General features: G+C 43.9%; 1 protein-coding gene and 1 pseudogene across 13 annotated transcripts; both read right to left on the bottom strand.

Moving 5' to 3' along the window:
- On the bottom strand, positions 13,154-13,906 carry Rpl9-ps7 (ribosomal protein L9, pseudogene 7; annotated as a pseudogene).
- Positions 43,639-433,708, bottom strand: Myo3b (myosin IIIB). Of its 13 annotated transcripts, none has more exons than NM_177376.4 (35): positions 433,682-433,708; positions 433,494-433,536; positions 377,494-377,677; positions 376,339-376,473; positions 367,353-367,457; positions 367,081-367,180; positions 364,136-364,212; positions 345,842-345,987; positions 283,226-283,291; positions 255,664-255,819; positions 240,345-240,441; positions 239,222-239,338; positions 238,356-238,460; positions 234,934-235,017; positions 233,875-234,077; positions 227,889-227,987; positions 227,426-227,540; positions 220,971-221,097; positions 219,653-219,863; positions 218,294-218,441; positions 217,434-217,587; positions 216,257-216,345; positions 214,742-214,871; positions 191,602-191,681; positions 185,838-185,915; positions 183,259-183,464; positions 159,419-159,530; positions 158,396-158,558; positions 157,404-157,484; positions 141,894-142,002; positions 123,863-123,947; positions 122,839-122,935; positions 47,155-47,261; positions 46,734-46,780; positions 43,639-46,011 (listed from the first exon to the last, which is right to left on the bottom strand). In NM_177376.4, the coding sequence occupies exons 1-35, from the start codon at positions 433,686-433,688 to the stop codon at positions 45,873-45,875; spliced, it is 4,002 nt and encodes a 1,333-aa protein (NP_796350.2). In that variant the 5' UTR covers positions 433,689-433,708; the 3' UTR covers positions 43,639-45,872. The 13 variants fall into 13 exon arrangements, with proteins under 13 accessions (NP_796350.2, XP_017174528.1, XP_006499808.1 ...); XM_006499745.4 differs by lacking the exons at positions 433,494-433,536; positions 433,682-433,708 and adding exons at positions 186,002-186,052; positions 402,739-402,796 and having other exon boundaries at positions 45,218-46,011; XM_017319038.2 differs by lacking the exons at positions 433,494-433,536; positions 433,682-433,708 and adding exons at positions 186,002-186,052; positions 402,739-402,796 and having other exon boundaries at positions 45,218-46,011; positions 217,434-217,545.
- Positions 433,709-447,414: the final 13,706 nt, after the last annotated feature.

Genomic DNA, 447,414 nt, shown 5'->3' with positions numbered 1-447,414 from the left:
GAGCTGTTAAGGGCTCAAACTTTAAAGCCAGGTTCTCCCCCCCCCCCCCCATGAGAATCCTGATAAGTATGCCTCTGTTTGCCCATCTGTAAAATGTGCTACCTCAGTAGAATGCCTGTAGGCTTAAAAGAGTGCCTAAGCGCGAAGTCTATAGGACTGTGTTAGGGGCACAGTACACTCTGTATGGTTCACCATAGTCGCTTTCACCACCGAATTTGTTGCAACAGTTCCAGCCCTCTCAGGCCCAACCAAGACTTTGGAGCGAGACTTCGAAGAACTGCGCTTTACACCCCCCCTCCCCTTCCCGGAGCTCCAGAAAGAAAGAAAAAATTCTTCCTAATGAAGTAATGTTTGGAGCGTCCATTAAAAATGCAGTGCAGGGAGATCAAAGCACAATATTTATTTCAGAAATTTGTTGCAATCACCAAGAGATACAGGTATCAAGGCCAAATGTCAGTTCCGTTACACAAAGCCCCCGCGCGGGGTAAGAGCTCGTGGCTGCTGTGCCGTAATGTAAAGAGACTTCAAAGACCGAGCGGGCAGCAAAAGTGCGCAGCCAGGAGGGAGGGAGCGAGCCCGGGAGGGCTAGCGCGCCCCAAACGGCTCCGGGGCTGCGGGGCGGGGGTCAGTTCAAAGAGGTATCCGCGGGGGCGAGTTCACAGGAGGGAAGATTTAATGGGCTTTCCTTTGTTGATGAGTGTATTTGTGCAGCGCGGACCCGGGAACTCCTCCGCGGTCTTGACGCCTAGGGGAGGAGGTGGGGGAGCGGCGAAGTAGGAGCAAACTTTCACCGCGGCGGGGGGCGGGGAGCTTGAATACTAGTCTCTCCAGGCGGGCGGCTGGCGGGGCCGAGGAGTAATCCAAACTGCTCCCGGAGCTGCAGGGTTCCGAGACTGAGAAGTTTGCAGCTCCTTCGCAGGCGGGAGGGCAGCAGGAGTCATCCCGGTGCACACTGCGGGCGAGCAGAGGCAGGAGATGAACCTACACCGGTACTCACGCAAAGGGGTGGGCTTGCTCTCCTGTTGTCTCACCTACAACCCTGGGGTGTGGCTGTATCAGGCCTGACCTGATACTTTCCCAGGGCTTTTATTTTATGCTACTTTCAACATAATCCCCCCGCGCCCCCCCCCGTTTTTGATTTCCTCTTTATTGGCAAACATTTTCATAAAATATATTTTGATTATGTCTTCCTCCTCCCCCAATTCTTTCCTGATCTCCACTTCCCTACCCACCTAACTTTATGTTCTGTCTCTTTCCATCTTTCCAATTTAAAAAAACAAAAATATGTACTATATGGGTCATCTCAACACATTCTTATCTCATTGGGTTTTTATAGCATTCTAGTTTTCGCAACTGGGCCTGGCCTGGTCTCTTCAAGGCTCGACCTTCTAGTTGCCTGAATGGGCTTGGTTAGTAAAGGATCTGGGAGGGAAAGGGGATGGATTTCCCTGTGCTAATGGGCACCGGGCCTCAGAAGGATGCCTGCGCATTGCATTGCTTCAGTCATTACAACAAGGCATTTTTCTGAGCAGTCCCTCAGCAGCCTTTTGAAGTCACGCTACCACAGAAAGCTGCTATTGTTCTCAGAGCTCAACATGGAAGAGATCAAACTTTGTTTCTTCAATTGAAACTTTTTTAAAAACCTGGTCATTGTGGTCTGGAGGGGCTGCAGTCAGATACTCTTCTAAATTAACCTTCAGGAATTGGGGCGGTCTTACTGTTTAAGCTGCAGACCAAACCACAGATGCCCTAAAACCTGTGACAAAAAGAGACATGGTCCTTAGTCTGGTGGATTCAGGCACAAGCAGTTGTCATGCTGGGAGCATGGCTTGGGGACCAAACCTTTCCCTACCCTTGAGATGTTCCCTTCCCTTGAAATATTTATTTGGCTGAAAACTTCAAGTTTACTTGGATTTTAAGTTTCCAAAGGGAGTCTGTACATAACAGGCAGAAAACTAGGGGAGGTTTTTTTTTCTTTCTTTCTTTCTTTCTTTCTTTCTTTCTTTCTTTCTTTCTTTCTTTCTTTCTTTCTTTCTTTCTTCTTTTTAATCTCCTCCAACTGTGTTAGTGTTTCTGTGACCTGCCACTCAAAGTGCTATATGTTCCAGAGATGTTTAATAACTCAGTGTTGTTGGGAGGTGGGCTCGAACTGTGCAAGTGTTACACAGAAGAGGAGGAGCCCAGGGGAGAGGATAAGGGGAGCCTTTGTTTTGCTCCGGGGGAATCAGGGAGTTGTAAACTTCTTCCACTCATGACTCCCTTTCTCCCAAGAGATTGCTTGTGATCTGAGTATGTGTGCCTAGAAAACAGGCATACAAACAGAACAGTGAAGTATTTTAAGATAGTTTCTATTTATTTTTTACCATTTACTAAAGATGAAGTCAGATTTGCACACGAGTGAGGTATATGTGCTTGTCATCTGGTTTTTGTGTTTGTTTTGCAGACGGGTCTTACTATGTAATAGCCCTGGCTGGCTTAGAACTTATACTTTAGACTGGCCAGCATCCCCCCGCCTCTCTGTCTCCAAAGTGCTGGGATTAAAATTGTGTGCCATCATGCCTAGCTTTGCCTTTTATTTTTTACATAAGGTATTAAACCTTTGTTGTCAATTGATACTTCAGGGACGAGAGCATCTTCAATAGTTTTCAGAGTCAAATGATATTTTGATTATGTAACTGTCAACATCAAGATTGCTACTTAAAATAAATATATAGTATAAAAGGGAAGATGTGTGTTAGGATAATTTCAAAAGTTGTTGAAAATTTCTTCCTAACCCTAAGCCAAAATACACACACACACACACACACACACACACACACACACACTGAAACTCACTTTAGCAATTCAACAATTTTAAAGACGAAACTTTTTAATACAATAGCTTTAACATAGTGATGCAAATCAGGTACGTATATGCTGAGGAATGACAATATTATGGCAGTCTCTGTTTTTTCCTGATTATACCATATGTTTCTATAAGATCAGGAAAGTTTGTGCAGTAAAGACACTGTAGTTCATAAGATACAATAGTCTCAACTTTGACCTGTGTCTCAGCAGCATTCCTTGGCCTTGCATGGTATATCAACATGCTCAACTCAAAGTGTGCATGTTGTGAGTATTCTGCACTAAGACTGCAGCTGGGAGCATGGAGGAGCGCATGTCCTTGGTCAGATTCATCATACATTTGATTTTGAATTAGTTTCGGGATCATTGCGCTTCCAAACCGTTTTACTGTTGCTAATTTTGTTTGCATCCATCATATTCAGTTCTGTAACCCCATAAGGAGTTGCAGCTCATAGCTTAAACTGTAGTGTGACTATGTGGAGGCGGACTAAAGAAGTCAGGGAGAGTTCTTTGCCCTGGCTTAAATGTTGGAAATCTATACTGGGCTCCTATGTAGCTCCATGTCTGAGAACTTCCTCTCCACAGGGCCTGGCTAGGTAGAGAGCCTAAGAGGATAGGTGCAGCCATTCTGTACCCTAGTTACCTAGGGCGGAGATGAAGAAGGTTTGATGAGGAACTGGTGAAAGTGTGACTTACCGTTTTAAGAGAAAACCCAAAATATATGTTAGAATTAAAAACAACAACAACAACAACAAACAAACAAAACAAAAAACCCAGTGAACCAACTAAACAACAACCACACAGAAATAAAGGACTCCTATTTTGAGCCAGGCATGGTGGCATATGCCTTTAATCCCAGCACTTGGGAGGCAGAGGCAGGCAGATCTCTGAGTTCCAGGCCAGCCTGGTCTACAAAGTGAGTTCCAGGACAGCCAGGAATACACAGAGAAGCCTGTCTCAAACAAAAGACTCCTATTTTGAACCCATGGTAGTAGGACAATTGTATATCCAAGTGTAAAGAAGGATAAATGAGTGAATAAAAAAATGAATAAATGGGTTAAATGCATAAAAATGTGATATATACATAGCATGAAAAAGAATGAGAGTCTGACATTTGTAGTAACATTGATGAGTTTTGAAAACATTATGTCATTAAATAGAATTACTTAGGCAAACACACCATGTTCTCATATATAGAAGTTAAAAGTTGACCTCAGACAATGTGCAGAGAGAATGGTGGCTGCCAGAGGGGAGGAAGAGCGGGAGAAGGGGACTAGAAGCTCGTTAATGGACGCACATAAACTTAGCGTCAGGGAGAAGGAATAGGTTCTGGTGTTTGATGGCATAGTGGGATGACTTTAATCAACAATAGTTTATTATTTCAAAAAAGCTGGAAGAGAAGACTTTGGACATTCATAATACAAGTAAATAATGTTTGAGGCAATGTATTGTCTATCTATTAAATCATTATATTACTATATATGTTAAATATTACACTGTAATCCATATATACATAAGTAAAGATTATTAAAATGTGAATAAAATATTATTTAAAAGCTAAAAAATAATATTTCTTTATGATATATATATAAATATCTCTAAATTGATCATGATCATAGTCTTAACAATTAAATTCCAAATTTCTTACACAAAGGCACAGAAGTCATATTCTTGACCTAGGTTAGGCAGAGATGTCTTAGATGCATGTGGTATCAAAAGAACAAGTGATAAAAGCAATTAAATTTCATCAAAATATAAAACCATTGTGTTTCAGAGAATAACATTAAGAAAGTAGAAGATGGGCTGGAGGGATGGTTCATCAGAAGTTAAGAACACATGCAGCTTTTGCAGAGGGCTTGGGTTCAGTTCCCAGGACCCATGTGGAGGCTTGAAACCATCTGTAAATCCAGGTTTTGGGGATATGACATCATTTTCTAGACTCTGAAGGCACTACATATATGTGGTGTACGCACATACATGCAAGCAAAAACACTCATACACATAGATAAAAATGAATTCTAAAAAAAAAAAAAAAAAAAAAAAAACCTTGAAGTGGAAGCGTCAACCCACACAATAGGAGAGAATTGTTTGCAAGTTCTATATCTAATGAGAAATTTGAATTGATAGTGCATGAAGAACGTTTGCAACTCAGAAGTAGAGCTGGAGAGATTGCTCATCCTCGAGGACCTCCACTAGGGCATCATTAGCCATCATTAGCTATCCCTGAAATGCACAATAGGAATTTACTAAATTGACTAGGTTGCAACAAAGATGATAAAGTTGACTAGACTGCAACAAAGATAACAAAGTGGTTCACACTTTCTAAATTGAGTAGATTGCAACAAAGACCATAGAGAACCTGGTAAAAGATGTGCCCCAGCTGGAACCCTCATTCAATTCTGGGAGGATAGGAAATGATCTTTGGAAAGTAATTTGACAGTTCCTCAAAAAGTAGGCATGGAATTAGGGTTCTACTTCTATCTATAGCAAAGAGAACTGAAAACATGCATTTGCCTAATCTTGTATGTAGATGTTCACAGAAGCACCATTCATAATGTACCAAATGGAAACAATGTAAATCTACCATCTGATGAATGAAAAAATGTGATCTGTTTATGCAAATGAGGTACTGCAACATGCCACAGCATAGGTGAAAATCGAAAACATTATGCCGAGTGAGAAAACCCTTCCAAGATCACACACTGGGGGAATTTTATTTACATGAAATGCCTAGAATAGAAAAATCCGTAGAGGAAGAAGCAAATTAATATAGGAACTGGGCATGAGAGGATTAGGGGATTATTGATATAGCTTTTGTGGTAGAAAAGAAAACGTTCTAAAATTGACTGTATGGGTGATTATCACAAGTCTGTGACTATGCTGAGGAACACCGAATGGAACATAGCATCGCTTGAATCTTCACTGTCTTCTAAAAGCTCCAGTTGAAGGCTTAGTCCCACTGGGCTTGGAGATAGGAGTTTTTAGGAGTGACTGAATCATGAGGGTTATGACCTTATCAAAGAGTTAATGCGGGGTGTTATAATTTCATATTCATAGTTTTAATTCAATAAGGGATGGTGGAAACTTTGGAAGCAGGTGCTTAGATGGAGGAGTAGGATGCTAGGTGTCTGCTGCTGAAGGGTCTATCTTGTCCCCAGTGTTATAGAAAACACCCATGTTTTTTACGCTGTGGTGAGCATCTTTAAGAGCAGTACCATGTTCCCATATGATATGATAAGCTTGTCATGCCACTGGTCCAGAGTCAATGGCCAACTCACCATGGACTGAACTGTGATCCAAATAATGTTTTTCTCCTTGAAGATGATATTCTCAGGCATTTTGCCACAGTGACGAAGCACACAAAGTACAGCATGAGTGGGATGAGCTGGGGGATCCTTGATGGTGCCCAGCTGCTTCCTCTGCGTTGGATGTAACTATTGTCACCTTGAATCAGAGCCCCTGTGATCAGCCACGCTTACTTTTATGCTCTTGTGGAGAGATGTGGGGGGCAGGGCCTCATAGAGTTCACAGGCTTACCTCTTGCCTTCCTAAGATAAGGCAGCTAAGGGGGTGATTCCTCGAGTGACTCTGCCCCAAGTTTCTCAAAGGACTATTCAGTGGTGCCACTTTTCATGTCCATGCTTCTGATAGGATTCTTCAGTGGTGTGACTGTCCGTAAGTCAACCAGGGGAGCTCCCAGTGGTATAGCTGCTTTTGATTCACCCATGCTCCTGTAAGCAATCCCACTAAGCTTATTGGTTTAGAAAACTGAACGTAGACAGAAACTTTTCTTTAGTTCATTGATGCCTTCGCTATCCAAAATGAATAGACTTTTTTTTTTTCACCATCTCCCCAGGAAAAGCTATGTCGCTTAGCTTGTATCTTAATAACGTTGAGTTTTTTGCTTTGTTTTGTTTTGTTCTGTTTCTGAGGCAGGGTCTCTCACTGAACCTGGAGCTCATTGCTTGGCTAGACTGGCTGGTCAGGGAGCCTCTGGGATCCTCCTCTCTCTGCCACCTACTGCTGGGATTATAGGCACACTGCAGTACCTTGCTTGAATCTGTATGGGTGGTGGGGATCTGAACTCAGGCCCTTACGCTTGTGTGGTGTATTGTATCAACCCCTAGTAAAGTTAGTTTAAAAACTCAAAAGGGCACGAGGTTTTAGTCTATCAGGAGTTAAGACTATCTCAGTTGCTGATGAAGATGGAAGAAGTAGGGACAGAGACAGTTTGGAGCTAAGCACCAAATGCCTTGGACTCCAGAGCCCAAGAAAGCCGGCAAGGAGGGAGGAAAGTGGTGTGTGCATGCGTGTGTGTGTGTGTGTTTGTGTGTATGAGAGTGTTTGTGTAGGTGTGTGTGAGTGTTTGTGTAGGTGTGTGTGTGAGAAAGTGTTTGTATAGGTGTGTGTGCCTGCCTGTTTGTGAGTGTGTGTGCATGCATGTGTGTGTGTGTGTGTGTTAGAGTGTGTTTGTGTTAGGTGTGTGTGTGAGAGAGTGTGTAGGTGTGTGTGTGTGTGCATGCACGCCTGCCTGTTTGTGAGTGTGTGCATGCATGTGTGTGTGTGTGTGTGTATGAGAGTGTTTGTGTAGGTATGTGTGAGTGTTTGTGTAGGTGTGTGTGTGAGAGAGTGTTTGTGTAGGTGTGTGTGCCTGTTTATGAGTATGTGCATGTATGTGTGTTAATATGTGACAGTGTTCTTGTGTATGCATGTGTTTGTGTGTGTGACTGTGTTTGTATATGTGTGCACGTATGTCTGTGAGTGTTTTTGTGTGTGTGGAGTTTGTGTGTGCCTGTCTGTATTTGTGTGTACATTCATGTGTGTTACTGTGTACATGTGCATGTGTCTGTGTATGAGTGTGTGTGTGTGTGTGTGTGTGTGTGCTCATAGAAAAGGATATGTGAACTTTCACTGAATAGAAATAGCAGAATAACCAAGCTCACAGAAATGAGTGGAGATCCACAGGTAGAAAACCCACAGTGGGTTAGAGGAAAAACACAAATAAAAGCAGAACAGAAGAGAGGAAAGAGAATCAAAGAAGCCTCTGGAGGAAAAGACAAGAGGTACAGAGTGTGGACAAGAGTAAGACTACTGGGGTACCAGGGGCTAAGACTGGGCAGACGAGTAGGAGATGCATGTTCCAAAGATTGTAAGAAACACAATCCCCAGGGGGATGCACAGGGCTTTCTATGGCAGAAATAGATAGAGGATGGTGGTGGGGTGGGTGCGGTGCAGTGGGATGTTACGGTTTGGGAAGATGGCTTAATCTCTAAAGCACTTACCTCCTAAACATGGGTGTCTGAGTCCAAGCCTTAGAACCCAAGTTAAAAAGCTGGGTGTGGAGGCATGCACAGATGTAGTCCCAGCCTGAGGAGGTGGAAGCCAGAAGTCATGGTAGGTGCCTGAGGGAGCTCAAAGTGCACTCCATGGCTGGAATCCCACCATAATTTCTAGGCACCAGGAAGCCAGCCTTCATCAGCTGCTGTGCAAGAGTGTCCAAGTGGGTATAGGTGCAGTGTCAGATGTGGGTAGGATCCAGGGGCAAAGAGCACATGCTTTTCCCTCAGAGGATTTGTAATCCAGAGCTGAGCAGAACGGAGGTTGGCAGTAGTAGCCACAGCTGGGCAGAACGGAGGTTGGAGGTAGCCACAGTTGGGTCCCAGGATCATAACACAAGAAACTAAAGACTGGAAGGCAATTTCTTTCTAATGAGTGAGTGGGAGCCCAAAGAAGTGGCATTGCCTCCTGGCTTTGCAGAGAACATTAGGAGGCCTGTACCATACTTTTCAAATGATGTTGAAGGACATGAACAAGTTCCTTACAAAGGAAAGGTGTTCAATGTCCTCTTGCTCATTTGTAGGGGCATTTGTTCCCTGAAAAGAGATGAAAGTGCCAAGCCTTCCTTTGAAGCTACGCAAAGACTTGCACATAAAAGGTTCTTGAAGTTTGATTTGGACGTAGTAATAAAATAAAAACATGCATTAATATGTAGGAAAATGACTTTGGATGAGAGTTTAATGAAAATTTAATGAAAAAATGTCCTTTGTGTCACAAGCTGCACAGCCCAAGTCAGGGTTCTTCATTTGCAGTCTGCAGTCCTTTGAGCCCAGGGCTACTGGGGGGAGAGGTTGGTCTGGCTAACCCAGGAAAGAGAAAGCTATGGTATCAGATTGTGGGTTTCTGTGGTTTGTGGTATCACCTGCTGGGCAGCCACACTTGTGCCCTGTCTGTGCACACAAAGCCTTTTGCAGCTAACAGACTTTTAAAATTTGTGGCGTTGCAGCTGGAGGGTTACAGAGATGTTCCAGGTCACAGTCACACAGAACTTTACCAAATCCTTTGGCCAAGGCTGTTGTGTGGATGGGGAAGTTATAACATTGAGGAGTGAAAGAATTTGTCCAAATCCCATACCAACTTGTTCTTGGCATTGGATTTTGGTCATGCTCCTCCAGGGGTGGGGCAGCTTTTTACTCACCGCAGCAGAGTGCTTCTTGGGTGAAGGTGAAACTTCATTATAAGAAAAATGACCACATATTATGTAGCTCTGTGGTAGCATTTTCAATATGGACTCCAAGAGTTCATATTGGCCACACTGCAACTATGTTTCATTTCAGGGTGAAACTGTCATGGAGGACTCTAACACAAGAACTCTGGTTTGAAGCCAGGACATTTTAATTTTTTTTTCAATTTTCCCTCTTCTCCCCCTCCCCCTCCTCTCTGTTTCTCTCTCTGGGTGGGGGTCCAGTAAACAAGGGTTCATACATAGTATTGTTCACAGTATTGACCTTGCAAGCTTTAAGATACCAAGTTTAAGAAAATAGGTAGCTATCAGTCAGGCTGATATTTTAAGGGTCCAGCTGTGGGGCCGTGAAAGGCAGCCTACTTTGGTTGAATGAGGCTTGCTCTGGCAACCCAGTAGAATACTCTACAAGGAACAGAACAGTGAGCCACGTTCCCAGAGAGAGGTGCCTAACACCACAGAGCCCCCAACTCCATAATTCTGTGGCTATAAGTCACGTAGACAATGTCCCAAGCTCCTGGCATTCTGGCTAGACTCCACCCTCACAGTTACCTGACTATAGCCAGGTATGCTCCTCCCCACAGTTACCTAGCAACATCAAGGTAGCCAGCCCACTATAAAAGGGGCTGCTTGACCCTTTTCTCACCTTTTTTACTCTCATATCTAGCCTTCCTTCTCTCCCTCCCTTTCCCCCTCTCTCCACATGGCCTTGGTCAGCCTCTCTCCCTCTTTCTACCTTTATTCCCTCATGCCCACTGCCATTCCAGTATTCAGGAGGCTGAGGCAGGAGGACAATGAGTTTGAAGTTCAAGGTTAATCTGGGCTACATTGTGAGACCTTCTCTCAAAGAAAAAAAAATTGTTTTTGATTTTTTTTTCTTTTTTTTTGAGACGGAGTTTCTCTGTGTAGCCCTGGTTGTCCTGGAACTCGATTTGTAGACCAGGCTGGCCTGGAGCTCACAGAGATAGGTGCCACCACACCTGGTTCCTTGTCTCAATTAAAAAAAAAAAACAAAACTAATATTGGTCTCTTGTTTTCCTATATACTTGAGAGATTCTTTACCCATAGGCCTTTTGGTTTTGAGGAATCAATGCCCTTTCAATGGTTCCAATACCATGCTAGTTTCAGCCTGAGTCTACTCTGTCTACCTTGTACCGTCCTTGGGGAAGAACTAATACTTCGCTCCTCCCATCTAGGACATCAACATCCATTCCCTGGTCACTTGATCTCTCTCCCCTTCTCTTGCCTGCTTGTGGCTGCCCTCTGAAGTCTGGCTCATGTATAATTCCCCTAAGGTTCAGCTATAAGACGTGCTTGGATCTACACAAGAATCCTTTATTTTATTTGTCTTTGGTCCTATCCTGTCCTTAGGGACCAGTTACAATGAACCACATTTATCCCACTAATTTAAATAGAAAGGGCCTTATTATCAGGCTTCTTGCAAAAATGATGGGAAGACTGAAGATGCAGAGTTTCAATTGAGCTTTTGGTTCCTGACAAAGCCACCCCAAGGTAATGCTTCCATGCCAGTTTCGGGAGCTGTAGAGTCACAACTCTGCTTCTGGAAAGCCACAGCTGCCTAATGACAGAATCATGCCACCTTTACTATGATCTGATCATGTCTCTCAATGGCTGTATATACAGGACTAGGATGTAGACCTCTGATACAGTTGTCATAGAGACAACCAAGGTACCACCACTGCAGTTACTCATGAGAAAGATAAACACACGGTTCTGAGTCTGCCTTCCATTTTTGGCATGCTGCAACTGATTGGGGCAATCTAATTTGGCCTCGGGAATTATAATTGCAAGAAAGACCAGGAAATATAGTTTTCAGTTCTTCAGAAAGGAGAAATGTTGCAGAAAGAGATTGGAGTAGCTACTAAATAAACCATTCCAGATATCTGCTATATTTCACCTACTGTGCCGAAGTCCTGGTCTCTAGTCTGAGAACACGCCTCTAAGCACAAACTGCTTTTTCTTCTCCTTACAAACATGGATTATGACTCAGCCACTCTAGTTTTTTGCCTCAGAATTTACCGAGTCTTTGCCATGTATATCTCCTTAACCATCTCCTCTCCAACAACTCAGAAATATGTCTTCATCTTTAACCTTTATAGCAACAGCCCTGGGGGTGGGGGGGGGGGAAGCTGGGCGGTGGTGGCACACGTCCTTGAACCCAGCACTTGGGAGGCAGAGGCAGGCAGATTTCTGAGTTCGAGGCCAGCCTGGTCTACAGAGTAAGTTCCAAGACAGCCAGGGCTACACAGAGAAACCCTGTCTCGAAAAACAAAACAAACAAACAAACAAAACAAAGCAAAACAAACAAAACAACAACAAAAACCCAAAAACAAACAAACAAAAAAAAAAACAGCCCTGAATTCCTGGACATCCATTGATTATGACTTCAGGTCTGTCCTGTCAGATCTTCAAAGTAAGTATGTACCACTTTCAAATCAACATTTCCCCTAAGATTTCTGCCTAGTTTCCCCGTTATCCGGGGCTTTCTCCCTCATCCCCCACTTCCAGGGCAGCTGGTGTACGTCCATGACATAGTGTTTCCTTTTCTCCTCCAATTCCGTTTTCTTGGTTGAAGCCCTTATCATCTCCTGCATTTCATGGTTTCATGACAGACTGAGTTTTTTTTTTTAATCGAATACCAGAGGTATCTCACATTCCACAGCCTGCCTGTCCTTAGAGACTCATCTATAAGCAATGGAATGCCAGGCCAACTGGCTTCCACCTGCTCCCCTTGGACTGCTCATGTGTGTATGTGCTCTTCCTTGTCCTGTCCTCTCCTGGAATCCACTGAGAGAAGCCCATGTCACATATAAGGTTCCCTGCCTGTGCATCTGATTAGCTCCAGAACTCAGCCTTTGAGCTATTCTTTCCCAGTAGGCAAATGTGAGAAAAAAAGTCTTTAAGTGATACCAGTGTTCAGCTGAGTCACTGCACCTGAGGTACCAGTGCTGAGATGAGCCATTCTCAGATCGTCAGCTTAGACCTGGAAAGTCCACAAACACACCGAAAGGGCTCTTAGCATGCTCTACTAAGTGTGGGGCATTACCAGCAACAAGGATCAAGACAACAATCAAAACCACATTGAACACTCTGATTAGTATCTTTCCATACTGCCAAGTAATTTATATATATATATATATATATATATATTCTGGGATGGGCAGATAGCTCATCAGGTAAAATTCTTGCTGCAAAAGCATGAGAGCGTGAGTTCAGATCCTGGTGCCCCGGTATAAATCTGGACATTTTGATGAGCACCTGTGTGGGGAAATGGATGAAGGAGAATCCCTGGGGTTAGCCTGACATCTAGTCTAGACTATCAGCCAGTTTAGGTTCAGTGATAGACCCTGTCTTTAAAAATGAGGTGGAAAGCAATTGATAAAGGCATCTGACACTGCGGGGGGGTGGGGATGGAGACAGAGAGAAACAGAGATACAAAGATCTAGAGAGATACAGAGACACAGAAAGAGAGGGAGAGAGAAGGGGTGGGGGAGAGAGAGAGAGAGAGAGAGAGAGAGAGAGAGAGAGAGAGAGAGAGAATAAAGTTAGCCACCTCAGTTTCTTCACATGGATGAGGGAAGCCTCCCACAAGACCCGTAAGAGACTTCACCTCTGCTGATGTTTACATTGGACTACAATCATGCAATGGTATCTGTCTGTCATTTCCCGTCACTCCTGAGACTAGAGAGAAACTCCATCATGCCTGAAGCATCTTGTGGTAAATATTTATTTAGCCTAAACATTCCATTTTATTTTTTTATTTATTTATTTTTTCAATATATAAGTCTCTTATTCTCCCAAAAGAGCCCAAATTGTTCTTGTGGTCAGGATCTCGTTTCTGGGGCCAGGAACTGTAAAACAAACACACATGTAAAATCTGAGGCCTCCTCACTCGTCAGCCTGCTGCACAGTTCCCTTCTCAGACACATAGATGCCGTCCAAAAACTTCCTGATATCCTTGTTTTTAACTGTTGTGGCTTGCTGAATCAGGGCAGCTGAATTTGAAACAAGTTCAATGTCATTTCCTTCAAGGATTAACTCATCCTTCTGGGCTTGAGAGACAAAACAAGCCACACCTGTCCTCATCCGAACCCTGCGGATGTATTTTTCACCCAAGAAATTTCGGATTTCAACCAAAGAGCCATTCTCCTGGATGACGACGTTGATGGGGAAGTGAGCGTACACAGACCGCATCTTGTATCGGAAGCCCAGCGTGACACCCTTGATCATGTTCTGAACATGACTGCAGATGGTCCTGACGGTGACCAGTTCCTTTCTGTTACCCCACCATTTGTCAACCCGGAGCCTTTTCTTCTTCTTCCCAAGAAGACTCAGCTCCACGTTGATGTGATTGAAGTCCCTCCGCAGAGTCCCCCTGGGGCCCTTCACAATGACTGTGCGCCCCTTCAGAGTGATGTCGACATTCTCTGGAATGTCCACAGTCTGATTGCTGAGAATGGTCTTCATCCTCGCAGTAGATGGGGCAAAGAGAGAACGTCTTTCCTAAACATTCCATTTTAAATACAAAGCTTGGACTCTGGGCCAGAGCCCCCTTTCAGTACCCTCATAACTTACTCTTGTTTGACAGCGAGGAGTGGGGACTTAGTTGCCTGTCTCTGGGATATATATTGACAAGTAGGATATTTTCCTGTTTTTGGATTTAACAGAGTTTTGAATAACTTTAGACCACATTTCTGTCTACCACCTCCCCACTTTCTTTACCGCTAAGGATCAAACCCAGTACTTTCAATGCTACTGAACCTCTGAGATACATTGCTGCTGGTCCAGTTGTCTCTTGAAAATAGTTACTTCATTTTATAAAAAATATTTTTGTTTAATTTTTTAAAAAATTTATTTCTTTTACTTATATGAGTGTTTTGCTTTCATGTACGCACATATATCATATGTGTACCTGCAGAAGTCACAAGAGGGCATTAGGTCTCCTAGAACTGGAGTTATGGATGGGCGTAAAACACCGTGTGGGTGCTGGGAACAGAACCCAAGGTCCTCTGCAAGGGTGACAACTGCTATTAACCACCAAGCCATCTCTTTAGCCCCTAAAGACAGTTTTGTTTTGTTTTTTATTAGCGTGTGAAGAATCAAGTCCAATTATGGAATTTTTCAAACAACTTTGGAGGACAGTTATTTTAGGCACAGTGGTAACCTCTGTTCCTCCTTTGGGTGGGGTGGGATTTTAAGATGCAGAAAGCCTTAATTTTCTTGACATTTTAGTGCTGCCAGATCTCAGCGTTTTATAAAATGTTTTAGACAAATGTGTTGTGGGCTGAGGCAAAGCAGAACTCCAACCTGGGATCTCAGGGGGACTCAAGGCTGCTTCTTCCCCTTAAAGCTCATTCATTTGCCTCCTGGGGTGAAGGCGCTGTGGTTGGTTGTAGTCTTCACTTCCAAAGAGCCTTTGTCACGTGGGTGATGCCCTGGTCTCCCATCCCAGGACCAAGCCAGGCTTTCTATGTCATCTGTAAGAGTGACTTCATCAACCTTCAGACTCCGGAGGACTTAGGAATACAACAAGGTAGATGTAAATAGAAGAGGAAGAACCAAATACATGTCTGTGTACTTTTACTTTCTTCCTGCGAGATTCACTCTCTCTCCTCTCTGTATAACACCCACCGTGAGCTATGTTTTCTGAAAGCAGGGTAACTATGGAGTTTCTTTAAAACATTTCTGGGGGCAGGAGCTGAGGACCGAACCTCAGGTCTAGTGCATGACACAGCAGCTTACATTCCTAGTTTGGATTCCAGAAGAGCAAGTAACTCAGCCACTGTGCAACCGGAGAGGTGCGGCTGAGCAGTTCTGAGGGCTCTCCTTACCTCTCAGGGCCCAATTTCTGCGAAATAAGGACTGCGGCTTCTGCCTCTGTTTTTGTTTCTGGACTCTAAGGACACACTAGAGACGCTTTTTTTTTTTTTTTTTTCTTTCCTATGTTGCTTTCAGGAAGATTTTTTTTTTCTACTCAGTCTTTTTATAAAGACCAGTTTACACACACACACACACACACACACACACACACACACAAATGTACAATTAAATTTACTATTTTAACCATTTTAGTTTTTATTTCTCATTTTGTAAAATGGAAAGCTGTCTTCTCATTAAATATCTCTCCATCCCTTTCTGTCCCCAGCCCATGCCACCTACCGTTCTACTCTCTGGCCCTGTGGATTTAACACTTCATATCCACTGGGTGAGAAGAGGCATATGTACTTGTCCTTTTGTGCTGTCTCATTGCTCTTACTACAATGTCCTCAGGCTTCACCCTGTTGTAGAGGGAGGAGCAGTTGCCTCCCCTTTAAAGACCAGAGTAATGACCCTCAAACAAGAGAAGTAAGAGAAAGAAAAGAAACCCTCCTCGATCATAAATTTAAAGGGAGAAACAGGCCTTGAAGTCCAACCTAGTTTTAAATATGGACGTTGAGAGTCAGAGGAGGTAAGAGGGCCATGGCAGGCTACCTCAAAGCTTAGCAGGGCTCTCTGGGGCACACAGACTCTGTGTAAGGAGGGAGAGGGTGGGGTCTGCTGAGCATGATCCTGGACATAGAGGTTTAAAGAGCACTGGACAGAAGGAAAAATAGCCTGAGTAGTCCTGCATACACCTTGAGTGTAGGGACTGGGAAAGGGGCAGGCATGGGGTGCCTAACACTGAGAAGGAGCCTGGCATACAGACATGGGGGAGGACCTGCCATGGAAACTCAAGGATATGGAATGCCCAGGCTCAGAAAAGTGCTAGTAAACAAGACACGCAGCACCTCTGCCCCCCCCCCCCCCCGCGCGCGCGCTTCCCAGAAGCTCTGTGGGTGGCCCCAGGACAGAGAGGCGGCTCCCCTCTCACTAGTTTCTCAGGGAAATGGGAAACCTTCAGTCCTTCAGTAGCGATTTTCTTCCTTTTGGGGTTTTGGAGACCCAGATAAACCCCGAGCCAGCCGCCATGCATAAGCTGTTGATTATAGACCTGCTTTTAATCGGCGGCAATTAACAAGCCGCTTGAAACGTTGCTATGCACTGGGGGACAAGGTGTTAACACGTTTGGCACCCATCTGGAGGAAACCAGCCAGAATAGTTTGTCACAGGGTCAATCAGCATCGGTCAGCTGGGACGCAGGCATCCCCTGTTAAGGGGCTGTAGTTAAGGATGAAATCGCAAATCATGAAATAGGCCCTGGAAACTGGGCCCTTAGGTACTCATGGTCCTGGAGTATACCAGTGAGCGAAGGACTCAGAATTCTCGAGGCAACAGCAAGCTGTCCAAGCCAGTAAGCAATTCAAGACTGCGTGTTGCCCTGCTGGCTACTTCTGGCTTACATCAGCTCTCCCATGACTACGTGTCTGCTGTCCCGGCCCATCTCTCCAATCTTAGAGCTGTACAGTATGTGACATGTTGAAACTTTCCACTTCATTTAATGACTCTGAGCATCAAGCTGTTGGTGTGTCACTTGTTTCTTTTTATTGTTGTATAATATTCCACTGTGTGTACCCATCCTGGTTTATTTATTTACTCCTCAAAGGACATTTTGGTTGTAAAAGTTTGAGGTGATTTCAAATAATTTCGCTGTAAATATGGCGTACAAGTGTGTAACTACTTGATTCTCACTTCATTTTCGTGCAATGTCTTCTAGAATCCCAGTGAGAATCTTTGGTCTATGGGCTGGAAAGATGATTTGGTGGTTGAGTAAACTTTTTGTCCTTGCAGAGACCACGGTGGCTCACAACCACCCATCATTTTGGTTCTTTTCAGGCTCCAAGCATGTGGTGTAGAGACATACACGCAGGCAAACACTTATATGCATAAAATAAATAATAAGTAAAAAAGAAACATTTAACTTGAGAGAAAATGAAGAAAAGATAGGTCGTTTCTGAAAATCCCGACTATTTATGCACCCTCTGTGTGACTGGGCTCTGGGTAGGGGCTTGGAGTTGAAGTCTTGCCTTTGCCACTTGATCTCAAAGCCTCCCCATGCTGCAGGCAGCTCAATAACACCAGCCCTGACATTATTGTGAGCATGCAGTATAGATGTGCAGGTGTCAGCTTGAAGGTATAGCTTCCATGCTGGTGAGATGGCTCAGCAGGTAAAGGCACTTGCTGCCAAGCCTGAGACCAGAGTTTGCTCACTGGGATCACATGGTAGAAGGCAAGAACCAGCTCCTACAAGCTGTCCACTGATTTACACACACACACACACACACACACACACACACACACACACACACACACACACCCTACCACACACAAAATAAGTAAATGTAATTTAAAGAACAACCCTGTAGCTCTATAAAGTAGCACTGGCTATTACACTGCAAATCCAATATCATTCCTTCAGTCTAGTCAACTCCTGACTCCTCGGTGACCATTACAATGGACACTGGTCCGAGTGGAGGCTCATGACATTAATCTCAGCACTCAGGAGCAAGAGACAAGGGAGGTGGATCTCTGAGTTCAAGACCAGCCTAGTCTACAAAGCAAATTGTAGGACACCCAGGGATTTACAGAGAAACCTTGCCTTGGGGGAGGGGGGGGGAAGGACACTTTGGATCTTGCATGTCAGCCTTAATGAACTCCACAGTGATGCCCTGCTGTGGACTCTGTATGGGCTAAGGTCTGAGGTTGGGTAGCACTGCTTTCTGAGTACCTTCCCCTGGAAGTACTTGCCCTCCAGTGTGCTGTGAATCTCTCTAGCCTGCCCTTTCCTAGTCCACTTTCTGAGCATTAGAATGCCTCTCAGCCCATGTCTGTTTTGGAGTGTGGCCTTCTCAGAGGCAGGGACTGTGGGTCTTGTTTACCACGTATCTCTGGTACCTCACCTCTTGTTTGTCATTAGGGCTTCATTAAATGCATACGAGTCAAGATCCTGCTCATGGATATTAGCAAAGGGTTTACCACCCAGTTAGTTCCCCTAGAAGATCTAGGTCTGCTGTATGCAAGGTGATCTCTATTAAGGACGCCTCTGCCCAAGGGAGAACCCTGCATCAGACACTGATGACAGTTTCAAGGCCACCAGCTTCACTGGGGTGAACACTAGGAGGGAAACACAGCAGGCAGACCAAGGTAGCATGAGCTTCCAGCTGTAAGAGAGGAACTAGTCAGGACTTAAAGTTAGAAAAGACTAGTAAGTACTAGCTGCAAGTGATGTCTAAGTCCTAGCTGCAAGTGATGCAGATAGCCCACTAGCCCTGGGAATTGTTTATGATAAGATGTGGGAAACTATACCTGTGTTAGTTGCTGTCCTGCTACTGTAACACAACACCTGACACAAACAACTGATATGAGGTTAGGTTTATATTGGCTCACAGTTGAGGAAATAAAGTCTATATTATACCAGGACAGGCAAGGTGACTGGGAGCTCTAGCAGAGGGAGCTTGTAGTAGCTGCTTGCTGCATGGTGCCCACTGTACAGAGAGAGCTCAGCTGTAATCAGGGCGGGGCTTTATAACCTGGGACCAACTTTCTCCTCAAGGTTCTGCAATTACTCAAAGTATCACCATCAGCCAGGCACCAAGTCAAAGGCATGAGCTTGTTCAGGAATTCAGGCATAGATTCTGGCTCCAGATTGAGTCCCAGGTCTTCCACTTACTACTTGCTCTGTCTGTGACTGTTCACACCGTATACCTGTCTATGACTGTTCACACTGTACCTGTCTGTGATTGTTCACGCCGTCATACCCAGCTGTGACTGTTCACACCGTACCTGTCTGTGACTGTTCACACTGTACCTGTCTGTGCTTCTTTTCCTCATCCATAAAATGATGGGAACAGTGGTATTTACTCCTTGGGTAAAGAGAATTAAAATAGTTAATAAATACAAGGGGATTAGAATCGTGAACATAACGAGATCGTCCAGTGTTTAAGCATGGAGACACACAAATATGAGAGGGTTCTGCAAGATTCTGATGACAGGAAAGCACAGCTCTGCTGCATAATTGCTTCAAGTAAGGCTTCCTGAAGATTCTGCCTGCTATTTTAAAATCCCACGCTTGGGTAAGTATGCGGAGAACAGCAAAGCTGTGGCAGAGAGCTGTGGGATACCATGTAACCAGGCCTCTCAGGAGGGACCAGAAGTCACCACCATCTGATGTCTGCCTTGTGGCTGCATGAAAGGAAGTTGGGGGTATAAGTCCAGTTCCTGATGGGCAGGTGTTTAAGCCCAGAGCCATCCTTATAGTTGGCACCCTTGCTGAGGACTCCGCAGACAGGCGAGGATTAAGTCAAGAGGAGACCAAACTGCCCTTCCACCTGGTGCTGGCACCAGCAGGACAGGGCTGAGGTGCGGAGGCAGGGGCTGAGCAGCCAGGGTTCAAACCTCTACCATTCTTACTCATCCTTGCCTTTGCAAGAGAATCTTTAGTTTCATTCCCCAGAGCAGTCAATCCTCCGGTTTTCAAAGGCACCTGTCACTTATACATTACAGGTCCATCTGGCCGCAACTGTTTCAAAGAGTCACACGCAGCTCTTTTATTATCAAAAGAACAATGTAATTACTGCAAATTGTTAGTTCCTGAATTCTGCTGTCAGAAGTGAAATAAAAAAAAAGAATCAGCTCTGTGGGTATGGCCTTTCCTTTAGATTTTATTTTGGTCAAAGAAAAGAGAATACTAGAATAGAAAGGAGTTTTGAAATATCTTATTCTTGGTTTTTTTTATTAGTAAAAGTTTAAAATTCATAAATTGTTAATAGTAGAGGTTTTTTTTGTTTTTGTTCTTTTTTTTTTTTTGTTTTTTGTTTGTTTGTTTTTTCAAGTCAGGGTTTCTCTGTCTAGCCCTGGCTGTCCTGGAACTCACTTTGTAGACCAGGCTGGCCTCGAACTCAGAAATGCGACTGCCTCTGCCTCCCAAGTGCTGGGATTAAAGGCATGTGCCACCACTCCCAGCTAGTAGAGACTTTTCAGAAGTCAAGTAAGTATAGGCAAAATTAAGAACATAAAAATATCTCCCTCTGAGATGGAAATGTAAGTATTTATGAAATGATTGTCTTTTAAACTACTGTAAGAAATAGTTTGTAAATAAGACAGCAAGAGGCTGAGAGCATAGCCCAGTTTCTAGGGTGCTTGCCTAGCGTCCAGGAAGCTCTGGGTGCCACTCCCAGTACTGCACAAAACAAAGTGTGGTGACACATACACAAGAGGCCAAGACAGTAGAATTCTAAATTCAAGGTCATTCTCAGCTCTCTCTTAGGTTCAAGGCTGTTCTGGGTCATGTAAGAATCTATCTATCTATCTATCTATCTATCTATCTATCTATCTATCTACCTACCTACCTACCTACCTATCCTTATGCTTATTTGTGTTGTGTGTATGTATGTGAGCATAGGTGCCTGTGGTTGTGAGCCACCCAATGTAGGTGCTGGGAACTGAACTTAGGGCCTCTGCAAGAGCAGCATGCCCTAACCATTGAACTGTATCTCTAGCTTCACCATGCCCTCTTAGCTTCTGAGCCATCTCCGCATGATCAGAAACAGTGTTCTCTAACAGTGTTCTGTTTCTTCAGAGACAATGCTTACAGGAGCGGAACATTGGGCAGACATTTGAAGAATTAAGTATGAGCCTTGCGGGAAAGTTCAGTCCCCCATCTCCCAACCCACCCCAACCCGGAGGTCATGTCACTGTGCTCTCTTCTTGTGACTCAGTGTTGACGTCTGGATCTTGCCTGGGAGACTGACAACTTCACTGTGGCTTAGTGGAGCTTGGTGTCCACTGTGTAACGCCTGCTCTGACGTGACACAGGACTGCTCAGCCAGTGCTCTGAGAACCACGTCAGTGCCTCTCCCTAATTGGCTTCATCTCCCCACCTCCACCCCAAACAGTCATCAGAGCCCGGAGCCTGCTCAGATCATCGTATGGACAATACATCCCCTTTCTGCTCTATCCCCTGGTTTCCCTTGCTAGAACTTCTCATGTTGTGCAGGCCCTTGTGAGACTTCAGGAGGGTGACAGTTCAAGCTCTTAATTTAAAACAAGCCTGGTTGGGCCTCAGTGTCAGAGGAGGAGCTTAGTCCTGCTTGGACCAGACATCCCAGGTGGGATGGTACCTATGGGGGGCTTTTCCCTTCTCCTCAGAGAAGCGGGGGGGGGGGGGGGAGAGGGGAAGTAGTGGGGGGAGACTCTAAGGGTGAGACTGGGGGGAGAGGAGGAGGAGCTCAGATTGTGATGCAATATGAAGAAAACCCAACAAAGCAAATGAAACAGCCATTCTCTCAGTTCTCCAGGGCCAGATGCCACCTGATGGGCTGATGGCTGGGTCCTTAGGTTTCTAAGGCTGGAGATGCATCCTTGGTGAGCATGGTCTCACCAGAAGTGAACAGCCCAACATGCCCTGGTCTAAATCTCCATCCTTTCTTGCAAAAACCCACTTTCGGATTTCATACAGTTGTTCTTTTATTTTGCACTTATTGAAAATTCTAATGCAAACATTTACAGAATTAACTTCAGCCTGCTTGCCTATCAGCCCACCCTGTGCCCACACTTCCAAACTTCCTGAGTGGAACACCTGTGCCTCTAGTCCTCTGGTATTTTGCTTTATTTTTGGTATAAATCTTCCCTCTTTTTTTTTTTTTTTCCTGGTTTTTCGAGACAGGGTTTCTTTGTATAGCAAATCTTCCCTCTTATTGCTATATAATTTACAGAAGTTTTAATTTCTAAGAATTTCACAATATCCCATTTCTAAAAATGTGCCAAAATGAATTCTCTGCCTAACTGTGCAGTGTATAAGTTGTCTTCTTGAAACCACTGGTAATGAGTTTCCTCCTGGGAACAGAAAACGAAAGGTTGCCAGGTGGTAGTGGTGACACATGCCTTTAATCCCAGCACTCAGAGGCAGGGGCAGGAGATCTTTCAGTTCAAGGGCAGCCTGGTTTACAGAGTGAGTTCTAGGACAGCCAGAGGCTACACAGAGAAACCCTGTCTCAATGCCCCCTGCCCCCTCGCCCCTAAAAATCCCGTTAACCCAGGACTTGATGATTTACAAAGATTACACAGGAAAGTATTTGGGGATGAATTTACTTATACCTAGGTTGGTCCCAATGTAAACAACATACAGCTGATGATGGAAACATAGCCAGCTATGTTGTTTCCTTAATCATCATAGCCAGCTATTTTGTTTCCTTAATCATCATAGCCAGCTATGTTGTTTCCTTAATCATCATAGCCAGCTATGTTGTCTCCTTAATCATCATAGCCAGCTACATTGTTTCCTTAATCATCTGTTCTGCAACACTGACTGCTATATGTTTGGTGCAGGAAGACAAGCATTATCAGCTTTTAATACACTTCAACAGTCTGTTGGGAGATTGAAAATAGTAGCCATACCTATATCATAGGATACAGTTCAAGGGATGGCCATTGTAAGCAAAAGGTGGGCTTTGATTCTGAAAGAACCTAGTGAGGAAACCCCGACTCAAATCCCGATTCGGTGTGCACCCAAGAATCACGAATAGAACACAACACCTTGATGTAACAACACGAGGTATTTTTATGGCGGAGCTCCGGGTCGAAAGGTATCTCACACAGGAGACAGTGGATTCGACCACGAGGCTTGGAAGCTAGGGGTTTTTATAGAAAAGGAGTGGGGCTGGGGGAGGAATTGGCGAGGTTTCACATGATTGGTCCATTTAAACATCAGCAGCCTGTTAACATTTAACTTAGGTCAGAGGGGTGGGAGATAGGGAGGCGATGGGCCTGCCCGGGCATGTCCTGGTCTGTTCTGCTATGTTCTCAGCCCCAGGTTTCAAAGCTCACAAACAACTCTTTGGGCTATTTGACATACATTACATGAATCACAGGTCTCAAGTTTTATTTCCTTTCATTTCCTAGTATGGAGGAAGGTAAGTATATCATTAAAAAAGTATGTTTGCACCAGGTGTTTTTAATTTTTTTTTTAATTTTTAAAAATGTGACCCTAAATCAGTGGTAAAAAAAAAAATGTGATCCTTTGGACCATTTGAAAGTCTACATAAAAATCCACTGTGTGTCTAGGCCATCATGCCCTGTGTTTGAGAATCTAGGTAGAGTCTTGTTTTATTGTTGCTGTTATATACAACACCACACAGAATAACATGCTTTACATAGCTTGGCTTCTTCTCCCAGAGAGGATTCCTATCTGTGAACTGTCTGGGCAAGGAGACAAGGGGACTTTTCTTTCTTTCTTTTTTCTTTTTTGTGATAAGGTCTCACTTCTGTGGCCCAGGCTGGCCTTGAACTTCCAATCTTTCTACCTCTGCCTATGTCACAGGTGTGTGCCACCATGCCTGGGACCATTTTTCCTCTTCTTTTAAAGTGTCTTTGGCATTCTGTTTGGAAAGGTCTCTCCACCGAAAAGTATGGAACATTCTCCCATTTTTTCCTCCTACTTTTTATAACCACTTTTTTTTGTGTCACGCAGGGGTCTCCTTCATCTATGTAGGGGCTCTGGCTGCCATTGTCCTCAACTGTCCTCTCGGGAGTGTTGCAGATGTGGAGAGCTGAGAAAGCCTTGCTCCCTTACAAGCAGAGGGATGTACAACTGTTACCTCCATTGTGCAATATAGTGATGAGAGTGCCTCAATTTGGGGCCAACCACAGGCAAGCTTGTGTCCTGTTAAGAAGAGATGAGCTCCTTAAGCTTGGTCCTCCGCTCCTATTAATTCCTCCTGTGTGCAGGTTTGATCTTGCTTTGCACATCACTCTCTGGGAATAGGGTACAAGAGATAGGTGCAAATACTGATTGATCTCTGGCAATTGAGTTACCGCCTTGTCTCTGCTTCGGGGAATTTACGCTTTTATTATCGTCATCCATGATGCTGGAAATAACAAATTCAAGATAGTAGGGAAATGAAGTGGCTCTCAATAGACATTCTGCAGAAAAGGACTCCAGCGCAGAGAAATGTCACAATGACTGCCGCGCTGACTTGGCCCAGGACTGTTATTGATAAAGTTCCCCCATCATGGGATAGTCCTGTTTTTTCCTGGTCTAGGCTGGAACTTACCACTTCCTAAGTCCTTCATCTCATTTGTTTAGGAAACAAAGCCTTATATAATGAATAATCTGGGACTTTGACACTTACCGTGTTGTCCTGATCCTACGTTCATTCATGTAGTAGATAACTAGCAACTTTCCAACATTCGGTTCTGTGGCAAGCGAGTGCCAGCCACCAGCTAGTGGAAGGAGCCTGGCTCCTTCTCCTTCCCTGTAACTCTGCAGAACTCTGAGTGTATCTCATACTAAAACCAGCAATAGCAATCTACTTCTTGCATCTAAGACCACATGGCAGGTTAACATGATTGCTTGGGAGCACTTTGTGGGTCCCCCCTGAAATGTATTGATGTTTCCAGTGTCATTCACCGAGTCACCTCTTGACCAATTTGAAATTTCATCTGTATCATTAAAAATTAGTGTTTACATTATAACCTTCTTTTTTATTTATTTACTATATGTAAGTACACTGGAGCTGTCTTCAGACACTCCAGAAGAGGGTGTCAGATCTTGTTATGGATGGTTGTGAGCCACCATGTGGTTGCTGGGACTTGAACTCAGGACCTTCATAAGAGCAGTCAGTGCTCTTAACTGCGGAACCATCTCTCCAGCCCTATAACTTTCTTCCTTGTTCTATTTCTCTTCTGGTTACCAAACCCTATTTTGAAACCCTTATTTAAACATTTGGCATAAATAACTTCTTTATTTTTTTCTTCTATTTCTTCTTTACCCATGTCTTGTCATCTTTAATATTCTTTGTCTGGCACATAGCACATATTCAGTGATATCTTTGGAATAACTTTAATTATTTTTGTGAAATACTTAGTCCCTTTTGAGTGCTGGTAAATATGTGCCTTACTGCAACAAAATTGGAGGTACATTTTTCTTATAGACAACCAGATTTTAGCTAATTTGTTAAAACATTTATTTGCATGTTAAGAATGTAACTGTTTCCTGATCATATGCTTTAAGAAAATAATTTATATTATCAAGAAGTACCTAATATAAAGAGTTCTTGCACTCTTCCTTTTATTTCAGTTTCTTTGCTTTCTGAAGAACTGAGAAATTAGTAGTTTCTAACAATCCCAAAGAACTTTATAGTGTCACTTTTTTTTTTTTTTTTTGACAAGGTTTCTTTGTGTAGCTTTGGCTGTCCTGGAACTCATTCTGTAGATCAGGCTGTCCTCGAACCCACAGAGGTCTGTCTGCCTCTGCCTCTCAAGTGCTGGGATTAAAGGTGTGTACCACCACTGCCCCACTAATTTGCCTTTTAATGAGTTCATTGATCTGTTAATCCTTTGCTCTTGAGTACAATATTGCTTTTATTTTTGTTAGGAAGGTTAGAGTTCTCTGACATTAAACATGGCATTTATTTATGAGGGTGTGTTGTATTAATTATTAATGCTACTCAAATTGTCCTGCTGATGGCAGCATGTGTTGCTTGCTACCCACCAAAATGCTCTAGGTGCTCAAATGTAAGACAAACACACACACACACACACACACACACACACACACACACACACACACACACACAGCCTTCTATTTTAATATGCTTTAAACAGCTCAATGGTTGGGCCACTCTCAAACTTCCACATTGCTAACGCCTCCCCTCCAACACTCCTGAATTATTACTTTCTAAAATATAAATTCCATTTTTGCTAACCTAGACCCAAATTGGGGGAGGTAGCAGGGTTTGGAGTGATCTTCCTGGGTTCTTGCTTAGCTCTTCACTCTTGTTTCTCAAGCTCTCAGGCCTGATCTTTCTGCTTCACCTCCACGGCTATTCTGAATCCTTCTTTTTCCCTGGGTTCCCTTGCCCAGGAAGTCCCGCCTCTGTCTCTCTGCCCAGCCATTGGTCACTGGCAACTTTATTTACCAATTAGAGCCAACTTGTATGTCACTGGGTGAATCCAAGGGGGGATCACTGTTTTTTTTATGTCCTTTTCTGTGGGCTACTCTGCTGGTCACTTCTTGGGTGACAGTCACTGATGGTAGTCCATGTGACATTCTAAAGGTGAAGTGGCCATAATTGGGGCAGATTGTGCCCTGTGAATAGGTGTCTACAGCTGGGGCTGCACCTCACCAACAAAAAGTCTACATAAATTTTCCTGAAAACATTAAAGGATGTAAAACATAAATGTATGTATGTATATTCAGTTGGGTTTTATAGTAATCGTTTTTTCCTCTTAGTTCCAGGATAAAGTACATTTCTATATTCTGGAAGATTGGACAGAACTGTGGGGTTTTTTTTTTTTTGTTTTTTTTTTTTTTTTTTTTTTTAAATTTGATGTAGTACCTGCAAGTGGTTCACATAGGCATAAAGGTTTGGAAATTTTGGAGACTGGAAGCAGTTGAGAGTGTGTGCTTTCTAGCCATAAGATAAATCTAGTTTGCAGATAGGTTTGATGTATCTTATAAAGTTCTGTTTCTTTAATTTTTTTTTTTAAATTTGAAACTATCCAGTCCCTAAACTTAGTATAGTACTTTGTATTATGTAAGGAAATGTGTATTAGTCATCATATCTTTATCACTACCCGAAACTTTGAAACTTGTTTAAGATGCCAACATTACTAACAGTCCAGAAGGAAAGAAGGCAAGCTAGAAGCTAAGAGGAACACTTACTAGGTCCTAGCTGTTAGGTCTCAAACCCCAGGACAATAGCTAACTGAGGTACTTAGTAACAAATCACAGCTAGTGTTGGTGCCAGGTTCTCCCAGCATCCTTCACTCCCTACCTGTTACAGGGTCCTCCTGGCTGGCATACCTCACCCCCTACCCTAAACTTCTCCATCTCAGGAACTAGGCTAGGCTTTCTCTTTCCCGTTCCCTCAGCTTCTCTGATTCTTATAACCCAGACATTTTACCTTTGGCCTCTCTGCCTTCTGGCCTCTTGGCTCCTGGGTCTCCCTTCTTCCTCCCCTCCCTTACACGGTGAGCCTAATTAAGCGCATGTTCACTCTGGATTCTCCCAGATGTCCCTACCTCTGCTCTCCCTTTTATCTACAATAAACCGTCTCCTCCACCATACACAGGGACAGCCACGCCCTTTTCGTTCCTTTCTTTTTTTCTTCATTCACTAGGCTTTTTTCGTTCATTTGTTTTTGATTTTGAGAAAAAGTCTCGCCGCACAGCTCTGGCTAGCCTGGAGCTTGCTATGTAGACCCGTGCTGGCCTCAAACATAGATAGATTCCCCTGCTTCTGCCTCCCAAGTGCTTGGATGAATGGTGTGCATGACCGTATCCTGCCTTACCTTACGGTTGACTTATGAGGTTCATGCTTTAGTGAGGGTCTTGTTAACTGTTTGAGACCAGAGACTGTGAAACAAAACGTTTACAGAAAAAGGCGTCAGGGTCTTTGCTATGCATCACCTGGACAAACCTGCAATTGCTTCTGTCATTCTTGAAAGTGGAAATTCCCTTGTCTCAAATTTAATTGCCAAGCCAATGTAATTTCCCAAGTTGCCAGATAAAACAAAGTTTTGTCAAGAGGAAATGGCTGTTGTTCAGACAGGAATCATAGATAATTGTAAAAAAAAAAAAAAAAAAAGAAGGAAAAAGAAAGAAAGAAAAGAAGGAAAAAAGGAAAAAAGAGAGAAAGAAAGGAAAGGAAAGCCAAACCTCACACGAGGTAGAGAAGTCTATGTCATTTTAGACTAATTATGCTAATTGGGAGGAATTCACCCTTCTATTGGTCAGAACAAAGTGCTTACCTTCCATGAGTGCTACTCACAAGAGTGCCTCAAAGTGCTGTGCACTTGTCAATGAATATTAAAGAAACAGAGGCTCTTTCTGAAAGACGAATGAACGGCTCAGATAAAAAAGAATGAGACAAAACCCATTTTTCAGCCATTAATGGAATTTGATTTTGTTGCGGTCCCCTAAAATAAAGAAAAAGAAAAGCAAACAAACAAAAACCAAAAACAAGGCAATGATTTGGACGCTACGTTTGTTCCTCTAACTTTCTGTGTTTCCAGGCTTTTCAGCTTGGCAAAGACAATTTGGGACAGATTTCTTTATTTTCTCCTCTGGCCTAAACCAAAAAAATCCCCCACTCTTCAAACTGTTACCACCGAAGAGTTTATTAAATGGCTGAAAAAGACAGCTGGTCCCACCATCTGTTAAAAATTTTCAGGGGCCAAATAAAACAGGTTACACCTTTTGCCATGCCAAGTCTTGCGATGCCCCCTTCCTCTCACAGCCTGGGGAGGGCTAATCTGAATTTCACGCTCTGATTTTGCCGGTTGCTCATGTCTGGGCTTCTTCTGGGCGATTCTCCAGGCTGCTACTGTAACTTCTCTTTCTGAGTTACAAAGTGATTGAGTCTCACGTTTCAATCGGACTCATTTGCAACCTATTACCTTACACCTATCATACTTATGCCCTGAGACCAGAGGGAACCTACAGATATCTAACTAATTTCTGACTTTTTGAGCTAAAGGGGGAGAGCCAGAAGTAGGTTTCTGTTGTTTTTGCAGCCATTTTTTTTTTTTTTTGCCTATAAATGCTAATGGAGGAAATTCAGACTTTGGAACAAAGGCTGAGTTCACCACACACTGCAGGTGTGAAAGGTTTGAAACAAAAGCAATGCTAACCCTAATGGTATTTCTTGTCATTAACAATTCTTTGATGTTCACACAGGAGCCTCCCTTTTATCTTTTAGTTCCGTAGCCATCTTTGTTAACACGCAGCTCAATTGAATCTCCCCCCCCCCCACCCCTTCCCACCTCCTCCTGGCCTTTAAAGACATCTGCAAAATGTTTATGCTAAGTTAGGTTTCACTCCATCTTTTAGTAGCAAGGCACAGTAAAATGAGATAAAGCTTGTGAGGTTATTATTAAAACATCAGTAAGTTTCTATCATTAAGCTGAAGGGGAAGATCAATAAAAACGGAGCACTTAATGTTACTTTAATAAGGATGGGTTTCCTGTAACAGGATCTGGATTAACGTTAGGATCGCCGAAGCGGACTTCACAATAAAGACATTGCTGTGATCTGAAGAGGTTGACTTTCTTTTAGGCAATTAGACACTTTTCGAATACTTTGAATGTACTTGATCTGTTATTTCCTGTTTTTTTTTTTTTTTTTTTTTTTTTTGGAAAGTCTTCACGGTGGACATATTTTAAGATTTTCCCTTCCCCTCCTATAGCCTTTTCTTCTGAGTGTCAGCTCTTGGCAGGCTGCCAGAGGCTTCTGAAAGCTGCTTTGCCTCCTGCCCACTTCTCTCGGGGGAGAAAGAGGCGAGATGACAGGGAGTCAGTCTGCAGCTTCAGAAGAGTTGCTTTAACTTGTTCTGATGACAGGGGAATGTGGAGAGCAGTCAACACTCCATAATGTACTGGCCTGCGAGACTCAGCAACAGGACAGAGGACCCTCTGCTGCAGGGCAAAGTAGACTCATGTGTTTCACACCCAATATACTCCAGCTGATCTCTTTTCCCATACTCTTTTCACTATCTTGAACAAAGCAGTTTTATTAGTTATTTTGTTTCTTGAGGCAGGGTTTTATCATATAGCTCTGGCTAGCCTAGAACTCAGTATGTAGTACTGGCTAGCCTTGAACCTCAAGAAGATGCTCTTGTCTCTGCCTCCCAAGTAGTGGGATTATTGGCTAGAACCACACCATACTGGGTTTCAGAGATTCTATCCACTGCTTCTGAGAAAACACATCTTCACGCTCTCTCTCTCTTTCTCTTCCTCCCTGTCTCTGTGTCTCTGTCTCTGTCTGTCTGTCTGTCTCTCTTGCGTTTTTTTTTTTTTTTTCAGGACAGGGTTTTTTGTATAGCCCTGACTGTCCTGGAACTTGATCTGTAGATCAGGCTGGCCTTGAACTCAGATATCTGCTTGTCTTTGTCTCCTGAGTACTAGGATTAAAGGTGTGGGCTACTACCCAACACGACACATCTTTTCTTTTAACTATTGACTAAAGGCGACTTAACTAGTTAAGACTCCAGTAGTTTAATTGTGACTCTCTCTGGATAGCTTTTTTTTTTTCTGTGTGGAAGCTCATTTTGGGGAAAGTATTCATTTGGAGCCTGTTGCAATACTGAGTCACAGCTGAAATAGACAAGGCCCTCCCCAAGAGTTTATCTATAGTTGGACCCCAAATGTCAGCTGCAAGGGAAACAGTGACAGGCAAAGATAAAATACAAATTAATGTTAACAATGTATCTATTTCATGATTTTCCTCTCATATTATTTAATAATACTTAGCATTTATAGGATGCTTTTCATCTTCAAAGCACTTTACAAATGCTAGCTAATTAACAAGGTAATGAGGCCTGGGTCACAACATTGCAGTAGCTTTCTCTAGCTCAGACTGGAAAGCAGAAATAGAGATGTATGTATTCATCCATTTTTTAAAATAGCATTAGATGGTGCTGGAGATTTTGTGAATCAGACATTCAGGCAATTTATCTTCTAAGTATAACTTATGTCTCTGTTAAAAAAAATCCTGGGCAATCAGACCATCGTCAGTCTGATGAATGGTTAAGTTTTTCCCGTCTGGCAGGTGGTTGGCAAGCTGGCTTTCATGTCAACCTTGCTTGTGCCTCTCCCTTGTGATTTTCACTGTGGTTTCTCTCCTTATGTATAGAATCATGGCAGGCTCCCAAAGGAAGATATTCACTGTTAGGAATTAGAGACACCCATTTAAAATCTTCCCCCATATTTTTGCTTGGATAGACCCTTGAATGAAAACAATTGATTGTTTTAGGTTGCTCTGTGCAGTGATTGTAAGGTAGCAATATTTGAGAGGGACACACACACACACACACGCATAAGCACACATGCACACACACACATATACACACACACACACATAACCACACATACACACACACATAAGCACACATGTACATACCCACATATACACAAACACACACATAAGCACACATGTACATACACACACACACACACACACACACACACACACACACACACACACACACAGTGACTGACTCTGTAGATAGTCTCTGACATTATGTAAAGCCCTAATAATATGATTTTTAAAAAGAAAAGAGGACTACTTAATAGATTATCATCTGATGCAAAGTAGTTGCAAAAGAAAAAGTCATGGCTAGTAGTATAACTACATTATAAACAAATTAACATTTCCTTTCTTCCAAATGAAAATGGTTCTAGACTCAGAGTCTGAGGGCAGCTCTTCCGACCTTAATTCAGAAAAGCTAAGAAAATTAATCGCTTTTCATGTTTATTATACATACATGTATCTGTCTCTATGTGTGTGTTCTTGTATGTATGTGTGCTTGTGTGTATGCATTATTTTTCATTATTGGAGACTAAACCCAGGCAAGCACTTTGGCACCAAACTACTCTACAACATGGCATAAGATTGTGACAATTAAGAGGGAATTTTATGTAAGCCTCCTAGAACCTGAAATACTGTCTAATTAGAGAATTCTAATTCAACAAAGATCTTCCTATTTGTCGAAGGCTTTTTCTCTTTTGTTTACAAACCCTAACCACAAGGTCATCAGCTTCAGCCTGGATCCTTTAGCCTCCTGACGCTTAGGGAACATGTCTGTATTATTTGGGAAAAGCCAGATAATGAGTAGAAGGAAAGAGAGGACAGTCATGCAGGAGACGGGTGGGCTTCTGCATCTTTTGGAGTCTTTTTTTTTAATTAGGTATTTTCTTCATTTACATTTCCAGTGCTATCTCAAAAGTCCCACATACCCTCCCCCCCCCCACTCCCCTACCCACCCACTCCCACTTCTTGGCCCTGGCGTTCCCCCGTACTGAGGCATATAAAGTTTGCAAGACCAAGGGGCCTCTCTTCCCAATGATGGCCGACTAGGCCATCTTTTGATACATATGCAGCTAGAGACACGAGCTCTGGGAGTACTGGTTAGTTCATATTGTTGTTTCACCTATAGGGTTGCAGACCCCTTTAGCTCCTTGGGTACTTTCTCTAGCTCCTCCATTGGGAGCCCTGTGTTCCATCCAATAGCTGACTGTGAGCATCCACTTCTGTGTTTGCCAAGCACTGGCATAGCCTCACAAGAGACAGCTATATCAGGGTCCTTTCAGCAAAATCTTGCTGGTATATGCAATGGTGTCAGCGTTTGGAGGCATAGCAGCCTTATTTATAATAGCCAGAAGCTGGAAAGAACCCAGATTCCCTCAACAGAGGAATGGATACAGAAAATGTGGTACATTTACATAATGGAGTACTACTCAGCTATTAAAAAGAATGAATTTATGAAATTCCTAGGCAAATGGATGGACCTGGAGGGCATCATCCTGAGTGAGGTAACCCAATCACAAAAGAACTCGCGTGATATGTACTCACTGATAAGTGGATATTAGCCCAGAAACTTAGAATACCCAAGATACTAGATACAATTTGCAAAACACATGAAACTCAAGAACAAAGACCAAAGTGTGGACATTTTGTCCCTTCTTAGAATTGGGAACAAAACACCCATGGAAGGAGTTACAGAGACAAAGTTTGGAGCTGAGACGAAAAGATGGACCATCTAGAGACTGCCATACCCAGGGATCCATCCCATAATCTTTTGGAGTCTTTATCTGTATGTCTTCACCATCATAACGAATGACCAAAGAACAGTGGCTCCGGGATCAAACTTGGTACACAGAATCATCTGGCCCCTCGTCCACCCAGAGCCCAGGTGTCAGAGTATTAGTCCTAAGTGATTAAAAAAACCCAGACTCTACAGATACCCTTGCACAAGGTATGAGACCACCTACTGTAAATCCTCAGGGATGAATTCACACATCTTCAAATCCGAGGGAACAAAAATATCAGTTTACGCATGTGTGAAAAATATTGACATTCTTTGCATCTCTTGACCAAGGGAGCACAGTAAATTCCAGAGGTTCACTTAGCTGAGAAGTTAACCAAGCTAGGGGTTCATTCCAGCCACCCTTTAGTCACAACTTGTCTCTGATTCAAGCAGATCATATGTAGATGCATAAACCTGGTTATACTTTTGAGAAATGTATTAAAACTGGGGTTAGTTAGGCCCTTCAAAAACATATTAATTACCTTTCTGTGGCTGGGCTAAAACACCATGACTAGAAGCAACTGGCAGAAGGGAGAGTTCATTTGAGCTTATGGTTCCAGAGGGATAAAAAGTTCATCATGACAGGTAGGCATGGCAACAAGCAGAGAGAGTGAACTAGAAGTAACACAAGGCTTTAAATACTCAGACTTGATCTCTAGCAAAGACATATTCCCCTGAACATAACCAACCAGAGCCCAGTGTCTGGAGGACAGTCTCATTCAAAACACTAAAGTAAAAATAGTCAAACAGGTCTTAAAACATTGATACAGTTGTGTGAAGTGTTTATCAGTTACTCAACCAATTAAGTTGATCAATAATCAGGTGTTGACATTATTGAGCTGTCTTCAGTGAATCCAGAGACTTGTTCCTTTGAGTGTGATTTGATTTGGTGCTGTGAGCAAGTCATTATACAAACATGAATGAACACAGGAGAAAATATTTTCGACATCTCTTTAAAAGTCTTCATTTCTCACAAATCTGACTACTGTACCCTATGCATTAAAAAATAATGGAATCCCTAAACATTTACTTTAGGGACAGTCTCCGAACTTTGAAATGTCTACAAAATGGTATAGGTGATAGGTAAGCCTTTTTTTCCATTGGAGGTCATATCAACTGTCACCAAGGCAATAAATACCTTATAAAAGTTCACATATCAACATTGCCATATACTGCCCTTTAGCAAGTCACTTTTCAGTAACTAATTATTAAAAAGAGCCTGAAGCCTGACTTTTCAGCTTACAATGTCATCTCTTTCATAAACATTGAAAAATATCATCCCTCCCATCTCTGGTCTAAATCTCAATCATGAACTTTCTTTTTGATTTCTGATTGTTTCCATTTTAAAATTTTGAGCAGCCATGAAACTGCTGTGGATTGCTTTTCTTTCTTATCTTCCAAGTTTCTGAAGGGAATAATCTGTTGCCACTGGAACCTGAAATGATCAGTCTAGGCACCCAGTTAATATACTGCATAAGAAGATTCTAACTCATTTCTTCTGCGTGAAGCCATTTTTAATGTATCATTTCTGTCTTAGTTTGGGTTTCATTGCTGTGAAGAGACCCCATGACCAAGGCAATTCTTATAAGGAAAACATTTACTTGGAGCTGGCTTATAGTTTCAGAGATTTAATAGCCCATTATCATCATGGTGGCAAACATGGCAGCATGCAGGCACACATGGTGCTGAATGAGCCAAGAATTCTCCATCTAATCTAAAGGCAGTAAAAGGAGAGGAGATTCCATACTGGGCAGAGCTTGAGCACAGGAGACCTTAAAGCCCATCCCACAGTAACATGCTTCCTCCAATGACCAAGCCAGCTCAGTCAGTCAATGGGTTTTCCAGGGAGGGAGCAAGGATTGAAAAGAAAGAAGACAATTAGACAACACTGTAACATGACCCCAGCCAGTTCTGAAGCTAAAGCAGGTTTATTTCTTTCCAGTCTGCTTTATACCATTCTAAGTACACGCAAAGAATAAGGTCAGTTCTAGGTCAAGGAACAAACAAGGCAACAAACTAAAACAGTCAAGGAACAAACAAGACAATAAACAAAGTCCCGTGGTATTTAGGGACTTATCAAGATGATCAAGATCTTGAGCCTACTTCCTTGTCCTAGCCCAATGTCAAAGATTTGCCTAAGTCTTTCCCTGTCCTGGCCCAATGTCAAATTCTTGCCAAATTTCTAGAAGTGGCCCCAAGAGCTCTCCACACTCCAACAAGGCCATACCTCCTAACTGTGCCAACTCCCCATGGGCCAAGCATTCCAACACATGAGTCTATGTGAGTCATACCTATTCAAACCACCACACTCCCCTAGATCTTCAGCCTATAATGTGTGAATGTTCTTTAGATGTAAGGGCTTCACACTCCTTTCCACTCAGCTTCTATTTGTCCAGCTTTGTGTTCTTTTCCTGGTATTTTGCTACACTACCTGGTGAGTCCTCCAGGCTATCTTACCTTTCTCTTCTGTTTATCATTGACAATAAGTTCTTTTCCCCCAATCCCAGCTCTGTTCCGGTTCAGCTCTGTTCAGTTCTCCTGAACCAAATCTCTGTGCTTTCTTATATCCTAGTTGGGTCCAAACTCCTCAGTCTCTGTATTCCTCTATGTTGCTTCTTCAGTTTTACCTTTTGGTTAAGGTCTATGTTTCTGGCAATCTACACCAGGAACTGAATTTTCCAGCCGCCTCATTTGTTTGGCTCTGCCTTGGCATTCTGAACTGTTCTGGTTGCATAGGGTTATCTGGGATGTGTGTGCAATAGAAGGATATTTTCTCTAAACCACACCAAAGACTCCATGGCAGCCCTGTGACTCACATAATAGGATGGCAGTTGCCAATTTCTTCTCTATTGACCATTCAAAATTTGGGTTAAATATGTCCTTCACAACATACTTGCTTCTGGCCCACTCCCAACCTTGTTTTCCATCTCCTACTGTAGATATCTGTGCTTGTCTTACTTCTTGTCAGTGCCATAAACTATTGGAAGAGCTCAACAACCACATTCCTAAACACTGTGGACAAAGAAAGGGTTTCCAGACCCTCTGTCTCTGGGGAATATTCCTCCTGCCCCCAGCCATCACTGACTAGGAAAGGTAAGAGGTTCTCATCCTCATCTGTCCAAGGTCCCTGGCCTCCTGCCTTCAGGACACACTTTCATCACTCTGCCCACTCAACTACCAGGCAAGCAGAGGGCTCTGGAACTCCCAGATCCCTTCAGGGCACCTCATAAGACAACCCATAAGACAATACCCTCTCTAATCCCCTTTACATACCTCTGCCATTGGGCATGCTCTTTGACTGGGGAAATGAGCCACCCATACCTGGCGTACACCAACAATGCTCCTTACACATCTAGCTCATGGAGTTAGAGGTTGTGGAGTCTCCAGCTTACATGTATAAAACATGGTTCTAATTATCAGAGAACACATGGAATCACTTCTGGAAAACTCCAGTACCCTACTGCACTGATTCCAGTTTAAAAGGTCAAGGCTTATTCCACAAAACCTTGGTCACCTTCATCAATACCTTTCTTCTTCTTCTTCTTTTTTTTTTTTCATCAATACCTTTCATGAATCAACACTGAGTCTCTTCACAGCTGAACCTCAAGCAACCAAATCTACTCAAGACTCATGAGGCAGAGCTACCAAGCACCAAACAAACATAACCTAGGAGTGCCAGGAAGTCTCAACAATCTCATGCCAGATGGGAAAATCCCAGTGTAAACACACAAGGAATGTAAAAAGCCAAGGTGGAAAATGACCAATCCCATTGTAATGGCTTCCAATGACCGTGACAAAGATGACATTCTAGGCAAAGAATTCAAAAGAATGATTATAAATATGTTCAAGGATTCCAAAAAGGACATTAACAAACACATGAAGGAATTCAAAGGGGATATGAATAATCTCCTGAATGAATTCCAAGAAAACACAAACAGCTGAACACAATAAGAAAATCAAATCAGAATGTGAAAAGAGAATTCAACAAAGAAATAAAAATATTGGAGAACAAACTGAAAAGATACTGGCAATGGAAAACTCAATAAACCAAATAAAAGACTCACCAATAGAATGGGTCATGTGGCAGCCTGGATATCAGGGTATGAGGCTAACCTAAAGGAATTAGGTCATCCAGCTAAAGACAAAGACAAATTTTAAAAAGTATGTATGAATGGTACATACTATATTGTGAAACACTAGAAAAAGATAAAAAATTATGAGTTATGAGCATGAAAGGAGAACCACATACAAAAGTATAGTATATCCTTCTTCTTCTCCTCCTCCTCCTTTTCTTTTTAAAAATTATTTATTTATGTATTTTATGTATATGAGTACATTGTTGCTGTCTTCAGACACACCAGAAGAGGGCATTGGATCCCTTTATGGATGGTTGGGAGTCACTATGTGGTTGCTGGAAATTGAACTCAGAACCTCTGGAAAAATAGTCTGTGCTCTTAACCGCTGAGCCATCTCTCCAGCCCCCATAGATAGCATTTTCAAGAAAGTCATATAAAAAAAACTCTCCTACTCTTGGGAAACAAATGCTCATCCAAGTGCAAAATGTAAACAGAACACCAAATAGACAGGACCAGAGAAGAAATATCCCATGTTATATAATAGGTAAAATATCAAATATCCAAAACAAAACAAAAAAAGGTGGGGGATATTAAAAGGTGAAAGGGATAAGGCTCAATGCAGGCCCAACAGAATAATAGCTAATTTCTCAATGGAAACTGTAAAAACCAGAAGAGCTTGGAGAAATGTACTTCAAGTCTTGAAAGTACAGATGCTAACCCAGACTACTATACCCAGCAAAACTATCTGTCATGTTGGAGAAAGAGAAAATTTCCATGGTAAAAGCAGACTAAAGCAAGTTATGTTACCAAGCCATTTACAGAGAATACTGGAGGTAATACCTCAAATGGAATAGAATTATAAACACATCCAAGAAGCTACAGAAAAAAGAAGATATTTGTTAAACAAATGAACACTAAGAAAATATCAAACACTACAAAAATCAACAAAATGACGGGAATTAATACATACCTTTCAATACACCTCTGAATCTCAACAGATTCAACATATCACTCAAAACACACATACTAGCAGTATAGAATAGGAAACAGAATTTTGCTCCTTTTTGCTGCTCAAAGAATCATGCCACACCAAAGACTGACCATCTTAATGAAAGGATTGTGAAAGGTATTCCAAGTATAGGGAGCCAAGAAACAAATAAGACTCACTATTCTGCTATCTTAAAGCCAACACCATTACAAAGAGATAAAGGTCACTTCCTGTTTATTAAGGGAACTGCCCCAGTTTGAATGAGACATATCTCCCATAGTCTCAAGTTTGAACACTTTGGTGCATGGTTTGTGAGGTTATGGAACCTTTTTTGTTGTTGTTTTTTCGAGACAGGGTTGTTCCGTGTAGCCCTGGCTGTCCTGGAACTCACTCTGTAGACCAGGCTGGCCTTGAACTCAGAAATCCTCCTGCCTCTGCCTTCTGAGTGCTGGGATTAAAGGCATGTGCCAACACTGTTATGGAACCTTTAGGAACTTTAGAAACTCGTTGGAGGAGTAAGTCACTTGTAAAGGGCTTTAAGGGTTTATGACCTTCCTAATTTCATTTTCTTTTTCTCTGTTTCTTGTCTGTGGATGGAGGTTTGACCAACTTGCTTCTTGTTCATGCTACCATGTTGTCTTCCCTTTGGACTCTATCTCTCTAGAATTGTAACTGAAAAAAAATCATTTCTTCCTTAAGTTGCTTTTGGTCATGGTACTTTATCAGAGAAGTAATTAACATAGAGACAATCCTTAAAGAGGACATTGCCATCTAACCATGCATGCACAACGACAGGTGTCCTCAAGATCATAAAAGTGACACTACTAGAGTTAAAGCCATAGAGGAACTCCAGCACTGTGACAGTAGGTGACATCAGCACTCTGCTCTTACCAGTAGGCAGGTTATCCAGTGAAAGGTTAATGGAGAGCAGAGCTAAGTGACACCATAGATTATATCAATCCAAAGAAGGACAAATTGAGAGAATACATTCATATGTTAACTTCATTGTGAGCATTGATACTATTTAGAAAACAACTCTAACATAATGTAAGATGATACCATCATATGAGAAAGTTTTTAATGCAAAAATACAAGATTGGTTTAATATGAGAAAAGTAATGTGACTTGGGTAGATCAGTTTTAGAGTGCTTGCCTAGAATACATGAGGTTCCGGGATCAATTCCTGGTAGAAAAAAAAAAAAACTTGAAGAAAGAAAATGAGTGTATTAACAAAATAAATGATAAAAATCATAGAATTATTTGATTATACAGTGGTTAGATATTTCATAAAATTCAGTCACTTTATAAGAAAAACCCTTAAGATTGGAAACGAACAGTAAATGCCATAATTAAAAGGAAAATACAGAGGATTTCTCTTTGGGGTTAGGAAAGAGACAAGAGTACCATCCATCAACCTTCTTACTTAGTACTAAATGAAAAAGCTCACTCATTCATTATAGCAGTCTGATTCCTAAAAAGGGCTTAGATTCCTAGCCTCTACTATATTTGCCCTGACCAATGTCACTGGCTTTGCATATTATCTAATCACTGATTGCATCTGGGCCGCAGTTGTGATTTCCTTGGTTTACAGGAATATGGTAGAATTGACACTGTACCAGCTCTGAGACAGCCCTACTTCCCCTCCTTGCCTCCTCCTTCCTTTCTCAGATCTCTTTTACTCTGCCACTGACTATGGAGAAAACAGCAAGTTTGAGAGACACGTGTAACCACTAAGTTGACTCTCTGCTGTAGCCCAGTGCGAGAACTCCCCAGATTGGCCAAGCTGCTTAGCTGTTCTGCAGCTAATTGCAGATAGACACATGACTAGCTAAAATCAATAGCGATATTTAGATACCCCAGAGATTTGTGAGAAATATTTGTGCTGTTTGGAGGTAGACTGTAAAGTAACAGCCAAATGATATAGGCAGTAAGTCAAGACTATCAGGTAAGAATGGAAATTGTTAATTATAGATGATACAATTGTGTGTCTGGAAAACCCAGCAGTATCTTCAGACAATGACTGAAATTAGTGGGTATATTTAGCAAAACCGACGGGGACCTCAAAGACAAAAACCAACCAAACAGAAATACCCCAAAAAGTCAGCCACACTTCCTTAAATACAAGTAACAAACAGAAAAGGGACACACACACACACACACACACACACACACGTGCGCACGCGTGTGTGTGTGTGTATATATATATGTATATGTATATATATATATATCCAAAACATTTTAGAGGGTTTGAGGGATTCCCTTGCACAGAACTCAGTTAGCTTCCCAATACCCAAGTGGTGGCTCACAACCATATGTAACTCCAGTTATCTTCTGATATCTTCTTCTGGTTTCAGTGGCCATCATGTATACTCGGATATGCACAAAGGCAAAACATACATAAACTATAAAGTTTTAAAACAATATTTTAAATAACAGTAAATTACACAAGGTGCACAGAAGTGAAACTAATGAAATTGCTAAAACATTTTTCATATATGATTTTTAAATCATTACAGAAAGAAGAAACATTTAGATAAAAGATAAAGATTCCCAGGTATAGTGGCACACACCTTTAATCCCAGCATTCAGGAGACAGAGACGGCAGAGGCAGAGGCAGAGGCAGAGGCAGAGGCAGAGGCAGAGGCAGAGGCAGAGGCAGAGGCAGAGGCAGAGAGGCAGAGGCAGAGAGGCAGAGGCAGAGAGAGGCGCAGAGGCAGAGGCAGAGGCAGAGGCAGAGGCAGAGGCAGAGGCAGAGGCAGAGGCAGAGGCAGAGGCAGAGGCAGAGGCAGAGGCAGAGGCAGAGGCAGAGGCAGAGAGGCAGAGAGGCAGAGGCAGAGAGGCAGAGGCAGAGAGGCAGAGGCAGAGAGGCAGAGGCAGAGAGAGAGGCAGAGGCAGAGAGGCAGAGGCAGAGAGGCAGAGGCAGAGGCAGAGGCAGGTAGATCTCCTTGAGTTAAAGCCAACTTGGTCTATATAGTGAGTTCTAGGACAGCCAGAGCTATGTAGAGAGATCCTGCCTTCAAAACCCCAAACTAAGTCAAACTAAACCAAACCAAACCAAATGATAAATAAACAACCAACCAAACAAACCAAAACCAAACGATCCCTATAGAAAGATGTCAGTCAATTCCTTTCATTTTGCAGAGTTTAGATAATTCCAACGACATCTCACTTGTTTTTCTCCCCAGCAACTGGCCACAAAACGAAAGAGGCCCAGACTAATGAAGTTTCCTTTGAGGAAAAAGGAGTGCAGGGAATTTGCTCTTCCTTATGCCAGAATGTATAGTAAGTGTTATTTAAGAGGAAGGTAGACATGAGAATAGAGGGTAGAACTTAGAATCTAGAAACAGACTTATGAGCATTCACGGAATGTTAGCATTTTAGAGCACTAGGGAAGGCCTTCTCACCAAACAGGGCCAAGTCCACGTCGAATGCATAAATATTCTGACTGAGTGGAAGGGAAGTGAGTGAGGAAAACAACACTTTGAGGAACTTCTGAAGGCAAGAACCTGTGATATTTCTAACCAAAATGGAAAAGACTAACAAATTGTGCTGTTAAAATTACACATCTACCATTTTCCATCAAAGGCATTTTAATAGATTGAAAAACAAGCTACTACCTCAAGGAGAAAGTATTTGCAATGCACCACTGTGTGTGTGTGTGTGTGAGTGTGTGTGTGTGTACACTTGTGCTTGTTTTCCTTAAATGACCTAAAGCTAATCCAATTAAAATGGGTCTATCACAAAGGAATTTATCTAAGATGGCTAGGCTACAAAGCACATGAAGTTGTTCAACATCACTATTAATGAAGGATATGTAAACTATAAGTCACAGTGAGATTCTAATAGAGATGAATCAGATTTCCTAGATGAAAAAGTCTCGAACAGTACAAGTTAGCATGAACGCAGAATAACTGGGGACACTCGTAAGTCACTAGTGGCATTATAGATTGGCCCAACCGCTCTAGAGAACAGTGGACAGTGGCCATCCAAGTGCTTTTCTGCACATGGCAGTACTGCTTTGCTGCACATACACGTGCATTTCAGTTCTAATCCTAGGCTCATGGCTAACAGAAAAGCATGCAAGTGGGTACCAGTAGACATACTTGCAGCAATGCTCACAGCAGCAATTTCCAAAATAGCCCCAAACTGGAAACAATTTACACCTCCCCATTAAAAGAAGAGCATTGTCAGTTTTCACACAGTAGAACACTATACACTCATGAAAACACCAAGTCATATTTATGTCCTATGATATAGGTGTGCAGCATTAATGGAACATTAGATGAAAGAAATAAGATCTGTAGGATGTCTTCCATTTATATGTAACTCCCCAAAGCCATCCAGGGTAGTGGTACACACCTGCACTCTTAGCACTCAGGTTTGATTGAGCATGATCTTATGTCTAAGACCAGTCTAGGATGCTTAGAGAGAAACAGTCTCAGAAAACAAAGCTATCAAAGTCCCCAAAATTTAACCACAAGAGACAAAGCCTAACTACAGAGCTTAGGGACACATGCAAACTCTGGTCACAGTCAAGAAAGTCTTTAGGGTTAGGATCATGAATGAGTGTGTGTGTGTGGGGGGGGGGGGGTGCAGGGACTAGGGAGAGGAGGAAGCATCTTCTAGAGAACATTCTATTCTAGACCTTGTATGGTAGTTGCGCTGTAACACTTCATTCAGTCTTCTATTCTGTGCACACACAGCTGGGTCTGCAGTGCATATTTTACAGAAGTTTCTACGCCCGGAGAATCATTTCTGGTTCTCTGGACCCTCACTTGCAGCCTGCTGCTTTTATTTACATTAGAGATATTCATGTGGAAGCTACTGAAAATGGATGGCGCAGAAGAGTAATGCTTAGTTATATATGGTAAGGTCTAAAAGGTCTTAGTTATATATGGTGAAGGTCAATGTAATAAAATAGTACTGGAAAAGGCAGAGGAAGGAGAAGGGGGATGGAAGTAAGTCATAAGGGAGAGAATAAATATTATCTAAGTGATGAATGGAGATAGCTTTTGTTATGGAAACATGATAGAGGGGACTAATAAAAACATAGATGGTATAGTCTACAGCACACCTAGATGTATTGTGTAGTTTATGCTTTTCTACACACTCAGAAAAACACACCAACTATGTTTACAGCCCACTATATAGGAGATGTGAGATGTGCAGCTAGCCCATTGCTGACCATCATGTCTTTCTGGGACGACTGTGCTTAGAGATTGGTGGGGATAATTAGAAGAGCTAGAAGTACTGTTTGTTCCTTTGAGACCGTCTGGTTATGTAGTCCAAGCTGGCCTTAACCTGACATCCTCACGCTGCAGCCTCTCAAGGTGCTGAGATTATAGGCTGTACCATCATGCCTGGCTAGACTCAGAAATGATGTTTTAAAGGATTGCTTCTTATGGGGGAGGTCTGAGATCTCTTGTACAGCCTTTCCAGATCATTACTTTTGCTTTATTTTTTTAGCCAGGTGGTTATTGTTTTGATAAAAAATGAAGCCCCAGGTTATGATATATGATTATACCATCTACTTGATATAAGAATCACACCTTAATGAATGGCATTATGAACAGTCTAAGAGAAGAGTCTGCAGTCTGCTTTATTCATGCTGTTTTTGACACCAACTAGTTTCAAAACTACTGCCTGGAGTAAGACCTGTATCGTTAATTATTATAGAGCCTCTGAGTTAGGATTTAGTGATTCTTTCTTTATTTCTTTTTCTTTTAACCTTTATTCATAGACACATTTTAGTGAGAAAGAAACAAGGCAGATTTACAATTACATTGTATGTGGACATGCAGAAAGTTATGAATATTCTTATCAACAGTTTGAAAAAGTTTCATCAAAGTAGATTAATCAATGATAAAAGTGGAATTTCCGAAGGCACTCAGAGAAAATCTGCACATGCTAGGCTTTTTCTCTCCCTCTCATCTCTTCATCTTTCTTGTTCTGGGGATTAAACCCTGCACATTCAAGTGCTGGATCACAGAATTACCCTAAGCATTATTTCCTAAGCAGCTAAGTTAATTTTGTTTTGTCTGCTCCACTCTTACACCATAGAAATGTTACGTTTTCAACGAAGAGCTGGAAAAACCCGAGACTTATCTTTTTTTAAAAAAAAAGCACAATTTATCTACTAAAATTGTCTATAACTTTTTTAAATAATATTATAATTTCTGAGCTCTTTAAATGTCTCTGTTGTGCAACTCTGTTCTCCGGACACGATGTAGCCACTGTCCTCTTGAAGTCAGAGCAAGACTGGGCTCACTAACATTTCTCTTGTGGAAGCAGGAAAGGTGTGCAGAGCTGTGTACTTATTCAGAGGGACCCTGCCTTTCCCTGAGGGGTTAGCTGTTACTATGGGGATAGCTATTCTCTGGTGGTATAGCTGCCCATACCTCTGTAAGCAGCCCTACAGCCATCTTAGATTTATTTATTTTAATATATATATATATATATATATATATATATATATATATATATATATGTCTTGCTTGCATGTATATGTGTATGTGCACATGAGGGTGCTGGGAACTGAACCCAGGTCTTGTGCAAGAGCAAGTGCTCGTAGCCTCTGCTCCATCCTTCCAGCCCCAGGAAGCCTGGTTAAACCCACTGCTTCAGCAAGCTAGACTTGGGTGGTTTCCTTTCTTCTGTCTGTCACGGGTGTCTTACTTGGTGTGTATAGAGGTTGTCCCACACCTCCATGGGAAAAGTGAGCACACCAACCTCACTTAATTGTTTCTGTTCAGAGTATATTTGCTTGTGCCCTCCGTTAAAGGAAAACAAAACAAAACAAAACAAACCCTGACAATAGTAACTTTTTCTATATTTTAAAGTATTTTTCTGAAATCAACAAAGTATTTTAGAGAAAGAAAATATTAAGAACATCTGCTCTAGAGGAGTCTTCACGCGGACTCACTGTCACAGCACATAGCAACCTTCCATCTTGTTTTGTTCTCACAGGTATGTGCTCAAGAAAGCTGCTTGTACTGAACTGTATAGAGTATGACGGCATATAATGTCATGAAATAGGAACAGCTCAACCTTGAACTTATCTGTGAGAAAGGTGGTTACTCATAGATCACATATCACCGCAAGGAACTGCCTGCCAGCCATGCTGCTGCAGATAATGCAATCTCTCCATTCCTTTTTATGCCCTGGGTGCCCACTCTCCTAGGCTCTGAGCTAGGTCTGAGGAACACAGAGATGGACAAGTGGGGATCTCTCTTCTGCCGCCTCTCACATCCTGTGGAGCCAGCTGGCCAGGGAATGCAGATACAAAATCAGGTATCACTTAGGCCCCAATTCTCCTCCTTTTCATTGCTGGTGTGACTGGGTTCTCTTGGTAAGGTAGAATAATCTGGCAAAGTCTTCTCAACATGACAATGTGCAACAGGCATTCATTTTGACATGGAGAGAGCATCTGAAAGATGTTGAGTTTTCTTTCTAAGCATAAACCATGGCCACTCTTCCTGGAAACAATATCCTCAGCAATGAAACCCTGACCCAAGGGGAGATGTAGAAAAGCCTAGCAAATGGGGGACTGGTAGAAAAGGGTAGAAGGGAGATAGCAATCCAGCAGGATTCCACTTGGGGAAACTAGGCATCTTATCTGATTTCACGACTGGCCTGTGGTGGGTCTGTCCTCCCTCTTCTTAGCTGCCGGGTGCCTAAAAGGCTGAATTACCCCAGCAGAGGTGTTCTCAAGGGATGAAGGGAACACGGGTTCTGTGACTCAGGCTGCAGGGCAGGTGAAGGGGAATAAGAGACAGCATTTTCAGGAATCTGTTGAGTTGTTCAGCAAGGTTTAGGGCCCAGATTGTGTCCAAAGAAGCTGACCTCAGAACAGTGCCTTCCTCTTAGATGGTCAGTTACCATGGCTGCTTTTACCTGGGGCACACCGGGGCTGGAAAGGGCAACTCAGTGTTGAGCAAAGGGGTCTTCTCTGGGTGACGAGGAGAAGAAGAAAGGGTGGACTGAGTGGGTTTCCTCAGGGGCACAGGCCCCAGGGGACAGGCATTTGTAATACTGGTCCTCCCCATCCAGCACTTTGATTTGTCTGCAACAAAGAAAAGAGAATTTTCAACAGGAAAAAACAAATCACACAAATATCACAACCATCCCTGGTACACCTAAAGTTGTACAGTTGGGTGGGCAGGGCTACATCCTGCCCAGCTCTGAATGTCTGTCCCTACCTCTAGGGGAGTATCTTCGGTCTGATGAGGAAATTTTTCACCTTCCTGGGCCTTGGTAAGTAGTGCCTAAAAGTCATGGTCAGATTGTGACTTGGTTTTTATGTGGTAAAGTAGTCTGTCTCCATCTGGTGTCCTCGAGAGACAGGTCTGCCCTTTACCTGCCTCCGTTCAGAGAGGTGCCAACTACTGCTGGCATTTCTGGCCTCCATTGTGAGGCTGACAGGTGGATGGATCAGGTATTCCTCCATGCAAGTATTAAGCACGGCAGGAGTGCCTGTCTACACTCAAACTTGTAGAAGGAAAGTTTTATACAACTTACTGCCGTCTTCAATTATGAGTACAATTCTTTGGAATGACTAGGAGGATAACATTTATTATTGGGTGACAATGTCAGCCTTTTTGGGCAGAATGGATTCAAGTTTGTACGTACTTGCTACTGTGGAAAAGAATCACTAGTGTCAATAGCGTGGTACTATCCGGGTAGGGTATGTTTAGAAGCCTCTCTGGAAAGTTTTGCCTCTTCTGTGATATCACAAAGGACCCCGTCTGTTTACAGTTGCTGAAAACTAAGAAGACAGATATTTACCCAAGTTTTCTTGGCTTCCTCTGGCTCCCTTGATATTCTAGAGTTCCCTGTGGATAGGGCCAAGAACACACAGTCAAAGAAAAGCACCAAGTCGTTAATTTTTAATTCAAAGTGATTTTGTGTTGAATGCAAGCAGATGCTGATAATATCAGAAGTCACAGCATAATTTTTTTGATCAAAGGGCTCAAGTGAGCCTGATGAAGCATGCATCTTGCTCGTCTTTGATAAACCACATCAATTATTCACCGTGAAGGCAGACATCCTGACATGAAAGCAACAGATAAAGAGCCTAAGCACATGTTCACGAGGAGCGCAGAAGAGAGTGGGGGTGGGGCTGGAGGGGCTGGAACAGGTATTAATAACAGAATTATTAACTGGAAACAAAGCCGGTAAAACGGCTTTACGGCCACTTTGAACTCACATTTAACTGGTTATAGTACATGGTGTCCTCGGGGCTACTCAACATTTTGGGCTGCTGACACCGTCTGCGAGGTGCTCGCTGCTTCTGGGAGAGACCTTCTTCGGAACCTGCAGACAAGGAAACTTCACTGCAAGCCTCATCGGGAGTTGGGAGAACGAACTGGGAAATGGCTCTTCATGTAAACATACTGGGTAGAAGCCATGTCCTGTTTAAATGAAGCTTTGCCACTTCTAGGAGCAATGTAATCACAGTTACCTCCCCAACACACACACACACACACACACACACACACACACACACACACACACACACACACAGGAATCAATAATCATAAGTACAGGTTGGAATGCATAACTTCTCAGCATATTTCCAACCCAAATCACCTGGCCAGAGTGACAGAGAGCAAATTGGTTTGTCCACACTGCTGAGGCAGGAGCTGGTTGGTGGCCAGCCTCTGCCTAGAGAGCACCTGGAGTAGGAAGGTCCATTAGGAACAACAAAGCAATCTGGCACCGCTCACACCACATCTTCTGGTGAGAGTTCAAAGACATCTGGAGTACACATACTCCCGAGGAGAGCACATCTTTCAGTGGGATGCACTTTAGGGGAGCATGGCTTGATCTAGCGTTTACTGAAGTGCTTTGAACCATGCCACTGATCCATGTGGTCTCTGGAGGTGACATAAGGGAGGAGGAGAGGGATGACTGCTTGATTTCATGGGGCAAACTTTCCCTGTTAGCCTTGATTTCAAATCCTGGACCTAGAGTGCCCTGGAGATTAAGAAACCACATGGCATAGAAGCCGTGGTTCGTTTCTCTTATAAGCAAATGATTTGTGTGGTCTCTGCTGTCCTTTTGGTCGGATATCTGAGTCAAGGTTCAGTGGTTCAGGCTAGAGAGATGGCTCAATGATTAAGAGTGTTTGCTGCTCTACAGGGGCCTGATTAGTTCCCAGATTTTATGTCAGAAAGCCCATAGCCACCTGTAACTCCAGCTCCAGGACAACTGGATGCTCTGAACTTGGGCACACACACTCATGCACACAGACACATGCACACGTACACACACATGTGTGCGCACACACACGTGCACCTTAAGTCTTTTAAATCTTAAAAAATAAAAAGGTTCAGTAATTTTAACTTCTTGTCAACTTACCAAAGGATATTGTCCTAGAATCTCATAGGATAGCAAAGAGGGTATTTCCTGGACAGAATGTTTATGCTAATTTTTCGAGAGAAGAGTTGGGGGAGGGAGGTGGAGAGAGGGCTCAGTGGTTAAGTGCACTCATTGGCTACTCTCGACGAAGACCCAGGCTCAATTTCCAGCACCCACATGGCGGCTCACCACCATCTGTGAATCTATTCCAGAGGCTCTGACACCTTCTTCTGACCTCTGAAGACAACATGTGCAAGGTGCATAGACGCATGCATGCAGGCAAAGCACACATACACAATAAAAACAAATAAGTCTTCAAAAATGAATTGGAGCTTTGTGCTTAAAATCATATTTTAACCTCAATAGAAATTTCTTTGGGTGGAAATTATAGAGAAAATTTTTCTTATACATTTTTGTACGCTGTTTTCTAAAATTGGAGCGCTAACTGGTATCTAAAACCATTAAGATGTATACATTATTGGGCTGCCATATGATGGCTCTATGCATATGCCAGGGAATATTAAGTTAGGTCAAGCATATCTACCATCTCAGACACTTAACATTATTTCTGTAAGAGGGAAAATGTTCAAAGTTCTCTCTTCTGACTCTGAAGTGCACAGTAGATTGAAGTGGCCTATAGACTTTCATACTCCTATTTGACCTGTATTCACGGATTAATTGGTCTCTTTCTGTGTCTTCTGGGCCACATTCTTCTTAGCCTTACCTGATGGGCATTTATGTTGTTTTCATTTCTTGGTAATTGTGAAGAGTGTTTTAAAGGATGTAGGATCGACATATTGTCATACCTTTGGGTATATATCATGTAGAAAAATTGCTACATCATGTATTTTTTTATTTAAAATTTAATTATTAGTATGTATATGGGTGTTTTGCCTGCATGTCTGTCCACTGTGTGTGTGCTGGGTGGCCACTGAGGAGGCCAGAAGAAGGCTGTGGATTCCCAGAAACTGGAATTACAGATAGTTCTGAGCTGCCACGTGGGTGCTAGTAACCAAACCCAGGTCCCCTGGAGGAGCAACAAGTGCTTTTAACCACTGAGTCATCTTGCCAGCCCTTTTCTGTAGATTCTTTTGGTTAGTATCAATTTAGGTTTATTACTTTTATTTTACATTTATGTATATATGTTTAAATGCATGTATGGGTGTATGTATATGCACACATATGCTTATGATTTGTTATACGTGTCAAAGAATAACAATTCTCTCTTTTTCCATCATATAAGTGGTTCTGGGGACCAAACAAGTTGTCAGATGTAGTGATAGTTGCCTGTCCTCCTCAGCTTTATGTCAACAAGCTAAAGTCATTTAAGAAAATGCTTCCATAAGATTGATGTGGGAGGCCACTGTGGGTAGTGTTATCTTTGGGCTGGTAGTCCTAGGTGCTACAAGAAAGCAAGCTTGTGGTGTGGTGGCACACCCTTTTAGTCTCAGTACAGCCTATCTGTGAGTTGTTTGAGGCCAACCTGGTTTTCAAAGCAATTTTCAGGACAGCCAGGGTTATAGAGAGAAGCTAGTCTTGAAAAACCAAAACCAAAGCCAAACCACCAAAACCAAAACCATAACTACCAAAATCATAACCATAACTACCAAAATCATAACCATAACTACCAAAATCATAACCATAACTACCAAAATCATAACCACCAAAACCCAAACCAAAGCCTGTCTTCCCAAACCAAAATCAAAACCAAAACCAAAAATGAAATAAAATAAAAACCAAGGGAAGAAGGTTGAACACGCTGTGAGAAGCAAGCCAGCAAGCATTGCTCTTTTGTGGCTTTAAGATAGAGTGGCTCAGCAAAGACTATAAGGAGCAGCAAATTATGTTGTTTTTTTTTTAATTATGAACTTTTAAAGCTTGATTTTTTTTTTTCAATTTTGACAGAGCTATGCTTAGAAAAACATTAACTTTGCAGACACATGTAGCTGTCCATTCTGGATGCCCTTTCCTTAACCCACCAAGAGAGACTAGAACAGAGAAATTTTGAATAATATCCCAGATCAGAGGCAGATTAAGAGGCTCAACCCTGTGTCTCTTACCTCCGACACACATGCGTCTATACCACAGGGTATTGTCTTTACAGGTTACTGTCTTAACCCAAGTGCTTTTTGTTTGTGGGTTGTTTGTTTGTTTGTTTGTTTTTTGGGTTTTCGAGACAGGGTTTCTCTATATAGCCCTGGCTGTCCTGAAACTCACTTTGAAGATCAGGTTGGCCTTGAACTCAGAAATCCGCCTGCCTCTGCCTCCAAAGTGCTGGGATTAAAGGCATGCCCCACCACGCCTGGCTTGTTTGTGGGGTTTTTAATTTCTTTTGTTGGTTTTGTTTTTTGAAATAAAGTCTTACTATGTAGCCAGGTTGGCCTTGAATTTACAGAGATTGTCTTACCTAAGCTTCCTGAGTGCTAGGATTAAAAAAAACAAAACAAAACAAAACAAAAAGTTCCAAGCTGAATAGAAGCTCAAGAGAAGCATACTAACTGGCCTACAAGATGATACTGCCTGTTGAGGGTCCCAACAGCCTCCCTTGGCATTCCAGTGTCTGGAAAACTGTTTGGCACACAGGCCCACTGCACCAGTTTTGCTGAAACTAAGGCAGACTCCTGATGGTTCCAATACACCCATTTCCTGTTGGCTTTCAAAGTCCATATTCTGCAACATGGCCATCTGCAAGGCGCCGAGGCCTTCGTGCGTTCTTCCCTTCCTGATTTCTAAGGTTAACAAGCAGGCATCTCGAGCGCTCAAGCTTTCGTGAACATGGTTGTACAAGGCTGCCATCTGCCTTCCCAAAGAAGTTCGAATGTTACAGGAATTCTAACCACGGAAACTCGAAAGACTGATATGAAGTAGCTTTGGGTTCAGCTGGAGTTCAGCTCATGTCAGCAGGACTTTGTGTAATGTTTACACTTGGTCAGGGCCTTGTGTTTGTCCTTCTCTCTGCCGACAAAGCTTCAGCAAGGATGTGATGCTCAACCTATGCTCTTAAGGAACTTACTGTTTTGTGGGTGCCTATCTATTCTTCAGAGTCTCAGCTGCAATTGCGTTATGGCTAGAATTTCACCAAGTTTAACATTTCTCCCATAAGTCTAAAAAACACTGTGTTTAAGCATATGGTATCTGTTCTCTCCTAGAATCTGTCACAATCCAGTCATCTAGTTTAGCAAGGGATTAGAGTTTTTCCTAAGCTCAATATGTCTCTGTGTCATAATGTTCTGCAAAGAGTGCAGCCATGTTGTAGTGCTTTGTCAGTGGAAAAAAAAAATGCAGGCACCATTATTATGTAAGTAACCAAGTAAATAATTGGGAGAGGGAATCTTTGTTTAATGAATACGATTAGAAAGCTAATATTATGGTCTCCCTCATTTGTAGAACCTAGCCAATAATATATGTGTGTGTGTGTATTTATATGTATGTATGTAAATGAGTATGTGGGTACAGTATTACATGTAGAAGAGAGGACAAGAAAAGCTAAATATTAAGAGGGTCTGAGTGCAGGTAGTGACTGGGAGATATGAAGGAGGATATAGAACTATCTTGTTTTGACTCTTTTGTGAATTTTTCCCTTTTTAGTGAGGGACAAGCACACACCAATGCATTCGATAGCGAAAGAATAAAATCCAGCGTGAAGCATCATGGCTTCCGTTTTAATTGTACGAAAATGTGTTGACTGGTATGTAGTCTTTGTGTCTGATTAATTTCAGTGTGCATTTTTTTTACTTGCAATGTCTTTTTTTGTAATAAAGTTATAAAAAATGAAAAATTGCTGGTTGCTTTCCTGAGAGTCAAACTTACCTGAATATAATGTGTTGTTGTTGATGTTGTATTGTTTTGTTTGTTTCACGAGAGGATTTCTCTGTGCAGCCCTGGCTGTCATGGAACTTTTTTTGTAGAAACCAGACTGGTGCTGAATTCAGAGATCTGCCTGCCTCTGCTGCCTGAGTGCTGAGATTAAAGGCACCCAGTGGTATACTGTACTTAAAGAAGTAAATTTATTTGTTTTCGTTCATTTGTATGAATGTTTTACCTGCATGTATGGATGTGCACTGTGTGCATGGGTGTGCACTGCATGCATGGATGTGCATTGCATATATGTGCACTGTGTGCATGCACGGGTGCACACTGCATGCATGGATGTGCACTGCATGCATGGATGTGCACTGCATGCATGGATGTGCATTGCATATATGTGCACTGTGTGCATACATGGGTGTGCATTGAATATATGTGCACTGTGTACATGCATGGATGTGTACTGCATTCATGGATGAGCAGTGTGTGCATGCTGGTGCCCATTGAGGCCAGAATAGAATATTTTTGTCCTCTGGATGGAACTGGAGTTATGGAAGGCCATGATCCACCATTTAGGTGCTGGGAACAGAACCCAGGTCCTTTGGAAGAGAGACAAGCATTCTTATACTGTCAAAATATCAGACCAGCCCTCCTCATCCCCCAGCCCCCCAGTTGACTGTATTTTTTTAATTATTAAATCTGACAGCTTTTATGCACACACAATGTAAGCCTCTGCGGTTCTCTCCTAGGATCCCAGCCTGCTGAGTTATGAGGCTGTCGGCTATGAGAGCCTCCCCCCAACGCTGTTCTCTATAACTGCACGTCTCACTTTGCCACCTGTAACTGATGCCCTTGCTCTCCAAAGTTCTTTTGTAGGAATGTGGGCAGTGAAGGCCACAAGGGAGTGCAGCCAATATTCTCCAGCCTGGGGCACAGGGTGGGTTCTTGGTCCCTGAAGTATGGACAGACTAAGAAACAGAAGTCCCGGGACTACAGGAGAGGATGCCAGGGCAGTCACTGGTACTGGCTCCCTTGCATGACTCCTGGCAGGTGTGGCGGGTTTGTGAGAAGTCAGTGCTGATCTGATTGCCATTTTATGGATGATGCACTCCCAGCATCACTTGCCAAGGAAAACATCCTCTTGAAGCAAACAGAGCATTCACTGTTCTAGATTTACAGATGGCAAAGCCCATACGGGATTACAAGCTATACCCCTGAGGGTGTTTCAATAGCACCAGAGCTACACAATCCATGAACTGAGCCCTGCCAAGTCCATGCAGAAAGGGATGTGTCACTCTTCGACTGATGTTCTCGGGGCATTTAGAGGTGACAGTGGGAACTGGACAATCTCTCTCCGATGAGGCTGATCACTCTACATAGGGCTTTTGTTGATACTTCAGGAAGTAGCTTCCAAGAACATGACCTGCCTTTTCTGGCTCCCATTTCACTTTTGTCTTATGAACCTTGTTTCAACTACAGATATCTTTTTCCTTACTTCATCTTATGTTGGGAAGGACAAACCAACCTAAAGAGACAAGCTTGGCGTAAGGAATCGAGAGCACACAGCTGGTTAAAAGGCAGCATTTCTGCAACCACAAACTCAGGGTTTCTAGGCTCACTGGGGCTAGTTCCTTCAAACTATACCAGCTGTTCAATTTTTAAAATGTCAATGCCAGGATCAAGGCCTGGACATAAATATGAAAACATACAACTTCTTTAGCTGCCTTGAATGTGCAGCCAGGGCCCAGAAAGATGGTTCCTAGCTGGAGTGCCTTTCCCACCCAGTAAGAATCCCATGGGTGGAAAGCCGGGAGCATTGTGTAGACCCTTACCAGGGCCATCTACAGAAGAATCTTCCGAAAGGGTAAGAAACAACTTGTCCCTGCTGTCCCCTGAGAGATGAGCTGTTTCAGGGATGCTCAGAGCCTTAACAGGGATGAGGAAGGGAGAAAGCTATTGGAAGTTCAGACTTTCACATTGACATCATGAACTTGCAAGGTAACTCTGGTTTGATCCCTTGCTTTTATATTGGAGGGATTCAAGGTTGGCTGGGCATAGGTCTCCTCCTCCTCCTGGTGTCCTAGGTTGATTTCTATTGCTGTGATAAAATAAGCCTGACAAAAGGCACCTTTGGGGAGAGGGAGTTTATTTTAGGTTATGATTCCAAGTTACAGTTCATCATGGCAGGGGAGTCTAGGAAGGGATTAAAGTAGCTAGTCATATTCACAGTCAAGAGCAGAGAGAACAGCATGCGTGCTGTGTTCAGCTCACTTTCCTCAGTCTTATCCAGTCCAGGATGCAAGCCATGAAGTAGTGTAGCTCAGAGTCAGGGTGGGTCTCAGAGTCAGAGTGGGCCAGTCTTTCTACCTCCATGTATGCAAGACAGTCTCTCTCTTATAGCTATGCCCACAAGAGAACCTAATCTAGGCAATTCTTCATGGAGTCTCTACTTATAGGTGATTCCAGGTTGTGGTAAGTTGATAATTAAGGCTCTCCAACACACCTGATCTACCGTCGGATTTTTGACAGGATTCTTGACTTAAAGAACCAAGATGGTATTGAACAAGGTAGAGCATGCCTTTAATCCCAGTACCTGGAAGGCAAAGGCAGGCAGATCTCTGTGAGTTCAAGGCCAGTCTGGTCTACATAGGGAATTCCAGGGCATCCAGAGTTACATAGTGAGACAGACCCTGACTCAAACAACAACAACAACAACAACAACCAGCAACAAACAAACAAATTGCCCCAGGGTCTAGGTCCTGGTTCCTGGTACGGTGTGTGTGTGTGTGTGTGTGTGTGTGTGTGTGTGTGTGTGAGTCTGTCATAGTGTGTGGAAGTATTTGCCTGTGTGTTTTAAACTGGGACTTTCTCAGAAGCTTTCAGCTGACCAAGTCTAAATACAGAAAAAATGAAGGAGCTTAGTGGACTTCTGAAACACACACACACACACACACACACACACACACACACACACACACATGAGAGAGAGAGAGAGAGAGAGAGAGAGAGAGAGAGAGAGAGAGATTTTTTTCTCCTGAGCTATACATGTAATTCAGATCTTGCTCTCTAAGATGAAAGGAAAAATACAAATTTTCCCAGTTGCCATGTTATGTCATGAGTAATTTCCTTCAGAATCACAAAATTGCTACAAAGAAAACATCCCTGAGTTAAATTAGTGCCTGTGGAAGATTGGAAGATGCTAGAGTTGTAAATTGTCTACGTGGAATATTAAACTAGTTAGAGATATGGCAAAAAATTTCCCTGAAAACCATTTCATAACTCAGGGGCTGGAATGTGCATGTGCACACTCATGCATGTGCACACACACATGCACACACACAAACATGCACTCATGCACACACATGATATATACACACATGTGCACACATACACGTGCACACATACACGTGCACACATGCACATATACATGCATGCACATATATACATACATGTGCACACACATATACACAAACACACTCACACACACTGAAGAAATGAAGCAATTCCCCACTCTTCCCCTCTTGCTCAGGTCTCTCCTCCACACGGCCTGTTCTCTGGTTCTGTCAGTCAGCTTTTTGCTGATTCTAATAAGAAAATAATTTTCTCTATCATGGGAATTTGGAATCTCTCAAGAAGGGAGATAAAATCAGCCTTTCAAGGTACATTTATTACTATTTTTAAAAAGTTAATTCAGGGGCTGGGGAGGGTTCAGTTCCCAGCACCCATATGGCAACTCAAATCTATTTGTAACTAATGTCAGGAGATCCAACACCCTGGCCACTGCATGCACAGATATGTGTACTAAAATACTCATACACATGAAAATGACATTAACAATTAACTTATATTACACATACATCAGGGAACCTGCATTCATTTTTCTTAAAACATTTTAGTCATTTTTCTTAAAACATTTAGTCAATTTTCTTAAAACATTTCATCTTCTTTCTATTATAGCTTTCCCTTCCACTTTAACAATAGAATCACAACTATTTTTCATATCATTAGCCTATTCTGAAAATCATGTATCTCCTTAACACACATTGTATTACAGTATTAAATAGTTACCATGGTCAAAAAAGTTAGAGGTGATAGTCTAATTGTCTCAACTCTTTAATCTCCTTCTTTTATTAGTAGTGATTGATGGAACAGGTTTCTACTTCGTATCCAGTGGTAGTCTAAACTTTGTTATTTCTAGTGGCTGCATAATTTTCTTCTTGTAGATGAAGTATGGTTAGTATATAGAATTTCATCTTCAGGTAATAGAAATGATTTCCTCTGTTTTTGTATAATCACCAGAGAAACCTTAAAACACAGAAAGTGAGGCAGGCAGTTTTGGCGCACGCCTTTAATCCCAGCACTCAAGAGGTAGAGGCAGGCAGATCTCTGAGTCTGAGGACAGCCTGGTCTACAGGGCTGCACAGAGGAACTCTGTCTTGAAAAACAAAACAACCAAAACAAGGAAAAGGAGGAACGTTTTTAAGTTCACTGTCGCTTCTTGTCATATCCATACACCACATAAATTACCTTGGAGATCACAACACCCCTGGCCCACATTTGAGGAACAATGTGTGTGTGTGTGTGTGTGTGTGTGTGTGTGTGTGTGTGTGTGTTTGGCAGGGGGAAGAGACAACAAGTCTCGGAGTTTGAAGACCCCAAGCATGAATTGAGTACAAAGCTGTAGATACAGCTTGGTCTTAATGATAAGACCTTTCTTTGTACCATTGACATGAGGCAGAAAGATCTGGAAGGAGGACACATGACAAGTGTGGAGCTCATAGGTGCTGCAAAGTGTGATTGTTGTCTTATTCTGGTAGAATTGTGGTGTTACCCTCCCCCATGCCCCCTTCACTGTACATCAGAATCACAGAAAGGTTTGGGAAGAATACAAGTGTTCCACTCCCACTTGGGAGCTCCTAATTCAATTGGTCAGGCGAAGGAGTTCCAGCATTGTGATTGCTTAAGAAAGACTCTTCTCCCAGGACATTTTAATTTGTAGCTAGGGCTGGGGAAGGTAGAGGTTTGACCCTTTGCCCTTGCACAGGTCAGAGTTTGCAGATTAGCTGGGTGCCACTTGGAAAAGCTAGCATAAGCTCAGAGAAGTTTTAACTAAGAGAAAAGGGATTCTAGAAAAGGGGAGTGTCCCCAAAGGGTTCTGGGCACTGTCAGGCATTTGCTTGAACAGGAAGTTGCATTAAATGGCTGGAGCCCAAAGCAGACATCAGGGCTCCTTGATCTGCCAGGACAGGGATGGAGTCATTGCTCTTATTGCAAGAAACAGTTGCTGATCATGGAAATAGTATCTCTGTTTTTTTTTTTGTTTTTGTTTTTGTTTTTGTTTTGTTTTGTTTTTCAGACTGATGGTGGTACTCTTCTGAGGTTTGAGGTAACAAATAAGTAACAAAGACTCAAAGCCATTCTGACCAGGAGCTCTCCTTAAAGCAAAAAAAGAATATAAAGAAGAACCCTAGAAAAACCTGTTAGAGGGCAGGGCCAAGCTGAGCTGAGCATGGTGGCTCACGCCTTTAATCCCAGCACTCGTGAGGCAGAGGCAGGCAGATTTCTGAGTTTGAGGCCAGCCTGGTCTTCAAAGTGAGTTCCAGGACAGCCAGGGCTATACAGAGAAACCCTGTCTTGGAAAGAAAAAAAAAAAAAAAAAAAGGGCAGGGCCAGAGAGGTGTCTAGAAAGCAAGTGGATTGGTTACATGTCACCAGTGATTAAGTGTGGTTGTTATATAACTTCTGGTATAATACCGATTGTCTGCCTCACGTCATTTATATCTTTCTGGCTTTAGCTTTTAAATGGTTCAGAGGCATCACCATGCTTTCTTTCAGAAGGTGTTGGATGACCTTATTGGGACCTTCTTTGAAACGGCTGTGCCTTAACTTCTGCCTGGTGTGAGCAGGGATTAAGGCAAATTGGCCACCAAACTGTATCCAATAGGAGAATGGCACTAACTCATCTTTTAAAAATATGAACATGAAAATACTGAAACCAGTAGTATCAGTTAGGAGTCTTGGAGGTGTCATTTCTGGGAACAGAGAGAGTATACAGTGCAGGGTGACAGTGTCCAGTGCAGGGAGACTCTGTCCAGTGCAGGGCGACAGTGTCTAGTGGATGACAGTGTCCAGTGCAGGGAGACAGTGTCTGGTGCAGGATGACAGTGTCCAGTGCAGGGTGACAGCATCCTGTGCAGGGAGACTCTGTCCAGTGCAGGGAGACTCTGTCTGGTGCAGGGAGACAGTGTCTTGTGCAGGGAGACTGTGTCCATATAAAAGTGGATAAAAAAGAGTGGATTTCTCTGAAGAGAAAAACAGCATTCTACATGTACAAGCATGTGGGATACTGTGGTGCTGGTTTGACTAGACCAGTTATAACTGGATCTTTGGAATCCCAGGGTAGGAGATGTTGGAGCCCTTGTCTCGAGCTCTGTACCCCTCCTGGGCTCTGGCTCCTTCTGCTGGTATACAATGCCTGGTGAAATCTCATGGCAGCCAGATAGAGACTGCAGAAATGTACAGAGGCAAGTTCTGACCCTTGTTGCTGTTTTGAGACAGGGTCTTTCTTAGACAGGGTTTCTCTATCATGTAGAGAGAGACACCTCCCTGGCTGTCCTGAAACTCACGGGCGCTGCCTCCTGAGTTCTGGGATTAAAGATGGCACCACCATACCAGTTGAGAATGTAGATTCTTTTTTTTTTTCTGTTTTTAAGAACATATTTACTTATTTTATTTATTTATTTATTTATTTATTTATTTATTTATTTATTTATTTATATATGTGAGTACACTGTCGCTGTCTTCAGACACACCAGAGGAGGAAATTGAATCCCATTACAGATGGTTGTGAGCCACCATGTGGTTGCTGGGAATTGAACTCAGGACCTCTGGAAGAGCAGTCAGTGCTCTTACTCTCTGAGCCATGTCTCCAGCCCCCACATCCTTTTCTTAATTCTCCCTTTCCTTTCCTCCTTTCTTCTTCCCTCCCCTCCTCCTCCCTCCTCCTTTTCTTCCTCTCTCTTCCCTGTTTAAATCCACATTAACCCCTCCCTTTTAAAAATAAACAAGCAAAAAATAAAATAAATAAAAACCCTTCTTGTCAGGCCAGCTAATGCAGGCCTGTAGTCCCAGCTAGTCTGTATGCCGAGACAGGAGGATCCCAAATAAAACCTATCTGGACTATAAGTGAGTTCAAGCCCAGCCTGGGAGTCTCGGACCCTGCCTCAAAACTAATCAAACACATAACAAAGGGTATGCATGCTAATATGTTTGCTTAGTGTTCACGAGGCCCCAGCTTCAACCCCCACTGCTGCAAAACAAAACAGCACCAGGGGAGGATGAACTGTTGCATGGAATTTTAAAGGGGGTGTTGGCATGTCAGAGGGTGTGCGTTCTCTCCTGAACATCCTGAGCTCTCCTCAGAGCCTCACTCCTTCCCAGTGTGTGGTCTGTGGAGTGTGTGTGTGTGTGTGTTTGTGTCACACTCCTTCTCAGGGTGTAAGCAGTGAGGGGTCACACTCCTTCCCAGGGTGTGGTCTGTGGAGTGTGTGTATGTGTGTGTCACACTCCTTCCGAGGGTGTGGGCAGTGAGGGGTCACACTCCTTCCCAGGGTGTGGTCTGTGGAGTGTGTGTGTGTGTGTGTGTGTGTGTTTGTGTCACACTCCTTCTCAGGGTGTGAGCAGTGAGGGGTCACACTCCTTCCCAGGGTGTGATCTGTTGGCGGGGGTCACACTTCTTCCCAGGGTGTGAGCAGTGAGGGGTCACACTCCTTCCCAGGGTGTGGTCTGTGGAGTGTGTGTGTTTGTGTCACACTCCTTCTCAGGGTGTGAGCAGTGAGGGGTCATACTCCTTCCCAGGGTGTGAGCAGTGTGAAGGCAGGGAAAGGGGAAAGCTACCACCCCAAAGCTCTCTAAGTCCCCCCAACTTGGAGCTGCAGAGCTGCAGGGCTGAAGCCACTTCCAGGGCCTCATTTGTGACACAGACACAAAGACTTTTTCATTCTTAGCTCGTTGGACTTTGAAGGAGACCATGCAAAATGTACTCAGACTTCAGACAGGAAAGTTCCCCGATGAGTACGCCGCCTCAATTCCATCTTAACACAGGTCACTTGTTCACAGAGCAAGCCTGCACAGGGACATACATGGGCACCTCTAAACCCCTCGCCTGATCACTCGGTTACAGAAGACTAAACGATCTCATCAGGATCTCACCTGGTTGGCCTTTGCCCAACTGTGGCTAATGTCCGGGTTCACACGGCACAGCTGTGCAAACATCAGCCTAAGTCTATAAATTCTAAACTATTTTATACACGGGTCGGGCTGTCATTAGCCGGATGAAGAGGCTTAGGGAGGTGATACAAATGACTGGGGGACAGTCGCAGGGGACTGATCAGAAGTAGGAAACAATTGTGAGTGAACAGGGGACCAAAACCACAGGTGTGGCATCATTTTGCATAAACGATGTGAAAGAAACACCAATGAGATTGTGGTGATGAAAATCTCACCGTTGCCGTTATTTCAGCCACACTCTCTGAAAAAGTCAAGAAAATATTATTGTTGAGGTTCTCTTCCTATTTTGTGTTGAATATCGGGATGGGGTCAGGGAGGGATTTTCCTTTGTATATTACTAAATACAATCTGGTCTAACTCTCTTATGAAGATTTTTTTAAAGAGTCATGCAAAGAATGGGGCACAAATCTTGCAGCTTTCTCTCCCAATGAAGAACTTAGAGTTTTGTGGACTGCAGAGAGGGCTCAGTGGTTAGAGTACTCTCTGGCCAGTTGAACAGGGTTCAGTGCCTAGCAGCCACATGGTAGCTCACAACTATCTGTAACTCTAGTCTCAGGGGATCTTTTGCTGTCTTCTGGTCTCTTTAGGCACCCGACACTCATGGTACACAGACAAAATGCCCAACACATAAACTAAAAATAACAATAATTAAAACAAACAAACAAATAGATTTAAGTGGGGCATGGTGGTGCATGTGTTTAATCCCAGCACTCAGTAGGCAAAGGTAGGCAGATCTCTTGAGTTTGATGCCAGCCTGGTTTACACAGTGAGTTCCAAACATCCAGGGTTACACAGAGAAACCCTGTCTTGAAAATTCCAAAACCAAGCAATCAAGTGAAATTTAGAGTTTTGATTGACAAGATGGTTAAGGCATTTTCAGTGTAGCCTAGTGACTCAAGTTCAATTTCCGGGACCCATTGGTGGAAAAAGAGAATTGATTGCTACAAGTTGTTCTGACATCCACAAGAGCTATGGGGCACATGTGTACCATACAAGTACACCAATGTAATAATCATAATGCACAATAGTCTCTCTTAAAAAAAATCAGATCCTATTCCTTCAGAGTAGCACTGAACCACTAAATGTCTCTGCCTTGTTGCAATTTGATGTGAGGCTCACAAAACCCAACACAGAAACAATACCGAGAGCCTGACTCCCCATCCCTTCCTGCCTCGAGTCTCTCTGCTGGGATGGAGATTCTCATCAACTGCATTATCGACTTTCTTTACCATGTCACAGAAGCAAGCCAGGCTTAACTGAAGGAAATACTGGCTGCTGTAACCAACTTCTCTGAAAACCTGTGTCTCCGTGTCACACAAGTGATTCAGGTCTCAACAGGGAAATTAATCATTTTCTTCCTCAAGTTTCTTTGCTCTGACTCTGTGTGCTGACAAACATAAGCTGTTTTGGCCTCGGAGTCTAGGACTAAAAATTCTAGAGTGGTGCAATTTTACGTTGCCAAGTGCTTCTGTTTCCAGGGCTTGCATTCAATGGTCCTCAGGCCTTGACCCCCACAGGAAACCTTCAGGGGCTTGATTGTCTGGGCATAGTCAAATAAAATATTAACACTCAGAAACTGGGTAGCATTTACTTGGTGGTATAGAGAAAATCTCATTATCAGCAAGCAGCTCTCTGGTGCAGTGATCTTGGCTGTCCCCCATGATGCTGGGAAACAGGCCACCAGTTCCGGAAGGGTGGAAAGCCCTGGCTCATTTGGCACTTTCTCATTTCAAGCTCTCACTAGCCTTTCCTCTTGTATGAGACAGAGACCCAGCAGAGAGGGGTTAAATGTGTGGAAGAGCCAGTCTAACCTGGGGTCATTGGCAATCAAGGACCAGCATTAAAAGTCAGCAGGAGACTAAGGGTTGGTGACAAGCTTGGCTCAGGCGCCATCTGGAAGGATAGAGGCTGTGCAAGCCGGGATCTCTCTCTCTCTCTCTCTCTCTCTCTCTCTCTCTCTCTCTCATACACACACACACACACACTCTCTCTCTCTCTCTCTCGTGCCAAAGAAACCCCTTTAGGCTTTTCAGAGCTACACACATTAGCTCTTGTGCTTTCTTTAACACAAGTTCTTCATTGAAAGTTATTTTCTTTTCAATATATAACTGTTTTTGAGAGGAGCTGGCCTGGCTAGCTATATTCCTAGGTCAACTCCTCCTCCCCTCATTGGTCAGTTATTGGTCAGGATCAAGTGGTCAGGAAACTCAATGAAGGGAGGGTGGGAAGGAAGGAAGGAAGGAAGGGAGGAAGGAAGGAAGGAAGGAAAAGGAGAGAGAGACAGAGAGACACACACAGAGAGATAGAGAGACAGAGACAGACAGACAGACAGAGATGGCAGTCTGTATGTACCCAGTTTGCTTTCTATTGTTGATTAAATTGTCTCCTCCTCTTCTTCCTCTTCCTCCTTCTTTCCTTTCCTTTCCTTCTTCCCCCTTCCTTCCTCTTCTTCTTTTTAATCTTAGACGTCTGAATCTCCCATCTTACTCCTTTATTTATAAATATCTAAGAAGGAAAAAATGCTTTAAAATACAGTTTATTTTGATCATGGGTGGTTAGAACACAGGGATGCCCTATAATGTAGTCTTTAAGACGTATTAAAGTACTGATTTAGACAACTCCCTGCTCTCATTGTGAGAATTGTTAATCTTATAGGTGAATTCATGGACAGTTTGTACACCAGTTCATTCATGGGTGACTTTAGTGTTAGTCTTCAGCTTAATTTTCATCCTGCTATCAAAGCAGCCATTATATGAAAAAAGACCCAGGGCTGTGTTTGTTTTGGGGTGGGAAAACACTTTTCTGGTATTGCTAAGATTGCCCTTATGAAACTTTCAGCAATTTGGGGGATTTTTGTGTAAATAAAGTGACACACACACACATAGTGCCTGAGGAAAGGGTGATTAGTTGTGACTGACATAAATGTATGTCCACATATGTGTATTTTTGCATATTATACTATAAGAGACTGTTAGCAGAAACTTGAAGAAAGGCTTGTGAGAAAAATATAGTTTTCACTATGTTATTTTCCCTTGGGTAGCTTGGATGTTTTGTTCATTTACAAACCATGCACATGCATTTTGGTACATGATATTTACTTTGCGTAGAGCTGGCGTTCAAATGAGGGTGTCAGGCACGCCAAGTTTGTCTCCTGCACATGAACTGTGCTTTTAGCTCCTAGTTCAATATGTAAAACCAACCTATGGGTACCTACTGGAGGGCTGCTCTCCACATTTTTGATGATTTTTATCCTGGACTGCATTTTAAAGCCATCTCTACAGTGAACACCACGGGCGGATAGAACTGTGTCTTCCTCCACTGCAGAGGCTCCAGTCATTCTTTGAGTCTATGCTAAAGGCTGGTGTGGAAGTTTGGGTGGAAATGGCTCCCATGGGCTTGTATATTTGATACTTGGTCCCTTATACCTGCCATTCCCCTCACCACCAGCAGTTGTAGACTACTTGGCTCAAGAGACTTCAGTCTCTTCTCTGTTCCATGCAGCTCTGAAGAGGACATTTCCAGTACTCATTAACCAGAAGAGCATCTCACATCAGAATGTACGACTCAGACTTTATCCACAGCCCCTCAGAGTGTGGAGTTATGAAGAACGTGCTCATCAGAATTAGCATTTAGAAGTTTTCAGCTGATAATAAATCCCATGTATGGTTTATTTTTCCTAGCTATGCTTTAATAGTAGCAAGCCATAAGTCATTTATCATAAATACATTTACAGATTAGAGTGTACCTGGGTAGCGGTTATTTGAGAATACTACCACCATTTGCATTGTTTATTTTATTTTATTTTATTTTATTTTATTTTATTTTATTTGTGTTCTGTCCTAAAACCTCATGTATTATAGGCTGCCCTGGAGCTTTCTGTGTAACCAAGGATGCTCTGATACTTGATATTCACCTGTTTTTACCCAGATAACAGGTATGTCCCCACCAGGACTGGGATGGAACCCCACACACTAGGCTAGCACACTACTGACTGAGCCACGCCCCCACCCTTGCTCTATCCTGTCTGTTACCGAGAACAGGGTTTTGTCTGGTCTAGACCTTGATAGGACATCTTTGGTTCTCTACTGCATCAGTTTTGTCTATAGAGCCTCAGCGTTTCTCTATCAGCAGAGATCACATGTTGGCCCCCTATTCTATGAATTAGCTGCATTCAGTAATTAAGCATGACAACTACACTAGAAATAAAAGTTCCTGGGTAGAGACTGGTCATTGCGGTCAGCCTAACATCACCGCTCTCCTGTTTTAATAGACACAATCCAAGAATTTAGACAGATGTGGATAATTCCTCCTTTCTGCCCCTCAAATCAAGTTAGACAAGTTGGCCCAACCCAGCGGGGCCTCTTCTCTGCCTTTAGCGGTTATCTGAAGGGTGGGCACAGAACACAAGTGGACTGGAGTCTGCCAGGGATGATGAGATGCAGACATTGCAAGGACAGCTCCCGTCCTGAGGCATAGCTCTTGGTGACTGGGGCTCAGGGTTGGCCATGGCCACTCTGCCAGCACTGAGCATGCCAGATGCTGAGTAAGCAGAATGAAGCCACATGGAGAGAGGAGAGTGGCTTAAAGATATCAGTGTAACTCCGGAGACAAACTGTGCTCTGGCCTGAGCTAGTTTGAGGTTGGGTTTCTGGTTCTTGTGTTTAAATGAGTCCGGATAAAGGAGTAAACTTACATAGGTACTGTCCTTCTTGTCAATCACCAGCAGTCACTCCACATCTGTAGGCAGCGTGGGACACAGCAGGGACTTTGTCAGCTGTGCCTCAGCCTCTTAGACGGCCTGGTCTGCGGTGTATTATGTCATTGTGCCTATTTAAATGTCAAGCATGCTAATACATGCAGGTCCCTAAAGGACTCTCTGCTTGTACCTTTGTGAGTGTGTATGTGTGTGTTTATACACTTCAATAATTTACTATCAGCTAGAGGTGAAACATACCAAGTGTGCCAGCATAGCTTGTGAGGCAGGCACTTCCTATTAATGAAGTAAACAGTGGCATTTGTGAGGAAGCACAAGGCAGAATTCAGCGAGCACGGGGCTGATTTCCCACCTACATCAGAAGAAACATGAAAGAGCAGTTCTTAATTACAACCAAATATTAGCTCTGGCTCCTGGGAGCTCATCATTCCATCTCAAGATCTATATTTATGAAAATTTAAGCAATGTCTTAAAACATGTTAATTTGTTCTTTGTTTATTGCTTTCCCTGACAGATTAATTTATTTCAAGGGACTTTGGTTCTCAAGCGCTAATATATCGATTGGGCCCATGTACGACATAGCTAACAGCCCGGGGAGGAGATTTCGATGGAAAACAAAAGTCTTTCTTGTAGTTTTCCTTAGGTAATTAAGTTTGTATTGTGGGCTCTGGCATGCTTCCAGCTTCCTCTGCATTTGCATCTCTGGCTTTTTGATCAATGGCTAATTTCATGAAAGGCAAGGAATGCTGGGAGCATAGATACAGATAAACAGACACACAAACACACACACACATAGACATACACACAGACATACATATAGACACAGACACACAGTCACACAGACATACACATAGACTCAGACATAGACACACAAATACACAGACACACACAGACACATAGACATACATACAGACACATAGATACACAGACTCACAGACACACACAGACATGCACAGACACATAGACACACAGATACAGACACACATATATACAGAGACACAGACATATAGACACACAGACACACACAAACACATAGACATAAACACACAAATACATAGACACACAGATACATAGACACACAGATACATAGACACATAGACACACAGATACACACAGACACACACAGACATACACAGACACATAGACACACAGATACAGACACACATATATACAGAGACACAGACATATAGACACACAGACACACACAAACACATAGACATAAACACACAAATACATAGACACACAGATACATAGACACACAGATACATAGACACATAGACACACAGATACACACAGACACACACAGACATACACAGACACATAGACACACAGATACAGACACACATATATACAGAGACACAGACATATAGACACACAGACACACACAAACACATAGACATAAACACACAAATACATAGACACACAGATACATAGACACACAGATACATAGACACATAGACACACAGATACACACAGACACACACACACAGACACAGATCCATACACACAGACACATCACACATGCACACACACACACACACACACACACACACACACACATCTGGGTCCTGAACAAGTCAGCTTGTGAACACTGTGGCCAAGAGAAAATGCTTTTTTTCTTTACTATTTTTTTTTCCTTCTTGGGTTATTGCTTTTCAGGAGCTTCTACACAAAGGGCAGTAGACAGGAGGAAGCAGCTATGCTAGAAGTGGTAAGATAACTTCCCCTAATTCTGCTGAAGAAGAGGAGAGTTAGTGGGAAACCCTCCTTACTGTTGATGGAAGCTTCTGGAGGCCTGTGTCTCTTTCCTTCTCACACCATCCGACCGAGAAGCCAAATCCCTGGGGGATTAATCCAGTGACTCAGAAAGCCTTGTGACATGGACCTGTCCCACATTTCAGGCAACCTTGAAGCATCCTTGGATTTTTACCGTAACTGGCAGATGGTACAGATGTTTGACACAGGACAACAATAGCCAGTGCCCTGTGAAGATGCTTATTTTTCAAAAAACAAACCCCACACATATCAGCATATCAGCAAGCAAAGTAGACAGAGTTCTGTCACTTTAGAATTCCTGGCATCTGTGAGATTTATTACTTTACTTAGGCTTGTAGTGAATAAAACAAGCCTACAGGGTTACTTACGGCATTCGGAACACAGGGCAGAGCATAATGTGGGTACCGTTACTATCAAATGGTGCATTCATGAATGGGTTAAAAAAGGGGTTTAGGCCTTATCTTCCTTATTCCTGGGCCACCGACCTGAAATGCTCTCAGCTACCATCAGGTGAGAACAGTTGCTTGTGACTTGCAAACTATATTCCTTTTACATGACATATCAAATCACAGTCTGCACTGGGATGAACCCAGGAGCAGTCAGCCACGCCTTGGTCCAGTGATGTGTAGTCTTGCTCATCAATGCCTCCCTAGAAACTGATACATGGAAGATACTTGGTTGCTAATGAATATTGCTCATGGGTTAGTAACATTGTGTGTGTGTGTGTGTGTGTGTGTGTGTGTGTGTGTGTGTGTTTCTAGATAGTCACTATAATACCCTTTCCCAAGTCTCCCAGAACTGCCAGTGCCGATCAGATGGAAGCTACCCTGTCAGTCTGGGTGCTGAGAGAAGCCTGCCCAGGAAGCGGAGGAGAATGGAGAGACCTGTATATGGCTGTGCACACTGAGCTGTTGGGACCTGTTCGTTTCTGTGTCATAACCTAACCTGTCCCAGTCGACATAATAGCTGAAGGTAACCAGGTGCACTTTTACTATTAATCTGTGCCTTGCAATTATCATCTGATAGTTACAAACTACTTAACAGCAACAAACTCATATAATTAAGTATAACTGAGAAAAATAGGAAAATAAATGTTTGTGCTTATGGCTGCTCCCCTTCCGAGCTAGAATTGAATTGCTTATTAAGAGAATAACATTTGCATCACTTTATTTTTATAGAGGAGATCAGGGCAAAGCTAGAAAATTGGCTGTGAAAACACACACACACACACACACACACACACACACACACACACACACAAACAATACTCATTATCAGCTGAGAGCTTCTCATATGCCCGTTTCTAAGGAGGTATTGATGGGCAGGTCAGACACAGCCCAAACCCCCTTGGAGAATTCCTTCCCTCCATGATGGAATTCAACTGTAAACACTGCAATTATTACAAATTATGATGGATGCACAGAAAGGAACAAAGAGTTCAGTGTACATCAGAATTACAGAGAAATGGGAAGCAGATGGCTTCTCTGTGAGGTGACAGTTAAACTGAGACCCAAAGAACTATGAGACCCAGCCTATGACGATAGAGGGGAGTGGGTCTGGGGAGCAGTCCAGGCTGAGCAAGCAATAGATGCAAAGGCCATGTCTGTCCTTGAGACAATTAGCTCTGGCTAATTGTAGTAGTAAATGAACTGTAGTGAGAGCAGGTTCTGACGAATAGGCCTTAGACCAATGCCTCTCAACCTTCCTAACACTTGGCCCTTTAATACAGTTCTTCCTGATGTGCTGAGCCCCAACCACAACATTTTGTTGCTACTTCATAACTGTAATTTTGCTACTCTTATGAATCATGATGTAAATCTCTGAAATGCAGGATAGCTGATATTCCACCCCGTCAAAGGACTGTTTGAGCCCAAATGGGTTGTGTCCTACAGGTGAAGAGTTTATTCTTTTAAGCCAAGGGGAAGTCACTGAGAGAGAATGGGAAGAAACCAGTCACGAGGCAGTTTTCTGTCTTCTCTGATCACAGTTGCAAGCATGCAGGGGATTAAGAACAGGAGTGATTCTACGCATGCTGGTGCATGCTTGTAATCCCAGAACTCGAGAGAGACTGAGGCAGGAGGATCATCATGAGTCTGAGGCTAGTGTGAAGTTCCAGGTTAGTCTGGGCAAGAGAATGAAACCCTGAATCAAAGGCAAAAACTAAACAAGGGAAGCACAAAGTGGGAGAAAAAGGTCTGTGCATTGAGGTCAAATGTCAAAAACAGACCTTGATGAATTCAGAGTAAATGGTCAAGAATGGCTTCCAAGGGCCAGTAAGGTGGCGTAAGTGGGTAAGGGGTTTACTGCCAAGCCTGATGACCCGAGTTTGATCCCCAGAACCCACACAGTAGACAGAGAGATAAAATTACCACAGGGTGTCCTCTGACCTCCAAATGTGTGCTGTGGCATGTGTCTGCCCTCTAAGCCCATATACACATAAAATAATTAAATTACTTTTTTTTAAAAAGGAATTAACTCCCAGATTTCTACCTTATCTTGAGTGTCTGTGAATATCATTTTGTGAAACAGAGAAGGCCAAGGTGGTCAGTGAGTATTCTGGGATGGTGAGGTCAAGAGTTCAGCTCTTGATCACGGGCCTGTTGTGAAACATCCTGTAGAATTGTTCGATGGGTAGCTCTGTGTGCATCTGGAATGGAGGGGGAACACAGTAGGCTGCTCGCTTGCACTGCAGAGGCAGCAGCTTATCATTGGGATTTCAGGAGGGAAGGTCCTCGGCTATCCGGAGGATGCGTACCCTGGGCGGGGCTGGGGAGGCGGCTGCCTAGGAACAGGGCATAGCCATGAGGTTACCGATCAAGGAAAACGTACTTAAGGAGATCACATGCTGGCGGCAGGTGGAAACTGATCCACCTGTCCACCAGTCCAGAGAAGTTCCTCCAGATCTTGCAAGGTCTTAGGTTTCCTAACAGTGTATTCCTGGGGAGTGGCAACCTAAGGAGATCCTGTAGGGCACAATCCAGGCAACAGATGCTGCCAAAATGCCTTAAAATGTGACTAAGAAGGGGTGAGGGAAGGGTGAGCAGGGAGCCACAGTTTATTAAAGAGGACATGTAAAAACACCCTGGAGGTGTCTGAGCTGACATGCAGTCTATCCGGTGAGAATGGGGACTGGGTACCAGTGTATGTGCCCTTGTCCTGGAAGATCATCTTCTCCCATTCTTGCTGTCTCCGGTGGCTCCCCGAGTGTCTCTAATTAAGCCAGTATCTCCTTGTTTCTTAAGTTCTGCTCGAGATACGCTCACTGATGAGTGTTCCATGTAAGGCGGATTCACTAGGCTACACAACTGCTAAGTGCTGGTAGAATTGGTTTCTATGTCTTTTGGCACAGAGAAGTTTCCTCTCAGCTTATGTTAAACAACATTAGATTGTCATTCAAATTTTAGCCACCGATATTTAATATTTTTAATTGAAAATTTCACATATTCTAGGCATGGCAAAAAGAAAAAAAAAAAAGAAAGGAAAAGAAAACAGTACAAAGGTCATTCTGGGGACAAGTCCCTGTCAAGTTCTTAATTAGTCCTTGTTGCAGTAGAAATCTCTGTCTTATGTGAACTATTCTATATGCATTTCTAGGACCATTTCTTGCTTGTAAAACAAAACAAAACAACCCTTCCAATGTGAAGATGTCTTTCTTTTTTTTTTTAACATTTCAATATATCATGGAGTCTGTCCCAGAGGATACAGGCAGCTTTAGGCCATTCTCTTTCCTGATTTTATGTTACTTCATTTGTGGGCATGCCATTATTTAACAACTTTTCTATTGGTGAACAGGTAGGTTTTGCCAGGGTTTTAAAACCACAAACCAAAAGGCTTTTACATGGTTGCATACAGCACACAAAACTTCATGTGCTATTAACTAACAATTGTCAATCCACATACCAAAGATCTTTGAATTGGGGCTAACTGGTCTTTTAAAAATCTGTAGTAAGGAAAGATGGTGGGATGCCCCAATTAGTCTAAACCATAGAATAATGAGAAAAGTATCACGAGAATTTAGAGGTATTTAGAAAAATAATCTTTTGGGGAAAAATTACTAGGTTAACAAATGAATATATAGCAAGAATAGAATTTTTTCTTGGATAATATATAATTGGGTTTCTTAAAATATACAATTTCTTAAAGATTCTTTTATACTATATAGAAGATAGACAATATTTTTGATTTCATACAAAACAAGGGGGGGCTTGTGTAAGGTATTCTGGGGACAGTTAAAATGCCACAGGCCTTTCTTGAGTGTCGGTGCTAATTAGGAGGTGTGGTTCAGAGCTGGGGAGGTTGAGACTTGTGGAGACACCCAGCAAATATGATTGCCAGGGTTTGTCTTTCATCCCACATGCCCCAGGGAGTCACTGTGGCTTCTGACAAGAAGCAAGCACTGGCAGTACATCTTCAATGAGTTAGAAGAGAATATTGGAGAGGGCCATCCATTCAGGGCAATGTGGGTCTAACTTGAGACCAAGATAGACAGCCTTGGCCAGAGGAAGACCAGCAAAAACAGGGAGTGTGAAGAGCCCAGGAGAGGAGCCCTAGGGCCTGAAAAGGAAGACCAGACAAATCCCACCACCTCGCAGTAATTCACTCTGAGTTCAAAAATGCAGAGGAAAACTCAAGTTAATAGGCCAAGCCTTACTGCAACACATTATTAAGCTGTATATAAACAAGGAAGTGGCTGTCTTCAGAGCGCCCTATTCCCTATGTACAAGAGAAACTTCTGCAGTTTTTTTCATTGCTGCCTCTTGGGAACCACCCCTCATAAGACAAAACACCAAGAGGGATAATGACAAGCCGTGATGGCTGACTTACAATATTGTGCCTGGTAAATTCTACATCACTTCATGGTAAACATCCCAAAATACTTAAACCTAATCATTAAAGGCAGTTTAAAAGTGACTTAAAAAAAAAAAGAGATGGCTGGACATTGGTGGCACACACTTTTAATCCCAGCACTTGGACAGGTAGAGGCAGGTGGATGTCTGTGAGTTCGAGGCCAGCCTGGTCTACAGAGTAAGTTCTAGGACAGTTATGGATACACAGAGAAACCTTGTCTCAAATAAACATACAAACAAACAAAACCAAGAAAGATTGGTGGAAAGGATCTCTTTAAGATACTATAGACAGGCAATTTAAAATACTGAGCTGACTGTATTACTGTGAAAAACAGAACATTGTACCCACTTAGTAAATAGAATCAGGCAAACAAGAAAAAGGAACTTGAACAAAATGGAAAAGCAAGCAAGAATATGCAGAGGGTGTGCAAGTCTTTGAGAGAGGAGAGTTTACCATGAGCTCTCTCTCCTGGACCACTTGGCCTTAGCCACACAGCGATGTGCAGTGTGGCCGAACAGATGCTTCCAGCCCTAACAAAACCACATGCTCTAGTTGGTTTGTCCCTTTCCCTGGGTGCTGAGAGGACAGAGTGGTGAGGATGTGACCAGTGCCCAGGACATGACAAATGGCGGAGAGGGGATGTCTCAGAGAGTAGATATGCAAGTGGATGGAAACACGGGAGAGAGTGAATAGAGACATCAAAAAGCGAGTGTTCCAGGCATGTAGCACTCGGCTCTGTAAATACATGTGACCCCAAGGTCCTGCCTGGGGTGTGACAACACTTTCGTAAATGTGATTGAATTTAGCTTGAGGCATGGCAAGCTGTGAAGCAAAGAGATGGAGGTGAGGCAGGTCCTGTCTTTAATAGAATTTACAACAGAAGTAAATGGTCGGAGGCTAGCCTGGCAGCATCTTAGCTCTGGATAGAGGTGATTTCGCTCATTTCCCACAGCAACGCTGGAGGACTGTGCCATCCTTCCCACAGACGGACTACTCTGCCCCGGGTCCCATAATTCAGAAGTGGTGCTGATTCAGATTTGGGCCATTTAACTCGAGGGCTCACTTTCTTACTACGACACCCTGTTCCCTGAGCATCCCTTGTCAGCAAGTGGCCACAGGTGGCCTTGGTGGGCTTGGCTTTGTGGCCTACAGCTTCAAGTGTGGCTCTTACTTGAAAGCCCCCCTGCTCTGAATTCCCAGGAAGGATGCTCATGTTCTGTGATGGCCATGAGGCATCAGGCTGAGCTGGAAAGCCAAGAGACTTAAAAGGAAGAGCTGCCGCAAAATAAACGGTCTTTTCAGCCCTCTGCTCGCTCTAATCCCGTGTTCCAGTGACCAAAGTCTGCTGTTTATTCAGATGGAACAGGCCATGATGCCAAGCGCTGTCCATAGCAGGGGAATTTTTCGAGGCCCTTTGATGTCACATGCCTCCCAGGAACCCCTGGCCATGACAGGGAGACCTGCTTTGTGTTTACAATCTCTAAACAGAACCATTTGAGAACACAGACCAAGAGACCTGGCCGCAGTGTGCTGTGCTTTCTCCAGGAGAGTGACTCACTGCTAATGTCTTCATTTTGGACACTGCCGTCAAATGTGAACCATATGCGTTAGATTAAAAGCATACTAAGCGAATCACAAGTTTCCCGAGATGGTGCTTCAAGTCTGCTTTGGCATCTGTTGGTTGCCAAAAGACCCATATGAGCCTGTAATTAAACAACAAATATTTTCTGCAAAAATCATGCATCTCAGCTGTCCCCAAACACTGTGGTTATAGTGTTTAGATGCTATGCTAAGAAGGAGGTTTCACAATTAGCCCCATTTAGAACTGGTTGTTCCCTAATCCAGCGCTGTCCCATCTTTGTCTAGCATCTTATTCCAAGTCACTGGATGAGAGTGTAAAGCTGTTGTTGTTGCTGTTGCTGTTGTTGTTGTATGATCAACAAACGGTTGAAAAGCATGGCCAGGAATGCAGATAGCAGAACTGCCTATGAGACACCTTTCTATCTGCTTAGCCATGAGATTCGTTAACCTTGAAGTTCATACCAGAATCTCTCTGTCTGATGGCTGCAGCCATCAGATGCCAACTGAGACCACTGCACACAACAAGAGACGTACTGGAAGTCAGAAGTCAAGGACTCAGAGAATTGATGGGAGAATAGAGAACCCAGCTTGCACAATAGGTGGCATCCAAGGTACCACGAGGCAGCAGGAGATCCAAGCAGCCCTTAGGAGCTGTTGGCCACCTCCCATCTTCTCTATCATAATGGGGCATGTGCACGGCAGAGCTCTTCCATTAATTAATTTATTTACTTTGTAAATTTAGTGTGTGTGTGTGTGTGTGTGTGTGTGTGTGTGTACACTCATGTGTGTAAGTGCACTTGGAAGCCACAGGTTGACATTGAGTTTCTTCTTCTTTAATTACTCTCTTCCTTATTTTTTGAGCCAGTGCCTCTCATTGAATATGGGTTGACAAGGTCAGTGCCAGGAATCCTCCAGTCTCTGACTCCCCAGTGCTAGAATTACTGCCACACGTTGTTATGTTTGGCCTGGATGCTGAAGCCCCCGACTTTAGGTCCTTGTGTTTGTGCTTCGAGCACTTTACCTATGGTGCCATGTATTTCCTCACTCCCAGAGCCTCTTGGCCCCCATGTACCAGCTGGATAGCCAGGAGACCCCCAGGAGAAATGGGGTGCCTAAGAGTGCAGCAAAGAAACTACTCAAAGGATTGGTGCTGTGCCCTTTAAAATGGAGCTAAGCAGGAAAATGTAGAGCTGTAGACAGTCAGCCAACTCCATGCAGGTTGAGAAGAGGTGAAGGCATCTAGTTCATTGTTAGCTGGAGCCAGCAATCAAAGCTATCCTTTCCTGAAGGAATCCACGTTAACTTCACAGCCTAGGGCAGTGACTTTGGCAAGAATAAGACTGCCCCAGACTGATTTACTGGGGAAGCAGTGTTCTGGAAAGGAGCCATTCCTCTTCCCATTACAGGGCCGTCTCTTCGGAGGGCAGCGAGGTATGTAGTATAGTGGTGATGGGGAACTAGAAAAATCAAAGCATGCTCCCACCAACTCTGTGGGGAGTAGAGAACAGTTAGAATTAGCAACTGCCTGGCCAAATCCAGTTCAGTTAGGAATACTTGGCAGAGCTAAGGCACGTGGAGCAATTAAAACTCCATGCTGCGTGATTAATGGTGTGTGATTTGTGGTATTCCTTGGGACCTGATGAAGGTAGGGAAAAGGCGGCACGGGTGTAGAGAAAACTGGAAAGGGCAAAGGTCACTGAGGAACTCCCAAGAAGGAAGCTGGTAAGCGTTCATAGACTATAGCTCTCCCAGATTTGGGTTCTGAAGTAACAGATTTGGGGGTGTGGGGTGGGAAAGCCCTCCAGGATGGCCGTGATGCGGCTTCTGGGACTGCCTGCAGTGGTCCAACAAGCTCAGAATCACAGACAGGCTGAGCTGGTCTCAGTGTAGTGAAGTCAACAGTAGCATGTTGTTGAGCTCGGTCCTGTTAGCAACCACTCCTATAGAGGAAGAAGTGGGAGAGTCGGCTTGCTAAATAAACTATACTATACCCGTGTGTGTGTGTGTGTGTGTGTGTGTGTGTGTGTGTGTGTGTGTGTGTGTGTTAGACATTTAAAAATAGAGCATGCACAGAAGAGAATAATAGCTGGTAGAGTGGCAGAAAAGTTGGGAACATCTGGCTGAAGATGTGACAGCATTTGGAAGACTGGCCACCAGAGTCCTCATGAAGTATTAACTGGACCAGCTGAACAAGGGCCAAGGATTGGTTGGGAATGGGACATCCAACAAAACCTGGAAAGTCCAGAGGCAAACTCTTGGGGTTGGGGAAGCCCTGGCTCTCTGGGAGCACCTCAAAGTGCAGTTACAGAGTAACAGTCAACAAAACCCAGAGGGTTGTTGTGTCATTTAGCTTACTTCTCTGAAGCAACTTATCTCCCCAGTGGTCACAAGACCCCTCACCAGTCTGGCCCTCACTATTTAAGGCAGTTGTTAGAACTGCTGCATTTTTAAAAACAGCTTCACCATGTCGAGGAGAATTCTGCATGATCAGCAGGTGCCTCTCTTCCCCACTATGACTACAAAATGGTGGCCATCGTTCAGGCTGAGCAGAGATGACTCTTCAATTACAGGGTCTACTAGCCTAAGATCTCATGGCTGGTGTCCTTTCTGGGTTACTTCCTGTGTGGATGTCATGCAGTCTGGGACATGGCCCCATTCTCAACTCCATACCTCCCTCTCAAGTAGAGACAGTAAAGATTACAATCACCTTGTCTGCCATGCTGGCATGTTTTGGCAGAGCAGACAGAAAAATGGAAGTGTGTATGTCTGGTTCATCAGCCAAGGTGTGTGTGTGTGTGTGTGTGTGTGTGTGTGTGTGTGTGTGTGTGTGTGTGTGTGTGCTGGAGACAGTACAGGCCCTGGATAGATGTGAATGATCAAAGTGAGGTGGAAAATGTTAGGGTAACCTTTTCCTCACATTGTGTGAAGGCGTGTCTCTGTATAGTCAATCGTTAATTCTGTACCTGCAGAGAGCTGAATGCTGGCAGGATCCTGGCATTGCCGTGTCTGTGGCTCCTCACCAGGTTTCCTATTTTGTAAATATTCGTTGTTCCTTGCTTGCCTAAGGCAATCGAGAATGTATGAGAGATTGTCTTCGTTCTGATTGGCTGTAATAAAGACCCGACAGCCAATAGCTAGGCAGGAGGAGAGAGGGTGGAACTTGGGGGCGGGGGGGGGGGGGAGACAGAGATAGAAAGAGAGGAGATGGGTTGAGAGAAAAGGAAAAGCAGGAGATTCAACAGCAGACACAGACACCAAAGTGAAGCAGAGAGGTAGACCTATCCATGTGGTAGGATGTAGTGCTGGGATTAGTCAGGTTAGGCTAGATAGCTGACTGGGAGACTGCCCTATCTAAAAGGCCTAAGCTTTAAAATATTAAATAGACAAACAAACAAACAAACAAAAAACCCAAACCTCTATGTCATTATTCATACCACTGGCTGGTCTGAAAGCCCCACTATAGGAAAACCCACCAGGAAGGGTGGGACTGAAGCACAGCTGGAGTTGCAGCTTCAGGGTTAGGTTGTTGTATTTGTCAGGGTTCTCTGGAGTCACAGAATTTATGGGTAGTCTCTGTATAGTAAGGGGAATTATTGATGACTTACAGTCTATAGTCCAATTCCCAACAATGGTCAGCAGCAGCTGTGAATGGAAATCCAAGGATCTAGCAGTCTCTCAGTTCCACAAGGCAAGCAGGCGAAGAAGAGAGAGAATGAGTCTTCCTTCTTCCAATGTCCTTATGTAGGTCTCCAGCAGAAGGTGTAGCCCGGATTAAAGGTGTGTGCCACCATGCCTTTAATCCCAGGTGACCTTGAACTCAGAGGTCTCCCTGTCTTAATCTTCTGGAATTCATAGCCACTATGCCTCAAAATCTCCATGCCAAGATCCAGGTCAGAGACTTGTATCTCCCAGCCTCCAGATTAGGATCACTGGTGACCTTCCAACTCCGGATTTTAGTTTATTCCAGATATAGTCAAGTTGACAACCGGGACTAGCCACTACAGTAGTGGTATGTTTCCTTCAAACCACTACCACCACTGATGGATACTTAGGATCTCCTGTCCTTAGAGCAATAATTTCACAGCATGATGATAGACATCTTGTTCCTTATTTTCCCCCGATCCATGGTAAAAATCCCTATTTGTTATTAGGAAACATGCTAGATATTTGTTAGATGCTAGTGGCAGGAATATATCGATATTTTTCCCCAATGCACACAATGCTGACATACATAACAGAATAGTCTGGAAGGTGACTTCAGTTACTCTGGTGGCCTAAATGATGCCGCCTGGATTTTTAACCCCTTCTGCTGACCCTGTATACCTTCACACTGTTCATCTCTCGGGTTAGACATTCCATATACAGTGGCCATATTCATTTCTACCTCTTTTCCCTGATAAGCCAGTGATTACAGATGTGGTAACACAGGAAAATGTGACTTGTGGGTGAGAGGTATCCACGCATGAAGTTTCGGATGGCCAGGCAAGACACCTGCTCTATGCTGGGCTATTCAGTGTGGCCAGGGAAATAAGTGGTGCGGGCAGGGCAGGCCTGGGTACATGTTCTCCAAATTTTTGCTAGGGTTCTGTGTATCATATTCTCTTAAGCATGTATGTTAAGAGACAATTTCTCAAAGGGAGGCAGGTGACCCAATACGAGAAGGAGAGGTAGGGAGCACAGTGCTGGCAACCAGGGGTGTTGGTGACACTATCGTTACAGACATCCCGTTATAGGACATCAGTGAGCTTCAAGATACAGAATGGATTCCCCGTGAGAACTGGTCAGATGCTCCATGGTACAGGAAAATCCTACTCCTGCCCAGTGGCCACGAGGGTGCAGGTCAGTGTCAGAGGCTGCATTGTGATCAAGTGTATGGAGTCTACATATGATGTGCAGATCTCTTCTAATTACGTGATACTTCATGACATATTGTAAATGATCTTAGTCTCCTCAGAGAAAAACATGTCTGGAATAGCATTTCTCTCTTCTATTCTCCAGCTCTTGCTAGGAGGCAAGAGTCAGTGCAAGTTGATATTCAAGTCTGTTTAACTGCATCATACTGGTCCATGCTAATGTGCTCATGGACTTATAGGTTTAGCATCAGTTGACTCACGTAAACCTTGTGATTCTGGGTGAGTAATTTTGAATTACAGCACCCTGGTGCTCTCACAGAGATAGGTCTTTATTGGGAACTCATGAGAGGTTTGTTCATTCATGTATTCAAACAGTCAGAAATACTTATTGGCCACCCACCATAACCGTGTGATGGACAGCAAGGATACATCATTTTACAGAATGGGCATGACCCCTGTCCTAATACTTCTGTGCTCAGTGAGGATGACAGGGAAAAGGAAAACATATTTTAAAAGATCCTGATACAGGATAGGTGTTCAATAAAGATGGCCTTCCCCACCAATCTTATCTCGTTCTGCTATGGTTGGAATAGCTGTTTGTATAAAATTCATGTTAAGACCTAAAGACTTGAGTAACATTATTAAGAAGCAGGGCCCTCGGGAGGTGACTGGGTCATAAAAACATCATTAGGATCCTTACAGAAAGGGTTGAGGACTGCCCCCCTTTAGCTCCCTCTACCACATGAGGACACATAACTCAAACTACCATCTACAAGGAATGGGTCCCCCAGATGCCAGATCTACTGAAGACCTCGTCTCCAATTCCAAGCCTTCAGAACTTTAAGCAACACATCTCTGGTTTTATAAAATAAACTGTCAAGTCTAAAACATTTTATTAAAGCATCCAAAATGGGTGGAGACATTCATCTTACCCTCCAATGATGGTGTCTCTTAGTTCCTCCAAATGTCACTCTTTTGTGATGTTATTGAAAGCTTTGGAGTGACTTCCTAATATTCTTTTCTTTTCTCAAAATCCTGCAAACCCTCTGCTCCCATCCTTCTACATCCAAGAAGAGGCCTGCAGACTGTCGCCTGAATCCTATGTCTTGCAAGGGCATGCAGTCTCGTTATGACTGTCAAGCTGGCCCTACACCATCAAATCTCACCCCAACTTTACCCAAGCTGAAATATCTTCAAAAAGCTCCATTATCCTCAGGGTGCATGCACAAGTTAGTTTGCCACACAAGAGAGACTGTAGGGCTGGAGAGATGGCTCAGTGGTTAAGAGCATTGATTGCTCTTCCAGACGTCCTGAGTTCAAATCCCAGCAACGACCTCACAACCATCTGTAATGGGACCTGATGCCCTCTTCTGGTGTGTCAGAAGACAGCTACAGAGTATAAAGACATACACACACACACACACACACACACACAGAGAGAGAGAGAGAGAGAGAGAGAGAGAGAGAGAGAGAGAGGCAGGCAGGCAGAGACAAAGAATGTATAGTTGTGATGGTTTGTACATGCTCACATGTTCTGCCCAGGAAGTGGCACTGTTAGTAGGTGTGGCCTTGTTGGAGTAGGTGTGCCACTGTGGGTGTGGGCTTTAAGACCCTCATCCTAGCTGCCTGGCAGTGAGTATTCTGCTAGTAGCCTTCAGATGATGATGTAGAACTCTCAGCTCCTCCTGCACCATGCCTGCCTGGATGCTGCCATGTTCCCACCTTGATGATAATGGACTGAACCTCTGAACTGGTAAGACAGGTCCAATTAAATCTTGTTTCCTTGGTCATGGTGTCTGTTCACAGCAGTAAAGCCCTAACTAAGACAGTGGTCCTGGTGAAAACATTGAATTCAGGCTGAGTCAAGTGAACCCCAGAATTGGCTACGTGATTTGGGACAAACCTTTTGCCTCACTCTGCATGAGAAAGTGTGAGCAGACTATTGCTACAGGGATATTGTCAGGATTGTATAAGATGACCCATAGTGTGTGTGTGTGTGTGTGTGTGTGTGTGTGTGTGTGTGTGTGTGTGTGTGTATTGGGGTGTTTCCTAAACTGGATGTAGTACTTGAGTTGAGAAGTGACCACAGGCTAACAGTAGACCTAAGGGGCTTCTGCTGCTGAGAAGGAGCGTGTCTGCAGCTGGTTCCAGATCTCTGCTCAGGTCTCATGTGATTTAATACAGTCTGCCACTGACGCTAGTGTGCTGCTGCCAGGCTTACAGATACATTATTCTTTTTAGCAGAAGGCTGGGTGAGAGTCAGTAAGAAAGGTCACCAGCAGGCTTGGTGGCTTTAGGCCACCTTGTAGGTGCAGAACTTCAGTTCTGGCTCTGGGAAACAACGTTGGTGCCTGACCATTTTCCATTCTAAATGTGTGACTCCAGGGCTGACAGTATATGGGAGGATTTGCCAATCCTGTGTGCCTGTGTGGAGTGTGTAGCCTTTGATACAGCTCCACTCTCCCTCCCACATGGCACTTGTGACCTAAGGAGTATATTGTCCAACCTTTGTTTTCTGTCCCTTAACTTGTTTTCCAAGAAAATCCCTTTTGTGCATCCAGATATGGAAAGGTGTGGCTTTCAACTCAACATCACTTTGATGTTTTTTGTTTTAATCTCAGAGAAAGTGGCTTGACCTGGTTTAACACAATTGTGAGGAATACCAGCCCCTGTATCGTCAACACAGAGACCCCAGAGTCAGAGGCTTCCTGGGAATGCACCCTTGTGAAGGTCCAAAGTTGCAGACATGTATTGATACTGCACAAGCTCTTAAGTCCACAGGAGTCTGCTGGTGTTCCGTTAACCAATCGAAAACCTCATGTTATAATTATGTCAATAAATTTTGCTAAGGAAAGAAAAACAAAACTGTATCTATGCCTGAGGCTACTGTAAAAAAAAAGTTTGCAACTAGGGAGGGGGAGGTAGTAATGATCTCAAGGGCTCTGTTTGCTAATGTTCACTGTTAATTATGGAGAGCAAATGTGGGATCCAGGCATTTTTCTTCTATCAGCCCATACATTAGGCACACATTAGTGTACATACACACCTACACTCTGATATATATGTGCATACAAGTGCTTTTATTCCCAACTTCTGTTAAATATGCACAAAAGATAATGTAAGCAAAGGGATATATACACACATATGAGAGCATATTGTCCCTTTTCCTTTTGAGTTCACTCTACTTGATGAGTGGCTGCAATAAACACTACAAAATACCCAGTTTTAGATATATTTTGACCAAGCTAATTCAGAGGTAAATCCCCTGTGGCTTTCTGTTAGGGGGAAGTTATTTTCCTAGTATTGTATTAGTTTGAATTCAAGAAAATATTCTTAAAATTCCAGGCTGCCACAGTTGCACAGGCAGATCTGAGAGGCTGTTACAGTTGGCCGGGTCACACCTACATGCCTCAGAGTGATCCGTTAGTGAAGGAGGAAAGTTTTTCTCTTTGTTGGCATTGGACTGACTTGGCACAATACAAAACCAACACACTTATTTGTAACACACACACACACACACACACACACACAAACACAAAATCTATCCAAACTCAATTCTAAAGCATTCATTCAAGTTTATCTGCACAAACTCAAATATTTGGACAATATCTTCTGTCAAAGTAGCGGTTCCCAGAAGAATTGTGTTCTGTGAACTTGCCAAAACATCTGATTTTTGACATAAAAAAATAATTTCATTAAATCTTAGATTTAGCTTAATCCGATTTAGATTTGATCCAGAGCCATTGATAATTAAGGTTCATGAGCACAAGACCGAAGGTCTGGCTTGGTAAGGGCTTCGGGATCACTGACCACAAACAACAAAACCCATTGCCCTGCAGCCAAGGGCAGAAAGACTGCAGCATAAACTTTCCATCTCACACCAAACGAAAAACACTGAAACCCTGAGCATGGACTTGGGTCACGTATCTCTGTTGCCAGAGAAATAAAAGATATCAAAACGATTCTTAGAAGCACACACAACAGGCACAACTTTTGCTTTTATGTAATGTATCAGCTCCACGTTGTAATTGCTGAATATTTTCTAAATTAAGAGCCCATGTGGTGAGCGGGTGCACCCAAAAAAATAGTCAGAAAAATGTCAGCATTAATATACGGTCTGGAGTGAAAACACATAAATCACATTGCTCAGGCTGCTGTGTAAACCCCTGCCCTCTGCCTTGCGTCTCTGCTGAGTCTGGTGCAAAAGGATTGGGCTTGTGATCTTCTAGCTGGGATGTAAAGGCAGCCCTGGCAAAGCCACAAATTCACAGGGAGGCAGGAGAATCAGGAGTTCAAGGTTCCCTCAGCTACGTAGTGAGCTGGAGGCTAGCCTTGGCTCCATGAGATGCTGTACCAAAAACAAACAAACAAACAAAGCCATACGCATAGAGATCTGCTGCTGGATTATACTAGAATTGTGTGCATATGTGTATGGATGTATATGCACACCATATATATTGGGATAATTTAAGTGAATAGAAATTTATGTGACTTTTAATCAAGAAGCTGGGCATTCCATGGCACTGGCATCTACTTAGCAACTGTCAACTGCCTTACAGCTGCATTGAGAGATGACAGGGGCTAATACACAGCAAGGGGCAGAGCCACATAGTTTACTACCTCATGTCTTATTCCCTCTTTTTTTTTTCCAAGACCAAGTCTCAGGAATCTGAAGTTGATGCCCAGCTTGCTACACAGCCAAGGGTGACCCTGAACTTCTGATTCACCTGCTGAATGTCGAGATTGCAAGCATGTGCCAGCACATCCAGTTTAAGTGCTGTTCGGGATGGAACCTATGACTTATGCACACTAGGCAGCCACTCTACCCGAGTCAAACGCTCAACCCTCTTTTTCTTTTGTTAAAGCCGTTGGTACCATTAGAAGCCTCCCATCCTTACCACTTTATCCAATCCTGATCACCCCCACCAAAGGGACTTTCCTCCAAATACCATTACTATATGAATTAGTGGGTTAAGTTGCCAGCATATGAAATTGGTGTGTATGTGTGTGTGTGTGTGTGTGTGTGTGTGTGTGTGTGTGTGTGTGTGTGTGTGTGTGATGTTGGGGGAGACTGAGGGAGTTCATTTATATAATAGTGCCAGTCTACTGTACATAAACGGTATACCTAAAGCTGGATGCTCCTCTCAGAAATGTCACAAGGGGGCCAGTCTAGAGAATGCCCATGCTCTGCATGACTGTGTCACCTCCTAGAAAATCAGGGGAAAAATGTGTCCAACAAGAGTGGCAGTGTAGGGACTGAGGCAGACTGCAGGACCCAGCAGAGCACTCCTCTGCTCTGCTCCATCCTACACTTGCCATGAACAGCCAGAGTAGGGACAGAAACAGTCTCCTGTATAAGAAAGACACATTCCAGTGACACCTAAGGCTCTTGTGACACAAAGGAGTCCCAGGAATAATATGTCACTCATGGGGCTGCATTCTTCTGGGTAGTAGAAACACTTGTGACCTGAGGCCATGATACAATTTATGCCTAAGGCTTAGTTATCAGGATTCTTCTTTGTGTGTGTCCTGAGAACAGTCATTTTTCATCTTGGCTGAATATGAGGATCCTCTGGGGAACCTTAAAAGAATCCAAAGCTGGGACACACCCCAGAGTGATTATATCAGTACCTTCAGAGTTGAGGCCAGGCTGTAAGTCCTCTTTACAGCCCCCCTGGGGATTTCAAGGTCCAACTTCAAGTGCGATAACCAGAGTCAGAATAATCAGAAGCACAGGCTGAGGATCTCAGTAGATTCAGCAGAAATGATCTCGGATAAGCTGACTACTGAAAGCGGTCCAGATTCCTAGGGTGTAGCTATCCAGCGTCCACTGAAAATTTATTTCTGTTTTCCTCCTCAGGGTCTAATCAAAGGCAGAAAGTCTAAAAATAGCTCCGCGGCAGCTGGTTCAGCTGGTGGTGATGTTGGAAGTTCTAAGATGTCATTTAGGCTTATTGCCTTCTCCCTTTGAAATACTATAACTATTCAGAATCAAGTTGCAGATCAATAAAAGGTCGTGGTAATCGTGTTAACAAGTGTGAAAGGTCCAGACCAACGGCAGATCCCTGGCAGTACTCTCCAGGACTCAGGAGGCTTCGAATGGCGTCCGAGAGACACTTAAGTGGGAACACCCAGCACAGATGGCTGAGGAGAATATAGTTCCTTAAAGGAATGACGAAGAGATATGCTTTCCATATTAATTTATAACTGCCTTCATCTCTGCAGGCTCGTTTAATAAGTTATGCATAAATCATATGAGAGATCGTTAAAGCAACCGGTTCACAGTGCTGACTAATTGGTAAATAAATACTTGATGAGTGCACAGATTCTGTTTTCCCTTTTAAAAGAGAAGAGAAATAGGGGGACCGTTATTTCTAGCTTAAGTATAGATATTCATACCTTATTCAGTTCAACTTTAGACAGTTCCGAGGATTCAGAAAGGGGTAGTGAGATATATCTAAAACCCAGAGCCTGTGGAAGAAACATGGTTCTTTATGAATTGTCTAAAATGAGAGAAAGATTCAGATTTATTTAATTATCCTGATGCCTGGTAGCATGTAGAGAAGATATTCTAAACATATGTGTTACCGTACATCTGTTTTGATTCATCAGCCTGGCATCCTGTAAACACAATTATAGATGGAGGAAGAAAGAGGAAGACAGGCAGGAAAGAGTGCGTATCTGTGTTTATGTATATATGATCTTTGACATTATGTTTAGCACATAAAGCGTTTGCTTTTCAAGGTTAATTTTTTTAAAGTTTCTGCTATATATGAATATAAAACACATTGTCCACCTTTACTATGAGACTCAAGTTTAAGATGCTCTTGTGCCTGCCCCCCCCCCCCCCCCACCTCCCCGTGGTCAGGTACAGTGCTCAACTTTGTGTGGATGTTTCACCAGGGAAGCATGAGGTCACTTCCTTAATAAGATATCGCCTGATCAAATGATAGTATATAGAGTTCTTAGCTCCATTGTAAGAATAGAGTGCAGTGCCCAAGAAAGCTTACTGTTATTTACTATCCACAGACAATCCTAGTACCAGGCTTGATTTTTTCACAGGGTAATGCAAGTCTAGCAGCAATTCTGAGTTCTGAGAGTACAGGCCTGGGTCCATATATGTACAGAGGACAGTGGCCTCAGGCTAAATGACCCTGAGCAGGAGCAGGGGGGGGGGGGCGGGGGCGGGGGCAGGGGCGGGACAAGGGAGGGGCAGGGGCAGAGGCAGGGTGAAAGCAAACTTGGAAATGATGGCAATGAGGGTGAAGGCTCAGCAAAATTGTATTCAATCCCAGCTTCAGGACACCAGGCAAGGGAGGCTGAGCTCTCTGCCTTGAGCATTTCCCTCTGGCCAACACTTGGTGGGGTTCAGAGATACAACCAGACTTGGTCCATGCTCTCAGGAATGGATCAGTCTATTCAGTCTATCAGTAGAGGAAACAAGTGATAGTCACATACAGAAATACTTGAGAGTTGAATTAAAGTACCTTGGGATATGGGACTTGGACTCAGAAGTCAGCCAGGGGCAAGGCAGCTGTCAGGGCCAGCTAGGATTCCTGATTGATATCTATGGTAAGAAGGGAGGCATGGCTGAGCCAGGCTGTTTCTTTAGACCCTTTGGAGTGAACAATTGCTGGGAGAATGTTTTTGCTCTCCCACTCTCATCTGCTGCGGATGTCCAGGAGGAGATTCTGTGGGCCAGGGAAAGAGAAAATCCCATTGTTTCTCTCTTTTAGCATTCTGAGACCAAAGCTTCAACACAATTGTGTTTCTCTCTCCCTTCCCACCTCTTTCTGTGAGTGTGGTATATGTACATGGCATATATGTGTCTGTGTGTGTGAGTATATGTGTGTCTGTGTATGTGGATATATGTATGTCTGTGTATGTGGGTATATGTGTGTCTGTGTATGTGGGTATATGTGTGTCTGTGTATATGTGTATATGTGTGTCTATATATGTGGGTATATGTGTGTCTATATATGTGGGTATATGTGTGTCTATATATGTGGGTACATGACCAAAGGAGGATGTCAAATGTCTTCTAAAACTCTTTACCTTACTTCTTTGAAACAGGGTCTCTTACTGAACCTGGAACTAAGCTAGTGGCCAACAAACCCTAGCAACATTCCTGTCTCTGCCTCCAGTGCTGGGGTTAAAGATATGGATGACCACACTCATCTTTTTATGTGGTTTGGGTATTTGAACTTAGTTCCTCGTGCTTGTGCAACAATCATACTTACTGGATCTATGTCTTCACAAAGCAATGGAGCATCAAAGAACCTTTGCCCTTGCAATGATTCCTTTTTCTTCTTGAGAAGTGGTTATAAGGTAATTTAATCAGTCAGTATGCTGTCTTCCACACCTGTCTATCCTGGGTTAATAATTTTATACTAGATTAACATGGTCATCTGCTTGAATATCACTTAGAAGGGAGAGTTAGGAGACATCTGCAGGACATGACAGAGATCTGGGATAAGGGAGGCACCTAAGAATTAATGGGGGTGACCTTAGCTGTGACTCAAAGCATTGGGGATATGGAATCTGAAGAGGCCACCTCCTGTAGCCAGGCAGGACCCCAGTGGAGTGATAAGGACACAAACCCACCCACAAAACTTCTGACCCAAAATTTATCCTACAAGAAATGTAGGGTTGGGGGATGGAGCAGAGACTGAGGGAATGGCCAATCAATAACCGGCGCAACTTGAGATCCATCCCATGGGCAAGCACCAATCCTTAACCCTATTAATAATACTCTGTTATGTTTGCAGACAGGAATCTAGCATGACTGTCCTCTGAGAGGCTCCACCCAGCAGCTGACCATACAGATGCAGAGACCCACAGTCAAACAGTAGATGGAGCTTGGGGACTCTTGTGGAAAAGTAGGGGGAAAGATTTCGGCCCTGAAGGGGATAGGAACTTTGCAGGAAGACCAACAGTCAACTAACCTGGACCCTTGGGGCTCCTAGAGATTGAACCACCAACCAAAGAACATACACGGGTTGGACCTAGGCCTCCCCACACATATGTAGCCATGTGCAGCTTGGTCTCCATGTGGGTCTGGAACAACTAGAGCAGGGGCTATCCCAAAAGGTGCAGCCTGTATGTGGTGTATGATCTAGCTGGGCTGCTTTGTCTGGCTTCAGTGGGAGAGGATGTTCCTAGCCTTGGAGAGTTTTGATGTGCCAGGGTGGGGTGATACGGGAGGGGGGCCCACCTGCCCAGAGGAGAAGGGGAGGAGGGATGGGTGGGGGGTGATTGGGATGGGGACAGTGAGTGGGTTGTAAAGTGAATAAGTAAAAAGAAAAAGATGATCCTCAATGTTGGTGACCATTTTTACTTCATAGTAATAAAGCTTGCCTCATGGTACCACATGAGCCTCTCCTTAGGGCTGTGGAGTTCATGTAACACAATGGCTTGCTTCTATCCCCAGGATTCAAGGAGGACATTGAAGCCATAAGGCCTTAAATACCCAGCCATGGCTCTCACATGTGGCTGTTGCTGTGGCCTTCCATTGGTTACCTAGATCCAAGTCCTATAGCGAACAGGAGTGGATAGATGCCAAAAATGGGGGTGAGGTGAGGGTTAGCAGGAGCCATCATTAGGGCTATCTACTACACTTGCATTTTCTACTGGTATTAAAATATTTTTATCGTATATATTTAAATTGGTCATTGCTGGCATATAGGACATCTGTATATTTTGTATATTGATTTTGAACATTACCTTGCTGGGCTCTTAGTTTCAATATTGTGTCAGTTTTCTCTGATTTCCTATGTTATCTAAACTGCTGCTATAAATATTTATTCATCTCCAGTTAGAATCTTCTTTTTCCCACCTTATCACTTTATCTAGAAGTGAACATAATGTTGGATAAAGGTGAGATTATCCATTCCTGACTATGGTGAGAATACCTCTGAAGTTTTACTATTAAATATATTTTTGCAAAATTTAAAAAAATTTATAAAATAGAACATGTCATCTCTTATTCCTTGTTTAGTAATACTTAAGAGTATTACATTTTGTCAAAAAGTTCTTTCTGCATCTTTTTACTTGATCCAGAACGTGAAAGTTCATCTGTAGACCTTAAAGTTTAATCTCCTTGAGTTTTCCAGTAGGGTGACTGCCCTGGGTAGTTTTATATCACTTGATGCAAGCTGGAGTCATTTGGAAAGAGGGTCTTTCAATTGAGAAATTTTCTTGTACACAAGTCCTAATTAGTGAGTAATGTGGGAGGGCCCAGCCCATAATGATGGTTCCTTCTCTGGGTCTGTAAGGTCCTGGGGTCTCTAAGGGAGCGACCTGTTCAAGCCATGGGGAGAAAGCCTATGAGTCGCCCTCGGGGTCCAGCTCCGTGTCCTCTGCATCAGCCTCCAGGCTCCTGCCCGAGCTTCCTGTCCCAGCTTCCCTCGGTGATGCAGTGTGACCTGAGAGTTGAAAGCTGAAGCAAACTCCTTCCTCCCCAAGGTGCTTTTTGTTGTGTTGTTTCCCACAGCAGTGGAAACTTTAACTCAGACTATATTGTTATTGTACGCGACTAGACTTATAAAAATATTGAATCATCCTTGAAGTTCTGGAAAAAGATCTACTTGATCATAATGCATCTGTGTATGCACCACTGAATTTTACCTGTGAGTGCCTCACATAGGGATTGTCCTTAGAGCTCAGCGTGGTGGTGGTGGTGGTGGTAGTGGTGGTGTTTGTTTGTTTGTTTGTTTTGAATAGGCGACCTTGACTAATGCTCTAGTTTGCATCAAGTTGTGCACAGACTCCTGGCTGACAGAGCTAAGTACTCTTCCTTCCTTTGTGGTACTGTCACAGCCAATGAGCCATCATCACCCTGCTAGTCATAGTGGCCCAGACAACTGTCCATGCAGGAAAAGCCATGCTGATCATGAATGCTTTTTCTTTAAGATCTCTTCGTGTATGTATGTATATATGTATGTATGTATGTATGTATGTATGTATGTATGTATGTATGTATTAACCATCTATCTATCAACCATATCTATCATCTATCTGTCTGTCTGTCTGTCTGTCTGTCTGTCTATCTATCCATCCATCCACCTTGAGTTATATAGGTAACAAGTTTCAGCACTCAGAGATTGAATTCCTTTTATTCATTCTTAGGAACAGTGGCTAAATTTTTGCAACAGTAGAGGTCTGAATGCATGTGATATTGCCCAATATTAAGAGGGTAATATTCTGAATTGTTAATATTCTGAATAGCAGAAGCCATGTATGTTTTGTGGCCCACCAATTCCTTTTGAGAGGTATATACTTCAGAAAACTATGTATTTTCTATATAAGGGTACATATCTAAGAAATCTTTATATTAGAATCCTGAGCACTCTGAGTGTCAGTTAAAAGGAGGATCTTACATTGTTGTCTTAACATTGATGAGTGGGTGACATATCTACCAGCATGGGCAAATACCAGAAACTGTTCAAAACAAAACAAAACAAAACAAATCCTACAGAAGCCTGTAGTGGCATGTGCCTCCTTAGCACTTGAAAGGCAGGCAGATTTCTGTGAGTTTGAGGCTAGCCTGGGTTGTCTACATAGAGAGTTCTAGGTCAACCAGTGCTAGCTAGTGACACTCTGTCTCAAATGAAAGGAGAAACCCCCAAGCCATGAAGAATGACAGATACATTCCGCACCTATGCCAAGTTTAACATATATACCCTTTGTGCTTTGATATAAGTAACTTCTAAGTCTATACAACTTTATAGATCCTCTTTAACAATATACAATTAACAGTTAAATATTATTTTTGAATAAAAAACCCAACAAATTAAAAAAAAAGGAGCTGACTATTTTAATTAGGGTGTCTGTTGCTGTGTTAAAATACTATGACTAAAAGCAACTTGGGGAAGAAAGGGTTTATTTTACTTACATTTCCACACCACTGTCCATCATCAAAGGAAGTCAGGGCAGGAACTCAGCATAGGTATCTAGAGGCAAAAACTGAAGCAGAGGCCATAGAGAAATGATGCTTACTGGTTCACTTCTCCATGGCTTGCTCAGTCTGCTTTCTTGCAGCACCAGGGATAACTTGTTTGGGACTGACACCACCCACAGTAGGCTTAGGTCCTCCTATGGCAATCTTCAATCAAGAAAATACCCTACAGACTTGCCTAAAGGCCACTCTGGTAGGGACACTTTCTCAATTGAAGCTCTATGTTCCTAAATGATCTCAGCTTATTTCAAGTTGGCATAAAACTGGTCAGCACATTGGCAAACACAGCAAACAATAAAATCAACAATATAAGCAAGGTGTGGTGGCACATGCCTGTACTTCCAGTGCTTGGGATATAAACAGGACTTCAAGGCTTTCTTGGTTAACATGCGATGCTGTCTCAAAGAAACAATGCAAAACAAAAACCTCAAAATGAAAGGAAAACAATGTAACATTATTAACCATTGGACATAACTTTTCCATACTATTTTCTTTATATTTATTAGATACATTTTTTCTTCAATTTGATATATTTTTTTATACAGAGTAACCAAAATGTGTCATCTTTTCTTCAGCGTGGTTTATCAGGAAACTTAAGGGTATAAAAGATACTTGAGAAAATATCCTTTGAGTATCACAACTCCTGCTACTATGCCCAACAGAGTATGTGCTGAGTCTTCCTGGGCTTTAGCCCCTAGGAAAGGAACAGATGGATCCTTCTTAAATGGGTTCATCTACCCTGACCCACTGGGAAGCTATGGAAGAGGTCCTGTGGGTGCTTTCACATAAACTGGGAGTAGTGGCCCACACCCATAATCCCAGCACTCAGGAAATGGAGCAGGGGAACCCACTGTTTGGGACATTCTCAACAACACAGTGAGTTTGAGACCAATCTGAGACACACAAGATCAAAAAAGAAACAGTGAGCAGATAAGTAAATAAACTAAAACCACAAACCCACTTTTGGGTTTGTAACTGGCAGCCCCATCCAAAGAAAGCACTGGGCTGCAGATCACATGCCTTCCCATAGCTGAGCCTGATAGCTTTGCACTTTGCCGTAGTTCCTCCATTTTACAAACCACGAAACCACTACCAACCTCTAGACTTTGGTTATAGTTGTGTGAATAGCTGCTCTATAGCAAGGTGCCCAACAAACGTGCTGAGCAATCCAATCCTGTCCGTAACTTTCACTTCATCCAGGATTTGTAGACTAGCAGGAATACAAATTTCTTAAAATCAGAACTTGTTGCTCCTGGTGCTGTAAAGAGTTTTGGTGACTAAGACATTTTCCCAAGAAAATGTTCAACACTTTGGAGCTACTGCTGTTAAAGACTCAAGGTCCAGAGGGCTTCATAGACCCTTACAGAACGCTACTCTGGAGTAAATACCACTCTGCGAGTGCTGAGATTAGTGTGAGCCACCACTCACAATTTATATGGGGCCAAAGGTTAAATCCAGAGCTTCCTGAATGCTGCCAACTGAGCCATGTTCCCCAGCTCTGATTTTTTAAAAAACATAATTATGAAAACTTCATATACCTGGAGAAAAAAATAACACACACACCACGAAATAGACCATAATTGCTTCAGGGGCGACATATTACCTGGGCACATCTGCTCATTAAAGCTTTTCTTAAGTAAGAAGCAGAAATATTTTATTATTTTTCTTTTATTGAAAATATACTGGTTGTTATACAATATATTCTCTTTATGGTTTTCCTGCCCCCTACTCTTCCCAGTTCCTCGGCACCTCCCCACCCATCCAGATCCACACCCTTTCTGCCTCTCCTTAGAAAAATAAATAGGCATCTAAGAAATAATAACAAAGTAAAATAGCTACAATAAGAGAACTAGAATACAAGAAAACAACCAAACATGCCATAGAGCCAAAGAAAAACCCCAAGAAATGCATACAGGTGCAGAGATGAACATGTTTGCACACATAAGAGTCCCATAAGAACCCAAGACTGGAAGCCATATATATGTGCAAAGGCTGTGTAAGATTGGGGAAAAAAAGGCCCTTACTTTATATTAAGAGAAAAAGAACCTCCAATAATACCATTGAGTTTGCTTCATATTGGCCATCAACTGCTGGACAGGCAGCATACTCTTAAAAGTGGTTTGTGTCCCCACTGAGACTCCCTTGGAGAAAACTCATATGTCATTTGTTGTCCATTGGAGATAGCTTCTGGGGTAGGGGTGTTTGTGGTTGTCCAGAAAACTGGCAGTGTTTCAGCCCTTAGTTCAGAGAAAGAGACGCCAAGTATCAATAGTACAGTGCCTATACTAACAGCAGGATAGTCAATACTTTTTTTTTTTAGCTAAGCATAAATCATGCCCCATGCAAATTAGCTTGGTAATTCAGAGGTGCACTGTTTATCTTAAGGTGCTTTTGAAACACTTCAACAGAAATGCACACCAGTTTCTAATACCCACTGGCTGGGAATTGCTTTGAATATTTACTTGAATCAAAACTTTCCAGAAACACAGCCCAGGAAGCTCCTGACACAGAGCAGCTGTTCTTTTTTAAAGGCAGGGCTCAATCCTCTCGACTGCACTTCAGAAAGTGGATATAATCAAAGGGAGTCTACCGGGTCATCCTGTGTCTGCCCCACCCACTCAGCGTCAAGTCCCCAGACTCACTGTGCAGGCTGTTACAGCAGCTTGCTTGTGCTTTGTGCGCCCCCCAGCATCGCCTCAGCGAACCTGGAGGTTATCACTGGGGACCAACAGAATTCAAACAAGCAGGCTTGTTTGTGCAACTTTTGACAGACTATTACACATTTCCACAACCTTAAGAACAGTTTGCCTTTGTGCATGTGCACACCAAGAGTCTCCCATGCCCTCAGTTCTAGGACACTTTGCAACCCGAGCAAGATTTTCCTTTCCACATTTCAGATGTGAAGATGCTGGAGGTCTCGGGAATATTTGATGTCAGAAGGGCGCTCCAGGCAGTGGCAGACACTTCAGTTCGAATTGCAAGAGCTCTGAGGACTTCGGAAGAGGAGCTAATGAAATACTTCCTTATTTAAAGTCACTGATAGGGAAACAAGCCCTCTGAAATGTAAGATTCCACTTCAAAGCGGGCAGCAATCTGAAGCGCTACTGTATTCTGAAGGGGAGAGGGAACCTACCACCTCCCCCAGGAACTCCCACTTAAAATCCTTAACCTACTACCAAACGATGGAGTTGCTGAGTCACAGATGTCTAGTGCTCTCTTAGAAATCTAGAGACCAAAGAAACCTTATTGTCATGGGAGAGGTAACAAATCAAAAGAAAATGGTTTCTCTTAACATCTTTAACATTAGCCAGTTGGAGCTGACAAGGAAGATCGGAGGGTTAAGACATGTGCCTCCAAATCTGAAGGTCTGAGTTCAGTCTCTCTTTCTCTACACACACACACACACACACACACACACACACACACACACACACACACACACGGACCATGTCAACAGACAGAAGAATTGCTATGGCTGAGTGATCCCAAACCCTGTGAATCTTAGAATTGAAAGTGGTAGGAGTGAGTCCACTCCCCGCTTCTACTTGCTCTGGAACACTTAACCATAACACCAAGACCTTAGCAGTCACTTATAGAAGCCTGGAGTTCTCCATGCTAATGAGGTATCTAGATAGGCCCAGAGGGTTCAGCCAATGAGCTTCCCTTCCTGGGCATCCCTTCCTACAAAAGGTATTGGTTCACCCTAGGTAAGGTGTATGCATTCTCACCCACCATCAAATAAAGCACTTTGAACAAGCAAGGTCTGTCTCTTCATCAAGGAACTCTCCCAGATAAGGGCTTCTCTTTTCCAGTTCCTCAGAACTCATAGCACTCACGGCACTCGGAAGCAAATCAGCTTCTGCCCCTATCCCTGGCTCTGCCTTCCCCTTCCTGCCTGGCACATGGATGTGAGGGAAAAGTAGGAACTAGGGACCCCCTCCCCCATTCCTTACTCCCAGTGGTACCCCAGCAGCACCTGACTACACGAGAGAGACTGGGAACCACAGCAATTGTCCCAGACTCAGCTGTCTCCCACTGGGAAAACATGGACTGAGGACTGTCATTATGGACTGGTGTTTTGCCTCCCCTGAGCACTTGGTTTCCTGGCATCCCATCAGCAAGGCAGGATGCTGCCCAGTACACACACACACACACACACACACACACACACACACACACACGAACGTATGTGCATGTGCAGACACACACAAACACACACACATACACACATTAAATAAATGTGATAGAAAAAGATTTAAAAATATTAACCAGTTGCCCACAACTCATTACCCACTACCTTGTACATTCAAGCAGCATTAACTGCTGTGCAGGTAACAGATATTATAGTAAGATTCAATGAGTATTCCAATGGGAACCAGCTCTAGACTCATGAGCATACAGTCCAAGGTAAAATTATATTTCTGGGGAGGTGATAAATCAGAGATAATGGCTCTATTACAGGATCCTGTTTCATTGCTTTCCAGATATTTAAAATGGTTTCCTACAGAGTTTCCTTTAGGGTTCTGTTGGACTGAAGTCTCCGTCCTGGTAAGGGAACTCTTCTGAGTTCGAAGATAAGATTGCCAGTCAGCAGTGTGGGTTCCTTATCCTACTGAGCCAACAGGCAAGGAAAGAGATTACTGGGTGTATTGGTCCCCATTAGCTAGGACCTGGAGCTACACAGCTGAGGTACAGAGGAGAATTTGCCTAGCTAGCACAAGCCCAGCCTTGACTGTCACTCCCGAACTGAAAAAAATCAAGTAAAACTCACACAAACTATAGCAAGCAGGAAGATACAGAGCTGGACCCTTTGAGAACGAGGTTTGGGTGGGTCTCTTTGCCAGGCAAGAAAATCTGATCTATTGAGGTGCTTGGTGAAGGGTCACAGGGTAAGGACCAAGTAAATCACAAGCATCAGCTATGGCTTTTTGAGCATTTCATTTACAGTGCCAAGAACTACAGAAACTGCACATTTCTCCTTGCTCTTCCAATCTATAAGCATGTCTACACAAACATGCTGATTTCTCTTGACTCCTTGTCCTAACGCTGCTGCTATTCCTTTTGGCGCCACACTCTATGATGGTGGAATGAAAGCCCATAAGTTCTATTACTCCCTTCCTATAAGAGGTCTTTAGATGGCCAACAAGGGGAGCTGGTGGGAGACTGTGAGGCAGGATGGGAAGGAGGGACTGACTGCTTTCTGATACTTCCCTCTCCTGGCAGAGTCACCATAGCAACCAGCCTCCATCTTTGCAGTAATTATGGACTCCAGTGCCACCTGGACGGTGATTCTATTCAGAGATCTAGGTTCCACCTCAGAGGCCTCTCTTCCAAGTCTCATCCTAGACCTCTCATCCTTTCTTTGACTCTCAAAGTTTAGGAGTGGCAAATGCTTCCTAAAGTTAGTACCACCAGGACATTACTGTGCTGCCCTTTTGATTTTTACAACTCTCTAACATTAACAAAGAACTCCTCAATTCTATCCTTGAGAATAACTGGCATGGATTCTGTCACCTACTGGGCCTTGGATGATGAAATGCTCACTATGGCCTTCCCACTATCCAGTAAGCCCTTTCTACAGTGCTTAGCTAGCATGTATTTGGAGAGACTGACACCACACAGATCTAGAGATAGACCTGGATGGGTCTAAACATGGTGACTCTATTTTCTTCCTTTCAGCGATTGGTTCATACAACACAGACATCAAACTATTAGTCCAAGGTGTTCTCTTGGCTAGAGGGCTTGCTTGCCTGGGAGTATATTGATCCAGTCCTGGAGCTCTGTATGAACAGCATTTTGTAAGGATAAAATCCCAAATGACTTCAGTCATCTAGCTAAAGGGGAACCAAATGAAGGTGACGTTAAACCCTGAAGGGTGGCAGAACTGAGGGAGTTGTAAAGGACAAAGTCTGGAGTAATGAAGCCATGCCTCATGTATCAGGACATTACAATTAACGGGGACAATAAATCTTCCTTATTCTTCACTTAGCTTCAGTTAGGTGTGCAATTACTTGCTGGCAAGAGATGCATAATGAAGGTGTCTTTTTACTGAACGTGTGTGCAATTACAAAGCTCCCGGAAACCTTATACAAAGGCATGGTGTTGTACACATAAATTAAGCACTTCTAGAATAATGATAGAGTTCAGGACAGGACATCCCAAAATATGACACCCTGACATTTGAAATCAGCAAAAGCAGGAAGGTCTCTTTGTTCTCTTCCTACCATCTTCCCCTGAAGTAGACTGTGAAAGAATCCTTGGACCTTCCAGGGAATCCGATGCTTAAATCAGAGAGAAGACACAAAAGGCCCAGAGACAGAGAAGATTATTATACAATTTCTACTTAACCCACCCAGCCACCACAGCACAACCCTCACTGAGCAACCCTGCCCCTCCACAAGTGTGTATTTCTCCGTCAGACTTAGTGTGAAATACATACAAGTTTATACATGACATAAATTTCTTCTGCTTTTTTTTTTCTTTTTTTTGTAGCAGCGTTTTTTGTTATAGGAGCTTCAGCCATAAACCTGGCATCTGGCAAGGGAAATAGACTATTTTTCTCTCCCCTGGAATATCCACTCCTCCAGAGGTGAACCCAGTAAATATGACAGAGGGTCTGATATTTCATCTTCATTTGGGAATGTAGAAAATAAAAGTAATTTAGCGAATCATCTGAGAGAGAACCTCAATGAGAAAATTCTCCCATCACATTGGCCTGTAGACAAGCCTGTGGGATATTTTCTTGGTTAATGATATACAAAATTTAAAGTTTCCTGCAGGAATTAAATTTTATTAGAATACAGACATGCTCTTTTGTTTATATGCTGCTCATGTGTACTTCACTCCAGAGCGTCAGAGCTGCATGACTGCAGCAGAGGCAAAACTGAATGCAAGGCTGGTTACTACTAAATAGTTTAAGTCATATAACTATTATTGTATGTGTGCTACCTGGTCCTTTACTGAAAATGCTTGCTGACCCCTGACACAGATAAGATAAACATGAGTGTACACATATCTGTGGAAGGTCACATTACATACTTTGTATTTTACTTTTTCATAGCACTTAAATACAAACGGTTGATGATAACACAACTTCTTTGTAGTTGTGACTTTAATAGCTTGCTTTGTGGTGCTTTGTGGTGCCTTGCACTGAAGGACCTTGTGCCTGCAAGGCAAGTGCTCCACTGTGCTACATCCACTAGGCATCCTGTATCTTAGTCAGGGTTTCTATTGCTGAACAAAACACCATGACCAAGAAGCAAGCTGGGGAGGAAAGGGTTTATTCAGCTTACACTTCCACATTGCTGTTCATCACCAAAGGAAATCAGGACTGGAACTCACACAGGGCAGGAACCTAGAGGCAGGAGCTGATGCAGAGGCCATGGAGGAGTGTTGCTTACTGAATTGCTTCCCCTGGCTTGCTCAGTTTGCTTTCTTATAGAACCCAGGACTACCAGCCAAGGGAATGGAACCACCCACAAGGGGCCTTTCCCCCCTTGATCACTAAGTGAGAGAATGTCTTACAGCTGGATCTCATGGAGGCATTTCCTCAAGGGAGGCTCCTTTCTCTGTGATAACTCCAGCTTGTGTCAAGTTGACTCACAAAACCAGCCAGCACACTGTAATTTCAACATTCTTTTGTTAGATACATGGCCTACTGGTTTGTTTTCACTTGGAAATGCCATAAAATACCTTTATGAATAAATATTTGACTATGTCTTTGATTATTTCTAAAGATTGTATTCCTAGAAGTGAGATGACTTGGAAAGATACTTCAAATATGTCCCAATAGTTAGTATACTTATTGTCTTGGGTGAGTAAGAGCACCCATAGGCTACCTGTTACTTGTTGGAGTGATTGTCACTAAGGGAGTATGAAGGGAAGGAGAGAAGGCATGGGGAAGAGACAGGGGCAAAAAAAAGGAAGAAAGTGTCTTGGACTAAAACTAGCTAGGTCCAGGTTAATTTGCCTTTAGGGACCTTTACAAGCAAGTGTCCTCCTCAATGGGAGAGGGATTAAGAAACTAGGAACAAAAGAGCTTGCTTTGAGGATCAGAAACATGAATGAAAGCACCTTTTAACTTTTAAAGACATGGGCAGGTTCATCAACATTCAGACCAGTGAGAGGATGTGTGCGAACCAGCCAGTTCCACCCTGTGCCGTTGAGAAAAACCAACCCATGTAACTGTCCTTTAGAAAAGGAGGCCTTGACTTTACAAAGAGCATTTCCCCCTTGTGCTGCGTCTTAAAATTGGATCCGTGTGTTTCTTTTAATTAGTATTTGATTCCGTATTAATATTCTTATTTATCTCCTGCATGCCATATGGATTAAGTTCTCATTACCTTTGATCTTAATACTTTTAAAATATGTAAATCAGGAAACACCCGTTCTAATGCAGGGTTTGTATCCCTGTCTATTATTGCCATGGGCAAAAGAAAAATATCTGCACTGGGAAAAAAATTAATTCAAAATGTGTGGAAGTCCTGCAAACATGTATTACACTGGTCAAGCTCAATAAATCAAATATTGCCCAACTGTAAATGAGCTAGTGAGTCCGAAATGGTTCTTCAGTCCAGTGAGGGTTCATACTTCCCCCTGTGCATACCATCACAAGGGCAAGGTCCAGGCAGGACTGCTCAAAGCTTTGTGGCTTACCTTGCTTACTAAGGACTGCATGAAGCTTTCTGCCTTGGGATCACCAGTGTGGGAGGAGGGGCGTGTCGGGGGAGGGCTGTCTTTTCTAGAGCTCCTGGTGTGTGTGTGTGTGTGTGTGTGTGTGTGTGTGTGTTAACAGAGCTCCTGTAAGCCATTTCCTTTCCGTAGTTTTCAGTTTCCCTCACTATGCAAATCAGTGGGGTGGGCTAGAGAATCGGAAGAAATGATAATAAGACAGACTTTCCTTACACGTGGCTATGAACCCAGTGAACAGGGAAAGAAAGGGACAACTGTGATTGATTGATTGATTGATTGATTGATGCAACTTAATCTTAAGCAGAACCATTTATATATCCTCCTTTTTACCAAATCAATCATCAATCAATCATCAATCAATCAATAATCAGGCTGATTTTTTTTTATTAGTCTTTCTCTTAAAGGGATGTATGGTGAAATGTTCGTCAGCACCAACATTACTTTTCCATCTTTTAACTGTTTGTGTCGGGTTAGCCATTTCCTTCCTCAGAGGACATTTAATAATAGTACAAAGTATTTTTAGGAAAATTTTCAGTCAATTAAAGTGGTGTGTGCATGACACTATGTGCCACATGGTGTTCTTGCTTACAAGCATGCTTGGCATTTGATAGCTATTCATTTTACTTTGGGAAGTAAACAGCTCACAGATTTATAATGGAGTTGATAGTCCTCTTTTACCAACCAGAGCTTATGTTCATAAGAGAAGATGTAGTGGTTTGGTTGTCTTGTTCTTTTGGAGGAGAATTAATTAACTCACTGCCTAGGCAGCCACCCTACCACCTTCTTGCACAAGCATCCTCTATCTTGCTAGCTATTGGATCATGCAATTTGATGCTAAATTCACTTACAATTTTCTGGTACAATGTGGTATATACATCCATACAATGCTCTTGAGAAGCAGTCCAGTTTCTAGAATAATAGATTATCCTAGAAAGACTGACTCTGCCTGGAGACCTTCTATGTAACTCTTAAAATGAGCCCTACCCCAATCAGAAAAAAACGCAGTGACCCACTACAGGCTCTGTCACAGCGGCAGGCAAGGGAGAGCAGAGCTTACATGAAAAAATTAGTGACCTGGTAAGAGGCTCGGGAGTACCTAGGGAAAAAAGCAGACACATACAGAATTGTTTCTCTCATTAAGTGAAGTCTATTTACAGTTATTTGCTGAAATTATTCAGAGAGCCCAGTGGAGCTTGCACCATGCTATCTAACAGCCGTGGCATACGCCAAGGACGCACAATTCACCCTGGGAATGAGGCACGTGCTGGGTATGGAAGGTAGGGTAGCCCTAAGCCTCCTCCTCCACACCTCCATAATCCCAACCACTGATGCTTCCACTGCATTCCGAAAGACTGGCTGATGCTGTTTCGCCAGCATCGATTTATCATAATCTTAGAGCTGTCGTTGACGCTCATTGCCTAAAGCGTCGGTGAAAGGATTGCTTCTCGGCAGTCTGTTTAGGAAGAACGTGAGTCAGAAGCAAAGCTATCTCGTTCCAGATCCCTCCCTCCATCAGTGGCCACTATGCATTCTTCCCCAAGTCCTGTGCACTCAGCTTTTCTCTTCCCATCAATCTCTCTGCTTTCCTCTCAGCTCTCATCAGCTGTTGCCTGGACCACAGCGACGGCTTTCCTGCTGGCTCCATCTCTGGGTTTCCCTCCATGCTCTCTTCACCCACTGCATGATTTCCAGGGACAGTTTTCTACACAAGCATGCCGTTCCTTTGCTTAATATTCTTCCGTGGTTCTCCATAGCATTCAAAGCAAAGATGGTGCCCTGCAGATGAGCACACAAAGTCCTTCTGACCTGACACCTGCTCACCTCTCTGGCTCATGTCCCACTGACCCTCAACGTTCATGCTGGATTCCATACCACAAACTCCAAGCCCTGCTGGTCTGTAAGAATCGTCACAAGTCAATCTTCTGGAAGCTTCTCCTGACTTTCAGGTCTAGTCCAATGTCTGTCCGTATATTTAGGACTTATTTCATATTGAGGAGAAGGAGATAACAATTATCCCACTTGAGGGAAGATACAGAATAATGCTATGTTATATTCAGTGGTATGGATATAGTAAGTAATCAATGTACAGTCAAGGAATTAAGAGAAAAAAACCTCTAGCTGCTCTCGCTTATAAAGCTTGAAAATGACTTCTCTAGATGAAAGAGGAATTCAATCTATATAAACGTTGTCTAACTCAAGAAGTAGTGATCCTAAAAGATCATGCTTTTATGAAGGAATCCTAAACCATCAAGAAAGAAGATATTTGTGAGGGTTTTTTTTTTTTTCAGTGTAATTGAACAGGCTTATGTATTCACTAAATTAAGTTCTGTTGTGTTAGGCAGCCTTCTGTCATTGCAACACATAGAGAGAACATCTTGTGTATTGCATGGATGCATCACCCATCAATTAAAAACCTATGGCCTATAGGAAAGGATAGAAGAGAAGGTGGGACATCCGGGAGATAGAAAGAATTCGGGACAGAGCTAGATATGGGAGGTGTCACCACGGAAAATGTGAGGAGGACAGAGGCGTGGCACCTGAGCAGAGTTAACTAACTGCACCGCAGAATGTAATTTAGCATAAGTGGGTTATTTTAAATAATTAGCTAGTCAAGGAATGAGCCTAGCTATATGGCCTAGGTACTTGCAAATATATATTCTGAGTCAGAGTCATTATTCCAGTAGCTCAGGTCAGGAGAAAAACAGCCTGTCATACAATAGTAGCAAATTACCTGAGATCATTAATGCATGAGAAAGAAAGATTTATTTGGGCTTACCATTCTAAAGATTCTAGCTCATAATCAGACAGGCCTGGTGCTTTGAGCCATTGGCAGGCAAGGTTAACAGCAAGGTGAGAGCAAGTTATGAACCAAATAGCTTATCCCATGTCCAAGAGGTAACAGAGTGAGAGGCCTGGGGTCCTACCGTTACCTACTTACTCCACTTTCTAAAGGCTCCACCATGTTTTTTATTTGTTTTTTTTTGTTTGTTTTGTTTTGTTTTGTTTTTAACAGTGCCACTCTAGGGACCCAGCCTGTAACACAAAAGACATTGGAGCCATTCATTCAAACTGTGACATCCACCTTCATTCCTAGCACCACGCAGACGGTAGTGGTAGCAAGAGGCTCGAGAATGAGACTAGAGGAGCTTCATCGTCCTGCCTCTCCCTTGCAAATGGGGCTGCTAGGGGAATGCTAATATGCGGGAAAACTATTTACTTTGCACTCCGTGCAACTAAGAACCGCCTGAGGAATCTGTAAAACACTAAGAAAAATTATAACCTAAGAATCCCAAACTAAGATCTGAATAATACCCAGACGTCTGTTCTTCATAATCAAATAATCAGAACAGTCCTTTGCTAAACGCAACCAGCCCGGCTGGTCTTGCAGTAATGACTAGGAAGCTCCACCAAAAAGCAGAGCAAGGCGCCTTACGACACGGAGCAGAGTGATGGATTGCCATTGGAGACAGACCAGAAAAACCTGGGCTGAATCTTGGCTCTGATGTTGTCAGGGAAGGCAAAGAGTTGGGGACTTGGGAGAAACCACCAGCGTAAAAACCTCATATACTAACCGCCCCACAAGCAAACCCCAAAGTCTTACCACTGCTTAGTGAAAACTGATACGAAAGAGCAGCGTGGGCACTAAACTAACCACAAAGCTAAATAAAGGGTAAGCTGATGACAGTAGATTGCTTAGCCAGGCCTGCCTGCCCCCAAGCTAATGAGAGTAGGGGGACAAATCCACAGTTAACAATCTCCTATCTCAAACACACATCCTCTGTGTGGGGCCAAAGAGGTCACCCAGCTCTTCCTTGCTCGGCCTCAGGACATGGAGTACAGCTTTAAGGCCAGTCCACCAGGACAGAAGCCAGTTTGTATATACAGCTCATTGAAAGTTTCTAAAGACAAAGACTCAAGACAAGAGGATCTATCTTTGCCTTCCCATGAGACATTTCTCCTGAACTCCGGTTCCATTAAGTACCCCCTTAAGCTTTTTTCTGCGTTGTGCTTGACTCTGCATGGGAGGGTGCTCCAGAGGAGGCGTCTGTAACCCTAAGCCAACTGGTCCAAGGAGCAAATGGATCCCAGGAGTAATGGTGGATGAGTCTGGGCAACAGTAGCTGCTTCTTTTGTCTGTGAAATGGAAGTGTGTTGTTATTTTGTTCACAAAGATCCAATATAAAACATTATTATTTTTTGTCTTGTAACTCAAGGCTCTCTAACGTAAGAGATTAAATAAAAAGGAAGATGAGGGCTGGAGAGATGGCTCAGTAGGTGAAGCAGTGTAAGTAAAAGGACCTAACCAGGAATCCCTGTAACCCAAGAGGATGTTAGAGGCAATTCGTCTGTACCCCAGCTCTCCCGTGGGCAGATGGGACACTCACAGGTAGCTGGCACAGAACGTGCAGCAAACAACAGAGACCTGTCTCAAACATGGTTGAGAGTGGGGACCGACACTTGATGGTGTCCTCTGACTTTCACACATGCACTGCAGGTGCGTGCACACATGCACATTTTACAATTGTTTGTAAGAATGAAACCATAGCCACCTCAACCACAGCTCTAATGTGCTGCATCTGGGTCTCTTCTCCCTCACCAGCCATTTTCCTAACCCTGTTAAAGCAACAGTGAGGTTTTTCTCCACAGACTGGAAGACTCTCTACAGCCAAGGATTTTTGTGCAAGACCTCAATCTGTTTTCCCCGCATTTGAAATGATAGTTCTAGAAGTTTAGTGCATTCGCCCCAGGTCTTCCCTGATACCATGTTAGTTTCCTGGACTCCTGAGTCTTCCAGATTCTTTATGTGGAGTCTAGGCAGATATTACACTCCTGTGTTCAAATATTCCAGCTTTCTTAATGACAAGCGCCTTGTGACGAGTAAGGTCCTGCAGACAGAACAGCTGAAGTGGCTAACTCTAGGTCAGGAGAACATCACAGACCCCTGACTCCTGCTTCGCCACAGGATCACCGTTCTGAGTTCGAAGCTTGAGAAATAGCGGTTTGGCTCTACAGTCTCTGTCCCTCTCTCTCTCCCTCCCTGCCTTCCCCTCTCTCCATCCCATTAGCTCCAGGAAAGACAGTGCTAACACATAATCAAAGGCAAACCCGTGTACTCTGGAGAGTATCCCTCAAAGGCTGCATTAACCCACCAGGCATCGCATTACATCGTCATAACCCGAACGGCTGCAGTCGTGAGAAGATGGCTTTACTTGATGAACACCATAAACTGTCTTTATCCCTACCAACCTGGGGAAAGGCAATAGGATATTACATTTAGCTGGTGCTCTCTGGAGAAGCATTTGGACCCCAAATAAAGGAAATGTGGCCACAAACGTGATTATGGACATAATTTTATAAGTTTCTGATATTTTCAGATGCTATTTCTGTTCTTCCTCTAATAAGGTTATTAAGGGGGAATGGTAGGCTTGGGGGCTTAAAAATAGCTTTAAAAGAAAAATACCAACTTATTATCCAGACATGTGTCACCGTCCATGGTCCCAACACTTTTGATGCTCAAGTGATCCTGTGAATTTCCTCCCCTGACCCCAGGTCATCTCAGCACTTGGGAGACCGAGGCAGGAGGATTGCAAGTTCCAGGACATTCTGGGATATACAGCAAGACCTTGCCTTAAAACAAGAAGGAGGAGGACTTAAGAGGAAAAGGAACAGATGGAGGAGGAAGAGGAAGAGGAGGAGGAAGAGGAGGGGAGGAGGGGAGGAGGAAGCAGAGGAAGAAGAGAGGAGGAAGGGGAAGAGAAGGAGAGGGAGGAGGAGGAGGAGGGAAAGAGGCCTCTTGAACTAGGATGCATAAGCCACTGGTTTCAGTTTTTGTAGCCCTTATCCCTGGACATCTTTGCAAAAGACTATCTAATCTTTCACTAAAAACCGAGTTCCCTGACAGCCCTGCAATTGTAATCAGATTCCTAAACCAATGGTCCCTACAAGTTTCAAAACCGCTTTTGTGGCTTAGCCTTGGTATTTCAAGGGAAGCTCCCATATGAAGTCAGTGTAGTCTCCCTGATAAGCAACGATGTTGTAGGTACTCCGTCTCTGCAGAATGTGCCCCAGCAATCTGTGGAGTGCCACCCTGGAAGTCGGGGCTTCAAACAGCTATGGGGTTTGCCTCTTACTTGAGCAACAGAAGATCCAAACAAAGTCATGAAACTGCAAACCAATGCCATCTGAGTGGAAATTATATTTTAAACACAAACAAACCAAGCACTCAGTGTACCCCCACTCTTGGCATTTCTGAGTTCTTTGTCACTGGAGTCTGTACCCAGAGGGAAGTCCCTGGACTCCCCCACTGTCTTGTTTTCACCCTTGGCCCATTACCAGCAAACAACACACCAGGCACTCTTTCTGCCTCTGTTTATATTCTTGTGATTTTACACACCACTTCTTAGAGAACTCAGAGGTTTTGAAAACAACTTCTGTACAAATGAGTTTGATGATCAACTTCAACTGCCAACCTGTTTTCACCAAAAAAGACCTAGGAATGAGTGAAGCACACCTTTTGGTGCGTCCATGAGGGCATTTCTGCAAAGGATGGGCCAATGGGGGCCACCCACCCTGACTATGGATTCAGCACCGGCTCACAGCCCGGGAGCCTAATTGAAATAAAGAATGAAATAAAGAGGGAGCCAGGAGGTGGTGCATCCCTTTAATCCCAGCACTGGGGAGGCAGAGGCAGGGGCAATCTCTGTGAGTTTGAGGGCAGCCTGATCTACAGAGAGAGTTCCAGGACATCCAGGACTACATAGAGAAATCCTGTTTCAAAAAACAGACAAAACAGAACAAAACAAAACAAAACCACAACAAAAAGAAACAACAGGAGAGAGGGGTGGGGGGGGGGGGAAGAGGGAGGAAGAGGGGAAAGGAGAAAATCAATGAGGGCCTTCATTTTTTGTTCTTTCTCTGTTCCCCAGATGCTACGTGACCTCCTCCGTCACACTTTTCCTGCCATGATGGGATAGAATCTTTCTATTCTTAATGTTATTTTCTCCTGACTTTTTTTTTTTTTGTTACAGCGATGAAAAAACTAGCAGACACAGTTAGGTTTCATGGTCTTTCCCATATAACAGCCCACCAAGAAAAATGGGGATATTGGCTTGATACAGAGAGAGGTTATACAGGCAGCTCTAGTGCCCTGCCCTGCTTAGCTGCTCTGTACACGCACAGAGCTTTAGCATCTCTTGGCACAACAACAACAACTCAACTACAGTCCATCACTGTTGTCTGAGTGTAACACATTGAAGCTCTATTGTAGGGCTTCTTGGGTGGTTCTAATACTGCTGCTTGCATGTAAAGTCACCACACAGGATATGCCCATTATCTAATCCTAAGTGTTAAATCAGACTTTTCAGAATTTGGGTCACTGAAAAGACTATGTAAGCTATGACTTTACACACACACACATGTGGCTATTCTCATTGTAGGAAGCAGAAAGTGTGGTGTTCCTCATAGTGATGTTCACTTGTCCTTGCTGCCAGAGGTGTCTGTTTGAGGAAGATCTGCTTAGCAGAAAATTTCCTTTCTACCCTCATGCAGGCATGAAGACAAAGACTGTCTCAGCTAGGGTTTTATTGCCCCCACCATGATCAAGACAACTCTTACAAAGGCAAGTATTCCAATGGGACTGGCTTTCCGTTTCAGAGGTTCAGTCCGTTATCATCATGGCAGGAAGCATGGCAGTGTGCAGGCAGGCATGTGCTGGTGGAGCCGAGAGTTCCACTTCTTGATCTGAAGACTGTCTTCTACAGGCATCCAGGAGGAAGCTTTCCTTCACACAGGGTGGAGCCTGAGCATAGAAACCCCAAACCCCAACCCCACAGTGACGTACTTCCTCCAACAAGTCCACATCTCCCCGTAAGGCCACACCTCCTAATAGTGCCTTTCCTAGGGCCAAGCATTCAAACACATGAGTCTATGGGGGTCAAACTTAATGAAACCATTACACGGACCGTTTCTCTGTCACCCACATGCTGGCTTGAGGACAGGTAGATCCCCAATACCCACACCAAAATCTGGGATAGTAGTGTGTGCTTATAATGCATTCAGGCAGCAGAAACAGGCTATTACCCCCAGTCAGGGATGCTCAGGCCTCAGTGAGAAACCCTGTCTCAAAAAACAAGGTGGGTGACTGAGGAATAACATCAGACCTCTACACATGCACATACATGAGCATACATACATACAACTGCATGAAAGTGCATACACACAAAATGACTGTGTGATGTTCTAAAATATGAAAGGGGACACAATGCCTTCTGTAATCATCTGTTTTGGATCATACAGAGCCTTCTTGAGCATTACTTAAAATCTGTGGTCACGGGAGACAATTCATGTGATCACTTAAGAATCACAAGCTCACAAAGATTTCGTTGACATTCATTTCATCAACTCCCATCTGGTCACGATGCTGGTGAGCAGCAGTTTCCATTCTACGTTCTTTTTTGGGGGTGTCAACATTATAACTGTGTATTCATTCATGTATACACAAGTTTATAACTGTGCCACTTCCCCTTCATCCTCTATATAGAAATAACATACATACATACATATAGATAGATATAATATACATGCATATATACACATGCATATATATATATGCATGCATATATGTATATGCACATGCACGTGTACGTGTACGTGTATGTGTATATGTATATAATCTTTCTTGAAACTCACTTCCCTGGGTATCTCATTTTGAAAACATGACAATGTTAAGGGCTGGATTGACATCATCCCCCTTTAAGTTGTAACCCCCTGGCTTAGGTGTGGAGCACTACACTTCATCACTAAGGGTCACTATATAAACCTGGATTCAGTCCTCTGAAGCTGTGCACTCACACACTCGACTAACCATGCTGCCCTCTGAGGAGTTACCGGGAAGACAGCAGGGTACCGGTTACACCCGCACTTCTTCAAATGGATGGGCCCTTTGCTCTTCTGTGCGTACATTTTCTTTTGACCAGTGTGATCTGTGAGCTCTATAGATTGCAGTGTCTTTATGTTTAGTGTGAATGTTTGTAGTAAGTTAATTGATGAAAGTGCCATTGAAGGCATTGGAATTTCCCTACTGGCCACTTATAGCTGGCCACCTGACCAACATTTAGTCACCAAATGTATTAGTTATTTCTCTTGTGACTATGACAAAACCCCTGATCAAACCAACTTCAGAGAGAAGAAATTGGCTCACAGTTCAGGAGAGTTTCAGCTTCAGCAAACCCTGATGGGGAAGGCATGGCAGTGGGAACCTATGTCCTCATCTACCAGGAAGCAGGCCAGGCAAGCCTCGAAGACCTGACCACAGTGTGCCACCTCTGTAACCAGGCCCCACAACTTCCACACACATCGCCACCACTTGAGGGTTAAGTGTTCAAACATACAAGCTTGTGATGTAACCAAACTTCAGGCCAACAGATCCAGAGAAACCTAAAGAGCTCTCCTAACTGAACTGTAATATCTCATCTTCCCCTTTGGTACATCAATAGTCAAGCCCCTTAATCTCCAGGTTCAGATGTTTCTGTGTGAGAAGTGATTTGAATAGAATCAGTTGGGAATTTCTACCAAAATAATAGTAGAACCTCTGTGCTCTCTAATGCAATATATTTTCATCATTAAAATCAAAGTGTACTTGATGTGTTTTAACCTGCTGTAGGAAGAGGGTTGTTGCAAGCGTTCTTCACTGATTACTGAAGCCTGATGCCTTCGAAACACAGGCCTGGGGATTTCTGAGGTGGTGCTATGGGAAAAGGGTTTGAGCAGAGGAGGAGAGAAAGAGGAAGGAAAGCTACTCTCTCCTTTCTGAGAGGCTGAGACCATCCCTCTGCATGATGCAAATCTAAAATGATTATGCTTATCAATCAGATAACCTACTTAATTTCTCTTTCATCCAGAATATTGAAGACAACAAAATAAACCTTGGAGCAACCTCACCGGGGTACCTTGACCTCTATAGACTTTTCCAAGGGCTACTATTTCTCTCTCTCTCTCTCTCTCTCTCTCTCTCTCTCTCTCTCTCTCTCTCCCTCTCTCTCTCTCTCTCTCTCTCATTTTCATAACAAATGTGACTGTAGCAAACAATAAGATAGAAATGCCATCCCACAGTGTCCCCTGCTGTTCAGGCAGATGGCTGTGTCCTGTCTCACAAGTTCCACTCCTAGGGAGACAACTGTTGACCGGGAATATTTACAACATATGACTGAATGTGAGATCTAAGACGCTGTTTGAAACTAAACTAATTTCTACCCTACAGACTGCCTGCTAATTAGTCAGCCTTGTGTTACTATAACAGAGTACCCGAGGCAATCAACTTATAATGAGAATAGGTTTCTGTATCTCCTCGTTTGAAAGTTCCAGTTCAAGATTGGACAGCCTCGTTGGTTTGGGCTTCTGGTGAAGGCACCAGATGGCAATGGCCAGGAGCACATGGCAGAGAAAACTATTTACCCCATGAGCTTGGAGGGAGGAAAGGGAGGGAAGAAGGGATGGAGAGATGAAGAAGATAGAGAAAATATTCCATGGTCCTAGAGTCCTCCCCCGGAGTAACACCACAGTGACTTAAAAACTTTAACAGCTCCTTCAAAGGGCTCACTACCTCCTAATAACACCACCCTAGGGACCAGACCTCTATCACATGGGCCTTTTGGGGAAAAGTCATCCAGACTCAACACCTTCACCTGAATCAAGTCCTCAGTCAGTGAACACTGGGTACCACATCAAACACTTCGCCACTTCTGCTGATCAAATGTCATTCTCCGGTTGACCCAGAATCAACATCGTTGAGGTCTTTCTATACTTCAACCAAAACCTTCTGGTTAGGGTAATGCAGTTAGGTATGGTGGATAAGCTCACAAGGCAGCATTGCTGAGTCAGTCATCCACTGACACCCGTCTCCAAAAAGGTTGATGTAGGAAGCCTTTCTTCTCTCTCTGTCTCTCTGTCTCTCTCTCTCTCTCTCTCTCTCCCTCTCTCATCCTGACCTCTTTAATAGACTAAAAAACCCCCAAAAAATTTCATTTCTCATTTTCAGGCAAACAGTTTTGCATGTAGACACAGGCCATTTATTTCTTTTCTAATGAGTCACCCCTTAGTGTTTTTTCTAAAGCAGGGGAAGGTTTGAATTATTTTTTTTCTTCTGCAGTTTGAGCACAGTGGAAATCCTATCGTTGAGTGGGACGGAAGCCTGGCCACTTATCGGGATCTGTAGGATGGGGAAGATCTTTGAAGAGGGGAAATTACTCAAACCAAATGAGCAGCAGAACATTAGGCTGCTATGAATATAAAGCAGCTCTCCCATGTTCTCTGAAGTGCCTGGTAAGTGTAAGCGCCGATGCTTGAATGCTGGTGCTGGAGAGGTACTCAGCTGGCCATTAAGGCTGCTTTTCCAGGAGACCTGAGGTCCATTTCTGACACCAACAAGGGGGCTTACCACCATCTATTACTGCAGTTCCAGGGGATCCAGGACCTTTGTACTTTACTGACTGAGCCATCTCTCTGGCCTCTTGATCTGCTTTTTAATATGTGTGCATATGTGTGTCTACTACACACGCACGCACACACACACACACACGCACATGCACATGAACACACATACACTACACATAAACTGACTCATGCCTATGTATTTGTTTTGCAGATTTTAGAGTTAAATCCTGTTCATCCCCATGGGGCACAGGGCCATGACTCGAAGTTTCCCAGTTTCCCCAGTGAAAAGGGAAAGTTGAGGAGGGTTTCACCACATGGCAGAAAATCCTTTTCAGGTGCTGAGTGGTTTAAAGTGTAACTTTGAGGTTCCAGAAACCACAGATGAAACTGGGTACAGGAGCAATGTGTTGTTAAAATGGGGTCATGACCAACATCTAGGGAAAAGAAAGAAAGACAGACAGACAGACAGACAGACAGACAGACAGAAACAAACAAACAACAGAAAACCCAAAAACCCTGATGTTAACATGGAGTTATGACCAGCATTTAGGAGAAAAAATAATCCTTCCTTAAGTACAGAAAGCACCATCACCACAGGAGGGAGCGGATGACTTGGAGTGCGTGCAACAGAGAGCTTCATTTCTGGCCCTCAACTTTTTAATCCGTTCCGACTCCTGCCGCTCTGGGAATTCAGACGTGGTTTGGTCTAGCAGGATCTAGCAGGTTCAGTTTTTACCAAATGTTAGTTTATGGCCTAGAACAAAGCAGACATCCCCCAGACTTTTAGTCAAGGTTTTTAACATAACTGGTATTTGAGATTTGGTTAAATTTTGAATTTTTCTATCTTGATTCTCCTGTAAATTCTATGGAACTATACCTTAGTGAAGGAAAACTTCAAACTTCAAAACAGAGAAATGACATCTCTGAGACCACTGTGCCTCATGAAACTAGTGGCCAAAGAAGTTTTAAAAAAAAAAAAAAAAGTTAACATCACAGTTCAGACCAGCACAAACAAGAACCAGAGGAAAAAGAGCACCCAGGACAACAGACACAGCACTCATTTATATTGTGTACAAATTAGCATGTAAACATGACTCAGAAAACATTAACCCCATAGCATAAGAAGCTCAAAGTAAAATGGAAAATAATCCTCTCTCTCTTTCTTTCTCATTTTGTTTTCCTTTTTTGTTTGCGACAGGGTCTCTTTGTGTGTAGCCCTGGCTATCCTAGAACTCTCTTTGTAGACCAGGCTGGCCTCAACTCACAGAGATCCGCCTGCCTCTGCCTCTTGAGTGCTAGGATTAAAGTTGTGTGACACCTCAATTTTGACGTTTCAACTTTGAATATAGAATTTTGCAAAGCACTCTCCTCCTTTATTAAGCATGGAAAAGTGAATAGCCGTAAAGCAGTCATTTTCATTTTAAAAAGTAAAATTGACGAAGAAACTCAATATGTCAGTCTTTTGCAGAAGAATCCCAAGGTAAGACTGGTTCTACTGTGCGTGTCTTTAAACCTTGTGATTTCTAGTCCTGCCTGGTCTACACAGTGAGCTTCAGGCCAGTCAGGGCTACACAGGGAGATTAACTGATATATCTATGTTATATACCATTTCCACACCTAAGGCTCAAGGGGTGTCTTGGAAGAGGAGGCAGAAAGATTATGAGAGCCAGAAGCCCAGGACATCTACTGTGAGACTGTCTCCTAGAAACCAGAAGACCAGAACACATCTATGGCGAGACTGTCTCCTAGAAACAACAGGGAGGCTTCACCATGATACCTCAACAATATGGCTGTCTAAACAAGACCTGACCATGTGTACCACCAATAGAGATACTAACATGGAAGGCAGAAATCTCTCTCATCCTGCTACCTGCTGATCCAGATGTAGAAGTCTCAGCTACCTCTCCAGCATCATGTCTGCCCCCTGCCGACATGCTTTCCCCCAAGACAATAATGGCTAGACCTCTGAACTGTAAGACATCCCCACTTAAATGTTTCTCTTTATGAGTTGTCATGGTCATGGTGTCTTTTCACAGCAATACAACCCTAACTAAGACACGGTATAAAACAGCCTGCAAAGGACTTGTGGGCTCACCCTAGACAATCATTCCTCAGAGTGCTGCAGAGAAGACAGTCTCTCCAGGGTCGCTGTTCAGAATTGTCTGGAATAAGCTAGACCTCTACCTCGTATACATTTGCACCTCCACTAGCCAGTGTTTATTTACATGAGTTCCCCTAGGCACATGTGGGTGAGTTTGCTCAGCGTGCTACATTAAAGAGCACCTCTCTTAATCCTCTTCTACACAGGAGTAAGCATGTGATGCGCACTTCCCAGTGCCTTCTCATAGCATACGAAACTGCCCTCTGAGGTGGGGACTTCCCTCACAGCTGCAATGAAAGGATGCAACTCTGGAGTGAAGGACGAGCAGCTTACAAGAAATGAAGGTTGTCCTGGCACTGAAAGGCAATTCAAGTTGAAGATCATACAGCAGAATATGCCTGTTCAGGGCATGTGCAGATGCAACACTGTGGGGAATGAAATGAGCACTCAGTAAATGGATCCTTGGGTAGTCTGCCTTTGACAGGCCGCCCAAACATTCAGGTCCAGGAGAATGAGTCAGTCGGTGCGTGCGGTAACTTTCCTTCAGAGGATGAATTCATTAGAAGCAGAAACAAACCGTAGGATTCTTCCGCTCTCATCTGATTTCTGCCCAAATGTAGAGTCAGGTATTTAAAGTGGAGGTGTGGCCGCTGGGAGAGCCCAGCCATTGTGTCCTTTGCAATTAAGAGCTCTGAGCTTTCCTTCATTTTGGTTCTCAGACCTGTTTGAATTCGTTCTTTAAATAGTCCGCTTAGACACCTAGCACAGACTTAATGGAGAGGGGTGTCATTAATTCTTGGCTTAAAAAGCCAAGGCTTTGGGAAAACCCGGTCTTCCTGTGATAGTAGGTCATTGTCTGTGGGCGGCCTGTGCTCACTGCTGGGCACCCTCAGACCTTTCCAGGTGGTGAAGAAAGAAACCATCCTGAGTCAGTGGGACTGTGACTTCTCTGTCCACTCTTTAGGTGGATTCACGACACACAACTATCTTCAGTTACACAAGCTGCCTGATCTGGAAAATTCCAGTTAACCGCCTCCTGTGCTCTCTCAATACAGCAAAGGTTCAAAGTCACAGCCCCTAGACCAGAGTTAGTTTCAGCATGGCCAGAAGACTCGACCATTTGAGTGGTGTGAAGGAGACGCAGAACTTTCAAAAGTAGCTCCCACTGGAGCAAGAAATGGCCGCTGGGAGTAAGTAAATGAGATTAGGTTTGTGCACGGGTCAAGCTCTGTCCTCACAGCAAGCTCAGAACTGGACTCTCAGTTTTGAAGGACAAGCCCGGAGTTAGAAAAATCCCCTTAACCCACCAGGGCATCAAGCGTGCACAGAGATTCTCTCTCTCCTAGGAAAAGGCTTAAGTATCAGTGATACTCGGTAAACAGAATATGGCTGAGGGGTTTGAGGGTGGAGATCCGGGGACCGTGTTCAGTTAAACTCTCTTGGTAACCTGAACACAGAGGCCCAGAGGGCACTACTGTGGTGATGATGGTTGGGAGAAAAATCACAGATTTTTTGACTCTCCATTATTTACTATGGGCTCCTTTCTAATCATTGATCTAACGACATCAACAGACTCATAGCTCAATGGGAAATATATCTATTCTTCTTTAAACAAACAGTTGTACTAGGTTAAACCCAACAGCACACTAAATTTAACACCTGGACCTTGCAACTGTGTCCCTTCCTCCACATTACTTTATGTCCTTTATTTTGTGCCTTTGAGCCAAATTAGACCAGAAACCTAAAAACACTAAGTTCTAACCAGTGAAGTAAATAATACAGTAGCTTGGTTATAATGGACTTCATAGTGGACCATTGACCATATTGCTAGACAACACTGTGAGGCTTCTGGAACCTTTAAGAAGAGTGTAGGCCAGAAGCTGGCCCAGGGGTGTCATCTCTTCACATTTCCTGAGGGTCCACCTCTTGGTTGAGTTTCTTGGGTGGTTACCTGAGTAGTACCCATAAGTAGTTGGTAGAGAATTCAATATGGGAGCTGAAACATTGCCTTGAGCTACAAGCATAACCACTCCGCCTTAAAGTAGGAGTTTCATTGCTGTGGTAAAACAACAGTACCCAAAGCAACTTGTTTATTTTATCTTAGACTTCCAGGTAATAGTCCATCACTGAGGGAAGCCAGGCCTAGAACCTGAAGGCAGAAACTGAAGCTGAAGCCATGGAGGAACGTTATATATAGGCTCCTTCCTCCTGGCTTGTTCAGCCGGCATTTTTATACCACCCAGAAACACCTGCCCAGGGGAAGGGCCCCTCCCACATCAATCATCAATGAAGAAACAGTCTTACAGACTTGCCTGTAGGCCAATCCTATGAAACATTTTCTCAGTTAAGATTCTTTCTTCCCAAATGACCCTAGCTTGTGTCAAGTTAACGTAAAAATAGCCAGCACACCTCTGTCTGATAAATGTTTGCTGAATGCTTGTGCACATGAAATACTATGCTAAGCGCTCCACACAGAACAGAAGTATTATGCCTCATGTAGACTTAAGGAATGCCAGTCACAGGGAGAGTAAGTAATTTGCACATGGATATAGATCTGTGAGAGTGGCGCTGCTCTACGTTTGACCTCCAAGTCTGTCATGCCACACTGTTAAGCATGTGGGGCCATCATGCCTGGACTTCTCCTCTTTACAGGAACTTCAAACTGGGAGCAGCTCAGATGTCCATCAACAGGGGGATGAACTCAGAAGTCTAGTCTCAAAATGGAGTACTATACATCAGTAAAAACAAACAATTCAGTTTTTAAAAAGAAACAGAACAGAACAAAAAGCTACCCACCAAAGAGTACATGTGTGTGGTTCTGGCTACACAAAGCTTAACAACAGGCATGATTAAACCATGATGCTTTGGACTGCACACTTGTGTGGCTACCCCAGGGAGAAGATCTGGAGCCTTATTACTGAAAAGGCTTTTGAGGGCTAAGGGGTGGTCGGCCCTGGGTGCTGATGCCTGTTGTACAAGCAAAGGTGTTTCCATGATAACCATCCACTCTACTGTCCACTTCCATGTTAAGCAGTTTGTATCCCATAATTTAAAATAAAAACCAACACCAACCTCATCCCTATCACAAGGGCTTTTCTTAGTGCAGAAGGGGGCAGGGAGTGGCTGGAGACTTTACTGTTTGCCTGTTCAGTTCCTCAAAACTGCTGTCCCTCACAGGTCACAATGGTACAGTTAAGGGTCTTCCTGGCGGTTCTCTCTTCCTGTACTTCCTCTAGTGGAGACACCCCTGAGATGTCCAGACTCTGTGAAGAGTGTAAATGGCTAAAGAACTTGATGTCATAAGGGTTGCCTCAGCTGTCATCCTGACACAAACCCAGAGTCACCTGGGGAGAAGGAGCCTCCGCTAAAGCATTGCCCAGGTCAGACTGGCCTGTGGCCATGTCTGTGAGGTATTTTCTTTATTCTGTTAAATGTATTTATTATTATTGCATGCAGGTGCAGGTGCCAGAGTTTAAGTGTGGAGGTCAGAGGACAATTCTATGGAGTCCTTTCTCTTCCTCCACCTTTTCGTGGGTTCTGGGGTTTAAACTCGGGTTACCAGGTTTGCTTGGCAAGTGCCTTTACCTGCTAAGCTATCTCACCAGCACCTACGAAGCAGTTTCTTACATTGCTAACTGAAGTGGGAGGGCCATCACTGTGGGCAGAGTCATCCATCCCTAGGCAGGTGGGCCTGGGATGTAAATAAAAGCAGGCTGAGCAAGTCAGGGGATAACAAACCAGCCTGCCTCCATTTTAGGATTGAAATCCATCTTAGAGTAAGGACAAAGCAGATTCACTTTTGTTTATGATTAAATCTTTTTCTCAGGGATTGGGCTATGCCCCACCTGTAGCCTAACTACAAATATACTGCCTGTACCAGGAAACAGGAGACAATAAAGTTAAAAAAAAAAATCAGTAGTTTCTAGAGGCTTGAGCACCAGGAGAGAGGAAAAAATAGGTGGAGGCACAGGTGAGGTTTGTAGCTCAGGGAGACTGCTCTAGACCATATGCTGGATAGCTGCCTTATCTGCTTGTCAAACCCCATGGAATGCACAACACACAGAATGAACCCTTAGTTAATAATGTGTCAATACTGGCTTTCAAATGAATCACACTGCAGCAAAAATCCATTTTTATGGTGCTAGGATTGGAGCAGGGGCTGCTGCAGTGTAAGCACGTGACATTCCAGGGAGCTACAGGGAATCCCTTGGAACATGTCAAAAACAGGGATAATGTGGAGAGGGCTATATTGAAATCATTCACTCTTTTGCTCAGTGTTCTGGAAACATTCAAACAGAGACTCAAAGTCCACTAAAATACAAGAGCTGGGTGCATGCCTTTAGCCCCAGCACCAGAGAGGCAGAGGAAGGCAGATCTCTGAGTGTGGTTGGTGGCAATTTGTTTCAGGCCAGCTGTGGTGGTTTGAATGAGAATGGCCCCCATAAACTTGTATGTTTGAATGTTTGTTCCCAGAGTTGGTGGAACTGTTTGGGAAGGATTAGGAGGAGTGGTCTTGTTGGAGGGGGTATATCACTGGGTGGGTAGGGTGGGCTTTGAGGTCTCAAGAGCCCACACCATCCCTGGTTAGCTCTTTCTCTGCCCACGTTTGTAGATCAGAGGTAAGCTCTCAGTTACTACTCCAGTATCATGCCTGCCTGCCTGCCTGCCTGTTACTGTGCTCCCTGTCATGATGATCATAGATTCTAACTTTCTAAAACCATACGCCCCAAATTAATGTTTTTGTATATAAGCTGCCTTGGTTTGGGTATTTTTATCATGGCACTATAAAGTAATTAAGATACCAGTCAAGGTTACATAGCAAGTCTTTGTCTCAAATACACACACACATACACACACACACACACACACACACACACACACACCACCACCACCACCACCACCACCACCACCAACAACAACAACAATAGCAACAACAGAAAAAAGTACTATAGCCAATTTCAGAAAACAAGCTGAAGTACAATGAAAACCAATAACTCCGTTTCTACCATGAAGCAATTCCATGTCTGGTTTTAAAGTTAAGCTTAAAATGAAATAAAGAAGGTGGCTAAGAATAATGGAGCAACCTACATGCATCACTTAAGATATCATAGAAGCTAAAATCAGAATCCATCCAGGCTCATTTCACAGTCCTGCCACAGGCATCACTCCTGGATGCTCAGACCTTGACTTGGCTCGTGTACAGCACTGTCTTGTCTTCCTTGGCAGCTGTGGTCCTGATGTCCTGGGTCAATGCCAGGACTTGGCAGCGGCAGGAAGTGCATCCCAACCTAACTCTCATGGGCAGCACTGCCAAGGCAGGAACAATCTAGGCAGAAATGCTGTCACAGACTTTGTAATGAGCTTCCCAACAGGGCAGAGACAAGACCAGATCCTGGAAGACTAAGGAGAGTGTGGTGGTTTGAATAAGAATGACCCCCAGAGGCTCATATATTTGAATGCTTAATCACCAGGGAGCGGAACTGTTTGAAAGGATTAGAAGGATTAGGAGATATGGCCTTGTTGGAGTAGGTATTGCCTTGTTGGAAGAGGAAATGTGTTCCTTGGGCATGGGCTTTGAGGTTTTAAAACCCCTTGCAAGGCTCAGTCTCTGTCTCTCTGTGTCTGTTTCTCTCTGTGTCTCTGTGTCTCTGTGTCTCTGTGTCTCTGTCATTGTGTCTCTGTCCCTCTCTTTGTCTCTCTCTATGTTTATTTCTCTCTGTGTCTGTCCGTCTCTCTGTGTCTATCTCTCTGTGCACCTCTGTCTTTGTGTCTCTGTCCCTCTGTGTCTCTCTTTCTCTGTTTCTGTCTCTCTCTGCCTGCAGATCAGGTTGCAGCTCTCAGCTACTGCTCTGGCACCATGCTCACTATAATGCTCCCCACTCTGATGACAATGGACTCTGAAACTGCAAGCAAACCCCCACTTTTGAAAAATAAGAGTTGCCTTGGTCATGGTGTCTCTTCAAAGCAATGGGACACTAATTAAGGCAGGGAGCTTTGTGGGCTCTGCAGTGGTGGCCCGGCAGACGTACTCATGGCTTCCAGTCACCAACTGCCAGTGGGCCTCTCTCCCTCCAGCCTTCACCATAGTCAGATTTCACTATGAACTCTGAGCAAGGAGGGAGAGCCGGCCACTTTTGTGGACTCTGCCTCTTCTTCATCTCTCAAACTTCTTATTAAATGTAGACCCATAAGAAATCCTTGACTCCTGGCAGGGACACTTTTAGAGAGCCCAGTTTTGGACAGAGGTCTCAGTGAAGGTTAACTGCAAAGACAGCATTGGCTTTGGAGCACTCTGTTATATTTGCAAAATGAATGCAAGCACTTTGGTGATCAGGAATGTAACCGTCACTCACTGACACTCAGACTTCAGGCCACCTGCAATTCCTGGTGCCTGACAAGATTAATAAAGGGATTCAGAGCGATCTAATTGAGAGGAAGAAATTTAGACAAAGTTGAAATCAGTTTGACATAAGTGAAATATCCAAAGGTGCGGTTACTTTTCTAGTTACTTTTAGTGGATAATTGTTTTCCTAAAATTTCTTTTTATTATAATCCACAAAACTACCAGACTGCAAATCAGGAAGCTATCTTTTTAGAAACAAACAACAAACAACACAGGGCTTTCAAGATGATTCAGAAATTGGCAGCCTAGGATAGGTTCTGGCATGTAGAAAGTATTAATAGGAATTTAAAAAATAAACATTTGATTAAACAAAAAGAAGAATAAATGCCCAAGAAATACATCTTTATGTAGTAAGTAAGAATCAGTTTGAGTTTGCACATGTTCCTGTCAATCCTATTAAATATTTGACTGGTTGGATTAATGGCAAAGTGGTGGGTGCCCATCTCTTTCTAAATGCACTGTGTATATTTGAGCTCATGCAGGTCAGTTGGGAAAAGTCTTGGGCTCTAGCTAAGGGCGGTGTCCAAATCCCAGCTTTAAGACTGTTTTGGTGGCTTCTCTAGAGCTCCAGACTAAGCACTCAGGGTTTATTCCCTGGCCCTGACCCACCAGGGTCTTTCTGTCACTGTGGTGCTGTTCCTGGAGTCAGGAGGAAAGCTGCTGAGTGCTGGTGTTGCCTTAAGAAATCATAAAGGTCACAGAATGTTCTTTTTGTCTTCCACAAAACCAGGTTGAAATAATGGGCCATCAAAGGCAGAGAATGACTCAGGCATAATGGCTATAATCCCAGCACTTAGGAGGCAGAGGCTTGTGGATCTCCATGAGCTGGAGGCCACCTCCAATATCAAAGTAAAAGACAAAAAAGAAACAAGCAGCAACAATAAAAGGAAACCACTTGCATCCACAGCCACTTGTTCTATGAGCACGTTCTTATTGCTCTCCCTGTTGTTGTGACCAATACCTGGCACAAGCGTCTTCAGGAAGGAAGGTTTTATTTCGGCCTGCAGTTTGAGCGTGTGGTTCTCTCTGGAGGCTGGAGTGTGACCCACCTGTGCATACTGAATTCACAGTCAGGAAGCAGAGCTGAGGCATAGCTTGCTTTGCCTTCCTTAATTAGTCCCTGCCCACTCTCAGGGGAACCTTGACAGCCCATAAGCTGGTGATGCCCAGCCTCTCAGGGGGACCTTGCCTCTTCAGTTAAACCTTTCTGGAAAGCCCCTTCTCCATACTCCACGAGGTGTGGCTCCTGATGATTCCAAATCTAGGCAAGTTGACAATCAGCATTCATCGGCACGGCTTTGTACCTAAATTGCGGAAGACTTTGGTTTGTCCCATTATGTCTTAGCATCTGTGTCTTTTCTACGGCTTGCTTACTCCAGTAGTTTTGGGGTTTTTTGGTTTTTTTTTTTTTTTTTTTTTGTTTGTTTTTTGGGTTTTTTTGTTTTTTTTTTTTTTTTTTTTTTTTTTGCTTCTTGCTTCCATTGTATTCCACTTTGGCTTTGGATGCCCGAGAAACTTGTTCAGGAGGTTGAGGATGTAGCTTAGTGGTAAAAAGTAGGCAAGTGTGAAATGAGGTTTAATCCTCAGTAACCATAAAGTGTGATCCCAGAGAGTTTAGAATCTGCCACAAGCATGGAAGCAGACAGAACACATGGCCGGATGAGAGAAATACTATGTATGGAGCCAAAGGGCACAGAGTAAGGATCATCATGGACCATGAAGAACACAGAGGATCCCAACACAAAGCCAGGGAAGAAAGAATACTCAAGGCATGTCCACAGAGTAGAGAGTAGCTCAGGGATTCTGACCCATAGAAGGAGAAAGAGGGACCAGTGAACATCAGGGCCAGAAAGGGAGACCAGCACAAGAACATAGGAAGCCTTCAAGGACATGTTAAGAGTTGATAGTGGGGGGCTGGGGAAACCATGAAGAGTGGAGAAAGAGAATGGTGTGACCAGCTGCACCTCAGAAATGCATCTTAGACTTCTGTGCATAAGAGGGAGGAGAAAGGAGCCAGGGAAACCACTCGGGGTAGATGCCATATTTATAGAGTATAAGGAGAAAACAAAAGTGATGGCATGGTGACTGACCCAAGATTGGAAGGAAGAGACAGCTTCAAGAAAGTACCTAAGAGCTATTTCTAAAGGTCCAATCTGCACCTTCTTAGGAAGTCTGACTTTGGAGACTAGTTTCTGAAGACTTGAAAGATAATTTTAATGCAATACGTCTCTTTTACACCCCTGGCTAGACACGCAGTATGTGTTTATTCCTGAACTACCCCACCACAACTCAGTGCCTTACAGTAAGAACTAGCTTTCTCCACCAGCTACTCATACTTGAGTACTTCTGTAGAAATGGCAAGTCCCCACAGCCCCTGAGCATCCTTTACTGTGAGCCAGGCTGTGAGCAGTGCCCTTCGCTGGCTCACTGGTCCCCACACAGCCCTCCTGCACGTAGCTGCTGCCCCTTGCAGTTTACACATGTGAATACTGCTGTAGAGCTGTTGTGTGTGATACGTAGTTTCCGTTGCCGATGAGATTGGAATAAAAGACACAGAAGGCATTGGTAAGTGCATGCCACGGCATGTCTTTAAGGGAGTTTCCAGGGAGGTTTAACTAGAGAGGAAAGAGCCCCCTTCCCCCAAAATGTATGACATCATTATGTGGGATGGGGTCCGAGACTGAGTAAAATGGGAGAAAAAGGAGGTACCCCTGAGCCCCAGCATTCATAGCCCTCTGCTTCACGACTGTGGATTCTCTGTGAACACTTCCCTTATACTCCTGCCTCCACGCCTTCCCACCACCCGAGTCTGTCTCATCCTGTCTGCTTGATAAGAGTACATGTTCCATGTGGGCTGGAAGACAGCACACATTCAAATGCACTTCCACATCAAATTACACTGCATTTGCACTGACGGAAAAATGGGCAAAGAAGAATTTTGGAGTGAGGTGAGAAATAACTATACCTTTCAACAAAGCAGATCATGTTGACATTGGGTCTAACAACCATATTTGAAGTAGAAAGCTTTCTTTTCTCTTTCTTTCTCTCTTTCTTCTTTCTTTCTTTCTTTCTTTCTTTCTTTCTTTTTTTCTTTCTTCCTCCCTTCCTTCCTTCCTTTCTTTCTTTCTTTTTTATTTTATTATTTTTATCTTAAGTAAATGGGTGTTTTGCATACAGTACATATGTATATGTCCACCACATGTGTTTCTAGTGCTCATGAAGGTCAGAAAATGTCACCAGACTCCTAGGAACTGTAGTTATAGGTGACAGTGAACAGGAATCAAGCTCAAGTGCTCTGGAAGAGCAATCAGTGTTCTTACCTGCTGAGACATCACTCCAGTCCCAAGATTTTTTTCCCTTGAACTAGGGCTATATATGTTCATAAATATAATTTCTATAATCATGTTCTATACTTCTTCTCCCAGAAGCAATGATTCTAGTCTGAAACTGACTTCTACCGTATAGAATAGCAAAGAGTTTAGAAAAAGAACCAGAACTCTTCGGCTCTAAAGACAAGTGGTGAGACATCCTTTGCTAGGTGGATGGCCTTGCTACCCAGAGTGCAGAAGTATTCTCCAAGTCCATATTCATTGCTAAGCCAGAGATTTTGACCTAGAAGATTCTGCTACAATCTAGATATCTCTTTATCTTTGCTATAACAAAAGAAGTTTTGGAACAGTTTCATAATTTGAGGATTTTTACAAGGGAATGCGGCCCTTGATGTTCATTTAAGCACACCCGCAGGAGGTAACTGCTATCACTGTTGTATGCATTTGGCTGTTTGAGGTAGAATCTTGTTGCAACCCATGCTGGCCCCAGACTTGAGGGGTATCCAAGGCTGGTTACAAATCCTGATCTTCCTGCCTCTACCTTCCAAGTGCTGGGGTTGTGCCACTGTGCCCATCTTAAAACTGCTACTTTTAAATATAAATATTGTCCCCAGCCTTTATGGCTTCCTGTTAACATTACATAGTCTCACTAATTGGATCCTGACTTCTAGATAGGCCTGCCTAGTGACTTTTTAGGACATATACCAGCGTACAAATGGTCAAACACTGTGTATTCCGAGTGTCTTCCTTACCAGGTTTGAGAGAGTCTTCACAGGGGCTCAGTCTTTGGTGAGCTGAGGCAGTGTGGTACACCAGAGAAGGTGACACATCGGTTCCAGCAACTGAGAGCTGCCAAAAGATCCAGTGAGAGAAAGGCCATTTTACCCTCTGATGAAGTAGCCTTAAGAACAGGCTTTCCATTAAACTAAGGGACCTTTGCCCCTGACTGCATTGGCAATACTTGTATGCTTCCTAGGTCTTGTATAGAACTGAGTGACAGTCCTCTCCTGGGGCAGTTAGGAGCCAAGCTGCAGTACATTTTGCCCCACACATTTGCACCCAATCCCTTCTTCATTCACTCACAAAGCGGGGCAGAAAAAAACAAACAAACAAACAAACAAACAAAAAACCAAAAAAAAAAAAAAAAAAACAGGCATGTGCTAATTCTCATCTTTACTTAATTTTTATCCTTAAGAGAGAAACAAAGAAAACCTATCGGAAGGTATTAATCTGCCATTTCTAAGCACATCGTCCAAAGGATTTTTTTTTTAAATCTTACATATGCTCAGCAGAGTTACTGGCAAAAACTGTACATTTTCTTCATTTCACCCTTTCAACATCAAATAGGAGGCAGCAAAAATTGGATCAGACTTCAAAGCCTGCTGTGGGCTCCAAGTCACAGAGAGACGCCTCCATTTCACATGCTGAATTCAAGCAGGGTATCAAAGTGCTACCAGAGAACCTCAGGTCCTCTCTCAGAGAGAGGCTCCAGCGGCTGCAGAGTGGAGCACTCAGCAAATCACCTCGGGGAGCAGCCAGCGTTTATTCTCAGCAGCAAATTGCCAGGCTTTTGATTCTTTCTTCACTGTGCCTCCCTGTCCCTCCACTGAACCAGGGTTCTTTAGCTGGGTTTTTGTCTCAAAAACTTCAAAATATCACTATAAGTTTCATGTTTTCATGGCGGGGCCAGGCAGTCACAGACAGGCTCCACGCCCATGGACTTGGACTGGGACGCCCACGGACTGGGTCGGGACTGAAGGAAAGGTACCAGGTTACCTCAGCAACAGTATACCCAGCTGCTGTATCTGCATGTCCTGAGGTGACATCACAGCCTGTTGGGGGACTCTGGGCTTGTGGGTGCCTAAAAGGACAACAAAAATCATAATTTTTAAAAAGCCTGAAAATTACAATAAAAATTAATAGGATTACTGTTGAAAAACAAAAATCCAAAACATTATTTTCCTCTCCAAAAAGGTATACAAACTCATCCTTTCTGCTTCAGTCGCATCCCATGCCAGTCACTGATTAAAAGGATTTACTGTCCGTGTAAAGAAATGCATCTTTCTGGTATTGTCTCTGTGTGTCCCCCAGATACACAGCCTACGTGAAGCCTTAAGACCTGGAAGCTGCCTGTTTAAAGTTGTGTGGGTTAGTGAGCAATGCCAGGTTTCCAGAGACTTTACCGAGCTGATGTAAGGCTGATCTTTCTGCTCTGTGCATTTACCACATTCTGTATTCAAGAGGTGCAGGTGTGCTCTGTGGTTGGACAAGCTTGGGGATGGCAGGTGGAACATGGCAGAAGTCTCCTTGCTACACAATGCTTCAACAGTCACAGTGCACACTGGACCTCTAAAGCGGAGGCCGGACTGTTTACGGTGTCTGAAGTTACCAGACCAAGAACTTACTAACATCTAGTGAACTATTACATTTTCATAGGAAACAAGTTTGGTACAATTGAATGTAGCCAAAAGCAAACTGGCTTTAAGGCTACCCCCAGTGCTACATTTTAAAATTTATTAAACTAATTAATTATTTTCAATATGTGTGGACCATTCCTGAACACATCTCAGAGGAGGTTATAGGTAGTATAGCCATTTAAAATAATCAGGCCTGGGGGTGGGAGGGGGGGACTGTCATTACTTAGCATCCCGTGTCTCCCAGACGGAAGGTAAAGGATCAGAGAGGCTGCCTTCCGCATTCTTTATCAGCACCCATCTCAGTGCCTGGGACACAGTAAGTATTTAGTAATTGTTAGACACATTGGGAAAATTCCATGATGTTAGGCCGCACAGGTCAGGAAAAAAAAATATCCTTAACAGTAAATTTAAATTAGCTAGTATTTCTATTGAATTCTGATTTTTAAAATGTTCTTGAATATCTAGCAAGATCTTCACAATCCTCTGAGCTAAGCACTTCCACTGTGCCTAGAAGATTGAGGAAGAAATAAGGTTCAGAAAGGGGAATCCCCAGCACTTCCTACATATTACTGACCCACGTTGTTCTGGCTCCAAGTCCTCTGCTCTCCCTCTGGCTCAGTGCCCTCTGGGTACTGGATAAGAGACTCACTCATGTCTAGTCAAAGGAAACCCTGTGGGCTGTGGGACACTTAAGGTTGTGTGCCCTCTATGTTCCCTCAGAAGTGCTGAAGGAACTTTAGGGAGCTTTAGGGAAAAATCTAGAAAGAAGGTGTGGCCCTGGGATTCCTGCCCTGCCCCTGCTTCCTAACCCCTCCTACCCCAGCATGGAAATCTGTCCTGAGCACTTGTCTGGCCCACAGGGCCTTTCAGAAGCCAGAGACCAGTGCAGATGCCTCTGGAGTCTCCCTGGGGCCAGCTGATCAGTGCACTTTCCCACCTTCAAGCCTCTGGAAGACTCTAAGGCACTTAATGCAATGTTCACACTGTTTCTTGACTTGAAAAAGGAGGCACATGGGAGCAAGGACTGTCCCCAGAGAGATGCATTGGAAAGTACTTGACTGAACAAAGTTAAGCAGATTTCCTCCCAGATGCTCTAAATGCACAGTGAAATTCTGAGATTACTCTTCCTGCGACCTTATCATCAGAGCCGCGTCCTGTGTAGTGTGTAATACATTGTAACAATGTGAGAAACCCTACTAAGAAAAAATTCCCAAGTGTATCTTCTTTTTTTCACATCTGCGTTTGGTGTGTGTGTGTGTATGTGTGTGTGTGTGTGTGTGTGTGTGTGTGTGTGTGTGTGTGTGTGTGTGATGTGCACTTGTGTGCATGTGTGTATGTGGGTCCAAGTTGGCTTTCGGTGTCTATCTCAATTGCCTTTCACCTTATATATTGAGGCAGGGTCTCTCAATAAACCTAGAGGCTGTCAGTTTTGGCTAGCAAGCTAGCCAGTCTGCCTGGGGATCCTCTCTCTGGTCCTGCCGAGTGCTATACAAGTGGCCACCACACATGTGCATTTGTGTGGGGGCTGGAAATCCAAACTCCAGTCCTCGTGTTTGCATGGCACACGCTTTATCCACTGAGCCGTCTTCCTGATCACCACCTTACTCTTTCAAAGAATGGGGCAAATCAGGGCTGGGCAATAGCTTCGTTACTAAAGTGTTTGCTATTCAAGCATCAACTCCTGAGTTTGATCCAGGTGTGGATGTTAGTGTGCAATCTCGGTGCTAGAGAGGAAGAGATTGGGGAATCCATGGAGCTGGCTGGCCAGGCAAATTGGTAGTGAGCTCCCAGTTCAGTGAGAGACCCTCTCTCAAATCGTAAGGTGGATTGGGCTAGAGACACAGCTCAGCGGTTCAGAGCACCTGCTTCTCTTCCAGAGGACCTGGTTTCAATTCCCAGCACCCACATGGTGGCTTACAAACATTTATAACTCTAATTCCACGGGATTTGACATCCTCTTCTGGCCTCAGTGGTGCAATCCATACATAAAAGTAAAGACACATTGAATAAATAATTCTTTTTAAAAAAAGATGGAGAAGAGGTTGATCTCTGGCCTCTCTACACATGTGCACACATGCACACATACATAAACAGGTACATAAGCACACAAATTGACTAAGAAATACGAATGAACGGAACAAGTTAATTTCCTTTGGAAATTTCAATGTTTTGACTCCGTCATGGCGATTTTTTCACTAGCTTCTTTGTTTCATATGTGTGTGTGTGTGTGTGTGTGTGTATTTGTGTGTATGTATGTTTGTGAACATGTATCTTACCTCTCTATTGCTGTGATATAACACATTAGATTGGATCCTAGCTTGGATAAACCTGGACAAAGGACATTTTCAGAAAAACTAGAAAAGTTGACTCTTACGTCCTTCACTGTATTTTCTGAACCAGGGTCTCTCACTGGATCTGGAGCAGGCTACTTTGGTGAGTCCAGCCAGTCTATTTGCTCCGTGGCTCCCCTGCCTTGTGAACACTACCCAGGTTTACAGAACCACCAGGCCTGCCTGCCTGGGTTTGTTTGAGTTCTAGAGATTGGAATCCTTCCTCACATTTTTGCAGAAAGCCCTTTATCCACTTAGCCATCTTCCCAGCCATGTGACACTGCCTTGTGGATCTGCACCCAAACAAAACAAAAGAAAAAACAAAACAAAACAAGCTTTTGAAAAGAATAACAGTCATCAATCTCTGTGAGCATTCACAAATCAATGAAGCTCCATCCTTCAGCACTTGGGCACTTGGGCACTTGGGCCTCTCAGAAGCATGGCTAGTATCTCCTGCAGGTGCCTCCAGGGTCAGAGGCTGGTGCATTTAAGTGTGAGAGCTAGCAGGGATGGAAAACCCCAGTCACCACCGAAAAACCCTTCTTCTGGGAATCTGCCTTGGGATAAGGAAAAAAACCCCAAAGAGGTCGGTGTCTAGTTCTCTCCCGTGACAGATGAGAGGTTGGCTCTCTGCACGCTCTCCTCGGAGTGCCTGGCATCTTTCTTCTTCAGCGAAGATCATGAAGCCAGCTGGCTCTGTCATGCTGTAGTGGTAACGCAGTGGGAAGTCACTGTGGGCGAGGGTCTCAGCCTCAGCTTCACAGGCTCTGAAATTCAATTTGTCAGTTCACTGAGGAATAATGGAAAGGGGGAAATGGAGCTGCCCTAACCAAATGTATGGAGTCATATTTGAAATGCAGGACACTGGGGGTGTGATTTTTTGCAAGGGATAGCAAATTGGACCGTATTTGTTCCCTCAGTAGCTGGTCACTACAGCCTGGAGACTAAAGGTTAAAAGGGCGACCTTGGAGGATAAAGCTTATCATTGCACTGTCTGATGCTGGCCTTTTCTGTAACAGGGTTAGCCTCTGTCACTGTCTTTTTAAAGATGTGAGTCAAGACAGGGCAGCTTTCTGTTGAATCTCTGTTTCCTAAGCTCCATTTAAACTGCTTCTTTGGGTACTTTTTATTCATTTTGATTAAAGTTACATCCTATCTTGTATCAATTACAGCCTATTGGTGCCTAAACAAATTAAGACGTGTGTTAGTGCTACACAGTTGAAAGCATATGCTGGTTTCAAAGCTGGGCAGGTTGCAGCCACTTCATCCCAGGTTGGGTTTTGTTAGCTTCCTGGTGCCTCGTAGGAGTCGCTTCTGTCAAGCTTGTTTCTCACATGGCAGCCCTGGCAGGAAGGTTACCCAGCACAGCTGGCAAACTGTCCCCGTTCCTTTGATGACATAGGACAAAATGGTCTTTTAGTAAGAGATCCATTTCCTGCAGCCAAGGAACAGCTATGGAACAACCCTGCAGACAAGGTGCGCCAAGCAGGATGTGAGGAGGCCTCCGCAGCCCTTGAGGAACACGGGTTTTGGACAGACAGACAGACAGACAGACAGACAGACACACACACACACACACACACACACACACACACATACACACACACCATACAGCTTTCTTTAAGGAGGGTATACCAGGGGAAGGAAGAGATTGGAAGTGATTCCAATGCATTCAAGTCACAAAGGCAAATAAAGATAATGTAAGAGGTGACATCAGGGGACTCCAGTCCTTTGTTGAAGACCCTGTGCTGACTTGAGACTGGCAATTCTCATGTGAGTTAGAACTAAGCATATGGAGCCTCTGAGCCTCTCAAGGCTTCTTGTTCTCTCTCTTTCTCTCTCTCTCTCTCTCTCTCTCTCTCTCTATGTGTGTGTGTGTGTGTGTGTGTGTGTGTGTGTGTTGTATGTGCCTGTCTGGTGTGTGTCAGAGCACAGTTCAAGAATAGGGTCCTGTGAGAATTCTGAGTGCTTGTAAGAAATCTCCAAAAAAAAAACAAGAGTCCTATGACCTCAGTTTCTTTAAAACACAAACTTGTTCTTAGAATATTTTCATGCTCCTCCTAGGTGTAGCAGGTAGGAGTGAGTTTACTTCAGCTGTGCCTCTATGGAAAAAAAAGGCTTTTGCCAAATGTGGCATCCTTGTGATTGTACACTTTACTCAGGTGACACTTCTTAACCCTGAGAGGACAAATTGTTAGATGCTTTGAATAAAGTTGGCTGTTGCACAAGACTTAAGTTCAACTCGTTTTTTAGGCCCCGCTCTCCCAGGGTTCACACTGTCAGCTAGAGAGATATATGTGCATGCACAGAGGCCAGGGGAAGACACCAGTTCCCCTGCTCTGCCTGCCTCGCCCTTATCTACTCCCTGAGACAGGATCTCTCATTGAACTTGTAGCTAGGCTGACAGCAAGGAAGGCCCAGTGCCCCTTGTGTCTCTGGGCCCCCAGTACTGGAATCACAGGCATGAGTAGCCATGAGTGCTGGCATCTGAACTTAGGTCTTCATTCTTGTATAGCAAGCTCTCTTACCCACTTAGCCATCTCTCCAGCTCTATTGTCTAGTTCTAATAAGGAATAAAGAACTCTCCAAGGGTTGAGGGTATAATGCGAAGGGCACTCCAGCATTCCTAGCATTGCCGCTCCTCTTCCCTGATCTGGTCCAGGTGCTGTTGCCTATCTTTACCTTGTATGCTCTTTAGCTTTGAACACACAAAGTGGAAGGTGTTAAAATGTTCTTTAAAGGACAGATGACTGCGTGAATCTGAGTGTGTGCGCTAATGAATCTTTTATTACAAAAATGAGAATGTTTTACTTTTTCATTCATTACTACCATTACCACCACAAGTAGGCCCCTGCCAAGGCCCAGTGACATCTCTCAGGTTAGAGTCACATTCAACTCAGCTCCTTGTGAACACTGTCACCTCTCATGTCCACCTGGTTCCAAAGTAAGCAATCCTGAGACGCTTTTTGGTCTCCACCTCCAACCTATCTGCCTTTTCCACTCTAGGTGAAACTGCAGCCCTCCTTTCTCTTCGATACCGAATACAAAGGTTATGAAAACATGGCTCTGCAGATGATTTGCCTGGTTCACATTCAGATGAGCTAAGGGTCTGTGCCTAAGCTGCAGAGGAAACTGTCCTGGAGTCTGATCAAGGGAGAAGCACAAAGTCAGTAGGCACCATGACCAGGTTAACTTCCATGGTCAATTGAATTAAGGAGGTACCTCATTAATGGGTGTGTGCTAGGGGAACTTTTCCAACGATGATTAGCTGAGGGGAGAAGACTTGCCCTGAGTGTGGGAGGCACTATTCCATGGGTTCCAGACTGAACAAGCAAAGGGGTGAAAGGAAAAAGCCTGCTGGGTGCCAGCGTCCCCCTTTCTACCCCATTGCATCTCTGCTGTGGTGGACTGCATCTTCAGACAGAAAGCCAGGGTAAACCCTTCCTCCTTTAAGAGCTTGTCGCAGCGATAAGCAGAGTGACTACTACCAGAATCCCCTTGCCTTGTGAACTTTCAGCTCTACTAACTGGAGTGTCTACCAGTTCTGGCACTATTTGTTAGCTGAGAGACAGGTTATGAGTCTCCAGGCATCTGAATCTCAACAATTGCTAATCTATGAAAATGTATCAATGTCTGTCTTCTTTCCTCACCAAAATAAATGACTAGAAGACCTTGCAGCAAAATATTTCCAATTTCTTCCTTTTTTCTGATCAAGACTATTTTTGTGATGAAAAGTGACACATACCCCACTGGTACTCTCTCCTATGCATGCACCAAGGGAGAAGATGACACAGGTGGGGATAATCTTCACAGCGAGCTAAAATTAGCATCCAGATGTATAGCTTTTCAGATACTTTTCTACACATTTAATATGTATTTTAAAAACTAGTGGCTCATGACTGTTATGTGAAGTGACATACCAGCATTTTAGAGTTCCTCTTATGATCCTGAGCATATATTTATATAACTGTATAATACCATCATATTTATGGTTGTATAGTGTTTCATTGAATGATTAGCATACGTGACTATATAATGTATTTTAAATACTCAGCTTGTGCTGTGCAGTTTTGCACTGAGTGATTAATACAAATGAATTGAGTAATAACACATTTGTAAACATTTAAATGGTGTCCATCTCTCACATTACGAATGAGGGACCATTGAGTACTCAATGGGCATGGCTCTGAGTTCCAATTCATTTAGTTCCCTGGGATAAATATTTGGTGTGAAGTTGTTGGGCCTAAGAGTGAGAAAATCCTTTTTCTATTCCAAGGGTTTAAATTACATCATCAGTTTCTCCCCTAAAAAGTAACAAAGCTTAACATCTAGCCACAGATGTATGGAAGGTCCATTTTTCCATTGTATCTCCAACACTAGATGTTATCAGTCTTTTTAATCTTCACATGTTTTTGTCAGAAATAGGTACCTTGATATTTTCCTTACATTTATAAAGAGGAAAACATCATCATGAGCTTTAATATATGATATCATGGGACTATGAAGGGCAGACTAGAAGAAGAAGGACCTTAACAGGGTACAGCTGGGCAACAGGGACCCCATATGCTTGCGTCTCACAGCTTGGCTTTTGGTTGGTTTTTCTCATTTGTTTTGGATACTCAGCACTTTTTATAAAAATATTGAAACACACATCTTACATCTCTCTCGAGTGAGTATTGCTGCCAAAGGAGTTAGTTATGCAAATCCCACTTAAATATGTGGATATGTGATTGCTCTTAAGTAGACGTAGGTTTCTGTTTTAGAACACCGCTCAAGGACTGATTTATCTGAAGGGCTCCAGGAGCTAATAAATGTCTCATATAAGTCAGTACCAGTTAGGTTTGTGAACTTATGCTAATTTCCCGAACCCTACTAGGCTTTTAAGGATGGTCATATTTGTTCACCCCATTGTTTTTCTCCAACTGGGATCCTACCGTGTTAATTTGTCAGCTCTTGGGTTCTTGTTTCTTTCCTTTCCTCCCTGGTCTGCACTATGTTACTGCAGACAGCTGTCGCTATAAAAGCCTAAGGTGGGAACAGAAAGGTTTTCTTCCTTCTGATGAAAACGACGCCTTATTGGACAGCCACTCGGAAAGCTGTCTTGGACCATTAGCGTCCCAGCCTCCAGCGGAGAAAAGGACTGGAATGGAAGCAGGGTCAGGGGGCTCTGCGATCTCAATGTGTATGCAGCACTGTCTGAGGGTCGCAGCCTGACAGAATAGCAGAGCAAGTCTTCACACAGCACTGGAGTTCAGGGGCGGGCCGGTGTGATGTCACCGGAAAACTGCAGCAGTGCGACCGCAGTAGCAGCAGCAGCAGCAGCAGCAGCAGCAGCAGCAGCAGCAGCAGCAGCCTCCTGGATGCCCGGAGAGAACTGAGGTCTTGGTTGCTTCATTCATTCTGGAACTCCAGCAAATGATTCACGTCCCCCATTTCACAGACCAGAGGGAGGGAACTGGGCTATCTGAATAAACAGAACTGGTCAGAACCAGATGGAAACCAGATCTGGCTGCCACAGAGCCTGCCTGCGCTCTCTGTCTGCAGCATTGTTTTGTTACCGGACTAGCGTGCCACCATTACATTGGGGATCATAATGAATGTCCAAAGGGAAGCAATGACAAGGCCTCCAAGCGGCTTCTTTTGTTTCACCTCTGCTTTGTCCTTTGAGTAGGTTTTGTCTTCTGACGGACTTCCACTTGGTTGTTCAGTCCGGTCTTGAACTACTAGGCACAGGAAACATCCCTGGCTCCGCCCCTTGAGTAGCTAGGCCTACAGCCACAGGTCTCCTCACTCAGCGTGGCCGTGGTCGGGTTTTGAAATGGCTTATGGGTTGACCTATGTAGAGTCATAGTGTTAGCACCTTAAAAACTGAATTAGCACCACGTATGGTGCCACACGCCTTTCATCCCAGCACCTGGAAGGCAGAGGCAAGCAGATCTCTATGAGTCTGAGGCTAGCCTTGTTTACATAGTGAGTTCCAGACTAGTCAGTGCCATATAGAAAGATTCAGTCTAAAACCAAACCAAACCAAACCAAACAAACAAACAAAAAACCTAAACAACCAAAACCCCAAACCGATGGCACTAGATAGATATTTACTGAAGTTCAGCAGGAGTGATGGAAAGGATTGTGATCTGCAGAGAACTAGGCAGGAGAGTTGGGGAGAAGGCTGGGGAACTGCCTTGGGCTTTCATTGTAACTTTTTGTATTAACCGCATTTCAAAGTTCCACAAGAGATGCAGGAATTTCTGAGCATGGCAGCACACCTATTGCTTTGTCTTTGTCTTTCACAGGGCTGTAGTCAGGAGCACTGACACACAAACGCAGGAACCTTCTCTGAACTCTGGAGACATCTGACATCCTTTATCTCCTAAGTACCGAAGTATCCGGTTCTCAAAAGGAAGGGTGTTCTCTTACCAGAGTGCAGTGTCTAAAATCGGAAAATTAAGATTAGTAGCAAGACTCTATGACTCACTCCACGGTGTTCTGATTTTTGCAAAAGATGCCAGGGGCAACTTCTGTAGCAGAAGAAACCCAGGATTGGGGGTGGGGGGGTGGGGATGGGGGTGGTGGTCACATTCTCTTATGTCTCCTTCCAGCTGGGAAAGCGCCTCAGCCATCCCCTCTGTTTCGTTTTGTAGCCTACTGGCCAGTTATCTTCCAACAGACTCCTCTGTTGGGGTCTGTCTGCTGTTTCCTCAGGATTAAATCCAGGTCATGCTCATTTGGCAGGAAATCCGCAGACAAGGTGCTGTTCTGAGGGTTGCGTGCGGTCTGGTGGCTCCATCTCTGTGATGCTGTCATTTGGTCACAGTGGCTTCTGCAAGGTTCCTCTGTGTCCTTCTACAGCTTTCTTGTGGGGATTTATTCTGACATTATGAAAATAGCTTGTTATTCCCTCGTCTCTCACCTTCTGCTTTGGGCACTCGTTCATGATGCTTGCCTAGAGCAGTGATTGTTTCCATACTTGAAAAATGTTGATTTTCAATCACCAAATCTACATTTATTATTTCACATTATAATTGCAATGAAGAATTTCCTTCCACCTTCTCTGCCATTTTCCCCTTCTATTAATGTGGATTTCTGAATTCTTTTACCTAACCCAATGGGTTTTTTCTTTTTCTTTTTTTTTTTTTCATTATACTTTATCTTGATGTTCAAACTATCCTGAATTTAGCACTGGCTTAATATTAAAGGACCTGAGGTACCAACACTGAACTATGCTATCAAGACTTCCATAGAGGAAGAATTATGTTGCCAGGGACTATTCTTAGGCATGAGTGGTTTCATGTGTCAGATGAGGCTATATATATTTTTGTGTGTGTATATATGTGTGTGTGTCTGTATATATATATGTGTGTGTGTATGTATGTGTATATATGTGTTTATATATGTACACATGTGTGTATCTGTGTGTGTATATATATATATATATATACACATACACGCACACACACAGATACACACATGTGTGCACACACATACACACAGGCACACACACACACACACACACACATGCACACACAGTGTGTGTTATCTCATTTACTTTTCATGACTTGGGGAGGAAGCTATCCCACCAATTGCTCTTCCATGCAAGTATGGGGAAACTGAGGCCCTGAGCAAATGAGTGGGTTCAGGAAGTTTTACTGTCAGAAGGTTGTGAGAGTGGTCTCTGGGATTCCATTGCCTGCAGTGACCCCTCGAGTGTGTGTGAAAACCCCAGAAAAGAACAAGACTTTGCAAGCGGAAGTGCAGTATCCCAGCAGGCAGCTCACCCACAGAGGGATCTGATCTTTCTGTATGTTTACAGACACAGCATCTGGAAGCTGTCTCCAAATCAGTATGACTCCACGGACTTCTCTACCCCTCACGGGAACCATCCCACCCTGTGCGGAACCCAGCAAGGGAGGCACAGAGAAGGAAAAGGTCTGTGTCACTGTCAGAAGCCACAGATCTAGAGAGGTTTGACTTGGCTGCGTCACTCTGGAAGCATGCTTGGCCTCTCTTGATGCACAATAGCCTTGTTGGTATTTCTCAGATCTGACAGAGCAGCCGAGTGAGATTCTACAGCCGCCCCACGGCTCTCCAGTTCTTTAGATTCCAGATGAAGACCCATCCCTGGGGTCTCCTCGCATCCTCCCTGTGTGCGGCCACCAGCTCCTCCCAAAATACCACCTCCACCATCACCACACTTAATATAAACCTCAGATTCTGCAAGCATGAGCCTAGGAAACTGAGGTGGCTTTCCAATGGGGAAAATAACTCCAGCTACCCTGCCTTCAAGAGAAAGTGCAGTTGGATCTGACAAGAGCAGCCTCTCACCCTCCCAGGAGGAACACTAAAAATAAAAGGCAACAAGGTGCTTCCTGCCCGTCTGTAAATCCAGTAGGCAAAGAAGAGACCTCAACCTGGCACGGATTAGTGACCGCCAGCCCGGCTCCCTCCACCGGAGAGCAGCCATGTGGCTCTCAGAGCCAACAGCTGCCAGGCAGAAGCCCTCAGATTAACCCATAGGTGGTGTTGAACCACTTCCCATTAAGATATTTGCAAAGCAAACAAAAATGATAGCCCCTCTCTGAGGCCTGGGAGGCAGCCAGGAGGCTGGCTGTGCTTGTTGACACAAAGGGCTCTCTGGGGAGGGGCAGGCAGGAAGGCTACTCCTGCCCACAACTAGACTGTGTTGATCTTGGCCACTAGAATTCTTCTGTCGGGGGCTGTTTATTATCTAATTTCCCAATCGCAGCACTCACGCAATCTCTGTTTCTCCAAAGTTCTCCATCTCTCTCTTCCCCCACGGCAACCATTCAGATAAAAAGAACAAACCTAGGCCACTCTGTTGGTTCTGAAGTCTAGGCAGTCACTAAGATGCAGAGAGGCGGCAGCGACTTCACTGCCTTCAACAACTTTCACGGCCAACACTTGCTTGGGACAATGCAGGTGCAAACTGTCTTGATTAGATCTGTGTTCTGACAGGCTGAGGGTCAGCTGCCGGGAGTCACAAAATGAGTTTGGGACTAAACACTGATAGTTATTTCCTTCTAACTTGGAGAAGAAAATGAAGTAAAGTTTAGGAAATGTTTAATACGTGGTGGGACGCATACACAGAGAGATCATTTTTATATGAAGGGAAAATATTATTTCTTGTTACAGCTCATACTTGGGTATCTTTTCTTAAGTTCTTCAAAATGGACCTGACATGTGTTTTGGCAGAGCTCCATCCCCAGGCTGCGTGTGGTGAGGGTCTCAAGGCAGACAAAAGAGCCAAGTGCTGGACTGCCAGACTTGCGAACCCGCAAAGAACGCAGAGGAGGAGCTGAGAAGCAGCCAGAACCAACCACATTTTATCATCATTGCAATTGCCTTTTAGTGTAGGACTATAACTTTAGAGACATAGGTGTTAATTATATGAGAAGAGAGGAAGGATGAGGGGGGGGAGCACTCAGGCATGCACTTGAGAGACCGATTTCTTGAGAAATAGTGGAGTCTTTTCATACAAAAGGAGAGCGGCTTTAGAAGCTTGTTATCCAGAGTTGAATGTGACTGACTGTATTGAAACGCAACTTTTCTTGGGAAACAGAGAATCCAGCGTTGCAGAGAAACTTTGCTGATAGAGAGCAATTTAGGGCAGACTAACTTAACCACAAAAGTTCCCATCCACCAGACTCCATCCACATAGAAGGCCTGGGTGGGATGGTATTGGGACTTCAACATATATAAAGTGGATTGGAACATTGAAAACCGATTCTTAGAAAACAGTCCATCTTATATGAGGTACTAAATACAAAGTTTTGACTTTAAGGCAGGAAGGTGTGGGGATCAGATCAGAAAAGCTCACGATCCTGTCAAATATACACCCCAACTTCCTCTGTCCTAATCACTAGAGACTGACTTGACCTTGAGAAATGAATCACAGACAGACTGCCTGCTAACCACTGAACTGCTAGAACAAACCACCCACCCCTATCTAAATATCCTTCTAAATGTGGGTTTGTTTTTTAGGTTACATGGTGGGTCTCTGAGAAGTGGCATGATTTTAATGGCATCTCCTTATGTCATCAGTACCGATGGCTTTTGGAGAACATCAGCTCTTTGCTGTAGGAAAAGCTAATTGGCATGCTGACGTCAAACCTTAGAGAACCAAGAAGCATGAAAACATAGTCACTTATCAACTACTTAATGCCTGTTGTGGACAAAGAGCCTAAGTTCTAGGTTCTGTGGGTGAAGCAGAAACACCAGTGTCATCTCTGGTGTTAGAGAGACAACAGCTAATACTTTAACCTACGGCGTGCTGGGTGGTTATTAGCACATCAGCCATATTGGGTAGGTGGAATTATTTTTTAAAAAGCCATTCTTGTCTAAGGTCATGGACACAGCTGGACACAGACCTAGCTCCAGAGTCAATAGCCTGAATTGTCTCCCTTAACGGACTGAGGCCCCAGAACCCAGAGGGTAGCATCCCATGTGGATGCCAGCCTGGCTAAGCAAGGATGAGCAGGCCAGCAGGCAGGGAAATAGGGAAGACAGACTTGACTCTGCTCCAACACATAACACCAATCATAGGTCCTGGGTCCATAGAGGATTCCCATTTTGTGGCCGCTGTTGCTCGGGTAGGAGGTCTCCCGAAACCAGGCCCCCATCTGTCTGTGTTGGAATAGTTCTGTTTCTTCACCCGACTCCCGCCCATTCTTGGCCTTCTTCTGCTGAGCTCCTCGCTGTCCCCAGAGTAGTTCCTACACATCCTCCTGTCTGGAACACTCTTCTGCTCTCAGCCCTGGAGGAGGGGCCACAGGCTTTGAGGCTTTGAAGGATGGGGAAACATCAACAGGTAAAGAAAGTCCGGGCAGGGTAATCCTCTCCAGAAGGATTAGCATGAAGAGACACACAGAAATGGGGAAGTAAAAGACATGTTGAAAAGCTCCCAACAGTTTCAAATGTCTGCGAAGGGCCTCTGGTCCTTGGAATCCAGTACTATAAAGAGATTGCTGACATTCTTGACGTACACAAATCTTCTAAAAGGGTCCTTTGCAGAAGGATCGCTGATGATTTAGGGTTTGTTGAAATAGTTCCGATAAATATTTATGTACAGCCATAAGCAAATCCACAAGGAAAAATATAATGCAAAGCAGATTTCTCCTTGAAGCTCCGTCAGCTGCTGATAAGCTTCCTAGCCTCAAAGGTTTGGGAAATAAATGTGACCAATTAACAGCGTAAACATCTCAGGAGTCTAAGAAGACCCTAATGACATGGCTGCGAAGGTTATGTGTGGGAATGTGTGCTAGCAGTGTCCTAGCCCTAATGACAAGAGTGAGTCCAGAGTCTGAAGTCAACCTGGGATTTACCCCTGAGAACGGAACCAGAAACACAGATGAAGTTTGGCTTTCAGGTTAAAGTTGAGAGTAAACATCTGTAATAGATCCTCAAGTTTGGGAAATCTCAATATTTATCTTGGACTATAATTCTATAGCTGAACCAGAGGGGTCTTGTCCTTCCTACATCAGCTTTAAATGCGAATATCACTACCATGACTGCTAATATGTCTGTCACCGTGACCAACAACTCAGCCGCCCTCATCGCTATGTCTAGCACTGTGCTCACCCCTTCATGGCGATTTTCTCAAGCCATCTTAGCTGCCTTCCCTTCCATAGTCTAGAATTCTAAAGTTCAGAGAACAGAAGGATCGTGGCAACTGTAATAAAGCCTCTAAGTGGCTGAACTAATATCCGAACCTAGGGCTGCTCCCAAAACTCATTCTTGCTCCAAACTCAAGGTAACATCCAGGGCTGGAGAGATAGCTCAGCGGTGAAGAACACCAGCTGTTCTTCCAGAGGTCCTGAGTTCAATTCCCAACAACCACATGGTGGCTCACAACCATTTGTAAAGGGATCTGATGCCCTCTTCTGGTGTGTATGAAGACACTCATACACATAAAGTAAGTAGATTAATTTAAAAATAAGAACGTACATGTAGACAGTGTCTACCATATCATAGGAAACTACTATTTCTTCCTCCTTTCTCCCCATGCTGTCATTTCCCCTCTTCTCTATAGGTGAATACAACAGCCAGGCCACTGTGTTGGGAAATACGCTGGAGGATTTATCCTCTTCAGTGCTTGGCACTGCCACGTATTCCCACAATGGCCTTCCACCCAGAGTATTTGTCCAGCGATGAGGCAATCTGTACTTCACAGGCCAGATGAAAATCTGGCCCACAGTTGGCCCTTGTGACTGTAAGGCTCTCGTGAATCTTGAGGTCAGCCCAGTTGGCTCACAGCCCCGGAGCTATGAGGGTGACACCCAGAAGAAACATGTGCCCATCTTCCCCTCTTGTGAGGTGCCAGCTCTCCTCTAGCTGCCTGAATCATGAAGGTTCCAGCCACGCTGAAGTGTCCATCCTGAAGCAGTTTCTCTGGGGGGTGTATTACAGCTGCCCTGCAGAACTGGCTGCATCCTCTCTCCACGTCTGAGCCCTTGCCTCCTTCCTATGGGTCCCTCTTACCTAACTGGCTGGCTGTGGTGGGAAATGGCACATAAAAAGCCTCAGGAGTTTTGCCATAGACAGGTCAGATTAAATCAAGAGATTAAATCAGATTAAATTCCAGTGTTATGATGAGCGGGTCCCCATCATTTGAGCAAGACTCACAACCCAGAGATACTTTTAATTTTCTCATTCACAGTTCACCATCACTGGTTCACACAGAAAACGGAGCCCAGATGCCACATTACATGTACTAACTCCCTCTCGCAGGCAAGTCTGCCTTCTTTCCTGCTAAACTGACCCACCTCATCACACAGGGCGGGAGCCGCTTTCCCATGGAGCTGCAGACTAGGATCCAAGAGTGAAAGTTTTATGCCGATCATGATATATTCCCTAGCTGGTTGTGACTCAAGATTTAAGCCATGACAAGTAAAGACACAATATGGATAGAACAGAAAGAGCCCTGGAGGAATCTCTTGGCATCTGGAGCCTTGGGAGGCAGTAGAGTTTACGAGCTGAATGTGTGGATGCTGGAGTAGAGGGCCTGTGTTCAAATTCTGACTGTTATAAGCAACACTGCCCATAATTTATAATCTCTCAATGTTGGAAATGCTAGAATGTGCCGCTCTTCTATTGCTTCAGCAGGTTACTGTCTGCAAACCATTTGGCCAGGAAGACATTAACGATAAATAAGTATTAGCTATTGCTGCTACCGGAGACAGAGGTTCTAGACTCAGACCTCAGACCTGCCCCCTAGCTCTGCACAACACTGGACGATCCACACCAGCTGACGGAGGGCAGTCAATAGGAAATCTGACAAAGCTAATCTAGAAATTCATTTTCCTTTCTCTTCATTAATTAACCACTTCTGTTTAATTGTTTTCTAGTGCCGGGAGATCAAACCCAGACCTGATGTGTACTAACCCAGCACACTTACACATCCAGGGCTCAGCTTCCTTGTCTGTAATGGGGTGATACAGAGGAGGCCGACCCAGTGCTGAGCACTGGATGGGGCTGGAGAGATGGCCTCATACTTCTCTGCGGTCCTCACCCTCTGTGCTCTTTCTTGCCGTGTCTGGCTCTTTCTACAAACTCCTCCTGCCTCTCTCTCCTTCTTTCCTCATCCAAGGGAACTGCATGTTAGCTTTTTTTTTTTCCAGACCAAAACTTCAGTTTGTTTTATCAACTTTATTTTTTTTTAAAGCTTCCTTCTATTTGGTTCTTTCCTTTTGAATTGTGCCCTCCTGCCTTTAGCTGTGTCCTCCTCCTGGTAACCTTATGTGATGCATCCTGTGAGCTTCTGCTGACAGGAAAGTTAGAAGTCGGCCTTGAAGAGCAGGTCTGAGTGATCCTGGGTTCTCTAGGACTGTGTTTCACAGCTAGCTGGACTGGGCTGGCCTGAGCCCATTTACCCAGAGTCACAATCCCTTCTGAGCTGATTAGTGCGGGTGTCCGCTGAAACAGTACGCTTTGGCAAATGGCCGGGTCCTGCTGCAGTCTTCCTGAGTTACATTTGACAATGTGTGGGTAGCAGGAAGTTTCATTCATTTTTGCTTTTGCCCGTGTCTAGGATTTCTCAACTTTGGGGTTATTGGCATTTGTCGTTGTTGTTGGACAATCCTTCGAGAGGCTGTGCTAGTTTTAGGAGGCTACATAACAATATTGCTGGCTCTGACCCACTATGTTTCCAGTAGAACCTAGTAGAGGCATGCCCTCTGAACTGTGACAACCAAAAGTGTCTTTGGTCATTGCCAACTGTCCCATAATGTTGATACTGTGTTGCCCCAGATTGAAAAGGACTATTTTAACTCAAAGGGATCAATTAAAGGTTTTACTACCATTAGAGCTCAAGAAGATTGGCAGTTGGAATGATAGCTCAGTGGTTAAGAGCACTGGTTGCTCTCTTCCTGGAGGACCTGGGTTTGATTCCCAGCACCTGCACAGCAGCTGACAAACCACCTATGACTCCTGTTCTGGGCAAGTGTTGCCCTCTTATGGCTTCCATGGGCACTGCAAATACATGGGGCACAGATGCATGCCTGTGAAACACCCACACACTTAAAAATAGATACATAGAATTAGATAATTTCCTAAAAGTTAAGATTGCGTTCAGGTTGTCCTTATGAAACGAAGACTTCTGTCAATAGAATGGTGACTTCTAAGATGAGAGATTCTGAGGGAAACATGTTCAGGCTCCACCCTTTCCAATTTACAGTATTTACACACTGGTAGAAATATTCTGTGGTCCACAAAAGAGCTCCTGTGGTGAGACTCGCCTGTCTGGATGGGGATGTAGCTCGGTTGGTAGAGCGCCTGTCTAATAAGCTGGAAGCTCTGGTTTTTACCCCTGCACTGCATAACCACAGGTGGTGGTGTGTACTTATAATCCTCCAACAATGGAGTCAAAGTCAAAAGCATCAGAAGTTCAAGGGCATCCTGACTACATTCTGAATTTGAGGTCAGTCTGGCCTACATGAGACACTATTAGAAAGAAAGAGAGAGAGAGAAAGGGAGGGGAAGAGAAGGAGGGAAGAAGGGAGAGAGGGAGAGGGAGGAAGAAAGGGGAGAGGAGAAGCCCTGACTTACCCATCTGTGTCGGCTTCAGCGGGGCAGTTCCTTGACGTCTCTTCATGACCTCTGTTGGACTCTCCTCCTGAATCTGGACAGTATTTCTGATCAGGAGTGGTTTGGAGAACTGAAAGAAAACCACCACAGAGTAGTCAAAGGGCAAGGCCGGAAGCAGCAGGGCTTCTGTTGCTGGTGTGTGCTCTGCGTCTCCTTTATCCTGGTCATGACGCCTCCTCCGGCCATCTGCAGACCTCTAGGGTATTGCCACTAAATCAAGCGTGCTCTGGGACTATAGGTCGTGCTCAGTGTTAGCTCCCAGCCTACAGATCAGATAAAATAGCTTACAGGAGCACAAGCTACTCTCTGGTATTACATATAGACAGTGAGTAGAGATCCCAGGCCCCAGCAGGAGCACCACGTGATAGCTGGAGGAGCACGGTGCTTGATGTAGCTGAGCGACTCCGGGTTCTGGCTGTCAGATTATATGGGTAATATGAGCTGTAAAGATGCAATCTTTCTGGAGGTGGTCCATTTCCACAGTGTTGTGGAAGGCAGTTACCTGATACGTTTCTTAACAAAGGGAGCAACAAATACAGTCCTTCCTTCCGGTGACGGTGGCATCCATGACTAACCACTCATGACTTCCTTTTCCACTAAACCTCACTACTGCTTCAAGATTTTCACCACCACACTCACGTTCTCAGAGTGTGGGTCCCCAAACAGCAGAACAGCACCAGGAGGCCACTTTGAGGGATGTGTGGGCCAGCGAGCTGTTTTGATCAGGTTCTCTTTGTTGAGGTGTAATGCACTGTTTCCAGACAATGGGTCTTAAAGCTGGAGTTGCATCAGAACCACACAGGGACTTTTATCAGGCCTGATCCCTCCCTCAAGAGATTCTACAGCTGAACTTGGATTGAGACTGGCATCAACTCACAAGAGACTCCCAGATAACATTAATATGTATCCAGGGCTAAAAACCATAGTTCCTAGTCATTACTGCCAAACCGCTAGGGAAGGGAAGAGACTCTACGCCTATTTACTATTCTCATTTTAGAAAAGTCTAGAAACAACCAAACCAAAATATGGCCAACAAAGACAACCTTTTGATGTGGCCATTGCACTGTGTTAAGGTAGATGCCTAAGTTGAAAACTGTTGTGATACCAGGCGTGGTGGTGCACACCTTTAATCCCAACACTAAGGAGGCAAAGGCAAGTAGATCTCTATGAGTTCAAGGCCAGCCTGGTCTATAGAGTGAGTTCCAGGACAGCCAGGGCTACATAGTGAGACCCAGTCTCAAAAAAAAAAAAAAAAAAAGCAAACCAAAAAGCTGTCGAGACACACAACATGACAGAAATAGAAAAGAAAGCGAGAGAGAGAGAGAGAGAGAAGACAGAAGTACAGATTCATTTACTTTCCTCGCGTCTGTTGGGGGCGAGGGTGGGGGGTGAACTGCTCCTGCTTTAGATTGCTAGCTTCCGCCCTTCAAAATGAATCTCACTGCGAGGAACAAATGTAATTCTTTGAGTTATTTGTTGTGGCTAGAACCATCTGCTGTTGTTATTATTGCTACTACACAAATGCCAAAAGGATAATGAGAGAAATTTAATGGAACATTATTACATTTTTATTATGACACAAAAAGTGCTATAACCAGTGAAAATGAAATTTAAAACAAAAGAAGGAGAGAGAGAGCGTGCACGAGCAGAAATGAAGAACTGCGGCTGGGAGCCCTCCCTTCAGAAGTCCATTCACTAATCGTTCACTGATTCCCTGCCTTGCCACCTGTATTCTCTTGATTGATAAATTCCTCCAGTTGGGGTAGCAGACATCTCCCCTTCTTCAAAGTCACTTGTCATGCTGGGGTAAAGGCCATCAAAGCAGAAATTGGCATGAAAAGGAAAGGAGAGCCTGTCCCGGACACAGGTATATGTCTTTTCTTCATTCTGAAGGAAAACTGCCTAACCTGGGCTGAGGATGTAGCTCGGTGGTTGGAGTACTTTACCTGCAAGCATAAAGCTCTGGGGTTGAGCATTAGCATCACAGGAGCATGGGGGCCCGTGCCTGTCATCCCAGTACTCAGGAGGGAGAAACAGGAGGGGGAGAAGTTTAACGTTTTTTTCAGCCACATAGCTGAGTTCTTATTTAGCCTGGAGTACATGAGATCCTGTCTCATACTCTCAGACACACAGACACAGACACACAGACACATAGACACACAGACACACAGACACACAGACACACAGACACACACACACACACACACACACCATGATAGGAAAGAAAAGAAAGGAGGGATGAATGGAGGGAGGAGGGGAAAATCTCCACAATGAACTTTGACCTTGTTCTTGGATACAATTCTGGAGTACTAAGAGCTAGCCAAACTGCCTGTGTGCAGAGCCAGAGTCACAGGCTATCATTTGTACCTACTTAAAAACATTAATTTTAAAACGGAACAATAACAGCTTAATACCAATCCCCAAAGGCAAAAGTAAAAAAGAAAGGCAGTAAGGATGGCAAGGGCCAAGGCCATGACCAGGAAGGGCAGCATCAGCTTCCCCGGGAGCTCAGTATGTGCCTGGCTACTCTGCCTTGCTTTCTGATAGAAATTCACAGAATTTCTCCTCATGTAATTCAAGGGAAGACTCATTCCATGTTTCTCATTCATTTACACTTCAGTCATCAAAATATTGATTCTAAGAGTTATTTGAAGTATGAAAACCAAACAGGAAACTTAGAAAATATTCCTAATAAAGTTTAGATGAAGCCGGCCCCTCCATCCCCAGCTTTGCCTATAGAACAGGGAGAGGGATCGGTCCATCTAAGGAGATGAGGCGGTCAAGATCATCAATACCCCAAGTTCAAAGCAGAACCCCAAGCTGTGAAGTATTTAAGGGCATCCTGGTGCAAGCTGGAGTCACCTGGAAGCTCTCTGGCAAATGGATCCTCAAATGAGGAGAGGGGAGACATGGACACACAAAGCAGAGAACAAGAGAGAAGCAAGGACACTCGTGTCGGGTGAGTGGGTCAGGTTCGAAACATACACCGGTGACACATGGGAAATAAAGTAATGGACCTGAACAACACAAACGTTCACTAAGTGCTGAGCCTGGGACCGTGCAGACAGCATGGCTGAGGCTCCCACCGCGGTGCAGGCACGGGTCACCTGAGTGTTTCTGGCTTAATGACCTAAAACAGTCCTGAATCAGGCTGAGCTCTGTGAACGGTGCACACTTCCCAGGAAGTCTGAGCTCAGGGTCTACTAGAGCATCTTGTAACAAAACGGGAAGGTATTTGACTGTGGAGGGCTTAAAGGAGGGTATTTGTGATGGCCAGTTTTAACCTGATCCAACCTGGAGTCACTTAAGAACATCTAGGAGCGATTGCCTAGATCAGGTTGTCCTGCTGAGTTCGTCTTAATTGTCCCAAGTGAGGTGAGGAGACTGGGCACCACTCCCTGGTTTTCAGCGCTGAACTGTCTAGGGTAGCAGCAGACGCTAACTGAGCTCTGCATGCGTGCATTCTGTTTCTGTCGGTGGATGTGATGTGGCCAGCTGTGCCAAGCTCTTGGCAGTGTGACTTCCCGGAGGTGACAGACTGTAACCTGGAATTGTGACCTAGAATATACCTTCTCCCCCTTGGGTTGCTTTTATCAGATTATTTTTTTTCCATAGTCATGGAAACAAAGCTAGCACAGTGTTGCACTCTCGAAGGGCTTTAGTGCCAGGAGACACAGCTGTGTAAAGGGTTACACAGAGATGTTGTTGAGTGGTGACCAGAGGGTGCATTCCTCTTAAAGAGAAAAAACAATAACACATATGCAAAGGCACAAAAAGAGAAGCATGGACCACAATGCACTAACAAGCATATGAAACACACACACACATGCACACACATGTACATACTCACACATGCACACACAGATACACACATGCACACACATGTACACACTTACATATGCAAACACACAGATACACACATGTACACACACATGCACATGCTCACACATGCACACACACAGATAAACACAATATACACATGTACACACACACACATACACACATGCACATACATAGAGACACACATGCACACACACAGATACACACACACATACACACATGCACATACATAGACACACACATGCACACACACAGATACACACACATGCACACATATACACACTTGCACACACAGATATATAGGCACACAGATACACATTTGCATACGCATACAAACACATAAACACACTAACACATGCACACACATACAGATGGGGGCAGGCAGGATTTTGCCTTATAGGTTCCAGTAAAAGCCACTTTGTGACACCTTGGTTTTGAATATGTAACCTCCAGAACTGTGAGAGAATAGAGTTTTGTTGCCTTAAGTCACTGGGTTTGTGACAGTCTGCTCTGGCTGCCACAGAAAACTAATACCCAGGCTAGGAGTGTAACTTATTCCCTCTCAGCTTCTTTTTTTGGGGGGGCGGGGGGGTCTTGTTTTTTTTTTGAGACAGGGTTTCTCTGTATAGCACAGGCTGTCCTGGAACTCACTTTGTAGACCAGGCTGGCCTTGAACTCAGAAAATCCACCTGCCTCTGCCTCCCATGCACCACCACGCCCAGCTTCTCTCTCAGCTTCTAAAAAGGGGGTTGGTGACATGTGGCATGATTTGAAATTACTAGAAGAAAGAGAAGAAAAAGACCAGGCACATAGAACCGTCTTGTTTTGTTAGGGACAGGTGGTGGGGACTAGAGATTAGGGAGAAAAGCTAAGGATAGAAACCAGGACATTTCAACTTAACAAACACAAACATGCGGATTGTTGTGTCCCTGGCCCCGTTCTACTCCCTTTATAAGAATTAACTCATTTAATCTGCATAGTTGTCTTGAATGATAGAAACCAATATTATTCCCATGTTACAGGTGATGAATTTGAGGTTAAAAAAAATTACTTTTCTAGAAGCTAGGGAGATAGATCTGTGAGTAAAGACACCTGCCCCCATGCTGGACAATCGGAGTTCTGTCCTTAGGATCCACATGACTCCTACAAGTTGTCCCCTGACCGCTACATGAGCTGTGGCCTGACCTGGCTGCACATGTGTAAGGAAATACATGTAATTCTAAAATTACTTGTCCAACATCATGTGGCAGAGCCAGGGCTGGAATTCAATTCATTTTGTACTTAGTCTGAATTCTTTAACTCCCTCCTTATTTAAACATTTAAGAATAATAAATAGGGGTTGGAGAGATGGCTCAATAATTAAGAGCACTGACTATTCTTCCAGAGGTCCCCAGTTCAATTCCCAGCAACCACATGGTGGTTTACAATCATCTGTAATGGGATCTGATGCCCTTTTCTGGTATGTTTGAAGATAGCTACAGTGCATATAAGTACGTGAATACATAAAATAAATAAATACATCTTTAAAAAAAGGATAATAAATAGTCTCACCCATCTCTCTCCCTTATAAATTGAAACAAAAATTCAGGTCTGCCCATGTTCTTTCATGCTCCCAGGATTTAATGTTCACAAGTTCGTTGCTGAGGACAGAGTCTAGCCTGGTGTTTGATGATCCACCAAGTGGACAATCCATCACTGTCTCAGTAGGTAGCAATGTAATTCTAGTAGGCTTTCTTGGTGGGGGATCTAGGCTAGGTAAACTCTCCTGCTCTCCTAAGGACTTGAGCAAGAGTTGTCACTGCCCCTGGTAGAGAAGACCCATATATACAAGACACAAAAGTCAGGCCATCGCTCCTGAAGGTGCATTGGCAGATTGCACCAGGAGCCAGAGTGCTTTCTCCCTGGAGTGACAGTAGGTCAGCAGCCACCTTGTGGGAGGTTCTACAGGCAAAGACCACCAAGAGCAACACAGGAAAGCTTAATTCTTACCTTCAAGAACAGTCTCTCTCTCTCTCTCTCTCTCTCTCTCTCTCTCTCTCTCTCTCTCTCTCTCTCTCCCCATTAATACTCCTAGCCTTCAGCTTAGCATACAAAATTAGTGTAGTCATTTCAGGCCCAGGAAAACATTCCCTACTTTGATTTGTCAGCACTTAATGTGGTCCACTATCCCAGTTAAACTTTAGGCTCAAAGAAATTCCTACCTGGCAACTGCTTTACCAACACTGGAGACTTAGGAGAGAGGCATCGTCTTACTCTAGGATCCTCTGCGCAAAGGGACAGCCACTCCACCATCTTCCTTTTCTCATTCTCACTTGATCTGCAGCTGAATTTATTTCTCATTTATTCCCTGTCTGCTTCCCAAAATGGAGGTTAGTGGCTTCCTAAAGTGTGGCCTTCCTGTGGTGGTGCCTGATGGCCAGCTCAGTGCCTCTCTTAAACCTAGGACAGGGGTGTCATTTGGTACCCATTTGATAAGAAAAATCACTTTTTTGGTGCTAACAATGAAACCCAGAGCCTTGCACATGCTAAGCACATACTCCACCACTGAGCTATGGCCCAGAGCTCCCCACAGGTTTCTTCATGCTGAAACACCTTCCAGAATGTTCTACCCAGAAAAGCATTGAGAAAATGGAGGAGAGACCAGCAGACCAGGATTTAGGAATTCCTGGTTACAGTAAGTTTTTCCAGCATCCATTGATGACAATCTTGTGATGATTTGTGTATGCTCTGCCCAGGGAGTGGCACTATTAGAAGTTGTGGCCCCGTTGGAATAGGTGTATCACTGTGGGTGTGGTCTTTAAGACTCTCATCTTATCTGCCTGGAAGCCAGTATTCTGCTGGCAGCCTTCAGATGAAGATGTAGAACTCTCAGCTCCTCCTGCACCATGCCTGCCTGGATGCTGCCATGTTCCTGCCTTGATGATAATGGACTGAACTTCTGAACCTGTAAGCCAGCCCTAATGAAATGTTGTCCCTTATAAGAGTTGCTTTGGTCATGGTGTCTGTCCACAGCAGTAAAACCCTAACTAAGACAACCTGGAGTAAGATTCGTCACAGGGTCCCACGATGAGAATTAAGGGAAGTAAGGCAGGGGAAACAGGCTTATATAAATTGCACATGTTGCTATGTGAAGGCACAGGATGCCAGGAACCTGATACAATTCTTGCTAATCAAACAGCTCCCACCTCTTGGAAATAGTATTCCTATTCAGTGTTGAGGATGGACCTTAGGTCCTCAACACATACTTGGCCGGCACTGAACCCCTGAGAATCTCTCTCCATCTAGGATCTTTCTGGCTCAAATAGTTCTGGTTTTCTACAAAGTTATGTAATTGCTATAACTTAAAAAAAAAAAAAAAAAGATAAAGTGTGGAATGCTCGCTTTACTCATGGTCACCAAGAGCTGGAAACGACTTCAAATGTCCTTCAGCTGCAGAGCAGACACAGGAGTCTTGCTTGGTACAGGAAAAGGAAGAACTCCTGAGGGACAGACACAGTGACTCGGGCGAGCTTCGAAAGCATTCTGCCAAGAGAAGGCATTGCATTCTAAAGCCTGCATGTGGTGTGACTCCACACGTATAGAACGTTCTCAAAAGAGCAAAAATACAGAGACAGAAAACCCATCAGTGAGCAGGAAGAGTGACCCAAGGACCAGGGAGGAGCTTTCTGGAAATACAGTGTCCCAGCTGTGGAGGAGCGGTGCTTCTTGTGTGTGTTAGCTCAATCTTATCAAACTCAATTTGACCGTATTAAGCCGTATCGTAATAAAATTGTCAAGAGGTTGTTAGAAGTAAAGAGGGAGGTGCTCTCTTTCCTCAGGCGGACCTACTCAAAAAGCAGGACCTAACCTTCCTTTAGCTGGCCAGGAGAAGGGGAGAAGGAGGAGGGAGGAGGAAGGAAGGGGAGGGAGGAGGTGGGCTGCTGACAAAGGGCTGTTTGCATCATTGAACATAGCTGGTTTTGACACTAAGCACTTGGCTCAAGGTCTGTGAAATTAACTCTGGTCGCTTATACATCTCAACCATCACAACTTTATCGACGAGAAATGGCTACCAGCTGTCACCCTTGCCTCTGCCTCTGTTCTTGGCGAGATGTAGACTTCACAGCCACAGCAAATCAAACAAGGATCCGGCTATGGCTCGTCAAGCTGAGGTTTGAACTCCCGGCCAAATGGCCGTCACTCAGCTGTTATGCTGCCAATCACCCGTCACTGTGGGTTAAATGTGATAGGTACACAGAGGTCTTCCAACACTTCAGACATCTAAAAGGCAACTTGCTTTCCACACCAGCCTTAACCAATCTGGGTGATATTTTAACTCTTGGCCTCTAGAATTTCTGACTTTGAAGAAAGCCAGAAAGAATGATTTACTGGCTTCCAGAACAGGATGTGAGAAGTGCCTGAAGCCAGTGAGGCGGGAAAATGGTATCAGGAGCCTCAGCCGCTCTCATCACCATGAGGCTCGGAAGCAAAGATGAAAATAAAAGTACTTAAAATTGGTCACGGGACTACTCTATGCTCGCTTTCCTCTGTTGGACAACCCAGACGTAAGTTAAAACTCAAGAACGCTCTCTATCATAAAGATGTCACTGTAACTGTATTTGTGCGTTGTCAGGTGCTATTTTTCTCTGAAAGTAAGGAAGGCTTTCTGAAGTTCCAACAGTAGCATGCTCGCCTTAGAAGACACTCTCAGGAAGTTAGAGTGAGAGTGAGGGCAGGGGGTTCAGGTGGGGAAACACTCACTACCTTCCATCTGATGGAGGCAGGAAAGCTTGTACTTGCATTATCTTTACAGCAGCCCTGAGAACTGGACCTTGCTGAGACAGATTTCATAGCTGAGGAAACCAAGACTCTGAGTCTAAACAGTTTTCCAGGGAGAAAAATTCTCCAGACAGAGTGTATACACCTAGAGCTGGGGGAAGGGCGTGGCTTTTTCAGAGACACCTTGAATCCACAGGCTGGGCCTTCTCACCTATGCAAACCACTTCCTACCCTGCTTCTGGAGGTGCTGTGGCTCCTGGCTCAAGGCCTTGGCGTTGGGAACTTCCCCAAAGGAAGTTGTGATGCTCACTATCCAAGTATTGTCCTCTCCAATATGTAAAGCTGACAGAAGCCAGCTCGGCCCTTTGTATGCTCAGAGTGGGACACACCCAGTTAACATGAGAGCAGATAGAGTAGCCCAGCCCCCACTCTACCCCGATCTGAGAAAAAAACGGGGATGGCACTGTCTGCAAGGCTCATGTCAACCCCAAGTGCACCTAGTAATTTTTCCTCCAGATGTTTCTCCAAGAACACTGAAGGGGAGGAGGCAGCTGCCTCCTACCCTCTGGCCAAGGGCTTGTCTGTTCTCATACCTGTGCTTTCCCTGACTCCAGTGTTTGTGTGAAATGGCCAGGAAGGTTTCTAAGAAATGGGACAGAAGGCAAGACAAAGCAAAATAGAGGTGGAACAATAAACTGGGGCACAGGAGGGAGGGACAGGGGCTTTGCTTGCTGGCTGTCTCCCTTAACGGTGCACCTTACTCTTGTTTGGTGTGTGAGCAACAGCCTCCTCACACGCAGCTTTACCGGGATGGAAAAGACTGTGCGCTCAGTCTTTTGATCCTGCAAGAATCACAAGTCTTTCCACTGCATATCCTTGGCTATGATAAGGACCTTTCAACTTTAACTGTATACATTTTATACAGTACTGAGTTTATATAACGGCACATGTATACATAGTACCAAAAAAATGACCTTGTGTTTTAGATTTTCTAGAACTCTTTTCTAATGAGTGTTGATATAATATGGAAGTTCTAACCTGTTCACATCGCATCTCTGGAGGGGAGCAAGTTCTGGACTCCTGTGTTAGAGAATTTGAAACCCGGTGAGTTCTATTGTTATCATGACAGTCCCTGCAAAAATGTAAGTGCTTCCCAAGGAGCTGAAGGGGTCTGCAACCCTATAGGTGGAACAACAATATGAACTAACCAGTGCCCCCCCACCCCCAGCTCGTATCTCTAGCTGCATATGTAGCAGAAGATGGCCTAATCGGCCATCACTGGGAAGAGAGGCCTCTAGTATTGCAAACTTTATATGCTCCAGTACAGGGGAATGCCAGGGCCAAGAAGCGGGAGTGGGTGGGTAGGGGAGCAGGGTGGAGGGAGGTTATAGGGAACTTTCAGGATAGCATTTGAAATGTATATAAAGAAAATATCTAATAAAAAATAAATAAATGAAAATAAAAGTAAGTGCTTAACAAGCAGGAGACACTAAATGGATGGGTCATCCAAATATCCTAATTTAAATTAAGGTTCCCTGCACCTAACAATATCTATGGAGCTCTAATGCAAAGAAATGACTGCAATGATCTAGGGTTGCTACCCCACCATGGAAGCTAAAGGAAACAGCCTTTTAGTGGGAGGGGAAGGGAAGTGTGTTGACACTGAATACATTTCAAGCCCTTTAACACTTTGTTTCAGATTCTATTTATTTTTATTTTGTGAGCAGTCAACGCTTGCCTACATGCATACCTGTGCACCTCATGCACACAGTGCTCAGGGAGGCCAGAAGCAGGTGTTGGATCCCCTGGGACTGGAGTTAGAGAGCATTGTCAGTTGTGATGGAGATGCTGGGAATTGAACCTGGGTCCTCTGTGTTACCTTACAGGTGATCCAGCTAGGCTCCTCCCAGGGACCTAGCAACAGCTTACATCATCGGCTTACATCATCACCCAACACTCCAGCTCTCTCTCTCTTTCTCTGTTCTCACATGTTCCTGGCTGGCCTTCCTTTCCTCTTTTCTGGCCTTTCTGTCCTTCTCTGTCCCCCCCCCCCCACACACACACACACACTTCTCTGCTCCCGTTATCTGCCTCTACCCCTTCTCCAGATCCTCATTTCCCTCCCTTCTCCCAAGTAAACCTTTATACCAGGCCTGTTGTGTTTCTGTTGTGATTTCTCAGGGGAGATATCTTAGTATGAGCCTGACAGGTACACACACCCCCTTTCACCCTGCTTGCTACTGCATTATGTTTCATAACACTCTGGAATAGCAGTCAGTGTTCTTAACTACTGAATCATCTCTACACACACACACACACACACACACACACACCATTGATTGATTGATTGATTGATTGATTGGTTGGTTGGTTGGTTGAGGCACAGTTTCTTTGTGTAGCCCTGGCTGTCCTGGAACTCCCTCTGTAGACCAGATTGGCCTCCAACTCACAGAGCTCCACCTGCCTCTGCCAATCTGTAAGGGCTGGTGTGTGCCACCAACGCCTGGCTTAAATTTTTATTTTGAGTCAGGGTTTCACCGTGCAGACAGGATTAGCCTCCTGACAGGTATGCACCAACATCAAGTTATTTAAAGTTAAAAATGAGGCAGCTCAGTCAGGTGTGGTGGCATACACCTTTAATCCTAGCTCTCTGGAGACAGGGGTAGGTGCCAGCCTGGTCTACAGAGTGAGTTCTAAGACAGCCAGGACTAATATAAAGAGACCCTGTCTTAAAACAAAACAAAACAAAACAAAACAAAACAAAACAAAAGGCAATTGAGCAATTTTAAACAGTAAAAACCATAGTTTTAGGGGTCAAGCAGTGTTTGCTTTTACTTCTGGAGGACACGTTGAAGCAAGCCTCACAGGCAGCTCACTTAGCACGTGTATCCACGGGCTCAAGGTGCCCCTTAGTGAAAAACACTCTTAGAGGACATCAGAGAAGTGGCCACAGTCATTGGCATGGCTGCCACCATCTGATGACATCTGTGGTGTTGGCAGGGCCGTGGTGGGGGGTGTGCAATATGATATGGTAGAATGGTAAGGAAAAATAGTTCCTACAGCACTGAGTAAGTCAATAAAAGTGTACCAAGAAGCACCCAAGGTGGCTCAGAACCAGCTGGCTGGGGGGGTGGGGGGGGGGAGGAGCCATCTGGGTTCTTGATAAGCCAGCTCTTTCTAGAAAACATTTCAAAATTCTGTTCTCACTTCTAAGGACCCACACACAAAGGAGTGAGTGTGTCACCCCCAGAGAGGGAGGCCCAGCACTTTTTGTTCTAAAAACAGATCCTGAATTAGCAGAGCAATTTAAAAAAAAAAATCAAAGAGAGAGACTGGCACTGGTAGAGGTTTTAAACCCCCCCCTGTGGCTTGTTTCTTTTGATATCAGTCATTGAAGAATATATGCGGGTTTTTTTTTTTTTCCTCCAGAGAATTGAGTACAGCTAGGTTCTCTTTCTGAAACTCAGCAGCTAGTCAAAAAGTAATAGATTTGTAGCAGGATAAATATAACTTACTTTTACTTGGGAGATCCTATCTGAATATTAGTATGTATATCCTTCTCTCCTGGTTTTCTTACAGAGAGCACATTCCCCCACCCCACCCTGAGAATTAATCAATAATAAAAACAAAACAAGCCAAGGTGACTGACATTCCAAGTTGTCTTCCAGTCCCAAACTGAAACCGGCGCACAGAATGCTTGGCTCCTGAGTCTCCCCCCCCCCCCCCAACTCAGCACCGACAGTGCGCAGAGAAGCCTCACAGGAAACGTGTCCTCCATCATCTAGGGTGTTTTCTCTGTTTTCTCTCCAACATTTGATCGCTGGTGGGCGCACCCTATGGGCCGGGAGAGATCTCCAGACCACCAGCTCATGTATTTGAAAGGCATCTGTTTATTTTGAAAATGCAAATGCTCCTACCTCAAAGACTGACTGGGAGGGATAAGGGCTTCAAATCTAGAGTCCTGTCCTTCTCTGCATCACACTCAGGACACTAGGGCCACTTAACTCAGTCCCTCAAAGCTCAGAAGCCCAGGGAAGAACCCACAATTAAACCGAGCAGGCTTGTCGCTCAAGAATTAGCTGGGCAGATATTCTGAGATCTGGTTTAAAGTGCCTCAGAGGTTCTTTACGAAAGAACATGGAGGGAGCCCTTGAAAGGGTGGCTCTTTTTTGAGGGCTGTCTGGAGGAGAAGAGAATCCTGGGGCCAGGGGCTCCTATCAGTGGCCGCCCAGTACTCAGGAGCAGAAAGCAGGCAAGGTTAATGTGGACTTTGATCTCTGTCAAGGCATACCAGCTAGAATTAATTTACATTTCAGATGAAAAAGGTTGACAGCATGAAAAGGCGGCTTGTTGCTGGTATTCGAATGTGCTGTAATAGATCGGGAATTCTGAGAGGAAGTTCTAAGGAAGGGATAAGCTGAGCTGGGCTGCTTTTGTAGGGAAGGAGATGAAAGGAAAACAAATTTCACTCTGCTGCTCTGCAGCAACATGTAGGCCAAATGTTTCCGAGGGCTGCTCATATATATATGTGTGTGTGTGTGTGTGTGTGTGTGTGTGTGTGTATACATATATATGTGAGATATATATACATATATATGTGAGATATATATGTATCTCTCATCTCGGCAACGTCATTAAATATAAGGCCTGTGGACAAGAGCTAGAAATACAAACAAATGCACTCCATGGAATCAAAATATCAAAGAAAGTAATTTGTTGGGAAAATAATCAGTCAGAAATGAACTTCAGAAATGGCTAAGGTGCGCTGGTCGTCCCTATCACCTTTTTTGGAGTTTTGAGGTATGTGGACAGTTGTATTTGGGGCCAGTTCTATGGCAGGAACAAGAGGGGACAGTTATGCCTTAGGAAAACTCACAGCTCGAGCTCAGCCCTAACTTAAGGGCACATCAATTCTGTCCATTTTGTTGGCTGAAGAGAGACTCCCCGTCTGCTTCTTGCCACATCGAGGGCATAGGTGTGACCTTCATGTCCACCTGAGCCCCTGCAGAACTGGCAATACACATCTTGATGCTACCTGGTGAGTGAGAACACTGTCTGGGAAGCAAAGGAGGGTGAATGCTTGCCAAGTGAAAAGGAAAGGGAGGCGCTTTGAGAGAACACGCAAGGTGAACCTTCCGTGGAACCCACTCACACGTGCTTCAAGGGTGAGGTGCACCCACTCATCACTGTCTTAAGACTGGGGTCATGAAGCCAGATCATTTCTGCTTTTAAGCAGTGTTCACCTGGCCCTCAAACATGACTTTCAGACATTTCATAATTTTTATATAACAGATTTGGTGGACAATATGTAGGCTTAAAGTTTTTTTATTTTAAAACATATGTTGGACATATTGCAAAATCTGAAATCAGCCTGGTATCCTCTTGAGAAAAAACTCTGTGTGCGCGCACGTGTGTGTGTGTGTGTAGTGTGGTGTTTATGTGTAGTATGTGTATATATGTATGTGCGTATGTGTGGTATGTGCTTGTGGTGTGTGTGTGTATGTGTGTGTGTGTAGTATGTGTGTGATATGTGTGTATGATGTATATGGTGTGTGTGTGGAGTGTGTGGTGTATATGGTGTGTGTATGATATTTATTGTGTGTCTGTGTGTGGTGTATGTGGTATGTGTATATGTGTGTGCGTGTGCGTGTGCGTGTGTGTGTGTGTGTGTGTGTGTGTGTGTGTGTGTGTGTGTGCTGAGGGTCATGGGATTAAGTAGTGAACACAATATGCACATGGGGGTTCTGTTCCTTAAGCTGTAACAAGAGTTTGTTCACTTTTCATGGGACTTTGAAGTGGTAGAGGTTAGAAATTATTAGAAGATGGTGCTGAGTGAGACACATTTGCATTTAAAGGGCACCCCTACTTCCAAAATGTCTGAGTTCTTAATGAAGATGCCTGTCCTCTACCATGGCCTAAGAATTCTGAGACGGACCGACACCCCACCCCCGCCCCCCACTCCCCACCCCAGAGCCTGGCTCTGGCCTGGGCCTGACTGAAGAACTGACCTCTGAAGCCCTCTCTCCCCCAGAGCAGCACTGGACTCCACTCCTGAGCTCCACTCTCTCCGTCTGTTGACGATTCCTTGCACTCCGGGAACTCTTGGCATGGTCAAGATCCTGTTTCTTCCAGAACCTCAATTGGGGATTTGCAGCTTCAAGTGAGGAAGAGAGCCTGGCAGCCATACGGGACACTCCATTTGAGACTAGCCCAGTGACCTCAGAGTCAGGGAGTGGACTCCTGAATGAGCAAGCAGAGCTTACAGCACTCAGGCTACCAAGGGCTACCAAGGGCAAGCTAAGCCCCTAGATCTACTGTGTGCTTTCCCCATCCCTGGGGCTGAGAAGATTACACAGTCATACACACAGTCATGGATATTGGGCCCCAAGGTCACTCCCTCCTCTGTGACAGTCAGGCAGGCCTTACAAATCATTACACACCTTTAAAGGAGGCTGCTCTCACGTCACTGATGAGGGACTTAGGACTCTAAGAAGGAAAGAGACTTTGTCCAGTAGCAAGCATCAAGTCAAATGTGCTCAGTCCAAACAGCCAATATTTCACTGCTAGCGAGCAGTGTGGCAACGGGTAAGCTACTTCTTCGTTCATTCTGGGCCTCAGTTTCCTCTTCTATTGTAGTAGGAATATGAGAACTCTTCCTGAGGACGTTACTAGCAAGCCTAGTAGCACAGAGCCCCATAATCCCAGGCGGGGAGGATTCTCCGAAGATGTGAGCCCCACCCTCACATACACACCTCAGAACTCTTGGCTCGCCCCTACGCTCCTCAGTTGTTAGCCTTTCGGCCCCTCTGAACTCACTTGAATGGAATCACAGAACATTTTGAGTGGACACAGCACAAACGATGTTTTAATTACCTGTGTGAATGTGAGCCTCGGACTCACTCCTCCTCCGGCTTCTTTGCTTCAATTTCCTCCGAGCATCATAGCCTCTCCAGGCTAAAAATAGAAAACCATGTGCTAGGAATGACACTTATCTAAAAGCGTGCCAGAGAATTGACAGAAGCTGTTCTACCTCCAATCGGCGTCTCCCATCCCCCACCCCCACCCTGCCTTCTCCCTGAGGGAAATCAAAATCAGCAGACGGACTACAGTAGAAGAAGGGCCTTTCTGACTTCTTGGTCAAGTTTCCAAAAGTGCTTCTGAGGAACCATTTTTAGCCAGACTCTCCCAGATCATTTTGAGTTCTATTTAGAAATAGTGAGAGCCCCTGATCTCAGGTAAGGTGTTTTTCTGTTATCCCCAGAATGGAAAAAGCCCTGTCTTGGGCACAGGGGTTAAAGCTGGTGGTCAGGGCTTTGGGGGAAGTGGGGAGGGGACGGTGAGAGGCTCTGAACTAGTCCGGTCCTTTTAATCCGTTTATGTTCAGGAGGAAGGAGTAATTGGGGATGAAGATAAAGGAGCAGAGGAAGGACCATAGCACATACAAAGCCTACAGGTTTGTTTCCTCTGTTTCTCAGTCTCTGCTGTGCTACAGAACCCTACTAGGTTGGTGGTAGCCATTGTGATGGTACAATCTCCCTAGCACTCGGACATGCACAGTACCTCAGTCACTTCGGGAGATAGGCACATGCGGAGTGATGGAGTTTTACATCTTTGGTCAGCTGTCTCATCATTTGCACCAGGGTGTTATAATAGTTGAATGTTTGTCTATCTTTGAGATCAGAGACCACAGCAAGTTGACCACATTCCCAGCGCCTTGTATGAGGCTTGGCTTGTATAGGTGCTTGACAAACGTTTGATGAAGTAAGGGGAGGAAGGGAGAGAGCGAAGGGGGAGGCCCAAGATGAGTCACCCCAGCAGTCAATTAAATGGTGAGAGGTGTCACTGGCCAGAACCGGTGCACTTACCTGACTGGATGGTGATGGCGCCCTTCTCTCTCTTCTCTTTGGCTCTCTTGTATCTCCTTGCTCCGAGCCAGCCCTTGGTATATGCCTGCAGCATGACCACTCGTCCCATGACTTCTCGCAGAAGCAAATTTAATTGCTCGACATGGTAATATTTGAGGAAAACCTGAAGGGGAAGCATTGCTTTAGCATTACGTTTAGGCTTCTCAACAAAAACACGACTCCACTCCAGCCTGTTACAAATATTATAGCCATTGTCTAAGTAAAGTTCACAGTGATTTAACTTAGGCATATAGTGTATTCACTATCTCTGGCAAACACAATCCCCTATCTAAAATGAGGCTGCAGGGTTTAGACGATCCTCCTGGGACTGCCTCCCACCCGCTAGGGGTACTATTTTCTCAGATCAGCTCTGCCCTTGTTGTTCCTCATAGCCTGTGATGGAGGTATTCAGGACCAATCTGAAACCAGCTGATGGTATGGAGGCCAGGAGACCTGCATGACCCCCCAGCGATTGAGTTCCTATAGAGGAAATACACAGACTGAAACTGGCCTAGCAGAATTCACCATAAAACCCTGGGCTCCTAAAGGGACATGATGTTTCCTCAAACGAAAAGCTACCCATGATGAAACTAAAACCAGAGTGTGCAATAAACAGCCCACGTCTAACACAAAAGTGAGCAAAACCCTAAAGGGTTTTGCTGATACTATGATTTATGTGTGAGCATGTGCGCTAGATCGTGAAGTATGGAAAGGGGGACCTGTTAAAGTGCATTCAAAGGTCCCTTTCTAGAGATGCTAAATGGTTCTCAAATTCAATGTACAAACCCTCCACCTCTGGCTTGTACGCCCCAGACTTCTGAGTTAAGGCCAGCAAAGACCATCTTTAGGTTGGAGTCTTGCCTGCTATGGTATGCCAGGTACAAAGCCACTTTTGCTAGCTGTCAATGACAGGAGAGCATCCCAGGTGACAGAATGAGAGAGAGAGAGAGAGAGAGAGAGAGAGAGAGAGAGAGAGATCGCTACCTTTGTTTTCCCCAGGACCCAGTGATCTAATCTGGACTTTTCCAAGATAGCAACACAGCTCTCTTTGTTAGCAGGAGGTGTTTGATGTGCTCGGAATGCCAAGTAATAATACCTACAGAACAAAAGAAGAGAACAAAGCATTTTCAACCCTCTTTTCACCTAATAGTACAATTGTTCAGGGCCCACTGGTAAGTCTCCATTTTTCCTGGCCACCAATAATAGTCTAGGAAGTAGCAAACGATACACAATTTATACCTCATTTCTTTGATTTCCCCTACATTCATCATCATCATCATTATTTTTTTTTCTTAACCCATTTTCGATGTCTGCTTTGTGTTTTTTGTATGTAAAATCAAAATACCTGCCCCTGTCAGATAGCTGCTCTAGAGAATGCCGTAATTGTAAGTGTTAGGATTACTGTCAGAATAATTTCAAGTCCATTGCATGTATTTGTACTGGGCTTTGAAAAGTTCTATCTGAGGTACGGTGTCACTGGCAGCTGATTCTGAGGTTTCTTTCTGGAGGAGGCACGTCCTCTTCATGCAGTCCCTATTAGCACGTGTTTCCCCAAATAACTTCATTTTTATGACTATCTAAACTATAAGAAGAAAGGGTTTCTAGGTCGAGTCAAAAAGTACCACTGTAGAAAAGACAAAGTCTCCTTCGCTGGCTCATCGCCAGGTTTGTGGCTATGGCCCCGGTAACAAAAGACAGAGCAACAAGAGAAAGGCGCACACATTTACTCGATGCCAGTGTTCTATGATGCAGGAGCCTCCGTTCACAAGGAAATGGCATCCTAAGACACAGTCACACTTGAATATTTTCATGCCAGGTTTGATGAAGTGGTGGAGACGGATGACTGAACAGGAGGGCACAGCCTCATGACAGCAACTTGGAAGGACCTGGCAGTGCTCAGGTTTTCCTGAGTCCCTGTGTCCTTAGAGAGGAGGCGATCCCTCTCCTCTGAGGTCACAACAAGGTCTTACAGCAGACTTAGGGAAGGAAGGTCTAATTTGCCCTAGCTGCAGTCTGTCTTCTTTGGGAACAGCAGGGCAAGGTCACAATGACCTTCCTGATGCTATCTGCTCAGGTGCTGAGATGCCACGTTTTGGGGTAATATGCCCCAATTGTTGTCATCACTGCCAAGAGGATTTTTCTCCTCCTCCTCCTCCTCCTCCTCCTCCTCCTCCTCCTCCTCCTCCTCCTCCTCCTCCTCTCCCTCCTCCTCCTCCCCCTCCTCCCCCTCACTGCCCCCCTCCTCCACCCATGGTCTTGTACATGGAACACAGGCTCTCCCACTGAGGAATAGCCCCAGCCCTTCCTTCCCTTTTCATATTCTTATTTCCATAAAGTTACCTGACTATATTCTCCTTTCAGAAAATGCTACCTTAGTTTCCGCCCCACACTCCCCAGGAGACCACTTTCAAGGTCCCTTTTTCTGCTCTTTGCTGCCATCTATAATTAAACTCAACCTTTTCTAAACTTGAGAATAAACTAAATTTCCTTGTCAGAGTAAAATTTTTTTCCCATTCCCCAAACAATTCTAATCTGCTATTAAGACATTCCTTTAAAATATAGACCTGTTTCAACTTGTAAAAGATGACCAAAATATGAAACATACTTCTTTTTCCTGTCAAATAGACCCTTCTTACCTTTCCGTTTGTAGAAAAATAAACATTCCTGATGCGTACTTAAGTCAACTTATGACTGTGCTAAGAGACTATTTTACAGGTAATATATGAGGCCATGTTTGATGGAAACATTTGCATCCAGGGGGAATCAGAGTCAGATTCTACCTGTAGGGAAGAGGGGTAGTGCTCCCACAGCTCCTAAGTGCTGGCAGATCGTCAGCTAAGCCCAGGAGCAGGTTCAGTTGGAGAAGGGACTTCTGGGAGCTGGGCCTGGGCTAGTTCTGGCACCTGGGGCATTGCTCCATCTTCAGCTTCAGCTTCTCCAGGACTGTCATCGAGTCATGGCTTCTCTCTCGGCTTTAACCACAGCAGCAAGACTGTGCCTTGGTGTCTACAGGGGTGGTGGGGATTGGTGGCAAATTTATGTGAGGGAGTGTACAGAGAGCTTAAAGTGTGAGAGCCCGTGGGGTTTCTAAATCTTTAGCCCAGAGATACACCACAGAGGTATTCAGCAGCTCAGGAACCCAGGCTTGCTCGATACATCACATGATACTAGTGATAACAGAACAGTTATAGGAAACCTGACAAGTAAAGAAGAATTTGCAGCCGGGCAGTGGTGGCACATGCCTTTAATCCCAGCACTTGGGAGGCAGAGGCAGGCAGATTTCTGAGTTCGAGGCCAGCCTGGTCTACAGAGTGAGTTCCAGGACAGCCAGAGCTATACAGAGAAACCCTGTCTCAAAAAAAAAAAAAAAAGAGCAATTTGCAAAGCTGAATACAATGTAAGTCAGGGTCTCCATTTCTATCCAAGGGTTTCTCTTTCTTTTTTAGGAACCTGTGAGTGTTTTATTAGTTTCCTAAACTAACATAAATATTATGATTTAACCTACCTTTTCATTTATTGTGATGATAATGTTCATATTTGGGAATGGCACAGACTAGAGGTAAACTTTCAAGAGATGCCATAGAAGGTAATTGACCCCTCTACTGAGTCACAGCAGCATAAGGCATGTCTTCTATGGAGTAAGTTAGAATTTTGTACTCATTCAAGCAGGTGTTGTGATGAAAACCATGCTGAGCCCCTGTGGGTTTCAGTGTAACGATGGCAGTGATGGGACCTGCTGACAGTCCTACCTGAAGCAAAGGGTGTGGATGGGTCCCACCATTCCATCTTCTTCCTGAAGCAACTTGATGAGTTGGACAAGCAAGAGGGATTCACTAGCAAAATGGTAAGAATAGAATTCTGCTCTGAGGGGCTGGACACTTGAGGGTATTGCCAGACCAGTTAGTTCTTCCTGGATGCAAATTGCCTCTGATAAATAAAAACTGTCTTACAGTCTTGAGTCTAAGTGCTTAGAGTTGGACCATCTCTGCCTGACTGTGGACATTCCTGGATTCTCACCAGTGGAAAGAGGAAATGTAGATGTGGGGCTTAAAGACTCTGGGTGTCTGGTATACACTACACCAGTTTATCTTAGAAAGTGTTCTTGTGGCTGGAGAGATGGCTCTGCAGTTAAGAGTGCATGCTACTCTTATTGAAGACCCAAGTTCAATTTCCCAGCACCATGTCAAAAAGCTCACAACTGCCTGTAACTCCACCTCCAGATACCACCTTCCAGCACCCATAGGCATATATGTATACATGGGCACCTATGTGCACACATCAAGTTAACTGAACTTTAAAAAAAAAATGAAGTTGCTCTGAATGAATAAACATGACCCTTCAAGGATGGTTCAAGAATAAAGATCGAAAGGTCCACAAGAACTTCACAATTCTTCCCAGAGGGAACAGACTGAAAAGATCTAAAGACCAGGCAAAGGGTTAGAAAAGTCTGAGGAGCCACCAAAAAGGAATGGAGAGAAAGGAGCCCTGGCTCTCTACATAGCACCTGCATGTTCTATGAGACTGGACTACAAAGGAGAAGAAACATGGGGAGTTTGGGAATCATCTGAGTGTTCCTGACCAGCTACCAGTGAGCACATTTTTTGTCCTATAAAGAAGCAATGAGTTCATCTACATACAACATGGGCAGAGCTGAGTTTGCTCATCAGACTTCAGACATGACTGTGGGTGGGAAGAACCAGGGCAGCTAGACTCTGTAGGAGAGAGTACTCTAGAGGGCTGAAGAGAACCCTGGAGCGTGGGGGAGTTTTCCTCAAGTATTCAGCAGAGCTTGGATAGTTCCTTACATGGGAGCCAAGTACCCAGGGCCCAGGGAAGAATCGGTACAATAACAGGCTATACCTGCCTTCACACAGGGCTGGCAACAGCACCTGTTCCTATCATCCAGACTGGTTGACTATCTAATTCACAAGACAGTGGCCAGAACTCAGAGGGTCTTGCTCTGCCAGTGAGAAAATACTAATCATAAACAAGGAGACCCATAAAACTAAAGAGTAAGGACACAAAAGGACAACATTGTTCCAAGTCACTTAACTGTGTCAAGGATCAATTACAAAATGTAGAAAACTGTCAATATCTGGCATCAGGATGACTAGTCATGCAGGAAAATATGGCCTATGGTAAGAGGACCAGTGTTGAGTTTCCAACACCCACATGGTGGCTCACAATGCTCTGTCACTCCAGCTCTGTCACTCCAGTTCCAGGGCTTCTAATGCCCTCTTCTGACCTCTGCATGGACATGGTACCCTGACATACATGTCAGCAAAATGTTCAGAGACATAAAATAGTAAAATAAATAAGTCTAAATTTTTTAAAACAAAGGATATTAGAAGTTATTTCCATGCTATTTCAAATGTTCAAAAAGTTATGAAGAGATGTAAAAATTACTTTTAAAACCACTTAAAATAACTTTTAGGAGTCAGAACTACGGTGTCTGAGATGGCAGCCATACAGAGTGAGCTTAGCAACAGGGGAGTCATCAGAGAACAAGATGACTAAACCGAAGACCTGACAGCAGAAATGGTGCAAAAGGAATCTTGCAGAGGACCCAAGTCTGGTTCCCAGTGTCCATGATGGGGTCTCACAAAGTGCTTGTAAGTCCAACTCAGGAGACTCGACACCCTCTTTTGGCTTCTACACACATGAAATGGGCATGTGCTTGCACACATGCTTCCATATGCACACGCGCGCGCGCACACACACACACACACGCACACACACACACACACACACACACAGATAGAAATCAGGTTTGTTTGTTTGTTTGTTTGTTTGTTTGTTTTAAGAAAAAGAAACAGAGGAAACTTAATTTTAAAAAGCAAAAATGTTAGTGAATTTTGAGTCACTCTCAAGGGGCTTAAATATATCTAACTAGAGTCCCTAAGGAGAGTGAAAAAGGGACACAGATTTAAAAAAACAAAACAAACAAACAAAAAAAAGGGTGTTTAAAGAAAGTGACATTAAGATTTTTTTCAAATTTACTAAAAGCTATAAACCAACATATTGAAGAAACTCAGTGAACACCACACACAAACTGAAGGTAGCTACGTCAAAGGGCAGTCCATGAAACTGCTCAAAACCTGTGATCAGGAGGAAATCTTCCAGAAAAATGACAAACCACACAGAGAGGAACACGGACATATTTAACAGCAGAGCTCTCAATGGGAGCAACTCCTGTGAGGGAAGGAGGAGAGGAGCAGAATCCTGAACGCACTGAGAGAAGATACACACAACATACAGGGCAGACTCTGCAAAAGAAGACGATTTAATATACATAAAAGCGGGCGCATGGCAACAAGACAGTGGGCGAGGAGAAAAAAGAAGAAAGACCATCCTGAAGTTCCTGGGAGGCTGGGAAGCCCGCGGTATCCTGGTGCTACACAGAACCACTGAGTATACTGAGACTCCTATGACCAGGACAAGCTGACGGAGCACAAGCGGCAGCTGGGGCTCATAGTGTGTCGTGGCACCTCGGTGGTGCTCATCTGCTCACAGATGGCACGGAGGCCATCCCCAACCCCTTCGTGCAGTAGCAGGACACTTAGCCCCAATGGAGGATGGCCTGACTCCGGAGACCTCCCTTCAGTGGGGTAAAATTCTGTTTGGGGTTTCAGTCTTTTGCTCTTGTTTTGTTTTGCTTTTTAGTAAAATTGCCCACGTGAGAGAGGAAAAAAAAAGACATAAAAGCTGAAAGAATTTGTCCCTAGTGATTTTCACAGAAAGAAATGCTAAAGGAAGTCCGTTGAAACAATTCCAGGAAATGATAACTCGAGATGGGGGTGCCAATCTATCAGAAGGGTCAATGGCCTAGTATGAGAGCTATCTAATAGTAAATATCCCAAATACTTTTCTTATGACTTAAATGTCTCTACCATATTCTTGACTGAGCAAAAGTAATAGTAATAGATCAGGTTTATAATACACAGAGACATGAAATATAAGACAAGCATAGCATAAAGGTCAGATGAAAAGAAACCGAGGTGGATTATCACAAGAGTCTTGTGCCACATGTTGATTTAAGGTAGGCTAAAAAAAATTAAAGATGTGTGGCATAAATCAAAGAGGAAGCCCCTAAAATAACCAAGCAAAGAGCTACAAGTAACAGATCAACAAAGAAGATAAAATGAGACTGTACAAAATGGTCAATAAATCTCAAAGAAGGGGGAGGAGGAGACAGTGATGTCATCCGCCAAGATCAGATGTGAGTAATAAAAACCATGTAGCAAAATGTCAGAATAAAACTAACCATATGAGCAAGAAAGCTAAAGTGGACATTTTAAACTTTTCTCTCTCTCTCCATACACACACACACACACACACACACACACACACACATACACACACACACACATACTCACACACACATGTACACACACTCACACACACACACACATATATAAACATACACACACATGCAAACACACTCACACACACATGCACACACTCATACATACACACTCACACACACACTCACACGCATGCACACACATACGCACACATACACATGTATGCACGTACATGCACATCCACATACACACACACATAGGTGGTTACACACCATATACACACGTTCACTTTGTGCCTCTGATGAGCCCCGCCCATCTTTGCGGCTGGCCTTTAGACAGAGACCCCTGCTATCAGCTTCTTAAGATGCCATGTCAGGTAGAAACCCATGAAGTAACTGGCTGTTGTTGGGGTAGAAGGAGAATTTCATCTCATCTAGATGAGAGGTTTCTGAACTGCCTGCAGAAATTGGAATAGCAAGTCCAACTGTCTCTCTGCCCTGTCCAAACTGTAACTCAGTGCTCCTAGGGCCTAGAAGATCCCTCTGAGAAGCATTTAGATCCTGGAGGGAGCTTAGTTATTGATTTGTGTGTATGTATATTGATATATATTGATGTACATGTCTATCTCTCTATCTATATACACTTTCATGTGCCACATATACACATATCTATCATTTGTCTGCCTTTGAAACAAGGAGGAAGGCAGAATGAAACTTGGCTCATACTTGGGAATGTGGTAAGAGGGAGAGCTGAGACCCAGTCTACTCCAGGCACACACAGGCCTCTGCTCCCATCACATTTGCCTCTGGATCCCACGCTCCCCACAGCATGGTCTGACTCTCTAACCGGCACCTGTGACACCCTAGCTTTTTTTGCCTCTAAAACCTGTGTATGCCTCTGGCAAGCCAGATTACAAGGCTTTTTGCCAACAGTGCTGATTTCCTAGGGCTGAGCACCAGCTGTGAGGCTCCTTCAATGCTAAGGTATCTAACAGCATTTGGCCTGGGGTATGAAAGTCATTTGCTTCCCAGTGGAAGGCTGCACACATTGTCTGCCTAAACCCTGGGTTCTAGCCTTGTTTGTCCTCCCTGAGCTACTCTGTGACTCCTTCTACACGGCTGGTGCTGGCAGGGGCTGTAGTCAGTGTCAGAGGGCGTGCTTAGTATGAGCAAGGCCCTGGATTCTGTCTTCAGCACTGCTGAATGGCAGCTCCCGATAAATACATAAAGTCTTCAGAGTCTGGTGGTCCTTTAATTGATTTCTTCCCCACTATGAGAAGCCAGTATTGTTCCTGGTTATTATTCATCTCAACATTCCTTTACTTCACAGAAACCCTGCTGTTCTGACCTTTCCTATGAGCTGATAATATCTCCCTGGCTCTCTCTTATCACAGAAAGTAAATACTTTTAACATATTCATCCTTAGTTCTGTATTCCACTCCTGATTTTGTCTTCTGTACATTATCTTCTAACGAGAGAAATACAGAATGCCAACACCTAGGCTAGAAGCACTTAACCAAGAGGCACATACAGACACGTCTGAAGTCAGGCAGGGCTTGCACCTAGTCGGATGACACTGGGCAGCATGACAAGCTAAGTGAGCTCCAAACTGTATGACACCTTCCTACTAATCATTTTCCAAAGTATACTATCAGTTCATAGAATATATGCACGCTATGCTGGGCAATTGGTGGCACACACCTTTAATCCCAGCATTAGGGAAGCAGAGGCAGGTGGAACTCTAAGTTCACGACCAGCCTGGTCTGCAAAGTGAGTTCCCAGACAGCTAGGGCTACACAGAAATACCCTGTATTGAAAAACAAAAGAAAGAGTGTGTCCATGCTATAATTTACCAACAAAGCCTAAGTGTTTTCCAAAGGCCACACCAATGTATAATATCACCACTTGAGTGTCCCTTATCTCTCTCCACCCATGGTAGTCCAAGGAGTCAGTTAACTTACTGACGACTGCCCACAAATATAGCAAACAATACAGTTTTCCCTCAGAATCCATAGAGCTTGGCTCCAGGATGCCCAGATCCACAGCGGTTCAAGGAAAAGGTCGGTATATACTCAGTGCAGATGTGAAGTTTCAAACAACATTGCCAAGACAAGTTAGTCAACTCCGTTGATACAGAGCCCAGGGCTCTTAATTTGTGTTTCTTTCTTAAAAGAATGTCTTTATATTAGTATTTTATTACTGTTGTTGTTTGTGTATATATGTGTTTGTGGGTACATATATGCCAAGGTCTACCTGTGGAGGTCAAAGTTTACCTTGTGGGGGTTCAGCTGGGTCATTTTAAAATTTGTTTACCCACATTGTCTCTATGAATTTTTTCCTATATTATGTCATTTTCTCATTGCAATTGCGTATCCATAAATAAGATTTTGTGCATGCTGTAGTTCAGTTATTTCCTATAGACTCTTGTATTTTTTATTAGATATTTTCTTTATATACATTTCAAATGCTATCCCAAAAGTTCCCTATACCCTCCCTCCGCCCTGCTCCCCTACCCACCCACTCCCGCTTCTTGGCCCTGGCGTTCCCCTGGACTGGGGCATATAAAGTAGTGGGTTTTGGAGGTGGTAAAAGCTTTAAGAGATGGGGACCACGGGAAAATTGTTAGATCATCGGAGACCTTCTAGAATAGATGATTACAAAAGGCTGCGTCTGAGGCTTTTGCCTCTGATTTCCTGGTTAAAGATGTGGGGTGTTCCTGCTGTTGTCATGGCTCTAGTGGGCCACTCTCTCCAGAGCTAATCTCTTGCTTGTGTCATATACTTGAATATTTAAAATGATGATGTAAGTAAACTTCTTTTCTTTATAAGGTTCCTGCCTTGTGTACTTTGTTATAGCAATGAAAAAAGCTGATAATGCATGTAGGATCCAACTGGTAGAGGTGCTAAGTGGCATGAGTAAGCAAAGTAGACAACTCCCCCTTCCTTGCTGAAGGACATCAATTTGGGTAGGGATACATGCTATGAAGAATAATAAACCAAAGTGTGTGTGTGGGGGGGGAGTATACTTAGGGATATTTGGCAAGTAGCAGTAAGCAATCAGGACAGTGAGGTGATTCAGACCATATCATGATAAAAGATGCTGAAGGAGCTGGAGACATTGAGCTTAGAAACAAAAAGCAAGGCCTCTTAAAGGGTCATATGCAGACCACCTACATCGCACCATCTGGAGGTTTTTCAAAAAGATGCGGGCTTCCAAGATCTACTGGGGATGCTTCTGACACAATGGAAATCTCTAGGGTTGGCCTCGGGGAGCTGTGTTTTAGTAACTTTCTGGTGACTGAACTCAACTCTAAAATCACAGACTTAGGGAAACATGATGATTGACCCCCTCAAGTAGAGATGATTTGTTCAGTGATGCCCAGAGGATGGTACTGAGGAAGACGCTTAAAATCTAGATGGAGATTTCACCATAGTACACAGGAGGTGGTGGTGATCATGGGGTGGGGTGCCTTGGGGGTCAGGAGGTAAATGCTTACACCCTGGAACTGTTCACTAGCTAGCTATAGATGACCAAGTGGTGGAACTGATGTGACTCTTTAATACGGTTCCTCAGGTTGTGGTGACCTCCAATCATAAAATTATTTTTGTTGCTATTTCATAACTCTAATTTTGCTACTGCTATGAATCAAAATAAATTTCTAGTGTGCAGGGTCGTCTTAGGCTTGTTCTACCCACAAAGGGTTGCAACTCACAGGCTGGACCAGAATAACCCTTTGAGAGGCCTTCTAACAAAGATGGTATGCTGACTTCGCCCTTAGACTAAAGAGTTGTTCATATATTTAAAATCATGTTTCCCATTGACCTAATACTGTTACTGTCAAAAACCCAGGGCTATTGTTGAAAATTTGGATGTGTGAGGATTTTCTTAAAAACTGTGTGTTTGGAGCTCTTAGTAGTTCAGCCACAGTCTCTTTCATAAGGCATTCTTAAGAGCCACCTACAGGGTATCTTTCAGCACCTAGAAACTTGTTAAAATGCAAATGTGCCATCTTTTTTCTACACACTCCTACTGAATGAGTCAGAAACTCTGGAAGCAGGACTCAGGAATTCATTCTTTCTTTCTTTCTTTCTTTCTTTCTTTCTTTCTTTCTTTCTTTCTCTCTCTCTCTCTTCCTCTCTCTCTCTCTTTCTCTCTCCCTCCCTCCCTCTCTCTCTCCCTTTCTTTCTTTCTTTCTTTCTTTCTTTCTTTCTTTCTTTCTTTCTTTCTTTCTTTCTTTCTTTCTTTCTTTCTTTTTTTCTTTCTTTCTTTCTTTCTTCCTGTTGTTTTAATTTGAGGTGAGGTATCTTTGTGTAGCCCTGGCTGTCCTAAAACTAGCTCTACAGACCAAGCTAGCCTCAAACTCACAGAGAGCCACTTGCTTCTGCCTCCAGAAGGCAATGTGCCACCGTGCCTGGCCTTAGGAATCTGTATTTTCAAAGAGCTCTCCAAGGATCTGTGTTTAGTGAGAAAGTTGAAGAATCCTGGAAAGAAACAGAATTCTAAAACAAAGTAACTACCCTCTCCCTCCCCCACCCCACCCTGCGGCAATGTTTCTAAAGGAAGAGAGGGAATCCCACAAATCACCTTGTTTAACCCAAAGAACTTATGAGGGTTTCTAAGGGAAATCACCACTTTCCTCCTGCAAAAGTCAATCACTGAGAAATCACCTTGTAGAAATCTTCCTGACTGTTGGTTGAGCATTGCTAGCTAACAGAAATGATTTCGATATCTACAGTAGCGAAATGTCTAACTAAGAAGCACAGAGAGCGATCGGAAGTGGAATGGGGATGTGTGAAAGTTGGGGGTACCACATGGATCCACAGCTAGAACAGAAAGGCAGGCTGCCGGAACTACCAAAAGCTTAACAGCAGCGCCATCAGAAGGAGGCACCGGTGAGCAGATGCCAGGAAATGACATCACGCATGTGGGAAGAGAAATTTAGTTTTATATGTAAAATAATAATTTTAGAGTAAATGAGCTACACATTTTTGTAATTAAAAGTAAGTTAAAACCTTAGGTAACGATTGTTATTTGGTTTAATCCTATAATAGACCCATCCTAAGTCAAAGATTATAAGTCTACAAATTGCATCAAAATCATTTGCCTTCAAGCTGCAGCGTTCTGATGGTGAGCCAGGAGGCATATTCCTTTGCCTGTTTCCAGTGGTCACTTATGGATTCTCTGTCTCTCTGTCTCTATCCATGACCATCCAGACTGTCTCATCAGAGACCCCAAAACATTGGATAATTATCTGAGTAATCCAATCCACTTAGAGAATTTTCTTTCATGTAGATAACAAAGATAGCACAGTAATTTTGGCTTGGATAATTTGATAATTACCCCCAATTGCTCACTTCCCTTTGTGTGTCTAAAATTCCAGATTTCGTTTATTAAGTTCTTATATTTACCATAAGCCACATATTTTTTTTCTCCCTTTATGTTTAGCCATCAGTAAAGAAAGTGAGCAGCTGGCCACCATCTGCTACCAAACAAGAAAAATGATTCTATCTATTGCATCCTTAGAAATGCTTCTAAATGTGGGCCTTGGGATACGTTGTGCTGAAGGCCTGAGATTATATATTTCTCTGATGTTCTATCACTTATTGCGTATCTTGGTTCCTTTTCCTGTTGCTGATATACATATTCTGGCAAAATCAGCAAAAGGGATAAAGGGTTTATTTTAGCTCCAGGTTAGAGTCCATCACTGCTCTGATGTCAAAGAAACAGGAACATGAGAGCTGGCCAGTTAAGACCAGAGACGGATGTGTGATCACTAGAGCAAGGCTCACCTTCTCCATTTTTATTCAGTCCTGATACCCTTTCTAGGCAAATGATGTGGGTAGGTCTTCCCACATTTATTATTATAATTAAGAAGAGTTCTTCACAGACACTCCCCAAGGCCCATTTAGTGTGTCAAGTTGAGGGTTGACATTAACTATCACATGACAGCACTTGGCTAACACGGGTTATGTGTTAATGGTTTTTTTTATTCCATTGCTGATACTTTATATAAGCTTAAGTGAAGAAAACCACAGTGACACCAAGAATCAGAAATAATTCATGCTCATCATACACTAATTTGTAACAGAAATGCAAACATTGCCTAGGCATGGTGGAATAAGTATGCAATACCAGCGCTTGGGAAGTGGGGGCAAGAATCTTGTTACATTCTGCCTCTGTCCTGAGACCTTGGATGTGGCTGAATCAGGAAGTAACTGATTAATTTGATTGGCAGAGAATCCGAAGGCAAGAGGATCAGAATTTCAAACTTAGATGCCAAGGAAGATGGGGGTGGCGGTGGGGGGTAAAAAAGAAAAAAAGTATAAATACTCAGAGTAAGAGAAGGATTGTTGGAGCCCATGGCAAGCTTTGAAACGCCTGAGAGGCTCAGACCCTTGATGAATATAAAAGTTTGGTAACTAGCCTACTGGTCCACAGTTATCCCTGGGTTTCTTCCCACTTGTACATTTGCTAGGACATCATCAGAACATTCAATGTGTTTCTATCTCTTCATTCATTTTATTTTAATCACAAAGGGGAGGTATAGAAAAGGAAAGGAGAAATATCAAAGCACTTGACAGGATGATTGAAAGAGAAAAACTCAATGTATTGCTCTCATTAGTGAGATCTCAAGTCATCTAAAGATCACCGTCCAGCAGACCCCCTCAGAACGGAGCAGGCAGGGCCTGGCAAGGTGACAGTAGTAACAGGTAACACTAGTGGCTGTCATGCTTGACAATCTGAGTTTGTTTCCTAAGTCTCATGTGGTGGAAGGAGAAAACTGAATTAAAGAAAGAAAGAAAGAAAGAAAGAAAGAAAGAAAGAAAGAAAGAAGGAAGGAAGGAAGGAAGGAAGGAAGGAAGGAAGGAAGGAAGGAAGGAAGAAAGGCAACTAAGAAAAATAAAGAGAAGAGGGAAAAAGAAAGAGCAAGACAAAATAGTCTTTCTTCAGTTGGACTGCTGCAAAACTGGTATGTCCTGGGTCAAGAAAGTAGCAATAACCCTTAAAAATAACCTTGGGTGTGCAATAGAAAACAAAACAAAACAAAAAAATGATTTGCACTGAATTACTTTCTTTTTAAATGTTTCTTCTTAATTTTATTCATTCATATTTTTAATTGGTTACTTGTCTTAGTTACCTTTCTGTCCTGCGATAAGACTCTATGATCAAAGCAACTTAAGAAACAAAGAGTTTATTTGGCCTTATGGTTCTAGAAGAGTCTGTCATGGTAGGAGGCATGGCAGCAAGCAGCAGCCGTGGACAGGAGCAGGCAGCTGAGAATTCACAGCCTTACTGCAAGCACAAAGCAGGTAAAAAAAAAAAAAAAAAAAAAAAAAAACTGACGGAGGGTGGGGGTTAAAGCTTTCAAATTTCACCCCAGTGCCATACCTTCCTCGAGCAAGGTGCCCACTAAACCTTCTAAACCAGGGCAATCAACTGGGGTCCACGTGTAATGGGTTGGTCTTGAGAGCTGCTAATACTGGCTTTCAAGATCTGGTTGCCCCCAGATAAGCAGATCCTCTTGCACACCAAGTGATGCTACGTGAATCTTGCTCCCTGATTTAACTGCTCGATAAAAGGCTAGAGCCTGTGATTGGGTGATAGAGGGAGACAGGTGGGGCTTAAAGATTAAGTGAGGAGAGTGCAAGGAGGTAGAGAGAAGGAGGAAAGAGGGGAAGACATGGGTGAGTGTGGGGTGGAGAAGGCCACCATGAGAGGAGATAGACCATGAGCACGTGTGCAGGAAAGACATTAGAAACAACCAATTTATAACTATAGAGTCCAGATCTCCACCCTCTCTGCAGCTCACAGAAACTATCTGAGATAACCAAGTAACATGGCAAGAAGAGGAGGATCTAAACGTGAGGGCATCTTTAAACTTAATGAAGGGGAGCTAGAGAGATGGCTCAGTGGTTCAGGGCACTGGCTGCTCTTTTAGAGGACCTGAATTTGATTTCCACTACCCACGTGGTAGCTCCAACAATCTCAAACCAGTTCCTGGGAATCTGATACCCTCTTCTGGCCTCCCTGAGCACTAGACACGCGTATAGTACTCAGACATATGTGCAAGCATAACACCCACAAACATTAAATTAAAAAATAAGAAAGTTAATGCAGAAGTAGCCATACTCCCAGATTTTTCTCTCCACCTCTCGAGGAAGATGTTTTTATGATAGATTTTAAATTTAATCATTCAAAACTGAGTGGTATGTGAAGAACAGTTAAATGCTTGCACACCTGGAACATGACACACACACACACACACACACACACACACACACACACCCGTTCTCTTCCTGCACAGACTCCAGAAGCCTGACCTGAGGAGAAGACCAGCCACCTGGAGTCTTACTAGACGTGATGGCATCTTGTTTATTGAATACAGGAATCTGTTCTCAATTGAGTCACTGGCCATAGAATGTCATGTTTAAGCTGCTATAGAAAGGGTCAGAGTCGGGGATGAGCTAGAGAGTTGTAATTCTGCTGACAGTCAAATTTGAGTCAGCTCCGACCCCACTAAGGAGGCAACACTCACTGCCACAAGGGACGAGGAACTTCTTTCATTGTTCTTAAGCAGGAAAAGGCAGCAGGTGAAATCAGAGCTCAGAGGTAGTGGGCCAACAGCTCAGTGAATACTTGTGTAGAACAAAGAGAGGTTTCTGTCAGGAGAATCATAGACAGTGGCTACGATTTTGCAGTAAGGAAAAGAATAAAGGAAACAATGCACAGGCTGCAAATAGTGAAGAGATCCCAAGGGGGGAGGGAGTGCCATTTCCCCGTGGATCCCCCCCATGCATCAGATATATCATGAAATACACTGACATGACCACAGATACATGTCACCTAACAGAAGAAGCTGAGCCAGAATTGATGGGAAGTAGGGTTGGAAACTCCTTTTGGTAATCTTCTTCAGAGTATATGAAATTGTATAAAAAACAAAACAAGCAAGCAGACGGATAACGGTGAAATGTTTGAATTAAAACAGTCCGTATATAATTCTTTTTTTTAAAAAAGATTTTTTTTTTATGTATGTGAGTGCATTTTTGCTGTCTTCAGACACACCAGAAGAGGGCATCTGATCCCATTACAGATGGTGGTGAGCCATCATGTGGTTGCTGGGAATTGAACTCAGGACTTCTGAAAGAGCTGTCAGTGCTCTTAACTGCTGAACCATCTCTCCAGAACCAGTATATAATTCATTTTCCAAGTTAACATCCAGTGTTGTCAACCAAAATTTTGTCCTTGACAATTCTTTTAAAGGGCCCAAGAGGTAAATAGATGAGGGTAAGCTTTCTGTGTGGTTAGGGTAATTCAGGGGTATAGGACTGTCAAAAAAAAAAGGGTAATACACACTTGGTCTTTAGCCTATGTTCCCCTGTCTTTCCTTTAATGGAGTCCCTTACACCATGATTCAAGTGGGCACTTGAATCGTTCATCCAGGCACTTGTCCCAAAGTCCTTCCTTGTCTTAGATTGGTCCAAGGATATGCATGTGATCTTTGCTGCTACAGTCAGTTTACTGTGTAAGAATTAATTCTCAGAGACAAAACCAATCAAAAGGAGAGGCCAGTGCCTTGGTATGACTGCTTGATGCCCTGCATCCAGACACTGTGCTGGATTTTATAAGCCTATATATTACTCGCTTTTAATTTTTGCTTCAGCTCGTTGGTCACTATTACTAAGAAATTCATGACTCATGTGTCAGAGGAGCAAACAGCCTTCCTGCAAGCATAGCTTTCTGTAAGATGTATTCACACTACAACGAGGCTCCAAGCCCCAACCGCCAGAGATACACAGAGAAACCTTGTCTCAAAATGAAACCAAAGCCAAAACTTCTCTCTGTTACAGAACAAAGGAAGGCAAATTAGCTTATCACTCTTTCTATGTGACTTCTAATAAATGACAATATTTTCCAACCTTGGCCAGAGCCCTTTAAAAACCAATGTATTCAAGTTTTTGTTGTTGTTGTTGTGTTTTGCTCTTATTGATAAAGAATTAAGACAACCCATGATCAAATGCTCTGCTAGTCTCTGATGTACCTTGCAATCTGAGTGAGTTACAACTCAACACCCAGGCTCCAATGTATCCTTCACCTACTTCTAAGGAGCAGGGGCCAGAGGCACAGTCAGGAATGGTATAATAGACATGAAGACGAAGCGAGATTTTTTTTTTTTCAAACTTCACAAATCTTTCTAAAGCTGCTAACCTGAGCAGCAGTCCAGTCCAGATGCGGTGCTTGCTGGGCCTCCCAGGCAGTTAGGGTTGAAAGGAGAGGTGGGTAATCCATAGTCCAGCACTATCAATAAAGTGCACCTGGAGGACCTCTAGCCCAGCCTGGGGATGTTCCGTCGAGTACCACAGAGAAGATAATGCCGCTCAAAGCCCTAAAGAACCAGCTTGCCCAAGTGACTGAGGACTCGGCGCAGTGAACAAAGGCAACAAAGAATGGAACCATGCCTGGTATTCTGAGGACTCCTGACTCCTTCATTTTGACTGGGGCTTGATCTGAGGTAAAGGATCAAACAGGTAACCGAAAAAAAGCAGAGTAGCAAAGCAGGAAGATTCCCCTTTACCAAGCAGCAGGACTGAAACGTCCCCAGTGGTGTCCTGATGGTCCTGGTAGTGGAGGGAGCAACATGCTTCCATGGGAATTTTAGATAAACCCCAGGCTGGCACCTCAGAGGGTGAAATGGGCAAAAGTCCATTCAGGACACTGTGGTAGAAGGATAGTGTGATGGTTTATGTATGCTTGGCCCAGGGAGTGGCACTATTTGGAGGTGTGGCCTTGTTGGAGTAGGGGTAGCCTTGTTAGAGTAGGTGTCACTGTGGGTGTAGGCTTTATGACCCATCTCCTAGCTGCCTAGAAGTCAGTCTTTCACTAGCAGCCTTCAGATGAAGATGTAAAACTCTCAGCTCTGCCTGCTGTGCCTGCCTGGATGCTGCCATGCTCTCACCTTGATGATAATAGACTGAACCTCTGAACCTGTAAGCTAGCTACAATTAGATATTGTCTATGAGTTGCCTTGGTCGTGATGTCTGTTCACAGCAGTAAAACCCAAACTAAGACACATGAACAGGAGTTCAAAAAGTCTGTGAAACTGAATTCAGGATCCCAAAGAAACACTAACAGGTATGGTCCAATCATACTCAACAAAATGTAAAGACAAATCAGGAAGGGAATGAAAAGCCAACGGCCACACCCAAAAAAAAATGATGTGTGACCCCTAGCTCACACACACACACATTCACACACACACAGAAAATATTGCAAAGTGGATCATAGGTATAAAATAGAAGAACTCAAATCATATAACCATTAGGAAAGAGAAACAGGAGTAAATCTCTGTAACCTTAGATTCTGTGGTTGCTTAATTAGGACACTGAGACACAAACAACAAAAGAAAACACAGAGCTTCATACAAATAAAAAATGATATGCCCCAGAGGAACCTATCAAGAAAGTGAAAAGGCGTTGGGTATGGTGGCAGATGCCTTTAATCCCACTGCTTGGACAGAGGCAGGTGAGATCTCTGTGAGTTCAAGACCGACATAGTCTAGATAGCAAGTTCCAGGCCAGCCAGGGCTACATAATAAGACCCTGTCTCAAGTAGAATACGAGAAGCAGGAGGCAAAAGAAGGGGAGAAGAAATTAGAAAGAGGAGGATGATAAATTAAAAAGAAAATGAAGGGCTGGAGAGATGACTCAGCAGTTGAGAGCACCAACTGCTCTTCCAGAGGTTCTGAGTTCAACCCCCAGCAACCACATGGTGGTTCACAACCATCTGTAATGGAATCCAATGCACCCTCTTCTGGTGTGTCTGAAGATAGCGACAGTGTACTCTCATACATAAACATATAAACAAATCTTTTTAAAAAAGAGAAGATGAAAGAAAATATTCGTTCGTCACATACCTCACATCACACTGATGTTGATCACATATGTCTGAGGGCATAGATGAAAGGGAGGGAGGGAGGTATCGGAGCAGGGGTCAGGAGAGAACCTTGCATTCAAAGACATTTGACCCGAGGCTTCCCCTTCCCAGGCTTTTTTGCAGGATGCTGCACAATTCAGCCTTTGGGTTCCCGCAAAGCCTGGGAGAATCAGTGCCACTGGACCTAAAACTGAAAAACTTATCCAAATTGGTCTGAAATCTCTATGTGTAATTTTTGGGGGGAACCGTGCTCCTACCCCTCTCCCCCCCTCACTGAAACACAACTTCAGCAGCTGAGCACCTCCACATACATGGATTCAGGTACTGCCTACCCCCACCCCCTCCTTCTTGACCATGCGAGGCCTTGGTGGTGATGGTGATGGTAACAGTGGTGGTGAGGGAGCAGTCTGCTCACTTCAAATTGCCTGCTATGGCTGCTTAGCTGCATTCCATGGGCCACCATCTTGGCTATGGGATAAAGAAGGTTCACTGCCATGTTAATTAAGGGCAGCCACATCACTACCAGCCATCTTTGTTATGGAAACTCATAACTTCATCACTATCTTAACTAAGGTGGGAGGGGGGCGGGCAAAGGGGTTCAGTTCCTTGCTGATAGCCAAATCTAACTTCTGTCTTTTAAGCTTCAGCTGTTTGGATAAACTAAGCCATACAGGAAACTGCAATGACCTATAATGGTATCATATAATAAGTTCAGCAAAGTTACCGGTCTCTCTATGAAACTGCATCTATGATTAAAATTTTTACTTTAATATTAGAAGATCTTCAATTCACAATTCATGAGTTTTTTTTTTAAGGCTCAAACTTAACATGAATAGGCTTTACCCACCTGTATATATTTTCAAGGTTACACTTATGAAGGGTAACTAGAAGCAAGCAAAGTTTGTCTATTCAAATATTAGATAGATAGATAGATAGATAGATAGATAGATAGATAGATAGATAGACAGACAGACAGACAGACAGACAGACAGACAGATGGTCCACAGGTACCTCAGAGACCTGCTTACTATGTATGGCATTTAAAATATTTAAACTTCTTGTGGCAGACAGAGACTCCCAAATCCTAGCAGTGACTTTCCTAGGGTCTCCAAAAAGATATGAGCACAACAAAGGACTTCCCCTGGACTATGGTATGCTAACCACTGAGCAAGACTTCTCCAGTGCCTGTCTGTTGCCAGTATCCTGCCCAAACTGTGGACAAACAGGATCCCAGACATGCCTCAAGGTTAGTCTTCCAACTTCCTCCTCTACAGGAAGGCCTTTCAGATTTGCTGGGCCAGACCTGTGTCCCCAGTGAAGCCATGTGGACAACAGGAACCTGGGGCAACTGTCTAAGTAGTGAACTTTGGACTATTTTCTGCTATTTTAATTAATATATAGGCTATTTAGATCATAATTTATCCTTCTCAGGTGTCTGAGGGGTTTGTGGACTTGATTGGTGAAAGAAGAAGTGTCTGAGGGTCTAGGAAGTTGTTTTAAGTTGGTAAATGCAAGGTATGAAGGTTGGAGGATATAAAAAACTTCAATGGTGATAAGAAGGTGATTTAAGGTATATAAAAGAAGTGGAAAATGTTTCCAATTTCTTCCCCTCTCTGTTGTATTGAGACTTCAAAGTTCAGAGCTTTAACATTTAACAGTGGTAATACTAACACATCTAAATTTTATCTCTTTTTGTAAACTTAAATAAATTCTTACAAACGTCAGGGAATCCACACCATTCTACTTCTCACAGGCCAAATGGCCTCCAGATAAGTACTGTCAATCAGCAGCCTGTTTCGCTCCTCACCTGACTATCTCCCTTTCCCTGGTTCTGGACTCCCCTCTACTCCCCTACCCCAAAACTACCAAGACCATGGGCCTAAAAGTTTCAAATGGACACCTGAGGAAAAAAAAAATTCCCTAAACTCCTCAACTTTATCTGTTGCCCCTAACATACATATCTGTTCTACCAGTCTACCAAGTCCAGGTGTTTCCTGCATCCAGAAGAGCTCTGAAGTGGCTCCCCACAGATACTCCCCGGATAGTCTCACTAGCTGCTTCAGCTGGGTCTTCTCATCCTTAGCCTCAGTTAGTCCTGTAGAGCTTGGATAGTAGCCTGCTGTTCTTCCCAAACCTGACCGACATTCCAGCTATTTGAAGCCCCCACCCTCTGATAACAATGCCCCAGTGTCAGCAGGAAGTAGTTTAGAAGACTATGCCACGCCTTATTCATTTGTTATCAGCAAAAGGCTGGGATGATGGGATTCAGGACAAGTAGATGAGGTGCATGTTTTACCTACCAAAGCAGACCTGGTCTCCAGGTTCTCCCAGCATCCCTCAGTTCCTACCTGTTACAGGGCATGGCTGGCATAGCCTGACCTCTGGCCTGAACTTTCCAGCCGAGGGGCTGGGCTTCTCCTTCCGCAGAAGCTTTGCCCTGACACAGACATTTCCATCTCCCCCTCGCCCCCCTGTCTCTGCATTTTCTCTCTCCCTATGTGCGCTTGCTCTTTCTTTCTCTTTCCCCCTCCCCTCTGTCTCCATTCCCATGGCAACTTCTCTGGCCTCATTCCTTAGGACCAGTAAACTGGCCTGTCTGAGAGCAGCTTCCCAATAAACCTGCCTTTAAATACTCTAATCTGCCTTGAATTGAGTCATTTCACCGGCAGAGAACGACTTATCACAAATAACCAATAATCACATGGGCAGATGCTTTGTATCATTGGGCACAAAATGTAAGTCAAGCTACTCGGGGAAACTACTTCACACTCAATGAAAAGATCGACAACAGTAAGTGTTGATGAAGACACAGAAAAACTGGAAGCCTCAGAATATTGCTTATGGGAAAGTGTCAGTCAATAGAGCCAATTCTTTTAAAAGCTATTAATGCTGTTACTTTTAAAGGGTGAGCGTTTTGCTTACATGTATGTTTGTGCATCACAGGCATGCCTGGTGCTCATGCAGGTTGGAGGAGGATGCCAGATCCACTGAGCCTGGAGTTACATGGTTTTGATCCACTATTTAGGTGCTGGGAATTAACCCCAGCCCTATGGGAAAAAAAAAACATAAAACAAGAGGTTCCTTGTGCATTGAATGACTAAAGTGTGTGTGTGTGTGTGTGTGTGTGTGTGTGTGTATGCAGGTCTCCTGCTCAGAGGATGTGACTGGGAGCAAGCCTGTGTGGGATCCTGCATAGCATCCCTTGTTGCCAGGCAGATGAGAACATCTTTTACTGTGTTTGGGTCTCTTTACTAAATCTCTCGACTTTGTAGAGTAAACAAACTATTAGCCTTGGTCCTTTTTCTTAGACATTTGCTTGTACACACTTAACCCATGCAGGCCAATGTGTCCACCCAGGGCAGACCTTCTTAGGCAACCTCCTTCTTCAGAGCCTACTGAGCAGGAAACATGAAGCTGCTCCTAGGTGTTCCGTGATGTGCTCAACTGCCTGGCTTCCAGGAAGCCTCAGTACCTGCATGGCACTGCCACGTGGTCCCTCAGTGTGTACCTGAGAGCACTGAGTTGGATAAAGACGTCCAGCTTACTCAGCTCTGTGGATGAGCTCCTCAAAGGCCCTTGACTGGATGGAGAAGATGAAGCTCTCCCAAGGCACTTGGCCAGAAAATTCAAAAGGACACAGAGAGGAAACAGGCTTGGCTGAGTCTGCAAATTTGAGTGATGGGGGGATTAAGGATGAAGGTCCCTATTCCAGAAGAACACACCGGAATCAGAAGAAATAGGACCTTTCATGTTTCAGACTTGAGTATCAGAAAACAGGAAGCTTTGGAGAGCAACACTAAGGAAACATTACCTTTTATTTACCTCTGCTTGATAAACCTCTCGCCTCTGCTCCCTGCCTTTGATTGCTTTGTCTGCCTATTTCCTGCTAAGAGTTGACAAAATAGCATTCCTGAGTGGGAAGATAAGAGCGCATATTTGCCGAATAACATCAGGGGAGACTGCTGCTAGCTCATCCATTTTGCTGTTTAGTTGTTCAAAAGGTTCCAAACACCAATTAACTCTCTGGTTCAGAAATCTTTGATACACTCAGATTTACTGACATTTTGAAACTCTTGTTCGTATCTGCCTAATGGTTTTCTGATCATGAACAAAGAGGTACCAGTCTGTTTACCATTTGACCCGTTTTCTTAAATGTTTTTATGTATTCAACATTTTGTACCTAAAAGCAGTTACACTCGTGAGCTAAAATTATCTTTGCTCTCCCCCTCATACAGCTCTAAATTTAAGATTGAAGGAAAAAAAGGCTTAAAGATACAGTTAAATATTTTTTCTTTCTTGTTTTAAATTTAGAAGATCTATTGCAAGAATTTTTCCCCATTAACTTTTTCATGGAACTTAGCAGAGTTTGGAGGGATTCAATGAAGCAACCTACCATACACACACACACACACACACACACACACACACATATATATATATATATACACATATATATACATATATATATACACACACACACATATATATTTGTATACACATATATAATATCCAGTATGTGCGTATACACACACACACATATACATATATATATGACACAAACATATATATAATATATACCATATATTAATTATGTATATGTTCAGGATATATAATATATTATATATTCAAGGTCATTTTTCAATATATATATTTCATATATATATTCCATATATATTTTGGTACATATCAGAAATGGAGTAAAGGGATAATATGGGTGTGACAGATCTTACAAGCTTTTCTTACTTCCCTCTAAGCATCCTTTGATGGCTATGTTTCTTTCTCAAAGGTGAGTTTTGTTGTTATTGCAGTGTTGTCAGTTGTTTCCCACCTGTGACTATGTGGCACCTCAGGTTCCTTGAACCAGCTGTGGACAGAAGAGCCAACTAGTGTCTTTAGATAAGGCAGCTTCTGGGTTTGGAAACCCCCCCACTCCATTTTATGTCTCATAATAAACACACACTGAATGCATTGAATTGGGGAGATTAAAAATGTAAAGGGTGAGTGGAGCTGTCCGGCTGGGATTCAAATTCTGGCTCTTCCATTTATAACACGGGACCTTGGAAAAGTCACATCACTTCGTGTCCTAAAATCTTCGCCTTTTGAACAGAGAAGAGAAAGGCTGGCTCACTGGATTGTCCTATAGGTAACTGAGACTGCACTTTAAGGAAAGTACCTAAAATGCACTGGATTCTTCTAACACCTTAGGGGCTGGAAGAGTACTGTTGACCTCTGTAATAGTGTAATCAGGCCCTAGGAGTGGGAAGGGAACAAGGGCACATTCAAGCCCTCCAGAGTATGGCTTGCTTCTGTTACCACCCTGGAATATCCAGAAAATTTGCGACTTAAGAATTTATAATATAAAATATATATGAACTTTTTTTTAAAAAAATGTGATCAGATGTCAGCCTGGCCTATTATTGAATCGTCTGCAGTTATATAAATGCAACATTTAAACGAGTAAATGACAGCTGCTATTAATAACAACTGCATGTTTAGAGAGAAGCTCTGGGAGGGGTCTTGTGAGGAGAATCAGTCTTCCAGGGCACAGAGGCAGACAGGGTGTACAACATGCACAGCCAAGGACACTGACCTTTTAACAAACTCTTCAAAGAAGATGCGATGGGAGTAGCCCTGCCTGCGGATGCTGACGGTCTCCAGGATGCCCGTGGAGCGAAGCTGGGCCAAGACTCTGTCTTGGGAGAACTGCAGGGCCTTGCGGTCATCATTAGGCTTAATGCAACGAATAAAGTGAGGCTGTCCGACCACCATTTTGGAGAGCAGGTCCATCAGAGAATACTAGCAGGGAGAGAACAAACAGGAAGTGAGAAGTGAGGCCTCACTCACCTCATGGGGGGAGGGGGGACTGCCAAGCAATGGGGGAGGGGGGCTTGTGAGGCACTAGAGATTGTCAAGAAAGAACGGGAAATCAGTAACAGGAGATGGCAAGGTAAGTTCTCCCTGCAGCTGCTGTAAGGTTGAAAGCACTCTTCAAACATCTGGGTGCTAAGCAGAGGGCAGAGACCCCTTGAAGAACATGTTCTAGGTTAGCCTGGAATGCCCTCTATTATCCAAAATGATGACATACTATAGTACCTAGCATGGGGACATGCTGTTTTATTCACCTGAGAACCACCAGAAAGTCATAGCAAATCATACTGATAACAATGATAGTAAGGATGAGGGAGGGAGGGGAAGAAAAGGAAAGGAAGAGGAGGAGGATGAGGAGGACGAGGACGAGCAGGAGGAATAGGGAAAGATTATTAGAGGAAAAGATTATGATAGTCAACTATTACATATCTTACAGAGAAGAAAAAACACATGAACAGCAAGAAAGGGGCTCGTGGGACAGGGGTGTGTCCCTCAAGGTTGTCCGTTGTTAGAGCTCTCAAAGACAATTAGAAGTCACATGAAAAACGAGTTCCAGTCTTCTAAAATCACTCCTCTTAACAATCAGAAGTGGTCTTACCTGGCAGACCAAGGTATCTTGTTTTTCTGTCCTAGCATTTGGAGACAAGTATTTTGAAGATTCCAAACTGGTTGGCGTGGTCATATTTCTGAAATCTATATGCTAGAGGTTTGTCCTCTAATAGGGACACTGAGAATCTTAAGGATGACATCACAGCCTCCAAGTCTCAAAGGGAAACACATGCGCGTGTGCGCACACGCACACGCACACGCACACACACACACATCAGATATTAGGAGGACAAGAACAGGGTTGGTAAAGAAGACCGGATTAGGCGGAGGAAGATAAGGAAGAAAGGGAAATCACAAATATCCAAGAGAAATTAAGCAGGCGCAGAGAGCTGCTTGCTAGAGGCGCTGTCAGAGGAATCGCATCATTCCATTGGTGGAGTCCTGAACTTTAAGGTCTGAGGCCCCCACCACTCACACTGTGAGCCTGGCTCCGCTCTGCTTATGAAACTCCGCCATCTTGGTTGGACGTCGATAGCTTTCCATTAAGGAACCTTCCTCCATCCTACAGTGCGGATTCCCGAGTCCTATTCCTTCAGCTTGCTTCATCATCCTCCAGCCCACTGTCCAGCTCCCCTAGCCCAAACCATCCCGTGGAATACTTTTCTATGCCAACCCTGTCTTACCATCTCATTCTCCATCTATGAGATCAGCTCCTGCTTGCTCCTAACAACAGCATCTCCACCATGAAGCTGCCTGAGCCAGCTCTCCCAGCGCACATCATCTCTAAGGGTCTCCAAATGCTGTTTCATAAGGATCAGTGCAAACTGGTGGAAAGGGCCCAGGTGCTTTACTATAAGTGTACTTGATAGAACACTTCTAAGTGTATTATTCTTACAGGGCAGGCAGGAGCGTTTCTGTAGATAGAATATCAGAAACTGCGGTGGCAGAAACAAGAATAACAAGGCTCAGGAAAATGGGTCAGTCAAACCTGGAAAAATGAAGCCAGTGCTTTTCTCAGTGCACAAACTTGAAAAAGTACTTCCTAAATGTTACTAATTGCTGTTATTTTGTGGGGAATTATTTCTCGTCGCTTTTAAGCCAAGAACCTGCCCAAAGACTCCCAGCACAGTCAACAAAATGAGCTCTGTGTGTGGTGTTCTTTCCCTATAGCCTCCTCCTTTCTCTTAATCTTTTCTCCCTTGTTTCTGAAAGAAGGTGGAGATCTGGCTGGCCTGGAACTTGCTACGTAGATTTGGTTGCCCACTCCTTTCTTAACTGGCATTTGTGTTTGGCCCTGGTTCCATGGACTCTGTCATTGTCTGGACCTCAAAGGGCATGGTGGCTTGAGTAAGACTGTCTCCCATGGGTCACATATTTGAATGCGTGGGCATTAGGGAGTGGCACTCCTTGACAGAGATTAGGAGGTGTGGCTTTTTGGAGTAGGTGTGGCCTTGTTGGAGGAAGTGTGTCACAGAGGATTTTCTCTCCTTGCTGCCTGTTGTTCCAGATACAGCAGCCACGGCTACTTTTCCAGCACCGTGTCTGTCTGCTTGCTGTCATGCTTTCTGCATTGATGAAAATGGGCTAAACCTCCAAAACTGTAAGCCAGCTCCAGTGAAATGTTTTCCTTTATAGGGGTTGCCATGGCCATGGTGTCTCTTCACATCAATAGAACATTGAGGAAGACACGTGGGAAGGTTGGGCTGGTCCTTTCTCGACACAGGTAGAGCACAGAAAAGGCAGCCTCCATACCCGGAAGTAAGAAGCCATGGTTTGTCTCTTCATGTTGGTGGTTTCTTCTGGATGTCGAATCACCTCCAGGGTGTCTACCTGGAGGCAGAAGAAGAGGGAAGTGGTCTGAGGGTATGGGCGGTTCATGCATTTTTCAAAACGTGAAGGTCTGTTTAGTCACTAACCTCAGGGGGTGAAGTGTTTAGGACATAACTGGGTACACTGTGAGGAGACTTCTGAAAGACATTTAGAAAAAAGAGGAGGCAGGGGAGGAGGAGGAGGAGGAGGGACAAGAGGAGGAAGAGGAGAGACAACATTCAAGGAAACTGGACAAAGGCCTGTGAGGCTGTTCCATTTTAAAGATATTTGTCATTGTCTTAAAACACTACAAAGAAGCTACTTTGGGGCCAAAGGATTTATTTTGACTTCTGGTTTTGATGACTCTAAGTCCTCAAAAACTTTAGGTTCTTGGGCATAGTGATGCACATTCATAAACAAAACACTCAGGATCCTGAGGCAGGAGGATGGTGAGTTTGAGGCTAGCCTGTGCTACCTACCCTTAAGACAATGAAAGGTCTAAAAGAGCCTCCTGTAGAGCTGACAGGTGTGAGCTGCATGGAGAAGCAGGAGCTATGAGCCTGCCCTCATCGACAGAAGGCCCTCCACTGCAGATTTCCCCTCTCACTCCAGTGAAGCTAGGGCTCAGGCCTGGTAAGAGTTGGGGCAAGCCAATCAGGTCTGAAGGGAAGACCCTGGCTAGGCTCAGTCTTTGGCTCAATGGTACATTTGAGAATTGGACAGTTTAGTGACATTGGTGACTGAGACAATTTGTATCCATTTGTTTGAGACAGAGGTGCCACTGTGTTCTTAGGCTGCTCCTGTAGCCCGGCCTAGGAATTAGGATCCCTGCAGAAAGCACCAGACTGGGGCTGAAAATGGCCTATCGCAGGAGTTCCCAGAGCTACCAGAAGAAAGATGCCTCTCCCAGTTCCAGTAGTTAGGCTACACAGCTCCATTTGATTGTGTATTTTCTGGCTTTTGTTTTATCCTTTCTAGAAAATGTCTCTTTTCTACTGCTACAGTTAAGTCATTTTTTCTATCATCATCTACCTATTTATTATCTATCAGCTATCTATTTATTTATCTATTATCTATCTATTTATCTGTCACCTATCATCTGTCTACCTATCATCTATCTACCTGTTATCTATCATCAATCTATTGTCTGTCTATCTATTAATCTATATCGATCTATCAGATACCTATCATCTGTCAATCTATCCTCTTTCTACCTATTATCTATTATCAACCTATCTATCATCTATTTATCACCATCATCATCATCATCTATCTAGGATGTGTTTTCTCTTGGCATGAGTGACTTTTGGACCTAGCATTAAGCTTTATGCCTAGGTATTCTGGTAACAGAATGCATGGGCTTAAGCAATCCAATCTTCTCTCCTTAGCCTCCTAACCAATAGGGTCTACCTACCACCAGGTGCAACACTGCTTAAAGAAATAAAACTTACTATTTTGAAGTTCACTAAGATCAACCAACTACAGTAAAATGGAAAATTACAGAGTAAAACATCAATTCATATTTAAAAGCTCTAAGGTGGCTGTGGGCAGGAGGGGGTCCCAAGTGAGTATAACTCCCTGTCTGACCACCCAGCAACTGTATTTCCACAAAACTGCAGAGTAAAAGTCTGTTCTTCATTATACCTGTGGGAATACTAGAACCTGTCTTTAGTCCACTAACTACATGCTTAGTGCTATATGTTCTAGAAAAAACAAAAAAAGGCTCTCTACGGGGTTTATTTCCACTTTAAGGACTTCAGTAATGTAAGTGAGCAGAAGCCAAGCATGCTAACTTTCTGCTGGTATGACTCTGCGTGATTCCTTGTGGGTGGTGCTAGCTCAGAGTCCTCATGCTTAACTAAACTCATTGGGTCACAGACTCTGGTCCCCTACAACTGAGCAGGCTTCCATATTCATATAGACTCCATGCATAGAACCTTAGATGGCTGTCAAAACTCAAAGCAAATACCAAGTATAGTGTACATGAGAACACTCTCTTCACACAGTCACAGAATTCTCCAAATGATCATCTGATGCAAGAACAGTCTCTATTCCACTATGCAGATGAAAAAGTTAGTGCTAATAGATAGTTAGGTAAGTGGTCCAGTCGTGCTGCCAGTGTATGCGGTGCCTAGGGCTGAAACCTGCTCCGATCTCTAAGCCTTCCTTCTTGTCTCTCTGCACTGCTATCTGTGTGCTTTCCTATAACTTACGGAATGGAGGAAGTCTGAAAGTATGGCATCATCATAAAGATTTGCCTCGTCTGTCAGCTGAATTTATTCTGCCATAAAGACACCGTCTCTAAACAATCCCACAAACCAGCCAGAGCTCAGCAGCAAAGGAAAAGCTGAAGAATTTTCTCCTTGGCTGGGTAAGTGCCCACCATCTGCATCCTAAAACCTCAGAAGTGTCTCTAATCATCTTCCTGACAAGGCTCTTTGTCAAGAACTTTTACTATCAGGTGATTGATATAGATAGCTCTTAAGAAGAAAAGGCCCTCTCAGAAGCCTCCCTGGCCTGCCTCTTCAATAGTCTATGAGAACTAGTGCAGCCAGGGTGCAGGACGCACCTTCCCCACCCCCACCACCATCTGTGCAAACAGCAGAAGCAGGAAGGCCTCTCTAGCCTTTTGTTTTTCTTCTCTGAAGCATTTCATAAAGCCAGGGCAGGTTGCTCTCTCTGACCTCCCTACCCCCTTGAAGGCATGCAGGTGTCTTAGCTTACATCACAAGGGAGGATGCTGCATAGGCCACCAAGAAGGATCTGAAACAACAAGGGTTGCTACATTTTGTACTCTGAGTATCTCTGCCTGGCTGATTAGACACAGTTTCCCATGTCCCAAGTCTGTCTTTTGAAATGGGGCTCTAAACCAGAAACTTTATGACAGTTGACAAACACACAGTAATCATTTTATATCCTACAAAGCCCAGCTTCATCCAGTGCCCTGTGTCCCCTTAGATGAAACGGAGCCCAAATGATAACTTTTCTGGTTTTGCTTTGTTTTTTAAGGAAGTTTCACTAGCACAGGCTAGTCTTGAATGCAGACTGGTCCTGTGTCTGTGGCTTTGGGGCTGGGATTACAGGTGTGGGCCCTGTGCTTGCCGGTGTGGTGTTGTTTGTTTATTTACTGGTGTTGTCTTTCATGCTTTTGAATTCCTTAATCAGAACTTTCAGTTCATCTGCTTTCAAAGAACAAACAAATTCCAGTCCTGTGGACTTATCGCGTATATGCTTTTAAATGTAGACCACACACTGTACTATACACTTTTCAGGTGGGCAGGTGGACAATGCTGTATGGAACAGGGCTGGACTGTAGGCTTAAAGGACAGGGTCCAGGTCTCAGCAGGACTCCAAACTCAGAAATCAAGTGTAAGAAAGAAAGGAGATCTAGACAAGGAAGAATCTTTTTGTGTTATGATCTCGTTTAGAATTTTGTGGAAGCCATTAACTCCAACAACAACAAAAGGACACCCCTCCCCCACTCCAGGCCATCATATTGTGTAGATTCTGCATTTGGTAATTTGCCTGCCTGCTAAAATTTTTCTGTAGCCACAATGTCAACCACCAATGCTTTTTCCTGGTCATTCACAGAATGTACATAGTAGGAAAACACAGGAGTCAGTCAGCTGGTGCCCAACTTTCCATTAGAGTCAGAGTCACAGCCTGTCAGTCCTTCTGGGTCAGCTCTATACACACACACACACACACACACACACACACACACACACACAGAGGTCTGCTCTCAGGACCTATTGAAATGCTTCTGGTTTTGCATTTATATGTGCATTATCGGTAACTTCCCACTTCTGGGGGCCCTCAAGTGTAATGCTGAAGTACTATATAGTGTTTCTAAACCCAAGAAGAGGGTCATGAGCCTCAGGCAGAAGATGTGTGCTGACAAGCTCCCCTCAGGAATTACAGTGAAATTGTCTGTGATTTTAATGGCACAGATGCTGTGTGAGTGAAATATGGTTTTTATAAAAATACTGAACAGGTTCGATTGTAAGGTCTATGTGACTCTAAGTGTGTGTGTCTGCATGTGTATGTGAGCTTGTGTATGCTCTGTGTGTGTGTGTGTGTGTGTGTGTGTGTGTGTGTGTGTGTGTGTGTGTGTGTGTCTTCAAACAAAATCACATCAACTGAGGGTTAGGTTGTCTCTGACCAGACTGTTGTTGGAACCTAACCCTGTGTTACCCTCTAGGGGCAGTTGTTCAGCACTGTTGTTTGCAGTGACATTACAGATCATAGTTTTTACAAATAATGAGAATCAACTGCATTTAATACACACCACATTCTCATGTAAGATCAGGAAGTTCTTAGGAGCACTTACACTCCTATACACATCTCTCCCATGGGCCCGTCTAGCCATGGCAAGTAGTCCTGATAGCTTGACACAAAGAAACAACATTAGGGGATTCAAAGAGGTCATAATAGCAACATGGGTATAAAAATTATCATTAGATAAAATCTTTAGAGCCCTAGTATTTGCAAGTAAATATTTTATTATCAAGAAAGTATAAATATGTGCATTTGTATCAATTCTAGAGTAATATTTAATGGAATTATATGTGATAAATTAGTTATTTTTTAAATACATTTATAGATTATATAAATAAAAAGTAAAAAAAATTCAGAGATGTGAAGTACTTATTACTCCAATGCCTTTAAGATAATTGGTTTTCAGGTTAGGATGTGTTTTTCCTTATCCTTGGGGGATATACTGGAAGGGATGTCTGAAGCTGTGGGCTTCATCAAACTCCTTTTCCTATGCATACACTTGTACAATAAAGTTTAACTTGTAAATAAGGCAGAGTAAGAGATGAACAACAACTAATGATACAGTGATGAACTCTAGGTTGTACTGTACTAACGGAATCAGGAAGCTTGTGGGGCTTTTCCACATCAAACTTGCCAGCATCTCATGTCTGAGAGACAACATTAGGTTTAAGAAAAAAAGCTCTGTGATATCACGGGTAACCCAACAACTGAGTTGGCCACTAAAGAACTAGAGGGTGGGTAGACATAGAATGTGGATTCACCTGGTGAAAGGATGAGTCCTCTCAGATCAGAGCCCAGAGAGAGAGAGCATAGAGCCCATACTGTCCTTAGGTGAGAGCACATGGAAAACAGTTGCTAGATTTTTCATTTAATACCTTTGAATGTGAATCATGATTGACCACTGGTGACTGAAGCCATGAAAGCCGAACCACAGACAAATGGGGAGTGCTGTCTATACAATAGACTTCAGTCAGTTGTCCTTGCAGGCCTGTCTAAACCTCAGTTGGAAGGGCCAAACAGCTGGATATTATTTTATGGTTAGATATGTATGAACCCTCCTAACATGGCCCATGCATAACTCATTTTTACAGAACAAACAATGGTTTGGTTGTTTTTTGTTTGTTTGTTTCTCCTTGCTGACTCTGTCTGGTCTTTTACCTTCTGTGTTAGTCTCACAGGAAATTGTTTATCTTCTTTCTAGAAAGACTCTGTACATATGTCGTCACCCTCTACGTTAGGGTTGTTTTGTTTTGCTGACTATCAGGATTGCAAGAATACCATGATTCAAATTTCCTAAACTTTCAAAACCCCCTTGGTTTCCTCGAACACTACAGGTCACTTTTGCAAACAGGCAGATGGAGAGAAGCGTTGCTTGACTTGGTGTGGCATGGACTCCCAGCCCCATCCGTGGAACAAATCAACTGCTCACCTTGGCCCTCCCAGCACTGAAATGTGGAGGCAAAGATCTCGAGGATGCTGTGATCTTAGCTCTGGTTTGTGCCAAATTACCTGAGCAAAAAGACAAGAAAGAAACAAACAAACAAAAATACCTTAAACTGAAGGAAGAGTTAAGAAACCAACTTATGGATAATTTTCTCTTTCACATTCTTGTGTTTTTCTGAGTTTTCTAATTGATACCCTTAGAATTTTTTTTTAAATGCAAACTTTTCAGCTGACAAGATGGCTCAGTTTGCTGTCTGACAACCCCAAGTTCAATCCCTGGGTCCCACACTGGTGGAAGGAGAGAACTGACTACCACAAGGTATCTTTAGCCCTCCACATGCACACCACTGTATTGCTGTGCCTTCACACACACACACACACACACATGCACACACACACACACACACACACACCCCACATCACAAAGCTAAAACAGTTAAAAAGTTAATTCAAGTGGTTGAATATTGAAGACTTAGATATAAGATGTGAAATTACAAAATCCCTATAAGAAAAGTTTCAAAGCTTTTGGTCTCGACAATGAGTATGGTCTACTGACACAAGGTGACCATGCCTACATGTAAAAATCCAAACTCCAAGATGTTCCAAGAGGCAAAAGCTCTGAGCTCTGATAGGATGCCACTGTGGACCCTCCCTACCCCACCTTGAACTGTGCTCCATGCACAAAACTGTACTGCAATTCTACCCGAGACTGAGCCCAGGGCATTGCGCATGCCACGGGTCAGCTCTGCTGCTGAATTACATCCCAGCTATATAACATAAAAACTTACTGTGTACATTGTGCAAAATAGGACTGGAGGTAAAACTCGAAGATCCTGGATTGGATCCCCAGCATCACACATACACATACAACATATGTATACAGTATATAATATTAGATAATTATATATAATAATATAGTATTATAGTTATATGTATAGTATCTTATAAAAAGATAGTATGTGTGTAATGCTGGGGATATATATTTATGTATATTTATATGTATACATATATATGTATATCTATATATCTACAACACTTAGCATGCACAAAGCCCACAGCTCAATCTCTAGTATAATAATAGTATAGGTTTGTGCATGGAATAATAAATATTATTCTTGTAATATAACATACATAATAGATAAATGTTATATTATATAGTGTTAGATAATAATTATATATAATACAATATTATAATTATATATAATATATGGAGAGTGTGGTATGTATATATGTGTATGATGTGGGGGATCAAATATATATGTATTTGATATATAGTATGTGAGATGTATACATACACATGTGTGTATATGTGTAACATATATACACATAAATGTGTCTATATATGTATATAACCTAGATCATAAATTTATGTGTATATACATACTAATACTATACACATATATGCATATGGTAGAAATTGCCTCCAGGGACTTTAACACATATATGTGGAACCTAAATCTTGTGTTTAGACTTGGTTACATCTCCCAGACAGCTCATTATGCAGATGCAAATATTCTCAAATCAAAATCTAAGATTTTGAAAATCTGAAATCTGAAAGGCTTCTGCTCCCATCCATGTGGACAAGTGACCATCAGACACATTATTATCATTTACTGTGAACAACTCATGTAGGACTTAAAGCACAGCATCAGCATCAAAGGTGAGAGAAGAGATCTTCCCACCAGCTCTGTGAGCATCCATTAGTAAAAAGCAAGCGTGAACAGACATGGGCCAGCTCTGGGCCACGCGCACACGTTCCTGTGGCTGGCCACGCACATGCTTTCCTGTGGCTTACCTTTGAGGAGCCTCTCAGGCTCTCTCTTTCCTTCCTGATCTACCCTCCACCCTTTCTTCACCAACTCCAGTGTGTGAAGATATTTGTTTGCATTTTTACTTCCGGAGCTATTTTGTGCAACAGAAGGCAGACTTGTCAATGAAAGGAAAGGCTGCGACGTGTGCTTATGCAAGATGCCCAAGATTTCAAAGTTTTCATGAGTCTAGCACAGAGATGTCCAAATGTTTTCTCTGGTGATATCTTCAGAGGCTAAACTGTGATTAATAGCCTGCAAAGAACCCTTTGAAGGAGGATTGGTGACATCAAAGTCGTAATCCGGGGTGGCAGGAGCTTTATAATGAGTGGGAAGCATTTTAACACATTTCAAAGGATTTACAACACAAATAAACAATAGATCCCAGACACCAGGCCTGCTACACACACCTTCCAGAAACATAACCTATAAGAACTTTCCATTTTCATTTATATGTAAATACGGTTTTTCACACTCCTTTCAAATGGTAAGCATCCTTGGAGCTTCACCCCGACAGCACCTTCACACTGATCACCCCTTCTGACCCTGTGCTTCTGGGAAACTGTGATTACCAATGTTTCCTGGGTGGGGTGCGATCCTTGAGAAGAGGCAGTGATCCAATTGAGATTCTATGCAGGAATCTGAAGTAGGGCTTAAAGGCTCCCACCCCATTCTCCTGCTTCCTGCCTAACTGAAGGATTTTCACCTTCAGTTACCTCATAAGAATTGTCCCAAATGCGTGGCCATTGGTTTCTGTAATTCCACAGACTTCAGTGCCCTCTGCTGCCCCATCAGGCTGTCCGAGTTTGCTGCAGGGCACTGGCAGCCCAGAGCCAGCCCATGCCAACGTGAAAACTGCACCTTCCTGTCTGTCGATCCTACCAAAGGCCTGTGCTGAACCTGTCTCTGGTGCGGCTTTGTTTGAGGGAGTCTTCTATCCAAGTTAATGGCGGATGCTCCCTGGAAGGAACCTTTTTGAAGGTTCTCTCAGTTCTTTCACTGAAAGTATCAGCAAAGATTGATGAGAGAGAGAGTTCTATACACCCCACTTCCACATCTCCCTACACCCCACTTCCACATCTCCCTACACCCCACTTCTACAGCTCCCTACACCCCACTTCCACAGCTCCCTACACCCCACTTCCACCGCTCCCTATACCCCACTTCCACAGCTCCCTACACCCCACTTCCACAGCTCCCTACAGCCCACTTCCACAGTTCCCTATGCCCCACTTCCACAGCTCCCTACACCCCGCTTCCACAGCTCCCTACACCCCACTTCCTCAGCTCCCTTGCTGCTTTCACCTGCCTGGCCTGATGTTGGATGATCCCTACCTAATCCTAATGGAGAGTCTCACTTGGAATGACCTAACAGATTCAAACTTGATTTCTCAACTAATCTGACCTTGGTTCCTTCCTCCAAAGCTTTGGCCTTCCTTCCTGGCCAGAATCATAGTTTGTGCTGACACTGTGTGGGGAGCCCCCGGGGCAGACCTGTGCCTCTGTGAGGATTGCAATGACTTCAAATCTACTCACTGAAAGTTTCTAAGTCGGTTGCTAATAAAACATAAGGAGATAAATTCAGTAGTTGCGTAAAACATATTATAATATTTCATATGTTAGAAGATACTTACAATATCTTTCTATAACCATCTAAATCTGTAACAAGGACTTGTAGATTTGATACATGGAGGAAATTTAAAATAGCCACAGAATTTGGATAGCAGGAGCCCAAGGAGCAGAGAATGTGAACTATTAGATTTTGTCCTTGGTGGATTTTTTTTCTTTCTCCCTGGCATTTATCTATGACTTTAGGTATTGATATTAATAAATAGGCAGAGTGGGTGCACAAGTTCCCTGCCCATTTAGGCATCGCTAAATCCCTCATGAAGGGAGAATCGATGGTTATTTGGGAAGAAGTCATCATTTTGTGGAGTAAAGGAACAGAAAAGAAATAAGAAACCAGCCTGCCTGTGCCACACCTGCTCAACTGAAAGAAATGTAGAGAACTGTAACTCCTGCAGCGAGCCCGGAGGTGGAGACAGAAGAACCATCTGGAATCTCCTAGGCCACGTGGCTTGCAGGCTGTAGCATGGCGGAGGTAGGAGAGCCTGCCTTACCACGAGGGGCCGGAGAGTACTGGTTCATAAAAGCCATGCTCTGACTTCCACACATTTACCACGGCGAACACAGTCAGGCACACATCCGTCACACGAGCACTAACAGTAATGAGTGGATGAACTGGAAAGGAGGACAGACACAGAAAACTCAGTTTTCTGACCATACAACTTTATCTTTATGATACCTGTGGGAAATTCAGAATCCTAAAAAAAACAGCTTTGCTGGTTTTATACTGCTTTAGGATAACTTTTTTTCTTCAAATTGACTTATGTTATATGCATGAATATTTTGTCTGCATGAATGCTTGCTTGTTCATCATGTGCACACCTAGTGCTTCCTCAGAGGTCAGAAGATGACATCAGATCCCCTCGAAGTGGAGCTATGCCTGGTGTGAGCCATCATTTAGGAGCTGGGAACCAAACCCAGGTAGATCCTCAAGAAGTGCATTTAACCACTGAACCGTCCTTCCAGCTCCTGTTTTGTCTTTTAGTTGTCTGACATCTTAAAGGATTTTTGCATAATTAATAACTCTAGACCATGTCCTTAAAGGAACCCAAGCCAAAGCTTTCTCTGATGTCCCAGTCAGCTTGAAATGGGAGATCTGTCATTTAATAATGTTCAAACTATTCTCACTTCTATAAACAGGATGCAATTAATTACTGAGCGGACAATTAAGGAGGAGGGAAGAAGGAGGAGGAGAGAAGAGGAGGAGGATGAGGAAGAGGAGGAGGAGGGGGAGGAGGAGGAGGAGGAGGAGGAGGAGGAGGAGGAGGAGGAGGAGGAGGAGGAGGAGGAAGCAGCTATAGAGAGCAAAAGCTAGCAGAAGTTACCTACCTGACAGGCATTGTAATTCAATGTTAACCTCAGGGGCTAAAGTTAGTCTATACACTCCAGGTCCTCTCAGTTCAAGGCAGATGTGCTGCCTTATATTAATATTAATCTCTAGGGATGCAGAAATGATTCCATTTCTTTTAGATATCTTTTAAAAATAACCACTAATTTTTATTTCTCTTCCTCTTCATTTATTTGAAAATGCTTTTCAGTGCCTGGTTGTACTGGCTAGTTTTGTGTCAACTTGACACAGCTGGAGTTACCACAGAGAAAGGAGCTTCAGTTGAGGAAGTGCCTCCATGAGATCCAACTGTAAGGCATTTCCTCAATTAGTGATCAAGGGGGAAAGGCCCCTTGTGGGTGGGACCATCCCTGGACTGGTAGCCTTGGGTTCTATAAGAGAGCAGGCTGAGCAAGCCAGGGGAAGCAAGCCAGTAAAGAACATTCCTCCATGGACTCTGCATCAGCTCCTGCTTTCTGACCTGCTTGAGTTCCAGTCCTGACTTCCTTGGTGATGAACAGCAATGTGGAAAGTGTAAGCTGAATAAACCCTTTCCTCCTCAACTTGTTTCTTGGTCATGATGTGTGTGCAGGAATAGAAACCCTGACTAAGACACAGGTATAAGACTTGTAAACTGGGGTTGGAGAAATAACTCAACACTTCAGAGCACCATCTGCTCTTCCAGAGAATCCAGGTTCAATTCCCAGCACCCACAAGGCAGCTCACAACTGTCTGTAACTCCAGTTCCAGGGGATCTGGCAACCTCATAGAGACATACATGCAGACAAAAACACCAATGCACATGTTGTCAAAGACAAAAAAAGTTCCTTAATGATGCCACATGGAAAACTACTCAGGCAACTAACTAACATGATGCCTCTGACTTCCCTTGTCTTCTAAGGTTCTTGGGGCAAGCACTAAATCCATTCACTTTCGTTCTATGCCCAGCATTCATCTATATATATGTGTGTGTGGGTCTCAGAGCAAACAATAAATGTGTGTGAGTGCACACATGAATGAATTGTGTGGCGCTGAATTTTACTTACAAGGCACTCCAAGTCCTCAGAACCCCAAGCTCCTCTCCCTTCCCTCCACATGTCTTGAGCTCTTTGCTGGTCTCTGGGCCTGCTTTTGTATTTCAGATCCTTTGCTTGGGCTGTGAGATGCTTGCGTGGCAGAGAGGCCGTGGTTAAACATGTGACATCCATAGTCAAACCACCTGGGGTTTGTCTCAGACCTGCCACTTAAGAAGAAGGCTTGAGCCAGTTGCATGCTTTTACTACCCGGATTTGATCATCTAGAGAGCTGGCTAGATGCTGGCTGTGCCTGGGGAAGCGAGTGGTCCTGTTCAGGTTATGGTTAACACGGTTGAAATGCAGCAGAGATGCAGGTGTTGTTGGCAGCCCCGAGATCGATGGGAGGAAGCCACGTGAGACCTCTGGGGCTCCGGTTGGTCAAGTGCTAGTTGAAGCTAAACATGGCCAAGTCATCATTTCTCCATCAGACATTTTGGGAGTTATGAAAAGGCTATCAATTAAGGGTTCCAGCTAAGAAGAGTTTTATGGAAGATCCATTTTTTTCTATTGCCTTGGGGTCATTAATGTTGAGCTGGACAATTAATTAGGAAATAAGAATTAAATAAATTGAGGACTTAAGGGTTGGGAGCTTACATTATTATTTCCCTGTTTATCTTTTGAAGGTGTGCACCTTTTAAAAGCTAGAAATCATAAACTACCAGCAACACACAGAATTTATAGCATTGTTTAACGTCACTTTGCTTTAAAATTTCTGGAGAATAAGGAAATAACTGCGGAAATTAGATTACTTTTCTTCACTTAACTACCAGTATTTACTAAGTATTTTACTATGTTGCTGACATGAGGCTAAGGGTCTAAAAGTAATTACTTAGTACAACAAGGCCACAAAGAAGGAAACTGAGGCACAAGGTCCGAAAGCTCAAGGTCAGAGCCCTGAGCAGCTAAGCAATTACCAGACACCCCCCCCCCCCCCAGTGTCTCCCCTGTCTGAATTTAACCCTGGTTGTTTCGGGCATTTTGATATTATAAGCAAACCACCGAATGGCTGATGAAATTGTTGGAACTGGTCGTATCCCACAGATGATCTGAACTGGGGAGGGCCACTTACAGACAAAAATCACATCAGCCAAATGCAGGTCCCAGTGAGTACCTGGAAATCAGTCGGCATGCTTGAGCTAAACCTTGTCAACTAGAAGAGAGTTCATCTGCTGTCTTTATAATTTGAACTACCCCTGTGGGGTGTGAAGAAGAGACCCCATTCTATTAATATTGGATCTTAAAAATCTCAGTGGTCCTCTCTCCCAGCCTCCTACCCTCCAGTTCAGCTGAGCAACATTTAATTTCATTTAGGGACCTCTCACATATGCAAGCCAGTAAAGTTCATAATTGCTACTTTGTTACTCTGCACAGCTGGGGTTTACAGCTTCGCTTTGCACATACTGGGACCAAAGCAAAGCGATTAACTTTATATGTATTGAACATATGGACCAGACTGTTAGAAGATGGTCTTGGGTGCTGAAGGGAAAGAATACAGACTCTATGAACATGACCCAGATTCCTGAGGGATGGGGTGGAGTGTGAAATTTTGATCCGTAGCTAAGTAGAGACAATAAAATTACAATGCCTTTGTTTCTAGTTTACTGTCTTAAAGGGGTCTGAGGTTAGCTTTTAGGAAGGTGGGGAGAAGTGAGCTGAAAGCTACACTATAAAGAGATTTTATAGTGGAATAAATTACTAAACTATAGGGCTGTGGGACCTTTCCTCCAGTGTGAGCTATGAAAATATAAAATAAATAGAAAAATAAAAGGATTCTTACATCTTAAACAGAAACATTTTTCTTTTCTATGAATGAGAATGCTGGCAGACAAAGATGGAAATAATTATTTTATATATTTCTGACTATTTTAAAAATCAGAGGTGCTATATTTGGTATACATGACAGGACCATTAAAGAAATAAAGCAAAATGGCCCTAAATTGAACTGCCACTAAATACAAAGGTGCTTCCCTAATGGATTTCAGAGCAATGCAGAGGATGTTCATAAGGGTGTGGACAGGGGTGAAGCTGGCTCTCAACATACACTAATTTTTCTAGTATCAGGGCCCTTTTTGAAACTCATTATTAATACTTGTTTTAGGTTTTGTTTATGTTTGGTTGGTTGGTTGGGTTATGGTTTTGTTTTGTCTGTTTTGTGTTTTTTATTTTTTAAAGACAGGGTTTCTATGTGTAGCTCTGGCGGTTCATAGAACTTGCTCTGTAGAAAAGGCTGGCCTTGAACTCACAGAGATCCGCGTGCCTCTACCTCCTGGGTGCTAGGTTTAAAGGTGTGCGCTACCACAAAGGGCTTTGTTTTTGTTTGTTTGTTTGTTTCTTTGTTTGTTTTGTTTTGTTTTCTCTCTCCTAAGATGGGGCAGCATTGGAAACCTCTCTAGAACTGGGAATACTAGAGGAACTTTGGAAGGCAGATTTCAGCTCACCATTGGCAGAGAGTTCTAGATGAAGAAGACAGGAGGGAAAGGCTGGAGATCTGCAGCGTCTCAGTGGGAACCACAGACTTTCTACCCTTAGATGTTTGCATACAAAAATACATTACGATCTGTAAGATCCATCTAGGTATTTCTGTAGTAAGGATGCTTTGGGACTTTCATAATCAATATTATACCCGTTTTTTTTTTTTTTTTTTTTTTTTTTTGATCATGAAAATCTCTTACTTGGAGCTGGCAGTCACTAAAGGCCACCCACATAAAAGCCATTGAGCCAGCGTATGCTTGTAGTACCAACACTGGAGAGCTGGGGGGCAAGAAGGATCCAGCAGCTTCCTGAGGGGCCATTCTAGCTGAATTGGTAGTAAGCTCCAGGTTCAGTGAGAGACACTGTCTCAAAAAATAAGGTGGAAGCCAGGCACGGTGGCATACACAGGGGAGGCAGAGGCAGGTGGATCTCAGTGAGTTCGAGGCCTGCCTGGTCTACAGAGTGAATTCTAGGACAGCCAGGGCTACACAGAGAAACCCTGTCTTGAAAACCAAAATCAACCAACTAAGTAAATGTGGGGAAGCTATTGAGATCAAGGAAGATATTCAATGTTGGCCTCAGGGACGCATACATCCATTCCGGCACATGCAGAAGCGAGTGTACCTGCACACACAGAGACACACACAGGCACACACACCCTTCCATTCATCTTGAATTCCTTCAGATCTCATAATTCCTTTATTTCATGAAGCTTTGAAAAGCACCATTTCATATTGAAAATCCTAGACATGTCTATGTGTGACGAAAGCCATAAAAGAGTTACACTTTTCTGGAACTCTGTGAAACAATAATTTCTCTTACACATTGGGAAATGGTTAAAAAAATCAGTATATATACATATATATCTTCTATAAAAATATATGATATATAAATATAAAAATTATTTATATACATATATGTTCTATAAAATATGATATATGAATATAAAATTATATATATACACACACATACATGATAAACAACAAAAACAAGGATCCTAAAAGACAACTCAGTGGTTAAGGACATTTGCTGGTCTTTTAGAGTTTAACTCCCAGCACCCACAATGGGCAGCTCATACCTACCTGTGAGTCCAGCTCCAGGGGGTTTGACACCCTCCTTCTGACCTCCAGAGGCACCTGTCCACACATGGTGTACTCTCATATACACACATATAATTTAAAGCATAAATACATTTAGAAAGAAGAGACTCCACAGCACCCTTCTGTCCCATCATCTGACCTTTCCTCCTGGAGAACCACTGTGACCTTGATGTGTCTGCATTTCTCTCTGAGAACAAGTCTGAGGCGCTTCTGTGGCAGGGCAATGATTCCCCACAGTCACACCAGTCACACAGTGGCCACTGAGCTTGTAAAATGTGGCTGGACTTAACTGAGATGTGCCTTAAGTGTAAAGACACTCGAGAGTTTGAAGATACTACCAAAACGTAAAAGACATCATTTTACACTGATTATATGTTAAATAATATTTTCATCTACGAATTAAATATGTGACTGAGATTAATTTTATGTATTTCCTTTTACTTCTTAACATGTTCCATTCTTCTCTAAGAAAATCCAACTGACATTTCAAACCACAGGGACCTAAGTTGACACCTGGAGATAGGTAGGGGTCCCTTCTAATTGAAGCTTTACTTGGTGCAAAGTCCCTCAGCAGAAGTAGAAGCTGGGGCCAGATCCTGGTTCAGGGGCTTCTCAGACAACCTAGCTGATCAGGTGGGAGAGGCTGCATACAGAATTTTAAGAGGAAAAGAGGAAAGAAGCATTAAAACTTCTGTACGTGGAGAAGAGAAACCAAAGCCTAAAGGCATGGAGGTGGATAATTTCAAGAGTTACTTTCTTCACCCCACTGTACCACCCTCTTGGTCTTGTGGAATCTAATGAAGACCAGATCCTTATGGACAAGTACTGAAAGCCATTAACAAGCAGAGAAAGAGCCAGGAGAGTGTGGGGTCTCTCCTGTGGCTATGGACTCTGCTTCATCCTCCAGCTTACCCAGCCCATGGAGGCTGGGGCCCTAGGGAACTTATAGACCTCTGAAGCCCCAGGCCAGACGGACCCTGAGCAGTGATCTGGGGTGTGTGCTCATGTCTACCCAGATGTGCCGCCCTCACATTTGCCATTATAAGATGGCACTGACAGCTGTGTTCTAAGTGGTAAACATAGTCTGCACACATGCAGGGGCAGTTTTCCCACCATGTGTTCTGCCTTTCCCGTGATGACAACTGGGCCGATGGGCTGCAGCCAATCAGGGAGTAATACATCCTAGGTGGAGGATAATTCTCCTTAAAAAGGGATGGGGTTTCGCCATTTGCTGGCTTGCGGGCTTGCTCTCTTGCTTCTTGCTCTCTTGCTTCTTGCTCTCTTGCTTCCTGCACCCTGGCTCCTGAAGATGTAAGAAATAAAGCTTTGCCGCAGAAGATTCTGGTCTGTGGTGTTCTTCCTGGCCGGTCGTGAGAACGCGTCTAATAACAATTGGTGCCGAAACCCGGGTGTGGCGGGTGTGGCGGCAGTCCCAAAGGCGCCAGGGACTGTAGCTAAGTCATATGACTTGCACCTGACTTCCTCATATAAGACACAAACATCTTGAGTGCTGCGCAGGTGTACCAGGATACAGGTGAATCCAATTTGGTGGAGATATGCCCCTGCTGCCCTGATTAGCTGAAGCTGCATGCCTGGTGAGGTGGCGTGGCCTGCTGTGCGTGGATGGGAACTGAAAGTATAAAAGAGTGAGAGGCCCAGGCTAGAGGGAGGATTATTATTCAAGAGAGGATTACTATTAGTGGGGAGATATAAAAACAAGGGAGATATAAAAACAAGGGAGATAAAAACAAGGGAGATATAAAAACAAGGGAGATATAAAAACGAGGGAGATATAAACAAGGGAGATATAAACAAGGGAGATATAAACAGGGGAGATATAAACAAGGGAGATATAAACAGGGGAGATATAAACAAGGGAGATATAAACAAGGGAGATATAAAAACAAGGGAGATATAAACAAGAAGAAACAGGACTGAATAAACGTGTGCAGAAGGATCCTGTTGCAGCATCGTTCTTCCTGGCCTGTTGAGCGCGCGCAACAATTGGTGCCGAAACCCGGGACGAGAAAAAACTCGGGACTGGCGCAAGGAAGATCCCTCATTCCAGAACCAGAACTGCGGGTCGCGGTAATAAAGGTTCCCGTAAAGCAGACTGTTAAGAAGGATTCAACTGTATGAATTCAGAACTTTTCAGCTGGGGAACGAGAGTACCAGTGAGTACAGCTTTACGAGGTAAGTCTGATCTTGAACTTTCTAACGAAATTCAAGACAGTCTATCAGAAGTAAAGTGGAATATGTTTGGCCTTGAATTTTTTCTGGTGTTAGGAGCCCTTTTGTTCCTTTTCACATGTTATCAAGTGGTTAAGATAGGGAGGATTCTAGATGAAATTCAGGACAAGCTATCAGAAGTAAAGCGGGGAGAGAGAGTAGGAGCAAAGAGGAAATATGGTACACAAAATAAGTATACAGGCCTTTCCAAGGGTCTTGAACCCGAGGAAAAGTTAAGGTTAGGTAGGAATACCTGGAGAGAGATTAGAAGAAAAAGAGGAAAAAGGGAAAAGAAGAAAGATCAATTAGCGGAGGTCTCTAGGAAAAGGAGCCTGTGCTCATCGCTGGATGGGCTCGGGAAGCCAGCTCTTAGTAGCTCTGAAGCAGGTGAAGAATCCTCCTCTGAGGAAACAGACTGGGAGGAAGAAGCAGCCCATTACCAGCCAGCTAATTGGTCAAGAAAAAAGCCAAAAGCGGCTGGCGAAAGCCAGCGTACTGTTCAACCTCAGGGCAGTCGGCTTCAAGGTCCGCCCTATGCGGAGTCCCCGCCCTGCGTAGTGCGTCAGCAATGCGCAGAGAGGCAGTGCGCAGAGAGGCAGTGCGCAGACTCATTCATTCCCAGAGAGGAACAAAGGAAAATACAACAGGCATTTCCGGTCTTTGAAGGAGCCGAGGGTGGGCGTGTCCACGCTCCGGTAGAATACTTACAAATTAAGGAAATTGCCGAGTCGGTTCGTAAATACGGAACCAATGCTAATTTTACCTTGGTGCAGTTAGACAGGCTCGCTGGCATGGCACTAACTCCTGCTGACTGGCAAACGGTTGTAAAAGCCGCTCTCCCTAGTATGGGCAAATATATGGAATGGAGAGCGCTTTGGCACGAAGCTGCACAAGCGCAGGCCCGAGCAAACGCAGCTGCTTTGACTCCAGAGCAGAGAGATTGGACTTTTGACTTGTTAACGGGTCAGGGAGCTTATTCTGCTGATCAGACAAACTACCATTGGGGAGCTTATGCCCAGATTTCTTCCACGGCTATTAGGGCCTGGAAGGCGCTCTCTCGAGCAGGTGAAACCACTGGTCAGTTAACAAAGATAATCCAGGGACCTCAGGAATCCTTCTCAGATTTTGTGGCCAGAATGACAGAGGCAGCAGAGCGTATTTTTGGAGAGTCAGAGCAAGCTGCGCCTCTGATAAAACAGCTAATCTATGAGCAAGCCACAAAGGAGTGCCGAGCAGCCATAGCCCCAAGAAAGAACAAAGGTTTACAAGACTGGCTCAGGGTTTGTCGGGAGCTTGGGGGACCTCTCACCAATGCAGGCTTAGCGGCTGCCATCCTTCAATCCCAAAAATGCTCCATGGGCAGAAATGATCGGAGGACATGTTTTAACTGCAGGAAGCCTGGGCATCATTGTGGGGAGCGGGTGTGGCGGCAGTCCCAAAGGCGCCAGGGACTGTAGCTAAGTCATATGATTGCAGAGCTCCAGGTAAACAGGGAGGGACTCTCACTCTTTGCTCTAAGTGTGGCAAGGGTTATCATAGAGCTGACCAGTGTCGCTCTGTGAGGGATATAAAGGGCAGAGTCCTTCCCCCACCTGATAGTCAATCAGCTTATGTGCCAAAAAACGGGTCATCGGGCCCTCGGTCCCAGGGCCCTCAAAGATATGGGAACCGGTTTGTCAGGACCCAGGAAGCAGTCAGAGAGGCGACCCAGGAAGACCCACAAGGGTGGACCTGCGTGCCGCCTCCGACTTCCTATTAATGCCTCAAATGAGTATTCAGCCGGTGCCAGTGGAGCCTATACCATCCTTGCCCCCGGGAACCATGGGCCTTATTCTCGGCCGGGGTTCACTCACCTTGCAGGGCTTAGTAGTCCACCCTGGAGTTATGGATTGTCAACATTCCCCTGAAATACAGGTCCTGTGCTCAAGCCCTAAGGGCGTTTTTTCTATTAGTAAAGGAGATAGGATAGCTCAGCTGCTGCTCCTCCCTGATAATACCAGGGAGAAATCTGCAGGACCTGAGATAAAGAAAATGGGCTCCTCAGGAAATGATTCTGCCTATTTGGTTGTATCTTTAAATGATAGACCTAAGCTCCGCCTTAAGATTAACGGAAAAGAGTTTGAAGGCATCCTTGATACCGGAGCAGATAAAAGTATAATCTCTACACATTGGTGGCCCAAAGCATGGCCCACCACAGAGTCATCTCATTCATTACAGGGCCTAGGATATCAATCATGTCCCACTATAAGCTCCATTGCCTTGACGTGGGAATCCTCTGAAGGGCAGCAAGGGAAATTCATACCTTATGTGCTCCCACTCCCGGTTGACCTCTGGGGAAGGGATATTATGCACCATTTGGGCCTTATTTTGTCTAATGAGAATGCCCCATCGGGAGGGTATTCAACTAAAGCAAAAAATATCATGGCAAAGATGGGTTATAAAGAAGGAAAAGGGTTAGGACATCAAGAACAGGGAAGGATAGAGCCTATCTTACCTAATGGAAACCAAGACAGACAGGGTCTGGGTTTTCCATAGCGGCCATTGGGGCAGCACGACCCATACCATGGAAAACAGGGGACCCAGTGTGGGTTCCTCAATGGCACCTATCCTCTGAAAAACTAGAAGCTGTGATTCAACTGGTAGAGGAACAATTAAAATTAGGCCATATTGAACCCTCTACCTCACCTTGGAATACTCCAATTTTTGTAATTAAGAAAAAGTCAGGAAAGTGGAGACTGCTCCATGACCTCAGAGCCATTAATGAGCAAATGAACTTATTTGACCCAGTACAGAGAGGTCTCATGCTGGTTAATCAACTCATAGATCTTGTCCAGATACAACTAGATGTATTATGACAAATAACTCAGCAGGGATGTGAACAAAAGTTTCCGGGATTGTGTGTTATTTCCATTCAGTATGTTAAATTTACTAGGGCAGCTAAATTGTCAAAAAGTCTTTTTCAGTATATGTTACAGAATTGGATGGCTGAATTTGAACAGATCCTTCGGGAATTGAGACTTCAGGTCAACTCCACGCGCTTGGACCTGTCGCTGACCAAAGGATTACCCAATTGGATCTCCTCAGCATTTTCTTTCTTTAAAAAATGGGTGGGATTAATATTATTTGAAGATACACTTTGCTGTGGATTAGTGTTGCTTCTTTGATTGGTCTGTAAGCTTAAGGCCCAAACTAGGAGAGACAAGGTGGTTATTGCCCAGGCGCTTGCAGGACTAGAACATGGAGCTTCCCCTGATATATCTATGCTTAGGCAATAGGTCGCTGGCCACTCAGCTCTTATATCCCATGAGGCTAGTCTCATTGCACGGGATAGAGTGAGTGTGCTTCAGCAGCCCGAGAGAGTTGCAAGGCTAAGCACTGCAGTAGAAAGGCTCTGCGGCACATATGAGCCTATTCTAGGGAGACATGTCATCTTTCAAGAAGGTTGAGTGTCCAAGTGTCCTTCTCTCCAGGCAAAACGACACAGGAGCAGGTCAGGGTTGCTCTGGGTAAAAGCCTGTGAGCCTAAGAGCTAATCCTGTACATGGCTCCTTTACCTGCACACTGGGGATTTGACCTCTATCTCCACTCTCATTAATATGGGTGGCCTATTGCTCTTATTAAAAGAAAAGGGGGATCTGTGAGGAGCCGCCCTCACATTTGCCATTATAAGATGGCACTGACAGCTGTGTTCTAAGTGGTAAACATAGTCTGCACACATGCAGGGGCAGTTTTCCCACCATGTGTTCTGCCTTTCCCGTGATGACAACTGGGCCGATGGGCTGCAGCCAATCAGGGAGTAATACATCCTAGGTGGAGGATAATTCTCCTTAAAAAGGGATGGGGTTTCGCCATTTGCTGGCTTGCTCTCTTGCTTCTTGCGGGCTTGCTCTCTTGCTTCTTGCGGGCTTGCTCTCTTGCACTCTGGCTCCTGAAGATGTAAGCAATAAAGCTTTGCCGCAGAAGATTCTGGTTTGTTGCGTCTTTCCTGGCCGGTCGTGAGAACGCGTCTAATAACAATTGGTGCGGAAACCCGGGAAAAGAAACATCTTCAGGCATGAGCGAAGACCCCCTGCTACAGGGAGGATTCAGAACTGCATAACGGGGAAGAAGGGGTTGATAAAGGTTCCCGTAAAACAGACTGTTGAGAAGGATCCGGCGTGGATTCAGAACTCTTCAGCTGGGGAACGGTACTGATGAAGAGAAAGAAGAAAGATGAAGACTGAATAAACTGCTGTTAGAAGGACTGGTGGTCGCATCGTTCTTGCTGGTCGAGAGCAGATGCGACAATTGGTGGCCCGTACGGGGAACCGACTCCCCCACCGAGTTCAGAACTTTCAGCAGTCAGTGGTTGCCGGCAGGGTAAGTTCACAGTGAGTGAAACTTGCGACCCCAGGAGTTTGGGAAGGACCTCGGATAAAATAGAGGCAAGTATAAAGTTGCCAGGAAGCAGGCACAAAGTAAAGATAAGGTTCACGGCTTTGGGACAAGTTAAGGTTCCTGGTTTGGGGACAAGTTAAGGAACTATGATAACCTCAGTGTAGTGATCAATAGATCCTCGCTGTGTAGTTATGCTTTTTTCTCCCATTGACCCTTTGTGGGTAGGTCTGATAGTTTTGGTCTTGTTTGTTCTGATATATGGACTCTGTTACTGTTTGAATCAAGAGGCAGTCAAGACAGGTCAGAAAATCCTTATAGAGCAACAAGAAAGTATGTCGGAAAAGGAGAAGGGCTTAAAAAGAAAAAGGAAAAAGAAGACACAGTAAAATCAGGTGGACAGAAAGGACAAAATAAAAGAGCCGAGGTGGAGGAGGAAGGCGAATTAGCTTCTGTGCCTCCTCCCTATGCCTCCTCAGCAGCCACCTGTAGGTGGACCTTCTGTCCGGAGATTTGGAGAGGATCGACAGGATCAGGTGTTGACGTGGGCGAGAGGGTCTGTTTGTGTGTTTCCACAGGACCAGACAGAACCTCTTTGGGTGCCGGAGAGATTGGTGAGACGCTGCAAGAATGAGGCTCCTGATCCAGTTGCCCCTGTGGATGTGGTAGATGATCCCACAAGCACAAAGGATGGAGCCGAGATGAGAGATCCTTTCGGTATTCCAGAAGCCGATACCAGCTCGACATGACATTCAAATTTTTCCACGCTTTTTGATCCCTGAATTCCCCTTAAAGAGATAGCCCCGCTGGCCATCTATCCCTTGCTTCAGGGAAGATGAGCGGGGATGAGAGCCCTGGGATGTATGCTTGTTATAGTGTGTGTGTTTTTTGTGTTTGGCACATGTGTTAGGTGCAGAGTGTGCGGCCCGCACTTTCGCCATGGTAGCGTAGGCTTTTGCTGCAGTGGAGGCGGGACAATCTCCTCAGATTCGGTTTGCCGCTCTAAAAGAAATTATGCTGCGTTATGCCGTGGGGTGCGAGGCTAAGCACTGCACAGAGGATAGCTTGCTGTTGGCATCCTGTGGAAGGCACGTCTGATTGCATGAAGGTTCAGTGTCCTAGTTCCCTTCCCCCAGGAAAAACGACACAGGAGCTGGCCAAGACCTCTCTGGGTGATGAGCCTAAGAGATGGTTTTGTGTAGGGCCCCTATGCTTGCACACTGGGGATCAGACCTCTACCTTCACCCATGAGGCTTGCTTGTAGCAATTAAGATCTGGCTGTAGATTAATCAACATCCTGGCCTTTGATGCACCTGCCGCAAGCAAAACACAATCTCCCCAGGTGTGGCTTGGCATAATAGAGAGGTAGTCAGTGATAAGACTCCCTGGGCATGTCACCAACCTAAGACAGGGATCAAACCAATGCTGTTTGTCACCCAAGGACGGGTAAGGGGCATGGCTGCGGGGGGCTATCTACAGACATTCTCTCTGCCAAAAAAGAAAAAAGGGGGAATTGTGGGGAGCGGGTGTGGCGGCAGTCCCAAAGGCGCCAGGGACTGTAGCTAAGTCATATGACTTGCACCTGACTTCCTCATATAAGACACAAACATCTTGAGTGCTGCGCAGGTGTACCAGGATACAGGTGAATCCAATTTGGTGGAGATATGCCCCTGCTGCCCTGATTAGCTGAAGCTGCATGCCTGGTGAGGTGGCGTGGCCTGCTGTGCGTGGATGGGAACTGAAAGTATAAAAGAGTGAGAGGCCCAGGCTAGAGGGAGGATTATTATTCAAGAGAGGATTACTATTAGTGGGGAGATATAAAAACAAGGGAGATATAAAAACAAGGGAGATAAAAACAAGGGAGATATAAAAACAAGGGAGATATAAAAACGAGGGAGATATAAACAAGGGAGATATAAACAAGGGAGATATAAACAGGGGAGATATAAACAAGGGAGATATAAACAGGGGAGATATAAACAAGGGAGATATAAACAAGGGAGATATAAAAACAAGGGAGATATAAACAAGAAGAAACAGGACTGAATAAACGTGTGCAGAAGGATCCTGTTGCAGCATCGTTCTTCCTGGCCTGTTGAGCGCGCGCAACAATCTGGGGTGTGTGCTCATGTCTACCCAGGCGTAACCAGCCTAGGCCATGGTTCCAGGACATTCTACTCCTGTGCTCTGGTGCTTCCTGGCACCATCTGTCCTGGGCCCCCAGGGAAGACCCCATGCTTCCCTCCTCCCTGGGAGGCTCCAAAATCACTTGCAGATGCCAGAGTGACTATAGTCACATCTGCCTTCCTGGTGAGTGCTAGCGGCCTTACACTTCTCTCTAGACTGCAAATGTGGCTTTCTGAGTGGAGTTCCTTCTGACGTTCACAGTTTATTAAAAGAAACCCCAGGCTCCGGCAGGCTGGCAGCCAGCACAGTAAATCACAGAACATCCACATTTCTGATGTGTGCTTCAAGCGCTCTTGCGACTACCAGGAAATGCCATTCACAAATGGCTCTGGGGCAGCACAGAGCCTCACTGCGACAGCTCCACTCCAGCAGCTGCGGGGGAGGTGATGCCCTTCCCTCATCATCTCCAGCAGCTCACATTCCAGAGGATCCACTTCACCCATCCCGGAATTCCCCCAGGAAGTGAAACTGGGGTTGAATTTTGAAGGACTAACTGGGAGGCAGGGGAGGTGGAAGGAAAGAAGGTATGGTGGGGAGGGATGGCGTGGGGAGCATTGGAGTGCTGGATATATGCTCCACACATGTGTGGAACAGAAAGCTCTGTCTTATATCTCATGCAGCTCAGTGTTAGCAGAGAGGCACACAGCATGACCACACAAGGCAGAATAGCACTGCGAGGTAGACCAACATGTTTACCGCATAGATCTGGTTGTCCATTGTGGTGTGAGGAGCCCCGTGCAATAACACTTACTAGTCCTGAAATAGTCCACCTGCAGGCCAAAGCATGGTCAGGGCAACAGGCCAAAAGGAAGAGAATCCATGCTGACTGTGGCTGCCTCTGTTTATCCAGTGCTGACTGCGAACCTTGGGATGAGAACCTTGGGATGAGAGCACCCTCTAGCACCGCTATCTTTCTCACCAGACTTAGCTGCTGCTAGACAACACAGGAGTGGCCCTGTCTCCTGGCGCCCTGGGGCTTTATTTCACTCTGCATGTTCAGTCTCTTTCATAGTCAGTGAGAACAGGAAAGTCAAAGGAAGCATTGGGGGAAATGCTGGGTGATTACTATCTCTGATGTCACATGGCAGTTACCATGGTAACTTGGTTGTGGAAAGTCTCCCCCCAAGACCCATGTGTCAAGGCACAGTCTCCAGCCCTGGTACTACTGGGAGGAGATGCAAGCCTCTAAGAGGCAGGAACTAGTGAGAGCTCTTCAGATTGGTGGAAGTGTCTCCCTAAAGGCAGTGATGGAAACCTGGCCATTTTCTTTCTCTCAAGACAAAGACGGTTTTGCTCCACCAGGCAAACCTGCCACTAGGTGCTACCCCAGTACCAAGCCAGCAGAAACAATTGACCATGCGCTGTAACGCCTAACACTGTGAGAAGTAAAACTTTTCTCTTTGTGAATTGGTTATCGCTGGGTATTTGTTAAAGTCATGGAAAGCTATCAAAGTTATACACAGTCAAGTGTTGATCTTTTTGACCGTAATAAGGAACTCAGACAACACATCTTTTCTATAGCCACTAATTAAGGGAGTGTTACTTTCCAGGTCGCCCAGAGAAGAGGCTCCCTTGAAAGGGTAAGAAAGCCAGTCTAGGGCACGCTGATGCCTGACTTGGGAAGTAAAAGACAGTTTCTAGCTCCCATGAAACCGGAACTTAGCTGGAAGGAATTCTTTGATAATGAAATTAAAATTTTCCTTTGAATTTTAAGGGGTGTTCCTTAGCTTTCGGCAAAAGCCCGTATTACTGTGAAATAGAAAGTGCTCAGAAGAGTGTGCAAAGCATAAGTTCACTGCATAATGACCACTATGAAGCAAGTGTCCAGGGGTCCACCATTCAGATCAGAAGCCAGAGCATCCAAGCATGGCCAGGACCATCTAGGCTGACCCTTGCAATGCTTGTTGCTGTATTTTTAAAAAGATTTATTTATTTTATTTTATATGGATAAGTACTTTGCCTACATGTATGTATGTGTACTGTGTGTGTGCCTGGTGCCTGTGGAGGTCAGAAGTGGGCATGGGATCTCCTGGGACTGGAGTTATAGACAGTTCTGAGCCACCATATGGGGGCTGGGAACGGAACTTGGCTCCTCTACAAGAGCACCAAGTGCTCTTAACCAATGAGCCATTCATTTAAGTTTTGAAGCAGGGTAAATAAAATGACATAAACAATGGGTTTCCAAGCACTGGAATTATGTTGCCAGAGTAACCGGGCCTTCTTTGTCTCTCACAGCAATGTCTAGCCACTTCCACCCCTTCAAAGAGACAAGCATACACCTGAAACAAATGCTTTCAATTTCAGTGAAAAAAAGAGACTTCTCTTCAAAGGCTATACTACAATTACAGGCAGGCAGGCAGACAGACAGACAGACAGACAGACAGACAGGCAGACAGGCAGGCAGGCAGGCAGGCAGACAGAAAAACAGACAGAAAAACAGACAGACAGAGGATAGATGGTGATAGATGTTTCAGATCTTAAAAGCCCCATTAACATTCTGCCATTCGATGCAAGACACAGCAACACTTTTTAATGAAGGTGGGAGGACGATTATCATTACAAGGTAGTAAACTGGGGACCACTTCAAAACAGAAAGTGAAGGCACAAGGAAAAAGGTTCTAGTTTCTCTACTGACACACCGCACTAACTCTGCTGTAGCCTCCTGCTGTCTCAGTAGGCACCTTGTTACCAGAAGACTTTGGTGTCAGCTAACTGAATGCATTTTTGCATGAATAAATCCAGAAAGCAGACAAATACTCTTGCCTTTTAGTTTTGACACTTACATGCTGCTTTTAATATTATTCAAAATTTGAAGAAGAGTGGATTTACAATTCAAAAAAAAAAAAACAGCATCGTGCACAGCTCAGAATCACAGAGGAGCTTGCTAGGATATCACGTTTGTTTCCTCTCTCCTTCTGTCTCTCTCCCTTTCTCTCTCTCTCTCTCTCTCTCTCTCTCTCTCTCTCTCTCTCTCTCTCACACACACACACACACACACACACACACACACACACACACACACACTTTTGTTACTCCTAGATGATGTGAGCTTCCATTTCCAGGCACAATTCAGAAAGGTTATAAGCTCTCTGGAAGACGAATTAAAATTTTAAGTCAAGAACTAGAAAAGGCTCTGCTGTGTTTCTTTCCTGCTTTGGGGAGACTCCGGGAAGGACAGGAGGCTCAAGGCAGAGCTTTGCTTTCTGCATAGAGCCACCTAGTGCTCAGGACTATGAACTTATTTTTTTTCCTTCAGCCACAAGCTGAAAGAGTAAATTCCAAAACCACGAACAGGTTTGACAAGTCATTATTTATGTTTATAGGAGAGTGCAAATGCCAGCTGAAGAAGAGTCTTGCGGACAAATTTTATTTCAGGGACTATTAGCCCTGTTAATAACGGCATTATCTCTGCTTCTGCCCAGAAGCCAGCTGCAGAGGAGTCTGAACTCCAGAGGGGAGCACCAGCCAGCTCTGCCCACAGCTGTTCACGGGATCCCGGGGATCCACATGAATTAATCCTGGCTGCAGCCAAGAAGCATCTACAGGGCAAGCTGGCTGCAGACTTTGAGTGGGCACTGGGTACCACGGAAGCATGTTTGAAGGATGTTAAGTTACTTGTTTAAGTCAAGAGGGGCACAGGTTGTATGTAGACTAGCTTTTTGTTCTCTCTTAGGCAGGATTTTCACTTACTCTGGATCATTTATATACTCAGCTATAAATTAGACATGGCGACAGTTCCATCCTACCTTGCAAAGGTCCCAGGTGAGAGACATGGGTGCCAATGATTTTAGGAAAAGGAAGGAGCTGTGAGAAGAGGATTGTTGTGGCCCAGACAGAGACAGCTGGATCCCAGGTGAATCAAAGGAGCTTGGTCCAGTGAGAATCCATTGATCTGGGAACTCTCATCTGGGGACCTAGCAGCCTGCTTCTTGGCACGAGGACCCACAGATGGACAGTTTCAGCTGTCTGTCAGCAAGTGAAGCCATAGATGTTCCGGGTTGTTTAGGGGAATGAGAGAGGGTGAGAACTGGACCAGGTAATCTCTGAGGGCTCTTGGTCAGAAGACCGTTGATGTGCCACACACCCTTTCCTTGGAATCTTACACCAATACATCTCCATAATTCTAGGTAAACCAAGTCTATGATTATATACAGTTTTATCAAGAGAGTTAAAAGGAGGCAGAGACGATGAGAATTGTAAGAGCTGATGTGGAAAGTGTGTGTGTATGTGTGAATGTGTGAATGAGTATGTATGTGTCTGTGTCTCTGTGTGTGTGTGTGTGTGTGTATGTACGTGTGTATCTGTGTGTTCGTGTGTGTGTGTGCACGTGCGTATCTGTGTGTGACTTCCACTGTGTGTGTATGAATGTGTATATCTGTGTCTCTGTATGTGCATGTGTGTATCTGTGAATGTGTCTTTGTGTGTATGTGTGTGTCTCTCTGTGTGTTCACATGTGTGTGTGTGTGTGTGTGTGTGTGTGTGTGTGTGTGTTATGTGTGATTAATTCTTCTCAGGACTTAATTTACAAAAGAAATAGCCATGTTCTTTTCTTGAATTTAAACAGCACCCTGACCCTGGTTAAAGTTCAGTGTTGGGCTGGAGAGATGGCTCAGTGGTTAAGACCTTTGGGTGCTCCTGCAAAGGATTCAGGTTTTGGTCCCAGTACTCACATCATAGCTCACAACCATCCTTAACTCCTGTCCCGGGGATCTGATTCCCTCTATGACCTCTGTGGGCACCAGGCATGCACATGGTGCATAGGCATACACACAGGGGTAACACTCAGACATGAAAAATAAAACAAAATAAAGTAAGTCTTTAAAAGGGGGGAATTTGATGTTGACAGTGCACATATGACAGTATTTGGGCACTGACTAAAAGACACCACATAGGCACTGGACTAAAGCTTTGGGGAGTTCTCAGGTACCTGTTTTGGTCAAAGGAATTGAGAACAGTTGCTGAAGGAGTTTGTTCTCAGACGTCCTCAGGACTACCACCACGTCAGCAGGGAGGGTGTCTCTGTTTTTCTCAAGAACCCCAGAAGCATCGTATAACACCTAGAAGACAGACAGCAACGTGTGCAAGTTACCAGAGGCAACTGACTGTGGCCAGGGACACTGACGGGCTGTCTGAGGAGCCACTGCCCGGCAACTGGATATAAACTCATCCTGTCATGTAACACAAAGCCTTTGACTACCAAGCACCAGATAAAAGAAAGAAGTTGTACTTTTGACAGGTCAATTTATCTTAGCTTCCTGTCCAGGTATCTTTGAAGAAAGGATCATATGGAAGAAATGGCATATTATAAAAACTGCTAAAATACTGAGTGTTCATCCCGTGTGAAATGCTTATTCCCATTCTACTGATAGGCAAGTGGGGGCTTAACAAGGGGCCAAATGAGGTCTGGCAGTCATCATACTGGGGCAAATCAGCTTTTAGCTCATGACCACGATGCCCTCACTGCCTCTCAAAGCACTCATGGGGTCTGAGTGATCACTCAAAGAGTCTAAGTGGTTCTTGGTTCTCAGCAATGAGGGAATCCAACCTAGAGGGATTTGAAGGGATACTCTACAAATCCCTGCAGTGGTATGGTGGTTTGAATGAGGGTGCTTCCCATAGGTTCATATGGTTTAATGTGTGGTTCCCAGTTTGGGGTACTGTTTAGGAAGGATTAGGAGGCGTGACCTTAGTGGAGGAGGTGTGTCACTGGCTCTGAGGTTTCAAAAGCCCATGCCAAGCCCCTTCTCCCTCCTCTCTCTCTCTCTCTCTCTCTCTCTCTCTCTCTCTCTTTCTCTCTCTCTCTGCCACTATGCTCCCTGCCATGATGATCACTGACTCCTCCTCTGAAACTATAAGAAAGTGCCTGATTAAAAGCTTTTTGGTAAAAGTTGGCTTGGCCATGTTCCTCTTCATAGCAATAGTAACCCTAACTAAGATCAATGGTAAATAAATTCAGCAAAAAATTCACCAACCAGAGAGAAACTGATCCTAGAAAGAATAGAAATGTCTAGTGAAAACACAATCTCACTCATCCAGAGGGTAAGCTTTTAACACATGAACTGGCACTCCCATTGTTTATGTATCATGTTTCCATCTAAATATATTTAGACATTTCTAGTAGCCCATAGACACATCGAACGTGCTAAAATCCAGCCCTAAGGTGTTATCAACCATCCGATTTCAGCTATGCTCCAAATGACTTCAGAATGAGAACATCCACCATGAAACCCTGCAAAGACTGTGGTTCCTGTCAGTTCTGGGCCAGCCCTCGGAGCAGGAAGCAGCTTGTAGCCCTACAGGCCACTACATCTATAAACAGCACCAGTGAGGACACTTGGGGAATGCAATTAGAATCAAGAAGTGAAGCCTGCAAACAGTTTTGTGAGCATCCCCACGGGGATATTTTGTTGTTCTTAGATCCTATAAGTCCCACCCCTCTTACCGGTCCAGCATAGTGCTGAATGCCAAAACAGAGTTCCACACCTTTGGGCCTCCAGAAGAACTTACACCGTAGGTTGTCTTCAAATTTATCTGTGTGCAGAGAAGAGACTGGAGTGTTCATCTCTAAGTAGGATCTTTCCCCCCGCTCTCTCTCTCTCTCTCTCTCTCTCTCTCTCTCTCTCTCACACACACACACACACACACACACACACACACACCAAGGCTCAGGGATCATTGCAGAAGAAGGGGTGGAAAGAGTCAGAGGGAGCAGATGACTGGAATGAAAACCGTATTTGCTGCACGTGACAGTGCAGTCGCACACATGAACTCACAACAGCTCCAACATACAACCTATGACTATGTCTGTGTCACAGATCACAAGACCTGTACTAGATTAAATTGACCCCAAATCTCAGCATGGGAGGGACTCATGACGTCCCCCTTCTAGCTGAGGATGGCTACTAGGAAGAGGAGGAGCCAGTTTTCTTCAGGAATGCAGGCACACACATGGACTTAGAGATCATGAGAGAGGAGGGGTTACACACACACAGGCACACAGGCACACAGGCACACAGGCACACACATACACACACAATATTGAAGAGGGAAGGTAGTGGTAGAAGGGACTAAGGGAAGAACTGGAACAGGGATGAGTAGGGGCAGATTTGGTCCAAACACATCATATGCATGTAAGGATATTTTAAAGGGAGAGGGAGATTTAAGACGATAAGGAAATAACATTATTTATGCCGGCAGGAACAGGAGGATCTGGAGGGTTGCGGGTGGTGATAGATTTAAGCCACAAATTCTACCAAGACACTGCCATTCATTTAAAAACAATTTTTAAATTTAAATTTGTGTTTACGTGTATGTGTGTGTTCCTGCTTGTTCCTATGTGCACTGTATATGTGAGGATGCTAGAGTCAGATGGTGTAGAAACCCCCGTGAGTGGAGTTAAGCCGGTTGTACTCTGCCCAATATGAGAGTTGGGAACTGAACTGTGTTCTCAGCCAGAGCAGCAAGTCCTCTTAACCCCCACACCATCTCTCTGGCACACCAAAATCCACACTTCTACAACCCGCCAAGTGTCGGAAGTAAGATGGGTAAACTCCTTAAAGCTTGAAACACGTCCACCTAATGCCTTGTACTACCGAGTTCCACTCTCAGAAGGTACGTACCAACCAAGGTCTGGTCTGTCCCTTGGGGAAATCGACTTTCTTCATCCAGAAGTGCCAGAAGGCCCAAGGGTTTTTGGAGGAACATGTCCAGGAGTGGGCGATTGTCTTCATACTGCACGAGGACAGCATCGACACCTTCATTCTTGTACTCCATCTGGAGGGAAACGGACCGGGACCCTCTGGCCTGAAACTGGCCTCAGTACCACTGGGCATTTTAGCCTGGACTTCCTGGGTCTGGCCATATTGAGACATGTGAGTGACTGGGTGTGTTTGGGCCATATAGCAGAAGAATCTATGCATCACAGCCTTAATTCTGTGCACTCAGACTGTCAAATTTACCATTGAACTGCATGGGGAGTAGATTTCCATGTCTGGGGATTCAAGAATATCTGTTCTTCCTTCCAGGAGACACCCCTCCATTACTGGGGATCAGATGCAGAGACAATGGGAGTTGATGAAGGTGAATATGGCTTCTAAGAACCCCTGTATGGGCTCAGGGTCACCTTGTATCATTTTGGACACCATTATTTTTGTAGTCAAAATAGGAGAGAATGAAACATACTCAACAATATACATGGAAGAATTTTGAATCAAGGATTAAATAATTGGCCTGTCACCAGCTCCATGCAAGCGAGGGAAAATACCTTTCCAGAGAAATCAGGACCTTTTTTTTTTTCCCCCTCTCAGACTAAATTTTGACTGTTCATTTTGACAGGACTATTTTGCCAGTGGTTTTCTGTAGCCTTTTACTTAACAGACTGACTAACCAGGTTTTTGCTTCAAATTGTGGGCAGCCTGGCAGTCTTTCCCGCCCCCTACCCCCCCCCCCCCATTGCTTTAGCTTCAGAGTCAACCATTACCTGCTCAAGAGCAAACACATGCTGATTGAAGTAGTACTGGATCTGTTCATTGGCAATATTTATGCAGAGCTGTTCAAAGGAATTCCTCTGGAAATCCTCAAAGCCAAAAATGTCCAAGATGCCCACATTCATCCTGTCCTCTGCACTACTGTGAGAGAGAAGGAAAACAAACCAGGAGAAGTCCGTCTATCCCAAGACAACGAGAATACAAGTCCACATGTCTACCAACACCTAGATCCACACAGGGAAAGATGCCACCTACCTCCTCAGGGACAACAGCTTGAAACTTACAATAAAATTCCTTTATTCTCTTTTGAAAATGAAAATAAATAGAACCCTTTAAAAAGAGAATTCTTCTTTTTAAATTTGTCTCTGCTTTATAGCAGATTTCTTTTTTTTTTTTTTAAATTGAATGTCTTCCTTATTTACATTTCAAGTGTTTTCCCTTTTCCAGGTCTCCCCTTTGGGAGACCCCCTCCCACTGCCTCTATAAGGGTGCCCCCCATTCCTGTCTTCCCCCACCCTGGCATTCCCCTACACTGGGGCATCGAACACCCTCAGGCCCATGGGCAAGGGCCTGCTGAAAAATAGAATTCTTTAAAATCATGCTCAGAGTCAGGCATGATGACATATGCTTGTAACGTTAGCACTTGGGAGGCTAAGACAGGGATTGTCAGGAGTTCAAGGTCAGCCTGTGCTACAGAGCAAGACCCTGCATATATATATATATATATATATATATATATATATATATAGAGAGAGAGAGAGAGAGAGAGAGAGAGAGAGAACAGAACAAAAATCTACTCAGAAGCTTCTATACAGATCACACAAAGGGGCCTTGGCTACATAGTCTCCTATCTACCCACCCCTGTAACCTGCTTCTAATGAGACTTCAGAATTTAACTCTGTTTATTCCTCTACAATACAGAAAAAGACTAAAGGCCGGGAGAGAGAAAGGGGTTATAATAACAATAACAAGAGAAAGTCTGAGCTTTAAAGTTTTCTCAAAATGTATCAGTTATTTCTAAAAATACCCCGAGGAGGACACGTTAACCTCGCTTTCACAGAGATGAAAATTGGCAGACTGGTCAGCTGATGAAGCTGTAGACATCAGACATAAGCCTGGTTTATCCAGCTCCCTGCTAAGCCTCCTCCCTGCAATGGGTTTCAGTCATTCTCTTAGGAGTAAATGCTTCAACTCTCCTGGTTCCCACTGATGCTCTAAACGATGAAAGAGGGGGACCTTTGCCTAAAGAAAAACCACGTAGGTCTAAGGCAAACTCTAAGGGACACCAGTAGATGAGTGATCACTCTAGGCCTCTGCTTCCGGGGGGGGGGGGGGGGGCGGGGACGACTTGCCATATGTTTTTATCTGGCTGCAGGAGTGTGTTGATTCGATTCACAATCCAGCTGAACAGCCTCCCATAGAGGGCCTTAGACATGGCGTCCCTGACGTCTTCAGCCCTGTCCACTGTGTTGGCTCTGACAATGGTCTCCCCTCGTGTGACCACACAGTGGGAAGTGAGGGCCTCCTGAAGCTCTTCGGAGCTAATGCAGAGCACGCAGGCAGCTGGAACACAGAGTGAGTATGGTCCTAGACATGTGGCTACCCCTCACACAGCCCATGCCAGTCAGCACTACAGCACCCACTGTGTGCAGGGCTCTGTTCTTCATACTGTGCTTCATGGTCAAGACAAACAAGCAAGGTCCCTGACTCCAAGAAGCACCTGTGCTGGACAGCACAACTCCAAAACTGTTTTGAAAGGTCCCTACAAGTATTTAGTAAGGAAAGGTGTGAGGGACTGGGGAGAGGACATGGTGTTTTATCAAATAAATTGCAAGAATAAACAGTCACAAACACATGGGATAGTAAAGGCCCTAAATAAGAGTGATACAAAATAACACAAAAAGGTATTTGGTTTGGTTTGGTCTGGTTGGTTTGGTTTTTACTTTGGTTTGGTTTGGTTTTTGGAGACAAGGTTTCTCTGTGTAGCCCTGACTCACTTGGAACTCACTCTGTAGACCAGACTGGTCTAGAACTCAGAGATCCACCTACCTCTGCCTCCTGAGTGTTAGGATTAAAGGTGTGTGTCACCACCATCAATTGGCCCAAAGGTTTTTAGTCAATTATTTGGGGGACATGGACTCTGTAGCCTAAGCTAGCCTCAGGTCCTGTGTCCTCCTGTTTCTTCTTCCCAAGCACTGTGACTAGTTATGACTAGTTATGACTAGTTATGACTAGTTATGAGGTATTGTATCCAGCAGTTACTTTATATGTGTAAACAATCCTTATCCTTTCTTCCACCATGACTGCTGGTAGAACTTACAAAACAGGTAGATGCTGCTTTCTGTCCTATGGATACTGATTTCATGGATACAAAAAAGGGCCAAACTTCTATTTCTTTTAAACAGGTAAATGGTTTTGAAAAGCAGCAAAGTTGGAGACCCACTGTGTAAAGTTACTCATCACAGACTGCTGTTCTGCAGAGCAGCCCCTCAGCCCAGGGATGAAGGGTAATAGTCCACAGGATGACTTCTGGGAAATGTTGGCCAGTGTTACATTCTGGAGCTATCAGGAAGATGAGTTACAGCTGCACCGTATCCTACAGACGCTTGAAAAGCTGTGGACACAGAGGACACATGCACTTTGACAAGGAAGCACTTAAGCATCAATTACCGTTTTCCAGAGCTTCTGGATTAGGTACCTCACTTTTATCAGTTTGGTGTTGAGAGGAAATAGCTGCGAATTCAATGCTGCCAATATTCAAAATCCCCGCCAGAATTCTGTACACAGAGTGTACCTCCTGAAAAGGACATGGAGAGCCACGCTCAGAGGTCATTACCATTTAAACTGACAAATGGCTCACCCTTGAGTTGAAAGTACCATAGTTGTCCATCAGTCTCTCTTCTCCCTCTCTTTGAACACGCACACTTTTTCCGTTCTTCCTGAAGTTAGAGGCGATGATGTCACTAAGCATTAACAACCAGACAAGTGAAACGATGTGCACCTCCTCGATTCGTGTCCCTGTGGATGCGAGCACGCTTGCTCTGTGCTTCCTTTCTCACTACTGCTGGCTAGAACTCCCAGCGTCCTGGCCGCAGCCACATCTTTAGAGCAGCAAAGGACCATGTGGAATGGAGCTGTTCTGCCACCTGACATGGTGACCAAGAGGGAAATGACCTTCTATGTCCTTTGACTTACTCTTTAGCTACTTACTCTAATTAATCCCAGCTCCCAAACAGGCCTTTCTTCAGAACAAGAGATTAGATAGATGTTCCCTCACCTTTTTTGGGTATAGCTTTTAATAAAATATCTCAGAGGGCATCCATTGATGGCTTACAAGGATATCTCAGAGCTATAGGTTGTAGTTATGCGTGAAGTGAGCACAGAGTTTGAAAAACTGACCAGAAATAAACCAGGATATTATGTCAGAAGAAGCAAGTATCTTGTCTCTAGTTCTTAGCACAAGAGTTTCTAAAATTGTCTGGGTAAACAGAGCTTTGTTGTGGCAACAAGTGCCTTTCAACCATGTCTGTGTTTATGTTAATAAGTAAGTTTTGTGGACTTGTAGATAAGACTCAAAATTGGAGAAACTGGTTGCTCAAGGGGGAACCAGTCTTAGAACTTTTAATCCCTTGATCCCAAGGAACTCTTGAGGAGGGCTAGGACTCCAAAATGAGTTAATCACCAATGGCCAATAGTTAATCAGTCGTGTGTGTGTGTGTGTGTGTAACTCCACAAAAACCCTAAACAGGATAAAGGAGCTTCCAAATAGGTGATTCCATGGGCTGCTAGCGGGGGGCTAGAGCCCCTTACATTTACTGCCTATTCATTTTTCATTTGGCTGGCCTTTCTAAGTCTGCAGCCTTAAGGCAAATGTTTTCCTGAATTCTGTGAGCTGGTATGTCAACTAGTCAAGTTATAGAATAAGGTCCCAGTAACTTTAGAACCAGTCGGAAGTGTAGGAAGCCTGGGGCTTCCAATTGGTGTCTGAAGTGGGGGCAGTATTGTGGGAGTGAGCCCTTAACTTGGAGCATCTGATACTAATGTTATACAAACAGATTTCATAGACTTGTAGGTCACTGAGTTGGTATAAGAGATTGATAGGGAATTTTAGAAAAAATAAAACCCATATACTTGATGGCATAAATTTGAGTAAAACTCATTCAGATTACCTAAGTCCTGTTTTCATGTTCGAAGTTGAGCATCTAAGTAGCATTAATGGAGTAAAAATAATGCATACTTTATATAAATTTTACAGTTTCTCTATGTGAAACAATAAAACATCTGGTTGGAAATTTTCTGGATTTTATGCTAATAAAGGAAACTACTTCCATAAAACATATTCAAACGGGTTATTTGATTTAATACTCTACACAGCAGCCAAGTAATAGGAACTGTCACTAGACCATTGATTAATGCTACCGCCCAAACAGAGCCTCCCTGTAGACATTACTCAGTAAAGCCTAAAAACCAAGCACGGGCTGTAGCACTGACATCTACTGGATGCCTGATAAAGCTACAAAGACAGATGAGAATTCCAAGCCAGGCTTCTGCCATAGATAAGTACTGTTCTTCCAACTACTAAATCAAGGGCAAGATGTCATGTTTCAGACTTCTAGGATCACTATTTAATCACACGACTTAAAAGTGGCTAGGAAGAACACCTACCAAATGGTTTTTTTTTTTTTTTTAGAACTTGCCTGGATTTAACATGACAGCCCCTCATTACCATGATCAATACAGGGTGAGTCCTGCCACACGCATCAAGCGACTCCCTACAGAGGTAGATCTGAGAGTTTGAAGCCTAGGCTGTTCCACATCTGCCATGTGTGTATCCAGCCTCTTTGAGGGGTTATCTGAAGCTCGCCTCCCTCTTAAGGAAAAGCGTCATTGCTCTAACGAGCGCACACAGTCCCTACCATACAAGCCCTGACTTCTTCCCAAAGAAGGCTTCAAGAACTTTAGCAGTAGGACGATGCGCTCCGAAGAAAACGGCGGCCTGAGAACGTGCTCTCGAGATGAGCAACTCACCACATTGCTTCTCCAGCCACGTTCTCTTAACACTATGCTCAGGGAATCAACAAAAGCACAAATGTGCCTCTGACCTTCAGTGAGAACATTTAGAGTCAAACACCGTGTGGACTGCTAGTGTCTCTATCCTCAGGACTCCTTCCTCGAATCAGGGAAGGAAGCAGGGACAGGGCATCCAACTCATCCTCTTTTCAAAGGATTTAGCCTCAGTGTGCTCCCCAAGCGTCACCTCTGGGCTTTCCTACCACTCTGTTAGTTCAGCTTGGAGGTTCATTGCTGATTCTTTTCAGAGGTCAGCTTAAGATGCCACCCATATCCAGCTATGCTAGAGCTCCCCAGTGCTGTCTCTATCGTGAACGGCCCCACCTTCCCCCAAACTTCTTGATCATACGGGAAATCTTTTTCACTTTCTGTCTCTTGTTCTTCCTCACCTCATCACAGTCTTTTCTGGATTCTCAGCCTTTCCTGTGGAGTCTTTCTCTCTATTTCTTTATAGTCTCTAACCTTCTAAATGATACAGTGCTAAAACCTTACTCAGAATGAGAGTTTTATCGAGAAGGCATGACAAGCCCTCCAATAGGGTCTATGCCACTAGCCATTGACAGTGGGGGAGGGGAAGCCTTCTTTTCTCAGACATCTAGGCAAGTGTTGCCTGGATGATATTGAGGCCAAGTTCAAAGTTAAAGAGTACTTAGTGCTGATCTGCAGAAACCATTCTGGCCTGGCTCCCAGGCTCCTCGGGCCACTGTCTCTCTTTACCTCCCTAGAAATTTCCGTCATCTCTTTCTTGTCTCAAAATCTCTAATTTTTTGCCAGTTCTGCCTCGAGCACCATATCAGGGTCAGCTGAGGATTATTACGTCTTCCTTCCCTCCTTGGCGGAGGCTCGTGACATTTACAGCCTTAAAAGCCAGTGCACCCCGTCCTCAAGACTTTCTCCTAACATATAACTCTTTGGAATCTCCCGTTGGAAGTATTACTTTGATTTGTGATATATTTTGAAGGAAGAAATACATTTTGCTCTGAACACTAAGCCCCTGGCCTCTTATCTCTGTGTCCAAGGATCTCAGTACATGCCCACTCTCCATCATCATACGTAGGACCCAGGTTTTCTTGCAGTTTTAAATAATTACAACTCAACTTACATGGTATGTTAGAATAATGTGTTTACCAGCAGGGCCAGCACTATTTGATAGTAAACTGAACCAGCGTGGTTTGGCATAGAAATAAAAGAGGCAGAATCTTCTCAGTTGGGTTTAAAGTCAACCCCTGCCCCAAGTTCCTTGCATGTAGTTACTAGAGGGCTCCTTCCAACACAGAAGTTTCCTCATGGTCCTCCCACAGTGAGGTGCTCCTTTAATGCTTTTAGCTTGTGTCCTGGAGGTAGAGTCCATCCTCTCAGGCCCACACTAAGGTTTGCATGCCATAATTTTGTTTACAGTGTTGTGGGAGAAGGGAGGGCAAGCAAACACTTTAGGAGTTCCCACAGGGAACTAGAAACCTTCTAATAAAGGGCTGGAAATACAATTTTAATTGAATTCCTAGTTCCTTTAAGCTCTATTGAGAAACGACTGGCAGGAAATCGTTAGAGAAAATTGTGTCCTGTCAGCTATTTGGCATCTGCTGACTGACTCCACGCAACCGAGTCTTCCTGAATTTAGTCATGCTACTGTGACTTTATAAACATGATATGAAGTGAGATAATCCAGCAGAACAGGTTGTCTGCAAAGATATACCATAGATTTTAGGGTCAGAAAGATAAAATCCTTCTCCTCCCTGGCATTTCTGAAGCTACTAATTAACTCAGGCTGGTTATTTCCAGATGAATTAATGTAGGACACAGGGAAGACACACACGGTGGCACAAGGTCACGCTCTTGTTATATAAGAGAGAGATACACCCATTGACATAATGCCACATTCCTGTTATAAACTGGAAAGGTATAAACGATGACATAGCATCATACTCCTCTTATATACTGGGGAGATACACACAGGGGGATACACACAGTGACATCATACCACACTCCTGGAATTACATGGTCAAGAGGATACATAGCAACAGGTCATTATACTCTTGTTGTTTGTTGATCAGGCACAAACTAAGAACGTTTGCCATCCTTCCCATTTCTTTTCATACCCATGTACACTGACATTCTTTCCTTCTATTACACCCAGCACCCTGTGCAAGAATGGCCTGTTTCCTTGGCATATACTGAACAACAAGCTTAACTATTTGTTTTATTATCAGCAGCTGTGTGGCTAGTTTTTACATCAACCCAACACGGGCTAGAGTCATTTCAGAAGAGAGAACCTCAGCCGAGAAAATACAGCCATTAGCCTGGTCTGTGGCCAAGCCAGTGGTATGATTTCTGGATTGATGGCTAATGTAGAAGAGTTCACTGCCAGCAATATTATCCATGGCTTGATGGTCCTGGGTGCTCTAAGAAATTAGGCTGAGCAAGCCATGAGGAACCAGCTAGTAGGTATCTTCTATGGCCTCTGCTTCCATTCCTGCCTCCAGATCCCTACCCCGAGTTCCCTAGACAAGCTTTAAAATTAAATAAACCCTTCTCTCCCCAAGTTGCTTTTGGTTCTGGTACTTTAGCCATACAGCAATAGAAACCCTAACTAAGACAGAAGCCTATTTCTATTGGAATAATATCATTGTGTGTTCTTCTCTGAAGCCAGGGCTAATCACATCATACCATTCTATCACCATCTTTTATTAACTAAAAGCAAAGCATCATTTCCCCTAAGGACTCCCTTTACCATGAATCCCATCTTCTTTTAAGGACATATGTCCCACACTTTGGCATGATCTCGACTTTGGAGTTGTATTTTAAACAGCTTCATTTCCACCCCTGCTATCAACTCTTCTGATGGTGTATAATTGATAAAAATGAGCTCGGTAAGTTAGTTACCATAAAAACCCTTTAACAATGCAGGAACCTGTTAAACCATCCTCAAAGGAGCTGAGAACAATATATTTCTATTTTTATCTCGACATTTGGGATACCCCTTCCCCTGTCCATTTATGGTATGTGAGAAGCCAACAACAACGAAATGAGCAGGTAGCTAGAAAAAAAAAAAAAGGAAGGTATTATTAGGACTAAAACCAGCTACGCTAGGGAGGAAAGACCGGTCAAACTCACTGGATTACAGAAGCAATATTCATCCAGCGTGATTGTCCCAAGGCAAACAGAGTAGTCTGTAATCTAATCCCCTAAGATTTAACACTCTGACCTTCCTCCTAATCACTCGTCCTCTTTGCCAGCAAAGAGAAAGAACCTGTATGTTCTTACAAAACTGAATGGCATAAAGCCCAGAAACTATGATGTAACTTAGCATGGAACAATATCTGATCCCAGAGTTACCAATACCGTGTAACATATTTAATAGCACATATTTAATAGCAAAAGCCTATATGTAGCATGGTGAGCTTGGTATTATGTGTACAGCCATAGTTAACAATGCACAAATGTACCAGGGAGAAAGTGACTGTGAGGATGGTGGGAGATTTTAATTGGTTTGTCATATGCATAAGGAGCTACTTGCAAAAATATGGTCTAGAGCTTAGGTATAACTTATTGACTCCTGTATCCCTCTTCTCAGAAGTGATGTCAGCTCAAAAGAGGCCAGTATTCTTTTGGCAGCTGTTATTATAGTGAAGGTGAATTTATGATAATGATAATAATTGCTAGGGGCTTGGTCCTATCAATAACTGCTGGGGGCTTAGCCAATAAGACAGTCATGTCTCTCGTAATTCATGTTCACCTGGGCATCTTGGGCATTCAGATGCTGATTCAGTAATTCTTGAATGGACCAGGAGTCTGTATTGCAAACAAGTTCTCAGAGAATAACAAAGTTTTGGATGCTTGGACCACATATTAAGTAGACATACCTTATCTGCCAGCTGACATGCATTTGAAAACTGTCCTGCAAGCTAGAAAACACACACACACACACACACACACACTCACACACACACACACACACACACACACACACACACACTCACTCACACACACACACATCTTCTCTCACATCCATCTATGGCATCCAAACTGAGTTTGTTTCCCTGCCAACCAGCACGTACCTTGTCAGCGAATCCAATAATCTTGAAGCAGTGCTGAATGGCCTCAAACTGTGTCCGGTAAGACTCTTTGGAGGTGATGTCCTGCATGACTCTTTCAGTTTCCCCAGCTATATATCTAAATAGAGCAGAACATGACCCAACACAGGAAGTACTTAGCAAACAGCACCACAGGTAGGACAGGGGACACCTGGGTTTCTTCCCTTCACAGGCTAATACTCTGGTGAAGAAAAAAATGACTGTAGTTGAGCTTTTGATTACTCTAAAAAAAAAAAAAAACTTGCAAGGGCTGAGATGTGGTTCTTGCCAGCGTCTCTTGCATATTTAACTTTACAGAACGAGTCTTCAGGTAAGGGAGCAGCTCCATTTACTCCTAGATTAGTCAGCTGCTTAACTGAACACTCATTCCAACTTAACCAGCAACCTCCTCTCCGCCAGCAGCAAGGGATCTTGCAAGAAAACTTACCTAGGAGGCTTTTCCTCGGGAAGTCTGAACTCAGCGAGTTTCTTTTGGTGATAAAGACCAGCATAAATATAGTAAAATATATGAAAATTTTTCTCTCCCCTGAAAAAAAAATATTGAGGAAGAAGCTTTATCTGTAGATTTATAGCAGGCTTTCCAGACCTAAATAATTGATCCCATTTCCTTTCTGTACAAGATATTATTTTGCAACAAATTTACATAAGCGGGCAATTAAATACGTTTCATCCCAATGACAAACCATTAATCTTCACAATAGCATTTTACCAAACACATGTATCTTCACTATAAACTGAAGAACATTCTAGAACTAATTCGGGTAGCAGCTTAGTTGCATGTAACAATCTTTCCATGAAGCTCCTGGTCCTGTACATCCGTGTCATAAGCCCCCGTAGCTTTGGAGAGTGAGAAGTCTAGCCTACAGCGACCAGCCAAATGCCCCGCTTTACTGTAGCCTCGGGCAGGAAATCTGTGGAAGTGGCCAGGATGCTATGCTTTCACACACCGCTATGCCGTTCCTCAGTCCCTGATGGCTCCTGCTGACCACATCTTTTGTTGTTTTGGTTTGTTTGCTTGTTTTTTAATGAGTTCGGGGGGGGGGGGCTTATTTCATAGGCATGTCTCTGTGCATCATGTGCATGCAGTGCCCGTGGAGGCCAGAAGAGGGTTTGGATCTTCTGGAACTAGAGTTGCTAGGTACTACCTGGGTACTGGGAACCGAAGCTGGGTTCTCTGCAAGGGCAACAATTGCCCTTACCTTCTGTCTCTCCATTCATTGCCCACATCTGCTAAGTCAACCTAGATAGGGTGCCCAGTGTGTTCATTGTGACAGCAAATGACACAGAAGGAACCGAGAAGCACGTGCCTAGATACCATGCAGCAAACAGCAGTGCCAGGACACCAGAAGTGTCATCGCTTTTTGATAATGAAATTTCATTGCTAGATCACCACGGGTGGGGGAGCTTTGGAACCTGATACTTGGGGGCAATTTGGAAAATATTGCCTCGGATTCCTTTCTTCCCTTTGGAAGAGGGCAGTCTTTCACAAAGAAAATCCTACTGCCCACCAAACTCACTCTGCAGGAAGAAGCCTGGTGTGCCTCTCCTCTTTCCCTGTCTATGGCTTGGTCCTAGTCCTCCCTTTATCCTCTCCCAGGTATCCTTACCCTCCTTAGTCTGTTCAGGATGTCTTAGCACTCCATTCTAGATACCTCTACTTGCCGTTTCTCCCCCATCTGAACATAGATCATTACTTCATTGTTTTGTTTATCTGGGTTTCTTTTTCATCACAGGACGTTGAATCCAGGATCTTCACTTTCTAGGCAGTCCTCCACCAATAAGCTACATCCCAGCCATTGGCTTACTTTCCATGATCCTCCTGCCTCAGCCTCCCCAGCACTGGAATTACCAGGTGCATGCCGCCATGTCAAGCTATTTTTATTATTTAAAACAAATCTTACTGTATGTATTTAAGTTATGCAGTGTGGCACAAAATGCACATAAATAGCTTTACAAAGTTATTATTCAACTGATAAGTGCATTGGATGCCATTTATGGCAGGCACTGTGCTGGATGCCAGAGAAACAGTTCTTAGAGGATTCCCACCCTTTGGGGGCATTCCTTCTAGACAGAAGTAAATGAAATAAGAGGGGAGCTTGAGAGGAGGGCTTTAAAAGGAACACTCAGGGGGATAGGATAAAGAATAATGTTGAGAATGGGACTCACGTGTGCCAGGTCAAGGCAAAGACTCCAGGGAAATAACACTATAGTGAAGCCCTGAAGCCTGAGAGAGATTTGTAAAGCATTGTAGACAGATGGGCATCAGAGACAGAAGTCTGCACACAAGGGCTCAGAGGGCTGCCTTACACTTGGCCAACCTCTTAAAGGCTGTTTATTCAATGTACATTTGTCAGACCTTCATATGACCTCATCCAGAGATGGGGGACCAGGAAATGGGATACTCAAGTGTGCCCAGAAAAGGGTAGAACCACCACTGTCAATGTCACTTTAATTCACCCCATGTAATTGTTGTCTTGGAGACTTACTGCTGAATAAGCTCACCCTTTCTAGCTCTTTCTGAACTCTGGCTGGCTGGTTCAGCTCAGGTGTTTTGGCTCAAACTCCTCTCCCAGCTGACTGATTCAATCTGGCTTCTGAATGAATTGCTCTGCTTGGCCTCAAACTGTCAATGTGTTCTAATCTTCTGACTCCTCATTCTCTGGCTTGTTCTGCTTTACCCTGTGTCTAGCGTGTTGTCTCTGTAATCTGTGTGTAAAACTGCCCCGGTCAAAGCTGCCTCTTAACTTCCACGAATTGAACTGAACTGAACTCAACTGAACTCAACTCAACTCCATTACACTGCCTCCTTTGCTGGCTGACAGCTGAACTCAACCCACCTGCACTGAACTGACTTCAGTTCAACTGAGCTTAACTCACTGAACTGACTGACTCTTCTTAAGTAGCTTCTATTTCCTGTGCTGTTCTTGTGAGAGTTAGGTACATCCTATCCTTGTCAATTCTTCCTCAAGTCTGTCAATTCTCAAATCTGTCGCTCAATTAAACATTCAGAGACCGAATCTTTTGGGTCCAGACTCCATCTCAGAGTTAAGATTGAATTTGAGTTAGCTAACCTAGCACCAGTTTCCAGGTGACTACCCAATAAGACCTGTGTCTAGCACCAGTTTCTAGGTTATTCCCTAACAAATTTGCAACCTGCCCCTGACACTTCACTTCCTAACAACCACCAATTAGGAATAGAACAGAAGTTAAATGTATAGTTTGGCTCCCAGCACCAGCCAATTATGTTAAAGGCCATAATGATCCCCCCAATCAGATGTGTGTCAGGCTAGATACCCCCTTCTTGTCTCTATAAATGCTTTCTTGAAACTAAGCTTAGGGCTATTCCCTCCCATTCTGCATCAGAGACAGTGGTGTGGCCCAGCCTCGAGCTTGGATAATGAGATCCTATGAATAATGTGATTGCATCGGAATCGGCCCCTTGTTGGTCTTTTGGGGTTCACGAATGTTTCCTGCACAACATCATTGTTTGGGATTAAAGGTGGCTACCAAGAGCATGTCTGTATTCTAGACAGAGCAGCCATGTTGCTGAGGATTTTAAAGCCTTAACTGTTCTCCATCCCACTCAATTCTCTTAACAACCTTGGTAGGTTAGAGTTATTAGTCTTATATGATACATGAAGAAAGTAAGGTGAGACAATATTTACACCAATGAGCAACATTCCATGGGAAGGGCACGGAGCATAGGAAATGGCAGTGTTCGTTCTGTCAGAGACAGCGCCTTCAACTTTAAAATCATATCAATATGGCAAGGAAGAGACGGAGAGTTTCACCCAAGTGATCAAGAAGCTACAGGGAAGCTTCAAATACTTGTAGCTCCATCTCTTCAGTCTTATGTTCACTGTTCATAACCGCTTCTACTGTGCAAGGAAATTCTCTGATGGAGGAAGGTGTTTGGTGCTTTTGGGGTGCGTGTGTGTGTGTGTGTGTGTGTGTATGCTGGAAATCAAATCTAGCATGCCATACCCCCTCAGCCACACCCACAAATGCTTGGATTCTTAAGCTACTCCTGGGCCCGTGGCTCCCATTTGCCCAGGATGTGACTGTTCTGTCTCTCGTCTTCTCTACTCTACCTTCCTTATCCATCTGGCTCCCTCTTGTTTCCATTGGCCGACTGAAGCTAGAGTCAACATTTCAAAATTCAAGTTAGTGGTGACCACTCCCCTGCCTGAAAACATCCTCCAGTTTTGTAGTCTTTTAAGAAAAGGTTCGAAACCCGTGTGATCCATTCTTACAGTCCCTCTCCTGCCCCCATTCTGTTGGCTAACTCTTAAGGGATCCACAGATCTCACATCAAGCATCTTAAATCCAGGAGACCCATCTCTCCTTCTGGAACCCAGGTATACTGCCTAATTTTTGGTTTCTTGTGTCAAGTTGACACAAGACAGAGTCACTTAGGAAAAGTGAACCCACATTGAAAAAAAGTTGTTCCTACCATATTGGCCTGTGGTGCGTTCATCATAAGAGAGCAGGCTGGGCAAACCATGGGACCAAGCCAGTAAACAACCTCCTCCGTGGCCTCTGCACCAGTTCTTGCAGGGTCTGTCCTATTTGGGTTCTCATTCTGACTTCCTTTGGTTTGGACTGTGGTGTGGAAGTATAAGCAAAATAAATCCTACTCCCCCTGCCCCCCGAGTTGCTTTTGGTCATGGTGTAAATGGGGTAGGACCCCTCTGTCCTCCATGAACCCCACACAACTCTTCCTAAACCAGGTAGTGTGCACTCTGCACCGGTTTATCTCCCCAGCACTTATGTGGAAACTATTGCTTTTGAGCACTGATCACACCTGCTCTATTCATATATTCCCATAATGACTGGGCTGTGAGCCTCTCACCCCTCCCCCACACCCACCGTGGACTCAGGGACTTTGTCTGTCTTCTTTACTCTGGCATATAGCAGGCAGTCAATATTGACTGGCTGTGTGTATACAGTCCTGCTCCTGAGAAACTCTGGTGTCCTGCAGTGATCAAAACCAATAATAAGAAGAAGAGTGGCTAATACTGTTATCATGCACTGTCTCATGTACTTTTAAATAATTTTACACAGATAAACTTGTGGGTCTTACCAACAAACCCATGGGGCCATTGTTAGTGGCATCTGCAATTCACAAATGAGGCTCAGAAATGTTCAGAGACCTGCCCAAGGTCACAGAGTGTCAGAAGCAGTACACAAGCCTAGAATGACATGCTGGTGATGACCGTTACCTATTACAATAATGCTTTTCTTTTCTTTTTTTTTTAAGATTTATTTATTTATTATATATGAGAACACTGTTGCTGTCTTGAGACACACCAAAAGAGGGCATCAGATCCCATTACAGATGGTTGTGAGCCACCATGTGGTTGCTGGGAATTGAACTCAGGACCTCTGGAAGAGCAGTCAGTGCTCTTAACCACTGAACCATCTCTCCAGCCCACAATAATGCTTTTCTTAAAACAGAGTGTTATAGTTTAAATAATGCCCTACGTTTGAGTACTAGGTCCGCAGTGGGTGGCACTGTCTGGGAAGATTATGAAACCTTTAGACAGTGCTGCCCTGCTGGAGAAGGTACATCATTTGGGGCAGGCTTTGAGGTTTGACACCCTGGCCAGATCGCCTGTCTTCACACTATCTTCCTGTGTGTTGATGAGATGTGATCATCCAGCCTCCTGCTCCTGCTCCCATGCTTTCCTAGTCATGGTAGACCGTGTCTCCACTGGAACCATAAGGTAAAACGAGCCCTGCCTCACTGCTTTTTATCATAGCACTTTATCGCAGCAACAAAACAGTAACGAATACTTAATATTCTGTTCTCTCCCAAGTGAAAGGAAAAATGTGGAATATATTTCAGTACTTTTTGTTATTGAGAATTTCGAATTTAACGGATAAAGTGGGTCTTTAAGGTATGTGCAAATTAACTATTGTTAGATTTTTACCTTATACAACCAACTCAAGATAGACTGCTCATAAAGCACTGTCCCCAGCCTTTGCACTCTCCCCTTAATGCCCTTCAGATAAAACAAAAACAAAAATAAAACTACCACCGAGGGCTGGAGAGATGGCTCAGCCGTTAAAAGCTTTGGTGCTCCTGCAGAGGCTTTGAGCACGGTTCCCAGAGTGCACAAAGCAATCTGCAACCATCTATAACTCCAGTTCCAAGGATCTTCCTCCCTTTTCTGGTCCCTTAGGGTAACAGGCACTCACACTGTGCACAGACATACATGCAAGTAAAACACCCATGCGCGTAAGGCAAAACAAGACCTTAAAAAGCAAATCAGCTACCACTGCTCCTTTGCTTTTAAAAACTGGGGGAGACTAATGAGTAAGGGGAGATAGAACCTTCAAGATTGCCAGATTCTCCAAGTTTATATGGATAGAGGGGGGGGGGAAATGTGATAGAATAGAGGTTCACCTACGCTGCCTGCTGTATAACTCTGGATTTCTCAAGAAGATACTCGGAGATTCTTGCCCCCATGACAGCTCCAGTTGGTGTGAACATCATTTCTAGATACTTCCCGAAGCGGCTGGAGTTATCATTGATGGCTGTGCGGGCGTTCCCGAAGGCTTCCACCAGGGAGTTCACTTGGAGGATTTTCTGGCGTAGGGTCTGATTGTCAGCCTGGGTGGACAGAGCATTCAAGAGAAGCCTTCGAGGCCGCACTCCAATGATGCTGCCCTGAACCCTTCCCAGGCTCCCTTTCTAAGCAACTCTACCTTGGGAAAGTTAGCATCAAACCCCAGTATGGGTTTCTTACATGGAGTCATGAGGTGCTGTGAATCAGAAAGCCAGATTCGGCAGTAGCTTTAAAGTCTGGCTGCGTTGCATAGGACATCTTTGAGAGATGTTTACTGCTTAACAGTTTAGAAAGAATTCTAAATACCGACATCTTCTCACTTTTCCACAGTGCTCTTCAATAAACCTCAACTCTCATAAAGGATCTTCAAGCCCTTTCTTAGTCATATGATGCACGAATGCCAACTACAGGCCACTCCCTGACTAATTTTGCAATCCTTCCTTCCTTCCTTCCTTCCTTCCTTCCTTCCTTCCTTCCTTCCTTCCTTCCTTCCTTCCTTCCATGTCTGGGTCAAGGCTGGAATTTTCCCTTTCCTTAGCTGTTGCACAGTGGCTTCCCCTGGCCATTTTCTTTATCTCTACAGTGGCTGCCCCTGATCTGACTCAGTGTTTGACCACTTTTCCCACTTAATGGTTCAATGTTTCTAATGCATTGAAAACACACAAAATAATTAATAGCCCACAGTCCAGTAAATCCATGTTGGTGTTATTTTTCTCACTCCATGAAGTAAGAACAGCATGCTGGCATCTTAAGAGCCTAGCTATCAGGAGGCAAACACCAAAAAGATGAAATCTTATAGTGATTACTAAAAAAAAAAAAAAAAAAAGTAGTACTGTCTTCCGCTATGAGGGCTTCTGCAGGGGTTTCAAGCCATGATATGCAAAACAGGTTGGCCCATACCTTTCCTAAGAAAGTAAGATGCTGAACAATCAGATGGGCGCTTTCCGTCTTCCCCGATCCGCTTTCTCCACTGATGACAATACACTGGCACAGAAAATAGAGTCAAGGGAGGGATTCGACGAGTTAGCACCAGAAACAACACGTGCACTGGGTTGTGGTTTTCCACATAGCATCCTCTACTATATGCCTTCATCTTTCATTTCACTGAGCAGCCATTCGATCCTGGGACTCTCCCCACTATATGGAGAGCTGGGACAGCTGCTTGTCTTTCTTTGCAAGGTATTACGTAACATTGTCTGTTGGTACCACTGTTAACTGATTCTTGTGGATTGTTTGGTCTATTCTTGTTACAAACTATATTGCAATGAATAATCCTATACACAGGTTATTGTATCTACATGCAGATTCATCTGCTAAATAAATTCCAAGTGGTAACACCTGATCAGAAGGTAAAAGTATTTATAAAATAGCTATTACTGTACTGCTTTGCTAGGGACCATAGCATCTGATTAACTCACTAGAGCAACAATTTGAGTTTGCTGGCTTATTAGAAAGGTGACAGGATCTCGGGCCAGCTACATGGGAGACATACATACATGGAGCATGTGGAGTTGGGGTTGGTGTATTAGAAAAAGTACACCATCCAGGGCCTGGTACATGGGAGACAGGCATGGGGCATGCGGAGTTGAGGAAGTGCCATACAGAAAGCCTTGAGACCTCACCACACAGAGTATTGATTTGTGTCAAACAGATAGGTAAAAACTGGTATTCAGTGCAGTTTTAGACTGTGCGTCTTTTATTATGAGTGAGATCAAACATCTGCCAGTGCTTAAGATCGATCAGATAATTTTTTTGGTTTTATTTATAGCTGTGGCTTGTTTTTATTGTACTGTTAGCCATGTTCTTTTTGATGCTCTAGAGCTCTTTGTGCACAAAAGAAATCAGTGATGAGGTGGGATAAAGGTGACATATTTGGCCTTTGAACTTGCTTCCTGGCATAAAGCGTCTTGAAGATTCCTGATTGGTGGAAGGACGGGAGCATCTTCTGCTCAGGAAGAGCCCTGGCAGCCACACCAGGGCTGTGAACGACGTGGGTCCAATGGGAACTAGGCTAACTGTCTCAGGACAGGGATGGGCACTGAGGAAGAACAGGTGTATAATCAGAGAATGGAAACTTTCAGACCCTCCCCCCCCCCGCCCCACTATCCAGGAAGGCAAAGAGGTTGAAAGTTAAATTCAATAAAAGCTTGTATTGAAAAGGACCATTTTATTTGTTTTATTATTCAAAGTATTCTATTAGCATATATTCCCTGCACACCGTGTTGGACTTCTCAAAGATTCTTTCAAGTCTATCATATGCTTTGACTGTATTCATCTCAGTCTTAGTCCTGTGATTATAAAACATCTTTAATGATTTATCTATTTTTATCTTATATGTATTTGGTGTTTTGCCTGTAGGTACATCTGTGCGAGGGAATCAGATCCCTGGAATTGGAGTCATAGGCAGTTGTGAGCAGCCTTATGGGTGCTGGGAATTGAATTCCGGTCCTCTAGAAGAACAGCCAGTGCTCTTAACTGTTGAATCCTCAATATATATATATAATATATATATATATGTATATGTATATACATATATATGTATATATACATACACATATATATACACATATATGTATATATGTATATACATATACATACACACATATAATCTTAAATAAATGAGATTCAGTGAGTTTTGAACTAGAGTATTGAAGGTCATGGAAGATGGCTCAGATGAAAGGCAAGACCCTATGTGTTCCCACCTCTCCTTCTATCTGTCCCATGCATGTCTCCCATGTGGCTGCCGTGGGTATAGCCTAATATGCCAATTAAAAACAAATTTAATGTTCTTCTTAATTCATTGAGTTGTTCTAGTGAATTAGCCAGCCTGAAAGAGGATTGCTGGAACCCTTGACTTTGTACATGGGTTGGCAGAGTTGTGAATATCTTAGGTTTTCCATTTGTAACATGCATCTGACAAATGGGCAGTTTTGTTGAAGTTAACCCATAACCTGCGGGGTCTGTGATAACTCCAGAGTGTGACAGGATTGCACTGAATTGTAGGGAACCCTGGGAAAACTGTTTACTGTTGGGAAACACACAATTTTGTGTCAGAAACAAAATGGGGGAGAGACACAAAAAAAAAAAAAAAAAAAAAACCCACAGCAGGCAAATTTCAAAGCCATGTTCTTTCCACTAATTTTCTCTCTGGGAAACCTGTGGACAGTTTGTAACTCTCCATAGCCATGCAGATATATTCCTTTGTAGTCATCAGCAAGTCTGAGGGTGCTGGTCCATGGGTTCTGTTGTGCAGTGGTTTGAGTCAGAAATGTCTCTCACAGTTGAGGGTACTTGAACACTTGGCCCTTAGTCAGTGAGTGGTGCTGCTTGTGGGGGTTCAGGAGGTGCTGCCTTGCTGGCGGAGCTGTGAGAGACGGATGGCCAACCCACTTGTAGTTTGCCTTCTTTGCTTTGTGTCTGCGGTAGTGGGGGTGGGGGGCTCCTAGCTGCTCCTCCAGCAGCCTTGCCTGTTGACTGCTACTTTCCCACCATGACAGACTTACACCTCAGGAACTGTAAGCCACAGAAACCCTTCCTTCCGGAAGTTGTCTTGACCATTGTGTGTTAGTAAGTGACAGAAAAGTAACTTAGACATAGGGATTATTTTGTTTACCCACAACTGACCCAAAAGATCAGATTTTTTTGGTCTCTGGAAGCACACACAGCTCTCATAAAATTTTCTTGCCAAGTTAGGTTACGTCTATTTGTTTGCAGAATGAAGAAATAAAGGAAACTAAACCTAGCAAAATGGAGGAGGGTCCAAAAGTAGAATAAGCCATGCTGTGAATTACAAGTCTAGACAACTAAAAATTAGGAGTGAAGTTTGTGTGTAAGTAACATTGAGCTTAAAGTTTATCAGTCTTAACCCTAAGCCATCAAATTTCCCAGCAGAGAGATAACACAGGGCCTGGTGTCTAGCAAGTGCAGTATTTTACATGCACGGGACCCAGCCATGAAGATTCTGATTTCTTAATAGAAGGGAATTTCATTTATGCCATTATATATTGCATTTTTATTACAGCCATTGCAAGTAATCAGGTTGTGGTTGTCCTATGTTCTCATTATGTTCATATTAGAAATGTCTTTATTGTGCTTCATGAGAGAAAATGAGTTCTCCTGATATGCGTGTGTGTTATGTCTCCCAAAAGGGTCTTCTCCTTCTCAGGCTCCCAGTTCCCTTGTACAGCAATTTTATTTCCCATTTCCTGCCGGGGTTGGGGGTGGGGGTGGGGAGTAGACTCAGCAACTACAAGTCCAAACAAAAAAAGGAAGATGAACTGTGTCTTACCTTGCGAGCTCGTCACAGAGAAATGAGTCCTTACCTGGTCTTTGCTGAAAGTAACCAAACACTGATAAGCGTTGTCTGCTGATGCAAATATGTGGGGGGGATTCGAGGAACGTTTCACCCCATGATAAAGCCTGGAAAACTGAAGGCAAGGAACAGCTCATTGACAGGATCTTTCCAATGCTCCATCGAACCATCTGCACTGTCTGTTACCCAGAAAAACAAGGCTTTTCACCTTAGGGGACACGCTGCTGCTGGAAGGCTCGGAGTCTGTGGGCCTATGTTCTGACCCCTGTTTTCCATTTCTGGCTACACAAGCTTGGACAAGGGGCACTAACTGCTCTGCTCTGTCTCATCGTCTACTGAATAGTCATAGCTTTTCTGTCTCATAGGATGATCAGACCCAGTGTTTGGCATGTAGCAAGCATGTTAACTTTCACTGTTGCTCTTTGCTTTGAGAAGTTTCTCCCTAAAGATAAATATCCCACCTATGGCCAAGCGTGGTGGCTCACGCCTTTAATCCCAGCACTTGGGAGGCAGAGGCAGGCGGATTTCTGAGTTCGAGATCAGCCTGGTCTACAAAGTGAGTTCCAGAACAGCCAGGGCTACAGAGAAACCCTGTCTTGAAAACACCCCCCCCAAAAAAAAAATCTCACCTATGTTAAATTATTGTCTACACTTTCAGATATCAGTCCCATGGCAGGAGAGGGGTTTCATGGTTTTAATGTCGCTTCGTTTTATTTGCATGTTTGATTTTTTTCCCCCAGTGTGTGGGTTTGAGCCTGGGACCATGTGCATGCTAAGCAATTACTCTCCCAGTGAACTACACTTCCAGACCTGGCCTTGTAATTTTTTTTTAATCACTCATGAAGGAACAAAATGCTTTTAAACTGGTCCTCATACCTGTGGAGAGTATATACTTAGATTCTGGAAGGGGTTTAAGGCAATTAGAATGTCTCCAACATAGGTGTAGATCAGTGCATCTGCATACCGCTTCTGCAGCCAGTAGATAATCGTGTCCTAAGAAGAGAAGAAACAGCGTTGAGAGTAACATGGCCAATCAAGGCAGAGACGCTGAAAGCCGCAATGAGCTTCTTATACTAATATTTGTCTAAAAGATTAAGGCAGCCCATTCAGATCTTAACAGAGTCTTAACGATTCTAAATCTCTCAAATGGTGGCAGGTGCCTGGAAAGGCTCAGTGATAAGAATGTGCTGAAAGAAGAGTTGCTGACAGGCGTAGGGGGAGTCAATGCCGATTTGAGTTGTTCCTGGGTGCTGGGTTGGTGGGGGCACTCTCTGTTCAATTGGAAGGTTCTACTTATAATGAGATTTAACTGTGTGTGGACAGATTCCCCAGGTTCTTGAAGTCAAACTTGTGTCCCCCTGGAAGAGTAGCAATTGCTCAGGCTATTCACAGCTGAGCTGTCTTGCAGCCCTAGGAATTTCATTTCTCAAAAGCAACACTTGTTCCTGGGTTGCAGGAATACAGAATTGAACACTGTGGTGATACAGTTAGTGATTGAGGTGTTGATGCTGGGGTTGCCCGGGATGAGAACCCACAGATGGAGGCTCAGCTCAAGCAAAGGCGAATATTCTGAACGAGGACTTCTCCTAGTTCTCAGCTTTGACATCTGAACTATGTTTACTCCACTGCCTCTATAAATGAAATGTCTCTTTATGAAGAACAAACACCGGTTTTCAGGGTAAAGTACAATATTTTTTATTAGATAGGAAATGGGCTTCACTGGTCAGGCCTGTGAAATAAGGGGCTTTACTAAACTCTTCCGTCATTCCAAAACTTTAAATGAGCACACAGAGCTCTGATCATAGTCATAGCTATCACGCCATAGCTAACCAAGCAATTAAAGTTTTGAATGACTTTAGAAAACTGTGATCAATCAGAGAAGGGCCAGGTCACCTGTGTGAAGCTCTCCATGAGAGCTGTCTACTAAGCATTTAGTACCTCATCCAGGATCTCTAGATGTGAAACTCTCCATGAGAGCTGTCTACCAAGCATCCAGTACCTCGTCCAGGACCTCGAGATTGACCAGGTCATCCTCAAGGCAGCACTTGCCGGCATCCTCTACTCGATGGGGTCTTCCAGTATGCATCCTTTCATGCCTGGAACCATGAAGAGAACATCAACACCATGCCAGTGACCACAGCAGCAGAAGGCAGGTGATTCAAGGGCAGCTCACTTGAGAACTCAGCACGTGACACACCCAGCAGCCTCAGGAACAGTGAAAGCAAAGCCAGCCCAGGCATCTGGGCTCTGTGTGTGGAGGCTCCAGGGGAAGGGGAGTCTTAAGCTCTTCCCTCACAGTGAAGAACTTTACCAGCTGGACCCAGCAAACATACATTTGCGTTCCCTAAATTCCAGCTACCACACTTCTAGGAGGTATCGTCTACACTTTTATTTTCTGCTTTGTGTGGCACAAGGTCACTGTCTACCTGACTGCAATGTTTCATAAGAAGGAATGAAAATCCTAAGACTACACAGCTAGGACTCTCTGTGAGTAGAGACCCCCTTGGGGAGGGGTCACATATCAGATAGCCTGCATTACAGATGTTGACGTTACTATACTCATAATAGCAGCAAAATCACAGTTATGCACTAGCAAAGGAAAAATGTTATGGTTGGGGTAAGCACAATGGAGAGAACTGCAGTAAGGGCTACACCATTAGGAAGGTTGAGAACTATGATTTAGAGCAGTCTATACCCTGTTGAAGCATAGACTTTCTACCAAGTCACAGTCACGGTGCCTCTCTTCTGGTAATGAATGTCCCCTGGCCCTGTCTGACACCACCCAGACTTTCTGATATATTTTTTCAAACCATAGAAACTTTCAAAGAATTATATAAATACCAAAGAGTCGGTCATGGTTTGCATTTGCCTTGTTCATTTTTCAAAATTTCCTTTGAGACCTTTCTCCTAAAGAACTTCTCTCCTGAGGTGACTACTCATGTCCTCACACTGGGGACATCCTCTCAGCCTGTTCCTAAATGTTGGCCACGTACATACATGCATCAATGGGTAACATATGGGTTATACATATTTAATTATAAAAATAATATTCTGGGAGTTTTACTTAGCCAATGTGTCTTGCTCTAATTCAGTATCCTCTATTTTGTTTCGTTAACATTTATTTATATGCGTGTGCACTCTTGTGTGTCCACACGCACCCGTGGAAGTCAGAAGACAATTTCCAGGAGTCAGTTATCTTCTTCCACCTGGGTCTTAGGGATTGAATGTGTGTCACTGAACTTCTATGGCAAGTGTTTTTACCTGCTGCTCCATCTTTTCCGACTCATAACTTCATATTGTGGGACATTGCTTACCATGTATCCCCCAAACTTGAATTACAATAAATAACCCTCCCCACACACTTTGGTATTCCAGAGTACAGTTTGTTTTGTTATTTGGTTACTTTTTTGTTTGTTTGAATTTATTTACTTTACATCCTGACCAAAGTTTCCCTCCATCCTTCCTCTTAGTCCTTCTCCCTCCTTCCCCTCTCTGCCCCCATCCACTTCTCCTGCTTGCTTCAGAAAGCGGAGGCCTCCCCTGGATATCAACCAGCTCTGGCTTATCAAGTTGCAGTAAGACTAGGTACATCCTCTCTAACTAAGGCTAGATGAGGCAGCCCAGTAAGGGGAAAGGGTCCCAAAGGCAGGCAACAGTCAGAGACAGACCCTGCTCCCACTGCTACAAGTCCTACTTGAAGACCAACTACAGCAGTCGCATACGTGTAGCGGGCCTGGGTCAGTCCCATGCAGGTTCCTGGTTGGTGGTTCAGTCTCTGTGGGCCCTTATGAGCTCAGGTTGGTTGATTTTGTGGGTTTTCTTGTGGTGCCTTGACCCCTCTGGCTCCTATAATCCCTCCCTTTCTTCTGCAGGATTCCCCAAGTGCTGTCTAATGTTTGGCTGTGGGTCTCTGCATCTGTTTCCATCAGTAGCTAGGCAAAGCCACTCTGATGACAGTTATGCTAGGCTCCTGTCTGTAAGTATAGCAGAATCTCATGAATAGTGTAAGGGGTGGACTCCCTCTCATGGCATGGATCTCAAACTGGACCAGTCTTTGGTTGGCCACTCTTTCAATTCATGCTGCATCTTTACCCTCTGCACATCTTGCAGGCATAACAAATTGTAGATCAAAGACTTTGTGTCTGGGTTAGTATCCCAACCCCTTCATTGGTAGTCTTATCTGGCTACAAGAGATGACCAGTTCAGACTCCGTATCCCCTATTGCTAAGAGTCTTAGCTAGGTTCACTCTCTTAGAATCCTGGGAGTTTCCACTGTCCTTGGCTTCTAGCTCATCCAAGAAATGCCCACTCACCCCCATTTCAGTTGTCTCTTGTAGCACTTTCTCCCTCTGTCCCACACCCCATTCTTCCTCTTTCCATTCTCCCAGCCAACCTTCACCCCATCTACTGCATTTCTCTTTCTCAGTGATATTCATGCATACCTCCCCTTGAGCCTTTCTTGCTACTTAGCTTCTTTGAGTCTGTGGATTGTAGCATGGCTATCCTTTACTTTATGGGTAATATCCACTTATAAGTGAGTACTTATCATGTTTGTCTCTCTGGATCTGGGTTACCTCACTCGGGATGATCCTTCTGAGTTCCATCAATTTGTCTGCAAATTTTATGATGTAATTGTTTTCAATACCTGAGTAATACTCCGTGTGCAAATGTAGCACATATTTTTTATTCATTCTTCAGTCAAGGGACATCTAGGTTGTTTCCAGTTTCTAACTATTATGAATAAAGCTGTTATGAACATTCTTGTGGTATGGTGGAACGTCTTCTGGGTATATTCTCAAGAGTGGTATGGCTACATCTTGATTCCCAATGTTCTGAGAAAACACCAAATTGATTTTCAAAGTGGCTTTATGTGTAAGTTTTCACTCCCACCAGCAATGGAGTCAGGTTCCCCTTGCTCCACATTCTCAACAGAATAATATGTTGCTTGAGATTTTTATCTTAGCAATTCTGGTCAGTATAAGATGGAATCTCAGAGTCATTTTGCTTTATATTTCCCTGATAGCTAAGGATGTTGAACATTTCTTTAAGTGATTCTCAGCCATTAGAGATTCCTCTGTTGAGAATTCTCTGTTTAGATCTGTACTCTTTGTTTTTTTTAATTAGGTTATTTGGTTTGTTTATGTCTAGTTTCTTGAGTTCTTTATATATTTTGGATATCAACCCTCTGTCAGCTGTGAAGTTGGTAAAAGTCTTTTCCCATTCTGTAGGCTGCCATTTTCTCCCTTTGATGGTATCCTTTGCCTTGCAGAAGGTTTTCAGTTTCGTGAGATCATTTATTAATTGTTGATCTTAGTGCCTGCATGATTGATGTTCAGTTCAGGAAGTCTTCAAGGCTATTCCTGACTTTCTCTTCTATCAGACTTAGTGATTCTGGTTTTATGTTGAGGTCTTTGATCCATTTGGACTTGAGTTTTGTGCAGGGTGATAGATAAGGATCTATTTGAATTCTTCTACATGCAGACAACCAATTAGACCAGTACCATTTGCTGAAGATGCTTTCTCTTTTCTGTTGTATAATTTTGGCCTCTTTGTTAAAAATAAAGTGTCCATAAGTGTGTGGATTTACTACTAAGTCTTTTGTTCTATTCTGTTGATCAATCTGTCTGTTTTTATGTCATTACCGTGAGGTTTTTATTACTATTTCTCTGGAGTACAAGCAATACAGATGGTGATTACCTCCGGAAGATCTTTTTTTTTTTTTTTTATATATACAGGATTGTTTTAGCTATCCTGGGTATTTTGTTTTTCTATATGAATCTGAGGATTGTTCTTTCTAGGGCTGTAAAGAATTGTGTTGGAATTTCAACGGGAATTATATTGAATCTGTAGATTGCTTTTGGTAAGCTGGCCATTTTACTATGTTAATCCTACTGGTTCATGAGCATGGGAGGTCTTTCCATCTTGTGATATCTTCTTCAATTACTGTCTTCAAAGACTTGAAGTTCTTGTCATACAGATATTTCACTTGCTTGGTTAGAGTTACTCCAAGATATTTTATTATTTGTGGCTATTGGGAAAGGTATTGTTTCCCTGATTTCTTTCTCAGCCCATTTATCATTTGTATGTATGAGGGCTACTAATTTGGGGGGTTAATTTTGTATGTAGCCACTTTGCTGCATAAGCTGTTTATAAGCTCTAGGAATTCCCTGCTAGAATTTTTTTTAGGATTGCTTATGTATACTATCATATCATCTGCACATAGCAACACTTGACATCTTCCTTTCCAATTTGTATCCCCTTGATCTCCTTTTGTTGTTTTAATGCTCTGGCTAGAACTTCAAGTGCTATATTAGAGAGACAGGGAAAGAATGGACAAGTCCCTGATTTTTTTTCTTTAAGTTTCTCTCCATTTAATTTGATGTTGGCTGTCAGCTTGCTGTATATTCCCTTCATTATGTTTAAGTATGTGCCTTATACCTCTGATCTCTCCAGGACTTTAGTCATAAAGGGCTGTTGGATTTTGTCAAAGGCTTGTTCAGCATCTAATGACATGATTGTGAGGTTTGGTTTTTTTTTCAGTTTGTTTATATAGTAAATTACATTGATAGATTTTTATATGTTGAGCTATACCTGCATTTCTGGAATGAATCATAGCCAGAATATGGGGTCCATGTTTTTATAAGGTTTCCTGTATCCCAGGCTGACCACTTAGAACTCACTATATTAAGGGAAGATGATATCACACTGTGGTCCTCCCGCTTCTATCTCCTGATTGCTGGGGTTACAAACATTCCAGGAGGGATGTCCTTCACTCTAGATGGTGCTTTTGCAGACAGTTCCAGATAAGAGCACTCAGCTGCAACCTCAGAAACAAAGAGGCGCCAGCATAAAGTTGATTCTCCGTGTGCATGGGCACAGTTTGGCACTATCAGGATCCAAGTTGGCATTTCCCAAGTCCACAAGCAGATTGTCTATGGGAGTATATATGTCTGTCTGTCTGTCTGTCTGTCTCATACACCTAAGTTATCTGTCTGTCTGTCTCATACACCTAAACTCCAAGAATCATGCCAACGAGCTTGAATCTCATCAAAATCTTCCCACAAGGATTTAAACACAATGAATTGGAAAAGATATAGTTATTAGCACAGTGTGATTTCCTCTCCTGCTAACGGGCAATCCAATCCTTAGAGCTGGTACTTGCTGGAGACTGTGGTTGGGAATCTAGAAGTTGGTGTTGATATAAGATATTCTCACTCATATAAAGACCAGTTCACTAGTTCAGCCACACACATACACACACACACACTTGCACACACTTGCACATATGTGCACGTACACATGCATACACATTCACACATATGCTCACTTACATATGAACACTCACCTATATGAACACACAACACACTGCAAAGGATGCCTGCTTCATTTTCCTCCTGTGGGGTTTGGAGAGTTAAAAACCCCTAACCCTAACGCTTATCCCTTTTACACAATCATTAGACATTAGATAAACTTATAAAAGTGTTATCTTTCTCTACTTTTAGTTAAAATCAACAAAATTAAACTTGGTTCAATTTTATTTTTCTGTTTTCTGAGTCAAGTAGCTTGTTCTCACAGGTAACTACAAACTCAGATTATCTAAAACTCACATGCGCCACCTAGTGTCGTAATTTAAGAATAGCAACTGCTAACATTTTTTTGCCAGCCAATTCTTTGTCTAACTATAACAATTACAGATATTCAACTTTAAAATACTTGGATTTGGCTGGGCAGTTGTGGTCCACACCTTCAATCCCAGCACTTTCAAGGAAGAGGCAGGTGGATCTCTGTAAGTTTGAGGCCAGCCTGTTCTGCAGAGTGAGATTCAGGACAACCAGGGCTATACAGACAGAACACCAAACAAACAAATAAACAAACAAACAGAAAGATACTTGGGTTGTGTAGAAGGCACAGCTTAGAGAAAGCATTGGAGGAACCACACTTGTTAAACACATGGGCCTATGTTCCCCAGAGAAAGACAATGCCTGGCCACTCAAGAAGGCTGGAGCAGATGTCTTAACAGCCTGTCATCGTTTTACTGTTCTAAGGAGCCAGCCTTCCTGAATGCCCCAAATATCCTGAGCATTATCCAGGCCTCTATCCTGAGCTTAGTTTCTTGGTAACTAGAACCCATCCTTATGAAAGCATCCCATGGACTTTGCATCCTCCATCAATAGAGCCTATCCTTATGCTTATTACAAATTCCGTCCCTTAGGCCTTTACCCTGAGCACTGTTGGTCAGTCAGTCAAACTGATCCTTGTTGTACAGGTCTCGGGTGCTTTGCTACTTTGCCCGGGCGTTTCCACGTAGCTACACCTAGCATTTTGTTGTGATGAGGACCATTTGGAAACCTCTTCCCAAAGTTTTACTGTGCTTAAAGGTGTCAGAGAAATAAACCAGACTCTGGAAATCTGCCCCAGTGCCTGCTAAGTGGTGCTGACTAGGGTTTCATTCTTCATCTAGTGTAGATCATCTCCTGCCAGCCGTGACACTTGCAGGGTCCCCAGCAGGGTTGAATATTCCAAAGCTTAGATAAATAGATATATATAAGTGACTGGGTAACAGTAAAAGACATTTTATTAAATAAAGGTATATAGTACTATGTAGATTTGTTTTGTTCTTATCAAAGTATGTTGTCTACTACTTCTATTTTAACATACATTGTGTACATATAAACATCCAGAAATACTGTATGTTCCGAATGAACACATGAGTTCATGCACAGGGTGCTCTGAGTGCTGTGTGCATAGAGTGATGGCTGTAACTAAACTGTCCACTAAGAGGAGTGCTCTGGGGTAAAGTAGAGAATGTCTTCCCATCAAAGTCTATACTGCCTTTTCTATATTCCCTGCTTGTGTGTATGAGGCAGATAGAGTTTGAGGTTTGAAGCTAAGAGGGAAAGAAAGTTGTGTGGCCTGGGTTTGGATTGGATGCCGTAGAAGATGCAGGGTCAGGTGACTTTAGGTTTCAGGAACCTGTGATGAAGTTGATGGTAGTAAGGTTGAAATGTGGGCCTGCGTGGAGCCAATGGCAGACATTTTCTAGACTGTTGTTAACCAGGTCATAGGTTGGAAGAGGACTTTGAGAACATCCAAGCGGTTCAGACTAGAGTTTACTCTCTTTGCCCGTGTTACAGTGAAGCAATTTGGGGGTGATGCTCTTTAATAGCCCCATCTCAGTGACAGGTTAGTCCTGTGTGTGATTTCCCTCCAAAGTCCATCCATAACCCATTAGCTTCCTGTCTTCAAGCAGAGACTTGGCATAGAGGGGAGCATACAGGTTCAGGAGCCCCACTCAGCGGACTTGGATATGGTCCTATCCTCGTGTTAATGATAGAAGGAAGCACTCTTAAATCATGACCCAAGAATGTGACTCTCTTACCCGATACGCATTCACATGCCATTCACCACTGAGAGCTACTCTGCTCTGTGTGACAGTCTTTAGACAGTTGTCCTCTGGAAGAACCATCATGAAGATTATTTCTGCCCCTGTTCCTCCATTCCCAGAATATAATCCTTCCTTCCCTCCCAAGGTGCTAAAGGAAGGGTGAAAGAAAATCAAACATGTCTGTCTATCAGATGCCATGCTTAAAGGAGGTGAGGATATTTGTTAGGGATGGAGAGAGCGCAGATTCAGGGATAAGAAAGAAGGGAGATGAGGAAGAGGACCCAGGCTCAGATGCAATGGTCCAAGGCCTCTATAGCTGTAGACAGAGCCCACTCCCTTATGACCCTAATCAGTGGCTCCAAACAGTAAGGAAAGCATTGCTCAAAAGTGAGGCTATAGTTACAGCACCCGCCTGTGCTGTCAAACCCTCCGTCCAGATCACTTCTGTTTCAGTGTATGTTCTGATTCTGATTCGGGGTCAAAGAAAATGGACCATTCCATCTGACCTTAACCATACAATAACAGAACCAGTAGGAGACAAACCCCTGCAGGTTACCCATGGGACTCTATTCTATTGCCTCTGTCGTGAGTCAACTGTAGAGTAGATACCAGTTGAGTTCAGAGCCAATGGCTCCCTGAACTAGATGTTGACCTATAACATAAGGTTAAAGCTCTCAATCAAATACAAACTTAAAAAATAGAAAACCAAGCAGAAATTGTGATAGTGATTGCCCATTTTTGACCAATGCAGGCTTGGCCTAAAAAACTGGCATTGTGTTATCAATTGTATTAAGCAGTATTTGATACTTCTCCAGACAGCAACAAAAATCAGGGACAAAAGCAGGAAATTAAATATGGGTTTGTTCACACAGTGAGGCACAGTGTGCAAGTGTGGGGGCATCGGGGTATAGGGGGATGGGGGAAGGTATGTGGGGTGTGGAGTGTGAGGGTGTGGGGTGTGTGGGGTGTGGGGTATGGGTGTGTGGGTGTGGGGATGGTGGTGTAGGGTATGGGGCATGGGGTGTGGAGTGTGGGGTGTGGGGCATGGGGGAGTGATATGAATTATATCAAGGTACAGATTTATTCCTTCTCGGTTGGGGAGATAGGAAGACGTTTAACTTCTAATGTGGGCAACAACCTTAGCACTTTAGTGATCATTCGGAAGGTTTTCATTTACTGGAGCGCCAGGAGCCCGTGGGCATGTAGGACACTGAGTGTGTATGCGCCCACTTGTGTTTGCAAGTAAAAGAGCTAGGGGAGAGCTAGGCTGCCTCGGGGAATCCTGGCAGGTGAGCAGTGAGAAATCTGTTTTTAAAGGTCACCACTGCAGGTTGAAAAGGAGTCAGAGAGACTGAAGTCGTTGTTTTAATTAGCCTTGGGCAAAGCACAAGGGCAGACTCCGAAAGCCATTAAGCATAACATAACAGGGAGAAGAAAATAACTGTTACTAAATTCTCCTAGCAAATAATACTTAGAGTAGACCTTTGGCTTTTGATGATCTAACATTTGTCATCTCAGCAGGCCCTAGCCACCTGCAGGGGCAGAACACACTAGAACTTGTCACTTTCCTGAGGCTCGCAGCTGAGTTCATGGTCATAGTGCAGCCACCCAGGGCCTTCCCTGCCTCCATCACATCCCAGACCGTGATCCTCTCTCCTAATGACTCTTGTGGAGTGGTAAAACGCACAGTTTCAAGTCTACCACACTGATCTTTAACGGGTAGGCCACATACCGGGTGATAGCAATAAATTCATGGATTTGCAAAATGGGTTTGGGAAAGAAAACATTTTGAAGGTCAGGGAAATAGGAGCTGGTGTGGTCAAGAAGTTAAATTGTTTGAAAGTTTCTCTGACAAGAGACACTGTAGCCTTAAACTGTTATCTACAAATGCAGAGAAATTCTTACCTCCTTTAAGGGAGTATACATCTTAGATTCTTAACTGTCATGCCTAAATCAGACATATGCCATGACAAAACTATAAGTTATTGGGAAATTATTGAGGTAATATATATATTACACACGCAATCATCAACATCACGGAATGATACTGACTGAATCTCAATAGCAGCGTTCCTTCTGCCTATGGATCGCCAAAGGACCACACAGGTATAATCCTAAGGTTAAGTGGGTATAGATCCGGGTATATAAGTGAAAAAGGTTGCCTCAGGCTCTGGTTTCCCATATAGCTGTTGCATTCAGAAGAATTATACCCACGAGAGCTAAGAGGGACCTCACATCTCAAGCCCCCCTCCAGACATGGTGGGCTTTCTGCTGCACTGTAACCAATGATAACCACGCCCCCCTGGTGCCTAGCCTTGTTCCTAGGCATTTGAATGCTGGTCCTATCTGCTCGTTATAAAGAAGATGACAGCTTTCTTATGGAATCTTGATGTAGCACTACCTTCTGTTAAGGATTTTGGGGATTGTTGCTATTCAAGAGGGATACTGTCAACCTGGTCTACAGAGTGAGTGAGTTCCAGCACAGCCAGGGCTATACAGAGAAACCCTGTCTTGGGGGGTGGGGGAGGGGAGAGGAATACTGAGGCAGATTGTTCCTTTGGAATAAGAGAGACTTACTAGAGTTGGTAACACCACATGCATGATGGGGGCTCTGAGAAGAATTCAGGCCCACAATGCAAAGTTCTCTTCTTATAGGTTTCAGAGAAGGCCCCGTATCATGTAACCGATGAGTAGCCCAAAGTACCCGCTCATAGTCGGGTGAGTATCTGAGAAGTAGGGGAAGGGGCACAAGTTTGGTCCTTTCGTTAATGAGTGTTCACCATATGGAATGTGTTATCTTTAATCCCTGACTGCTTAGTGTCTCCAGGCTTCGGAAGAGAGGATTATAGGTTCCTAGGCAGCATCTCGGTAGGGTGCCTGTCATATCCCCATAGCAGTAAGAATTACAGACTCAACTAAGAGAGAGGGAGGCTGCTGCCTGTGTCAGCCAGAGGCTTAAACTTAACAGCCCTTGATCACAGTGGCAGGGAAGGTGGTTCCTTCTGCTCAGTTCTGCCTTTCCTACCTCTGCTCTCCCTTATCGTTCTCCTCTATGCTCACTCACACACCCCTACCTCCTCCTCTGCCTCCTCCTCCTCCTCCTCCTCCTCCTCTTCCTCCTCCTCCTCCTCCTCCTCCCTGTCCTCCTCCTCCTCCTCCTCCCTGTCCTCCTCCTCCTCCTCCTCCCTGTCCTCCTCCTCCTCCTCCTCCCTGTCCTCCTCCTCCTCCTCCTCCTCCCTGTCCTCCTCCTCTTCAGCACCTGGGTCCTTTTGCTTTCCCTTCTTACTGTTACCTCTTCTTACTCTTACTTGAGGGATCCACAACTTGTCAGTACGTTAAAAGAAAACGTGAATTTCTATCTCACTGAAGTTTTCCATGAGCACAGCTCTGTCTTGTTTCTAAGGTCCTCTCCGACGCTCCCAGGACCTCAGTCGCCCCTCCCCCCCACCCCGCCCCCTTTGTTCTCCATACTCCACCGAACCTGTGTTTCTTCTTCACGCCAACAACCAGCCCCTCACTAGACGCAGCCTCCGAGTTACTAAGCCACTGTCAGACCTCCAAATCTGCTTTCTCTGTCCTACACTTTGTGGTCAAGAGTAACTAGAGTTTACAGATGGCCAAAGGAATGGTGGAGACAGCCCTCTTGCTGGGAGCCTCTCGTGCTGTGCGGTTCTCTGCGTCTCTACTAACCACTTCACGGCACTGGAGTATCAGTGAGTCACCCTGTCCCTGGGTCTTCTGTACTTCTGAAAAGTCATAGCTATATTTGAATAACATTCCTCACAGTGACACTTCCAAAGGCTTAGCATCTCCCTGGACCGAACACCACTACCCACCCTGATACCTTAGTAGTTTTTGGAAAGCTAAAGGCCATTCAACATGAGTTTTCTCACATTACCTCCTTTTCCTTCAGATTTTTGGAATATTCTAATCTCACCTGTATGTGTCTTTCTAGCATTGAGGTTTGTTCTAAGACCAACCAATCATCTTTTAGATCCTTGATTCATTTCTCTTCTATAACTCCACTATAACTCCCACTTCTATCTTTAATGTCTCCTCTACATATAATCCCTACCCTTCATCTTTTCAAGCCTTCCCTATCTTTTTAAAAAATTTATTATTTATCTATTCGCTTTATATCCCAATTGTAGGCCCCTGTGCCCCTCTCCTCCCAGTCCCACCTTTACAAATCCCTCCCTCTATAACCCTCTCCTCAGAGAAGGAAAGCTCACCTAGGTACTGTTCCACCCTGGGACATCCAGTCTCAGTAGGACTAAGTGTGTCCTCTCCTACTGAAACCCAACCAGGCAGCCCATCTAGGGGGAAGGGATCCAATGGCAAGCAACAGAGTCAGAGACAGCCTCTACTCCGATTGTTAGGGGACTCACATGAAGACCAAGCTGTACATCTGCTATAAATGTATAGGGAGCCTAGATCCAATTCCTGCATGCTCTTTGGTTGGTGATTCAGTTTCTGTAAGCTCTCTTGGGCCAGGGTAATAGGGTGCCCTTGACCCCTCTAGTTTGTCCAAGTCTATCCCCTACTCTTGCACAAGACTCCTTGAGCTCTGCCTGATGTTTGGCTGTGAGTTTCTGCATCTGTTTCCATCTGTTGCTGGATGAAGCCTCTCAGGACTCTGACAGTGGTGGTTATATGGCAGGCAGGAAAATGTGAAGCCACAGGCTAGGCAGGTTTAAATCCTAGCTCAGCCACTTCCTGGACATCCCCAGGCATCCCAAAGCCAGGTGCCCTTTCCCGGGGCGGGGCCAGACCGACCACAGCCTCTCTTTCTCTTGTCTCAGTGCTTCTCAACCTCTAATGCTGTGACCCTTTAATACAGCTCCTCATGTTGTTGTGACCCCCCCAACCATAACATTATTTTCATTGCTACTCCATAATTTTGCTGTTGTAATGAATCATAATGGAAATATTTTTGGAAATAGCGAGTTGGTGAAGGGGTCGAGACCCACAGGTTGAGAACCGCTATTTTACCTGATTCTTGTTTGTATGGTACAAAGACTGTTAGCATCTTATCAAGAACCAGATCTGGTTTGCCTTTGCAGTTGCTCTGCTCAGTTGAGGGCTTGACACCTACACACGTAAGTAAATGTTTCTACAGAGAATAAATGAATAAATTTGACTTTGAGGAAAAGATAGAAATCAATACTTTTAACATTTGGTGCCTCCGTACTGTTTATTTTAATGATCTTCTCTGATAATTAAGGAGATGGATTTTCACAGATAAAGGGCAAAAGAAAGGGAGTTGTGCTGGCTAGCTTTATGTCAACTGGGCACAAACTAGAGTCATCTGAGAGGAGGGAACCTCAGTTAAGAGAATGCCTCCATATAATTGGACAGTAGGCAACCCTGGAGGGCATTTTCTTAATTAGTGATTGAGATGGGAGGGCCCAGCCTATTAGGAGTGGTGCCACCCCTGAGCTGGTGGTTTGAGGTGCTATGAGGAAGGAGACTGAGCAAGTCATGAAGAGCAAGCCAGTGCGCAGCACCCCTCCATGGCCTCTGCATCAGCTCCTGCCTCCAGGTTCCTGCCTTCTTTGCGTTCCTGCCATTATTGTCTTTGGTAATGAACAGTGCTAATGAGGTGCTAGTGAGAGAACCCCTTTCCTCCCAAAGTTGGTTTGGGTCAGAGTGTTTCATCAGAGCCGAAGAAATCCTAACTAAGACTATAGTGTTAAAAAGAAGTGAAGGACTCTAACAGTCTATGCACAGATATTTTTCTATGACCAACATTTATTGATGGCTAACACTGTAGGTAGGCAGAGCCATCCTAATCATTTATGTGTAGATTCAATCTGAAATCAAAACAACTCCCATCTTATAGAAGAGAGTTCAGAAGAATAAACAGTTAAATGACTTCTTCAGCAAGTGGCCGAGCTACAGCCCAAATCGGGCAGAGCCCATGGTTTTAATCATTGGTTTGCCCTGCCTGGTATGTGAGCATCGTTGGAAAGAAATGAGGGGGCTATTTTCCCATCTGTCCCTGCTCTCGCCTCTGTTAGTCTCTGTTTTCTCCACCTTCACTGGAAACTCACAGCTTTCGATAGATTGGCTAGTCAGCTGCAAATGACAGCTGAGAGCTTTTCCTGGTGGGTTCAGAAAGCATCTATATAGCCAACACCTGGCTAGCTGTTAAGAGGAAGTGTGAATTACACCGTGTTCCCTTTGGAATTTATTTCTGACCTCCTAAGGAAGGGGCTGTTCAACATTTTGATACGTATTTGTGAGGTTGTATTTTTTTAATGACTGCTCAAAAGAACATGAAGTACAGAATGAAACTGGAGATTACAAAGGCCCTGTGAGAAGCCTTTGCCACCTACCAGGCGTCTAACATCAAAAGAGTTGGCAAAGAGTAATTAGAGCAAGGGCCTGAGCGTGCACGGCGGCGTCATGATTTTCTAAGGGGGAAATAGGTGTTTAAAATGAGACTGGAGAACTGCACAGGCAAAAATGAGCAGAAGTATGGTGCTTGGTAAGTCCGAGAACTGGCTTCGAAGCCACTGGAGAGCAGCTCTCTGATCTAACAGAGACAGGAGAAGCTGGGTCTGACTTAACTGCTTAAGGGCCTGGATGTCTGGGTGTTTGCATCTCGTCCTCATTTTGGTAGTGTGTGTGAATGTGTGGGGCAGGCTGATGTACAGAAACTAAAGGAAAGTGGGTTTTTGGTTCTCCTGGCCTCAAGCACAAGTTTCTACTGCTTCAAAAGGCCCCAAGTCACAAGAATGGGTCTCTCTGCCTTGTCAGCTAGACACAGACACAGAAATAGCCATGGCAGTAAGAACCGATAGGAAAATGTTTGCTGCAGAAACCTGTGACAAGAGAAAAAATCAGCACAACACAGTCACCTTGACATTCCATCTCTGGTAAGTCTGGCTTTGGCTTTCTGGTTTGTAAACGGGCTTCTGCACAATACAGGGCTATCTCCGGACCTGATTTACTCTGTGTTATCTTCCTCACCTCCGGTATTCTGGATGTTCTTTTAATAATACTGGACTGGTGCTTATCTGCATCCTGGCCAGAATTTAAAAGCCAAGTAATTGCAGAGTAGGGGAGCTATGTCTGCAATTACATTCTCTCTTCCTTAAAGAGAAATTCTGCCACCCTCTGGACAGAAATCAAAGATCTGTTTCATAGAGATTCTCACAGAATAGAGTTTTAAAGACTTGCTCCCACACCCTAAAAATAAGCATCTTAAAAAAAAAAAACAACTATATGTCCTTTAAAAAGTGGGGGGGAGAAGGTTAGAGCCATGTAGAAGGAGTCCTGGCTGCTTTAGCTAGCATAAACAAAATGCATGAGAAAATAAAACTAAGATAAGTCTACGGATTCAGTAGAGAATGGGCTCAGAGGCCATCGAAACAGTCTTGAGCATTTAACATACACTCTTTCCACGGCCTGTTCGTAGAGTCCATGTTAGCTCTCCACTCTGCAATAGCCAATTAAAGACTTTTCACATAATCTCAGACATGACTGTTTTGCAGTTACATTTTATTTTATTTTATTTTGGGTTTTTGAGACAGGGTTTCTCTGTTTAGTCCTGGCTATCCTGTAGACCAGGCTAGCCTAGAATTCACAAAGATCCACCTGCCTCTGCCTTCGTTTGCCTCCTGAGTGCTAGGATTAAAGGTACGGGCCACCACTGTCCAGCTTGCAGTTAGTTACTCAGCTGAACACGAGGACCGTGAGATTTCAGCCATTTGAGAGAAACCGGTCACAGGGGTCTGAATAGGCAGTTTGTTTCTGAATCCTGCCTATTCGTCCACGGGACATGCTTAATTAAAGTCACACAAATGAAACGCTGCAAAATGCAAGGATGTGGTTGTTACAGATTAAAATGTGGGGCAAGCCCAAGCACAATCATATCATCCTTACAAACACCCAGAGAAAGAAATCAGAGTGACACGGAGAACCATACCTGGTTTTAGCAACAGGGTTTCGATGCTTCTGGTCCTGGAGCACCTTGGCCAGCTGTTTTTGCAGACACAAAACCTTGCCTTGAGTTCCTTTAATGAATGGGTGGTCCAAGAGATGGGTGACCGAAGGCCGCTTTTCAAAATCTTTAATAAGACACCTGTTTCACAAAAAAACAACAAATAATTCTAAAGTGTAACATTAGACACTCTCTGTCCCTGGGAATATAATATAGGAGAGAGGAGGGAAGAAGGCTTGGTAATGAACGTGATCATTAGCCCCGTGCAGCTCTTTCCTTTGAAATATGTATCAGAAAGTAGAAAAATTCAATGAATTGAATCAGTTAAACCATCAGAAATCTACTTTAGACTGTTGTAAGTAAATATTAAAAACTCAATTCTTTTTTTACTCTCAATTTACTGTGAAATATTTGAAACACTGGAAAAGTAGACTACTTAGGAAAGCATTTTTAAGAGAAGGGAGTTTATCTTAGGAACCTATAGAACTGTGACGTATCACCTCTACTAACCCTTTTATAGGAGTTGCTCTAACTCGGTGGAGTGGAGGGCCTGGGGGATGCATTTAGAAGCTTACAAAGAGAGAAAGGAACCTGCAAGCAACAGAGAAGCGTGCGGCCACTGGCTTCTAGTGTTTTCTGAGAGAACAGAAAGGTCTCAGAACTGAAGATGACTGGCACTGTAGTTCTGGTGAATTGCTATAGGATTATACAAAGTGGGGAGCAGAAAGTCCATGCAAAACGGTAAAAGTCGGGATCTGTTTGAGCCCCTCTGCAGTGGATTGGTTAGAGCCACCCCAGCGGAACGGCTTTCTCATTAGGACTAAATGACCTATCATCCATAGAAAACAACAACTCCACACACGGAAATCCCTAGTGAAATGGGATCTGATGAAAACCGCTCCAACCACCATTGCCTTTCTATCCCGAGTAGCTGCCCTGCATCAGAGGAGGAAGCTGCAACATCTTTCAGCTGACACAGGAGGCTCAGGATAAGCACAGAATGACCTTCTGCCCACTCCATGCCATCAACAGCTGTGGTTTGTCCCTCAGTAGCATGGCAGCAGCAACCCAAAGCCTTGGCAGGCTGTAGGAAAGTTAGCAGCCTCTGAGCACCTTTGACAGAGCATTTAAGCCCAATTCTTCACAGCAATCCCCAGTTGTCAGATACACAGGGAGCTTTTAGTTTTCACTTCAAAATGGCTTTCCCTCACCTTCTAGTCCTGAAGAATATTCTGTAACATTCCCGTTCCCCCGTCAGTCTATTGGTGGATGCCTTGCCTTGGGGGCTCCTAGAACCGGAGCTTGCAGCTAGAAAGGCCAGCGACGCCTAGAGTATCTCCAGACTGATGGCCGCAAGACTATAAATACCACCTCCACCTTGCCATGGGGAGAAATCAATCATTTGACTTTTATAGGTCCAGGGTGGTTTGTATAGCCTATAATTTTTCCTAGCAACAATACAAAATCAGGCACAGGGGCTCACAAAAGATTGCTGTTGTCTTCCCATGAGCAATCTTCCCTGGATCGCATGTTTATTCATGGGTCCGTGTAACTACTGCCAAAGGAAAACACATTTATGTCACTGCTTGCCCAGAAAAGAAGGAACTCAAGAGGGCTATCTGATTGGTAACCCTGGTGATTTCTTCCCTTCTGACTTAAGTGTGGACCATAAAAACCCCTAAAATAAAGTAGCCATGTGTCCCTTGAGGGCTGATGGAGACAGATAGATCTGGATCCTCAGAAGGAATGAGAATGGTGTTGGTAAGTCCAGGATCCACCCAAGGGCTCAACGATTACTGTTCTTACAGAGAACCCAAGATCTGATTTCAGCATGCAGATACGATGGCTCACCACTGCCTATAACTCCAGCTCCAAGGGATCTAACATCCTCTTCTGGCCTCAGCCAGCACTTTATATGCACATAAATACACACACACACACACACATACATACACATGCATACACATACCACATACAAATATGTTGTTTGTTTGTTTTTTAAGAGGAAGAAAGGAAATGATAAAATAGGCATGCTTTCCTTGCCAGGTAACTGTTACCAAGGCTTCAACACACAGACTCAGGAGCAAAGCCAAATGCAGTCTGTGACAGCATGAAAAACTCCACGGCGTGTGAAATGGGAAACGAGCAGAGTGTACCTCTAACCTTCCTCCTTGGGACAGACTTTCAGGGGAGGCCGTCAGAAGAAGCCTGCAGACAGAGTCTTTTGGGTAGCCTTAGAAATCATGTCCCTAGTGGAATGGGAAGCAGTTAAAGGTAGGATATCTATCTGTCACACGATGTTAGCATGTATAGGCGAAGGAAGTCTTCTAACAAGTGACAAGATCATCTGCTGTGTTGGAGAGGGTCTGGCTTTAAATCACAGAGTGGGTAAGAGAAAAATGCATGAATATCAAAGAGAAAGAATCAGGTGAGGAAGATTGTAACACATGAGTCTGTTCCTGTGGCGACCCAAATAAGCTACAGTGATGGGCGAGACATCCGGGAAGATGATGAGTTAGTTAGTCTTCTCAGTAAGACTGGAGTGGGTGGTACTGCACACCACGGGATCAACAGGAGAGAAGCTGAGCGTGCCTGGGAGGAATGCTAAACAGCACGATGCCACCTCCAGCTGCACAGGGAGGATTTTTAGGGGAAGGACAAGAAGACCTTGAGAACGTAGCCTTAATTCACAAACACCCCTCCACATCTCGTTCTCATGGAGGCAGCACACAAGTCTGAAAGGGAATTGTTATGATATTGACACACAGATGCAAAGGCTCTGTCTACTAGATAACGGGGCATCGTCTCATTCTATTTACTGAGCAAATACTTATTATGCCGCACCAGAATTAGATGAAATAAACTAACGCATGAACAATTATGATATTTATCCTCAAGCATTGATAGTAAATTTAATTGGAAAGATGAAAGGACCAGAGAAACAGAAAACCGTGAAAACTGGTGTTTGCTTATGTACCCAGGCAGAAAACAAATAATAGGAAAACAACACTGGACAAGGCTGTGCTTGCCTTGGGAGGTGAACAAGAGGATTACAAGTTCAAGGTCATTTTCAGAATGATATTCACTTCTGGGTCAGCCTGGACTACATGAGAGCCATAAGGATCATGATTTTCTATGTGTGTGTGTGTGTGTGTGTGTGTACATATGCATGTGTATGTTCATGTGTGCACAAGGATGTGAATATGGAGGTCAGAGGTCAACCTTAGGTGCCTTCTTCAGTTGCTCTTTATCTGATTTTTGGAAACAGGTCTCTCTGTGAACCTAGAGCTGACTGGCTAGACAGACTCCAACCTTTCCTATCCTACCACTGGTCCAGCTCTGGATGTTTGCTGTGTATCCATTTTTACACCATTCTGGGGATTCGAACTTGGGTCCTCATGTCTTTCAAGCAGGAACTTCACCAAACACAAACCATCTTCTTAAGCCCCACTTCCTTTTATGTGGGTTTTCTTTTCTTATCCTTCTCTCTCTCTTTCTCTCTCTCTCTCTCTCTCTCTCTCTCTCTCTCTCTCTCTCTCTCTTTCTTAAGTCCATGATACAACCCAAGCCTCCAAGCTGTCAACCCTCCAGCCTCACCTTCCAGAATGCATGGACTACAGGTCTGCACCATGACACCTGGACAAGATTTTTTTTTTATGCTAATCTTTTTTTTCCAATGTGAAGAACCTGAGATCAGCCCATCAGTGATGAGGCCCTGGGCCAACTCCCACAGAAGAACCCTTTATACTCTGTCTTGTTAAAAATGGCAAAGCTATTGTGTGCCATGCAATATGGTCAGGGGGTATATTGTTAGAAACCTCTAGTCAAGGAAGACTTCCTGGAGCTGGCAAGACCTAAGCCAGACTTGAGGGAAGTAGAAAGAGCTAGGTTGATGGAGAGGAGGCAGAAGGCATTTCTAATTGGGGGAAAACAGAGCAATTAGTATAGCATTTGGCACTAGATAAGAAGTGTAGTCAGAACTCTTTCACCTTGCAAGCTGCCGCTTTTGAATGCCTAAGTGTTGAGGCATGCTATGTGAAGTTCCTCACCTACCTAAGGCCTGATCTGATTGCCTTTAATAAAAATCTGACGTCCAATTCGCAGGGCAGGAAGTAGAAGGTGGGACTTCCTGGGAGAGAGAAAGGAACTCTGGGAAGAAAAGGAAGGCCCTTTATCCAGGAGCTATGAGAGGCCTGAAAGGTATAGCTAGCCACAGGGCTAGATGGTCAGGTTAACTTGGGCAAGCTAGTTGAGTGTCTGCCCAGTTAAGGCCTAAGCTTTGAAATATTAAAAGGTCTCTGGGTGGTTATTTGGGGAGCTAGCTGGTTAAGGAGTGACTGCTGCCGTATTTATTTCCAGCATTAATTAATACGTATAGAACATTAATAATCATTTTATGCCTAAGGGCAGTTATTGCCCTTCATCTGTTTACCAACTCTAACCAAGCAATAATCATTATTGTTTTTGAATAATCATTAGTGATTTTGAAGAGTGATGTCCTACTCTTCAAGATCAAGATTTTCAGCTCATCATTTTCAAGCAGACAGTTAGTGAATGAAGACAAAACTGACTAACAGAGTGGGCAGGAACCCCAGACAGCTTCTGTACACTTCTCACAAGCGAGTTCACAAACACGGGAGATTAAGAAAATCGAATATGCTTACTCATTTCAAGATTATTTGTTAAGCCAACGCAGGGCTTAAGCAGGGATGAAATGCATGGATCGCTGACCTGGGACATGGGCACCAGCCAGTGTGTTAGGTAAGTTGGGTAAAGTGCTAGTCATGGCTGGTATTCTGTTAAGGGGGGAGGGGGAGAGACTGAAAGAAGAAAGAGAAATGGCTTCCTGGTAAATAAAGTTTGGGAAACATTAGTGATCTTCTAAAACATGTAAGTTTGGGGTTTCATGATGTGTTTGAATACATTAAAGTTTATTTGTTTTAATATTTATTTGTTTGTTTGTTTGTTTGTTTGTTTTAGGTATGTGAGTACATTCTTGCTCTCTTCAGACACACCAGAAGAGGACATCAGATCCTGTTACAGATGGTTATGAGCCACCATGTGGGTGCAGGGAATTGAACTCAGGACCTTTGGAAGAGCAGTCAGTGCTCTTAACCTCTTAGCCATCTCTCCAGCCCCTAAAGAAGTTGTGTTTTTTTTTGTTGTTTTGTTTTGTTTTGTTTTTAATGAGCATTAAGAATTTTTAAAAATGACTTAATTTTGTTTGAGTCAATGTCTCCAAGCTTACTTGGCCATAGACCCTTTTTTTTTCCTTCTTTTCTTCCCTGTGTCCCTGCTGTCAGTGAACCACACACCACAGATACCATCTTGGAAATTCTGTTGTAAACTCTGATAAGTGCTGTGTTTTTAGAACAAGGTCAGAGATGAGTCCTCCCCATAGAAGACCAAGGCAAGATCCGCAAGTCCCTAACTGTCCCTGTATCTGGGACATTCATAAGCTATTACTTCCATAGAAGACAGTTTCTCAAACTGGGACACTGCTCGGCCCAAGTCAGTTCTTCTCAGAATCCTTTACTTAAGGAAAAAATAAGATTGAGCATGGGCCGACTTTGGGGAAACTAAAAAATCCCAGGTAAAATCTTCCTTCCACTGCTGTGCTTTTTTAATCTCTTAAAAAAAAAAAGTAGGTTTAGATGTGTTTTTTCTGTGGTGAGGGACCCAAAGCAAAGTATAATAAAATTGTATTTATAGCCTGAACAGTGAGAGGCCCCAGATTTACAAGGCCACAGTAGACAGTTTGAATATGATAGGAAAACCCACCAGAAGAAAAATGAAGCGGGCTGCAGCCTTGAAGGAATTCAATTCAGCACCTGATTTGAAATTCTAGTTCTTTCCATCATGTTTTCTCTGCTGAAGATTAATACTCAGAATTCATTTGTGGTCCCACATTAAACGCAGGCTGTTGCTGGTATTTGCAGTAAGCCCAAATAGGCAGAAAGCAAGATGCAAACGATGTTGGGCTGTGACACTGGGAAGCCAGGCATGGGGGTTGGGTGCATGTGCGCGCACGCGCACGCGCGCGTGTGTGTGTGTGTGTGTGTGTGTGTGTGTGTGTGTGTGTGTGTGTGCGCGATGTCCTAAGGATGCAGCTGTCCCTGTCACCTGACATTTCAGGACCAAACTCCCGGATGCCTGAACAGGGAAACCATTTACCAACAATCAAGATATACCCTTGAATAAACCCACTTGATATAGCGCAGCTGAAAAAGCAAGAACTAAAAATACCAATGAGCTTGGGAAAAAAAGAAAAACCAAGAAGAAGGCAATCCTCTCCCACACAGTGGGGCCATGCTACGTCAAAACCCACGATTTTCATCTCCTCTCACGTCTTTGTCTATATTTTGTCTCTCATACTGTCTGCTGCCTTCTTAAGGCTTGCTCCTTAGATTACGTGTCCCCATTGGTACAGGACACCCAACTGCTGTTGATCCGACCAAACATTTCCCTGCCTGGTGACTCACTTTAACTTAACGCCATGAGGCTCCTATCACTGTCACACAGAAGCCTGACTGGCAAGAGGAGAAAATCCTCCTGCGGATATGGTAATTACAGGCTAAGCTGCAGAGCACATGGTGCTCTGACTTGGAAGAAAATTTCCATTCTGGAAAACAAGACTGACAGCAATAGGCATTTTCCCACAGTGACTAATGCTGGGGGAGGGAAGGTTAGGGGTTTGAGGGAGGATATGGCATTGCTTATCGCTTATATGAATTTAGTGAACAGCCCCCTTTCTGTGTGCTAGAGTATTTAGCCACATTACATTGATGTGTTGAGGTTCTACTGTTGAGACCTGGAATTACACGCTAACCTCATGCCTGGAGTGAAGAGGTGAACCAAGTCAATAAGATACATGGCAGCAAACTCAGCCAGGCAACTGTGCAGATTTCAATCTGAGTGGAAGGGTTTGTGTCTGCTAAAGGGTAAAAGCTCTGAGAAGGCAGGAGGGGTGCTTCAAACCGGGGGGGTGGGGGGAGGGGGGTGGGGGGGGGAGTAATCTCCCTCTGAAGCAAATCTGTAATGAGAATAGAGTCTGTACAGCAGTCAGGAGATAGAAAGAGCAAATGCAATGGTTTGCATAAGAATGGCCCCTTGGCTCATATATTAAATGCTTAGTCACCAGGGAGTGGCACTCCCTGAGAAGGATTAGGAGGTGTGGCCTTGTTGAGGAAGTACATTACTGAAGGCGGGCTTTGAGGTTTTAAGAGCCCAAGCCAGGCCCTAAGGCTACCTAAGGATCCAGATGCAGAGCTCCTTGCTGCTTCTCCAGCACCAAGCTTGCCTGCATGCCACCAAGTTCCCCGCTATGATGATGAAGGGTGAACTCCCTGAAACTGTAAGCCAATTAAACGCTTTCTCTTAGAAATGTTGCCTTTGGTCATGGCATCTCTTCTCAGCAATAGAATGCTGACTAAGACAGCACAGCATTGTGGGAAGTTGGCACACGCCTTTGATCCCAGCACTTGGGAGGCAGAGGCAGGCGAATTTCTGAGTTCGAGGCCAGCCTGATCTACAGAGTGATTTTTCAGGACAGCCAGGGCTATACAGAGAAACCCTGTCTTGAAAAACCAAAAAACAAACAAACAAACAAATCTGAGATCCTCAAGCACCATTTGTCTAAGGAAACGCTGCCCCCTCCCCCAATGGGAGACACTATCATAGACAGATAACAGACAGAATCCATCTGGGAGAGGCCTGAGGAGCCATCTGAAAGTGTTAAATGAGGGAGAGCCTGCCTATAGCAGGCCAGCCAACAGCTGGGTGGGGGTGCCAATTACAAGTAAGCAGAAGTGTGTCCAAGAAAAAGCCATCGAAAGGCCTGCTGAGGGAGGTGGCTGCTTAACTATTGCTGATGACACTGCCACCTTCTGTAATGGATGTATTATTACAAGCATGGTCTCTGCTGGATGTAGTGACAGCCAAGGAAGATCTCAAAAAAAAAAAAAAAACTTACAAATTCAATTTATTATTTATTATCATTAGTGTGTGCGTGCACTATTTGGGTCCCAGGGAGGGACTGAACGCAGGCCAACAGACTCAGACAGCAAGTATCTCTACTCACTGAACTATCTCACCCAAATATCTCCCAATTTTTGTATTCTAGGGCTTAGATCATTTTCAGGGCAGTAACCTGTAAGTAAGTAAGGACAGGTCCTTAGTTACCATGTTTCTTACTACCTTAGCAGGGGGTTTTATGAAAGGCATTTTCCAATTACACTGACATTTTTTTCATATTGTGTAGTCTACAGATGATGTGAATGTGTGTACATATGACGTGCATATCTGTGTGCAAATGAACGTGCATGTGGGGGTCAAAGTCAAGCATCTTCCTTAGAAGCTCTCAAACCCACCAAATCTAGAGCTCATGGATTCAGCTAGGCTGACCCAAGGGCCAACAAGACCTAGAGGTTTCTCTTGTCTTCATGACTCCAGCACTCAGATTATGGGAGTGTAGTAGTGCTGTGCCCAGTTTTGCTTGGATATGAATTTAAGCCCTCCTGCTTGCACAGAAAGTTCTTTACTGTCTGAGTCATCACCTCATGAGATGTAGTCAGGGCATCAAAAATCACAAGCCATTACCTCATTTCATTACCATAGCAACTAAAACATAAGGTTCTTAGTCTGTTTTCAAATACCAACCTCCAGTTCAAAGGGCTAGAAAAGGCACGATCATCCTTGGAGAACTGGATCCTGGGACTGTTCACTCAGGGGACAGTGGAGCAGCTATCAACACCATTGCTTGGCACAGCTAAGGTCTCTTGCAGCTCCTTCACCAAAGCCTCTTGGGTCTTTGCAATGGCAGGAATTGGCAAAAGATCCACCAGACTTGACCAGAAGATCAGATGCCAACCATGGCTTCCTTTAGAGGTCTTTACTTAAGGTGAAAATTAAAGAAAGATTTGCTTCACCAGCCCAGGGAGATAAGAAGCACTGGAGATAGATGTGGTAGCTAACTCCACAAGATGGAGATTATAGAAAATATGAGAGTCGGGGCAAGATCATCCAGAAGCTGCCAAATTCATTTTTAAGAGACACAGCTCTCACCTTAAAGAAAAGAAAAAAGATGGCTTGTCCTGAAGTCAAATATGAGTGACCATGGCCCAGAACACAGACTCAAATTTCTCTAAATCCCATGTTCCAATGTGGTAATAGTTCCATGAAGTTTTATAATAACGAAACAAAAATCATAAGTCAAGATGCCTTTCAAATATATTGAGGGAGGCATCAGGTAGCCAACAAAGAGGGGAAGGGACTTTTCTGTAGGCCTCAGATGCTATCCAGTGACATTAGTTTTGGTGTTGAGGAGACCTAGTGGTCTATTAAGTTAATGCATTCCAAAAGGTTTCACTGATGGCCACAAGGATGTTAGTCACTCACACAGGGATGACGGCTGTTAAAGAACCAAGATAGCTGGGCAGTGGAAGCACATGCCTTTGATCTCAGCACTCAGGAAGCAGAGGTGAGTAGATCTCTTGAGTTCAAGGCCAGTCTGATCCACAAAGCAAATTCCAGGACAGCCAGGGTCAAAAAACAAAACAAAGCAAGATAACTTGTAACCGGGCCCTAGCCAGACCTGAAACATTCCAACCCTCCACAGTTATTGATGACATATAATCAGTCAATAAGCCTTTCTAGTCAACGCCTTCTGGGAACATTTGCCCACATAGGCAAAGCACTTTCTAAATAATTTGTTGATGCATTTAAATAATACATTCAGTGACAAAACTCATTATTCTTCCAAGCATGACATATTTTTTAAGATTTTTAGGACAGTGGTATGTGTTAAGTCAGTTATTGAAGACAAATACAACACTCCTGGAGCTATGTGGTGATATGTAAGCTTTACTTAGATTCACTGAGCTATTTATTGCTCTATATCATCTATATCTGTATCTATATCTATCTATATATAACAGGATTGTTGAGAGAGTAAGTAAGGCAATGGTTATACATTGCTCGCTGCAAAGCAAGCGCTCAATAAATGCTGGTTCTGTGGTCAGCCACTGTACCAAGTGGTCCTGTATGCCACTGCTTGAATGGAAGGCAGCTGATAAGCAGGAAGAGTGCCCCATAAGTGTCTCAGTCCAGAGTCCACTCTGCACCGCTGTGGTGAGATTTGAGAATGGAGAAATGAGAATACACAGAAATTTAGTTTCCTACAGTCCTAAAGACTGTTCAATCCTAGATCAAGACAGGAGAAGGTTCATGTCCAAGATGAAAATTGTTCTGATTCCAAAATGGTTTCACCAAAGAAAGGATGCTGAGTGCTCACCTCTCAGAAGGCAGTCCACTCTTGGCCCAGAAACCCTCACAGCCTGATGCCCCTGTGAGGCCCTACATATTCCTAGGGCCACATTTATAGCACCTGAATTCTGGAGACCACTGGTCTGTAACATGCGTTTTCTTTGTTGTTAAAGTCTGCTGTCTCCTAATCAATTACCTACCTAACTAAACTGGGTCAAGTATTATACAAGTCGAACTCAAGGAGTTTGGTAATTAATTCATTGCTTTCTATGGGATTCCTACTATTGAGAGCATGATCTCTATGTGAGAGTAGATGCCCTTATGCAGAATTCGCAACATTTGAGAGAAAGGGGACTTTGGGGGTCTGACAATTCAGCAAAAGCAAAACTCCTTGTTGTTTTCAAGTTCAAGTTTTTGGGTACTCTTGTCTTTGAATTGTCTGGCTCATTTCTTTGACTCAAAAATCAATTTCCATTTTGACAAACAGTCATGGTCGGTTTCTTAGTGCAGGCTTAAGTGCCCAGGGACATCGGAATTGTATTCTTTCCCTTGATCCTGCTTGCCACTCTGCCCTGACTTTAATCCATAATTCTCATTTGTATGCATTTTACGTAGGAGGGCAAGGAGTGGCTAATACTTAAGCAGTCCCTAAAATACATGGACAAACTGACTGCACAGCAATGGCAAAGGCTTGCCTAGGAATACCCAGGGTGAAGGCAAGGCCTTCCATAAGAAACATGCATCCTGGGTAATACCAACGCACACACATGAATTAGCTGACGAGATGGGCGAGGCTGACATCATGGTGCATTCATAAACATGTATGGTAGGTGTTTACTGCAAGGGGCACTATACCACGTGCTGAGAACGGAGGTACCTAGGGTCAGACACTTGCTTTCATGGAATCTGGAAACAAGTAGCTGAAAAGATGTGTCAGCAATTGTAATTGAAGGCTGAAGAGTTTAGGGCCTTCCATAACCCCAACTCTAACTGGGGTACAAGTGTATCACATGAGAGGTGATGTTCTTAAAGGACAGAGTGGGCACTGGGAGGAAGTACAAGGGACAGACAGTCAGGTGAAGGATTCAGGAGTCCCCTGTGGATTCCATGGATGTCAAATGCAGGGGTCAAGAGTAGATCTGGACACTGCAGTCCAAGGCAGGTGACAGTGAGATTCTGGCTGGGAACTGCTTTTCAGGACCCAGAAGACCTACAGAGCTTTCTACCTTTAACCAGTGAGTGGGGTGTTAAAGGCAGAAAAGACTTTAACACCCCACTGGGATAGTTTAGCAGAGGTGGCAACTAGATCTTTAGGAAACAACCTGACAACATGGAAGAAAATCAGTTGGTGGTAAGAATGGGGCTCTTTTTAGGAAGGACGTGGCTTGAACGAAGGATGTGAGAAGAGAAAGTTCGTGGTTATAACTATGGAGCATGGGGACGGGTTAACAACGTAGAAGTAGCCACTAGTGGATTCTTGAGCAAACTTAAATTTGACAGATGGACCAGCACCAGATCTCTGTGAAGATAGGGGGGAAAAAATCATCCATCTTCTACCTTCACCATCCACGGGAACCCCTCCCAAAGGACCCCAAGTCCTCGCTGTTACCATTTTCCCTAGTCTCTTTTTATCTCTCTTCCCAAGGGACCTGTCCCAGTGACAGCTAATGCCACACAGGATCTTAGCCACCTTTCCTTCTCTCTCCTTGCAGCAGAGTCTCTTGACCACTCTTTACTCTCATTACAGAACTCAAGACAGCAAGGGTGGAGGAGTCCATGAAGTGAAAGACACAACAGCAGCACAGGCTAGCCAACCTTATTTCTCAGGCTCAGCGCCTGCTCCTGAACAACCGCTGAGCTTGTCTAATGAATCAAGGGCACCGGACCAAATAATGTACAGGGAACTTGTATGCCATGGAGAGTCCCAAGCCCAAACCTGATGGCAGATCCTGCTAAAAGCCAGTAGTACTGTCAAATGCACACACCTAGCACAAAGTACAGATTACATGTAAGAAAACCAGCAAAAACTACTCTGTAGAGTTTGCAACTGCTAGTCACTATCTAGAATTTTTTTTCTGACTTATTTGTTTGAGATAGTTCTAACTGTGTAACCCTACCTAACCTGGAACTCCTATGTAGACCAGGCTAGCCTTGAACTCATAGAGATCCCCTTATGTCTGTCTTCATGCCTGACCCTATGAAAAGTGACTCCATAACACCTTTAATGAGGTATAACTCACAATCCACACAATTTAACCATTTGAAACATACAATCCAAAGGTCTTTAGTATGTTCACAGTTGTACAACCATCACTATAATCAGTGGTAGTTTATTTATTCTCAGTCACTCTCCACTTTTCTAAACCACCCCCATCCCTGGAAATTACTAATGGACTCTCAGTCTCTGTGGATTTTCCATTTTGTAATACATGCGGCTGGCTTCCTCCATGTTTCATACTTCTGGGTTCTTACAAGTCACAGCAGATGTTAGTAGATCATCATTCCTTTTCTAAAAATAATCCACCCTTGTGTGGCGCTGTCACACTTTCTTCACTTATCCATGAATAGGCTTTGAGTTATTTCTACTTTTAAACAATTAAAAACTAATGGTATAAGGAATATATGTCATTGTTTATGTGGTTGGTTACTTGGTTGGCTTTTGAGAGTAGGATCCCACTAGACTGGCATTTAATACATAATGTAGCCCAGGCTAGCCTCTAATTGTGATCTTCCTGCCTCTACCTCCTGAACATACAGTCATGTGCTACCAGTCATGTAGCATGTGCATACAGTCATGTGCTCCCATCTGCAGCTTGTTAGAAATATTCCCTTACGTGGTTTGTACGTTGTTGCATGTCTTCATCTCTTTGGGGCATATTTCTAGGAGTGGATTTTCTGTGTTGAATGATGATAACTTTTGAGTAATCTTTGGGAGCGATACCAGACTGTGTTTCAAAGCAGTTCCTTCACTTTACCTTTTCCCTAGCTAAGCCCGCGATTGATTTTTAATACTTTATCTTGTTCCAGAAATAACTAAGTGCAAAGCATGTGCTTAAATCTATAAAGATAATGTGCAATAAGGCAACATAATAATAATGTAAATCAAGGAAAAGATGATAAAGCAAAGGAGTAACTCAGGAAGAAAAATAGGAATGAAAATACCAACTGAATGACTTTCTTTGTTAAGGCTGGACATACATTTGACTCTGGGCTTCCTGGTAGACAATGTGAAAAAGGAAACATCTGTTCTATATATCTTATAATCTGTGATTTGTGAGCAGACCAGCTCCCCCTAGGATTACAATGAGACCATGAACATTGGTTGTGAGACTGAAGCAAACGCTCTTCTGGCTTTCCATAGAAATGAGTAGTGAGTGTGCAGTGTAATGCATTCAACCGTCCTGTGCTGAGCATGGCCACATAGCTTGTGGGTCCTTGGTCTTAATCTGGGGCTAACTCTACTAGAGAGTTGGTGAGCCTTTCCGGGCTTGAGCCTCTGGGTTCCCAACCTATGGAGTGCAATGCCCTACCACTAGCATCAATGGAGTCAAGGAAAGGCAGGCCAAGACTGACTCATCCTGAGCATTGCAAAGGATAAAAGGGAGATTCCTGACAGAATTTAGCCCATGGGTAGAATGCAGCTCAAAAAGAATGGTGAGTTCCACAGGAGAGAGTTGAGGGGAAGGACCAGAGCTCTACACCATTGCAAAAGGGGCCACCGGAGGCTCCAGCCAGCATTTCAGAACATAATACACAAAGAGGGTGGGGAGTGCAGTAAAGAGAGCAGTAATGATGCACAGCTGCAGTGGTCCTGGTGGTACCAACACTCACACTGGGCACTCCTCTTTCAATGCCTGCTCTTTTGGTGAACACGGACGTGGACTAAACATTTCTCTGGCCAATTGCCAGCTCCATGGCTATTATGGACGTGAAATTGGGGGAAATGAACCAGCCTGGTTTCCATAACAGCCTAACTGCTGCTGAAAAGCCTGGAGGCAGAGAGGGTAGTCTTGTCAGATAATAGGTAGTTGTCAATGTTTTATGCAAATCAGAGTTTTGCACAGCCACTGGCTTCCTTGCTTAGTGGTCCTGAGGATACAGACGACCACCACCACTGTGCCTGTCGCCTGCCCAACTTCCGAGCCAAAACCTTTTGAAGGAGAATAAATTCTAAGACCCCACTGATTCCTGATGGCACTGTTTGGAGAGATGGTCCCTACTCTGGATCCTGCCACCCACAGCAGCTAAGAAACACTTCTGCATACTCTTGCGACAAAACGAAGTGCCCTGTATCCTCACCTGCCAGCATGTCAATCCAGTGCCTTATGCAAGCTCACATTTTTGCAAGAGAAAATATTTCTTTCTTTTTTAGGCAAGGGACTGAATAAAGACACCACACCGGCTGCCTGGGGAGTCTGGGGAGTCCTTAGCCCTCCTCCATTAGCAGAACAGCTCCATCCATTACTTCAAAGCCTCATCAGAGACCCTAATCCTTTCTGAAAGGAACTCTCTGGCAGCCAAGCCTTTAATTTGCTGAATAATAGGCCCACTGATTAACCCTCACAAGGCAAATCACAGATACTGCAGGCAGTGAGTGTTCCCAGGGGGCTGAGAGAACCGAGGGGGCTGCCGGAATCATTTTCAGCCCCCCTGTAGAGGAACGAACACTGCCCAGCTTGCTCAGTGGTGAGCTTCCTGGTCTGCTTTTGGTCTCATTTCTCATTTTTGGTCCCTATAGATCGTTCTGATTGGCTTTTGCCAAACTGTAGCATGTTTTGAGTTTTAAGCCACGTCTTTTGTTGCCAGGCAGGGATCCGTGATATGGAATGGTTATGTCACAAACCGTAAGTGATAATCAGTGACAATAGAAGCTCTCTTTAGGCCAACTACTGGGGTACCTCTGCTCTAGGCAGACTGCTATGCCCTGGGGGCAGAAATGGAATAGAACCCACAAGTACAAGGAAGAGAAGGTCATTTCTAATTCAACAAGAGGTGCCCAGTGTGGCTTTTTCCTGTGGACACCTGCAGCTGGAGGTAGACAACGATGCTCGGTGCTGCCAAGGACAGGTAGCAGGTAAGCTGGGCCGACAGCTTCCCACTGGTGTACACCAATAAATCACACCCACATTAGCCTTCCACCGGCTCCATCAGATAATGAGATGAGTGATTGAACAGATGACACAGTGGTCAATTATCACGTGGATGATATAAATTCTATTGTGGCAAGGACATTTATCTCTGTATCGATCTGGCTTTGCTAGCAAGGATCATAAATTACTCCCTTCCATAACCGTATGATAAATACTCTAATAACAGAATGCCACCAGCTCCCATTTTCCCAATAAATTCCCATACGGTTTCAGTTAGAGAAGAAACATGCATGGAGGGTTTTTTTTTTCTACTACTTTTTTTTCTTTTTTAAATCTTACCAAAGACTTTATTATTATAGCACTTTCAGGGTCCCAGCAAGTTTGAAAGTCCTTTCTGCCATCTTGCCTTCTGCTCCAGTACACTTAGAGCCTCCCCCACTGACAGCATCCCTGACCAGAGCTGTACTTGATTACGGTTGATGAGCCTGTGTGCCGACATCATCATCACCTAAACCCCACAGTTTACCTTAGAGTTCGTTCCCAGTGTCATGCATTCTACTGCTGGATAAATTTATAATGACACGTACTTATAAGCATGGTGCTACGTAGAGTTTCAAGGGGTCTCCTTGCTCTATAAGGAGCATATTAAGGAGACATTCATACATTTCAGCAATTGCTTAAATTCTGCTACAAGATTTTAACATGTGAACTTAGGATGAGTTTGGACATACAGGCAGAAAGCTGTTCATTATAATTTGCTATACTCTTCACATTAAATTACAGTTACTTTGGTGCTTAAGTCAAGTGGCTTCAAGGAAGCCTGTGGCACCTTACTGGATTCTACATGAAAATTATTTCTCTGTTTCTCTTCTGTTAATCTCTAAATTTCCCAGCCCCAGAAAGCACCACACATAATCCAAAGAGAACATGGGGAATATAGATAAGCACAACTGACCAACACAGTGCATATGCATACAGTACACATACTAAACACACACACATCAGCACACATACACACACAACACATATACACACATGCACACACAGAGATACCTGAACATGCACACATATACATACACACACTCCTGTACATGCACACACACACACACACACACATGCACAGACATGCACACACATGTGTATGTGTATACACATACATACAACACAAACAACATGTGCTTGCCTGTACACACACATGCATGGACATGCACATGTATATGTGTGTGTGCATACACATACATACAACACAAACAACATATGCTATGCACACAGATATGCATGTGTACATAGACATACAAATAATACATGCTTACACACACACACACACACACACACACACACATCTAAAAGACCACACAGTCAGGAATGCAGTTCTATATGTCACACCCTTAACCAGCAACCTTCGCTCACTCACTTCTGCATGTGAAATGTCAGCGATGTGTTACTTAGAGGCTGGGCACAGACCACCCCTCAGACATGACGGCCATCATCCTCATCAGCTGTTCCGTTATAAGGGCACTGTCCTCGACTTGGATCAATGTCCCCAGTTCCTCCATCTCCATCACATCAGCCTCTTTTCTCTCCTCTCGGGAAGGAGTTTTTCCATCAAAGAGAGGTTTTATTTTGTTGTTCCTTTTGGGGGGTAGGGGTTGTTTTGTTGTTAGAAAAGAGAAAGCTGTTTTCAGAGACATTTGCCTCAAACTCGTGAATGGGGCACCTCTTTTCATGCCAATGATAAGTTGGCATGTCTTCATTTTGCATCCATTTGATAAAGTAGCTCCTAGCTTGAAATCCGACCTAGAAGGGAGGTAGTGACAGGAGGAGTTGTCAGGGTCAAACATTGGCTTCTACATGTTGGAGAGCAATAGAGGAAATCAGCTGACCTTCAATGCTGGCTTCCATACTTGTACAGCATGAATGTGTGCACAGGTACACACACGAAATAATTTTTTTAAAAAGGGTCAGTGTTGGACACACACGGACACACACACACACACACACACACACACACACACACACACAAACACACACACACTCACATTCATTCTAGCATCTTAATCCCCAGAAAAGATATTGGAACAACACAGAGACCTGGTTTTGAACCCCAGCTCTGTTAGGATTCAGCTGTGAGGCCAAAAGCCCATCACTTAGCTGTCAAGAAGCTCGCTGTCCACGTGAGTGGTAACCCACTTGTTTAGCAGCAGTGAGGATTCAGTGAAATCACACAGGCCCGGTGCACTCCACCTGGCCAGACACACAGTATCTGACAATCAGCTTTAAGTGAAGCCTACTCTAAGGCCTGGGGTGTTGCTCAGTGGTTATAACAGCTAGGTTTGATCTCTGGTACCATGGAATTGGGGAAAGCTTAATGAAAAATGTATTATTTGTATCTCTCTCACAGATACATTCAAATTGATCTAATAGTTTCTATTTTAGTTCTCATGAATCTGGTAGGATTTCTAAATTAAGCAAATTGGCTTTCTTTGGCTAAATGAAGTTTACCACATTTTTGTTTCGCTGTGAAGGATTTCCACATGGAAAATTTAGTCAAAATTCAAAAGAAATGTAAACTCTAATACCACAGAGAATGAGCAACAAGCCCATTAGTGTCACTAAATGGCACTAGTCCATAGCTACATTGCTAGAGACCATGGTGATTTATGGTCTATCTTCTCAACACAGCTTGATGAAGGTGATCTATTGCTAAGTACTTGGTGCAAGGTGATGTCTGCTTGCCATATCTCTTTATGATAATATGTTCCTCTTAAAGAGGTTTATGTGGCCAAGACATCTTAATGCCTAGCCCTCTATCAAGGTCCACAAATCATTGACAGTTATAGAAATTCTTCATTTTACTATTGTGCAATGTGTTTGAGAGGGAGGACTTAACATAAGCCTTAATAATGAATATATAACTGACAAATACAACACCTAAATTTGTCTGTCTGTCTGTCTGTCTGTCTCTGTCTCTGCCTCTCTCTCTCCCTCTCTCTCTCTCTAGATACCTACTTTCTCAGGTTAGGCCCCACCATGCCTCAGTATGTCTTTATCTTAGCTAATTTCATCTGCAAAGGCCTGTTACCACATAAAGTCTTATCTGAGGTACCGAGGATGGAACCACGTGGATTTTGAGGGATACGGTTCAATCCCCGCCTTGAATAACAAAAGTGAAGTGCAGGACACTGCGGAGCCTGGTGATTTAAGCTTCTGTACTAAGTTAAAGACAGAATTCCTATTATCTCATTAAAATATCTATTTTAAAATAAAACTATTTTTTGAACCCAATAAATACCCCTTCAATCCAAAATCAAATCACGCTGGGCATAATGACATACATCTACAACCCTAGAGTTTAGGAGGCTGAGGCAGGAGGATCTTGATTTCTAGGCAACCTCTGCTATATTAAGGCTGGAAAAATGTAGGACTGGCACATGGGCCTGCCTTTCCTTCTCTAATTACAGTCCTAACTGACCCAGAGTCAGCTTTCCTTCTTCCCCACCCACTCCCCATCCCAGCCTGCGGAAGCCACGATGTGGAAGGGGCCTCAGAACAGCACCAGCCAGGGAACAGCTGGGTGTTACTTGGAAGCAGGAAAGCTCTTGGGAAAAACCCCAGGAGGGCAGCCACTCCAGGAGCCCTGCCAGCGGCCCACTACTTTCCATCTCTTCCAGATCAGCATGGCTGAGATTATACCAGCTCCTCCTCAACCTCGGATACTCGCTCTGCTGTATGACTCTGCCCTGTGGGTCCCACTCATCTTCCTTCCAGACTCTTAGCAGCTGTTTGGAAGAACAGCCATCCTTAACATTTGCTGGCTGTTGCTCTGGCTGTCTGGAACCAGGCACCTTCCTATCCAAATTCATACAAATGGCTGTCTCTCTCTGTGCTCTCCCCTTTATTTAGGGATAGTGGCCATTTAGGGACATGTTGGGCCCACTGTTGCCCAACCCAGTGACCATTTCTTATCTACTTTTGCAACAAGATGTGACCACATGATACAGTCACAGCAATAATTGTGCAAAGCTGCCAGAAAGTTAAAATGCCCATCAGGAAATCTAAATTAGATACCTCTTAGAAGTATAACCTTGAAACTCATAACTTTATTCTTCTCGTGAAGGGAGGGAAAAATCTCAATTTTTCAAAACAGGATCAATGCATGTGAGGAGGGCAAGGGAGAGTTTGTTAGGTTTTAATTTAGAGTATTTCGACCTTTTCCATGAGTTTTCACTAATCCACTAATTCCCGGTAGCTCAAGAGATGCTAATTAATTCAAGAAGCCACAATAGCTAATCATTGGCTAAATAAATCCAAAAGGAAGAGTGTGTCTGGAGATACTGCTGCTCATTTTAATTAGAATTACCAACGTGAAAAGTGGTGTAAATAAAGGTTACAGTGGACCCACTCGGCTCCTGGAGGAGTTAACCATTTGTACGGTTCCTGGGGTCCTAACAAGATGTAAAAACCAGAGAACTCTGCAGACCACAGTAAGACTCTAGGTTAGGATATGTACAGTTGTGTGCAGTTCCCCGATACTAGAAAGCCAGGTAGAATTAAGTAGCCTTGAACAACAGAGTGGAGAAAGACAAGAGCTCAGAACTGTTGGCTTGAGGAAAATTCAGCTAAAGCCAAGAGCACGGGCCTGTCCTCAGGCAGACCTGCAGAGCAAGCAAGAGCTGTAAATATGGGTCTTTGTCTTTAAGGATTAAGTAAGTGAAATACCCTTTCTCAAGGTCAGTGATAGCATCTTAATGATATTCAGGGCAGCTGTTTATATCTATCAGTGTCATGAGAAGGCTACTGAAAAGAAGCCCCAACATTTTGTGACTGGCTGGCAGTTTTCAGGCATGGTACTTAGTTGAGGACAGTCATGGCTTAAATGTCAGCCATCGACTAGGGGACTAGAAACACTCCCCCCAAACACAGAAACTGTTTAGAAGTTAGGAGGACCCTTCTGAGTTTCCTTATTAAAATCCCTCAAGTGACATGTATCTTGCACTACACCTGGGAAGAGGAAGATCATACTGAGAGGCTGAGGAGAATCTGTGGACAGACAGACCTTGCTGAGTGCCCCCCCCCCCATTTATCAAAGAGGTCTGACCCCCTTTTCCTCAGTTCTACTTTTTTTCATTCTTCATGAAAACAAGGAGCACACAGGCTGCCTGGGTCTTGGGATCTTCACTTCTGGAAGTCACCTAATGCTTACATTAAAGACAGTCTCGGGCTTTTCTTATTAACCTTCCTTTTGTCAGAGGGGTGTCCTCCATGAATCTTGGAATCAGTGAGAAGAGACAAGACTTTTCTTCCCTTTGCTACCAGAGCAGCCACCCCAAAACAGCAGCTTGTGGGGGTGATCATCATTCATTAACTTTTGGGCTGAGCAGCCAGAATGCTCTTAGTGGATTTGCTCTTGAAGCAAGCCCATCTTTATTGTCTGACTAATCATCTCAAAAAGCCACTGATGTCCTGAAACTGACTCCTACTAAAACCTCAAAAGTGTGAGAGGCAAATACCTTCTGGTTGGGAAAGTAGTTTTACTATTTAGACCAATGGCCTTAAATTAGGTTGAACTTAAAGGGGAGAGGAGGTCTCCCTGGGGACCAAGGTGAAGTTCGCAAATGAAAATTACTGTTATCTTACCAAAAGGCGACTTCTGCCGGGAGCCTCTTAGCAAGTAGCCGCAGTCTGGCCCATATTTGAACCAGATAGACTTGTTATGCAAATAGCTCCAGCCATTGGGGAAAGTGCTGATAATGAAATCGCTGCAAAGCCAGCCACTTATTATAGCGGTGACAAAAAACATCAGGCAGGGTCCCAGAACATGGATAAAGAGCAGTGCAGAATTTATGCGAGTACTGTGTTTAATTTATCATAACTAAGCTGTCAGGAGGCATGCTTTGACAAATGTGTAACTAACTCATATAAATGAGTCAATTATCACCAACAACCAAGGTTCAGAACCAGCCAGGGTTATGGGGGCTTCCTTTTCTCTTTGTAACTCCAAGACAGGTTTGCTAATGGGATTTCAGGCTTTTAGGACTTTTTTTTTTTTTTTTAACTTGGTCTTTTCTTCTTGCTGCCAAATAAGGAGGCTAAAAAACACTATCTCGGCATATCTCAGCATTCCTGACCCTGCCTATTCGGCTACAGGCTGTAGCCAGATGCCATGGCAAATCAGAAGCATGTCCTCCAGCCCTCTGGTAAGCAGTCCCAGTGACTCTTGTCCCAGTGACACCCATGACTGTGTGTCCCATAGGCCATGTGTTTTGAATGCTTTGTCTGCAGCTAATGGTACTTTGGGAGGAGGTGGTGGAGCCTTTTGAAGGTGGGGCCTCTCTAGAAGACCTGGCTCACTGGTGTGTGGACCAGGACTTTTGTCAGCTCCACCTCTGCCTGAGCATTCTCTGCTTCTTGATGAGAACCATGCAGTGAGAAGTGGCTGCAAGCTCCCACCACACGGGTGGAGCCTCCTCCATGATGGAGTAGATCCCCAAACCATGAGCCAATGAGAAAAGGAACACATTAACAACCTCGCTTTGGTTCAGAGGTCACATGGCAACAGAGTATCAGAGGGTGTTACAGCTGTGGCTGCCCAGTTAAGAGCACGAGTGAGCCGCTCTTCCAGAGGCTCTTAGTTCAATTTCCAGTACCTGGAGTGGCTCACAACAGTCTGTAGTCCCATGGGATCTGATTCTTTCTTCTGATGTAAAATATACATATAAATAAATCTGAGCAAGAGAGAGTGGGAGAGAGAGAGAGAGAGAGAGAGAGAGAGAGAGAGAGAGAGAGAGAGAGAGAGAGAAAGGGAGAAACTTAAGCCAGGCAGCGGTAGCACACATCTTCAATCACAGCACTCAGGAGACAGAGACAGTTGGATCTCTGAGTTTAAGGCCAGCCTGGTCAACAAAGCAAATTCCAGGATAGCCAAGGATAAACAGAGAAACCCTATCTTGAAAAACAAACAAACAAGCAAACAACAGCAACAAAATCCCACCCAATCAAATAACCACAAAAATAGGCATTACTAGCCAGGCTAAAGAGATAGCTCAGAGGATAAGAGTGAATACAGCTCTTGCAGGGAACCAGAGTTCAGTTCCCAGCATCCACATCAGGCAGCTCACAACTGCCTGTGACTCTAGCTCCAGGGGAATCTGACGCCCTCTTCTGGCCTCCAATGGCACCTGTAGTCATATACCCAAAGCACATACACACATAGTAAAAATAATAAAATCTTTTTAAAGAAGATATTTCTAGCCTTGTTTATTTCTAGAGCAAATCTAGGTAGTGACCCTCGTGGCTTATTCTATAAAGAGAAAGAATCAGTTATCTGAATGATTCCACCTTAAAACAATTTTACCAAAACTCTCAAGATATTTTCTTTCCTAACTAGTACCTCCAGTGATGAAAGGCTTATCGTCGGGAGGTGTTTATTCCCCATTTGTTTCTCTCAGTAGGAGCTGGTAAGTACAAAAGCAAACGGGAGCTCTCTAAATAGACATTTCCAATGCATGGTGTGTCAGTGTTTACAGTCAGCTGCAGATTTGGATAAGCCTAATGGAATCATGTTTGGTCGTAAGTGCATTTGGTAGCTGAGCGATAGCAGGCTACAGCAGGCAGTCTCATCTACAAAGTCAAAGGATGGGTCTAGGGATGAGGCAGAGATGCTAAGCATGTCCAGCACTTACAGAGATTGGGCACGGTAGTACATGCCTGTGATCCTAGCTCTCAGGATAAGAAAGCTAAGGCCACCACTAGTTACATATCCAACTTTGATGGCAACCTGAGACATGAAACCCTGTCATGGGGTAGGGGTGGGAGGCAGTATTTAGAAATGACAGACAGGTTTCTTTTTTAAAAAAAAAATATATATACACACACACACACACACATACAGTAGCTGTCTTGAGACACACCAGAAGAGGGCATCGGATCCCATTACAGTGGTTGTGAGCCACCATGTGGTGCTGGGAATTGAACTCAGGACCTCTGAAAGAAGAGTAGTCAGTGCCCTTAACCATAAAGCTATCTCTCCAGGCCAACAAGCTTGTTTCTATCTGTTTCATTTCAGTTACTAAGCAATGTAAGGGAGAAAGGATTTGTTTTAGCTATCAATCCAGGAGACAGTCCACCACTGTGGGAAATTTGCAGCAGCAGGAGCTTGAACCAGCTAGTCACATCCATAGCCAAGAGCAGAGGAGAAAAGGATACTTGCATGGTCACTTGGTTGCTTATTTATGCTTGATTTGATTTGTGCTGTACTCTTACACTGTTCAGGATCCCCTGCCTAGGGAATGGTACTGCTCGCAGTGGGCTAGGTCTTCCCACACTGATTAGCTTAATTAAGACAACCCCCCACAGGCATGCCTACAGGCCAACCAACTGTAGACAATCCCTCATTGAAACTGTCTTCCCAGAGGACTCTAGGCTATGTAAAAGTCAAAGCTAACCATCACACTAACCCAAGATGTGAAATGTAATGGTCAGTCTTCAATGGTTCAGAGTTATTACTAAAAAGACTGTAGAAGAAGAATACATGGTTGAAGAATCTAAGATGCTATGGAGAAAGTTGGATCGGAGGCATGTGGTCAAGAAAGAACTTGGAACCACATGTAGTATTTTCATTATAGAGGAAATAAGATAATACATTAAAGAAAGAGAAGCTCGCTGGGCCTGGTGGTACAGACCTATAATACCAGCTACTTGGAAAGCTAAGACAGGAGAATAACAAATTTAAAACCTGACTAGATTTCAGAGTGAGTTCCAGCCAGTCCAGGTAACTTAATGACTGATAGAGATCAATGTAGAGAACTTTCCTAGCATGCCTGAGGTCTTAGGATTAATTTTCAGTACCAAAGATGGAGAGGAGTTGGGGGTGGGTGGGAGAGGAAATATAATAGGGGGGTGATGATGTGTTTTCATATCTCAAATTAATAATAAAACACATAGTCACCCAAGTTCCATTTGCCTTCCCAGCTTATTAAAACTTATCAGGGTCTTTCCCTCTGTGTTTTCATTAAGAGTTCCTTCTTTCTTTGCTCCTGATTGCTTTCTCTGTCTGTCTTAGAGTTTTACTGATGTGAAGAGACACCATGACCATGGCAACTCTTATAAAGGAAGACATCTAAGTGGGGCTGGCTTACAGTTTCAGAGATTCAGTCAATTATCATGGCAGGAAGCATGGCAGTGTGCAGGCAGACATGGTGCTGGCAAAGGAGCTGAAAGTTCATCTGGATCCCCAGACAGCGAGAAGAAAATAGTCATACTGGGCCGGGCTTGAGCATTTGAGACCTCAGAGCCCACCCTCAGTGATATACTTCTTCCAACAAGGCCACACCTCCTTATAGTGCCACTCTCTACCAGCCTATTGGGGGGGGAGCATTTTCATTCAAACCACCACACTCAAAGGCATTGTTTTCTGCGTTTGCTCTCCTTTTCAGTGTTCCAGACCTTTCAAGATCTAAAGTAACTTGGGATGAGTACAACTGGAAACACCAACATTGGAAAACATAACCAGATTAGAATGGACCTCCCATGGGACTTGCCAGATGAAAACAAAGACTAGGGAGACACTCTCTAGCCAGCACAACCCTAGAAGTGTTCACTTGCCATCAGCTGTGTCTCTTACCCTTAAATTCATGGGAGCAACACTGCTGGTTCAAGAATACAACCATACTCTTGAAAAAAAAGACACTTAAGCCGAACTTGTGAGTCAAATCACATCTTTGCAGAGTGGTGGAATGGGAAGCTGTATTTGTGAATATGTAATGGATTTTTCTAGGCCAGCTTCAGAGAAGGTTGATCAAGGTTATCTGTGCAGCAATGACACGAAAGGGAAAATCTTTGGATCCAGACCTCTCTCTCTCTCTCTCTGTCTCTCTCTCTTTCTGTCTCACTCTCTGTGTCTCTGTCTCTCTCTCCTCCCCCAACACCCCCGCCATGATGCTCTGAAATGTGGTACAAGCCACTGCCACATTTGTCTTTGGCTCTTCCATTTCCTCTGTTCCCTCTGTCTCTTCCTGTAGGTCCCAGCTCTCAGAAGCGGTCCTTTCTCGGCTCCCACACGAGCGTTGTCCACCTACAAGGGTCTGTAGCCAGTCACTGTGATTTGTGGCAATCCCACTCATTCTGGAGTTAGGGGAAGAATGATGAAGTCAAGCTGAAGGGCAAGGGTATGTCCTCCAGCCTGGCCCTGACTTCACTCTCCAGCACTTCACTCTCTTGTTAGCATTCTCTGAGTCTTCCCTTGACCCTAACTTCGCAGTCACCTTCCAACACCATGTCTCTTGGTAGCATTCTCTGAGTCCCATCCTCCCACCTCCCCACTCTTCTGTACGGAAGGACATGACATGGGTCCAGGAGGGATTAGACAAACAAACAATTTTCAGGACCCTGAGCTCCGTTGCATTTGAAATGGAAATGAAATACAAACTCAGACTCTCATACAAACTCCTTTGGGGTCAAGCATGTTTAGAATTCTAAAGTTGATCAAATTTTAGACAGCCAAACTGCTACATTTGTTGCACATTATGTAACATTGCAGAAGGATCTGGGCCAGGACACTATCATCAAATAGGAAAATATCTGCATTGAAACACATGAATATTCACACGAAGAAAGATAATGACTATAAATAACCCCTCATCAGTTCAGGGCACATGTTGCCCTCCCCCCATCAGGTCACTTAAGGTCAAGGCTTTGCTGCTGGATGAATCAACGACAAAATAACTTCTATTTTCGGGGCTCTTTGGATTTAGGGATTGTGGGTAAAGACTGTAGATCTAGACGGTGATGAAGGAGGATATCCTGTTTGATTTGTTACTATAACTCTTTATAGAAGATAAGACTGCACATAAGCATAAATAAGGGGGAAAAGTGTGTTTTCCTCCCCTACATTCTATTTATCAGCAGCTGTGATCATTTCCTCTCTGCTCCCACCGTCTCTGGAGCTCCTGTTGGATTCGGGTGTGGGGCATCTATTCCCAGCTCTCGTATCTGGGAGTGCCTGGTAACGATCCCTTCTCCCTCCATCCCTGAGTCCTCGTGTAGAGCTTTGGGGCTTCCTCAAGCCAAAGCTCCTTCATCTTCCATGGATTTTACTAATGTGGCCCTCTCCCGGGACCAGGTCCCAAACCCATGATCTCAGCACTGAGTCGCTCTTTGGTCTCTCTGTTAATCTGATGGTCTCAGTGTTAGTACGAGTGGCCTGGTGGTGTGCTTCCCAGCAGGGGTCTCACGCCACTCAGCAGGGTTTTCCTCTTGTTCTTGAATATTGGCTAGGACACCATACCTTGATGCCTTAGGCCAAAGATGCTACCTTTCTCCTCTTGGAAAAGGTTGCCCGAGGCCTTTAGCAAAATCCCTAGAGCAAAGCCCAGCTAGCTAACTGCCATCTCTGTAAAGACTGCAATTTCCTGTGTCTCTCTTTTTCCAGAGCAGACATCAGTTAGAGACATCAGTCCCTCTTCTTTTTTTTTTCTTCCAATTTTTAGTAGGTATTTTCTTCATTTACATTTCAAATGCTATCCCAAAGGTTCCCCCATACCCTCCCCTCTCCCCCCTCCTACCCACCTACTCCCACTTCTTGGCCCTGGCGTTCCCCTGTACTGAGGCATATAAAGTTTGCAAGACCAAGGGGCTTCTCTTTCCACTGATGGCCGACTAGGCCATCTTCTGATACGTATGCAGCTAGAGACACAAGCTCTGGGGGTACTGGTTAGTTCATATTGTTGTTCCAACTTTAGGGTTGCAGACCCCTTTAGCTCCTTGGGTACTTTCTCTAGCTCCTCCATTGGGGGCCCTGTGTTCCATCCAATAGCTGACTGTGAGCATCCATTTCTGTGTTTGCCAGGCACCGGCATAGCCTCACAAGAGACAGCTATATCAGGGTCCTTTCAGCAAAATCTTGTTGGTGTATGCAATGGTGTCTGCGTTTGGAGGCTGATTATGGGATGGATCCCTGGGTGCGGATCCCCTCTTCTACGGAACAGTCTGCTAATGCAGACTGGGAATGGTTGGCACCAAATGAAACTCCTCATTCTTCAGATTCTGTAAAGGCTCCTAAAACTGTTTACTAGAGCAACCCCTGGGCCACAGCTAGCAGGCTTAGCTAGCGCTGAGCAAGTTCCCCAGCTTGGATTTCTGGAATTGCATGTAGAGGCCTGGCTGCATAGGCAGTCCGCAGAGGAAGACATACTCACTGTGAAATGAAGTGGTTAAATTCCTCACACCAGCTGTCAGGGTGCAGCAAAGTGGGTGGAGGGTTTCTGAAAGAAAAAAAAAAAGCAGTGTTTTTCATTAAAGTAAACTGAGGTTTGATAAAGGGCAGAATATCAACTGGTGTTTGTGGGTGCCCTTCTAAACAGCTGGGGAAACAATTGTCTCTGCACCTTCCCAGGTGGGAATCGTTCCCTTGTGGGAACTCCCAGAGGCCCAGTCCCTGCTCCTGGACTCACTCATTTTCCCCCGTTGAAGAGCACTTTCTCCTGGCCTCAGTGCTAGTGAGAGGCCCACAGAGCAGGGCCAGCTTCAGGAGCAGACGCTCTAAGGAGCAGCCAGCCAAACACAAACCATTGTATCTGAGAGCAGAGGATTATGGGTGCTGTAAGAAATCTATAAGCACAATGCTTAGGGCCTCAGAGAAATAGACTTTTAATTATGCAGAGTTTTCAGATCATTATGGTGCCATTTGAATTAATTATGTGACGCATCTAAAGCCTACTCATGATTGCATCAGTCACATTTTAACTGTTTCCTACGTGCCAACCTCTGCAATAGGCAGAGGAGAAATCGAGAGCCTTAAAACGGTGCCCCAGCTTCTAAGATGCTCTCGGAGGAAGGCAGACACGTTCCATGTCCGACTACAGGGGATCCATGAGAACAGAAGAGTATCAGGAAAGTCCTTAGGTAAGGGTCTCACTAGACCACCTTCTGCTGAGAAAACAGCAGAGGGGAAAAGTAAGAGACTCAAATTTATCTAATAGTTCCAAAAGAAGATTCACATATCACACAGAAGTGGGCCTGGGGCTTTGGCTCAGGGGGTAAGGTGCTTGCTCTGCAAGCAAGAGGACCTGCACTTGAATCCCTACCACCCACATAAAAGTGAGGCACGCCTGCAAGGGCCTATAACACCAGCTTCAGAGGTGGGGTAGTGGAGTCAGGCACATCTGGAAGCTTCCTGAGCAGTCAGCCTAGCTGAAACGGTGAGACTCTGGTTCAGTGAAAGACTCTGTCCCAAAAAGCAAAGTGAGAGGCTATAGAGGAAAACACCAGATATCTTTGAGTTCTACATGAGTGTACATGGGCACATGAAACTCTTCCTTGCACAAACATTCCCGCACACACATACTTGTGCATGCACACACACACACACACACACACACACACACACACCAGAAGTGAACTGACCTTACTCCTTGTCATTAGTGGAAATAAGGGCTGTTGGACAAACTGAATTCAGTAAATAAAAGAACATTTCCACACACCCAAGTCACAACCGTACAGTTTAAGCTCATTATATCTAATCTCTGGTTTTGCTCGAGTACTAACTGCTTCTTAAAGCAGAATCCTGCTTAGCTTCCAGGGATGGAGGCATGAGACGCTTTAGGAACAGCTAGAGATAGAAAGTGTTTCCCATAACATGATTGCAACACCTGACGTTCCTACCATAACAAAGACTACAAGTTCCTGGGCATCATGGTGCTGCATGCGGCTGTATGACTGAATGCTGGCCAATGATGTACAAATCAAAATTTTCCATGGTGTTTCCAGAAAGTCTAGTCAAAGAGAACAGACACACTCCCTCTTTTCTTCACTGCTGTGCATCTGTGTGCTGAGCCTGGCTGGTGTATGGAATAAAGGGGCTAGCAGGCCCGAGATGCAGAATAACCAACTCTTCTTTGGATAAAACTTACGGGCAATGCAATGTAAGATGAAGATGGATCTGAAGGAAAACAGTTTGAATTTGGCCTGCCTCAATACCTGAGGTTTGTAGCTAAACTTAAACTATAGAGAAAGCCCACGGTCACAGACAGCACTAAAGCCACATGAGGTTTACCTCTAGCCTCTATATGTACACTCACACATGTACGTACACACACACACACTCACACACACCCTTTACACATATAAACACATGCACACAAAGCAAGAGGTGGAAAGAGTCACAGTGAAAGAAACCTAACTCTCTCCTGCTGCCTGTGAAGATGGAGCAAGCGGGCCATGGAGCCAGGGATGCAGGCACCCCCTGCAACATGGAGCTGAGTCCCAACTGTGACTCAGAAAAAATGAGGGACTCTCGGTTCTATACACACAAGGGGCTGAATGGACTTATAACTTGAGGGAGCAAGAAAGCAAATTATTCCCTAAACCTTAGGAAAAGTACACAGCCCTGCTGACTGCGTGGGTTTTGCCTCATGGAGTCACATCAGATTTCCAAGCTACGGAACTGTAGGATAATAAATTTGGATTGTTTTAAGCTGCTAAGTTCAGGGTAATTTGCTATGATAATAACAGAGACCGAATACATCCATCAAGCACCATGTCTTCTGAGTTCCTCTTTCATGTAACAAGCCAGCCATCTGTCATCTCAGCCCACACTTCTCCAGGAGCCTCTATGTTTCCTCCTCCTCTCCACTTCCACTCGCTGAAGTCCAGCTGGTGTCCAGTGGCGAGAATTTCCTCAATACACATTTGACCTTGTTGTGTCTTGGCTCAAATTTCTTTGCAGATCCACGCTTCCAACATGGTCAAGTATTAGCTCCTTTGCATAATGTATAGGTTATCTTTCTTAGCTACCCATCCATTTCAAACCATGTCCTCCATCCAGAACCTGTAGCTCTCACCAGATTCTCTCCTTTACAGCCTCAGAACCATCGTACATGGCGAATCTCCACAATTTGTCCACCTGGTGGGCTCTTGTTCGTTCTTCATGTCTATCTATCATGCTTAATACAATAGCATTTTGTAGGTTTTTAAAAAAACTTTATTTATTTATTTATTTTTATGTTTATCAATGTTTTGCCTGCCTGTAGGTCTTTGTAACACAGGTGTGCTGGTGCCTCAGAAGCTGGGAGAGGGTGTCAAATATCTCTGGACTAGAAGTACAGTAGTTTGTGAACCACAATGTAGGTACTGAGAATTGAAGCCAGGTCCTCTGGAAGAGCAGCTCATACTCTTAACCACCGAGCCAGACACAGTATTCTATAAATGTTTGATGAGTAAGTGGCTACTTGAGTAAATACACAAATGTTAAGAAATAGTGCCAGGAATCAGTATAACCTGGCCCCCAAAGTAGCACAAGAACTAGTAAAGCATGGAATAGCCCTTTTGAATGAAAGCAGATTCTGAGTAAATTATCCACAGTAAGCAGGGAGATATTGAAGGAAAGAATGCTGACTTGAGTTGAACTTGACCTATAATCCTCAGTCCATACTATAGAAGCCCAAATGTGCCCACATCCTTGAACCTATCTGTGTTTGTTACTTATCTTGTTGCTGCAACAAAACACCTGACAAAAACAACTTCAGAAGGGGAGGGTTTACTCAGGCTCACAGTTTGAAGGACAGTCTGTTGTGGTGAGGAAAGCATGGTAGTAAGACTAAGAAGCAGCTGGTCTCACTGTATCCCCATCAAGAAACAGAGAATGATGGTTTCTGGTGCTCACCTTTCTATACAAGGTTTCTCCTTTCTATAGAATCCAGGACACCAGCCTAGGGAATGATGCTGCCCACAGTTGTTGGTGGTGGTGCCAGCGTGGCGGGTGGGGTGGGAGGAAGTGTCTTCCTACTTCAGTTAACTTGATCAAGATAACCCCTCTAAGACCTGCCTAGAAATTTGTCTCCAAAATGACTATGTACCCAGCCAACTGACAATCAATGCAAACTACCACAGTATCCAACAATTATAAACAAAGACTTAAGTCCCATTGTAGGCATAGCTGACATCAGCCCATTGTATACACTCCCATGGAGGGGTGGAGACAGAAGGTAAAGGCCAATATGAGTCATATTGAATTCTTGTTCCCCATAACTCCTGCCAAATGCTTCACTTTGCAGGTCGTCTTACCATCCCCAAATCTTGTAAAATCAGGAGCATCTATTCACTTTCATAGGTGGGGAAAATACAGCTTCCAAAACATTTTCAGCTAGGGTGATGGTTCTTGTCTCTAATCCCAGAATTTAGGATGATGCGTTTAAGGCCAACCTTGACTCCCCAGCAAGATCCTGTCTTTTCACTTCCATGCCTTACTTTTTAATTGGGTTGATTTTTATTAGTTACTTTTTTATTGAAAAGTATTTATACATTATACTTTGATCATGTTTTTCCTGCCCAATTACTCCTAGGTCCTCTCTACCTCCCAACTCACCCAACTGTATATTAGTTCCCTCTTGCTTTAAAAAACAAACAAACAAAAACAAAAACAAAACAAACAAAAACCACATGGCAATAAAACCCTGTAAACAAACTCTTTTTTCTCTCTCTCCAAAATATCCAGAAAGAGTGAAAGAATCAGGCTTTAAGTTAAGACATTTCTTTCTTCAACGTCTATATACGCCACTGTTTTCTATTCATGAAGAGTCTGTTACTTCGGAAGATGAATTAAGTGAACATGTATGCAGAAAATGACAGAAACCAATTAGCAAGCAACCCTCAACAAGGTACAAGATGAAGTTGTCAAAAACAGGAAACACATTCAGCAAGGGTGTGAAGAGAGGTCCCTCTACAAGGCCAAGTTCATTAAACTGGGTCTCCTGGGGTCTGTGAATTTTGAGACACGTCCTGAGCAGAGGGGCCATACAGCCATTTGCAGAGGAGGAGGATATTGCGGGGCGGGAGTTGGGGGGATGTAGAGAGGAAGATTGAAGAAATGAAGTATGGTCCCTAGTTGTAGCCAACATACAGTTAAATACCTCACAATGTGTTCAAAAGGGATTCTTATTTACTCATAAAAGCAATAAACCAAGACATTTGGGTGCAATCAAACCGTTGGGAGAGTATTAACTACAGCCACGGAGCTGCCATTCTGACTACAATTAGTAGAGCCCATTAATGGAGTTAAATAGTTGGGCTTGTGCCTATATCTGGTCCCTCAGTATCACACCCCAATCCTCCTCAAATTGGCTGTTTTGCCCTAGATTGCATCTTGCATGTCCAAATTTAATTCTTTTAAAATGTCTACATTTATTTGCGTTACACGATTCCATTTTACTATATAACAAATCCCTCCAATACAGAAACAATAGAGTAAAAAGCAAGATTCCCCTCCCCCAACACCTAACTTCACCCTCCCCCAACACTTAACTTCACCCTCCCCCTACACCTAGCTTCACCCTCCCCCTACAGCAGTATGGTGAGTGTTCTTTCTTCAGGCTTTTTATGTGCATTTATTACAGCTGTGATAAATATATATGTACTGATGTTTGTGCTGTAAGCATCTAAGTACAGTGTATATTTTATGATGTATTAATTTTCCTATTTATATTTTCTGGTAGTAGAAATGAGACTGAGTTTCTGGCAGTAGAAGTGTCTTGGCTCAGTGGCTGGAGAGATGGCTCAGCAGTTAAGAGCACTGACTGCTCTTCCAGAGGTCCTGAGTTCAATTCCCAGCAACCACATGGTAGCTCACAACCATCTGTAATGGGATCGGATGCCCTCTTTTGGTGTATCTGAGGACTGCTACAGTGCACACATATACATAAAATAAATAAATCTTAGAAGAAGAAGAAGAAGAAGGAGGAGGAGGAGGAGGAGGAGGAGGAGGAGGAGGAGGAGGAAAAGAAGTGGTGTCCTGGCTCTTTATTCTTTTCATCCTGAAATACCAATTAAAAACTCATCTCATGTCAACTCCATACCTCAACAGTGGTCCACAATGTAGTCATATCATAGTTTATTTAGCCATCACCTATTGGTAAACATATAGATTAACTCCATTTTTCTGGCTATAAGAAAGTTGAAGAAGCTTCCAATGTTATTTGTCACCTGTGGTTTCTAACTTTTAAAGGTTTCTTTGGGGGCTGGCAAAATGGCTTTAGTGGGTAAAGGTGCTTGCCATGCAAGCCTGGTGACCTGAGTTCAGTCCTTGGGACCCACATAAAAGTTGAAGGAGAGAACCAACTCCATAAAGTTGTCCTCTAATCTTCACATATGTGCAGTAGCATACATACACACGTGTGTGTTTGTGTGCATACATACACACATACACATTCACACACACTCTCACTCACACACATACATACAAATAAATGAATTCATTTTTAAAGGAAAGGCTCTTTGGTAGCAAACAGTTCTCACTGGCAAACACTTCCATCATCTGAAGAGACTTCAATGCCGAGAAAGCTGACATTGCCTGCATGGCCTTCTGGGGATAACTCAGTGAGCAATTCCAGAGTGGAGAAACTGCAGAACTCCACAACACCAGAGGATGCCCTGTGAATGGCAACTGAAGATGCTCAGGTCCACCAAAATCAAGGTTTGAACCCCACTACGGGGTTCCTACCATTTGCAAGAACCTGACCAATAACATGACTCAGGCCAAGATCTGTTTAAAACTTACATATGCTATAATTATGCCAAAGGAGAATAAGTCCAAAATTTCAAAGCAATCGTTGAAGACATTTCTTTAAACTCAAGACAAGATGATACAAAAAACTCAATCTCATGGTAAACTACACCACCATCAAGAATGAACAATTGCTCCAGGGTGGGAAAGATGCCTGTGCTAAATACCTGTAGCCATTAGAAAGACTCCATTATCACTTCTATTCCTCAGGGAAAACAGGGGAGGAAGACAGAAGCTGTTTGCAAGCACACCAGGTGGGAGGGCTTCTGGAAGGAAGTGGGGACAAAAGGCACCAGAGCCATGTCGCTTGTAGACCACCACTGCCTAAGTACAAGTTTTATGGTTAATATCAATGACAATTTCTTCCACAATAATAGTTCAAACTGAGGAAGGCGATAAGGGTGGGTATTTCTGAAGTTTCAAGCTTGTCTGTTCTTTCACTTTTCTCTCTTTCGCAGGGGAGATGATGGGGTTTGAGTCTTCCTCTGTTGCCTTGTTGGCCTGGAGCTTGATCATCTAAGTGCTGGGACTTCAGGCATGTGCCTCTGTGCCACGCTGATTCTAATAGACCTTATTAGCTTTACAAGTTCTCCTGTGCGCCAGGCTGGCCTCAGGTCCTTGTGTAGCCAAGGCTGACCTTGGGCTTCTGATCTTCCCTCCTCCATCTCCTAAATGCTGCAGCGGAAGAGAACATGAGCCGTCACAGCCGGGTTCTCATTCTTAGTAATATTTTCCCCCTGTTCCTTAAGCAATGTCATCTGCAATGTTAGGCTACCATCATTAAAATGTAAAGTTACTCCATCAACGTGCATGGCTCCCGGTGAGCCCATTCTTAATCACTTAGAGTCTGGAAGTGACACAGACTTCACTTCCTCTGGCTTGGAGTTCTGGATGAGTCAACCTCAAGTCATCTCAGAACCTCACATCTTCAGCAGTTAACATCACCCAGGCCTGTGCTAAAGACAGGGCGAGAGGGTGCCGGGTGAGGATGTAGGATGAGAGGGTCACCAAGCTTCATCAATCCTTGGCCACTACCCCAGATTTCAGTTCACAAAAGCCTTAAGTGATGTTTCCCATTCTCTCTAAAACACACAAACCTCATTTCTCACTGTATTCTCCTCACACAACATACAAGAGCACAGGACACAAAGCAGTTCAGTCTTGCATACGTGATGCGGACAAAGTGGAGGTAAGAGTAAATGCTGTCGAAAAACAAAAACAAAAACAAAACAAAACAACAACAACAAAATGAAGGACAGGTTGATGTGCGGCTTGCTGTTTGAGTCAATGTGGTCATTGGCTGGCATCTGTTCTTTAATTTTCTCCTTCAACAGGAACTCAGCAACACTACCATATCCAACTGTTACTGTCCATCATGACAGAGAACTCGACCTTGCCTCAGGGCTAGCTAATGACCTTTCTCCTACATGGCCCTTCACACAACTAGAAGCCAAAAGCCTATTCTTTTCCACACATAGTTTCTTGTTTAATTTAATTATTAAAATTGTGTGTGTGTGTGTGTGTGTGTGTGTGTGTGTGTGTGTGTGAGGGGGTGGGGAGGAGGAAGTCATGACACTTGTGTGGAGGTGAGAAGATTGCAGGAGTCAATGTTTCTCTTCTACCATGTAGGTTTCAGGGATCGAACTCAGGTGGTTAAGTCTTGGGAACAAGGCAAGAGAACCATTGACCCATCATGCCAGCCCTGCACAAGCGCAGTTCTTTAAGAATTTATAACTTTGGGGCTGAGGAGATGGCTTAGTCTCAATAAGGTGCCTGCCACTCAAGCATGAGACCCTGAGTTCAGATCCCCTACATAAATGGCAGGCAAACTCGCTTGTGTCTGTAACCTCAGAGCTCCAGAGCTTGGAGCTTCCAGATCCCTAGAACCCACTGGACTATCTGAACTGGTGAGCTGCAGGAAAAGGGAGAAAACTGTCTCAAAAAATAAGGCGGTAAGGAACTGAGGAAGACACTGAACATCTACCTGTGACCTCCTGTGCACATGATCACACATATGCACATACACATACATGACTTTATTTTTTAAAAGAATTATTTATTTATTTTATGTATATGAGTACATCATTGCTGTCTTCAGACACACCAGAAGAGGGCATCAGATCTCACTGCAGATGGTTATGAGCCACCATGTGGTTGCTGGGAATTGAACTCAGGACTTCTGGAAGAGCAGTCCGTGCTCTTAACCACTGAGCCATCTCTCCAGCCCCTACACATTCATGACTTTAAAGAAGTGTATTTCAAATCATGCTCTCTCTATATCACCTCATTATTAAAGCCTTAATTGTATATGTGGGTTTCTTGGAATTATACACTATAAAAGTGAATTGCTCTGTCGTGTCTGAACATTCTGGATGTAAGCATCACTCCCTCGTTAGATTAGCCTCTTATGAGAAATTAGCTTTATATGAAGTAGGATGAGAGCCCAGTAATATAGTAGAAGATGAGGGTAGGCAAAGCCAGGCCTTCGACATGCCGTGATCCCCCTGCCCCGGAGTGCTGCGGCTTTTTCTAGTAGTATGGTATTTAAACTCTTCATATGAAAATCACCAAGGCAGGGACAACCCTTGCATGGTCTGAGAAACAACTGTGGGACAAGATGAACAGTCAGCAGGTAGGCTCTCACCCCTCCCTGTTGTCACTGAGGGAACTGACCTTGGAGGACACAGTTTTACTTAGAGGGGCTTTCTCAGATTGCAAGGCAACGTTTGACAGCTATGGAGCTGGGCTGGACCACACTACAGGTACCACTCTTGCTGCAGAGCTCTGACTACTAAGCTTACTACACCAAGACCGAGCAAACTGCAGGCAGATTGCATGGAGAAACAAAGGATTCTCTGCCTGTTGTCCTCCTCCTGAAACTTATCATGTTCAGAAATCACTTCGGGGAGCCCCCTTTCATCCATCAGTTTAGGTCCACTCAGGAGTAGTTTGAACAGAGAGATGCTGATGGGATAGGAGTAATGAGAACACTAAAGAATATTGAATGAATAGAAGCTGAGAGAAGCTGCTACCTCTAGCAAGGAATAAAAATGGTCCGACTTATCCCAGCTGAGATCCAGCCCCCACTGGGAAGGATACACTAGGAAGGACAGTGGCCCTTGGTAACAGAAAGTTCTCTTTACAACACACAAGAGAGGGCTGGCAATCAGGAAAAGCTGCCTTGAGGCTCCCCAGGTAGCGGCCTTATTGGAGGTAAGTACCACAGAGTGTTCAAATGTCACAGAGAGCCAAAGGGACCAGCATCAAGGGAAAAATAAAAGACCAGTGGCCTTTCCTCCTGCAGTGGCCTTCCAATGCCCTCTGGTGACAAAGCTTTGCATCTGACCCACAGCTGAGAAATGCTTAGAGTCCACAGAGCTGAAGGGCAGGAAGAATCTGTCTCCCAGTTCAGAAAGGAGGTAGAGGAGAGGCGAGACATAGGCCAGAGTGCTGTGGCCTGGCACCAAATCAGAAGGATTTCACTCCTGGATCACAACAGGCAGCTTCAAGGCCAGAGTGAACCAGTCCTCTAAGTCCTGACACTTCATGCTTAAGATGTAATGAAGAGATTGTAGAGACCCCTCTTCCCCCAGTTAAAAAGCCTTAAAAACCTGTCTTGTCATGGGGCATAAAATTTCCTCATTAAGACTCATTGCTTTCTCTCCTGGCAGTTCTTTATTAGAATGGGATCATTCCGGGACACATCCCATCACATACCTTTAAACTGTCCTAGATGTAGATGCCAGTGAGGAATCAAATGTAAAGGCTGAAGGACCGATAACCACAAGTATTCTCTCTCTCTCTCTCTCTCTCTCTCTCTCTCTCTCTCTCTCTCTCTCTCTCCTTCCTTCCCTCCCCCTCCCTCCCCCTCCCCCTCCCTCCCCCTCCCTCTCCCTCCCCCTCCCCCTCCCCCTCTCCCCCCTCCCTTCTCTGTATGTGGATTGTCTATGTGTCTGTGTGTATTTGTCTCTCTGTCTTTTATCTCTGTCTCTTTGTCTCTCTGTCTCTTTGCCTCTCTCTGTCTCTTTGTTTCTGTCCCCCCACCCCCAACCCAACCCCCTGTCTCATTCCTTGACCTCTAAGATTTCTTTCATCGTAGGCAGGAAAAGGAGTCAAGGAAAACCAAGTGCTTCAAAGCTCTAGTGTCAGGATCCTGGCCACAGAAGAGAGCACCCTTCTGTCCTGGGGCCTTGGTTTGTTTGTTTTTTTTTTTGTCACTGTCACTGTGAATGTTGTTAGTTGGTTGGAAAGAAGCTGATGAGGACAGACAGTGGTTCCATGTCCTTGTAGGCAAACCTCAGGCTTTCCTGTAAACTATTTTTATCCCTGCAGATTTAATACTCTTTCTGGATTCTGAGCCATGACAATATTAACTAACATTCCTTGAGAGCCTACTACTCATAAGCATTCTGCTGAGAGTCCAGTGCTCACACAGACCCCATAGGGTAAATAAACAAGGGAATGGAGGCTTTACAAAATCCAGAAGCTGGCCGGGCGGTGGTGGTGCACGCCTTTGATTCCAGCACTTGGGAGGCAGAGGCAGGGGGATTTCTGAGTTCGAGGCCAGCCTGGTCTACAGAGTGAGTTCCAGGACAGCCAGGGCTACACAGAGAAACCCTGTCTCAAAAACAAAAACAAAAACAAAAACAAAACAAACAAACAAAAAATCCAGAAGCTGGTGACAGTCTGGGCAGCTTCAAGCACAGGCAACTAAACTGAGCCACACACTTACAGCCTCTGAGCCAGCCTGGGAATTCCTCTAGGCTAATGAGACACTGTGTCTTTCAGTTTCTGCCAGAGCAATTCATGTCATGGGTAATGTAGACAGGACATAGAAGCCAGGTGACCTGTCATCCCAATTACTTAAGCTTAGCAGTGTTCAGATCAACATCATGTCAGCCTATAAACCCAAAGAATACTTTGGGGTGCAGGATGATCAGAAATTGAAGTGTGAGGTGAACATGTATTTATCTGTTGAGTGGTATACTTTTTCTTTCATTTCTGCTCCCTCCAGTGTCACAGCTGGTGAAACTGAATGGGTCATTTTAACCACAATCAGACCAACGTCAGGGATCACCATGGGCCATTAGTTCTCAAAGGCAAAGCCGCGCATCTAATTACAACTCGTTGTTAATAAATTTGTAATAGACAAAAAGAGAAATTGACTGCTATGGTTTTTGCTTCCCAGCAAAGCAAAACCACTCAAATGGCAGATTGTATGTCCACTCTTTCTTTATTGTTTCCATAAAGTTTAGCAACGCATCGTAGATAGGAAAAATCAGGGCAAACCTCAAATGAACAGATTGTACCGTCAGATCTGGCCACATTGTCTCTAATGGGCAAAATTAGCAGCTGAACGTTAACACCTGCCACCATGAGCAGACCCTGGCACACACACCAGGTAGGAAGGATTCACAGTTCCTTGGAGCAATCTGAGCCCAGGTCACCAGAGACCGCACACATGCCAAAGCCCACCAATGCTCAGGCAGGCTCCATTTAAAATCATCTGGCTGTAGCAAATGCCAGGGGAGATAAAATAGCATTCTTTATGAAGTGTGGGCATTAGCAGTGGGCTCTGCAAAAGGCTTTTTAAAAGACCGTGACACCCTAACGCTATACAGACTCACACAGAGAAGCTGACCCAGCAGGACCCACTAAGCATTTCTCCCTTGTCCAGAGGCAAGCTGACCCCAGGGACATACTCTTCTCTACCAAGTGGCTTGTGTTCTAACCTTACAGGGCCAGATTATGGCCTATTGTTCTCAAGGGCCTCAAGGTCAATTGCAATCATCCCCACTAAATAGATCATGCTGAAAGTCCTGGCACTTTGTAAAGGAGGCCCAAGTGAGGAAAGCCACATTTATTTTTCTGACATTATAAATATGTCTTCCCTTTACAAGGGCTTCAGCCATTTTTCTACCTGGTTGCCTAGCAACCCTTTCAAGGGATAGACATATTGGAGAGGGATGCTAGAGACATACAGATGAGTTTATATTATTTTACAGATTCCTTTTCAAAAGTAATCCGTGTGTCCTCCTGGGGCAAGGGTAAGGTGGGGTGGAGGGTCAGGTCGGTGCTAAGAATTGTGGTGAGGCTTCTCTCCTAGCAGGAACACAGGAAGCCAGTGAATGTATTTCATAAGCGTATTCAGCAAACCGAGAAAGGTATCCTGCTTATTAATAAAAATGCAAAGCAGTGCCTCTGCTCATCAGAGAGACACTGAATATGGAGAGTGCCCACTTAGGGCCCATGCTGATAAGATCTCAGGCAGCCCTGAGCAGAGCTGGCACTCTTACTGCATCCTACTTCTTTCTAGTCCCTCTGGTAGCCTTCCTTTTGCTAGATGAGGGCCATACAAAAACCACTCAATTCATTCAGTGTTCACATTCATTTGTGATGCTTTGAGCTAAGGAGTCCTGCACAGTTCTCTAAATCTCCCTCACGTTTATGGTTTGCACCCCTTTCTCCATTTGTAAGTTTATATTTAGGTTTTGTTTTTTCTTAATAAGGTTGGTAATTCATCTATTTTTTTATTCATAAAAACCCATGATCTGTACCCTGTCCCTGCTGTTTTTTATAATAGTCTGCTTCATTAATTTCTATATCTGTCTTCTTAAATCCTCTCCATTTTTAAAAATTCTAATTACTCAGGTTAATTACCTGTATCTTTCTTCAATATTAATACAAGTATTTGAGGCCACGAATTTGCCTCTGATCTCTGCTTTAACTATTTCTTAACTCTGATATGCAGCATTTAAATAACTATTTTTTTCTATCTCTTTGATTTCCACAGAGACTTCCTTCCAGCTTGAACTGTTAAAGAATGTCCCCAAGTGGTGAGACATTGTTTTTCTGTATTTGTTTCTAGTTTTATTACACATGTCAGAGAGTGTTGTCTACATTATCATTATGTTTAGAATTTGAATGTATCTTTACAGCCTCTGTAATCTTAGTAATGTGTGTTAGTTTGAGTATGTGTGTGTGTGTGTGTGTGTGTGTGTGTGCGTGCATGTGGGGAACAGGGATGTATGGAGGTGGTATGTGAGTGTGTATATATGTGAGGTGTTTGTGTGTGTATACAGATAAAGGTCTTTTTAAATATTTTTACTGTTCCAGGGGCTGGAAAGATCGCTCAGTAGTTGAGAACACTTGCTGTTCTTGCAGAGGACCTGGATTTAGTTCCCAGTACCCCTATGATACTTCACAATCATACTTAACACCAGTTCCAGGGGATCTAACTCCCTTCTCTTATCTCTAAGGGCACCAGGAACACACATGATACACACACATACATGCAGACAAAGCACATATATATAAAATAAATAAATATTTTAAAATTATTTTTGTTTATGATAAATAACAATATATTTAGGTATGATATATGTTGTGACTATATAATTACATAGAAAAAAGTATTTGTAGAAAAATTATTAAACTCTGCTGCTCAAAAATAGAGACTATTTCTCATTTCAAAATTCTATTGAAAATGAACAAAAATATTTATTTTTGCTTACTTTTTTTAATCAATTCTCTAAGTATATCATCCATGGAATAAGATTAAGTTCATTAAATATTATCTGGAACCAATGTTAATGTTCTAGTACTGCTTGTCTCATGGTTGTAATGCCTTAAATAGATATGCTTTTACATCATTATAAAATACTATTATTAAAAATTACCTTCTTGAATTAACTTAACATTTTTGTCCTGACTTTACTCTTTACTGTTAAAAGCTTGGTGCTATAATTTTAAAATGTTTGTTTGTTTGTTTGTTTGTTTGTTTGTTTAAGACAGGGTCTTACTTTGTAGGCTTGCCTATCCTGGAACTCATCATGTAGATCAGCCTGGCTTGAATTCACAGAAGTCTGTCTGTTTCTGTCCCCCAAGTGCCGAGATTAAATGTTTGAGCCACTATACTCAGCATAATTTTGCTCTATAAAGCTCAGTGTTTTAAAGAAACTAATAGAAAAAAATGAGAAGAAAGCATTTAAGGAATCTTTTATTCTAGTCCATGTGACTTCTATTTTCTGTGCCCTTGGCCTTTACTGTGAATTTTAGTGACCATAATCTTCAGCATTTCTTTCAAGGCAGGTCAAATAACAAAAAATTTTTGTTCTTGTTTATTTGAGACTGAGATTGTTTTTCTCTTACTCATTAGTTCAAGGATAATTTTGCTAGGTATAAAATTCTTGGTGGTCAAATATTCTCAACATTTTGATCATATCACACTGCCTTCTGATTTCAATTTTCATGTGAAAGCTTAGACATTAATTACAATGGTGTTTCTCTGTACATGACTAGATGTTTTCCCTTGTCAGTGTTAAGATATCCTCTATGGTATGTATAGTTGTTAATTTTGTTGTATTAATGTGGTGGTTTGAATAAGAATGTCCCCCTCCAAACCCATTGGCTTATAGATTTGAATGCTTGGTCACCAGAGAGTGGCACTATTAAGATATATGACCGTGTTGGCAAGACTGTGTCACTGGGGCTGGGCTTTAAGATTTCAAAATGTTCAAGCCAGGCCCAGTGTCTTTCTCTTCCTGCTGCCTGCTGATCTGAATGTAGAACTCATAACTATCTTTCCAGCACTGTGTCTTCCTGGGTGCTGCCATGCTTCCTGCCATAATGATAATCGACTAAACTCTGAAACTGTAACCCAGCCCCAATTAAATGCTTTCTTTTATGAGAATTGTTGTGGTTATAGGTGTCTTCATACCAATAGAACACTTTTCAACAAATTTGGGTTGTTTAAACCCATTTTCTTTATACACACACACACACACACACACACACACATTTATATCTCTCTCCTCCTTCTGAAATACTACTTATACATTAGAACATATGTCAGTGCTTCATATGATTTTGTGACTTTTTTTCAGTATTGTGCCTGTGTTCTTCAGATTAATTTCCATAGACCTATCTGCTGAGTGCTCTATGAGTTTTCTGTTTAATTTCAGTCAGTGAACTTTTCGTGGTCACTGATGCTGCAGTGATGTGGGCATAGCACAGAGAAAATACACAAGGCTCTGGAGACAAACTTCATAGATTTGGTTTATAGACTACCATTCATTAGTATGTAAACCCAAATGGGTCACTTGACTTCTCTCTGTCTCAAATTTCTCATCTATAAAATGAAGAGATTAATCATTTAATATATTTTAATAGATTAATATAATTTAACAGATTAATAGTTTAATAAATTAACAGTTTGAGAACTGTGCAGTTTGAGAATTAGGTTAGATAATATGCCAACTATTTAATTTAAAGTAAGGTCTAAGTAACACTTTACTATTCTAACTGTTGATATAGGACTGTGTTGTTAGAAGTAAATATAGTCTCAAATACGTATTGTACTCCAAATTTGAAACCAGGGATAAGAGATGAATCTCACACATACTTGACCCTTTCAGTGTTTCTCTCAAGTCTCAATATGTTTGTTTCATCAGTATATTTGTGCATATCTATTGTTTCTCTAAATTATGCTCTGTTACAGCAGTAAGGTCACTAGATAACAAACTTAGTTCATGGTATTTCTAACCTACTTCTATGTGTTAAAGGCTTAGTCCCAGCCTGTGACTATTGGGAGTTGGTGGAAACTCTTTACACATTAACCAAGGCAAAAGTATCCAGGACTATAATATATGGTTGAATCAATATGTATTAGTAGAATGATCCTGCAAGCAGTGTTCTGATATTTGTTAGTTAACTATTAATATAAATCCTGGTGAACCAAGCAGAGTTGAGTTTCCAGTCCCACTTGCAGTCTACAAAAAGTCTAACTAAGCAAACATGAAGATAAACTGTCTAGTCTCCAATCAAGAATGCAACCAGAAAGTTTCCTAGTTACAATGAACCACCCATTATACTACAGAGCACTATCACAGATGTATTTGTTTCCATCCTCAAAATGACCAGGTGATCTATTAACAGGTAAAGTGATATGATGACTCTGATTTCAGAGAGGAGAGAGCAAGGTAAAAGCACATAAGTGACACATCCGACTCCACTTAGCTATTTGAGCAAGGAGTTTTGCTTGAAAACTGAGTTTTCTTGATTTTAATCCATTAAGTTTTCCAGTAAATTCATAAGAAATTCAGTGGCCAAACATTTAAGAAAGAGTGAAGATTTTATCACAATAAAGAGTCTAGGAACTTGCAACAGAGGTTGCTTTTGTTTCCTACAGTGCTTCCCAGACTTGCCAGACCATCTCTTAGTCTAAAAATTGTTAATGCACCATAGAGTTGTGGGTACCATTGCCATATACCACTCTATTTCCCAAGAAGCACAGAGAATGCCAACTGAATAAAGATGTTGCTTCTTGGAGGAAGCCATTTTTTCTAGCAGCCTCTAGCCTCTTACTAAACATTGTATCCTATCGATGAAGAGAAAGGGTCTCTGGTGAGTAGGTGAGTAGACTCCTAGGACAGGAATAAGGGATAAATCAAAATGCATGGACACACTTACCATAAAAGGTGGGGTCTTCCTAAAGCAGTTCTAACAGTATTTTCAAATCACAGTTTATAGTATATCTACATCAACATTATCCAGGAGGTGTGGAGGACATGAACACACCCAGACTATGGCTAAATCTAAGGACAGGGACAAAGAATCTGCATCGTAACAAGCTCATTAAGTGATTCTGACACCACTTGAATTTGAGAGGCACAACTTAAGGTAGCCAACAACAGATGTGAGATACTTTTCCAATTAAATCAAAGTCACAAACTGAAATGGAAATGACCCAAGATGCATCCAACAGGGGACTATTTGGTTCCTTGGTAAATAACCACATCTCAATGAGACCAGCCTTCCTGTGGAAGACTATTCCATGGTCTATCAGATCTCTTCATTAGGAAAACTTCCCTGCTATTCCATCTAAGTAGCTTTCCTTAATTTGATCCCATTACTCCCATGCTTTAAACAAAGCCGAGTACAACAGTTATACTCAATAAGCAAAAATGCTATCTATATAAATGCCACTCAAGGCCCATGTTTCCATCTAATTGCCCTCAAATGGCCCCATCTCTCTACAAAGTAAAGTCAAGCCAGGCCTCCAAGGCCAGCTATTTTAGGTCTAAAATCTTGATTTGGATGCATAGTTCTACCTTCAGAGTCAAGAATGTACTCAGCAGTTCCCTCAGACAGATGGCTTTCTCACAGCTCCTCATCACAGCTCCTCAACTACATTACAAACCTCAGGACTCACAGGGCTGTTCAAGATGGAGGTACTTAAGGAAATTAGAATGTGACCATAAGTACTGAATTCATTATAAATGCTGCAATTTCCTGGCATTAGGAGAAAGCCACGAACACCAGTGGTATGACAACCAAATGGAACAAGGCAGGCACACACTCGAGAGTTTTGGATGACTATCAGGAGTATTAGAAATCCCAAGAAGCTTCCAACTTGGGATTATTATTGCTAAGTTATTAAAACACAAATATACAATCTTTTAGGGTTCCCTGCCCAGGCACAGGTGGGTAGACTAGATGACCATCTCGGATTTAAAAAAGAAAGAGTCTATGACTATTCAGTAGATGTAGTTAGGGAAGACTGTTTTTGAGAACAAACTCTTTGAAAGAACAAATGACCCCATTCAGAGATCATTTGAAGCATCCCAGTAGATTTTCCAAGTTTTCAAGTACCTTGGACAGAGTTCAATAGAATGGCATACCAATCATAATAAAAATAATTGGCATTTAAATCAGACACATCATATGTATGCACATGATTATATGCTTGAGTATTTTCATATGCATATCTGGCTAAAATTCTGAAGATCACAACCCCGAAGGAATAATAAATGTGAGCTGGTTAATTCTAACTCTCAACTTCACACAACGTAGAATCTCATAGGGAGAGTTTTAGTCACGGATTTGTTTGGATCATGTTGGCTTAGGGGCATGTCTGAGATTATCTTCATTGTTAATTGATATAGGAAGACCTGGACCAAAATGGGAGGCACTATTCCCTGCTTTGGTGCTATTCAGATATGAGCAGAAAGGGCTAGCTGGGTTTTGAGCAAGTAGGCAGCATGAGTGCCTTCATGTTTCTCTGCTTTTGACTGTGGTCAAGATGGCTAGTTGCTTGAGTTCTTGCTTTGACTTCCGTGAATTGACAGACTGTGACCTGGAACTGTAAGGCAAATAAACCCGTTTCTCCCTAAGTTGCTTTTTGTCGGGACACTTAATCATCCCAGGAACAGGAATGAAAGGAGGCTACTTCACAAAGCACTTCACCTATGAATACAGTAATAATTACTAGTAACCCTGTCAATCATAATCTGCTAAATCGGCTTTGGAGTCAGCTCTGAGTGAGCCCAGGCACCTGTCATCTAGAGGTCACATTTGCATTGGACTGCTTAGATTCTGAGAGATGAAGAGTATAAACTTTCCAGCTATGTGTCTGGACCAAGGTTCAGTCACAAAGAGAAGCCACGACTGGGCAAGCCTGGGTGCGTCAGTTCTGAAGTCACTTCCCAGATCCACTGCATGTTACCGACTGTTCTAAGCCTCGGTTCCATCTGATGTAAAATGGGATTGTAATGATGCATTCACTACAGAAATCAAATGAACATCAAAGCATGACTCATGAAAAACATTAAACAGAAGGTCAGGCAAGCTGGGGGTGTTCAGTAAGGGGAGTGAGTAACTCTTCCCATTTCTAAAGAGTAGAAGTGAATGGACAGACTTCACCTTCATTACGTCTCTAGGCTATTCCTGACACTGTGTCATAAATGTGTGAGGAATCAGGCTACAACACAAGCAGGCTCCCAGAAATCACAGACTAAATGCTGCTTCTTAGGCCTGATGCTTCCATCTTCAGAAGCCAAAGAAAAGGCAAATTGTGCATGCTATTTTTGGAGTACAAAACAGGAACAGATGAAGACAGCAAGAACTGTCAGATGCATGTAACCTGAAGCGTAAGTTGACAGTTCCCAAAGTTTGAGTAAAGGTCCTCCTGACCTGATCCTAATTCCCTGCAGCTAATGGGTTCTTGCAGAGAGAGAGAGTGTGTCTGGTGTCATAAAGTCCACGTGTATGGGACACCGATGAAGCACAGGACAGGGACAAAGCTGAGTGATGATGGACAACACCATGTCAACAGCATTAATGTGTCTTTTATTGTCATCTAACTCCAGAGAGTCGGTCCCAACCTCAGCAGCAGAGTTCTTGTAAACTCTCCATTCCAGACAGAACTCCTGCGGTGGAACGCTGTCCTTAGGCTTAAGACAGCCATGCCCCTCATAGTCAGAGAAATGTGAATATCCAGAGGAAACCTTCACAAGACTGAACCTGTTGATGGTCCCTCAGAGAGAGAGAGAAAAAGGATTTGGGGATCACCTGACTCTCACCTGAGATTCTGGCCATGCCCACCCTCCTGAGCCTCCTTTCCATCCATAGGTATTTCCATCCCATTGGCTTCAGGTACTAGAGATTGTGGGGTTTAAGGAGGGCACTCTACCTATGAAGCTTTTGGGGGGCCATCACCCTTCACTCAGGCAGGATATTTTGGTGCTGCAGCTGTTAGGGCAGTCACCCAAGCCCGATGAAGTTACTGGATCACAGGCGACATATGGGAATCCTTTCTTTGGCCTCTCATTGGTGTCCTACCTGGAGTGAAGAGATAAGCTTCCCCTCCGAAAAGCTAATGCAACATTCCCCAGCTGTGAGAACTCTCTCAGATCTTAGTCTCCCGTCAGGACCTCTCACATCCCCAAGCTATCGCCAGACATTTAGCTTAAAATACATAGTTCCTTACTTGGATGCTCATGAGTTCCCTAATACTTCATTGGATTGCCTATAGCAGTAGAGGACACTCTTGGCTGGGAGCTGAAGGGGATGAGATTTTGTATGGCCTCTCCTTTCCTAACCATGGTTTGTTGTCCCCAATAAGTCAAAGACCTAATGAGAGGCGATAGGGCACCACACACAAAGGAATGCAGAGCACCGAGGATGCCTAGAGACCAGCTAGAGGATGGCCGAGCCATGGCTCGGTCACAAAGGTGCTCCAGGACAGGGGGTCAGAGGGAAGAGGGCAGTATACAAACTTGCCAAGATGAGCCTTCCCACAGATGTTGGCTCCTCTGGGACTTCCTGACAGCTGCCACTTGAATACATGCAGGAGTTAATGAAACTGAGCCTATTTAACCCCCATCTAAGCAAACAGGAAGGTCAGGTGCTGCTCAAGGTTATGAAGGCTTTCTGGGGAGAGGTGCTTAGCAGAATGTGGTCACACTGCAGAATTCTAAACTGCACACTAAATAAGCATAGCCAAATTCAAACTCTGGGAGGAGCATGGACAGCTATTTTTCTGGAAATGGAGGGAGGAAGCACATTCCCCACCCCCTACTCGGTAGGCTTCTGGTTCCTTAGAACCACCCAGACCCTTGTTCTCTTTCCTGGGCCAATAATGAATGGCAGTAATTACCAGTGTGGGCTCTGCGTGAGTCACGAGGCAGTTCTGGCTTTCTCTCCTTGCAATTCTGAGCCGTGTGTGTGTGTGTGTGTGTGTGTGTGTGTGTGTGTGTGTGTGTGTTACGCACAGCTATTGAAGAGTAGAAAATGGATCACAATTACATTCTGGCTGCCTTTTGAAGACTTGATGGACAGCTGGAGAAAAACCTTCCCGCAGCTGCCAGGATGAGAGGGTAGCCAAGGGGTGGGCATGGAGAGAGGAAAGAAAAGAGATCCTGGAGGGAAAACTATCGAAATGGCGTCAAGTCTAACCCCCCACCACCCGGGAATACTTTTAAAAAGCTGGAGCCGCTCACATTAGAATGGAACCTGGGGTCCAGGCAGCTATGTTGGAGCTTTTCTTTAAGGACATTCTGAGTGCAGAGATGTGGTCAGCGGCTCAGACAACAGACAGCTCACACTCAGAGGGAGACTGGCCCTGAGAACAGGTGCCACTGCAGCTTCAAGTCAAAGGACTCAGCTGCAGTCCTTCCCCTTCCAAACACAGTGGCATTTCCAGGCTGAAGCTAGCAGGTTCCTCAGTGAGTTTAGGGGAGAGGATTTTGAGATTCCTCCCTTCCGTGATTGATGATGGGGGGATCCCCTTGTGTCCTTACTGAGCACTGCAGGAGCACTCCCCAGTCATACTCAGGCTGATACAGGGTCAGCCGCACAACTCACATGCACAGGGAGTCCAGACCCTTGTTTGAGAGGAAGCCGGAACCTAAACTAAATACAGTGTGCTATGACGTCTTACCTGCTCATTCCTGTTTTGAAATGGCTCATCAGAGCAAGAGGACAAAGGCAAAATAGGAACCCGAGATGCCGATGTTCAGTAAGAAATTCACTTTTAGTTGACAAAATACTCTGGAATATCTTGCTTCCTGTCACCCAAAATGAGACAGAACAAAACAAGCAAACACTCTACAATTTTGAAAAGCAAGGATGGCGGTTATTAACAATAGAGGAAGGAAAATGGTAACATAGTTACTACTCTTATCTAAGACAAATACCATCTCTGTGTATAACTCTGGAACGTTTGTAGGTATGGTTGGAAAAATCCTCACACTGTATAAATCACCCAAGAGGTGTAGGTGCAGCCAGAACTCAAGCAATTACAGGTCAGAGTGCTCCCCCAAGTTGCTGGCAGTTGTGGTTTTCCTGCCACAGGGAACAACCATCTAACCAGACCTTAAGCCTTGCAGGAAAGGGTTAATGAGGGCTTTCATCAAGTGCCCATGTAAACCAGTCAGAAAAGTCTCTCTTATCCTAGCTCTTGCAAAAATTAACATTTTGAATCCTCCCAAACATCCTTGCAATCAGGGTTTGCTGCAGTGACATTCGCCCACTGATTTAGCTTAGATCACAATGAAAGCACTTCCTTATTAATCACCAAACGTCAATACTTCCATCAATGGGGTTGGAACATTTTCCTCGGCTTAAGACAGTGTTTATCACAATTGCTGAATGGTTTTTTTCTCAGTAATGTGCTAAACATATAGAGTAGAACTTTAGTGAAATCCAGGGTCTGAATTAAATATTAGTGCTCCACCCTTGAAAAGAAACAAACCATCTATGGGGTTCCAGTTGGACAAGACAAAGAAGGATCTCTGTCACATGTTATCTTTCTACTACTGTCCCATGGAACTAGTATAAGAATTCTTACTGCTGTGACAAAAACAAACAAACAAAACCAAAAAACAACAAAAAAGAACCCAAAAACACGTGCCAGAAACAAGCGGAAGGAAGGAAGGAAGGAAGGGAGGGAGGGAGGGAGGGAGGGAGTGAGGGAGGGAGGGAGGGAGGAAGGCTGGTTGGTTTTAGTTCATGATGTCAAAGAATTCCATCCACGATCTCTTCAGTCAGTGTATTTGGCAGGAGATTGCAGTAAGAACATGAAGGAGCTACTCCCTTCTTGGCAGAGAAGAAGCAGAGAGCAAACTGCTTCCAGTGATCTACATCCACCAGGTATACCCACCTCCAAAAGCTTCCAGAACCTCCCCAGATACTACCATGGCTCAGGAGCAAGTATTTAAGATGAATACATGGGGGGGGATTTAATATGCAAAACATGAGACTATCTCAGAGATATTTAAGAGGAAGGGATTCATGGGAAAACACAGCAAACCTGAAGACCTTTGTCTATGAATAAAACAAATAACACAAATGTGGTGGAAAGGACAGAGATGGAATAAGATACTGTTGGTTACAAAAAAGAAACTTCCAAGTACCAAATCAGTATTAGAAAATAAGGACAGATAGTCCCAATCCTGATTCTAAACTTCTACGTTAGGAAGCAATACCCGTGAAACCTGTGTGGTGTTGCCATAGGAACCGACATCCAGATCAGTGGGACAGGACTGAGTCTAGGAACAATCCCAGCTATGTAGGTCTGATTGGTTTTCAACAGGAGTGCCAAGATAAGTCAATTGAAAAAGAATAGCTCTCTCTTCAAGTTGCAGGGAAAACTGAACACACACACAAAGGATAAAGTTGTGCCCATTCCTACACTATATATAACATTAATTCAAAATTGATCATCATCTATAAAGCTCTTAGAAAAACGGCAGGAGGGTAAATTTGAACGACTTTGGATTTGATGATAGATTCTTAGGTGTGACACCAAACTACAAACGATAAAAGGAAAAACTAACTGGACACCACCAAAAGTAGAGTTCTGTTTTGCTTGTTTTGTTCTGTTGTATCTGAAGGATGCTGCGAAGAAAGTAACTAGACAACCCACAGCATGGGATACAGCATTGGCATATTTATAAATCATATCTAATAAAGGTTCAGTGTTCTGAATATCTTACAGCTCAGCAGAAGACAAAAGTTAGGAATGAGCAGAGGGGGCTGGGCATGGGGCTTCCTGAGGACAGGTTAAGCACTAGGGAAACAGAGGTGCACGGTCCTGCAACCTGAGGCCGGCTTCATTACATGACAAGTTCAAAGTGCTGCATAGTGAAATCCTGTCTCCCCCCAAAACAAAACAAAACAAAACAAACAAAGAAACAGAAAAGGAAAAAAGAAAAAGAAAAAAAGCCATTTCTGTAAAGAAGACATCCAAATGGCCAAGCAGTACATTAAAAAGATAGATAGATAGATAGATAGATAGATCCAACAACATCATTAGCTAGTAAAGAAATGCAAATCAAAACCATGGTGAGGTACCAATTCCCACCATGGCGTGGTTGAAATTTTTCTTAAAAATAGAAAACAGCAACTTTTGCAGAGGAACGGAAGCTTTTACACGTTGCTGGTGGGAATGTGGCACGGCACAGTGATAGTGAGAACCAGTTTGGTGATTCCTCAAAAGTTCCTCAGAACTATCCAGCTCAGAACTATCCAGCTCAGAACTATCCAGCTCAGAACTATCCAGCTCAGAACTATCCAGCTCAGAACCATCCAGCTCAGAACTATCCAGCTCAGAACTATCCAGCAGCTCCCCCCCACCCCCCCCCGGCCTGGATTTACAAGCAGAGGATTGAAAACACCTGCTCATAACAAATCCATACACTCATATGCTCCCATCAGCATATTCACAACAGTCAGAAGATGGGGTCTTAGCTGGGGATGGGAAATATCCCTCATAGGATCATGTGTTTGAACAATTGATTCCTGTTTGATGGCACTGTTTGAGGGAGATTATGGAATCTTTAAAAGGCAGAACCTTGCTGGAGGAAGTCTGTCACTGTGGGTGGGCTTGAGGTATAATTTTACTCCACTTCCTGTTATCTATCGGTCTGTCTGTCTGTCTGTCTGTCTGTCTCTATCTATCTATCTATCTATCTATCTACCTACCTATCTCTATCTTTCAACTTTCTGAATGTAGCTGAAAATGTAATTGACCAGCTTCCTGCCTGCGCCACCACCACACTTGCTTTCTCTGCCTGCTGTCATGTCTTCCTTGTCATCATGGGTTCTATCTCTCTAGAACCATAAGTCAAAACAAACTGCCATAGGTCATGACAATTTATCACAGCAACAGAAAGATGATGAATGTAGGTGGCAACATTCTTGATCTCTCTCAATGGATGAACAGATTTTATGGTTCACAAAAACAAGGGATGCTTTCAGTCATAGAATTCATTCATTCAGTCATAGAATGATTGGCATTCCGACATGTACTTTAATGTGGCTGCACCTCAAAATCACAGTAAGAGGGAGGCCAGGAACAGACACCATGTGCTACATACTTCACTTACAGGAGGTGAAATAAAAAGCTCCAGAACAGGTACGTCCATGGAGACAGAACGCAGACCAGCAGTGGCCAAGGCCTGGGGAGTAGTGAGAGATGGACAACAGCTTCTTCTTCTTCTTTTTTTTAAATTAGGTATTTTCTTATTTTACATTTCCAATGCTATCCCAAAAGTCCGCCATATACCCCCCCACTCCCCTACCCACCCACTCCCACTTCTTGGCCCTGGTGTTACCCTGTACTGAGGCATTTAAAGTTTGCAAGTCCAAGGGGCCTCTCTTCCAAATGATGGCTGACTAGGCCATCTTCTGCTACATATGCAGCTAGAGACATGAGCTCTGGGGGTACTGGTTAGTTCATATTGTTGTTCCTCCTATAGGGTTGCAGACCCCTTCAGCTCCTTGGGTACTTTCTCTAGCTCCTCCATTGGGGGCCATCCAATAGCTGACTGTGAGCATCCACTTCTGTGTTTGCCAGGCCCCAGCGTAGCCTCACAAGAGACAGCTATATCAGGGTCCTTTCAGCAGTCTTGAGATTTCAAAAGACCCTTGCTATTCCCTCTCTGTCTCCTGCTTATGGATCAAGATGTGGGAGCTCAGTTGTTCCAGCCTCCACTCCTTAGCTCCACCATCATGAACTCTAGCCCTCTGAAACCCAACTAAACACTTTCTTTTATAAGTTTCTTTGGTTGTCACAGTAATGGAAAAGTAACAAGAACAGAAGGTGAAAAGGGGTCTTTACTACAATAAAAAAAATAAAGATGTTATTTCTATCATATGGAGAAATAAAAGCAAATCCTGGGAGAAGAACGAGACATTAGATCTCCATGAGCTTAAAATCAGCCCTCAAACTTCAAAGCACGTTGCCCGACCTACTCTCAGAGTGCTGCCGATGGTGAGGATGCGACCTAGAGTTAAGGAAGGAGTAACATTGCCCCATTACAAAGTCTAGCAGGTTCCCAAAATAATGATGCTCATATATGAATAAATACAGCCCTTGGTGGGAAATGCTCTAATCTAAGCTCCCAAGTGTAGGAGGGCAAGGGAGGTACCTTTGTGCAGAGAAACGGGAGGGAGGTGCAGGTGTCACACTCTCAGCAATATGGCTGCAGAAATAATTACAGGAGCCCATCTTGTCTTCAATTTGTGTTTCAGGGGTTTTGTGTGTATGTGTGTGTGTGTGTGCACGCACTGAAAAGACTTCCAAAGGGCACTGCCTGTGGCAATTACAACCCTTACTTACAAGGTTGCCAGAACTGAGTGTTTACATTGCTCAGGAGCTCAGGGTAGTTTATTATAGCAGTATGTCCTGAGACAATGGGGTTCAGTAGAGCAAATAAATACCGAGGGGTGGGAAGTCAGTACATTGTGACAGTTGTCCTAGTTTCACACTCAATGTAGGGATCGCGTCTTTCCTGTGAGTTAAAGCAGAGTAGACACGGGGTATGCAGAGAAGAATGACTTCCTGCTCCTGCTGAAATCAAACATCCTTCCATCCAGGGGTGACAGGAAGGGTTTGCTGTTGTGTTTCAAGATCATATGGGATGGTGGGGGCGAATGTAATCCGAAATGCAATTCTACAATTTTAAGAGGGTCACATATATGATCATGTACTGCAGATTTTCGGCCACACTGTAATTGTGAGAAAAGCAACATTGCAAATCCCTTTGTCTCTTTGAATAGTACATTTTCTTACCTAAAGGCACAGTTCACTCTTTCTGGGAACCTATTCTGTGGTGCAAGTGCATAGGACTTCTTAAGCTAATGTTAAGAAGAAGATGGAGCTCATTAGGATCAATATAAAATAGGAGACCCGATGAATCAATGGAAGAAAGACTGTATTTGGTGGGTAGACATTAAAAAAAAAGGTTAAATAATTGTTTTCTCCATTTGCATTTGCCAGAGAACACACAAAGGTATTTGGAAATAACGTTAATTAAAGAAAAAATCTTTCTAGCATTTCCAAATGAAAAATTTGTGCAATCAGTACCACTTATGCACTAACAAGAGATCTCCAAATCACAGCTTCAACGGGACTTGCATCTGTTTCTACAGATGGCCGTCTGTCCATGTTGCCAGTTGATCCCAACATATGTAGTGGCAGATAGGCTAACTCAGGGCCAGAATGACAGAAGTCATGCGAAAGCTAATATCTGACTTTGGGCCCAGTCATCTGAAACTTCACTCTACAAAGACATTTTGAAAGCCACCAGTCAAACTGGTAACCACTCAACAGCAACAGCCTGTCAACCAATCACTTTCAAGTGCTGGGCTGTTTGAATGAACATCTTCCCACATTGTTACCCATACTCTCTCCCATAAATGGTACATACATACTTATGGGGTTCATCAACCAGCGAGCTCCGTTGCTCTAACTTTAAGTTTTGTCTGCTATGGAGCATATGAAAAATAGTTAATGTGAACTGCCTGGTGTAATTCTTTGGCACTCTTCTGCCAAGAATTGGGCTTCCCTCCACTCACGTCTGGAATCGGACAGTCTGCCATTGTTTTGGCCAGCAGGATCTTGCCAAAGTATGGAGAGAATGGCAGCCTCTGCTTCCTGTCTCTTGAAATGCCTAGTCTTGGATTTGTTAAACCCAGTTCTCCCACTAGTGAGGCCATGTGCATAGAGAGGGGTCCACTGACCATGGACTTCTAGCCATGAGGACCAGGGCACCAAACATGTGGAGAGGCAGCCAGTTACAGCAGATCGCACAGCATGGCCCCAGGTTCTATCTCATGCGATGACAGAATTATCCAGCTGATCTGTACCTAAATTCCTGACCCCCACATCATGAAGTCAGTGGGATGTTAAATCCCTGTTGCAATTCAGTAGAGTTCTGAATAGGTTGTCATGCTGCAACCTTATGGCATATGGAACTACATTTATAGACACTTGGGGCTAGGGCCGATTCAGTGGCAAACAGGAAAGACTCCTGAAGAGTCGTCAGTGCAGACTTTCCTCCTTATTGTGCAAGCATTGATAACGTTTAGAAATAGAGTAGGAAACCAGAGGCACAGGGATTGTACCAGAGGTAGGCTGTCCATTGCAGTCCTGAAGGTGCTGCCTCTGAGATTACCTCTTGCCTGTCCTCAGGTCAACAGTTTCTTGGGCAGTGACTAAGGAAAAACCAGCAGAGGAAGTTTGGTTTTATGCTTGTTTCTTTTCAATGAGATTTCATGCTCACAGGTAAGAAAATGCAACTGAAAGAGATGGAGACGATGAGATAAAATGTGCAGGATTAGTTTCAAGCATACGTGAGATTTCAGTAGATGGTGGATATTAAAACTACTAGGCAAGGAGCTGGAGAGATGGTTTAGTGGTTAAGAGCTGGACCTGAGTACGATTTCTAGCATACACATGGCAGCTCACAACTGTCTCTAGCTCCAGTTCTAGGGGATCCAAAGCCCTCTTCTGGCCGCCATAGGCATTGGCCATCCATGTGATGCACACACATACATGCTGGCAAACATTCATACACATAAAATAAAAGTAAGTAAACTTTAAAAACCCTCAGCAGTGAAAAGTCACCATCCCCACCCACCATAGACACAGAGTGACAAGCACTGTAATAGAAGTGTCAGTGCGGCAAGAAACAAATGAGTAACATTTACAAATGACTTTATAATATCTTAGTATTTTCGATAGGGCATAAGAAAGGCATAAGTGTGCATGATCACCTACATTCAAACATACACAAGAAATGAAGGCAAGAAACAAGCCGCACTGTAAGTAGAGGCTTTGTCTAACAGAGAAATTAACAGTGTTCTGGACTGTGCCATCTTTTCCAACCAAGGATCTATCACAGTCATCTGAGAATAGAAAAGCCAACCAAAGCATGAAATGGGATAGAAGGATTAGTGACAAGTCGGCACATCTTCTGTCCGCAGCTGCATCGCAACACCAAGGCCACCTGCACCTTTGCCTCGTGAGCACAACCTCCTTGCTTCAGCTTTCCTCTGAGAGATGCTCAAAATATGTGAGACCAACTCTCGTGGACTTGTCTCACAGGGCACTCTATAGCAGTGTTTCGAATCATGCATGTATCATCTGCTCCAGGTCTATCTTTTCTTCCACCTGTGTCGTGTCATAGGGAAAGCTAGAATGAACTTCACAACATCATGAAGTCCTCCTACTAACAACCATATGTTACAGCCCTCCCCAGAGTCTGTGGGCAGGAGGGCTGGGACCCATCTCTAAGGGCTGCCTACTCCAGTCCTTCAGAACTCCAGGCTGTTGTGAAGGCCACCGTCACTGTCAGTAACACTTACTTAGCTTGCACAGTTCCAACCCCAACGGACTTATTCCAGCCATGCAGGAGAGGGGACTCACCCATTTAAGGTAAGAACTTTAACTCCAAATTGTGATTGGTTTCTATCGCCAAACTTTTAATAATCGTAGTAAGTAAATACTGTATGAATTTAGATGTGACCCTAAGAGCAAATGCTCTGTGGTACAAAAATAAAAGAGAGAGAAAAAAAAAGGATACACGACTACATGCAAGACACAAATCTTAGTCATGGATCTTATCCTCTTATTATGCGTTGTGCCCGTTTATTTTGAAATTAGAGGTCACATGGACCCCATTCCCTATGGTACTCTTTTGGATGTGGGAGACTTTGAAAGCTACCAAGGGACACATCCAGCTTGGTGAGACTTGCTGGTGCCTACCCTGGCACTCAGTCTTGCTTGAGGGCTTTGAAGAATTCTCCAAACCTTACAAACACCAATCTATTTAGAATCTCCCAGTAAGGCTTTCATTTGCCTCCCGCTGCTGGCTCTAATTACCTAACCAGTGCTTGAGAGGGGAATTCCAGGCCCCTGCCTCCGCTCTCCTCTGTGGCAACTCGACAATGCCTGTGACTTGCGGGCTTGCTCATCTTGAACAGACCCTCGTGTACAAAAAGGCCCGTGTTGCTGGGCCAGTGTGTCCCCACTGCCTCTTTCCAAGCGACTGCACACCGTACACTCAGGAAGCAATTACTCATGATAACTATCATTTGTTATTACACATATACTATTGAAGATCAGTCATTAGAGTGCCCATTGTTTTGTTTCAACTGATGGATGCCAGCATCTGAGTAAGGCATTCGCCTTCTTCAGATTCTACCACCTTCCCCTTCCAACCATTTGAAATATAAATTGAATTTAGCAGGAGACTTGAAATGCAGAGAAATGTATTTATAACATTCCCATCTTCTTTGATTCTAAGAAATAAATAACATTACAACAATCCATAACCATTGATAATTTGAAGTTTATGATTATAATTATTTTTTATTCAGATACATCATTTGCTGAAAAGAAAAGAAAAGAAAAGAAAAGAAGAGAAGAGAAGAGAAAAGAAAAGAAAAGAAAAGAAAAGAAAAGAAGAGAAAAGCAGCATGAAATAACAACACCTCCAATTCTGAGATCTGAATTTATTGCTAGGATTCACCTACCGATCTCAGTCCTCGAATTTCACCCACTAAAATATAACCCGCCTGAGCCATTAGTACAGATAACTAAGGGCCCCGTGACCTTCCCAGTTCCACTGAGTGATCACTACACACTGGCAAGGAGATTGCTTTAGCATTCAAGGAAATCGTTTTGTTGCCAGCCAACTCGAGTTCAGGATTCTTTCCTGCTAAAGGATCTTTCCCAAGCTGGGCTGCCTCTTCCACAGGCAGCTGATACGGATGTAGCCTGTGAAATCGTGAGGGCACTTCCATGCTTCGTGAGCAGCTACCTAAACCTCTGCAACCTATCTTTTCTTCCTGAGATTTGCTCTTAACCTCTAAGAGACCTGCTCCTTAGAAATCTGTTTCATCTTCATGCTTAGCTAATTTTGAGATTGGGGTGGGGGGTGGGGGACGGCAAATGTAAAAGCTAAAACTCTAAGCTACTGAGTAAGTCACTTAAGCTGTAATGAAGTGGCTGCTAATGGCAGGGAGATATTCTGATGTCTGCTTCATGAGATGTTGTGGCTTTAGCTATTGACAGATAAGACATGTCTGCATCAGGGGTTCTCAACCTGTGGGTCATGACTCCTTTGGAGGTCACATTTCAGATATCCTGCAAGGCAGATATGTACATGACAATTCTTACCAGTAACAAAATTACAGTTATAAAGTAGCAATGAAATCATTTCGCGGTTGGAGGTGGGGTGTCACCACAACATGAAGAACTGTATTAAAGGGAGGATAAGAACCATTGTGAACCAGCAGAAATTCTCAGTTGCCTGTGGTCACTGTTTGCTGTGACACCCACCCTGCCCAGGGCAAAGCCCAAATAAGAACTCAAAAGGCAAATAGCTGTCTTCAATATTAAGTTCCCTGCTCTGACACCTTGGTACAGCCACCCAGCGTCCTCATGGAGACCAGCGGTTCATAGTACTCCTCAGAGAAGCAGCTGAGAGGAAAGGGATTAGGATAAAATACACAAGGATAAAAGTATTTGGAAAACGGCCCATCTTCGGATCTCAGGCTAAACCTTCTCTAGCTTAGTCAGAGGTAAGAGAGGTTGACATGAAGATTTCAAAGCAGAGGAAACAACATGGTGGAGCATCTTTCAACAGTGTCTACCCAGGAGAGTCACATGCTGCCTCTACTCACACTCCCTGGCCAAAGCAGTTCATAGGGAAATCACCTTGCAGAGTACTGGGGGAAGAGCATCCACCCTGTGCCCACAGTGCGAAACCAGAAGATGGGCCAGCTCTCCTCACTATCGTATCTGTGCTGAAGCATCTCAGATCAAACAAGAAGTGACCATTCTCTCCAAAACCCTAGACAACAACGGGCTGTTGTATCAAATACCACAGCACTGGGACTATTCAAGACATTTCCCGCGTGGAGAAGTTACAATCTCCAACACCGTAAGCATGAACATTTTCTGATACTCAGCAAGAGCTGCTTAGGGGTTTTTGATCTTGTCAAAGACTCTACATAAACATCCCTGTGATCTAAAACTTGAGTTTTCACTTCAATGCCCTTGCTCACAATTAAAAGATTTTTGGGTCCCAATCTCTGGGAAAACAGAGGAAAATGGAAGCTAGAATGTTAGATTTCTAACTCTGGTTCTGTCATATTCTGGTTCCAAAATCTTAGTCAAGTTACTTTCTAACCCTAAGCATGGTGATGCACCCACACACCCCAAACTAAGTAGACTGACAATGACCACTGTGAGTTCGAGGCCAGCTTAAGGCTTATCTCAAGAAATAAATAAGCAAGGGGCTCGAGCTACTTCTCCCATGAGCAGAGAGTTTGTACAAGCATGAGGACCTGCGCTAGGTCCCCAAGCACCCTGTGAAAGCCAGGCATGAGCACACACAGCTGTAACCATAGCCTGGGGAAGGCAGGGAGGGTGCCAAGAACATCTAGAGAAGGTGCTGAACAGCCAGTCTAGCCAAATGACGAGCTCCAGGTTCAGTGAGACAAATAAGACCGAGAAGTGATTGAGAATGACAATAGCTAACCCCCACATGTACCCTCATGCACCCTGGTATACAAGAGCACCCCACACTTGTGCACATATGTCTATCTCATACACACAGAAAGACAAACAAATTGAGTTACTCTTTGGCCTCAGGTGTCTTCTCAACTGGGGGTATTCACACCACCCTCCCAGGGTGTTTGAAGAGATTGGCTGCATAGCATCATATAAAGTACCCAGAGTAGCAAGAGGCACATTAGCAAGTATCCACTAAATGCTCATTCTTTATGTGTCTTTTTTTTGGGGGGGGGGGGGCTGGAAAAAAGAAATTTTCCGGTAGGTTCTTTTGAGGACCACAGTCACAGAGAAGCAACAGGAAGGAGCACACCCATCAAAGATGAAGTGTGAGTCTTCCTCCACAGGTCTGTTTGCTTCCTCAACCAGGCAAGCATTTACCACTCTCTCCTCCTTTCAGGATCTCTCCAGACCTCTGGCTCCAGATGCAGTCATGGCACCATCCCTTCCTTCCCCTGTGAACTCATATCCACGATGGACAACACAGACATAACTGATAAGAGCATAGTGGGTCCAAGCCTGAGAAACACCATCCCAGGCACACAGTAGGAGAGCACGGGGCAGCCTGTCAGCACCACCCACCCACAGCTCCCAGGCCAAGTTCTCTATGCTTCCTATTTTATCCTTACATGTTGAATGGCTTGCTGAAGAAATTATCTGTCTTGTTAAGATGGAAACAGCCCTGAGGGGAGAGCCACATTAGTCTTACTTCCTCCCAGAGATGTGCTCTGGATGGAATCTTAGTAAGCCACCCTCGGGCTCTCATCCCTTTCCCTGCCACAAGGCCTAATAGTCCAGCATCTGAGATGTGTCATTAGGATCATCCATTGGCCAGCTAGGATCCAATTGTCAATTAGTTTTTTAATTAATTGATTAATCAGAAAACTCTAATTAGAAGAATTTTCCAGAGAAACATCCTTGGAATATATGGTCATATACATGTGTGTATATTTATGTATGTGTGTATACATATGTATACACACATATGTATACATATGTATGCATATAAATATACACATATAAATGCACACATACATAAGCCTTAACTGAAACTATAACACCCTCTGAATAATACCAGCAGGACACAGTTATCATTACTTCCTGTCCTAAATGTCTTCTCTCCACTTGTTCTTTGGTTTCATGATGGTACCCGTGACAGGCCGGTGTTCCCTAAATGCTAAGTCTATTCTCAGCTATCCCTGCTGACCTACCACTGCGCCCATCAAGAGAGGCGATTAACTCTCCTGCAAGCAATTTTAACATTCATCAAATTGATAATGGCAAGAAACAAATTGGAGCTTTTCAGTGTTTTACTAAGTGTGCTTGCTAATTCCTTATTACACTCTATATTTCTGGAGACGATTTCTATACATAAACCAAGCTGAAAAGAAAAGTGCTCTTTGCTGCAAAAATAAAAGAACAAGTGCAGGCTGCCTGCCACCCTGGGGATAATCGCAACCACATTAAAATGCAGCCAGCAGCTCATCTCTCTTCTTTCCTCTCTATAAGTCAGTAAATTAATTCCTTTATAGATATGAACATCAATATTCTATTTTTGTAAAAGTGCCTTTTTCAATTACTTCCTGGGAAAAACAGAGTTACTATGGCAATGTCTGAATTTTGCACGCCACAGCTTTAGACTACCACTGTTTTACGAACGGGAAGCTATAATTTAGCTCAATTCATTCTAAAAAAGGTATACGGAGAACGCCCACACATTCTCAGACGTTGGTGGCAGCAATTTGGTGTGTGTGTCTGTTTCCCATGTCTATAAAATATGGTCAGGTAGTAGGAAAAGAATCTTTTTCTAAGGTGAAGTTTTTTGGTCCAGCCCCTATTGAGGTGCCTGGGTCACAGTGGATGGTAAATGAAGGTTGATGAAGCTGTGCTGTCATCTTCTTGTGACTGTCCTCCAAGGCTACTTCCTATGAGTAATCACACTGAATACATGAAGGGGAGGAACTCATGAAAGGGTTTGGTGGGCTCATGGCCCACAACAACTCTCACACTGTTACAGGCTGTGTCCTGTGGCATATTTGATCAGGACAGCAGCCACCTCCTAAGCCCACAGCAAGTCATTCTGTAGTTTCCAATCCCCAGATAAAGAGACTCGTCACTCACTGCTTTGATGTGGAGAAAACTAAGCAATTCCTTCTGAAGAGTCCATCTGAGCACTCTTCTTACATTGGCTCACTGGGTGGGTCTGTACTCCCAGCCGCCAGCACGGATAGACACATTGGCTCACTGGGTGGGTCTGTACCCCCAGCCGCCAGCACGGATAGACAAGTAACATCAAACCAAAATTCAGATTTCAATTCCAGCTTCCACGTGGACAGGTTTTGACCACCTACTGCACCTTGCAACAGTGTCTGTCTTTCTTTTCACGATTACCGAGTCTTTCAGCTAAACTTTACATTCACACTCTTCATCCACACAGCATCCAACACTCTGCTTATGAGGGTAAGAACTTGAAGGCCAAAAATCCTCCTTGGAAAGACCTTCTACCTCAGATGCCATCTTACAAGTGGTATTTATCGGGAGCCATGAGTGATATGCCAGACCTTGCCATTCATCATTAAAGGATCCACGACTCTTTCAAGCACCCATGAAACTTCCTTCTTCAGAAACTGAGTATGGACTGGGTCACAATAAACAGTGTGAAATTGAATTAGCATAAACCTCAGTGTGTGGCCACAACAAAATTCAACTTTCAAAAAAAAAATTATAGCAAACCGTCTGTTTGAAAGAGCAAGGCTAACACTGTCGGTCAGGAGTAAGTATGATAATGGAAACGGGGAGCCTCACAGAACAGACTTGCACCAAAAATAAACACAGTTGAAATCAGCTTTTAGTTGTAGTTTGATAGTATGTTATCTCTATGTATATATGGGGCAAAGGAGAATGATTGAGCTGTCTTCTACATAAGGTTGGAGTCACAGGCAGAAGAATCACAAGTCGCTTAAGGAAAAGAGCATGCAGGAAATTTTACTACGCATAAAAGTTAATGAAGTAGAAACAAAGAAATAACAGGATTGATTGAACCAAAAACCATTTATTTGAAGGCCAAGGGGCCTTGTTTCTAGGCAAAATGAAGGAAATTCATTCCACCTTACTCCCCTAATCAACACAGGTACAAACTTTGGGGGGTGATACAGCAAAAAGAACTTTGGAAAGACTCGGGACTGTAGGAGACAGAATAAAATCCAAGTAGCCCTTAAACAACGATGTATTTATTTCTTCCTCTCCACGACCCCCATCCTGCTGTCAAGCAGCCTGATCCCAGAAACGGACACTGTCGTGAGCAACAAAGTTCTAGAAGAAATTCATGGTTCAGAGTGAGAAGCAAAAAAATGGGTTTCCAGACTGCCCTCTGCCTTAGCGCTCCAGGGGGTTCTCAGAAGCTCTGTGCATCAAAGGTGAGGCAAACTCTGCTATTTTCTCTCTATCTCCAACCATTTGTTCCTAGACTGCTCTGAGGCAGATGTGGAAAGTGTGTAGCAAAGCAAAGCAAACAAACTCCCAAACTGCTGGCTGGAAGACCGGAAGGGGAACTTGGGAAAAATAGACAGCACCTTGGAGATTACAGAGAGACGAACCTGTAAGACCAGCCCCGTAGCACTGTATATTACCTCATTGCCTCAAACAGTATTACCATCAAATGCCAGAGAATCGTTCTCATGAGATGACAAGTGAGCAGAGCCTGCTACCCTGGCCTTTTCCACATAACACACTGTATGAACATTTTAGAATCAATGGGCAAAACCACCACTTATGACAGTGGTAACAAAAATTATCTATTAAATTAAGTTTTCTAATGTGCATTTTTTTTTTCAATAAAGGAAGTAAAAATTCAAACCGAAGGACATAAATAGAGAACAACTGAAGGAAGCCTGTGCCATTTTGATTTGTGGAAAGTTTTATATAGTAAAGAAGTTTAATGACCCAGTTACCCTGTATGTAATTCCAAACAGACTCACAGTAAGATAGAATTTTATACACTGTTTCTTAATTTCATATGAAAAACTAAATGGGCAAAAAAGCCATAATTTGTGGGAGGAGGAGGAAGAGGAAGACTTCGACTTGCCTAGGCACAAATGGGAAACACCCTAGATACCAGAGTGCAGCCACAGTAAAGGCCACTTGTCCTCGTACTGACCCAGCAAGATCCACGGCCAGTGTAGAACCATCAGCACTTGTTCATGCCTCGAGCCTCAGGGTCATCAGTACTAAGAGGCTCTTCATCAACAGAGCAACCAAGAGCTATGATCTGAGGCAGTTCAGTAAGAGAGCAATGGAAGGACACAGCCTGTCCTCAGAGTCACTGACACTCCACTCTGGAAGCTCTGCTCTCCTGTCCTCAAACGTGGCCCGCACTCCATAATTTGGCTGATTAAAAATAACTCGTTTTACATTACCAAGAACTATTATTTAAGCATAATATTTTAAATTGTGTGATATTCCCACTGGATCTGTAAAGGCAATGGAACTAAATACAAGGACAGGAAAAAGACCTACATATAAGTAAAAGCTAGATCATATAGAAGACCTGGCATCACTGGGTTAGTTTACAGAGTCAATAAATAATATTACAACAACTTATTTATATTTATATATTTAAAATACTTAGACTTATTCCTTGCATTATATATATTTTTAAATTGTAAATGAACTAGACCTTCAATAAGAGAACCAAAATCTTAATGCTTGCAGAAAAACTTTGACCTAGATAATGACTTCTACAGTAGGAAAAGCAAAATCAAAGACAAAAGCAATGGGGAACTTGACAGTCCAACCCTTAAAGGCATTCACATTACCACATTAGAAGACAGGATACAGCTTGAGAGAAGATATTTGCAACCCAGAAAAAAAGTGAAGTCCAGAGTATACAAGATCTCCCTGTATAGTAATGAAGCTCCCACCCCAAACCTCTTTGGAATGTACGTTGGTGTTGACTGAGTATGTTGGCACAGCTGTTGTACTTCTGAGTCAGGACCCCCTCCAGGGGAATCCTTGTGCATGTCTGGAGACTGAGACAGAAAAATCATAACTCAGGCCAATCATAACACTGTAGTCCAGCACAGTGAATTCAAGGACAGCCTGGACAACTTCGTAAGATCGTGTCTCAGAATAAAGATAAGGAAAGGGCTGGAGGCAGGGTGGCTCTATTTCTCTGTGTGCCAAGTAGACACATATACACAGTTGATGCATTCACAGTTGACATATACACACAGTGTATGCATTCACAGTAGACACATAAACACAGTATATCCACTCACAGTAGACACAGACACACAGTATATGCACTCACAGTAGACACAGACACACAGTATATGCACTCACAGTAGACACAGACACACAGTCTTTTTATTCACAGTGGACACATACACACAGTGTATACACTCATAGTAGGCATAGACATATACATCACAACTGTCACCATTACATACTTTCCACTGACTCCTAAATGAATTCTTGCTTATTTCTAGGTTAGAACAACTGTTCAATTACTTCCCTCATGGACTTAGGATAGATATATGGCACAGAACTTTTTCCACTCTGGACCAACAAGGAGCCATCATTATGGTCTTTGTTTCATGGATACTGCTGCAGCATTGCCCAGATGCACAGCTGAACCTTTGAGCATCTCTGTCTTCACATACTTGCTTCTTCATCCACTCAGACAGTACAACCGAGCCAGGACAACCTGAGACTCTAAATGCAATGTGCCTCTGTACCTGTCATTTTCCATTTAGGACCACCATTGCCTGCCACCAGCCTTCTGACATTTACTTCTGCACAGAGCACTGTCCTGAAAATTTCAGGCAATTGAAAGCCTGAAAAGATCACTGCTAGAGAGGCTAGAAAGACGGACATAAGACCCGGTTTCAATCTCCAATACCTCACAGAAGCCTGTAACTACAGTCCCAGGGGATCCAACCCTTCTTGTGTCTTCCCTGGGCACCAGGAACATATATATGTAATAAATAAACCTTTAAACAATGTATTGCCTGTGAGGGGCTGGGGTTGTAATTCAATTGTAGAGAGCTGGCCTAACATGCTCAAGGCCCACGGTTTGGCTCAGCACCACAAAAACAAACAAACAAACAAAACAAAACAAAATAACAAGACTGCCCCATAGCCTTAGGGAAGTTAGTTTTAGGAGTGATCCAGGCAGTGTGATTTATGAAGGACCAAATGACTTTCTTCTGTCTCCCTTCCATTGCTGAGGCTCCGCCCCATGACTGCTGCTCAAAGCAAAGAAGAGAGTCTACCAAGAAGGAGCATCACACAATCTAAACACTATGACAAATACTCTTTCACTTTCATACTGAGGGCATTTGAAATCATTCTTAATAGCTTCAAAAAACCAAAGCTGTTGCAAAAAATAGATCTGCGCTATCTGGATTCCAAAGGGCTGTTGCGTAAGGGAAATGGGATGGAGAGGAGAAGGGATTCTGAGCATAATCTGTTCCTACATCCTGGCTGCATTTAGGACGATGACATTCTTAAAATTGCAAGCAGGGAAACCTACTCTGGTTACCTTGGTGATAAACTGCGGGTAAAAATTACACATAATTGCTGCTGATGTCACTACTGCCATTTTGTCTCCAAGACTACAGATTGTCTCCAAATAATTGTAATGCTCTGTGCACTGGAAGCCCACTATGGAGCAAAAAAAAAAAAAAAAAAAAAAGCTTAATACTGCAGTTATTCTCTCCAAATCTAGCTAATAAACCATTTGAGAACTCTCGGGGACTTGGAATAATTACAGAGATAAATGGGGATTGAAAATGCCTCTCTCTTAACCTATTCTAGATACAAACATAATTTGAAAACGCTAATATAGAGAAAAGTTAGCTTGTATTAGACATACCAGGAAATTTTCTTCTGGAATACATTTTACCTAGAATGCTGGCGTCTGGGGGAGGGGCAGCAGACTGTAGAATATTTGTGGATCCATTCTGCTTAGAAAGCAGCTGATCACTACAGCTAACTGTTGATGGTGGGACCCCCCCCCCCCCAAAGCTTTTAGTCTCTGGAAAATACTCCGGGGCAATATTTACTTTATTGAGTTTTAATTTTCAGTTTACATGAGAAGAAGAAATTTCTAGTCCCCCAACACAATTATATTTAAATTGCCAGCCCCAAAGAGGCTTCCTACAACAGCCATTCTTTTTTTTTTTTTTTTCTGTTTTTTTTTTCCATTTTTTATTAGGTATTTAACTCATTTACATTTCCAATGCTATACCAAAAGTCCCCCATATCCACCCACCCCCACTCCCCTGCCCACCCACTCCCCCTTTTTGGCCCTGGTGTTCCCCTGTACTGGGGCATATAAAGTTTGCAAATCCAATGGGCCTCTCTTTCCAGTGATGGCCGACTAGGCCATCTTTTGATATATATGCAGCTAGAGTCAAGAGCTCCGGGGTACTGGTTAGTTCATAATGTTGTTCCACCTATAGGGTTGCAGATCCCTTTAGCTCCTTGGCTACTTTCTCTAGCTCCTCCATTGGGAGCCCTATGATCCATCCATTAGCTGACTGTGAGCATCCACTTCTGTGTTTGCTAGGCCCCGGCATAGTCTCACAAGAGACAGCTACATCTGGGTCCTTTCAATAAAATCTTGCTAGTGTATGCAATGGTGTCAGCGTTTGGATGCTGATTATGGGGTGGATCCCTAAAGGATGGACCATGTAGAGACTGCCATATCCAGGGATCCACCCCATAATCAGCATACAACAGCCATTCTTAAAGGGCAGCTTTCCCTCTGACCTCCTTTCATTTGCAAAGGCAGCAAAGCGCCCGGTGTGATCTCCCGAGCCACTCCCCGCCATTTTACAGTTTGCAAACTTCAAGATTCTTGGAAAACCAGCAATTCGTGGCTTTTGATCCAGTGATTTTTAGTATGGCCTATGAGACGGCCACAGCTGTGGTTAGTGAAAGACACCAAGATGGTCCAGTTTCTTGGGAAAGCCTGCATTACACTCCGAGGACACGGAGCGATGAGTTAATGAATAGTCACAACCTCTAGACAAGAGCCTGAGTCCTTCAAACCTGGCTTGGAGGTGCAGCTGGAGCCCCGAAGTTCACATTCCACCTTTCTCACGCTCACTTGCTGAGGGGGGGAGGGGTGGGAGGAGGGGAAGGGAGAGGTGTCCTGGAAGCCCTAGTGCTGCAGCAATTTGACGACAGTCTCCCAACACTGACCTTGTCATTTTCCACTAAAGTAAAACAGAGCCAGCCAACTGACCAATTGGATCTGAATGATAACATTCATGATTGGGGCCCATTCACCAATAGTCCATACAAGAGCCCACACCTGGGGGAGGGGAGCTCACTAAATAATCCCTGCTCCTTTAGCCTGGAATATATTGAAACCAGAAGTGAGAATAATAATCTAAGTCAGAGAATAAACTGCAAAATAAAAAGTGTCCTTCAGCCCCACGGGGCCCTGATTCCTTTGCTGCTGGTGACATTTAGGTAGAATATCGAATCTCCCAATGGGAGTAGAGATCAAAGGATTATGTTTACAAGAACGGTAACTGGTTGTACTGGACAGGCTTTCTGTCTACCTGTGAGGACTGAATTTTCAGTGTTTCCACCTGCCTCTATGGCAGCCATCATTCCTGGCTCTAATAAAGATGTAAGGATTTACTTTTGTGCTTCCACTAATTGGTCAAAATGTGCTTGACCACAAATTTACAGCCTAGTTATAACACCTAACTGTATAATTTAGATGGCAGGATTCTTAAGCCCCAGGGTTTGACATATTATATTTCATGTTTTCTCGTTTACCAAACTCTACTTTGGGAGCTCTTGGACTGTCAGTAAGCATACAAATTTTGCAGAATTGCTCTTTAGGGCCTCATGACACCTGACTTAGTACATTTTGGGTTTTTTGAAGAAGTGGCCTATGAATAGCAGGTCCAGTCACGTTGCTGCAAAGTGCTCTAAATGACCCGTTTGTGTGCCACTTCAATGGGCCATGCTGGAATTAATTCACTTGTGATTTGACCCCATGTTGGTTTCCAGACAACCCATCATGGCTGTAAGCCTCCCTGGGTGGCAGTGTAGACTGGTGGGAGACCCACAACAGCACTCTACTTATTTGTCTAGCTTGAATATCACTCTGTAGCACAAGATTCATGAGTGATCTATGAATGATCCCTTCTGAGAAATGTCACTGGCAGCATGGAAAAATACAGCACTGCAGAGAGGCAAGCCAAAGCCACTCGGTTACTGCAGAGAGGACAGCAGCTTAGATTTAGTGAAGTTTACAAACTTCTACCATTAAAGAGAAGCATAAAGGACAGAATATTTAAAGACCCACATCCACTATAATTGCGTGTGCTGTAGCTATACGCAGAGGCACTGGGCCGTTTGCTTCTGCTCTATATTTTTCCTATGCTACCAAAGCAGAAACACTATTATCAACCATGAAAACATCTTCTATGTATCCTCCGTAAAGGATAAAAGAGTTCCTTAGTAAAGAAACGAGTTTCAGAAGTCAACCCAGAGAGCAATAAAGCCATCTGTGCCCTGACAACATGTCTCCTTTATAAGTTCCAGAGATTTACTTTTTAAGTCAATGGCTAAATAAATAGGTATGCACTGGGACCACTGCACTTCAGTAGCAAGAAGAGTTGGTGTGTAGTTAATTGTCTTGGTTAGGGTTTCTATTGCCGTGATAAAGCACCAGGACCGGAAGCAACTGGAGGGGAGGGGCTTATTTCAGTTTTCATTTCCACAACATGCTCCCTCATCGAAGGAAGTCAGGGCAGGGACCTGGAGGCAGGAACTGAGGATGAAGCCACAGAGGGACACCTTGGACTAGCTTCTTCCTCATGGCTTGCTTTCTTACATCATCCAGGGCCACCAGCCTGGGGGTAGCACGACCCACAAGGCACTGCGCCCTCTCGCGTTAAATAAGAAAATGTCAGGCAGGCTTGCCCACAGGCCAGGCTGGCGGGGCTAGTTGCTCAGGTGAGGTTTCTTCTTTCCACGTGGCTCTAGGTTGTTGTGTCAAGCTGATGAAAAGCTGACCAGGATACCAATATATGGGTCAGTTGGCGCAAACACAAACGAGGCGTCCAAAGGACCCTAGTTTTGTGTCTTTCTAGAATAAATTAAAAACTGAATCCAACCACATAGCGTTTAGGACACTGACAAAATGAAATAAGTCACAGTAACAGAAATGATAGCATTAACTCAAGATTCAGTGTGAGGATGTGGGAGAGAAAGAGAGAGCACCTAGAAACTGGGTGAATGGCAATGCTGTCTTAGACTTCAGAAGTCCACCAGGCCTATTTATATTATTTAAACTAGGGTATCCCAAAGGCATTTGATCCTAGCAACCTTCCTAAGCTGGCTGTTGTTGGTTTCAGACTGTTTAAACATCCTACAGACCAGCATTTAAGTCTGGGAAATGCCTCTTTAGCACAACATAGTCAATACTGTTTAAAGCTCTCCAATCAAAAAGCTAATGGTTAAATGGTAACATTCATTGCTGGCCTTGCAGAAAACGAAGCTCAAGAGTGCAGATGTCTTTTGAACACAATTTTTGACTTTATGTACGTGGAACCAGAAAGTAGAGGATACCTGGCGACATTTTGAACACCAATCACAGCAAAAAGCATACCATTTCCTACAGTCAGCATCCACACTGTTAAGGTCATACGACTTGAAAAGGGAATACTGGGTGAAGCTTTGCATTTGAAAGTGTTGAGAGTCTTTGTGCTGGTAAGTTTTGTTTGTCTGTTTGTTTGTTTACTTGCTTGCTTGCTTGTTTTGTCAACTTGACATAAACCAGGGACATCTAGGAGGAGGGAACTTCAGTTGAGATAAAGGCCTAATCACTGTCCAGTGAACAAGTCTAGGGGCATTTTCTTGATTAATGATTGGGAGGGGGGTCAGATCACTGTGGGCAGATGGTCCTGGGGGTGCTGGTATACATATATATATACATATATATAAGCAAACTGAGAGCTGGAGAGTTTACTCAGTGGTTGAGAGCACTGATTGCTTTTGCAGAGGAGCAAGGTTCAATTCCCAGCTTCCAGAAGGCAGCTCACAACTGGCTATATGCAACCCCAGTTCCAGTGAATATGATGCCTTCCTCTCACCGCCTCAGGAACCGGACACTCACGTGATGCACATACATACATACATGCAGGCAAACACTCATACACCTAAAATAATAAAATAAAGAAGTCTAAAAAAGAAAATAAAAGCAAACTGAGCAATCTATGCAAAGCAAGCCAATAAGAAGCATTCCTCTATGGCCTCTGCCTCATTTTCTGCCTCCAAATTTCTGCCAGGTTTAAGCTCTTGCCTTGGCTTTCTTCATGGATGGACTGTGACATGGAGGCCATGAAAGCCACATGAACCCTTTTCTCCCCTAGGTGACTTCGGTCATGGTGTTCATCAGAGTAATAGAAACCTGACTAAGACAATGTTATAAAGAAAATCTTACTTTACTCTGCTTTCTTCTTAAATTGATTTCTTTTGAGGGCATGTCTATTGAGTCATAATTTAATATGGTTTTTTAAAAATCACCTTTTCAAATCCTTTTTAGATATAGAGGTCTATGAATTTTGACAAACATACACAGTTATGTAACTGCAACCAGAATCAAGACCTAAAACATACCTGTCACTTCCAACAGTTGTCCTGGCCTCTCTGTAGTCAACCCCCAAGGCACCCATGCCTTTCAGAGATATTGGGCTTTCTACTTGCTTTTCGATAAGGTCTTTGAATATAGGCCTGAGCTGGTTTTGAACACACTACATAGCCCAGGCTGGCCTCAGACTCTAACCCTGTCGCCTCAGCTCCCGCTCCCAATCCCCAGTACTGGAATTACCCATGTATATCAAGACACTCCGTTTGCCTTTCCAGTTCTGATTCTACAGCGTAACTTCCTGGTTGCTCCGGTATCCACAAATCACTGCAGTGCCTGCTAAACCTGGCTGTACCCAACTGAGAATAGCAGGTGCCTGGATCTTCCCTCAGAAAGCCCTAAGGGGTGTGCTGGGCAAAGCTCTCCTGGTTACACTGAAAGAAACCTGCCTCAAAAAACCTAAGTAAAAGGAGTCTTATTCAACATGGCCCAGCAGCACAGGGCTGTAGGGCCAGATATTTGGGAAGCTAAGTCAGGCAACCTACAAGTTCAGGGTCTGTTGGGGCTATGGAGTGAGTTCAAAGCTATCCTGGGCAACTTCATGAAATACTAAAATGGAAAATAAAACACAAGTCAGGGGGAAAATTCAAAGGTATAGCCCATGCATAGCACATGCAAGGCCATAGACTCAATTTCCAATATATCAAAAAGGCTCTTTAAAGCATTTTACTTGTAAACTGATATATAATAAAACAGAGTTACATTCAGACAGGCCTCAAGTAAACAAGGCTGGGAGGATAAAGAGGAAGCCAGGATGCAGGATTATCTCTGTGGCCATTATTATCTCACTAGTTCCTAAAGTCTTCTTACCCTCCCTCCCTCATCCCTCTTGGCTCTTTAGTTTCTCTACTTATCCATATTGACTGATATCTACTATGACCATCTCAGAGCAAACTCTTCAGGTCACAAGCACTAATTGGCTCACTCTTTCAGTCAAAATCTCCAGATCTAAGCAGGTTTGTTGGCTTACCAACAAGATCTGTGACTTTGCCAGCTGCCTCGCCCACCTCCATTAAAGCAGGTTTATGAGGCCTAGAAAATTGGGGTCATTTTGATTATGGCAATGTCTGACTTTTCAGTGGGCCAGACAATTGTTTCAAAAAGGGTTTTGTGCACAAATATGCCTCATCCTGTTTCAGAGGATTAAAGAGAATCTCACAGAGGAGGTGGCCCGGAAACTAGGCTCTGAAGGACAGTCATCGTGAGGACAGCGGCAGCATCCCAGGGGTAATTGTGAGAGGTAGAGTGGATGACAGCAGGGAGAGGTGTGGATCGCAGACTGAAGAGACCGTGTATACAATGCATGCAGTATATGCAGTATATAGAGTGTGTGCAATATATACAGTATATGCACCATATACAATGTGTACAATGCGTACAGTGTATACAGTGTGTGCAGTGTATGCTGTCTATACAGTGTATACACTATGTGCACTATATATGGTGTGTGACATGTACAGTGGTGCAGTGCATATAGTGTGTGCAGTGTATATAGTGTGAGCAGTGTATACAGCATATGCAGTGTATGCAGTGTATAGAGTGTGTGCAATATATACAGTGTGAGCAGTGAATACAGTGTGTACAGCATATGCAGTGTGAGCAGTGCATGCAGTGTATACAGTGTGTGCAGTGTATACAATGTGTGCAGCATGTACAGTGTGTGGCATGTACTGTGGTGAAGTATGTACAATCTGTGCAATGTGTGCAGTGTGTGCAGTGTGTGCAGTGTATATATAGTGTATACAGTGTGAGCAGTGTATGCAGTATATAACGTATATACAGTGTATCATGTACAGTAGTGCAGTGTATGCAGTTTGAGCAGTGTACATAGTGTGTGCAGTATATGCAGTGTGTGCAGTGTATATAGTGTATAACAGGAAGAACTAAACAGGCATGCTTTGTGTAGGGAGCTTTACTTCATATGGCTGGAGAGTCAAAGGCATCTGGACAGAATCAAAAGAAAAGAAGACTGTGGTGGACTAGAGGCTAGAGAATGGAATCTGGATTTCTACCTGCAGGCAATCATGGGCCATGCTGGGATTTGAGAAAAGATGTGTGACCTGTTAGGATAATGTACAGCAGCGACTCTGGGTTCCAGAATTCTCAAATGCCATTTTTACCTCCAGTCCCTAAAGAAATGTGCAGAAGGGTTGCTCCAGGTTCAGTAATCCTTAATTATTAGCTGGGGCTTTGAACTCCATCTACTGCATGTTTTCTTTAACAAAATGGGCTTAATTTAGAGTAGCAGTTTTCAACCTGATGGTCAAGACACCTTTGACGATCACATCTCAGATTTACAATTCATAACAGTAGCAAAACTACATGAATAGAGTAGCAATAAAAATAATTTTATGTTTGGAGATCAGCATAACCTATTGTAACAGGAAGTCGTAGGAAGGCTGAGAACTGCTGTGAGAATCCCTTTGCCTCAGCTCCAAGCAGCCTTCAGACCTACAAAAAAAAAAAAAAAAAAAAAAAAAAAAAAAGCAGGATTCTTTGGATCCTTGCTACAGGCCCTTTTCAGTCCTGGCCCTCCTGATCTTACATCTCAGATGCCAAGTACAGTAAGTCTCAAAGGGAACTGGATACATCACACCAACCCCACCTATAGTGAGAGAAAGAGGAGTGAACCATTTGCTTAATACCCTCTCTCCTACTGGTTCCCACCTACACCCCATCATTATGTGGTCCACTGTATCAGCCTTCCATATGGATGAGCACAGTAAGTGGAGGAACACGGGCTTCGTGGTACGTCTAAATGTTCTACTGGCGATGAGATGAAGTTGGAGTTTCATTAAGATCAAGAGTGATGGAGAATGGATGGGAAAGGTCGCCTCTTGAAGGGCAGAGACTAGTGGGGGACACTGATGGTTAACTGGGACTGATGAGGGACTACACTGCGCAGTACTCTCAATCATGAGGGAAGAAGGTGCCCACAGAGCACCAGCTCCTACTCACAGAGGTTCTGATTCGTCACGTCAATAGGGTTTTCTTTTCTTTATGTTCTGCTTTGCATTCTTTTTGTTCTTGTTGTTGGTTGTTTGTTGTTGTTGTTGTTGTCACTGAGTCAGGGTCTCACACTATACCCTGGGTTGCTCTGGAGTTCACTAGGTAGCTAGGTTGATCTAAAATTCTTTATCCTCCTGCTTCTGCCTCCTCAGTGTTGGGCCTTACAGGATTGAGCCACTGTGCTAGGCTAAGACATTTGATTTTCCTAGCATAAATTCAAGAGGGGCAGACTCTATTGGTTCAGAGACCAATCTCTGAAAGTCACTGTAATAGCCCAGGAACTATAGGGCAAGCCCAAAATTCAGATTCTCTTTCACCTTCACTTAGAAACAATGACGTCACACACACTTGGGACAAGAGATAAAATGAAAGAAACAAAACTACCTGTCCAGTCAGGTGGCACCTACAAGGTCCCCGATACATAAATCTATGTTCTCATTGCTTTATATTGAAGCAGCTCCACATTGAAGCAGCACAGGTCACTGTCACTAAGTCCCTACCTCACATTCTAAGACTTCATTCAAAGCAACTTGAAGGCAAAGTCATTTCTGAGAAAGTTTATAAATCTCACTGGGCACAGAGCAAAAATTTTGATTCCTTTGTGATTTTAATTCTCATTGTGGACTATTAGAATGTTAAAAAAATCCTTCAGAAGATCAGAGAAGTAAAAATGGTGTATGCATGTTTTAGGAAAACAGACTTCAGGACATTCTGTCTCTGTCACCTGTTACACTGGCAGATGACTCCCATCAGATGTGTTCTGTCCCCCAGAAGGGTACCACACATAGACTGAGGCAGCAGATGGAGGAGGTGAGGAAGTTCTGTGTAGAGACACTAACTCTGTTAGGGCACCTCCCTCCACAGTTTGGACCCTTCTGCTGGAGATTTGAAAATATATTCTAGACAGATGACATGCTAACAGAATCATTTCATGGTTCACCGTCCTCTCTGTGTGATTTATCTATATCCGTATGCACCAGAGGGCCCTATTCAAGAGATTTATGAGCTACCTATAGGATTCCATTTTGTCGAGAGGAAATGTGTGCATTGTTGAGAAACAGAGTAATAACATTTATTTTAAGATTATGCCACTTTCCAATTAGAGTCCCTAGAAGTAAAACATATTTACCACCTTCCCATTGCCTGAGCCCCACCCGTTCCCTAACCCTGTTTACAACTGTAGAAGCAATTCCAGAAGAGAGGTGGAGGGAGGTTTTCCCCCATCTGAATTGCTGGTAGTGCAACTGGGGGAGGCAGCGCCTGGCCAGGAATTGTGGGGTTGCCGACTTGCAGCTATCTCTATGGCTTTGGTCTTCCTGTCTGGAAAACTGGTCTAGCTTTGCTCTCCTGGGGTGGAGAATTGGCTGAGATAATACTCTATGTAAAATTATTTTCTTGGTCTTCTCACATTTACCATACAAACTCAGCTAAAGAAAGAACAAAGCAACAAAACTCACTGTGGTACTATGAATGAGAATGACCCCATAGCCTCAGCCTCATCTGTTTGAATGCTTAGTCCCCACTTGAGAGAACTGTTTGGGAACGATTAGAAGGTGTGGCTTTGTTGGAGGAGGTGTGTCACTGGGGTTAGGCTTTGAGTTTTTAAAAGCCCACACCATTCCTAGTTCTCTCTCTCTCTCTCTCTCTCTCTCTCTCTCTCTCTCTCTCTCTCTCTCTCTCTCTCTCTCTCTCTCATAGTTGTATAGTTGTTACCTTGTTACCTCAATATGTAAGCTCTCAGCTACTGCTCCAGCATCATGCCTGCCTGCCTGCCTGCCCGACTGCCAGCCTGCCTGCCTGCCTGCCTGCTGCCAAGCTCCCCACCATGATGGTCATGGACTCACCCTCTGAAGAACCCAATAAACTGGAAGAAGTCCCCAATAAACTCTTTCTCCCATAAGTTGGCTTGGTCATGGTTATCTTAGTATAGCAAGAGAAAAGTAACTAAGATGAGGCAATGGCTGTCTTGGAGTTAGCATCATGCCAAATGCTCCCCTTTCCTGGGGCCACAGCTCCTGCTTTCACACAGGGCCTCTCAGTCCTGCCCTAGATCACTTTCCCACTACTTCACAGTAGCTGGAGGAAACACCTATGAGGAACAACATGGGGCTCTTCATAGCTTCTAGTAACTTTCCATCAATTTATGACTTATGAACAAGACATGGTCATGATCCCAGGGGTCTGAAGTTCCCTCTAGATGGCTAGTTATGACATTTGCACAGAACCTAAGACCTCCTCTCGCTGTACTATGGCCTTTGAAGTGACTCATTCATTCAGGGCAAAGACATCAAGGACAAGAGTTGGAACTGTGTGCCATACCTAAGCTTACTATGGGTTTCCAAGTTAGACAAATTTCAAAGTCATAAACCTTGAATTCTGTTGTGCTATGTCTCATCTCTACCAATATTCACCAGACTAATACCAACTCTTTTGCAACTGCTGAACAGGCAGACTCTAAAGGCAAAACAAAATTTGTGTGCCCTTGCACATTTTTATGTAATTCTTCTTTTAAACACGAGCCACTTATAAATATATCCTCATGATAAAAGCTTTAAGAGAGTCCTGCATGATAACATACCCTAATTGCAGGTAGTTCTTCTTCTACTCTCCACTGTTAGAGCCCGTAACCACCTATGAGGAACAACATGGGGCTCTTTATAGCTTCTAGTAGCTTTCCATCAGTTTATGACTTATGAACGAGACATGGTCATGATCCCAGAGGTCTGAAGTTCCCTCTAGATGACTCGTTATGACATTTGCACAGAACCTAAGACCTCCTCTCGCTGCACCACAGTCATCCATCCTTCACCCCCACACCTCCTCCCTGCCTGACAGACAAGGATGAGCAGGATGTATCACCATGTAGAGCACTAATAACAAAGACCAAAGAGAAGACCAAAGAGCCAGAAAAGGTGGTTTAAGAGCATTACAGACCAGAGGCATTGGCTCTGGAAGTTATTCTCCAGCAATAACCTTTATCAAATCCAAGGACTAGATCCAAGTCTTATCTTACTTGACTCAGAAGCCTTGGACTCTGCTCCTTGCCTCCTTGGCTTTTAGAATAGAAGTTCTTGCCTTACCCTGGTGGCCACTCCTTCTCCAACTCCACACCACTCCTGGCTTTCTCTTTGTTCTCACCTCTACCCACTGCCTACTCAGAGTTTCTATGTAGCTGACAAATCTTCACCTCTGTGTCTGAGATGGACGCCTGCTCCATCTTGCCACCTCTCGCCCCCACCCACAACCACCTGCTGTTGTCTGGCTGCTCAAGCCAAAAACCTTGAGATTTCCATGGTGTCCTCTCTTCCTCTTGTCTATAAGCAGTAGAGTCACCAAGCTCCAACATTACAGCCATGGTTCGACTCTATCTTGCCCCCTCTACCCCAGCCTCAGGCTGCCCCACCACCCCATCAAGAAGAGTCTCTTGCCAGGTCTCTGTGTCATTCTTTCCAGCTCCCTTTTCTAAACCCCCTGTTCTCCACAAGACACCTAGATGTGTTTTAACACCTAGAAGTCCCTTAGTGTCACTTTTCTGTTCTGAAGCACAATGGCTTCCCATTCACTCCCAGAAAGAAACTCAAATCATCCCAGGAATCTATAAGGACATTCCGTATCCCAGGCTCTCTGGTGTCATCTCCCACCATGCTCCTTGGCACTCCCTGCCATGACCTTTGCTACCTAACCTGTGCTGTTCCTCCCTCAGAATCTTTGCACTTCCTATCCCCAGCTTGTTCTTTTCTCCCATCAAGACTTTTCTCTTTGCCTTGTGAGAGAAACTGTCCCTCAGCTTATCCTATAATAAGTTACACTCTAATAGCCAGGCCTGGTGGCACATGCCTTTAATCCCAGCACTTGGGAGTCTGAGGCAGGTGCATCTTTGTGAATTTGTGGCCATCCTGGTCTACAAGGCAAGTTCCAGGACAGTCAGAGCTACACAGAGAAACATTTTAAAAAATTATACTGTGATAAATTCCACCTCTCCATCTATAGCTCCCTGCCACCCTCTCCTACTCTCTCTTCTCGAAGACAGGCAGGCTGTTAGTCAGACTTTTCATCACCATAACAATTCCCCAAGAAAAACAACTTAACCAAGGGGAGATTTACTTGGCTCACGTGATCAGAGGCTTCACGGTCTATAATTTCCCAGCACCCTTGCTTGCAGGCCTGTAACAAAGCAGAAACTCACAGCAGGAAAATGCGGCCTGGTGAAGAACACCAGATCCTCTTCAAAGGCATCTTTCCAGACACCTGCTTCTTCCAGCCAGGCCCTGACTTCAAGCCCATTGGTGAAGTTAGAGCTCTTCTGTCTGGTTCAGTCTCTCCTCAGCACAGTCCTGCCATCAGTGGAATCTAACCTTCACCACATGAGCCTTTGTGGGGGAACATTCGTATTAGGACCACAACGGGCATTTACCAACACTTAACCTAATATATTTGTGTATTTGTTTAGTATTTCTCTCTTCCTCTGGAATTGAAGTCCCGTGTGTTGTTCAGTATGTCTGATACAGTACATGACCATAGTAAATGCTCAACAAATACTTATCAAGTGATTGAATAAATTAGTCCTGGCACTAACACACGGTCCATTTGTAAGTAGGTCACCATTCACACACATACTCTTGGAGAACTATAGAGTTTTAATTAGGAAATGCTTGTATTTTGCCAAACTCATTTGGCAAACTCTATTCCCCTGGGGTCATTCTTTCCTTACTTGCAAATTTTTGCCAGTGCATTGATTTTTTTTTTTAATTTCTTTCCAGTCAAAGAACATAAGATTACCAAACCAATGAACTATTTCTCTGCTGAGAGATGTATTTATCTCCAGCTGGGTAGTTTTCTTTTCTTTTTAAATAGACACCGAAGTACTAACTTATGAACTTTGGAAGGAAGGGAACAAAAGGTGTAGCCAAGAGGACCCACAGCCCTGTACTATCAGCAAAGCAGACACTGACATGAATAGAATTGGAGGGCTCTGCCAGATCACAGTGGGCCACCAAGGTGGGGCCAACACCAAACTGAGTGCCAGAGGGTGATAGCCAGCTGCCCAACATTCTCTTCTCCTAGCCTTGGGGTTGATACTGGGAGTCAAAACATGTGAGAATGGTAAGCATCCCTCCCAATTTCTACCATCTCCCTCTGCTCCCATACAGTGGTTCTAAGTATTTTCAGGTCACAGACTCTTTCGGAATTATGACCGTTGTTCTCTACAGCTGCCATAACTAAGCAGTAAGAAATACAATGCCTTGGAACACAGATATTTGTCTCACCGATCTGCAGGCCAGAAGTCCAAAGTCAAAGTATCCACAAAGCCATTCCCCTTCTGAAGCCTTCAAGAGGAACGCCTTCTTCTCGTGCCCTTTCCAGCTTTGGGTGGCCCTGTATTTCTTGGCTTCCAGAGTGACCATCTTCCTTCTTCCGTCTTCTTTCTGGTCTATGACCATAACCAAATTCACCCCTTTGCATGAGGACAGGAGTCTCATTGAATGAGAGCCCAGCCTAATCACCTCATCTCAGCTTAATTACTTCTATCAAGAGCTTATTTCCAAATAAGTTCACATTCTAAAGTATAGGAGGTTAGAACTCCAACCTATCTGGTTAAGGGGTATGTACCATAGCCCATAGCCATCAACACTAACAATTTGCTACAATTTTTTTTTCGACTTGCATAATGCCAGCTCACACTACTGAACTTGCATAATGCCCGCTCACACTACTGAACTTGCATAATGCCCGCTCATGCCTCTGAACTTTCTCTACTTTTTACCTCTCAATTTGTAGTACCGGGTGGTCATGGAAAAGGTCATGGAAAAAGGCGGGCACAAATATTTTTTTTCAAGGCTGATTTTAGCTTTTAAAATACTAACCGTGGTTTAATAGCTGCTTCGTGTAAGGATTTATACCTTAGAATCATCTGGGGAATATGAAAATGTAAAATAATATATGATTCCAAATACATTTGCAAAATCAACTCTAGATTTATATAGATGCTGTGCTTGACCCCAGAGCGATTCAACTGAATTCTCTATGAGTGATGGCCAGGCATGGGTGTCTTTTAAAGCTCATAGGACTGAGGACCCTGCCCTGGGTGGCTTGCCATGGCAGTGGCTGGTCCTATCCTGCAGTGGTGGTACTGTCAATCTTGTCTATTGAGCACTTACAGACTGTATCAAGGGTGCTGGGGGAAACTGTGCAGGCTCCTGTATCTCAGTGCAAAAGTGTTCTCACTCATGAGCCATGCCTGGTTTTGTTCCTTCAAGTGGTGACAATGAAATGGTGGCAATGGAGCCAACTCCAGGTGTCTAGATCCCAGCAGGAAATCTGTTTGAGCCTTGTTGGGGTTAGTCTCCCATGTGCCTGTTCGAGTATAGAGACCCAGAACGAAGCATCATTCCAGTCAACCAGGACAGCCAATACAGGAGGGAGAACCAAGATCTTTAGAATTCCCACCTGTTAACAACATACCACCTACCCTTCATTTAAGTGTGACACCAATGTCCTCCAACTGATGGGACATTTGCAAATGGCCCAGCAGAAAAGACCACCAGTAAAGTCCTCCTCGGCCTCTAGGGTGCTCTCTATCCAGGATGGTGACATGACATACATTATCTATATGTCTCAAGACACTCTTCTTCAGGAGTAAGAAGCCAGCACAACCTCCACTCTTTAGCCTGCATTTTTTCCCATTTGCCCACAAAGTTCCCTGAGGCCAAAATACAGACACATTCTATCAAAAACACCTCTCATTCATACCAATCTTATGATCACACCACACGAGGATGTGTATTTGATGGGGCTGGCTTGCTTGTGCTGTCCCTTGCTAGTCTTAAATGAGCACCAATTTTTCTTTTCGGAATTCACAAACAATTCATGGGGGTACGGGAGGGGAGATCTTAGTCACAAGCCCAGTGAGGAAGAAAGTCCAGCTTACCAGGTGGCAGTTTGAAGCCTCCGCCTCCTGCCTTGCTTAGAAGAACCAGAGGCACATTTTGTTTTCACCAAGCCTCTGGTTTAATCCTCTAATCCTGGTCCTGTTCTCTAGCACTCTTCTAAGACGGATGACAGTGGGTGTCAGCTTCGTCTGTGAGTCCCCCTCCCTCCTCTTCCCCTTCCCCAGTGCCTGGCTATCATTCTTCCTAGCCAAGAAACCTGAACTCATTAGGAGTAGCCAGGCTCTCCTCATCGCCCTCCTACCCAGCTTGGGTTTCTGTCTCTTCCCTGTGTTTTTGGCCTTCTAGGCTAAGCAAGAGAAAAACAGTTCACTCTGGGAGAGAAAATGGGGACTCAATTTTGAGTCCTTGACCTTGTATCTGGGGCTTCTGATACTGTTCCCTTACCCAGGAAACACACACAGACACACACACGCAAATCTAGAATCCTAGGGAAAGTTGAGCCTTCCAAAGGGCTGCAGCCAAGACAGAGAGTATAACTCATCAATTAAGCATAAAGCTGCCATGCACTTGATAAGCAAGCCCCTTCTAAAGACAACAGCATCCCCATTCAGGGTAGATATAGTGGGAGTCGGGTCCTAGAGCATCCTTGCTTCCTGATGGACAGCTCCTACCACCGCATCCAAGTGTAGGCATAGGGACAGGGGCTGTCCATATCTCCATCAATGTTTATTAACTCCAAAGGAGTAGTGGAAGATGGATATGAATAGCAAATTCTTTCATACAGAGGTGCTGTGTAAAACGTAAGAATTTATTAGGAATCTGTCTTCATTCTCTCTTAGTTCCTAATGTAGTCATCAATTAATTAGCTGAACTTTCAAATGATTGATCTCATGGGTGGTGCTCATGGGAGCTTTCAATTCCTCAGCTACAAGGGAAGGGAAATTCCTTGCAGTGTGAATAGTCCCCCGAGATCTTTGCTTTAGTAACACCCAGCACACACTGAATAGACATTTACAAGGTATTACCCTAAACTCTTCACATTCACTCACCCCTCACAGCTCCACGAGGCTGGTAATATTTCTATCCTCATAACAGGGTAGTAAGCTGGAACAGGAGGCATAAAGAAACTTGGTCCAACTCACACAACTGGAAGATAGTGTAACTGCTCACTGAACTGAACAGATTGGCTGTAGAACACAGTATAAACCTAATTATCAAACTATACCATTTTCTACCCTTTCCTGACACTGTGCTCAGAATCCTGTTACCAATGTTAAAACAACCCTGTCTGGTTTTCCTAAGGTTAAGAAACCACATGGCGAACAGCTAAGTTGTTCTACTCAAGGGCATTCTGGACTAGTCCATACTAAACCCCACCCCTAGCAGATCACAGATCTACGAAGAAGTCTAACCACAATCTGTAGAATCCCTGAAAGAACCACAGATTCCTGAGAAACGTGATATTGTATTAAGCAACTAACTAGGGGTTGTTTGTTACAACTAGGGTATGTTTGTTACACAGCTATTGAAAACTGATACAAACAATATTGTCTTTGTAACAGGCTTTCTCTTGACTCTAGAACTCCCTACAAATGGATAGCTTCTGCTCTGGCAATCCTTTCTGCAGGTACCCAGTTCTTCACCTTTGTCTCGCCTAGCCTGCTGCTGTGTCAACTCACAAAGGCATTTATAACTATCCCTTTCTGTGAGTCCCTATTTTTTCCAGAGTTGAGAAGAAGCCAGGGTTCTTGGTCCCTTCAGTACTATTTTGAGCTCTGTTTGCTTGCTGATCCTCTTTGCCCATCTCTCCATCATTTAGGAGCTAAGTCGGATTTAGCCTAAGTGAATGGTGCCAACAGAATGGAAGCAGGGTAATGAAGGGGAAAGCACAGAGAATACTGTACGTCAATGCTCTGAGGCTCTGACCTCTTCTTTTTCCCAGGGTGAGCTTCTTGCTCAGCCTGGATGGGGACTGGTAGTCCCTGAAGACATACTCCGGCTTCGCCACCTGATCCCCAAAAGAAATGTTGCAAAACTGAATTCTCCCTGCCTGCCAGGACTCAGAGGGGCAGCAAGCTGTACCTCCACAGGAACTAATGGCCCCAGCTGCTCAGTTCAAATTAGAATGGAATTTGGAAACTGTTCCATAGCATAGAAATCTTCCGGGGCATGCCTGCCAGGGACCTCCAGCCACTGGGTTCCCATGGAAATGGAGTGTTAAGTTCTGGGTTTGGGGGCTATTCCAGAGGCAAAGGAGGGGCATGCACCTAGGGTATCCTGAAGGATGCCAACTAAAACTGAGATGTGAAATGCCATCCAAAAGAAAGACTCATAAAGGATAATTGTTTTCTATTAGAGTCGATCAAAACTTTCTGCCATTAGGGAGTCCACAAATGTTCAATGATGGTAATTCTCTGAGTACTTCTTGCTTTATGAGTGAAGTTTGGATTGCAAAGGTTCATTGCTTAAAGGGCCAATAACTAAGTGACTTACACTGGTGAAGAGAAACCCAAAGCTCCCCAGGGCAAAGCCATCCTTACTGTGCCATTAAACACCCACTACCCCTCACTCATTACGTTTCAAGAATAAGAGTTTAGTTTTAATTTCTTTTCCCTTGTATTTTGCAGCCTTAAGGAAAAATATCCTGTGTCAATTCTGTAATAGTAAGGCAATTGCTTGTGACCTAGGGCTCCCTGCTCCCTCTGCCCCCTCACACAGCTGTGCAGCAGGTGAGGACCCCTGCCTCTGCTCCCTCACACAGCTGTGCAGTGGAGAAAGACCCCCTCCTCTGCCCCCTCTTGCAGTTGTGCTGCTGGCAAGGACTTCTTCCCATATTATAGTGATATGGGGAGGTTTTTGGTTTAGAAAGCCAAAATCTAATGGACTCTGTATCTTTTAAAACATATGGCCAAGCAAGATGAAAAGCCAACCCTAGGACTGTCTTTTAGGCCCTAAGGAGAACTTTCAGTCACACAAATGATTCGAAGGTGAACCCCACCTCCCTCAGTGTTCAGGCAATCTAAGAGGGTCCAGACCCTGGATTCTTGACGTCTGAATTCCCTTTACTTTTTTCTACCCCTAACTCTGCATGTCTCACTTTTATTGGTGATTGAGTTGGGGACAGAAGAAACAGGCTTTCCTCAAAAGCAACCCAGGCCTTGTTTGCTTTTGCATCTCACCCAACTCAGTTTGCAAGAGCAAAAGTAGAGGTATCCTAATGCAGAGGTGTGGACATTCCTAAGTCCCCAGTGGACTGGGCTCCAAAGTGTTTTCGTAACCTTAGCTTAGAGCTTGGAAAATATTCCCCCCCCCCCACACACAAGCACAATGTTCTAATGGAGACCGAGTCCTCAGCCCAGGCTCTAGGACTTTATTTAGCCACAAAATTCGAATAGCACACCCAAAGTACAAAGCAATGGATACATTATACGGCTTCTTCCTAAAGAGATGCTTAAAAACACTGTTTTCATGAGAAAATGCATTCCCACTCAGGATGCCAAAAACAGGATTTGATTTTCCCCAGACCCCAGAGCAAGCTTTCTCCCTGAAGAAATAACAGGGAAAACTAGAAAAGGGGGGTGGCAAGACTGAAGATGCTGGTTAGTCCAGAAATAGCCCTGGCCTGTTAGATACCATTTTGCAAAGAGTGCTCTGTGAACAGAAACTTCTGGATACAAAGAATGCTATTCTGAAGCATCTCACTGTGCTTATGTAACATGCTCCACAAATCTTCCGTTCAAGCACTTAGGTGTTCTAAATTAGGAGTAAAAAGCTGTGGTTTGAAGGGGATTTTGAGGAGGAGATGGGTTTCTGGATTGGGGGTCAGAAATTGATCCATCCTTAGCAATGCCCTGCACTCACCTATGATAACCTCTGTGTAGTCCTCAATTCCTTGATGGACACAATCACTGGTGCTAATGTAATTTCTGACTTTTAGGTTGCTAACATCACTTAAAATAGTGAGTCGGGGCAGCATGCTAAACTGTAAGCTTCTAACAGGCTGAACCTGTGTCCTGTGCCCTCCGGGACTGTCACTGCTTGGCATAAAATCTAGAAGGATTTACCATTTCAGCATGCCTGCAAAATATGTGGGTTTTAGAGACCGGCTTCTGTATGCACATCATTTTTCTTCCTATGTGCAGACCAGAGACTGGCTGCAAAACCTCTGTGGGCTTTCAGTCACCTAACTCAGAAAAGGACTGGGGATATCAATGGTCTTCCAGGGTCACTGTGGGGCTCACATACATATTGGTGAAACACAGAATACTGTGCCTGTCACACAGTTAGTCACACTTGCAAGGTCCCATTTGCAAGTTTAGCGTCATTCCTTGCTCATATTCCTTTCTCATCACTCGTGAGCCAGAGGTTTGGGAGTTTTGTCTCTAAATTAGTTCCACAGAGAATCTGGTGACCAGGAAAGCTAGTTAAGGTATTGGGTTGAACTGTGGCTTGAGATGTGACCTCATTTGCAATCAGGATCTATGCAGATATGACAACCGATACATGGCTGTTGCTCTGGAGGTGTGTGAGTCGGGATTGAGATTCTCATGTCCCTGGAAGAAATAGAGAAGAAGACATAGGGCAGAGGGATACGAAGGACAGAAGACTGGAGGCAAGGCTCCTCCAAAAACCTCCAGAACAACTTCTGAGGAGACTCTGGAAGGAGTCTCCTAAGCTCTGTGTGGATTGTGCCCTTGGACTTCAGTCCAGCAGGACCATAAGAGGATAAGTGTTGATTGTTCAAACTCATTGAATCTCTGGTTCTCTGCTGTGACAACCCTGAAAAACTCACTCGATTGGGAGCGGGTGATTCTGGAACACCTGGATTTAGTGATGGACACATGAAGCAGAGATGGTCACAAGTTCTCCTCTCCTGAGACTGTTCACTGCAGGGAAAGCTCTCTGGGGAAGGCAGTCACCAGCTCTGGAGACTGGAATGATCAGGCAAGTTTCTACTGGGAATCTTGGGGGTGGGGGTTTCTTTTGCTTTTTTTCTACAGAGAGTAATGTGGAAAGCATGAAGTTGGTCATGAGACACTGATCAGAGCCATCCTTCATTGGGCCCAAGTAAATACATGCACAGTGTTGTTCTCAATGCTTGTGTAGTAAACCCACACTGTACCCCACAAAGGTCCCTATCACCTTTCTGAACCTGTCTACATTGGACAAAGGGAGTCATTAGCTAAAGACTCTGAGCTATAGAAAGATACCTAGATTACCTAGAGACCAAAATAATTGTACATTTTTCCTAACCCTACTGATCTGTGAAATTATAACTGTGAAACAGATCTCCTCTAAAGTGAAATATATATGAGATATATCATATATATGTATACACATCACAAACATACATATATGATCCTTCCAAGCCTTTGGGATTTTAAATGGCGTCTGAAAAAAAAAACAACATGTAAGCATGAAATCTACAGATGCTCAGAGAAACAACTTCCCTCTCCCTCTTCTAACTCTGGGGGGTGGGTGGGGAGGCAGCAGAAGCATCGGCAGTCAGGGGTGACTTTTTTTTTTTGGAGCAAAGGCATTAGACAAGATGACACGCTGACAGGTTCAGAAAACAGTGAATGCCGTGCCAATCAGCAGATAATTTGTGTGTTTGCAGCGTAGGAAGAAGTGTGAGTCACGCAGTATTTCAAAGGCAGGTCACAATTGCTGTTTGTCATCTTGCAATGTGAAGGTCAGGAGACAGAAGAAGGTGGGAGGAAGCAGAGAGGAGACCTGCTTGCAAGCAGATCAACCATAGCCAGACAGGTCCTGCTCCATGGCTCTGACAGTGCCCAGGGAGCCCATGTAATTACTGCCTGAACTGACATCTGAGGCTTTCACCTCCAGCAGCCACAAGGTCATTCTTTGTAACTTCTGAAAGTCACTCCTTCCATGACTCAGTCAAGCCTTGCCTCTCTTCCCCCACTTAGTCACTTACTCAATTTATTTCCAAGAATAAAATAACTGCAAGGGGGGAGGCCAGTAGGGAAATTCAGGGAAGGAAGCCTCCAGTTTTTCAGATCCCAGGGGACCAAAAAATGGACCTCATTGTTTAATGGAAGAAAATTCCAGTGCATTGGAAGTACATCCAAATAGAAAAAGAAAAGGAAACTGAAGTCAAGCAGAATCAAGAATTTTTGTCATTAATGTTATTTGCAGGGAAGGGGAAGGGAGGGCAGGGCAAGGGGAGGGGCCCACCCTTATGAAATATAAAAGTCAATATTCAACTGGATTTTTAAAATATGTAAATGAGAGCTGGTGTACTAACTCAGTGGGTAAAGATGCCAAACCTAACAGCCTGAACTCAACCCCCACAACCAGAATGATGAAACTAGTCCTTTGATGTCTTCACACACACACACACACACACACACACACACACACCCTCCCATGCCTTCTCAATACATAAACAAACAAATCAATGCAATATAAGGCTTTTAAAAATGTAAGTGTTTAACTTCATCACTTTCCATTTAAGAGCTTTTTTCTGAGGAAATGATACATTTTTAGCACTGAGAATAGGCATGCATGGTCACACAGCTCTAGTCAACCCGTAACCCTTCAAAGAGAACTGAGTGATCCCGATAGGATAATTCTTAAAGAACTAACTTACTGATATAAACCCACAGAGTTCTCCCAGGGCTTAGGAAGAGAGCAGCTACCGTCTTAGTACAGAGGCTGCATGTCGTCATTTGTTTTTCTTCTTCCTGCCCAAGAATGGCAAGCCAGCCCATTAGAGTTGTGACAATGGCAAATGTTGAGTCCAAATAATCGCACAGAGAATCTGCCAAACTATTATTCTGATATCTGATCCAGCATCCGAACAGGAAAAAAAAAATAAAGAAAGGCAGGAAGTCTAGGAAAGAGTGACAGTCTCAGCATAGCTGGGATAAAGATGGATGTCTTCCAGTTCCCTTGTTCTGTGAGCCATTCTGCATCGAGGTAGGGAAAGGGGGTTAGTTATCTTCATCTAGATCTAAAGACTTCTCCCAAGATACAAGACGGGAGTGGAGTGCTAGAATAGAGATGATCAGAGAGCAGAGGCTGTGGACACAGAAGTTAGCTCATCACTGGAGATGAAGGGTCTATTGACTCAATGGGTATACACTCATGTGCACGCACACACACAAACACACACACACACACACACACGCACGCACGCACGCACACGCACATGCACGCACACACCTCTTTAGCCTCCTGGAATTTATCAGCGTAGGCGATTTTTTTTTTCAAAGCATTTCATCTGCCTATGAACGCACACTTTTAAAAAGGGAAAGAATAAATATACCCAAAGAAATCTCTTATTGAAAGTGTATACATCTCGTAAAACTCTCTGCTATTTGGGAAACTATGTTGCCATAGCAAGCAAGCACTTGTAACACAAGGAACCACACAGAGAATCCTTGCAGCCTGGTTCCTCATCTCTGCACATGTCACCGCTCGCTCGCTCTCTCTGCTGCCGGCTCCTGCATCCGTAGGTCCCTTCGACTGCTCACCAGACTGTTAATTAAGAAGCCGGAAGCTTCAGCTGCTACCATGAGCACTTGTTTTTATGTTTTGGAAAAAGCAGAAAAACCAGCCCGGCTTAAGCGAGGCTGTTTTCGGAATGTTGGTTGTTGGTTTGCTCACATCTGGATTAGGTCTAAAATGATAATATTACGATGATCAACGCTTGAGAGCCCCATCTGCATATAAATAGGCCTAATCAGAAATGCAAATGCAATTTCCAGAACTGTGTAAAGGCTGCAGATAGCTGCGCTTTTGTGCGGATAAGGGAAGGTCAACACGTGTATTGTGACATCGATTCAACGGCCCAGAGTGTTCCTTTGAAAGAGCCGGTTTGGAAAATACAAATTATCTATCAATCTGCACCCAGGCTGAGCTGGGCTCCCCACCATTTGACCCTCCTAACGTATATCAGCTCAGCTGCTGGCAAAGAACCACCCTGCACGTGCAGACCCTGAGAGCACACAGAGTAGGCAGCACACCTCATCTAAATCACTTCTGAGACTCCTCTGAAGGGGCTTTCCCACTGAGGGGTGAGGAATAAGGATGTATGGGTAATGAGACATCTTTCAGATAGACGTCACTGCTGATCTGAGTGGATATGACCATATGTATATGTATTTTGGGGAGCCCCCTCAAGCTCCCCCAATGCTACATTAAGTACACTTAAAAAGAAAGCGTCGGCCTTTAGACCAGTTGTTAAGTCCTAAATCACATCTGTGTTTCTCTCGTGTAAAGCACAAAAAAAAAAAAAAAAAAAAAGAACATTTCAGAAAAATTGTAGTGCTGTGAATTGGCAATTGTCCCATGCTCTCGCCATTTCTCAGGGAACTTATCTTGTAGCGATTAGTATCTCCTCACGCCCCCACCCCCACTCTAAATTTTTTCCCTCATCTTTTTGAAAGGGAAACATATTACACAATCGAGCTTTCTCAAATGCGGAGAGAACTTGCATACCAACTAGCTTCCCTCCAAAACCGGTTTCACGGAGCACCGATGAGTCAAGAGCGCCACCTGGTGTCCTACCTTGGTATCTTAAAGAGCATTTTCACAGGATGCATTTCAAAGAGGGGAGGGTCTCCATCTCCCAGCTCAATGGCTGTGATGCCCAAGGACCAGACGTCACAACGAGCGTCATAGGACGAGTCATACTGCTGCTCGCAAGCAATGACCTATCAGACAAAAACAAGACACAACACATCAGGCCACTGTCACCCCAGATGCCTGGAAACCCTTTTTGTTATTCCATTGACCGTGCTAATGATGAATGGGAGCAATGAGATGTTTGTAGGCTGTGCATAACCGATTCATCATCTGATATGTTTACTAACTTAGGTCCTTCTCCTTTCCTTTTGAGCTGGGGTCTGACGATGTTGCTGAGGCTGGTCTCAAATTCACAAGACGTGCCTTTGCATGTTCATTTCTTCCGTTCTCATGTGACCGTCACGCCTGCTAGGATTACAGATGGATTCGCTTCCTTTTTAAAATGTGTTAGCTCCACTCAGAAACCATGTGTTGAACCATCTCAGTACAAAGCACATCATGAGGTAGTGTATGGGAGAGGGGCCACTCTGTCTTCAAAGTGCCTGCTTTTCGTTCCCCTTTAAAGAAAAAACTTGGTATTCGAACGGTACCTCCCAGCCTGCTGTTAAATTTAAACCCCCAAAAACAGTTGCTCTTAAGAGTGGCTGACACAGAGTCCTCGGGAGTGCAACCCACCGAGCAGACTGATGTTGGAAGACCCTACGGTTATGAAAAGCAGGAGCCACCCCATCCTACAGTTTCCCTCTTACCAACAACGTCAGAGCCCTCCCCAACATCAAACAACCTCAACAACAGTTTGTGGGTGCCACTGCATTTTCTGGCCTAACTGGGTAGAGAGCAGGGAGATTAGAAATGGCTGCAGGCTTGCTAGTGGGTGAAGAACAGGAATTCTTGGAGGATTCTGTTTTATCAATGTTCTAAGTCTCACAGGGGGAAGCAGACTCCTGACTGTCATGCAGGACTGGGAAAGAGGTGCAAGCAGAGGGTGAAGAGGGACCCAGGGCTCCCCTTGCCCTTGATTCTGCCTCCCAGAGCAGGCCGGATGCTGACTGTGACAGCTGAGCACCACGTTGGTGAGTGTGGGGTGGGCAGGCTGCTCCCCTCAGGCTCTCATGTTGGCTTTGGCTTTTACTCTGGGTGAGACAACTACTTGTGGTAAGCTGACAAGAGACAAGTCAGGCTTCTATTCTAGTTGCTCCCCTGGCTGCATGCTGAGGGCAGAGCCAAGAGAGGGGGACACACAGCCAGTTACAGTGCTACTGTACCAACCAGTTATAACCAGATCCTGAATGTAATTCTGAAGGTTGAACCAACTGGAATTCAGAGTGGGCTTTTAAGAAAAAAGATCTGTGGATAACTCTGAAGTGTTTGACCTGGGCATGTACCGGAGAACTGGGGTTAACCCACATGGAAAGGAGAGAGAAAAAGCAGGTTCAAGAGTCAAAGCTGAAGCATTCAAATCTCAGGGGTCAGGGAAGTATCCAATGGGAGATAGTGATTTTAACCCCTAAGGCCTCCAAGGCTCCCTACTGGACATCTGAGGTAGATAATTATAATTATAAGAAGAGTACTCTGGCCTGTATGTGCCCCCCCCCCACCCCATCCCCCAGTTCATGTATGAGAAATGTGATCCCTATAATGCAACAGTGATAGGAGATGTGACCTTCGGGAAGATGTCCAGTCCGGAGGCTTGGCCCTCCTGAATGGATTCATGTCAAGACAAGTGTATGAGAATGGCTCTCTAGCCTCCCACCGTACGAGGAGAGTCGGAGGCCCTCACGGAACCCCAGAGCCTTCACATTCCCAGACCTTATGGCTGTGAAGGAATACTATTTTGTTCCCTCTAGATTGCCCTGCCTGAGATATTTAGTACAAAGTAAATCAGCAAAATAAAGAATTATGTTGTGCTAAGTGATGGTGGCTGGTGATGCACGCCTTTAATCCCAGCACTTAGGAGGCAGAGGTAGGCGAATCTCTGAGTCTGCTGTCAGATTGGTCTACAGAGAGAGTTCCATGTCAGCCAGGGCTACACAGAGAAACATCTTTCAGAAAAAAAAATGTATGTTGCTTTGGGCCCCTGGATCTTGATATTATTAAAGCAGTGAGAGAAAGGTAGTGTATCAGCTCTCTTCCACACCAGGTCATGTGAAAATGTCCTGAGCCTTCTATCCTCAACCTCAGCTATGGCTCTTACTGTTGCTGCTTCTTCTTCTTCTTCTTCTTCTTCTTCTTCTTCTTCTTCTTCTTCTTCTTCTTCTTCTTCTTCTTCTTCTTCTTCCTCATCTTCCTCCTCCTCCTCCTCCTCTTCCTCCTCTTCCTCCTCCTCTTCCTTCTCCTCCTCCTCCTTCTTCCTCTCTCTCTCTCTCTCTCTCTCTCTCTCTCTCTCTCTCTCTCTCTTTCTCTTTCTCTCTCTCCCTCACCCCCCCTGGTCTCTGAACTAGAGAATGTTCTCCTATGGACCTACACCATGTGTCTAGCTGCCACCCCTCCATCAGAACAGAGCGTCTTCTCGAAGACTATTCTGTCATGAGTTCAATGCATTGTTTTCAAAATAAAGTTCAGGTCACTCAGAATCTGGAAACAAAAGCTACTTCAGTGCCTCTAAGGACCTCAGTTTCCTCACCCCAATCACGCAACAGCCTGCAGCATTTACAAGGAGCTCCAGAGAAGGCTCCTCAACACCTCCCGGGAACATTTTTGAAAGTGCAGGACAAACATAATATTAGACCTATTAATCAGAAGACAGTTTGGCAGTTTACTAATGGCACTGTGATGGGCCGTGTGTGTGTGTGTGTGTGTGTGTGTGTGTGTGAGAGAGAGAGAGAGAGAGAGAGAGAGAGAGAGAGAGAGGGAGAGGGAGAGGGAGAGGGAGAGGGAGAGGGAGAGGGAGAGGGAGAGGGAGAGGGAGAGGGAGAGGGAGAGGGAGAGGGAGAGGGAGAGGGAGAGGGAGAGGGAGAGGGAGAGGGAGAGAGACTCTACCCTTCCCCAAGCAGGGTCTGGAACCAAGTAATATAAAACGGGCCTCTAATGGTTAAATAGCAAGCTACAGCCATCATCAATGTCCCCAGACAGTGTGCACTAGTGTGTCTGATAAGGGATGTGGGCTCCAAAATCTCTGGACACTAGACAAAGGTTACTGAGGAAGGTGGCAGGAAGTGTCTTGCACTAGCAGTCTACAGTGTCCAGAAAGACACTCCAGTGTCAGCCTCTCAGATGGAACAAAAGCCAACCCAAGAACACAGCCAAGTATGGAACTGGAGACGGGCTGACAACTTCTCCAGCACTGTCATAAAATATTCAAAACTAGTTTCAGCTTGTCTTTCCAGACAGATGCAGACTTCATAAAGAGAAATACACCTCTCAGCCAATTCTTCTCCCAGAACTCAGCTCATCAGACACCAAAGAAACTCTTCTAAGGAAGTTTGTGGGAAAGTAGATTGTTAAAATAATTCACAAATTGTTACTTTGTAGCCATGAGCCAGACAAGGTACTGGGCCCTGTAGAGGGAATGGTCTTCAGAAACAAGCCTGAGAGAAGGGAGGAGGCTGTTACCTTCTTTACAGCTGTTTACTCGACAAGGGAAACAGCCCTTCTTGTGGCAGAACTCTGATGGATTTTAGAAACACTCTAAGGATGCCTCCCACGTGAAGGCCAATGCATCTTCATCTATAAATCTAACACGAAACCATCGCTGTGAAGAGGAGAATACGCACCATGCTTAGCTTGCTTTCTCCTTGTCTTCAAGTAAAGCATTCTGGGACTGTTGGGTCTTTGATTCCCTTGCTGCAGGAGAAGGGACCTCACAGAGGACTTCCGGGTTGGATTTTTGTTAGGAAGCTCTGCTAAGCTGAGAGAGCAGCCGTGGCTGGCAGGGAAGGCACTGCCTTGAACCAGGCTGACTTAACTTCTAGAAGTCCTACTGAGTTAGGTTCCCCAAAACTTGGTTTATTATTGCTACTATTTTTTTATTTATGTGCATATTTCTGGATGTGGGTTTGTATATGTGAGTGTAGTGCCCGTGAAACCCATCAAGGGGCATCAGATGCCCCGGAACAAGAGTTATAGGCAGTTGTGAATGGCCCAAAGTGGGTGCTGGGAACTAGAGCCAGGTCCTCTTCAAGAGCAGCGATCACCCTTAACCACTGAGCCATCTTTCCAGTGACCTGCTCTTGGTTGTTTCTGCTTTGTTTTGTTCTAGTGCCAGCCTCACTATACAGCCCAGGCTGGTATTGAACTCCTAACTCAGGAACTCTCTTGGCTTATAAAATGATAGCATTGAGAAAAGGAACCATTTCTACCCCCTCCAACCCTAACGTTCTTTAACTTCATGATTTCTGAGTAAGTGACCTTGGGATAGTATTTGAAAAGGAGGGTCTAACATCCCTGTGCAGACTAGCTAGAATGCAATGTAGGTTATTCTGGGGCTGGCACTTTCCATGATGGCTGGAACCTTGAAGGGCTTTTAGAACTGATATTTTGTAGAAGGGCTTAGAGTCAAGGAAAAGATACCAGTAGCTGTGCTAACACCTCCGTTAAGGAAGATGAACTTCAGCTAAAGAGCAATTGTTTGGATGCTGGTTAATGGAGCGTGTCCAGGTTCTTACCTCGAAATGCAAACTTAGGGCTCTTCTGGTGGCGCTTAAGACTGTACTCTTGCTTATTTTAGGAAGCGGGAAAATTCTAAGGCCAGGATTACCAGCAGTATCTATGCACTGGCAGCTTTAGTACCCAGTACCAGGATCTATCCTATGCAGAGGTGGCCTTGAGCTTTCCAGATGCCAGTTGTAAGCGCTTTGACCTCCAAAACTTTTCTTTCAAGGGAAGACTGGGAACAAGCAAGAGCCTTCACAGTGGTTTAGGTCACAGAGAGGATTAGCATTTCAGACTTCAGAGACAGCTCTCTTTAGTCTTCTTCATGGGAATCAGTGCCAGGTCCAGAGTCTTTAAGACCTTCTAGTCACCTCTTCCCACGCCCGTGGTGGATGAGTGTCCTCCCTCTGCCTTCAGGAACTTCCTGGACACGGAGGCTTTCTTGACTTGATGCCACACTCATGTAGCCTTGCCGTCTCCTCGTCTTTCTTGGTGTGGGCAGTTGAGTTTGTGATCTTTTCTGTTGCCAGCTTTGGGTTGAGTTGGGGTAGGTGGGGTGGGCATTCTTGGGTCCTGGAGATATGGGCCTCTGGCTAATCAAGGAAAATGTAGAGCCAGAGGTTCCATCTTGGTTTTAGCACCCCTCAGTGGGAGACTTTGACAACATAGTCTCTTCCTTCTCCTTTTCTTTCCATACAAAATGGGCCGCCCGTTTCTCAAGGGTCTCCTCCTAAGACCCATCTAGGAAAATTGTGATTATCCCACCTTCTCTTTAGCACCCAAAGCTTATCAGTGAATAAGTCGGTCATTGCTGCTGTATAGCTTGTACTTATTTGCTCTTTTGACATCCCTTGCAGTTTGTTAAATGGCTATAGGAAGCATGGATTATTTTTTATAATAAAAGCAGAAAGTTCTTCATTTGACCTTTGTCCTGTGAACACAAACATTAAAACGTTTGCCTGTCTTTTCCTCTTGCAGAATATTTCCCAGGATGCTTCATCAAGGAACCACTAGGTTAAAGGTGATTATAAAGATTCCCAAGAGAGTAATCAAAATGGAATGTACCAATTTCTATCTATCTGTATCCATTTCTACTGTGAGCTCAGGGCCAGAAGAACTCTCTCACTTCCTCTGGCCCTCCTGGCCTTGTGCAATGCCCCCATAGCTGCAGCTTCATTTCAGTCCAGACAAAACAGTGAGACTCACTGAAGAGGCCTCCAAGAGGTAGGCCAGAGCTTCTTTTAGAAAAACCTAGGCTCTCAGAGCCCAAGGGAACAAGAGCCCTTCTTATCACAAGGTGCCACTATCTGGAGAGAACACCTGGGCCACACTGGATGGCCAAAGGCAAAAACAACAGTACACACAGGAGCTCCGGAGTCCAGGAATCTAGATTTCTCCAGTAAGATATTGAGGTTAAACCCTTATCAAATCACATCAAGAGCCGCTGGGCTAAAAATCTCTTCAATAATGCCTTCATGGAGACAGCCTTATCCCATGTTTTACTCTCCTAAAAACTTACCAAAGCTGAAATACAGTACGTCTTCTTCGGATGTTATTTCTTCACTAATATTTCTGAATGTCATTAAAGATTTAATTAGGTTTGCTTTCCGTATTCTGATTTCTCACCTTGCTAGAATCAATCATGCGGTCCAAAATTATAACCAGAGGTCGAGATTAAATTTTCATCCAGTACACAGGCAAAATGCTGTTATCTCAAGAGCTAAATTCGGCTAAATAAGAGGCAAGGCAAATAGACCTAAAGCTGTTCCTCCTTGGCTGTCCTTGAGCCCCAAAGTGCGGGCAGCAGCCTGGCAAATAAGATGGGCTGAGAGACACGAAGGTAAATAGGGTCCTTCATTTTCCTTACAAGTCCATGCAGCGCAGTTGATAAAGGTTATTGATCATAAAGCCTTTTAAAATAGAACGTCATCTCGGTAATCAGAAATTGCAGCCGTGAATATTCCAGCGCTAAGCATTTTTCATCATTTTAACAAACAAACATCTTAATGGCTACTTGCTGAGATAGTGAGTCTCCTCCCTAGAATGAAATATAACTCAGAGAGCAGATGTAGTAGAGATTTTAGGGATTTTTTGTTTGTCTGGTTGGTTGGCTGGTTGGTTGGTTGGTTGGTTGGGTTTTAATCTGTGAACCAGATGAACTAGACTAGATTTCCTTGTTATTCTTTCAAAAGCTCGAGAATGGGACTGAGTCTGTATTTTATGTATTGAGAAATTGCTAGAAATAACTTAGACTGTTTATGAATTTCAGAACAGTCTATAATTTAAGTGTGATATATCCGACTAGACTTTTCCAAAACTTGCAATACTCAGCCAAAGCCTTTAAAGAAATCAACCCAGGTTTGTGTTTAAAATACACACAGCAAGCTTATATAATAACATCAACTTCCCACGGGTAAGGTGGGAGAGAGGAGGGTGGAGGGGGACTCATTTTAGCTTTGAGGTTAGCAGACAACTGACATTTGCACCTCTATCCTCCAAGGCGCTGGGAGTGTGTCTCACTTCTGCCTTGTCTGGCAAATCCCCTCCCCAGAATCATGGTTGGCACCCGTACCCTCCTCCACGAAAGATGAACCAGCCTGTCAGTCAGTGCCTGCCTCCTTAGGACACCAGCAGCCTGGTCAGCCTGGAGGCCTAGCGCATTCATTCCCTACCCTCCCTGACGCAGCAGCTACCTCCACTCGGATGGACACAGAAGGACCTGGGAACTCATCAGAAGAGGAAACTGATCTACATTAGATAGTTAGCTGACTTATCCAAAGCCACACAGTTGGTTCAAACCCAGTGTGGGTGCAAAACTCACAGTACCGTCCAAGTCAGGTACATTCTGGGGATTCTTATAGTATGAAGACTTCCGGACCATCACCAATGACATTGCATTTTCTCTGAGTGGAAGTGAAAGCAACTCTCCCTTTCCTCTCCCAGTTACAAGCCCTCCTCCAGAGGTTAGGTAGGTACCATTATCCTGAGAGAAGAAACAGATTCAGAGCAGTTAAGCAACCTGCCCAAGGTCACACAGCAGGCAGGTGGGATTGAAGCATGTGCCCACAACAGAAAGATGGTAAGGAAAAGCTTGCCTTTCTGTTCCAGGATGCATTTGGAAATCAAGAAGAAAAGCAAATCAGAGAAACGGGATGGTCCCACCGGGGAATACCCCGGTCCAGTGCAGCAGCCTCTGGTTTGGGTCCTCACCCAGGCGACTAGCATCATAGGCAATCCATTGCAACACCTTGGGAAACGTCACCCTTCCTAACAGAGTGACTGCTTGACTTTCTGAAAAAGGTATGGAAATCCCCAGGGTTAGAGGACACCCTGAGTCACTCTCCCGCTGCCTGCTTTTGCAACCAGAGCTAGCAAGAGGCTCTGCTGGACTCCTTTCTAACTCTGACTGGCTCCTTCTGTGGCTTTCCTCTGATAGCCCAGCGACTACTCAGAAAGGAAGCAAGGGCAGAGTGGCTTTAGCATGATTTTCCTTTCACCTCTGGAGCACGGGCTCCCAGGACAGAGAGTCACCTAGAAGTTGGGACCCTGCACTCAGGAGAGTTGTATGACTGATTCCCTCAGCATATGCCCTCTGCTCCTGAGAACATCTAGAAATGTCGTTGGGGGTGGGAGGCAGAGCGGAGTGTACATATGCTTTGAGCCTCCCCACCTCCCCACAGAGGGGTTGGAGGAGAGCTTGGAAAGTCCCAGATGCTGACTGGAAGCTGTGGCTTTGACACTTTCTTCTTATCGAGTGGAGAGACTTTCATGTTCCCTGCACATCTGGACCCGAAGCTTGCAGATGGGGTCCTATACTTAGACCCACCGTGGAGGGTGGTGACAGCTCAGCACCGCCTGCAGGGCTGCTTCCCACCTCCGCATTAACACATGACTCAATTTCTCCACCCAGCTCCAGCTGAGGGGGAAACAAACGTACCCTGAAACCCAGGGGACATTATGTCTGTCCCCAGCCATCAACCTTGGAATGTCATTTCACCCACCCAAGCCACTTCTGAGAGCAAAAAGAAGGACAGAGAGATTTCTGCTCTGTTTCCCAAATAGGAAGGGAGGGAATAAACGCCAGGGAAACCAGGAAACAGCAAAGGCAATGGAATCTCAAAGATGAGCCCACTGGGAGAGAACCACAAGTCTTGAAGCCTTTCTCTGGGGTTTCCTGGCTCTCAAAAGTCTTAATTTCTGGTGGTAATTGTACTGGCAGATGGGGTCCTCAAGGACGCCACGCTTTGCATGTATGAGTGTGTATGTGTGTGAATGTGTGTCTACCTCTGTGTGTGAGTGTGTGTGTATGTGTGTGTGAGTGAGTATGAGTTTGTATGTATGTGAGTGTATGTGGTGTGTGTGTGTGTATGTGTATGCATGTGTGTTCGAGTGTATATTTGCACAGTGTGTGGTGACAGGGCCTTAGTGCATGCTTGGCAGGTGCTCCACAAGGAGGTCACTCGCTCCACCACAACCCTCCCAAGATTTCAAAGAAGTTCAAGTGACACAGCCACCAACGTCACTTTCCTTTACCAAGACTTTGGTGAGGCTCTACTCCCAGTATCCAAGGATCATAAAAGCCATGGGCTATAAAAGCAGAGAGGACCCTGAGGGCTGAGAATGACGACAATCACTCAAGTCAAATAGCTTTGACTGAAGCGGGAAATCTGTATCCAAAAATCGTGCCTACAATTCATTCCTTGGCGCAGCAGACTTGTCAACTCTTAGCTTATCTATGATGGAGGTAAAATCCTTTGGTGATGTGAGGGACATTCAAGTACAGCCTTATTACAATGAACTCCAATAACCAAAAACTGTTCTTACTTTGTGTTTGTACTACAGTAAGAGCCAAGATTTTAAGCTCTACTAAAAACAAAACAAACAAACAAAAAGACTTTTTATATTTAAGTTCATTTAAAAACTAATAGTGATATATTATTTAAAATATCATACAGTTAATATATTTGGAGTTATTTAAAATTTATATTGAGAAAAACGCATGTAAGGAAGAAGAATGTGATGTAAATCTATTTACTCAAAATATGTTTTTAAATGTTAGCAAATTCAGGTAAATTGAAAGTATGTATATTTTCTCATCATGATGCAATAAAACTTAAATCAAAATAAAATCTCTGCTCATGTGTGAACACAGGGGTTCATTGCTGTTGTTTATTTGCATGCTTGTTCGTTTAAGTTTTTCAAGACATTGTTGCTCTGTGTTGCCCTGGTTGTCCTAGAACTCACTCTGTAGACCAAGCTGATCTTGAACTCAGAGATCCGCCTGCCTCTGCCTCCTGAGTGCTGGGATGAAAGGTGTGCGCCACCATGTGCGACTTGTTGCCGTTTAATTTAGAAAGGGCAGAAATGTACAATTCTGAAGACAGGAAGCTCAAACTCAAGCACCCTCAGGGCCTGGCAAGAGCCAGCCCCTCATGGACTTCTTCCTGAATCCTCACAGGGCAACACCATTCTGAAGTCACTCCTGCGGCAGATACACCCCCCATGCCCCACCCCACCCCTGCCCCCAGCACTCCACTGCTAGTTCATCTTTGTAGGTGGTTTCTTTTCCCTCCTCATTCTACCTTTTTAAAAATCAATTTATTCCTCATATATTGCATCCTGATTGCAGTTTCCCCTCCCTCCTCTCCTCCCAGTCCCCCCTCCCTCGACATCCACTCCTCCTCCATTTCCCTTCAGGAATGAGCAGACCTCCTAGAGATATCAATCAAAGTGGGCATATCAAGTTGCAATAAGATTAGGCCCCTCCTCTCTTATTAAGTCTGGATGAGGCAAACCAGTAGGAGGACAAGGGTCCCAAAAGCAGGAATAAGAGTCAGCGACAAGCCCCCTCCCCTCTGTTAGGAGTCCCATAAAAACCCCACGTTACACAACTGTAATATCATTTTTTTTCTCTTCTCCCATTTTTCTGGTCAAAAATATTTAGTCAGTTCTGGGTTGAGAATTAAGGAATTAGTGACCAGAGTGTTGCTCAAGTAGAAGGGTCTGAGTTTGAATCCCCGGCACCCAAGTAAGAGTTGGGTGTAGTGGGGAGCGTCTGTAATCACAGCCCTGGGGGCTGGCCACAGGCGGATCCTAATGCTTTCAGGAATAGCTGGAACAGTCACCCAGGTTCAGTGAAAGACCTGTTGCAAAAAACTAAGATGGAGAGCCATAAAAGAAGACTTATGTCTGTCCTCCACACATGAGTACATACACACACGCACAAGCACATGCACAAGCACACCCACATACACACATGAACACTCACACTAGTCTTCAGCAACTTTTCTGACATCAGTGGTAACATGAGAAAGCTCCCAGTTCTCTTTTTTATCCAAACTAAAGCCATATCAATCAAAAATTTTTATTCTCTTAAAGTACTTTGTTTCTCCAGAATCTTCTTTTGGGGTTAATTCTTAATGTTTAGTGATACGTTGAAATATTACGTTTTCTTCAAGACTGTAGAGAGAGTGCATTATCAATACCAAACCAAAGCCTCTTACATCTGAGCCTGGTAAGTTGGAGCCATGTATCGTAAAGAACAGGCTTTCAGATACCATATTGCCCTCGTAGATACCACAGGGAGGTATCTCTGCTACTTGCTGTATGAATCTAGCAATGTACTAACAAGTAGCCACTAACCAAGGACACTGGCCACACCCATATTGCCTCTGCTAAAGGACTAATGTCATCTCTGGGATAGCCCCTGAAACCAGTGTATGTATGTAACCAGCCCTAACTCAGCTCTAGCCCTGGTCCAGCTGTAGCCCTGGCCCGGCTGCAGATTTCTTTGCTTAATCCCTGGAGCCCAGAGAATGAGAGAACTGACTTCAAAGCTGTCCTCTGATAGCCACGTGTGCACTGTGACATATGCACCCTTACACACAGCAGCAGCAACAACAACAACAACAACAATGATGGTGATATGAAACTATTTTAAAGTGCCCCCAAGCTGACGTCTCTTTGGATAACTGTTGCATTCATAAGTTATACTATAGTACCATGACTTGATGGATGAATTCTTTTAGAAAGTTGGTGTCTCTATTGCTCATTTTAGGTTGACATCAAGACGGGTACTTCTTAATGAAAATATTAACCAAACATAAACATTTTATTGAGAGCAGCAGTGCTCACAATTAAACTATTTCTTTTTCTTTTTGAGGACTTATTTCTTTTTATATGCATTGGTGTTTTGCCTGCCTACACGTATGTCTGTATGGGGATGTCACAGGAGTTACGGACAGTTGTGAGCTGCCGTGTGGGTGCTGGGGATTGCACCCTGGTCCTCCGGAGGAGCAGCCAGTGCTTTTATTACAACCCATCTCTCCAATCCCAACAATTTCTGTAGACTTAAGGAGGAGGACTTTAGGGACTGGGGTGGCTCCGATAATAAAGGACTTGCTGTGGAAGCATGAGAACCTGAGTTCAAATCTCAGCACCCGGCACATGAAGCTAGCAAGGTAGCATTTGTCTGTAACCTTAAAACTAGGAGAGTAGAAATAGGTACGTCCTTGGATCCCACCAGCCAGCCAGCCTATCCAAATTGATGTACACAACTTCAAGCTCTGACTTCCACATGTACGCAAATACATATGCACACACACACAGGCACACACGCACATGTGCACACACATGTGCACACACATGAATACATACAAATATATGTGATGATGCTGAAGAGTTTGGAGCTACATATCTCAGCTCCAATCCTCACTGTCCAAGGACAAAGAATGGTTACTGGCTGTGACGTATTTATCTCACCAGCAAGAAACATTAGGGCAGAAACAGCCACGCCATCCTTGGTGGGTCCCCAGGATCCTAAATCAAATAACGCTCATCAAAAGCACTCAGTGCCTCATGTGCAGCACGAAGCACTTGTTTGGGAACCAAGCTCACAAGCAGGAACTTAGGGAAAATAAATGGTAATAATGGCAAAAAAAAAAAAAAATTTACAGAACTGTAATGTTTTGTGGCTTTTTCAACCCTTCAACAAAAAATATCTCATTTCTCATTTCTATTCCTGGCGAGGCCAAAGGAAATGGCATTGCCGTATCATTTAGCTAGGAATGGCATAATTAATGAAGTCAAGAGTGGTTGCAAAAAGCTTGCGCTATTTCTGCATTGGTGTAAGATGGTTGTTATGGCAACCGTTCCTGTCAAGGACCCTGGGCAGGGCAGAGAGCATCGTCACAGCACATCTGTTTCTCCACTCTGCTGATTAGCTCTTGTTTGCAACAACAAGCAGATGGAAGTAAAAAGGGGGGAATTTTTTTTTCAGAAAAGAAGCAAATGTTTATTTTATTCAGGAGTCTGTTTTCTAATACAGAAACAGGGTGTTAGCTGCCTGGGGGGGGGGGGGATGCTGAGTACACCAGGTCTGGCTACACGGGATGCTTCTCAGTGGCTGAAACTGCAACATGAAGTCAGGCTGTACATTGCAGGTAGCAGTTTTTTTAAATGATGCCTCTCAAACTCCCATTTCAGAGCATCCTTCTGCCATACTTTTGTGTCTTGTTGGATGAGCAGGATAAACATGTTGTTTACCAGGAGCGCATCTCCCACACACAGCATCCCTTATGAACACCCTTGAAACCAAGCAAGCATGAGAATTATTTCCATCTATAAAATGGGGTTTGCACTCTCATACTGCCTGGGAACACAAATGGCTTCAGCACTTAGTAGATAAGCAGTCTGGGACACAGCATCTCCAAGCTTAACTTTGCTTAGTAGTGAGATGGGAAATAATCTCCATCATTGAGAATGAACAAAAGTGCATAATAAAAAGGCACCTATCAGAGTCAGGGTGTGGGAGCCAGTCCCAGTGAGTGAAGGCTTCCTTCCTGCTGGACGCATGCTTAGCAAGCTCCATATCCCAGAAATTCAACACTTAGCTGGCGTGTGGCAGCGGCCATAGAAGGAAGAGCTGCCTGTGCTGGCCTGAAGCTCTCTCCCTCCTCACCAAGGCTTTGCCCCTGTAGTTGGTTAAGAGACTGGGGATGTACCAGGCAGAGGCATGGTGTCTCCATAGCTGAGGAAAACTCAAGAGAATGGAGATATGTTAATATTTAATAGCTGCACACACCAGCTAAGTATATGGTGTCACTTCAGCACAGTCTACAGATAAAAACTCAATAAAAACTGATGTCATTTCTAAACACACACATACATATGCACACACACATGCACACATGCACAATGCATACATGAACACTTTCACATACACACACACATATGATATCTGTGGTCTCCTGATTTTTGCCTATATGTGAGACTTTTTTTTTTAGTATTAAACACGAACAACTATCTATTGTCTCTTTCCACTGCCTCCTTTTAATTCTGTTCAGTTTTTCCCAAGATGTGATGGCAACTCTGGTAGATTGTCAGCTACCCTCACCCATTACTAACACAAAGTAGGCTCTGCCTCTTTCTCCTACCCACAGGAAATTGTCAGGTGTTTGTTGGGTATAAATATGTGCTAAATGATACTAATGTAGATACTAGCATGAATTATACTGAAGTCTTTTAGTTCACTGAATCACAAAAGATAGATTCCAGCCATATACCCGCTCATATACCTATCCCATGTCCCTGGGCACTTGGCCAGACCAGGTATTGGGTTCTTCATAACACTCACAGTCGTACTAACAAGCATCTCACAGATGAGTCTGTGTGTTTATAAAATAACATATACAAACACTCTATACAAATGTAAGGTGCTGCCATTATATGAATATTACTGATAGAGAAACCAACCATCTGGAGGCAGTATAGGAGAAAAGAAACAATGAGAAGTTGTTTGTGTTCAACACACACAAAGGTACCTTAGCTAAAATCACAGACCAGACACGAGACAGGCACTCATGTGGTATGTGAGTGTGAGTGTGTGTTTGTGTGTGTGTTCACACACGTGTATGTCTGTGTGCATGTGTGTGTATGTGTCTATTCATGTGTGTCTGCACCCATGCATGTGAGTGCACATGTGTGTGTACAGTCACTCTGAACAAGCACCTGTGACATACAAGGCTTGAAGGAGAGGGGGACCCAAGCAGTTACCTGAGAGCCTTAGAACCATTGACACTGTGACCAAACCCCAGACTAAGAGAGGGCCCATTTCTGCGGTGCTGAGTTAAGTTAAGCTCCATGCCACTAGCAAACTTTCACAGATGTGCACATCTGACTCCAGGATTGGTGCAATGGAGTCAAGGAAGGCTTCTATGGAATCTTACCACACACGGTGCTTTTTCCAGGGGCTGTTGAAGTGCTGGAGTGACTCCTGCCTCTCAGCTCATCACAGGCACTGTGCCTATACATCCACCACCAAGGAAGTCCCTGGACAATAAAGTCATATAGCTCGTAGCAATCACAGCCAGGGAGACTTTGAAAACTGGAGTTTCAGGGCTGGGAGTGGAGCCCAGTGGTAGAGCATTTGCCTGCGTCCCAACCTCAATCTTCAGAATAAGAGAAAAAAAAAAAGATCTTGGACTTTGGTGACTCTATTGAGGGGCAGAATCATGAACTCTGGAATCTCCAACCCCTGGTCTTATCATATGAAAATAGTTTTCTATTGTCTAGATTATTTTTCTCATGGCAATCTAAAACATATTTTCTATGTAGGGACTCTCCTCCTCTTTTTCCTCCTCCATCTCTTCCTCCTCCATCTCCTCCTCCTCTTCCTCCTCCTCTTCCTCTTCCTCCTCCTTCTCTTCCTTCTCCTCCATCTCCTCCTCCTCCATCTCCTCCTCTTTCTTCTCCTCCTCCTCCACCTCCTCCTCCTCTTCCTCCTCCTCCGTCTCCTCCTCCTCCTCTTTCTTCTTCTCTTCAGCAATTTGCTCCCCAGCAGTATGTATCAGAGTATTCGCACCGTTAGCATCCTGCCTCACACACATTGCTCAGTTGACAGTGCTTTACCAGTATTTTTCTTTGTCAGCAGTGCCTACACCAGGCACCGAGGGGAAAAGGCTAGAGATGTTGATTATAGCTTCTCACAGCCCAAGTGAATTGTGAGTCTTGACATCTTGTCAACATTTGATTGTGATATGGTCACATTCTGTTAACTACCTGGTTCGTAGGATAGCCCACTTGAATTAAAATATCACACTTACATTGGTGTCATCAAAATAGAAGGAAATAATGGTTTAATTTCTCAGAAATAAAATAAGATCAAGGGTATTTTTGTGGTCTTTTAAAAATAAAGTATAGGCCATCTGCAAGTTTGATTCCACTAGCCTTGTTAGGGCAGGCACTGTTGCTGTATTTAATCTAAATCCACTTATTCACACAAACTGAAGGGAAAGCATATACAATCAATATTGCATTTAGGCTTCACATGCAGACAATGCTAATTTGAACCATTACTGATTGTACTTTTCAAAGACTGCATAAACGCTTGCCTCACTGATCTCACAAATAGGACGTTGTTCCTGTGGGTGTATATGCAGGGCCACAGAGCTGAGTGAAGCTTGGCTGGGGAAAGCGATACTCTATTTCAGTAATAAGGTATGAGGATGATGGGGGAGAAGTACAGAGGGTCAGAAAACCAAATAGAGGTGTGTAGCAGTGGGGGGACAGGGAACTGGGGGTAGCTACTAGGAAGTCCCAGATGCTAGGAAAGCAAGAGGCTCCCAGGACCCAACGGGGATGGCATTAGCTGAAATGCCCAACAAAGGAGAGAGCGAACCTGTAGAGACCATATCCAGAGGTTAGGCACAGCCCCCATTTGAGAAATGGGGTCACCTACTCATCTCAAAAATATTAGCCCAGAATTGCTCCTGTCTAAAAGAAATACAGGGACAAAGAGAAGCAGTTTGCTGGGATTAGAACAGGAGTACCTCCTTCCACATTATGCCACTCAACGAGCTGCACATCTTTGGTTAGCGTCCCTTTCAGGACACATCACTTGAAATCTAAGGAGGTATTTGCCAATCCAATAGCTTTGGTGCCTTCCTTGAGGTGCAGTCCATTCATCTGATCCCTCTGGCTTCCTCACCAAATGTTCATTCATCCAGCAAATATGCATTGAGCGCCTACTCTGGGCCAGCACTGAATGGAGAGTTTCAGGGTTCAAGTCCCCACCAAAGTTTCAAGTCCTGGGAGTCCAGACCCTCCCATACTGTGCAGAGATGACTTGTGGGCTAAGCGCAGGCTGGGTGTGAAGGCTGCAGTGGCAGGCTACTACCCAGAGATAAGAAGTAGGAGCCTCCATGTGGCCCAGGAATGTGGGAGGGAAATCCGTTGCCCACTACTGTTAGTGAAGGGGAAATTGAAAATAAACTTGGACAGATATAATACGGGATAGGAGGACTCTGCTCTCCTTCAAAGGAACCATGAGCCTCCGCCCCTGTGGGGTTCACCAGGTCCTTATGAAATGTGTATTTCTTCATTTTAATGTCAGTGGTTGCACTGTCACAAATGCAAACCTCCCAGATCACCTGGGTAACTAACTACCTGCCGTATAGTTTTAGTACCCACACTCATTTGCTATGAGACTGTGCCCGGCTCACAGAAAGCAATGGCTAGAAGCCAGAGGAGTTATTGTTCTCAAAGAGAGATCATGTGGACTGAAACGCAACCACATGGCAGTGGGTAGGGATCAGGTCAACACGTGGCATGTGGTATGCCAGACTCAAAGAACCCACACTTGTGTGCTGAGACACAATCGAGTGCTAAGGCATAAAACAATAGCCTGTCTCATCAAACTGCTGATTAGCAGGTCACTGGCTTTGTAGTTTTTAAATATTTTTAATGGGTCTATAAATATGTGATAAGAAGTTTAGATCTAGTTCCGAACTTTTAAACCTATTTAAGAAACGTTTACAATAAGTAAATAATGTAATCTGCCAGCTTTTGCTTTTTGTTTAAGGTGGGTCTATTACCCAAATAAAAAAATGGAAGGCCATATACGGTGGGGAACATTGAAGAAGATTGAGTAGCGACTGGTCGGAGCAGAGACTGGCATGAGCTACCTACTGTCTTAGCCTCCGTATGATCGGCCATCATACAGAAGACTGACCATGCATACAGAGTGGAGATGGAAAGCCCTCTAGGAAGGCGACTGCCTGTGTCCTCTGATACAAAGAATCCATTTGCTTTCTCCCAGAGAGCTGCTTTCAGGTGAAGGTCGGGTGCTGGGAAGTGCTGACCAAACAAGCCAGCTGCACGAGTGACTCACACACAGCTTACCCGGCTGGAAAGCTCCCCGACTTCTGTATGCCTCATCTCTGTTATTGAGGCCAGAACTAAATTAGGACCAAACTCTTTTCTATTGCAGCAAGCTAACAGTGTACCCAGGAGAAGTTGCTATGAACATGGTTGGAACAGCTAGAGAAACTGCATGCAGCTCTGTAGGCTGCTTGGAGCTGAAATGAGGCTCACCACCAAGCCATAGGTTGTAGGCTTGTTTATCTAGGAAAAGTAGTTTGCCAAGTCAGGCCCCTGGAAGAAAGCTGCCTCTCCCAGAGGGTCACCATTTCCTAAGGGGGTGAAGGCACCCTATGAGCTGGCTGTGACTTAGTCCTGATTCTCTGAGATTAAGTCTTATCAGTCAGTATCCCTCACCAATGAGTATTTTAGAGTTCTATAAGGATAAAGACTTCTAGCCTGAACACTGTAGAGAGCATGCCATGCCCATAAAGAGGCACAACATCCAGACACTGAACAAGTGCAAAGAACTAGATATTTCCTGCTTACCTCAGGAGCCATCCAGAATGGGGTCCCAACTGATGTGTTTCTCCGCAGCCGTGTGCTTGTAAGTTGAGCAGAGACACCTACGGGAAAAGGGTATCAGGATTTACCAGTGAGCACGAGATGCTAGATCGAGGTTGGCAATGTTTTCTGTAAAAGTCCCAATAGTGGCTATTTTAGGTGTCATGGTTCCTGTCACAATTACTAACTGCTACCATAGTGCTAAAGCAGCTACAGAAAATGCATCAATGAGTGAGTGTGCCCATATCTAAATAAAACTTCATTTATGGATGCTGAAATCTGAATCAAGTATAATTTTCACATATCATAATATAGTCTTTTGAGGCTTTAGCAGTCATTAAAAAATATAAAAATTAGACAAAGCATGGTGGCACACGTCTGCAATCTCAGCATGTGGGATCCCGCTAAAGCAGGAGAATCGAAGATTTAAAGTCCAGCCTGGGCTACATAGTGAGTTTGAGACCAGTCTGAGCTATAACAAGATCTGGACTACAATGACTATATATGTACATATATATAATTCTTAGGTCATGGACTACATAAAAATAGAAGGTGGGTCATATCTTTCCCATGAACAATACTTTTCTAACCTCTGAATGGAGTTTTGATCATTCTATCAAAATCATTAGAATTTCTGTTTCCTGATGAATATTCTTGTCCGTGTGAATGGAAATTTGGAATATAAAGAAAAACATCAACAACTATGATCAGCCCAAAATATCTCCCTATTATGTTTCTCAATTATTTCAGATGATTTCTTTAATAAGTGTTTCATTTTATGGAGGAGGAAGATTGGCAAGAATTATCTCTAATAGAGCATCAGTGTAGTCACAAAAAGATTTCCATCCCTTATCGAGCCTACAAGACTAGCAACTTGGCAAGAAAGCATTGCTTCTGAAATGGAAAAAGAAATTGACAGCGCTATTATCTAAAGCTCACTGTTGAGGACCTGAATTTCAATATTAGTCCAATGTCCTCCAATGACCTCTCTTCTTTGTACCATCAAATAAAGTAGAGGTAAATGTAGGCTGGATGGAAGGTTCAGAGGCTCTCTCGCCTTCCAGCTCAGCAATGCCCTTTCACTGACGATGTATCTGCCCTGTCTTTGAGCTGCAATTTCTCAGTCTTCAGGCTCAGGACAATGGCAACCGTCATGCCTAACGTATAGGTTCTTCTGAGACCAAATCCGAGGATAATCATGTCATGTACTTTATAAATGTAATGTATTTTTATTTTTTTGTACTAAGCGATAGTCTAGCACAGTCCTATTGAAAATGAGGAACTTCAGCACTACTGCAACTGAAGACAAGAACTCAGGGCTTAATACCATATGCTGCTTAGCAATGGACACACCCTAGAGACCATAGGGCCTGCATGACTTGCAGAGAACCACAGGCTGGTTCCTGGGTTAGCCATTTGCATTCTTTTTCATAGAGATCCAGAAAGGGCTGCTTCCCCCCATACACACACACACACACACACACACACACACACACACACTTGATATATGAACCTCAGCCTTCCAAACAGCTCCATGTCACAGTGCCACAGATAATCGCCATTTCACCAAGTCCCCCATAACAATACAGTAATCAAACAGTCACCCTTTCTGCTTTTAGTTTCTGGAATCTTCTCTTACAGAAACTGGATGCACAGGAACTTTCCACTGGGAAGATTAAGGACGCTTTCTCTCTCGAAGCTTGCTAAGCTGACACCTGAATAAGTCAGCTTGAAGCCCTATCCTCGCTCACCCTTCCAGGCTATATGGTCAATACCCTCAAGGCCATGCGGAAAGTACATTGCTACAGTTCTGTCACTCCTCCTATTGACAGAGGAGCACAGCCTTGGACAACTGGCTCCCTCTACCCTTTTTCTTGACTAGCCTCTTAAAACACAGACCAACACACCTAAAGCAACCTCATTTTAAAAACTGATTTGTAGTCTATGTGCAGCAGTGTTTTGTCTATCTGTGCACCATATGCATGCAGGAGACCAAGTAGGCCAGAAGAAAGTATCCTGTTCTCAGGATCTGGGGGTACAGACAGCTATGAGCCTCCAAACAGGTTCTGGGAGCAACAGAAACTGAGCCATCTGTCCACTCCCACTTTCATTCATTCTTCAATAACTTCTTTTTCTCAAATCGTTTGCTGATACATTCATATACCAAATTCATATTTCTTATAAATAAAAAAAATGAATATTAAAATTTCCTCTGGTGATGTTAGGAACAGTTAGGAGTACTCTAAATGGTTTCTCATTATTTGTAACAATAACCCAGAGGTACTAACTAATCTTAAACTTATTTAGAGGAGTAAATCACTCTGTATGCCAAAAAAGAGAGCTCAATGGCTTGTGGGTTTAGGACTGTCAAAGCAGAGGTTGGGAGAAGAGGCCACATTCTCCCGCCTCAGGTAGAACTGTCTGCATTTCCTATTAATGTTTTCGGGTCAACCAGCCTCACGTGTTGAAGCAATAGTCAAGAATTTCACATCCCCCAGGCCCAAAAGACCAGTTTACCTTCTGTGCACTGCAAATAAGTATGCCCAAGGCTAGAGAAAGTCATTTAAAAGACCAAACTGCTTTCTCTTTTCATATGCAAAAGAGAGATGAAAAATGTAAATTATAGACAATTGCCCTGAGGTGGGAGAGTCTCACAGAAAGCAAAAAACAAACAGAACCAGAATTCCATTTTCTGTCGATTTTTCCTTTCGCAATACTTTTATTTTCTATTTTTAATAAAATTGCTTTGAAAGCTGAAAATAATTAGCAAAGGGCATCTGGAAAGCCCCCTCCCTACTCTTGGGCCCGTTTGCCTGGAAAGTCCCTGAGCTTGTGGCACAGCAGAGAGCCCCGGTCTTCAGAGATTGCAATAAATTGTCCCCTTTGGCTAAAACTGCACACATCAAGAAAACAAATGACAGACTCATTACCAAAGTCAACGAGCTTAACTCCTCCTTCTGTCGTCAGAAGAATGTTATTCCCCTTCACATCTCGGTGGATGATTCGGTGGCAGTGCAAATGCTGAAGGCCCTGTCCGGTGTCCCAGCACCATGGCGGGACAGAGAGAGAAAGAAAGAAAGCAGAGCTGTCAGCAAATGGACCCAGCAGCCCTGATCAAAGCACACATTAGGTTATTCCATCCCGAAGTTTACTCTCCATAGTTCACGTGCTAAGCCAGGCAGTGCACAATAGACATTCTTACCAAGAGGGCTCCATACAGAATGTAGGAAATCACAGCTTCGTCCAGCCTCTTGCCGCACCTCAGAAGGCCCTTGACAAGCTCAGTGACAGAGCCCCCATTACACAGCTGGAGAGGTAGTGCAGGACAGAGAGGGAGCCAGAAAACCCAAACAAAAAGAAAAGACAAATGCATTTAGAAGAAGAAAAAAAAAAATCTATTGATTACTGACAATGGGCTAAATTTTCAGATTACAAAAACTCCAGACTGAAATAGTTTGCAAATTTCTATTAGCCAACCAAATCAGGTTCTTTGTATATGTCTGTTCTTTGTTCAAAGTAATGATTTATGAGTAGTGATTTATGCTGATACCAGAAGCTGACTTTTTAATTGTCAAGTCAAATATAAAAGCACAAGTTATTACTTAGAAATATGAAAGAGAAAAAGAAGAATGTATCTGTAACCATGGTAACTTACTCGATACCTTTCACTTTATGTGACTATTGTCTTTAAAAACAACAACATATATTTTGAGGATGAAAAAGACTGAAGAGGCAAAATGAATGCCCTTGATACATATGCCCAGGGGATTCAGGGATAAACGGCACTGATTGTAGATGTCAATGTTTGCTTGCTACAAGCCTCCTTAAATCAAGGCATCTCCTTGGGTACTTTCTCTAGCTCCTCCATTGGGGGCCCTGTGTTCCATCCCATAGATGACTGTGAGCATCCACTTCTGTATTTGCCAGGCACTGGCATAGCCTCACAAGAGACGGCTAGGGGTCTGCAACCCTATAGGTGGAACAACAATATGAACTAATCAGTATCCCCAGAACTCGTGTCTCTAGCTGCATATGTAGCAGAAGATGGCCTAGTCGACCATCATAGGAATGAGAGGCCCCTTGGTCTTGCAAACTTTACATGCCCCAGTACAGGGAAATGCCAGGCCCAAGAAGTGGGAGTGGGTGGGTAGGAGAGCAGGGTGGGGGGGGGGGTATAGGGGACTTTGGGGATAGCATTTGAAATGTAAATGAAGAAAATATCTAATAAAAAAAGTTAAAAAAAGAAAAAAAGAAAAAAAATCAAGGCATCTATGGGCAGTGTGATATAAACCCATGCATTTTTCTGGAGAACAAACTGGGAGCTAGCTTCAGTTGCCAATAGCTATCCTTGAGCTTATGTAAAAGCCTTTCTTTAGAGACTCTTTAGGGCTCCCTGTGGTGCTTTGTGTGAAATAAGAGTCAACTAGTGAGTTGGGGGGGGGGTTGCTCCCCTGCTTGAGTGGACTGGCCTTCTTACATAATCTGAGGAAGGACAGATCAGCAGCTAGCTATCCTAAAAGAGACAGCAGCATAGTAAGAGCTACTCAACTCTAGTTACGAACAACTGCAGCGTCTAGTGAAGGATGAGCCTATGGGTGCCTTCCCTGCTGTGTGATTGGCAGATCCTTGTACAGTACAATCAGCTTGGAGTGAAATGCTGGTGCTTTTAGCATCTAAGTTGCTCGTAAGTATGTGACTAAAACTTCAATAGGAAATCATGGCATCCTTAAAATTAGCACAAAATTACTATGAGGAAATGTTTTGTAGGGACCCGTAGTGAAATGTTTAAAGACTATGATGACCCTTTGGGTTTGGTACTATATTAAGTGACCTTGAGGTCAGCAGTCTGCTAATATCAAGTAGAACTGGCCACTCAATCCCATTGGCTCTCATGTCCCAAATGCTGTATTCCAATAGTCTATCTTCCTATAGTTTAGATGTGGAATGTTCCCCAAAGTTTATCCATTAAAAAATTGGCCTCCAGGGTGGCACTGTTAGGAGATGCTATGGGTCTTTTGGAAGAAGGGCCTTGGAGGTCTTAGGTCTTTGGGGCGCACTCCCCACCAAATGAGTGGTACAGACCACTAGATGAGCCATTCTACACAAGTTCCGTTGGCATCAGCACTCCTACCAGAGGCTCCAAACCACAAGTCTTGCTAGCCATGGATTGGAACCTCTGAAACTCTAAGCTAGCATTTTCTCTTAAAACTTAATGATGTCAGGTATTTGTCACAGTGATGAACATCAAACGGCTCCAAACTCTTGGATTCTAGTTGTACCTTACAAGACCCTGAAAGGAAAAATAACATTCAGTGTTCATCTTTTTGCTCCCAGTGGCTGCAATTAGACTGTTTATCACCCAATAATCCTAGGATGACACAGTCCCCAGCCTCAAAGGGCTCTTTGCCCAGAAATGAGCACCTAAGTAACTTCATTTGCACTGTGGAGGGAGGATGTGTCCAGAGAGTAGGGCAAACTCTGTTGAGGGAGGACGAAAGGACTGAGACATTTTTCCATTGGAGATAACATTTCAGATGAAAAAGACAAAAGGCTGAAAGACAAAAGGGTTTGGAGTAGGAAGTGGAGGAGCATCCAGAGCAAAGGAGTTGAGATATCCCAGCAAAGAAAGGGAACATGAAAGAATTCTAATCACTCTGCTGCTCTTGGGTAAAGGGAGTTGGGAAGGGGGACAGAGAACGGGCATTATAGTTCTATACTGTGTCTACTTCAAAACTATGACATCATGACGTAGGACCACGAGTGGTTCTAGAGAAGCTTTAGGCAGGAGGTCTTCAGGTTTACATTCTGAAAAGATAATTTTGGCAGCAGATTGGCAGAGGAACCGAGGACAGCAGCATCAGACACAGGCTATCATCCATCAGAAAATTTGAAAACACCTCAGGGAGAGGGACTGAAGAGATAGTTCAGTTGGTGCCTTAGGCAAGGTCACCATTGCTGTGATTAAAACTCCATAACCAAAGCAACTTGGGGAGTAACTTGGGGAGTGACTTATGTTTCCATGTCACTCTTCATCACTGTAGGAAGTCGGGGCAGGAACTCTAACAGGGATCTGGAGGCGAAGCTGAAGCAGAGACCATGGAGGGATGCTGCTTACCGGCTTGCTCTTCATGGCCTGCTCAGCCTGCTTTCTTATAGAACCCAGGACCACCCAAACCAGGGTTGGCACCACCCATTACCAATGGGGCCCTCTCCTACCAGTAACTAATTAAGAAAATATACTATAGCCATGTCTACAGTCCAATCTTTTCTCAGCTAAGGCTCCCTCCTCTATGTTAACTCTAGCTTCTGTCAAGTCGGCATCAAATTAGTCAGTACAGTTTATAAAGTTCTTGTCATGCAAGCATGAGGGCCTAGGTTCAGGTTGGCATCACTCACATTAAAAGCCAAGTAGCAGTTAGTATCTGTGATCCCAGCATTGGGGAGATCAGAGGCAAGTGGATCCCTAGAGCTTTCTGGCCACACAATCTTCCTGAACTGGTAAGCTCTGGGTTTAGTGAGAGATTCTGTCTGAAAGAATAAGATAAAGAGCTACTGAGAAATGTATTAGGGCTGGTGAGATGGCTCAGTGGTTAAGAGCACCCGACTGCTCTTCCAAAGGTCCAGAGTTCAAATCCCAGCAACCACATGGTGGCTCACAACCATCTGTAACAAGATCTGTTGCCCTCTTCTGGAGTGTCTGAAGACAGCTACAGTGTACTTACATAAAATAAATAAATAAATCATAAAAAAAATGGTAAACATTAAAAAAAAAAAAAAAGCCGGGCATGGTGGCGCACGCCTTTAATCCCAGCACTCGGTAGGCAGAGGCAGGTAGATTTCTGAGTTCGAGGCCAGCCTGGTCTACAAAGTGAGTTCCAGGACAGCCAGGGCTATACAGAAAAACCCTGTCTCGAAAAAACCAAAAAAAAAAGATATATATATAGAGAGAAATGTATTGACCTCTAACTTCCAAACACAAGTGCGCACAAATGCACACATGCACACACATGAACTGGGGTTCACAGATATACCACATACACAAACAGCAGCAGCAACCAAGGGAGTCCGGGACCAAAGTCAAGACATGAAATACCTAGGAAATAGAATCAAAATAGGTTTCTCAGCGCCTCTGTGTGGATGGTGAAGACAGTCGATGGATAGAAGATGAAAGTACCTGGTAAGTTCTCTGCATCTCTGGATGCAAAGCCCAAGAGCAGGTCCATCAGGGTTACTCCCCAGCTGGGCTCCCATCTCAAGGGCACATATGCTTTCTCCTGTTGGAGGGGAATGCTGAAATACTACCAAGAGGACATTTAAATGCTGGGTGTTGACCCAAACTAATGTGATGCTAGAAATTTCCCCCTGAAGACTCTTGGGAGTTTCTTCCCTTCCCGACCAACTGTTTGACAAGGACATCTTCAGCATGTTTCATTAAAGAAGCAAATTTGGAAGCTTTCTTCATCACTTCAGAACTTAGGAAGGGATTAAAGGTAGCTATTTGTCAGTGGGATCAAAACTCAGCTGTGAATTTAGAAAAACAAAACAAAACCCAAAGAGGTCTTACTCAGCTGGTGCCTTTTGTTCAGTAAATGTCAGAGTTAAGAGCTGTCTGACTTTCCAGAATTCACAGAAATGTAATTAAACTGTTCAGGATACCTCAAAGGGAAGCTGTCCTGTGTTGTTGATAAGCCTACTAGCAAGGTTTTAAAAGGGCAGCCTGTGGGGTACAGAAAAAGACTGTGGTAACTTAGATATGAAAGGTATATACTTACAAGAGTCAATGTGCAGTGAAATGGGCTGAGCCTTTTAAAAATAAAACAAAAAAAATAATATTCAACTGTGTCAAATAACCCTTAGAGTTGTCAAAGGCACCTGAGTCTCCTGCCCAAGCCCTGAGGGTTAGCACGAAAGCCTGCCCTTCCCACACGTTCTGCCAGCCATCAGTTTCAAATACTGAGGTGTCTCTCCAGCCCACGGTTCCTCCCTATCCCTTCAGGAAACAAAGCAGCCGGATGCACCTAGAATTTAATGAGCATTTTGCTGCAAACTAAGAAAAACAGAAAAATGTCATTTGCCTTCCCTGTCTCATTTTCAAAACCTCACTGAATATTGACTCAATCACAGCGTGTGCGTTTGTCAGGACAGTCATAACTTCAAGCAATAAAATGTTCCTCGCTCAGTAAGCCATCCACTTTCCTCTGAGTTCTTACAAAATGGTCCAGGCAACACGGTCGCCAGACCTCTGTTCTAAGCCTCAGCTCCAACTGTCAAGTCTCTCCTATACCACGGTGTTGATTTGACTCCGTGAGATAGCAGAATTAAGGGGAATTTCTCTGCAGTGCCTTGTGATCAGTCTTCCAAGGCTGTAAGGTTCTTCAAGAGCATAAAGATGTCATAGCATCGTGTCTGCCTCTTGGTAGCCCAAAACAGCTCAGTTTTCCACGTAAGTTGAGACAGATAATCTTGATTTTACTGAACACCAAGTTGTGTTTCTGACTTAGAACTACACAAATGAAAGCCATGCCCCTTGGGACCCAGGAGCATTTCCAGAAGGGAGATAGATGCTCAGTGGCTGAGACGTGTTTGGACTGGAGGCTCCCAGCTCCATTGTCAGTGTGGTGACTGGTGGGAAGGATTACTCCAGCCAGCCGTTTCTTAATTCTCTTGTGCTGAACACAGCTAGCATGAGCCTATAGATGCTGCTCTGCCTTTCAAAAGCTCTTCCCTTGTCCTGTCAGACATTTGCTGTCTTCCTTCATTGCATTCTAGACTCTCCAGCGCTGTTACAGCATTTAGCACTTAGGACATACGCCATCCCACCAACCCCCCGCCCCCCACTAGAACCTCAATTGTATAAACTCAACTCATGCCGCAGTGTCAGTGTGTAAAAGTGGCTTGCTACTTAACACTTCCGGTGGTGTTTGGGACTAGACTGGACTTCTAGGGCCTGAATAAAAGCAAGAGCTAACTAGAATGTAGGCACTCTCAGCCTTCACTCTCGCTCCCCCTCCCTTCCTTTCTTCTTCCTCTCTTGCTTTGGCTCTGAACTTGTACTTTGATCTCTAGACAGGGCAGAGGAAGAGATCATTTTTAAAGCCAATTATTTAACTTAATTTAAAAGCAAAGGTTTTTTTTTTTTTACTTTGATTTTTTTTTCTTTGCAGCCTTTTTCATGGTACTCTAAATGGTTTTTCAAAAGTTGAGCATTTGGTTCATGCTGAAATGATTAGTCTCTACCTATCAAGGTTTTTGTCCTAAAAGGAGAAAAAGAAAGTGTGCCTTAGTGGCATTAGATGCCATTTCCAAGTGCTGTGCTGCTCTCAAAGATCTAATTCCTTATCATGTCTTATTTGGGTAAGAGACAATGGGACTTACAGATTTTTTTTTAATTTAATACTGACTTAAAACAAATGCACCCTGCCCCACACATCATGGAGTATTCTCGCTCCATGCCTTCCTGATGTATAGGTGTCTACCATGAAGGGAGTTTTGTTTGCTTTTGACTAACAAATTGGTAATGAATTTCAGAGCTGACATTTTTATTTGCTTTTGTTTTCAGAGCTGTGGTGATTTGAGGAGCTTATTAATAACCTTTTTCTATCCTCTAAAATTGCTCCATGAAATAGCTCCTCTCTGGTCCTTTCATCACATCCAGCAGGCCAAGAGCGGAGGCAACATAAATGATCTCAACGCAAAGGGCAGGGAGAACAACACTACATACACCATAATTATAGTGACTGGGAGTCTCAAAAGGCAGACCTTTAAAAGCCACAGATGGAGAGAACTGTGGGGGTACACCATGGCCTGCTGTCATCTGTCCTGTGAGTAGGCTGGGGTGGTGCCATCCTGCTTAGTGTCCCCAAAGATCGTGTGCTAACAGGCTGACCACCAGCACATGGTGCTATTGGGAGGCAGTGACCCTTTTAGTGTGTAAGGCCCGGTGGGAGGAAGTCAAGTCATCAGTGGGGGGGGGGGGGGTTGGATGCTGGTCTCTTTTTTTGCTCCCCATTTTGCTTCCAAGCCACCATGAGGTGGACCACTTCCTCTTTGGTCTGTGCCCATAATGATGTACACTACCTCTTCACTTGCACCCCGAAGCCAACTGATCAGAGGATTGAAAACCACGAGCCAAAGAGGCATTTCCTTTTTAAAATTGGTTTACCTCGAGCATTTTGTTATAGTAACAGAAAGCTGACTGGCACACATAGTCCAAGTGTGCCATGGTCACGGGAGCATGCTGCTCTCCTCCCTGGCCCTCTGACCATCCGTGGAATGCCAAGAGACTGAAGCTAAAGAGAGCTGAGCACTTCTACCACTGTTAGAAGTCTATCCTTGTGTTTCTGGGAGACTTGTGGAGGCACTGGTCACATCCAGCTACCCAGCAGCTTGCTATAAACAACCCATGCTGGGACATAGAAGGTGGCATTCCATGCTACCAGCTTTGGCAAAACCACCATCAAAATGGTAAATGTCAGCATGTTACATACTGAAGGATAAGTCACCCAGTGTCTCTGAGTGGCCTTGTTACCTGTCCCCTGGCCAATGGGAAATAGCAAGGGGGTACTTGGCTAAAAAGCATCAGCACGAGGCTCCAGTAACAGCCTGACTCCTTGTTATTCACAGCTCCCCTGGCTGTCTGGAGCGCACCTGAGGTGCTGAATCTGACTGTCTGGAGCATCTACCATCCCACCTCATTGGGAAGATCACTGGCTCATAAGCACCTTTGACATAAGCAGCCTCCTGCTCGCCAGGCAGCACACAGAGCACACCTTTGGCAAGCCTCAGAGAGTTCCTGAAAGGGTTAAATCCCCTTTGTCTGAACACGGAGATGTTTGGGGTGGGATGAGAGGTACAGAGAAGGGGATGAATAAAAGGGGCGTTCGTTGGTCACTGTACTTCCATGATGATGCTACAAGGAGGGACAGAGCTGTTACAGGGCTAAAGATGACTACAACCAGAGCCTCCAGACGCCATGCCATTCCTGAACAAGGTATCAGTGTTAAGCAGCTTCGCAGCAAGTAAAACCCTAACATCCTCATGGGCAGAGGGAAGGGGGAGGTAGGGGGTTAATGAACCCCAAAGATGCCGGGAGAATACATGGATGATTTCACTTGACAATTAATATTTCAAAGACGATTCATAAAAATCAAAATTCCCTGCACTGAGAGATTGTGAGGAAGACAGCTAATATGACAGAAATATCGAGACTATCTTCCTCCCACGGTTGCCATGGCAGCCGATACATACTGTCTCATTCTCAGACTTTCCCAGATACAAGAAGACTGGCATAAGGTGTCTGCATGTGTCCTCATGTTCCTGTCATGCCCCTGCATCATTCTGATGACACAGGCAGGGAAGTGTGAACCGATTCAGAGGGTCTAGGTCCAAGACGAATTGGGGGGTGGGTGTCCTGTGAGAATGGAGCAAATGACCAGTCCGACTGTCCCTGTTATCCTCACTCTCAGTTCAGGGGACTCCGTCTTCTGCACCCAGATGACATTCATCCCCATTAATAAAGGAGGAAAAATGGGACAACTGTGTACACATTGTGTTCTCTTTACATCCCCTCTGCAAAACAGATGCTGCTGGGAGATTCTATGCCCCCTCTTCCCAGGTACCTAGGTACTAGGAATTGTCCCCTCCTCTATAGGAGACTGCCTTCCTGGAGGGCAGAGGTACAGATGAGAACAATGGTGGACAGGCTCCTGGATAGCCATTTCTGTAGAGAGTTGGCTGAGGCCGTGATCAGTGCTCTGTAATGTCTCCTTACCCCGATGTCTTCCTCTCTTCTCTCTCAGCTGGTCTTTCTACACATAACTCTCAGACTCAGTTTTCAGGAGACCATGAGCATGAACAGGCAAATACAAATGGCTCAGGCCAACAGCATTGCAGGCAGAGTTCAGAAAGGGACTGTACCGAGTTGGAACGTGAGCTCTGTGACATGTTTCCAGTTTACAGAACACAGTAACATTTTCCAATCAGATTCCTAGATAGACTCTGCGGTAGGAGAAAAGAGGATTACGTTCTTTTCCAAAGCTTAGAAACAAGAAACCCGGTTCACACCTTGCTGTAAGCACTGCAGGGTTTCCTGTCTCTTCTGTTATCTGGCATTAAGGAGGAACGGACTTCTCCAACCTGCACCTGCAAACGCGCTTCCAATCCACAGCTACCCCACCGGAGCCTCTTACCTCCAGAACCAGCCATAGCTGTCCTCCCACACAGCGATCGGCTTTGTAAAACATCCCATAAAACTTTACAACGTTGGGATGGCTGGGGAGAAACTGCAGAATGTTGTATTCAGCCTCAATCTCCTCATCCATATCCTAAACAGAGTTTAGAAAAGTTTATGTTTGATTAAGACTAGTGTGTGAGGAAAGGCACAGACAACAGGGTACTCAAGCCACCAATTAATAAAGCATATTATCAGTTTGAAGTTGGTTTTTTTTGAAACATGATCTGACTTTACATCCCATGATGACCCCCAACTCCCCCAAAATTCCCCAAAGCCTGCAACTCCCAAGAGTTTGAATTACAAGTGTGCACCACTACACTGGACTCTACTACATATTAAAGCCATCATTGTCACTTTGTATTCAAAGTACCCAAGAGCAGCTCTTCTGATCCTGATGTCAACCTTTGGCTATCATAAGCAATAACATTTCCTTACAATAATAATAAGTATCTTTTATTGAAAAATGTCTGAGTTTTCAAAGCTTGAAGGAGCCCATGCAAGCAAGATACAGCTTAACTTGGCAGCCCAGCGCAGAGCTTGGTACTCTCAACGCTTTGAAATAAAATGTCACCTCGGATGATTGAATATCATGAGGCTGGTTCATTTTGTAACTTACAGAGAGAACACGGAATGGAATATAGCGTTCTTCCCAAGAGAATAATTTTTAAAAGCCCGAGGCACTAACACTAAAACAGCAAATAAAGCTGGCAAGAAACCAAAGTCCAAGGGGAGTTGGGGATCTTGTTTTTTGTTTAGTTTGATTTTGGCTTTTTTAAGACAGGGATCCTCTAATGTAGCCCTGGCTGGTTCTGAAACAAACCAGGCTGGCCTTGAACTCAGAGATCTGCCTGTCTCCACCGCCACCCGCACCTCTCACCTTCCCACCCATCCCCACACCTCCTTGTGCCAGGATTGAAGGTGTGCTCCACCATGCCTGGCAAGTCCAGGAAACTCCAAGTCAAGTCTTTTCTTCAGAGGTCCTGACGAACCAGGATTCATCTTGAGATTGCCTGCCAGCACTCATGAAATTTATCACTAAGATTGGGAAAAGAAATCACACGTCTAATGTATCCAAAACATTAGCTGGTCATTACAGCACTCTCTTACTCACACTGACGGGGTCCAGAACCTTCACGGCAGCCAGGCTCCCATCTCTCTTGTTGGCTACCTTGTAGACCTTGCCATAAGTGCCTTTGCCAATCGTCTCTATAATCTCCCAGGTCTCCATGGGATCGGGGAGTGATTCCAGGCCAAGCATCATGGGGTTATAGTGAAATAATCCATACAGGTGCTTCCTGTCAAGAAATCGTATCATGAGCGGTGGGTCGCTGGATTAAAGGTCATGAGCTTCTGAAACAGAGAGATTCCTTTCTTAATCAGCAGCCTTGTGACTTCTTCTTTGTCTCCTCCTGTGTTTTCAGTGAAGGAAACGAATTCAAAGCATCCACAAGAAATGGTAATAGAAGATAGAGTGGGGAGATAGCAGGATTCTGACACCTCCTAAAAACACAAATGTCAAGGATCATGTCAGCTGCGCTGTGAGAGGAAGGGGAGGTGTAGGAAGGGAGGGGCTGGCCATGTTTAAGCAGCTGTATTGCTAGGTGAAGAGAGGCGGCGGCTGCCAGAGAAAGTGGCTGGAAGACCCCCAAGTCTAAACGCTTATCCCCACTCACAGTGACCTTGACCAGGGTTCCCAAATGATGCCTGGAAAGGAATCCTCACACTCTGTGTACAAGGTCAAAGGTGCACATTGCAGATGCTGCTCTGTGCACAGCACTCACAGATCAGTCTTAGAGCTCTTTAAAGAGGAGCCACGCCCCTGCCCCATCCACACAGCAATGTGCAGGTCACACCAAGGTGCTGACCGGAGCTGCAGGCTCACTGCCTTGGTTCAAGGACAAAGATTTGCAGAGTTTGATTTCAGTAAGGCAAAGTCCTTTTACTGCAAGGTCCTGATGCTGTGAGATAGCCCACTCTGGGTCAGGGGACCTCAGGCTAGGAGGACAGTCTTAACCTAGGCTTGCTTCTTAGACCCCACAAAAGGGTCCCAGGTTAACTGGCAAGAGACGTGGCACCAAACCCCCGCCTCAGACTTCAGCCTTGTGGTGAATATTCTAATTTGCACTTCTAACGCTTTTCTAGGTAGTTCTGCCAAAGCAAGGAAAGCTCGGTGGCTTGGCACAGTAACGAAGTGGTTTTCCTTTTGTCTAACTGAGAACATTTCAAAAACATTAAAGCTGAATACAGTGACACACTCCTGTACTCTAGCCCTCAGGAGGGCAGCCATGATGAGATCAATCCTGAGCTACACAGTGAGTTCCAGGTCAGCCCGAGAGAGGGAGGGAAAGAGAGAGAGAGAGAGAGAGAGAGAGAGAGAGAGAGAGAGAGAGAGAAGGAGGGAGGGAGGGAGGGAGGGAGGGAGGGAGGGAGGGAGGGAGGGAGGGAGGGAGAGAGAGAGAGAGAGAGCATATCACGTATGTATCTGTAATAGTTGATTTTGATTTTAATGGTTGTCTTAGTCAGAGTTTCTATTCCTGGACAAAACATTGTGACCAAGAAGCAAGTTGGGGAGGAAAGGGTTTATTCAGCTTATACTTCCACACTGCTGTTCATCACCAAGGATGTCAGGACTGGAACTCAAGCAGGTCAGGAAGCAGGAGCTGATACAGAGGCCATGGAGGGATGTTCCTTGCTGGCTTGCTTCCCCTGGCTTGCTCAGCTTGCTTTCTTATAGAACCCAAGACTACCAGCCCAGAGATGGCACCACCCACAAGGGGACCTCCCCACTTGATCGCTAGTTGAGAAAAATGCCTTACAGTTGGATCTCGTGGAGGCATTTCCTCAACTGGAGCTCCTTTCTCTGTGATAACTCCAGCTTGTGTCAAGTTGACACACAAAACCAGCCAGTATAATGGTCAATTTGATAGGGCTTGGCTATATGTCTCTGGGGGGCAGGTGCGATGGGGGTAGGGGTGGTGTGGGTAGGGCAAGAGTAAGATGGAGGTGTGTCCAAACCCTGAAAATCTCATCTTGAGACAGGCAGGAATAAGAATTGTTCCCTCCCTGTCCTGGGCTTGCATGCTCTGGAGCATGTAGCCAACCCCCCCCCCCCCACACACACACACACACACAAGCCTGGTGGTCAAATTATGGATTTAACTTCTTTTCTCCTAATAAGGACATATGCAGCAAGCACCTGGAATTTCTCTTCATGTAAATTGAAGCATTCCCCCTACTCACTCCCCAAGGTTTATAGAGCCCTTATTACCTAACCCCCCCCCCAAAAAAAAGGAGAGCTGTATCACTGAAAAACACGACTTGGAGAAGGCTTCTCCCCTCTCCTTCCTGTCCTCCTCAGAGAAGGCCTCTTCCCTGCCACCTGCCACCCACCCTCCCCCTGCACTCAAGACGACCAAGTTCCTGTGAACCCACCCAGCCAGGACAAATTTCACTCCTATTCAGGCCTGGTGCACAACGGTGCCCAAATACCCTGAAAGCAGAAGCTGAACCCCGGCTGCATCTGGGTGTATCTGAGGGTGTTCCCAGAAAGGTTTAGCTGAGCAGAAAAGATTCATTGTAACTGTGAGTGGCACCCTCCAATGGGCTGAGGCCCATTGAAACTGAAAGAAAAGGAGAGGAAGCCAGGTGCTAGCTATCTCTGCTGCTGAGGTCATTGGCTTCCCTGTCACTTAACATAGGGCTGAATTCCACCTCAGACCCTGAAACAAAACCAACCTTTCCCTCCTCAGGTATTTTGTTACAGCAAGAGGAACTAATGCAAAAACCATGAAAACTAACTAAATAAATAAATAAAATAAAAGAGTAATTATCTTATTGTTTATATTGTAAGAATCTTAAAAGAATCACAAATCTAAACTTTTTAATAAAAATCAATCAAAGCAACCTTACATTCTCAGAATGCATATCTACTCATCAGCGATTCTTTTTAAAAAATCATATCAGGAAGCTGAGGGCAAAAACGGGTATAAGAAATCAATCATCACTAGTCCAGCCTCAGTGAGAGTCACGTCAGCTAGTGCTGCCCTACGTGGTCCTCGGGGTCATGTCACTCTGAGGCTCACCCGTGTGACTGTGGTAACCAGTGGACTGCATTCCATGAGTTCTATAGCCAGGTGTTGTTTGTGTTGTTCCTCCTGTGTGGCCCTCTGCACAGCCACCAAGGTCTATTCCCTTATTTGGCCACTTCCTTATGTCTGACTAAAACTCCAAGGTCCAGCAATCAAAATTCATTGTTTGACTACAACTGGCTAACATGTCCAACTCATGCTAGCACAGACTTCCCCTTTGTCCCCTTAAAAACCGCTCCTGCAGAGCCACCGCTGCTGTCTTTGCCCCAGCCAGAGGCAGCCCCCTGTTTGTCCCTCCCAGGGAAATAAAAGCCTCTGCTGAGAATTTGGTGCCTGGGTGTGTTCTGTGCTGACTCCAAGGTTTCAGGAAGATCCCTAAATGTACTAACCTTGCTTTTTGGCTTCTGTAGTTCTGCTTCTTAGGAACTGAAGTGTGACAACCAGGATGTGGTTTTGTGCATAAAAGACAAAGAGCTGTAAGACTCGGGGCTGCAAGATTTGGGCAAGTTCCCTATGCAGCAATAAAGACTTTCTTTTTGGCTTTAACGTGGTGTTCTCTGGTGGGCTTATCTCAAAACAGGAGAGGACTACAGAGATTATCAGATCTAGGGGATGCTGAGGTAGAAGAAGGTCAGGCTGAAGAGGGCAGGGAACCAAGTGCTTGCTGTATCCTCTCTGGCAGCCTACAGGGTGATCAGCTACCCTTGTGTTGCTGGAACTGCCTCTGTCTTATTACCAGAAGTCCTGTAGTTTGGGAAATATCTCAGAGCAAGAGCTTTTCCTCACCAGCTTCTGGAACCTTCCAAGGACATGAACATTAGTAACCAGACATGAGTCATAATCAGAGCACTAACAGGAAACCACCTGTTGAACTCAGCACCTCACTGCCATGATAGCTGAACTGTGGCACCCTCTCTAATTAATATTTTGAAGTCTCAACTCTCAGTATATCAGGACATGACTGTATTGGGAGGCAGAGCCTTTACCCTGGTAATTAAGGGGAAATGAGATCAGATGGGGATGTGGTGAATGCATTATGACGTGTGTTTGCATAAGATTTAGTCTCAGACACTTGAGGACACAGCAAGGCATCCGTGCATACCCAGGAAAGAAACTGACCGTGTTCGCCTCTTGACCCAGCTTCCAGAACACCAGTACATGTTTAAACTGAGCTCCACCATTTGTGCCAGCCACTCAGTCTGTGGTCCTTGGTTTCAGCAGCCTTTGTGAATGAATGCATCCTATTTTACAGAAGAAATTGAAGCCCAGGTTGGTGACCCAGCTGTTCAAGGGCAATGCAGAAATGTCAATCCAAGTTTGCCTTGCTCCAGTTCTGTGGCCTTTGCTCCACAAACTGAATGGGATCAGACAGTTAACAATGGTCTGGTTTTTTTTCTGACCTACCATCCAAGTATTGAAAAGTTCTATGGGGAAAATAACTGAGTCTCCCAGTCCCAGGAGACTCAGTGCCCATACTCCTAAAAAACAGCAAAGTGGGCTCCCCAAAACAAGCACAACTCCTCGAAAGAGCGAATCATTCCCCGTGAATACTGATGAAGGAATCAGAGGGCTGATCACCCAGGATCTCCTGGCTTGTCCATCAGGTACTTCTGGGCATTCTCAGACAAGGTTAAATAAAGGAGTGGTAGGACAAGACATTTCTGACAGCCATGCCTGTCTTCACTCTTTAAAATCAATATGACTTTGTAAACACTTGGGCAATTGATTATAAACATCGACCAAGCAGCAGCTGTTCCTAAGCCTTGAGATGAAGATCTGGTCCAGGGAAGCAGCAGGAGCAACACTTCCGACAGCCCAGAGCCTGCTTGTGTGAGTGAGTCTCAGGGGCAATATGAGCTCTGCTAAACTGTGCTGGGGCGTGGTAGGATTGATGAAAAAAGTACAATCTACCCTCACGGATAACATAGAAAAGTCCAGGAATAGTTTCTAGTATCCGGGATGATGCTATGAAGCTCAGGACACCCTAAAGAGGCATCTAGACCTCCTACAGTTTTTCACATGAAATGAAAAGAGTGAACTCTCTAAGATGGACACCTCAGGCTATGCCAGCTCCATTCATTGGAAGTGCTATGTCTGTCTAGAACGAGGTGGGTGGTGGCTCTCAGCCATGTGGGAGGTTTGCAAGCCTCTCAGAAACCCCATGAGCTCTGATGGGTCTCTGCACTACTCCCAAGAGAAGAATTAATAAACTGTGTAATACTGCATCAGGCAACACCACCAATGGAGTTCTCGTCTATACCACACTTTGGGAGGAAAATTCTCACATGTCCCCCTCTCCCATATTCCTGTGTTTTCTCAACCCTTCCTCTACCAGGAATAGCCAAGTCAGTAGCAAGACAAAGGATCTCACCTCAGGAGGGCATTTCTGTTTAGAAAGTAAGAGCGATGCAGACAGGAACTCAGAATGAACATTCTCCAATCTGCCCATGAATCATCAGCCTAATGTCTGGGAAATACACTGTTTCTCATTACCTAAACCCCTGTCTAGACAGACAGATATTCATTTAGTAAGTGGCTTCACTAAGGCAGTACCATGGAAATTCAAAACAATGCCCTCCCCTGCTTCCTTTTTTTTTTTCTCTATATAAAATGAACTCCTGATAGGCAGAGCTGTATGTCCAGTATTTGAGACAACAGCTCTCCTCACACACACATATGCATATGTATACACACAGATTACAGCTTATTATTTTCTAAGACTTTCATTGTACATAGTACTGTGTTACATTAGGATGTTTTCATACAAATATGTACTATACTCTGAGCACACACCCTCTTCTCAGTTCCACTTCGTGCCCTTTGTCCCCCAGGAAGCTCTGCTGCCACTTTCATGTCACATGTACACACATCACTTTATTTATTACATGAAATCCAGTGTGACTGATTAGTTGTCAATTTGATACTCTGGATCAACTGAAGAATTGTCTCCATCAGATGAGCTTGTGGGCACATTTTCTTGATTGCTAATTGATGTAGGATGGCCCAGCCCACTTTGGGCAGTACAGTCTCTAGGCAGGTGGGCCCAGATCACAGGGTAGAGCCATTTTTAGTTTTTTAACTTTATATATATTTCCATAGTAACTGGGTTAATTTATATGCCTCCCAGTAATATGTAAGGGCTCCCTTTTGTCCACATTCTTGTCAGCCTTTATTGTTTTCCTTTAAAAAAAAATCTCTATTACAGAAACCAAGATATCGGACAATGGTATGACTGTTTCGATTTCAGACTTCTTCAAAGGGAAAAAGCCACCATAATTTTATCTTTTTTGTGTACCTTTCTAGACAAACTAGAGCTTGAATTTTTGTTTTCAAAAAGAGATATGCTAAAATTTAATTAATTAATTAATTAATTAATTTTAAAAATATTTAAGACAGGATTTCTTTGTGTAGCCCTGGCTATCTTGGAACTCAATCTGTAGACCAGGCTGGTCTCGTACTCACAGAGATCCACCTGCCTCTGCTTTCCAAACACTGGGATTACAAGATAACAGCATTCAGAGTTTCTAAACTCTCATCACTAAAGATGCCCTATATTTCATTAAATTGTCCAAGATATGCTTGATGGCACTCGGAAATCTGAGGCAGGCAAATCCCAAATTCAAGTATAACCTAGGCACAAACTAGGTTCAAAGCCAGTTTGTGAAAATAATTGAAAACATATCTTTAAAAATGTTTGATGGTCACTTGATATTTGACAAAGGAGCTAAAACCATCCAGTGGAAAAAAGACAGCATTTTTAACAAATGGTTCTGGTTCAACTGGCAGTCAGCATGCAGAAAAATGCAAATTGACCCATTCTTATCTCCTTGTATATAGTTCAAGTCCAAGTAGATCAAGGACCTCCACATAAAACCAGATATGCTGAAACTTATAGAGGAGAAAGTGGGGAAGAGCCTCAAACACATGGGCACAGGGGACATTTTCCTGAATAGAACACCAATGGCTTGTGCTCTAAGATCAAGAATCGACAAATGGGACCTCATAAAATTGCACAGCTTCTGTAAGGCAAAGGACACTGTCAATAGAACAAAAAGGCAACCAACAGATTGGGAAAAGATCTTTACCAATCCTACACTGATAGAGGGCTAATATCCAATATATACAAAGAACTCAAGAAGTTAGACTCCTGAGAATCAAATAACCCTATTAAAAAATGGGGTACAGAGCTAAACAAAGAATTTTCAACTGAGGAATATCGAATGACCGAGAAGCACCTAAAGAAATGTTCAACATCCTTAGTCACAGGGAAATGCAAATCAAAACAACCTTGAGATTTCACTTCACACCAGTCAGAATGGCTAAGATCAAAAATTCAGGTGACAGCAGATGCTGTAGAAGATGTAAAGAAAGAGGAACACTCCTCCATTGCTGGTAGGATTGCAAGCTGGTACAACCACTCTGGAAATAAGTTTGGTGGTTCCTCAGAAAATTGGACATAGTACTACCTGAGGACCCAGCTATATCACTCCTGGGCATATACCCAAAAGATGCTCCAACATGTAATAAGGACACATGTTCCACTATGTTCATAGCATCCTTATTTATAATATCCAGAAGCTGGAAAGAACCCAGATGTCCTTCAGCAAAGGTATGGATGCAGAAAATGTGGTACATTTCCACAATAGAGTACTACTCAGCTATTAAAAATGATGAATTTATGAAGTTCGTAGGCAAATAGATGGAACTAGAAAAAAAATCATCCTGAGTGAGGTAACCCAATCACAGAAGAACACACATGGTATGCACTCACTGGTAAGTGGCTATTAGCCCAAAAGCTTGGAATACCCAAGATACAATTCACAGACCACATAAAGCTCAAGAAGAAGGAAGTCTAAAGTGTGGGTGTTTTGGATCTTCTTAGAAGGAGAACAAAATACTCACAGGAGCAAATATGGAGATAAAGTGTAGAGCAGAGTCTGGAGGAAAGGCCATACAGAGACTATCCCACCTGAGGATACACCCCATATACAGTTACCAAACCCAAACACTATTGTAGATTCCAAGAAGTGCATGCTGAAAGGGGCCTGATATGGCTGTCTCCTGAGAGGCCCGGCTAGAGCCTTACAAATACAGAGGCAGATGTTAGCAGGCAACCACTGGACTGAGTGCAGGGTCCCTAATAGAGGAGTTAGAGAAGGGTCTGAAGGAGTTGAAGGGGTTTGCAACCACACAGGAAGGACAACAATATCAACCAACCAGACCCCCCCAGAGCACCCAGGGACTAAGCCATCAACCAAGGAGTACACATGGCTCCAACTGCATATGTAGCAGAGGATGGCCTTATCAGGCATCAGTGGAAGGAGAGGTCCTTGGTCCTATGAAGACTTGATAGATGCCCCAGTGTAGGGGAATTGAGGGTGAAGAAGTGGGAATGGGTAGGTGGGTGGGTGGGTGGATGGGTGGATAGAGGAACACCCCAATAGAAGCAGGAGGAGGGAGGTTGGGATGGGGGTTTCTGGGGGGGGGGACCCAGAAAGTGGATAACATTTGAAATGTAAATAAAGAAAATATCCAATAAAAAAAAAGAAAAGAAAGAAAAAAATTTTTAAATACAGCAAGACGAGGCAATGGGGAAGGAAAACTGTGGTTAGGGTGTATTGTATGAGAGGAGAATCTATTTTTAATAAAAAATAATTCTAAAAATCTATTACAACTTTATTATAAGGACCTTACAAATAAAAAAAGCATCTCTCACACACACACACACGTGAAATTAATCAGTCCCACAGCTTCTGCGTCTTCTACGTCTTCTACGTCTTCTTAGTGAGCTTCCATAGCTAGCATGGCCAGTCGGAAACAGCGGGCCTTCACACCGGACATGCACTTTTAATTGCATTTGTTTGTTAAGTGTGGCAGGGTGGGTGGCTGGATGTGGGCATGTGTGTAGGGATGGGAACATGAAAGCAGAGAGTGTCACATGTCGTGGAACTGGAGATACAGATGGTTGTGAGTCAGGACATGGCTATAGGGAGCTGAGCTTGGATCCTTTGCAAGAGCAGTAAGGGCCCTTATCCCCTGAGCCATCTCTCCTGCCATGTTATCTGTTTTCTTCGTGTCTGTCATCCTGACAGGAGTGAGATGGAGTTTCAGTGTAGTGTTGCATCGATGACTAGCAAGGTTGAATAGTTTTTCGTGTTTATTGATCATTTGTCTTTCTTCTTTTGTGAACTACTGAGTTGTATGGTTGTTTGGTTGTTTTTTAGTTCTCTGTAGAGTCTAGATAATAATCCTCCGTCAAATGTACAAGCAGCAAAGAGTTTTCTTCCACTCTGTAGGCTGTCTCTTTACTCAATTAATTGTTTACACTAGGCAGAGGATTTTCGGTTTCATAAGGTCCCATATGTTGACTGTTGGCCATATTTCCTGAACAACTTTTTATTTTCTTCTCTTCTGCGCTTGCTCTTGTAAGGGATCAAGCATTACATTGCAAACAAGTGGACTCCCTTGACTCTTTCTTGGCTTTAGTGAAAATATTTTTAAGTTTTTCTCATTTAGTATACTATTGACTATAGATTTGTCATTTATATCGTTTATATTTTGTTAGCTATTTTTTTATTCCTTGTATCTTCAGAACCTTGATAATTATTTTAACACAGATTTTGTCTAAAACTTTTTTGTGGGGAGGCTGGAGAGATGGCTCAGTGACTAAGAGCACAGGCTGCTCCTCCAGTGGTGCCAGGTTCAATTCCCAGCACCCACATGACAGCGCACAACTCCAATAACTCCAGTCTAAGGGGATCGAATGCTGTCTTCTGGTCTCTGCAGGAACCAGGAACCAAAGTGGTGCAGGGACATACAGGTAGGCAAAGCAGCCATAATTCAGAAAATAGTACAGTCAATAATTTTAAACCTTTTTAAAAAACTGTTGAGATGATCTGATTTTTGTTCTTGAGTCCACATACTTAATATATTACACTTATTGATTTGTGTATAGTGAACTATCTTTGAATTTCTGAAGTGAAGCCAACATGGTCATAGTTTGTTATATTTTAGTCACGTTCTTAAATTTCACATGCAAATATTTTACTGAGAATTTTTTCCTCTATGCTAATAAAGAAGACTGGAGAAAATACACTTTTTCTCATTTGTTATTGTATCTTTGTTTGGGTATCAAGGCAATATTGGATTCATAAAAAGAATTTGTCAGCCTTCCTTCTTTTTTTATTTATGTGAAATAGCTTGGATTAGTTCTCTTTTAAAGTCCTGTTGGCACTCAACAGTGAATCTGTCTTGTCCTGGGCTAGTTTCAGTTGGTAGACTTTTTTTTTTTTTATTACTATTTCTATCTCATTGGTTGTTAGGAATCTGTTTAAATTGTTTATTTTAATTTTGGTAGATTGTATGCACCTAGAAATTTTTTTAAACATTTTTACCATAGTGGGTCTAAGTTTTTAAAGTGCATCTTGATGATTTTTCTGAGTTTCATCCATTACCTGTTGTAATATCTCCCTTTGCACGTGTGGTGGGGGTATGTGCGAGAGTGCGCATGCGCATGTGAAGCCGCAGGAGGTTGATGGGTGTCTTACTCTATCACTTTCCACATTATTACCTCAAGATAGGGTCTCTCACTAAACCAGAAGCTTGCTGGTTCCGCAAAGCTGAATGGCTAGCCAGTGAAATCTCAGCATCTGTCCGTCTCTGTCCCCCTATGCTGGGGTTACAGACACACACAGGCCTTGCCTGGCTTTTTACATGGCTGCTGGGGGATTCAAATCCAGGTCTTCATATATGCTGTCTTCCACAAAGCCATCCCCAGCTCCACTGACTCCACTTTCATCTCTAATTTTATTAATTTTAGTCTTTTCTTTACTTTGGCCAAGGGTTTATCAGTCTTGTTTACCTTTTCAAAGAGCCAAATCTCCCTTTCTTTCTTACATTGATTCTTTGTACGGTATTATATTGTCTATTTTGTTGAGTTCTGCCTTGATCTTTATTCTTTCTGTCTGTCTGTCTACTGATTTGGGTTTTGCCTTGTTTACCAAGTCCCTAAAGTAAGCCATTAAGTTGTTGTTAACCTGAGATCTTTCTGGTATTATAGTATAGGAAGATATAAGATTACTTTTCGCTCCTAGTACTGATTTCTCTGTATCACATAGGTATAAAATGTTGTAGTTCCTTTTACAGTTTCCTTCCTTATTTCTTCAATGATACATTCGTCATTCAGTAGTGTATTATTTAATCTCTATGAGGTCTGCAGTTTCTCTGGCTGTTGATTTTTTAAGCATCATTTCACTGTGATCAGCTAGAATATAAGAAACTTCAATCATCCTATATTAGTTAAGATTATATTTGTGTCCTATTGCACTATCCATTTTAGCGAAAAGGCCCATTGGTGAGGACAGCTGCCTCTCAATAGCATTCCGTTGACAAGCGCAAACACGCTGACGTCAGTGACGCGATAGCTGCCTGAGATGAACAGCAAGGAGGCTGATCTTGAGAAAAGAGCTCAGCTCACAAGAGCTCTCAGCTCACAGGAGCAGTGACCAGCCCAACACATGAACATGTCACTAGGGGTAAATAACTCAATCTTCTCGAGGCTAAGAGCTCCGCCGTCCTAAGGGAGGGGGAATCCCTACTGCCTCAAACAAGCAGAACACTACCGTTCCAGCAGAAGTCATGGCCACTGGGCTCTGTGACGATGGGGTTGAGTGAACAAGCTGCACCGAGGCTGGTGAATGGTCCCATGAGTGGCTGTAAACGGAGCATGCTACCACACTTTATCTTATCAAGACTGAATGTCTAAAGACTTCCCAGGAGTGTCGGTTTCAATACGCAGCAGAGGGCGTGCTTAAAAAAGAATAAGCCATCAAACTCGGGACTGTTTGTCAAACATCCTACCATACAGATTTATTTCAATTCCTTAAATTGAGAGCTTAGTAATAAACAAGCCAGGTTTTGCCTCCTGACAGAGAGTACCCCCACTTTCTAAGAAGCGGATTGCTGGAAAAGTTAACCTGAACCGGCTCACAAAGAACAATGATGTTTGTCCAGCAACTCCCAGCAGTACAATTAGCAAGTCCCATACTGATAGAACCCCACAATGCTTTCAACAAATACATTGCAGATTTTTTTTTGAAGAAGAAGAAGTTGAAAAGAATAATTCCAGGATTAAAAAAAAAAAAGCTTAAAGTAGCTTTTATTCATTTTGTTATTTGGCAATTTGATACATGTATATGATATATTCTGAGTACCCTCTTCCGCAAATTCTGTGTTTATCCCTCTCCCAACATGTCTGAGAAGTTTACCTGTTTTAAGTCAAGCTAGCTTCAAACTTGTGATCCTCCTGCCTCTGTCTGCCACATGCTGGTATTACAGGTTATGTACCAAGATGCTCAACTTTGAAATACATTTCAAATGTAAATCCAAGCATGGGCTTACACACAAAGGTAAGAATCTTATATAGCCTGACACCATAGGGAAGCGCTGTTAATTAGCCATCAGTGTGGTCACTGCCACTGTGCATACATTTGTAAAAAATGTTCCTTAGCCATTAGCAAGTCACTGAAATATCTGTAGATAAAATAACACAACACCAGAAAGAGTATAAAAGGGAAAATAAAACATGGCATCTGTGAGACAATATTGGCCACAGGGATCATTGTTAAAGCTGGGTACAGGAGAATTGCACAGCTGTCAGCAGCAGTAGGGAGCCAGAGCCCAGCCCTGGGGCCACAGTCTGAAGATTTTCCCCCCCTTAGGACCTTGTTCAAGTAAAATTGGGTCTTCCATCACACCACGGGAAGAATTTCAGAATACATCAGAGTGAAGCAAAGCTATGGGTTTACTAAGAAGAGATGCCATATTATACCCACTTCAGGTTTAAGTGCAAGCATCTAAAGACAGGAGTGACAGAGATGGCCACTGCACATCTAAGGCACGGGTATGAACTACACAAGAGTCAGCTTGTGTATACGTGTGGCTCCATGGCTCGCTAGCTGACAGTATTTGAAGGATGTGATTTATAACAAGGTTTGAAGATTAAGAAAAGTTTTTCAAGTTAGATGTACATGTGCTGGTTTGCTCGTTTCTCTTTCTTTGATGAGTTTGCTTTTGTAAATGAAAGCAGAGGGGCTTTACAGGGTGTGGTTTTTAGAATCAGGAATGACAGGGGACTGCTAATCCATTTGAACTCCAGGTCGTACTACAGACCTCCTGGCCCTAAGCTAGGGTGTAGGCTGTTTCTAACATCCCCTGTTGAGACATCCTTCAGAAAATAAGCATTATTCCATAGAGAATCTTGGTTTTATGTTAAAGATTCTAGACTTTCAGCCAGTCGGAGTACAGACCATGTCTCAGGATGCCAAACTTTCCTTCCCACATCTCCTTAATTTTTTTCTATTTCTGTCCTGCCTCCCAAAAATACTCTTTGCTTTTGTGGGCTTTTTACTTATCATAATAAAAACAGGTAAAGCAGAGGGTTTAATCTTCATAATTAGCATATTCTGGTATTCTCATAAATTAAGAATCCCCATCTTCTGTAGTATTTCTTACCACCACCATGGACACTCTAAGTTTAAAGTGTAGGGGAGCACTTTGCTTACAAAGGAGAAAGTTAAGCCACTCATACAAAAGACCAGCAACATCTTTTTTAAAAAAGAAAAAAAAATCTTCACTCTGTAGTAGGGAATTAGAGTGAGAAGGAAAAAAAATGTTGTAGCACCTATAGTCATATTATCAAAAAGTGACCTTCTTCATCCAATATCACTGGGGCACAGCCCATCTCCCAATGGGGCTGCTGTCCCAGCTAAATGCAGAAGTGCAGTTAGGAAGAACTAATTAACCGTTGAATGGTGCACGGAAAATCAATAGTCAGAAGAATAGCGTGACCTTCTGCTTGTGGGCTCCTGTCCTCTCTTCCCAGGGGAAGGCAGAATGAACATCCTTACGGTGAAGAATGAAGACACAACCATCATCAACTTCCTCTCTTCTCTAAAAAGTGACTTGTCCACCCTCAGCCAGACAGGCGTCACAGAACAGTGCAGAAGTGTGCATGACCTCACCAGTGATGTCCCTCAGCAACCAGGGAGGTGTGCGGAGGAAGATAATAGTGCAGAGTAAGCCTCGATTTTAGCAGTAAAGGAGTCCAAGAAATGAGTCCCACACAGTGCCCTTAAAATTTTAGATGTGTTCAATGAAGAGAGATAAAAAATATCTTTCAGAGGATAAAGACACTCCCAACAGAGGCCCTCCTCATCTACCTGGCCTCTCTCTAAGGCCTGGAGCCAGTCTCCCATGCTGGATCAAAAGCAGTAGAAAAGAACCAACTCTTTCCAGACTGTGGTGTGTGCTTCATTCAGATATATGGCTAATTCTTCCATGTGCTGCTGGATCCTTCCTGTCCCTTCTCAGGTTTATCAAAACCCAAAACATGTGGGGCCAGAGAGATGGCTCAACAGTTAAGAATACTTGCTGTCCTTGCAAAGGTACCAGGGTCAGCTCCCAGCACCCACGTGATGGTTCAACATCTTTAACTCCAAATCGAAGGGAACCGATGCCCTCTTCAGTGGACATCAGACACACACATGGCACGTAGATATACATGCAGAAAAAAATTCACATACATGTAAAATAAAAATAAATAAATCCTTTTTTAAAAACTGAGTTGCTCGTAGATAACGTTTAATCTCCCCATCTTTCAACAATAGGTCACAAGTTAGTGAAAATTAGCTAAAATATTATTTATGCATTCAGTGAGTAAGTATTAATTGCCAGTTGTACTCAGCTATAAAACATTCTATAAGAAACTTGGGGAGGTAAGCTGGGTGTGGTGGCACACACCTTTAATCCCAGCACTCGGGAGGTAGAGGCAGGCTGATTTCTGAGTTCAAAGCTAGCCTGTTCTACGAAGTGAGTTCCAGGACAGCCAGGGCTATACAGAGAATCCCTGTCTCGAAAAAAAAAAAAAAAAAAAAAAAAACAAAAACAAACAAACAAAAACCTTATGGAGGAGGACACAAAGGAGGAGGAGGAACAAGAGGAAGAGGAAGAAGAGAACAAGGAAGGAGGAGAAGGAGAAGAAAGAGGAGGAGGAAGGGAAAGGGGAAAAGAAGGAGAAGGAGAAGGAGAAGGAGAAGGAGAAGGAGAAGGAGAAAGAGAAAGAGAAAGAGAAAGAAGAAGAAGGAGAAAAGGTCTGGCCTGACAGTCAAAACCTTGTTTAGCCTAACTTCATGACTATGACTCGTGGAGCAAGCTATCAAAGAAGAGCTTGGCCTCTCCCTTCGCTAGACCCAGATGAAGATCACTAACAACACAACCCCAAGTGCAGAAGACAGTACAAGAGGTGTAGTAGCAGGAACCAAACAGAAGAAGATGTCATCTTTTTAAAATAGATTGGCCATATTGGACACAGTGAAGGGACAACTCTTCCTTGTTAGAGAGACAGAGATAGAGTGAGTCAGCAGTGGGGAAGTGCATCAGACAGCAAGTACCCAGAAGAACCTGCCACTTCTCTGAATGACGACAGTGACCCAAGAAGGGACAGACACCTCTACTGCTGTCCTGTCTTGTATAGAGGATTAGCTCCCAGGCCTTTGAGAGGCTCAGGTAAAGGAGCAGGGACAGGAGTTTATTAAAACCCCTTTACCTGCCTGGCCTGATCTGAGGCTCCTAAATGGAAGCTGAGGAGTTGAGCATGTCCCATTCTAACCAAGGAACCTTACCCAAACCACATTCACTGAATAAACTGGTGTTTAGGGCACCAGCTGTATAAAGTGAGGACATGACTTTAAGGTCTGGTTGAGGAGAAGGGTTTTTGGTTTTGGTTTTGTAGCTATGAGGAAAAGTCTCAAGCAGAGAAAACAGTAGACTAAACAGAAGCAGTAAAGTGAACAGCACCATGAGGGGAGACAGAGGAGCAGTGCAAGAGAGGAGGACCAAGAGAGACAGGTAAGAGAGTGGGAGCCAAGAGGACAAAGAGCACATGGCTGAAATGGCAGGGTTCTGTGGGGATGAGAAGCTGGGAGAAGGGAAGCCCACGGGCTGGACAAGTTTAGGGTAAGGGCTGGGGTGAAAGGGGATGGTAGGAACCAGGTACCAGCACAGACTCTCTAACAGGGATCTGCAATGCTGAGTTAGATGCTAATAGGCACACAGTTAGCCATTTGTCCAGAATTGGTTTTAGACTTGAAATTCACCAAGTACAAAGACCTAGCATAGTACTTGAACAATATTTCAAAAGGAGAAGCAGCTGGTTACCAGCAACCATGATGGCCCTAGTGCTGTGTAGTGTGGTACTGAGGGAACATGAATATGTTTTGGAACACAGACATTTCCTTGGGAAATTACTGAATAACAAAGTAGAGAAGGAATTCTTCAGGTATCTAGGACACACACACACACTTTAAAACTAAGACCAGACATAAGCAGGCAAAACGGTTCAGTGAGAAAAGCCTAAGGGCCAAAGTTCAATGCCTAGGACCCACACAATAGAAGGAAAGAATTGGTTCCAGAAAATTGTTCTCTGACCTCCATGCATGCACCTTGTCATGTGCACACACTCGGGTCCACAAAATAAACATATGTTTAAAAATTTTTGTAATGATATTGCGATTCAATCATACCATTTGGAATTATCAAGTTTGCAAAGCAAAATGGTAGAATTAACAATAAGGAGGAGAGAGCTTCTGAGGCAGCGCCATCTTCGGCTCCAGACAACTGGCCACCTTCCTGGTGAGAGCACAGGGGTCCGCCCGGCCCGAGAGGTTTCTGCCTCAGACTCCGGCGGGAGCCACCTTGGTTCCGGGACTCCACACAGGGCAGGCTGCATGGGTGAGAGTGTGGAATACAGAGGCCAGCAGTTTCTGGGACAGGCGAGAGCCAGAGAGCTTCTGGGCGGTGCCATCTTCGGCTCCAGACAACCGGCCACCTTCCTGGCCAAAGCAACACAGCTTCTGGGAAAGATCCTGTTTTGGGCCTTTATCTTCAGCCAGGAGGAGGTCCAAACACCAGATAACTGTGCACCTTCCCTGAAAGAGGAGAGCTTGCCTGCAGAGACTGCTCTGACCACTGAAACTCAGAGGAGAGAGCTAGTCTCCCACGTCTGCTGATAGAGGGTAACAAGAACACCAGAGGAACAATCTCTAAACAAAGACAACTATAACAACTAACTCCAGAGATTGCCAGATGGCAAAAGGTAAACGTAAGAATCCTACTAACAGAAACCAGGACCACTCACCATCATCAGAACCCAGAACGCCCACTTCGCCCAGTCCAGGGCACACTAACACACCTGAAAAAGTAGACCTGGATTTAAAAGCATATCTCATGATGATGGTAGAGGACATAAAGAAGGAATTTAATAACTCACTTAAAGAAATACAGGAGAACACTGCTAAAGAGTTACAAGTCCTTAAAGAAAAACAGGAAAACACAACCAAACAGGTAGAAGTCCTTAAAGAAAAACAGGAAAACACATCCAAACAGGTGATGGAAATCAACAAAACCATACTAGACCTAAAAAGGGAAGTAGAGACAATAAAGAAAACCCAAAGTGAGGCAACGCTGGAGATAGAAACCCTAGGAAAGAAATCTGGAACCATAGATGCCAGCATCAGCAACAGAATACAAGAGATAGAAGAGAGAATCTCAGGTGCAGAAGATTCCATAGAGAACATCGGCACAACAATCAAAGAAAATGGAAAATGCAAAAAGATCCTAACTCAAAACATCCAGGAAATCCAGGACACAATGAGAAGACCAAACCTACGGATAATAGGAGTGGATGAGAATGAAGATTTTCAACTCAAAGGACCAGCAAACATCTTCAACAAAATTATTGAAGAAAACTTCCCAAATCTAAAGAAAGAGATGCCCATGAACACACAAGAAGCCTACAGAACTCCAAATAGACTGGACCAGAAAAGAAATTCCTCCAGACACATAATAATCAGAACATCAAATGCACTAAATAAAGATAGAATACTAAAAGCAGTAAGGGAAAAAGGTCAAGTAACATATAAAGGCAAGCCTATCAGAATTACACCAGATTTTTCACCAGAGACTATGAAAGCCAGAAGAGCCTGGACAGATGTTATACAGACACTAAGAGAACACAAATTCCAACCCAGGCTACTATACCCAGCCAAACTCTCAATTACCATAGATGGAGAAACCAAAGTGTTCCACAACAAAACTAAATTCACCCATTATCTCTCCACGAATCCAGCCCTTCAAAGGATAATAACAGAAAAAAAACAATACAAGGACGGGAACCACGCCCTAGAAAAAACAAGAAGATAATCCCTCAACAAAACTAAAAGAAGACAGCCACAAGAACAGAATGCCAACTTTAACAACAAAAATAACAGGAAGCAACAATTACTTTTCCTTAATATCTCTTAATATCAATGGACTCAACTCCCCAATAAAAAGACATAGACTAACAAACTGGCTACACAAACAAGACCCAACATTTTGCTGCTTACAGGAAACTCATCTCAGAGAAAAAGATAGACACTACTTCAGAATGAAAGGCTGGAAAACAATTTTCCAAGCAAATGGTATGAAAAAACAAGCTGGAGTAGCCATTCTAATATCTAACAAAATCGACTTCCAACCCAAAATAATAAAAAAAGACAAGGAGGGGCACTTCATACTCATCAAAGGTAAAATCCTCCAAGAGGAACTCTCAATTCTGAATATCTATGCTCCAAATACAAGGGCAGCCACATTCATTAAAGAAACTTTAGTAAAGCTCAAAGCACACATTACACCTCACACAATAATAGTGGGAGACTTCAACACACCACTTTCACCAGTGGACAGATCATGGAAACAGAAACTAAACAGGGACACAGTGAAACTAACAGAAGTGATGAAACAAATGGACTTAACAGATATCTACAGAACATTTTATCCTAAAACAAAAGGATATACCTTCTTCTCAGCACCTCATGGTACCTTCTCTAAAATTGACCACATAATTGGTCACAAAACAAGCCTCAACATATACAAAAATATTGAAATTGTCCCATGCATCCTATCAGATCACCATGGACTAAGGCTGATCTTCAATAACAAAATAAATAATAGAAAGCCAACATTCACGTGGAAACTGAACAACACTCTTCTCAATGATACCTTGGTCAAGGAAGGAATAAAGAAAGAAATTAAGGACTTTTTGGAGTTTAATGAAAATGAAGCCACAACATTCCCAAACTTATGGGACACAATGAAAGCATTCCTAAGAGGAAAACTCATAGCTCTGAGTGCCTCCAAAAAGAAACTAGAGAGAGCACACATTAGCAGCTTGACAACACACCTAAAAGGTCTAGAAGAAAAGGAAGCAAATTCACCCAAGAGGAGTAGAAGGCAGGAAATAATCAAACTCAGGGGTGAAATCAACCAAGTGGAAACAAGAAGAGCTATTCAAAGAATCAACCAATCAAGGAGCTGGTTCTTTGAGAAAATCAACAAGATAGATAAACCCTTAGCCAGACTCACTAGAGGGCACAGGGAAAGCATCCTAATTAACAAAATCAGAAATGAAAAGGGAGACATAACAACAGATCCTGAAGAAATCCAAAACACCATCAGATCCTTCTACAAAAGGCTATACTCAACAAAACTGGAAAACCTGGATGAAATGGACAAGTTTCTAGACAGATACCAGGTACCAAAGCTAAATCAAGATCAGGTTAATGATCTCAACAGTCCTATATCCCCTAAAGAAATAGAAGCAGTCATTAATAGTCTCCCAGCCAAAAAAAAGCCCAGGACCAGACGGGTTTAGTGCAGAGTTCTATCAGACCTTCAAAGAAGACCTAATTCCAGTTCTTCACAAACTATTCCACAAAATAGAAACGGAAGGTACTCTACCCAACTCATTCTATGAAGCCACAATTACTCTGATACCTAAACCACAAAAAGACCCAACAAAGATAGAGAACATCAGACCAATATCCCTTATGAACATTGATGCAAAAATCCTCAATAAAGTTCTTGCTAACCGAATCCAAGAACACATCAAAACAATCATCCATCCTGACCAAGTAGGTTTCATCCCAGGGATGCAGGGATGGTTCAATATACGGAAATCCATCAATGTAATCCAGTATATAAACAAACTCAAAGACAAAAACCACATGATCATCTCGTTAGATGCTGAGAAAGCATTTGACAAAATCCAACACCCATTCATAATAAAAGTCTTGGAAAGATCAGGAATTCAAGGCCCATACCTAAACATGATAAAAGCAATCTACAGCAAACCAATAGCCAACATCAAAGTAAATGGTGAGAAGATGGAAGCAATCCCACTAAAATCAGGGACTAGACAAGGCTGTCCACTCTCGCCCTACCTATTCAACATTGTACTTGAAGTCCTAGCCAGAGCAATTAGACAGCAAAAGGAGAGCAAGGGGATACAAATTGGAAAGGAAGAAGTCAAAATATCACTTTTTGCAGATGATATGATAGTATATATAAGTGACCCTAAAAATTCCACCAGAGAACTCCTAAACCTGATAAACAGCTTCAATGAAGTAGCTGGATATAAAATTAACTCAAACAAGTCAATGGCCTTTCTGTACACAAAGGATAAACAGGCTGAGAAGAAATTAGGGAAACAACACCCTTCTCAATAGTCACAAATAATATAAAATACCTTGGCGTGACTCTAACTAAGGAAGTGAAAGATCTGTATGATAAGAACTTCAAGTCTCTGAAGAAAGAAATTAAAGAAGATCTCAGAAGATGGAAAGATCTCCCATGCTCATGGATTGGCAGGATCAACATTGTAAAAATGGCTATCTTGCCAAAAGCAATCTACAGATTCAATGCAATCCCCATCAAAATTCCAACTCAATTCTTCAACGAATTAGAAAGGGCAATCGGCAGATTCATCTGGAATAACAAAAAATCGAGGATAGCAAAAACTCTTCTCAAGGATAAAAGAACCTCTGGTGGAATCACCATGCCGGACCTAAAACTGTACTACAGAGCAATTGTGATCAAAACTGCATGGTACTGGTATAGTGACAGACAAGTAGACCAATGGAACAGAATTGAAGACCCAGAGATGAATCCACACACTTACGGTCACTTGATCTTTGACAAGGGAGCTAAAACCATCCAGTGGAAAAAAGACAGCATTTTCAACAAATGGTGCTGGCACAACTGGCGGTTATCATGTAGAAGAATTCGAATTGATCCATTTCTATCTCCTTGTACTAAGGTCAAATCTAAGTGGATTAAGGAACTCCACATAAAACCAGAGACACTGAAACTTATAGAGGAGAAAGTAGGGAAAAGCCTCGAAGATATGGGTACAGGGGAAAAATTCCTGAATAGAACAGCAATGGCTTGTGCTGTAAGATCAAGAATCGATAAATGGGACCTCATAAAATTGCAAAGCTTCTGCAAAGCAAAAGACACCGTCAATAAGACAAAAAGGCCACCAACAGATTGGGAAAGGATCTTTACCTATCCCAAATCGGATAGGGGACTAATATCCAATATATATAAAGAACTCAAGAAGGTGGACTCCAGAAAATCAAATAACCCCATTAAAAAATGGGGCTCAGAGCTAAACAAAGAATTCTCACCTGAGGAATACCGAATGGCAGAGAAGCACCTGAAAAAATGTTCAACATCCTTAATCATCAGGGAAATGCAAATCAAAACAACACTGAGATTCCACTTCACTCCAGTCAGAATGGCTAAGATCAAAAACTCAGGTGACAGCAGATGCTGGCGAGGATGTGGAGAAAGGGGAACACTCCTCCATTGTTGGTGGGATTGCAAGCTTGTACAACCACTCTGGAAATCAGTCTGGCGGTTCCTCAGAAAATTGGACATAGTACTACCAGAGGATCCCGCAATACCTCTCCTGGGCATATATCCAGAAGATGTCCCAACCGGTAAGAAGAACACATGCTCCACTATGTTCATAGCAGCCTTGTTTATAATAGCCAGAAGCTGGAAAGAACCCAGATGCCCCTCAACAGAGGAATGGATACAGAAAATGTGGTACATTTACACAATGGAATACTACTCAGCTATTTTAAAAAATGAATTTATGAAACTCCTAGGCAAATGGATGGACCTGGAGGGTATCATCCTGAGTGAGGTAACCCAATCACAAAGGAACTCGCACAATATGTACTCACTGATAAGTGGATATTAGCCCAGAAACTTAGGATACCCAAGATATAAGATACAACTTGCAAAACGCATGAAATTCAAGAAGAACGAAGACCGAAGTGTGGACACTTTACCCTTTCTTAGAAATGGGAACAAAACACCCATGGAAGGAGTTACAGAGACAAAATTTGGAGCTGTGACGAAAGGATGGACCATCTAGTGATTGCCATATGCAGGGATCCATCCCATAATCAGCTTCCAAACGCTGACACCATTGCATACACTAGCAAGATTTTGCTGAAAGGACCCAGATATAGCTGTCTCTTGTGAGACTATGCCGGGGCCTAGCAAACACAGAAGTGGATGATCACAGTCAGCAATTGGATGGGTCACACGGCCCCCAATGGAGGAGCTAGAGAAAGTACCCAAGGAGCTAAAGGGAACTGCAACCCTATAGATGGAACAACAATATGAACTAACCAGTACCCGGGAGCTCTTGTCTTTAGCTGCATATGTATCAAAAGATGGCCTAGTCGGCCATCACTGCAAAGAGAGGCCCATTGGACTTGCAAACTTTATATGCCCCAGTACAGGGGAACGCCAGGGCCAAAAAGGGGGAGTGGGTGGGTAGGGGATTGGGGGGGTGGGTATGGGGGACCTTTGGGATAGCATTGAAAATGTAAACGAGGAAAATACCTAATAATAAAAAAAAATAAGGAGGAAATACAACTGTCAGTGTTTCTACTCTATGTCAGTAAGGAGACAATAAATAAGGAACAGAGGCTAGACCTACAATATAAAAATATTAAAGAAATCTCTAAGAGCTCTACATATACAAATTTGACATCATAAGAAAACCCCACTCACTTTCGAGGTGTACATAGAACAGAGACAGGACAATGCATGAGATAGGAGGTGGTATGGGTTATGGGGAGGGAAAGGGTTAAAGCATTAAAACTGGAACGTATAATATAATATAGAAAGTACCAAACGTAGACCACCTGGACCCTTGGTCTAATTGTCATCCCCTCCAAGCTTTAAGGTTAGAAATATCGATTATATCAATGAATATAGGATTGCCTTTTAAAATGTCAGCCATAAACCAAGTATACTAAAACCAGAGCTATAATGTTGATCTGAGCAGAATAACTTCATCATATAAACTGTAAGAGAGAAAAGCACATTCAAACGTCTCAGTACATACAGAAAAGGTGCTTAACACTACAAATCCAGCCGAAGAGACGGCTCAGTGGACGCAGTGCCTGCTACACAAACCTGATGACCTGCATCCCATCCCCAAACTCCACAAAATCGTCCTCTGACCTCCTCACATGAACACCCAACACCATCATATACATACACACGCTAACAAGAATAAAATATAGCTTACAAATCAGGAAAAAATATTGAAATAATAAGTGGCATTTCAAATCAATCAAAAAAACAAGTCAAACTAAAACTTAAAACATAAAAACTTGAAACAGTCACCTGATAATACTGAACATCTATCTACTCATGATTTAAGAAAAGGAACTAAATTTGAAAATTAGAAAGAGATTGTTTATCACTTAATTTAATAAACGTCTTAAGAAATACAAAGACATTCAAAATGAACATAATTTTAATAATAAAACTCTTCTCATAGTCAAACAAAAGGGAAACCTCTTGAACGTGGTACAGACATTTAGAAATGCCTAAAATTATCCTTAATGATTAAAGAAAAGTGAACATTTCCTGTAGGCTCAGGAACAATGCAAATGTTTCTCTTCCCATCCTGTCACTCAAGTATAGTGTAGACCCCAAGCAATAAGACAAAAAAAGAAATTAAAAGCCTCCCGACTAAAGAGGGAGAAGTAAGATGGATGTTACTTACAGATGGCATAATCATCAGCATTAAAATCCTAAGGGAATTTTTTTTTTGGAATCTGCTAAAACTAACTGATGAATGTGTTGAAATTAAAGACATGTGGTTGGTTTTTTTCTATACACTAGAAGGAAAGCTTTTCAACAAACAGTACCAAAAAAATTATACCAAAATATGAAAACTCGTTCTGATGCAATGCGTAATCATTAAATTACATTAATCATGGAATAAATGTAAGAGCTAAAACAGTGTCATCTCTATACAAGGCAACTATACAAGGATGTCCACTGTAACATTGTTTCCAATAACGAAATTAGACATAACCAAAATTGTCTGTTATAATTATTATATAAAATGAAATACCATCCAGCCCCTTGTTTGTTGGTAATGGGATCTTGCTACACAATTCAGGCTGGCCTTCAACAGACATCCTCCTGCCTCCTCCACCAACCAACTGCTATGATAATCAAAGCTTTTAGGTATCACCCTAAAAGGTTATTTTATTTTTATTCTTAAATTGCACAAAGGGATGATGATTGTGTTATAGAGTGTTTATATTTATAGCTAATTTGTGCATATATTTCTGAATTTGTGTTTTTGTAAATCTGTATGGTTTGGAATATTTGTGTGTGTGTGATAAAATGTTTTATGTAGGGTTTTAGGGGGGCAGAAGAGTTGGGAGGAAAGATTAATCATCAAATCCAGGACTTCCTGCATACTAAACACACACTGTTCCACTGAGCCACGTCCCCAGCTTGGACAAAAATTCTCAACTTTAGGGAGTGACACATTAGACATCAGGAAAAAGGAAAATAATATAACAGTCTTTTTATAACAGTCATTTTTGTTTGTTTGGGTTTTTTTTTTTTTGCAATGCACATATTTAATCTATTTTTAAAGATAAATTAAGGGAGTGGGGAACAAATGAGAAATCTCTGGAAAGGAAAGTTTTCCTGTCTGGATATGTGGTGAGATCATGGGGAAGCAGGAGAAGGGCCACCCTGAGAAAATAAGAGACAGAGAGAAGCAGGAACCTGAACAGACCCTGCCTGAGACACAGAGGACTGGCAAGTTGTCTAGGAATTCCTCATCTCTGCCCTCTGAGGGCCACCAAGCTTAGGTCCTTATATCCCACCACACCTCCTAGGGCGTTCTTTTCAGAAGCGTCCCTTGCCCCCAACACACACACACACACAAGCCAATGTGAGATTCTCACAAGCTGGCGATTTCCTTAATATCCCAGGTGTCCTGGTCTCAGCCCTTACAGAACATCTTCATTTAGCCCCTAATGGAGGAGCCTTACCTGTGCCAGGTTCAAACCAAAGCAGCCTGCAGCCTGTGCCCGGGACCTCCTAGGGTTGGCCAAGCCTATCAAGTAGGATATAAATAGAAACCTGTCCAGCAACATTCTGTGCTCAGGAGAGTGATGCCATTTCTGAATATTGCTGTTCAGAAGCCTCTTTTGAGATGGTAGAGTGCAGTATATATAAGACACAAATAAAAAAGAGCGTTTTCAAACCCATAGAGCTTTTAGGAAGAAAGTTTTAAAAGCCAGAGGAAACATATACACAGAATAGTATAATATATTGTCATATATCACATATTTAATAATATATACTAAATAAAGCAAATATACACAGTGAGAACACACATCCTTGGCAACCATGAACACACAAGGGAATAATTCCTGACCTAAACCTCTACCTCCTGAATGTTAGGATTAATTGTGTGTGTCACCATGCCTAATAGAAGAGATATTTACATTAAGAAAGATAATATTTAAATTGTAGGATTTAGCAAACGTTGTAATGATCTCATTTATGAATATTGTATGAATTCAGTTCTTACCACGATCTGTAATTTTTAAAAAGTATGTATATATGTGTTTGTCTATGTGTGGGTAGGTGCATGTGAACGCAAGTGCCCTGGCCAGAAGTGAATGTCAGGTTTCCTAGGGCTGAAGCTACAGGTAGTTGTGAGCTGCTTGGTTAGGGTGATGGGAATGGAACTCAGGCCCTCAGCAAGAGCAGCAAGTGCTCTCAACCACTGCCTATCTAGCCCAACAATGTTTTATTTTCAATTAGAAAAACGTAATTGGTATTTATTTGTTTATTTGAGGCACAGTCAGTCTTAGTTTGTGTTTCTCTTGCTTTGATAAAACACCACATCTTAGCATGAGCCAACCATGGGGCTAATGTCTCTGAGCAGGGCAGCAGATGAGATAAAGGAAGGTTTAGCATTTTGGTTCAATAGGAGCCTGGGTGATCAGTGAGGGCGATCAGCTCTGAAGGTGCTCTGTGGGAGGTGTGGGAGCAATGGCCAGGGAATGAAGTTCACTGTCTCTGAACTATAAGGCAGGACTCTGGGACATTCCTGGGTGTCCCAGGTAACCCTGTTCACAGAACTGCACCCCTTGGGCAGCCAGGCCCAGCATATAGTTGCTCCCCCTGGGTTGCTGCTCTGAGCTCTAGATTCTCCTAGCTCCTAGAGCTGGCAGGGCAGGAGAAGTGGATGCGTGTTAAATCTGATCTACAGAGAACTCAGATAAAATCACGGTTCTCACTGGCTGATCACTTGTCCTTTTAATAACCTACGTTCACAAATTCGCTTCTGTGGATTACAGTCCTAACACAGACTTCTCTTGTCTTAATGCTCAAGCCTTGCAAAAGCTGTGAGCAACTGGGAAAGCACTAATAGTCCCAACCCCTCCTGTAAACGACTTGGTTTGGCATAGAAAACCTTAAGCTCCAGGATGGAAAGTTACCAGGGTGTAGCATAAATCAAAACAGAGGGACAGAAAAGAGGAGGGCTCAGTGGTAAGGAGAACGGCTTGCTTTTACAGAGGACCCAGCTTCAATTCCCAGCATGGCCATGGCCACTCACAAATCTCCATAACTCTAGTTCCAGGGGCTCTGATCCTTTCTTCAGACCTTCCAGGACATCAGGAATAGACATGCATGCAGGCAAAACTCATGCTCAGAAGATAAAAAAAAAAATCTAAATATTTTTATCAAAATAGGAAACACTATGAGTAGGTCAAGGAAGGCTGAGTATGAATGGCAGAGGAATCTTCTAAATGTGCTAGGTGGATTAATCCCAGAAAGTTCCAAATTGTTTCACAAATATGTAACCAGTTAATGAAGGCCTGCTTATAGACAGAAGGTGCTGTCAGCTCCACACTTAAGATATATCTGTAGGGTAAGTGCCTGTCACCACTTTCTCCAGGTCACTGTAGGTCACCTTAGAAAAAGATGACCCTGCAGCAACAGAATGTAACCTTTTGCAAGGTGAATGGCTTGGTAAGCAGAGCCTGTCTGACTGTGGGCCTCCTGTCATCTTGGCTACCCCTCTATCAGCTGCCCTTCCTGCCCCAGCCCCCTGCATCTCGTCCTCACACAGCTGTCTCTCATGGGGTCTCTTTGAACCTATGTGAGTCCATAAAATCACTATTGCTTTTAGAGCAGGGCCCAAGCATCTCCGACATCCATCCACACAGGCCCTTCAGATCTGCTGCTCTTGCCCTCTGAACTCCTTTGCTCTTGACTTTTCTTCAGTCTCTCTTGGGTTCACCGTTCACCAGGCTGATGGCTACAGCCGGCAGCCAATAAATACCCCTGTAATTTATTTATCCTTTGGCCACAAGTCACTGCTCCATTCCATTCTTGCCAGGGCTTCCGGGCAACCTCATTTAACTTGTCTTTGGGGAAAGCTTCCAGAATCATTGCATTTAGTGTGGATTCTGACACGTGAGACAGTATGTGTGGGCTGGCACTGCCATCCTGTCTCAGTGCCTCTGTAGAAACACAATATTAGCACAGACATGAAGAAGAAGACCACCTAAGAGGCAAGAGAAGGTATACAGGACCTAGAACAGAGGGGTGGGAACTTCCTGCAGGGCTGAGCTGCAGATGTCGTGAACAGTAGACTTGTCTTTGCTTTTTAATAGTTTTTCCTACTCTAGACCTTTGGTTGGGTGGAAGACCAACCTTCTGGGGAGAGGGGACTAGGGGTGGCATGCACGACTCCCTCTGACAAGGGAGGCAATGAAGCTAGAAGAGGCCACAGTCTCAACAGCATGGTATATCCCTCCTTCCATAAAGGATCTATGTCCCCACTGCTTATGAGGGGCTAATGACCATGCGGGCTGACTCTAGAGCAGAACATGAAGCATTCCTTCCTTAGGGGACACTGACACCAGGAACAACAGACATCTCGATCCTGGCAAATCTCTGAAGTCTCTTCGCCTTTACCACCCTCCCTCCCCTTCATCTGAGAAGTGAGGTAGCTGAACTAGTCTCTCAAAGTTTGTTGTAGGTGATCCTTGCTGAGTTGATCAAGCCTGGGGCTGTTGACCCTGAACCTCCAAGGGAGCACCCAGGTTTGAAGCCACTGATGCCTGGGTAGACTTCTGAGGTTCCTTATTGACGATGGTCAATGGATTTTAAACACTAAACATCAACAATACTGAGAGAAAGAGAGATGTGGGACATAATGCAATTTGCTTAATATTGTTCAGATTGCTACCTAATTCAAAAGCCAGTCACGATGTGGCCACCACTAAGGAACAATACGTAACCACAACCATGACAATGATTAACTAAATGATCAGATTTTTCACTTCCTTACCAAAGCCTGGAGAAATCTGAGCTGTGGCTGCCTTAAACCGTCTCTGAGTGAAATACATTTAAAAGCAACTACAAATTACTAATGACTAATGCCCTTCAATTTGGCCTCAAGCTGAGAGATTGTGTGCAGAAATAAAGTGTTTTATAATCCCACGGGCCTGCTCTATTATAGACTGCAGGGGACCAATCAAGTGGCTGTGAACATGTTAGCTGCATGTGTGTGCTCTCTGTGTGCTGTGTCCATGTGTACAGGGATCGTGCACCTAACCATGTGTGACTATGTAGCTGTAAGGCATGTGTGGTGTATGTGTATGTTCATGTGGAAATCAGTACTGAAAAAGTGTTTCCCCTTTTTAGTAGGAGTTCAACAGCCAGACAAAGACAGAGTTAGCTCTGAGGACCCAGAATCTGTGATGCCTGACAGGGGCCCAAAGCCAAAGCCTCACACACACACACACACACACACACACACACACACACACACTCACACACACACACACACACACTCACACACACACACTCACACACACACACACACTCACACACACACACTCACACACACACACACACACACACACCAGTTGCCTTTCAGCCAGGGTAGCCACATCTGCCCTTTGCAAAAAAGCAATCTCCAGCAAGCCCAGAAGAAAGCTTGAAGGAGAATAACTGCAGCTCACACGGGTGACCTATTTTCTGAATCCAGCTTTTGTGCAGCGTTCATTTCTTCAGCGAACAGCAGACCTTTTCAGGCCCAGAAAACAAAGCAGACTGCGTTCATCAGAATGTACGGAGTGCCAGCACAAAAGGACTTTCTTTAAAGATTATTCTGTGCATGTGTTTTGTGTCAATGTTATGTCATAGATGTGATATTAACTGCTGAGCCATCTCCCCAGCCCCAGAGGAAAGGCCCTGCTTCCCATGCAGGTCCTAAGTGGGTTGGCCTCAGATGACTATTATGGGAGGAGATGACACATCCATCAAACCCTTGCTGGCTTTACCTCCCCCATTAATCAAGATTAACTTGATGTCGACAAGTCGTGGGTGAGCCTACTGTGTGTCCTATCAGCACACCAAGCACAATGACAGCCACTCTTGAGGGTTCCCCATGCATCTCACTTGATAATTATGATTCCTTATGTCCCAACTTCAGGCTGCAAAGGCCCTTCCCTCCCCACATTGCCTGATCGAAACAAATCATCTCAGTGCTGTGCTCAGTCGCTGCAGATACAGTCGACAGGGTCACTCTTTAGAACTACAGATGTGGCGGGACACATAACATTGCTAATGGTTAGTTTCTGAAGTTGGAGAAGCATCTGATAGCTTCGAGTGACACACCGTGGGATGTATGCAGAGGACTGAGGTAAAGAGAGAAAGGGGGAGCCAGGAATAGGAAGTCAAGAAGTATCCCTTCAGGTCAGCATGCCAGGTGAGAGACCCTTGAGCAGCAGGAGCCAACGATGCTGTGTCTGATGAGCCCACAGGTTCCCAGGAAGCATCCGATCAGTTCAGGATCAAGACTCAGGTTGGAGGACTTCCAGGATCCAGTGGATCTAGATGCTCTTTTGGGGGGAGCAGTGAAGTGGTCGGTGCACACACAGCACACATGGGAGAGGAAGTCAGAGTCCAGGGAAGCACAGGGGGAGGCAGAAAGCAAGAGCGTGTCTAAGGGACCAAATATCTCACTGCTGTTGGTCAGTAATGATCTCTTGCCTTTCCATTTAGCGCTGTAGGGATCTTAAAGGGAGGTGGGAGCTGCGGGGGATGGCTCAGTGGTTAAGAGCACTTGCTGCTCTTGCAGAGGACCCAAGTTTGAGTGACAGCTCCCACCTGCAGCTTCAGTTCCAGGGTAGTCAGTGCCCTCCTCTGGCTTTCATAGACACCGAGCAGACATGTGGTACACAGATGGACACGCAGGCAAAACACCCATACACAGAGAATAAAAAGTTAGAATAAAAAGAAAGAAAGGGACGTGTTCCCCATCTCTGTAGTGCCCACCGAACTCATAACAGTCACCTGCAGACTAGCTCAGGGACTCAGACTCTCGTCATTGGAACTGATGTATTCACCAGCTTGTCTGCTTGCTGGGGGAGTAAAGTAAGGAGCAAGAACAGGATGTTAACTAGACCAGTCTGGTTCCAGAAGAGGGATCATAAAGATACTGAACAATGGCACTGGGTTAGAATTCAATTGTCTCATTTGGGGCAGAACTTTCCAACAGCATGTGGGGAGAGCCGAGATCTTTATCTTTGAAGTGATTGGGAGGTCATCCTGGTAAGCGGATGCTGGAAATTGGGTTTAAGAATGCAAGAGAGGGAGGGCAGAACAGGGAACCAGCAGGGTCCCAGGTGAAACAGGGACACGGAAGGTCACAGACAGTCTGTTCAAGCTGGGGGGTAAAGATACCAGCTGTCCCTGCGAAGGAGTGGCCCAACGGACTTCACTAGGATGGTCCCCACCCTCCCGGAGGGTACAGGCCTGGTACACCTGCCTCCTCCCTCCTCTCCTAAACCGGAACAGTACTCCTTAGCTCAGAGGGACCGCTAGAGAGAGGAACAGGATCCTGAAGAGGGCTGCTCTGCTCCACATGAAGCACTTCCACAGTAAGAACTGAAGTATGCCACATTCCCAGAGTGAGAACAGCAGCAACCTGGTAGCCATATCCCTGATTCCTCATCTCTAAGGTCACACCACATAGAATCTATTAATTTTAGATTTGCCTGGGCTACTATCTCCAGTGAAGCTAACAACAAAAGCACTATAGGGATGCACACACACAAATTCCACACTCAGCTCACCACCACCACCACCACCAGCACTACCACCACCAACAACAACAACAATAGCAACAGCAACAACAACAGCAACAGCTCAGAAGCAAAAGAATGCTGCATGTAGCTTTGAAAATGTCCCAAACATCACACAGTCAGCATCATACAGACAGGGACCTACCATGTGCTCCCTATACCTAGCCAGACCCTGTGCTAGGTGTGGGACTACATAAAATTAAAATAGATCATGATGAGATATATGAATGAATGAATGAATGAATGAATGCAGTTTTATTCCACAAAACAATTAATATACCTAAGAAATGTTGGTTGGGTATGAGATCCATTTTTTTTTCCTGGCAGAAATAGAATTTTTCATCACACTGGTTCATAATCAAATACACCCACATGTATGCACAAGAACAACCTCCAACACTCGCAAATAGAAAGACTTGGTCCTCCAAAAGGGAAGACTATTTAAAAAAAAAAAACAATTCTTTGTAACTTTATTGACTACCAGCTACTTGGTGGCTGAAAAAGTGGACAAAAGAGCTACCTTTTGGCTTTTTCCCCTCTAGGTAATTTTTCCTAGGAACATCCTATTACATTTCACTCTAAACAGATGCATTTCAGACAGAAGCAGATTATCCATTTTCTGCTCTACTTTAATATCCACATTTTCATTTCATGGGTTTTATCCCTCAATTCCAAATGACATTCTAAGTCAAATGAGAATTTAACCAATGTCACCAACTAACTGTTTTGTTTTGTTCTGTTTTTTTTTTTTTAATAAATCTTGGTGATGAGAAGAGGGCTACTGGGTATTATGAAATCTGCCCTAAATGGAAAACAGGACAGGCAATGGATGCAGTGATGGATTAAAAAGAATTTAAATCTGCTGGGCGGTGGTGGTGCACACCTTTAATCTCAGCACTCGGGAGGCAGAGGCAGGCAGATTTCTGAGTTCGAGGCCAGCCTGGTCTACAAAGTGAGTTCCAGGACAGCCAGGGCTACACAGAGAGAAAAACAAAAACAAAACAAAAAACAACAAACAAAAAAAGAAAGAAAGAAAAAAGTATATGAATCAGATACACACCTATCTATGCTGCCCACACTGATATATGCATGGTGTCAGGCATGTGAAGACCATGTCTGTGCTCACAGGGACACAGAAAGGGGGAGAGACATGACAAGGACTGTGGCTTTGATGTGGTTCATGTACCGTCAAGGTAGAATCTATACCTCCTTCTACAGAGACACCATCTCCCACCATCTCGAATACTTAAAACTATGTGACATCGTCATACCCGTTCCCTAATCATACTTTGGATAAGATCGTGTTGCAATACTTTTAGAATTCACATTTTTAAACGAGTCCTTCTAATTTACCCTCTAATCGAAGGACAGGGTGTTTTATTCTGCCAACAAATAATGCCGTGGTGCCAAGACAGGACCTCGCTGGTCTCATGACATGAATGTTTCGCAAAGAAATACAGGATGTTGTGAGCATCGGGGACACAAGCTCGATATCAGCCCTGTGGTGGTTATCCCACTGGCGCACACACAGAAAGCATCTGGGTGAGATTTCAACATCATTATTCCCCCAGGTCCCAGCCTTGAGGATTCTAGTTTAATTGGTCTGGGCTACAGCACTGAGAACCTCTGGGTTTTAAAGCCTCCCAGCTAAACAGACAGAGTCTGAGGATCCTGGTGTGTTCCTCAGTCCTGCCTAGCATGGAAAGGCCCTGGAGGGCTTGTTCAACAGACTACTCAGTCCTGACACTACCTGAGAATGAGGGCCCCAGAGTGCGCATCTCTAAGGAGCTATCTGGAGATGTAGGAGCGTACCATGAGAGACAGTGTTCCAGGGATGAGAGAGGATGCTCTGTGCTCTATGGAGGAAAGCACCATTGAAAGGCTCAGCGAAAAGACTGGATATGGGCAAGAGGCTTCCTAGAACCTCAGACTTCCTGTAGGGTCAGCTTAGCTGTAGGGCAATAAAAAATCAGTGTGCGTTGAGGTCTAATGGCAGGTGGGCATCTCCCTGGTTCTGGTCTAATGGCAGGTGGGCATCTCCCTGGTTCTGGTCTAATGACAGCTGGGCATCTCCCTGGTTCTGGTCTAATGGCAGCTGGGCATCTCCCTGGTTCTGGTCTAATGGCAGCTGGGCATCTCCCTGGTTCTGGTCTAATGGCAGCTGGGCATCTCCCTGGTTCTGGCATCTGTAGTCTTTAATGAGGGGAGAAATTACTTCTCCAGGCAAAAGAGACAGCTCCTCCCCACCCCTCTGGCCTGTCTGACTTTTTATTTTGCAATAACATTTCACTAAACTTCACAGGCTGCCCTTGAACTCACACGACAGTCTAGGTGGGCCTTGAACATGCAACCTTCCTGCCTCAACCTCCCCAGTAGCTGAGACAACAGACCTGGTTTACAAATAATCTTTTCAAAGGAATCCACACAGCAGGAATGTCCCATGAATTGGCTCTTAACTCTCTGGTTATTCAAAAATCTTGGCTGGATTATTTTGGAAAGACAGGTTAACACTTTGTAAGTATAACACTTCATATCTCTCATGATCCCCTTGCAAATGCCACCTCATTCCAGCTCTTACAGAACTCCTGGAATGAGGGCTAAGAGTGTCAGTTAGTGATAGAGGAGTTGTCTAATATGCCCAGGCCCTGGTCCAAACCACCACTGTGGTGAGAAGAGAAAAAAAGAAAGAAGGAAGGGGGAATAAAAAGAGGGGGGGGAGGAGGGAAGGAAGGAGGGAGGGAGAAAAGGAGGGGAGAAAGAGGTTCATACATCTCCACTGTGTGCTTTCACCAAAGCTAATGAGCTAACCCACTCCTGCTCCCTCTGGCCACCCCACCTCCCCACCCCCACCCCGTGAGCATTTTTCAATATAGTAACACGTTACATACATTTGCCTCTACCTAGTGGTTTTCAATTAAAACCACTTCTGGAAACATGATTTGAACATACATAAGGTTTCCGAGACCCATTTAGAAGAAGACACGGCACAACTAGATACTGATCAAAAGAAAGAAAGAAAACGGTAAAATATCTGAAGAATGCTCCCCACGTCACCATGCAGCTGTCTGCAGCCGCTGGCTCTGGCAGCCTCTGGCTCTGCTGTCTTTCTCTTTCTCAATTGGGTGCTGAGCAGGGGTCCCAGGAAGCCCTCCCATCTACCTGACCACTGTTTCAGAGACCTGCCAACTCAAGAAGACAGATTAATTAGCTTCTTCCCTCTCCTAAGCACCTCTGGCCCTCTCTAACTGCCCATCACCCCATCACCGGCAAGCTTTCATCTCTCAGTCCTTCCCAGTCAGGAAAGGCTACACATGAAGATGTGCTGTCTGCACAGGCCAGCCCACACCTGCTATTTTTCAACCCAGGGAGGTTTCCTTGGCAACCATCCACATCACTACCCCCGACTCTTCATTCGGTAAGCCCTGGTATTATCGAAGAACACAACCTCTTTATCAGGATTTGAGATCTGAAATGTTCCTTTCACAGTGCCCACCCCCTTGCCAAGCTATATCTCCTTGCAGCCTGGGATAGTGTCTAACACCAACTGTTCTTATCCCAGTGCCTGGCAAAGGTTCTCAAAAAACATGTTTGCTGGGTGAATGGATGTGATTTAGTAAGCTCTTTTTGTATGCAAGACTTTAAATACCCAAAGGGCTTATGCATTTTGGGTATTTAAAAACAAACTTGACAAAACAGTTTGCAAACAGCCATATGGTGGTTACCTCGGAAGAGCTATGGAAAATGTGAACTGAACATTTGACTTCCTCTGACTCCGTTTAAAGAATCAACAATGTCATTAGGAGGGCTACCTATGAACTGAATACAGAGGAGCCTTACCCTCTCACACCGGGTTTCCGAGTAGCAATTGGAGAGGTTGTGCATGCTCAAAGTCTCCCAGCCAAAGGCTCAGCTCACCATGTGTGTGAACCCTAGTTCATCTGGGCTTTACCTGCCCAGAGAAAAGGACAACTCTTTCAAAGCATCATACAACCATAGCTGAACACCAAGTTGGGCAGTCTTTCATAAGTCACATAAAAGCACGGGACGGGTCATGTCCCCTGTGTCTTCTAGTTACTCAAAACCAAATGTAGCAACACCCTTAAAGATGGCAGGCGCCACATCATTATACATTAGCCAGTCTGGATGAGTAGGTTGCTAACAGATACTAAGGAACGCTATGCAAGAGGGCAAGTCTCAGTAGAATTACAAGGCACTGACACACTCATTTGGAATCAAATATCACTTTAGCACTTGAAGAGAATTCAGATAATGTACTTTCTCATTTAATAGGAAAGAGAGCTTACAATAGTCACATAGATTTCTAATACAAGAGTGGTACTCGTAGCCAGTCAGAGGTAAATTTAATTTTGTGTTAGCTTAGGCCCCAAATAACACTTCAGTATCCTAAAGGACCCACTGTTAGGTCTCCGATGAGAACATCTAATGATGAATGAACAGCTTTGCAATTTAATTGAGACTCGAATTCCTATCGGACCCTTACACTGCACCAAAGGATTTTCCATATCTGTTAGTATCAAGAGTTCCCCCCTAACTTTCAAAATTAACTCCGATAGAAGAGAAATAAATCAAGCTTTTATAAGATCTTATAGACGTCAGGGTGTTCTTTTCCTGGCAGAAATTCTAATCCTTTTTTTTTCTTTTTTGAGAAAAGATTAATGACCAAAGCAACTTAGTCTAAGATTAAAATTCCCCATTTATATTAAATTTATATTGTGTGCCACGTATATCAATTCCAGAGGGGTAATTTTCTGTGTTGAATTATTTATAGTCTTTTGTAATAAGATAGCTGATAAACTTTTAAATACTCATGTATAAGCTTAATTCAAAGATGGTAAAATAAACCAATACTGACAACAGAAATCTTGGGACCCTGCAGAATGTGTGTACGTCTTTCTGTCTACCTGCATAGACATTTGCTCACTAAAATAATTGTGTCTGCATCGTCGTACGAAGACGTGGTGAATCAAAATGAGCGTAAGGAATAATGAATGATTGTGGCTATTGAATGATGAATACATACAATGAATTTCGTGACTTAAGATGACAAATCAGATAATGTCTACTGTGGTAGAGAGAGCAATAAATTATCCAATTATTTGGTTAGCCTATGAATTTTAATATATCTGACCTTGCTATTTCTCTAGGAAAGTCTGCGTGGGGGTTGATTTCGCCTACCATACCAAGACTCTTATGGTACAAATATACACTAACTACCATATACCCAACACTGGGCTGCATGGTGACATGTGCATAAATCCCCAACATGCACCCTGCTCGCATTCCTCCCATCTACTAACACATCTTACCTTGGCACTGGCCACAAGGGTTTCCAACTAAGACACAGCTATTAAAGAAGAAAATGAAATTTGCTTTGGATTGGTTAGCAGTCATCCCTCCCATTAGTTTCTGTTGCTGCTGCACATTAGTACAAATTTCACCCCTTAAAACAACACCAACTCAGTCCTGTGCAGGCCTAAAGGGGAGATGTCAGCAGTGGACCTGAGTGGGCCATGTTCCTCCTGGAGGTTCAGGAGAGAATCTGTCTGCCTTTCCAGCCTTCCTCAGTTCACGGCCCCTCCGTCTTCAAAGCCAGCGGTTCTGGGACCTCCACCCTTGACTGTGGCTTCCCCTTCTTCCTCATAGGATCATGTCATGACAGTGAGCGATCCTTGCCCTTCATTTAACTATCCCTGTAGCATTGTTTGCCATGTCTGGTGGCATATTTACAGATGACAATGACAAGGATGGGGATACAGGCAGCCTCGGGGAACATCACTCTCTACCACACCTTCCAGTTCTATGTACTGGCTGGTTTTGAGTGTCACTTTGAAACAAGCTACAGTCATCAGGAAAGAAGGAGCCTCAGTTGAGGAAATGACTCCATGAGTTCCAGCTGCAAGGCATTTTCTCAATTAGTGATGTATAGAGTCAGCCTCAGACCATGGTGGATGGTACCATCGATGGGTTGTTGGTCTTGGGTTCTATAAGAAAGCAGGCTGAGCACACCTGCAAGAAGTAGCCTGCTCCCCCATCCCTTGCCTGAATCTGGACCTCAGCACCTGCTAGGAAGAGCCTCTGACCCTTCAAATTCTATAGCAAACGCAGCCTGGCCCTTTCTGTTCTAGAGGAAGCAAGTGCCCCACGGAAGTGCAGAAGCCCAGTACTTGAACAGTCACACTGGTTAGGCCGGAGAACTGAAAAAAAAACATCTGTACATATTGTCGTCTTACTGCCCCAGCGCTTGTTTAGTGTGTAACCTAGGCAGCCTCCCTCTTTCCTTGGCACCATCTCTGCTGGCACCCACTTGGATCCCTAATACACATGAGGTGGGACTGGGGAAAACAGAATGTTCCTAAGCTTTGCCTGCTTGGTTTGGCCATGAGAAGTGGTTCTCTTCGTCTGATTCCTTCAGGGTCTCTCCCTATTTCTTGCTGCTTTGTCCTTCACTGGTCCTCTGTGAGATTCATTCCTTTTAAATGGCAGTGAATCTTGCTTTGCCTCGGAGACCCCAGTGGGCACGGTTCCACCTCTTCTGCCAAGTCTGTTTATCCAGCCCTCTGCTGATACAGCCTCGAAAGGGTTGGTGGCTCAAGACTGTTAGCCTGGCAGAGCCAGGGGAGGGAGACGTTTGCTCCAGGAAGACCTGGGGCAGGTAGACCAGACCGCCCACCACTGCTTCTCGCTGCCTCTTCACCTGCCCACTACCCCCCGGGCCAGTTTGCCTCTTCGGGATTGTATTTTCCAAGCCTTGTACTGTGTTTGTCTGATGTTAATGTGTGTTGCTCCTTGAATCGAGTTTGGAGGAAGAATTGAATTGTATGTGTGATGGCATGTTGGTAATGCCAGACTTAATGTCACATGGGCCCTCTTGGCCTAGCTAATTGAATGCTGAAAGTGGCACCGCGTGACAGCCACAGTGCTGACTCCTGAATTCTCAATAGTGTTTTGACTCAAGGGCTGGCAGCCCAGGGGATGGAGCCTGTTGGGAGCAAAGACTTCCCTCTGTTGATCCTCCCCACGTAACCCACCCAGGCCAGGGCAGCTTCTGCCTGTGTTTGGAGTTCTACATTAATGAACTACACTTAGTATAGTCCTTACTTGTATTCTCAAAAGGGTCCTACCTAGCCTGTCTTTCTTTCCAAAACCATACCATATCCTTCAGCCCCAGAGCCTGGCTGCCATGTCCATCCTCTTTGGGAGAAGTACGAATGTGTGTGTCTAAATTAAAAGAAAAAAATATTTAAACATTTTTTAACAAAATAAAATTTATTTTTGTATTAAAAAGAAAGAAAGAAAGAAAGAAAGAAAGAAAGAAAGAAAGAAAGAAAGAAAGAAAGAAAGAAAGGAAGGAAGGAAGGAAGGAAGGAAGGAAGGAAGAAAGAAAGAAAGAAAGAAAGAAAGAAAGAAAGAAAGAAAGAAAGAAAGAAAGAAAGAAAGAAAGAAAGAAAGAAAGAAAGAAAGCAGGCTGAGTAAGCCATGGGTAGCAAGCCGGTAAGCAGCACCCTTTCATGGACTGTGTATATCAGCTCCTGCCTCCAGAGTTCCGCCCTGTTTGAGTTCCTGTCCCGACTTCCTTCAATAATGAACAGCAAGATGGAAGTGTAAGCCAAATAAACCCTTTCCTTCCCAGCTTGCTTCTTGGTCATGGTGTTTCACTGCAGCAAGAGAGACCCTGACTAAGACAGCATGTAATGTTGCACTCTTTCGCAGAGGTGCTGCGTAGAACTGGAGTATGAAACCTATTTGGGGGATGAGGAAGGCCATTACTTGAGGCTTGGCTTTGACAACTTGCTGGCTGGGTAAAGCTGATCCATAGACTCAAGCTCTCTGAGTCTTTACTCTGTACACTGGAGCCAATGCTTCCAGGGATTAAAGGAAAGATGAACATAAAGCAATTAGGGGCTGGTGAAATGACTCAGCGGTTAAGAGCACCGACTGCTCTTCTAAAGGTCCTGAGTTCAAATCTCAGCAACCACATGGTGACTCACAACCATCTGTAATGAGATCTGACACCCTCTTCTGGTGTGTCTAAAGACAGCTACAATGTACTTACATATAATAATAAATAAATCTTTGGGCCGGAGCAAGCAGGGCTGGAGGGAGCAGAGGTCCTGAGTTCAATTCCCAGCAACCACATGATGGCTCACAACCATCTGTACAGCTACAGTGTACTCATATAAATAAAATAAATACATCTTTTATTTAAAAAAAAAAAAGCAATTAGCTCCCAGTCCACTGTAAGATTTGAATGCATGCGAGAGCCCCTCCCCTTCTGACTACACATTTAAAGGTACAGCAGCCTGTAACTAACTACATCCTGATGTCTGCTGTATTGGCATGGTAAGTGAGTGAAGAAAAAAGACAGTTGAATAGTAGATTAGTGGCTTTGTTGGACAATACCTTTAAACATTCAAAAGGCTGCAGTAGTTTAAGTGCAACCTAATAAAACAGTAGATTTTTTAAAAATTAGTATATTTTGGTATTGATCCTCGTTGTTACATGTGTGTGTATGTGTATGTGTGTGTGTGTGTGTGTGTGTGTGTGTGTGTGTGTGTGTGTACGTACGTGCGTGTGCGTGTGTTTCACTCCACACATTTTAAAGGTAGATCTACTGCAGTTTACTTTCCTTGCATTGCTTCCACTCAGCTGCTACAGGTCTTGTACAAAGCTATTTTGTATGTAGGAGGGAACACTTTCCTATTTGGTAGATAAATACCCAGGGACAGAATTGTTGGTTAGGCTTCTTCTTTTGCTTCAATTAAAGTTTGTGCTATTTTTCCCCTAAGTTTGCAGCATTTAAAAGTCTAACCCACAAATCAAAAACAGAGCCAGACAGTAATTGGGGGAGGCATGGGAGTCTTGTTCACGGTTTACCTCACCTTATCCCACACAGAGCCCTCCAGTCAACCCCACTCGGGGCTGCTGCAGCCAGCTGAGAAAGCTTTCTCCTTGTCCTGCTGTTTCCTCAGGCTGGCTGCTTCCCCAAGTGTCCTTTGCTTGTCTGGGAAAGGGCTTGACCAAACAGAGAATCCACCACCCCATACGGGCATACCACTTCCCTGGGCACCTGCTCCTGACCCACCCCTTTACACAGGTCCAGGCTCAGGATTAGACTGGCATTTCCTATTTCATTTTGGTCTGGGTGTTCCTGAAGGTTGGCTAATGTCCTTCAAACAACTAGGATCCAGTCACTTCTGCCCTGGGTGTCGCTTCCTTCTGCCCACAAGGCCCCCATGTTTGATTCTCTTTCCTGATAATTTTTTGTTTGGCGGGGCATGTCAATCAGCTTATAAAAGAAACTCCTACCATAGCGTCTAGCAGGAATCCCAGGCAAAGAGGGCAAGATTTCAAAGAGCTGTAAGCAGAATTCAGGGTTCCAAGAAGGCTGGAAATTATAAAGAGGCCATCAGCTTTGCTGGTAAGGTCTGACTGGGGCTTTCACATTTGCAATGGAAGCAGAAAGCAGCCTTGTAGATAAACAGAAAACACACATTCACTCACATCTTGCCAAAGACAAAAAGGGACAAACATGATGCTGGAGAGTGGGTCATGTGACCAACTGAAATTAGAAAACGTCAGAGTCATTTTTCAGCAAAGGCTAGCAAAACAGATCAGGGCACCAAAGCCTAAGGTGCCATATCACTTCTCCCTCATTGATGAAATATTTATACCTATTTGTCACCAAGCATGGCCTTCCCCTGTCAGAAGCTTTAATGAGTGAGGCCTATACGAATGCATTCCTGTTTGGATGCATGCACGTATTTATGCGCACAAATCATCTTAACACCACAAGCATCAGAGAACTCTTCTGACCCCTTCTGATTGAATCCAACTGGCATAAAAACAAGTAATTGGAGTATTAAGAATCAATTAACAGTGAGCTGGCTGATTGCCATTACACCTTTAATTAGCAGTATTGGCTTCAGTCGCATGGGGCCTTGGTTTGCAGCTGGGAGTGAACGGATTGTGCAGCCACCAGCTGACATTTCGAGAACCCTGATACATCATCGCTTTTCCAGATGCTAATTAAGATTCGTATCTTCCACCGTATTAATACTGCAAAGGCCTTTGTGATGGAGACGGGGGTTTTTCCACTGCCTTTGCTCCTGTTTATTTTATTCCCCATCTAGGTGAGGTTGTAAACACCATCAGGGAGTCAACTGGTAGGGGATCAGCCATGCATTCCTTCCACAATTTCACATTAAAGGACCACTTCAGTGTGCAGGTCATTGGGCCAAGTGGCAGGACCAGGAGATGAGGAGAGGAACGCTGAAACAATAGGGCACTTACTCTAAAGTTAAGAAGATGGGGGAAAGGGGGAAGCGGGCACATCACCGTGCTATGCTGGCCTGGGAATGACAGTGGGATAGAAATGTCAACCAGAGCACAAGATGGAGTGGCTCTTGCTGACCTCTTTATGTTTACTGTCACAATCGTTCAGCGGGCCCTGAGACCACACAGTTGGAAAGGGGCCTTTTGTCCAGAAATTCCATGAGCAGCGGTGGATCTGTGTGACAGAGATAGCTCCTCTAGGAGTGAGTGTCCCCATCCAGACTCTGACTCAGGTAGAGAGTCCAGAGTCAGAGAAAGCAGCCTGGTCTCTCACAGTTTCTCTGCAGGTAAAGGTGGGAGGTGAGCCAAGTAGATTCTAGGAATATAGTAGGTGTTGTCTTGGTAACAGGACTGTAGGTTGCACTGTCACCTATGTGATGTCATAGGTTTGAGAGGTCCTGAGGCCAACAGGTTCTGCTCTTGTTAAACAAACACAAATCCAAATTATTTTGAAACCATTTTAAAAGCTCTTTTCCAGGTCCTGATCTGAGCTAGGTATGGTGGCACACTAGCAGTCTCAGCCTTTGAAGAGCTGAGTCAGGGAGATTGCTTGAGCCAAGGAGGTTAAGACAAGGGCAATATGACAGCCATCATCATCATCACCCCAGCCTCTACTCAAAGAGATTTTATCTAAAGTAGCCCCTGATATTATTTTGATGCTATAATTGCTCAAGGTACAGATCTCCAGTCTGCACCTTGAGCAATTCAGGCCTCCCAGCTGAGGGAAGTAGCCTCCCCTAGGACCTGAGTAATGACAGCAAGCACTTGTGTGTGACACTTAAAAGCCAGGTACAGCTCCAGATATTGGACTCGTGCAAACAGATACAACCCATTCTGTCCTCTAGAGAGTGGATGTGGTTGAGGGCTGAATTAGCCTTCTACAGGTTTACTGACCTTGAACTCGGATTCTCTGAGACTAATGGCCACCATAGCTACTACCCCAGTGCCATGTGTGCACCTGAACCCAGGTGGGTACCCAAACAACGGTTCTCCCCAACACCATGCTGCATTGACTGTTGTAAGTCTCCAGTCAGGACTTTGAGGCCTTTGATGGCTCCCAGGAACTTCAGTGATCTTTCCAGAAAGAGCTGGCTTATTTCAGACTTCCCTCGTCACTAGCTCTTTTCAACTGAACTCTTTCCACATTGCTCAGGGTGCCATGAGACAAAAGAAGTCTCACTTCAGCACTGAGAGTAGGCTTAGCTTTAACTTGAGGTGTCTACAATGTGTTTTAAGCAACTCCAGGAAGACCAGGACAATACCGCACACCAGTAACTGAGTGGGCCTTGGAGATGCCAACACTACACTCCCAGTTTGCTTCCCAAATGAACTTCTGAGTTTTCTCTCTTTGAACTGGTTTGGAGATGGAGCGCTTGTCAAGGGAGTTTCAGGAAACTAAAAGTTCCAGATCATTAAAAAGAAATCGGGGGAAGCCGCGTTCACAGAAATAAGCTCAAAAACCAAAACAGCTCTGTCCACAGATTCAAGTATTCCCATCTGCACAAGGGAATGGCCTTCATGAAACATTTCTCTTTATGGCAAGCTGTAATACTGATTAAATGAGAGCTTTTATTTCTGAGTCCCTTCATTAAAAAATAAATAACAAAGCTTCCCTGGCCACCTTAGCGAGTTGTTCCTCGATGCTTTGTAGCTTGGTGCTGATGGTTTTAGTTCTCAGCCTGGATCCACCGCCAGCTTCCTGGCCGTCAGGAATCTCATTTTCAGTTCCCTACTGCTCTGCAAGATGCTGATGGCCAGCTTTCTTTCCCAGGGAACTTCCAAGCTCCAGTTCACTGGCAGCCTCTGCTCGTAGAGCCTTATCAGAGCCTGGATCCCTGTTCGGCAAACCTGTGCTCCGCCTTTCACAGTCTCACTCCTGTACGATGTCACTGATACAGACACATCGTGCAGGCCATGTGGTCCAAGAGCCCAAGCTCACTTATCCTCAAAACAACTGCTGGGCTCTGTGTCAGGGATGATCAAGATGTTTGGGGAATATCGCTGTCTTGGGATGTTGTGGCTGGAACATGGTCGAAATAGAAATGCAACCATCCAGGGTAAAGTGGCCCCGAGTATTAGGAGTCTGATGGCTTTACCACACCCAAGGTTGCTGTTGATGTCTTTGTTAAAGAATTTCCCCTTTATTTCTAGTTTTCTGTCTGTTTCGTTTTAATCATGAATGAATATTGTGTTTTTCCAAGTGATTCTTCTGCACTGGGGCTGATGACCTGGCGCTCTTCCTTAGACAGTTCACAGGGCAGAATATATTTGATGGTTTTCACACACTGAACCAAGTCCTGAGTTCCCAGGTTCCTCCCCGCTCCACAGTGGTGCTGTGAACTAGTCTTTTCTCATACTGACAGATTGGACATGGATATAATGCTGGTCATTCCCTGGCTGTGGATGTGAGAACATTGCTCTGCAGTTTTCTTGTGTTGTCTTGATCTAGTTTGAGTTCCCACGTAAAGCTGACCTTATAAAATGAGATGGAGAGTGCTTCTCTTCTATTTTTTGAAAGATCTTGTATAAGGACACAGCTATATCACTCCTGGGCATACACCCAGAAGATGCTCCGACTTGTAATAAGGACACATGCTCCACTATGTTCATAGTAGTCTTACTCATAATAGCCAGAAGCTGGAAAGAACCCAGATGTCCTTCAACAGAGGAATGGATACAGAAAATGTGGTACATTTACACAATGGAGTACTACTCAGCTATTAAAAACAATGAATCCATGAAGTTCTTAGGCAAATGGATATAACTAGAAAATATCATCCTGAGTGAGGTAACCCAATCACAAAAGAACACACATGGTATGCACTCACTGATAAGTGGATATTAGCCCAGAAGTTCAGAATATCCAAGATACAATTCACAGACAACATGAAATTCAAGAAGAAGGAAGACCAAAGTGTGGATACTTCTGTCCTTTTTAGAAGAGGGATCAAAATACCCATGAGAGGAGATACAGAGACAAAGTGTGGAGCAGAAACTGAAGGAAAGGCCATCTAGTGACTGTCCCACCTGGGGATCCATCCCATATACAGTTACCAAACACAGACACTATTGTGGATGCCAACAAATGCTTGCTGACAGGAGCCTGATATAGCTCTCTCCTAAGAGGCTCTGCCAGTGCCTGACAAACACAGAAGTGGAGGCTCACCACCATCCATTGAACTGAGCACAGAGTCCCCAATGGAGGAGCTAGAGAAAGGACCCAAGGAGCTGAAGGGGTCTGAACCCCATAGGAGGATCAACAATATGAACCAACCAGTACCCCCAGAGCTCCCAGGGACTAAACCACCAACCAAAGTGTATACAAGGCTCCAGCCGCATATGTAGCAGAGGATGGCCTTGTTGGACATCAATGGGAGGAGAGGCCCTTGGCCTTGTGAAGTCTGGGTGCCCCACTGCAGAGGAATGCCAGGACAGGGGAGCAGGAGTAGGTGGGTTAGTTAGCAGAGGGAGGGGGGATGAGGAAAGGGGATAAAATTAGAAATGTAAGTAAAGAAAATATCTAATAAAAAAGATTGCTTTCTTTAATATTGGGTGTTTTTTGTGCAGTGATACCTTCGCAAGGGTTTTGGTTATGGATTTAATTCCTTCTGACATTTGTTATTATTATTTTTATGTGCATTTGTGTTTTCCCTGCATGCATGTCTATGAATCAAGGTGCATGCCTGATACCTAAGAAGTCCAGAAGAGAACAGTGCACCCCCTAGAATTGGAGTGACAGACAGTTGTGAGTCACCACGTGGATGCTGGGACTCTCTCCAGCTCCACTCTTAACAGTTGCAAACCATTCTGATTCTCTGTTAAATCTTGGTGTGTGTGTGTGTGTGTGTGTGTGTGTGTGTGTGTGTGTGTGTGTGTGTGTGTGTGCATGCGTGCAAAATTGGTCTGTTTCATCTAGAATAACAAATGTATGCCCTAAGAAACTAATGCTTCTGGAGAGGGAAGGGGCATGTGAACTCTCAGGCCCAGCTGAGGAATTACTGACCGCTGGTGACTTTTTTTTTTTAAGATTTATTTATTTATTATACATAAGTACACTGTAGGTGTCTTCAGACACACCAGAAGAGGACATCAGATACCTTTGCAGATGGTTGTGAGCCACCATGTGGTTGCTGGGATTTGAACTCAGGACCTCTGGAAGAGCAGTCAGTGCTCTTACCCACTGAGCCATCTCTCCAGCTCCGCTGATGACTTCTGGGGATGGGGGAAATCGGTTTCCTTAAGGGTGTGAGCCCTGGTTAGCCCGGCAGGTCATCCATGCTTCTGTGGATGACACCACACACCCATGAAGATATACACAGCACTAATTGAACTCAGTGGGAAATAAAAAGCAAAGAAAACACAGGGTTGGGTTTGGGAGGGGTTGGAGGTGGAGTTGAGAGAAGTTAGGAGGAGGAAGGGGGTGTGGGTGTGACCAAAATACATTGATGAATATATAAAATTCAAATAATTTATAAAAGTATTGTATTTACTTAAAAATAAAAGAAATCCATGCCTCTGTCCTTCAGTCACAAAGAATTGAATTCTACCAGCAAATTCACATATTCTACCTGTTGAACTTCTGACTGGGCCAGAGCCCCAGACAATGGCTTCCCCAGGCCTATGAAGAGTCAGAGGACATGTGCACCAAGTTGGACATCATTTAGAGTCTTCAGGAGGCACAAATCCCTGCTTAGTACTGAAACGATTAAGATTCAGTTTGGAGAAGCAAGACCCTTCTAGTGGGGCCGGCAGCCCGCACATCTGCTCTGGACTTTTTCCCCTTCCTTTCCTTCACAATCATTTGGCAACTGATCCCTGGCTGGCACTGTGTTAAGTCCTGGGATATTTATTTGTGGTCCCAGAATCATGCTGGGAGAGGTAAAGAACATCAATTGTCCACCCGAAGCCATTCTTTCTCCGTTCTTTCTCCCACTCTCCCCATCCCATCCCACCCCCCACCCCACCCTCGGTGGTGTGAACACTGCTGAATCTGCAGACTTGGGGGAGGGGGCAGCTGTGTTTGTGCTCCTCCCTGGGAACGCTGGGAAGGAAAATGTGTGCACACCACCACTCCTGACTGAAGCCTTCAGAAGCAGGGATGCTTCTCCAGGTTTTCTCCTCTTCCTCAGTACAGGGGGGGGGGGGGGAGCCGTGTTGGGGTGGGGGATGGGGAAAGTGGGTAGATTGCAGATCCCAAAGATGGGAAGGCTGTAGGCCACTAAGGGGGGGGGGACACGCTTGCTGTTCAGCAGTGTGAAAGTGTGTTCACCCATGAAGACAGCAGTAACAGAACACAGCTGAGGACGAAGCTACCAAAGAATCCCACCACCACCACGCACCACAGAGCCGCACTCTGTTAAATGCGCAAAGATGAAGTCCTGTTGTATTTAAGGCATTCTGTACTTGGAATTGACTCAGCAGTTCAGCTCAGCAGGGTAGCTCAGCCTGCACTGGGAAAATATGACCACACGTCTCCCTGCTCCCCAGAGCTCTTTCCTGTACCACCGTGCGGTTTCCTCATTCCAACCTTCCATGTTGGGTTTGGCGTGTGACCTGCAGCAGCCACTGGAACGTTAGCAAAAATGATGCAAGGGAAGGTTTGGAAACATGCTTGCACATCTTCACATCCCTCTCGCTCCTCTGACTTTGCCGTGAGAACAGATTCACCCATTAGGGGATGAGGAACGTAGGAGAGCCCCTAAATATGGGAGCCCAACCAGGGCCAGCAAAACCACCCGAGCAGCCGATAAATGCAGAAGTGAACATGAGCTTTAGCTGCAATAAACACTGAGGCCTGATAGCCCAGTCACTGTCGTGGCTTTAAATAACTGCACATCTCTAATTCATACACTGCTACTCCCTTATAAGTCAAGGGTCTATTCTGGTGTCAAGCTATTGCAAACCTTATGAGGTAATTACCATATTTCCATTTTATGTATGAAGGAAAAGACTCAAAGAAGAAAATTGATTACCCCAACTGGCCCCAGCTGGGAAGTTCCAGAATGTGGGCTGTAGTCCTAACCCCACCCTCCAACAGGCTTTGCGTCAGAAGTTTAACATCTCATCGAAAATCTCGCCTGGGTATCATGAACTCAGAGGCAGGTGCCAGGCAAGTGAATTGGGTAGCAAAAGAGGCTGTCAAGAAAGTCTCAGATCTGGGGACTGGACAGCACATAGCCTCAAGCAAAGACAGTCACAGCTCAACACGGGACCCACAGTCAACACACAGACGTGCACCAAGTTGTCACCGTGCTTGGTTTTGTTTCAAGAGAAGTCAGAAATCCAAGATTTTCTATAATTGTTCATTTTTTTTTGAAACTCAACTCTATCTTTTAAAAATAGAAATCTACCCAGAGCTGGGGGTGGGGGGCAGGGAAGTGGACATCTGCTCTCACTCCAAAGCAAGAAGCTCTCTGTCACTGATATCCTCTGGCAAAAGAAGAAATTAGTTTTCTCCAATGGAGTCTCATGGGGTATATATATATACCCCATGAGAAAAAAAAACAAATATATATGTGTGTGTGTATAGATATATAACCAAATATATATATATTTGGTTTTTTTGAGACAGGGTTTCTCTGTATAGCCCTAGCTGTCCTGGAACTCACTTTGTAGACCAGGCTGGCCTTGAACTCAGAAATCCACCTGCCTCTGCCTCCTGAGTGCTAGGATTAAAGGTGTGCGCCACCACGCCTGGCTCTCATTGGGTATATTAACCATATTTCATAATAAAGCTCCGTTCCCAGGAATAGTTGGGCAATGCAAAATAAACTTAATAGTATTTTTGTAGACATTTTAATCTCATTTTGCTTTTTTTTTCTTTATTAGTCCTTTGCTTGCACAGTTTGTTTTCCAGTGTTTGTTTGTTTCGGTGGGGTCTTGGGTTTGTTGGGGTTTTTTGTCTGTTTGTTTGTTTGTTTGTTTGTTTTTAAAGAGAAAGAAGTTATGAAATTGAGTGGGAGGGAAAGTGGGGAGGGTCTGGGAGGAAAAAAACATAATCAGAACATATTGTATGAAACAATTTTTTTTTCAGTTAAAAAAAAGAATACAGGTCCAGGCGGCATATGGTTGTACACACTTCTAATCCATCTTTCAGGAGGCAGAGGCAAACTGATCTCTGCAAGTTTGAGGCCAGCCTGAAATATGTAGACAGGACAGCTAGGAATACATGGTGAGATCCTGTCTCAAAATAAATAGATCTATAGAGATCATTGCAAATGACACGTGTGCGTGTACAGTGCCTCACAGAGTCTGTCCCTGCTGTAAGCCCTACAGTTTAGCAAACAGCTCTGCAGCCATCTTGTCATTTCTCTCTTATGAAGATCCTAGAAAGATGGGGGAAATAGATAGATCCTAGATAGATGTAGAGAAATAGAAACGGACACCCAGAGAAGGCCAATCACTTGCCCGGGTTCGAATAACTGGTTGATAAGTAGCAAAAGCAATGTCTATATGCCTTCAAATTTCTGAACTTTTTCATTCCCTTTTCACACGAGGATGAAAAGTTTCTAGTCTCCAAGGTGGGACCATACAGAGAAGTCTCCATTGTTTCCAGAAGGGAGGTTGTAGTTTAGCCACCAAAGCTCCGTGCTGTGTGTAGATTTTTGCTTAAATTAAGGAACAATTATAATCATCTCCCAAACAGTTTTCCTTCTCTCATTTTCTTCTACTTTGTAACTGAACCACATCTACTTACTTAATTTATAAAACTCTGTCTGCCCAACAAACAGCCTTAGGCTAGGAAAAAACAAAGAATCATAATTAAAGCACTAATAGAGTTTTTTAAAGCTAGCAGAAATAATGATAAAAAGCATAAAATGACATTAAGAAGTAATTTCCTGCTAGTATCCAATCAGGGTAGCTAGCAGACTGCAGAAGCAAGATCCATCCAATCATCTCATGAGCAAACCGCTCTCATCACCACAAGCATGCAATTTCTGCACCGGAAGCAGACTGATCCCACTTACTTGGCCTTTAACCGTTTTTTTCAAATCTATATTGAATGAGAAGGATGGAGGAACAAGTCGTAAGTAGAGAAGATGAGATGAGAGTGGCCAGAGAAGCACCCTAAGGCCAGCCGTTTCTGGGCTCACCTTTCTGTATTTGGGGTTCTAGTTTCTCAAATGAGCCCAAGAGGCTGATGTGAGCACTATTGGTTCACCAGGATGGTAGCGGTGGCACACAGTGTCGTCCACCAATATCAGACAGGTAGCCTGCTGTCTCCACAGGGTCAGGGTCTTCTCAAAGAGCGCCACCCTGTAAATTGTGTCAGGATCTTAGGCAGCCCCATGGGGGCGGAGGCATACAGTAGTGGACAGACTGCTCATGCCCCAGGAGATGTTTCAGGTGATGCTGATCATAAACGGAGGAGTTCCCGTGTTGAAATCTCAGACTTTTAAAATACTTTAACACTTTTAAAAAGAAATCCCTCACAAAATTATTCTCCACCGGCCCAGTGTGTAAAATCAGTTCTCCTTAAGTAGAAGCCATGCCTCAAGCCGGTAAGCAATTGTCTCCAATGCAACTCTCAGCTGTTGCCAAGTGCTTATCCAGAATAAAATAAAATAAGAAGAAAAGATTCACTCAGCAAAAACACTCGACAGACATCACTGTGATAAAAATAAGGGACCAGACAGCTAGACAGGAGATTTGGGGAAAGAATATGGATGTGGCTTCACCACCACTAATGTCCCAGAGTGCTCAGCCACAGAGGTAGAATTTCAGGAAATTCCTTTAGCTGGCAAAGCAACAGCCAACACACTCTTTCGTTAGTAGCAGCTTAGCATTTTATGACTGGCTAACCAGTGTCATCTCTAGACCAGACACTTAAGATGGCTGGTTGCAAGCTGCCCGCAAGGGTGGCATGCTCTGAGCAGGGAGCTGCCTCACTCACTGCTGGCCCTTCTGCTGCGCCTGGCTGAACACGCAGATTGTGTGGAGTAGGGAGACAATAAGGTCAGGTCCCTCCCTCCACAGGCAGCCACCAGCTCCAGAGAAATCTATTAGCCTTTCTCCTGGAAAGATACAGGCTTGTCAGGGAGAGAAGGGCGCTTTGCCCACACCCTACACTGGCTGTTACAGGTCTGTTTAACACATGACCAAATACGGACATTTAGGAACCCCAGAGAAGACATATTTGCTTTAAAAATTTTTTTAAAGTCAGATTTATTTATTGTTCATGGAGACAACCATTTCCAGACCTTTGTGCTTAACATTATTTCTAATAAAAGATTCTTGGAGCTTAAAATTAAGAGTTATATTAGATCCTGTCTAAGTCATATCTTTTTAGTTATAATCTACTAACATTTTACTTAATGTCAAGTGGAATGAATTTTAATAGAGATCACTTGGAAAAAGGAAGAGTTGTCTCCTCCAGACGTGCCTTCCCTTCGCCATAAAGATTTGTCTTTATCCATTCCAGAAACACATAGAAAAGCCCACTGTGTTTATGCCGATGCCCTAAGCCTGAGAGACCTCAGTAACAAGTTCCCATCTCTAAGGCCTCGATGTACCTGCTTGTGCCTTTCCACATCCCACTTGTGCCTTTACTTGTGAGATGACTGGGATCCAAACCTTTATATTCATTTCTAAAAAGAAACATATAGTATATATGTTATATAACATATTATATATGACATATATATGTTTTTAGAAATGAATATAATTTATACATATGAATCATGTATTCACTTTAAATATGCAAATTTAGATATCAATGAAGGAAAGCAAACTCATGCATGGCTTTCTCACTTAGAGACAACTGTTGCTAAAACAATGCTCTGTGTGTGGGGGAGCAAGGAAAACGGCCATCTAGAACTTTCTCAATGAATGCACACACAGTTAATATTTCTATTATGAACAATCCACTGTTGGAAAGAGAAGGCATAAAAGAAGGAAGAGAAAAGAAATGAAGGCACAGGGCTGGTGAGATGGCTCAGTGGGTTAGAGCACCCGACTGCTCTTCCGAAGGTCGGAAGTTCAAATCCCAGCAACCACATGGTGGCTCACAACCATCCGTAATGAGATCTGATGCCCTCTTCTGGTGTGTCTGAAGACAGCTACAGTGTACTTACATATAATAAATAAATAAATAAATCTTTAAAAAAAAAAAAAATGAAGGCACAGAGGAAAGCAGAACACGGGACGGCGGCAAGCTGGCGGTGTGTCCTTAAGTCATCTTAGGGCTCCTCCTCCACTGGATGAGTGCTCAGACAACTAGTTAAGGGCCCCATCCCCTGTCCTCTGGCTCTTTGGTACACTGCCTGTGACTGCACCTGGTCCTGCAGTGTGTCTCTTGCCCACTGACACAAGGCCACTGAAAATGACATCAGACCTATTTAATAGTAAAAGAAAGAAAGGGGATGGAGGTGGGGGAAGGGGAGGAAGAGAGAGGAAAAAGTCACCATTGTTTCTTGGGTACTGGTTTCAAGTAAAAGTGTGGAGAGCCGTGCAGTGAGCAATCGCCATTATAAGATGGCGCTGGCTTCCACTGCGCCTAACTAGTAAACAAGCCTTATGTGCAAGTGCAAGAGTGAATTCATGCCTAGTCACTGCCCATCTCGGGGCGTAGTAATGGGGTGATAGACGAGCAACGAATCAGGAGCTGTCACGACACATCAGGTGCTGAAACGTCACGCTGCGGGCTATATAAGCAGCGCCATTTTCTGGGTTCGGGGTCTTCCTCCTAAGAAGTAAGCAATAAAGCTTGGCCGCAGAAGATTCCGGTTGTCCTGAGTGTGTTCTTGCCAGTGGGGACAAAAGCTCTGGCAATATAAAAGATTATTCCTAGTCTTGGAAACCAAGCCTCATGTCTATGGTGGCGTTTCAGCGCCACCTTTGATGTACCTGTGTATTCCGGTCTCCTCTCTGTTTCCTCTTCAGTCTCTGATCACTTTCTCACATCACCCGCCCTTTTACATTTAAGTTTATTCGGCAAAAGGCAAAGAGAAAATGCCTATTCAGGATCTGGCAAAAGATTCTGGCTGAGCCCATGCTCAGAGCTGTGGAAAAGCAGACGTGGAGTTTTCAAATGATCAGAGCATGAGTTTCAGCTAGAATGTTCTCCTGAGTCACAAGTCAGAGAAATACCGACAGGCACGGTCTTGTCCCTACAAAACCACAGTGGCCTTTGCATCAAATGGGCAATCAGTATGTTTCATTCTGGTCAGAAAAGCAGAGCAAAGTCTTTAAGTAAGACCCAGTCGGATGGTTGGTTTTGATGTCAACTTGGCACAATTTGGAATTACTGGAGTAAGGAGCCACAATTAAAGAACTGTGTCTTAACTGATGCAGGAAGACCCGCCCAATCGTGGGTAGCAGCTCCCCATAGCAGCCTAGATTTTTATTTTAAGGGCATAGCAGAAGACAATTGTATTTTGCCTTTTTGGCCTTCCCTTTTGCTGAGACATTATGTTGTTGTTGTTGTTGTTGTTGTTGCTGTTGCTGTTGCTGCTGCTGCTGCTGCTGTTCATTCTTTTGTTGACATCAGAACCAGTCTTTTCAGACCTCCATTGCTGACCAAGGACCAGTAGCTCTCTGGGCACCATTGGGGATTCTAGCACCAGCTTTAGACATCCAGCCTCAAGGAACAAGCAAATAGCAGGCTCTTAGCACTCAGGGGTTGTTAGTATTTTTTATTAACACAACCTGACTTAAAACCCATGTCTTTCCTAGGCGCTGCACTGTCTACTCGCAGATGGTGCTTCTGTTCAAGCTCCCTTTAAAATATGGGGGAGTGGTGGGGGTGCAGCTGGAGAGAGCTCAGCAGTTAAGAGCACTGGCTTCTCTTCCACAGGACATAAGTTTGATTCCCAGCACCCACACCAGGCAGCTCCTAACTGTCTGTAACTCCAGGAATCTAATGGGCCATCATGGGCACCAAAACTCATGTCCACACATTCACATGTAACATGTATCTACACATAATTTTAAAATAATAAAATAATAAAAATAAATATATTAACATAGTACATATTTTTATTATCTCTCAAACTAGTGAGTTTCCATAACATTTCTTCATGTATCCTTAGTTTTCACTTATCCAACCCCTACCTTCTCCTCGCCTCGACTCTTCTATCCCCACTCAAACCTTTAAACCCAGTGTAAGCTCCCCTTCTCCCACAATACTGTGTTTTACTGTCCTCTCTAGCTGAATTTTTACCCTTTATAAATCTTACCCTTTATGATTGGCCCCTGTTTGCCACAATACTGACCTGCTAATGAGATGTACCCACTGACACAATGGTGGTATGAGGGTTATGGGGGTAATTAATTGCTTTCTAATTAGACATGAGGGATTCTGATCCACAGAAGGGATCCTGTGCCTGGTGCTGTAAACCTGGCCAAAAGTCCATGGCTTAGGAGACCATAGTATGGAGGGCAGAATCTAGTGTTGTTTTGCTAAACGGCCATGCTACCAAACTGCATTCTGAATATGCATGTTTATACCCACAGATTTAGGCTGCTCTCAATTTTGGAGAGAAAGTTTCCCTTTTTATTTCATGGTAGTTAATATAGAAACTCATACCTTGTTAAAGTACTAAGTATAAATAACTCTTAGTGCCCACCTGTATCAGCCTCGCCTTCCAAGTCTCAGAAAACTTTACACATTCATAAGGGAATGCAGGAGCCAGCAGATGGAGAGGCAAGCTGTGAGCTGCTGACATCCACAGAGGATATCATCTATATACACTGTCTGTATCATACACACCAACTCGCAGCAGTCAAAATTCCAGCATGACCTGAGGAGGGGGACCTGAGACCCCACTGCTATCAAAAGAGCATTGATGGCAGTTGGTGGGGGCTGAGAGAGGGAAAATCACTCTGGATGGCCACACACCATTAATTGGACTTGGGAGTTATTGATAACAAAAGAAAAAGGGCGTGGCACTGGAAGAGACATGGGGGCTCAGAAGGGAGTAGTGGTAGAGGAATGTGGTAAGCATACATTGTATAAAGGCATGGGATTTTCAAAGAATAAAAAATATTTATTATTATTATTATTAATTAATTAATTTTAAGAAGCTTCCCGACTACGTGGCATGAAGACGCCCTCCCTCATCTTCTTTCTTCTGGGGATGACTGTAGCCAGCATAATGTCATAAGGCCACCCAAAAGCAGATATTATAATAAGAATAAGGAGATCCACAGGTCTCTCCCTTCACTACCCTAACAGCGCTCTCACCATGACCATCTTAAAGATGTGACCCACCCTCCACAAGCCTGTTGTTCCTCGGCCTTGGTGGAACAGGAAGTGGGGAAGGTGGGGATGGGTGCTATATAGCCTATAGCAATCAGAAAGGAGACTTCCATCCTTTCCCTATGCTTGGGATATGTCATGGGACTCATTGCAGGCCAAACATTTTGTGCTACAGAGCAAAACTCTGCATTATCTCATCTGAGCACCCAGAGAAGCGCATGAGCGCCCAAGGTCTAAGCAACAGGAGTCGAGCTCAGCAGAGGTTTGACTGTGGCTCTCTTGAACACGGCCTCTCAGTATCACTCAGGGAGGATGATTGCAAACAGCCTTGAAGAACAGAAACTTGGAAATTTCTGAGTCTGACAGCAGCAGGGCTGAGCCATTACGGAACACACCAGCCCTTGGGAGGCAGAAGCAGAGGGTGGAAGGTTTGAGACCAGCCTGAACTATATAGTAAGTTCCTTGCTAGCCTGAGCCACATAGATCTGTCTCAACGAGATCTGATAGAAAAGGGACTGGGAGGTTAGTGTCAAGAAGAGCACTTGCCTAGCAGTCACAAGACCCTGGGTTCAATCCCCAGTGTTTCATTTTCCCCTATGCATGCGCGCCAACACACACACACACACACACACACACACACACACACACACACACACATGGGCGGTTAGGGGTAAAGAACAAACTGTTTACCCAGAAATCTAGTTAGATGGCAAATGATTTTACAGGCTTAGTACTCACATGGAATTGCATTAAAATTCCTAGCTGTTGCTTAATTTTTTTTTAAACAAGAACGCATCAAATAAAAAGGGGGGGGGCTAAATACACAGGGAGTCATTTTCAATCACATTTAAATCAAATATACTGAACCTCACTAATTTTAACTCTTAATTTTAATAGTTGACATGATTTTGGTCTGCGTGTGTGTGTGTGTGTGTGTGTGTGTGTGTGTGTGTGAAATTTCTTTAGGATAAAAACAAATAAAGCAAAAGCAGAAAGGCTCCCCTGTGCCCTGCACATCTGATGGCTTCAGCCTGGTTCTCCCGAGTGCAGGAAGGAAGAGTTAGCCATTCTTTCTTACCCGGTTTTGTCTCCTGTGTGCTCACCGCTCACCTCCGAGGCTGCTGCAGGGGACAAACAAAAGCAGCATCAGGACAGACACCTGACACCGGAGCCCTTGACTGGTGTCAACCCACTGGGGTCTCCCGGGACACCAGGGTCTGGCATTCGTTTTCATTCCATTCCTGGCCAGAGCAGGAAGTGCCTTACCTGCCATTGTTCAAGCGGCCCAGAGATGGGACTAAACCCAGGGCAGGGAAGCCCTGCTCCCAAGCACGAGGATGAAAAGAGATGAATAATGAATAAGTCGCCAGAACTTGAGGCCGCTGGGAAGCAGGAGGCCTGGTAAAGAGGGAGAGAATGTTAGCGGGTCCTTCCTAAGGGAGCTCAGAGGGAGGAGGCCCAGGCTCTGTGCTGAAGCTGAGGCGCTACAACAAGCACCAACTCTGGATGGGAACCAGGCGTTAGAGTCCCAAAGATCCCAAGGGGCCACTTGTACCTGCTTGACCTGCTATGGATGTTGGGGCATCCATCAATGCCCCTCCCTGTGCTATTGGCTCAGTTCCTGGGAAAGCTTATTTTCAAAAGCATTTACTGTTGTAAGTGCAATTGCTCAACAAACCCTGTGGGTTTGCCCACATATCCTTCACGCAATGGGTATCTATGAAGCCCCTCTCTGTGCTGTCACTGGAACTGAGAAGAAGGGGGTGGGGGAGGCCTGAAATGTCTCCAGACAGAGAGTCCTAGTCATAAGCTAAGCACCTATGTTGGTGGCCTGCTCGTGGCTTAGCAGCCCAGGTTTCTCTTGAGAATACAAACTCACCTCCAGGAATTCATATCCAACATTCATCATTTATGTCCAAAGCCAGAATCCAAGCCAGCTATCTTCATGGCCCTGTCTGTCGTGACTAAGGGCATCCCTGGGTTTCGTTCAGCTTGGGTCTTTCTTGAAATCATATTTCTGAGTTAAGAGTCTATTTGGAAACAGAACTCAGGCAGTGATTCTAACAGAGATATTCATATTCCTTACTAAGCCCTGGGTGTCTGAACAACAAATGGGGAATTCTAAGGCATCCACTGCAAAAGACAGCCTCCGCCTAGCACTGGGTGAACCAAAGACTGGGGGGTTGTTTTACTTATCACAGGGTCCTGTTCTGTAACAAGGGCACTAGGTGCCCCATACTGGCCTTGAATTTGTGGTCAGTCCTCCTGGCTCAGTAATCCCAAGTACTGGGATTACTGGCACAATCCTCTAGACCTTGCTAATTTATTATTATTATTATTATCATCATCATCATTATTATTGTTATTATTATTATTTCTGATATTCTTAAGGTAGGTACCACAGAGCTTTACCTAACCTCTGAGAAGAGCTACAGCCAGCAAGTGCTAGCCCTTTAGGGACCCTTTGAGGCAGGTTCTAGAAGTATAGAGAAAGCTGGAACTTGCAGCCAGTAGTATGGCTGACATTATTTCATTAGCACACTTTGTTAACATATATTATGTTATGATATATGTTATATATTATGGAGCCTATTCATATCCCATGTTGCCATAGTAATCATGACCATAATATTATCCATCTTGATCCTTAGTGGAACCAGTCAACTTCCTCTTCCTATGTCTGTTCCATTTTCCCAGGACCTGAAGTTCCTCTGGTCCCCATCCTCTGGTTGCTGCTCTGTTTCCTGTGTGGTCCGTGTTTCCTCTCTTCCCATCTTTTCTGTAAAGCTCTTCTATCGGGTTCATCCTAAGCCCAAACTAGCGCTCACTGTGCATGGAGAAGAGTCCAGGGAACAGAGGACATCGCCATCACTGTTAATCTTGCCCACCAACTTGGTTAGATTGAGAAGCACCATGTTTTTGTCTATGAGTGGTCTCTGAGTGTTTTTTTTTTTTTAAGATGAATTTACCCTGGATGTGGACAGCGCCATCTGGTGGTCGGGTCCTGGATAGACTAAAAGGAGGGAACCAGCCAGTGGCCGGTCCCCCTCCTTCACAACTACCGTGGTGTGAGCAAGCTCTTGACTCTGCCGCAGTGCTATGCTGTGGTGAACAGAGACCTCTGAGACTGTCAGGCTCTACAAATCCTTCTCAAGTTGCTTCTACCAGGCATGCGGTCACAGCAACAAAAAGTCCAGCATAGCAGTAAGTCAAAACAAACCCAGAAGCAAGCTAGCAACCTGGAATTTGGATCAAAGGCTTCAAATTCTACTTCTAGAGCCCTCATTTTAATTTGAAAAGTAGCAGATTCATCCATCCAGCCATTTGTTAGTAACCTGCATGAATTCCAGGTGACAGCTCAGTCCTTGTGGTTCTGAATCATTTCTGCATGAATCATATTGATGCTATTTTCAAACACCTGTACAAAATCCCAAATTATACCTCTGAAAACAGGAAATATAATTTGCATCGAGAATAGACTGATTTAAACCCAAACACACCTGTGCTCCAGCTGAACCTTGTCCCCTGAGTCATGTTAGGTGAATGCGTTTTCATGGACTTGCAAGATTAATCATTGAAACTTTTTTTTTTAATTTCACTTCTATGAAGCAAAAAGTTTTCTGAACAAATATATTCCAATTTCCACGACAAAGCAAACTGACTATAACATCTAGTCTAGGAACTCAGAGTCACCAAAAAAAAAAAATATTGAGAACTGGTCCCATCTAGAAAAGACTTCAGGCTACAGGGATCATTTAACGCTATACTAAATGGGCCCAGAATTCAGTTTGGAGTTCTTAGGACCATTGCAATCATCATTTCAATTAGTCTCTTCACCTGCCAGTAGTTCCTGCCTGTCTACTTGCCTTCTCTCTTACATATCTGAGAGTTTAGACACTTTTAGAGCTTCCTGTGAAACTAGTGTGCATGACTTCTGGGTGTAGTGGGATAAGATGTAGCTGTCCAGGTGCGTTTCTGACAATGTGCCTGTGGTGAGTGACACAGGCCAACTCTTGTCCCAACCAATGTGGCTTCTTGGATGCTTTACTGTTCTTGCTTTGCTTTTCTTCATCTGGTTTCTGTGATCTGGTGTCTCTCATCATGTTCTACATCAATTAGGCTGGTGGCTTCTCTCTCTCTCTCTCTCTCTCTCTCTCTCTCTCTCTCTCTCTCTCTCTCCCCCTCCTAGAGTTAGTTCTATGTGCTTCACTCCTTCATCAAACATCACTTGAATGCATACAATATCAGTCACTTATGTCAATTAACTTAGGAAAATCTTCCTGGGTAGCAGGAGGCAGAAAAGCCCTAGGACACGGACACGGACACACACACACACACACACACCTCATTCTTACAAAAAAAATTATGGAACATGAGGCCTCTCCCCAGCCCAGAGAAAACCCTGCCCCACAGGCTTAGTTTGGAGTGGACCCATTGTCTTACAAGGGGAGTGCCAGCTGCCAGACCCCACAATCCTCAACCCTGAATAAGCGTCTCAAAAAGCGAGTCTCTCTTCCTCTTCCTTCTCTTCCTGAAGCCCCCATATTTCTCTACACCAGGAGAAACTCCCTTGCACAACATTCAGCACCATCTTGGGGAGTATTATCACTGGGTGAGTGAGATTCCAACCATTTAATTCCTTAAACAGCAGAAATCCCAACTGTTCCCAGGAGCCTGAGCACTGAGTCAGAAAGAGCCCTGCTGCTTCAGTCTTTTCCTGGCCCCTGACATAGAACTGCCAAGACACTGGGTTCCCCAGCAGCAGGGATTTGTACGGACAAAAGTCCTTTCCCAACTTTAATAGACTCCTATCTTCAGACTTTGCTCCCAGGATAGGGTGGGTGGTGTGTAAACAGCTCTTGAGTCTTTCCCACTGGGCCTCTCAGGCTCATCTGACCTAGTTCTACAAGTTCAAGGCAGAGGACAGAGGATAGTATCCAACCATCACATGGTCTGTGTCCTACCCCAGCTATAAATTCTACTGGCAGTATGAGACACCACCTTTGAAAAGTGCCTTTCCCCAGTAGATTTCATATTTACACACACACACACACACACACACACACACACACACACACATATATATATATATATATATATATATATATATATATATATATATACACATACACATACACATACACATAATTAAAAATGAAGCATCTAACCCCAAACACCAGGCCCTACCCACCTGGATCTCTGGGTTTAGCACTGGGTTAGCCAATCGCAGCCTGAGGGACACACAGCTACAACTACATCACTCTGTGGTTTTCTTGACAGCTGGCCAGCCTGCCCCCCTCACCCCCAGGTTGATGCTGCTTCCTTCCCAAGCTCCGCATTCGATCCAGCCCATTGAGTCCTGGCTCTGCCACCAAATCACTGCGCATTGGTGGAGGTTATTGCCCTTCTTTGAGCCCCTGTGGCTTCATCTATTAAGCTTGGGCAATAATTTATATCTCATGGTGTTAGTATCAACTCCTTTCGTCTCACTGAGGGTCATAAGTAACAGACCTAAGATTTGCCTTTTGAAAAACAACGCATTTATAAGCAGTCACTTTGCTCACAAGTCCGTCTATTGATCTCCGTTTGAACATTTAGTTAATAGAAAAGATTTCAGACACAGCAGGGGTCCTTTAAAGGCATTTTTCACAGGGTAGCTGGTTTTAAGGAGTCCCCAAATGCTTTGGATGGCAGACAATTAGCCTGCCTTTTGCCTGAGAAATCAGACTAACCACTGGCATTGCTTGGCTAATGGAGTCTTTTGTGAACTCTCCCTAAATGGGAAATCTTTAACTCTCTAGAAAAATCTCAATCTCATTTTTCTGTGGATTCCTAATATTTCTAAATAAGCATTGGCCCTCCGGGATTTTGTAGTCAAATAACCCAAATCAAACCAAGCTCCGTAAGAGGGGTAACAAGGTATGCTATGAGAATCCATGGGAAGGAACTTGCAGAATCAGTTTGGAATGGCTACAAAGACAAGCTTGCTATGAAGCAAACTTTGTGAGCCAGAACATATGGTGGTATGTTAGCCTATCTAGGAAGAAGTACCTTGTTGAGCTACTTCAAAGGTAAATGATGACCACTGCCTCCCCCACCCCACCCCCAAGTTGAATGGCACACTTAGAGACAGGGTCAGACAGAGCCAAATCCTCTGTGACTACAGAGAAGAGTCAAAGAAGACTTGACAGAAGGCAAGAGGCTGAGGAGGCAAGAGTCATTTCAGATATAAGACACTTTAGTCATAGACATTTCCTTCTTCCATTTCTGTACACCAAATAGCAGTCATCTTGGGATATGGAACTGAGAGCCCCCAGATCTATACTCTAATTACAAGATAGCTCTCAGCAAGTATATACTGCCCATGACAGCTGCTGCCTCTCCCTAATGATTATAAGGGAGCAAGAGTTCCAGCTTACATGCAAAGCCAGTGGTTAATAGTTCTTAAGTTTAGGGAAGCTCTTCCTTAAATTTAACCCATTCTCTCTTTGCAAGACTCGTCAACTCCCATTCTGCTCTCTATGGAGATGGGAAAACAAGTTGGTGCACAATTTCAAACCCTTCAGTAAATCACAGTATTGGACTCAAAAGAGGTGGCAGATATTATTTGGCATTATGTTCCACCCCATGGATGCTTGCCCAGAGATACATATGTATTCAGTGAACTTTAGTGTCCACTGCATGCAAACATTAGAGGGAAAGCAGAAGGTAGCTGGCTTGACTAGGCTCCTCTATGCACATTCTACTCTATTGTGTCTCCATAATTGGAAGGGGCCCCTGGAAGCACCCTTCTAGCCTTCTCTTCTATGATTTGAGTAAGATGCTCATCTCACCTCACCTAATTGAGAAATATCAGCAGCCCTCTAGAAAAACCCGTTTAAAAGAGTGAGTCTGCATCAACTGCATTTCTTTATCATTTTTTACCAATGGCAAGGACTGTTGGCATTGTGACCGGCATCAATCATTCTTGTCACACATGCTTCCATTCAGAGCGTAGAGGTCTCAGGGTCAGAGAGCAGGGTAACTAGACTGTATCCACACAAAATCTGTTCTTGCTTCGGCTCCTTCCAGCATTGGCAATCCTTTTCCTACCCAATCCCTAAGTGGAAATTTCTGATTTCTTTGAAGACTCAGTTGTGTGCTGTGATGTTTTTTTCTGGAAACTGTCTTATGAGAGGATGTTTTTGCTGAAACAGACACATGGGAGGATGTTTTCCTGAGAACAGACAGGTGGTGCTTTTCTGGAAACAGCCTGGGAAAAGGCCATGTGATGTTTTCCTAGAGCAAATACTTGAGAGATCACGTGATATTTGGAAAGGGTATAAATATAACCCAACAGACAGTGGTCGACACTGTATGGTATTGTTTTGCCTTGCTACTCTTTGTTGGTCATCATTTGTCATGACTCTATAGAGAGAAACATACAAAAAGACTTCTCGCTGGGCGTGGTAGCACACGCCTTTAATCCCAGCACTTGGGAGGCAGAGGCAGGCGGATTTCTGAGTTTGAGGCCAGCCTGGTCTACAGTGAGTTCCAGGACAGCCAGGTCTACACAGAAAAACCCTGTCTGGAAAACTCAAAAATAAAATAAATAAAATAAAATAAAATAAAGACTTCTGGTGGTGTTCTGGCAGCTTCTTGCTGCTTCTGTGGACCCAGGCCGATTGGCCGAGCCTCATGGTTTCTTCTGGATCTACCTGCCATTGCTGATTCGTGAATGGTGTTTGAGAATGGATTCTGCTACCACTGCTGATTTGTGTGCACTGAGCTGCTGATATCCTGACAGTATAGATTGGATTCATCCAAAGAACTCTTTCTAAACAGGTTTACATCCTCCTTTGCCCTATTAACCTTTCCTTTCTACTACCTCTGGTGTGGTGGGCTAGAAGAGAAGTTAAAGCATTTAAGTACACTTATTAAGGAAGGTTTTGAAAAATATAAGCCTACAAACCCCCATTCGCTTTGTCTGTCAATATTGGTACTTAGAGAATATCCTCACGATTACCCTTGGATATGAACCTATTTCTCTAATTTATGTAGTCTTTTTTTTTTTGTACACAAATTTTAAGTGTCTATAGCTGGTTTCTATTGTCGATTTTATGCATTTTATTCTCTCACCCAGTGTGTTTTGGGGACTCCCCCTGCCCTCCATATTTCCCACATGACTTTTGACAGACATGTAGCATTCTCAGTGCACACTTGCTTTCTCCTTTCCCTCTTACGACGAGTAGTGAGGGAACACCCCCAGAGAATGCATAGAAAGTGTCTCTGGAGTACATCTCCTCACCCAGATGGAAGTGGGACTGGTGTAACACACTAGTGTCACAATCCCAAGACCCAACAATGAACTCCAAAATCCTGAAAGGGCAAGCTCCCTAAAACCTGAAGGTCCCCAAATCCTAAATGTGGAACTTCTGGAAGCCCAACCCCTCCAGCCTCAACTGCTGCTTTCCCAAATGGCAACATCAGAGAAGCAGAGTGACATGGGACACATGAATGATGAAAATTTCCATTGATAAATGAATCATTTGTCGACCCCTGGACTCCTTCCAGCAGAATCCTAGGGCCTCTTAATGAATCCAAGCAGCATGTGCCTGGAACAGCCAGTGAAGTTACAGACTGGCTCAGAATATTTCTGTGCATTGTCAGGCAAAAGGACTTTCAGGCAAATGGGTGCTGCTCTGGTATCTGTACTGTTGGCTCCAAACCTACACGTGAGCACGTGGGATGGGGTTCCACACCCTCCCCCAACAACAGAGCCTATATCAAATCAAAAGAACTTTTAAAGAAGCAGCTCCTCAAAGAAAAGGAGTGCATTTTTAGAGGAGGGCAGTGATCTAAAAGAAGACTTCAAAATACAGCTGCTGGCTGTGGAAGTTGGCCTGCACTCAAGGTTTCCCTGTGCAAGGTTTCCCTGTAGCTGTCCCTATTGTGTGCTGTTCTCATCTGTCAAATAATTCCTTCTTGTGCCTCCCTTCACAGTGGGTTGTCATCATTTTAGTAAAAATTTTATGTTTATATTTTAATTTTATTTTACATTTTTAATTATTTTTATTTTACTTTATTTTAATATTTTACTAATTTTAATAAAATAACTGTTGTTTTTCATCTTTGAATCGTTAGCATACTGGAGACGAAGATTATATAAAGACTTTTAGAGAGTTCTAATTCATGTTTTTTTTCCCCTCAAAATTGAATACATAAAAGTACCTTACCATTGTGTGTGCATGTAAAAATGTTGACCCTGTCTGGGGATGCTAGCTCACTGGTAGGGTTCTGTAGTGGAATTTTTCCTGTACAATTAATTTAAATATTAATACAAAAAGAAGCCTGTGATTGGACAGGGAAGAGGAAGGCAGGGCTAAAAGGTCCAGAGACAGGAAGCGACACAGGAAAAGGAGGAGGAAAATGGAGGATGAACCGGACGATTCAGATTCCAAGTGACTTTAAATAGCCACAGGTAGACATAATATCATATAGGGATAGAATAATTGGGATAACTTGTCTAATCTAGGTGGGCAGCTTGTATTATTGTCAATTGGCTCTGAAATTATTGTATGGGCATCTTGTGAATTGAGAATTTATTGATATATAAGTCTGACATTAATTTTAAGCTTCTAGAGTTTTGATTTACTGGGTTACTGTAATTTGGGACCGCCAACGACAGTGAGTGAATGGCTGAGAAGATGCAGGCAGCTCTGAGGCAGGTGAACCGAAGTTGGGAAGACCTTCACACAGAAGCTAACCTAGAGGTGGTGGAACCGCAGGCAGAGAGTAGCTCCGTATAGGGACACCACTGGGGTTAAAGGCGTGTGCCACCAGTTCTCACGATATACCCAGCTATTCTCTGCCCCAGTGGGCTGGCAGGCCATGCACTGGCGGGCAATGGCTATCTCGTGGAGACTCTCTTACTCGAAGCTCCAAAATCTCTCCACCCAGCTCACAAAGTTCCTACTGGCGCAGGTCGCTACCACGCCAGCTCCATGCTTCAAAACTCCCATGGCCTTTGTGGTGAACATCAGGCAAACCCACACTTTGCCACCCATACCTTTCTCTCTGAAACCCAGTCAAACCGCTGCATGAAGGAAAACACTACACAAACTTAATTCAGAATCAACGATAACTCAATCACTGGGCACAACAACTAGAATCTTAATCTTGTAAGCCATATTAAATCTAAATCCTCCGGTGGCAAATCCTGGCAGATCCGCCATTGAAACAGGAAACTTTAGTAGCTACATCTTGTCCTCTCGTTATCCCCATCCAAAAAAGCCCCTATCTCTCTCCAGCTTCCTCTCTTCCTCTGTCCAACCCAGAAGTCCCGCCTACTCATCCAGTGGTTGATTCCTTTATTCATTAGGTATGTGACTTTCCTCTTTCCAGACAACACCAGGGCCATCCACAACAGGGTACTAACCTAGCTTGCCGAAAGCTCTGGGTTTGATTTTTGGCACATCTGCATTTGTGAAAGGTAAGATTTCTCTGGATCTTGGCCTCTGTGGCCATTACATATGTTGGGGTGACCTGTGGTAGTCAAAAGATGTAAGATGCCCAACACAGTATTTCTGATGACTCTAGTTATCAAGTTGTGTAAGTGTCAACCACAGGGGTCTATCGCGGTACACGTTTCTGTTTTTTTGGGTTTTTTGTTTGTTTGTTTGGTTGGTTGGTTTTGGTTTTTCGAGACAGGGTTTCTCTGTATAGCCCTAGCTGTCCTGGAACTCACTTTGTAGAGCAGGCTGGCTCGAACTCAGAAATCTGCCTGCCTCTGCCTTCTGAGTACTGGGATTAAAGGCGTGAGCCACCATGCCTAGCTTGTCTGGCTTTTTATGCTGTGAAAAGCCGAAGATCTTCATGGTCTGTGGGCCCTGAAAACTTTATAGTCAGACAATTTTTCAAGAATAATGTTTAAGTTAACTGTTGTGGTGGTTTGGGTGAGAATGGTCCCCAGGGGCTCATGTTTTTGAATGCTTGGCTTCCAAGTGATGGAGGAGTTTAGGAAGAACAAGAGATGGTGGTGGTGTAGGATGCATATCACTGGGGGTGGGCTTTGAGGTTTCAAAAGTCTATGCTATTCCCAATCAGTCTTTTCTCTGCCTCCTACATGTGGATAAGGATGTAAATTCGTGGCTACTGCTCCTGTGCCATGCCTGCCTATCACCATGCTCCCACAGTGATGGTCATGGACTCTCTCTGAAACTATAAGCGAGCCCCCAGTTAAATACTTTCTTTTCTAAGTTACCTTGGTCACAGTGTCTCTTCCCAGCAGTAGCAGTAAGATGGCTGCTAAAGGCCTGATTTCCTGGGATACTGTATGTTCCTTTAATATAAATTTGGGCTTTCTCTTATTCCAGCAATAAAAATAGGCCCTCTTGTCCTGTCTTTTCTTTTCTTTTCTTTTTTTTTTTTTTTTGTCATTATTTCCTTTTATTGAAAATAGAGATGGCCTAATCGGCCATCACTGGAAAGAGAGGCCCATTGGACACGCAAACTTTGTATGCCCCAGTACAGGGGAACGCCAGGGCCAAAAAGGGGGAGTGGGTGGGTAGGGGAGTGGGGGTGGGTGGGTATGGGGGACTTTTGGTATAGCATTGGAAATGTAAATGAGCTAAATACCTAATAAAAAATGAAAAAAAAAAAAGAAAATAGATCATTGTCTCATACAATAATATATCCTGGTTTTAGTTTTCGCTCCCTCTACTCCTCCTAGTTCCTCCCCACCTCTACTCCCTGTCTCTCATTTGAAAAGTGCAGGCATGTAAGAGATAATTACCAAATAAAATAAAATTAAATTAAAAAAGATGAAGCAACAGAGCAATCCGACAGGAGGAAGAGAGTCCCAAGAGCAGGTACAGGAGTCAGAGACCCACTCACTTCGTCCTACTTTTAAAAGCCCCATTTTAAGTCGCTTTTAAATGTTGCAGAGGAGGTGCATGGATATGATTTCTTGTATATCCTTATCTTTCCTCCTCTTGTGCTCACAACTTACACATTTATAGCACAACGAGCAGAAATCAGCTGGTATTAGCTTACTATTAACTAAACAGTTCTTACTTGAATTTTGTCAGCTTCACTTTTATCTATTTTTGGAATTTTACCTATGACTTCACATTGTATTCCTTAGTTCTTTCCAGTCTTGGCACTCTAAGAACAGTAGAGCTGACAACTCGTGCTGTGGAGCAAACTTCTGATAGAGACTAATGGGAACTGGAGAGTTGGCTCAGTGGGTAAGAGCACTGACTGCTCTTCCGGATGTCTTAAGTTCAAATCCCAGCACCACACAGTGGCTCACAACCATCTGTAATGAGATTGGATGCCCTCTTCTGGTGTGTCTGAGAACAGCTAGAGTGTACTTACATATAATAAATAAATAAATCTTAAAAAAAAAAAGACTGATGGTTCTACAGGATTGGAAAGAAGTCATGATAAAAAAAATCTGCATTTTTTTTTGGAGTGTGTTCATGTTTGTGCACATACACACGAGTGTGTGGAGGCCACAGGTTGATGTCGTGTCTTCACCTTTTTACATTTTTATTATTCTTCTGTAGGGTGGGAGGAGGCATGGCACAGGGCTCATGTGGAAGTCAGAGGACAACCTTGTGGAATTAGTTCTCACCTTATGTAGACTGTAGAGACTGCACTCAGGTTGTCAGACTTGCATTGTTGATGACAGTGCCTTTCTCTCCTGAGCACCGTCTCATTTTTTGAGACAGGATCTCTCTCTCTGAACGTAGAGCTCCCCATTTCAGCTAAACTGCCTGGCTAGCAGGACCTCAATCCTTCCATTTCTGCCTCCCCGGGGCTGGGACTATGGGCACATGCTGTTGTACTTAGTTTTGTACCTGTGTGGTGGGGAGCTGAACTCAGGTCCTCATGTTTGCATGGTAAGCTTTTCACTTACTGAGCCCTGTGTGTTATTAGTAAATCACACTAACGAGATCAGAAAATCAAAATGCTTTATTTTTGGCTAAGATGCTGTCTGCTCTGTTTCTGCTGCAGCTTCTGTCTTCTTTCCTTGAACTTGGGGGAAGCAGCTTTTGAAACACAAATTGTCAGGTGATGTGCAAACAGGTTAAGTCCTGGCTATGCTTGGAAGCATTGGAAAATTATTTCCTATTTCTCTATTCTCAAACTTCATTGTTTCACCACAAAAGTTAAATTCTGGCTTCTACCTGTAGAGCCCACCAAAGCTGGCTGACAGAGGCATCAATTACAGCCTTCATCACACAACTCCCATGACACCCCCCCTGGGCTCTTGTCTTAACCTCTTCTCAGCACTTGATGCTTGCTTGACTTCCTTTCCTTATCCCTCCAGGGTTTCATACACCAGTTGTCTTTATCTCCTCTCCTCTTCAGCCCCATGCTTCAAATGCAGACATTATTTAGGGTATTTCTTCTCTCTAGTCAAGGTCCATTCCGGCAGCTTCAGATACAAGCCATAGCTGGCTTGCCCTTCTAGCTCTGCATCTCAAACGCTAACAGAGCACCTTGCCTCAAAGACACCTTTTACCAACAGCCAGATGTGACCAACAGGAGTCTCATCTTCAGTGTCCAAATCTTTGTACCTCATCCAAATGTGACACCTCCCCCCCCACCCCCCCGGCTGCTTTCTAACTCTTAAAAAGCTGCCAACACTGACTGTAACACAAATGGTTTCTGTTATTTTCCCAGGACAAACCATCTTCATCTCTCTGTCTTCTGAACCACGCTCCTACCCTTTCCAGATTCCTTTGGATCTTCCTTACACCAGGGACTGCAGAGCAGGTACAGCTTGCATAGCAGGTACAACTTGCATAGCAGGTACAGCTTGCAGAGCAGGTACAGCCCACAGCCCTCTTTTTTTTGTTTTTCGAGACAGTGTTTCTCTGTATAGCACAGGCTGGCCTCGAACTCAGAAATCCGCCTGCCTCTGCCTCCCAAGTGCTGGGATTAAAGGTGTGCGCCACCATGCCCAGCTGCCCACAGCCCTCTTTTGTATGTTTTTATTAGATCACAGTCATAGCCACTCACTTAAATATGCCTATAAATGCTTTCGCCTTTCAAGAGAGTTGAACAGTACGACAGACACCCCCTGGTCCTTTATAGAGAAGGTTTGCTGGCCTCTACTATAATCTGAGGCTAGAGCCAAAATAAAGGCCATAAAGACGTACGATGGTTTAAGAGACCACAACCCAATTCTGGCTTTTCTGCACCATCTCTTTAGACCTCATTCTGCTTCCTGTGCTTTGTCTCTACCACATGCTGTTACTTTAGGTCCTAGATACTGAACATGTACAACACACCCTGACCTCCCACTCTCTGTCAGTGGCTCACCTCTACTCTTTTCTCAGCCCTCAGCTTAAATTTTCCCATGTTTCCTGTTGCCTGCAGTACACTGTGATACCTAATACTAGAGCAGGAACAGGCCTTTTCATGTCTTGGTCAGCATGGAATCCCTAGCGTTTAGCTGAGTTTCCGACACATGAAGTACTGTCTGCCCATTCTGGGTCCTGTTAAGACTCTTGTGATTCCGCCCACACCCTTATGTCTCCATCACAAGTTCCCCTGCTGAGTGCTGCAATCAGACTGTAAAGGCACCAGTCTCCCATTCTAGAATTTTTCCCCGCAGTTCAGCTAACTCTCATTAAATAAAGATCTGATCATGCTATGCAATCGTCTAAAGCCCTAAGAACAGCTTGCTATCACTCTGGTAAAAGTATTAAACTATCAGAATGGCTTACATAACCCTTCTACAGTCTACAATCTAGTTGTACTGTCCTCTCAAAACCACCTATGCTTAGGGTCAGAATGATTTCTTCTCAAGACCATCACCACAGGTATTCTTGCAACTCTGGATCGATCTCTGAAGTAAGTCTGACAACTTACTTCATTATTCCTCATACCCCCAGAATGTCTATTCAGTATTTAGGGATCATCTTACACATCCCTATTGCCCAAAAGTCTGATCCATATGGCCCCAGTCTGATTGAGAGTGCCACTTTCTTCTCCTCCAGCCCCCA

Source organism: Mus musculus, chromosome 2 (assembly GCF_000001635.26).
Source record: "Mus musculus strain C57BL/6J chromosome 2, GRCm38.p6 C57BL/6J".
NCBI classification, from domain to species: Eukaryota; Metazoa; Chordata; class Mammalia; order Rodentia; family Muridae; genus Mus; species Mus musculus.
The sequence above is the reverse complement of the archived record's forward strand: the minus strand, read 5'-3'. Positions and strand labels throughout refer to the sequence as shown.

Excerpts from the sequence above, each read along its gene's own strand:
- Myo3b (NM_177376.4), bottom strand. Across the intron at positions 239,339-240,344 it reads ATCTCGAGGTCCTGGACGAG|GACACGATTATCTACTGGCT; the intron begins GTACTGGATGCT and ends TTCTCTTCTTAG. Across the intron at positions 183,465-185,837 it reads CCATGGCTTCTTACTTCCGG|TATTCTCTGATGGACCTGCT; the intron begins GTATGGAGGCTG and ends TCTCCCTGCTAG.